At 35.8% G+C, this 555,024-nt stretch overlaps 2 protein-coding genes, 1 long non-coding RNA gene and 1 pseudogene across 5 annotated transcripts; 2 read left to right on the forward strand and 2 right to left on the reverse strand.

Moving 5' to 3' along the window:
- Positions 1-6,320: 6,320 nt before the first annotated feature.
- Positions 6,321-268,077, forward strand: Arhgap42 (Rho GTPase activating protein 42). The gene is made up of 24 exons (XM_027930617.2): positions 6,321-6,934; positions 74,447-74,542; positions 99,766-99,827; positions 159,600-159,671; positions 195,960-196,061; positions 203,182-203,292; positions 211,195-211,299; positions 213,782-213,911; positions 219,716-219,816; positions 221,613-221,722; positions 222,996-223,074; positions 224,453-224,492; positions 235,309-235,371; positions 236,317-236,391; positions 237,186-237,270; positions 237,879-237,937; positions 240,346-240,451; positions 246,860-247,019; positions 248,404-248,548; positions 249,785-250,165; positions 250,541-250,697; positions 252,891-252,953; positions 262,044-262,123; positions 262,542-268,077. The coding sequence occupies exons 1-24, from the start codon at positions 6,781-6,783 to the stop codon at positions 262,628-262,630; spliced, it is 2,625 nt and encodes an 874-aa protein (XP_027786418.1). The 5' UTR covers positions 6,321-6,780; the 3' UTR covers positions 262,631-268,077.
- On the reverse strand, positions 128,639-142,145 carry LOC139706928 (epimerase family protein SDR39U1-like; annotated as a pseudogene).
- Positions 234,978-385,095, reverse strand: Pgr (progesterone receptor). 3 transcript variants are annotated; one of them, XM_071616643.1, is made up of 8 exons: positions 383,246-385,095; positions 382,037-382,188; positions 353,723-353,839; positions 338,633-338,938; positions 320,999-321,143; positions 319,181-319,311; positions 314,755-314,912; positions 234,978-235,046 (listed from the first exon to the last, which is right to left on the reverse strand). In XM_071616643.1, exons 1-8 carry the CDS (start codon positions 384,877-384,879, stop codon positions 235,011-235,013), a joined length of 2,679 nt encoding a protein of 892 aa, XP_071472744.1. In that variant the 5' UTR covers positions 384,880-385,095; the 3' UTR covers positions 234,978-235,010. The 3 variants fall into 3 exon arrangements, with proteins under 3 accessions (XP_071472744.1, XP_071472743.1, XP_027786427.2); XM_071616642.1 differs by lacking the exon at positions 234,978-235,046 and adding an exon at positions 247,668-248,023; XM_027930626.2 differs by lacking the exon at positions 234,978-235,046 and adding an exon at positions 310,343-312,096 and having other exon boundaries at positions 383,246-385,093.
- Positions 385,096-386,529: 1,434 nt separating this feature from the next.
- Positions 386,530-404,401, forward strand: LOC139706903 (uncharacterized). Its single transcript, XR_011708596.1, has 5 exons — positions 386,530-386,724; positions 388,727-388,823; positions 389,254-389,385; positions 392,520-392,669; positions 403,513-404,401. It is a non-coding gene; the product is annotated as an uncharacterized lncRNA (long non-coding RNA).
- Positions 404,402-555,024: the final 150,623 nt, after the last annotated feature.

The following is a 555,024-nucleotide window of genomic DNA, read 5'->3' on the forward strand; positions in this document are numbered from 1 at the left end:
AAAATAATTTTGTCTTGCTATTATAATACATAATTTAATAAAATTTTCTAATTTCATTTCCAGATAAAAATCCATACTGACAGAATGCAAGTTAGAGTAAATTATGAGAGACAATGCCATGAATTTTACTTTATTTCTCCTGAAGCAAGTTGCCACTGTGACTACTGGTTGCAGAAGCTCTTTCAAAAATTTTTCCCCCATCTGAAATGCTTGAACCATAGAGACTGTGGGTCTGTTCTTTTTCAATTATCCTTATCACATTCATTAGTGTGCTTCACTCTGATTGAATTATGACTTCTCTTTCCTGGATGTGGAGCCATTTATTCGAGTGAGTTTCCTTAAGCCCCATCTGGCTTGTTATTTTCCTCATCAAATCTTTCGCCTTGGCTGGGGACTATAACCCTGTGCTGCAGGGAAGCTGTTCTAGCACAGATGTATCCAGGGACTGGAAGCACAGATAAAGAGTGCTACTCCTTTTTTCATGTTCAGAAGTGTTCCAGCCCCAAGCAGAGAGACCTCTTCAACAAGTGGATGGAAGCCTTCCTTTGTTTCTCTACAAACATTGTCTAACACCTCTGTTAGAGCAGGCATGCAAAACAACATTTGTTAGGTATCTTCCATGGGTTGATAGTGTGCAAGAGCTATAGAGACAATCTAGATATGATCTAATTGGAGTCTAAAAACAAAGGGTGTAAATGTGGAAAAAAAAACTATAAAAATATAAATTTGTATAAGTGACCTAATACAAGTATTCCCTGTGGTGTGATCATGTTTATACTGGAGCAAGTTATCTGATGGTTTTTGTTCATTTGTTCATTTGCTCTTTGGTGCCTCAGTGTCATTGTAAAACTCCTGCCTCCAGAGGTAGTTGAAGATTGGTAGATCAAATGTAGTTGCTCAGTTAATGCTTGCTTCCTGCCTCTGCACTCAGTGGTTGCTATGGAATCCAGCAGAGGCCACACCCTTTAGGGTTTCAATGAGAAGTGAGGCTACCTCACTTCCTCTTTGCGCACACATGGATGGAGTGTTGAAAACTCTACCTGTGATTGATTCTTACTTTTGGTATAGAAGAGATTCCGTATCCTACCTTTGAGTCACAGGCTTAGAAATAGCTCAAGTCTAGACTAGAACTAAAAATGACCCTAGTAGAACAATGAATGTTATTTCATCATGAGTTCAGAATGGTGTCTGGCACACAGTAAGCACTTAATAAACAATAGTCATTTTCACTACCACTATCATCCCTAATTTTATACATTTGGAAGTTCTAAAGCTTAAAAGGTCAATTATCCTAAATACCCAGCTTATAAATGACCATTGTGTGATCATTTGAGTAATGTTTTTACTTAAATTCATTAGACTGAAAATTTAGTTAGAACAGGATTGAGGTTAGTTTTTTCTTACTCTTATATTTCCAGCATGTGTGCAGCATCCATCAATGATAGATACCTATAAATATTTTTTAAATACATTTTTTTAAGGATGATTTTTTTTTAAGCTAGATAGACTGAACTGAATTCTCAACTCCAGGCACTTCTGACTTTGTAAATTTAAGTAAGTTAACCATTTTGTCATAACTTCCTCACCAAGTGGGAAACTGGGTCTTGGAGGACTTGCCTAGCCCATGTCAAGGTCCTGGGTTCCACTCCCAAGACCACACAAAAGAAAATGAGGGGGCTGGGGCTCAGTGGTAGAGTGCTCACCTAGTATGTGTGAGGCACTGGGTTTGATCCTCAGCACCACATAAAAAATAAATAAACAAAATGAAGGTATTAAAAAAAAAAAGAAAGAAAACGAGGCCACTGAAGTGATGTAGGTAAGAACTCTGAATTTCATGCCCACTACATGAAGGAGCTGTATTTTTTTTTTTTTTTTTTTTAATAATCTTTTTTCTCTTCCTGGTTTTCTCTTACCAAACATCATACTTTGCCACAAGGGGGCAATACTAAATGGAAATCATATCAAAATCTATGCCTAAGTAAAGTTTTTCCTCAATTTAAAACAGTTGACACCTCTCTCTGCCTCCCCCCAGTCCCTTTCTCTCCTCCCCTCATAAGTGTAATTAGTTGATGTGGCTTTTATGCCTATATTACTGTCCTTTTTCTTGTTCCTCTTGCTCAGAAATCAATATAACACAAACCTCAGGGCTGGAAGGCCTTTGGTCACAGGCGCCCTCTGCAGTCACTCTGGCTGGCTTAGTCGGTGGTCTGGGCTTGCTGTGGCCAGTGCCCTCTCTGTAACCAACCCTGCATCCTGAGGATCATGGCTGTGCTTCTTTCTTGGACAGCACCTCTTCGTTATATTAATTTACCTACAATTCAGCGTGGAAAACTAAACCTATCTATATTATTTTTCAAAAGGGTAATGCTTCTGAGTTGTGTGGGCTCAAATATTGAGAGTTTTACTGAATTCCTGCTTCATCCATGATGTCACATGGTACGTTTCCTTCCTTTATTTAACCTGCTTCTGCTCATCTCTTTACTATCTCAAGAGTACCTACCTACCTGATTCAAGCTCTCTTCTCAGCTCTCAACCACTTAAGACTTTAGCTTGTTGGTCTTCCAATCATTGCTCTTTAGTCCTTTTATTGGATAATGAGCCCTTGCTATCCATAGACTCATACAAATGTGGTCTGTGTTCTGTGGTCTTCCTGTGAAAGACTACCATGTCTAACTTCCAGACAAAGCAAAGTTTTTTTTCAACCTAAGCTATCTTTAGCATTTGTCAGTGTTTCACAACAGATGTTGAGAGGGCCTTTGCAACTTGTGGGAGCATTTTTTTTTTTTTTTGGCTGCAAAAGATAATGTTACTAAGTCACGTAGGCTGCTGTTGCTAATGATGTGAATGCTTGTCTACTGGAGTGTACAATATCATACACCACCAGTCTGGAAGAAATAATGATGTTAGGAACATTGTGTGGGACAAAAATAATAATGGGAATGCTTTTAATAAGGCAGAATAAACTACCTGTTATCTAAAGGCTTAATCTGGACTTTCCTTTTCTGCTGGTAGAAGAGACTCTAAGAAATTGTGAATGCAAAAAGTTATGTATGTGATTTTAAATACACAATCTGGTTCTTAGGTCTCCTTTGCTTCTCTCATTAGTGGCTGAATCACTTAAGGAAAATAAGACAGACACAAAAGGGCACTGTATTGATCCCACTGATACAAGGCATCAAAATTGTCAAATTCATAGAAATAGAAAGTAGAATGATGGTTACTAGGGACTGACAATAAGGAATCACTGTTCAATGGGCACTGAGTCTCAGCTGGGGAAGATGAGAAAGTTCTGGACGTGGAAGGTGGCGATGATGGCACAAGATTGTGAATGTACTTGATGTCACTGAATTGTGCACTTAAATATGGTTAAGGTGGTAAATTTTATGTTATGTACATTTAACCACAAACAAAAGTGTTTTAGAAATGAAATCATGTGTTTTTGTTCATTTGGGTACAATATTGTTTTTCTAGACATGATGTAAGATTGAACTAGAAATGATATAAAACCTACTTTCAAGGAACATGTTTTGGGACAATATAATGAACAGGGAGGAATGCAAACAGTGACAATATATCTGCCCGTCTCACTTCAGGAAGTGCTGAAATGTTCTCTGTTCAGTTACCCTTTACCAGACTTCAATTTAACTTGGGATATCTGAGTCTGGGAGGCTTAAGTCTATCTAACTAACTGAAAAATAACAACTTGACAGTAACATTTACTGTGTGCATATTACGGATCAGACATGTAGTAGGTGAAGAAAAAAGTTTTAGGCAGGTTTACAAATACCATGTATTTGTTTACTATCCCCTACAACCTATTTGCTCTTAAATAAAAACAGACAGAACTCCACACACCCCTATTCAGAATTAAGAAAACAAACAGTCATTTATCTGTGCCAGTCACCATGCCAAAGCTCATGTCAGCCAACAATATTTGTGAAGCTAACCAAGCGGCTGGCAGTGCCACACATTGTGAAGTGGAAACTTTTGGAAAGGCTACCTACATTTCAGCCCATTAAAAACTCACATTCAGACAAGCTGCAGGTGTAGACAATCTTTTATTTATAAACCTTTTCTCTTGGAAAGAATCAGGTTCAAAACTGACAGTAAATCCACCTCAAAGCAAAATCATTTCTGGTGTCTCTCAAGTAGCTGGGTTAATGTGGCATAAAAAAAAAGCCTGACTAGCAGGTATAATTAAAGTATGAATCATGGAACAAGTCATGAGTAACCCTGAAGCACCTACAAGAGAAAAGTTTATTTACAACACACTAAACTTTATACACTAATGGATGAAGGACAGATGGAACATCTTGATTCCACCTAAAAGCAATGATGGACCTGAGTGGAAAAATTGATGATGAATGGCATCAGTGACATTATTGGTACAACATCTCTGTGAAGTTGTGGAACACAGCACGTTTTGCCTCGGATTATACCAGGGCTTCTTCAATGTATTTTAATTTCTGGGAGCAGCTTAAGATCAGGTACAATGCTTTGCTTTATGTATCTTTCTATATATAAACCACTTCTCCATCCAGATCCTAATAATGTAGAAGGCAGGCATAAAACATGCAACTACATACATGAATGGGTAAATGAGAACCCATATCTTAGAATCTAGAATAAATCTACCCTGACATGTAAGACTCCACAGAAAACCAAAGATTGACACCCAACATACTAAATGCTACTTATCAAAGACTGTTGATGCATTTTTAAAGAATTAATCATAGGACTTTGATTTCATGAAAAACAAGAAGAGATTGTTATATTTTATCCTATTTCATATCTCAGCAGTTGGCATTAGATTTAGTTGCTTGGAACAGCAACATGGCAAAAGTTGAAAGGAAACTTATTTATTTGGCTAGACTGTTTTTTTTTTTTTTTTTTTTTTTTTGTCTTTCAGGCTATGATGAATAGTTGTAAAATCACCGTAGGTGAAAAACAGTCCATGGCTGTTCATTTTATTCCATTATCTGACAAACATTATTGTTTCCCCCTATGCCACTGAATGAGACTTATTTAATTGACAGATACTAGGTCAACACTTGGAATTATGTAATTGTGATTGGTCTTTTTGCCAACATGTTGAGAATGAATAGTGAAAATATGGATGTAAGGTTTTTAAATCTGAATTCCTTGGTCTAGAAGAATTTAAACCAAACCATCAAACATACTATTTACATTATCATATTTGTTTTAGTTTACATGCAATTTTTTTTTCTGGTATTGGGGATCAAACCCAGGGCCTCATGCATGCTAGGCAGGCACTATACTACTGAGCTATATCCCCATCCCTACATGCTATTTTTAATGTTTATGTATATTTTTTTAAAAATGAAACTAAATGTCTTGAAGTTCCCTTGAAACTTAATTGGGAAAAATGTAAAGCACTTTAATGGATTTTTTCCCATGATCTGTAGAAGAGTTAACAGATGGTTCAAATGGACAAAGCAATGAAAAAATAGAAATTAAAAACAGATACTTAAGAAAAGTAACTGAGTCTCAAAAATCCTATAGATGACAGCAGATGAGATGTATATCAGAAATTTCTCTTGCTGTCAAAGTTGCAAGAACAGAAATTTATTAGATGGACCTCTACCAGATGGGGAACAGCCTGTTAGTATGAATGAACTAACTACTGTTTGAAACTTCTGCCCACTTCAGTGATTTGAAAATCACCCTGCTTCTAGGATGATTCCATCCAAATGCCAATGCAAGATACTAATATTGTGATGCAAATAAATATTCATCTATCAGTAAGAGCACCTAAGTCCAAGGTGCTTTCTTGGGACAGGTTAGGAATGACTGAAAAATCTTCCCAGCAACTGAGAAAAAAAATACTATTACATTAGTCTGGATTGATGAAATTGAGGGGTGGGAAAGAGACAAGTCTCAACTTGGAACTTGTATGCATGCAGTGGGGGAAGTATCGAGTTAATATAAACTAACGCTATAAGTAGTATCTTCCAAGTATTCAAACTTCGGGAAAAGTTAACATTGGTTTCTCACCCAGGCATTCTAAGGAGTGGATGAAGGAGAGAAGCGATAGGCATGTATTTTAGGAGTTGGTGATTCTTTGTGGAGTGCGGGATCTCGGTGTCACCGTGGGCCAGTAGAGACAGGCGCCCAGGATGGGACAGGGTTAACGCCTGGGGCATAGGCAGGAGTTGTTTGGCCACTGCAATGCTGGGAGTCCTGAGCAAAGTGCGGGAGGGTGGGCGGGGGCAAGAGGGTAAATGGGCGGGTGGGGGGCGGAGTGGGAGTGCGGCGACGGGGAGGAGGGTCTCAGAGCCCAGGCCCGATTTGCAAGCTCTCTGACTGAGCCTGCGTTCGTGGAGGGGGAGGGTTTCCCCTGCCTGGCGGACTTGCTGCCGGGCGCTTCGGGCGCACAGCGCCAAAGACTGTCAAGAGAGTACGGGAGTGGAACTGCCGGAAGTGTCTGCGCGCCGTGGGAGAAACTTTGCTGCCCCGGCTGCGGCCCGGAGCCTCTCCACCCTAGTGCTCTGAGCGACGATGCGCCCCGATGACAACGACCTGAGCAGACCCGCGCCTCGGCCAGCCGCCCGCGCCTGCGTTCGCCTTGCCTCTGGGGAGGAAGACTAGCCCGGCGCAGGCGGCTCGGCGAGCGGGGCCCGTTTCCTCCGCGCCGTCCCCTTGCGTCCCGGCGCGTTCTCCGCGATCGCGCGTCCCCAGCGCCGGCCGCGGTCGCCGGCTGTCCCTACCCTGACCGCCGGCCCCGACGTGCCCTCGGCCGCAGCTGGCAGTGCTTGTGCCATGGGGCTACCCACTCTGGAGTTCAGCGATTCCTACTTGGACAGTCCGGACTTCAGGGAGCGACTGCAGTGTCACGAGATTGAGTTGGAGCGAACCAACAAGTTCATCAAAGAGCTCATTAAGGACGGCTCTTTGCTTATTGGGGCGCTGAGGAGTAAGTAGAAGACCGGCTTGGGAGGGAAGGGAGCGCGCCAGGATCTGGAGAGTCCCCGCGGGGTGTGGGTCCGAGGGTTGGGTTGGAGGAGACGGAGCTTCTTTTGTTTGAATGGATTTGGGGACAAAAGCTGAAGAGCTCCCCTGCTGGTGGCCAACAAAGTTTGTTCTTAGGTGTTCTTATTTGCTTTCATGTCTGCAGAGAAGGGAAAGTTTCCTAAGGGACACAGAGTATATCCTAAGGAAAGTCACTCAAAGTCACCTTTCTCATCACACCGCTGGAAAGTTGTTGGGGGCTTTTACTTTCCGTGTGTGTGTATGTGCCTAGTTTGAACACTTTTTAAAAATTCCTTAAAAAGGAGGGGGCTAAGAACATTTTTAAAGATGAAATTAAGCTAGTCTTATTTTCAAAGACAATTATCAATTTTTCATATACTTAAATAGCTTGTCACTGGCCACAGTCATTGAGTCGGCTTTTAAAAAATTACATATTTGAGTTTTGCCATTTAGTAAGATGATCAAAGTTAGTATGGCACCAGTGGGTTTAAATCCTTTGCAAGTTTCCTGTGCGCGTTAAGTTCTGGTTTACATTGTGTGTGGTGTTGGTAGAGCCTTGAGGGTGAGAGTTCAGGGGCTAAAGGTCAATCTGAACTTCCGTGGAATGTAACTACCCTCATGACTTCTCCAGCCTCCCACCCTTATACCTCCTGACAGGATTTTATTTTCTTCTTTCCTGCTTTGGAACTTCACGTTCAATTACTAAGACTAAAAAGTTAGTCTGAAACTTTTTATACTTTGCATCCCATACAAGGAATTGAGTGACTAATGATAAGGATTAATTACCTTTCCCAGGACATATTTGCATCTTTTTTTTTTTTTTTTTTGGCCGGGTGGGGGGAGTACCTGGGAATGAACTCAGGGGCACTAGACCACTGAGCTACATCCCCAGCCCTATTTTGTATTTTGGTTTAGAGACAGGGTTTCACTGAGTTGCTTTGCGTCTTACTTTTGCTGAGGCTGGCTTTGGACTCTTGATCCTCCTGCCTCAGTCTCCCCAGCAGCTGGGATAACTGGCGAAGGCCATGGCTCCTGGTCTCATATTTGTGTCTTAATGGAAGTTTTTGAACGCTTTAGTTTCTGAAATGAAACCCTGGAGTCTTTGGCCTCTGATGGCTGGGTGAATGAGGTATTTTCACCAGGTTGAGCAGCCTTTGGGCGATTAAGTATTCCCAAAGACAGATAGAGGGACAGCATCTTTGTTTATGTCAGTGCAAGGTCAGCAACATGATGAGGATGTGTGTGTGCCTGAAACTGAGATACTTAGCCTCTGATCTGTATTTGAAGCATGTATTATTAGTAAGAATGGGGCTTAGAGAGATGTCTTGAGATTTATGTGTTCCCTAAATCTCTTTTTGTTTTAACCATCCCAAATGCTAAAACATTTACTTTCCACTTGTGCTGTTTAACCAGGGTAAAGAAAACTTGTTTTATGTCCGTATTTGCTTAGTTTCTAAATTTGAGGCTGCTACAGTAATGGTGTTTACAGTGACGGGTGAGAAATAAAGTTTATTAGCAGTTCTTTGTATGTTGAATAGACTCACATGTGAACTTTCCTTCCTCTGGTTTGTGAATCCTGGTTGAAGTCTCTTTCATGTTAGAGAGCATGATGCTTCTTCAAAAAGAGCGTCCCTATCTCAAGTACTAAGTGTGGGACTGATTCTTGCTGGAGCTGCCAGATGTTCTATATTTTCCTTCCACTCTGCATGAGATTAACTTCAGTGTTTTGAAAGTTGAAAATGCTTACATAGCTATGATAAATGCACTGACATACACATTATTTTACTCCTGATGTTACATACTTTCTTGTGATTCTTGAATCTGGCTTTGTAAATATCAGGTGATTCCCATCTTTATAGCTATGCTCTTTCATTTATAAGTGAAGATACCATGAGAATGTAAGTTCCTTGATAGACCTAGCCTTATTAATTTGGCCTCATGCACTTAAATATACAACCCGCTGTCTTTGTAGGTTTCTTAGCTTTGTGAGAGTATATACTCTAACCAACGTTTGATTATTACTGTTTTCATTGTGGAAGGGAAATATTTTATTCTTTGTAAAAAGAATTCCCAGCATCAGCTGCAAAATGGGAAGTTTTAGAGCAAAGGAATCCTGAAGTCACATGATAGCACTGCTTTTTTTCCCCACCAAACCACCTTAGGTCCCTTGGGGAGGATGCTTGAGGCTAGCCTGCAGCTGCTAAATGCTGATTAGATAAGTGTCTAAAGGATTTGAGACCTGCTTAGTCCTATCCCAGGTACATTAAGGAAGCACTCTCTCCCCAAGTCCTGTCCCTCCTGTTTTTCTTCCTGTCTGAGGAGGCCTTCCCTAATTTTATACCAGCTTTTTCAGTAGGGATTTTTGTTATCCCTTTCATTTTTTATTTATTTATTTTTTTAGCATCTTGTTGTTTCATTGATAACTAATGATTTCCTAATGAATGTAACCTTGCTTAGCTGACAATCATTAATGTCTTATTATTTCTCTCCTTGTTAATAATTTCTGAGGAGGGTTTGATTAATGCAAGGATGACTGACTGTTCCACTAGATGCCACATATGCTCCTTGATCTATGACTAAGGATTTAGATTTATTTAGAAAGAATATTATAAATGGAACTAGATGATCTGTCCTAAACTACAAGATTCCATTTTAAAATACCATGAGATATTTAGTATTTTTTCAAAAATGAATAAATTGTTATATTCCATGTGTCCATCTACTCTAAGAAAAAGAATGATAGTTCAGTATTATGACCTAGACTTGAGTTTAAATTTGGGTGCTGTCCAAGTGCTGTGTGTTGGAAAATAAATTGAGTGCTACTTTCCCTGCAAAATGAGGAAAACATCTATAGAAATTTTACCACTAGGATTATTTGTTAATTTTGTCACATACCATTTAGACATTTTGTGAGAAATATTTGGGAATATTCTTGATATCTGTGGATTAAGCTTATTTCATGAAGTATGACTCAAAATCTCCACACTTTTCCTCAAATGTTATTCTTTGAGTTTTATTCCTTTGTTAGGTTCCAGACTTAAAACTTGAACTGTGAAATCATAGGTTGTTTTTACTTCTTAATTTTCTCCTTTTAAGGATCATAACAAAGAAATATCTAAAAATTGCTCTCCTGTCATTTTCCTTTATCTTTATACTTTTGAATTCAAAGAATCATCTATAAGAGGACAAGCTTTGTTCTTAGAAGAATACACAGACTCCCTGAAAAAAAAATCAGGGGGAGGGATAGAGAGAATTAGAAATTTCTAAGTGATTTTGATTTTAAGTTTTCTAACTACAAAAATGATAAATGTGAGTTAATTCACATTAGCCATTCTACAATGTATACATATACCAAAATGTAATATGTACCATTTCAATGCATACCATTTCTGTCAATTAAGATCAATTGAAAATACTGTAGACCTCTATATCTGTGGATTCCCTATCTGCAGATTCAACCAGCCATGGGTTGAAAATATTCAGGAAAAAAAAAAAAAAACGACGAGAAAACAGGATAAGACTGCATATACAGACTTTCTCTATTTTCTCCAAGCAGTACAGTATAGCAACTATTTATGTAACATTTATATTTTAGTAGGTACCATAAGCAATCAGGGTGATTTAGAGTATATGGGTGGAAGTGCATAGATTATGTGCAAATGCTACTCCATTTATACAAGGGACTTAAGCACCCTGGGATTTTGACATTGATGTGGCTTCTGGAACCAGTCCTCTGTGTCTCTTGAAATAGCACCATAGACAGAACTGACCTTGTGAGGAGAGCAGTCTTCTATCCTGCCTTGCAGCATCCTGGCCAGTCCTTCTTCCTTTCCTCTTGTTGCCTTAAGCTGGGACTGGCCAGCTGTTTGGTCTGCCTTGAAGTAAGAATTTCTCAAACTTGTATGTTTGGAATTCTTTTAAAGGAAAAAAACAGTTAATGGACTGTAATACAGATTTAATTGTCTATTATGATAGTTAATTAAATATACACAAACATGAAACTCTACCTCTGTGTATGACAGTCATACTATCTTAAAAGCAAATTAGTCTACAAGTTTAATACAGTCAACATCAAGAAACCAATACAACATTTTTCAACTACATTTAATTAATCTAATGGATGTTTTACTGAAACAAATTTTCCTCTCACACAGAGATTGCTGATAATACCTTATGTGTTGTCATTTCATTTTCTCACTGTTTTTACTGGTAGAAACTGCACTGCTTCTGAATCTTCTAGTCCTGTCAAAAGGCCTTCCATCACAGGCTTTATTTATTTATTGGTCACACTGCTTCTGTTCTGGAAGCTGAAGTTCCTAGCACTTGTGACCCATGAAACAAACAAGGAGGGCACCTATTCCATTGGTTTGTTGATAATAAGTGGATGATGTAGAATATACAGTTAATGAGGACATTGTCAGGAGCAAGCAGTTTTTCCTAACGGTGTCACCTTCTGTGGCCACAGACCTCAATATGAAGTACACTGCTCTGATGCACTTGTGATCTGGGGGTTAGGTAAGTGTTTATAGGAAGAGAAAACCATAAGTGCATACAACTACATTGAAATGTCTTAAAAAGGGTGAAGCACCCCCATCTTGCACCTGCTGTTTCACAAACTCACCCTGGCCTTGTCGCACCTGGTGTTTTACTTTAAGCCAGTCTCTGGTGTACGCTCAGGGCCCTCTTTACTACCAGAAGTTTTGGTGGCATGGGGAAGAAGTTGAGAAAAAAGAGGAGAAAAACAAAAAGTAAGAAAAACTTTCCATAATTCCTTTTTAAAAATTAATTAATTAATTTGTTGGTTTTAGATATACATAACAGTAGGGTGTGTATTTTGGCATATTATACATACACAGGGAGCAGCCCATTACAGTTTTGATTCCATTCTTGTGGTTGAAAATGATGTGGAGTTACACTGGTTGTGTATTCTTATATGAGCATAGAAAAGTTATGTCTGATTCATTCCACTGTCTTTCCTATTCCCATCCTCCAATGCTTCCCTTCATTCCCCTTTGTCTAATCCAATGAACTTCAATATTTTCCCTTCCTACACTCCCTTGCTATGGGTTAGCATCCACATTTCAGAGAGAACATTTGACCTTCAGTTTTTTGGAATTGGCTTATTTCACTTAGCATGATATTCTCCAGTTCTCTTCATTTACTGGGGAATGCCATAATTTCATTCTTCTTTATAGACGAGTAATATTCCATTGAGTATATATACCACATTTTCTGTATCCATTTATCTGTTGAGGGCACCTAGGTTGGTTCTAGAGCTTGCCTATTGTGAATTGAGCTGCTATAAACATTGATGTGGCTGTGTCACTGTAGTATACTGATTTTAAGTCCTTTGGGTATAAGCTGAGGAATAGGATAACTGGGTCAAATGGTGGTTCCATTGCAAGTTTTCAAAGGAATCTCCATACTTCTTTCCCAGAGTGGTGGTACCAATATGCAGTTCCACCAGCAGTGTATGAATGAACCTTTTCCCCTACATCCTTGCCAACATTTATTGTTATTTATATTCTTGCTAATTGCCATTATGAATGGAGTGAGATAAAATCTCAGTGTAGTTTTAATTTACATTTTTCTAATTGCTAGAGATGTTGAACATTTTTTCATGTATTTGTTGGCCATTCATATTTCTTCTTCTGTGAAGTGCCTGTTCAGTTCCTTTGCCCATTATTGATTGGGTTATTTGTTTTTTGGGTGTTAAGTTTTTTGAGTTATTTGTATATCCTGGAGATTAATGCTCTATCTGAGGTGCCAGTGGTAAAGATTTTCTCCTATTCTATAGACTCTCTGTTCATGTTATTGATTGTTTTAGTTTGATTCCATTCCATTTATTGATTCTTTTTTTTAGACATAGTGTCATTTTTAATACCTTTATTTTGCATATTTATTTTCATGTGGTGCTGGGGAATGAACCCAGTGCCTCAAGTATGCTAGGCAAGCACTGTACCACTGACCCACAACTCCAGCCCCCATTTATTGATTCTTATTTTGATTTCTTGCACTTTAAGTGTCTTGTAGAGGAATTTGGTTCCTGAGCCAATATAATAGAGAATTGGGCCTACTTTTTCTTTTAGTATGAGCAGGGTCTCTTAGTCTCATTCCTAGGTCCTTAATCCACTTTGGATTGAGTTTTGTGCAGGATGAGATACAGGGGTTTAATTTCAAACTACTATATATGGATTTCCAGTTTTCCCAGCACCATTTGTTAAAGAGGCTGTCTTTCCTCCAGTGTATGTGTATGGCACATTTGTCTAGTATGAGATAACCATTTATGTGGGTTGGTCTCTGTGTCTTCTGTTCTGTTCCATTGGTCTTTAATTCTATTTTTGTGCCAATACCATGCCATTTTTGTTATTATAGCTCTGTAGTATAATTTAAGGTGTGGTGTTGTGATGCCTCCTCCATCACTTTTCTTGCTAAGGATTGCTTTGGGTATTCTGGGTCTCTTATTTTTCCCACATGAATTTCATGACTGATTTTTTTTTTTTATTTCTATGAAGAACATCATTGGAATTTTAATAAGAATTGCGTTAAATCTGTATAGCACTTTTGGTATTATGGCCATTTTGACAATATTAATTCTGCCTATCTAAGAACATAGGAAATTTTTTTCATTTTCTAAGGTCTTCTTCCTTTTATTATTTTAGTGTTCTGTAGTTTTCACTGTCGAGGTCTTTCACCTCTTTTGTTAGATTGATGCTCATTTTTTTTTTTTTTTGAGGCTACTGTGAATGGAATAATTTTCCTGATTTTTCTTCAGCTGATTCATCACTGGAATATAGGAACATAATTGATTCATTTTCTTTTTTTTGTGGTACTGGGGATTGAATCCAGGGGTGCCGTACCACAGAGTCATATCTCCAGCCCTTTTTGTTTATTTATTTTTTATTTTGCGACAGGGTCTTACTAAGCTGCCTAGGGCATCGCTAAATGGCTGAGGCTGTCTTTGAACTTGTGACCCCCCTGTATCAGCCTCCAGAGCCACTGGGATTACAGGTGTTCACCACTGTGCCTTGTTCCCACCCTTTTCATTTGTTTCTTTTGAGACATGATCTCCTTAAGTTGCCCAAGCTACCTTGAACTTGTGTTCCTCCTGCCTCAGCCTCCCAAGTCACTGGGATTACTGTGCCATCATGCCAAGCTCTTCCCATAGCTTTCTCTTTACTTGGTCATTCTTCAGCTGCTGTTTTAGGCTATTTCTGGTATTTAAGTTTGTACATAGGATTTATTTAGTCTAAGTGGAACTCAATGTAGATTCTTTTTTCTTCTGAGAGAGCTACTTCACTGCTCCTTAGGCCACTGACGGTGTTTTGCTCGTTTGGTTGGGCAGTCTAATCAAAGGTGCATGTGTGTAATTACTCCAACCACTCATTTGGTGCTTATAGTCATTAGAATTTGAGTTAAATGAGCAGAAGTAACTATCTTTCAAATGAACTGTAATTAATTTTAGGAGCTGGTGGATTAGGAATGTGGTGCTTTAGGATTCTGTTTCAGTGCCATGTTAGAAGTAAAAGCGGTTATACTTGTGTTAATTTAAATGGGAGCCTTGACTCTCATCAGAGTGGAATTAAATTGGGCTGGCTGATTACTTCAGTCTACCTCTTTTTGTGCTCTATATAAGCTTAATAGGTGCCCTTTAATAGTATCTTTATTTCTCCTGGATTTCCTTTTCAGCAGGTAGTAATTGAAGGGCTCCTCTGGGTTAGAAGGTCAGAAAATGTGTTGCTGTGGGAACAGAAAAGGGTTACCTGTCTAGTGGAGGAGGAGGCTAGCAACCTTATGTACTGCCTTCTATTATAGTTATGATGGAGCTGTTTAACAAACATCCTTTCAATTCTTAACATTTCTTATAAAACAGTGTTAATTGTGTAAACGATGATGTGTAAGATTATATAATTTAAAAATAATAAAGGCTACATTTAGTATTGCTTTGGTGTCCAGTACAAGTCTCTTAAAGAAATACATATATAGAGAGTGGCACATTTTTCCCTCTACATTTATAAACAGAAATTTAGATTTAAAAATCAGATTATTAAACTGCACTGAGTGAATGTTGTACAACAATGAAATATTTATGATGGACAGATAGAAAAGGGTGAAGGGAAGGGGGGCTAAATAGCCTTGAATCTCTTTCATGAATGTTATTTCTTGCCAGAGTAGTGATTGCCACATGTTCTGGCCACTGCTATCCTTGCTGTCTGGATTGCAGTTTCTGCCCATTTAAGGTTTGTAGGCAGGTGCCAGTATCCCATGTTCCCACCTGCCACCCACCAGTTTCAGCTTGTAGCTCTGCCAGTTTTCTCTTTTCCTGCAGCCTGCTGAACCTGTGCCCAGCATCTAATAATCCTTATGGTGTATCCCCAGTGAATTGGGCCTCACCAGCTAAGGGCTGTTTCTTGCTGATTTTCCTTCTGAAAATTAAAACCAGTTGCTGAACACCTGGCTGTTTAGGTCACATAACCTGCATTTCATCTTTTGCAGCTGCCATATAGTTGAGTTATAGTGACTGATTTTTTTGTATATGTATAAAAACTTGCATAATGTTTGTTCATCTTAATGGCCCTTGAAGCAGAGAAAAGGGGCAAGATGATAACAGGATAGTCCATAGAAATATAATTATTCTAACAGTTTTGGTTTTGGCTATCTGAATTTAAACTGGATGTTTCTGGTAATGTGGATCCTTCTTCTAGGATTATAGCTACTTGAAATATTTGGTTAATCAGAATACTTGTTTTTAATATCTGCACTATTCCAATTTTGCTATCAAAAATCCAATTAAAATGCTGAGGAAAGTTTTGTGGTAAACACACATATATAACCTTGTGTTTGTAATTTGCTTCAGAAAAAGTGACCTGTGGAATAGTAAGGTACCCTATGATAGCTAATCGGCTGCTAGTTTTCCAGTTTTTTTTTTTTTCCTTTTTACAGAGGTGAGAATACACAGAAGAAAAGTAAGTCCTACCTTTCTGAGATCTGAATTTGTACTTGAGAAGAATTTCTTAGATTGTAATTTTTATGTAGAACGTGGTAGGAAAATGCAAGGAAAAGACTAATATTTAACACTTTGTAAGTTATTTTGTATTAATGATTGTGGATTTTTGAGTTCCAATATTTAGATTCTGTGGTAGAAATCTCTATTCCTAATAGTATTTTAAAAATGCTAAAACATGATAATTTTCATGTTGTTGGCTTATCTGATTCAGCTGATTATCTGGTATAGCAGAGAGTGTCTTTTTTTGTGTGTGCGCGTGTGTGAAGGACAGGGAAGCATCCTTGGTTGGTTCTCAATGTCAGGTGATATGAAAAAAATTGGAAAAATGCTGCCTGTACATAACCTTGCTACATTAATAGTACTCTCCCTGAACCTTGGCTTTAGTCTGGGAAAAAGTGGGTAGACACATAATGACAACCCTTCATTTAGAATCAGATGCATTCCTAAGAAGTGGAATTTCTGTATTTTGCAAATCTCAGAAGCCATACTGCCTGCTAGTTTATGAAAGACATGCCAAATAGCATTCCCTTGAGCTTATCCAAATGAAAGACCCAGCTCCAGTTTTCGCTTTAAGTACACAGGAAAAGTGACGATTTAATTTAGAAAACTGGTATGTGTTTGTGTGTGGACAGGAATGATAAGCCACTAATAGAAATGGAGTATTCTGTATAGCGTGTAGTAGCTAGTATATTATCTCTTTCCAAATGGGAGCTATATAGTAGATTGATTTTACTTTGCTCTTATGAGAATTTTCTCTTCTTCATTTATTTAATTTTCTTACTCCTTAAAATGTCTGAATGAAAAAAATGTGACTGTAAAAATAGGGTGTTGCGTGGGGAGTGGGAAGGGATAGCAAGGGCAAGCAAATTTAAATTCTTTGAGAAAACAGATGTTATGGTTCGCGGACTTAAACTTTGTTCACTATGAAGGTTAGTGTGTGACACTAGAGAATCAAAGGACCATGAGAGGAGCTTTGCAATTGTGTTTAGAAGTTTGTGAAAATTTTGAGCAGGATAGTTCCCACTAAAAATTGTCGATAGTAATACAAGTGACTTTTTTTTTCATTTTTTCCTGTGGTGCTGAGGATCCAACCCAGGGCCTCACACAAGCTAAGCAAGCACTTTATCACTGAGCTCCATCCCCAGACTGATCAAGGTGACTTTGTAAGGGGTGTATGGCTGGGGGAAGATTTGAGAAAATGATGTCAGCATATGACGTAAGAGGAAGGGAGTTCACAGGCAGTTTTTCACAGATGCCTTTTGTAAAATCTTTGTTTCCTTTAGTCTAGCTCCCTCACTGAAGTGTTTTCTTATGTGTAAAGTTGCTGAGCTCTTCTTCCTTTTCCCTTTTATTTCTTCTGTCCTCCTCCTCAACGTTGGTGGTACATAAGGATTTCTTCTTTGTCCTTTACTGTTTGCTTTCCTTGTGTGATAACATCTGCTCCTAGGGTTCTAGCCCTGACCTCCTTTTCCTGAGCCCTGGGCCAGATTTTCAGCAGCCTGAGAGATACACTCACCCGGATGTGCTTCAGGCAACCTCAGACTCAGATCTGGCAGAAACAAATTTCATCCTCCTCCCTCCAGCTTGTTCTCTTTTGTTCATTTATATCATCATCCACCTTGTCATTTTATGTAGAAATATTTGAAACCTAACCCTTCACTATTTTTCACCCTACCTAGACTTTTCCATTCAGTTACTCCAGCAATTCAATACATAAAATATCTTAGATTTGATAGCTGCTTCCATTAATATATGTACGTATAAAATAATTTTTCTTAGCACAAAACAGCAAAAGTTTATTCTTTCCCAATTCTTTTTTTTCTCCCATTTTTTATTGGTGCATTATAGTTGTACATAATGGTGGGATTTGTTATGTATTCATACATGCACACAATATAACAATAGAATTAGCCACTATCATTCCCTAGTATTACCCCTTCTCTCATAATTCTTGAGACCATAAATTCAAAATAAATCTTTCATCAGGGCCATGCACGTTCTCTCTGAAGTCATTAGGAGAGGACTCTTCTTGTCTCTTTAAGCTTCTGGTGGTTGCTGGTCATTCAAGGCATTCCTTGGGTTATAGAAGTTGTGTCTCTATTATCTTACCTGGTTTTTTGAGTATAAACTTCTGGGTGGTAAGGATATTTGAATTTAATCAATTCTTAAACGTTGTAGATGTTCAGTGATTGTTGAACATCAACCAATTTACGTTTTACTAAGAAACACATGACATGGAGGAGGATTTTGAATATCTGTGGAGTAAATTAGGGAATGATGACTACGAATATGCTCTTCAACATTGCTTTCAGTAGGATTTATATTCTGCATGGAACTCAGTGCTTTTTGGACTGGGTAATCCAAGGGAGAGCAGACAGCACTAGGAGTTAGAACTTTGTTCCAGTCTTGGCATTGCCACTAGCTATAATGGCATGGGCATAAGCTACTGGTCCCACACTCAGAAATGGGAATAACATTTCCCCATATTTCTTGTATTCATACGGGCCAATGGAAAAATGCATAATAACATAAAAAATTGGCATTATTTTCATTTGGCTTAGGTAGCATCATTGTAATCTTAATAATTTCAGTTTGTTTTTGTGATTTAACTTTAACAGATTGTTGTGAATTTGATTACCATATTCCCAGGAAATGAGAAATTATTGAAATGGAAATACTTTAATTGAATGTTAAAACATAGGCTTGTTGCCCAAACTAAATCTAATTAGTAGAACATGATAGGCATGTGGCATGGTTTTGATTTACCTTTTCTTAAAACAAATAATTATTTATTTATTTTGATTTGAGAACCATGGAAGGATTAGGTTGGCATGGGGATTAATGAATAGGCTGTATAGATTTTGAGAGTTTACAGATAGATATACTTACTGCTGCTTGGATCAGAGGTCTGTAAAAATAAAAATTATTTAGAATTGTGGTCACAACTTGCCTTTCTCAGAAGTAGTATCGCTATTTGGGCAGTTTCACCAAATTTAACAGGCCAGACTCTGCAGATGGGAGGTTTTTTTCCACATAGGTTTCTGTATTTGGAAGGCAGACAGCTTAGAAAAGTGCTTTTTTAGGTGTTTCTTATGGGGCACAGATGTATTATAGTAATTCTCTTGAATGAGAGATCACACCCTGGGAGGGGCTGGAGGTAGGAGGAAATTCTGGGGGGAAGAAGACATTGAGTTATGAATTGAAGAGAAGGATTCATTTGACTCAGTGAGAAAATTGAATTGAGCCTTTTAGTAAGTCGATATAGGGATGGTGATACAGTTGACTTGGTGTCAGACTTTCCAGGAGAGAATATTTGGATGGTTTTAAAGATAAAATATTATTTTTTGAAAACAGATTTTTTTTTTTTTTTTTTTTTTTTAGTGGATCTGTCAGCTTAAAGGGAGCTCTGGCCTGGGGCTGGGGGAGGTAGGAAACAGTGGACAGGGATCCTGGACTTTGGGGACAGCATGGAGAGTGAAGCAAGGGCTGGTAAAGAGAGTACAGATCCTGAATAACCCAGATCAAGGAAAACCAGTAAGTGACCATGATGGATGTTGTCCCAGTTTGTCAAGTCTAAATTCTGTTTGGTGCATATCCTTTTCTTCCCAGTATCACCTTTATTTCTCAGACTGCTCTATTAGAAAGGGAAATTCTGTGAATATTAATGGATGGCTGAGTGTGATGTTTTGTGATACCCACTGATAAGAGGGGATGGCAGAGGATGCAGAACCAAGATGTCAGTTGGGAGATACCCTTTCTACTTCAAGTCCTCAGGCGGTGGCTTCCACTTGTTTCTTGTTTGAGACAGTGCTAGCACTTCAGTCAGGACATATGTTGGTTCAGTTGAATCCCAGGTATCCAAATATTCTGAATGTTAAATCTAGCTAAAGAGAGGGGATGCTCTTTAGCGAAGCTTAGCATTATCACTCGAACACATGCACCGTTAATAACAGTTCGTCTTCAGTCGTTAGAACATTGTAATGCTCAGTAGTTTCACTGATGGTTTAGCATTAACAATAGTCAGCCTGACTTAGAACAGCTTGGAATTTGGAGTCAGAGATGCCTTCAGTCCTGGTTCTGCCACCTAGAGCTGTGTGACTGTGAGCATATCACCTGGCTTTTGTTTCTTCACTATGTCATATGCAAGTAATATTCACCTCATACACGTATTGTCATGATGCTAGATATTTCACATATGTGTGTACAATGAAACTGCATGATACTTGTGTTAGTCAGCTTTTTCGCTGCTGTGACTATAGAATCTGACCAAACAACTGTAAGGAGGAAAAGTTTATTTGAGGGCTCATGGTTTCAGAGGTCTTAATCCATAGAGAGCTGGCTTTATTCTAGGGGGCTGCAGGTGAGGCTGCACATCATGGAGAGAGAGTGTGGCAGAAGGACGCAGCTCACATCAGGGAGCAGAGAGAGAAACTCCACTCTTCAGATACAAGTATATACCCAAAGCCAAGCCTCAATTCCTATCCCCTTCAGCCACACCCTACCACTTCAGTAACTCACTGATTAGGCTAAGGCTCTGACCCAATCATTTCTCCTCCAAATTTCTTTTCTTTTCTCTTCTTTTTCTTTTTTTCATACAATGCCTTTATTTTATTTACTTATTTTTATGTGGTGCTGAGGACTGAACCCAGGGCACCACCTGTGCTAGGCAAGCGCTTTACCACTGAGCCACAACCCCAGACCCTCTCTTCCAAATTTTCTTGCATTGTTTCACATGTGAGCTTTCAGGGGACACCTCACATCCAAGTCATAACAGTATTTGATATTAAATGTTAATTTTCTCATTTTTAGCTGATGTTGAGGCTAGGGATTAAAATTAGATCAGAGTTACAAATACCATAACAGCCATAATTTATTTAAAAATGATGTGAAGTGGCTTTTTTTTCTAAGCAAAACCTTCATCTTACCTAGGAAATGTGTATTTAATGTTGATGTGAGAGCTGTAGACCAAGTGCCATAGCTTGGCACTTCAAGTCCTCAGGTTGTGGCTTCCACTTGTTTCTTGTTTGAAACGGTGCTAGCACTTCAGTCAGGACATATGTTGGTTCAGTTGAATCCCAGGTAGCCAAATATTCTGAACATTACATTTAGCTAAAATGAGGGGATGCTCTTTAGCTAAGCTTAGCTTGTGAGCATGACCTGCAGTGAGAGTACCCCAGCTTTTATGAAACAGTTTAGGTAATTTTTAAGGAACTTTCCTCATCTGATAGTTTATGATTTTGTAAAAAAAAAAAAAGTGGTTTTCATCACATTTTTATTTGGACGATTTTATGATCTGCTTGTTTTTTTTCCCTTGACGTAGGCACTGCATTTTTGGTACGTCAGAGCTTTACATATGAGAGACTTTTAGTAAGTGTTCATTAAATGACTGCATTTACAAGTTGTGTCCAGCTCGTATTTGGAGAGGTTGGTGTGTAGGTTGTCATTAACAACTTCCTACAGGAACCATTCTAAAACTGGGAAAATCTAATTCTAAAATTGTGAAATATCTTCTAGGTTGTTATGTAAAATTAGCAGAATGAGATTGATTGGAGCAGGCTTTTTTGAGGAATTGATATTTGCATTTACAAATTTTCTGTGCAGCAATGACAATTCTATGTAGTGACTTGTATTTAAGACCTATTGCTAGTAAAGTGAATTTGTGTAAATGATTTAGGTTGTTTCCTATTTGTAACAAAGCACTGCATGTCATATTTTCAAGATAGAGTTTCAAAGGGTTTATTTTAATTGTATGGGAATGACTTCTTTTAAAATGCCATTCATTTTTTTGACCACTTTATTGAGGCATAATTCACTGCCTTAAAATTTACCTTTTTAAAAATTAAGTGGTTTTTCATATATTTACAGAGTTGTGACACCATTATCACTATCTAAGTTTAGAATATTTTTATCATCACAAGAGACCCTAACTCCATTAGCTGTCACTCCCCTTGTTCCCTAGCCTTTGGAAATTATTACTGACATGATTTCTGTTTCTATAGATTTTCATATTCTGGACTTTTCATATGAATGGAGTTATGTAATAGATGGCGGTCTTATGATTTGGTTCTTCTACATAGCATGTTTTCAAGATTCATCCATTTCTAAGCATATATCAGGACTTTATTCCTTTTTACTGCTAACTGTTTTTCAGTTGTATAGCTATACCACATTTTTTAAATCCATTTATTTGCTGTTTGGCATTTTAGTTTTTCTCTTTTTGGGCTATTATGAATAATGCTGCCATAAACGTTTATGTACCCATTTCTCTGTGGGCATGTACCTTCTTTCTCTTGGGTATATAACTAGGTGTGGAATTGATGGGTTACATGCTAATTGTATTGCCACTCAGTTCTATAAATAGAAATTTAATAAGTTTATAAGCATTTATACTTTATTCCTTATGATTAGAAAGCATTTTAAAAGGCAAACATATATTTAAAGTTATTACTTACCATAATAAATTCAAATATGTCCTTTATACTTGTCAAGAGAAAACAGAATCACTTGGTGGGTATTTAAAGAGCAAACATTTCCATCTTTAATTGTCATTACAGTTGGATAAATACTTTTAAAAATCTCAGATAATGTAAATATAATAGAGCAATCTTTTTTTTTTTTTTTTTTACATAGTGCCTTTATTTTTATGTGTTGCTGAGAATCGAACCCGGGTCCCACCCGCGCTAGGCCAGCACTCTACCGCTGAGCCACAATCCCAGCCCCTAGAGATACATATGTCCAGAGGTAATGAGAGGATTGGAGAGGTTCAAACAGGGAGAAGATGCAAAGAATAGTGTGTGAAGGGCAGTGGCAGCTAATGGAATAGGGTCTCTTTTGGGGCAATAAAAATATTGTAAACTTAGATAATGGTTGCACAACTCTGTCAATACATGCAGATCAACTGTATTTTTAAAAGGGTAAGTTCTATGGCAGAGAAACGTGGAGTTGAAAGAGAATGGAGCAATTGCTTGTATTTGTTCAACATATTCTATAGCACTAGTTACATGCTGGGTGCTATTCTAAGCTTTTGGAAATTTAGACCAGAGGCCCAGTTCTCCCAGGTTTACCTTTACTCAAGTTTTGCTGCTGATATTGTGTGGTATGTGTCTTGTCATTGCTTCATGTGGAGTTAGTGTGTACAAATGGTACCACTTATGTCCTCTAGATAGTTTTTCTCTTCTTGTCTCTGTTCCCAGGGTAACTTGTACCTACTTTCATGATAGCAGGTGATGTAGTGTAGGGATCTCATATGGGAAAGTAAATATCCATTCTACATACAGATTCATTCAGGAAATGTTTAGAGGCTGAGGCTGCACTTCAAGTCCAGAACACACTAGGCCACTTCCAGTAGTATTGTGGATAGAGGTGTGTGTGTGGGTGCATGCATGTCTGTGCATGTTGAGCGGCCCTAGTTAAGTCATCCTCCTTATTAAGTCTTGCTTTCCTTATTTTTTGCAATAAGGATAATAATGCCTACTTTTAAAAAAATTTTTGATGAAGATTAAGTCTCTTTTGTGAGTTGTACCAAGTAGTACCTGGTATGAAAAAAATCAGAAAAGAGTTGGTATTGTAATGATACTTAAATAGAACAAATAAAACAACATCAATTTTTGAAAATGTTTCAAAAGGGAAACTTTTCTGTGCATTTCTATGATGATACTTCATTTTACTTTTTTTAAATTTTTTTGCAGTTGTAGATGGACATCAAGTCTTTATTTTATTTATTTTTTTTTTATGTGGAGTTAAGGATTGAACTCAGTTCCTCACATGTGCTAGGCAAGCACTCTGCCACTGAGCTACAGTCCCAGCCCCTTCATTTTACTTTTAATTTAAACTTCCATGTCCACATAAAAATATGAAAACAGTTAAGAGTAGGTACACTATTTATACCATTATGCCAAAAACTTCCTTGCTTCTGCGTGTTTTTTTTTATTGTTAGCATATTTGTAACTAAAAGTCCTCAGATTGAAGGTGATACTTGTGTATAAGTAATTTAAAACAGTCTACATATGAAATGTAAGTGAAACCAGAGTGGGTTCCATATTGAGTAAAGAAACATCTGCGGCATGCTACAGTTCACCCAAAAGGAAATTGGATCATGTATCAGCTATGTGATTGAATAAGACTTTCATCTTTTAAAGAATTTTTCCTGCCTAAGATCTGCATTTGTCTGTTTTTCTGAAACAAGGTCTGTGGTATATACATTGTGATGCAGGGTTTTGGAGAGGGGGTGGCCCAGCGTGTTCTGGTACTGGACTTGGGGTGCAGCCTCAGCCTTTGCTGAAGCAAATTAGAAATCAGAACTGACTATTTTCAAAGCATATTTAGGCTCACACATTCAGATTGCTTCATTTTCTTAACTTGATCCGTTTACACCAGTTTGTGGATATTTCTTTTCAGGTCCTAGATTATTAGACTTTTGGAATTATATGTCATATTATCTTCTATATATTATAAACACTGTACTTTTAAAAGTAGTTACTCATTAAATTGAGAGGAATTAATCTCTTAGGGCACCTTTTAGCTTTAGGCTCTTACTGACCACTTGTTCTGTTTGCATCTGCTGCTCCACCCTGACCCAGTAAATACATGTGTGCACAGGCCTGTATATGTTAACATCTCAGGATTCTCTAAGCTGTGGTCTGTCTCTTTCTTTATATTTAGTACTTTGTCAGATACTTATTTTTCTCCAATTGACTACTGACTAATGGTTATGTTGAATTTATGAAAAGGACACACTGAGTGTTACACTTTGAAAGTGTTAACACTTCAGTGACTGATTGTCAAATCCAAAGGACACTGTGGCCATCATCTTATTGGACTGTTGTGTATTTGATCCTGTTGTTCACTTCTTGCTTTGTGAAGTTTCTTTTCCCTTGATTTCTGTGGAGCCATATTCATACCAATTTTTTTCATCAACTTTCCAACTTTTCCACTTAGTCTTTCCTCGTTTGTTTACCTCTTCCTCTTGAATATGCTTGTTCGTATTGTCCAATGAGAATTTTTCCTAATAAACTTAAATTGATGATGAATGGATATCCATAACCAAATGGTTAATATCTGTGAAAGAAATGAGAAGAAGGTGGGAAGCCAGTAGATAACTGGGCCCTAGATGATGGAGAGTTGATTGGTCAAAGGATAAAGGCAGCTGTTAACTGATAAGAAGATAATCACCTTTATTAGGAGGTAAAAGAAATGCAAATGAGTAAAAGAGCATCCATATTTTTTAATCTATTAACTAAAAGATTTTAAAATAATGATTTTTTCTTAATTAAGTGTGTACCAAGATTCTTACTTTCATTATGCTACTAATAGAATTGTAAATTAGTAATATTTTCTAAGAATTTTAAGGAGATTGTGTCAGTGCTATTTAGTGATCTCAATTATTGTATCCTTTCTACAACAAGAAATATTGATTGCTTACTCTTTGCAACCTTGCCCTTTCATCCTTTCAATAGGATCTCTGAGTTTCTTCAGGAAATTCTACCTAGTCAGGGGTAAATTCTGGTTAGTCAGTCACTCATGGTAATCCATTTCCCCTTGCCAGAGAGGCATGTTGGACCAAGGAGATGTAAGAGTGTCAGTTGTTTTTCTTTTGTGTATGTGCGTGTGTGGTGCAGGGCCTTGTGCATGCAAGGTAAGCACTGTACCGACTGAGTTACATCCCCACCCCCAGGTGTTTGTCTTATGTTTAAATATCCTGCAAACCCTTGTGAATTAGTTATGGTACTGCAGGTAGTTTAGGAACTGGTCCTTACCTATGAATTGAAAGTTACTAAAGACAGGAAATAATCAGAAATGACTTGAGTAACAGCTATTAAAGTTAACTAAATTAGTTATCTAGTCAAATAGATATAAATCTTTTGGTATACATCTAAGTTCAAGGAAAGAAAGGTACAGAAATTTTTGAGCCTTTTTCCTTTTTTCCCCCAGTAGGAAGTTAAGTGAAATCTAGTGGGGGGTTAAGTTAGTGAGAGCCTAGTGGGTGGTGTTGGGAGGGAGAACTATGAGTTGCCCTCCTGGTTAGGGCTTTGCAAGTCTAGTTCTCTGGTGTGGACACTGCTTTCCAGCATATGTGTGTGTGTGTTGGGGGGGTGGTTGTGAAGGAGGGGACCATGCATTTTGAAGTCCCAGCAAATTACTGAGAGTTGATCAGTAACTTTGGGATATTGGGATAAATACAATTTTGGGATAAATACAGTGTTTCTAGTCTTTACTCTTTAACTACATTTCTTTCCAATCCATGATCATTTTTCTGTAAATAATTTGCTAGCAACTCTAAATTTGTAGTCTTTATAAACTTTTCTTACCTGCCTTCCCACCTCTGATTTCTGACTGTTTAATTTGCCTGCTCTTCTTTTATCCAGTTATGTTTGAGCAGTGCTTTTTATTCCTTTAGAAATAACATATTAAGGCAGTCATAAAAATATATATATCCAGGTCTGGGCCTTTTTATTTGGTTGTGGTAAGCACATATTTTTCATGGACAAATTAAGTATACCAGGTGTTCCATTAAAATATAACTAGTATTAATAACCAGAAGGGCTCTTCTGGAATATAGATTTAGGTTTAAGGATGTTGAGAATACATTTCTGGCAAGAGTTTAAGCATAGAACCTAGAGTGAGTTTAATTTATTTGCAATGTTTTATAAACTATTGGAAAACTAATACAGTTCCTATGGAAGTCCCTCATTGGAAAACATGACATTATTATCATTTTTTAAGGAAATTAGACAATTTAATTTTTTAAAAATTTTTATTCTGATTTGTTGTACATGATGGCAGAATGCAGTTTATTTCATATTATACATATAAAGCACAATTTTTTAAGAGCACTTGCCTAGGACATTATTATCTTTGAGGTAACAAATACAGAGGCAGATGGGTCACAGTTGAGAGGAGAAAGCTTGAGACTCAGAGACCAGGAAATAGAGTTCTACTGTCTGGTAAAATCCACCATCTGTTAGACCAACCTGGAATCTATCTTGACTTTGACCACACAGTCTGTGGCAAGCCTTAAGTTTTCTTTCTCTAAGGCTATTTACTATGTTAAATTTGGGATAGCCTTAAATTTGCCCCACACATTTATAATGACACTAAGTTCATTCATTTAACTGATAATTATTAGTCACATACTGTGGATTAAGCATTATACTGGGGATATAGCTTAATGTAAAATAAATAATGCAAAGTATAATTTGGTTTCTCCTTAATTTCTGCTTTTTTATACATGGAAATTTTAAGTATTTTGTCAAGAGGAATTTGGAATAGTAGAACATTAGTTATTTATTAGCTATACTTTAGGGATTTCTTCAGGCGATCTGTAGAAATTCATTCCCTTGGAAGTATTATTGTAAATGGTCTGCTGTATTCATTGCTTTTCCATTGCCAAGCTTATACTTGAAAATTTGTTCACCTTGGTGATCCCTATGTTTGTATTTTTAATAGGGTTTGATTTTATTGTTACTCATCAGTCATTCTTTCTAACCAAATTATGCTATAATTGTCTCATCTGCTCTTTTTCTTAATAAAGAAAAAATCATTTAGGGCAAGAATTTTGGCCACTGGGCTGTCTGGCCACTCTGAACAGATATGGTTTTGTAATATGGTATCGGTATCCTGCACTTTCTGTTATTTAGATCACGAATAACTGTGGCGGGCAGAATGATGCAGAGACTTCTGAAATCCTGTTTTTGTGAAAATAGGCAGAATCATTTTAGCAGAGCTTTTAAATGACCTTGAGATTATGAAACGATTTGTTTAGAGAGCTAAAATGTGTTTACCTGTAAAGTCAGTTCTTTAATGCTGCAATGTGAGGTTATTGTTAATCACATTTAATATTCCCAATTCTCTTAAAGTTTACACTTTACAGAAACAGTTCAAAGGATCACCCAGGACTTTAATTTTAAATTCACATACATTTAAAACTTACAAATATGTATGTGTGTGCATGCATTTGCGTGTGATATCTGAGATAATTTATTGCCATTGGAGGCAGCCATTTCCACTGACTCCAGCTTCCAAAGTTGATGGGGTGCTTCTTTCTTTCACTACCAGTGGAAAAGAAAATTCCAAAATTTCAATGGGAAACACATTTTGTTCACCAGATGTGATAGCCAACCCTCTAACATCAGAGGACGGTTTTGGGACCTGACACAGATGTGGTAGACATCAGTTAAAGAAGAGATACCTGGTTAGGCTTTAAGATGCTTTTGCTTGGTCAAGTTGAACTATCAGATACATCTAAAGAATTCCTCTTTAAACTAGGTTGAATTTGGATCCTCAATTAATTATACTCTGGTAGTCTTGCCAGCTCTTGTCTGGAGAATGGGATAACTTGCCTTTTCTGTCCTGATATATGAAGAGCTGGAGAAAACTTAAAACTTTGTGGAAGTGATAACCTTCCTTTGAGGGAAATTCCCTTCCTATCATTTCCTTTTCTACTTGATGAGGAAAACTGTCCAGAACAGCCCAGGCTTTGTCCTTGTCTTTAAAACAGGATGTCTTGCAATGATTCAGCTCAGTGAACCTACTGGCCCCTGGGGTAAGTTTCAGTCTTAGGTTGGATTGCTTTTAGGGTCCTCAGAAGCAGTGTGAAGTAAGACACTTATGGTGAGACTCTGTCTCAAGCAGCTTTCAGGAGACTTAACTATCTTCCCTAGGTTCCTAGGCTTCTATTACTTCTGTGAATAACAAAGTTACCTACTTTGTCCCTGTGTGATGAGCACCAGATTTATACTGTAGCAGCTAAGTTTGCACAAAATTCTGTTAGCAGAGATTGACAAGATATTTAGAGTCTTCCTTGAAAACTGGTACAAGTTGTTCTCTTCCCAGGGATTATAACCATGCTTGGTATCCTACTCTCTATTAGAAATCTTACAAAAGAGTAAGTAAGTAACCATTCCTGTTTTTAGAAATTGTTAGAACATAGATATGAGGAAAGAACAACAGAGAGGGTTACAAGAAAGGGTCATGAGAGGAATTACACTCTGTGTATCCTGGAGAGGATGTCTGACTGAGTGGTGAGGAATGGGAAGACTGGCAGTTGAGGGCATTGTGGACCAAGCACTGAAGCAGAAATGAATAATCCTTTGACAGGACTGACAGACTGCTTTGCTATTTTAATTAAAGCATTTAACAAATCAAAAATGAAGGAAGATATGGGAAACAGGTACTATGAGTGTCTTTTAAAGCTAGCTTGAACCATAGCGTAAGCTTCATGGGGATCTGTGCCTATCCTGTATTTGATTTCATTGAGGTTTCTGCCCTTTGAGTTGTGCTGGGGCATGTATGGTGCAGAAATGTGTCCCATTTAGGTAATACCCAACAATGTAGACCTTACCAGTGTGCACATTTGATCTGCTTGACATTCATTATAGAGCATGTTTGAAAAAAAATCAGTGAATTCTGAATCCAGCAAATACTATAAGGAATTAATAAAGATAACGAAATTGAGTAGGTAAGACAATAAACACATAGAAGTTTTCTGCTTAGTAAATTTAATAACTGCTGATTTCTTTTAAAAAAATAGTTTTAGATGAATACAATACCTTTAATTAATTAATTAATTAATTAATTTACTTATTTATTTTTATATGGTGCTGAGGACTGAACCCAGTACCTCATACATGTGAGGCAAATGCTTCACCACTGAGCTACAACCCCAGCCCCATAATTGCTGATGAAGCATCAATTTTTTTTCTTGACTCTCTCATTTATATTACATAAAATAGAGTTGTATTTTTGATATTTTATATTTTGTAGAGGTAAAAACATGTTTCCTTAGGGGAAGGATAATATTATTAGAAAGTGAACTGAATTTCATCATGAAAACACATAAAAATAGAATTTTAGCAAATAGTTTTGTTGGTATGTAGGTTTGTAAGAAAGAAGTTCCTTTATTTTTATTTATTTATTTATTTTTTTGGTAAGATAAATCTTGTGAGAAATTTCAGGAAGGATAGGAAAGTCTTTTTATTTTTTTAAAACTGTCTCAAGGTTATTTTGAGAATGAATGTGTTGAGTGGAGCAAAAAGAAATATTAAATAAGCAAAGACAGTGGGTATTGGTTCAGAGCCCTGAACTGAAGCAGGGCCAGGGAGGAAAATTCCAGGATGAACTCTTGAGGTACTTAAAGCTACAGAATTAAGTATTCATGGGGGATTTTAGCAGCTTAGAGATCTGTTGAGTAACAAATCACTACACATTTATCATTTGAGGATGATTCTGGGTTATATAGAGAACAGACTTTAAAAAAGGAAATGGTGGAAAAGCAGTTGTAGTTTTGTTCCATGCAAGTAGAGGAGGAACAATAATTCAAGCTGAATGTGGATTTATTTACTCTTTGAATGAACTTCCCTGAGTGTTCATCCTGGCCCTCACGTAGCATATCATATATTCAGATGTTCCAGTGGTTTCCAAACTGTAGGTTGTGTTTCTAGAGGGTTATTAAAATATATTTAGTAAGTTGAATAGTATAAATAACTAGAATAAATAAGATGGCACAGTGTACCAAATGTATTGAGGGCAAATATTGTTTAATGACACTCTTTCTGTTTTGTGAGTACCCATGAATGAATATTCAGTATACAATGTTGGATTGTGAAGTGTTGTTTCTGTGAATCATGGCCAAAAATTAAAAAGCAACAGTAGCAGCAACAGAACACCTGAGGTACACCATTTCATGAGTTAAGTGGTGTCTCTGTAATATGTATATGGTAAAGCTTGATTAATTTGTCTTTCAGAAGATGAGGGTAACTGACCTATTGGGGAAAAGAAGTGCTCTGGTGCCATAGAAATGGTTTGGAAGTCACCGTGTGGCAAGTGGCACATCTTATGAGTCCTTCAAAGCAAAATCTGGCTAACCCTACTGTAATTTGCTGTGGAAAATGGTTATAGCCAGTGTATCTATCAACTGACATGAAGGTCAGGAAAGAGAATTTATTTAGTTTTGAAGGGAGATATTTTCTCTTTAAACTCATATCTCTAAAATGAGCCATGCCTTTTTCTTTCATTCTACTAAGTATTTCAGAGTTTTGGAAGAGCAGAGCTTGGTTGTTAGAAAAAAGGAAAGTTTACTCGAGTGAGCAAGTTCGAAACAGAGCAGAAAGGTTGTCCTCTAAGGTTTGAAAATGACAATAGTAAATAAATTGGACAAAGGTTCTGACATACCAAGATGGAAAAATTAAAGTTATGTATAGATAGGGAATTTAAAAATAGGTTTCAAGTAGGAAAATAAAAATAGTTCTCTGGAGAACAAGAATTTGATTAAACTAGAATCATCTATGACATGGTGCATTGTAATTTCTCACTTTGGAATATGCTTATATATTGGACATATAGATTATTAAAAAAAAAGTGAACTAAGTATCCTATGTTGAGTAAACTATCATGTAAATTAGTTTCCTATCCAGGTAATGGTTGGATACTTTGTGTAACTTTTGAATGTGTTATATTTGATAAAACCTCATATTTAATTAAAAGTTTAAATTATTATTTAATGGCTTTGTTTATGATGGAGAAAGTAAGTGGGACGTTGTTATGCCTCACTATACCTCACATCTTATATGAGTTATTGAACACAATGATTCTTTTATAGATTGTAAGAGGAAGTCATCTTTCAAAGAAAACTGATTGTTGAAAAGGTTTTGGAAAGATCCTTGGTCAGGAAAAACTTAAAAATAAGAACAATTGGTGTTGGATGAACCGAGAAAAATGTCAAGACACAGTTAAATGAATTCAGATTTCTTGCTTTCCTAGTTCTCTGTTCACCACTAGATATTGTCCTTTTCTTTTAGATGAAATACAGGCCATGTGGAATATTATCAGAAAACAAATGAATACTAATTGATTCTTTTAAAGTTACGTATAGATTTTATGTAGATGAAGGCTATGACTGCAGGATGTATCCACTTTGAGCTCAGTTGGAAGTTTTGGCCAGAATAATTATTTAACATCAGTCTCCATGACAACAACAAGAAAAATGCTAGGCAAACAAACAGATGGATTCAGAAGAACTTAAGTGATCAAGTCTAGTAGGAGCCAGCAGCTGGCCTTGTCTGGGTCACTTATTAGCATTTCCCTCAGCTTGTGTGTCTGCCTGCATTCTGCAACAAGCTACAGGTCAAATCTGTGCTGCAAACATAGTCATTTGCCTCCACATTCTGCCATTTGCTCACAGGCAGCCTCACCCACATTTTTGTCTTTCTTTTCTCTCTTCTTGCCTCCTTTCTCCTTTGTCACTTTTGTGTGTGTGTGTGTGTGTGTGTGTGTGTGTGTGCATGTGTGTGTATGTGCTGAATGCAGGCACAGAATGACAGGTAAAGCTGGCAGCAAAGCTGTGCTCTTGGCTGTTCCAGCACTTCCTGTCATTCAGATGTTGTAAATCTTGAGCCTGTTATTTTACATAAAGATGAAACCATCTCACATTCACGGAGAAGGGTGCTTGAAAAGGGAGGAGAAGCGTATCAGCAAAATTATTTATTACTTCTGAACTGTGGGCATTATTCCAGGCTGCAGTTTCACCCTTGGCCTTCCCTCCCCTGTTGAATTTGCCTGGTGCCAAATTCCTGCTGTTGGCTGAGTCATCATGCCCCAGTTGGCCTGGCACTATAGCCAGCGTGTGTTACCTTAACCATTACTGCTCAGAGCAAGAGTATTGTTTCTCCTTTGTCTCTCTGTTCCAGGAGGTGTCAGCCACATGGGCAAGTTCAGAAACCAGGGACAAGTGGTTTCCATGCTCCACTTGTGACACATTACACAGCCTGGTTTTTCTAAATTGGAAATCTGCTGGTGCTGAAAATCTATGGCAGAAGAACCATGGTGGCTGTCCACATTGTAAGGTGGTCTGCTATATGTGACATGGGAAAATCCAACAGATTCCTCCTTGATTGTATTCATCAGGCTTTTCTTGAGTGCTCAGAAACTAGGTAGTCTGACAAAATTAAATCTATTATTTTATTTAAACTTAAAGCAAATAGATGGTGATAATATGTTGGTACACCTCAGAGATTTCATGTTTATAAGGCTCCTGTATAATAATTGTTAATAATGTTGGGGAAAAAATGAAAACAGTTTATACAAATGACTGTTCTGATGGTGGAAATATAATTATTTTTGTTCTATTATCCAAACTTTCTCCAATGTTTCAGTATTGTTTGTGTAAGAATAATAATAATTAAAAAAAAAATAATAACAAAACTGGTTTTCTCATGGGGGAAGAAACAACTCCAAGATGAAAATTCTAGATTCATAAAACTAAAAACATGGCTTAATTCAAGATTTTGAAGAATGTTTTAGAAAAATAAATAAAAAGCAAACAAAATCCCAAAAAACTTAAAATGAGTACTTTTAATATTAACTTTGACTCTATTGCTTGAGGTATTATAATTTTTGAAAGCCTAATATTGATATGTAGTATTAATCAAACACATATTTTTAACAATTTAAAATATACCATATATACATTGTCCTTAAATTATGCTTTTTTTCCTTACAAAGTTTTTACTATGTTTACCATGGACATTTTAAAATATACTCAAAAATAGAATATTATAATCAACTACTATATACATTTGTTTATGATGGACAAAGTAAGAACATTTTAAAAATAGAATATTACAAAAAAACCCATATAATTATTCAGGTTTTAAGATTATGCAGATCTTTAAATAAGTATTTTTTTTTTAATTGAGCAGGTAGTACAGAGTTTCAGTGTAACTCCCTATCCTCTGCCCTCATCACACACATATGTAGTTTCCCCTGTTAACATCTTGCATCCGTGTGACACATTCATTAGGATGAACGAATTAATATCAACATATTATCACCAAAGTTCACCCTGTTATATAATTCTGTGGATGTGGACAAATGTGAAGTGTTATGTACCCACCATTATAGTACATACAGAACAGTTTCATAGCCATACTATTCCCTGTGCTTCACTTAGTAGTTCCCTATCTCTTCTCCCTACTAACTTTGGACCATCATTTTTTTTTTTTAAATTGCCTCTGTCCTTTTGCCTTTCCTAGAGTGTCATATAATTGGAACCATACAGTATGTTGTTTTTTTAAAATGACTTCTTTTACTTAGCAGTATTCCTTGAAAGTCTTTTCATGAATTGATAGCTCCTTCTTTTTTATTGTTGAATATTATTCTGTTATATTTCTGTTTATTTATGTATCTAGTTTGTTTATCCCTCACCTGTTGAAGGACATCTTGACAACTTCTAAATTTTGGCAGTTATGAATAAAGCTGCTACAAATATTTTCATGCACTGTTTTGTTTGGACATAAGTTTTTGAGTCATTTGGATATTGACCATGATTGCTGGACCATATCTTTTTTTCTTTTTTTTTTTTGGGGGGGGGTAATGGTGTTTGAACTCAGGGGCACTTAACAACTGAGCCCCAGCCCTTTTTTGGATTCCTTTTAGAGACAAGGGGTCACTGAGTTGCTTAGAGCCTCCTAAATTGATGAGGTTGGCTTCAAACTCAAAATCCTCCTGCCTCAGCTTCCTGAGCTGTTGAAATTACAGGCATGTGCCTCCATGCCCGGCTACTGGAACATATCTTAAGTGTTTGTTTAGCTTTGTAAGAAACTGTCAATCTGTCTTTCAAAGAGAGACTATGCCATTTTCAGTTCTCATCAGCAATGATTGAGAGTCTTGTCATTCCACATCTCTACCAACATATTGTTATCAGTATTTTGAATGTCAGCTTTCCCAGTGGGTATATAGTAGTATTACAATGATTTAAAATTTCTATTCCTTAATGACATTTGATGTCGAATTTGTTTTTTAATGTGCTTATTTTCCAGTTGTATATATTCTTTAGTATGATAGGTATCTTTTTAGGTCTTCTGCCCACTTTTTACTTGGGTTGTTTTTCTTATTGTTGAATATTAAGAATTCTCTTTGTATTGGATATGAGTCCTTTATCAGATTCATGTTCTGTAAAGATTTACTCCCAGTGTATGGCTTGTGTTTTTATTATTCTCTTTAACAACTTCTTCACAAAGCAGACACTCTTAATTTTAATGCAGTCTACCTTACCATATTTTTTCCTTTGATGAACTATGCTTTTAGTATTATATTAAAAAAGTTATTCCGGGGCTGGGGTTGTGGCTCAGCAGTAGAGTGCTGGCCTTGATCATGCAAGGCCCTGGCTTCAATCCTCAGCACCGTATAAATAAGTAAATAAAATAAAGATGTTGTGTTCAACTAACTACAACTAAAAAAATTAAATATTAAAAAAAGAGTTATTCCAAACTCAGGTCATCTAGATTTTTAAATTGTTACCTTGTAGAAGTATTGTAGTTTTGTATTTTATATTTAGGTTTGTGGATCTTGAGTAATTTTTTTGTGAAGGGGATAAGGGCCATGTCTAGTTGTACTAGCATCATTTATTGAAAAGATTTTCTTGGCTGTATTGTATTTCCTTAAGATCAGCTGACTATATTTATATGGGCATATTTCTGAGCTGTCTATTCTTTTCTATTGTTCTGTTTTTCTATTCTTTCACCAATACCACATTATTTTGATTGCTTTAGCTTTATAGTGAGTCTTGAAATTGTGTAATGTCAGTCTTCTGACTTTATTCTTCTCCTTTAATATTGTGTTAGTTATTCTGTCTTTTGACTTCCAATATAAATTCAAGAATCCATTTGCTGATAGTCACAAAACTACTTGCAGGGATTTTGAGTGTGATTGCATTGAATCTATAGATTAATCTGACATCTTGACAAAATTGAGTCTTCCTATCCATGAATGCAATATCGTTTGTATTTCTTCTGAAATATTTTTAAGTAGTTGCTGTAGAGTTTACAACACACATACACTACAGATTGAAAGCTGCTTTCAAATAACACTATGCTGTTTTACCATTGGTGCAGTCACCTTTTAATAGCGTTCCAGCTCCTCCCCTCCATCTGTAAGCATTGCTGTCTTTCTTTCCACTTATCCTTATGCTACAGTCACCCAATAGTCCTGCTATATTAGTTTGAACAAACCTTTATGTATTAGATTCATTAAGAATAAACATTTATAAGTCACTTATTTATTTTCTCTAATCATCTTCCTTTCTTTACATAGTACTAGAGAACTTGTTACAGTGCTTGCGAGGCAGATCTATGGGTGACATTCCCTCAGTTGTTTAATTGAGAAAGTCTTTTTTTTAAATTTTCAAATAATAATTTTCCTAGATTTAGAATTATAGCTTAATGGTTTTTCTTTTATCAGCAGTTTTTAATTCCATTCTCTTCTTGCTCATATGGTTTTTGAAGAATAGTCTGATAAAAGTCTGACCCTTGCTCCACTAATAGGTAAGGTGTAGTTTCCCCTTTTTATTTGGTTTCCTGCAGTTTGAGCATGGTACACCTAGGTGTAGATTTTCTGGTATTTATCTGAGCTTCCTAAATCTGTGGTTTGAAAAATCTTTAGCTGACATACTTATATATTCCTTCTTCTCTACTGGCAATTCTATTATGTATATTTATTTATGCATTTTGTGATTGTCCCCACAGTTCATGGGGATTCTGTTTTCCTTTTTCTTTCAGTTTGGGAAATTTCTGTTGGCATATCTTCACGCTCCCTGCTTCATTCCATGGCTATGTCTTGTCTGCTAATGAGTCCTTGAAAGGCATTCTTTTTTCATTCTGTTACAGTGTTTTTAATTTCTAGCATTTCCTTTTGATTTTTTAAAGAGTTTTAACCTTTCAGCTTTCATTATCCATTTATTCCTGTATGTTTTCTGCTCTTTTCATTTGAGTACTTAGCATGTTAATTGGTTACTTTAAATGTCCTACACGATGATTCAAAAATATGTATTTTATCTGGTCTGTTTCTTGGTTTGTCTCTTCAGACTCTTTTTTCTTGCCTTTTAGCATGCCTGTTAATTTTTTGTTGAAAGCTGGACATGATGTATAGACTAATAGGAACTGAGGTAATTAGGCTTTTAATGTCATGTTTTATGCTAATGGGCCCGGGAGTTACAGTATGTCTAATGTTTGCTGTAGCTGTAGGAGCCAGGAGCTATGCATTCCTGTGGTGTCCTTACCTTTCTCTCCCCTGTTGTCTTTGGGATTCACAGTATGAACATTTTTAGGCCTTAAGGAATATTAAATCACCTTTCTATTCAGTTCATTTGGTAGATAACATCAAAAAGTCCACAGGCAATGGAGGAATTCATGCAGTTTTAAATAAATAATAGTTAATTGAGTAGAAACAGCTATAGTTTTATCAGTACAAAATACATGAGTGCTTGATTTACCATTTCCTTTTTTTTTCATTTGTAGATGGAATCTAATCTGTTAATTTACATTGCCATTTTTTCTGCATAGCAATATAGTATCTAAATAAAATAATGCAAATATAGTGAAAGTGGGACCTCTTCCTGTCCATTACTATATTTCCCTCTAGTGTTATTGAGAGGGATGAAAAATAGCCTTTCAGAATGCCCAAGTTTTTGCTACTTTAAATTTTTTTTGCCAGTGTTTTACTTCATCTTGTATTGTTTATGTTATTGAACATATACTGCTCATTAAATGCATATTCCAGTAAATCTACAGGTATTGAAATAATTTTCTTTTAAGCTATTACATACATATTTTGTCCATAAGGCAAAGTAAAGGTTCACCATTAAGCCCTCCATTATAAAGTGTAGCAAAATCATAATATATGAATGAGTAGGAGATGTCAAATCAAATATTTGAGTGCCAGCTGCTACTTGTGATGTGAGATACTGAAGTAAAAATGAAAAGTAGGTACAATAGCAGGTTGAGTAAACATAAATAGAAAAATAAGGGATGTTTTCTCCCAGGGTTAATTACCAAATCAGGGACATGGGGTGCCATGAGTTCAGGAGATAAATAGATGTCTTGAGGGCTGTGGATGGAGGAAGAAGGCAGCAGAGCTGGACACTGAAGACAAATGGTAGAATCCTGTCCAAGTCAGGGAGACTCAGCCAACATTGGAACCAACATGCCAACACCTGACTGATCTCCAGGCTTTCTTAACAGTTTATCCAAGTTATTGACCAAAAGCTTACTTGATTAATTAGTGAGTTTCTAGAATAGACAGTTGCCTCCTGGCTAAAGAGTAAAAATAAAAGGTTCTAACATTATTACATTGCAGTGTACTCTGAAAAAAAGATGAGGTCATAGAGCAAGGAGCAAGCTTTCCGGTTGTGCCCATTTGAGAAAGTAATCTCTAACTCTCCCAATAAAAGCATGGGAATTGGAATACAGCCAATATAAATTCCAGTCCTTCTGCTGTTCTTTAATAAAGGTGGAGATACTGATGCTGCTCATCGGTCAGGATGATTGAGATAATGGAAATCAAGTAATTAAGTCAGTGTTTGTTACATAGCAAGTATTCATTAAAGGGTGACCGTTATTCAATAATAGTAATAAAGCTCAAATTCAGTGATGTGCCATATAATTGGTTTGGAGAAAAGATACTTTTTAATATGCATTTTTAATAATGAATTTAATAGATGCTATTTAATACAAATTAAATAAAGGATTAGAACTTATGTTACTCTTAAGGAAAATGGAATTTATTTGCAAAAGGAAGCTGTGTTATTTGGGGAGCTGTATTTCCATATCTTTAATTTATATGGAGCTGTACCAGAAAGTTATTACAGAACCTCACCAGGGAAGCCTCGAGTAATTTTAGCTCCTTCAGTGAATGATTGAGCTGATGCCATCTGCATTGTTGTGGACATGATTGGAGTTACTTTCTCTTAAGTGGTTGAACTCAGCTGGGTGCACTCTTTGGTACTTTTCTTTGGGATTACATCTGTGGCATCTGGGCTTCATTTGGCATTCATCTGACCTTGCTCAATTTGAAATCATGGTTCCAAAGGTGAAGTGAGGTGGCCCTGGTGGCTGAGAGGTGAGGAATGCTGCAGAATTGTGTTGTAGGTGTAGGGGAAGGATTCAAGTACATGTTGGTTATAAGTCCTCTGATTCTCACAGGGATCAGTGAGAATAAGTTCATGTCTGCTGTCGTCTGTTTGAAGAGTCATAAGTGAAAGAAATGAAGGCTGTGAGAAAATTACTGTTTTATTCTGAAAAAGTTTTTGTTTTTCTAAGAGTTTGATTTAAAGTGGGATTGTGCAGCAAACCTGGAAAATTTTCACTCACCTTTACAGCACAGGTTGATATTTGCTAGTAATTGCTAAAATATATAATTTGCACATGTGACATGATAAAACATGTATATACTTGGTCTCTACCCCCAGTTCCTGGCACAGGTTCCTAAAACCCTTGAAATTTCCTGAATGATAGGGGTACTAAGTTCATTGTTGTTTTAATATTTGGTCTTTGACCCAGATTCCTGCACAGAGCTCCTAACTCCCAATTCCTTATAATTTCCTGGGTGACAGGGGCCACCTCAAACCATGGACACAGAAACACCTGTGCTCAGGACACTCTGGACCTCGCTGTATGTACCTCATAATTTTATTTAAAATAACCTTTGTAAGAAATCAGCACCGTAATAAGTAAACTGCCTTCCTGACCCCTGTGAATTACTCTAGCAAATTATAGAACCTGAGGAAGGAGTAATGAGAACCTCTTATTTGTAGCTAAGTTGCATGGAAGTTGTGGGTGACCTAGGGACCCAACTCTTGGAGTCAGCATCTGAAGTGCAGAGTAGCCTGCACCTTTAATTGTGGGGTCCATGTTAACTCTGGTTAGTTTCAAAACAGAATTCGAATTTTAGTATACACACCTGGTGTTGGAGAATTGCTTATTGTGGGAAAACTCCCCCAGATCTGTTTCCAGAAATGTTGAGTATGAGACTTAGCAAAGAAAAACACTGCTGTTTTCTGTATTCAGCTTAGTTCATAAATTTTATCCCCTTCTAAGAAGGAAGAAAGACATAGCATGTAATGAGACCTGGTAGGACTGAAACTCCCGTAATCATGCAGTTCACTGTTGAGAAGAAAAGGCTACACCTGTTCTCCCACCTGCAAGAGGTCTGGGGTGGAGCAATCTGAATCGGATGATGATGGAGGAATCTGAATCAGATGGGCTCAGAGGAGCTAGGTCTCATGAATAAAAAGTTCCCGTTTTTTTTCTGATTTAGCTACAATCCAGTGACCATTAATGGCTTCCCTTGAAGGATGTAGATACCTTGGGGAAGGGACTGTAGCAACTGAAGAATATATATTTGCCACCTTAAATTCAGAAAATCTGGGGCCTTCTGATTATCTCTTTCAGGTATGATTGCTCCTTCTGTCCCCTCAAAGGGAATTGTGTTTTGTAGCACTTGTGCTTGAAGTTGTTTACTTTTCTGTTTTTCTCCCTGTGAACTCCTTAGAATATTTTGTAGCAGATGATAGGTCTAGAATATTGAATAAGTGACATTATATGAGGAACTTTCTTTACTTGTTGTATTTTTTTCTATCTCCAGTTACAGTGAGAAAACAAAGTGGTGAATTTTCTCTTGATTAGTCAAACATTTAATTTTAGGTTAACCTTAAGAAAAACACAGACCTATATTTGCATTTTTATTGAGTGGGAAGGCCAAAGGATGACAATGTTTCCTTTTAGATGCCATGACAAACTTAGAAAGTATGAACCCTGAATCTTGATGTTCAATGAATTATTCAGTTGAGTAATCATTAGTATATCTTCATTAATATATATAAATTTTATGTGGCCAAAGGAAATCTGTACATCAAAAGCAATTGAAAATTTTATCTAAGGAAATAATGGATGCCACCAGTTGAGGGGATTGTTCCCTTGTTGTGAATTTGGCCTGTGTCAGAGGCTTATGCAGTAGGGGCAGGGAGTAGATGGGAATTTTACACTCCTGTCTAAGAAGATGGTTCAGTGATGCTGTGTCTTGCACACCTAACCTTGTTAGTGAGTTTATTCATCACAAATAGGAAACAAAGTGTGCATGTATCTGAATCATGTAGACAAATGAAGTCCATGTTTAATTTTTTTTTTTTTTTTGAGATCCTGGGGTGCTCTACCACTGATCTATATCCTTAGCCCCCCACTTTTTTTGAGACGGGTTCTCACCAATGTTAGAGTCTGTAAACAAGTCAAAATAACACCTGGCATTTTGCCAGGGGAATGTTAGAGTTCTTAAACAAGTCTGGATGGTGCCTGGCAAAATGCCAGAGGGAGTGGTTTGAGAAGTAACAAAAGAGAGCCATTAAGTGTGGAGATTCCTTATTGGTTGACTGATGTATCTAGTTTATGCTAATTAGGTAAGCTGTGTGGAATGTATAAATACTGCTCCTGTCCTGCAATAAATGGCTCCCATTCCTGCTGTATCAATCTACACAAGTTATTCATCACCCCCCGGTTATTTTGCCCAGCCAGCCAGGCTCCGGCAACCAAGTTGCCCAAGTTGGCCTAGAGCTTTGTAGTTCTCCTACCTTAGCCTCCAGAGGAGCTGGGATTACAGGTGTGTGCCACCATGCTTGACTTAAAAAGAAGTAAATTTTAAAAATATTTCTAAAATGGGTTACTTGCATCTATGTTATTGGAGCAGAGTTTACAGAGCGTAATACAATGTCTTCTGTCAAAGACTGGTGTGAGTGGCATGTAAGCTTAGAATATTTGTCATCCAAATTTCTTCTAAATATCAAATAGGATTAAGTACACAAGGTGGCAGTTTTCTCTTTTGGGAAGATTTGATGTTCTTTAGATTGTGTGTCTTCCTTTTCTACAAGGGTCCTATGACTTCCTTCATCAAGTACGGAGTAAGGAGAGAAGTTCAAATTGTGTCATGGTTTATACTCTCCTGGTGCATCTTTCTCTCTCTGCTGAGCATCAGCATCTGAATTCTGTTTAGGAGAAAATTAGCCATTCTGTATATATATAGAGGTGTAGATGGTTACACAGCTCTATGTACGAAAGCTGTCTGGGTGTGTGGGTGAGTGTGGAGGTATCCTCTCACCAAGAATGGCCTCTTTCAGCTGGGATTTAATTACAGCTGGAAAGCAAATGCTGCTTTCTCACAGATTTTCAGAAACACTGAATATGCATGTCAAAACTTGAATTCCTTTCTTCTCAAGGACTATCAGAATGCATGTGTCTTTGATTAAACCTCTGTAAATGCTGACATAGGCCACATCCAACAAGTTGCAAAATTTTAATTGCATTATTTCCTTAAAGTGGGTTATCTAAATAATTGGTTTTGCTTTTCTTCTGTATCATCTCTTGTAGCCTGTCAGTGGTTTTACCTTTCAATAAAATGGCTTTTTAAAAATAATCCTAAAAATAAGGGATTGATGCTTTTGTACTTCATGGTATAATTTAGATTTCCATCTTTTGTTTTGTTAAAAGTTCAAAGTCAAGACTAAAAAAAAATTTTTTTTTTTTTGGTATGAGGGATGGAACCCTGGGGCTCTCAATCACTGAGCCATATCCCCAACCCTTTTATTTTTATTTTATTTAATTAATTAATTTATTTGAGACAGGGTCTCACTGAGTTGCTCAGGGCTTCGCCAAGTTGCTGAGCCAGACTTTGAACTTGTGATCCTCCTGCCTTAGCCTCCAGAGATGCTGAGTTTACAGGTGTTTGCAACAGTAGTGCCCAGCTAGTAATTATAAGAAGTGTGGGCAGATATTTCCATTTTGCTGCTTGTCCAACTATGTTTAATGATGGGGTCTGTTTCTAAGAAATGAGCTCTTTAACTTTGTGACACTGGCTATTGTGGGCCATTCTGTGCGACTTTGGGAGTTTCCTGTTTAGGCTGCTGAGTGCATTGGGCAGGATATTAAGATGTAGTTGGTAAGAAGAAACCTAGTGTTTCCATTTTTCCAACCCAATTAGCAGTTATGTGAATGCTGGTTTCATTTAGTGAATAATATAACATTGAGTGGATCTTTGTTAAAAAGTGGCTTTCTTAGAGGACCTTCCCTCACCATTTTAAGAAAAATTGAACAGCTTCCTGTCTCATTTTTCTTTTTTCCTAACAGCAGTAAAGGTAATGAATGCTCAGTAAAGGTGAATGAATGATAATTTAATAGCTGCTTATTTTAGTGAGTTTTTTTTTTTTTTTCTGCTGTGACTAAAAGACCTGACTAGAACAATTTTAGAGGAGGAAAAGTGTACTTGGGAGCTCACCATTTCACAGGTCTCAGTCTATAGACAGCTGGTTCCATTCCTTGGGGCTTGAGATGAAGGTGAATGTCATGGTGGAAGAGGGTGGTGGAGGGAGGTGGCTCACATGATGATCATTAAGCAGAGAGAGACACTCTACTCTCCATATATAAAATATATACACCAAAGGAATGCCCCCAATGCCTACCTCCTCCAGTCACACCCTACCTGCCTTCAGTTACCACTCAGTTAATCCCCATCAGGGAATTAATTCACTGGTTGGGTTAAGGCTGTTATAACCTAATCATGTTTCCTCTAAACCTTCTTGTATTATCTCACACATGAGTTTTTGGAGGACAGCTCATATACAAACTATAATACTGTGGATGGTTTGAAGCAGGTAGATTGAGTTCTCTACATCTCTACTCTTGCAAACTCATATCAAGAAGTATGTGACCTCCTACTAAAATTAGCCAAAACTGAGGACCTGTAATTACTGATGGGCACAAATAACCAGGCTTGTCTTGCTTAGGAGAATTTCTTTTCTGGGGTCTCAAGGCATATTGTCTGACTTCTTAGGTGAGGTCCTTTTTCTAAAGCAGACACCAGGATAATCTTGGATAAGACATATAGGTAGGTCTTGTGGTCAGTTCAGGCAGCAAGACCCTCTGAAGGATACGGGCCAAGAGGCTTTACACGTGAAGATTGGTGCCTATAGTATGATGTCTTCCTCCTTCAGATAAGGGTTCGGAGCTGCTGCTCTCTCGAAAATTAGATGCTTACCATAAGCATCAATTTTACCAATGGAAAAATTATCTCTAATCCTTTCTATGCTACTTAGACAGCTCTAAAAATTTGAGAGATACTTCAAATACTAATTATCCAACATCAAGATGTTGATTCAGTGAGAACACGTTATGTTAATTAGCTAACCCCAAATACTGAGATTAACTTGTTCACACTTCATATTACTCATGATGAAATATTTCAGAGTAAATCACCACAAATCCAGTATAACACTTGTGTATGTATGCCTATAAGTGATTGTGTACTTTCACTTTGCACAAACCAAGTGTAAAAATAGTGGCTAAGAACTTCCTTTCTGTTGTATAACTGCTGGGTTCAAATCTAGGTGCAGACTTCTACTAGATGCATGACTTAATATGTCTAAGCCTCAGTTTTCTTATCTACAAATAGAAAAGTACTCAACTTATAGGATTGTCATGAGGATTAGGCAAGATTACTTAAAATTCCCATGACAAAATGCTTGGCACGTAGTAAGTGTTCAATAAATGTTAGCTTAAAAAAATTCACTTGGCAGCTAGACTTGGTAGTACACACCTGTTATTTCAGGGATTTAGAAGGCTGAGGAAGGAGGATTGCAAGTTCAAGGCCAGCCTCAGCGATATAGTGAGATCCTGTCTGAAAACACAATAAAAAAGCGCTGGGAATGTAATTCAGTGGTAGAGCATCCCTAGGCTAAATCCCTCCACCTCCAAAAAGATTCACTTGGCAAAGATTTTTTTGAATTTCTGTATCCTTGTCGGGTTAAGAAGAGGAAAAAGACTTGTTAAGCTTAATTAATTCTAAGTGTATACTTGGTTTATGAAGGAATTGCAGAGTGGAATAACAAAAAAAATTCTTTTAGTGAAATTAAGACAAATTTCTTCAGAGATCAATCTCTCTTTGTACATTTAAAATGTGTTCACATGGAGCGGGCACAGTGGCACACACCTATAATCCTAGCTACTCAAGTGCTGATGCAGGAGAGTTAAAGGTTCAAGACCAGCCTGGGCAACTTATCAAACCCTGTCTCAAAAAAGGAAAAGTTCTAGGGATGTAGCTTAATGGTAGAGCATCCCTGGGCTCAATCCCTTGTGATATAACATGTACTCAAACAAATTAGACACATTCAATGGCTTCTAGAAAGTTTCTTAGGGTAAAGAAACTTCCTACAAAAGCAAAGATTATAAGATTGTTCTTTCTTTAAAGGAACTTTGTCATTGAACTATAGGATTTAATGTTATCCTGAGTTCTTTGTTTAGCTATCTGATTTTTAACTTACGTTGAGACTAGGCAGAGGGTGAGAAGGTAAAACTTGGGGCTGCATTCTCTGATTATCTCAAGAGTCACCTAGTAGTCCTCAAGTAAGTCTATTTTTAAAAACACAATAGTAAATATTACAAAATTTTCAATTTTCCAAGAATTTTGACTATAATTGGGTTACATTACAGAATTTTGTATTGATGCTGCATTTAAAAAGCTTAATTTTCAGGGAGATCTTTGTAAAATAGGATATAACTTACTCAGAGTAGATAAAATAGATTCCTAATAAAGTAGACAATTTTAGTGTTTTTTGATTATACAAAATCATTTTGGTTAAACCGCCAGTATTGATGAATAGGTAAAATGTACTTTTGCTAGCTGGTTCTCTCATATTCTATGGTTGTCTCTTCCGGTGGTTTGTATTAAAAGAAATGTTTGAAAAATGGTAGGCCCGACACTTTTCAAAGAGAGTTAGACCACATAGATAGATGTCAGTTTGTATTGAGTGAAAGCTAATGTGTTTCGCAACCTTTCTGCTCCAAGTGTGGTTCAGGGACCAGCAGCACTGGTATCACCTGGTAGCTTTTTAAAGTGTTGAGCTCATCAGGATCTCCTGCAGGCAGTATCCCTCAGATGATTCACATGCACAATGATATTTGAGAAATACCTTGAGCATATCATAGAGTATGGTCAGGGCAGGTGTGAAGTATAGCAAGGTAGTCAAATGATGATGCACACTTTTGAAGAGTCTGTGTAACACAGGTATCCTTTCTTTTCTTTTCTTCTTCTTTTTTTTTTTTTTTTTTAACAGATGTTTCCACCATAATGTATTCCTGGAAAATCTTACCTTTTTCAGGTATAGCATAAAAAAAAAAAAAAAAACCTGGGGAAATAAATAGGGTGAAGTATAGATTACTTTAAACCTCTACAATTTTAACTAGAATCTAAAAAAATAGAATAGTTTTTATTTGAAACAAAACTAAACAGCTGGGTTCAAACTCCACTGGCATTTGTACCTATCACCTGTTGATTTTTCACAGCCTTCAACTCTGGGGCTCTTCCTCTCCTTTGGAAAAATCTGCTCCATGGTGTTGACTTCATAATTATTTTGTTTTTAATATAAACACTCAGAATCTGCACGTGCAGCTGTATAACATGCTCCATGCTGTGGAAAGTGTAATGGAATGGAGTCCATTGTATCAGCCACCTCTATGCTAAGGGAAAGCTCTTTGTAAGGTTTTTCGTGTTTTTCTTAAAGTCTTCATGTATACCTAAGGCATTTTCTTAAATCATGGAAAGCCCTGTCCCTGATGGCTTAAAAATGTCAATGTGTTTGGTGGGGGGACTCACCCTTGAATCAGTGCCATTTCCATTTTATACTGTACTAATCATGAGTGACATATTTCATATTACAGAAATAGATGTAGCAGAACAGATTGAAATTTTCAGTTTTTTTGAGCTATAATTTTCAGGTTCCCAAGAGTGGGAACACAAGTATGTTATGATATCAAAGGTAGAACCCTTTTCATTTAATATGTTGAAATAATTGAAATAAAGATGCTGTAGGATTATACTGATAACAGATACAGAAAATTGAAATGCACATTAAGTACAATGTGTTACAACTAAAAAACAAACAAATGAAACCTTGTGTTTGGGGTTTGGAGGAGCCCAAGTCTGCTCAGCACAGTTGTTAAGTGGATGTGAAACTTTCCCTTTGACCTCTTTGGGATCCACATTTTCTCACTGTGTGTTGAAGAGTTAGATGTGACAAAACAGTTTTTTCATTTCCCATCTCTCTGATTTTCTTCTGTGCATATTTTTATGACTACTTTCATTTTATGTGTTTGGAGTTACATACCAAGCCCACGCCAGATCCAGTAAATCCCTGCCTACCCCTTCTACTTCAGTTTCTCTTGGTGAGTGGAATGCCCCTTTTTGCTTTCTGGACTGTTTGTAAGAGGCTTGCTAAACTCTGGAAGAGGAAATGCCAACAGTGACTCCAATAGCAAAGCCACTTCACGTCATTTTCTTTATCTCTACTTAGGAGAGTACTTTCCATGATTTCCAGGCTTAGAGGGGGCTTTTCAAATTTAGACACACAAGAGAACTGGGTGAAGGTCAATGATAGGACAATATTTTACTTGTAGTATTTAAGTGTGTGATACACTACTTGAGTGGCTGTCTTTGTTTACATAGGTAATATGTATAGTGTTCAGAAGTCAAGAAAGTGAAAGAAAAGCAACTAAAAGAAAAGGATCATTTTCAGAGCTTGGCCCTATTTTTCTAAAAATCATGACTCAGCTATTTCTTCTGGGAACCACCTAAAGCAGGGCAGCGGGAGATGACATAATGCACTGAGCCCAAGGTTGGCATTTTATTTATTTATTTACTTAGTTTTGAAACCTCCGTGGGCTTAAGGAATAAGGATAGAGAATTCTGGCAGTTTTGTGGAGCTTGTGAGCTTTTTTAAATTTTTCATTCTTCTGTGTCTCTGTTTTCCATAGTAGCCTCAGAATTTCCTTTCTGTGAATCCACACAAGGGGCTTCCCATTTGTCACTTGATGATGGCTCTGGTGAGAGGGAGAACTTTGTGGAAATCCCCGTGAGCTGCCTTCTTGGAATAAACCTGAGTTGAGAAATCACGGGGCTCTGGGCACATCAAAGAAGCCTGGTAGACTAGTCATGGAGCTGCTACCATCATCTTATCCCATGTGATAAATGGGGACATCTCTGCAGGAGTCTGCCCCCACCCTCTGAACACTTCTTCTCTTTTATTTGATTTCCCAAAAGTACTTTTATAGTATCCTTTGTAAGAAATGGAATGATTTTAAAAACTTAGAAGAGCAGGGTACAGTGTAACTTCTTCAAAAGGATCTTGATGTTTTATTGTTAGAATAAGCTAAGCAGTTTGTCTTTTTTCAATTAAAAGTGTTTTGTCTGTTTGGCCTATGTAAACAATAATGTCTTCAGTCAAATAAGGAAAAAGGACAGGAGAAACACATTACTCAGTGCCCTCTACATTTGATCAAGCATTTGCATGTAACTTCCTGACTCCAGAAAACACCAAAGATAGAGGAACAAATCCAACAATACTTTGAGGTAGCCAAATCCAGGACAGCTAAACCAGTTTAATCAATGAGTCAGTGACCTGGGGAAAGAAGAAAGAACAGTTCTACATTAAAAAGGACTTAAAAAGAGACTTGAGACATAAATGAATATAGGGAGTAGACTTTCTTAGGGTTCTTGTTGGTAAACAAGCAGAAAGCAAATAAAAAGGTAATAAGGGAAATTTGAATGTGGACTAGCTTTCCATGAAAGAATTACTTTTAATTTTATTCCAAATGGTGATAGCCTTATGGTTATGTGAGAATGACTCACATAAATGAGGCAGTCCATCTCAGGATAGATTAATTTTTACTGCCATTATAATTTGGATATGGAGTGTCCCTGCATGTCCCATAGTTAAAGGCTCGGTTGCCAGTCTATTGTGTTACTGGAAGGTGGTGAAACCCAGTGAGTAGATGTGAGGCCTTGGAAGGGGATATTGGGACCCCGCCTCTTTCTCTTTTTGCTTTCTGGATACCATGAGGTGATATAGGCCACCTCTGCCTGGAGCTCCTGCCATGAAGTACTGTGTTGCCATAGGCTTAAAGGGAGGGGGCCTAGTGACTTGAGCCAAAAATAAATCTTTCTTCCTTATAAGTGGTTTATCTCAGGTATTTTGTCACAGCAACAAAAAGCTGGCTCACACATCTATGAAACAAAGTTATTTATTTTGAGGAGTTTTATAGGGTTAATGTGAATATAAAATGTGTGTTAGAACAGAGCCTGGACAGGGCTTATTATGTATTGCTTTTATTTTTGCCATCATTATTGCTATATGAGGTTCCTGCATAGTTGTAATTCTAACCCCAGCCTGTCCTTAAGTTCTCTGTGTATCTGTCAGTGGTCAGATTGGTGTCTGCCATTCAGCATGGATAGTTATTCTAGATGACCTGCAGTATGCAGTTGAAGTAGCTGGACCTAGCTAGACCTTGTTCACCATGTGCTCTCACAAGCCAGTTCTCTGCTAGCCCCAGTGGTTGGCTAGCCCCAGGGAGATGATTATTTGTGAATTGATGACCAATGTTTTTTAAAACTTATAACAGAAAAAATACTTGTAATGGAACTTATTGGCAGTAAATGGTAACAGATTAAAATTGATCAAGCTGCTAGGAGAGGATTTCAGAGGAGCTCACGGTCAGCACAGCAGTGGATGCTGTTGTCTGGATTCTTTGCTGTGGTATTTCTGTCCTTTATTTGTTGCCCATAATTAGGTTTCTTCCTCTTCTTCTTCCTCATAAAGTAGGCACATGACCAGTTCTTGATAGTAAACTCTTGTAAGGTGAAAAAGAAATTGTGTTAAGATCCTTATAGCTGGGTGCGGTGGCACACGCCTGTATCCCAGAGGCTGAGGCAGGAGGATCCCGAGTTCAAAGCGAGCCTCAGCAAAAGCCATGCACTAAGCAACTCAGTGAGACTTTATCTCTAAATAAAATACAAAATAGGGCTGGGGATGTGGCTCAGTGATCTAGAGACAGTATTAGTTGTAGAGATATTGGGTTAGCCTTTAATTTAGAGCTGTCAAATATTGATTTGATTATATGTATTATAATGTTTTCAAGGCAATTATTTACATATATTCTCCATCTTCATCTTTGATACTAGTTATAAGGAAGGTAATGGTGGGAAGAGGCCTCTCTTTAATGTGGATTGGGCATTCAGATGTGGAAAGGATTGAAATTCACTGGAGTGACCAGACAGGTTATCCAATTAGATGGTGATAATTCACAGCTGTAATCAATGTGGAACCTTGAAGTGCCCTGGTTAGCGAAGAGAATGCTCAGGTCTGTCTGGCAAACAAGCACCATCTTTGTTCTAGGTTTAAGAGTGTCCTGTAAAGGATCTGACATTACCTTAATGACTTAAAACAAATGTGACTCAGTATGTATTCTAATTCTAATATATATATATATATATATATATATATATATATGTAAAATTTTTGCAGCTTAATCAGAACAATTGCTCATTAGTCTCTTGTCTTTTTTCATTTAGGAAAAGGCCATTTTTTTTTTTTTTATCAGTGAGAGTCATATATGTGAAGCTTATAAACAATTTATTCCCTTAAATAAAGTGAAAAAATATGTTAAAGGGAACTATGATTGCTACTAATGATCAAAGACAGTTAAAAAGTAGAAATGTTTTATTACAAATAAAATCTAAATGTGGAAATCTGTTTATTATTACATTTCATGTTTGAATATTTTGTTTTCTTTTTCTTTAAGAAGAAGCAGGGGGGAAAAAAACCATGCCTGTTGCATTCCATGCCAAGGTCAATGCTCTGTATTGTGACTGTTTAATTTTATAACATTCAAACAGACACAATCAGGAGGGCACTCCCACTGGAAATCCATAGCTGTAAAGAGAGCCTGTGCTTCAAAATCAAGAGAAAAAGCTGTTTGTCAAGACCATACCTGTTTTGAGATCTTTTTGAAGAGTGCTTATGCTTTTCCAGAATTCTAAGATTAAGACAGAGAAGTTCATATAGAAATATATAGATTGAGTAATGGCTTTTTTTTCTTAATCTGAATTATCCTAGAGTCCTTTTTAAAAACTTTAGGTAGCCATGTTAGATTAAGATTTGTTAACTGGCTATCATTGGTCTGTGAACTTTACCAAAGTGATTGAAAAATAAGGAACTCCCTGTAAAATCAATGCATTTTTTTAAAAACACACTTTGAGAGCTTGTTGTTACTTGGGGAAAGAGAGCATGTACTTAAAAATAAAAGCAAACAAATATATTTTAAAAAATAAGGAACTCTTTTGGTGGTTAAAATTGCTTTTTGGATTTTTCATGAAGTTCAAGATCCATTCACCTGGATCTTAAATAGGTAATCTTAAACATGATGAGCGCCTAATTTGAAAGTTTGAAATCCTGAGAAATATTTTTTTTATGACTTTGAAAAATAACTTCAGATTGTACATTGCTCTGAAAAGGATAGACATATTCTAATTGTCTTTTTTCCCCAATTGAATTTTATTTGTGTATTAACCATGGTAAAATTGCTCTAATTCTATTCATTAAACCAGTAAGGATTTTATAGTTTGCACTGTGAAGTGTGCTTAGCCTAAATTATTTCTAGAGCTCTTAAAAAATTTGATGTGTAAAGTAACTAATGCATAATCTGTGAACCCCCCTCCCTTCTTCGTCTAATAATTATGTCTTTCTTTTCTAGTTCAGCTTTGTAAACAGGAGTTGCTTATGGGTTGTGTACTGAGAATGCTGCCAGGAAGTAGGGTGAGCACAGCTTCTTTTCCCATGACCCTCACTCTCATGTGGTTCCAAGGGCTCCCTACTTAGAATGCCTTGATAACCACATTCATTCCTGACATACCCCACCCCCAGCACACACAACTGCCGGGTGCCATCTGACCCACAGTCCAGCTGCAGCTTTTAAAAACACCACTGGAGAAAGCTTTTACCTAGAGCAGTGAAAATCCATGAACGTATTTGATGCCTTGTATGCATGTTGGACTATTCGTTTTTTAAAAGAAATTCAGTTACTTGGTGTCAGTCTGAAAAGTTGAAAGCTTGTTAATGGGATTAAAAGAAATTTTTTTGAAACTCTTGAAACTCAACAACACGAGAAGGAACCTGTGAAAAAGTGGCCAACAGACTTGTGTATCTCAACAAAAGTAAGAAATGGATGAAAAGTAATATGCTCAACACTACCAGTCATTGTGAAATTTCAAATTAAATTTCAAATTTGAAATTCAAATTAAAGTAACAGTGGAACATCACCACATACCTATTGGAATGGCTAACAGGCAGAATTCACTAGAGCTCGTTTTGCATGTTCATTTATTCTGTATGATTTCTGCAACTTTTTCTGTTGATGTTGGAGTCTAAAACGGTGAAGCACTTTAGATTATTTTGTTCCATGACCTTTGACATGGATATAAAAGTTTTTAAAAGACTGGCTATGTTGGCCACCACCCATAGCATTCCTTGTCCCCACCAATTCTTATATGATGCACTTAACTTCTTGGGGATAGAAAGAGAGAAAAATATATTTCCTGAGTAAACCCTAGGGCATGGAATTTATTTCTTTAATCTTCAAGCAACACTGTGAAGAGATCACTAGCATTCTTCTTTTATAGATAGAAAAATTGAGGCTGTGATGAAGAGATTAAGTCATTTGTTTGAGGTAGCAAAAGCTAGTCAGTCGTGGAAATGGGATTTAAACCTGCCTGTCAGATACCAATGCACTATTCTTTGCCATTTGACATGATACAGTTCAAACCTGGAACATTACTCAGGAGCTTTATGTGCTGGGGGAAGAAATCAGGGGGTAGGGAGAAAGAATGCCTAGAAGGTAGAGTGTGGCATGGAATGGTGTCTGAGAGTGAAGGAGGCTGGGGCCATCGAGTGAGTACAAGGCACAAGGATGGAGGAGATATGCAGCTCCCAGGAGCTGCCACTTCTGTAAGACCCTATTGTCTACTGCCAGGCTTTGCTGCTCTGGGGAAGATTCAGCAACTGTTAACAGTTTTGTACAAAGTTGATGAAGGTTTGGGACATTCCTGGGTTAATTTAAACATACACACCTATACAGACTTGTACTGCATAACAATGTTCTGGTCAATGAGGACTGAATAAGTGACACTGGTTCCCTATGGTGCAGGTGTGCAGTGGGCCTTACTATCTAGGTTTGTGTGAGTACACTCTGTGATGTCTACAAGATGACCAAACTGCCTTATGGCCCATTTCTGTGCACTATCCCTATAGTGAAGTAACTTGACTGTGAATGTGGAGAGTATGGGAAGCGGGTACTCGCGGTGATGCTTCGTTTCCCATGTCCCCAGGAAGCAGAAGCTGACAGGGTTACATATGGAGCCTAGTTATTCCAGGACCAAGGACGTGCAGCTGCTTTCCAGTCCCTTGGGCTTGATGGGTGAAGCAGACAGATTTCTTTGATGGACTAAAAGGGCTTTGCAGAGTACATATTGTGAGAGAAAAGGAAGTTGGAATCTTATTCTCTAGGCTGGTGAAACATGGCACCTCCTGAAAAGCCACAGGCAGTCGGAAAAGGCATGAAGGTTGATTGTGTGTGAACAGTGAGTGTGCGACAAAGGAAACTCAGCTGTGGATGGTTTCCCGTCAGGGTGTGTTTCCACGTTACCGACCTTCACACGTCCCTTACCTCCTCTGTGGCTCCTAGCCTAGTCTAAGGAGCAGTGAAGACCTCACTTCCTAGTGCCCAGTTAGAAACCTGAATTATTGGCACAGCAGTCGAGTGATAGAGAACACCCATCACTGAGTTATGCCTAAGAAGCAGATTCCTCTGTGGGAGACCATTTCCCCATTGTGTGTCTCATTGTGAAAGAAGTAATTAATTTCGGTGAAATAAAATAACCTAGTATGAAAAGTATTTGTTGTAATCTGCAAACTGTTATTTTGCCCTTAGCTCATTCAAGTTCAGAGCAAATAGCACTTTGCACTGCTGTAGAGACTGCAGGGCAGGTCTGTCATGCCCGGGCTTAGAGGGGAAGCCATAAGTTTGTCTGGAGACTCCCCATTTTTCTAATTTAGTCTTGTGGGTTTTTTTTTTTTTTTTTTTAATAAATAAACTTCAGAGGAAATCTTAATGATCTCTTCAGGAAATAAAAAGTCAAGGGCAGATGATCTAAACAAAACTGTAACTCAATGTCTCCCCTCTCCTTTCCCTGAGCTAGCTCCTACTCATGCTTCAAACCATCTTCTGGTTCTTTCTTGCTGTGGGTCAAGTGCGGTTGCTGCACCAGTCCTACTGATGAAAATAAAGTGTGTCCTCTCTAGCAGGAAAGTCTTGGAAGAGATTCAGGCTTTTATTTTGTATGTGTTTGTAACTAATACATGCCCTCGTGTTGCAGTGTTAACAGTTTATCTTTGTTGAACTGACATCAGTGTCTTCTCCATTTCCTTTGGAACTTTGAAGGGGAGGTGACCCTGACACTGAAATAGCCTGACTGTTGCTCACAGCTGGTTGTCCTACAAGAGTTGGTGCAGGAGCGGTAGGAGTTTCAATTGTCAGTGTTCTGAATAGTCAAGGTTTCAAGTGTGTGAAGATGTCTGGGTGATGGTAGTAATGTATTTGAAGTGCTCTGAGGTTCCTTTAGAATTAAAGTGTTTTGTCATTTAAAGCAACATATCCTATTAATTATAAAGCTTTCTTGGTTGCATTACTAAGTGCTTGTTACATGCTGGGCCCTCTGCTGGTGACTGCTTCTTTGGAAAGCCTATAAAATATCATCTGTGGTCTAACCTCTAGACACTCAGGGAAGTTTTCACTCAAGTTGACATATAAGGTCGCATAATAAATTATTGTCAGCAGAACTGGGATGACAACTCTTGGCTTCTGATTTTCTGTCTAGTTTTGTGTGAATAGTAATCCAAAATCTATATATTTTTAATCCTATAGTGAACAGACTTTTATGATGCTAGATGAACATTTAGTCTCAAAATCTTTAACTTTGAACTAACTCCCTGTAGAATTACATATAACCACTTGGTATAATGAGTATAAATTAAATTTAGACTGGCTAGTTTGGGAGATGTTAAAAAAAATCTTCCTTGCTAAGTTGGCAAGTCTCCATTTAACCACAATGGTTTAATCTCTAAATATCATTGCAGATTTTTACCAGTTATTTTAACATTCTTCTAGTTTGTGGAGAAACACTAAAGAAATCTTCCTCAATTTGGAGTTGAAGCATTGCCTAGAAATCAGACATATTTAAGATCTTTAGTGGAGAAATAAAATCTAAATCAAAATCTTTCATGGAATAAGTGCTAACTTCATGATTCTCAGGAACCAGCTGGTACTTTAAGGAACTTTGAGTTCAGGCTACTCCTCTCTAACTCACTCTTTCCCTGTGGCTGAGTTCTTATCTATACTTGTAAGAAATAAACTCCTGGGAAATCTTCATTTTGTCTTTGACATGACCCAGGTTAGCTTTAATGACAAACTGTTTTAACTTTGGAAAAAGAGCTGGGAAATTGGCTGGGTGCCTTGGTGCAGCCTGTATGTAATCCCAGCGGCTAGAGAGGCTGAGACAGGAGGATGGCAAGTTCAAAGCCAGCCTCAGCAAAAGTGAGGTGCTAAGCAACTCAATGAGACCCTGTCTCTAAATAAAATACAAAATAGGGCTGGGAATGTGGCCCAGGGGTAATGTAATGTAATGTAATGGTATACCCCCCCCCCCCCCAAAAAAAAAAAAAAAAAAAGCTAGAAAACATCTCTCTCTCTCTCTCTCTCACACACACACACACAAACACACAGTTTCGGTTTGTGTTTTAGTTTCAGTAGAGTGCTCTCCTGATGTTCCTATAAAATTGCTCCTCAAGGAAGAAAAAAAGAAACACACACCCCATTGTAGATTACCCTGTTAGAATAATCTTTGCATATCTCCATTCTGCCTATCCAAGCCAAAATTTCTTTAAAGTTTATTCTTTACTTTATAAATATGCTTGTATTTGTTTTCATATGAAATAATAGTGCTGTTTCCTGTGTTATTTCCTACATAAGACAAAAAGATGTATCCATTTTAATAAGGCCACTAGTGGAGGACTTCACTAGATGGTTTTGGTTTCATGCATCTCTTTCTGCAAAACTAAGTGCCTTTTGTGTACCAGGCACAGCAGTGAACAAAATAGGCTACATTTATGCTTTCATAGAACTTATATTCATATCGAGGGTGGGGGAATGACAGATTAATAAACAGTTGTGCGTCAGATGGTGATAAATTCTACTCTGAAAAATGAATAGGGCAGAATATAAAAGTTTGTGCCTGCAGATGTAGAGGCTGCTGTGTTTTCAGGTAGCATTGTTGAGAGAAGCCATACTGAGAAGGTGACATTTGAAGACCTAAAGAAAGTGAAGGATGAGGCGCTCTGTTTAGAAATCAAGGACCAGTTTCTTCCTAACTTGAGGGAAAAACATTTCATTTGAAGTATGTTCTTAACTTATGTTCGCACTTTAACTACCTGCCGTACTACTGTCATTCATCTTCCAATGCCTTTGATGAAGCTGGAGGTGATTCTAAATGGTAAGATGTGGTTTGACAAGTTGAAAAACTCTCTTCTCAGCCCTGCTTGATTGAGGTTAGAGAAAGCACTTTTTTCAATGTCTTTAATTCTGTAAAATTCATTCTCCACATATCTCTTAGCAGTCATTGAATCATCTGACATTCTAAATTCACTTTGGTTCTTTCTTGCCAAAGTGTCCATCATCCAGAGTGTCTGGACTAGAGGAACTAGGGTCTTGGTAGACTGAGTGAAGTACAACTTGCTAAATACCTTTTTGATTGATTAAATAGGCCTTATGTGGGAAAGTTTTCATAAAATAATGACCTACTTTGTTAATTTTTTTGTCTTTTGTACCATTGCAGGATTTCCAGTAAAGATTTCATTAATTTGTGCTTAGGATATTTTAGAATTTGTTGCAGATACAACTGATACAGGCTTAAAGTTTACCCTTGTTTAAGCAAACCATTTCTCCTCAGATAAAGTTTATGGCATAAAGATTTGTTTGTAGATAAAGGTATTTAAGAAAATCTCTCCAGCCCTCTTGACATTACCATATCATATGCCAATTATGTATCATGTTCACTCTTCACTTTTGTAATAGAGGCTCCCTTTAAGCTGTCTTCTGCTACTCCTTCCCTTTTGCCTTTCCACTAACCCCTCCCTAATCCTTTGGCTGAAGAGCAGCCTACCCCCAATCCCTGTAGATTCTCAGAGCCTAGATGGCCTTAGTAACACCCTTCCTTAACAACTAGCAGCAGGAGGTCAAAGTCCATTGCCAAGTTCCAGAGAAGACACACCCTAGCTGTCCAAAACTTTGCTCAGCTTGCTACCTCACGTCTACCTTTCCCTGCCCCTAAGAACCCTTCATGCTCCTGAGCCTCCAAGACAGTTTTGAAGGGGTTGGCTTTGAATCAACCTGTTCCTTCCCACCAACTCCCATCTCCCAAAGTTTGGTCACTTCACAGCCTGTACATTTGATTCCTGTAAAAAGGAAAGGTAGCAGAATACAAATATCACTAATATGGCATTATGTAAAAACGTGGATGTGTAACCGATGTGATTCTGCAATCTGTATTTGGGGTAAAAATGGGAGTTCATAACCCACTTGAAACAAATGTATGAAATATGATACGTCAAGAGCTTTGTAATGTTTTGAACAACCAATAAAAAAAATGCCTATTAAAAGCAAGCAAAAACTGTAAGAACATAATTCACACTTCTTTACTCTTTGGTGTGGGGGGGTTATATTAAAGAAATACCCCACTGAATTTCACTGAAATGATCTAATTATTTATCTGTTATTATTAATCCAGTCCTCATTGTAACCCACTTTTATAATGAAATTATTGCATTGGGGTTAACCAAAGAAAATACTTACCTTCACCCCACTGTTGCTGCTGACTTGGTGACAACTTGTGCACAGACAACTTCATTTACCATCAAAATTGCTGATCTTAAATATAGCCTCTGAACTGAATGTGAGCCTTGACTTATAGAGCATTTTTCTGTACCTAAAATGTTATGGTCGGAGAGCATGTGGAAAACCAGTAATAGTGTATACAATTTCATTTCTCATTTGTGTGTCGCTTATAAATTCTTATCCTGAAAATACTGAGAAAGACTAGTATCTATCTGAAGTATTGTCCCCATTCCACGTCTCAGTATTTCTATAATTCTCGTCTTGGCTTTCATAATCAGCCACCTTCAATTCCCAATCTTATTTTGGCTGGGAGTCTTTGCCAGACACACACCCAAGGGATAGGTGTTTTGAAGGCCTCAAACCTTGTATATGCCCAGGGAGTGAGAAGCTAAATTATAGAGAACCAATTTCTGATTTCCCACTCTGCTAACAGAGACAACAGGGATCTGGTTCAAAAGCAGGCTCTTTATGGTGTTAGTGGTTTTGGAAAACTAAGAAAGGGCAGTTGAGTTGGTGCAGTGGATACCATTTGTGTTGTTAGGTTTTTAGCTCTTTAAGGTTAGGTTGGGAATTATGTTTTTCCTTAATTGATAGTGCCAGATGTTCCATATGATACCATTGTTCAATATGATCATTGAAGTATAAAATATAAAGATATACCATGACACATGGAACCTAAGTTCCATAGTTTTTATATTTTAGTATCTCTAAAATCGAATAGAGGGTCTTATAATTTAGCATCTTAGAATGCATGAACAATGGTAAGTAAAGATTATAACACTTAAGGTTTTTAGTACTTGTGGAACTGATAAGTTTTGAAGTAAGACAAAAGTATCAGGTAAGAAAAGCTGAAAGCCACATTTATCTTTACTAAGATTTTTTGAATTAAAGGTGACCTAATCGTAGGTTGACTGTGTGTTGTCTAATTAAAGCTTGGCATAAATTATGTGTATCATTTTTATGAAAGGTCTCATTATTTGCAGCAATAAAATAATTAGAGACAACATGCCTTCCACAGTGTGGGAAGCTCTGCAACACAGACATAGTTGCACACATTGATGCAGCTGGAATTCCTCTGTTCTGGTTGCTAAATCAAAGTCTTCACTCTTCACAGTCTCAGCAAGCAATCGCTAATTAGGCACATATCATTGAAGTGCAAGCATGTTAGTGGCTCAGATAAACAAGCAAGCATTTTAGGTGATGAGTTTTAGTTTGTGTTTAGTTTTTAAATAAAGGGTTCAGATTTGTTATTGTGCTTTGAGATTAGTAAAATTAATCATTCCATCATAATAAGAAATACTTTAAATGTATGATGTATATCTTCTTCAAAGCCACTTATGGGTTTTTATAATAACTGTTCCATGTAAATGTACCATAAATTGGCAGTTAAAATAATTATATAATGAGGATATAGTAAGAGCTACATGAATGAGAGTTTTAAAAATTATTAAAACAGCATAATTATAAATGATGTGGCAAAAATGAGATTTTGTTTAGTACTGAGGTAAATCCAGTATGGTAGAATTATAGGTTTAAAAGACTATTCAGAAGCTTTAAAACGTGGAATGGAAATAGGTTTGACATGGACATAGAGATTGAAATTCAGTCCTAATTTTTGCTTGGGTAAGTCACTGAACCTTGGGTCTTGATTTCCTCATCTGTAGAATGGAGATAATTATTGAGACAGTTATTTCTCCAACAGGGTTCCAATGAGATAAGAGGTGTAAAAGTGATTTGAAAATTTCATCATGCTTATTTACTGTGGTAGGATGGCCATAATAAATCAATTTATTAAAGGTGGGACACTTGGAATTAAAATAAAACAGAAAAAGGAATACAATAGTATATATCCCACCTAAACCACACTCTTTTTTTTTGTGGTACATTAAAAATGGAACAGGGGGTTGACTCTCAGCACTTTCATTGCAAAATGAAATCTGTAATTCTAAAATGCAGTACTTCTCTAGAAAAACTAGGAATAGTAGGAACATACTTCAACATTGTAAAAGCACTCTACGGCAGACTAAAGGTCAATATCATTCTAAAAGGAAAAAACTGAAAACATTCCTTCTAAACACTGGAACAAGACAGGGATTCCCTTTTTTACCACTTCTACTCAGCATCATCCTAGAAACTCTAGCCGGAGTATTGAGGCAAAAGAAAGAAATTAAAAGGATACAAATAGGAAAAGAAGGACTCAAACTATCTCTATTCCCAATGACATTATCCTATGTTAAGAAGACCCAGAAAACTTCTAGAACTCATAAATGAATTTAGCAAAGTAGCAGTACACAGAATTACCCATAAATCAATTGTGTTCCTATATATCAATGATGAATCACCTGAAAGAGAAATTAGGAAAACTGTCTTATTCATAATAGCCTGGAAAAAGAAAAGAAAAGAAAGCAAAAACCTTGGAATCAATCTAACAAAAAGAGGTGAAAGACCTCTATGATGAAAACTACAGAACAACTAAAGAAAGATATTGAAGAAGACCTTAGAAAAGGAAAGGCCTCCCATGTTCTTGGGTAGGCAAAATTAATATTGTCAAAATGGCCTAAAGTGCTTTACAGATTTAAGGCAATTCCTATTCAAATTCCAATGGTGTTCTTCATTAAAATAGAAAAGGCAGTTATGAAATTCATTTGGAAAAATAAGAGGCCCAGAATACCAAAGCAATTCTTAGTGAGAAAAGTGAAGCAGGAGGCATTACAATACCAGACCTTAAATTATGCCACAGAGCTAGAGTAACAAAATGGCATGATATTGGCACCAAAACAGAAATGAAGACCAATAGAACAGAATAGAAGACACAGAGACAGACTGACAGTTTGTTATACAAGTTATAATAGATAAAGTTATAATAGATAAAGGTGCCCAAACCATAATTTGTAGAAAAGATAGCCTCTTCAACGAATGATGCTGGGAAAACTGGAAATCCACATGGAGTAGAATGAAATTTAACCCCTCTCTCTCATCCTGCACAAAACTCAAAGTGGATCAAAGACCTAGGAATTGGACAGTAGGCCCTGTGCATATTAGAAGAAAATTTAGGCCCGACACTCCAACTTGTTGGCTTAGGAACTAACTTCCTGAAGAAGTCTCCTGAAGCACAAAAGGTAAAATAAAAAAAAATCAATAAATGGGATGACATTAAACTAAAAAAGCTTCTTCACAGCAAAGGAAACAAGAGCATGAAGAGAGAGCTTACAAAATGGGAGAAAATCTTTGCCTCCTGTACCTCAGACTATACAAAGAACTCAAAAACCTTAACACCAAAATACCGCGCCCCCCCAAATAACCCAATCAATAAATGGGCAAGGGAACTACACAGATGCTTCTCAAAAGAAGAAATATGAATGGTGAACAAATATATGAAAATATGTTCAACATCTCTAGCAATGAGAGAAATGCAAGTCAAAACTACACTGAGGTTCCATCTAACTCCAGTGAAAATGGCCATTATCAAGAAAACAAATAACAATAAATGTTGGTAAGGATTTAGGGGAAAATGTTCACTCATACATTGCTGGTAGTCCTGCAAATTGGTTTTCCCACTCTGGAAAGCAATGTGGAGTCTCTTCAAAATCTAGGAATGGAACCACCATTTGACCCAGTTATCCCACTCCTTGGTATACATCCAAAGCATTTAAAACCAACACACTATAGTGACACAGCCACGTCAATGCTTATAGTAGCACAATTTGCAGTAGCTAAGCTATGGAACCACCCTAGGTATCCATCAACAGATGAATGGATAAAAAGAATATGGTTTACATACACAATGCAATATTACTCAGTCATAAAGAAGAATACTTTATGACATTCACCAGTAAATGGATGGGTCTGGAGACTATCATGCTTAGTGAAATAAGCCAATCCCAAAAAACCAAAGGTTGAATATTTTTCTGATATGTGGATGCTAGCACACAGCAAGGGGTGAGGGAATACAAGTTCAGTAGATTGGACAAAGGACAATGAAGGGAAAGGAAAGAAAGATAGGAATAGGAAAGACTGGAATGAATCTGACATGACTTTCCTACATGTATGAATACATCACAGTGAATTTCACCATTGGGTCTGTCTACAAAATTGGGATCCTAATTAGAATAAGATATACTCCATGTTTGTATAAATATGTCCAAATAAACTGTAATGCCATGTATAACTAAAAAGAACAAGTAAAAAACTAAAAAAAAATAAAGGCAGTGTTTCCAAAATAGTCTTAAATTGCTTTAGTGTTTCAAAATGGGATAGGATAGCAGAAAAATGAAGTCTGTAAACATGTGGGATAATGAGTTTATTGAAAACAACTCAAAAAAACATTGTGTAAATGGAGAATAATGATCTTTGTACCCTTACTTCTCTGGCAGTCCAGGCTCTACCCAGTTTTACAGTGTCTTTTTTTGTTTCTTTGGGAAGAATGAGGCACCATGCCAGCATACTTCCACATCTGGTCCATGGCAGCGGATTTATGTCTTTTTTCAATTGCCATTCATTATAAAATATTTCCAAACTTGAAGAGAACATTAGTCGTATTGCTGCATGAAAAAATTTTTTTTGCCATAACTATGCAGTTCATAGAGCCATAATGATGATGATATTATATACTTTCATTTGGTCAAGGAAAAAATCAATAGAAAAAACCCAATAGTAAAACCCAAAAATGCTGTTACAATAGACACAGTAACTTAAGCTGTACTCATATTCTAAGCTCATTGCTAAATTAATCACTCCATGAAAGTTGTACTTGCAAAATTTGAAGTTTTCTGTGTAGGAGCTTGTTTCTTTGCTTGATTAAATAGATTTCATTTTTATTTTTCCTGTACTGGGGATTGAACCCAGGTGAGTTCTACAATGAAGCTGCATCCTTAGCCCCTTTTATTTATTTATTTTCTGAGACAGGGTCTCACTTGGTTGTCCAGGGTTGCTTGGATCACAGCTGTGTGCCACTGTGCCTGGCTGGTAATGTCTTTCTTAGGGAATGCTGAAATGTAGGTATCTATTGGGTATTCAGATGATACCTTTTCAAAATTGCAATAATAACCTCAATCATTGAAAGAAATGTAGAGGTTATATATCAATGATATATGGTAATAGCTGATAGGAAAATATATGTAATTGGTGAATTTATCTTTTGGGATAGATATAATTTTTAATGGTGTTATCACTCTGGTGTTTAGTTGGCTGGTACTTCAGCTGCATTAAAAATGTTGTCATTATGTGAGTTTGAGTTGTTGTGCTTTTACGTCCAGAGATATAGACTGTATGTAGGTCTGACAAGCAGGAGCCAAGAACCAATGTGTATTTTCAGTTTTTGATTACCTCCTTGAAATATTAAAGAATAGGAATTACAAGAGTTTATTAAGCTTACTGTGTGCTATGCTAAACTCTTTGCAGGTCTGATTTGGTTTTTGGTAATCTATCCTGTGAAATAGAGTAGTTGTACAGTAGAGTAGTTTATTAACATCATCCACTTTTTATAGATAAGCAAATGAAAAGTTAGGAAGTTTAGGGAACTTGTCCACATACCAAAACTGAGAGACCAAACTAATAGCCTATCTATCGGACACCAGAGTATTCCATATACATACATATATATATATATATATATATATATATATATATATATATATATATTTTTTTTTTTTTTAATGAGACCTGTTTGTAGTTAGAAGGTGGTTAAAAGAAATGGAAGCCCACTCTAGATTTTTCTCTAATGTTTTTTGGTCATGAAATGTTTTACTATTATTTAAACAGAATGATTCTTCTACCAAACTTGATTAGACCACCAGAATAATTATTTAGAGTGGGCTTCTTCTGAGGCAATGCTGAGATTTTAAGTTAGCAGGTAACATAGCTGCTTTTGTTAGCAGTCACTGCTTCCCCCACCCCAATTGCCAAAAGATCTTAAATGAAAGAAACTTCCAGCCATTATCTCCTTCTCTAATGTTTGATTTGATGTCCACATGATTAAGTGTGTTTGTTTGCTGGGGCTCTGTTTTCTCTCTGTTCCTCTTAGCACCTTTTATAGCAGGGGCAAGTCTGTATCTAGTTGCCAGATTTTTTTTTTTTTTTTTTTGTCTCTAATTGCTCTCTGTCAGTCCTGGAAAGACCTTAGTTTACCCTTCCTGCATACTCTGAATTCTCAAATTCTGTTTATTGGCAGAATCCTACCATCAAGGTCCTGGGCTGGATGCAGTAGAGATTGGAGAAATTCTCTATCCTCCACAGGCTTATTGTCCAGGAAGGGCTACAGGATGTAGACAGTAATTAAGTATAATTATAAAATGCAAAATTACCTAGGGTTTTTTTTTTTTAATAAAAATTCAAAACAGAGGTAGAGTACAGTAACATAGTACTTCTCAAAAATTTCTCTTGGAGTACATCTGATATCAGCACAGGGGAAATAAACCTTCAGTAGTCTAGGCACAGCTCCAGATGTCTGCCTAAATGGAAATATCAGGTTTAGGTTAATTCCTGTGAATTCTGTTTTGCCCACAATATGTGTATCTTAAAACACACAAAATAGCATTAAATAAGTTGGCTTCCTTCTCTCCAGTTTTCAAATAAAAGTTGTAATACCAGGTAGATATGCTAAGATGATCAATAGCTTTCTGAATCCCTGGCTAATACCATAGGCATATAGTATTGGTATCTGTACATGAGAGATATATTGTCCTGATAGGATAATATAAGGTGGCTTTAGGATCCATCTATAATGAGGCAGGTTGTAAGATTTTTTTTTTTTTTTAAAAAGGAAGTAACTAGTCTACCAAGACTAGATCTTGATATCTTAGAGATATTCCAGCTTCACATCCTGGAGCTCTCCCGGTCTAGTTGAAGACATTTGAAGGTTACAGCACAGGCAAAAGGCTGTTCCCAACTTGGAGAATGACTTGGTGGATGTTGAGAAGATATTAGTTTCTTTGGCAGGAATTAAAAAAAAAGATATATATATCTTTAGTTGGACACAATACCTTTATTTTATTTATTTTTATGGATGCTGAGGATTGAACCCAGCGCTTTGCATGTGCTAGGCGAGTGCTGTACTGCTGAGCCACAACCCCAGCCCCTGGCTGGAATTTTGAGTGTACAAAGAGTAGTTTGAGAGAAAGCATTGATTAGAAAGCATGGGAAAAAGAAGATGTGCTATAACTACCTAGTAGATACAAATTAATGTGGTGCTTTAAAAGGATATTAAACTAGTCAACTCATGATTCAGCAATACATATTTGGCTTATGATACCAAGAAGGGTGGGATGGAAAAAAAGGAAGTAAGTTGTAAGAGTTGGCAGTAGGCTGATATGTGGCCAAAAGATAAGGTGACACCAAATCCCTTCCAAAGTCATAATTATCTTGGACAGATAGAGATGTTAGGTAATCAAGAAAAAAATTGACTGCAACTAAGGCTAGAATACCCAGGGTTTTCCATGATTGAATGTAAGTGGTAGCACCAAGAAGAACATACTAAGAGGATCTATAGCTTTCTGAATTCCTGGCTGAAAGAGTAAGCTCTGCAAACAGTGGGAAATGAGTGAATGGACTGGGAAGAGGTCATGGGAGGTTATGTAGACAAGGAAGTCTGGGTGAAGCATGTCAGGCCCTCCCTGATACTGAGAAGCTTAGGAAAGCTGCAAACTCCTTTATGTTGGATGCCTCAGTATTTTGCAGTTAAAACAAACAAACAAAAAAAGAAACGGCAAGGGCAGCATCTAAACTTAAGTCACAACTTAGAAGTTGTCATCATTTGGATACACAGATAGGAATTAATGGAGAAAGCAAGCCTTGAGGTACAAGGTGTTTTGAAGAGGGACACTTAAGAGTTTGAGGAAGAGAAATATCAAGGGAGGCAGCAGAGGAATGTTATTGAAGCAGGAAGAGAATCCAGAGAAACTGCAGTGTGCCACTGTTTCTTTACCCTTTCAAATTTTTTCCCCAGGGTAGGAAGATGGGTGGTTTATTTCATCCTTTGAACTTTCTAGTTTTACTTGGGTTGTAGCAATAGTGAAGTCTTTGTGGGTTTTCGTTTTTAATTTTTATGGAATTTGTAGCTTTATAGAAACTGTGGATAAAATCTGGCCAAGTGTTGGTTCCTATTTGTTATTTTTAGGTTGGAATCTTCTGAAACTGCTTGCCAAACACATATCATTTATGGGATTATGAACTGTTTGGTCTTCATTAGGGGCCAGCACCACTATTTATTTTCATTGAAGCTCTCCTGAAGATAGTAATTTAATACACAGATTAAATATGTTATGCTTACAATGAAAATATTTCATGTTCTGTATTTGCCATCATAATAAACAGTGGTTTAATAGTTAACATTTGTTGAGAATCAGGATTTCAAGTTTCTTTTCTGTACCAAACACTGTTCTAAGTCAATTTCATGTAATGTTCATGAAGTTTTGCGAGGGGTTAGTATCTTTCTTTTATACACGAGAAGCCTGGGATTCAGAGAAGCTGAATGCTTGCTTGAAACATACACACTGAGAGGTAGTTGATGGCTTGACATCCATGTCTACCTCTATGTACACTAATCTATAACATAAAAGAATGATTGACTCTAACCAAAGAACTTCTTTCCAGATCTGACAACCTTTATCACGTAAGACTTTATTTCATCACTGAAAACAGATGCTTTGTCTTATATTACCTGCCAGAAGGCTAGATATATTTACTGCAAAATAGGATGCAGAAAGAAGACTCTGAATATACTTCTGGTGTAGAAATAAACGAGATGATATGCAGATCAACCTAGGCTAATTGTTTCACCAACTTTAAAGATCCAAAACAACCATATGGTTCCATGCTAGCTAGCATGCAACAGATTGAGTGGCTTAGAGTAACATGTGCTTTTTTTTTTTTTTTTTTTTGCATTTCAAGGAGAATGAAGAACAATTGTCAGGCCTCTGTGCCCGCTGGTAATTCCGTCTCTAATGACCACTCTCAGACATCTCCATTGCTGTATAGCAGTTTCTCAGTGCCTCCCAGGAAAGATAATTCCTTGATTCCAATTCAGTCAGGTGCTTAATTTCACTTCAGCTCAACACACATTTATTGAATGACTACCATATATTAAGCATTGTTTTGGGCCCACTTTATGAAGACTCATCTTTGATTATTGATATCAACCACTACTTCTAGCCACGTATGTAAAATAGGAAATAAACAAGTTGACATTTTAAAACTGTGTTCAAGCAAAAGACCAGAGAAATGTTTTTCTCCACAAGTTCTCATTGTGTTTTTCTCATTTGTGCCACGCCTAGAATTCTTTTCTTCTGAGTCTTCTCCATCTAACAATCTGACATTTGTAGTTCTAAAAGAACACTAAAAGCATAACAGCAATTATTAAAAACCAAGACTTATTTGGTAATTCCTTGACATATCCTGCTATGTAATGTACTGTATGTTTTTTATTAAGGGTTGTGGTTATACTTGTGGGCATTCCAGTATCTTAAACTTTTCAGTAATTTATCTATAGTGAATTCTTAACATTATGGACACTTGGCAGTTGGTCTCTCTCTCTCTCTCTCTCTCTCTCTCTCTCTCTCTCTCTCTCTCTCTCTCTCCCTCCCTCCCCCTCTCCCCCCACCACCCTGTCCCACCCTCCCAATGCATCTTTCATGTTCTGAGGCAAAGAATATATACCTATCTTCAAGAAGCTTAAAACATCATTCAGTTATTTTGTGGCATTAGAAAGTACAGGAATGAGCATGCATGCATTTCTTCTGGCTTTCAGTATGGTGTTCCATAATGTCCATTTTATGTGCATTTTCTGCTAGATTCTTCCATACTAAGCATGCTAATGCTTTCCCATACAGTTCAATGCAAAGACATCTTACTTAGAATTTATACAACAGGTAAGGAAGTAATTCAATGTTGTCTAAAGACTCACACCCTTCCTGCCTTAATGTTTCTCATTCTATAGGAATTAACTATGGTATACCACAAAAGAATATCCAACTTAGGAAGCAGAAAACCTGTCCAAGTTGGTGTCACTTCTCTGACTCAGGAAAAGTTATTACTTAGCTTTTCAGAAATCAAGTCTTCATAGCTTTGTGTTAGAATAAAGTGTATAAGAACTTTGAAATAATAAAAACTCTTACCAATTCTCTTGGTATCTTTATTGTAAAACATATTAAAGCTTTGCAGTAGTAAACAACAGCATCGTTACCATCATCATTTTGGGAAGTAGATAACCCATCTTTTACAAGTGGTTAAGAAAGCCACATTAGGTACTTGCAAGAATGTGAAAGGTTTCAAAAAAGGGAATGTGAAAGGCATCTGGGAGCTGTAAGTATTTACCTGTCTTTCAGAAACTGAGGGTTTCAACAGTTGAGTTCCTGTTGCTTATAAGAAATTATGCTGGATGCTTGGGCAGTATTCACGGATGGTAATGTTCCATACCTTTAATATAATGTTAGAATAAGATAGATAAATTTGGTTTACATGTAATTAAGATGAAAGGTAAAGTGGAGAAAGCACCAGAAGGTGGTATTGGGCAGGGAGAAGGAAGAGGTGATGTCAGGGTGGAAGGGATCTGGAACAGCTTTGTGGAAGAAATTGGGGCTTGGAAGAGATCTTGAAGAAGGGGCCACTTTGACTCGGGAGCATGAAAGAAGAGTATTTTTCAAGGAAGTGGAATAACTTGTTCCACATAATTGCCAGCACCTCACTGGGTCATGTGGTTGGGTATGTAGGTAGAAGCTGCCTTTTGGAAGATTGTGAACAAATCATCCACCTGGCCTTGCTGTACATGGTTACATTGTCAAGTCTTTGTTCTGATTCCTCTGAGAGGCTTTCCACCTCACATCAACACAGAACTGAACTTTTTATTTCCCACCTGCCTTCAAGGTGAGGGGGATTCTGGAGCTGCTCCTGGGTGAAATTCTGCCTCTGGTGTGTCACTGGCTTGTGCTACCATGGGGAAATCACTTACCCTTTCTGTGACTCAACTGCTTCATCTGTAAAACAAGAGTGATGATATCTAGATCTAAGGCTGTTGTGAAGATTAAGGGGTTAATTTATATAAGATCCTTAGCACCATCTGTGCTGCTGCTGTTGCTAACCTCTGGGGGAACTTACTGACAGCTTCTGATGTGATTAGTTCCAGGCCTCTCACCCCTGTATGACCACACCCTTTTTTGAGGAGGTCTCTGTCTTGTTTTCCCCTTTGTGTTCCCATTGCTTCAGAGTGTCTGCCTTGTACACAGTAATGTGAAGATGATAACTACATTATGTATTGCCCATACATACTGCTCCTGTGAGTCTTGCTTAAATCTAATCCCAGAGAAACTGAATTTCAGGAAGAACTGCCTTATACCAATGGACTGACTGGTTATACTTGTTCCCACATAAATATAGCTTACTTCCATAGCAAACGTTGTCAAAGTAAATCCATTAACACTTGTAAAATAATAGGTAGACCTCAATGCTTAAGTTTATATACAAGAAAAGTTATAATTAAATATTTACCAGGTGTTTTATATTCTTCTTATGAAATGGAGTTTTAGTGTTTCATTAGCATCATCTAATCATGGGTGCTACAGGTTAACTCTTTGATACAAAATATTGTTGAATAATTAAAGCCCAGTATAATTTCTCCCAAGTTACAGTGTGAACACATGTGGAGACATCTGTGCTTAACTTTTCAGGTTAGGCAAATGGGGAAGAATTGGTATATGTGATACTTGCAGCATCTTCACCATGCATGACATTTCTCAAGAGTAAATAAATGTTATTCCTATACCTTCAGCTTACAAGGTGATTGGTGGTTCCAACTGGTGGGGAGTTTTTTTCTCTAAGTGTTAATAGTTTGGTAGAAATTGGAAAACACACCCTTCTCAACTGGACTCCATGCTTAGCATACTTTATACACTTAATTTTTCTTTTTCTATTTAAGAGAAAATATTGATTTTACTATTATTCATTGTGATATTTTACAATTTAACAATAACTTTTAAAAACTTAATTAGATCTTTCTATTACAGTGTGAATTGATTTTATTTAAAAGGAGTGAGAAGTAGTATTTTGTGTGTGTGTGTGTGTGTGTGTGCACCTGATTATAGTGTAGAAACTGTAGACCCAGGCAATTAGGGAATAGTGTGCTTCATGTCATTTGTTTTACTTGGCTTTAGTGCTGGGGATTGAACCCAGGGCCTTGTGCATGCTATGCATGTGCTGTTTCACTGAGCTACATCCCCAGCTCATGTGATTTTTAAATTAATGAAAGATGTTGGGCTTTCTAGTTCAGAATTGCACACTCAGTAGGAGATGGAGCCAAGATGAAAAGCATAAGATAGAGTCCTCAAATTTTGTATGATTGAACTATGTTTCTGCCAGAAAACATAAGTTCTGTATGTTGGTGCTCATCACTACTTTGGCATTTGGAAAATGAGAATATATAGAAAGAAGACCAAGAACCCAGAATACACTTGAAGTTGAAAACATGTTTGTAGTTTTTTGTTTTTATTTTTGTACCAGAGATAGAACCTAGAGGCACTTTACAACTGAATCATATCCTCAGCCCTTTTTATTTAATTTTTTTTTTTTAACTTGATACAGGACCTTTCTGAGTTGCTGAGGCTGGCTTTGAGCTTGTGATCCTCTTGCCTCAGCCACCTGAACTGTGGAGATTACAGGTGTACACCACTGTAACTGGCAACATGTATTTTAAACCTCCCCTATTTTGCAATTATCATTTGAACTGGTTGAGAAACATATTCTCTTGTATAATCCTATCTGTCATCTTCAGGACTGTGAGGGGCTCATTCATGCATTCTTGATTTCATCCACTGTTGAAATACAGACTCACCTCTTACACAGACCTACTGAGTAAAAACACCTTCAAAACTTGATTACTTTGCAGGGCACCTAGAGAAAATTTGAAACTGTGATCAACAGACTGTTTTCCAGAGTAATTTCCAGGGTTATCTAAAGTCTACCAGATCACCTTCATGACAACTTTCACTTTTCTGAGATGTTCAACATGGAAATAGCCAACACATCTTGAGTGCTTCCTGGGTGTCAGGCAGTGTTCTACCAGCTTACTCTGTATTAACTCACTCCTCACAATGGCCCAAGAGGTGGATTCTGTTCCACTTAACAGATGCAGATACTGAGAGGTTTTGGAACTTAATCATGCCACTGGTTGCTGATACAATCAGGGTTCTGCCTCCTGAGCTCATTCTCTAGTCCCGTGATTATATTGAAAGGGTAGCTTGTAAGTGAGCTACTCTGTTCCTGTTTGGGGATAGGAATTATTATAGTGTGATCAGAGGGTCTTTGTGAAAGGACAGAGCTACATACTTTTCTCAGTTGAGGAGGCCCTATCCAGTAAAGAATAGTTTAGGAAGAAATGAGAGATTATGTCAGGAATTCACTAAGGAAAGAATGTCCAAATAGCTCATTTGAGTTTGAGGCCGGCTCAGAAAGACTCCTGGTGGTGATGAGGGGAGAAAGAAGGAAGGGTATTTATCACAGGATCTCTGTATATTTTATCTGCCTTTGTACTCCTGCCTCAACTCTGCTGTAGGAATTGCATCTGTAGCCTCAAACCCAGTAGAACATAGGCCTTCTTTATGTTGTACAAGTAAAAATAAAGTGATGTATGGAAAATTACTCAGCTTTAAAGAAGAATGAAATTATGGCATTTGCCAGGAAGTGGATGGAGTTGGGGAATATCATGCTAAGTGAAATAAGCCAGTCCCCAAAACCTAAGGCCGAATGCTTTCTTTAATATGTGGATGCTAATTCACAACATAGGGTGGGCTCTAGAGAAGAATAGAGTTACCTTAGATGAAGAAGAGGGAGGGTGGGGAGGGGATGTGGGGATAGGAAGGATAGTAGAATGAAACAGACTTTATGTATATATGTGACTGCATGACACAGTTATGTTGTGATTCTACAACATGTACACCCAGAAAAATGAGAAATATCTATGATATATCAAAGTGCATAAATGCAGTCTACTGTCATGTATAACTAATTAAAACAAATAAAAAATTAAAAAATAAAGTGATGTTAAATGGAGCACTTTCCCCCAGTCTCAGAGTATTCACATATAGCTTGGATTAAAATTTCCTAGGGATAGCTTTCTTTCTTTGTCTTCTTATAATATTGGATATGGGTATTATGATTTCTCTATCCTTAGAGCAGTATACTGTGTCACATAAATGCACACTTTTGCACAGTGCCTTTCTTTGAAAGGCCAGTCAACTTTGCTACCTATGTGAGCTGGACTGAAGGATAATGACTGATGCCATTCTTTGAGTTTCCTAGTATGTAGCAGCAAATACTTCATTTAGTCTTCCTAACAGGCCTGCAAGTATTCATTCTCTGTTGTATAGATAAGAAAAATGACCTCAGGAAGGATGAGTGATTGTCCAAGGCCTTGCAGCTAATTGGTGAAGTCTAGTTCTGAAAAAGCCCTTGTTTTTCTCATTGACTAATTATTCACTAAGGAGGCTCTCTTCATCTTTCTTCTTGAAAGTCTAAAGCAGACCTGCTCTCTTGAATTGAAAGTACCTCTCATGTAGAATGCATAGCTGATCCCAGAGTTTTACCTCTTTTGTAAGAGGAGGTATTACTTTGCCAGTAGCTTCCTTTCTACGGCCTGATACATTTTTTAAAGCAAAAAACAAACAAAAACCCCCAAAACTCTCCAGTATACCCAATGCCTGCTTGAAACAAACAAATTAGCAAAAACAAAGCATAAGCAGGCGTGCATGCATATACACACACACACACACACACACACACACACACACACACAAACACAAATAAAACCAACCAGCCTCTGTAGCTTGAGGGCCTTTGGTCTTCACAGTTGCCCTTGGAGAGCATGTTGATGGGTCCCTGAATCATAGTGGTGCAAAAGTTAATCTTCCTGTTCAGAGACCTATTAACTCTTTAAGTGCCGACTTTCAGGTCCTTGGACTGTCACATTAAGTCCTGAGGCGTGGGGCCTCAAGGGTTCTGTGAAGGAAAAAATTATTCGGGCACTTGTTAGAATGTCAAGGAAGAACTTTATTCAAGACTATCACAATAGGTGTCAAGACTTTTAACAATAGACAAGAGAGATTGGGCTCAAATCCAAATACAGCAAAAACAAGTGGGGATTTATAGCCCCTTTAGAGCAGGTGTGTGTGTGTGGGAAGTTTGTAGATAAAAAATGACCTAGAAGAGACATCAAGGGTAAGGGTGGTTCTAGCTGAATCAAGTCTTGGCAAAGGATTATACATCAAAGATGGGGGCTGAGGAATTAGAGCAGATATTGAAGGTAGGGGATTCTCTATAAACTAACTTAGCAGGACTCTTGCAGTGGGCTATGTAGACCCAATAAGGATGGAAACTTTGGTGGAGGCCTACTGGAAGAGAGCTCAGATAAGTGTGACCAAAACTGATCAAGGAAAGTGCCTTTATCAGTTCCTATTGCCTGTGTTAAATACAAGGGTTCAGGTATTGGACTTGAACTCATGCAAGAAGGCTGCTGTTAAGTGAAGTATAGAGTGAATTCCAGAAAAAATACATTTTATTACTGGTGTAGACATCTTTGACAGGGTAAGCATAAAAGGTCTGAATAGTTCTGAGAAACGTGACCCTTAAAGTTTCTCCGTCGCACAGGATGTTTTTTATTTTTAATTTTCTTAACAAATTTAAATATTGCTTATTAAGTGCCAGGCAATCCTTTGTTCTAAATCCTTTGCAATGATTATTTCATTTAATCCTGAAAACTGTCCTATGAGTTGGTTATGCCATTGTTATTCTGTTTTTGTGCAGAATGGAACAAAGGCCTACAGGAATAAACTAATTTGCCAAAGTTACAGACCAAGCAAGTGTATGTGGGGGTGGTGGATTTCAACACAGGCAGCCTGGCTCCAGACTGGGCTGTGCATTCTGAATCACCCCACTGGGGTACATCCTAGGCTGTTGGCCTTTCACGGATTATGTCTTACTTTTCTGGGCTTTTCTTTTTTTCTGCCTAGGAATAAAGAGTTCTTTTTGTGAGTTGTGGTAGACTCTGCGTCTTGTTGGAGAGTCAGGAGAGTGTGTTTAGCTTGAGTCTCTGTAAATCACAAAGGTATTTGTAAATAAACTTTCCGGGCACCTTTCACCTTCTAGATTTAGCTAGTAGTTTATTGGTTAAAAACATATTTCCTACCTTCCCCACAGTCTGTACAGCATATCATTAGTGATTCTTTCTAATCAACATTTGGCTTTTTTTGCCCACTGGCAACCTCAGTTACATTCCTTCTTTTTTTTTTTTTTTCATAAATAGTCCATTTATAATGATGGCTAATTCCTTGATTTGATAAATTGGCTTCCATAAAATATACTTCTGGCACCAAAACTCTTTTTAAAGACGCAAATCCTCTTTGAGATGGGTAGATCCAGTTTCTAAAATGTTTGTTTAGTTGTGTCTTTAATTTAGCTTAATTTTGCCAAACTGGTTTTTAATTAGATTAGTTAATTTAACTGTTTTTTTTTTTTTTTCCCCATAGTAGGGATTGACCTTGGGGTGCTTTACTATCCTTAGTCTTTTTTATTTTGAGACAGCCGCTTACTAAGTTGCTAAGAATCTCACTAAGTTGCTTAGGCTAGATTTGAACTTGTGATCCTTCTGCCTCAGTATCCCAAGTTGCTGGGATTATAGGCATACATCACTGTACCTGGCACCAAACTGGTATTTTAAAAGCCTTGGTTGATATGATACTAGGATCAAAGTTACATGATAGTACATGTGGAAACTTTTCAGTATTCCATAGTTCCTCACCTTATCACCTTTTTTCATGTATTTTAATTGCAGATCTGTCTATGGCAGTACAGAAATTTTCCCAGTCACTACAAGACTTCCAGTTTGAATGTATTGGTGATGCTGAAACAGATGATGAAATTAGTATTGGTGAGTACTACCATTCCTCAGTATCCTAAGTTATGATTTTAAAAGTCTTATTTATTTCATTGAGCTCCAACAAATCCACACACCTAAATGAATAAACATCTATAAAACTCTAAGGGTGATTTTGAGCAGGGGGGGTTGTGGAAAAATATTATAAATTGTTTTTCAATTTAAAGACTGTTTTTTCCCCACAAGGAAATTACTTTATCAGCTTATAGCCTAGGTCAACCCTCTTGAGAAAATCTGGATAACAATGTTTGTCTTTGCCTCAAAGTAAGTCATTAATTCCACCAAACATGTATTGGGCATCTACTATTAAATATGCTTGGTACAGGTTTTAAGAGTTATCTCACTTTTTTTTTTTCTTAATACGGATTTCCTTTTTAACTTGAGCATTTGTTTGTAAAGAAAACAAATCATGTTTAATTAGTGATGATGTATTAAACTGGTTTCTGGCAGGACACAGAACATAACTGCAGATTAGGAGACTTGAGCCCTAGTCTGATTTTGCCACAGTCATTTAGCAATCCTACCCTAGAGAAGGCATACTCCTTTTGAATCTCACAGATTCATTTCCTGTAAAAGCAGAGGTTCAGTTATGTGATCTTGAAACTTTTATCTATATCTGAGTTTTTGTTGTTTGAAGATCAGGTTCATGTAGCATTCTTTGCCCATCTTTTAAAGATTGCTACTTACCAGTTTGTGCATGTGAGGTCCTCTTATAGGCTGGATTAGAGATGTGGTTCATAATTAAAAGAATGTCCCAAATATATGTGGAGATTTTAGAGAATAATACCAAGTGTGCCCACTTTCCAAGTATAAAAATACAAATTACAAGTACTTAGAACAGTTATTTTCACACTTTAATGTGTACATGGAACACCTGGAGAGCTTATTATTATTTTTTTTTCTTTTTATTTTTTTTATTGGTTGTTCAAAACATTACAAAGCTCTTGACATATCATATTTCATACATTAGATTTAAGTTGGTTATGAACTCCCAATTTTACCCCAAATACAGATTGCAGAATCACATCGGTTACACATCCACATTTTTACATAATGCCCTATTAGTAACTGTTGTATTCTGCTACCTTTCCTATCCTCTACTATCCCCCCATCCCCTCCCCTCCCATCTTCTCTCTCTACCCCATCTACTGTAATTCATTTCTCTCCTTGTTTATTTTCCCATTCCCCTCACAACCTCTTATATGTAATTTTGTATAACAATGAGGGTCTCCCTCCATTACCATGCAATTTCCCTTTTCTCTCCCTTTCCCTCCCACCTCATGTATCTGTTTAATGTTAATCTTTTCTTCCTGCTCTTCCTCCCTGCTCTGTTCTTAGTTGCTCTCATTATATCAAAGAAGACATTTGGTATTTGTTTTTTAGGGATTGGCTAGCTTCACTAAGCATAATCTGCTCTAGTGCCATCCATTTCCCTGCAAATTCCATGATTTTGTCATTTTTTAGTGCTGCATAATACTCCATGGTGTATAAATGCCACATTTTTTTTTCATCCATTCATCTATTGAAGGGCATCTGCGTTGGTTCCACAGTCTAGCAATTGTGAATTGTGCTGCTATGAACATCGATGTGGCAGTATCCCTGTAGTACGCTCTTTTAAGGTCTTCAGGGAATAGTCCGAGAAGGGCAATAGCTGGGTCAAATGGTGGTTCCATTCCCAGCTTTCCCAGGAATCTCCATACTGCTTTCCAAATTGGCCGCACCAGTTTGCAGTCCCACCAGCAATGTACAAGAGTACCCTTTTCCCCACATCCTCGCCAGCACTTGTTGTTGTTTGACTTCAGAATGGCTGCCAATCTTACTGGAGTGAGATGGTATCTTAGGGTGGTTTTGATTTGCATTTCTCTGACTGCTAGAGATGGTGAGCATTTTTCATGTACTTGTTGATTATTAAATGCAGATTTGATTCAATAAACGCTGGGTGGAAGGTGTCTGTATTTCTTTTTTTGTTTGTTTGTTTTGCAGTACTGGGGATTAAACCTGAGCCTCAGGCATGCTAGGGAAGCACTCTACTTTTCAGCTGTATCCCCACAGTTCTGTATTGCTAATAGACTTTTAGGTGATGTCAGTGCTGCTGGTGCCTGGATCATACTTGAATAGCACACCCTCCAGACCTCCCCACAATCAGATTCCTCTCCTTTCTATGACCTTTATTTTTTTTTTCTATACTTTTACCAGTTATGTCTTGTTTCCAAACAATGTGTTTTATTAGTTTTAAAAATCTTGGTAGCAAGTCCAAAATTTTCTATGAAAAGAAAGAAGTACAAAAGTCCTACAAAAGAAGGGTTGTCAGGAGAAAATGAGCTGCACGAGTTTCACCTTCATCCCAAGGCATTAGCTTGCTTATATTCCCAAGAATTCTCCTGGAAAAAATCACTTGGCAGGGTGCACAGTCCTTGGACAAGCAGTTTCTACATGTGGAATTTACATCAGATGTACATGATTAAGTACAAGTTGGTGGTCTTTCTGCCAGTGATGACTTTATCTGCTCATTCCTCTGTGACTGTGAGTTATTCTGAAGGTCTGTAGAGGTGGCTGATCTCTGGGATCATGGGTAGCTACTTCTACCTCAGTCTGGAATTAAAAGTGGCCCAGACTTACCTGGTAGGGAGTCTCCAGGAAAGGGGGAGAGCCCTGCCACATGACCCTTAAGCTGAATGACTATTTTGTCTTCACAGGATGCTTGGGGAAGACCAGTGTTAGTGGTCATGCACCATCAACATTTGGAGCAACAGTGACATTTTGCATGTCCATCTCTGTCTCTGCTGGGGATCTAACTCAGGGCCTGGTATATGCTAAGCATTAGCTCTGCCACTGAACTACAAACCCAATCCTTGATTATCGTTTTTTGATATTTGTGTCATAATTATCTAGTCCCCAACATAGATGGATAAAAGCCTTGATATATTGATAAGAGAATAATACACTGCCATTATTATTTTTAAAAAATGCAAGATTCATATAGCAATAATTTTTTTTTTTAGTTGCAAAACTAAAGTCCATGATGTTTGAGGCCAGATCTATTTCTTTTTTAAGCCGTTTAAACTTTAGCAGTTAACCTAAGGCTTTACTCATCATAGAACTTAAGTTGCTTTGTTAAATAAGTGATGTAAATTTCTGTACAAACTTTAATTTTTTCCACATTATATGCATATTTGTCTTAATAGAATAAGACATAAAATTATTTGTTTTTTTCCTTTGGAAAGAAGATTGTAGCGAATACTTTTGGGTTTTCACAGATATTATTTTTAATGGTATTTCCTGACTGTATTTCATCAGGTTCATACACAAGAATTTATGAAATAATCTCTGGAGTACATCCAGATTGCTTCTGGTTGATCTCCTACCTGTTATTGTTAAGAGGACAATATATATCTTTATGCATATTCTTTTAATTTCTTTCAAGCATCTTATTTAAAATCTCTCTTGAAATCACACATGTCTGTGGCCATTGCAGAGGTTGGGTTTTCAGTCACTCTTCTCTTTAGTATTCTAGGCAGATGTCAGGTGATTTTCCTGGGTTGCAGTGATCTTGCGGTGGTCTATTTGATTCTTTCCACTTTGGCTAAATGAACAGTTGTTGTGCAACTGTTGCAGGTTAGTTTTGAAAGGTCTGGATGGATCAGAAAGCTTCCTATAGGCAATTAATATTAAATTCATTTCTAATATTTAAGGGCCTCAAGAAGTTAGAAGATAGTTTGGAGATTACATGATGAATAATATACAGGAGTAAAATTCTTTACTAATTTTAGATCAGGGGGCTTATTTAAATACTGTGTACTTGAATCTGATTTTAAATACCGAAACTTTGTTAGGAAAACCTAACTCAGAGCTAAGCAATTTAATTAGTTAATTAATTAACTTTTGCAGTGCTGGGGAACTGGGGCCTTATGCATGCCTGGCACATTAACATAGACTGAACTCCACCCTTGGCTACAAACAAAGTGATTTATAAACAAAAATTATTTTTGGAACGACTAATGTGAAAATACAGATATGTTCCTATAACCTAACCATCCAGCATTCTTATTCTTAAACGGAGCCTCTAAATACATTGTATACAGTTTTAAAAAAATTCTATAATAATAAAATAATAGAAGACTCCAAATAATCATTCCCAACATGGGGGAATTACAAGGTTATCCCAGCCTGTTGTCCAAGAACCATGAGCTGGGAGAAATGTATCACTAATATGTGAGGCTGGTGTGGATGAAGTGCGAGGATTACTCCAGTGTACCGTAATCAGCTTCAGTTTTGCATGAGAAGGTACAGAGTTTCAGCTAACTTTACTATAGCTTGTTGAAGCCCCAGTTTCAGCTGTTTCTTTATTCCTTTGATTTAATGAAAGAGGAATGAAGTAAGACAGCTGTGCCTGTTAGCATTGAGTAATATCTAAAACTCTCAGCCAGAGTAGTCTTGAGACTTACAGATGACATAAGTGCAAAACTTGATGACTTACAAAAAAGCTCATCTAAGTAAGCCATGTGAGTGCAAAATGACTTGTGAAGTCAGTCTGCTGATGGATATGGTGGTGGGAATAGGAAGGGCAGTGGGAGAACTAGAGGGCTAGTAATATGACTAGTAAGATGACTGCTTTCAGTGTACTTGCAGTAGAAGGGGATGAAATATAGATTTTGAGTGAAATAACAAAAAGTAGGTGGTATTATTCTATTAGCATAATTCTCTCATTGGTGGAAGCTGTTCTGGGAGTTTGTTAGATTTGTAGAACTGTTTCTGAACTGTCAATCTTCCTTGCCTTTTAGACCATATTCTTTTGGCCTTGTGCTTGCTGGTTTTTTTTTTTTTTTTCTTTTGCTTTTTATTTTATTTTATTTTTGTGCCAGTGATACATTGCTGGCTAGGAAGGAAGCAAAATGGGACTAGTTGTCCAGGACCCAGTGGGGAATTCCTGTGGCCCTCAGAGCAGGTCTCTTGTTTCCAGGGCTGAAGAGCCAAGCAGGGAGGCATCCTGTCTCTGTTTTTAGCACTCTCTTTTCCATCTGAGAGCATCAAAAGGCCATTGCTTTTCTCTTCTTTAAGTATAAATTAGCTACAGGTGAGGGTTTACTAGCTCCTTTTCATCTTCCCACTGCAGCTCAGGATGAGGGGGAAGCAGCCTGCTGAGTACATCCAACTTCCCACAGCTGCTCTCACTCCCCATTTTTATACTGCTTTGGATTTTTGAACTGAGAAAAGACCTTGAGTTAGGAATACAGTGCTAAATACTTGGGGTTTGGAAATTGGTGGTAGAGGGGAGAGGGGTGATGAAAAACTGGTATAAGCTTCAATCCTACTCAAATAATATATTTATAGGGATATATTAGATATAAAATGTCCCATTATTAAACTGTAATTACACAGTAACATGCATGCCAGTGTGAAAACTCAGTACCTATTTCATCAGTGCTGATACAGATGCATGCATGGGAATTGATAATGTTCCAACATGAATCATGTGCATAGCCTTAAATCTTACTAGTAGGAAACAAAAGGCTACCTATACAGAAAATGAAATTCTATTCTATTGAAAACACTGTTTACAGGGGTTCAGTTCAAACATCTCAAAGTTCAAAGATATTACTGTGAAAGCTTCACATCTTAGTGTATTTCTTTGGAATTTATACCTATACCAGAGGCAGAACATGCAACTTATTCTGGGTCATTCTTATATTTATAGCCTATAGTTTGAAATCACTATAAGACCAAGTCTAGATTTTTTTAAAAAATCAGATATTGTTAGTCAAGCTGAACTCCTGCCAATTAAAATGTTAGTCATTAATATGAGGCAAAGTTTATTCATTCTGTGTAATCTTGGAAACCATTGGAAAGTCCATTTGCCTTTGTGCATAAACAGCTTGGTCAGTGATGTTGTGTGATAGTTAGGGCAACTCTTAGAAAAGTCTTGGACAGTATGAGCTTTGCACTCAAGAGATTAAACATTTACCAAGAAGGAGAGTCAGTTTGCTAGTAAATATTTTAGGTGGGGACCTCATTCCTTTAGACACACCTAAACAGAACATTCTTGTGGTAGTGATAGGCAACACACTACCACTTGTCAACTGAGGTTACAGTTCTAAACTCAGCTGAGAAATGAGGCAATCGATTAGGCAATTTGTATCAAAATACATTTTATGATAATCACCAGCTATTTCTGACCTAACTCCTATATTCCTGTTCTTGTGTTTACTCTGTTTTGAATGCAAATATGCAGACATAGCAACAACTTAATAGTCATTCATTCCTTCAGTAGTCATTAAGAGTCAAGAGCATGCTGCATTTTAAAAGATAAATTTTGTATGGAAATATATGAACATATGTGTGGGGAAAAGGCACAAATGCATAAACATTCAGCCAAATAAATGTACTCACTTTGAGAATGCATCTGTTAGGTGTCTGGAAAAATATTTGATCCTGTTTTCCAAATGATAAATAGACTATAATCCAGGGTGGGAGGTGTAACCAATAGTTTGCATCTTTTGGAGGAATTCTGATGTAGTGTAGAAATATTCTAAGAAATAGTAACTTGTGTTTTAGATTAAAAATAACTGGTATATTATATATCCAGAATATGCATTTAAAAGATTGTTAATAATTTTAGTTTAAAAGAACTCATTTCTATTTAAATAAAAACCTAGTTCCTTCTTCAACTGAAGCTAATAAAATTAAACTGCTAACTTATTGAAAAATGCTTCTGTTAAGACTTTCTTCAGAATTTGGTTACAAGCTATAAATATCCATTCAGATTACTCTTAATACTTATCAAGTGATAATCATGACACAAAAGAGTGGTTTATGTGGCCTTGAAAGTCTTTTCAGGCATATTTTTGGAAAGGGATCTGTAAACCAAAAACAATACCATTCTCAACAACAATTAAAGAGATTTGTGCTGTTTTGTTAATTCAAGGAAACAAAGTACCTACTCATGCGGAATTGAAAGAAAATTCATCAGTTCATGCAAACCCTCCTCTTATTCCCCAGTTAAATGTGGCTATATAAATCAGGAAGCCCTCTATTAAAGTGAAGCATTTCCAAATGCCTAAGATGTTTACATAAATAACATTTTGTTTTGAACTTGACAGAGGAAGCATATTTTACTTTTAATAGGTCTCTGTTGGACAATAGAATTACTGTTATCCACTTTATTTTTTAACCACCCTTATTTTTGCACCCACACATACGAACTGAAACAGCTGGAAAGGTTGCACATTTTAGGTGGTACTCCTTTCTTCATATGATACTTGAGAAGGATGTTTTTATCATATCATCTAGTATTCTAAAGAGATGATTTAATTAAATGTTAAATGAATTGGTTTTTAAAATTTCAGGCTTTGATGAAAAACAATAATATGACAACTTGTCATTTTAGAAGCCTGAACAAAAATTGTCTTTTCACTTATTTGTATACATTTGTTGCCTGAAACTTCTTTTGTGATTTTTTTTTTTTTTTTTTTAAAGTAGCTCAGGCTGTTTCCACAGAGTGCTCAGGCTATCTCCTCCAGCAAATATGTGCTGATTGAGTCAAAAAGTAAATTTTTACTCACATTTCTAATCCTGCATACTGCTTTACAGCTTTATTTGTAGCCAAAGCTTAATATTTGTTGATTGACTAGCCTCCCTGCAAAACCTCCTTAACTTCCTAGGAAGAGATCACTTCAAGGTACATAAATAGAATTTTACAGTCATATTGAAGAGTAAAGTGAAATATGTACTCATTTAGATATGCCTAGCCTGATTCCTTTTAGTATTATAATGGACTGAAGTTTGAGAAATAGTTTATACATTTATGCACACACCCAAACATACATGTACACATACATAATTTTCACACATACATTTGAAACATTTGTGAACCTTCTAGTATTTGTAAATATTAAAATCAATTTCAAACTGGAATTAAATATTTTTTTGCTGCTTTTTCATCTGTTCAGTGCTTTTTGACTCCCTGTTATGTTCCAAACCCCTGTTTTCCTGTTATGTTTCTTCCTGGGACTTGATGGTAAAAGGTAGCAAAGCTTTTTCCTTCATGGATAAGATGGTAACAGCATCCTTCTTTTAGGATAAAATAACTTTAATAAAAGGCTTATTATTTTAGAATGAGTACAAAAGGAGTTCAAGAACTTTCATCTATGGTTAGTGATTTTACAATCTCAACACAGAAGGTTACAGAGTGAAATAAATATGGTGGCCCACTATAACTTGGATGTAGTCACATACAGTCGACCCTCATTATTTTCAAATTCTGATATTTTATGAACTCACCTACTCAAATTGATTGGTTACCCCCAGATCCATATTCCTACTGCTTTCTTGGATATGTATAGATGTGGGGAAAAGTTGAGCAGCTGACCCATCCAGACTTGACTATGTAAAGCCTGGAGCACTATGGTGGCTGAGACTTACTGAAAAGTAATCAGAGTATAGTTTTTTGTTCTTTTAGAAGAGCAATATGCTAAAACAAAAGACATAGGGATTAGAGTCACAAACCTGCTTTGCAGCTTTCTCTTGCCACTCTTTTGAACCTACCTGTGCTTGCATGTTTTGTCTGAAAATTCATTCTTCGAATAAGTACTCCAATGCCAGCCAGTACTAAGACACTATCTGTAACTTGGGTAATGTGTATTTTCCTTGGGGAGACTAACATTAAGCAACCAAATCACAGTTGTGTTGAATGCTACAGAAGCAAATTATATTGTATTGCGAACACATTCAAGACACATCTAGGTTGGGTGAGTGAGAAATTGAGGGAGGGCCTCTGAGAAAGTGATGTTTAAAGCAGCCATAGAGAGGTGGTAGGTGAAGGGGAAGGAAAGAAGTCATTCCAGATCTAGGGAAGGGATGAGTGCAGCCCTTGAGCTGGAAAGGGGACAGCCAAGGGGAAAATGGCATGTAAAGGGGATGGCAGGTAGAAAAAGGCTATCTTAACCTAAAGGCATTGAAAAGTCATTGCAGAACATTGATTAGAGAAGTGGATGATCATATTTGCATTTTCAAAAGGTTGATCTGAAAAATATAAGAAGTTTGCTTAGCCTAAGCTTCCTTAAAATGTTTATTTGGCCATTTCTCTGTGTGCATCACCAAAAGAAAATTGGGTCTAGGCAGCCTGACTTTAAATGTAAGCTGTGGATATTTGTGTTTGTTTTATGCAGTTGCACACAAACCAGAGAACCATAGGTAGAATCTTTCATTTAGTGTGTGTATGACTAGATTGGTCTTAGTAAATTAAAATCATACAAATAATTAATTTATAATTTAATTATATATAAATTATAATTCATAATTTTTGAGTTTTTTCTTTTTTAAATTATTGTTCTAATATGTAACATATGATGGCAGAATGCTGTTCAATTCATAGTTCACATGTAGAGCAGGATTTTTCAAGGTACTGGTTATACACAAATTATTTTCACACCATTTGTTTTTTCATACCTATAATGATGTCTAACTCATTCCACCCTCTTTCCTACCCCCATGACCCTTCCCTTTCTCTCCCTCCCCTTTGTCCTATCTAAAGTTCCTCCATTCCTCCCATACTACCTCCCCCACCCATCATCATTATGAGTCAATATCCTCATATCAAAGAAAACATTTGGCCTTTGGTTTTGGGGATTGGCTTACTTTCTTAGCATTATATTCTCTAACTCCATCCATTTACCTACAAATGTCATGATTTTATTCTCTTTTAATGCTGAGTAATGTGCCATTGCATATGTGTACCACAGTTTCCCTATCCAGGCATCTACTGAAAGGCATCTAGGTTGGTTCCACAGTTTAGCTATTGTGAATTGTGCTTCTGTAAACATTGATGTGGCTGTATCCCTGTAGTATGCTGTTTTTAAGTCCTTTGGGTATAAACTGAGGACTGGGATAACTGGGTCAAATGGCAGTTCCATTCCCAGTTTTCCAAGGAATCTCCATACTGCTTTCCAGATTGGCTGCACCAATTTGCAGTCCCACCAGCAAGGTATGAGTGTGCCTTTTCCCCCACATCCTCACCAGCCCTTATTGTTGTTTGTATTCTTGATAGCTGCCATTCTGACTGGAGTGAGATGAAATCTTAGAGTAGTTTTGATTTGCATTTCTCTAATTGCTAGAGATGTTGAACATTTTTTCATATATTTGTTGATTGATTGTATATCATCTTCTGAGAAGTGTCTGTTCAGTTCCTTGGCCCATTTATTGATTGGGTTACTTGTTTTTTTGGTGCTAAGGTTTTTGAGTGCTTTATATATCCTAGAGATCAGTGCTTTATCTGATGTGCATGTGGTAAAGATGTGCTCCATTCTGTAGGTTCTTTCTTCACCTCACTGATTGTTTCTTTTGCTGAGAAGAAGCTTACTAGTTTGAATCCAACCCATTTATTGATTCTTGGCTTTAATTCTTGTGCTATAGGAGTCTTATTAAGGAAGTTGGGGCCCAATACAACATGATGGAGATTTGGGCCTACTTTTTCTTCTATTAGGTGCAAGGTCTTTGGTTTAATTCCTAGGTTCTTGATGCACTTTGAGTTGAGTTTTGTGCATGGTGTCAGATAAAGGTTTAGTTTCATTTTGTTACATGTAGATTTCCAGTTTTCCCAGCACCATTTGTTGAAGAGGCTATCTTTTCTCCAATATATGTTTATGGCAGTTTGGTCTAATATGTGATAACTGTAATTATGTGGGTTTATCTCTGTGTCCTCTATTTTGTACCATTGGTCTACAGGTCTATTTTGGTGGCAATACCATTGCTGTTTTTGTTACTATTGCTCTGTAATATAGTTTAAGGCCTGGACTAGTAATGCCCAAAGCTTCACTCTTCTTGCTAAGGATTGCTTTGGCTATTCTGGGTCTCTTGTTTTTCCAGATGAGTTTGATGATTGCTTTTTCTATTTCTATGAGGAATGTCAGTGGGATTTTGATTGGGATTGCATTGAATCTGTACAGTGCTTTTGGTAGTATGGTGATTTTGTCAATATTAATTCTGCCTATCCAAGAACAAGGGAAATCTTTCCATCTTCTAAGGTCTTCTTTGATTTTTTTCTTTAGCGTTCTGTGGTTTTCATTGTAGAGGTATTTCACCTCTTTCATTAAATTGAATCCCAAGTATTTTATTTCTTTCAGGCTATTATAAATAGGGTGGTTTTTCTAATTTCTCTTTCTGAGGATTTGTTACTGATGTACAGAAATGTCTTTGATTTATGGGTGTCGATTTTTTTAGAAATTTTATTTATTTATTTTTATAGACTTAATAAATAAATAAGTAAATGACAGCAGAATGCTGTCATAATTCTTATTACACATATATACCACAATTTTTCATATTTATGTTTGTATATAAAGTATTTTGACACCCAATTCGTGTCTTTATACATGTACTTTGGATAATAATATCTATCACATTCCACCATCCTTGCTAATCCCCTGTCCCCTCCCTTGCCCTCCCACTCCTCTTTTATATCTAGAATTCATCTATTCCTCTCATGCTCCCCCTCCCTACCCCACTATGAGTCAGCCTCCTTATATCAGAGAAAATATTCTGCATCTGTTTTTTGGGGGATTGGCTGACTCCACTTCATTTTTCTCTAATGCCATCCATTTATCTGCAAATGCCATGATTTTGTTCTTTGATTCCATCCCATTTATTAATTCTTGGTTTTAATTCTTGCGCTATATTTATTTATATTTATTGATTTCCATATGTTGACCCAACCTTGCATCCATTCCTGGGATGAACCTTACTTCATTGTGGTGCAGAATCTTTTTGATAGCAGAAATGTTTTATTGCCTATTGAAACATCAGGCACTAAGAAAGCAAATGGTGCTCTGGGTAGGTATCACATGCAAAGTTTGTACTTTGTTCATTGTAAAAAGGCCAGAGGTGATATGATGGTCATTCCTCAAGGTACAACGTATAGGCTCTTTCCAATGGAAGATGGCCAGTGTCTCATTGGTAGGTTCTTCTGCCCAGAGGAATCCAAGCACCCGAAATGGCCACTCTAAATCTTAGTATCACAAATAATTAAGCCACCCTAAATCTTAATATCTCAAATAATTAACAAATAATAAAACACAAACACTCAGAAATATATTTACAAAAGTGAAGCCCCTAATACATCTAGTCCACATGGGTTCTTGAACTAGACAAAGACAAAATGGCTCTGGTGGTTTATTTAAGGGAGTACATTAAAGGCAGGAGTAAGGTTTCAAGGGTGGAGTTTTGCTTTATGATGCCTTGTGGACAGCAGATTGACTGACATCTTGGCAGGTCACGCCCATCTCATGTGATGTGTGGGATCTTAGGCAGAGTTGAGGGAGAGGTTCACCTGCATCATGTGATCAATCCCTGAGGGAATGCTACAGGGAGTTCCCAGTGCTAGACCTATTCCCTCATTTGCCTACTGTGTGCAGTAGTCCACACACACAGCCCATGGACGGCTCATAAAAAGGTCCTGTTTTATTTGTAGTTTCTCAGTTTGCTTTGAGGAATTTATTCTAACCCCATTGAGTATAAGCTGAGTTCTGCCCCAACTTTGAAGATAGTATTATTCCACAGTGATTTCTTGGTGTGGAGTAGTTTATATCTGTCTGGGAGCTGCATTTCTCTAATTCTGGGGTCATTCTTTTACCTCCTTTATGGACATGTAGGTGTGGACAAGGAGGGAATTTCATGAGGTATTGTTTCTCTTAATGATTAGAAATGATGCTTCTGACTTAGCCCTGAGGCTGTGATTTCCTAGAACCCTAAATTTAGCTTATTAGAGTAGGAAGAGAACTTGACAAACATGAGAGCTAATACTATCATTTTCCATGAGACTTAGAGGTGAAATGTTTTTCTGAAGTCATACCAGTACTAAAACCCTGACCACCTGGCTCCTAAGTCATGAATTTGACTCTTGATTTACTTGTTTATTCACTTACCAATCACCTATGTTTTGTGAAGTACTGTGTTGGATTCTGAAGACATATCAGTGTGCAAAACAGATCAAAAAACAAAACCAAAAACAAACAAAACATAAAAGCCCTGCCCCCATGGGGTTTGCATTCTTGTCAGAGGAGTTATATGACAAAATATGTAAGTTTATTATATATTCACTTATGTTATGGAGATACAAGAAGCATGAAGGTTATTTAAATTTTGTTCTAAAATTTTAATATTTGTTATTTCAAGAGAGTAGTGTTATGGCAAACTATCCATAAAATGAACCTTGCTTTATCTGCCATTCCCTGTGTTAGCAAATTTACATGACTCCATAGATATTGATCCAATTCCAGGAATAAAACCATTTGGTGCAAAAGCAGTAAATGTTTTCGAGTCATATAGGCCGTACTGTACAAGCACTAGATTTCTTCAGAAGCATTTAGAATGTTGGAGCATTTCTCTGCTTCTCTGTCTGCCCTCCTATTCCGGATCATCTTCTCTTTTCCCTGGTTCAGTCTGGCTGCATGTTCATTTTCATTGTTTTGATCATTCCAATACTGAAGAAAACTGCGATGTAATATCCTCTAAGCTGGAGAATAAGAACCAGAGAACATTATAGAGGGCTTTGTTCTATAGTCTCAAAATTAATATGCAGATTCTCAAGAGACACTCTGGGCATTTGATTGAAGTTGCCCTTTAGGAACTTTATCCTGGCATCCATATAAGATGAATTACAGCTTTTGCCAGTTCAGGTAATTTCATGTTACCTTGATCACCAAATTCTTTATGTATCAAGGAAGCCCTTTTCTAAATGTGAATGAAAAGACAAAAAGTATAGTTCTGGGGCTGAGGTTATAGCTTAGTGGTAGAGGGCTTGCCTAGCATGTGTGAAGCACTGGGTTTGATTCTCAGCATTGCAGATAAATAAATAAATTTAAAAAATAAAGGTCCATTGACAACCAAAACAATATTTTAAAAAATATACTTTCACTTTTTTTTGACATAAAATGTTTGGACCAGAAAGGCCATAGGCATGGAGATTGCATCTGAAAGGAGTTGGGAGGCAGGACTCCCAGAAATTAATGGAAATCACTGGCAAAAATCAAGGAGAAATATATAAGCAATGGAGACCGAGACAGAATATGGTGGGGGAGGTTGGAAAAGAAGTACAGAGTTGACTAATAGGCCTAAAAAAAATTAAAAGAAACAAGTTTGCCTTAGATGTTTATCTAGGAATTTGTGACTAAGAAAAAGGGCTAATCTAGAGTAATTTCTGTTTTAAAGATAAAATTTAGGATACTTGGTGAGTCATGATTCAAGGTTCTATGGAGAAAAGAGCTTTTGAGTCTTGCTTCATTCTTGGGATTCAAATAAGATGGCTGGGAGCTGAAAGTGCTATTTTTGCCATTGGGATACTGATGAGCTTCAAGCAAGGAAGTAGAGATGATCCTTACAAATCTTATAGCAATATATATTGTTTCCTTCTTAAATGTAATTTGAACCTTTAATTATTATACAAAGCATATATTTTATTTTTTTCCCCAAAGTTAGAAATTGCCAGACCACCTACCATCACAATCAATTGTGTAGAGTCTTAAGAGTTTGACTGTTGAGCTTCATCCCAGAACTGAACAGAGGTGGACTCCCCTCTTGGTGCCTCAGTAGCCATTCATTTGATGGAGATTGTTGGTGTCTCATGCAGCCTGTTACAAACCACGGCTTTAAATGATAGGCTTGTGGTTTATGCAGAGGCACAGTTGGATAGGAGTGGGGGTGGGGCTAGAATTTTAGTCTATTCCAGATACATGCTTTTTGAATCACCAGATGCCCAGTGCTGTGCCAGTGGAACCACCAAATCTGTAGATACCACATGTGTTTGTAGGAGAACCCAGTCATTTCTTATCAGCCAGAGCTTGAAAAAAGGCTTTGTTTTAAAGGTTTGAGATTATTTTCATGGGCCAGTGTAAATATAGTAGAAATTTCCCAGGAGTGAAAACAAAAAAGCTCAGATTTTTCAAACTGTGGTTTATACTGATGTGGACTTTAGATTCTCTAGAATCCTCTACCCATGACGAGTCTTCTGAGTATAAAGAAACCTTGTAAAACATGCGAACCTGAATAAAATATTATCTTTATTGTTGACTCAGTAAAAGGGTTCAAAAATAATTTCATGTTGTAATCACTGTATACTAAGGAATACATGCTGAGTACTTTAGGTATAGTCAGGACAAAAATGTTGTGAGAATTCCAAACCAGAGAAGGGATTTCTGGCTGGGGACACCAGAACATGTCCAAAAAGAGGAACTGGGACCTAGTGGTTACCGTAATATGCAGCTAGGATATGCATGGAAAGACATGGAAATAGGAAGCTATAGGAATGTTGAGTAGTTTCAATGTATGAAGTTCAAGATTAGAAGTAGTAACATCTTGGATTAAGTCACTTGCAAAGGTACCTTATGATTACATTATGGAGGCCCTGAAGCACTTGCAGGATGGAATTTGAATGTTATTTACCCATCAGAGATTTTGGATTGGAAAATGACATACTGGAAGATGCCCTCTAGGAATTTTATTCTGTATGTATCTTTATTAATGTATGGCATTAATACGTACAGTAAGTTAGAGCCACAGAAACTGGGAAACCAAGGAATACAACAGAGGTAAAGTGACTGGGTATGTAAGAAGGGAGGAGAAGAGAAATTAGCATTTGGTGGTTGGATGTATGGAAGGAAGAACTGAAGATAATTCGTCACTTAGCTTACTAGGAGAATGGGATTGTGAGTATATTATTTGTTTTTATGTGGTCAGGATATGAACCTGGGAACAGACCTGGGAGGCCTGTTAAGTTTGAGATTCAGACAGACTTCCTAGGAGAAATTCCCAGGAGGTAATTGACTTATTAGTTTAGGACAGTGACTGTGGGGCTCTGTCTCGAGGAGTGGCAAAGTATGTCCATTTCAGGTGACTTACTTGGGTTCAAAGTTTAACTCTCCAAGTCATTAGTTCTGTGACCATGCAGTTTATCAAACTGGTATGCTTCAGTTTTCCTCTCTATAAAATGAATAGAATGGTGACCGGATTGGGCATTTTATATGTGATTTTTCTCTTGGGATGCTGAGAGCATTAGAGAGCTTTGCTCAGTGCTAGGACCTGAATCAGTTAAATCTCCTCCTGCACGCCTTCATCCTTCTCCTCTTACCTCATTAGGATGCTAGGTCCCTGGGTATTAGTTTGAGGTGGAGAGGACAAAGAAATAACTTTGTGAGGAGGAAGGAACAATGATAGAAATAACAGGGAGGGGAGGGGAAGGGAGAGAGGCAAGACTAGAAGCTTAATGAAGAGTCCCTGGCTTTAGAGAGTAAGAGGGTGGCTTTTGTGTGAGGGAGGCAAAGTGAAGAGAAAGAATAGAGACTGTGGATCTGAGGGTCTTGAACTTCTCTCAGAGAAGCAGGAGACCAGTACATCTGGTAAGATGAGGGGAATTTGGGGTTAGGTTCTTGAGAAAGAAGAACATTCTTTTAAGATAGCCGCTGTGGGAAATGAGATTAGGAGTAAACTAGAGTTGAATGAAAGGATTGCCAAAAAAGCAAAACCAAAGGGGTTAGATACTTGAACTTTTAGTGTCCTTGTGGGTGTGCGAATTACAGCCAGGAGGTCACTGGAGTTTCAGAGGTTGTGGAAAAGAGAAGCTGGGCAAGGAAGCGGATGTTGAAGCTTCACTGGGGGGTGGCAAGAGGACTGGGTTCAGAGGAGTATGAATGGGGTGCTTCAGGCTGTGGAATGTGAATGGTGCTAGGAGGTCAGTTCCGATGACTGTGAGTCTGGGGGGATTGCGAGGTGTAAGTGGTTTTCTGTCAGCAACAAATTACTGATTGTTCCCATAAAGGCAGGAGACTTGGCGCCTGATTACTCTTGGAGCACAAACAGCTCTATGACTGTTTGCCTTTAAAGTTGATAAGCCTGTTCTTTTCCTCCTGTACTGTGGAAGGGCAGTAGGCTGGCGCTACTCTTTTTTTTTTGGTAATATGGTTTGCTGGAAGAGAATAGGTTTTGGAACTCAACAATCAAAATTAAATACATGCTTCTTCCTGTACTTGCTTTGGGGTCATGGGGCAAGCTGTCAAGGTAGTCGATGCTCCTTCTCTCTGTGAAATGAAGACAGTTTCTGCTTCAGTCTTGCATATCATTGTGTGGACATTAACTTAGAAAATAGATGTAACAATCACCACTGTAAGTACTCCAAAATGTGAGTGTTCTCCCACCTGAGAGAATGGTTTCTGAATTGGGGGTTGATTTGGCTTCTGGAAACACCCCTAAAACAAAACAAACAAAAAACAAAAACAAAGCAAATCTAATCCCAGTGGCTCAGGAAGCTGAGGCAGGAGGATCACAAGTCAAAGGCCAGTTAAAGCTGCTTAATGAGACCCTAAACAACTTAGATCCTGTCTCAAAAACTAAAAAAGGCTGGGGATGTGGCTCAGTGATTGAGTGCCTCTGGGTTCAATCCCTGGTACCAAAAAACCAAAACAAACAAAAAAGCAAGGTAACTTCAAAATTGCATGATTTTCATTAGCACATAAGTGTGTGCTTTCAAAGAAAGCAAAAGAAGCAACTTGTACCAATGGCATGCACAGTGAGACTTGTTATGTTGATGAGATCTCAGTCAAAGGTTTTCTCAAGAATTCAAATGAAATTCGTCTGAAGTATTAAGGGTGTGATGAGGTCTAGGGAAAAGCCAGTTGAGTTTGGTATGACATTGAAAGGAGATTATTTTATATTTATATTTATTTATTTACCAAAATGTGTGCTTTTGTGTAAATGCATATAAAACAGACTACACCTTTGTGTGGATAAAACCCAGGACCTCATGCATGCTAGGCAAATACTTTGTTGCTAAACAGTACTTTCAGTCTTATATGTAACACATATAAGCCCAATTAATATATAATATATATGCCTAAACTCTGATATTTATACATACATACATATATGTGTGTGTGTGTATGTGTGTGTGTATATACATACACACACACACACACACACACACACACACATACTCAAACTACCTTGTAGTTTGGCAGTTTGAAGGTAAACATATATTTATACTACAAAGCCCTATGTCCACTCAGGAAAAGGAAAAACTATTTGATATATAGCCTAGAATTATTTCTGTGCATCCATTGTTACCTGTACCCTAGATGATAATTCTCAGTTTTCATGGATAATTTGAATGGTCTGGAGCAGTAGTGTTGTGCTCTCTTATAGACCAAGTCTCTGGATTGCAGGAGATTTCTTTCTTCTTATTTCTCCAGTAGGATGAGAGAAACCAGACTAAATATCCACAGACCAGAAGAGTGTGAGAGGTGGAAGATTGGGTCACAGGTTCTGATTCTCATCCCACACTTGCAGTGGCAATGTTGGGAACAATGTGGACAGACCCAATTAAGGATATCTTGGGTGCCTGAGAACCTATGAAATGTCAGACCCCAGCTGTTGAGGGAGGCAGTAGGAAAAGGAGTTGAGCGTTCAAAAGGAGACTGGATTATAAGTTATAACCCCTGCAGAGGGTCTGGGTAGTATAGTTAGAGGATACACAGGAACTGAGGAAGCATAAAGAAATCTCTTGATAATAAACCAATTGAGTGCAAATTACGGATTACTTACATGTGTCCTGTGCAGTCTGAGTGCTGGGACAAAATATGGCACATGTCATGGTAATAGACAAGTCTCAAGTAGAGACCAGGTTGTTCTGAATTCTGCAGAGTGTAGTTGGCTTGATAAAAGTCTAATTTTTTTACCCTTTTCATTTGTAGGTTGTGTATTTGATATGGAGCTATAATACTTAATTAGAAAACACAGCTATAATAATCTCTCAAATAATGACTAACAGGCTCTTTCAACGTGATATATATCATGCTTACCCGAACTTAGTTCACTTGCATGCAGTGAGACTCTGGGATGCATCAATAGGATGGAAGAATGGAATTTAAATCCTCATTTTCAGGGACTTGTGTTCAAGGTGAAGATGAGTTTTGTTTTGTTTTGTATGTGCCAGGGATTGAATCTAGGGGTGCTTAACCACCAAGCCACATCCCCAGTTCTTTTTATTTTTTATTTTGAGACAGGGTCTCTCCAAATTGCTGAGGCTGAACTTGCAATTCTTCTGCCTCAGCCTCCTGAGCCTCTGCGATTGCAGGCATCTGTACTACTGTGCCTGGCAAGTTTTGTTTTTTGACAATTAAAATGTCTGACTACAAAAAGGACATTATGGAGAGCCAGGTTTAATTACCTCAAAGATAACTAAATTCCATGTGTTTTTTATCTGAGACCTTGGATTCCCAGAGACTGTGGAATGTTAGATGAGAGATGGGTGCCTCTGAGAAATATTATGTATTTACAGTGACCTGCCAGTGTTCACCAAACCCATCATTTTTTTTTTTCTTTTCTGTTGGCTTATTAGCTTTGCAACTAGGCATCCATGGAACTTGAAGCCACAAATGGAGTGGAAAAGCCTTATTTGAAGTTGTGGCTCCCAGAAAATAATAAGAAGAATTTGTGTGTCTGCCATGAAGCAGACAAAGTGGATGATCTATCATTGGGGGTATTAATTACTACCAAAGTCACCTGATATTTGATGGGAAAGTTAGTGTCACTTTAATGCCACTTCATCCAATTAGGTGCCTGGCATTTATTACTTAGGAATACCATAAGCTGATTGTTTTTCTTGCTTTGTGTACGGCTTACATCATTTCTCAAAGCGGTTGTTTACTACAGCCTATATCTACCTTTGATTTTCTTTAAAAAAAATTCGAAGAATTAAAATTCTCTCATCAGTGTCAGTTTCAGGGATGAACTGCTTGTGATATGATGGCCCTTAAGTCACTGTATACTTACAGTGCAGTGCCAGGTGTCATTTGGCTATGTGTACTAATGCTACTCTAATTTTTCTCAGTGTGCTAAATCCAGAAGAATATGACCAATTCACCTACTCTGGTGAAATTGTATTGATGTTTTACTGTCTGTTTCCTACTATTTATGAAAAGTTAGTTAATCTAGACAGATGCTAAGAAAGGGCCTGATAGAGCCTGCATCTTGCTTCCACATAGAGAAGTGAGATTATTATTGGGTATCACCTGAACTTATAAAATGTAATTGCATTGGCTCAATCAGGCATTCATAGATTTTTACACATTTTCATGTTTTCTTTGAGATTTAACAAAGTGGCTGACCCAGTTCTCTGCTGTAGCATATCTGGAGGTCATAAGTGATTTGCTTACTCTAACAAATAAAGCATGCTGTGATTGATCTGTACTTGTGCTTGGGTATATAGGCTGTTTGAGGAAAGACTTCTGTGAGAAGAGTTTAATACAGCATTTTCTGATTATGATATAAATGTTGATTGGCTATGAGACAGGTGCTTTCTCAGTTCTCACTGAGTTTTAAAATGCATAAAACTCAAGCTGATCGATTTGAAACATTTAATTGTATAATGCTTAGTATGTAAGATAGTTGAGTTACATCAACAATGAACAGAGAGCAGTTTTCTTTATTCTCTCCTATTCCTCGTTCAGTCATTAAACAGGTTTTCTAGTCAGAAGCAGTAGGGTAAATTTAAGATTAAGTTAGGAAGTTGAGAATGATTAATTTAGGAAATAGGTATTTTAGACTATCCAGGGATGTTTCAGAATTTATGTTCTTGGCAAATATTGAAGCCATCAGCATGCTTCATCTCTGTCTAGGGTGCAGTTCAACTGATATCCTCCTGAGTGCTCATACTCTCAGGACCTGCCATAAATACACTTTAATGTATAGATTTATTTTTTTTCTGAAAGTGTTTTTCCAATATTATGTTGTAGACATAAAAAGGTAACCTATAACAGTATTCTTGACCCCAATAATTTGTTGGAAAGTTACCATTTACATATGAAACTGTATTTTGATTGCTTTCCAATTATTGCATGCTCTGGATGGACAGGAAGGGGAGAGGTTATTATTGATGAATTTAGCCAGGAAAGTTTTATGCAGGTGGCAGGAGTTTAGATAGCCGACATAATTTTCCAAAGTATCTGCCTATCCTTTTTGTAGTATTTTCTGAATTCTAGAGTAAGAGCTGGCATGTTTCTCCTCGTAGAGCAAATAGACTGTGGGAATGTATTGTTAAACTCATTAGTTCATTTAACGAACATCTATTGAAAATCCACCGTGTTCTAAGTATTGTTTTTGGAATATGGCTCACGCTAAATTAAGCTCCTGTCATATAACACACATAGGGTCAAAATCTGTAATGGAAAAACCAAATGTCAGTCTGGATTCCCAAAATTGGATAGTAAAAAGCCTTATTTATTCATATTAATAAAATGTGGTACATCACAGAAAATTGCTTATCCTTGACTGTTAGAAATTTGTGTCTTATAAAAAAATACTGTCAGTTTTCCTAACTGTCTTATAAGGAATACCTCAAGCATTCACACACACACACCCAGTAGCTGTTCCATGTAAAGCATTATGATAGTTGCTAAGGGAGTTATTCCATATGTTTCATGCCTAAGGTCTGGTGTGGAATACATTCCCTGCAATTCTCTTGGATTTTTAAGGCATTTGTGGGGTCTTGTGCACCAGACATGCTAACACTGGCCTCTTGTCTTAGTGAGTTGTTGGGTGATACTGGACAGGTTGGATCTGCCTGCCTTCTGGCAGTTTCCTATTATACTATGAAGGCATGGGAAGTGACTGGGGATCCCCATCAGCCTGTTCTGCTAAAATCCAGTTTATATGGTAACACCTTGAATCTTTCATGCCTACTATGTGGACTGTTAATTTCTGTTATGTTGTCCCTAGTAAACTATTAATGTAGTACTTTGAAATCATTGTAAAAAATATTTTAGAGAAAATTTTATAGGATTAAGAAATTAGTAGGCCACTGTTACTAATTCATGAGGAGAATATTTAGGGTTCCTGGCTATGTTATTTTCTTATACAAAAAATGATGAATGTGAATGTCTAGATTTTGACTTTTATAGAACTGAGGCTATAATATTTAAAAAGAATAATCAATTTTTTTGAAGTCCTTTCTCAGAAGAACCAACAAAAGAAAAAGAGGGACTATAATTGTCAAATTGGGTCCAGTTCCAAAAATCTGCTGGAGGGAGAGTAGTTTTTGTTGTGGGGAACCAGACATTCAATTGCTTTTGCATGTTAAAATTTTTCTCCTCAGACATTTCCATTATAATCAACTAATATCTTACTGAGGCTATAAATAGTATTTATATGGGAAACAGACCAGAAAACCATTCAAGTAAAGTAGAAAACAACATCATTCGTTTTTGGACAAGGAGGGAGAAGAGCAAAATGAGAACCTGAGTTTCTTTGCTTATTACAAAAATCTGATTTAAGGCAAATCTATAATTTATTCTTGGAGTAGGAAGTTTCTTGGGGAGGCCAGTGGACTTGAGAAACTGTCACAGGCATGACCCTGCAGCCAGGGCAGCAGTGCCTGGGACTGCATTGTCCAGTCCTAATTTTCTGAATTGACCAAGTGGGAGGTTCTGGTATGCCTCTGCCAATCCAAAATTGAGTTGTATTTTTATTCCAAATAGCTGACAACAGACTTCTATGTGCTGTGCATTATTTAACCCTTTGTGATATTTTATCATATGTCATCTACTCCCTCACATATCTTAAGCTACAGAGTGCAAAAAAAAATTTTTTGTTTAAAAAAGTTATAAATTTTATTAGGTTTTATAAAAACTAGCAGTCTCCTATATTGTTACTCCTAGTCCCTACTGCTTTTTTAAATTTTCCAGAAAAACCACTTTGAACTTTGTCATTTCTGTTATTTCCAAGACCATGATTATCCTTGCTGCCTCTTGAGTTTTCTTTTCCAGTTTTGGATGCCATCCTATTGTCACACATGTCTCAACTTTACACTACCTTACGTTTTCTTTACACTACCTTACATTTTCTTTCCCTCCATTCTCTCAATTAAGACAATTTTGCTAAAATTCATTTTTAGTTTTTATATTATAGTAATTTCATACCTGTTACTTAGTACTCAGCTACTTAGTTTATTATGATTGTTTCATTTGTATATATTTGTTTTCCTGGGAGTTAATAAAAGATGTTGAATTTTCCTTCCTTCCTTTAATGTGTTTTTTGCTAATTTATAATTAAACTATTTTCCAGTGTTGTAATTCCCCTCACTACCCTCAGATACATCAGAACATCGATCAGGTTTTTGTTCCTTTCTCTGGATGTATGTTTCTAGAACCCCCGACTCTTACTCTAGTTTGCACAAGATTCTCTGTGGGCCTTGGTGCAGCTGTTGACCTGGGTGCCCTCTGTGTCCTCTGGGAGTTCCACCCGCTTCCCTTCTATCCTGGTTCTCCTGTTTCCTGGAATCCATCTCCTCTTTTCTCATGATTCATGCCCGTGTTTAGTTAGAGCGCATTGTCCAATAGCTTCTGGTAAAAGGAGGCATCTGAGGTTAAATGTTTTGACATTCATTAGAAAAGTTGGGAGTCACTAAGTTAGAAGTCTGGGGTCCTGACATGCCTCTTACACAGACTTTCAGTTAGTCTCTAATTTTATTTCTTCCAATTTCTTCACCCTTCGAAGTTCCTGCTGCCTCCAGACTTGCAGCCTGAGCTGGCTTACCTCTTGGCCTCTTTTCTCTGCAGGCTTTCTAATATTTTTAATATTTCCATCATCCAGGGTTTTGCTGACCTCTTTTTCCTCAGAGAGCTTTGGTGGCAGTTGACACCTTTCCAACACTATTCCATCAGGTTTCTTTATCCAAAAAATGTACAAAACTTATAATATGCTATTAGGTACTCAGTTGAAAATCTTTATACCTATAAAATATATTTCTAGTCCATTTACTGTCATCAAAATTGGGGACTGAGGCTGACTCGGTGGTAGAGCACTTGCCTCCCATGAGTGAGTTAAAGCCTAGTGGTTCCTAAAAGAGAAAAATCCTAGAATGGAATTTAATTATTTAAAATTTTATATTTATTCATTTATTTAGCTGTGCCAGGGATGGAACCAGGAACCATACATACTGGGCAAAAGCTCTACCACTTGAGCGGTACCCCAGCCCTGAAATTTTTAATATTTTGAGTGGAAAACATTAATTCTCTTCCTTAATGAGTTCTGATCACACTCTGGATTTGTTTTCCTCACTTGCCTGCCTTTATTGTAGACTCTGTGCCAGACTAACTAGACCTCTGGTAGCCTAGAATGTTTTCATTGTTTGTATGGGAAAAGGAGGAGACCAAGAGCTTAATAATAAGGACATAAAAGGGAAGGCTTAATGCTTAAATTAAAAAAAAAAAAAAGATTTGCTTTGACTTTATTTGTGTTACCATTTTTATAATCCAGACATTCAGATGTTAGTTAAGAATTCATGTTGAAGTCTAGGTATAAACACTGATGTGGATGAATCACTCTTTCATAATTACCATTTGAGCTATGCATTTTTGAAGACTATGCTATTGTAACTCCCCATTAATTAATTTACTTAGGATTTGTTCTCCCAATGTTTCTGAATACTTGATTCTTTCCCCCTCTAATTTAGATGATTTTCCTTGTCTAATTGCCATTAAAGACAGGACAATATAGGTACAGGTACTTTTCTGAAGCAGTGCTTTTCAATTTTAATATAAGTCAGTTAACCTGAGGATCTTGTTAAAATGCAGATTGTGAGGATGGGGCCTGACAGTCTGCATTTCTATCTAACAAGCTCCCAAGATGCTCATGTTGCTCATCCTTCTGACCACACTTAATTGAATGGCAAAGACCTAAATGGATGTGAAAGAGCAGCGACCCCTTCAGAATATAGATTGTTTTTAAATATCTACAACCCTTAGGCTTCTGGAATTCAGAAGTTTACTGGATGTAACTAAGTACCTCTAAATAGTGCAAGATTTATTGCTTTTTATAAATTTTAAAAATAATTCATATTTAAAATATTTTATATTGTGGGTCCCTATTTAGAAGTGATTCTGTTACTATACTTTTATTGGTGTGTTTAAATTTTATGTAATTAACGTATAAACTTTTCTTCTAGTGTCTTTGAAGAAAAATATACTTTATCTGCTAAACTTTCATTTGCAACATGCAGGGAAACATACAACTCTTATCTATAGCTGTTAGGATTATATACACACACACATCGTTTTTATGCTAGACAAATAAAACCACATATACACAAATTAATAACTAATTTAATTTTAATGTTTGTTTCTGTGTAATTAAATGTTAGCAATGAAAGAAGATTAATGATTTTCTTTCTTTTTAAAAAATAGCTCAATCACTAAAAGAATTTGCAAGGCTACTTATTGCAGTAGAAGAAGAAAGGCGAAGATTGGTAAGTCTGTTTCTATTTCTTAATGATATCACTTTGTTTCAGCATATTAAAAGAATCAGTAGATTTCCTGAATTAGCCATGCTAGACCTTATAATTTGATATGTGCATTAAATGCTGCATGTATTCGTGAAAAGATTTGTGACTGTAATTATCAAATATTGCTAGTAGATAATATTTGCCCTATTTATTTCATTTGTTGAACACATGTAAGTTGTCTTTATTTGCTTGCCATTTATAATTGCTCCAAGAATTAAAAATATCGAACAAACTGCCACTAAGAAACAGATTCTAATTCAGCAAATGTTTGCATGTTATATTATAATAACCTTAGTTTTATGATAAAGACATGTTTCAAGCATTAAAAGCAGTTCATGGAAGGGGCAACTAATTTTTTTCAGCTTGTTAGTAGGAGGCTTTCTTGAAAGGATGACATTTGAGTTGGGTTGTGAAGGTGAAGAGGATTTTGCTAACTGAGAATAATGGGGAAAGCTTTCCAAGTAGTAAATTAACTTATTATTGTGAAATATCAGAGCAGAATTATTGGTAATACATTCATCTCTTCAGAATCCAATTTTCGACTCATTGTATTTGCATTTTTGTTTTGGTGCCTCTCTATGACCCATTGTTTTCTTCTGTAATGTGGAAAGAATAACAGTGTGTATTCATTTGTTTTAAAGCATTTATCATAGCACCTGGAACTTACTAAACATGTTCAGTTGGTGATGCTGCTACTGATTGTCAGTTAGAGTGAGGGTTAAAGACTTGTTTACATCTTCAGTCATCTTTGATGTTGTTGGATGATATACACATATAATACTCAAGTGTGGATTAAATAGCCTAGGAATGTGGTGCCATTTTGCTAAATGGATAAAAGGAGAGTGCTTGTAAGGGGGCCTTGACTCACCTGGAGTATTGCCTCAGCTGCAGAAGGATAACACTGTGGGCACGGCAGTCATATAAATGAACTTGGACAGGGGCCCCAAGGTAGGAAGAAGTACATGGAATCAGTTAATGGTTCTTAGAAGGGTTTAATAGAAGGTTGATTGAGAGTTGTAGCCAGATGGAGGCTAGGCCAAGACGTTTTGATGTTTATTATAGGCAGTGAGAGAATTGCCAGAAATTTTTGAAGAGAATAATGACAAGATTATAATGGATTCAGGAGAGATTAACTTGGCAGGCATGTGATAATTAGATAAGGCAGGGGAGAAATGCCCTGGTATATTGAGGTGGTTGGGGGTCCCCATATTTTTAGGAAGCATTAATCTATCATGAGTCTTGTCCCAGTGTCCAAAGAGACAGTCATATAATGTAACTTAGGTTCATATATTTTCAGGTCAGAGAATGATTTTCTGCGGGGATGAGTTTGATCTGAGGTACGAAGCCTAAAAAAGACACTGTCTTAAGTGCTTTAAGCACTCACACACTCTAGCTCTATGAGCTGCACAGAAATTCAGCTTCCACAGGGAGACCTGGGTAGTATGTGCCCCTGTGGCCCAGAAGAGGAGCTGATGACAGAAATGGAAAGAGTAGTTACAGAGATGTGAAAATTAAGTTGGAAGTGGTGTGGAAGCCAAGGAATATACAGTTCTCAGTGGGTAAAGCTGTGTTTCAAATCCTGTGAAAATGGCTCAGAACAATAAACCAAATAGCATGGGTTATAATTTTTAAATATTGAAAAATATCAGAAGGTTTTGTAGGCTGTGTGGGGAAAGAAAACCATGGGAATGTTCCCATAGCACCAAGGAGGCTTTCATGGGCACCAGGGGCGAACCTCTTCCTCTGAAATGGGAGAAAAAGAAGGGATTGATGAAAACCTCATAGAAATTTGGAACAGTAAACTGCTTGATTGGATAGGTGGAGAATAGCTGAGGAAGGAGTGGATGTCTGCTGTGACAAGAGTTTGTAGAAAGTTTTCAACAGTCAGAGGCTGAGAGAAGAGTAAAAGGACTGCTGGTCAGTGAGTAACAAAAAGACAAAAAAATAAAATTAAAAAAAAAAAAGAGCCACTAAAGTTAGACATTGTAAGTGTGTTCAGAAAAGACCAGTTACCATGTTGTCTTGGGTTTTTCTGATAATACCCAATGCTAGTCTGTGAGCAGTAAGTATAGTTGGGAGGTCAGATTCAAGTTAATAGTTGATGTAAAAGACGTGGTCCTGGATAAGGGACTTGGATTAGTGTAATATAAAATTTGGACCTGGTTGATGACAGGAATTGTTGAAGCAGAAGGGTACTGATAGACTTCAAAAGCAAAGGGGGCAATCATGGCTACTTCCTTATGCTGAGGGTTCATGGAACAAAATGAGAGAAAGAGAGAGGCCAAAGGAATTTGGGCTCAAGAGTGGGAGTATAACTGTGGAGCTGGTCCAGATAGTGCTGAGGGCAGATGTGGCTGACCTGGGTCAAAAGCCTCAGGAATGGAGAAGGCTCAGCTGAGAGACCAGGGTCATCTGGTGTGATGACAGGGTAAAGGACAGGGGTTAGGTAGAGGAAATGGTTGAGGAATACAGAGTTACTTAAGCCTTGGAGACAAAGATTGCCTCAGGTCTTAGTGTCCAAGAGGTCTTCATTTCTGCCTTCCACCCTGTTTCTGATGTTGGGACAAGGGACAAATTCTACTTCATGAGTGAAGTCAAACTGTGGGTTTTGATTATTTCAATTGCTGTTGTTTCTAAAGGTCTAAGATAAAAAATGTACAAAGTGATGAAAAAAATCTCTATAAGATAAAAGCACAGCAGAATATATTTCAACAATGATCATATGCAAAACAGTCATTAAGTACACAAATCTAAATATTGAAGTGATAAATCCACATTTTAGTTAAATGATGCTGTAATAATTAAATAATAGTATAGCTGGTAACAGATTGTATACAAAGACATGACAAAGAATTTGTATTTCAAAAATTATTATTTTATTTGTACAGTAGAATATTTCGGATACACAGGGAAAGTGTAAAGGAACTATTTAGTTAATTAAAAGACCATTTAATCATTGTCTTTTATTGATAAATCCTGAGTATTATATATTAATTGGATTTGACTAAAGTCTTAAGGATGTCACAGTAGTAAGTAAACAAGATATTAAATCTCATAAAGATGAAAGAGGGTACTTAGTACTTAACAGTTTAAATAAATTCTCTTTTATTACCAGTGATTGGCTGTAGTGAGTAAGATGAATAAATATGTCATCTTGGTAACTTAATGACTATTTGCAGAAAAAAGCCCAAAGAAACATTGATTTTATAAATGGAATCCCTTCTTAGTCCATTCTAACTTCAAGTATTGAGGCTTTTGTTTTTTGTTTTATTTTTTTCAAATTTCTACTAAAGCCAACTAAAAATGCACTTTTTTACAACAAAAAATGAATCAAAGAATAGCATTTCAGAAACTGTTGAAAGTAGAATTTATCCTGTCTCATACTTTTGATCAGAAAAATCATCTTCCATGATGCAGCATCTTCTAAGATATTGACTGACACCTGCCATCTCCTGGTTACTCCAAGAACAGCTGTCTATCTAGCTAACTATTTTGAAGTACTGGGATTGAACTCAGAACCTCACACATGTCAGGCAAGCACTCTGCCACTGGGTTGCATTCCCAGCCCTTTTTATTTTGACACAGGGTCTCCCTAAATTGCTCAGGCTGGCCTTGAATTTGCTATCCTTCTGCCCCAGCTTCTAAAGTAGGTGGGATTATAGATATTTACCACTGTGCCCTGAGAATAGGTTTAATGACACATCTTATAAGAAATAATTTATTAGTCTTTTGTATTGGTCTTAAGAAAATTATTATTAGTTTAAAATTCAAATTTTTAAAATTTATTAACATAGTCTTTCAAAAAAGATGTATATTTTATGGGAAATGTTAGATTTTTTTCCCCATAAAATGTCATACTTAAATTATTTTGATAAAGAGGTATTCTTGTGGAAAGATTTAGACTACCCTTAATACAAACAGGGGCTTCTAAGCTATATCAGCCTCATGACAGCATCTCTTCAATGTCCACACCATCTCAGCAACAGTTCCCTTTTCCTTTAGATCAACAGCTAATTTGTACAAATGCCACTATTTTATCCAGGCTGTTAAAAATTAATTTGATCCAATACTAATATAACAAGAGAACTCCATAGGGAAATATGAAATGCTCAGTTGTGGCCTTCTGGAAAAAATCTTGGCAGACACTTCTTCATTTGTATTAAAATAGTAAATTTGACTCGTTAGTCCTCGGGACTTAATTTCTAGAACCATCCTCTGCTACCCTTTTCTCCCTTGTCAGTAGTCTCCATCTTGCTCCCTGTTCTCCAGTCCCACAGCTTTCTTTTTTGTTCCTTCTGTTTTACTACCAGCTTCTTTTAAATTTCCAAGTTTGCATTTTCATTTCCTTTGCCTTAAACATTCTGACTCATATTCTGTCCTGATTGGCTCCATGGTATCATTCAATCTTTATCCCAAATAGCTCCCCTGGAGTTCTGCTGTTTCCATATAGCACAAATTAGTCCCCTTTTGTCCTTCTGTATTGTGACAGAAATACTTGCTCTCATGTAGCTTGCACTCTACTAGGGAAAAACAGACATGAAACAAATTATACTTGGTGGTGATAATTGCTAAAAAGAAAATCAGAACAACTGGTGGCTGATGTTAATTGTGATAAAGGAAGACTTAAGGAAGAAATAGAGTTCTGTTTTGGGTCTTTTTTTTTTTTAAAGATTTCTTTTAAAATTATAGATAGACACAATGCCTTTTTTTTTGTTGTTGTTTATTTATGTGGTGCTGAGGATCGAACTCAGTGCTTCACACATCCTAGGCGAGTGCTCTCCCACTGAACCACAACCCCAGCCCCTGATTTGGGTCTTTTTAGGTGCTAACTGATTATCTATGTCACCTTTTCTAGTGAGCAGCTAGGTATATAGATCTCCAATTTAAGTTGCTGGCGTTCAGGGAAGCAGCTTGGGTTGGAGATACAAACTCAGAAGGTGTTGACATCTAGAGGGTATTTAAAATGAGGGGAATGGATTCTGTCAGCCTTGTTGAGTGTGCAGACTGAAAAGAAAACATGGGAGGAGATAGCCTTAAGGTATACTGACTCTAGTGTTTTTCAGATGTGGTAGAATCAACAAAGAAGATTAAATCAGTAGGAAAACCAAGAGGAAGATGCTAGGACAGCTTTTTCCAAGCCTGGTTTCTTCACTTGCATATGGTAGTGATGTGGGACCATAATAAAGAGAGGCTTACAGGATGTGGACCCAGTGGCCGCAGCAAAATTGCTCAGGGTGGAGGGTCTAAATGATGTCATCTGCTCCATACTGCTCCTCTCCACCATCCATCATCCCCCCCTCCCCAGTTGCAGTTCCTCACATTCTATGTACTCTAAGTCCCTGACCTTGATAAATGTTTCATGTGTGTCTATGTGTTTTTCCGTGATAGTATCTTTGTCATCAGTGGAGGAAGCTTGACATCAGAAAATTTTATCTAACATTTATCTGGGAGAATTTATACATTGAACTTATTTCTTTTATTTTCATTTTGATCTGAGAAATTTCTTTTTAAATCCATCATGTTGTACTCACCTTTGACCTGTGTAACCTACAGATTTTTTCTTTGGATCTCTCAGGGTCTATATTCTTTTTATTCAATGCCCACATAAGTCCTTTATCCTTAAGCAATAAAGGTACATTTCTGATATGGGATAGGTGTTTTGAGCATTATTTTGGAACAAAAAATTGAAGGGGGACTTAACAAGGAAATTTATAACCTCAGTTACAATAATACTTTATATGAAATTAAGGCCTTTAATACCTTTCTTTCACTTAAAAATATAAGAAGTAAAGGTTAATGAAAAAATCAGAATTGATTTAGATGTTTATTAAAGAAAGAAAAAAATGTGTCAGAAATATATTTTTGGTCATTGTTTATACTGTCCAGTACTTTAGACATTAGCCACATGTGGCCATCCAGCATCTGAGATGTGTTAAGTGGCTTGCTTTGTATTTCTGTTGGACAACATGGTTACAGATAATAGCAACAGCTGATGCTAAACACTTTCAAGGTGCCAGGAAAGTGTCAATAATGTTTTAGCTACTTGAATCCTCATAGCAACCCTCTGAGTTGTATGCCATTAATGAATATTTAGCATCTCTAATCCAAGAGTCCCCAAAAGCTAATGTTCTGAAATTTGAAACTTTTTGAATGCTTACTGAGCACTCACAAAAAGTTTCAGATACTGGAGCATGTTTTAGGGATGCTAAACTAGTAATCTATGCAAATATTACAAATCTGAAAAACTCTGAAACCTGAAACTCATCTGTTTCCAAACATTTTGGACAAGGGATATTCCACCTGTATAACTATTTGAAAGCAAAGGAAATTCAAAGGCACATAACTATTAGTGCTACCTGCAGGGATTCGAACCCAGACCATTTGATTTCTATTTCACAATTTTGCAAACTAAGACTCAGTTAGAATTGCATTAATAACAATCACTGACATACATTGTTAATATAGTGTGAGATGCACCTTCAGTTACTTTAAGTGTATTATTTCAGTATCTTACAAAAATTAGGATCATTAAGATCATTAAATTTATATTAGATTAATTTTCAAACACTTTTTTCATATAGGCATATATTTTAATAAAAACTTCATCTATAATTTCCTTGACAGTTCCCAGATCAAGTTTTTAAAAAAATTTATTTATTCTAATCAGTTATACATGAGAGCAGAATGCTCTTCGATTCATTGTACACACAATTTTTCTGTTATTGTACAATTCTTCTGTTATTGTACATGAAGTAGGGTGCTGCGACACAGGACTAAATCATTCAGGGTCACTCCAGGTGAACTGGGCTGGCACTAAATAATCACACAAAGAGAGAAAATACCTTTTTCTTAGGGTTCAGCGATAGCTCCTCGGCCCCAGTTCCCGCAAGGGAAGTGAGAGGGGCAGAGAAAAAAGAAAGAGAAGAGCCATGTTCTGAAGCCTCATTTATTGAGGGGAACTGTTTGGTAGAATATTCCATCCTAAAAAAGTAAGGGGTAGTTATTACAAAGGAGCAAGAAGGCAGCCCATTCCCATTGTGTAACACCCACTCCCCTGCTGACACTCAGCTTCTACACACTGTGGAAACCAGTTTCCGCATTTCCATTGCTCAAGGCGAGGAGGCACACAACTCCTATGTGGCACCTTCCAACAGTAGGGTCACACCATTCTTGTAATCATATAAGTACCTAGGGTAATGATGTCCCTCTCATTCCACGGTATTTCTTATCCCCATGCCTCCACTCCTCTTTTCCCTCCCCTTTGCTCAATCCCAAATTCCGCCACTCATCCCATCTCCTCCCCCCTCATTATAGATTAGCATCTACTTATCAGCGGAAACATTCATTTGGTCTTTGTGTTTTGGGGGATTGGCTTACTTCGCTTACCATGATATTCTCCAGCTCCATCCATTTACCTGCAAATGCCATGATTTTATTCTCTTTTATTGCTGAGTAATATTCCATTGTGTATATACCACAGTTTCTTTATCCATTCATCTATTGAAGGATCTAAGTTGGTTCCACAGTTTAGCTACTGTGAATTATGCTGCTAAAACATTGATGTAAAAGCTAACTAATTTCTGTATATCTGATAAGCTTGTCTGAGTCTCACCCTGCCTCTGATTCTAAGAATTCATGAAATAGGAGCCAATTATAAATGTTGAGAAAATTACATATCTCCATTGCTCTCCATGAAAGAATTTTCTCTCTTTATGATTTTGCCTTTTTTTTTTTTTTTTTTTTTGCTTTATAGACAAGCCACTGTTAGATTATAGCGATTAAATCTCTAAATTTTTGGCATTGGTGCTGTTATATGCTTAGGTCTAATTACCTGTGAAACAATCCAATTTCTTATTTTTTCAGATAAATGAGGCACAGTATGCCAACATTTCACATGCATGGATATGGATATGGATATTTCTGTTATGTTTTCAGTTAACTTTTATGAGAAACAAATTTTAGGTATGCTGGCCTTCATTCCAACATTTTTGTGCAGTGATTTCACCTGAAATTTACAAAAGTAAAGAGTAAAAATCTCAATGTTCTGAATGCATAAAGTTCTGACTTTCACCTTTAATGACCTATGATGGCTTCCTGTCTATTCCTGTGAAATATTTATATAGGACTGAGCAGTGGTAGTTCATCCACAATCTCTCACAATGAAAGACTAGTGCTTTTTTTTAATGTTAATAATCCTAGTACTCATTTGTACTTTTTAAAAATGTGCAGTGTTTCAATATACATTTTTATTGGGTCCCCACAACAACCTGAGCTTAGCCTCTAAATAAATGAGTTATTATGATGCAGACCATTAATACGCGATAAAACTAAAAATGTAGGAACCATTTACAGGACTTTGGGCTTCCAAATATATAATTAATATGTTATATTCAGTGTCTTCTTGTTTTATATTTAGAATTTAATGTCAGACACCTGTTCTTTTTTTGTATCAGCTGACAGGCCAACCAGATATTCAGAAATTAGAGGTTGAAGTATTCTTTAGTGAACAAAATGTTTGTTTTTGTTTATGATTAAACTATAGGGTTTATTACTAGGTATTCTGAAAACCATCTTTGTTGTTAAAAATTTATTATATTGTTTAGTAAACTGTTTGACAGAATAAGATGTTGGTTGATAGTTATTACAACCTTCTATTTACCATTTATCAGATTGTTGGAACTAATTCATTATGGGTAAGTCTAATTGGCACAATTTCTTCTAGTAGAACTCATTAATCTTGAGTAAAGGACTTAAAAGAACATTTCTAGGATTTCAGAAAATATTTTAAAGTGTTAATGTTTTGGAACTATGTCTTCTTTAAGTGTGTAACTGAAAAAGACACTTAATGACAAATGTCCTTAACATTCTAAAACTATCTCAGAATAGAACTAGTATTGTGGTCAAACAGTGAAGCCTCTTGGGCAGCTGCTTTTTATCATTTCACTGCTCATTAACATTTTTTTCTCCTGGAGAAAATGAAAGCAGAATAATAATAGATAAAATTGGTAATCCACAGTGGTGCTCCTTACCAGGGTGTTTTTTTTTTTTTAAATTTTTATTTATACGTGGACACAATCTTTATTTTGTTTATTTTGTGGTACTGAGGATCAAATACAGTTCCTCACATGCTTGAGGCAAGTGCTCTGCCACTGAGCCACAATCCCATCCCTACCAGGGTGTTCTTGTGGAAGAATACTTGGAAGAAAGTTGTACTTTTCCTTAATAAAACTCAGGTCCTATGCTGTTAGAAGTCCTGTTCGTGGCTGGCCATCAACAGAGAGAACTGTGTTGGCACTAATTTCAAAATGTATTTGTATTTTAGTATACCAGTTTTATTAATACTTGCACATTTTCCCCTTACAATTGACATCATACAACTGATATTTCATGGTTCTATATAAAATTGCTAAATTTTATGTATAGGATACAAATCTTTCATTTAGTGGATAAATGAAAGTAATTATCAAATCTTTATACTTTCATGCTTTGGAGGACACCCCCATCCCCTTTTATGATTTGTGTTGACTATAAGGAGAGGTTTTAAGGAAACCTTTCTACTATACAGCACTATTAAAAAAGCAATCGATTTAAAATTCTAAATAAAGTGCTTTCACATTCTTCTGATTTTTTTTTCTGTCAAAATATAGACTGTTGAATGTTTCTTAGGTTTTGCTATTTTGTCAGGATTCTTTGGGCAAAGTTGTTTTTGCCTATGGCTGTGAATATTCTCCTGAGCTAAGCAACTGGACACAACGCCTGGGTGTAATCTCTGTCCTCCCATCTCTACTTCCTTCATCATGTCTTTGCTGAGTATCATATATTTCTGTAGCTTTTACTTTGAAGGCTTACAATTACACAATACATAAAAGTATATAATATTTAAATCTTTCCATTGTTACCTTTGCACTATCACAAATACATTTACTTTGTGGTGTTGGCCATCACTTTTTATTGGTAGAGTTGGAGACATGCTAATCTTTACTACATTCAGCAGTCAGGTTATCATATTCTTGGATACTTAGGAAACACAGAGATACCCAATACTATAAAAGGTAGGTGTTTGTAAAGTTATTGTGTAACCACTCTGCAGAAGTTCTTTAAAACCTGGATGGCGAACTTAATTTTAAAGGGCAAAAAAATATCAACCTGAGTAGGCATGAGGTAGACTAGAAAAACACCCATAAAAGATACCCTAAAGGGAAGTTTTATATAACACAACAAAGCTATGGATGGTTGAAAAATATCAGCCAGATATTCAGAAATTAGAGGTTGAAGTATTCTTTAGTGAGAAAAATGTTTGTCTTTGTTTCTATTTAAACCATAGGGTCATAATATTCATGCACTAGAGAAGAGATTGTAAATCCAATTTGACAGCCATCAAGAGAAAAGAGAAAAGGCTTTTTAAAATTTTGAATCTGTTATAAAAAATAGTGATTAGAAAGACTGTATATTCTTTGTCCTATGTATCCCAATGGTAACATCTTACAAATTATAGTAAATAACTCAGTAATTTTCTTTTGTCAAAGTATTAATTAAAAATAATAAGCTCTTCATAAGCTTTCCATGTGTCCTAGAATCCAAATTCATAACTTGAGAAGTCTGACTCAGTGAATTATCAAGATGCCCTGTGTGAGATCATGCTGTGATTTATTCACGCATCACTCAGAATGCTCATTTGCAAGGCAGACAGAGAATTGATTGGGAAGGCACTGGGCATCTCATTTGTCTGTAGGAAGGGCCATCTTGCATGGAGACTCAGGGGCAAAAGCACAGACTTTGAGACTCCAAGAGGCTTTCTGTCTCTGCTGCTCCTTTGCTGTCAGTTTCACTCTCGGTTGGCTTCTTTCGCATGGTGAGTCATACACATTGTCAGTATAACTCACAGAAATTGTTTCTAGAGAGGCTTGTTCAGTTTCCCATGGTCATTTGAAAAAAGAAACAACAACAACAACAGCTAAAATAAAACAGAAGAAAAGAGAAACTTGGGTAAGGTTCTGATTGGCCTAGCTAAGATCACTTAAAAAGCCTTAACCAATTACCCAAGGCAAAGGGACAGAATATGTGGCATAGGCTTTTCTCCGAATATGAGTGTTATTTTCAGAAACAAGAATTTTTGTGAATTGGGCAATTACCCCAGCTCTTGTCTATGCTAGTATGGCAATGGCTTTAAGAAATTTCCAGTTAATATTGTCATTTCAACAGAATATTAAGATAGTGAGTTATATCTGAAATTTTATAGGACTTAGAAAATATTAATTCAGTTGGACATTTACTTTAAAAATTCAGAAATAAGACAAGAATGCATGTGCACTATTACTGTTTGAATTCAGTATTCTTTTAGAGGGCCTATGGTTTATGCAATAACAAAACAAAACAAACAAACAAAAAGAAATAAAACTATTGTTTTTATGTAATTTTCAACATAGGCAGTCTCTAAGAATCTACAGAAAAATTACTAGAAGTGAGAGGTTAGCCAGTTTGATAGATGTAAGTTAAATATACTTTTGTATACCACCTGAAATGTGACAGTAAAATAAAATATTCAATATTAACTCAGGAAAGGATACATGGTACTTTCAAGTGTGAAATTAAAATGTTTTTTTAATGCTATCAAAAGAGAACTTTAAAAGAAATAGAAAACCAATAGAGTAAGTCAGTTCAAAAGAACAATTTTAGCTATTTTTTTTTCAACTGTACTAGACAAGATAATATATTAGAACAATCTAACTAGTCGCACTGCAATTAAGTTTTTACCCATGGAGTGGTAAATCTCAGGCTGGTCTTTAAGACCATACATTTCCTCTTTTCATTTGGAAAATGTAGTTATCCTGCAAAGACCTTATTGTCGTATTCTAGATATCTACTTTGCAGCTTTCAGATATTTTCTAGCACAGAAATACTGCCGATTGAAAAACTGATGTTCTCTTCAGTTGCATAGCCATATCTAACTACCTTGGTGGCAGAAAAAGTATTCTGCATAGTAAATTAATTTATTTCTATCACTGTTTCTCACAGCAAAATAAAATATCCATGTAGATTCTAAGTATTTTAATTCTGTTCACTTTATATTTCACTTACAGTATTATTTCCTTTTCCCACATATAACAGAATGCTGTTGAAATGACACAAATAAAATAAAATGTGTTTTCCAGAGTTAGCATGAAAGTGAAGCACAAAATTGGGGAAAAGTCTAGATTCCAGTTAATTGCTGACATCCAGAAAAGCATTAAGCTCCTTGGGACTTTATTTTCTCTTTCATAAATGAAGAGTGTTCAGTGTTTCCCAAAGTATAAAATGGAAACCACCAGCAATGTGTTAGGTATTAAATATTATATGAGTGAACATTTTAAATTTTATTAGTACCATATTTATTTCAATGTGTATGGGGTAGAGAATAACTCCAGATTTAAAGGGACTCATTGTTTTGTAAGAAGCTTATTAAAGGAGTGAATCAATTTATGAGGAAAAATGTAGGACATGGATATAGCCTAAATCCTGGAAGTGGTATGTGAATGATTAGAACTCAGGAATTCATGGAATGGGTGATAAACGTGGTTTAAATGTCTGATTTTGATTTTGTAATGGTATACTTCTGTAACTGTGTACTTGGCTGGATATTCTCTGTAGCAGGATCTGGGTTCACATCATTTATAAAGGTTATATTAAAAACAAAAACAAACAAACAAAAAAAAACAGTACCAGAAGCTTGTTCCAGTGAATGAACAAGCCTCCATATAGTGACCACATTGGTGACAGGTTAAGCCGAGTTCTGTTTATTTCTTATGCTGAACAATACAATCTGTCAACTGTAGCATTTGGGAAACTCGATAGCAAAGCAGGTGGTGCACCAGTACGCATAGCAAAGTTTCATTTTGATTCGCAAAATAAAACTTGGTGGGTTTTCTACATTGAAATGGTTGGGCAGGAAAGCAGTGGTTTATTCACAAAATGTTCCCTAATATATTTTTCTGGGCTAGAAATTTCTCTAGGAGTGGAGAATACATCTATGGGCAAAAAGGGGTTTTTGTCTCTTAAGTGGCAGAGGTAGACATTACAAATATGAAAGACAAAGCATGTTATCAGATGGTGATATGGGCTCTGAGAAAAGGAAGACAAGGCACGATAGGTAGTATAAGGGGTAAAGGTATTTGCAGTCGGGTAGTTAGAGAAGACCTCAGTGAGAAGCTATCATATGAGTAGAAACGCAACAAACGTAAGAAAGCAGTCAGTCAGTCATGCAGATCTCTGGTGCAAATACTTTTCAGTTTGCTCAAATAGCTTAACAGCAAGTACAAAGAGCCTGAGGCTTGGGGTTTGTTAGGAGTAGCAAAGGGGGTGATGTGGTTGAAGCACAGGGTTAAATGAGAAGGTACAGAGATGAAGTGTAGTGTGTGGGAGGGGTCGAGACACATGGAGACCATGTAGGTCCATTTAGGCCTCACAAGGAATGGGAACTTTGGCTTTGTAGAAGGATCTTTGGAAGAGAAATGACATAAACTGATTTAGAAACTTGAGGCTTGCATGACTACTGTGTGATATAGTATAGACTGTATGAAATAAGGCTGGGCACTATACCCTAACTGGTGAGCCCAGTTATTTTGTTAAAAGATGATTTGTATTAGGATGAAAGCAGTGAAGTGGTTGAAATGATAAGAGCTTATTTTGTAGGAGATGCCAACAGGATTTGCTGATTGACCAAACAGGTCCTGAAGCAGGAGAAGAAACAATGTAGTGTCATTGGCGGGGGTTTCTCTCCCTCAGTGCTCTGGATGCTTTTGGGCACATACATTCTTGCCATGGAGGTCTGTCTTGTGCATTGCAGGCTCTCTAGTAACATCCCAGCCCCTATTCACTCTGAGATACCCCTTCTCTCCCAAGTTGTGGCAACCAAAAATTTCTCTAGACATTTTGTCCCTGGTGGGCAGAGTTGGCCAGATGAAAACCACTTATTTAAGGTTTCTGGTCTGATGGGATCCTGAGATAGAGGGACTGTAAGCAGGAAGCATGGTCGGTTGCTCAAGAATTTTGGGGTGTGTGTGTGGCTACAGGTGTAACTAATGGAACCATTTGATGTTGGCTAATGCAACTGTTGAGTAGGAACAGGGCAGGAGGTCTGGGCTGGAAAAATTTTGGAAATCATCAGTATATTGATGGTAGTCGAATGCCCTTTTGAGGCCAGATGATATTATGCAGAAGTGAGAGTAAATGAAGTGATGAGGTCCTGGGACTCTATAGCGTCAGCCATATAGCCAGCAGGAATTACCCCTGATGCAGGCCAAGAGATTGTTTGCTGTTATAAATAGGCTTAATGAAGCTTCCAGTTGTGGAATACTTACTAGTCTTCACACATGATCATGCATGGCATTTTTTCACAAATGTTGTTTATTTTGATTCATCACCTGGCTTAATAATGTTGCTTATTCAGGCTTCAGTTTGTGTAAGTTGTGAATCTGCTCCATGGTAAACAAATCCTCTGTGCTCTGCTACTACGATTTGTTCCTTGTATGGTTCCACTTTTTTTCTTCCACCATTTTTCTTCATGGAACTTATTTGCAGTCATATACTTGATTGATATGTGTACTTTCTGTGAGCAGAACCCACACTGTTTTATACTGCTGGTCCTAAGTGCTTAAGAAGTATGAAGGGTGTTACCTGGCAGTTTACTTTTCCATTCAACATTTGCTTTATCGACATCCTTGCACAACTATACATTTACTCTTTCATTGTGTGGATGTGTCATAACTGACCCAGCCATGTCCGTGTTCACAGACATTTGTGTCGTTTCCACTGCCTTCCAAAATCATTCTTCTTGTGGTAGATCATGCAAAGATAAATAGTCCACAGAAGTGTCGTTTTTGCAATGTATATTGCGAAAACTCTGTTCTGCATCACTTGAAAAATTTATTTTTCTTTGAAAAACAAGATCTAAACTGAATGTATTGCACTGAACTTAGTTTTCAGATAGAAATGCAGATGTTACTTCTTAGATATGCCGAAAATTTTGAGGTGATTTCAAGAAGAGAATATGTAGAATGACTTTTTTTTTATTTCCTAACTTATAGTAAAGTTCATTATAGTGTTTATTCTCTTAACCATTTTTAAATGAACAATTAAGCAGTGTAGTGTATATTTACATTATTGTGCCACCAATCTCCAGAACTTTATCATCTTGCAAAACTGAAACTCCATACCTGTTGAACAACACCTCCCCATTTCTCCCTAACCCCAGCTCCTGGCAACCACCACTATTCCACTTTGTTTTCCTCAGTTTGACTACTATAGATACCTTATAGATGTGGAGTCATAACAGAATTTGTCTTTCTGTGAATGGCTTTCTTCACAAAGCATAGTGCTTCGAGATCCATCCATGTTGTAGCATGTCTCCAAAGTTCCTTCTTAAGGCTTAACAGTCTTTCATTGTGTGTATTTACCACATTTTACTTTTGCCATTCATCCACTGATAGACACTCAGGTTGCTCTACCTTTTAGCTATTGTAAATAATGCTGCTATGGACCTGAGTATTAAATAAGTCTTTTGAGATCCTCATTTAAATTTTTCTGGATACATACCCAGAGATGGGAATGCTGGATCCTGTGGTAATTTTTTTAATTTTTTTTGAGGTCTACCTTACTGTTTTCCATAGTGGCTAAAACATTTTACAATCCCACCTATAAACCACAGGGATTTCAATTTCCCTAAGTTTGCTAACATTATTTTCTTTTGTCTAAAAGTAGCCACCATAAGGAGTGCGACAACTTTGTGGTTTAAATTTGCTTTAACACATGGTTGGGATGGGGGATATATATGCTTCTATCTATGAATTTATAGGGTTAACAGTGAGTGTTTTAAATCAGTAGAAAACATTGACTATTTAAGAGTATACCACTGCTGGAGTATGCTTTGTGGTAGGGCCAGTAGTGTCAAAACATCAAAAAACATATTTTACCGTGCATTTAAAGATGTTAAGTGGTCAAGAGTGATGATCGTTGTGGAAACAAGAGTCTAAAGTATGTTTGTGCTTTGGATAATTTAGTCATTTGAAGCTTCATTATTTTAATTGGCTGCAGTTAGGTAATAGTAATTTCCTTTGCCTTTTGTTCTTTTTAGGCAAATGTTTCAAAGATTTTACTGCCAGCCTCAGAAAAGCAGGCTATAAAAATGAGAATAGCTTGATATTTCCATAGCCAACCTCATATTGTTGTAACTGGAGCTTGGGGGGTAAAGCTGGGAATTTAAGCAGCTTTATAAGGTCTGATCGTGGCCTGACTGGGCATGTGGTGACAAGTGGAAAGGGAGGCCTGGAGCAAATGGAAGATAAGTTCAGAAGAGAAACAACCATGAGACACTTCTGGCAGAGCTCCAGGCTGCTAGAGCCCCAGGAAGCTGTCTCACTGAGGTGAATCAGGCAGTTCATGGGGATGGGAGCTGACACTCCAGAGTCCCTGCACAGTTGAGAAGAGCAGGGATTTGGATCCCTGCATTGTTGACATTCTAAGCAGGAGGATTCCTTATTTCAGAGGGCTGTCTCTTGCATTGTAGGGTATTTAGCAGCATCTCTGTTCTTTACCCACTACAAACTATTAGCAGACTCCTGCCACCCACCTCTCAGTTCAGACAATGAAAAATGTCCCCAGATGTTGCCAGACAGCCTCAGTTGGGAGTCACTGGCAGAGTGTATTTTCTGGGGAGCCCTTTCTAGTGTATCTCTTAACAATATCTCACTTACAATTAATTGAGGGTAATTATTAGTCTGGGCTGGTAGACTTAAGTTCTCAAAAGATAAGGTCAGTTTCTTTATTCTCTTTAGTGCCTAATCTTGTGTCTTTTTATATAAGTCAAAGCTCAAGACATGGATGATGATTTGAATTCCCATGATGTATTTGTATATGTGTCATCTTCTGCAACTTGATTATAAGTTTCTTAAAGTCAAATAACAGTTTTTTTACATATTTTTGTAGGGTAATAAGTATTGTTTAACCCCTTCCTGTGTGCCAAGCACTATGTTAAGTGCCTTACATATGTACTCTTGTTTAATCCCCTGAGTCATGGTATGAGGTAAGTTCTATTATCCTGATATCACAGGTTAAAATATATATATAAAGTCCTACCTATTGTTAATGTTTATACATAGCAGAACTGAAAATCCAGTCAGCATCCAGAAGTGTGGCCTTAAACCTCACAGGAGACTGATTTTTTAAATTATATCCATCCTCAGTAGCTCATAGGAAATTGCAAAAGATTTTTGGTGAACATGGTACTTAAGAGTTCATAGAACCACATCTGTATATAACAATCTGCCTCTGGGAATGTTATCAGCATTCCAGCTTAGCAGATCAAGGATTTTTATTTCTTCCTATTTATGGCTCTCACAAAGCAATAATTCAATATATTACCAGGAATCATATTGCCCATATTGCCTCCAATAGTCTAAGGACAGATATACCATGATGAGACCTTAGAGGAAGGGAATTGTATTTCTGAAAAAAGCTAGGAATGATGTTTTACCTGTATTGTGTTTCTGCTTGGTTCTATCATTCTACTTCCTCTGAGGTTATCTTGTTTACTTTCTTTAATTTTGTTAGCTTCTTAGCCTGAACCAGCATGTGTAAATGCAATCACTCACTGACCCTTCATTCACCCTCTGTCCTCACCATCTGATGGCCTCTGTGCTAGAAAAAAGCTATGGTAGGAAATGAGTAAGACAAGTGTCTGTTCTTGAAGTACTGAATTATCTGTGGGATGCACATAAATATCAGCAACAGTACAGGCTGTAAGGGATTCTGGAAGCCACACACAGGCCAGGTGCTGTGGGGTTCAGAGGAGAGAGGAACTGCTGCTAGCTGGGGGGGATTTGGAAAGACTTTTGGAGGAGTAGCATTCACATCAGGTCTTAAATAATAAAGGCCTGCTAAATAGATGAGGAGAAAGGGAGGTAAGGAAGGAAGAGAAATGTGGGAGGAAAGGACTGAGGAGACTAGCTAGCTGTTCCTGGGGTGAGTATCAGAGGATGTCTTCATCCTGAAGTACGAACTCACATCTGCTGTTAGAAGTCAGAGTTTGTTTGTAAACAGTAAAATGCAAGGTTTGTAAACTGGTATTTTCCTATCTGATTAAGATAGCTATAATTTTTTCTCTGCAGGAAGTTTGCATCTGGTTGGGGATATCTTAAGAAAGTCCAGCCTTGACAGGATTTCAGCCACAGTGCAGAGAGGTCATGGAGACAGCATGAAGACTTGAGGAAACATAAAGAGAGATGAAGATATTGGTGGCTTGATTAGGAAAAATTGGTTCATATAGAGAAGTAAAGGGAAAAATGTATATTATGGAAAACTTGGAAGTGAAGGTAAAGAGTTAGACAGGCTTATCAAGCAGCCTAGATTTAATGAATATTTTCTGGTGACATGATCAGAGTTTGGGGAAATATTTTGTCACTCTCTCAGAGCCTTGGATCATTTTGCATTCATAGAACTTAGCAGAGGACCTGTATGGATAAATATAAATTGGATGAATTTCACTAGTAGTATTTAGAACATCTCCAAGGACATGCAGGTAGGATTAGTGATAAGACTATTGTGTTAACGCTGAGTAAAAATAAGGATAACTCTACTAATGGATGGAGAAGATTGGATGTAAACATGGTGGTTGGAAATAGAATTGACAGGGCATCATTTGATAGTATGAAGGTTAAAAAGGCTGGTGAGAGGGAAGGGGGGATGGGTGTGGTTTGTAGTTGACCAAGTGAACGGGATGTCAGTGTGTGTGGAGAGAATGTGTTGAGTTTAGCTTGGGATGTTTTAGGAGAGGAAACATGGTATAGTGATTAAGAGCACAGAGTTTGAACTTAGTGGATTATAGATCAGCCTCTCATTAGCTGTGTGACCTTGAGCACATCATATTCTGTGTTATTGTTTCCCCGTTAGTAATATGAGGACTGATCTAGGGTCATTGAGGGGGCTTAACTGGACTAATATTTGTCAAGCTCTTAGAATAGTGCCTGCCACATAAAGGCTATATAATTATTTGTTAAATAAAATAAAATCACTAGAGAGCTTTACAGATCTATATCCAAATACAGAATAGCAGGGAAGATCTAGGATAGAATATGAGTGGCTTGAATTTTAAGCCAGTGAGGTACATTTTCTCTGGATACTCAGGAATTCTTGATTTAAGAGTATTCATTTTGATATTGGTAGCACAGTATTGCTTTACCACCTTTGGTATTTCTCTCTCTCTTTGGATATTAAGTTTTAGAAGTTCCTACATCATTTCTCATATTTTCATCTAATAATTTTTGGTGTATGATTCCAGTCTGCCAGTACTGCCATCATTCTTGGTGGCACTAAAAATGAAAAGGTGCTGAAAGTCTAATAAAGTCTTGAGTTTTGTGTTCACATCAGTAATCCCCACACAATGCCCATGAGTGATCACAGGAGTGTGAATGCTTCTTTTCCCTGATTTTTTAGATATCTTTTAATTATTTTATTAGTGATACCACTTTCATTCCTTTTTCAGGGTTATACCTGAGGTTATTGGGTAGTTTTGAAGGGGAAGAGTCAAATAGGATAAACCAAAAACCAGATGAGTACCAAAGTCATCATATAGTGCTATAGATGTTTACAGGGTGCCTTGGCCTTATTTACCTATTTGCTAAGTGATGTCAATTGGAGAACATTGTTCTCATCAGTAGAAGGACTCGTGAATATAATTTGGTATCATTTGGAAAGTTGCTGAAAGCAAATTTTCCTTGGAAAGTTTTAAAAAGGTGAAAGAAAACAATCCAAGTGGTCCTTTAGAAAGATAGAGAACAAGCTGGGTGCGGTAGCACATGCCTCTCAGTCCAGCAACTCAAGAGGCTGAAGCAGGAGAATCACAAATTCAAGTCCAACCTGAGCAACTTAGTGAGGCCTTGTTTCAAATCAAAAAAATAAAAAAGGGTAGGGATGTAACTCAGTGGTAAAGCACCCCTGAATTCAGTTCCTGGTTATTACCCATACCCCACACAAACCTATAAGGAAAGAGAACTTTATTAAATCATGTTAATTATATCTAATGGATGAGTTGATGATAAATTTGTAATATTTCAGAACATTCTTTTTGGTATTTTAATGTATCCATGCTCCCTACTAGCATGCTGGGTCCTGTGTGTGTATGAATATATGTGTATACACACACACACACACACACACACATATTATATACAGATATTTGAAATTTAGAATATGGATTGACTTTTTTTCAATGACTGTAGAGGATTAGAGTGGGTACTATATTACTTTTGTAATGTAATTCTGGTTACCACTTTTTACTTTTTATTTTGACACAGGGTCTCACTAAGTTACTGAGGCTGACTTTGAACTTTTGGTTCTCCTGCCTCAGGCTTCTTTGTCCCTGGGAATAAAGAGGTGCACACCATGCCCAAACTGTCTTCAGTTTTTCAGTATCAACGTCATGGTTAATTTCAGTATGTCTCCTGCAGTAATAAAGTCTACCCTATCACTGCCAGGAATACACTGCAGCAAATGCAAGGGCTGACTGTTTTAGAAGAAACTATTTTTTATTTGCTGTCAAACATCAGGATTTTTAAAAATTATTATTAATAATTGCTTCCCATTCCTACTCTCTTGGGAGATAGGAAAAAAAAAGGTCTGATGTAGCTTTGGAATAAGGTTTACAATCTAGGTAGGTACAAAAGCCTAACATAAACTCAGAGCTTGTAGAAAACAGTGGCTTCTTGGAATATGATGAACTCCCTGTAAACAGGGAAGTAGAGAGAGGTGGGTGTGTTTTGAGTAACCAGACCTGAGATGACCAGAAATAGGTAGGATTTGAGTCTGGAATAAGCAGATTTTGAGTCCTTTCAGGTGGAAGGAGCCAGAGATCTGAGGTGAATAGGGAGCCTATTGATTGATAGTAAAGAGATTTAATTCCCCAACAGAGAGGGGCCAAGGGGAAGAAATAGCAGTGTTGGTTTGTTACATGATTTGGAAACAACCTCTCCCTCCTTAGAAGGAAGCAAGTTGAGATTCCAGATCATCAGGTTTTGAGTGCTGGTAAACTGTTGTGGGGAGATGGAGGAGCCTGGTTTGACAGCCAGTTTAAAAGAATCATCCCATTGTTCTATCAGCCAGAGCACAATGTGACCATGAAATAGTACTTGAATGCCTAGGCAAGATGCCCTCTCTTTTCTCCCCTCTGCACACCTCCCCCAAAAGTAAAAGTAAAGTGTAAAAGAGAAAAACCAAACCAAACCAAAACCAAAACAAACAAAAAAACAGCAGACACCTTCCTTCTCTTTTATTGCCCTCTTGTAACTCAATTATCCTTTTTACTATCTTATTTTCCTACTTAATATTTTCCTTCTCTGTATGTACATTTCCTTCCAAAGCAATTTGAAGCAATACTTTATTATGACATCTGAAACATCTTGAGCAATGTGTTTGTGTGTTCATTCTTATTTTACTTTAATTAAAACCACATTTCTTCAACAGTAAATGACAGGCTTATTCGTAATGACTCTAGATTTAAGTCATTTCCAGACCAGGAATTGTACTTTTTAATTAATTTCTTTATCTAGATAAAATACTCCTACTGATAATGAGTACCCAATGACCTTGTCCTTGAAGCACAGATACATCTATGAGTAAAATGTTTATCTGTGTGGTGATGTTTCAACAGATGTCTGTAAGGGAATCTTTCCACAAGACCACTAGATAGGCGCAAGAACTCTGTTGGGTAGCATTTCATACTTTTTGAGATGAGGCTAGATAGTTTACTACTTTTATAGGATACAAATGTTTTCAATAATTTGGCTCTAGAAAATAATTTATGATTTCCTTAATGCATAACTTTGACCGGTTTTGAATTTTTAGGGTGTATCTTTAAGACAATCTAAGAATTTCAGATAGTTGAGTATTTTCTCAACATTTTGAAGAATTATTTCTTCCTTTCTTTATTTATTCATTGGTGTCCAAGTGAATTTCTGTTGAATGAGTGGATTATCAATGTGGGTGGTAGATGGGTGCATCAAGTTTGGGTCTGTTTTTATAACAGTAATAAGTAAAACGAATTACTAGTTGAGTGTAACTATAACTCTATTTCTTTCTTGTAGAAAACCTTAGTAACTAAATTGGATCTTACTACCAAATTTCTTTCTGAAGACTCGTCATCCTTTTAGTTTCATCAGCTTTGGTAGGGATGAGTGAATTATTTCTCTACTGTTTATAAACTGTGGTGATTTAATCTTAAAGACTTCCAGACGCTTGGAGAGTCGTGATCTTCTGTCATTGCAGAAGGCTTTGCTCTGTGCCCGGGTGGACTGTGTGGTCTCGTTGTGCAGTGTATAGTTTGATTCTTACCCTGTCTTCTACCAGTATGGATATAATGGAGTAATGACTTCTCAAGAAAGAGTAGGAAAACTTTACATAATTTAGCACCAGAAACCACTCTCTAAGAATGGACAAACACATTTATTCATGTATAACAGCCTAAGGTAGGAAATCTACAAATTTACTGGGTCATTCAAAAGTGAGAGGGTTAAATATGGTTTTGAGAATGCAGTGCTCACTGGTCCTCCCTCAAGGTATAGAGCTGGGCACCCACACAGGTGACAGCCACACAACCATGATTGGAGCCACCAGATCTCCAACACTGACTTTGTGTGCCTAATCTGCCCCCTTTGCTTTACCGCTTTGGAGCTCTGTTTTTATTCCCAGCAAACATTATTATGTCAAATAAAATTTAGAAATGAAACTTGGGAAGCTGAGATAGTTGGTGGGTTCACACTGAAATCCTTTTGATGAAGAAAGAACCAGGAACTAACATATTCCTTTTAGTTCTGGGAGCACAGCTTGCTTCATTTAATTTGGTTTGTTTTGCTGTAAAACTTGTTAAGATCTTACCCTGGAAGATAGCTTGCAGAGTTGTTTCTTTTAGTCTGCCTTCCTTTCCCCAGGCTTCCCCGAGTTGGTGGCAGGCCACCTCCTGCTCTGGAACCTTCTCTGGAAAGGGCTATTTCAGAGCTGTTTTAGCAACTGCAGTCAGTGCAGAAATCAGTGTGACCATAGATTTTCTTCTTTAGTTGGCTTCCTTCCACCCAATTGATGTGATTGAGAAACTGACACCACATATGGTTCAGCTTTATATTACAGAGGCTGTGTCTGGTTGAGGCTTGTAATTCCCTGGTGTCTTAATTGGCTGAAACATCCAAATCACCAATTTGTTCCAAGTATTACTAGAGGGAATATTTTCTTTGGAGTGTTCTGCAAGCCCTTGAACTAAGCAATAACCAGTGAAGTCTGAGATAGTTTTCTAACTGGAAAAAGCCGCTCTTTTATTAACCCTTCACTCATCTATCTTGCAAATTGTCAATAGGAATTATCAAGATCCTTAGATTACCAACTATAAGCTGTTATTGATGGATCTCTGCTTTTAGTCCTATGATGAGGTCATTGGTTGCAACAAGGCAGTGCCTCTGCAACCACACTTACATTTAAAGGTTATATCACCATGGAGGATTTTTGAATAGAATTGTGTGATTTTGAAAGGTTTTAAAAGCAAAATTCTAAAAAAGATTTTTAATCAAGTAAGCATTGCTGCAAAAAAAAAAATCAGGTCATCATTAGGCCATGAATTGAAACACTAGTTTGTGAGAATCCATATGCTGTATGGAGGCACATGCATAGCCCCACGCACAGGTGGGATGGAATTGAGGGAGGGGCACCATAGCTTTGGAAGTGAAGCCATCAGAATGTTTGTCTGTGAGAAGTTTCCCAGGGTAGCATGGAGTTAAGGGTTTCACAGTTAGGGAACCACATATTTTCTGCACATGCTTACATAGATCGTGTGGTCTGCCCTTGGCCTCTCTTTCCAGTTAAAGTTTAAGGATGCTTTCTTTAAGGTTGCCTTCATTTTTTTTTTTTTTTCATTCATTGACTACTACTGACTTAAGTCCATTTCCACTAGAAGGAAATGACAAGAAAGGTTAAGAGACACAGTTTAGAAATGAGAAAGAAGGGACAGAAAGTCATCAAAATTTCTGAGGATCAGCATGTAGAGAGTATTGTTCTAGTTGTCCTACTGGAATTCTGAATGTGGATATAGGAAGCACATGAATTCAATAACTAGTTGGGGGTGATGGTGACTTTTGATCAAAATCTTCGTGAATGGGAAAATACAGCTCAGTGAAGTGAAAAGGCATACATTACTCTGGCTGGGACTCTGCCACTAATCAACTATATATCATCAGGGATGACAGATTTAATCTTGGGGTCTGTGCTCAGAATATTAGGGTTTTAATAATTTCCTCCCTGCTCTTTGAGTTAGGATTATGTCTACAAAAGAAGTTTGAGAAATGAGAACTTGTGCATGACCTCTCCCCCTGATCCTGCACATGTGCCTCTTTTTGCAGCCACTGCTTCCTTGTTTCCCATTCTAGGCTATTAGCTTTTCAAAGCTGTATTTTTGTATTTCACAATCCTTAGTGCATAGCATAAGTGGGCTCAATAATTATTACAAGCGAATGTTTGCATGAATAAATCAGTAGAGAAATGAAGGAAAGTGGGTAATAAAATTGGGAATATTTCATATTAATTACTGCAATAACATGACAGTTGTGAAAATAACAGTAATAGAAGTGCTGTGTCACCAGTCAACCCAAGATTTTTTGCTCCAGTTGAGATTGAATTCATGAAGAGGCAAGCAGTGTCACCCAAACAAGACTTTATTGTGGGCATATTGTTGAGCATGAGGGAGACCACCCACGGAATAGACTTTCCAGGCTAGCTTTCCTAGAAAGTTTTAGGTAAAGGTTTTCAGCCCTGCCACTGCCTTGCGCAGGTACACTTGGTGGCTGTAGTACATGACTTAGGATCCCTTCACATGTTCCACCTGTCTTCTATTCTTGGCACCGAGGTTTGTAGTTTACGTGGCAATTTACCCAAACCCCTTGGATCCACCTGGGCTTAGCTGGCAAAACATGTGGTACTCACTCCTGCCTCTCCAGGAAGGTTATGTGGTGGGAAGGTTTGGGCACTCTGTGCATGCGAGTGTTGTGGGAAGCCATCTGGCAAGCAGTGGAGGAAGTCAGCAGCTCCTGAACCTGGTCATCAGTGGAAACATCTTTTGAAAACAACTTACGTCATGGATGAAAACTGTGGCAGGCTGGGTGGAGGGATCAGGGCCTCCCTGTTCTGTGTCACTTCTTGGGAAAATTTTTGAAGCATCATCGTCATTGATGAAATTGAGAATAAAAAATACAATTTTAAATCTGAAAAATAAAATATGTACCTTTAATTAAATTGCATAGACTACTCATTCTCATTTAATAATCAATAAACTTCAGGCTTCCCATAATCCTCTTGTGCGCATATTATAGTCTAGATTTGTTTCTCATTCTATACCCTTTTCTAATCCAGTTGGGTATTATTTCTGATAACACAGCTTATGAGAAGAAGACATAGACATTTAATTATATAGTTAACCATAATTTAACTTCATAGGGCAATTGAAGTCTTCCCATTTAGCGTTTGGACACCCCTTAAAATGTAATAGCATTGGCATATTTTCTTTGTTTTAGTCATCCTAGCAAAGACAACTAAACTTTCGTTATATCAGAAAAAAGCACTTGTATTCTTCTTTTAATCTTTAATCTGTTTGGGAAGAATATTTGGATCCTGGGTACTTGGCTGTTGTTACCTTGGGATAGAGAAACCACGAATGAGGAAACTCTCCTCTCAAGCTTATCTTCTGCCTGTGCAGTCATTTCTGCACGGATTAACCTAGGATGTGGTGTCTCTATTATGCTGCCTGTTTCTTAAGTCTTGTTTGAAAGTGCCACTCCCACTTTTCTCCTTCTGTTTTTCATTCTTTCATTGTAGTCTTTCCAAGTCCGGCTTGTGTGGGCATGTACCCACAGTCAGTGTGCATGTGTTTTGTGTCTCCAATTTAGGAAGCTATTTTTAAAGGCACAGACTTTTGTGTTTATTTATTTATTTTGAAATGCTCAACATTGTTAGAGAGCTCTGCACATAATGGGATGAGGAGAACCATGTGGTGGCTGCAGTCTTGTGGCTGTCAAATGTTTCACTTTACTAAAGTGTTTGATCTGTACCTTAGAAGCTTATATCCAGGATTCATGGTCCAAGTGGTGGATAAATTGTTGTTTGTTCTAGCTGATGAAATGCTGTTTCTTCCTTTTGTCTTCTCCTCCTGTCCCCTCCCCTCTTCTTAAAAATATAACATTGAAAGAAGCCACCAAACATTTATGCCAAGCTTTTTTATGATTTCTGTGCAAAGTATTTTGAGAAAATATTTTTGTGGCTTGGTGTAGAAATACATTCTATAATTGCCTATTGGGGAAACATACAAGATGGTTATTGAATGTGTATGTTACCCGTCTTGTGACGTTTCTGTAGTTTGATTTTAAGTTCTAGACTAACTTCCCTGGCAACTCAGGATACCTCTGAACATATTTACTCCTTTCCTACTCATCTCCTTTTTAATTTAGAGGTATACACTCTAGATATTCTGATTAACCCTAATATTATCCTAAGGAAAATATCATTAGAAAAGTGATTGGTAATTACACTGAGTCACTTTATATATTTTAAGACTAAATAGGTACAACTTTGGATAATTTTTGTCCTTTACTGGTAAACATAATTGAGATTTCATTATCATTTCATTTTGATAAACCCAATTTATCATCTATTAGATATTAATGAAAGCATAATAGTAACTGCTTATGTTTTTCTGGCTTATTGGTTCAATTTTCAATTTGCAAGGTTTCCAGACCCCCAAAGTCCCTGTTCTCATCTAGAAATTTGAGGGACTCTTTAGATACTGTTTAAGCATCTTTGAGAACTCCCTCCTGCTGATATCACCTCTTCCTTTCTGGGGTATGCTGTTCTTTCTGCTGCTCAGGTGGGAAAAATGTCTTGCCATTGGTACCCTATATAGAGGTAGATTACCAGACAGACTTACAGATTTTCAAAGGAAGTTTGCATAATCGAATTACTTAATTCTTATATTTGACATTTGATAAAAAGAGTATGGCTATGGAAAAAAAGAATTTGGAGTAAAGGATCCTTTGAGCTTTGTTGTAAGTCTTAACATCTTTGCATAGAGTGATGAGGCCCTTCACTGGAACTACTTGAAGAGCACAGTATGATTTTCTTATAGTTATGGGACACAGGGGTCTAGTGCCCAACTCTGCTTCAGGAAGCTGGGATGTCCTGTGATGTGTGCAGCAGAAGCAGAGTTCCCAGGAAGTGGTGGCTTCATTCCTAACTGATAGTATGCCAAAGGTGCAGGGACCCCAGGACCTGTTCGGGAACCCCCAGTTGAAATGTCCACCTGTCATTTTCTAAAGGAATGGTGCCCAGAAGGTAGAGAACCTCACCAGGAAGATGCTGTAGGGAATACACTGGCACAGAAGCTGAAGGGTCAGGAGTGGTTAGCCACAGTATCCACACTGGGGAAGCCCACTGGGGAAGCCCACTAGGGAAGTGAGTCTCTAAAGAGCCTGTGAAAATTCCCATGAAAGTTAGCTTTAAGCACTTCCATGGCTGGAGAACAAGATGCCATCTTGTATCAAGCAAGAGGAATTTCCCTATCTCAAACCCTACAGTAATCTTGGAAATTATTAGTAACAGAAGAAGTAAATGAAAAAGGAGATATGTGGAAAAGATAAGCCAAGTAGAATTTTAACCCTTTATACAACATAGCTTCTTCCCTACACCAACCAGGGTAGGGAAGTCTTTTCATTTCTTGAGTGCCCGGAAGAATCTGAGAGAATGCCTGCAGCCTCACCTTGAGAGCAGATGAAGGGACTGTTCTCACTGAGCAGATTTAGAGAGACAATGGAATTAAAAATCCATGGCTCTTGAGATTCCAAGACTCCCTTGGGCCAGGGGCCTGCTGTCTCTGACTCTGTTCATCTCCTGCTTTTTTTACTTGCCTAAAAGCATGAGAGTAACACTTCTCTCCCTTTGTGTTATACCCTTTAGAAGGATCCCAAAGAATTTTTTTTTTTTTTTTTTTAATTCTAATACTTTGCAAAGTTCACTGGAAGAACTTCTATGGTTTTACTTAGACTTTCTTTATTCCAGGCTGATTTGTAAAATTTCTACCACACAGGCTGTGCTCAGAACCCCTGTTCTTTGATGACCAAGTCTTGTTTGGAGACTGCCTCATTGTCTCTGGCTGTACTTCTGTGGAAGAATGTGCTCAGATGTGTGTCAAGCCATGGTTGTGGTCCTGACCTGAGCAATATATCAGGAACCATTATAAACAGGTTTTGGGAGGCCTGAGGGCCAAGGCTGCCTAGATGTGCTTGCAGAACTCTTTATATTCAAGGTGCATAACTTTTTAGTGGAAAGGTCGTACCTGTGATTGAAAGTTTCTGCTTGTCTTTTTTTTTTTTTTTAAGATTTTTTTTAGAGCAGTACTTTTTGTCTTTCGTAACATTTTCAGATACATTATTGAATTTTGATATCATTCATTCTGGATTGTGGACATATTCCTCACCAGGTAAGTTAAAAAAAAAAAAAAGACTCAATAGTTGTCAATTTTCTGGACGCACTAGAAAAGCTAGTCGAATTAAAATTACAGCAAGTACAAGTGACAGGAAACCCAGCTAACCATGGCGTGAATCAGGAATGGTTTTATTGGCCTCTTGCAAGGGGAAATCTGGAGTTAGGCAGCCTAAGAGAATGCCTGAAGGAACCTGGGCTCCTTTGCTCTCTCCTGCCTTCTGTGACCTGTGTTCTTGTGCTAATCATAATGCAGTGATCACCTTCTGGCATTTGTACTTCTTGGCATCAGGTCGTTGTTTCAGGGAGGAAGAAGGGTGGCTTGGGAAGAGAAAAAAACAAAACTCAGTCATTTTATTCCTCTTATAAAAAACTTAACAAGGGATATGAACAAGTAAATTCTGGCTCATCCTTATAGGGGGCGAGAGCTGTCTAGATGTTCCTGCAGAACATTAAGATTCAAGAGCATACCTTCAAAGTGGAAAGGGTCAACTTATGATTAATTATTGACATATAATACTTTATAGTTTAATAGCATTTTCAGATATGTTATTTAATTCTGATGCCATTCACAGAGCCAGTCATAGTTACAAATGGGGGTAAAGTGTATGTTAACTGAACACAGTGGCTGGTCTATTGGTGTTCACCAGAGGCTAAGGGATCCAGTTTTGCCAGTGACTTCCAGCTTGTTCAATAATATAAAATACCTTTTTAAATATTGTGCATACTTTGTTTTTTGATCTTTACAATTGTATGCTATTTTCCCTCCTTCTTGTCTGATTGTTGATCATTATAAATGTTTTTTTAAATATCCAAATTACTAGGGATACCTTGATTGCAAATCAAATTAGCAAAATTAGCTATTTCCTTATCCTGAAGTTTATTTTCAACAACAACAAGAACAACAACAAAATCCTTCAAATCAGATTTAGAAGATCTTTATAAGAAAAAATAGTTTATGATGATAGGGCTGAATCCTTGAGTTCATTCTTTGGAAATGTGAGCTAGGGCAGAAATCAAAGTGACATACTTTTGATTCTCCAAACATATTTTTGTTCTTTCCATATCTGTGTTCTGTAAGATGATAGAACGGTAACAGTATTAACAGCATTAATAAATGAAAGTTCCACAGCGAATTTACTTTGATAAACTGTTAAATAACTTATTTTTATACTACATTATATCCTAATTTCAAATGTTCAGGTGCCTTGCAAAAGAGAAATATATAGCATGTAACATTCCCCAAGTATGACCAATATTATACTGGGTGCTCTTTGCCAAATAGTATCTGTGAAGCATCTATAAATTTGGCAAAAGGTGTTAAGTAGTGGCTGGGGTTGTGGCTCAGTGGGAGAGTGCTCGCCTAGCACGTGTGAGGCCTGGGTTCGATCCTCAGCACCCCATATAAATAAATAAAATAAAGGTATCATGTTCAACTACAACTAAAAAATAAATATTAAAGAAGTTGTTAAGTAAAAATACCAATTGATAGCAGCCATGCAGAATAGGATGCCATACCTTAAGATTAAAATTGGTACTCATGACTGTAATTTAAGTATTCTGTTTACCACTGGGATCTAAAGAGCACATTTTCTCCTTGTTCTTAGCGAGTTCTGCTCTGAACTGAATGTCTGTCACTGAGTGTGGACTTGGGAGTGTGGACCTCACCTCCTGCTTGCTAGAAATGCAGGATCACAGGCTGATTCCAGGCCTCCTGAAGGAGAACTTGTGTTTAACCAGAATCTCAGGTGTTTCTTGTACCCGGTCAAGTCTAAGAAGTCCCGATCTAGAGAGTAACATCTCAAATCATCTCTGATACCAACATTTTTGTCAGACTTTTGTTTGGGTAGAATTTCAGTATTTGGTGAGCAGAGAATCATTCATACCTCTACACAGTTTAGTTCCAACTGTCACGATAAGGGTCCTAGTGAACTCTCATCTGGCATTGTTAGGAAACTGTGTACAGGTGGACAATTTGTCAGCTGTGGATGGGTCAATATCCTGCTTAGAGAAACTGTAGTGGGTACCATGGGATAGTCTTTCAAAACCAAAGGGAAAACAGCAAAGGGAAACATTTTTCTTGGAACATAGTGTTTCCTCCCTTCTCAAAATACCACGAGTGATGTATGGGGCAAGGGAAATATGAGAGACGGGTATTTTTAAAAATTTTGACTGAACTTAATAAATTGTTTGCAGTTTATATTCATTGCAATTTTCTGTGCTTGGATTTTGGACTCATGTTTACTATGATGGAATCCTTTTCCCATTATGTTCTAATCATGTGAGTTTGGCACATCATCAAAGTGCCTGAAGCCTGAATTTCCATGTGTGTGAACTGAGGCCAGTAACACCTACCTTGCACAGCTGTTGTGAGGATTAGACAGAGGAGCGTACCCTATGAGGTAGCTCAGTACACCAATGCCAGTGTTGTTTTAAACATCATCATTGGGTTATTAAATAAGGTCTCAATTACACCATGTGTTTCTGAGTTTCTGAAAGGAACCAAAGTGTTCAAGTAGAATGTACAAAAGTAGTGAAATTTTAGTAACAAACACGCTGAACTGACTTAACAGGATCATCCATATCATTAGGAGTTTATAGCCTTAGACTAGAAAAAAATTAGTTCTAGAGTTGTTCTTTTGGTTTGTTTTTGTTTCAGATCAATAAAATATCAGATAAAATACTTTCACATAAATGACTGTTCCACAGGCACAGAGGGCGTTTGTATGGGGAAGCTGACATTCCTGTCATCTGAGCTGCTGCTTCTGTGGAAGATTTTGTTCTTACTATTTTTGCTGTTCTTGCAGGGAGTCGACTGTGGGGAAAGTCTTGTTTTTGTCCTCTTGGTGCCAGGGCACGATGGCCTGTAGATGAGTTTCTACTTTTTCTGATCTAGTGGGAGAGGAGGGAAAGAGGCATTCCCAGCTTAAATACGTCCACTATAAATGGCTTATATATACCAAGAGCTAATTTGGGTACCCAACTAATGCATTACTTCAGTGGGAAAATGCATTCTGTGCCTCTCATGCTGTAATCATATTTCAAGATAAAAGCAGACTTAGGGGTGAAGTTTGAAAACAAAATCCATTTGGAAAGTGAGGAATTTCTTTTATAGTTGATTGAATAGGCCATTTAGTACATGATTTGAATTTTGGTGGACCTGGGAGTTGATTTCCGTTTTTGCATTCATTGGGTGCATTTCTCCTGGTGAAGTACCCATGTGTCCTGGAGGATTGACCAGGTGGCTCTTTGCCCATCGTGGAATCTGTCCCTTCTTGCCAGAGATAACCTTGTAAGCCCCTGCTCAAACCACTGAACATATGCCATTCCTTCTTAAGCACATAACTTTAGATGATATAGTTGGGGAAATAGCAAGGATTTGGGTTTAGTGTATGCAAAAGTATTATCTTTACTTTGACAAACTGGAACAAGGAGGGAAATGGTCTCCTGACTGCGCTCCTCCAGTGCCCATGGATGAAGCTGACATCCTAGGCAATACAATGAGACTAAAAGAACTAGATCTTTGAAATCTTTGCATTTCTGGATTAGCCAAACCTGAGGCTTCCCCTACTTCTGTTTTTTCCAGTTACTTGAACTAATGTATTTCTCTTTTGTTGAAACTACTCTGAATTGGATTTTCTATTGCTTAACATCAAAAGCTTCCTAACTGACATGCAAATTTGAATAAACTGCCTCACACAATGCGTGGACAAAATCTTTTGGGGTCTCGTTATATATGAAGATCATGAGTTCTCTTTTGACTGGGAAATGTAGTTAAAATTATGTTTTATTAGACTGCCTGACAAACCTTTTTGGATGTTGCAGCTAATGTGCAGTTTGTAATTTCTTATACATTATTGATTATACTCTTATTGGTTAAGTTCCCTCCCTATCCCAGTCACTGATATCTTGAAAAAGTTACCAGATGTGGTATCCTCTTAGGCTCCATAGAAACACAAGATGTGGATTGGAAGGAAGCTTTCTAAACTTAAAATAATGAATAAAAAGAAGAGGAAAAAAGAAGAGGCCAAACTGTGATTTGCCCTGCTGGGTGATGTGGATGGATTCTGCACAGGCAAGAATGGGCTCCTTTTTTTCAGTGGGAAGGAAGCCAGGGAGGAAGTGTGCTGGATGGCATCACAGCTAACTAGAATGTGGGTTTTATCTTTTAAATACAGACTGCTAACAAAAATCTTAACTCCCATGTTTCAGCATATTGCCAAATCCCCAGCTATATGAATATATACTGTTTTTTGCTAAAGGTCATTTTGACTCTTAATGTTTCAATACTGCTGTCAAATTCAACATTGAAAATAGTGTTATTATCAAGAAAAGGAGTTGAGATTTGTACATTTTGGTTAGAACAAATAGGACCATACTGTTGCTAAAACTTCTCAGATTTAATAGAGAATGCTACTTTATGCATTCTAAAAATTATAACTTTGGTATCCAATATTTTAAGAAGAAATGGATAAGGTAGTGTCCTAGTTTTCCAACACAGTTAATAAGTGATACCACTTATAACACATAAGTGGTATCACTTATTAACTCATGGATCTGCACTTTGGTTAAGGCTCACAGGGACTTGTCCCTGTGCTGCTGGTCATCAGCTAAGGTGGTTTGAAGTCTACTTCAATTTTTTGAAGGCTCATTCAGATGCCTTTTGGCTGGCCTTGATTTCTTTGTGCATTTCTTTCTCTATGTATTCTTTCCAGCATGGTCCTTCAAGGTAGCCAGATTTCGCACATGTAGAACAAGAATTTCCAAGTTTCATGGTACAAATGAGAGAGCGAGAGAGCACACGCGCAAGAGCGTGAGCACACACACTTGAGCGAGAATGTGTGTATATGTGTACCAAGGAGAAGCGACTGCTTTTATTAACCTAGCTCCCAAACTCAAGCAATGCAGTGCTGCTGCTTTATTATATGGTAGAAGTAAGTGACTTAGGCTGGCCCATATGCAACAGGAAGGGAATTGGGCCCCACCTTTTGATGGGAGGATTGTTAATGAATTTGCAGGCATGTTATAAAATTGTCTTTAGAAGATTGAAACTGTTTTAAAAAAGCATATTCTTAGGTTTTATCTAATTTCTAATCGCACCTCCTAAGTAGCAGGTACTCTTAACACTTGTATGCCATAGTCTTACTGAAACCTCAAGCCATCATTTGCAGCTATGTGGACTATTTTTATTTAGATGATTGGTATTTCCATTTGGCAAATGAGATAATCTTCACTTGAGTGATTAAATAATAAGCTCAGTTAGGTACATGATAGTGGAACTGCATTTGAACCCAGGCTTGTTTGTTCCAGAGTTAGCTCTCATAGCCACTGTACTATACTCAGAGCATTCCTTTTAGGAGTTTGTTTGTTACCAGGGATTGAATCAGGGGTGCTTTATCACTGAACCATGTACCCAGCTTTTTTTAGTTTTTATTTTGAGACAGGATCTCACAAAGTTGAGCGAGAATTTGGGCTTAAGTTGCTGAGGCTGGCCTCAAACTTGAGATCCTTCTCTCTCAGCTTCCTGAGTAACTGAGATTACACGTGTGCCACTGCACTGGACCTTATGAGTTGTTTTTGATTAATAGATATTTTCCTTTATATAGATCAAAATGTAGTTTGCCTATGTTCTTTTGATCCATATAGTATAATTTGGACTATAGAGGCCAAGTCCAGGACAAGTCTGGGAGTCTGGGCTAGGATCCAGCTTCGGTTTGTACAGGAGGCAGCTACATTATTGTTTCATACCTGGGAAAACATGAGTTGTCATGGAACACTCAAATTAAGCAAAGTGATGTGAACTGTAGAATTGGAAAAACACAGTAGAGTTAAGTCCTGAGAGCCAACGCAGTACCGGGCATCAGAAGTTCAAGCTCACAGCATGAAGAGATCCCATAAGTATGAGAAACAAAAACCATTAATAGCAGAAGAAAGTTGACGAGGAATCCAGCAAATTGAAGCTGCATAAACCATAATAGAAGGCAGTAGATTTTATGACCAGGATAGGAACAGAGTGATGGAGGAAGATGAGTAGAGGAAGGAGGCAGTGACCCAGCCTATAGGGCATCCTTCTGCTTTGAAAAGGGAGTTTCTGAGTCCTTTTATTGTGTGTCCTGAACCTAATATACTGAAATGATTGTTTTAGATTTTTGAGTGGGCCTTCCCATCTAGTAACATTGATTTTTAACTTTCTAAAGATTCATTAACTCATGTTGAGTTGACTTTATTTACTCAGTTACACAAACCAAACTCTTGAAGCAAAATGATATTTTATGTTAAATTGCACATTTTCATAAAGTTTGAAATTTGACAACTGGTGTAAGGGCTAGTCTTTATACCCACATATTTTAACTCTTTTATTGGAAAGCCCCTGTACCCAAGGAGTTCGGGTATTAAAGTTAAGAAATCAACCTATGTGATTTTTCTTCTTCTGTTGTGTATTGTTATTCCGGTTTAATACCTCCCAAGAGACTGCCAGCATTGCATTTATTATTGCGCATAAAAGAAATCTAAGTGATTTCTATTATTTTATATTCTGTATATACATCTACCTTTACTCACAGTTACATGTGGACACTGTAATCTTCTAATTTAAACCCAAAGGTTTCTGGTGATAACACCTCATTAAATAAGGTCTAAGATGACCTTGACTTTGTACCTTAGCATATTTGTACATGAGTTTTGTTGTGTTGATGGTGCTTGCTATTTTTAAGTACTGCTCTGCATTGTAAATTTCCTGAAGATTTCTTCTTTTTTTTGTGGTTAGATTCATTTCATAACACAAAATTCTCAGATTCATTTCATAACACAAAATTCTCAGACACACCAAAGATGTCTGGGAAACTCATAGTAGCAGTATCAATCAAAAACATAGTATGTTTACTGTTACATATATCTGAGGGACTCTGTTTAGGAAAGTGTACAAGTATATAATATTCACCGTAATTGTGTGTTCATATACTTTTTTTCATTCCAATTAAATATTTAGTCCTCATTTTGTTGTAAGTAATATAATATATATATATATATATATATATATATATATATATATATATATATATACTGTCATATTCCCAGCTGATGCAATTGCTAATTGCTCTTTGCTGTAATTCTCTTCCTCCCTTATTTGAGCCAGTATTTGCCAGGAATAAAACTCACTTTGAATTTTGCCAGTGTGTTTGAATATTTCTCATTATGTGGTTAACCATGGAGTTCCAGGCTCACCCTGCTCCAGTAATTATCTAGTTAGTGTGACTATGAATGTCACTAAACAAGGAAATCTTTTTTGAGATTTTTGTGTTATTCATCAAAACCAAGACACAAATAGTAGATAACAGCATACTTACAGAGTTATAAGTCATTAGAGTTTTGAGATGATTCACAAGACAACAGTTAATCAAATGTAATATTTTTTAATGAAGTAACAAATAGGTTTAGTGATGTGCCCAAGATCCTGTAGCCAGTTGTTAATTACTAGAGTTTAACCTTCTAATTTTCTAATCTAGCTCTTTTTTTCCAAAAATGTTCACAGATCGACTTTTGATTTTCTAAGTGAATGGATTTTTGGTAGCCTCTATATTACAAAGCAGTAGACTAACTCTGATATTGTTTCCTGAAGCACAGTTGGAATTTTGTAGTCTACAGACCTTATAAAGCCAGACAAGAAAATTTTCTATTCTGAACATTTGGCCCCTATGGCAGATTCAGTGTCATTCTTTAGGGCTGAAATTGACCATACAATATTTACATTGTGACATCTAAGTTAAAGGAGAAATGTGAAATATAGCTGGAAAACATCAAGTTTAGGCATTAGTAATTTATGTTCTGCTGTTCCCTATACCTTTTATCATAATCTAAAACTACAGATAACTGCTATAAAATTATGATTCTGTGAAATTTTTGTATATTCAAGCTTGTTTAAAAATGGAACTAAATGAAAGATCTCAATTTCCATGCATTCAAAAAATCCCCATACATATAATGCCTGTAACTTAAACCTCACTACTCTTTTTATCCTATTTCTTATATATAGAACACTTGAATGTCATTGCCTACTTTCTATTTCCTGTTGTCTAGAGATAAGTAAATAATGAATGAATGATTGATCCTAGAAAAATATTTTTATTTTGTGGGAATATGGAAATAATTCTTACTTCATGAGAAGGAGAGTGTTCAAGATTTTAAGGTACTCATATTATTAGTAGTTACTGAAAAAGTTAGCCTTCAATTTTAAAATATGAATTTATAGAACAGTTTGAGGAACAGTTCAACAAACTTTGATATACCTTTCACCAGGACTCATCAGTTTTTAACATTTTTTTCCAGAATTTGCTGTAGATTTCTATTCTCTTGAGAATAAATTATAACCACCATGTCCTTTTTTTAAATCCTTAAATATTTAAGTGTGCGTTACCTAAGACAGAGGTGTTCACTTACATAGTGAATAGCTACAGTGCCATTATCTGTATTAAGTAATTTAAAACTAGTAGAATATGTTACCAGAGTCTTGTTTCTTCAAATTTTGCTAATTGACACAATAGTGTCCTTGATGGAAATTTTTTTCTCTTGTCCTTGGACGTGAAATTCTGTAATACCCTCAATTTTCATTTTTCACAACATTGATATTTTGAAGCATTTAGTCTATCTACTTTGTAGAATATTTCATAATTTTTGTTTGTCTGATGTTTTCTTAAGAATAAGTTCAAGATGTGCATGTGGGGCAGGAATAAGGCTTTTTTTTTTATTACTATAGATGTAAACTTTAATTGCTTGATTGAAGGGTGACTACCAGGTTTCTCCACTATGAAGCTTCCCTTTCCCTTGGGAATTAATAAACCCATTATGAGAAAAGACAGTCAGCTAGAACATCCTGTTTCCCGTCAGACATTTACCTACTAACCTGAATATCTCGTAATACTTCTAATAATCTAAAATACTTCTCATAATCTAAAAATCTGATATTTTTGATGTCCCTTCAGTTAATTTATGACCAGAAAGGCTGAAGAAATAGTGTTTAGTGGAAGAAACATCTAACAGTTTTGGCCACTTTTTTGGTAATGGTGTGGTGGTCAACACCAAGTGTTACATCAGTTCATGTCACATCAGATCAAAGGATAAAGCTTGATTCTCTGTTTCCGAAGTGTTCAGAGCCAGAGTTCTTGCACCCTCCATTCACCTGCACCGCCTCAGGCATGCATTCTGTCAGTTTATTTCACACCACATTTTCTCTCTTCCTACCTTTGTTCTATTTTTGCTTTCTTTAAAAAAACTATTTTTTTTAATTTTAAAAAATCTGTTGTGTTGTAGCATCTTTATAAGATTCATATAGATCCTCTTAGAACACAATAGTACAAAAAGAAAACAAAAACAAAGGAAAACATTTCCATTTAGCCTATTTTAAAACATGTAATTCTTCATTGAGGATGAGCTGTTCAGTCATTAGTTATTGATAAGTACAAAAACATTCAGCCATGTGCCATGTAATGATGTTTGGGTCAATAGTGACCACATATAAGATGAGCACATATAAGCTTAAGATGGAGGTCCCATAAGATTATAGCAGACCTGAGAAATCCCTGTGACCTAGTGACATCATGACTATCATATATAGTTGCAATACAACACAGGACTCATGTTTGTGGTGATGCCAGTTCTATAAACTATTATAGCACATGTGATTATATATAGAACATAATACTTGATGATGATAAATGACTGTTTTGTTGGTTTATTTATTTGCTATACCTTTTTTATTATTTTAAACTATACTCCTACTTATTAAAAAAAGGTGTGCAGTATTAGACTGACAGCATCCTCATACATTTTTTGTTTACTACATCTCTTGATTGAATTAAGAGGCTGTGTCTAAATGACCTGTACCATCTAGGTTAGTATGAATACACACAACAATGACATTGCCTAACACTGCACTTCTCAGAAAGTATCACCATTTTTAAGTGACACATGGCTGTAGGAACTGGTTGGCAGCACTGCTCAATTCCTAGGAAATCTTCTTGCTTCATTTTATTTAGCCTTATGCTGACATTCCCTGCTTTGAAACTATTTGTTGGTTTTCCTACTGTTCCAAGGAAATTATCACTCCCTTTAGGACAAAGTCCATCCATCCATGTGTTACATAGTACTCTTCTGTACTGTATGCTCTGGTGTACTTATAGAGATTATGTATCTACTGCCAAACACAACTATACTATGGTAGCCTCATGTTCCTTAGTATCTAGCAAGGTGGTAAGCAGTTAGCAAGTGCTGAGCTCTTACTGAGTTAAATGGAAAGTGAAATGATAGTTCAACCATTCTTATGGTACTTGTTTTACTAAGATTTAGCACTGTGTACAAATTCTAAATCTATCTCACTGAGATTTTATGATCGTTCAGATAAATGAGTAATGCAAAAAAGGTTTTTATTCATTTGTTTTTAGAGTGATAATTTATCTTTATTGTCAAAACCTCAGGACATTCTTAACACAGAGAACTGGGACAACAGTGCACTTAAATTCTTTTACAAGGAGTAAAAAAGTTAAGGTCTTAACTTGATAAGATTATAACCTTTGGATTGTGGGGAGTTTATTTCAGTTAAATGAGGTAGAAGAACAACGGAGAAGAAAGACTGGGAAAGGAATCTCTAAGAACCAGGTGGTTTCTGTAGAGGATTAACAGAGCCTATTCAAAGTCTCTGACCAGGAAGTCTCTGGTCCTCAGCCCCTGCCAAGTACCTCCTGACTTGGGCTACATACAACTTACTTGAAGGCAACTTCTAGCTTCGGAAAGGAATATTGATAGCCAATGGCTATTGTTTACCATGGGACTGCCTTCTCCCTCCAGCAGCATGATGAAACCCTCTCCCACAAAGACAGCTTTTATCACCTGCTGAGGAGAGGGATGAAGGTTGGTCATCACAGGGCAGTGTCCAAGGCCTGGGAAAACTCAGCGTTGGCAGTGTGGGGGCTGGAGTCACTCCATTAAGGACCTCCTGCATGTGATTTGTATCAAAGGCATGAGGCAAGGTTCTTGCCAGGTCCCTCATGTAAATCTAGGGGAAGGACTGGTGGCCTGAGCTGGTAGGGCCTCCAGACCTAGACAGAAGGTCAATAGCATGTGGCCAATGGCTCCACCTCCATGGCCTGGCACAACCCCAGAATGTACTACCACCTGGTGTGTAGAATCTCCAGGAAGCCTGGCTGCAGCTTTCCCTTGGTTGCAACATTGAGAAGTCTGGGATATCATCACACTCTGTGACTCAGACTGGGCTGGTAGTAAAGCTACCCCTATGACTAAGACTCATGCCTTGGGAGTGTGGGGCTTTGGTGATGGCATTAGCCATCATTGGTGTGGTCTCCAGGCAGCTACTGAGAATTTCTTTGTGGAAGGGTTCATTCTACCTTCCAAGAGTGTTGAGGATGTTCTCTCTGACCAGGTTGACAGCATTGTAGCTGGGCCGCTTGGATCTACTGAGCTCATCTCACATGATCTAACTAGGTCTGGGCTGTCAGCAGACCAGTGTCACTTCATGACCCCTGGCTTTTAGCAGCTGGGTTAGGGATATTTCACTGAAACCCGACCAGACGCCACATAGCAATCAGGTCCTAATGTTCCTGCGTGATTTAAAATTCCAGAGTCATTTTTCTTAATTAAAAAAAAAATGACAACTTTCTTTGTATCCAATAAAGATGAATATAAGTGACTCTAAGCATAGTGGTGTTGGAGTTACCATTTTCTAGTTATTTGGAATTAATGTACTATAATTTCTACTCAGCCAAACAGAAACACTGTTGACAGGATCTGCTATGAAGAAAATGGAAAGGAGTTAAAGTGAGACTCTTTGGAGTAAGGTCCTGATAGAGATACAATACCATTGTCCATGGGTAGAGTTGAGAACTGTGAACTACCACCAGCGAACACTGGCTGGTAATAGACAGTGGGTTTGGTTATGTCAAGAGACTGGTGATTCCTAAGATACAAAGCATTAATCAGGGGCTGGAACGACTTCCAGACTCTACCTAGAAGGAGGACGCAATGCTAAAATATTCTGTCAGCTATTATGTGTATAAAATGGCCCTAAAGCCTTAGATTTACTACTTATAATTTAAATAAAATGAAAATATGAACTAGTTTTAAAATTACAAATTACCTAATACTTACAAAGAAGGTAACTTAATGCTAGGGAGGAGGAAATAACCTTTGAAAGAATATATTGACTGTATATATAAAACATGCCCTCAATTATCTTTCAAAACAGCTAGACCTTTCCAACATTTGCTACAAAATGACGATGTATTCCTTACAAAGTAATGTCACACAGCAGTTCTCTCTTTGTTCTTTGCCTCAGCTCACCCGAGGTCCTTGCCACACTCTTGTCAATAATGGTTTTCTACTGCAGGGATTTTCAAAGAAGAAGCTTTGAAATTTTAAAGTTTGAAAATGTTCTTCAGTCCCTAGAGCATTTCCTTCCATGAGTGGTTCAAGAGACTGGTCATGATTTCTCTTTTTTTTAAGCACTAATAATATAACAGCCTTGATATCCACTTGAATATAGTATATAAATCTGAATTATCAAGTTTCATGAGGCTAATAATAAGAGTCGAGTAGTAATGATAATTTGCTTTCACTTTTTTGATTATTTAAGTGATTGTAGAATATGTCAAGAAGGGAAACTGATCCAGATCACCCTGTTACTCCCCATCCCCATCCCCATGTGCTTTAAAGTATTAACCAAAGATGGAGAGGGAGGATTAATTTAAAGCAAGGTATCTGAGGCATTCATCTTGTAAGATTCTAATATTTTCTCTTGAAGCTCATCTCTGATAAGGTATAGAACTGCTTCTTGATAATATAGAGGAGTTACCAAAGAAGTTGTCCCCAAATATGTATTAAATTGTATATGGCGAGAAGAGACATGAGTTTATTTCAGCTGCACTAGGCAAAAGGAACTGTGTTACTACAGGGCCTGCTTTCAAATATTTGTGCAATTTTAATCTTTTGGGGCTTTAATCTCTCTGCTTCCAGAAGGGACAATAGTAGCTATGATAAGCTCAGTGTTCTCCCTTAAATCGAGATTAATTTTTAGTTGAGTCTAACCTTGGAATGTAGGAAGTAGAATAATTTATAGATTTGCCATGAAATATAGTCTCTTGACAAATCAATATGTATCCATGTTTGTGTAAACAGTTATTGTATAACATGATAAATGCAGGGCACCGCTGAGGTTAATTCAGACACAAAAATCTCACTCTTTCACCTCAGAAAGGAGTTGCTTTAACCTTGCTAGTTCTTGTCTGCATAGAGTCATAGATAAAATACAAATGTCTGGGTATATTAGATGGGAAGTTCTTGGCAGCTAGTACCCAAGGGGTTTTTCCATAGTTCTTTTTGTTGTAGCTTTTTGCTTTGTGCAGGAATTGAGTTCAGTTTGGGGGCAGAACTTCCCTTCAACTCTCAGTGGATTTCCCGCTTCTTTGTAGTGACAGTGTCTTTAAAAGCCTCAAGAGGTAGGACCCTTTCATGAATAACAACAGCATGTGGGACAAAGTGTGAAGCCTATTTAAAATTCAGTTTGCATTTAGTTGTCATTATGATTACATTCTGCATTTCTGTGACAGCTGACATAGAGTAAAGTCTAAATTTCATACCATAGTTTTCAGCTCTGGACATTGCCTTCATCTCTGACTCTTCCCTGTCACTGTCGCACATCCTTCTGTCATGCTGGCCCTCTTTCTGTTCTATCAGTGATGCAAGCATGCTAGCATGACTTAGAGCATTTGAATCTGCTCTGTCTGCCCGAAACTCTGGAGAACCAGATATTTGACTAGGGATTGGAGAGCGAGGTGTTCTTAATTCATGCCATAGTTCCAAGGTGCTAGCTTTAGTCTGCAGTCACTTCATTTGTGACTTGTTTAAAATTCTCACCTGAAAGCTTATGAAAAATATAGTCTGTGTTGCTTCTAGTTGGATAATAATTTATATTAAGCAAATATCTATTGATCTTGTACTTACTATCATCTCGGTATGCAAACCGAGATGGGAAGCATTATTACTATGTTGTCTTGATATGAACTTGATGTATAATGAAGTTGCAGTTAGTTCAGATAAGAACCTATTAAAGTTTTGCCGTGCAGGTAGATAGAGCAAGCAACTATTTTTTTTATCAGCTCTGCGCTTTGTTGACCACTCATGACACTTAGCTTCTGCTCAGGAGATTATCACAGTTTTTCACATGCTCCAAAGGAAATTAGCTTACAGAGAACCAGAAACATAGTGAACACTACAGTAAATCAGCAAAAGTCATCAGATTCACTAGATGTTAGAAATCTGGCAGCAAGTCCTTCATGAAAGACGCTATAGAGAAATGAGATTTCATTGGTGAGCTAGAATGTGGTAATGGTTAAATCCTTAGGTTTCTGGTCATAGTTCTTAGTGAGGGGTTACAAAGAAGATAAAGGGGATGGTGGTGTAGTATATTGTTTGAATAAGTACACCAAGAATACAGCTGTCAAATCGTGCGTAGGAGTAGCTGAAGAGGTAGAAGTTTCTAAAAGCAAGTTTCTTCCACTTTATAGTCTGCTTAGGCTAGACTTTGCTTTTTGCCTATGTACTCTAATTGTAACTAGGTGCATAATGTAGTACCTTAGTAATGGAGATAGCAAGTTCCCTGGCTGGTAAACTGAAAGGCGACAAGAAACTGTTTCTTTGATTACTCATTCTTCCAAAGTTGTTTACAAGCCTAATTGAATTTTTGGCACAGGGTAGCAAGGCACAAGGGTAGCAAGGTTATTTGCATAAATTTTTGGCACAAGGGTAGCAAGGTTATTTGCCAAACAGTGTTTAGCATGCTTGCTGTCCCCACCCTACCTCTGCTGCTTATTCAAGATTCATTTCCAAAAGTTGATAAAACAGAGTAAGCTGCAGTAAATTAATGCCATCTCTTCACCTTTAAAAAGAAGCAATGAAAATTTAATGAGATCACTAACCTTTTATTTATATATGTAATGAAACCCTGTACTGAAAGAGTCAATGTGGGATATAAAAAGGGAAATGACATTTAGTGTACATGAATTCAAAGTCCAATTTCGTGCATGTTATCATTTAAATTTGATTTGTGGCATTTTCTGTTCTGTACCTTCCTGTCTTCAAAATCCTTCTATCACTTCTTCCCCTACCTCCAACCAATGGACTTGTATATATTGTATAGCCAATAACTCTATGCCTCAAATACTACTGTAGGCCTGGGAGATATAAAAAGAAAGCTTAATGTATAGGCACGTCCACAAAAAGACTCACAATCCAGTAGGGAAGATAAATAGACACACTGCATTCTGCAGAGTTTTGTAATCTGCTGGGATACTGGAATGATCAGTATCCTATGGGGATTTGAAGGTCCTTAAGACTTAAATTGGGAGAGTTATAGAAGGCTCACTCAGGAAGTAACACTTGGGTTGAGGTTTGAGGATGAGTAAGAATTCTTTCAGGTAGTGAATAGAACAAGTGATCCAGGGAGGAGAACCATGGGAAAGGTTGCAGTGTGAACTTGGGCTTAGAAGTCATGTTCTGTGTAGACAGAAGGCTGCCCATGTGTAAGTGATAGCAGAATGGTTAATAGGAGACAAGGAGACATTCCTGCTATAAGGATCATTGATGCCCCCAAGGGAAAGTCTGTTACATTGAAGATTGTGGAGAGATGATCAAAACTGAGAAGTAACATGGTCTTCATTTTTAGAGTTCATTCTGACATTCTGTGGGTATTAAAATATGGGTGATTTTTTAAACTGTGGGTAGAAAGTCTGCAAGGAGGACATTGTTGTAATCCTGGAGACTAATGATGGGGTGTTTGCCATGGCAGCCTGGAGATCCTGACACATAATGGGGTGCTTGCTATGGCAGCCTGGAGATCCTGGATTGGGTTTGGAAGATGAAGTATAGGCCATAGCCTAGGATGGGCAGTTGTCTGAATTTAGTACCATAAACTGAAACAAGACAAATCAGTTGAATGGAGAAGGCTGAGATCCATTTTGAGGGTGAGAGTTTGAGGTTCTTCTGGGAGTGGGACAAACACTTTACAGATAAGAAGCTTAGCAGAAATGTCTGGGTTGGAGACAGGATTTTAAGCCTTTGCTTCATCTGACATTTGATGCATGAAAATGCCTTAGTTGATCATGAGTAGTGTGTTGAGTTTGTTCTTATCTTAAAATTTAAGATAAGTGCAAGTTAGTTGAGTCTGTCTATACCCCTGTGATACCTAGGTCAAAGGGCCATTAAGATACACCTAGATGTTCTCCTGATGACATAAAACAAAAGTTGGGTGGAGATTTCAAGGTGTGGATACTGATTTCATTAACCTTGTGTCTGTATCTTAGCATGCATAGCTGAATTTCTATTATGGATGTAATGTGCAGTCTAGTATTATGTTTGCAAATCATCTGAAAAGATGCATTTTCCATTCAGTATTTCACTAATTAGTTTATTAATTTGTTATATTAACTTAATTAAATTGATTAGTTTTTAGTTAAAATACATTAAACTTTTCATATGGTAGAATGTCTTGGGACTTTACTAGAAGCAAAAGTTTCCAAATAGGATGTGATTGTTGAAGTAGGAGTATCTGGAATAGTTTTGTTGTCAGGATTCTGTGTTTGGGGACCTGGGTAACATTGAGATAAGAAATGAGGTTTTACAACTAGCAGTTGTCTTCCTGATTGTGTAAACTGATTATCCAAGAAGCTGGATAAACATAGTGTCTTCCCCCCCCCCCCCCCCCCCCCCCCCACTAAACATAGTGTCTCTTAGTTTTTCAACAGGATGAAAAATGAAAAAGAGAAATGAGAGATTTCATTTTTTTCACATCTTTCATAATCGTATGGGATGATTTGGGTGTCCATAGCACGGTGTGAGGGCTTTGCCTCATGCGGGGACTAGCATATTATGAGGGCAGGAGAGTCTACATGTTCCAGTCCCTGTGGAAGGGAAGGTATTTTTAAGCTTCATTTTGTGCAGGAGTCTTAAATATTTTGTGAACTGAAAGTGATTCGCACATGGCCTGAGGGCAGGACCAAAAGAGGTTAAATGTTAATGATTTAGGAACTGATGGTGCTTTCTATGGGGACATACCTTTTCACAGATTAAGAAAAGCATGTATTTTTTTTTTTATGTTGTTTGACTTGTGTTGTCAAGAGAATGTCTCCAGTATTGGCATGCCACTCATATCTCACATACATAAGACCTCACAGAAATGGCTGAGAGAAGTTTTTTTACTTCATTGGGTAGGAAAAGATTCTTCTGACAGCAGTATGGTGTGGAAAACTGGCTGATAGTTTATGACCAGATCTGGATTTTGAAAAGACCAGGGACGAGAGTTATAACATATGGAACTTATTTGGGAAGTAATTCTTAGCTATGACTAAGAGCCTGGGCTTATATGCCTGGGAAAGTTTAAAAGAAAATCTTTGCAAAATAAATCATATCTCTTGTTTGCAAAATTGTAGGACTTAGATAACTTTTGCTTATTCATGGACTTCTGTAATTCACTATTAAAGCTCTGAAGTTTTCTCTTTTAATTACTTTTTCCTGGTTTTATTTTTAACAACACAGTGATTCAATTTGATGGCTTATTCAATTAAGAACTTGTTTATTTTAAAAGATTATTTTCTCTTCTTACTGACCCCCAGAGATCTTTAAAATGCTCACATCTGAGCAGACACTATAGGGGTAGTTTATAGCAAAGACATACTGTGTGTGTGTGTGTGTGTGTGTGTGTGTGTGTGTGTGTGTGTGTGTGTATCAGCTTCTGGTGCTGTTCCAATTACAAAGATTCCTGTGTTTATTTATATCAGGACAGTATGTGACATAAACATCCCGTGTTAGTCCTCTTTCAATGAAAGCGAACTGGGAAAAGGCTGTAAAACTGGTTAGTTTTTTGAAAGGATACCCTCTTCCTCCCAATTTCCCAGGCTTAATTGGCAGAATTACGTGAGGAAAATCATCCTATTTAAGTGAATAATTATTGAAATCTCTCTAGTCTTTCCTGTAGCAATGCAGGTTCTCACCTGAGCATTATACTACTAGCCAAGAAAAATCATCATTATTCTGAGCATCTTGGCATTTTATCCTACACATAAATACAGCAGCAGCATGGCAGTAAAACTGGTTTGAGATGCAGTAAGCAGTGCACACCATCTTTCAAAAAGGATTGGTAATAGGCAAAATATATCTATATTTCAAGTTTTAGAAAGTAAAAATTTAAAAATAACATGCCATCTCTTCAGTCAACTCTACAGCTATTTTTGTTTTTTATTATTTTTCAACTTTCTTTTGATAGCTATACTCACAGTTCATATGGCTTTATTGGAGAGTAAGACTTATTTTTGTAGCCTATTCTTTATTATCAGAAAATTGGTATAATATGGGATAATAGAGTGGTTAGTAGATTAGGTTCTGAAGTCACACTGGGTTCAAATTCTGGCTTTGCTACCTACTAGGTATTAGTGACATTGGCCAAATTACTTAGTCTCCTTGGTCCTCAGTTTCCTCATCTACAAAATGAGCACGATAATACTATGTTCTACTACCTTCTTTCCTGGGGGTGGTGTGGGTAATCAGGAATTGAACTCCAGGGCTTTCGGCCACTGAGCCACATCCCCAGCCCTAGTTTGTATTTTATTTAGAAACACTGAGTTGCTTAGTGTCTCACTTTTGCTGAGGCATGTGGCATCGCACCTGACAATACTATCTTCTTCATAGGGTTGGTATGAAGACTGAGAACCCCTGAGCCCCATAGTAAGCGCTCAATAACTATGGTTGTCTCTGTGCTCTAGAACTATTTCCCCACTTTGCTTATGGGAACAACCTGTTTTATCATTCCCTTTATGCTTTCAGATCTTATATTCTATAGCTCCCTACTCATCCTCTCATCCTATCCCTTTCCTGTTTTCCAGCTAAAATCTGTCAAGGCTGGGTCTTTCTTTCTTCTTCTTCTTCCTTGTAAGTATTCAGTTCAATATAGCAGTGCAACCAACTTCCAGGGAGAAACAATAGGCAGAATTTGGAAGATGTTCTCCCACAATTAAATTTTACTGGTGTTTCCAGTTTAGCCCACTGTGGTTCTTCCTATGATAATGGTCTGCCTTCTGCGAAGTTTGGGTTTAAAATACTGCCACCAAAGGAGGTACAAGCAGTTTCTGAAGAGGGAGAACTCAACTCAGGATGAGTGAGGTTCTTTATAGATATTGCAGAAATGAATTTTAAGAGTGTATCAAAACACGGGGATTTATTTAGTGAAGCAGAGACATTCCAGAGAAATTTGGGCTATTTTGAGACTGAGACACACTTTTGGGTTAAGGCAAAGAAAACACATTCAAGCAAAAACTCAGGCCATCTTTAAAGTGAGAGATTCTTTTGGGGGTTCTCAGCCTCTTTCAAAGGGAACTTGATGAGGAGTGGGCAGGAAGGTATGTGAGAATGACATCAGTCCGATGATCACAAGACAGTTTATGGTGGTCTGGCAATTTTCAGGATCCTTAGGTTGACATCTTGTCTTCTCCATTATCTGATCAATAGATAACATTGGGAAACTGCCCTATATTATACGTTTTGTAGATCCCTGTCCTCAATCTTTTCCAAAAATAGTGGGCTATTTTATATTAGTGGGCTAATTGACAGTGCACAGGGCAATTTCCATAAGTGGGTGAATTTCCAGTAACTCTAAGAATGTGAATAAAGATTGGTAGGTTTCCCAGAAATTTGAGAGAGACAGACGAGAGAGAGAGAGAGAGAGAGAGAGAGAGAGAGAGAGAGAGAGAGAACGAACTAGTTCAGGGGGAAAAAAAGGCATGTGGAACTTTACTATAAGACTTTCAAGTTTAAGTCACAGTTTCCTTGTCCTTCCTTTTGTCTCTTATATCTCAGTACAATAGTGTATGTTCTGTGAATTTAAAGAAGCCATTGTAAGTTAACTTTTTTTTTTTTCTGTGACTGATCATTTCCTAAGGATAAAATCAATAAGCTTCCTATGAGATTGCTACCTGTATCACATAGCATTTATCATAATACATGCAATTGAAATGCTTTTCTCATTTTCAAAAATGCCTAGTTTCTTGTAGGCAGGTTGCCATCCTCAATAATATCATGAGTGATTAATTTATGACAGATTACCAATTAAGGCAATCACAATAAACTTTTTCCATTCACTTAGCAATTGCATATTGAGTTTCTACCAATGTAAGACACTTTACTAATCAGCAACTATTTGAAAAATCAATAAAATTATCCCTACCTTTGCAGAACTGGAAGACCTGGTTGTACAAATTTATATGTATTAATAACTTGCAGCATGAACAGTGTTGCTTTCATTAGCATGTGATAATTTGTAGCTAACATTTTGTGATCATTCCTTCAGTTTCCAAGTTCAGCCTTAGAATCTTTTTCAACCCAGGAGCATAGGAAGCTGCTTCCATTCAAATTTGTGACGCTAGAACTATGTATTAGTACTAAAGTAAAGGCTTGTTCAGTATCGCTCTGGTGAAGTTTGAAAGCCTTGCTTTGTGTAAAAGTAAATTTAAGTGTACAGAAATATTCTTTTCTATGCTTAAAAAGAATTTATTCTTTTGTGTATTAGGAATTGGAAACTTATAGGCAGATAACTACATATTAAAAGAGATGCTTTAATAACTAGTTTTAAGAAATCTTGTATAGTTAGTATTTTTTCACCATTATTTTTAATATTGGTGGTTTCCAAATAAACATATTTTGACTCCAGGCAGTAGTGTGCTGTCAAAGAAAAAACAGTGGCACTCAGGTGCATGTGTGTCTGAGTGTGAGAGAAACCCGATTTGTAGGTTTGCTAATTGCCTTCATATAAAGATGAGCCCAGTGGTTCTTTGAGCCACTATGTATGTGCCTGCTTCAGCACATCACCAGCACCCAGCCTGTTTGCCTAATCTTTCTTAATTGCTCTCTGTATTAGGTCAATCTCTGCTTTCAGTGTATGCATCTTAATCCTGCATATTCCTTTCTCCTTTTTTCCTTTTTTACACCCATCCTCTCTATATTAATACAATACTGCAATAAGCAGTTTAAGAAATTGCATATACATTCGGATATAAAATTTCACACCCATCCTGTCCACATTAATGCAAAACTGCAATAAACAGTTTAAGAAATTGCATATATATTGGGATATCTTCAGTTTTTCCTAAGGTTTTAGCAATCTGCCATTACCTAAATATTGTACAGTTATGATTAAAATACATTAATATCCATCTACTAAAATGTAATTGTTTTCCAAGAAATCTCCATACTGCTTTCCAAATTGGCTGCACCAATTTGCAGTCCCACCAGCAATGTACAAGTGTACCCTTTTCCCCACATCCTCGCCAGCACTTGTTGTTGTTTGACTTCATAATGGCTGCCAATCTAACTGGAGTGAGATGGTATCTTAGGGTGGTTTTGATTTGCATTTCTCTGACTGCTAGAGATGGTGAGCATTTTTTCATGTACTGGTTGATTGATTGTATGTCCTCCTCTGAGAAGTGTCTGTTCAGGTCCTTGGCCCATTTGTTGATTGGGTTGTTTGTTCTCTTATTGTCTAATTTTTTGAGTTCTTTGTATACTCTGGATATTAGGGCTCTATCTGAAGTGTGAGGAGTAAAGATTTGTTCCCAGGATGTAGGCTCTCTATTTACCTCTCTTATTGTTTCTTTTGCTGAGAAAAAACTTTTTAGTTTGAGTAAGTCCCATTTGTTGATTCTAGTTATTAACTTTTGTGCTATGGGTGTCCTATTGAGGAATTTGGAGCCCGACCCCACAGTATGTAGATCGTAGCCAACTTTTTCTTCTGTCAGACGGCGTGTCTCTGATTTGATATCAAGCTCCTTGATCCATTTTGAATTAACTTTTGTGCATGGCGAGAGAAAGGGATTCAGTTTCATTTTGTTGCATATGGATTTCCAGTTTTCCCAGCACCATTTGTTGAAGATGCTATCCTTCCTCCATTGCATGCTTTTAGCCCCTTTATCAAATATAAGATAGTTGTAGTTTTGTGGATTGGTTTCTGTGTCCTCTATTCTGTACCATTGGTCCACCCGCCTGTTTTGGTACCAGTACCATGCTGTTTTTGTTACTATTGCTCTGTAGTATAGTTTGAAGTCTGGTATCGCTATACCGCCTGATTCACACTTCCTGCTTAGCATTGTTTTTGCTATTCTGGGTCGTTTATTTTTCCATATGAATTTCATGATTGCTTTCTCTATTTCTACAAGAAATGCCATTGGGATTTTGATTGGCATTGCATTAAACCTATAGAGAACTGAAAGCTGGGAATGGAGCCACCATTTGACCCAGCTATTCCCCTTCTCGGTCTATTCCCTAAAGACCTAAAAAGAGCATGCTACAGGGACACTGCTACATCGATGTTCATAGCAGCACAATTCACAGTAGCAAGACTGTGGAACCAACCTAGATGCCCTTCAATAGATGAATGGATAAAAAAAAATGTGGCATTTATACACAATGGAGTATTACTCTGCATTAAAAAATGACAAAATCATAGAATTTACAGGGAAATGGATAGCATTAGAGCAGATTATGCTAAGTGAAGCTAGCCAATCCCTAAAAAACAAATGCCAAATGTCTTCTTTGATATAAGGAGAGTAACTAAGAACAGAGTAGGGTCGAAGAGCATGAGAAGAAGATTAACATTAAACAGGGATGAGAGGTGGGAGGGAAAGGGAGAGAGAAGGGAAATTGCATGGAAATGGAAGGAGACCCTCAGAGTTATACAAAAGTACATACAAGAGGAAGTGAGGGGAAAGGGAAAAATAATACAAGGGGGACAAATGAATGTCAGTAGAGGGGGCAGAGAGGGAAGAGGGGAGGGGAGGGGAGGGGAGGGGGGATAGTAGAGGATAGGAAAGGCAGCAGAACACAACAGACACTAGTATGGCAATATGTAAATCAATGGATGTGTAACTGATGTGATTCTGCAATCTGTATATGGGGTAAAAATGGGAGCTCATAACCCACTTGAATCAAAGTGTGAAATATGATATATCAAGAACTATGCAATGTTTTGAACAACCAACAATAAAAAATTTTAAAAGAAATGTAATTGTTATAACAATGACTCTGGGAATTTAGTGAATTTTCTTTTCTTTAATTAACTTGCAAAAACTACCAGAAGTTGGCTTAAGTTCATAAATGAACAGATGAGTGATTTTCATTTCTCTGTCCAAAGATAGTCTTTGTGATGAATACCAAAGAGGGTAGATAATATCAGCAAGAAGAAATGACATTAAGGAGGGGGAATGAAGAGTGAGTGAGTTACATAAATCATTGATTTGCCAAAATTCCTTTCTCTCATCCTCATCCTCAGAGCCCCTCCCTTCCCAGTCAAGGTAGGGGATAAAACATGGATTTTTTTTTTTCTTGAGGCTGCAATTAACTCATCTCAAAATGTATGATATGTCTGATTTTTTGAGTTTGGGTGTGGGGAGGAGGTATGTTTTCTTGAGCATGGGGTGCAGTCTTCCAGGTCGCTGTGTTATGGGACATATCTTTAGCTACCTCTGTAGAATTAGCAAACTGGAATCTAATAGCAGTGCCTTCAAGTGGCTCACAAGTCCAGTAGATCCTGGAATTTCCAGTAGTAATGGACTGGCTGAAGTCACTTTACCTGTGTCCAAGAACATTTTTACCTAAGTAAATAAATGCTTAGTAATTATTTAGCCCACTAAAGATAAAGAACTATGGTAGCAGCATTTCTTGCGTCTACCTTTGAGAACTTGGCCTCTGAATGATGAAAGTTAAACATCTTCCTTGTATGACCTTTGAGTTAATACAGCCTTTAAAGAAAATCTCTAAATGTGTTTTTCAAAATGCAAACTGTTTTTTTGGTCAAAATCAAAAGAAGAGTATTAAAAGTAGCTTAACATCAGAATTAATATCATAATTCTAATTTGGAATTACCCCTAAGAATCTATCCACTGTCCTGTCCCATATTCTGTGCAGTTCTTCTGCATAGAATTTTTCTCAAGAAAAACCTCTGGTAAGGGATGGGAGTCAGGGGGCTAACCTGGAGTTCACTCACTTTTAAGTAGCTTTCAAGATATTAATTCTAATTTGATCTGAAATTCTTTTTTGGAATTTCAGTTTGTCTAAATTAGAGTTATAACATGATTAGATCATAGTATATGAAATTTTGGGATCTTCTTCCCTCTATCCCTTTCTCTTCTTGATTCTGTGATAATGGTCAGTTATTCCTTGTTTAAATGATTTCCATTTCTCTACCTCATAAGTATAGATAGTTGTATTAAGAGATGGAAAACTAATTTGACTCCTATTCGAAAGCAGTCATAGTTGCTAGAAACAGAATTGCTTGCTTGCCATTTTGGCCTCAGTGACCACATTTTCTTCCTCTTCAGGAGCCTTTATATCCTGTTTGTGCTAGTGAGAATTTTACTCTTATACTAAAACTTGAGCAGCAACTTCATAAGTTATTTTTAAAAAATGATAACTAGTTGTATCATTATTGGCCTGTTCAACAGAATGAATTTAATAGGAAGCAACTCGTGCTTGTATTTATTAATAAACTCTTAGGATCATTATATATAAATTAAAATTTTTATCCCTTATAAACAGGCTTTGATAGGCATATTATCATCATCATACCAAAAAAGAAACTGAGACTTAATTTGAATAACTTGACCAAGACTTGGTAGATTTCAGTGTATAGCCTAAGTATTAAGTTCAAATTGCTGTACCCTCCCAGAGAATGCTGCTCCATTTCTGAAAAAGATGGGATTCACTATAACATATTTCTCTACTAACTTAAATTTCTTTCCCAAATATGTTATTACATAAAATATTGTTATTGGTAAAAATAGGGAAAGATGAAAATAATAGGAAGTTCCTGTTTCATCTAAACAGATGAGATCCAATGGGAGTTCATAGTGGAACACAGGGTTAATGTATAGAATCAAAACATTCAATTATGGAGGCAGCAAGTGACATTTAAATGGGAATTAAATGGGTGACTATGTTATCCAGATAGCTTTACATATAGCACTGTTTTTTGTTTTTTTTTTTTTAAGACAAAGATAGGGTTTTCAATAGTAATTTGCTCAAATGGAAGATTATACAGTAAAATTCAGTTCATATGCCCCTCTTTTACACCTCGTGTGAGTTTTGGCCTTTGATTTCTAGATTAGAATGCTGTGAGTTTGGTTTACTGACCTAGAAAATGACTGTGCCATGTAGCTGTGGAAAGTTAAATTGATGAGTGACTAGGAATGAGTGAACCCCAGGTTAGCCCCCTGACTCTCATCCCTTACTAGAGGTTTTTCCTGAGAAAAAAATCTATGCAGAAGAATTGCATAGAATATGGGACAGGACAGTGGATGGATTCTTGGATGTAATTCCAAATTAGAATTCTGATGTTATTTTTTCCAATTGCATATACCAATGGAAAAATAACTATTATACAGGAGGCTATTTGTAGATGTCTTCTGCATTGACTATGCTCAGTCTTCTTTTTATTACATACCTTTGTGATCTTTCTACTTTATATAGATTGGCTATATCTACATCTCAACCACAGACTATCTTTTTATATATTTGAATCAAAACTTTGGGTATTTTCAGTCTTGGAAAGTTTGACATAGAGAATAATATCTCTTGCACCTTAATGTGATCTAGTGAGTTTCAAGATAAAGAGACACATACTCATTAACAGCAATGAGCTGAACTGTGATTGTCACCAGCAACACTGGATTTTAACCAAAACCTAGGAAGGGAAGAGAAAATATTAAGAGTTAAAAGTGTAAAGGGAATTACTTTTCAGATTCCTTTTCTTCCAATGCTACTTTGACAAACAAGTTGTGGTAGTATTCTCAGCAGTAAAACACAAACAACTAAAAATTCCTATAATATAGCACTTTAAAATACAGTCTATGGGAAATTTTATCATGTATATGTGGAAAGAAAAGGCAACATAAACATATTTGGAGAATCATTCTTCTAACCACATAAAAACATTTCTAGCCATTACTTTTGAGTGATTTATGAGCACTCCCTTGTGGCTGTTTATTAGAACCACTTGAAATAGAAAAAAAGTTAAAAAAAAAAATTAAAAGCAACAGGAAATTTAGTTGCTTGGGTTAATGTAACCTACCTCACAGTTAAAGTGTATCTATGTGGTAAATAGAGAACCGTGAAGCATTACCCATATCAGATTTGCTTCTCTTCTGAAAATAAGTGAACTCACTGGTAAATATTTTTTAACTTTAAATATGGACCAATATCTATAAAACGAACATTGCTTAAAGGTTTAGGTAATAACTAAGAATTAAAGTAAATTGTGTTCTAAATTACTAAAATGTTTTCAAGAATTTATATTATCATTGTTATCTAGTAAGAGTTTTAAAATTATTTTTGTATTTTTCCTAAAGAATTTTAGTAAACTCATTCAAAGTCACACAATCCACAAATATTGTGATAGCTAGTATCTTCTGAATGCTGTGACTTGATTTTTCCTTCCCTAGATAATTACTCTTTTAGAGGGAATTTCATCAAACTTTTTTTTTCTAAATCCGAAGAGAAAATTTCATGTGAGCCCAAATTTTCTTTATCTAGATTTTTAAAAATTAATACAAGGTTTTGTCACCAGAGTTGTACCCTAATTAACATTTTTAATAAATATTTCCTGCCATTATGGAAATAATTTTCCTTTATTATAAAGGAGGAGTGGTAACTTTTAATCCTTCCAAAATTTTAATACCTTCTTTTCTTCATACTGGACTATTTAGAATTGAAGAATTCCATCCACATGATTGACCAGTTACTATACAGACGAAAGTCACGCATTCCTTGGGGGATTTACAAAGTCAAGGGTCAGAAGCAGCCAAATCTGATTCAAATCCACTTTGTGCCCTTTGGTTGTTGGCATTTACATTTTGATCTTTTGAACTGAAATCTATATATTGTGAACAGTAGTCACCCAGTGTACACAAAAGGACCATCTTTTTTGGATATAAAACCACACAAATAATAGCTTATGGAAAAAATTAGGTTCATGCTTATCTACTATTAGGCTTCTGAATGGAGTACAGTTTTGTTAAGTTACTTTGGATTTTGATTTCTCGCTTTGAATAATTACATTTTTAATCATTTGGGGGAAATTATAAGACTGTGGAATGAACACAGATCAGTTAACTCTTTGGAGATGGTAACATTTATTGAGAGCCTGCTATTGCCGAATCTTTGTTAATGGTTTTTGAAAATATATCTGTTTCTCCTTTAATTTTTGTAAAAATCTTAAAAGAGTTTAGGAATGAGACTCTGAGTATCATCAGTTGGGGTGCTGAGATTCAGATGAAGCTGAGTTTATTGACTTTAATGCTCATGTTCTTCCAGTGGATTTTTCCATGTTTGACTTCATTACTCATCATGTAAAGTGGGCTTTAATCTCTGTGTTGTGGAGAGCTTAGTGGAGTCTGTGGCACATCTGGAGCACACAGCAAATCCTTTCTGTCGTTATCTCTGTTATTTTCTTGGATGTTTCTCTCCTTTTTTCTCATTTTTTTGGTTTAATATCTTTGCCACATCTTATGTTTTTGTTCAGCTTCACATTAACAGAGTGAGAAAGGGGGATAAAAGAGAGAAATTGGAACAAATTCAGAAATAAAGGAGAAATAAACTATGAAATATAAAGCAATAGAGATAGGAAATAATACTTGCCCGGAAGGATGGTTGTTGATTACCCTGTTTTACTGTCTCCTCAGGCTTTTGCTTTATTCCTAGGTGATGTTTGTATGAGAGCTCCAGAAGGCCTTTGGCAGAAACGTAAACCATTGGACATGAATGTATCTTCCCATCTATTCTCTTTTCTAATCCTTTCTTCCCCAATTAAGAAAAATTCCTTCATATCGATTAGTTCTATCATTGTGAGATGGGATTTTCTGACAGTATTTCTTTGAGTCTTCCCAGCATATCAGATGTAATGGATTCAAAGTAAAATTCATTGTCATTTTTTTTCCTTCTTACTAAACATGACTTCGTAACTCATCCCAACTCTGTTAGGTGCCACAGTCCAGCTTCTGAAGCACAACCCATGATGTCCCCTACCGATTCTCCTCCCTCCTTTGGTTAATCTGTCACTGGCTGGCTCCTTTCCATTCTTCCCTAGAACTGTCTCTGGAACTGCATCTGTCCACACTTCAGGCACCTGATCTACTCCTTTACCTCTTCAGGATGGAGTTCTTTTCCCAGCCACTTGTCTCTTCATTCTCAAAACCATCTCACATATTTTTAGCTTCTTAGAAAAAGTTTTTACACTCTTCTTTTATTTATAAACCAGCAGTTTTCATATTTCATATTCAGGCTTCTTTGTTTCTGGTGTTAACCAGTCTTTTTTCCTCACTTAGTTCAGTGGAACTTCCTGCTTATATTATCCAGACTCTTTTACAGTTAAATAATGTTTTTATTGGATAATTTGAACAACTACAGTAATTCTGTGGAGACTGCTGTGTGCCAGGCACTGTCCAGCAGAGTTCACGTTCATTCTACTATTTCTATTTTAGAAAAGTTGATATGAAGTCCTGTAACTTGGTCAGTGCAGTCACAGTCATGGTTGACTCTAGTGCTAATACGTTTTCTGTGTTGCATTCCTTCTTCCTGCATGCTATGCTTAGTTCTGCCCCTTTACCTTTAGTCATCATGTTCCTTGTTTCTAGAATATTCTTTCCTTTCAGTATATACAGTTGACATCAACCATCCAAACATTGCCATGACTCATTTAGTTTTCATATATCTTTTTGTTGTCAAAATCCTAATGTGTTTATAAAGATGTCTGCATAATCTATCACCTAACTAACTATTCAGAATTTAATCAGTTTTTGTCTTTCAATTTTCCCAAAATTGTTCAGGATTATAAAGCTGCCAAAACTTGTTGAATGAATACATTGATTTTTTTTTTCTCTTTTCAAGTAGATTTTAACATTCTGGAAGTCTTAGCCCATACCTAAATTTCGCCCTGCCCCACAGATCTCAGAACTGCACACACACATGTGCATGTGTGCAAATGCTTGGAGATGGGAGAACCTAGGGCATTTGTCTTTCAGGACTTTTATAGGAAAACACCTTCTAATATTATGCACATAGATATAGTCCAAACAAAAGGGTAGCACAATGGATCAGGTATAAAGGTGTATTAAATAGGTAAATATGGAATGAGATTCATAATCTGTGTATTTGGAAATATTACTTGATGTTCTTTTTGTTCATTCAATATATATAAACCATTGAGCTAATTGTTTTATATTGATTATTTCTTAAGTCCTTAGAATTAAATTGTTAAGTAGATGATGCAGCTGATTCTCTGAATGGTTAAATAACAGGCCATAAGCAACAGAACCCAGTAAAACCCAGGTATGCTCAGTTTTAAATGCATCTACTTAAGCACTGTTCTATGTGCCAAACTTGTTCAGTCTCATTATTGTTGAGGTATTCACCACTTGAGAAGTATCATCCTGTTTAAATCCACTGACTTGAAATATATTAGATCATGCTTGTGAAGTACTGTGGTTTGTGAAGTAAGCAACAAATAAACATCCAATAAAGGGTAGCCTTTATTTTTGGCATTCTCCAAATTACACTAAAGTGTTCATGATATGGCCTTTCCCCTAATGCAAACTTAACTTTAAAGGATGAATTAGCTGTTCCTTACATCTATAAAATGTATGTTTCTGTGAGCCCTTGTGCTTGGGGTTTTTGACCACAAAGAGCTTTTAGAGAGTGAGAATTAAAACTGAGCTACTTTACTATTACTTCCGATCATATCTGCCCTGTGGGACCCACCCAGTGGATCTGATGGCATGCTTGTCTGAGCTCACAAGCAGGAATTAGGTGATGGGTATCAGAGGTATCTACAATTGGCTCTGGATGTCTTTGAAATGAACTTGATTATTGATTTGTTTTCTGTTTTCACAGCATAGTACTTTGGGTCCTCTTTATAAGGTTTGTTGTCTCATTTTTGTGTAAGTTGGAGAACTCTACGTTCACGAGAACTGGCATCAACATTCTAGTTTCTATTTTTGTATATATTATCTCTTCATTTAGGTTGTGGATTTAAGACATTTAAGAAATAAAGCCTAATGATTAACCAGAGTAAAAATAAAAATATATGCAAATGAAAACATTTTGACATTTTTTTATTTATGCTTTCAAACTTATAGAAAAGTTACATGATTTCAAGCTTAGAAAAAAGTTATAAGAATGTGATTGATTTCACAGTTATAGAAATTATCAGAATGGTTCAAATAACTCCTATTTACTCTTTAACCTATTTTAAAATAGGGCAATTTTATGTTTTAAAAATAAGCTTTTTTCTTCATCTTAGCATTTGCTCAGTATGCAGTAGTAGAACAAATTATTATTTTTGTTAACTGGGCTTCATTCTTACTTGAATGCTCCTTAAAGGTGGTATTTATTTTGTTTTTAAAATTAATATCCTCTTTCAGAGTAATGCTATCCTTAGAAAATTTTTGTGCCATTGCATCTAGTTTTTGGCCCTTATTTCCTATACCTCCTTTCAGTATTCTTATATCGAAAGTTCTATCTGTTTTAAAGTTTAAGTGAATTCCAATTTGAAACATGAAACTAAAATATTTTTCAGTGAAGTAAAATAACATACTCTTTTATTCAGGTTGGAAATATTATGAGCTCAGGCAAATCCCAAGTGTGAGGAATCTAATTAAATAGGGGGGGAAATGAACCTTATTTTATTTTGCAGCTGTGGAATTCTAGCATGCTCATGGCAATATGGATGAGCATTTGTGTGGTTCATTTTTAAATCATTGCTTAAACTGGCTACATTAAACCAGTGTAATTAAAGGTATTTGTAAATTTAATACCTAATGTACCGTTTCTTAGTTAAATCTTAGGAGCAGAAATGGAAACATACAAGCTATGATTTCAGCACAATAAGTGCTTATTTTCACATTACTCACATTCTTGTTAGGATCAAGTGGAATAATATGTGAAAACAGCTTAATTATAAAGTGGAGAAATACTGTACAACATGGAAAATATTTTTATAGATGCAGACAATAGAACAAAAACTGTATATTCAATAAGTTGAATAAAGGAGCCATTTTTCAATATTGTTGGCATTAAGTTATACAGAACTTAATATATGCACGTTTTTAATTTCAGATTCAAAATGCTAATGATGTACTAATTGCACCACTTGAGAAATTTCGAAAAGAACAAATAGGTGCAGCAAAAGTAAGTATTATTTTTCTATTATTCTTCAGATATTCTAATAATTCAAGGTAACATAATCTCAGATGCTAATGTTTTTGAAATTAGAATAATCTTTTAAAATATTTCATACTTCACTTTAGATTTTTACATATTGCAAAGACTGGAATTCTTTTAAACACAAATGATATTATTCTTCTACTGAGTAAAGAAAAGTCTACTTGCTAAGTGAGTTCCTTTCTCTCCAATAATTGTAGGAAATTGACTTCTTTTGCAGAGAAGGTGAGATTATGGTAAAATTACTAGCAGCTTTGTTTCTAATATCTAAATAAAATAAAAATTAGACACAAGAGATATGGGAAATTCGGTCAGTCATTATAAAAGAACTTTATTATCTTTGGTATTTTTCATTTTAAAAAAAATGTTTTGTGAGAAAAACTTTTTAAATGTCATAAAGCCTTTGTCTTAACATTTTATTGATTATGAACCAATCAAATTACCCCTGAGCCTAGTAATCTGAAATTTACTTGCATCCTCTTTCCTAGAACCACATTTTGCTCCCTTGTTCAACATTATATATGCATGTTAAAATAAAACTTAGTCTATAACAGAACTCATTATCTCCCATCCTTTCTCTGTTTTGAGTTTCAATTTAGTCAATGGTAAACCCCATTTCCTTTTCCAGCAATGCTCTTCATTCTACTCATAATTATTTCTATACTTTTCCTTCTTCTTCTGCAGTGTACTAACTGGTCTCCCCACCCCCATTGTAATCTGCTAACAAATGTTTGCCATCTTTGATCATGTTCTTGTTCTGATGATAAAACCTTCAGTGGTTCTTCTCCCCCCCACCCCCCCAGTATTTTTTTTTAGTTGTCAATGGGATGGGCTTTTATTTTATTTATTTGTATGTGGTGCTGAGAATTGAACTCAGTGCCTCACACGTACTAGGTGAGCACTATACCACTGACGCACAACCCCAGACAGTCCTCCTAGTGAAAGCATTTTCCAAGTTAACCATTTGCTACATTTTAGTATATCCTACTGTCAGGCACAGTTGTCTGTTTTCTGGTCTCTGTATACACTTGATTCCATTCTTACCTTTGCTAAAACCTTTCCTTTTCCTTGGAATATTTAAAACCTCTGCCTTTTTTGAAATCTTAAAATCTCTCTAAGGCTTATTTCATATCCCAGAATTAGAAAGAAGCCTTTTTTATATAGTCTTTTCTCATTTAGATATCCATTTTCCTTCCAGAATTCATTTTCCCCTCTCTTATAGGATTGAATAGTTCTTATACTTATTTCCTCTAGTAAGTTATCATAGTCTGCCTTGAATTAGAAATTTTTTTTTGTGTGTGTGCATTTTGCTACTAGTTGTGAGAAATTTTCAGATCAAGGAATAAACCAGATAATTTTAGTGTTAATTCTGCAAATATTTATCAGTTTCACAGTTGGTCTACATGTGGCAAGCATACTGTTTGATAAGATTAAGGGATGCAGCTGTAAACAAGAGAGACATGATCCTTGCACTTAGGTCCCTTATCATAGTTTGTTAAAAACAGACACTAAAGTAATTACAAATGCACTGAGGATCGGGATGCAGAAGTGCAGGATGCTCTGCAAGGATATAATTAATGTACTTTGTTCAGAGAATCAGGAAATGCCATCTGCAGGAAGTCTTGGTTAAGCAAAATGAGGAGAAAGAAATAGCTAGTAATTGTGTATACAATGATGGGAAAGAAAAAGCTTTCGAATGTTTCAGAAGAGAGAACAGAATGGGAATGAATAAAGGTCTTGATGATGGAGAAAGATCTAGTCATTTCAGAGGAAGAATGGTCCTATATGTTTGGAGTACAGAGGTCCACGGAGGCAGAGGTCATATGCACAGTTTTGTAATGGTCCATAGTGTTTTACTCTTTATGCTAATGATGCCAATAAGCAATGGACAGTTGTAAGCAGGAGAGTAATACACTGATATTTTTAAATATCACTCCATGTCATGTGTGGATTGGGGCAGCCAAGACTGCCTACTGGCAAATCCCAGAGGCTACTGGATAAGGTGACTGTGGTTGTGGAAACCAGGAGATGTGAGAGAGTTGTCTCAGGGGTAGAATGGAGACAGTAGAAAATGGCTCAAACGATGCAAAATGTGGACTGGGAGGTTTCACCATGTTCTTCGGGTTCCACGTTACATAATGGAGTAGTTGCTGGACTACACACAGAGATAGGCAGCATTTCTATGTGGATGACAATGATGGTGAGATAATCATTTATTCATAATTAATTGACTTGAGGTTTCTCCCAGGCATCTAAGTGGAGACATTGAGTGTGCAAGTATGTACTCAGATCTAAAGTAGAAATGTGCATTTGGGAATTTAGTCCTCCAGATGTTAACTAAAATCAAGATATAGTAGATTAGATACCCCTGAAAAAAAAATAGAGTGAGAAGTGAAGGGGACCTAGGGCCTTTATAATTTGAGAAGTCTCTAAGTTTGATGTTGGGAAAGAAAAAAACATGACAGGACCGGAAACTGAGAGAGAAGGTACAGAAAAAGGAAGAACATTATAAGAATGTGGTGTCTCTGTCCTTGAAAGAGTCTTAAAAAATGAACAAAAGCTGATTTTAATAATTGATACATAGCAATTACTTTCATTGAACTATTACATCTTTGAGAATGAGAGACTTTATTACTTTATATACATGGATGATTACACTACTGGTGTGACTGCACATGTGCAGCCAGAGGAATGAGAACTTGTGCTCCATTTATGTAAAATGTGTCAAAATGTATTCTACCTTCATGTATAATAAATTAGAACAAATTTAAACAATTTAAAAAAATTATTCACAAGCAATCTGTGAGTTGAATACTAGTATTAACACCTGCTTACAAATGAGACAAATGATGAGGTGATTTCACACCCAGTCACAAGAGTTAGGAAGTCTAAGAGTGTGGAGCTGAAATGAAACATTTTCCTTCTAATCTTCACTATACAATATTTCATTTCCTCAATGATACCTATAAAGCTGAATTACAGAACTTTGTGAGAAATTATTTCCCAGATGTAGGGTATTCCAAGTTTCCTGGCCCATCCAAAAGCAGTAAATTTTGTTTGTGTGTGGATTACTGCTTTCTCACTGGAAGGTTTAGTTTACCTAACATTGCAGTAGTAGGAGCAGTAACACCCATTTTATTTTGTTTTGTAAATATGTCAATTGCTGGACAGATCAATTGGGAATATCCAGTAGGATATTATTACTTTGCCTACTCACTGAGAGGTTGAAATTGTGGTTAAATGAAACCAATAAAGTCTTGAGCATAAAGATTATTGCACTTGGTCTGTCTGTGGTGGTGATTCTGTGTATTTATCTGCCTGATGTTCTTAGCACTAAATTGTTTCTCAGCTGCTAACTAATCCTAGTTAAGTAAAGCGAAAAGCAAATTAAAAGTAGGCATCTCTCCTTTAATATGTGTCAATTTTCCTTTAACATAACATTTAACATTTAACATTTTTTATCTCTTTAAACCCATTTGCTTTGGTATTTTCCTACTTGGTACATAAAGTTAATTTTACAGATGACACTTTGTTGCTGGAATGAGGAGTCAGTTAAGTGCAGAATCTTTCATTGCACTCAGTGACCTCTCCAGCTTGTCCACACGGCAAACCAGAGTGGAAAATGCTGAGTCAAGTGGCCCTAGCCTCCCAACCAGATGATACTCTTTAGCTGAAGTGGATAGAATCCATGGACCACAAACATTTCCTTTTGTTGTGCGCACCATGGAGTTTGAGACACCTGATCCCATGGAAAGTGAGGCGCTCAGTGAGTTCCAGTGTGGGAAGGAAGAATGGTGCATCTGTGAGAAGCATTAGAAAAGCTTAATGATGGGGTTGTTGAACTAAGGGACAGGAAGCACTGGGTCCTGCTTGTTTGAGTAGTTGGAGATTAGAAGAATTATCTATAAACAGTTCTCACGAATGTATTTATTTAAAGGTTCTTTGTCTAATAGTATATGAGTTGTATCACAGCCCAGACATATTACAGCATATTACATGTGTCAGAGAGTTAATTGAATGTTTGGTTTATCTCCTAACACACTGCTGGTTTAAATACTAGAAGATGAGTGGAAAGCAGGTATTCGGAACAATTAATGCCAACTAGAATTTCCACTGTATGAATATATTTAGAGTGACATTATTAGAGAGCAAGATGGATTATAACCCTTTGTTGGACATTGTTGGAATGAATTACTTCTATATTTCTGTGATCCTATTGGAAATCTTCTCCTTGCTCCCAGAAGGAATTGATTGTGTCATGTCTATTCCTTTCACACTTGTTTCTACATAGATTCTGACTCCAAAACATAGGTAGAGTTCCATGTCAGAGTCCTTAATGACAAGACATTATGGAAAAACATATATGTATGTAAACAAATATATGTATCAGATTATTATGTATTTTAGGAAATGGAGCTGACTTTAAGCAGGCCAAGATCTCATTTTCCACAGATGGGGCACCTTGGTGGCACAGCAAAGATCAGAATTTAGTGACTCAAGCTGGGCACAGTGGCACATGCCTGTAATCCCAGCAGCTCCAGAGGCTGAGGCAGGAGATCGCGAGTTCAAAGCCAGCCTCAGCAACAGCAAGGCGCTAAGCAACTCAGTGAGACCCTGTTTCAGTGGCTCAGATCAGTCATCTTTGAAGTCCTTCATATTGCTCTTTTGAAGACTCTTTTATGAACTATTTCATTTTCTTTATGTTTAGTGAATAAACATTTTTATAAAATACAGAGTAATTATAAAGATGTTTCAATTATGCCCAACTTCCCCAATTCAAATCCAGCCTAGTTAACATGCTTCCCTTAAGTTTGAAAGCTCCCCAGCATACAGTAGGTACTTAACACTGACTTGTTTAATTGGAGATTAAAAAAAAGAGACTTGAGAAATACTGTCTATAAATGTTGAAGGATAATTTTCATTTCTGTGGGAAATGTTTTTCAAGACAATGGTTTTTGTTTTTAATGACTTTAATAGAAATCATATGACATTCTTTTATGGTTTTAATGTGGAAATGAGTATAATATTAGTCATTTCAAAGAAGAACTTGATTTTATTTTTTTACATTGATTTCATGTGGAAGGCTTAATGGAGCCCAGTAAATCTCCCTTTGTTCTGACCATAGTAGGGTTTGGTCCTGTCTCTGAACATTTTTGAGTTAATATTAAACATGCCTTACACATAGAATTATTTTATTATGTAGTATCCAGAAAAAAATCTATAGAGAATTGTCACAATTCATGTTATAGCCTTAGATTTTATTCATGTGAAACATTACTACAGTCTCTCATATGTAAATGGTGTAGAGAATCTAGCAGGATTATAAATATTATAAATTACAAAGTTTTTGCCCCTCAACTGAGGTAATGATCTATTTTAATCTGTGATACTTTGGACTTATGATGAGAATTATTGGAAAGAGTGTGATTTATAGAGTTAGGCTCTGAATTTAGTAGATCACACTTTAACTTTTATTCCTGTTGTCAACAGACCCAACAGAGCATGGTCAAAAATGATTTTTCATGTACTACTGACAGCTGCTAATCTGAGTCTCTGACTACTGGAAAAATCTTCTCTGGCAATGGCTGTATTGGGAGCTGAATTCTTGTGGCAACTGTAAGCCACTAGAATTTGATTTTTAATATTTTCAGTACTAAGGGTCAAACCTAGGACCTTGCCCATGTGAGGCAAGTGCTCTATCACTGAGCTACCTTCTCACTCCTTTTTATTTTTTGAGACAGGATCTTGCTAAGTTGCTTAGGGCTCTTTATTTGTTCAGACAGAAAGATGGCTTGTGAACGCCTTTCAAGAGTGTGATAAGATGCTTTACCATATTTAGCAGGATATTCTATGTTGTCATACAAATTTGAAATAAAAACTTGGCACTTCAAGAAAAATGAACTAAAGCTGATTAACTTTTTTGAGCTTTAGCTTCCCCATCTAAAAAGTAGAGAAAAGAATAAAACTGTCTTCACTGGATTGATCCAGTAACTTAATTTTGTAAAATTTGATTAGCAAATTTCTTCTCCATAATATAAACCAAAGATGTTAGTTACCTTTATTTTATAATTGATAATAATTACTGCTATTGTGTACTTTTTTTTGCTTATAACAAACCTTATCTCTATAAAGTTGGTAAGGTCCTCATGTATATAGGTTAGTTTACCTTACTTTGTTTCATGGAAGAGACAGATCTGTGTTGATCACAGAACATTGATTAGAATGGTTCACAGGGATACTTGGTAAGAAGACTTCAGATGGCTATTGTTTAAACTGAATATCACTATACAATTTGTAGAGCACTACTACATACAGTAGTCTTACAAAGTAGAATACACCATCATTTTGGGGATGACTAACATAAGTCCCTGAATGATCAAGAGGCATTGACAGCTGCCCAGAGCTAATACATCCTTTAGCTGGGACCTGGGTCCAAGCCTTGGAACCTAATTCAGTAATATTGGCACTATATAATATCTGCCTCTTCTGATGAACCCCATTGCTACCACTAGTAAAACAAACCAGATGACATTCTCTAGAGATAAGGAGCCAGTGGTGTCCCTGTATTTGACACGTAACACCTATCAGCATCTCTATGTACTAAGTCATTGTAAAAAAAACATGTACATATCAGAGTTTATTATCAGGATGACCTAGGAATAAAGGGGGAAATATGAAGCATTTTAGAAATCATTTTGGTAGTACACTTTATTTTTTTCAACTTGTAATCTACTCTTTGGGATTATTGTAAGTTCATTCAAAAGCCAGCCTTTGAATTTTAACAGTGTTGTACTAGGCTGTTCCTTCTATCCTCGTTTACATTTTATGTGTATCAAATTAGTATTATATATCATTACCCTAAGTGTATGTATGAAGACATGAATGGTGTGATTCTACTTTGTGTACAATCAGAGACATGAAAAAATGTGCTCTATATGTGTTCTATGAATTGAACTGCATTCTGCTATCATATGTAACAAATTAGAATAAATAAATTTTAAAAAAACCCTTCATAGTATACATTGAAATAATTAGAAACCCTCTAAAAACTATGAATCAGTGAGGTAAATATTTACTAACCTTTTATAGTCTTAAAAGTTAAATTATGAAGCACCTCAGACTGTTTCCCCTACAAAATTAACTAAAACCTTTTGTTACATGAGTGTGATCCACCAATAAAATATATTGAGCACTCATCTGTCAGAGCTGTCACTGTCAGCTGATGGGTGATGTCAGCACTTGCTAATAAAGAACATCTGGTTACTATAGCATTGAAAGATAAGTAAATTTCCATATTGACCAATAAAATTGTTGACTTTTTTACTGTTTAATGTCATATTGTTTATTCACATTAAAATAAAATGTCACAAGCTCCTCAGGTATAGCCCTTTCATTCCATGCTAGCCTAGCAGACTTTTTGGTGGGACTTTTATTTTGGGTTAGTTTGTTTATTGCAAAGCAAAGAGATCTTTAGGCATGTAGATGTGATCATATAATATATTAACAGCTGCTATCTACTACCTCATCCTTTCTTCTCAGTTTTGAGTCATTGGAAGTTTGGTTAAAATGTTTGAGTCATTGAAATGTTCAGATGAACAATGTTGATCTGCATTGTACCAGGCATGTTGCTTGACCTTAGGGACACAAAGATAATATTGATGCTTGCCCCCATGGCCCTCACTAGAGCAGAAGAAACCCTGGAGAAACAATTATAGTGTGGCAGCATTAGTGCTGTTCTTGAAGTACTTGACAGTCACTCATAGTATTTTCCAAACATAGTGAAAGGAAAAGTCTCTTCTGCCTAGCCAGGGAGGGTGACAAAGACATTCAGCAGGTACAACTTAAAGACTGGTGAAAGTTTTTCAGTCAATTGGGGAAAAACAGCATCTCAGGCAAAAAGAGGACTGGCAAAGGAAGCAACATTGTGGTGGAAACAATTTGTGACAGACTTAGAAGCTTGATATGCACTGGTGGGATTATACCTACTGCTTTTATTTACTTATTTTTTTTTAACATGAACCACATTAAGAAATTTGTTTTCCATCACAATTTAACAAGTATATGTGCTAATAACCTCTGTTAATACATGGAATATATACTGGTATTTTCTGTTATATTTTAATCTATTTTCATTAAAACAAATGCTGGTCATAAACTATGCATATAATTGTATAACCCACAAGTATAGCATCGAACCTGAAGAATGAATAAAACTTGGGCCAGAACTTACTATGTGTATTGTATGTGTAACATAAAGATGGAGTTTATGAGAAATGAGGCAGGAAGTAGCCAGCTGGGGTTGGAATCATGGGGAGTTTTGTGGCATATCAGGGAGTTTTTAATTAATAAGCATACTAATGATGATCAGGGTATGATAGGCATTGGTCTCATTTGTTAGACAGTGTTCTAGGCAGCACACATATACCTATTTATGTAATGATAACCCTATGAGGTAAGTCCTGTTATTTTCATCCTATTCTTGGGAGTGAGTAAATGGAGGCATAGAGAAGGTAAGTCTTCTGCCCAGGACTAGGTAACTGGTAAATAACAGACAGAGATTGCACCCAGGCAGACCCATGCTCTTAATCTTGCTACTATATTCCTGTGGCCAATGGAGTCTTGAATGCACATTTCAGGAAGATAGCCTATGAGCAATGTGTGGCATCAAGAGTCCAGGTAGTAGCCAATGATTCACCATCAGTTACATTAAAATGTTGAGTTAAACTGTCTACCTTCAGGGGATCTGACCACTTCTCTATTTCCTCCCAGCCAAGTGAGTCTTGGTAACTAGAACATCCTGCCAGCAGGAGAGCAGATGGGCAACATCAGGCCTGTGTCAGATCACAAAGGTCTTTGCTCTGAGATCCCACTGAATACCATCAAGTGAATTAGACATTTAGAGTTCTCTGTCTTCTCCATGGAGGTCATAGAAAAGCCTCATGTGGGTCCTCCAGTTTTCTTCAGGTACCCCCACTTTCTCTGATTTGACCCAGCAGCTCCTGGTATTGTTATGTTTTTCTATTTTGTCCATATAGGTCTCTGCCCTACCTTAGGCTTATATGTTAGCTTTCTGTTGCAGTAACAAATACCCGAGATAAATTGACTTAAAAAGAAGAATGGTTTATTATGGCTCATGGTTTCAGAGGTTTCCGTCCATGATCACTTGGCCCCATTGCATTTGGGCCTGTGGCAGCTCATTATGGTTAGGAGTGCATCAAGGCCACATTCCCAATGACCTGACTTCCTTCCACTAGGCCCTACCTCCTAAAGGTTGCATCACCTGCTAATACTGCCACAGACTGGTGGCCAAGCCTTTAACACATAGGCTCTTGGGGGATGTTCAAGATTCAAGGTGTAGCTGCTTTCCTTATAAAACTTTCCTGTCATTCTCTTTGAATTACTCTTAGGAAAGTTTTATATCCCATCCTTGAATTCTACTGGTATCAAATTCCCAAAAGAAGAGTAGCACAAGGGAGAGCATTCTGTCTTTTGGTATTTTTAGAGTTTTACTTACTAGTCCAGAGCAAATATCTTAGCAAAGGATTTTGGTGCTACTGTTCTCTCTTTTGTTGCAGGGTGAGTTTCCACGCTGCAGAATTAAGGATGACATTTATTTCCTAGGCTGATTTGAAAATGTAAATTTTAGGTTTCAAGGCAGGGGTTGGCAATCTGTAGCTCAAATCCAGTCTGTTGTCTATTTGTGTGTGGGCAATGAGATACAAATGCTTATTAGACTTTTAAATGCTTTTTAAAGTTAAAATAATAATATTTTGTGTTAAAAGCAAATTATGTGAAATTCCTATTTAAGTGTCCATAAATGCAGTTTTATTGGAACTCAGAATCACACTTTTATTTATATGTTTTGTAAAGTTCCTCTTCTTTTTGATCAGCAGTGTTAAGTAGGTGTGTATGAGAGCATTATAGTCCACAAAACATAAAATACTTATTGCTGGCCCCTTACAGGGAAAAAAAATGCCTGAAATAAATTGTTTCCAACTCTGCAATACACCTTGTTTGATATCAGAGACTGAATATTAGTTTTATTTAGCTTCTGTATTAGTGTTTTGTGTTGCTATAACAAAATACCAGAGGTTAACTTATAAATAAAGAGATTTATGTGGCTCTTGATGCTGGTGACTAGAAGGTGCAAACAGCATTATTTGTTGGTGACTTGTTACAGGTCCCCTGGCCATGTCACAGCGTGGTGGAGTAGTAGAAAAGGAACTGGTTGAGTACAGAGGCAGCATGTAGGAGCAAGAAACTCTAGAAATTCAAAGGAGGTGCCGGACTCAATTAGAACAACCTGTTCTTTTGGAATGTCCCCAGATAGTGAAAATTCACTTTAGAGAGAAATACACTAATCCTTCTTAAAGACCTAATTGACTCTCACAGCCCCACCTCTTAAAGGTTTCAGTACTTCTCAACATCACCACACCAGGGATCAAATTTTCAGCAAGTGCACCATTGGGGACACACTCAAGCCATATCCAGACCATAGTAATTTATGTTGGAAAACCACAGAATTTATAGTAAGAGAAAACTGGGTGCAACTTTGAATGTTAGTGGTTAAAAATAATATTTATAACACAAACAGCAAAAATTTTTAAGTATATTATTTTCATGAAAATCTTTTACTTTCCAAGCAAAATATAGGGTTGAGGTTTGGCACACAAGCAGTTTAGAAGAGAAAGAAGAAGAATCATTTTTACCTCTGTAGCAGGAGGTATTTAAATAGTTAAGAGAAAGTCAAGTAAAAACCACTTCACTCTACAACTGCATAATTTTATTTAGGTTTTGCATCTCAAGCAGAACCACTGAACATGGTGGATAACCCTCTTCCCAACACTCTTTTTTAAACATTTTTTTCCCCACAATACCTTTATTTTATTTATTTACTTTTATGTGGTGCTGAGGATAGAACCCAGTGCCTCACGCATGCTAAGCGAGTGCTCTACCACTGAGCCACAACCCCAGCCCTCTTCCCAACACTCTTACTTAAGAATATGGTAGATCTCACCATAGTTTTAACTTTGTTTTATCTCTGTGAGCTTTCTTTTTCTTTTTAAAAAATTTTTTATACTTTTTTGGTATATAAAACCAGCTAATTAAAAATGAGAAAAGTTTTGTAGATAAATGAACTCATTTGTGGATCAGAAAATTTTAAATTTGTGAATATGTTTGCGAAGATTCAGCTAAGAGAACAAGCAGTATGTTTGCAACTGGACAAATGTATTGTGAGAAATAAGATAAGGTCTGCCGTTTGTATTCACAAAAGTATTCAGCTTTCATTGATTTTATTAATAGGTTTGGTTTAATATAGCTTCTTACTGTTCTGCATTTAGAGTTGATTTTTGCATCTTTCTCTTCTATGTAGAGTCAGGAATAGTCTGGAGCCAAACTGAGCGCTCTCCAGAGACCATGCAGCCCACGTTTGCATGGAGAGCCTAGTGATTTACTGACTCTGAATTGAAGAGATGACCTCCACAGTTACTGTAGAAACCCAGTGAGAAGTGAAGTGAGCTCACTGTACAAGGATTCCAAGCATTGAAAAAACTTTCCTTATTTGGTAAATGTGGTTAACTGGTCCCAGCTGGTAATGCTGGTGAGCTCTTTGTGAGAATTGTGAGAATGTATTGTCTCTGTAAGCTACATTCTTGTATCTTTTTTTTTTTTTAACTCATTAGAATTAGAGAATTAAGTAGTATTTATTTAGTTTTCTTGATATTTCATAGGCTGAATGAAATCAGAAATAACAGTTCTGTTTTGAAACAGATCGACACTTTAAAAATTTCTTGTATGCCTTTTCTGATCTTTTATGTTCTCCGCTTGGCTTAATCTCTGGGGAAACTTGGGTTTAATTTATTCCTTGAAGAACAAGACTCCTTTGGGAAGCAAATCCATGTGTATTTTGGGGACTTTGCTGTACTTCTTTGCTCATATAAGATTTCTCTGCACATTTAAGATTTGGGTAGGGGGTGGTGGTGGAAACCTGTTCATTACATTTCCTTTAATTATCATGTAAAGAAATCAAAGACTGCAGCTTCTCACTGCTTCTTTTTAAAATTCCTGCCTCAGGTTTGTATCCTGGGTCTAGCTTATCAGTTGTTTCAGAAGAAAATACAGAGACTTCCAGTCAAATAGGGCTTGGTTTGAATCCTGGCTCTTCTGGGTGTGAATTTGGTGATTTTGGTACAGTTCCTGACTGTCATACCAGTGAAAGGTGTTACTGATCCTTCCAAGGGTTATGAGAGTCGACATGTGTGAAGATGCTTTGTTTCAATTTGAAAATAAATGTCAGCTTCCCATTCCTTCTGTTCCATTGTTGGCCTAAATCCAGCTTTTCCTTGGCCTGGCTTTCAGCTGTCTCCTTTTGAATTGTGTGTATATGACCTGACTGGTGCTCTCTTTGCCTGTTATCAATTCTCCATGTGGTAGCAGGAGGAAAAGGGTCCTCTGTAGACGTCCCATTTGAAGTGTGGTCCAGGGGCCAGCAACGCCAACCAGCATCCTACTAGAAATACAGAATCTTTGATTTCCCCCCAATCTAATCAAATCAGTATCCACATTATAGCAAGACCTTAGTTTATGCAAATGTACATGAAGTTTGAGAAGCATTGTTCTGTATTATGTGCACAGCTCTGATGAGGAGTGTGGTCCTTTCTATCTTGGTAGTTCTCCTTGGGTTTTGAAGACCTGAATGGTTACAGAGAGGTGGCAATACTTAAAGACTCTACTTACCTGTCCATGGATAATTCCGTGTGTATATGAACTTCTCTACCCATCCCACTCATCTTCTCTTGCTGGATTCTAATTGTGAAGTCCTTCAGATACAGGCATTCTTCCTTTTCTGGGTTTTGTTTGTCTTTTTTGTTGTTGTTGGTTTGGTTTTTGCTCATCAATGTTGCAGTGGTTTCCTTCTGGATCAAGAAATGGCAGAATTTGGTGTCACCATTCCTGTTTGCCTGATCCCCATCTCTCACACCCAGATCTGTCATTTTGTCATCTACCTTGCCACTTATATCAGAATTTGAACTGGTAACCACTAGTTTGTTTTAATTTCTTTCTTCCTGCTCATGAAGGAAAGCCCTTCTTCCTGCCCCTCTGCTCTATCTATTCATGCCTTCCTTAATTGGTGAGAACCACCTCTTCCTCCTCTCTTTCAGCTTCCCCACCCTGCATTTGCTACATCTCCCTTGGGTCTCTTACCCGCCCTCCGCTTTTAGTCAGTACTTTGTCCTCATTGTGGTTTTCAGATTAAAAGTTATTTGGCAAAAGGAAAAAAAAAATCTCTTGGACTCATAACCAGCCTATGACTTAGTCTACCCTAGGGACTTTCACATTCGCTGAACAATCTTCCCCTACCACGTGCTGCCTCAGAGCTGGGTTGTATTTTATCTTTTCACATGTTCATCTTAATATCTCAACTAAACTCCTAGAGAGCAGTTTTTTATTTAGTCATTTTGATAATCCCAGTGCTTGGCATACAGCAGCACAGTTTAAATGTCCATATTGGTATATATCATGTCTACTTTTTCTTTAATATCAGAATTTTGAAAAATGAAGAGTGTGGCTGGCTATTTTGGAGAACTGCAAATGAAAAATAGGAAGATTAGAAAGACTGACAGGTTTAGTCTTTGGGGTTTCCAAGAAGGAACATGGTATTCCTTTTGGGTGCTTGTGGTGTCAGTGATAATCCTAGAGGTGAATATGGTTCTGAGACCGCTTTATGTTTTTAGAAGGTGATAGCCAAGGTTGTTCATGTGTGGATAATACTGAACAATTTGATGCTTGTCATTTAACTCTCACGACTACAGTTTGTGCTTGGGTTTCATCCTTAAAATTAATTTTATGCGTAATGCCGCTTAGGCAAAATTAGAACAAGGTCTCAAAGAGTGGGTGTTTGCACTCCTGCACTGCCTTTCATTCTGTCCACTTGTACCCTAAGGTCATGCTATTGTATGTGGTCCTCCTGAGGCTCCTTAATCATTTCCCTATATAGTGGTATTCTCATGATCATAATATAAAAGTAGCTATTCTCTGCAATTGGTATCAATTTTTCTGATTACTAAGAATTTTCTCAAGTTATTGTTTCAACAAAATTTATAGCAACAGTAATTAAACCATCCAACTTATTTGGAAGTAGTAATTTCTTTTTGGTTGTTCTTCCTATTAATTTAGAATAAACTGCATCTGTCCTTTTACTCTAAATGTCCCAAAATCCAATCCAAGACTTTGGTATAATATTTTTTTTTTAGTCTGTCATATTTATTTTATGGGGGGGGGGCAACATTTGGTAGCTAGGGATTCATTTCCATAAACAATCCTATAACTCTAATAAATTTAAAAGATGTTGAAAAGAATCATTTAATGCTAGCTAACACATTGGTTCAAAAATGTTAGATAGGAGCCAAAATGGAGCCACTTAATGACGAAGTCATGAAAATGAACATGTGATTGGTGAAACTAAGCAGAGCTGCAGCACTTGCCTGAAATTTATTTCAGGTTTTATCCCCTTGTCCCACTTTTCTCTCAGTTTTCTCATTCCACTATGACTTTACCATAATGAAATTTATTGCTTATATTTCAAAATATTTCTGAAATATTTCCAAATCCTTCTTGGGCACTCTTTTCCAATGAACTAATAGTATGACAAGGCAAATCTTGGATTCAGGAAAAATGTAGAGTATTTTGTTTTGGGGGGTACAAATGGGACTCAGTTCCCCAAGACACACCCAGACATAATGCAAAAAGCAGTGACTATTAAAATGTCAAAGTAGATAAAGAGCCTGGGTGGTCACATAACAGGGAAAATGGGACATTTTTGAGTTGCATATTTGGGTGGATATCCTTGCAGATTCAAATCCACCTAGTTCTCCCTGCCTGTTCCTCCCAGACTGTAAGCCTGAGATGTGGACTGGCTTAATTCAGAACACAATTATTTTCACACTTATCATATGTACATACATATTTGCCAGATTTTATCTGGCAGTATCCAAAGATGACCTGGTTTGACCACAGGTGGGTGAATAGTACTTATTAAATAGTGCAGTTGGCATGTGGATTCTGGTCAGACTCTAAAGCCTTTGCTCCTCCATTGTGCCTTGTGGCCCCGGCTTAAGGAAAGGAAATAGTTTCACAGCGGCTTTCTATACAGGGCTTGTCTCAAAAAATAAATAAGAACCCCTGGGTTTAATCCCTGGTACCAAAACAGCAGCAGCAGCAACAACAACAACAACAAATTGTGCAAAACAAAGAATCAGATTCCACTTATCCAGGAATCAGTTTAAGTCAGTTCCATTGTTTTTGCTGGACTATTAGGTTTCATCCTAACTTCAGAAAACCATCTATTTGCTTTTGAGTATGCCTCTATATAAATTTGAAATTGGTTCATAAAAAACTTTTTTGCAAAACTGTATATATTTTTTAAATTTTTGTTGTAGGTGGACACAGTACCTTTATTTTATTTATTTATTTTTATGTGGTGCTGAGAATCAAACCCAGTTCCTCACACATGCTAGGCACATGCTCTATCACTGAGCCATAACCCCAACCCAAAATTATACTTCTAAAACCTTTTTAAAGAAGTTTTGCTGATATTCATGTGTAATTAGTTTAGCTAATGTTAAGAAACAACAGAAAGAAATCATTATCTGAAAGCTATAGTTGCCAAGTGAACTTCAGATCGAAATTTTATAGTTTTTTTTACACATGCCTAAGTACACCTGCAAAAGTTAATAATAAAATACATTAAAATAGAACAAGGTGACTGGAAACAAATGAAGCATAGGTATGTAGCCTTCACATAACAAAATGTAAACTATTTTTAAGTTTCCCCAAAAGAACTAAGTACTTTGGAAAACTTAAGTGCACTGTTCCATCCTAACAACACTGAGTCATAAACAGTTCTCAGTGAGTTAAGTTAAAACCAAGAGGACAAGTTGAGCTTCATTTACCTCGTTTATTGGGTGCCATCTTTTGCATGTCCTCAGACCCTTAGAAGCATGAGGTCTACAAGTTTTATTTTAAGACTTTGTAAGTGGGTAAACTTGGGTAAGTCAGTATCCAACTTTACTCTTTATACCTATCTGTGTTAGTGTAGTGTTGCTCTGACCAAAATATCGGACAAGAAAAAAACTTAGAGGAGGAAGTTTATTTGGGCTCATGGTTTCAGAAATTTTGTACATGGTCGGCCAAGTCCATTGCTCTAGACCTTAGGGAGGCACGATGGAAGTGGGTGGCTGAGGAGCAGGGCTCCACTCATGGTGGCCAGGAAGTACAGATACAGAGGGAAACTGGCCTTAGGGAAGGTGAATCTATCCAGGGACAGCTCCCAGTGATCCACCATCTGCACCTCTGTCCTCCTTGCCTACAGTTAGTACCCAGTTAATCCATTCAAATTAGGGTGGACTGATTAGGTTACAGCTCTCACAATCCAATCTTTCACCTCCAAACATTCCTGCATCAACACAGGAGATTTTGGAGGATACTTCGTATGCAAACCATAACACTATCTCTTTGGATTTTGAGAAAATCAAATGAAATTTCTGGTTAGAAATGTTTGTGAAAGCTCGAGTATTACACATAATGTGATTATTTTTCATCCTTTTTCAAAACAAGTATTTCTTTTGATTTATTTTAATCTCAAAATGTAGCTCTCATTCAGGGAACAGATTTCCTTTAAAATCTGTGAGAAAAGAAAAAGTTATGGAAAGGGCTGATGAGCCATCTGTCAGGAATACGCGACAATACATTTCTTTATAAGATTGAACTAAATGACCTTATCTTAGTTTTCTTCAAACTCTGTGATTGCTTAACTTTGTAAATTCTTAGTTATTGAGAAATATCCTCCTTTTTACTATCCTATCATTTGGATATTTTCCCAAAGCTTAGAAGTAGTTTTTTATTTAATCTAGTTTTTCGTAGAATCAGAAAGTTAGCAATTGTGTCTGCACTGATTTTATTTAGCACAGTGAAGTCCATGTCACTGTTTGGAGATGATATACTATTTCATTAATTTATGTATTATGTGAAAGTTAATTTCTTAAATGCACCTTTTTATTAGCTCACCCACTTAAAAACACATTAGCAACAAGACTGTAAATATTTGCAAGATTGTCTTGATTGGGCTGGAGATGTAGCTTGCTGATAGAGCACTTGCCTACCTTGCATAAGGTTGTGAATTTGATCTCCAGCAGCACACACATATCCAAAATAAAAATAAATTAAAATGTCAATAACCATTTAATTTCTTTGTGAAGATATCAAATGTAGTAGGAGAAACACTGAATTAGGTTAAGCCTTTACAGTAACCATCCTTGATTTAAAATGAATCACAGTCTCTTTCTGTGCTTAGTTAAATTGGATAGTTTAAAAGAAAAATACTTGCTAGAAATTATAAGGCCTGGAATTTTGACAGGGAGTCATGAACTATTGTGAAGTCCAGCTATCTGCCTGACACTTGAAGTTCTTCCCACCCACTTCACTTAATAGTTACCTTGTCTTCTTCTTAGGCTGGTGGGGGTGAAAGTGTTTTTGAGGCCATTTGTTTCATCTGTTGACAGGTTTGGGTGACAGTTCTTTGTTATTGAGCATTTCATCATACCTACTGTGGACCCAGCACTGTGCAGACACTGGAGGTGCACTGATGATTAAGATATCATCCTTGCTTCTGAGCAGCTTATATGAAGTTCAGTTCTGGTTCTCCATAGCTTTCCTATAAAGATGGCTTATGTGGAACTAACGGATGGCATATAATGCTGTTCCCTCTGATAACCCATCAAGTGTTTATAGATCACCACACAGCTTTAATCTAAAACAACTTGACCCTTTTCACCTTCATTTTGTATTTTTTGAAGTAATGAGATTAGATAATTTCCCTGGGCCTTTCTACTTCAAAAATCCCTGAAGTATTTAAATGATGATTCTGATTAAAAAAAAAATTAAGTATTCATCTGCCCAAGATGTGTGCTATCAGGTAATGTAATTGTGTGAGTTAAGTGATGGACAGAGACTTATCCACCCTGACTTTCCTTAGGCCCTGTTGCCTCTGCTATTTACCAGGAGTGCTGCAGTCAGCATAGGGCTTATAGCTGCCAGCTCCTTCTGAACTGGCCTTAGATGAACATAGCTGCCTCTCCAAGGGCACATCTCTCCTGGGCCATGCCACAGTTCAAGGGCCCACATACCAGGCCTTTTAAGCTCCCTACAGGGTGATTCTCACAGGCAGTGTTGGCACCAGGGCTCACCCCTGAGTGAGTCTGGCATTACCTCCCTGGATCACAGTTCTGTCACTTTCCTTATTCAGCCCTGCTTTGGAGAAACTATGTAACACCAAAAGAGGGTTTATAAGAGTGTTCTTTGTTACTCTCTTAAGCCTATATTTTATTAAAATGTGTTTCCTTTTTTAAGAAAATCGTTTTCAGAGTAGTAGAAGCTTCCTGACAGTGAAAAGTATAAATATACCAAGATTCATCAGAATTTCAGATATGAAAGTACATTTGACCATGCAGCTGAATGCTCCAAACATCGTTTATAGCTTCAGTATCTTTGACAACTTTGACAAATGGCCTTTACCTTCCCTTTAAAAAAAAAAAAAAAGGTGTTGTTTTTTTTTTTTTCATGATTTAGCTTGACATGTATCCTGAGGCCCTGAACAAATTGCTCCTGCTTGTCAGTAAGTGATTTTGTTCTTTTATGAAATGACTTCAAAACTGAGAATTTAGATTTTTGTTTCAGAGAAAAGCAGGGTTTGTAAAGTGTTGGATAGGAAAGAATGGAGTGGTTGAGCTAAATCAGTAGGGAGGGGGCATGGGAATGAAGGGGGTATGCATGAATTTGTGTGGATTTGTATGTTCTTTTTCCTTCCAGCTCTAATATTCTTTGGTTAGTTACTAAGATCTATTTTAAGAGCATGTGGAACAAATAAATTACTATTCATTTTATAACATTTAAAATGATATTATTGTTCAAAGGAAACCAATTTCCCATTTTTGTCACAAAAAAGTTTTAAAATAATTTATTCCAGATAATTGAGCTTTTAAAATCATAAAGCTGATGGATCCTAACATTCTTTGTAGAGGAAATGGGACTTATATGGTCCTTGACTGTGTTTCACTGCTAAAGAAGTAGGAGCATCTTCTACCTCAGAGTTGGAATGGTGTTGGTAAGATAATGGTGGTATTAGGGCCCCATGTTACCTTGCTACTAGAGTGCATTAGAATCTGTTGAGTGTGGTCCTTTTACGTGTGGTTTCCCATTTGGTTCCAAGTAAGGCTTCAACATCCCTGCAGCAGAAGGCATTCTCTGATCCTTTGAGTTCCAAATCACTGTATTAATTAAACTTGTTCTATAAAACTTGCTGTATGTTCTGCTTAGTGTTGTGTATCTTTCTCACATCTACTTAAAGATAAGATCTTTGAAACAAAAGCCATGTCTTAAATAGTACCTCAGAGGACAAAGTAAGTGTTCAATGAGTATTTAATGAATCATTAAGGTGATCTTTTGTGTTGAACATATTCATTCCTGTTCTTATACATGAGGAGAGTAAAGATTGTACAGGTTAAATGACATTTTCCCATCTTAGCACATTTAATAAGTGGTCTGGTTTACACCCTGGATTCTGACTTGGTCTAGCTATCTCTTTCTATTAGCCACAAGTGTTCAGAGATGGGAATCTGTTTTCTGTAAGAACAGCAGACCAGTCCTGAGTGTCTGTGTTCTCTTTAGGCTTCTCTCATTCTGGCATTATGCCTTGATTGATCATGCACTCCTGATGATTTTCTTATTTCCTTGACTAAATTCTTGCCCTTCTTTGTCCACTGTTCCAACTCTTAGCTGTTCCTTAAGGTCCAGCTCTTAGGATCTGAGCCACAGGGTCAGGTAGTCCAGGCCAGCTCTTGGGACTTTACCACAGTGGACTGGCCGAAGGATTGGTGTTCTTTGGCAGAAGTACAGTTGGGAAATGAGTGGGCTGTTAAAGAACAAATATGCAGAAGTAAGACACAAAATCTAAGTGTAGGTCTGTAATCCAAATATAGAGTCTAAGGGACATTCAGAAGATATCAGTCCTGGGGGATTTGAGGCAGTCTTTCCTTGCACAGCCACATCTTTTAAAGGTCCATGTTCCGCCTCTGAAGATGTCCCTTCATAATCTAAAACTTACTTGGCTCTCTCAGCCAGCACCTGACCATCTATTAGAGGCGAATCTCCTCAGACAAAAAAAAAAGAAAAATTGTTTTTCATAATTTAGCTTGACATGTATCCTGAGGCCCTGAACAAATTGGTCCTGCTTGTCAGTAAGCGATTTTTTTCTTTATGAAATGATTTCAAACAGAGAATTTAGATCTTCGTTTTAGAGAAAAGTGGAGTTTGTAAAGTGTTGGATAGGAAAGAATGGACTAGGAATCTTTCAGAAGTTCTATTGCCTTTGTGTTCTTTCATAGTTTACCATTTTTTAATGGATTTTTGTATTTTCTTATGTACTCCATGAGGATCAACATGACAAGAAATACACTAAGCAGTTTACAAAAGGTTACTGTCATTTAGTCCTTTTAACAGCTTTATTTTGGAAGCACTGTGTTTGTTCCTATTATGCAGATGAGGAAAATGAAGAAATCAAATAACCTGTTAAGGACTCCATAGATGTTAAGTGGTGGGATCAGGACTTGGCATTAGACTATTACGAAATATATCATTATACAGGTACAGTACACAGTTTACATTATAGAGATAGATAAAATTTACTATTTTAAGCAATATTTTATTTTCTTAAAATAATTAGGAAAACTAATTTCTTTGTTCAAATATTACCTGAGGTAACTGCTACTGTGTGTAGCAGGGACTAATAGTAGTTTCAGGGAGGTTTTATTTTCACATAGTCCTCTTAGTTAAAGAATGGGCTTTTCCATTGTTGTCAAGGATACTTGATAAAGTGATCCAGGACTCTGAAGTGCCCTGAGGGAAAGGGAAGGACACTGTTTTTCAAGGGAGCACTCCCAGGCTCCAGGAGCTGTGTTTGTTTCCTGGCCATCTCTTGCCTCCTCCAGGGAGGACCCTGTGTTTGATAATAAATGGTACTCAGAGTCTCCAGGCAGACGAGGTAGATGAGTGGAGAATGCTCTTGGTTTTCCTCCTGTCATTTCTGACTTTCCAGTTATTTTCTAGACAAATCAGGGAGCTGATATTGTGAGGTATGTGAGACAAATGAGAAGAGATATAGTCTTTGTCAGATCAGGCGGGGCAGGCAGACCAAAGGAGGCAGATTTAAAAGGGCCGCTGAACAGGCTTTATTGAGATATCACTCCTGGGCAGAACTCGATCAGACCCACAGAGGGAACAGGGGAAGGGTCTGAGGAGAAACCGCGTGGAAGCTCGACCGGACTGGACTTTTAGGGGGCTTACAGCAGGAAGGGAAGGGATTGGGACAGCAAAAGGTGTTTCAAGGGTCCCTTGCCCCCTTGGAGTTGGTCAGGGGAGTTGGCTGAACTCCAGGATTGGCCAGGAGGTCCTGCTGATTGACAGGTGTTAGTCAGGAGATCTGGGTGATTGACAGGTGTTTCCGCTGGCATCTGATTGATGTTCTTTTCCTGCGCGGGCTGCTTTGTTCTAAGTTGCCACTAAGTCACCACCAAGTCACCACCACCGACCTAACAGTCTTCTTACCCCACCCCCCCACCAAAAGAAGCATTACCAAAAACATGGTTTTGCCTGGATTCTAAGCAAATATTTCCCAGGGCTTTTATTCACAAAAGAATCAAGATGGAAAGTCTGTGTCTGGTCCATACCAACTGCCTTATATCTTTCTGTTCTTATCTCGCTTCTACCTCTCCTTCCAGTTGCTCACGTTTTTATATAGTCTTCATATTGATCAGTCTGAAAATATTTATTTATCCTTCTACACGCTAGTAGACTGTTTTTTTTTTAAATGATCTGGAGGTTCAGAGATCAATAAGTTGTAGGAAATAAGTCAAAAGTGCTCAACCATTATTGGTTGAACTAGAGGAGAAAGCTGATACCATGGTAAATGCCAAGTTAAAGTACATGTCATGTCGATACGCATATGGGGAGACAAAAGGGCACTTGATCACATGTGGATGTCCAGTCTCAGGAGAGGTGATGCCTGAGGTGAGTCTTAATGAATGAGTTGCAACTATCCAGTGGAAGAAGGCTCCTGTAGGCAGAGCAGAGAGCATAGGCCAAGTAGGCGGAAGTGTGATGCTATATGGGAAGAGCTTCAAGCATGAGAATACTGCAACATGATGTTTGAGTTTGGAAATATTAGAGTGAGACAAAAGAGATAGGAGAGTGCTACGTTAAGGAAGGTCTTGTTTGCTTGGCTAAAATGTTGGTCTTGGTTCTGTAGCTTTGGAGAACCATCTACATAGGGAAATACAATTATAAGAACTTCATGTTTAATCAGTCTAATGAAAGTGAGGATATTGAATAGGGAGAAGGAACAAGACCTTCAAGAATATCAGGTAGGTATTCATAAAACTTTCTGCGGACAACAAAACTAAATTATTTCAGTAATGTTGGCATATAGAAGTAGACAAAAGTTTAAAAACACATGTTGGAGGCTGTAATCATAAACTGATCAATTAATGTGGATGAATAGGGAAAAGGAGGAGTCAGAATGAATGACAGGTTCTTTTAGTTTGTAACAAACCATAAAAATGTTTTATCCTAACTAGAAACATTACCCCTGTGTCTGTGCATCATCAATTCATGAAAGGTTCTGTGAATGAATATCTTCATTCCTAGTTTTTTATTGCTTCATTTTAGGCCCAAATGATCTCTTGCTTGTACATTCTATTTCAGATCCATTTTTCATTTTACTACCAGAGGAGTCACCCTTAAAACATCAGATAGGATCTTGCTCTGATCCCCAGTCCCTCTCTCAGTAAATATTTTCAAATTCTATAATGAAAGTAGAGGATGCAAGGTCTAAAAAATATCAGGATGCACTGAAATGTCATAATGTGGCAAACTTTATCTTGCAAAATGCCTTTTGCATTTAGAAGTAGTCTAATAATTTTCAGTTATGACCTCCATCCTGATTTTCTTTGATCATGAACTGGTCACTGATACCTGACTGATATATTTCACTGTCTTTATATTGTATTTTGTCTCTTTCTCCCACCAAGTCTGAGAGCCTCCAGTAAAGGAAGTATATCTTTTTCAGGTACCATTAGTGTCCTCAGTTCTTAATATTCACTGAATGAATAAATAAAATTGTTGGTGTTGTTTTGCGCGTGCACGTGCACGTGTGCACATACACACACACACACCTATGTCCTGAACAAAAGACCTCCGTAGTATGGACAGAGAGTACACTAGTTGCAATAATCTAACTACCTGAGTGATAAGCCTTTCACTTTATGCATTCTGATCCAGAATTAGCATCATGAAGGAGGGTAACTGTGTCCTGGCAGAAGTCTGTTGTTCTGAAAACCAAGGTACTTTGACTAATGGATCCAATTAGAATGAATGGCATTCTCCTTTTTTTATATTGTGTTTCCTAATTAATCAGTTGTATTGTATGTTCTAAAAAGTTATGGTCTATTGTTTTCTTTAATCCATGCTATAAAATTTGGTGTTTTTGACCTGTGTTTAGAAAGTATAATTAAAAAGAAGCCATCCATATAAATATAAATGGAACTAGTTATGTATAATGTCTGCTTATAACTAAATAAAAAAATTGCATTCATGAAAGAAACCTTATTGATGCTTCTAGAAAAATCTTAAAATATCAGGTTGTTATTCAGTAGCTATAATTACCAAATACATTAGGTGTTGAGTGCTGTCTACACTTTAAAATAGAAGCATATTCTCTTCTGGTTTTCCATATATAGAATAACTGAGCTCTTAGGAAAACCCTGGGCTCACTTGATCACATTTGTTAATTATTATTATCCCATGTCTACTAGAATAATATGGTAAACTAAGTAGTTTAAAAATTCTACCCTATGACTAACGTAAATGTCTCACATTTGGTCCATTTCCTTCTGTTGTTTCCTTTTGAGACATGGAGAACAGGTGGTCACCATGTGACATAATTCAATTTTACAAGCAGCTAAACAAACTTGTAAGTTACTTCCTTCACCTTGGAGTTCCATTCTGGTGCCCATCATGTGTTCATCAGAATGCCAGGAGTATTGTACTTGAGCAGCGTGATTTCCATGGAGAATTGAGGGATCATCTTATGAGAAATGACAGCCCTTAACCAACATTGCCCCTTACAGAAACATTTAGGGGCATGTGTGCGTGTATGTGCATGCATCCTTTTTGAGATTGAGTTAGGGCTTTTGAGTTTTGTATTTTAAATTTCAGCTTTGCATTATTGTAAATTAATTTTATTCAGGTGTTTCTAGTCTGTTTGAAACTAGACTTCATAATACGGAAACAAAATTTTCAGAGCAGAGGAAAGAACAAATGGATGATGCCTACCCTAGCCTTTGCATTAAAATGAACTACTTAATAAATTTTCAAGTATTTTAATAATATTCAGATAGGTTATATCAGGTTAAAATTTTGCTTTTATCTAGCCACAATGAACAATTCAAATGCCACAAATAAGAACTTAGATGAGGAGAAACATAGAGTCACAAATAACAAAAAGAACCGATTGCCACCTTATTCAATGTAATTAACATTGTAAAATGTAACACTATCACTGAAGTCCAGCAGTATAAAAATGAAGCAGACCTTTATTTCTGCTTCATTTCATTGCTGTACATTTTTATAACTTAGTTGTTGCAAGTCTCAAACCTGAATTAAAATCATCATTAAAAACATTTGTTAGTTGTTTCTTGAGAAAAAAACCCATGCCTAGGAATTAAGCCCACATTTTACTGAATTGCTGCTGCTTTTATTTTTCTTTTGGTATTCTTGCAAGTATACAAAAGGAGTAAGCATTGTTTGAGAGTGAGTATTGATTCTTAGAATGGTGTCTTCCAGAGAAAATAAAGGAATATTTTCAGTCATTTGTACTTCTATGTTGTAAATAAGCACCTAATTCTATTCTGCCAAACAGTTCTTCAGAGTGTTCCGTTTTACAGGGAAAGGTGTGCCTAGTGCTGGCTTGGTTGGCATGATCATAAACATAGTCTAGACTGTGAGACTTTGGAGTGATGACCTTGGTAAAATCCCAGGAAGCCAGATTGTGGCTCAGGGCTGCAGGAACAACATTTCACAAGGGTTTTGGTCATGTTTATGTGCTGTAACAGAACTTCTTGATTATAAAGCGGCAGTGATAATGGAACGTCAATGTTCACTGAACGCAGAAATTGCATAGTACAGTGAATGGAAGTCTACATTAACAGCTGATGTCTGTACATATAAGTATCAGTTAATGTGAATGGAAACTAAGATTTGTTCTAAAGTTTGTGGCTTAAACCTAATGACTTGAGGTAGCTAAGTAATAGTACTTCCACCTCCCAACCCTTGCTTTCAGCCACAAACTGAAAAGTTTTCAGTGCTAGCAACCTGTTATTCTTTCCTTCTTTACAGCTTTTCATTGTTGTCATTAGTTAGCATGCAAGTTTGAGAATGGAATTTCATGACTGGTGTCAGTATCCCCAAATGAAACAGAATACAGGGCTAGCTAAGGTAGCATTGGTTGAAAGTACAAGAGTAGATATTCTTAGAATCCCCACCTTCCTAACTGATGTTGTAGGTTATCTTTTTGCAGCAGGGTTTCCTTGCCAGACAGTGGGGCCACACCAGCAGCAGCCATCCTGCAAAGATGCTTCTATGGGGGGTAAATGTGCCTAGAAAAAGCTTGCACAGAGCACTGCTGGAGAAACAACCATGCCTGTACTTTAAGTATTGAATGTCTTTCTTATACTACTCAATTGCAGAATGTTTAAGCTGCAAATTACTTCCCTCTCTTGTATGACAGCAAAAGGACCAAGGCCCTGGGGTAGTGAAATGTCTAGGGTTAGAAAACTATTGATAAAACCCAGAGGATGGCTGTGACCTTTTGACAGTGTTAATAGACTTGGCTGAACATAATTCACTCCTTCATTCATTGAGCAATTACACACTGAGCCTTTTTATGTGAAAAGTAACGTTACACTCATGGGATTTCTCAACCTCAGCACTACTAAACTTTTGGTCTGGGTAAATCAATCAAAATCGATGTCTCTGCTTCTCTTGGTCTTGTGGATCTCACTGTCATATCTTTACTTTTGGGTGCCTTGCAATCTGGTTGTAGAAATTAGGCCTTAGATAGAAATACCTGCATGAACACTCACAGTAATAATAATTACTCACATAAAAGGGCAACTTTTTTTGCCTTCATTTTTGGTATTTTTGTTTTTATTTTTAAAATATATTTTAAAAATAATTTTGTTTAATTGACATGGTAATTGTACACACGTATGGGTATAGCAGGACATTTTAATATATGTATACAATGTGTAATGATTAAAGCAGGGTAATTGGCATATCTGTCAACTCACACATTTATCTGCTGGAAACATACAAAATCTTCTCAACATCATGAAATATCCCATTAACTATCATCACCCATGTTTTTCCTACTGTGGTATAGAACATTACAAGTTATTCTTCCCATCCAGCTGCATCCAGTACACAGTAACCAGCCTATCTCCTTCTCTCCCTGTCCTTATTCTCCATACCATCTGGTAACCACCATTCTAGACTCAACCACCATGAGATCAATATTTTAGATTCCATATAGGAGCAAGATCATGCTGTATTTATCTTTCTGTGCCTCACTAGACATCATGACCCCTAGTTCCGTCTATGTTGTTATGTAGGTTATACAGGTTTTGACCTGCGTTTTCCTGACGATCAGTGATGTTGAAAATTTTAATATACATATTGGCCATTTATGTCTTTTTTTTTTTTTTTTGAGAAGTGTCTCCTTAGCTCTATTGCCCATTTTTTAATTAAGGCATTTAGTTTGGGGTCTATTAAATTTTTGGAGCTCCTCCTGTAGTCAGGTTATTAACCCCTTGTAACTGTATGGTTTGCAGATATTTTCTCCTGTATGTTGTCTCTGTACTCTGCTGATTGTTTCCTCTGCTGTGCAAAAGGATTTCAATTTGATATAATCCCATTTTTGGTTCAGTTCCTTGTGCTTTGAAGTTTTTGTCCAAAAACACTTGCCTGTTTCAATGCCTGAAGCATTCTCCATGTTTTACTCAAGTAGTTTCATAGTTGGGGTCTTATGCTTCAGTCTTTTTGACATAACTCTTCAAAACACAAACACACATCTGTCTATCCTATGGTCAAAAGTTAAGGAAGGAGGTCAGAAGAAGGCCACAGAGGGCATTCTACAGTACAGGTGAGACCACATGCTGCCCCTGTGAGGGGGAAGGATAGGGCACAGCAGCACAGGTGTTCTGGGAAGTCTTCTGGAAGTTGCCCCCAATTCTTCTCCTCATGTTTACTGATGAAAGCCTGTTGAGTTGGGCATGTCCTTTTGCTAAGAGACTGGGCGATATACTCTTTACTATTGGCAACTATGTGCAGTGTTGTAATTCAGGGGTTCTATTATTGTGATCAAGGATGGAGCTCTTGTCGAAAGGGTTTTTTGATAAAACCATTTAAAAAGAAAAGGATTCCATGAGCTGATACTCAGGAATGGAGAGTTCCTAGAATTGGCCCATGTGGCTTATTATGTGCCAGTAACCAAGACATTTCAACCTATGGGGATTAGTGGTGTGTGTGTGTGTGTGTGTGTGTGTGTGTGTGTGTGTGAGAGAGAGAGAGAGAGAGAGAGAGAGAGAGAGAGAGAGAGAGAGAGATTTTTCCTTTAAAGATTTAAATAGTGGCACTATTTTTGTTGATTTGGGGTTTTAATCTGGATTCTATAGTCTTGCTGACTGAAATAGTTATTTTCCATGAACCTCTTTCCACTTTTTAGGATGAGATTCATGATAATACATTATTTCTTTCTACCTATAAATGTGATATTTCAGAAAAACCCATGATAGAAAAATATAAAAAGGTGACTCAAGAATAAGGTTGTGATTATATACCTGCAAATCACATGCCTCATTTTCCTGATTGTAAAATTATGACTATAACATATTCAATAAAGAACTTATCCTTTGTGTAGATTTTAGGAATGTATGTATTGGTATCGGTCCCCTTTCCTGGCCTTTGGGTCTTGCTGAGAGAGGAACCCAGGCCTAGGACGACTCCTTGTCTCTCTCACATGCTCAGGGCCTGGCTCCAACCACACCTGCACTGTGCCTGCTGTCATGGAAATTGCAGCTGCTCTTGTACAGAGAAGTTTAACAGCATCTTAGCTACTGTTATCACCTGGACTTTTTCTGGAGTACCAAACTGTCAACTCTGGGCTCTCCCACAAGTGTTGGGGAGCAGGTAGTATTGTGAAGTGCAGGACAGTTCCTGATCCACAGACAAGTATTGGTCAGTTAAGGGGGGAACTAATGGAGTTGCTTTCTTATTTCTTACCTAGTGTACTCTCCTGAGGTGAATATCTACTTGCTATTGCTTTTACTGTAGGGAGTAGAAAAAAACTACATCTGTCATTTTCAGCCACAGTGCTTGTTCCAAGTACTCTTAAGTAGTCTTTGTCATAGTATCTTATTGTTCCACAGTGTTTCTGCTAAGTCCTCTGTCATTCCAGAAGAGCAAAGACATTGAAATGTCCAGTATGGAAAAATGTTTGGGTAACTTTAATTAGGAAATGTCCTAATTCCATTCCCCAGGGGTAATATTCCAAATATCCTGTCTGGAACGAGGAGTTATGTAACCTTAGGGTCATTCATAATGTCTTGGTTGGTCTGCTCCAATTATAGTCATTCCAAACATCATGTCCACCTTCCCGATTCCAGACCCACACAGACCAAAAGGACTGAGAATCCTGTGCCATCATATACATCAACAGCATGTTCTCCCCAACTCCAGCATAGCATTATAGCACTCCAACACCTCCTGTGCTTCCAATTTTCCCCTCCTTTGTCTCCTCGAATTCTTTCAACCTCTCTCTTCCTTTTATTTCCTTTTTCTGTTTCTTCTCCTCTTTCTGTTCCATATCTTTCTCTCCCCACCACCCCATACTCACCCCACTTTTTCCTTTTAAAGGAAACAAAGTTCTGTAGCTAATTTGCTACTTCCTCAAGCTGCATTTTAGTGTGCAAAGAGAAGGAGTTTGGGAACCAGATGGGCTTGATGTTGATTATCCACTCTGCCCCTTCCAGCCTCAGTGATTTTGTTCAGATTATATCTTGGATGATATTTTCATGCTTATAAAATGAGGATTAATTATGCATACCATGTAGGATTTCTGTATGGGTACCTGGCAAGCAAACTATTTTCCAACTACTTTAAAAAGTTTCTTTTTTACTCCTCTAATCTTGGTCATTCAAGAGCATCGATGTTGTTAACAGATTCAAATTAATGGATGAATTGGTAAAAAACTACTTGTGAGCAAGATGTCAGCATACCCCTAGAAAACATTTTCTTCTCTCCACTCTAATTTTAATCCATTTTTACAAACTTTCCAATTTTTGTGTGTCCCATTTCCTTTAATTATTTCTCCTTTTCTTCTCTCACTTATTAAATATAATTTAATTTCAAAGAATTTAATTACCAAGGAAATACAGAAATTTTTTTAAAATTCAGTAATATGTGAAGGCACATAAATTCTAATCTCAATACTTTTTACTTCATCTCTATTCCAAAATCCTGCTTCTCCCCCAACCCCCGTCAGGCAAATATTCACAATTCTTTTAGCTACCATTTCACATTTATCTTCATTTTCCTAAATACTATGTTTACTTTCCTACTTCTTTTTCTCTTCAATTTTAACATTATGAAATTAGCTTTCTACTATGACAGATGAAGATTTAGCATCCTTTTATAGTACGGTAACCACCCCTACTTCATACATAACTTTCCTTCATACACACAGACACAGTTTGCTTGTAGTGTTCACTGTTCACATAACAATTTATAGTTCATAGATAAGCCATAATAATGTCTATGATTACATTGTTTTGCATGTTTTTGCTTTTCCTAAATTTAATAATTGCCTAATACCCAAATTTTGCTTCATTTTCTTTTTCCAAATACACAGATATAATCATAGAACATCTTAATATGTCCAAACACATCAGATCTATTTTATTTTACTTATTTTTTTAGAGATGTTCCTCCCAGAGCTTTAATCTTAACAGGCTCTTTTAAGATTCAAAGCTTTCCTTGTCCCTCTGCTTTCCTGGAAGTTCTGAGTTCCCTTTGCCTCTTTGAGCTCCCCTTTCCCCAGATATCATATCTCACTTTTTGGTTTATTCCCTCAGTACCTCCTTCAGTATCTTCCTGAGAAATTGTACAGGGACAGTAAAAGTTCTGAGACCTTTCACTTTTATAAATATTTTTATTCTACCCTCAGTTTCAATTCTGTGTCAGCTGGGTATAGAAATGTAGGTTGGAATTAGTTTTCACTCAAAACCTTGAAGGCACATAATTCTTTGATTTATAGCTTCTTGCAAAGCAAATGAGTATCCATTGTCATTCTGATTTCTAATGGTTTTTATGTAAACTCTGCTTTTCCTACTGGTTGCTTTTAGGTTTTCATTTTTTTCCATGGTTTCCTAATATTTTATGGTGGTATGTCTTCTTGGTATCTTCTCATTCATTGTTTAGTATACATAATTATCCAGTTTAATATAGAAACTTTTAAAAAAATCAGTTCTAGAACTTTCCTGTATTGTATTTTAGTAATTGCTTCCCTATACTTTCTTTCAGTAATTTATTACTCACATGAATGTCCTATTTATTTCCTTACTCATCTTTTAAAATCTAATTTTCTTTTTAAATTAACAGCCCTGTTTTATTTACTTACATTTAATTTACATAAATGATGTTGTGTTATATGCTAATTTTTTTGTATTAAATTTTTCTACCCAGAACTGTTTTAAGATCCATTCACATCTAATATTTCCCTCTAACTCTGTGGTTTACATCTAATACTTTTTATGTTTCTACTAATGAACACCCCAGCTGCCCTTATGGCCCAAAGACAATGCCTTCATCAGCACCCGCTTTCATCTTTTCTTTTGGAATTCTGGGATCATCTTTTGGGGATGTACTCTCAGAAGTTGACTCTTAGGACACCCATATCTGCTGCATAGTAGTGCAACATTTCTCTCTAGGAGTGTTGCACCTCTGCACAGTTCACCAGTAGAACACAAGGTATCTCCACATGTGCTCAGCATATGGCTTCAATCAGCCTTCTAACTCTTGGCAGCATCTAATAAATAAAATACGAATAGCTCATTGATTTTTGTTTGCTTCTCTTCAGTTACCAATGGCTTTGAGCAACCCTTCATATGTTATACAATTTGGTACACAATAAACAGGGTATCCTGTTCTTTGTATTGTCTCTTTCTACCCTTGATGTGCCCTTATTATCTGTTTGCATATTATTGTATCCACTTTGTAGTCATGCCTTATACAAATAGGAATCTTTTGATTCCTGAGAATCTAATTACCTGGTTGTGAAGTGATGGGGAAAAGGGAGATGTGATAGACTGTGATGGCACAAGTACCTAGGAAGAAGTTCTTTAAGATGTCTGTTTTGCAGCAGATTGTGGATAGGGAGTTGATATAGAATAGGCTGGGAAGACCAGGAACCATTGAGTGTAATAACCCACAGGAAGGACATTACTGTTTAAGTTACACTGAGATTCTCAACGAGTGGGACTTCTGAAAATCTCTTTGGGTGCAGGTTACTCAAGCAGCATCTGGTTGGAACATCTTGAAAGCTGGTATTTCCGGGAATGAGAGATGTCGATGCCACACTAGGCTGTCCTTCTAAGAAGGGAATAGATCCCAGACTCAGAAGAGGGAGAAATCTACTCCGGGGTGGTTGTTGGGGCTTCCTCTTATTCTTTCTTTTATTTTAGTGTCTAGTGCAGAGATAATATATTAGAATTTCCTATGTTTAGGAAGTAGAAATTTACCTATTGGTATTTATTACTATTTTTCATACCACTATTTCTAGTGTTATATATTAAATTGACTTTTCAAAATACATAAATAATGCTTTTGTAGATCATCATTGTACCAACATAATGGCATTATTAGTTGCATGGGGAAATTCACAATATCTGAGTGGCAATTATGGCATTGTTGCCTTCCTGAAAATATGATGAACACATCCTGAATGTATGTTCTATTTTTATAAAGAAATATAGAAAATATTTATTTACTTCCTTGGTTTCTAAAATAATTTAACATTAAGATAAAAGTTACTAGTAGTGGTACTTAAAATACAGCTTTATAGTAATCTTTTTTCTTAATTTGTTCTATTTAGATATACATGACAGTAGAGCGTATTTTGACATTATATACATGCATGGTATATAACTTATTCTAATTAGAATCCCATTCTTGTGGTTGTACATGATGTAGTAGTATTTTATACTAAAAAACAATGAAAAAATTGTGATTAGAAAACATTTTAAGGATTTCTATTTCAATTATCTAAACATTGTGGTAGAGTCTGTTCTTCATCTTTGGTACCCTCTTGTGGTCAGTGGAAGGCATTGGGTTAGCCTTGTTTTAATAATCATGTGTATTTTAACACACACACACACACACACACACGCACACATACACATTCTGTGCCTAAAATTTTATAAATATTTAACTTTTTTGTTACTAGCAGCAATTCTCATACTGCAGTTGCTAGTTGTGGTTTGTGCTGTAATGTTTTCCTCCCATTCTTTAATGCAGCGCATGAAATGACGGTGTAGCATGACCACAGTGCTTAAGGGATAGTATGATCACTGTACTCAGGGTAACTGCAGTGTATTTGGGAAACCAACTGATCGTAGAACCAGCTGTAACTTACTTTCAACTGGATACAATTAGGTTTGGGGGTTGATTTACCATTTTTAGAACTATATTATATAGTAGTTGCCCTCTGTCTCAAAGTCTTTGTGTATCTACATAGACATGTAACTAGAAACAGTACTACTTTATATATGTTTGCATGTCTTAGAGTATCCCCTGCTACTTCATTTCCTTTCTTTTTTCATCAAGATTATTAATTTACTGTGATTTCAAGTGGTTACCTACTTCAAATGCATTTACTGTGGATTGCACAAGATCACACCAGGATAATATGTAGTCCTCCTCACCCTTTTAAATCTTGCCAGAGCAATAAGAAGACAGTAATCATGCACAGCATGAAGTAAATATTCATGGGTTATTTTTCGTTTCCTTGAACACTACTGGTTTCAGAAAAGTCTTAGTTTGATGTCTAAAACAAGTAACAATACAGAGAAGAGGTAGCTGTACAGGGTTCTGCTGCTAAGTCCAAATAAGACTTGGCTTATGTGAGACTAAATCCTGGTCTTTGAGGGTGGTGAGAGTTGCAGGGAGAAGTGCTTTTTGTTTTCTATAGCATGCCTCCCTAGATTACAGTTGTCCTTTGTGTGGTCTGGCCTTTCATCTCGCTTTTTAATTTTATGCTCCAATTGAGTGGGTTTTTGTTGTCCACATCACTGGAAGCTTTGAGTAGTTCTCTTTTGCTAGCCTGGTTGTGTGAAGGGCCAAGGTTTGAATAAGAGGCCAGGAAATGGTTCTAGGAATGATTTTTGTATTGCCAGAAATGCTAATGTATTGGTGCTGAATTAGCATTTCCAAAAATTTCACCAAACTCTAACTGAAAACAGAGATGCAAGTGTCGTCAGTACAGCTGTGTCCTCTTCTGAAACTAGTTTCTACTTCTTTGCCCAGTGAGAAATTGTGAGTGCCTATTGTCAGATGAAAGTGAGTCACTCTGCTGAAGTGAAATGCAGCTGGTTCCCCAAAGAAGTGCCATTGGGTCTAAGTTGGACTGTTTGTCCTCTGTACCATGGGTAACAGTTTGTTGAGCAAATAGAATGTCTGTGGAGTCCACAGACATTAGAGGAAGAATTCTACTTGCTCATTAAATATTTATTGAGCACTTATTAGATATTCAGTTTGAGGTGCGTGGGCTATCTACATGAAATTCCCTCTTACAATGTAGAACATGGACACCATAAAAGATCCATTTATAAAGATATTTGAGCATTCAAAAGGGGGAGAATTAATAGAAGGGACTTGTGAATGAGGTTTGTTTGAACTGGAAGCTAAAAGTAGCTATAATTTGAGGATGTGGAAAGTGGAAGAAATGAACATTGATGTCACAGGGAGTGAGTGGCTTTTAGTGGGGGTGGGGAGCATGAATAGGGAGCTCAAAAGCAGTTAGTCAGAGAAACCTCTGGAAAGGAAGGTTGGACAAGTCAGTTGTAGACCCGAAATATCAGATTAAAGAGGAATATCCACTGAGCAAAAGATGAAATGTTCACCAGGGAGTCTGCTTCAGCAGCAGAGTATGTGTCTTCCCATCCAAATGCTTGGGCTTCTGTTCCTTTTTTTTTTTTTCAGGGAATAGGGTTTGCTACTTCATATTTTGCTATGTAAGTTCCTTAAAACATCTTTTTTGGATGGAAAGACATTTTATCACTGAGCTACATTCCCATCCCTTTTTATTTTTTATTTTTGAGACAGGGTCCTACTAAGTTGTTAAGGGTCTCACTAAGTTGCTGAGGTTGGTTTCAAACCTGCAATCCTCCTGCCTCAGCCTCCGCAGTAGCTGGGATTACAGGTGTGCGCCAGCAGGCCCAGCTTTGTTTCTCTTTGTGAGACTACCCTTTTCTCCTTAGTTAATACAAATCCCTGAGCATTTTTACATTTCCCTTGTTTTTTTATAGATGTAATGCTTCAATATACAAACAATAGTCAAAGTACTGACATTATACTTCTCAAATAGCCTAAAACTCACAACTTTTAGAACAAAACCGTACTTGCTATTCTTATTCAATTCAATTCTACCAGCTCACCTGCTACAGTTCCACATGTGGAAATAGATCTTGATGTGTTCCTGGAGATATGATTGAGAAGAAAGTTCAGAATGCCAATAGATGAAAATAGCATTAAGAGATCACTCTGGATCTGATAACCTCAGAATAGTGGGGAAGACCCCCTAAGTTAAAGGTCTTCCTTTCTACCTCCCTCTTTTTTTTTCCATCCTTCCCTCCCTCCATTCATCCATCTGTCATCTTAAAATAACCCTTCTAGGAATTCAAGCATGTAAAGAAACAAAGCACTGTGCATAACCATCATATAATTTGTTTTCTAAAAGACAGTGATTCCTGAAGGAAGGTAGAAATCTGTGTTTTATAAAAGCAGACACTTGACTCAGATTCAGGTGATACAGAGATTGCAGTTCCAGAGACACTGAAATAAAAGGAAGGAATTATACTTCTTTAGCCAGTGAAACTCAGGAGTGTAGTTATAATGTTTGTTTAATATGGGCTCATGAGTGGAAAAGACTTACCTGGTGGGTACAATGTTTATAATTGGAGAAGATTGTATTCCCAGATATGTCCTGTTCCCTTTGGTATTTCCCTACATTTGTATTTCTGTAAAAGTATGCCTTAAGTTAATAGGTACAGTTATCCCCTTCCTCCATAGAAGACTTGCATTTTTACAGGTACATCTTCCCCCAGTTTGACACCCCCTACCTTCCCCCCCAAAAAAAATGACATTTTAGGAATAAGTAAAAGTCAGATATTAGTTATATTCAGAGTATGTGATTCAAGATGTTGTTAATTGTCTTGATTTGACTTTAAATTTCTTACTTAATTATTTAAAAATACTAGCATTTTAAAAAATCTGTTTTTCTCCTTGTTAAGAATAATTTATTTGAAAATTGGGTATCTTTTCATGGCTGAAAACTAATATGATGCATGAAAAGAGTCAGTGAAAGTAGTTCTGTATATTGGTTATCTGTTAACTCCTCTGTATCACCAAAGATTTAAAAAAAAAAAAAAAAAGTCATTTTCCTCTTAGTCACTTCCCAGACTTACTAGATCAGAGTGTCTTTTGGGGTGTTGGTTGCAGGGCTTCCCCAGGGTTCTGCTGTAGTCAGGCTACACTTACCCACATCAGTTCCTGTGCCCACAGAGGTGCAGCTTTTCATGTTTGTACATATATTTCTTCCCCAAAGCTGGAAAGCTGCTTAGAGAACTGAATGCATACTCAAAAGATATGCTTCATATCCTTCTTCTTTCTCTGCTGGATTAAGGATTTGCATACAATTGTAACTCACTAAATTGTTATTAAATGATTTTATTGGACACTTGCTGGGAGTGGTGAAAATAAAGGCTTTTTGATGCTCTAATATGAATCTCTTTTGTTGTCATTGTTATTCCCTAGGATGGAAAGAAGAAGTTTGACAAGGAGAGTGAAAAATACTATTCTATTCTTGACAAGCATTTGAATTTGTCAGCAAAGAAAAAGGAATCTCATTTGCAAGAGGTGAGCTTTTCCAATTGAAATGAGAAAAGGACATTAACATTATGTCCTGTAAAGTCAAAAATTTCAAAGTTAGAAATACCTTAAAATCTACCTTTTAATAAAACAACAATAACACTAGCTAACTTGGTTGAGCTTACTATGGACAGCTACTTTAGATACATTATGACATTTAATATTAGTGGTTTCAAGTGAGATTAGTATTTCTCGCAACAAAGAGAAAAATTGAAACAAGACGTTTCCCCTTTCTTTTTGTTGGACATATTTTAAGGAGAAAGGACCTGTCAAGTTCATGTTATTGCCTTTACATTAAATTTAAAATATCTGTCACATTGCTTTTAAAGCTTTGCTTCTAAATTCAAGGAAAACATTATATTACCATATGTTTTAAAATCTCAATTATTTTACATCAATTTTCTTTAAAAACAAATGAACAGGAATATTTTACTAACAAATATACCTGCTAGCAGCTATTTCTTCCCTTTGTCTGAAATATGTTACGTTTTGTTCCTCCCATTGGTAGTATCTTTTCATGGCTGAAAACTAATAGTAATTTAGTAAAGTCAAGAGTAGTCCTTTCACTAAGGAATAGTACAGTTCCATTTTCAGTGATAGGACATGTCAGAAAATCTGCCTTGTCATTAGAGCAGCAAAATCGTGAAGCCCCACCCCGAGGTTCTCTCAGACATGTCCTGTAGAGGGAGCTGGGGTTGTGAAATTGGCTTACTGGGGGCTCACTGCTACCATCCAGAACTTCATAGGGAATCTGGGTACTGTACTTCTAGTTATCCCAGTGGTGCATCTTCTATATGTATCATCCAGGTCCTTCTCCCAGTAGAGCCTCCTCCCTTCCTGAACTATCTTTCAAATTCAACTCAGACCTCTGCTTTCCTTACTCTTTTACTTAATTCCCATACCTTCAAATTTAGCCAGAAGTCACGCTTAATAAGTTAGGAGTATTACAAAGTTTTCACAGTGTCAAAAAGGATTAGGAATGTTATTTTTGTTCTTCTGATTCCTTTTTTTTTTTTCCAAAAAAATGTACAGGTTCTCATTGAGAACACCCCATTTCTTCATTTATAGCTGGTTAATATTTATTGGGAGGTTTGGTTTTGCTTAATGTTTACCTATAATTTTAACCTATGCCTTCTATTATTAAAACATGCTGTTTAAAAAGCATAATTCAGTATATGGTTGTGTGCTTACGGAAAGGTTTTGCGACAAAAGTGAAATGAAAGACAATCTGTCATTAAAATAACTAGATTCTGTTTTAAATTTCTTGGATATTTAATTTTACAAGGGTTTGGTACTGCTTATTGTTATTTAAAATTTCATTTACATGTTCCAAATGCTTAAGTGCTTATATTTCTATTTATACATCATTAGCATAAACCTTAGAGAGAAAGAGATTATATTATGGCAGTGAACAGAGGCTCCTTAATTGTCACCAGTACCCAGCGTCTGCCATACTAAGGACAGTGGCCAGGTGCCATTTAAAAAATTGCCTGCCTCAAAATCAAAGGTGGTTTTTAGAGTTCCTACTGAACTTCAGGTGCTTGGTGAATATGAGAAGCCCCTTTTAGTCAAGACACTGCTTAAACCGTCTCAAAGAAGTGATAGCTTTATTCTAAAGTCCCCTAAAGGCTATATTTCAATTTCTCCTGACAATTTAGCTCAGTATTTATTAATTTCCTTGCTAGTGGCCTCAGTCCCTTAGGCTATGGCATAATAGAATATGTACTCTGTATTTAGTTGAGGGCTGTAAAAGATTGTAGCATTGTTAGTAATGTCTGCCTCTTCATCTCACTCTGCAAACATAAAAAAATACACACACTTCTTTGCCAGGAGGCACAGTCCCCCACACAACTTAACTTAAATTGTGTTAAAGCAGCTCCTGGGGGTATATAATATAGACAAGGAAAAATGTGGCTTGGGAAGTTTCACCCCCCACGCTTCCAGGAGTCAGACCTGTTACAAGGAGATTCTGCCACAACTGCGTTTAGTCCTGTGACATGGCTTTAAATGTCATCTGTTCCTTTCCAGAGCAGCCTTGGCCCTTCTGTCAGCACCAAGCTCATTAGTTTGTTCTCACAAAGACCCCTCTGTGCCTGCTCACCTGCATAGCTGTCTCCTTATTCATTTTGCTCATAGAAAATAAGTGGCTGGCCAGTTCCAGCCCTGAATTGAAAGGTCAGCTTGTGTTGATGAAGTTCCAAGGCCATCCATTAGACAGGTTATTGAAGTGAACGGTTGTGGAATGGAAAACAAGCATATCAAGCTTACAGGCTGTATAATGGATGAAAAGAAATAATATTCAATATGTGAATGAATAATTTCTGAGGATTAAATAAAGAGATCATAAAGGAAATATAGAAAGGCCTACATGCATATAAGTAATTATTTCAAAAAGACATTAAACCAAATTAAAGATAATGCATTAGGAAATCTGTACAACTTATGACATAGTATTTCCATCTCACACATAAGAAGTGTTTGAAATCAGTGGAAAAAATGAGCTAAGGATACAAGAAGGAATTGATCAAAGAGGAAATATAAACTAAAATGAACCTTGTTTCAGTGTTACGTGTATTAAATAATACAAACTAATAACAAGATGTCCTTATTAGTTTATTAAAAAATAATATCTATTGTTAGTGGAGACACGGGAAACAGTGCATACTTTTTGTTCTCCTGTGGAGAACATAAAAAGATTTAATCACTCTTGAGGTGAATTTGATATCATATTTCAACAAACCTGAGATGTATCTGGTAAATAAGATGATTTCTATTGGGAAGAATTTGCTCCAAAGAAATGATCAGAGGTGAGTATAAAAACTGTGTAAATATTATATACATAAACAAATTATTCATAATGCAAAAGTTGAGAAACATCTAAAATGGCACAGAAGAATAATTGAGGTAAATAGAAAAATATAGTGTGACCAAAAATTGAGTGTGATATGATTAAGGACAGTCACTGAAAGTTATTAGGTAATATTTATTAAATGTACATTTTGTAATTTATATATAAAATCTCAGTAAGAAACCATGTAAAGTGGTAGAACTATCCATCTTACATTGGAAAATAATTTTTAAACCAGAATATACAGTAATACCCCAGATTTGTTGTAAGGTAGGTGTATGTGTATATATCACTGTGTGTTACACATCAAAATATTAAGAATGGGGTTATAATTCTTAACATTTCTATGTTATAGTAATGAATAATGAATTTATAATAATGGATTTTTATTTCCTTTATAGGTAGAAGAAAAAGTAAAGGGGTATCACTAGATAACCCTTTGAAGAGATTCCTCTTATCCCCACTGCCTCAGTAAAGCAAATCCCTTAGATTCAGTTCTTGTACCTCTGTTCTTATCCTGCAATTTGTCCTTGAAGTTTCTCCTTCTTCCTTTTTTCCTATAATGTCTCTCAGGTCACAATGTTATGGGTGACCAGATTGCAGTGCCCAGATTACCACTTTAGATTACCACTTGGTAATACATGCAAAATCTTAAACATCACCATCTTTCTCAAATTTGCTCCTATTTTCAATTTCCTTAATTATCTGTTAATATTGTTATTATTTCTGTGTCAGTTATCATTGACTTTTCCCTTGCTTCTCATGCTCACTTCTTTCTACTTAGCTTTCTTGTGGGGGTGCACCAGATGCTTTTACCATTACTAATAAGACATCTTACATTCATGTGTACCCTGCCACACATTTTATCAAGCTATTCTGTACACAGCTCATGTTAATCCTCCTGAAATGCAGCATGGATCTTGTCAAAATCTTCTTCAAGGTTTAGCACTGTCAATAGGGTGTAGTCTTCACGCTTTCTGTCTTTGCTACCTTATCTGCCATTTCTGATTATTCCATACCAATTGTTAAGTTACAAACCTTTTGATCCATGGAAACATAATTTTTGATTTCTCGACTCTCTGCCTTAAAACTCCTGTCATTTATCTCTGCCTACTCTAAATATCTCTATTTTTCAGAGCCCATCTTAAATCTTTTCTCCTTTGGGGATGATTCATCAAATATCACATGAGACTTTCACCCTATTTTGAATCAGAGAGCTTATTGTAGTTAGGGAGGAATTTAGGTAATCTGTAGAATTGTATGGTTTTCTTATGAAATTAATTTGGTTTCTTACTTTACAGGTGTAAACAACATTATACACCTGTTGTTCTGGTATAATTATTGCTAGTTGTATTTAAAATTCTCCCAGTGTAAATGATAAATCATATTGTTACCTTACTAATCCAATACAAAATGTAAACTACCACTTTCTACAAGGTTTATAATCAAGTGTTGGCTAGTGAACTGCCGTTATTTTATGTACTAACAGCACTTATATCAGATTTTTTTAAAAAATCTTACAACAAAAAGAAATGACACTGTCATATTCCGTAAACATTGTACACTCTGGATGACCTTTTAGAGCACCTTTGGTATATGGAATTTCCATTGTCTATCTAGATTATAAGTGTTTGAAAACCTGTATAATTGGCAAGAATCATTATTTCTCTTTAACCCTTTGTTTTCTACCCCACCCCCATCTTTTGGGAGGTGTGGAATGATACTGTGCTTGGCAAATAAATTTCTGAAGAAATTATATAATACTCTTGTCTCATGGGTCCCATGACACCCACCATAGTAGTGATTTGTTAGGAGAACTCAGAAAGACATGTATAGTCCTTCTCATGGTAGAATTTATTACAGCAGTAGAATAGAAAGAAAAATCAGCAACAGGAAAAGATGCATGGAGAAAAATCTGGGAGAAGCCAGATGCAACCTTCTAGGAGTCTTCTCTTATTGGAGGCTCATAGGATGTGCTCAACATCCCAGCACTGAGTTCTGACTACTCAAGAGGCTCCATGCCCAGGGTTTTTATTGGAGAAACATCACATACGCACTCTGCCTGGAATTTACCCAAATTTCAGGCTCTTGAAAGAAGGTGTTCAGTATATACCATATTGTTTGCACAAATGGTTTAGACACATGAGCCATTCTTACCAGTTAGTGATGAGAATCCTGAAATTCATATTCCCAGACATGGGACACCAGCCAACCTCGTAAGCAGACCTGTCAAAAGACAGCAGACAGGATTGATGTACTAACTCTTTTCTGGACAACCTGTTGATTAGAAATAACCACTTTAGTCTCTAAAGGTGTCTCCGGATTCTAGTTTCTTCCATGTGCTACATAGCACAATCAATAACATCTTTTTAAAGTGAATAAAATAACCTGCATAATAGAATGTTGCCTTGGAAACTGAAAATTTTCTTACATCTCTCACCTAGTAGTATACTGAAGCTTTCTCTGGAGAGCCCATTCTCTAATTCCTACATTCAGTGATAGTGGGTTTGTGGTTTGAAACTGGCCATTTTGGGACAATTTGCACCATAAAAACCAGCAACTAACTTCAAATCAGGCTTCACTGTCTAAAGAGGCAGTTGTTAAACATGTACTATATGTACCACCACCTCTCATTATTCACTTAATTCATCCTTATATATAGTTTGGTTCCCTAAGTGATGGGAAGAAGAAAAGAGGTGGTTTATGTGAAATGCTGATCTTTGTTTTAGTGGTACCTGCCTTTCCTAAATGATCTTTGAGAGCTCAGAAGGTTTTTATTTCAAATGTTCTTTATGATTTATGTAATTTCACATGTATTAGTTTATAAACTTGGAATCCTCAACTTTAAAAATCCCAACGAGTTGCTGATAATATTGGGTTATTTTTATATAAATAAGTGCATAATAAGTACATAATTTTTTAAGGGTTTACAAATGAAGTCTTGTGGTGCTATGATGCCCCAGCTAAGAAACTTAATTTTTTTCTTTCCTTTTTAGCTTTTGTTTGTGAAATTAGCATTGTAAATGGCTCCAAAGCAGTTTTCTCTTCCCAGATTGCTAATGGACAGTGTATTCCAGAGAGCCCATCCTTTTCATCTACTTTTAGTAATCTCAGCTGGCAGCTAGGAGTATGAAGCTGGGCAGGAAAAGTGAATCCTGTCTCTCCACAGAACTAAAGTCATTTCTCAAGAGTGCATCTGAGGGGCTGGGGATATAGCTCAGTTGGTAGAGTGCTTGCCCCTGAGTTCAATCCCCAGCACCACATACATACATACACACCCCCCCACCCCACCCCCCACACACACACGCAAACACACAACAAAAGAGTGCATCTGAGGATGTTAGCCATCCTAGAAAAGGGAAGGAGAGGCAAAGTCAGAGAGAAAATGAAATGATCTCAGTAACACTCTCCCAGCTTTATCAAAAGAACGTTATTGCAATAAGAAAGAATAAATGTACCCAGCAGTGATGGAGTACACTTCGTGAGGTTATATCCATTGATTATTTATTTACTTATTTATTCTGGTTCTGCTACTGAATTGTCTTTCCAAGATTTTACCTAGTAATGTAGTCCTCCTGCTTAATATTCTCAGATACTTCTTCCTTGATTAAGATCTATCTTTGTTATTCAGTGTGCTAGATCTTTCTTAGTGTGATGCTAACCTGACTTTCCCTGCTTCCTTCGTGTATTTACTCTGTAGCCAACTCTTCACATTTTTTCATGCTTGTTTTTTATGAGAATGATTCCTACCTTTTCCTTTTTTTTGGATGATTCACTGTCAATTATTCATCTTAAGATTCAACTTAAACTGGGCACTGTGGTGTACACCTATAATCCCAGAGACTTGGGAGGCTACGGCAGGAGAATCGCAAATTTGAGGCCAGCTCAGCTACTTACAAGGCCCTGTCTAAAAAAGAGGACTGGGGATGTGGCTCAGTGGCAAAGCAGTTTTAACTTTTACTGCAATCTTTAAAATACCTCTTTTGTAATTTTTTACTGTACTTTTTTCTACTTATTAATATGTCTTAGATTATTATATATAATACTGTTTTATGCTGTGTCTCTGGATGCTTCTCAACTCCATATGCTATAATCACTTGTGAGCAAGGACCGTAATAAGTGCTATATTAACACATTTTGCAGGAGTTAGCTTTTAACGAAGACTTTGGAGTAATATATAAATTGAATTCTTCTCGATATACTGACAGTCCATCAGTAATCACTCCTTGTATCAAGCTTTGCCTATTTTTCACTCTTTAGGCAGATACACAGATTGACCGTGAACATCAAAACTTCTACGAAGCATCATTAGAGTATGTCTTTAAAATTCAAGAAGTTCAGGAAAAGAAGAAGTTTGAATTTGTTGAGCCGGTAAGTGTTTAGTTTTCCTGTAAATTAATAGGATTGACACAATCAACACAATCAACACAAAAAACCTTTACAGTGTATTCTTATTAAAAATTATGATTTGTAGCCAGGCATGATGGCACATGCCTGTAATCCCAGCAGCTCGGGAGGCTGAGGCAGGAGGATTGTGAGTTCAAAGCCCGCCTCAGCGAAAGCCATGCACTAAGCAACTCAGTGAGACCCTGTCTCTAAATAAAATATAAAATAGGGCTGGGGATATGGCTCAGTGATCCAGTGCCCCTGAGTTCAATCCCTTTTACTGAAAAACAAAAATTATTATTTGTAAAAATACTCGGAGGTGAGTGCATGAGGGATGAATAGGTGGAACCACAGGGTACTTTTAGGGCAGTGAATTCTTCTGTTTGATAGTGTGATAATTGGTGAGTGTCTTACGTTTGTCAGAACCCATAGAAAGTGCAGTACAAAAAGTGGTCCCTAATGTCATCTATGGATTCAGTTAATAATAATAATAATAATGTATGTGTATTGACTCATCAGGTGTAATCAGCCCACCACAGAAATGCAACATATTAATAATAAAGGAAGCTATATGTGGGGGAATGCCAGAGAAGGCGTGTATAGGAGAGCTCTCTGTATTTCCCTTCAGTTTTTTTTTTTTTTTTGGTAAATCTAAAACTGCTCTAAGAATGAAGTACATTATTCTAAAAAATGATGTACATTGCCTGCACATGAATGAACCTCACCAGTAAAGTGCCCCATTTGCCAAACCTTTAGGTAAAGAGAAAAACAAAAAAACAGAGGCCCCTTTCTCCCTTTGTTCTTTCTCCCTTTCCTTATAGAACTGGAATCTGCCTGACTTTTCCCGTGAAGTCATTTATTTTCCTAAGTCAGTGTAAAAAGTAACAGATTCCTTAGTGTAAAGCACATTAGAGGAAAGAACAGGTGGCTGGTCTTTGCAAGCTTACTTCATTTTCCTGACATTTTTAAAAGTGACACCCTAATATGTTACAGCATTGCTTAAATGAGCATCTCTGTAAGGTGGCAGCAGTGAGGAGTAGAGGTGGGCTCAGGAGTCAAGGTACTCTTCTGCTATAGATACATCTCAATTCTCATGAGATGAAAAAGAAGGATTAATAAATTCATAAGTAATCAGATATTTAATTTCAGCCATTTGTTTCTTCCTGTGCCAGTCTTTAAAATGTCATTTAAAATAAAAATGAAATATCTTGTTCCCACTTCAGTGACTGTGACAGTGAGAAGGGAAGGGATGATAACATTTTAAAATGTGTTTGACATAATTTATTTCCTAATGGGAACCCACCTGTGATGCCCTAAAGATATGAGAAAGTGAGATAAAGCCAAGATGGTGGGAAGCATTGGTCCCTGCCTGGCTCCCAGGACTTCTGCTTAGCTGGAGCCATTTCACTCCTGGAAACTTGGCACTTGGCAAGTTTGTCAGGCCACTCCCTGAGCTGGGATTAAAAGAACTACAGGCCATAACTCAGGCTTAGGATTTAACTTTTATGTTTTATTGGGGATAACAGACTTAAGTCCAAATTCTGTTTGCCAGACGGCTAAGTCCTTAAATCCCTTAGAATGAATTGGTAACTTAGGCCCTAGACCCTTTGAGGATCTGATTAAACTTCATTCAGTTTAGGGGACCTTTGGAAGCCCATGGAGGGTTTGTGGACAACTTGTCAGCCTAACAATCCTCAGTTCTAGGATGAAGACCATTACTTACGATTCCTGGTCTCTTCACATCGACTAACTGCCTCAGAATCCCACCGTGGCTTTTCAGCCCCCAGTTTTTGCTGGCAAACTTCTTTCCCTAGTGCCTCCCTCCTGGTATTTTTGGAATCTGAGCTCTTTTTTTGACACCAAACTGTCAGACCCCATTAATTCTGACAACTTTCCTACATATTTCTTCCTTATGTGTCCCATTTCCTTCAGACCTGGCTCATTTTCCATGCTGTTATTCCTCCCCACACCTGGAATGATCTCTTTACATCTGTATACCTTCCTTTCTTCCAGAGAGTGACAGGGGATAGCCTACTTCCCTAAGTCTCTTTATAGCCCTAGACCATTCTATAAGATGACACCAAATGTGTAAAGAGAAGATGGTAAAATCATTTGCTCACAGGCAGCAGAAGGAATGATAAGATTTTATGAATTCCTGTGAAAATACAGGCACAGAAGTGGAAGCTGTCTTTAATTGAAATGCATTTTCTTCCTTCTTCTACCTTATCCCAAACCAGGGTGTACTGACAAGTCCTCTGCAACATGCCTTTCTTCTGACACCACAATCAGAAATGATGTTAGATTTGTCATTGTACAGTATTTTCTTGGCTGCTGTGTTTTTCGTGTTAGACTGTCTGGCCAAACCAAATAATAGTGTCAGTTTAGTCTCATCCTCATTTCTAGCCTTACCATGTCATACATGGAGTTTTATGCAATTTCCATTTCAGTAGGGAGAAATATGTAAATGAGACCTGAACATTGATGTAGATCATGTGTAGGAGATCTTTATAAGTACTTACTGACCATTTATATTTCTTCTTTAGGGGAATATCTATTCAAATTTTTTTTGCCTGTTTTTAAACTGGGTTGTCTTTGTATTAGGAAGTTAAAAGAGTTCTTCCTGTATTTTAAATATGAGTCTCTTATCAGATAAATGATTTGCAAGTTTTTTCTACCATTCTGTGGATTTTCATTCAATTTTCTTGACAACTTACATTGAAACAGAAGAGCTTTTAATTTTGATTAAAGTCAAGTTTATTCTGTTGTTTGTATTTGTGCTTTTGATGTCATATCTAAGAATTCATTGCCAAATGCAAGATCCATTTTCAGTTCTTTTTTTTTTTTCTGTGATATGAGATAGGGATCCAACTTCATTCTTTTGCATGTGGTTATCTGGTTGTCCCATGAACTCATTGTCTTTCTGTTGAAAAGATTGTTCTTTTTCCATTGTATGGCCTTGGTGGTCTTATGAGACATTCGCTGACTGGAAATGTATGGGTATTATTTGTAAACTTTCAGTTCCATTCTGTTCATTTATATGTCTTTCCTTGTGCCACTGACACACTCTGTTCATTACGGTGACTGAAATTAAAAGTTGAAACCAAGAAGTCAAATCTTCCTGTTGTTTTTTTAAGATTGTTTTGATTGGCTAGTGTCCTTTGCAATTTCACATGGATTTTAGAATCAGCACATCAGTTACTACAAGATGTTAGTTGAGATTCTGTTAGAGATTGTATATCAATTTGAAGAATATTCCTGTATTAGTAACTCAGTTTACTCAGTTTTCCAATCCATTAATGTGAGATAGTTCCCGTTTATTTGGACCATCTCTAATTTTCTTTAGCAGTGTTTGAGTTTTCAGAATATAAGTTTTTGTATTTATGTTTTTTGTGCTTCCTTTGTGAAATGAATTTAAGAAATTAATATTTGGTAAATTAATCCTTAAGCATTTTAGTCCTTGTAAAGCAATTTAAAATGGAATTTTCTTAATTTCACTTTCAGGTTGTTCATTGCAAAGTATGTAGAAATTCAGTTGATTTTTGTATATTAATCTTTCATCTTGCAATCTTGTTGAACTTGCTTATTAGTTCTAGTACTTTTATAGTGGATTCCTTAGGATTTTATATATACAAGATTATGGCATTTGCAAATTTGCTGTTTTCATTCCAGTCTGGACGTTTTTTTGTTTGTTTGTTTTTTAACTTGCCTAATTACCAGAAGGAGAATCTGGAGTGCAGTATTAACCACGAGTAGATGAATAGATAAAGAAAATGTGGTATATATTACACAATGGAATACTATTCAGCATTAAAAGAGAATAAAATCATGGCATTTGCAGGTCAATGAATGGAGTTGGAGAATATAATGCTAAGTGAAGTTAGCCAATCCCAAAAAACTAAATACCGAATGTTTTCTCTGATATAAGGATGCTGATTCATAATGTGTTGTGGGGGGAGCAAAGGAGGAATAGGCAAGCTCTAGATAAGGCAAAGGGGAGGGAGGAGTGGAGAAGGGGCATGGGGTTAGAAATGATGATTATTACCCTAAGTACATGTATGAAAACACAAATCGTGACTCTACTTTGTGTACAACCAGAGATATGAAAAATTGTGCTCTATATGTGTAATGTGAATTGTAAGGGATTCTTCTATCATATATAACAAATTAAAATTTAGAAAAAAACAAAAAAGAGTGAGCATTCTTGTCTTGTTCCCAAGCTTGAGGGAGCAGGACATCCAGCCTTTCAGCATTAAGTATGATGTCAACTACAGGGGCACTAGGTCAGCGATTAATCTTTAGTAATAAAATGTGTTCTATATTTTTTTTAGTATTCAGAGATGAGCAGTGAATTATATTTGATAGCTTCTCTTACCCCACTGGTAAGGCTGCAAGGAATGCTCTATACGTATTAATTGTGAGGTCTCTCAAGTCAAAGGACAAATTTGGAGCATGTTTGGCAGTGTTGCTCTGTGAAGTTGGGATATCTCTACGACTTTTAGGATTTAATAGTCTAAAGAAAATGATTGCTTACCATAATTATTACCAGTCAGGAAAGAAGGTAGGCATGCAGGAATGAATCACATCATTTTAATATTGTTTACATTCCCAGTTCCACTCGGTTTTGGCAACAGTGATCTGGAAGAGTGATCTGGTGCAGAGTCCTTCCCTTAGCCTCTGTGCCATCTCTGGTCCCTTTTCTCAGCTCTTACTTTTCTCTGTTATGTATTGTGGCTCTCTGTGGGCCTTTTAAGCTGGAACATTTTGAAAGTGCCTACATCCATACTGCACTTAGTTGTCCAGTGATTAATGGACTGGGAAATTATGAAGATTTGTTCTCTGGCTCACTTTTTAAACGATTATTTATCAATACATGTAGTATTGACTTTTACTTTTGTTCAGGTTATTGAAGTGAAAAATAGGTGATTCTAAAACTCTTGGGAGTAATAAAGTGCTAAATGATATTTTCCCAGTGATGAAATTTTTTAGTATTAAAAACTGTTACAATTGCTTTCATTATTACTGTTAACATCCTGAAGGTGAGATTTACTTTAAGGCAAACTGATACCTTAGTATTTTCCACAACACCTTAGCCACTTAGACACATTGACCAAATATACATGACATTGTATAACTCTTGACAGTTTTCAGAATGTCCTATTAAGTTCCTGTGGTTTAACATCATGGAAATTGTCAAAGATAAAATGAACTAGTAGAGATTGAAAACTACAAATAGTTTCACTTTGCTGCCATCTAGAGGCAGTTATTTTACATTCACTACCTTTATTAAAAGCTGTTTCCAAAGCTATGGAAGATGGAATAAAAAGGTAGATGGTTCTTAGTTTACAATTTTTATGTCCTTTCCATAGAATTGTACATAGAATTTTACCTAGAAATTTCCATAGAATTGTACTCAGCCTATGCTGTTATCAAAACATTTTTTTTCCTGCTAAGTGAATCTGAATCCTTCTAGAAGATACCAATGAATCTATTTCCATCTTGACTAAAGTTGCTGCCTTAAAAAGGATATAATCTGAATAAAATGGAGGTGCCAGATCATTCTTTTAAAAACATAATTAAGCATTAAACAGTAGAGCTCAGTGGAAAATGTTGGTTTGTCAAAGTTCATGTGAAAATACTTGCATAAGTGAGTTTTACTTAGGGGATCCATGTGCTGCTCCGTGAAGCAGCCAGCATCAGGAGACCCTTTGGGTTGAGGAGGTGTCTCATAGCCAGGAGTCAGAAGAGAACACCCAGTATCTTCTTCAGATGTCTACTCTTTTGAAATTTCACATAAATTTAGGATTGGAGTGTCAAGCCAGGATAGAGCAGTTCACATACATTATAAGCCACTATAGCCTAAAGAGTAGAACTGCCCATTTGTTGAATTTTCAGTAATGTTCTTGCTTCTATTCATTCAGAATGGTTTACTTCTTTCTGAAGTATTGAGGTGCTTTGTCTTTTCCCATGTTCTGAATGCTCTCAGAATATTAAGAGATGGATTTCAGGGCATTAGGTATTTTATGGAAAGATTTATCACAGGTCTTCTTAAAGTATCTTCTTTATAAATTTAATTAACTTTTGTGCTTATGAAGATTTTAAAATAACATCTGCTTCATACAGCATCCAGTTCATAATGAGGCAGTTTAATCATGGACTAATTGTAGATATTAAAAAATGAAATAATACTCCTCCAGCAGCTTCATAAGCTATTAAATGGATATGCAGAGGACTAGTGCTATCTGTGTTTCAGAAGTATTTTTTTTATTTTATCTCTAAAAAGCTTTAAATCTACATATTCAAAGTCTAATTAAAGGTATTTTAAGCTCCAGTTCGGTTTACCTGGGTCATAGTATACACATCTGGGCAAACTGCATGCCTTTTTTGCAGGGGATGGGGGGATCTAACTCAGGGGCACTTTACCTCTGAGCCACATCCACAGTCCCTTTTTATTTTTTATTTTGAGACAGGCTCTTACTATGTTTCTGAGAGTCTCACTAAGTCCCTAAGGCTGACCTCCTTGTCTCAGCCACACAAGTCATTGGGGTTACAGGCATGAGCCACTGTTCCCAGCCAGACTATATATCTTATTGAATAATTTGACAAATAGATTATAACATCAATTTAGGATAATCTATTGAGTATTGAGTTTTGACAATAATTTTTAATTGATATAATACTGCAAGTATAAAATTATTCCAAAATTGGCAAATAATACAGTTCATCATGATATTGGGAGCTGTTGAATAAGAGAAGAAAGATCCTTAAACTAAAACAACAAAAACAATTTACTGATTTTGTATGATGTTGACTTTTCTAGAGGGACAAAAGTATTAGGTCATGTTTTCCAATAGAACCGATACTTCTGTTGGAAATCACAGCACACAGACCAGTTGATGCTTAACCCAGTTCTCCCCAGGCCTAGGAAGTGTCAAGATGCTATTCACATACGAAAATGGCCGCAGGTTGCATTTCCTCCTTAATATAAAATAATAAGTTACAGACATATTACAAGGTACTTTGCAAAAATATTTCTAACTTTGTACTAGAAAATATTTGTGGGAGAGATCAACTTAGTGGATGAGTCTGTAGAGTAAAATTTCATCAAATTCAATTTTAAAAAATTCAACTATTTTTCAAATGTAACTTATTCTATGTAAACATAAGTATCCCATAATTCCATGGAGAGCCAGTCTTTTTTTTATAGATAAAAACATAATAAACACAAGTGAATTTGATTATTAGAAGGCTGGGACTCTGGATGGAAATTGTAGTTTTTCTAAAGAAGGTTTTACTCTAAGTCTGATAGGAAAGACCTGTGTTATCTACTTTCATGTTTTTGCTTAACACAGCCTGTTAGGGGTTCTTCTTACTCCTTGCTGAAAGATCTCAGTTCCATAGCAAAATCAGTACTGCCACCTTGTGATACTTTCCTTAACTTTTCTCTGGCTTAAACTCATTTCTTCCCTTGAGCACTTCTTATCTGTGATTTACTGATTGAGTCTTCCTTACATTTGTGTTTTACTTCCTTGTTTTGGTAAGAAGCTTTTCCAGGGTAAAACCTGTGGCATTTTGTTCTTTATTCCATTTTGTGGTCTCTTGTGGATATTTCTTCAGTGCATTTGAATAGCAAAGTAGTTAACATGACAATTGATACCATCAGACTCAAAAAAATTTAAATCACTATCTATAAAAAGGAAATGAAAATTGGTTCTTGTGGTTTCTGTTTTACAACCATAACTAAGTTGCTTGCCTTACCAAACAAAAAGGTTGAAAATTTGTTCAATTGAGAAATTACAATGAAATAGTATTTCCTCAGTATTTTACATTTGATGATCATGTTTTCAAAAACAAATATTCGTGCTTTTTAAAATCTCTTTATCTTTGCAGCTTTTGTCATTCCTTCAGGGTTTATTTACTTTTTACCACGAGGGATATGAACTCGCCCAAGAATTTGCACCATATAAGCAACAGCTACAGTTCAACTTGCAGAATGTAAGTTTATAGCTGTTCTTCCTGCCTTTCCTCAGTGAATCTGATGATCACAGGAGAACTTGTTTGTAACCAAGTCAAACCGAAAAATCTTTCAAAAACTTGTCTAGGTAGGGTAAACCTAAATAATTTTAAAAAGTCACAGTATTAAAAATACATTTTTTTTCTAGCTGCTAGGTAAAAAGTATACCATAAAAGAACAACGTTTATGTTAAAAAAATATTTAAGCCAACAATTTTTTTTTCCTTTATTCAATGTTCTTGTTAATTTACTGGCTAATGCAGGATGACTAAATTCTAGAGATCTGTTTTACAGCATGGTGACAATAGTTAATAATAGTAATTGTTAGTGTAGAATTTTAATGTTCTACACTCACAAATGTTAACTATGTATATTAATTAACTTGATTGTGGAAATCATTTCATGGTGTATACTTTATCAAAACATCACATACACCTTAAATATATACAATTTTTATTTGTCATTTGTTAGTGTAGAATTTTAATGTTCTACACACACAAATGTTAACTATGTATATTAATTAACTTGATTGTGGAAATCATTTCATGGTGTATACTTTATCAAAACATCACATACACCTTAAATATATACAATTTTTATTTGTCATTTGTTAGTGTAGAATTTTAATGTTCTACACACACAAATGTTAACTATGTATATTAATTAACTTGATTGTGGAAATCATTTCATGGTGTATACTTTATCAAAACATCACATACACCTTAAATATATACAATTTTTATTTGTCATTTGTACCTCAAAGCTGGAAAAAAAAAAGATAACTGATTGACCTTGGGCAAGTCTTATCTGTTGAGATAGCAACATTTCTACATTTGTGAAAATGATATTATTAAACATGAATACTCTCGGGTCCCATCTCTCTATAAAGAGGGAGAATAAAAAATGTGATATTTATTATTCTCAAATAATATGAATAGTGAATGTGGTTTTGAAACATTCAAAATAAGTGCTTTAAAGCATAAGCAAAAATTATTTCCAAACAGCCCATTTCTCTGAGGTTTATTTTGTGAAGTAGTCTAACCAATCCTTTTAATCTCTGCTTTCACAACTTTTTAATTTTTGATTTCCAAATAACTAAGCAATAGCCATTAAAGAAGAGCAAATAGCCAACCCATTTCTGCCTTGTCCAACCTCACAAAGAGTGAGGTCCTCCCGATGGTTGAGGTTTTTCTGTAACTGAAACACTGTTACTCTAGCCAGAATCATTTAGGACAATTGTACTTGATTTTCTATTTTAAAAAAAGTGTTTTTCTGGTTATTTGGATCTTACCATTATAGAGATGTTCATAAGTAAAAATACCAAGTTGGAGTGTCCCATGAGAAATATATAATTGGATTTATTCTATTTGTGTTTTGAGTTTTCACTTTTATTTAACTTAGATTTTCTGGAAGAATTAATTTCACTTTTTCCTATTATTTTTCAACATGGAATACATTCGGACTTTTTGGGTAAATATTAAAATGGAAAATTATAAAAGTCATAGCATTTTTATGATTTATTTCCATATTAAATTGAATTGTGTTAAGTTTCCAGTGATTCATGGATAGAAGAAGAGGAAGAAATTGTAAAACTACTGAATTCTGTTTTCTTAAGAGAAAAGTAGCCGAAAATTCACAAGAAAAATTTCCTAAGCTACTTTGAAATTCAGTACTTTTATCATGTACCACAACAAGATCTTAGAATTAGGTGGTGATTTTTATATTTTCAGACACTTGTCCTGAATGCAAAAGAGATTTTTATAGAGAAAAGCATGATGCTTTCTACAGCTTAAGTAAACTTGCTGTAAGGTGGGTAAACTATATCTTGCAAAAGATGTTAGGACTTGGAAGACTATTAATTTTTATAACTTAATTCATATACTAATCTCTAAATAACTATGTTAGTATTTCTGAAAAACAAACCATATGATGTTTCTTCAGCAAAGCTTTTGGAACAAGAACGGTGAACTGTTTTCTTGATTTGTTCAGCACCACGTATAATCAAAAATATCATTTATTTTAACCTCTAAAGAATCAAATCCCTATGTATCTACTTTTTGCCATAGAGGGTAGGGAATTCAAAACTGTATTTAATGAATTATACTTATTTTTAATTGCTAAATTTACCTTTTAAGTAATAATATTAGAGTATTAAATAGCCCCCTTCTATCTTTTACACACATGCACACACACACACACACTCACTCACGGATCCAAAGGAGAAACAGTACAGAAGGTCATTCAAAAAGTTTTCACTACAGTGATTTGAAATTAGACCATAGGACTGAACATCAACAGGATCATGGATGTGGCAAATGACGCCGAAAGAATCTGAGTTATGTTTTTTTGTACCATTTGCAGTTTTGAGATTTTAGTGGAGAGGTTCCTCAGAGCTGGTAGGAAATAATGAAAAAAAAAATGTTTGTTTTTTTGTTTTTGTTTTTGCTTTTGTTTTTTATTTAAGACAAGAAATAATTTTGAAAGTACTCGCCAAGAAGTAGAGCGGTTGATGCAGAGGATGAAATCTGCCAACCAAGACTACAGACCACCCAGCCAGTGGACAATGGAAGGCTATCTTTATGTCCAGGAGAAACGTGAGTCACAAAGGCATAATTTACATCTTGTGATTTAGCATGCTCTTTTTGTATGATGTGACTTGGTTGCTTTCATTTTTTTCCTCTTGTAGGAAGACTGAAATTTCTTGTAGGTCCCTCATGTTTAGAATAGCCTGTTCTCCCATCACCACCGCTATAGTGACGAAGCTCTTCCCATTTTGGCATCAGGATCTCTAAGTTGATATCATGATGAACTTGGAACTTGCATTTTGTACTGATTATACAGTTACCTGAGTTCAGTTTTAGAATTAAATTGTAACACCTCATCTCAACTTAAAGTTGCATGGAAAATTGAAAATCAAAACCTTTGTCAGGATGAATCATCCTGGTGACTATAATAATAATTTTCTCCTGCAACAGCATTATTTTGTTTAATTCTGTGCTCTGCCAGTTTTCAGGAGTAAAATTTGCAATTATGTCATGTCACATTGACACTCTTTACTTCCTGAGGTTAGGAAATAAGTACCAGACCGAATAGAGCGTTATTATAATTGTTTCATGCAAAGGTTTTTCTCACAAAATTTTTTAAAAGCCATTTAAACTTGTATAACTAGGCTCCTTTCTGCATGTTACTTCCCTTAAGTGGAAACCAGTTTGCCTATTATTGACTGAGTTAACTCTGTTTCAAATTAGATTTTCCCTAAAGTGCTGTACTTGTACTGTTCATGTTGAAGGAACAATTATTTTATTCTCAGTCTCTCATGGACCAGTGTCTTTGTTAAATACAAACCCATGTGCTTAGATTGTGCATCAAGGTCAAATTGCTACAAATATTTTGAAATACATATTCCCTTTTCTCACACGTTGGAATTCACAAACCACATGGAGTAGCATTGCTTTAACATCTCCATGTCAGTAGGCTAAAGAGCAATGAAGTTCTCTTGGTTGGTATAATAACTTAAAGGGGTTTTGATGAGGATTCTCAGAGATAACTGGGTCATCCATGAAAAGTTTTTAAATATATGCAACCTGGTCACTAAAATGCCAATAATTTTTGCATTTGAGATTCCCAGGTGATGCTCCATTATTGGATAGAGTTTACAAGCTAATAATTTGATCAACAGACTCAGTAAAGAGATGCTGGCTTAGGAGAACTGGGCTCCTAATTTTTTTCTCTCTCATAAATCTACTTTGGCCATTCCTAGCTGCTCTATAATTAGAGCATAATGTATAATTTCCACCCCCCAGTTCATGAAGAAGGAGCAATCCATTGGTTCACATATAGGGTGTAAAGATTTGGCTTGAGTCTCTAAGGGAATTTTTAAATATTTATTTTAAATCTTTCTGGTTTGCAATCCTTGGTATAAGGGTCTGTTGGGAGGAGTCACTTTTTACATTAATGATGAGTTTAGCTAAATGGAGGAAGGATTTGTTGACAGTAAGGGTTCTTCAGATTTGCATAGGGGTAGAGGAGGTTCCTTCCTTGTGTCTGCAGAATTTTTGTTCATTCCAACCTGATAACAGTTTATTTCTTGAGTTCTTTTCCCTACCCTGGAATCTGTCCCCTCTAGAATTTTTAGCAGATCCTCATAAAGTGCTGGTGAGTTCTGCCCTGCTGCAGTGGCCTGGGCCCTGCCTGATGCTGAAAGCTCTCAGTCAGACTCTTCCTCCTTAATATTAATGCCTCTTCTTTGATATTGTATCCCCAACACAGTTTTCACCTTGACTTTCTCTGTTATCTGCCCACATATTTTTTATTTTTTTTTATGTATAATTGACATACAATAAATCACACCAATTTCAAGTGTACAGTTTGATAAGTCTCACCATGTTTGCATCTCTCTATCCATACCACTATCCAACCTGATAAATGTGCTCATCACCTTCACAATCCTGTTTCCTCCTGTTTTTTTTCCACCTGCTACCTTCCTCAATTCCCCTTTCCTGGGGTTTAAAAAGAAAAGTGTATCTGTTTATATGCTTTGGGAATTACTTTTCTGTAAGGGGAAAAAATTCAAAGCCCCATCCAACCGGAGAGCATTTATGATAAGAGAATCTAATTAAGATGTCATTGATTGTGTGCTCGCTCTCACTGAACATGTCAGTTCTATTGGGGACAGAAAATGGGATAAAGAATTTGGCTTCAGGATTTGCTTCTTCTGCTGCTGTTGTTTTGTAATGAAGGCATAAGTAGAACTCACACAATTAGCAGTCATTAAAATATCAAAGTTGTAAATGGAGTGGTAAATAGTGATGGGCATGGCAGGGTAGAAGCAGATCACTATAGTTTGGACACAGATCTCCACTTTATCTGGGTATGTATTTTATGTTATCTGCCTCTAGACATGTATCAAATCACATTTGAACAGACTTCAATTTACCAGAAAGAACACGAGTCCCAAAGTCATTACTCTGTTGGAATTCCATGTTTGCTCACTAACTCTGTGACTCTTGAAAACAGTTTTCTGAGCTGTCTCTCCATTCATAAAAGGGATATTTATTCTTATTTCCTAATGGTGTTGCAAGAATTAGAGATAATGTTTATAAGATGTCTCTATTTTCAGTAATGGTATTAAAAATAGCATTAGGGCCAGGCGCAGTGGTGCACACCTGTAATCCCAGTGGCTCGGGAGACTGAGGCAGGAGGATCTCGAGTTCAAAGCCAGCCTCAGCAAAAAGCTGTCTCTACATAAAATACAAAATATTGTGCCCCTGGGTTCAATCACCAGTACCAAAAAAAATATAGCATTATGCCTATCAGAGCCCTAACTATTCTATACAATGTACATTCATCTCATTTAATTCTTTTTTTAAAATTTTGTTTTAGATGTTGATGAACCTTTATTATATTTTTATTTTTATGCAGTGCTGAGAATCAAACCCAGTACCTCACACATGCTAGACAGCGCTCTACCACTGAGCTACAACCCCAAGCCCTCATTTAGTTCTTAAAACAACTAAGAGTATATTTCTCTAAAAGGAACAAATGTAATTAAATGTCCTGTTGAAGAAACTATTCTCTGCAGCATCTAGGCTCAGTTTTATTATACATAAAATGCTGTTTATAGTGTCTGACTCAAAATGTTCTTAGATAAAATTGCAGGCACCTAGTAGGTATTTGGTGAATATTAATTCCCCTCCCATTCCTCAGACACTCATCTCAGCAACCTGAGATGATGACTAGGTAAGATAATTAAACTTCTTTTATTTTGCAAATTTAGAGCTACAGTAATTTTTTATTTTCCCAGACACTTATAGGGAGTTCAGAATTGCTTGTCTAAGAACATCTGTCCTGGCTGACTGCCAGGCAGCTCTAAGGGAAGCAGCATATGTGTGCAGCAAACTTGGTAATTAAATGCGGGAGGTTTCAAACTTAAGTTGGAGGCAGGAAAAAACATCTTAAGTCTAAAATGTCATCAGGGCATTGCAGGAGATTATTTTAAAATTATAGCTAATAATGCTTCTGAAGTTGCTACCTAAGTACTAAAGTCACCATGAATTTCCATCCAGCCATTTTCTACTAATCAATTCTAAGTCTTTAAGTATTTATATCACACATAACAGAGTTATCAACAAGTATCGTTAAGTATTATAGTTTGAAATGATCTCAAAACAGAACTGAAGTTAATTGCAATAATCGTTTGTGATTATAAAGTATATGGCTGTGCCCTGTAATTTGAAAATCTGGAGTGGCTTAAGTATTCATGTTAAATTTGACACCAAGGGCACCATTATTAAGGAAAAAGATTGCAAATGACTAGTGGAATACTTTTCTAAAGAGGTGATTTTTTAATATTTCAATTTCTTGCTTTTAAATCTATGGTCCTGAAATCATGCCAGCAATAACAATTGTGCACATTTGTTGCTAGAAAAATCCAGGTGTTAAGCAAGATGGGTCCCTAGATGAAGAAGCTTTATAGAAAATAAGCTCAATTTTCAGCCACTCAGCCCACTGTGGCATTTGAGTACAGAACACTTAGTGACCCTGTGGGAAAACTGAAGGACTTCTGCTTTGGTCCTAAAAAGGTTGAACTAACAATATATCCTATCCCCTGACAAAGCAGCAGCATCCACATTGTTTAAGGAGAGCAATGGGCTGTACCGTGGTGTGCCAGGGGAGAAGGCTGCACAGTGGGGAAACAAGGTGAACACTAACAGATGCAAGCTTCCTTTATAAAAATATATATTTTACTTATTGGGGGGGGGTGCACTGGGGATTGAACACATGGCCTCCTGCATCTAGGCAAGCTCTCTCTGAGTTACATTCCCAGTCCTATAAGTTCCTTTAAATATAAATGGTGGAAATTATTTTCATTTAAGGAGTAAAATGAATTTGTTTTCTTTCATGTTAGTGGTAAGAGGAGACAACTCCAGGGTCAGAAGGTCTTAGAGCAGGATGCAATCAATCATTCCTTTATTCTTTTGTCAAATATTTCTCTGACCATGTTCTAAGGATTATGAATATTCTAATTCAGCTAATCATATCCTGCTCTTAGAGACTTGTAGAATATCATGACAGAGATAGGAAATAAATAAATTAGTAAGATTTATCATGTTTAGCAGTTATAACTGTTAAGAAGAAAGGAAAACAAGAAAGAAAGATAAGAAATATCAAGGTTAAGGGTGTTGAGAGGTCGAGGGTGTTGAGATGTTAGCTATCTCTATAGGAAAATGTGTATTACGAAGGTGACATGAAGGAAGAGACCTGAAGGAAGTGACAGTACAAGTTATCAGATACCTGAAGAAAAGGTAGTTCAGGCTGGGAGAGTAGCCAGTGCAAGTGTCCTGGGGTAGGACTCATTCGCTGTGCTCAAGGACCAGGAAGGGAGCCAGTGTAGCTGGATCAGCCTATGTGAGGCAGAAGGCATTTGGGTGTGAGGTGAGAACAGCATGAGATATATGAATCCATGACCAATCATGCACAACCACAGAAGGGGAAGTTATATGCCATGTATATATGATATGTCAAAATACATCCTACTGTCATGTAAAACTAAAAAGAACAAATAAAAAAAAAACCAGAATGAGAGGCCATATTATATGGAGCCTACTGGATAATAGGCTCTTTGGTTTTTAATTGGAGTGATCTGGGAAACCACAGGAGGGTTTTGAACAAAGGAGTGAACTGACCTGGCTTAATATTTAGCAGGATATTTTCTGACAGTTTTCAGAGTAGAGAACAAGAGTAGACATAAGGGAAATAATTTTTAATCACTTGGACTATTTATTATTCTTCCTACATCTGTGGAGTACAAGTACATTTGTTTCTTGGTATCTCGGGGGGATTGGTTCCAGGATCCCATGTGGATAGCATATTCCAATGAGGCTCAAATCTTACATAAAATTGCATATAACCTACACACATCCTTCTTACACTTTAAATTATCTTTAGACTATAATACCAAATGCAATGCAAATGTTGTGTAAATAGTGGTTATATTATGTTGCTTAGGGAATAATGACAAGAAAAAACTTTGTTCATGTAGGTTCCGCGCCCCCCCCCCCCCCCCCCCAGATATTTTCAGTCTGGAGTCTGTTGAGATTGCAGATTCAGAATGGCAGATATGGAAAGCTGGTTATATACTACCTTTTCAGATAAGACAGCTCAGTTCAGATCTGAACCTGCCCTTGAGCTTACAGAGCCAGTGTGGGAGCTCCAGGAAAGCCGAATTGTTTGCTTCCTACAGGCGGTACCCTCTCCCACTCTTCTTTAACTGGCCTTTTTCACAGTAAATATCCCAGCCTTCCGTGGTGTATGGAGATAACTTAATTGTGTGTCAGTGTACAAACTTAGATTCAAAGCATTTATTAAGATTCAAAATATTTTTGTTTCCTTACATTAGGACCACTTGGCTTCACATGGACTAAACACTACTGTACATACGATAAGGGAAGTAAAACATTTACGATGAGTGTTTCAGAAGTGAAATCCAGTGGGAAAATGGTGAGCTTGTTTTGCTTTTTGTTTATTTGTTTGTTAACTAAGCTTGTTATGTGGATAATGGAAATAAAACAACATAGACAGAGGCTTGCTTTTCTAAAAAGGTACACGTTTTTTTAAAGTTGAAAATTCAAAAACCTCTCTCATTTTTTTTTCTCGCATTTTAGTGACCTTAATAATTTAAAAAGAGTGGGCAGAGTTTTCCTATACTTGGTCATGAAATGTTTATAAGCAGTTGAGTTAAATGTAGGGGTCCTTCAGTAGATTACTGAGGTGTCATCTCGCGTCCCTGGTAGCAGAGTTATTGGTCTGCACTGCGGTTGGCGAACAGCCCAGGAAGGGACTGTCAGTGACTGAACCAGGCTGGAGGATTCTGCATTTTTCCCTCGGTGGCTCCTGCAGAGGCTACATGTGCACTTAGTGTCCTTACCTCTTTTGCACTGTTGACTGTTTACCAAAATGCTGGCCCAGGAGTTTCTCAGAAGAAACCAACTGATGCTCATTTATCCCTAAAGTAATTTGGTCCCTGAATGTCTTGCGTGGCTAGTCAACAGTATAGGACATGGTATACTTTATTTGAGGAAATGCTGTAGAGAGCTTTACTGCGTACAGTACTTGTGAGTTAACAGATGAATATGGCGAATAATTAAACTTGTGAATTACATCATTAGGCCATGATCTAAGAATTCTGGGGCTGAGAGTTATCCTAAAGATAAATTTGTCTTATTTTAACAGATCAGGAAAGTTTTTAGAAAGAAGTGACTCACCCAGCTAATTTCTGGTATAGATCATGGCAGAGGTAAATGTTGATCAAAGTTAGACACATATTCAAATATGTCAGCCGAAACTTATTGTGCTTGGGCATTCACTGGAGTCTAATAATTCAAACTGAAAGACATAAAATAAAGAAGAAAATACCAGAGAAAAAGAAACCCTGAATCACTGCCATCATGAGAAGTTACTCAGTGCCATAATCACAGCTAGTTTCTGTTCTCTAGTATAGTGATTGCCAGAAATTCAGCGTAGGTGACTGTTGGGCAGTTAATGCAAATAGACCAAGCCAAAGTCTGTTCATAAATCTGATGTTTGTAACCAAAGACAGATTTAACCAGACACTAGATAAACATTCCCCTTGGAAAAGATTGGCATCACAGGCACAGAAGAGCTTTCCTATGCATTGGGCCCAGGTTTGGTCCCTTTCAAAGAGTTTCTGATTTAATAGCAGAGTACAGTTGGCTGCCAGCAAAGCAATCATGTGGATGTACGCTGCAGTAGCGGTATAGTAAGTGTGTGCTGGAACTTTATTGTTTTGGTAGCTCTTCTGTGACTTTTAGCTAGCTGTCATTTTATAACATAAGATTCTAAAATAAAGATGTGCTCACATGATACTAATCTCTTGGCAATCTAAGGAATTTTGATTAAGAACAACAGTGTTCTATCTGAACATTCTCCATATACAACTGTGATGTTACAATAACTGTAATTTCATACCTTTTTGAAACCCAAAGTCCTAAGGGTATTGAACAGTATAACAACATTATAAGTAAATGTGCTGCAAGGTACTGGACAGGCCTGTCACAAAATTCTTTGAAATAAAACATGAATGTACAATTAATTAATAAATGGTTTGATATATTATAATTGGGCAGCTAACATTAGGGAGGAATAAAAGTATGATTATGACCTTTATGCATAACTTATATTGTTAAGCTAACATCTTAATCTGGCTACTTTACCATGTACTTAATGTATTTCAGTTCACCTGATCCTGTAGTAATGTGCTGCTCCTCTTGTTTCAGAATGGCCTTGTTACTAGCTCACCAGAAATGTTTAAGTTAAAATCTTGTATCCGACGAAAGACAGACTCAATTGATAAACGATTCTGCTTTGACATTGAAGTAGTTGAAAGGTTTGAATTTTACTTTTCACTTTTTTTTTGTTGGTTGTTTTTTTATTAATATTTTGATTTATATATGACAGTGGGATGCATCACAATTCATATTACACATATAGTGCACACATTTTTTATATCTCTGGTTGTATACAAAGTATATTCACACAAATTCATGTCTTACTACATGTACTTCAGATATTGATGTTCCTCACATTCCACCATCATTTCTAACCCCATGCTCCCTTCCTTCCCCTCCCACCCCTTTGCTCTATCTAGAATTTGTCTATTCCTCCCATGCTTCCCCTCCCTACCCCACTATGAATTAGCCTCCTTGTATCAGAGAAAATATTTGGCATTTGTTTTTTGGGGATTTGCTAACTCCACTTAGCATTATCTTCTCTAACTCCATCCATTTACCTGCACATGCCATGATTTAATTCTCTTTTATTGCTGAGTAATATTCTATTGTGTATATATGCCACATTTTTTATCCATTCATCTATTGAAGGGCATCTAGGTTGGTTCCACAGTTTAACTATTGTGAATTGTGCTACTGTAAACATTGATATGTCTGTGTCCCTATAGTATGCTGTTTTTAAGTCCTTTGGGTATAAACCAAGGAGAGGGATAGCTAGGTCAAATGGTTGTTCCATTCCCAATTTTCCAAAGAATCTCCATACTACTTTCCATATTGGCTGCACCAATTTGCAGTCCCACCAACAATGTATGAGTGTACCTTTTCCCCCCACATCCTCACCAGCCCTTATTGTTGTTTGTATTCTTGATAGCTGCCATTCTGACTGGAGTGAGATGAAATCTTAGAGTAGTTTTGATTTGCATTTCTCTAATTGCTAGAGATGTTGAACATTTTTTTCATGTTTGTTGATTGATTATATATCCTTTTCTGAGAAGTGTCTCTTCAGTTCCTTGGCCCATTTATTGATTGGGTTATTTGTTTTTTTGGTGTTAAGGTTTTTGAGTGTTTATATATCCTAAAGATTAGTGTTCTAGCTGATGTGCTTGTGGTAAAGATTTTTTCCCATTCTGTAGGCTCTCTATTCATCTCACTGATTGTTTCTTTTGCTAAGAAGAAGCTTTTGAGTTTGAATCCATCCCATTTATTGATTCTTGCAAACCTTTTATTTTTTTTATTCTAGCTTTTCTCTCTCTTCTTTTTACTCTTCAAAATGTAATACCTTTATAGTTAAGTAAGAATTTAAACTTTAGCAAATATATAAAGACGTAACAGGAATAAATGTATATATACAAAGTGTCTTTTTTTTGGCAGGCATGGGATCATTACATTACAGGCCTTTTCTGAAGCTAATAGGAAGCTTTGGCTTGAAGCCATGGATGGGAAGGAACCGGTAAGAATTTGACTCATTCTATAATTTAGGTTTTATTATTTTAACATTTCAAAGTGCATCTGAAATTTTTTTCATGTGTCTATTCGACAATTGAAAATATGGAAATTGTTAGAAGAGTAGCAACTTGTACTGTGTTCCTAGTGTTGACTCAGTAACCAGCTTATCACTCCAACCTTCTATCTTGCCTTTCAGAGACCTTCTAGGAATAATTTAAAACCCTAAAATTACTTTAAAAATATTTATAATCATTAATTGGGCTGCACTCATACTATTTTATACAATTAATAATTAGTGCATGCCCAATTGTTGCAAGACCTGTGTTAGGCATTTCGATTAGAGAAAATAACAGGATTCAGAGTCAGTCCATTTGTAAAGAAGTATAATTTGGTAAAACTGTCTGAGCCAGGATATATCCTCTGCCATGCATATCCTTGTTTTCTGTTATTTGACACTGATGTGATAATTTACTTACAAGTATAGGGAGGCTTATATAAAAAAGAATTAGGTCGTTCATCACTTAATTTTCTTGGTGAACACTGTTGATAGCTCTGTAGAAGGTAAGCACGCAGAGTGAACAGGAAGTGCCTTCCTGTCACTTGAGACCCTTCCTGAGATAGCAGAGAACCTGCCCACAATGCTGAGTAAAGTGCTCCTGTGGCAGCCGTGATATCACAATAGGTTCTGCAGGCTCAGGGGCCTCCCTCACATGGTGCCAGCCCCGTGATAGGGTGAGCACAGAGGTCATGATTCAGCTTTGGAAAAATCATGTAGTCACTTGAAGGACTCATTTTAGGTCTGCTGAATTTAATAATTATAATAAAAAAATTGAGATTCTGCATCTATTCTTAACTGTTTTCTATATCAATTTTATTACATTTTACTAAAACGTTACTGATAGGTTCCTTTTTTTTTTCTTTTAAAGTGGCTCTTTACCACAAATGGTTAAGGAGCCCTTACCTACAGCAAATTTAGGGGACAGTTTGTGAGCTCAGCAAGTACAAGTTTCCATTATGCATATTGAGAACCAGGTACTAAGCAGATGGTCTGAGGAAGGAACAGTCAGGTGACAGGTGTGTGAGACACTTCCTGAAGAAGGTATGTTATGCGTCACATTGGGGAAAAGAATGAGCAGCATAAAGTGGTAAAGCTTAGCCCAGGGCAGGACTGCCAGAATGGAAAGGTGTGGGAAGCCACACAGGCCTCACCACGAGGAGTGGGTCTGTTGACAAGGTAGGCAGATGGCGCTGTGGACATAGCAGTTATAGGCCTTGAAGTCAAGGTACCTCCTTTGTGTCTTTGTGTACAAACATCATCTTGCCAATCTTTCTGTGCTGGGTCATTAACTGCAAGTAACTTATTGACATCCTTTGTTTTTTAGATTTACACCCTGCCTGCCATTATTAGCAAGAAAGAAGAAAGTAAGTCTTTTTTTTTTTCTCCCTCCAAAACCATTTATTTGTATGAACAGTTGCTGACTCTTGACTTAGCTGTGAGATTATATAGAAAGAGCAGAGACCTTATATATTTGAGTTCAAAAAACATTTTCTCTATTAGTCAGAAATAATTCTACTTTCAAGCTTACCCTTTGAAGTAAGCTGAAAATAAAACCAGAGACACATTTCCTGACAGATGGATGAGAAAACAGAAGGAACATTCTCAATTCTAGAGTTGAGTTTTGCTGATGAGGTACCTTCGCCTTATTCCATTCTCCTAATCAGGCCTGAAGGAAAACCTAATTGTTTATGGTAAAGTTGTCAGCTAGCCACTGTGCAGGCTGTAGAAGTAAAGTAAGATTAGGAATCTTTCCCTCTGCCCTGGGATCACTGGTGGTTCTTTTTAACATTGGGTAAAGAGGCTAGGCCATGCCTAAGGTCAGAGAAGAGGCTTGTTTGGAGGGATCCATAGTGAGCACAAGGTCACCAGGGGGTTGGCAGACAGCATTCTGGACATCTCTAATTCAAACAGCCACAGGTCTAAAGATTCCCAAACCCAGCACCCATGTGGGCTCAGGGGAGGGCTGAGATGCTGCCTTTTTAATGTGTGCTCATGTAAGTCATTCAAATAATGATTTAAATTTTTATCATATACTTTTATCACACAAGTGTTATGTGATATTAAGTATTAACTCTGGGGAAATATTGCTCCCATACCATTGATCTGATGATGCAGCAATTTTGAAATCTTGAATCAAAGAAGTTTCCTATGATAAAACCACAAATTGTACCCCTATTTCAGTTAACACAATTAAGTTTTATTTCTTTGGCTTTTGTTTACTTATTTACATGCTCTGTCTTGCCCCTGAAAGAGATTTGAGGCTGTTGATATTCAGTTTTTGTTTCTGTGTTTTCTGTTGTTGGTGGTGCTGGTTTGTTTGGGGGGAGTTGCTTGCTTGTTTGATTTTTACAGCAGTTAGAGGCTTCTTTATCTTATTTTCCCTGCCTCACTTTTCTAGAAGTACAAGAATTAATACATGAGTATTTTTCACCATTTTTAGGAGATAATATATATGTAGGAAAGCATGTTTTTTTGACAGTATTATTTCTGAATCACTAGGATCAACTCATTCTTTAAAAATAGTTTGTGTGTAGTTCATCATGTCCTGAGCTTCTTTAATCATCTGCCACCTTCTGCCATCTCTTATCCTTGATTAGGGTATTTTCATACGTGCTTTAAAATTTTTTGTTTCAGTTCAAAATTATATTCTAGTGATTGTGAAGCTCTCAAACCTCTTAAGTCTTAATTAAGCCATGTGAGCTCATTATAGTATGGCTATCGAGCAGTTCATGGCTTCTTTTCACCGTTCTACTTCCTCTCTACATGTCACCTTATGTTTAAGACTGACTGTCCCTTTTTGGTAGTCAACTCTCCCACAAGTGTCATAGACTCCATAATTGGTACTTGAAGCCAATCTCTACCTTGATTCATAGGCCAGCTTGAGAAGTGCTTATTTATAGCCTCAATAATTCAGATGGATTCTGCTTATACTAAAATATTCTTGTTATCCTTTGGAAACTCAGGGAGTTTTTGTGATATGTATTTGTATTTTTGAACTGCTAAAAATAATAATGATGTTTTATACAATAAACCATGAAACTCAACTACAAATTTGTTTTGAATGCCAATCATCCAAAGTAGTCATGACAGCTATGCTTTCCATGAGAACCCTAAAAACAACAGAGTAAGAACTATCTTGTGTCCTAAAATAGCCATACTGTGAATGCACAGAGAGCACATGCCATGGAATGAAGATTGAATCTAGGCTGTGCTGGTAGAGTCATGAGAATCCTTAGAAGCCTAATATGAAAAAGTCTCCGTGCCTTGTGGTTACTCATAATTCATCATTTTCAGAATATAGGTACTAGAGATAAGACTTCATCATTGGGTACCTTTTATGTAAAAACGTCAAGTAAAACACCAGAGTACTGGCCAGTTACAGGATATTAAATCCACAAATGTCCTTTGGGCTATATGATAGACTACAGTGTACTTTTCTTAAAATTGTTAGACTTTGGGAATTAATTCATTTTAAGGTAGTAACATGTGTTATCAATATTCAAGAGATGCTATTCATCTAAGATTAGAACTAGCATTGAGCATGGTGGTGCCCACCTGTAATCCTAGATTCTCTGGGGACTGAGGCAGCAAGTTTGAGGCCAGCCTGGGCAACTTAGGGAGACTGTCTCAAAATAAAAAATGAAAAGGGCTGGGAATGTAGCTCAGTAGTAGAGAACCTTTAGGTTCTATCCCTAGGACCAAAAAAAAAAAAAAAAAAAAAAGTCAACATCACAAACCATGCTGTTGGGGATATTTTGAATCTTTTTTTTTTTTTTTTTTTTTTTTTTTGGTGCTGGGATTGAACCCAGGCCCTTATGCATGCTATGCAAGCACTCTACCAACTGAGCTATATCCCCAGCCTGTTGGGGATATTTTAAAAAAAAAAAAAATAGCTCACCAATCATTCTTCATAATTATGCTATTTGAACTCATTTTTCAAGGAAACAAAGCATCTTTCTTGACATACTTTTCAAGACCTCCCTCTTGGAACTGGTCTTTATAACGTCAAAGTCACTTAGTATTTTTTCTAGGTTTTCTTTCTTTATCCTTCTTTCCTGGTGCCATGAGCCTTGTACCCACTCAAACATGAGTTTTGTATGTTGGTTTTTTAACTAGTACTTTACCCCTAGGTTCTTTCACAAAGTGACTATTTGTGAAAGAAAAAGTACTTAAATCTCATTCTTTTATAAATAATCAATTCAATCATAGCCCATTGTGCACCTGCTTTATTCCAGGTACTGTGAATATGATTAAGGAAGTTCTTTTTACTCTGTGTCTGCTAATAAGAGTCACTATTTAGGCATGTAACAGAAAAGTCACCTAGAGTTCAGTTCTCATACGGAATTGAAGAGATTGGAGCAGAAGGCAATTTTAAAATTTCTGAACAACTCTAAATTTTGGCTACCGTTCAGTGACTTTCGTTATGTGTGTCTAGGGGCTGTATTCTATATATTCAACATTAAAGAGAAAAATTAAGTTTGTTCTTCTTGTTGTAGGCAGTTGAAATCTCTTGCAGTTTTCTACTGCTGTTTGGTTCACTTCTGAAAGTTCTCAGACATCCTAGGTAACATAGCCCTTCGTCTAATCCTCCCTTAGACCTTTGATCTAACACAGATTTATTTCCCTCAAAGAGAGTCATGGCTCTGGTGCTCTTCATGGGCAGACCAAGATGAGAGAACAATCTGGGCCTGTGTTGTAGAGTGCTACCTGTTTATCCTTTAAGAAGAAGGAAGAAGGTCCCGGTGGGCCCTGTGAATACCCATGAATCTATTCATATGACATTAGATGACTATATCTTAATCTGAAATGGCATATTACAAAAGTGAATTATAAGTTAAATTCAAGTGTTGCTTTGTTTTGTCAGCCCTGAGAATGTACTGTAAGGCCAAGTAGATTACATCTGTAAAAGACTTGCTGGGTTTTGAATGAGTAGGAAATCGAAAATACAAGGACTTTTGCTTTGTTAGCTCTATTCTTTTTCTTTTCCTCATGGCTGTTTGAATTCTGTTGAGATTAATAGCTTTTGTGCTGCAAAACTGCCTTATGGAAACTTTCTTTGAGTTTCAATAAAAGCTTTAGCCCTGAAGAGTTTCCGGAGGGAAAATATGTTTAAACTTAACTTTTGATTGAATAAATTAAGTTCATTAAGTTAGTCTGTCTTTGGCTTCTATCCCTGGAGGCCAAATACCATTCATATTATAGGATTTAAATTCCTAGGAGTTTGGTAGTAGCTGAATTCAGAGCGTCCCTCTGGTCTTCTCTAAAACAGGGAAATACAGGGTTGGGGTCCAGGCTAGACCTAGAAAGGAATTCACAAAAGTATCTTCTGAGAGCTGATAAACTTGAATCCTCATAGAAGATATCAGAGAAGGTACTTAAGCAGGCCTGGTACAAACAATTAACTATCAAACCATCAATAAATAAGCATACTTAGTTGCCTGCTCTGTACTAGGCACTGAGCCCTGAGCCAACAATCCATATTTCTGCTGTGTAGGGTGCTAACCTCTTTTCTCCATATTGGCAGCAGGAGTGCCTTGTCTTCCACTGAAAGACAATTATGACAATGTTTTTCCCCTTTTAATGGTACAAACTGATTTAGTTATAACTCTTTCCATGAACATCTCATGAACACTGAAGAGTAAACAGTTCATTTTTCTTTCTTAGGCTATAGAAAACCTGTTTAGTTGAATTCTCATTAATAACATAAAGTGTAGTAACCCCTTCATGGCTTTGAAAAATTGCTCATTTTCCATTGCAGTTTAGTTTGCCTCTTTCTTTCCTAATAAATGACACTCCTTGTGACTACCTCTTTTTTAAATTTTTTAATATATTTATTTATTTGTTCTAATTAGTTATACATGAAGGCAGAATGCACTTTGAGTCTTAGTGCACAAATGGAGCACAATTTTTCACTTCTCTGGTTGTATACAAAGTAAAGTCACACCATTTGTGCAATCATATATGTACCTAGGGTAATGATGTCCATCTCATTCCACCATTTTTCCTGACTCCATAGCCCCCCTCCCGTCTCTCCACATTGCCGGATCCAAAGTTCCTCCACTCATCCCACCCGCCACCTTCCCCCACCCCCATCCAACCATTACGGACAGCACCCAGCATCCACTTATCAGAGAAAACATTCAGCCTTTGGATTTTGGGGATTGGCTTACTTCACTTGACGTGATATTCTCCAACTCCATCCATTTATCTGCAAATGCCATAATTTTTTTCTCTTTTAATGCTGAGTAATATTCCATTGTGCATATATACCATAGTTTCTTTATCAATTCATTTATCAAAGGGCATCTAGGTTGGTTCCACAGTTTAGCTATTGTGAATTGTACTGCTATAAACATTGATGTGGCTATGTGACAACCTTTTACATCAAGTCATCAGGAGACAAACCAAATCATGTTGTCCTCTTCTCAGATTTCAACAGAAAATTCTGGTACTCAAATGGAGGAACTATTGAATAGTCCTTTGCAAAGGATCCACAAATAGGTGCTGTCAGCTCTTGTTCTATAATTTGTTATGTGAATCAACAGCAAAGAAGTCCCAGAAAAAAATGGATATCTTCCAGTTAAGGAAGGCAAAACTAATGGTGTAGGATTGGCTTTATTTACTGCTACAGGGAATTACTTAAGATTTTTATAGTTAAATTAGAACTGCCTGGGTTAGGCTATGGTAACAGATGATCCTCAGATCTGAGAGACTTGGAAAGTAAAGCCTCATTTCTTATTCATAGTACCCATCCACATAGGTCAACAACAGCTGTCTCATAGTTTTCACTCTGCAACTCACATTGATATTGTCACCTCCTTCTCTGTTATTGCACATCCTGAGCCAGCAAAATAAGAAATGGCAAGCTATCTCTTGGCTCTGAGGGTCTGCTGGGTAGTGACACAACACTTCTATTCTTATTTCATTGAATGGTATATGTCAAATGGCCATGCCTGTCTTTAAGGATGCTGAGAAATAAAATCTTCCTGCAGGAAGAGGCAACAAAGATGAGTGAGCAGTAATCCCATTTTGCTATGGTCTGTTCAGTCCCAGCAAAATGTGCTCATTGTAGATTTATTGAACTATAATGAACACAGAAGTACATTTCTTAATATCTAGTTTATCTGAAGTGGCCACCAAGGCACACATGGCCTCACCATTTTATGCTTGAGCTATGTCTGTTAAAGAAACAAATCCTTGCCCTGGCCCCAAATTAAAAAAAAAAAAAAAAGTAATATGCTTCTTTGAAAAATAGTGTTCCTGGTTGATATCCCTAAAGCTCTAGTGATTTCAGCCATGCCAAATAAAGCATGTCTTTTTTTTTTTAATGCAGGAAGTGTGATTGTTATTTTATTTTTTATTTGTTCTTTTTAGTTATATATGATAGTTGAATCTATTTTGACATAATGAGACAAGTATGGAATATATCCTGTTCTAATTTGTTTTAATTCAGATCCCAGTACCTCTCCTTCCCCCTCCCCCCCCCCGACCCCTTACCCTCTTCCCTCTATTTCTACCATTTACAGAGTTACTGTTTTAAAATTACTTATGGATATCAATGATGGTGAGATTCATACTAAGTGAAATAAGGCATGTGTTAATCATCAAATGTTACTATGCAGGCATTTAGCCAACACTCCATTAGCACTTACTATATTTGAAGTACTATTCTTGGAGCTTTGCAGATATTAATTTAGTTCATCCTTAAACATCCCTATAAGGAAGAGATAGTTGTTATTCTCATTTTATAGATGAGGAAACTAAGGCACAAAGAGGTTAAAGCCATTCCCAGTAACACAGTTTTTTAGTGGGAGAGTAACTTGGATCTCTCTCTCTCTCTCTTTAGAAGTAATGGGTTCATTCATCATTTTTCTTCTTTGGCAGTAATGTGCAGACAGGAGCAGAGGGAAAAGGAAACTGGCACTCCCTTAGCTTGCTCCTCTGTTATGTGTTCTTCAGTACTTCATCTGGTTTGGTCTTCATCTTACTGTGACTCTTCACATGTTTAGTCACTTCCTTATTTTTTTAAGTATTTATTTTTTAGTTGTAGTTGGACATAATACCTTTCTTTTATTTATTTATATTTATGTGGTGGTGAGGATCGAACCCAGGGCCTTGCACATGCTAGGCAAAGTGCTCTTACCACTGAGCCATAACCCCAACCCCTCACTTTCTTATTTTACACAGTGAAGGAATCCAAGTTCATAGAGGTTATAGGCACCTCCCATCCACACATCAGGAATAGTGAAGTGAGGACCAACCCTAAGTGGCTTGGCTCTAAACCAAGCTGGGCCCTGTCTCTGCACCATGGGACCATGCTCTTTGAGCCAATCAAATAATGGTCAGAGGCAACAGACAAAAATGCATGGTTATTTTTGCCAACACAGTGTATTTTGTCTTTTTCCACATCTCTGAACTGATTGGTAATGTTGTGTTTACTCATGTAAAAGACACTAAGTTTAGGACTCACATATTCACCAGGGCAACAACACCTTTAGAATGATTTTGCAGTCAAACCAACTGACTGTAAAAGTTCTATTCTATTCTACATAGTGAGCCTGTTATATTGGTTTATTAGAATGAGGTATGGCTGCTCAAAAATATCTTTATACCTTTGAGAAATAGTCTTTTTTTTTGCTTATTTTTCTCAAAATGAATATTTTAAAAAGAAATTCTAATTTTTATATATCATGACTCTTTTCATTAATTTTGCCAGTCAATTTTTATTGAAAAATTTTAAAAGTCTCCTCTTCCTCTTAATATATCTCGCATGGCCATTTATTCATGTATTTTGAGTTCACATGGAGGGCCCACTAAGCTCTGTTCTCATAACCTAGGATGCTAGGGACAAAGAAATACACACACCAGTTCCTCTTGATAGCCATGCACATTTTAATTTTAGGTAATTTTATTTCTAGAGTACTATAGTATTTTTAAAGTGCTAAATAGATTTATTTGCAATGATTCTAAAGTCTGGTGAATATAAAAGACAATTTGAACCTTCCACCCTCTTATTCTTATCAACAGTTTGCATCCACCTCTGAAATTTTTATCTAGGATAACAGAAATACTCATACCTTCAAATTTCTACTTAAAAAATAGGTCATATCATCCTGTAGATTACTTTTTTCACTTAACAACACATAATAAATATCCTATGTCACTATCTCTTATTTCAGGGACACAGACTTCTCAAATCTTTCTGTTAATCAATTCAACTTCACTGATTTTCTATATATAGGATCTCTTCAAAATTTTTATTTTGTCTTGATTTTAATCAAATTGTTTTTCTGATATGCACTTTTTATCAATGATTCAGTGCTGCAAGCTACATGAATATATTTAATCCATTATTTTGGTATTGGTTCATAGTAGTTATATATGACATTAGGATTTATTTTTACATAAATTATAAATGCATGGAGTATTGTTTGCTCCAGTTAAGTCCCCAGTACTTACCCTTCCCCTTCCCCTATTCCTTTTTCTCTACTGATTTTTCTACTTACTTACATTTTTTTTTTTTGAGAGAGAGAGAGAGAGAATTTTTTTTTAATATTTATTTTTTAGTTTTCGGTGGACACAACATCTTGATTTTATTTTTATGTGGTGCTGAGGATCGAACCTAGCATCCCGCGCATGCCCGGCGAGCACATTATGGCTTGAGCCACATCCCCAGCCCTGCATTTTGTTTTTTACACTTAGTGTCTTCTGGATGTACATAATGATGAGATTCACTGTAGTATAATAATAATATATATATATATATATATATATATATATATATATATATATAAAAACATTGGAATGAATCAGATCTAATTTTTCAATATATATATGGAAAATTAGATCTGATTCATTCCAATGTTTTTCCTGACATGGTCTCTCTCCCCCCACCCCATCAAACCTCTTGTATTTCCCTGATCTTTTTATTTTGATGGAATCGCCCTCAATTTCTTCTCTCCCTTCCCCACCTTCCCTAATTTTATACTAGTTTCCATGTGTCAGAGAAAACATTTGACCTTGACTTTCTGAGTCTATTTCATTTAGCATTGTAGTCTCCAGATCCATCCATTTACCAGCAAATGACAAAACTTCATTCTTTTTCAAGGATGAATAATACTCTGTTGTTTATGTATACCATAATTACTTTGTCCATTCATCTGTTGAAGGGCACCTATGTTCGTTCTAATCTGGCTATTGTGAATTTTGCTGCTTTAAATCTTGATGTGATTGCATCCTTATAGTATGCTGATTTGAGATATTTGGGATATATACCAAGGTGTGGGATAGCTAGATCATATGGTGGTTGTATTCCTAGGTTTTTGAGGAATCTCTATATTGTTTCCAGAGTGGTTGTATAATTTACAATCCCACTGACAATGTATTACTATACCTTCCCCCCCCACATCTTCACTTATCATTATTTGTATTCTTGAAAATTGCCATTCTGACTGGAGTGAAGTGAAATCTTGATGTGGTTTTGGTTTGCGTTTCCCTAATTGCTAGAGATGTTGATTATTTTTTCATGTATTTGTTGACCTTTCATATTTCTTCTTTTGAGAAATGTCTGTTTAGTTCTTTTGCCATTTACTTATTGGATTATTTGGCTATTTAGGCTTTAAGTTTTTTGAGTTATTTATTCTCCATATTAATACTCTCATCTGAGAAGCAGGTGGCAAAGATCTTCCATTCTGTAAGCTTTCTCTTCACACTCTTAATTGTTTCCTTTGCTGTGCAGAAGCATTTAGTTTGATGGTGTCCCATAATGATTTTTTATTTTATTTCTTGTGCTTTGAGAGTCTTGTTAAGGAAATTGGCTCCTGTGTCCTATGTTAGAGTGTCGGGCCTACATTTTCTTCTAACGTTTGTAGTGTTTCAGGTCTTAATTCTTAGGTCTTTAATCCACTTTGAGTTGACTTTGTGCAGGGTGAGAGAGAGAGATCCAGCTTCATTCTTCTACATATGGATGTCTAGTTTTCCCATCACCATTTGTTAAAAGACTACCTCTTCTCCAACATATGTTTTTGGTATTTTTGCAGTAACAGATAACGATATTTATGTGGGTTTGTTTCTGTGTCTTCTTTTCCACTGGTCTTTGTGTCTCTTTTGGTGCCAGTACCATGCTGTTTTTGTTGCTATAGCTCTATAGTATAATTTGAGATCAGGTATTGATGATGATGCTCCAACATCACTCAGTTTGCTCAGTATTGCTTTGGCTATTCTGGGCCTCTTATTTTTCTGTATCAATTTTAGTGCTGCTTTTTCCAATTCTGTGAGGAATCTTTTGACATTTTGATGGAGATTTCATTGCATCTGTTCAATGCTTTTGGTATTATCATTTTTAAATGAAAGCCCATCTTAAATTTTTATTAATTTCAATTATTTTCATTTGTTATTATTAGAGAATATTTTTAAATATTGTAACTATACCATATATGATGAAATTTTTCATTTTAGTGCAATAAGAAGTTTTTAAAAAATTTTCCCCAGGTGTTACTTTGCATTTTTGAGAGCTTTTTCTTTATGTAAGTAATCTAATTTGATTCATGTTCTACCACCTTAAAAAATAAAAATAAAACAGACTTAAAGGAAACATAACTAAAAATGGACATAATTTGCTATCTTAGTAATCTAGGAACCTTTGGAGATATTTTAGTACACTGAGCATGTTTTGAATTATTCTGATTATGAAACAAAATGTGACATGAGTTAAATCCTAACCGTAGAGCTTACAACAGAGAAGTGATGTTTTTTGTGACCCAATGAATCATCTTAAAATCCTCAAAATGTTGTTTTGAGAATCCCTGGGAAAGAATATATGAAAGGCTTTAACATAATTTTCTACTCACCATCAAGATTTATTCTTCCTGCATTCACTTCTGTCACCCGGAAAGACACACAGCAAGGGATAACATTCGCTGTAGGAGTAATGTTCGGGATCAGTATAATGTACTTTCTGTGAGGGATCTGTTTTTCTTTGTAAGCAGGTTGATGTGATAACTATGCTTGTGAACCTCCCTATTCCACTTTTCCCCAAAAATTAAAAGTCAGACTTAAGCCAAAATATTTGACGAATTCTTGCAACCACTGCGCAGTTCAGATGAGAAGGCACAGTGAACACAGCCATCTGAAAGGCCATCTGAATCCAACATCAGCACTTACCCTGATTTCCTCTTTCAGTGTACTTAAATGAAGCAGGGTTCAACTTTGTGAGAAAATGCATTCAAGCTGTGGAAGCAAGAGGTGAGTGTGGTCTTACAGGTACCCCATTACTGTTGTGTGCCCCATGCCCACACGGAAATTTCTCAGAGGAGAAAATGAAACTGCATTTTTAAACATTAACCTGAGATTAATTTTAAGAATGATATACAAGTATAAGTTACATAAATGCATAAATAGGTGTACTTGGAACTTCAGTTTACTAATATTACACTACTTTTTTTGTAATTTTTCCTAATTAACTTCTTACTAATGGGCTATGTATCATTTATTATAGTAAGCACCTCTTTGATTTTTTCAAGCACTGGGGAGGTGAGATGTGTAAGGAGCTTGTCTTCACCCCTTTTCTGCCCTATTTTCTTTCCCTTAGTGATTGAAGTCAGTGCTTCCTTTTGGCACCCTTCTTCATACTGATCTTGACCTCTCTTGAAGCTCACTCCAGTTCGTTTCAGTTCCAGAAAAACTGTCTAAAACAAAAATCGTATTGGGCTGTGAAGTTCTATAAACTTATGTTCACAGTTTTGGTGTAGCCACTTAGAAGTTTTGAGAGGTTAAGCAGGTTCTTTGAATTCTCTGAAAATGTTTCCTCTCCTTTAAAATTAAGATATATACCATAGGACTGGTCAACACGCAGGACTCCTTGACTCTGAAGAAGTGGGAGGTGAGGAATACTGGTCATCTCTTCCCATCACCGATGCTTTTTTTTTTTTTTTTTTAATTCCAATAATGGTGACTAAGCAGGTGTACTTTGCTACTTTGAAGAGCTTCAGAGACTTTCAAATCACTATTCAGTGTCAGCTCTGAGAAATATGTCTGATGGATGTTTCCAGGATTAGTTTTCTAAGGTTAGACTGCAAAATTGAATAAGTAGCTTTCAAATGCTGTATAGGCATATGTCGGAGTTTTTAACATTCTGTACTTGGGAAGCTGTGTCTCAAGCCATTTTCTTGTGATTTTCATTCCCATTAGGCATCACCATTTTAGGACTCTACCGAATAGGAGGAGTGAATTCCAAAGTTCAAAAACTCATGAACACCACATTTTGTAAGTTTTGAATGAAACAAAAGCTCTTAATTAATTTTTTTGTATTCTTATAGGCAACCCAAACTATAAGTGTCTTTGAAATATAGATGATTGTTTTTCTTTGAGTCTTTTCAAATACTTAAAATTGATGTTTATAGTCATTTTTTTTTCTTGTGAAGGGAGTGGCAGGAGCAGAGAGGGGACAGTGCTGGAGATTGAACCCAAAGTCTCACAGCTGCTAAGCACATGCTCTGCCACTGAGCTATACCCCAACTTCTGAACTGTTCTTAGTATTAACCTATAATTATATGAATAGTCAGAATTTCGGGGCATTTTTATAAAGTTGGACTTTTTTTCCCAGGGTTCTTTAGCTTGCAAGAGATACAGTAAGATGCATGGATTCTAGAATCAGATTACCTGACTTGAAATTCCAGCTCAGCCACTTGAAACCTTTATGATCTTAGGGAATTTGCTTAACTTCTCATGCCTCCTCATTTATAAACTGGGGATAATAGTGCCTCTTAAGAATTAGGAGAATTGTTAATCTATACAAAGCACTTAAAAACATGCTGGGTGCCTATTAAGCACTCTGTCATGTTAACGATTATCAATAATTTGATTGAGGGGACTCTTATTCACTAGATATTTTTGAGGTGTAGGCTTAGAATGAGCTTCCTTTAGTGATCCTAAAGTTAACTATCAGTGTCCTCAGAATGCCTCTCTCTTGATCTACTTGTTCCAGTGTCCACTTTTATGATGGTGCAAGTAATATTTTGAATTGTAGAGGTTAAACATCTTGTTTTTGTTCTTTCCAGCTCCAAAGTCCCCTCCTGACATCGACATTGATATTGAGCTGTGGGACAATAAGACCATAACGAGTGGGCTGAAAAACTACCTCAGGTGAGGGGGTTGAACTTCTGGCACTCTGGGTGCTGCTCTCACTCCCCTTTGAGGGCAGCAACAACATGACCTTAAGGGGACTGTTCACTAGCTCCACTACTTAGTGTAAGGCCTTCCCTTAAGGTAAAATGCACAAGACTGTAACACTTGCAGCCAGCATTCTGGAACTGGCATTTGCCTGTTGCAGTAGTGATACCAATGAGTTAGATTTTTTTGTTTCAGATTGAGTTTGTATATGGGGTTTTCACAAATTTTTTAAGCAAATTGGTTCATTTTTTTACAAAACCTGTTACTCACATAACAGATTGGTTTTGTTCCTAAAGTTAGTTCTCATGAAGTGGAAGTTTTCTCTCCCCACCTCCCCTTTTAATACAACTGTGGTAAGAAGCACTAAGAGTCATTCATGTTTTTGAGGTCTGCATTTTAGGGCTGCCTGGAATCCCTCTACTAAGACCTTGCCATACTACCCAATCACTCACTTCTTATATTTTTATTTATTAATTTTTAGTTAACAAAATATAATCAACCATTAAAAATTTCTGGGGTGGGGGCAGCAGTGGGGACAAAAGGCACTGCCATTCTAAACACACTTTGCCTCTCTGTTATAGGTGCCTTGCAGAACCACTGATGACTTACAAGTTGCACAAAGATTTTATTGTTGCTGTTAGTAAGTACACTTGCATCTGATGCATATGATTGATGTAGTTCTATGCTGTATTACTTAGACATATAGATTTAAATCCCCTAATTGACTTCTTTTTTTATCCCTAAATCACTGATGTCAAAGAAAGAAAGTGATAGGGAGAGAGGAGGGATGGGAAAAGGAGGGAACTGTGAAATGAAATTGACCAAATTATGCTATGTACATGTATGAGTATGCCACAGTGAATTCTACCATTATGTACATCTATAAAGCACCAATTAAAAAAACAATAAATAAATAGAGGGAAGACCAGTGGAGTATAGGAAGAGGAATATAGGGAGAGAGGAAGGAAGAGAAAGTGAAAGGTCCAGGGATCGAAATAAAGCAAATTATATTCCATGAATGATTATGTCAAAACGAGGTCCACTGTTACCTATAATTATATTGCACCAATAAAACTATTAAAGTTGTCAAATGATATGTAATAGCTTATAGTATGGTTTATAAGCCAAAAAGAATTGCAGAATGAACTTAGTATTTTGTCACTTACTAAGATCTCATTGGGATGACAGTCTGGTATGATTAGAAAAGGCCACGAAAAATCCTGATTTCATTTTACTTGAGTGACCAATGTGGCAACTTCTTGTGAGGGCAACTTTATAGTTAAATAATAGAAACTGCAAATATGTACAGACAGTTATGCCACTGAAAATGCTTCTGTGCTATATTCCTAAATCTGGAAAGAAGCGTCTGATATTTTTGGCCAGCCACAGATACTCACACCAACCCATTTCTCTGGCATTATGTGTATTTGTGGTGATCACATACTTTTCACATTTTCTTAGATCTTGACTATGACAATAATATATGAATAGGTAGATTTTAAAAATGAATAGTTAGATTGAAAAATTTGGAGGCGTAGGGGTAGGAAGAGAGTTACAAACTGGTAACCCGAGTAGTAGAATGTGCTTTCCATCCACTGAGACTGAAGTGCAGATTGCCATCTGAGCCCATCACTACATGTAACAGTTCTAAGTTGACATTCTATTGTTAGATTCTATGAGTCATGACTGTATTTAAGAGTATTTTTCATAGTCAAAGAAAGAAATCAGTTGCATTAGTTTTCTGCCACATATTATAATGTCACAGAAGATGTTGTCTGCTGATGAAGGTGACAGATAAAGTTGAGCAACTTGGGTTTTCGGTTAAGCATTCATGACCAACACCATAACCTGTTAAACACCTGTGCTGCTTAGCTTTCTTCTGAAAGCTCTCCATGCTGCATTTCCTCCAAGGGAACCCATATTTTTAAGATAAACTGGACCTGAAAAAATATAGAACCCTAACCCCACATGTTATTGACAAGTAAATCAGGATCTAGAGTGGGCAGGCGACTTGTCCAAGGATGCTAGTAAATTTATGGCAAAACACGGACTTCCAGCTAGTTGTTTATGGTTTTTGTTTGTTTGGGGGTTTTGTTTTATTGTCCTTTCTGACTCTTAACATAGAACCCTTTTATACAAAGAGATTTTGTTTCAGAACAAGTAGCATTTGAGCCAGTTGGCTAAAACTTGGCTAAAGTGGTTAAAATGAACTGGTTGTGTGGATACAAACTTTTGGTCACAAGTTTTTGTCTACTTGCTTCTGTGGCAATAGTGATCATACTATTCAGTACTATGGTATTTAAAATATATCCCAGGAACTGTTAAGTTGGGAAGTAACATTTTTCTTCTCATTCTTTCTGAAGGGTCTCTTCTCTCTGATCTTTGTTGTACCTCTGTCTCATTCTTATCTCCCTTTCCATTCATATTTTCTTATGGTACATTTGGTCACCTAGCCTTGGAGTGACTCACCTTTATACATGATCTGCCTTTCCATGTACCTTTCCTCACCCGGTATCCAAATAGCTGTACCCAGAATCAACTGGGCCTCTGTTTATATAATAATATCTTAGAAAAGGCAATCTTTTTGTCTTTGAATCTATAAACTTAGGAGAGGAATCTGGGCTTTCTCTGGTTGCCTGGGGTTTGATCTCTAGGAGGTTTCTATTGTGGTAGTGTTTCAGGTACTATCGTGCACAATTGGTCTGTACTAATTGCTATAATTGCATTTGTGAAGGTTGTATTTGCCCTTGGTTGCCAAACCCAAGCAGGTGATGAGTTATAATTGTACAGAAGCATGTAGTTCAGTGACTAAGAGCACAGGTGTAGAATCCGTAGAACTGAATTTGTTCAGCTTCTTCCTAACTTCATGACCAGGAACAAGTTACTCCTCCTCTCTAAGCCTTAGAGAGTAATGATAATAGAACTATATGAAGAAATGCTTGTAAGGCATGAAGGGTGGGAGTATCAATAATGTTAAATTACCAATGTTTATGTACAGACTTGAATGCAATTAAAACTTGAGCATTTGCAACCTTTTTTACATCACAGAATCAGATGACCAGAACTACAGGGTGGAGGCTGTTCATGCACTGGTGCACAAATTGCCGGAGAAGAACAGAGAGATGCTGGATATCTTAATAAAGCACCTGGTCAAGTAATTCTCCAACTTATATTGTTTATTTAACTACTTGTTCAAAGTTAAACTTGTTTATGACTTTATAAGATATATGGTAGTACAGTATCATTACCATTATGATCAGTCCATTGACATGTATATATGTGTATACTTTTAGGTTTCTAATATGCAAATGAGTATATTCTTTGCAATTGTTAAACTAAGGATAAAACACTTATGTGTCAACTTCAAAATGTGTGAAGGAGTATGTAGATTTTTGCCTAGTTCTTTTAAGTGTGTGGTAACCAGTGATTTTGAAGATCAGTGCTATTACTAATGTAATATGACTGCATTACTAAATTCAGCAAAGTTCTTAGGTCAAATATTAGATTTCTTCTCTGGATTCAGTCTCTTATTCTCTGAAAACTTTTCTGACTTGGCTGTTAGTTCATCCATTCTTTATCAATAGGGGATAGATAACCAGTTCAATAAATATCATTTTTAGTCAGAGGTTTCCAGAGAATCAAGAAGTAATAGGGTTTGTGGGAGGGAAAAGAGAGAGCAATTGATTTTAAGGGATTGGCTCATGCAGTTGTGGAAACTGGAAGTTTGAAATCTGTAGGTCTGGCTGGCAGGCTAGAGCTTCAGAGAAGAGTTACAATTTCAGCTCAGTAGCAGAAAGATCCATAGCATAGAGGGAACGGAACAGGGGAGGGAGGAGTGGAGGAAAAGGGGACTGACTTATAGCAAATTATATTCTGTGCTTTCATATTACATCAAAATGAATCCTAATGTTACATATAACTAAAAACCAATAAAAATTGAAAGTAGAAATTTATAGCTCAAATAAAGAGGCTGTAGGAGACAGAATTCCTTTCTTCTTTAGGAATTCTTTTTTTTTTTTTTCCTCCTGAGACCTTCAGCTGATTGAAAGAGACCCACCCACCTTATGGACAATAGTCTATTCTATTTAAAGTATAGTCATTTAAATGTTAATCTCATCTAAAATTCTTTTTCAGAAACATCTGGGGTGATTTTTGACCAAATATCTGGGTATCATGGTCAAATTAATCCTTAGATGTGTCTACCTTTCTGGAGTTAAAAGATAAACATATACAACACACATTTAATAACAAAGAAGTTTTTTTGCTATGCTTCTGGAAACAAAAGTCTAAATTCAGTTTTAAACTTACTGAAAAATTACCTTAACAGCACCATTGACCATTTAGTAAGGATAGTTTTCACTTAAATGAATACCAAAAAATTCATCAAAACAATTCTCTCCTGCTTACCACAAGGATTTCCCTAATTTATGCTCATTTGAGCCATGCACATTTGAAATAATATTACATAAACATATTAATAATTCTTATCTAACTTTTAGGCTTTGAGATGTGAACTCTCCCCGCACACACTACCACCACTTGAAATAAAAAAGAAATTCACTAGAAACAGCATCATTCAAAGTTTATCATTAACTATTGACCCACAGCAGCACTTCTCTTAACTAATGAGCAAAGGACTCACTATCCTTGAGCTCTTCATGAAATGCAGCCACACTATTTATTATGCATTATCTTGCCTATATTTAAGGTAATTTTCTAGCAAGCCTTTTTAAATGTGCTTTTAAAAGCTACATGAATGTCACATAAAATGTTTTTGCTTAGTTAGGCAGAATGTCAGATTAACTTAAGCTTTACCCATAATTTGTCTATGTGTGGTTTTTATCCTGGGAGTAGCAGGAAAGAGTATTTGCCCATAAAACAGTGTTTGGAAATTGTCCATCCTTCACCACCATTCCTGGGTCTTTCCTGAACTTACAATAGGTCAAATTCAAATGTATAAGATCCTGGGTTTGCTCCCCAACACCATGCATGTGTGCATACGTGCACACTTGTAATCCCAACTTCTCAGCAGGCTGAGGCTAGAGTTTGAGACTAGCCTGGGCAACTTAGCAAGATCTTTTTTTTTTTTTTCTTTTTATTGGTTGTTCAAAACATTACAAAGCTCTTGACATATCATATTTCATACATTAGATTCAAGTGGGTTATGAACTCCCATTTTTACCTCAAATACAGATTTCAGAATCACATCGGTTACACATCCACATTTTTACATAATGCCATATTAGTAACTGTTGTATTCTGCTACCTTTCCTATCCTCTACTACCTCCCCTCCCCTCCCCTCCCATCTTCTCTCTCTACCCAAAAGCTTGCGGGGATGGCTCAGTGGTAGAACACTTTCTTGGTGTGCACAAATGGATTCTACCCATTACCTCTGGAGAGTGGAGGAAAAGGATCTAAAAGGTTAAGTCCCACTGAGTGGGTAGCCCTTGTGGGATGTGTCTACAGATCTGTTCTGACTTGCTGTGGAAACTGCAAATAAGCAACAGAACCCTTGGTAGCTGAAAACCTCCCATGGCTGAAAACAAAACAATAACAAATAAACCAGGGAACTAAGTTGAGATTTTAAAGATTAAAGCATCAATTCCAAATCCCCGTTAATTAGGTTTGAGAAATGGCATAGATTATTGCTTCTTTTTTAAAAATCCCTTGTGTGTAAGGTGGGGGAGGTGGCCTTTAAAACAAAGGCGATAGTGTCATTTCTACGCTGATTTTTAATATTTAAAAATGTCATCACTTAAATTTTTTTAATATCGTGTTTGAAGGGAAATTATTTATTGAGATATATAACAAAAAATAGTTGTGGAATTTCTTTTGAATGCAAAATAAAAGTGAAAATAGATACCTCCTAAATGAAAACCTTTGAATTTTATACATATATATTTGCTAGTGGTATTAAATTTATAGCTCTCTTTAAGATGTTTTTACTCCCAATAGTCAGGTAACCAAAAATTTTTACCTCTCTGCAAATCTAAAACAAAACACATCTCCTAGTTCTGTTTGGAAAGACTTCTAAAGCACATGATTTGCTTTGTGTATTTGGGTGCTCTGTTATTATGTACAAATATGTTTATAATTGTTATATATTCCTGTTGTATTGACCTTTTTTCATTATATTTTATCTTTATTGTTAATCATATTTCTTGTTTTAGAATTTATTTTGTATGACAATAGTGTAGCCACTCTTACTTTCTTATGATTGTTAACTTTTTTTTTATTGTTGGTTGTTCAAAACATTACATAGTTCTTGACATATCATATTTCACATTTTGATTCAAGCGGGTTATGAACTCCCATTTTTACCCCATATACAGATTGCAGAATCACATCAGTTACACATCCACTGATTTACATATTGCCATACTAGTGTCTGTTGTATTCTGCTGCCTTTCCTATCCTCTACTATCCCCCCTCCCCTCCCCTCCCCTCCCCTCTTCTCTCTCTACCCCCTCTACTGTCATTCATTTCTCCCCCTTGTATTATTTTTCCCTTTCCCCTCACTTCCTCTTGTATGTAATTTTGTATAACCCTGAAGGTCTCCTTCCATTTCCATGCAATTTCCCTTCTCTTTCCCTTTCCCTCCCACCTCTCATCCCTGTTTAATGTTAATCTTCTTCTCATGCTCTTCCTCCCTACTCTGTTCCCAGTTACTCTCCTTATATCAAAGAAGACATTTGGCATTTGTTGTTAACTTAATATCGTTAATCCTTTTTTTTTTTTTTTTTCAGTCTGTCCACTGTAGAATGCCTACAGTTGGACCTCATTTTTTTTTTAATCTGGCCTGATTAGTTTGTGTCCTTTGATTGTATTGTTTAATCCATTCACATTTAATGTTGTTGTTGTTGTTATTGTTATTGATTATGATGGCACAGTTTGACCTATGTCTGAGGTTTTTTCTTTTCTCTATAGATTGTGTTTTTTGTTACTCTGTTTCATGTTTACTGCTTTCTTTTCCTAGTGGATATTCTATTGCTTAACATATACATCTTATTAGAATCTACTGCAGACTTATAACTAATTCCAGTGAGATGTAGAAAAATTATTCCTATATAATTCAATTTCCTCTTTCTCCTTTTTGTGCATGTTATATCTACATACCCTAACAAATCCAAAAATTCATTGTGATAGTCACTACTTTATGTAATCTATTGCCTCATAAAGGAGCTGAGGGAAGAAAGAAGAACAAGTACACATTTATAGAGTTTAATATGACATTCTTATTTACTGTTTTCTTCTTTTTTATTTCTTCCTGTGGATCTGAGTTACCCCCTGTGTTATTTTTAGTCCTATACAGCCTCACTCTTACCCACCTCCTTTGTGCATTTATTGTCATTTCATGACATCTCTAAATGTTGTAGTCCAGTAGTACAGGTGTTTGTAGCTGTTAAGTAACCCAGGAGAAGGAATGTTCAATGAAGAGAAAATTGATCATCAAAATGCTCCTTCTCAGTGTATTCACCAACTCTGCTCTTCAAAATACATCAAGGTTTTAAGTTTTCCAAATTTACTCCTGAGCCTAATATTAATGTTCTTCCATTTTATTTGCATTATACAACTATGACATTTTGGTAAATATGCCAAAAGTCAATTTTATATTAAGGGAGAATAATCTATTGAGATCATATTTCAGTTAAATTCATTATTTTATTTGATACTCTCAGCAGCCCTAATAAGAATTGGTATATGTAACTTAAAGATGAGAAAAACAAAGCCCAGAGATATTTAATAACTTGGCCAAACGTGACTCAGCTTCTAAGAAATGGAGCCAAACTTTGAATCCAGACAGGCTCTGTGTTTACATACTGCTTTCCATAGTAGGTTGCCTAATGCATATCAAGAAATTAATATGTAATAGTCTGTTATAGAAAAAAGGAAACCTGGATTGAAACTCTTTCTTTTTTAACTTAAAGCCCTTTTGGCTAGTGATTTTTGTGGGGTGGGGGGAGGTAAGAGGGGTACTAGGGATTTAACTCAGGGGCACTTGACCACTGAGCCACATTCCTAGCCCTATTTTGTATTTTATTTAGAGATAGGGTCTCACTGAGTTGCTTAGCACCTTTTGCTGAGGCTGGCTTTGAACTCCTGATACTCCTGCCTCAGTCTCCCAAGCTTCTGGGATTACAGGCATGTGCCACTGAGCCCTGCTTAGCTAGTGCTTTCTTGGGATTTAGGGGAAAAATTAGTCAACGTGATGGAGGTCAAGTCTTTCAGTCTTGTGTCTGGAGTTGTGTGGATAATCCAAAAGCCTATAGTTTCCATAAATGTTACTTTTGGTCATGGAACACAGTTGATTATCATACATCAACTTGAAATTGTGTTTTAGTCTTCCCTAAAGCTTTACATTTCAACATCCTGGCTGGAATAAGAAGAAAAAACAGTGGTTATACTAAAAGATTAGTCAAATCAATGAGGTTCCCTGTTAAGAATGTATCCAAATTCCAGAGTAAATTATTGAACTATTCAAAGTAATTTTTGATAGTTGCTGGAGGTTTTTGTCTCCAGTCAGTGATATTTTAGATTTTTCATTTTATTTTTAAGCCAGAAATGATGCTGCCACATCTGCTTATCTCACTATTTCCCTCAAATAGTACCTGACACTAGGGAGGCATTTGAGGCAATCAGGAAAGTTTTAGATGGAAGAGAAGAAAAAGGAAGAGGGAACAAATCCATGTATTATCCAGTGATAGATCTGGGAAGCTCAAGGAAACCCTTGGCTTGCAATCAGACCATATGAATTGAAATAATAACTCTTCCTAATTGGCGTTACGTCCTGTATATCATTTTTAGTTTAAGAGTGTATGAGGTTTTTTTCTCTGTCTAGTAAGGATACAGACTGTGATGATTAATGCAATAATGTATATGAAGAAGCCTGAAATAGGTTCTCAATATTATTCTTGAGTCCAAATACAATGGCAGCTAACCTATTCTTAACCATCTGTTCTAAAAGATATAGAATATAATAGAAAATCCCACAAAGAAGATCTTTCTGTGGTAATTTCACTCAATTTAGGAGATCAAGATTTCTTTCTCTTGAATAGATTACCTTTTATAATTATTAATTAGTTTTACTTGGGCTAATATTAAGGTTTTACATATTCTAAAGATTTTTTTAATTGATACATAGTAATTATACATCTTTATGGTGTAGTGTGACAATTCAATGTATATAATCTATACTGATCAAATCATGGCAATTTATAGCCTTTCCATCTCCTTATACATTTATCATTTCTTTGTGTTAGGAATCTTAATGGGGAGAGGGAATAGAGGGAGGTGGAATAAGGGGTACCAAAATACAGTTAGGAAGAATAAATTCTAATGTTCTACAGAAAAATAATGTGACTAAAGTTTGCAACAATTTATTATATATTTTAGAAGGATCTTTTTACACCTCTTTTTAGCCTATTATTTTCTCATATCAACTGAGACTGGGATTATTAGCCCACAATGACTTACAGGTTTTACAATTTTTGTCATAAGTTTAATAGAATATTTTCTAATTATTAAACATTTAACTTAAGATTTTTTGTTCTTAATTTGCAGAGTATCACTACACAGCCAACAAAATCTCATGACTGTCTCAAATCTTGGCGTCATATTTGGCCCAACACTGATGAGAGCCCAGGAGGAAACTGTAGCTGCCATGATGAATATAAAATTTCAGAATATAGTGGTTGAAATTCTGATAGAGCACTATGAAAAGGTAGGCTGGATTTTTCTGTGCAAGTAGAAAGTTATATTTTGTGCTTTTAAAACAGATTTGGCATTTGTATTGTCTATAAGCTTTACATTGGGGTTTGAGATTTCTATAAATTGCCCACCTTATCAGTGTTGTAGAAATCACTTTTTCACAAGGACTTCAATTTTTTATTGTTGTCGTTCAGTAGTTTATTGCTTCTTCACATCCTTCAGGTGGCTTGTTTCCTTTTCTCCTGTATCATTTACTTTCTGATGTTGTCTTAGCATTAGTGTAGTCAGTTTCTTACTTATATTCAGAAGTACTTTACAATCACTTTGTGGCTAAGTCTATTTTAACCTTCACTCTCAATCCTGTTGGAATGATCCTCCTAATTACATAGTAAAGTTAGTATTCCTAACAAGAGAAAAAAACAGAGAATGGAGTCTTGAAGTCCTCTGTTTCTAACCTCTGAGGTCCATTTCCTTAAAAAGTGAGGTCTTGGAGTAACTATGAAAACAAACTAAAAGCCAAGTTAACTGGGTTATTAAGTAAAATCAGCCATTAAAGCCAACCTATTCAAAACTGCATTTGTCTGATCTGGTCCTTGTGAGAGAGAATGACCACATCCCTCTACTTCCCAGGATCCCTTCCTGGGCCCACAGAAGAATGAATGTCCTAAACCAAGTGTAATGGCACACGCCTGTAATCCCAGCTATTTAGGAGGCAAGAAGAGTACAAATTTGAGGCCAGCCTTGGCCACTAAGTGAGCTCCTGTCTCAAAATTAAAAAAAAAAAAAATTTAAATGGCTAGGGCTAGGTATGCTCAATGATAGAGCATCTCTGGGTAAACGTCCCAGTATCGAAAACAAGAGAGTCCTTAGTGACTTAGGTTGCAAACTCTCTCACAATCCAAGAGTACACAGCTGTGTCCAGTGGCTGTGCTCACTCCTCTGTGCAGCTGGTCACATTCCTTGACAGTGCAGAGCCAACAGGCTGACATCACCTTGTCCTGGAATCAAGAAGCCATTCTGTTGGAGAAATGACACAGATTGAGCATCTTTTACTCAAGACATGTTCTTCCAAGATAAAGGTGGAAAGAGAATATGACTGTAAAAAGAATTGGTATGTCTCGACATAGGTATTTATTCATATTTGTAAAGTCTTTAAAGCTTTTGGAAGATCTGAATTTCACTATTGGGATATGAACCAGAATAAAAAGGGAAACCTAAAGAAGAAACATTACTTGCTAAATGGGATAGGAAGTTATCATTCCTCCAGGACACTCATATTTTTGGTCTCAAGCATCTCTTGTAGTTCTAAGATGATTAAGTAGCTCTGAAAGCTTGTTTGATGATGCACATGGCAATTTCACCCTTTTTTGACCTCAGTTCATTTTTCTTCTATGTAGATTTTTCATACTGCCCCAGACCCAAGCATTCCTCTTCCTCAGCCTCAGTCTCGTTCTGGATCCCGAAGGACTCGAGCAATCTGCCTCTCCACGGGCTCCCGGAAGCCCAGAGGGAGGTATACACCGTGCCTGGCAGAACCTGATAGTAAGTGGGCCTGGTCTTAGGGAGCTGCTTTCTTCATTGTCTAGTTCATCCTGACCTCACTTCATTGGTAATTAGGTAAAAAGAGAAAATCTTCTCTCTCACACTCTTCCCCCAACACCCCCTCTTCTAGCATTGATACACTGTCAGCAGAGTTGTAAGGTTCCCCGGATAAGCAAATTCACTATTGCTTCAAAAGAAAAGAATAGTTTGCTCAATGCTTTTTTTTTCTTTCCTGTAGCTGTGATTAAGTACATTGGGTGCTACTTTGTAGCAGGTTTTGTCCTTTTGTCAAAATGGTAGATAAGAAAGCAAGAGAGTTGGACTGACACAGTCATTTTCTTTCTTTCCTTCACATTATGTTCTTAGAATATCATCTTTTGGGTGTCAAAGTGTCTGATAGAGAAGAAACAAAAAGAAAACCAACATCACATATCATCACTAACATCTTATTTGGGGCAGTGTCACAAGGTGGTATGAATGGCAACCTATGTCCATGGCATACATTAAATGTGATCTTTCTCATTTTATTTCATACCTGCAAAGGCCCCAATTTTTTCCCACTGCCAATATGTAATAGAAAATAGAGTCTAGTAATTTTTCATTCAGAAGTATTTAAATGCTTTATTATGGTTTCTCTGATTTTTTGTTATACTTTCCTTTAGGAACATTAAAAAACAAAAGTATTTAAGCAGCAAGTTTCTTATGTTGCTATACTTTAGCAAGAAAAAGGAAATATCCTTTCTTTGAAAATTGTGAGCAATTTATAATTTCCTGACAACACTTAATGGTGCCTTTAGAAGGCAGAAATATGTCTTTAATATACTCCCTTCTATTTTTTTTGTAATATCATGAAGGAATCTTATTTCTCTTACTTCTGGGTCCTATTTCAATGGCAAATTTTGTCTGAATTCAAGTCAGCTCACTTATCTTCAAGAAGTAAAATTATTCAGTATGGGCAGTTGGTTCATAGGTACGTGCAGAATCTTTCTACAAGAGTTTTTTTTTTTTTTTTTTCTACAAGAGTTTTGAAACATGCATTCACCAATTTCAAATGCATATTTTAAAGCCTTTCTCCAGTATTGAGGACTGCTCTTCATACCAAGCAGGGGCCTAATACTTCAAAGGGGTCAGGTGGCCAGGGAGTTTGTGGTGAGCTGAGAAAAGGAAAGCTTGGAGGCATGTTACCAACAGAGAGCTGCTGTGGCTTTTCCATCTCTCCCTCCTGCTCCTCCTCAGGTGACTCCTACAGCAGCAGCCCAGACAGCACACCCATGGGTAGTATTGAGTCGCTCTCTTCTCACTCATCTGAACAAAACAGCACTACAAAGTCAGCCTCCTGCCAACCCAGGGAGAAATCGGGAGGGATTCCCTGGATTGCAACCCCATCATCTTCCAATGGACAGAAAAGTCTTGCTCTCTGGACAACTAGTCCTGAATCAAGCTCTAGAGAAGATGCAACCAAAACGGATGCAGAATCAGATTGCCAGAGCGTTGCCTCGGTCACTACCCCAGGAGACGTTTCCCCACCTATAGACCTGGTCAAGAAGGGGCCTTATGGTCTTTCAGGACTGAAAAGAACCTCTGCTTCCTCTCTCAGATCCATTTCTGCAGCTGAAGGTAAGCCAGATTGGAGCATGTACAAGATGTCATTGTCTTAGTGTCATTTGCTGGATTACTCAGCATGATTAAGCAGGGATAAAGTTAATGGAGGAAGCTAATGATGCTTATCTACTTTGTTCCTGAGCTTGGATTTTAAAACTTCGGTGCACTGTACTTTTTTCCTGAAACTTTCCATCTCTGTGAGGTGATGTCTTTGTAATTACAGTAGATTTTGATCTCCCTGAGTGATGGGCTGCTGTGCCCAAAGAACATTCTGTACCTTCCCGTTTAGTCTTGGAGAAAAATGCTTCCTTTTGTTATGCACATGTACTGTGTTATTGCTATTATTTTGTCTAATAGCACCTTGCCTGTTTTCTTGGGCTTTCTTTTTAGGAAACAAGAGCTACAGTGGATCCATTCAAAGCTTAACTTCTATAGGTTCCAAGGAGACAGCCAAAGCCACACCAAACCCAGAGCTGCCTCCAAAAATGTGCAGGCGGTTAAGGCTAGACACTGCCTCTAGCAATGGCTATCAGCGACCTGGCTCTGTGTAAGTGAGAGTTTGTATTTGCTGGGTCTCCCAGTAGTGCATTGGGCTTGAGTCCGTTCTAAAGAACTTTGGGAGTTCATAATTAAATACCCCATCTGTACAATAGGTTCAGTCAACTTCTGTAGGGGTCCATCCTTTTCAAACAGTGATGTGAAAGTTATTGTGGGCTTAGACTATATAAACAACCTCAGGGGGGCAGCACTTCAAGCACTTTTCCTTGAACAGAACCATGGCTTAATTTAAGGACATGAAAATACATGTATAGTCAAGCGCATTGAAACTAGGACTGTCCTATAAAAAGCTATGCATCTATTTCCCAGCTCCCCATTTTCTGTTATCAGTATAGCTGCTCTCTAGCTTGAGGGTTGGTTTTCTCTCCTGTCTACCCTGTATCTCCCCTACCTGAGTTCTCACTGATTTAAACAAGTTCAAGAACAAGGGACATGAAAGACAAAGGGAAGACAGTATTTGTGGTCAAAAGAAATGACCAATAATGTAAAGGACGAGGTGCATAGACGGGAACAGAAAGGGACAAGTTTCCGTCTCTTTCGTTTTGTGTTCCTGAGAATTGCTGAGCATTTTCTAATGCTCTGTGAACTCTTATTGGGTATTTTTACTTATGTAATCTCCTTTGAAGTCCACTGTGTCCTTCTGAAACAGGTAACATAAACCCCATTTTAGAGAGGATAAGAACTGATACCTAGAAAGTTTAAGAAGTTGATCCAGGGCCTGAGATGTAGTTCGGAAATTTGCCTAGCATATTGAGGTCCCTAAGTTTAGGCCCCAGGACCACACACAAAAACAAAGTTGGTCCACACACTCTCAGCTAGTAAGTGGCAGAGCTAGGATCCCAACACAGGGCTCTCTAACTTTAATTCTGTGCATCAAACTCATTTTTAGTATGGTATTCCTGACATTTTAATTATTCACTAATTGTCCAGTAAGACTTTCTTTTTTTTTTTTTTTTTTCTCTTTTTGGCACTATTAGGGGATTGAACCCAGGGCCTTGCTCATGCTAAGCAAGTGTTCTACCCTTGAGCTAATATATCTGCCTTTTCTCAATCTGACATTGTACTAAGCCTGTTCCCATAGGAACAATGTCCTAAATTCATTTGTCCATCCTTGTCTTTGTCAAAAACCTTTAGTTGCAGATCGCGTTCAATACCTGTTATTGCTCTTTGTCAGAAATTCTGTTACACACACACACACACACACACACACACACACACACACAGTACATACATCTACTTCCTAGTATGTATAGTTCTAACCATTAAAGGAAATTAAATTTTAAGCCAATATGTCCAAGATGATGAGAGAGTATAAACTCCATTCTTTGTAAGGGACGACAAGAGTATCTATCTTATGATTTTACTAATTTAGTTAATGTAGAAATTTAAATGAGTGTATGTTCGGTATTAGGTATAAGTCAGCCTCGAGATTATCAGATGGCTTGGCACTGTGAGAAGAGTTTGTCAATTAAAGGAATAATAGAGATTTAAAAATCAAGTTTAGAATGTCATTTAAGAAATTCAGTGTTCTATTCTGGTAAATGCAGAGTGGATCATCGAGTGCCCTGATTTTGTTCTACCTCTAGTAGCCTCACCTCTTCAGGTAGGAGCTGTCCTCTCCCACATACCTCAGGATTCAAAACGAGGTTTGAGTCCAAGGATGTATTCATTGAAAGTATTTTCCAGGTTTATCCTTTCCACTTTGTAAGAAGTATGTTCCCATATAAAAAACACATGAGATAAGTATTGTTTTTTCTTAGCTCTCAGAATGAACAGTAGTTCCTCTCCTGTCCTATTGATTTCATTCTTTGATTCTTTCCTTGTGGCTCCATAGGAGTCAATAACATGCTGCCTGCGGGGAGCAGAGTGAGAAGAAAATGGTCCTTTTACTGTTCCCTCAGTTTTCTGAGGTAAAAAGGATAAGAACAGTACAAGCCCCATGGGAGGTAGCTATAGGTTTATTATTGTCTGATACTCTGTGAGCTGGAAGGTAGAGCTAAAAATATTTTTCACATTAAAACAAAACAATCAAAATCTGGTTTCAGTTTTGTGAATTAGTCTTTTGTCAATTAGTCTTTTTCTTTAATTGTTATTTTGTTTAATTGATAACCCTGAGTTCACATTGAGCAGAATGATTTTCTCATTGACTTTATGAAACGTACATTTTAAAATTGTTTTTCAGAGTGGCAGCAAAGGCCCAGCTGTTTGAAAATGTTGGTTCACTTAAGCCAGTTTCTTCTGGGCGGTAAGTTCTCAAAAACTATAAACACATTAAAAAATATTAAACTGGTGGTGACATTGTTGTCATGTGTTGACGGGACATATTGTCTGTTACAGCTCTGCCCTGAGCTTTGCAGATGGCCACATCCATGTGTACTGGCCCTTTACCAGGAGACCCTGTGTGCAAATAGCTTTTAGGGTCTCCTATTGTTACAGTGATGACTCATTTGCTAAAGTCTCTGTGAAAGAATTCTAAACAGATTTCCTAAAAGACAAAAGTTGCCATAAGTCTTTATACATGCTTGATTACATTCATTTGGGGACTATTTTCAGAAGCACATCCTTAGCTTTTAAAAGTTATAAAAGTTTCTCTGGAGGAATCTTCATGAACATCCATTGGGAAATATGGTTATTCTTAAGGACTGCTGAGGTATTGTAGAGCTAATTGCCTCAGGCGCCTTTGGTGTCTGAGTGCAGAACTTCATTCTGTTTCTAGACTTTACTTTCCACTTCATTGTTAAAAGGAAATGAGTTGTTACATCTTGCTGCTATTTTAATGTGCTCACTTTTCAAGATCCTGCTTTCTTCTTCCTTTCCTAATGGATTCTTCTAATCTATAGTGGGCTTTGTTTTTAATTTGAATAATGACATTTCATAAAGCTGGGGATTTTCTAATATTTTATTTTTAGAGGTTGTTGAAAGAGCATGTAAATGACAGAACTTGAAGAGCAAACTTGATTTTTTCGTGTGGTTGTACTAAGAAACTTTTCAGCTTTCCACATCTGGTAATTGAAGCTCTGGAGTAAAGGAATCAGATAATCAGCTATTTCTTATAAAAGTCAACCAAAGAAATTTTTATCTATCCTATAAAAATATATGGACTTTTTCAGCAAGCATTTATTAAATACTAACACAGTACAGGGTATGGGCTAGTTATTAAGGATAACAGTGACCCTTAAATTCTTTTTAGTTTTATAGAAAGCTGAACAGGGCCTTCACATATTAGTTTTTGGCTTTTTTGGTTTTTCTTCTTTTTTTTTTAAATTCTACGGAGTAGAATCACTTTGGTCTCTTACTAGTGCATGGTCAGTGGCTCCTTGCATTCACATAACCAACCCAGAGCATTTTCATGCACTTTACCCATGTGCACAACATGTTTATCTTCTTCCTTTTTACCAGGATGTGATGAAAAGCAAGCTGTTGCAGGTCAGCACAAATATCATTTCTCTGAGGTTGTCAGTTTTAGCCCTTAGTGTGCAGGATTTAATCTTGACACTGTCCTGCCAGATAGTTGAATTGCTCCACTAGATGGAGCCCTTTTATTAGGAAGCTCTAAACAGAGTCCTCTCTTAGTATTCAAGGGAATTAGTTCCCAGATCCCCCCATCCCATGATTCCAAAATCCATAGACACTCAAGTCATTTATATTAAATACTCAGTATTCACGAATAGCCTATTTACATCATCTCGTATACTTAAAAATCTCTAGATTATTTATAATACCTAATATAGTATGAATGCTCTGTAGATAGTTATAATGACTCTATTGTTTAGGGAATAATAAAAATAAGAAAAAGTCTGTACATTTTCAGTACAGATACATTTTTACCAGTTATTTCAACCTTGTTGGTTGAATCTGTGGATGAGTAACCTGCAGACAGATGCAGAGGACCAATTGTACTATAATCAAAAAGGTAATCCCACAAAGCTTTAAGAAAATAAGCTGAAATTAAATAAATTAGAAAGCTGTCATTACTTAAGGTATACTCAGAACTCAGATGTTTGATAATCACCTTAACCCATTTCTTATATGCTTCTACATTTTAAATATTTCAAATCACTTTCAATAGGCAACAGCATAAACTTAGACCTCACTCTATAATACATTCAGTTTGGTCTTCCTTTATTAGCCAGTTCACAGAACTGTGGACAACATTATTATTTCTCCCTCAGACACACAGGGGAACTGAATGAATTGTAGGTTCAGAGAGACCCTCGTTGAAATTTTGGGTCTAGCAGTTTCCTGATTTTATAACCTTGGAGTTATACATTTTGGTAATCTGTTTTCTTTATAAAATTAAATCATAATTCTGAATTCTACATTGTTGTAAACATGTACAACAACATATTTGAAATATATGGTATGTATTCTATAGATGCTATCCACATTCATAACTATTATTGTTGTTATAATTATAGTTGGAATTGCTTGCCTAAGACATTCAGACCTCAAATTAGTGTATTAATGCCATTTGAGTATAGATAAGAGTCACTTGATTTGAGTATATATAAGAGTCATAAGAGGTCATTATTCTTAATGTACATGAACATTTTTCATGCCTTAAAATATAATTGCATAATGCAGAACTTGAGGACGTTTCCTAGTGTTAACCTCCTATAATGCCTATCTCGCTTATCTCATGTTCTGTCTAGGAAGCTCAGGGTTACCCTTGAATTGGACCTTGAAGGATGATGTAATCATAGAAGCAGCAGGAACATTTACCCATATTTGGGGAGGAGACCCATTCACTGCTTTTAGTGGATGACCTCGAGCAACAGGAAACTTTGGGAATCACTCTGTCATCCAGCACATGGGTGATTAGATCAGTAATGGACTTGCACAGATTATTCAAGTAGCTTTTTCAGCAGGATATGGAGAGAATAGTCAATAATTTGGATGGAATTGGTGAAATTTAGAAGTACCTAATTGGAAGAGTACAAAAACATAAAAAGCTGCCAAGTTTGTCTTTTGTTTGGTTGGGTTTTCTTAATTTTTATTTATTTACTTATTTATTTTGTATGAATAGGATCATGAATTGGCAACCACTTTGATACTGGGAGTAAGAGACAGGTACAAAAGACTCCTAAGTTTCTGAGGCGAAGCATCAGAAAGAATGGTAGTGCGGCTTCTGATCTTAGCTTGTGGGTATGATGGGGAAGGAAGAGTTTTGGCCATAGAGTTTTGGAGCTTGAGGAACAAGTGAGGCCATTAGAAATGTGCAGCTGGAACCAGAGAGAGCATGGAGTGTGATGCCATTTGAGAAACTTCTGTACTGCAGTTATTTTGCACGGGGAAGGTGAGTGTCCCCAGTAGTGAGACTTATTGTGTGAGAAAGGAAAAATGGCCCAGTTTCTGGTCTTTTAGGAATGATTTCATTTAAGTATTAGGAAAAGAGTGAAAGCAGTGGTTAGGAGAAGGCATGGCCACAAGTAGAAGCTGCTGAAAAGTGTAGGCAGTCAGGAGAGGACACTGTTGTTAGCCCCTGAGACATCATTGGAGATTTTTGGAGTGGTGTGTTCACCCTACAAGATCAGTGACAGTGAACTATGGAGTTTCACCACAGAGCCCATAAACTGGAACATCTGAGACTGAGGCCTATGGATTCTTCATTTTGGCCTGCTTTCCCAAGTGATTCTTTTTTTTTTTTAAGAGAGAGAGAGAGAGAGAGAATTTTTTAATATTTATTTTTTAGTTTTCGGCGGACACAACATCTTTGTTTGTATGTTGTGCTGGGGATCAAACCCAGGCCGCACGCATGCCAAGTGAGCGCGCTACCGCTTGAGCCACATCCCCAGCCCCCCAAGTGATTCTTAATGTACATGAACATTTGAGAACCAGTAGAATAGAGAAAAATGCCCCTAAGCAGACACCGCTTATTTACAGTTGTTTCTATAAAACACCTTCAAGGAACAGAGTCACTAGGCTCACCCTTTTAAAGACATGTAGAAAATTTTCCTGTGAAATGCGTCACTTTGGTTTCAACCAGTTATGTTCAGAGGGGAGGTCCAGGTCCATTTTGAAGTCTTATATGCAGGCAGACTACACAGATATCTTCTAATGGTTGAATTGAGAAATAAGCACTTGAGAATGATATGAATTAAGTGCCTTATTATAAACCACCAAATATTTTAGTTATCATAATCTAAAATACCAATACTTTGTTTATATTTACAAAGCACAGAAAACAAAGTCCAACAAAGTCCTATCCAGTGAGACTGAGTTACTGTCACTGGTGTGGAACAGTGACACATAAAAGACACACAAGCAGAGAACCCAAGGCATTTGTAAAGAGGGGAGAGGACAGGAATTTTGAAAGTAATTAAATTTGTCATATTTTAGGATGTGGGGAGAATAATAATAATAATAAACTAAAAAAGTAAATAAACGCCACTGCTGATTTCATCACCTGAAAATAACTACTGTTCAGCTTTGTTGCATATCGCTTAAGATAGTGTTTCTCAAACTTTTGTTTTTAGAACACCTTTAGAAGCTTAAATCATTAAAGTTCAAAGCCAGCCTCAGCAACTTAGTGAAGCCCTAAGCAACTCAGCAAGACTCTGTCTCTAAATAAAAAATAAAAAAGTCTGGGGATGTGGCTCAGTGTTAGTTAAGCATCCCTGAGTTCAATCTCCAGTATCAAAAAAAAAAAAAAAAGAAAGAAAGAAAGAAATTTAAACTGAGAAGTTTTAAAATGTTTAATTATTTAAAATGAATGTAAACTCATTATATATTAACACAAATTACATAATTTTTACCAATGTAATATTTTCCAAAATAAAAAGGGTTGCATTATTTTACATTTTTTGCAGATATCTTTAATACCTGACATATAAAATAAATGGATTCTCACACACATTTCATCGCTGTTTGAGCAGTGATGTTTTAGGGTCCCATCTGTTCTCCATCCCTCTGAGAGTTTCCTAAGTACACTTTGAGAACTACTCTGTGCTAAACACACAGAAAAGCAGGGAGTGGAGAAGAAAGGGGGTTACTATTGTCATATTGTATGCATATACAAATATGTAGCAATGAATTATACTGTTGTGTAGAATTATTATCACTCATAAAAAATCTCAAAAATGTAAAAAAGAAAAAACACATCACAGAAAAGGATCTATGGAGTTGTTATTCACTGTTGGTCCATCATAATACCCAACACAGGTGGATCAACAAAGTTTTTGAATGAATGGATAAAATATATATTTTTAACATTAAAAAAAAAAAAAACTTTAGTACTGAAAGAACAAACAAGGCTCATCATCGGAGAAAATGCCCCTTTATTGAGGAACAGTTCTGCATATTTATAGAGCTGGGGGTGGTTTGACAGTTATGACAGTTTAATGGTTGAAGGGTTTGACAGTTGGCATGGGGTGCTTTTTGATTGGTGGGTAAGGATCATGTGAGCCAGCAAGGCTAGTCTGATTGGTGGGTAAGAATCATGTGAGCCAGCAAGGCTAGTCTGATTGGTGGGTAAGGATCATGTGAGCCAGCAGGGCTAGTCTGATTGGTGGGTAAGGATCATGTGAGCCAGCAGGGCTCACCATTGGACAGCTCTTCTCAGGGGATGGGGAAGTTAGTCTTTGGAGCCGGGTTGACTCCCAACAAGTACTCACTCTTTCACTCCATTCTCAATGGAATGGCAGTATGTATGCCTTTGGCATAAGCAGCTTAGCTTTGCACATGTATGTCGAAGTTGTTTTTTTTTTTTTTTTTTTTTTTTTTTTTATCATTGAGTACTCATTTTCAAGCCAGAACCAGCCAATTTTATGTTTTTGAGGGTGTTGGGAGGGTGGGGAGTGGAGGGTGGGAAAACAAACTATAAAAGTATAAAAGAACATGTATTTAAATTTAAGTAAATGCATTGTTTATTGGCAAACTGTCCTGGGCAGTTTAGGGACCTTGCCAAGGACAAATATAGCAAATTTTTGCTTCACATGCTTTTTGTATAGCCGTGTTCTTGACTAGCATTATTTGTATTGCTGCCTAATTTTTAATTGAACTGGTGTACTCTGCTTTGTTCATTAAGTCCTGTACTGATGAACACTTAGATTGTTGAGGGCTTTTTTTGTTTTTTTTTTGTTTCTTTTTTACTTTTAGCTTTTATATATGGTACTCTTTTGGCATCTTTCTACCTCTATCTATATGCACTTTTACTCTCTTCAGAAGAGAAACTTCCCAGCAGCATACAAAGTATGTATGTGTGTTTATTATTGTTTAACAGCCCTAGGAAACATCATACGGATTTTACTGAATTTTTTATTTCTTCTCTATTTAAGATAAGATAAGCAAATTTTGCATACTGACTGATCAGCATTACATGGCATTTAGAGTTAGGAATAAGACTGTGAGCCATTTTTCCCTGATGAAAAGGGAAGAAATGGCTTTTAGGACCGTAGGTGTCATTACCTTACTCTTCCATGTGGTAAGAAGCAGGATTTTCAAAATACTTTTCAAAGAGATATTAGAATCTTCTGAAGATACACAAGAGGTGACAGTATTATTTTCACATCCTCTTCAATGCACAAGACAGTGAGAGGAAGCATTAGCACCTGGAGAGGAAACTTCACTGGCACAGAAGTCCACATTAAATCATCAAAGCTCTTTGCTAGGTGAACAGAGCTCTCTGCAGAAGAAAATCTGTCTAGTTATGTGCACAAATAATTGAAAAATCATGCTAGTATTTTGAGCTTTGTATTTTTGACACATTTAAAAATACCTGGTTTCTTTAAAATAATATGATTAGTCTGTGTGCATCTCCCCTCCTCCACACAGGCCATAAAATATTACAAAGAGAATATTTGTGTCTGAAATACTAACAAAAAAATAATTTGGCTGCATTTTAAAACAGACTTTTAAAAATTACATTATTGTAAAGATGATTACAGTCATTTGTACAAATTTGAAAATTGTTTCTGTGTAGATTTCTAAGTTATTTAACAAAATCACTCAAATAAATAAGACAGTATTATTGGAGGAAATTGTTCATGTTAGAAAATGTGAGTTTTTAAAAAAATATTTACATATTTTTTTAGGGAAATGGTTCTGCAATTCTCAATTGTATTCTGATTAACTCAAATGTTTACAAGTAGCTAGATTTATAGGAAAAACTGATAATTCTATTTAAGATTACCAAAGTTTAAATCTTAGAAATCTTCAGAACTTGATAGCACCCTTTCCTCCACTTCTCACCTATCTGTAATCAACACATTCACAAACACACACACATAGAGATTTTTATGTTGTTTTGTTTTTCAGTATAAAATCTTGGTTTTCCCTGGGTGTCTCCACTTCCTCATTTCTACTTTAGACAATATTTCACTGACAAGTTAGTCTGTCTTGGCCAATGGTCATTAATAAACCTGTCTCCCAGCAAGATGTTTGAACATACAACCTCAGCCTAAGTCTCCTTGCCTCAAAGAAAACAGACTCTGTAGTCAGAACTAGAACTTTCCTCCATAGTTTTTCAATTTTCAGATACTTTTTGGGTACTGGAGTTAAAATGGCCAATCCTCATTCTACAAGTGTCTAGATAAGACCCAAGGTCTAGTTCCAATGGGGAAATGCAGTTATAAGGTAATGCTGTTGATTTGGGGAAGATGGCAAGTACAGCTTATATTTTTTGGCATGTGGATTGCTGGAACTTCAGGGAGGACAGACAAGGCTCCCTATGTCTTTCAAAGGACCCATCACATAGACAATGAGTCCAACTCTTTCCTTTTTTTTTGACTTACCATTTAGCAAATAATTACTGAGTTGCTACTGAGCATCAAGAATCATCCATGGGGGTGCTGGGGTTGTGGCCTAGTTGTGGGACACTTGCCTAGCATGTGTGAGGCACTGGGTTCGATCCTCAGCATCACACATAAATAAATTAAATAAAAGCCCATTGACAACTAAAAAATATTAAAAAAAAAGAATCATCCATGGAGGTTACATTCCAGTTAAGGGAGAAAATAACAAAAATATCAATTGATACAACAGAATACCACATATCAATACTGCACAAATTTGGAGCAGGAGAATATGATAGTTGCATGAATGGCTATTTTGGAGTTCATGTTCAGGGAAGGCCTGACCTACAGCAAAGCTCTTGAAAATTCAAGTAAATATGAAGTGCACAGCCAGGTTAAGATCAAGAAGAAAACATCTCACAGAAACCATTATGACTTTGGCATATTTGAGGAAGAGAAAAAGGGCCCATATGACTGGAGTATCATGAGTGATCTGAGGCAGGTATGAAAAGAGATAGGAGAGACAAACAAACTAACACCTGGAGGGGTATGGTTTGTAGACCAGGTCAGGAAACTGTTGAAGGGTTGCTGTCAGGAAGTAACGTGATCTAATGGACTGCTTCAACACTGCTCTCTGGTTGCTCTGTAGATGGTAGACTGTTAGCAAGCAGAAGGGGAAACCTAGAGTTTTTAGGATGTTTAGAAAGTCACTCAGTCAACCAGACCAGAGGTGTCATTGGCTTAGACCCTCTGGAAGATGTAAGTGGGTGGACTTAGGGAAGCTGCAAGTCCTCCTGAGGCCATTCAGTGTTGTAGAGTAAAGGGGATTCGCCCGGTTACGTGGTTAGCAGCCTCAGATGATGGCTTTGTAGTGTTGGCTCCAATATTTTAAAGTCAGATCCCACAAAAACCCCTGTGATTCTGGTTTCTCTTTAAAAGCTAGAGTAACTGGCTACATTGATCACGAGTTCATATATAGAAATGACTATAAGAAGCTTTGTGTTGACTTCCCTTTATAGGTAATAAGCATCTCTCTAGTTTGCAAAGCCTTCACCCATCCCCATCCCCATCGACTCTCTGACACTGAGGCCATAATTGTTTACCATTTTCATTAGCTTATCCAATTGTCTTTCTTATATCATACCCACTCAACTTATTTATCATATCTTCCAGACCTTTTAACTTTTAGTTATCACCTCAGTTTTTCTGAACATTAAAGTTGAAAAAAAAATTGGTAGGTACCCATGAACCTTGGTTCCTATATAGCTTGAAAAACAGCCTATTCAGTAGCTTCCTAACAATTAAATACACATTCTTTAAAACCAGCCTATATTGTTTGGTATAAACCATGTGGTTCCCGTAGAGGGCATTGCCTGGAAATACAAGGGCTTTTGGTGCTAGTACTTGTTCAGTTTCTTGATCTAGTTACATGATTGTGTTTGGTTTGTGGAAAGTACATTGATGTAGAATCACATGTGCATTTTCTTTGTATGTATTATATTCCAGTTATCACTGGAATTAATGGCACTCTTTCGGATACTTTTAAGTATAGATGTATTCAAATTGAGTGTTGTGTTTATTTATAAATTGTCTTGATCTTTCAGCCAAGCCAAAGCCATGTATTCCTGTAAAGCAGAGCACAGCCATGAGCTGTCCTTCCCACAGGGAGCAATATTTTCTAATGGTGAGTACATCCGTACCCTTCACTAATGTATCATGGAAGGGCAAAGAAATAGTGTGGCAGTAAGAGTCTAAGTAGAAGCCAGGTACCCCGGGTTCTGTTCCAGCCCCTGCCTCTCATAACCTGAATGAGTGAACACACTTAATCTCTCTAGATCCCAACTTCCTCCCTTGCAGGAATGTGTGTACACACACCTGTGTCTGTGCCTACTTGTACAGAGGTGAAAGAAACATACCCACCATGAGTGCATACACAAACATATGCAGATATGTGAAAACAAAGAGTATTTCAACATTAAAGGGATCATAGCACTGTTTTGTTTGTGAATTTATGCATACAATCTGACGTGGATTTGTGTTTATATAATTATTTGAAGCTAATGTTGATTGAGTGACATGTATTTTTTTCTTTATTTTGCCAGTGTACCCATCAGTGGAACCAGGATGGTTAAAGGCAACTTATGAAGGCAAAACAGGACTAGTTCCAGAAAATTATGTTGTCTTCCTCTAATACTATTTAGTGGATGGCAGTATCTTCATGGTATCCATGGTAACAAATAATAAGTGCTATGATTTTTATCTGACACAGATATGGGGATAGCCCACTAAATAAAAACAGTCAATTTCTATCAAGTTCTTCACCAGCGGACTATGTAGCTCCCTATTAATGGAAAAAGAAAAAAATGTTTAAATTGTGGTCATTCTTTTTTGGCTGGTTTCTTATCTTAAAAAACCTTGCTTTTTTATGGTAAAAATAGTTCTCCACAATGCCTCTTCCATAGCACCTATAGAATCTCAAATATTGTGTTCAAGACTATATTCCCAAAAATTTGGAAACCAGAAATTTGCTATATGGATTTTAAGATTTGTCCTTTACTGCCTGGCATTCTCTGAGGAACTTTGAGATCAATACTTAAAAGTGTAATTTAAATTGTTCATTATTTTTTTTTCGTAAAAATTATACTGCTTTTTATATGATTGTTTTGCTGGTCCTAAACATTTCAAGGAAATATAAGTCTTTGTTCTAACATTATTGTATTTGTTTTCCAAGTAGATAGTAATATTTCAAAAGCAATGATGTATATAATGTCTGTTAAAAAAAAAAAAAAGTCAAATTATGTCATACACTGATTCTGTAAACAATCCACTCAGAATTCCAGACAACTTTCATGAATTTAGAGCAGGGATCAGCAAGCTGTTTCAAACCCAGAGCCTCACACATGCTTGGCAAGAATTATCACTGAGCCACATCCCAAGCCCAGCAACTATTTCTATAAAGGCCTGAGATAGTTAACATTTTTGTGGTGGGCTAGATTTCACTTGTGGGTCATAATTTACTCACCCCTATTTTAGAGGATGTGTAAAACTATCTTCATAATTTCTAGATTTTTACAAAATTTTACATTAAAACATAAATACTAAAAAATCATATGCACATATCCTCTACCAGTAACATTTTAATGGTATCACAAGAGAATAATTACAACAATGAGAAAATTATATAAGTGCAGCTCAGAGACATGCAACTGAAATTCCACTTGTGACACTGTAGTGTCAAAGTATTTTGATAACATCCAGCTTTGGCTTATGAGGTGTGTTTTCATGTTCTTGAAAACAGTAATGGGGAAGCTGTTTGGCTTCTAAAGTATATATGTTATTAAAACAAAATAAATACAAATATATAGGATTCTTAAATTATATTAAGCAACAAAGTTTGAAATTATGCCATCATCTTGAACAAAAAATCTATACATGGTTTCCTATTATGGCATTCAGATTACTAGGAATTTCACTGAATTTATAGAGCATAGAAATAGGTATTTACTATCAAATTATGCATATCATCAACTGGTTATGTATCAGCCATTTTTCTATTATTCCTATTTTAATAATTCTAATATATTATTTCTATAAATATCTATGGTAAAGAACTTCTCTTCATGAGATTCCAAAAGGCTGGTTGCCTGCCACCAGCTACCACAGCCCTGCTGTGCTTGGCTTTGACATCTTATTGGTTACTTCAGTTTCCCCCACTTTAGAAACACTCAGGTATTTACTGTGTAAAACCTTTTACATATTATAATATCAATTCCACCTACTTTTAAGTTAATATTCTAGAGCTAATAAAGATGCACACAACTATGCCTCAGAGCATTTATGCTTTTAAAAGTAAAAATAATGGATTATAATTAAATAGTAAAGAGGGTAATAGTAGAGAGACAGTCACAGCCAGGAAAAATATCAGTGGATTGAAATAAATGAATGAAAAAAATATTCCACTGTTAACAAAAATCAGTAATGTTATGTGAAAATCTGATGAGTTTGTCCTTTTCTTTTTCCTCCTGCTATTTATCTCTGCACTATAATGAGGTATTGCTGGAACTTCTTGGTCAAGTGACCCTCAGTAGTAGTAACAGTGTTACTGGTACTGTAATTGCCCTCTGCTGGAACAGAAGGTAGCCTTTGCAGTGTACCAGTCCCCTGTCTATTTGGCCCCCTTCAATTTAAGCACTCTTACCATTATCTGCCATCTGGCTAGATTAGGACCTTTCAAAGCAAATTAATTTTCCTTCAAAGACCAACCTGACTCTAAAAGATTCAGAATCTTATTTCACTTGCTGCTGTATAAAGAAATTTCAACATTTTATTTTAACATAGGGTGTCCCTCCTTCTGAGTTGTCTGTAAGCTAATTCCACTGATGTTCAGTAAGGAATTAACTGCACAGGATGTGGGTATGACATCCGGCTCTCCTTTCTAATGGAGAGACCTATACTGTAGCATAACATATGGTCTCTTTCCTGAAATAAACTACATGCTGGTTCATGTACTTTTGTTTGAAGTTTTGACTTTTTAGATTTGTAGGAATGGTTCATTTTTCTTCATATTGATTACATGTATAAGCAAGTTGTGGCCATATACTGGAGAGAGGCTAAGACTGCTTTTCCCTTGAAGTTAAGTTTCCTGTGAAAAGGTGTTTTTGAGCACCAAGAACAGGTTCTCTAATACATGTGGAATATTAGTCAAAAAAGTAATTAACAGCACTCATGGAAACAGCATCACAGTCTGAATTATAATGGTGTTGGAAGTTGAAGATTCGTTAGAATTGCCAGAGTCAAATCTTTGAAACACACGGCATGTGCTCCCAAACCACTTCTTTCAGTACTATCAGTATGAGGATAAGATTGAGGGTCTAAATTAATCATCTTGTATGTTATGTGAAAATATCCCTGAGTACAGAATATGCATTTCACAGGTGACTTTTGTTATGCCATTGCTCTAAGTTTAGTTTATAGAAAATAGTCATTCAACTGAAGGATTTTTCTGTATTATGTGTGAATATATGAAAAGTGAATAATAATCTTTATATTCCTGTAATGTCCATGAAGTATGAGGGGGAATCATTTTTGTGTGGTGTAAGTGATTTCACTTGTCTGTTACGTTGGTTCTCTGTGCTGTGTATGTGTATAAGCATAACCTGGTTTCTCAACCATGGCTCATTTGCTGGTTCTTTGAGGAATGATGGAGAGAAAAAAAAAATGTACCTTCTATTTTCCATAACCTCAAGCTATCTGATTTCCAAATAGAAAAAAATAAAGATATATGAGTCTTATTTGTAATTATTAGTTACATATTGTGACATGCCTTCTAAAAATCTACTATGTTGTGAAGAAAACAAGTCTTTTACTACAATCGTGTGAAACTGACATCTGCCAGACTTCTTACTCTCAGCATCATTCTTCAGGTCTGTGTAGAAAGTATTGTGTGTCATTCATATGGATGTTGTCTTAGAAGAGTTCCTCAGACCCTCACCTTAGGCAACTTCAGTTTTTAACACAGGTTGAGTATCTTTATCCAAAATGCTTTCAACAAGAAATATTGTGGATTTTTTTTCAATATTTTTGCAATAATTACATATATACAAGATATCATGTACACACAAACATTATAGAGGTGAGATATGACATTCGTTTTTGTTCCATATACACCTTATAAACTTAGCCTGAAGTTAATTTTATCTGATATTTAACAACTTTGTGCATAAAATAGTTTCATGGTGTGGGATCTTCCATTGCTGGGGTCATATAATTTCTCAGAATGTCTCAGATTTTGGGAGGCTGGAGTTGTGGCTCAGTGGTAGAGTTCTTGTCTAACACATGTGAGGCACTGGCTTTGATCTTCAGCACCACATAAAAATAAGTAAATAAATAAATACATGAGTTTTTTTGTTTGTTTGTTTTTAAGTATCAGATTTTGGATTAGGGATACTCAACCCATAATAGCCCAACTATATATTGATAATACCTTAATTAGCATTAAGAGTGCCAGCCTGATTTATACTTTATCAGCCCAAGTCAGGCAGACCAGCTTAGGAGCAGATTTTGTTCTTTGGTTTCATAATACATTTGCAACTTACAGCACTTATTATTATGACCTCAAGTCACTGGGTGAGACTTCAAAATCATATCTTCTGGTAAAGATAAAAAGCAATGGCTTGACTCTTGTCCAGAATTTATTTGGCTCTTGAGCAAAGGTTTCCACCTTAGGGTAAAATTGCTCTGTAATTTGGCCTCATTTACTTTTATGTTATCTTTTGAAATCCAAACACATTTAGAAACAAGGCTAGTCTTTCTGAACAATCCATGTCAGCCTATCTCCTGCTGATTCACAGACTTAATAACAGGTATTTATAAGCTAGTCTCAATTTCCTGAGCACATTGACTGTCTGCTTCCATCGTTTCTATTACCTTCCTGCTTCAGATGTGCAGATTCTATTGGTGATAACCTTGGGAAAACTCAGGATTATGAATGGTTGTGAACTTTTAGAAGATAATAAACATGAATAAGATTTTTTATAATTTTAGGGCAGCTGTACCCATTGCTTTAATAATCTGAAGTAGGAATGTTGACAGCACTCAGAGTAAATCATTGGCAGAAAACAGATCAGTGTGTCCCAGACCAATGTTTACAAGCTGTTTATGTGGGGAGGGAGTCCAGCAGGTCACCACTTTACCTTAGGCACTCATGAGGGAGAGGCCAATGTCAAGGGTGAATATGTACTGGTGCTAAATGGAGATAGGGAGTCCGTGCATTTATTGAGAAGTTTCAAAAGGCAAAGACTATTTTCAGTTATTATGAGCATAAATATTCTTTTCCATTCAAGATGCTCATGTACAGGGCAGCCTGAGGAACTTCAGTATCTTAGCGGGGTGGAGGCTGAGAGTACCAAAACCACCTCAGTTAGATGACTGCTGTCTCCCCTTTGTACCATCTCCCACATCTTCTAGGGTTGAGAGCAATGCAATTGTGCCTTGAATCCACTCAGACTCTTGGGTGAAAAGCATGCCTTGTTTTCTATGTGGCAGCATGTTACAAATTTGACTTTCACCAGCATATCTTCAGCCGCCTCCTTTCTGCAAAGAATGGTGCCTCTAGAGCCAACCCAAGAATACTGCCTGCACAGGAGTTACATTAAAATCCACGTTATCACCACGTATTGAAGGCTGGAATTTTAAAAGTTCTTTTTGAACTCTGATCAGAAACCTTTACAAATAGGAAGTTTGGCAGGGAAGACGCCTGGGTTTTTAATTCAGAATTCTATTTATATACTGTTAAAATTTGAGGTACTATAGTTTATATAAAAGTTGGATATTTAGATATTGTATTTCAGTACTAGGAGCTTCTTTGCAGCCATTAACGTGACAAATTAAGTAATAAATATGATGAAAATGATTGTTGGTAAGTTATATTGAATTTTTTGTTTATTTTGTAGTGTTTCTATATTTATCTGCACTTTGTGTACATACATACATACACACATGCATATGCCAACATGTAAATAACTTCATGTTATTCATAATCTAAACTGTCATGATATCTGTAATGTATGTTAACACTGTGTTTTAAATTACTTTAAAAATAAACTATATAAGCACGTTTTAATTTAGTCTTCGTACTTAAAGACCCACTGTGTTGGACCACAGCTCTCTTGGCTTCATACTAAGATTAAAATAAGATTTCTAGTACTGCAAATGGTTATTTGTCATTTGTATAAGTAGAAAATCATAGCAGAATTTGTTGACCTTTTCTTGAAAGATTAATATTATGAGAGATCAGGAAAATATGATATTAATAATGTGTTCACAGAGGAGAAAGGTAAATGGACCATAAACAGAATATCAACAATAACGGGTAAGCAGGCTTATCTGAAATTTGTGTTTGCAGAAATTTACAAGTGTGCTGTTTTAGTCAGCTTTTTCACCACTGTGATCAAAAAGACTCGACAGGAACAATTAGAGGAGAAGTTTATTTGGGGGTCACAGTTTCAGAGGTCTCAGTCTATAGAAGGCTGGCTCTATTCCTCAGTGCTCCAGATGAGACAGAACAACATGGAAGAAGGGTGTGGCGGAGGAAAACAGGTCCAGACATCACACCAGGAAGCAGAGAGAATGAACATGCTATCCTCACCACAAAATATTAACCCCAAAGGCTCGCCCCCAATGATCCACTTTCTACCTGCTTTCACTTATCACTCAGTTAGTCCTTATTAGGAGATTGATTCACTGGTTGGGTTAAGGCTTTCATAGCCCCATCACTTCACTTCCAACTCATACATGAGTTTTGGGGGGACACCATATATCTAAACCATTATGTGCTATGAATGAACTATTAACATGTAATTATCTATTGGCTTATTGACCTTCTTGATCACTATTTGACATCTCACAAAAATGTTGCTTTTCTCATGGTGAAGAAAGAAAAGCATGTATTTTGTGTAGAAAATGGATTATTAAAGTGCAGCACATTGCCTTGCCAAAACTAAGCCTGTCAAATTGGTCATTGAGCATTTAACTTGGTTTGACCAAATAGATTATAGTTTTTATCATTATCAGAACAGAGGTAATAAATTCATGGCAAAAGATTTGTTGAGATAAAAAGAGTAGTCAGTTACAGTATGGATAAGCTGGAACAACTGTTAGTAGATATTGAGAGATAATATGGGTTGCCTGACTTTTAGGAGTGTTGGGTTGGAAGAAATTGACATAATGGAATCCCTTATGATTAATATTTTAGAAATAAACTAGGTGTTAGTGATCAAATCCGAAATGGTTTAGGCAACAAAATAAGTAATGTATTGGAAGTTTAGATTGTAATCCTGCTTATAAAATAGATATCATGAATCCACACTGATTAAATGGTAATCAATTTAGGGGCTGGGGTTGTGACTCAGTGGTACATTACTTGCCTCACATGTGTGAGGCACTGGGTTCAATTCTCAGCACTGTATATAAATAAATGAATAAAATGCAGGTCCATCAACAACTTAAAAATATTTTTTAAAACATGGTAATCAATTTAGCTTATATAAAATAAATCGATAGAAGAACCAAATCTTCTTTAGAGAAATATTCCAAATGATTATTAGAAATGTAGTTACTTTCCCTTCTAAAAGGTAGAGTTTAAGCCTCTCCTATTTATAGATGGGCTACATTTAGTAATTCACTTTCAAATACCAGAGTGTGGGAAACTATCATAGCTTTAGAGAAAAGAAACCTACCCACCCTGTCGGAACCCAGTGATCAAAGTTAACATCATCAGTTATACCATGTCCTTGACTTGCACCCCAAGACATGTGAAGAGCATTTTACCTCTGTGGTGTTCTTTTCCTAAGCCCATAACTCCAGCGAAATCATGAGGAAAACATCAGACACATCCAGGTGGAAGACATTCTTCAGAATGTATATAAGCCCAATACTCATCAAGATTATTAAGGTCATGAAAAATAAGAAATTACTGAGAAATTGTCTCAGATGAGAGGAGACCTAGGAGACAAGATACTAAAGGGAATATGGAAGACAGCATTGGATCCCAGAAAAAAAAAAAAAAGAAAGAAAAAAAAAGACAATGGAAAACCAATGAGGTCCAAATAAAGTCTAATGTTAATGGCAAAAGAGAAAAATGAAAACTCATAAAATCTGTCCACAAAGTGATACAGTTTGCTGGAGCCACCTTAACCATTATTTGTAATTCATAATGCTCTTATTCATAACTTAAGTACTTAGTCTGATTCCCCCCATTAAATCATGATCTCTGTGTGTAAGACATGTGTCCTGTTTGTCATAATTTGAAAACCTCAGCTATGTTAAACTTACAGTTGAAGTTTTTGGGTCAGAGGAGTTGTGCTGTTAAAATTGAAATGGCCCAAAATTGAGAAGACAAATCCTAAGTTTTTAATACAACTTTTACTGCTGTTAAGAAAAGTTTATTCCAGCATATACAGAAAGGCAACATGTGATACAACTGAAATTTAGGAAGCTGAAATTATTAAATTTAATAACTAAAGTTTGATGGGGTTAATAATTGGCTGTAAGGGCAAAAAAAATAGACTCCCTTTTCTTCATACTTTATGTAAAAATAAATAAAAAATATTAGTTCTTCAAAAACAATACAAATAGAAGAAATATTAGGAGTTTAACTGTGTAAAGAATACTATCTCAAGCAAGTAATTACAAAAAAACACAAAGATAGTCTTGCTGACCAAAAAAAATTTGAAATTTATATAGAAAAACATCATGGAACAAGATACCTTTTAGGCTGGAAAAAAGTTAACGTGAGACAGAGGATATTCTCAATATGCAAAACACTCATGAAATAACAGGAAGAATTAGCGTAATGGAAGTATGGTCAATAAGCACCAATGACTAGTTTAAAGAAGAGGAGACGCAGATTAACAGATGAAGAGGTTTTAGCCTCACCATTAGGGAAATGCAAATTAAAATACAATAAGATGCCATTTTTCTCACCTAGATGATAGAAATAACATCCAGTTCTGTGGAGGCTGCAGGGAAATGAGGACCCTTATTTGTGACTTTTGTATAAATTGGATTTTCAATATTTTGATCCAAAATGGCAAAATTTAATTTAAAAGTACACATAGGTCATGATTCTTATAATTCAACCTCACTAATCCAACTTAGGGCAACTTATAAAAATACCACATTAAAGGGGCTGGTGATGTGGCTCAAGCGGTAGCACGCTCGCCTGGCATGCGTGCGGCCCGGGTTCAATCCTCAGCACCACATACAAACAAAGATGTCGTGTCCACCGAAAACTAAAAAATAAATATTAAAAAAAAAAATTCTCTCTGTCTCTATCACTCTCTCTTAAAAAAAAAAAAATACCGCATTAAAGACATGTTCAGGACATTTAGCATATTCTTAATTTTCAGAATATTCTTAATTTCCAGAACTTTAATTCAAATGTAATATTCATAGTTTGCAGACCTAACTTTTAATTTTAAACTTTGTCTCCAGTTTGCTTTCTGGAAGACAGTTTGATGCTTTCAGATAAATTTAGTTAAGCAATTTAAAAAAAGGAGTAGATGCAATTATCTAACCTCTAGTCTTGGGTGGTGAGATTTTAGCTGAGACTTAAATTAAGACAGGACTAGAACCATAAAAGGGGACATGAATGAGTAAGAGTGTGTGTCTGTGTCACCTGAGGAAACAGGATAAAAACACCAAATGTAAAACAGTAATGCTACCAAACAAAATAAGATCAGAATCAAAAGTACTTCTACTGGTCAACATTACTATCCCCTGCCCATGTGGTTTTGAGCAGCTTCTTTCTTTTGATTGATGTGATGGTTGTGACTTTTCTGAAAAGGTTAGAACAGACAAGCAGACAAGACTAGCCTCTGGCTGCTAGGAGATGCATGATGTGTCCGGGGATGTGACATCTTCCAGGAATCTGATGTTCTTATTTCTGCAACTGATTGCATCCTACTTTCATCCTGCCCAAGCTAGGAAACAGGTAATTTTTTTTTTTTTAACTTAGAACTTCCTAAATGTATACAGTGTTTTAACTTTACAAGTTTAAAATTCACACAAAATCTAACAATCTAGGAAATGTAGCCCTCTCCTTTCATAAGTATAAGTAAGACCTATAGATATTTAATGATTGCCTGTGGTCACATGGCTAGTATGTGGTAGAGCTGGGACTTTTCACTAAGGTATTTTCAAACTGATTTCCATGGTCTTTGCTAAACCAATGTTTCTCCATTTCAGGTGTTGGGAATCCCCTGTTTAATTTTTGTTATGTTCAAATAGTAGCCTTAATTATATTTGCTTAAGACAATCAACTCAAATCTATACTAATTTGTAATCTTGTTATACCATATTTATAAAATATACTTTTAATATGATAGCTATTTTCCCCCAATACATGTAAAAAATAAGGGCATGACTATAAGGTCTGTTCAGGTGAGAAGCATTGCCTTAAACCAAAGCCTCTCATAATGGAGGCTTAAAGAGCTGACTTTTCTTAGTAATTATGAAGTTTGAATAATGGAAACTTGGAGTATTGCTTATGGTTCAACTCTTCTCTACTTCCTCTGCAATTGTGAGTGTGGTAGAAGGAGGCAAGAGAATCAAAATCTTAAATTAAAACTGAGAAGTATGATAGTAAATCCTTAAGAAATGACAGTCCTTATCATGGGTTCCTCCCCCTTCCTATGCATGTATGTCTCTCCACCCATCAAGAATTGGAGCTTTATAAATGCTTCTGTATCTGGGAGAGCCTTATGACTACCTTTAGTCATGTTTTACTAATTTGTCTTAGTCTTTAAGAGTTTTAGCAGCTTGAAGAATCCAGCCTCTGAAGATGATTAGGGCAGTCTCATCAATATGGGAATGCATGAAGGAAGAGACCATAAAGAGAGGAGCCCCCAAAAGTTTCAGATGTGCAGGCCCAGGCCCTGGTAAGCCTCCTCCTGGGCATCCCTGCTTCCAAGACCATGGGATTGCAGGTTCCCAGTATATCAGTTAACATATAAATTCAGCGACATGAAACAGAGAACAGGGATTTTAAACAAAATAGAGGATTCTCTTTTCATGTCACAAGCAGATGTTCTAGATGCTCATGAATCAGTTAAGGACCCAGACTCCTATTTTGTTGCTCCATCAGAGAGTATGCTTATCTTAGTGGTATGGTATCATTCAAATTTTTCCAAGCAGCAGGATGAAAGAATGGGAAGAAGTGCTTGCCTCCTGTTTTGAAGAACCAACAAGGAAGTTGTGCATATTTATTATCTTATCACCTTGGACACACTTTGCACCAGAAGAGGCTAGGGAATTGTGTTACTCAGCTTTTTGACAGAGTGACAAAATAAGTAATAAAAACACAGGATAAAAGATTTATTTTGGTTCATGGTTTCAGAAGTTTCAGTCCATTGTTACTTGGCTCCATTATTTCTGGGACTGTGGTGAGGTGCAAACTTATGTCAGGGAGATCCTGGCAGAGCAACTCACCTCATAGCAGCCAGGAAGCAGAAAGAGAGGAAAGGGCCAGGAACAAGATCTAGTCTCCAAGGGCATGACCCCAAAGATTCATTCCCTTTAACTAGGCCTGACCTCCAGTAATTTTCACCACATTCCAGTAATTACTTAGCTTTGAATCCCTCAATGAATTAATCCATGGATGAGGTCAGACTCCTCATAATCCAGTCAATTCCCAAAATCCCTACCTTTGGACATTGCTTCATTGGGGAACAAGGCTTCAACACATGAGCCTTTGGGGGATATTTCAGACCCAAACCATAACAAATATTTATTTTGAGCTATTATGTCTCCAACTAGAAATTGCCCTGATACATAGCTGCCAAGGGTGGAACTTGGAAGTAAGTGCAACTGACTACTTAGCTTGGGATGTTAAGTCACTAGCAAGGGTAATCCTTATAGGCAAGAAACTGTGTCCTGTAGAGTATATATAATTTCAGTGTATACTAAATCAGAAACAAACTTCTGGATCATCCTCTTCAGGACTCTACATAGCATCTTGTCCCTGCATTACGGTTTCTTCGAAGCATATAATGCTTGGATTATATCTGTCCACTACTTATTTTTGATCCACCAGACTCTACATTCCATACAGTTAGATATTCTAAGTTCAGAGATGGAGCTTCACAGAAGTTGTCTACTCAAAATATGGTCTGTCTCTCTTTTTTAAGTTAATTTTTTATTTATATATGATAGCAGAATACATTACAATTCTTATTACACATATAGAGCACAATTTTTTTTCATATCTCTGGTTGTATACAAAGTATATTCACACCAATTCATGTCTTCATACATGTACTTTGGATAATAATGACCATCACATTACACCATCATTTCTAACCCCATGCCCTCTTCCTTCCCCTCCAACCCCTCTTCCCTATCTAGAGTTCATCTATTCCTCCCAAGCTCCCTCTCCCTACCCCATCATGAATCTGCTTCCTAATATCAGAGAAAACATTTGGCATTTGGTTTGGGGGGATTGGCTAACTTCACTTAGCATTATCTTCTCTAACTCCATTCATTTACCTGCAAATGCCATGATTTTATTCTCTTTTATTGCCGAGTAATATTCCATTGTGTATATATGCCACATTTTTTAATCCATTCATCTATTGAAGGGCATCTAGGTTGGTTCCACAGTTTAGCTACTATGAATTATGCTGATATAAACATTGATGTGGCTGTGTCGCTGTAGTATGCTGTTTTTAAGACCTAGGAGAGATAGCCATGTATGAGTGCACCTTTTCCCCCACATCCTGGCCAACACTTATTGTTATTTATCTTCATAATAGCTGCCATTCTGACTGGAGTGTGATGAAATCTGAGTTTCGATTTGCATTTCTCTAATGGCTAGTGATGGTGAACATTTTTTCATGTATTTGTTGATTAATTGTATATCATCTTCTGAGAACTGTCTCTTCAGGTCCTTGGCCCATTTGTTGATTGGGTTATTTGTTTCTTTGGAGCTTAGTTTTTTGAGTTCTTTATATACCCTAGAGATTAGTGCTCTATCTGATGTGTGAGGGGTAAAGATTTGCTCCCAAGATGTAGGCTCTCTATTCCCCTCACAGATTGTTTCTTTTGCTGAGAAGAAACTTTTTAGATTGAGTCCATCCCATTTATTGATTCTTGATTTTAATTCTTGCACCAAAGGAATCTTCTTAAGGAAGTTGGGGCCTAATCCCACTTGATGGAGATTAGGGCCTACTTTTTCTTCTACTAGACGCAGGGTGTCTGGTTTTATTCCTAGGTCCTTGATCCACTTTGAGTTGAGTTTTGTGCATGGTGAGAGATAGGGGTTTAATTTCATGTTATTTCATTTGGATTTCCAGTTTCCCCAGCACCATTTGTTGAAGAGGCTGTCTTTTCTCCAATGCATGTTTTTGGCACCTTTGTCTAATGTAAGATAATTGTAGTTTTGTGGGTTAATCTCTTGTCCTCTATTCTGTACCATTGGTCTACCAGTCTGTTTTGGTGCCAGTACCATGCTGTTGTTGTTACTATTGCTCTGTAATACAGTTTAAGGTCTGGTATAGTCATGCCACCTGCGTCACTCTTCCTGCTAAGGATTGCTTTAGCTATTCTGGGTCTCTTCTTTTTCCAGATGAATTTCATGATTGCTTTTTCTATTTCTATGAGGAATGTCATTGGGATTTTGATCAGAATTGCATTAAATCTGTATAGTGCTTTTGGTAGTATGGTCATTTTGATAATATTAATTCTGCCTATCCAAGAGCAAGGTAGATCTTTCCATCTTCTAAGGTCTTCTTTGATTTCTTTCTTTAGGGTTCTGTACTTTTCATTATATAGATCTTTCACCTCTTTCATTAAGTTGAATTTTTTGAGGCTATTGTAAATGGGGTAGTTTTTTTTTTTTAGGCTATTGTAAATGGGGTAGTTTTCCTCATTTCACTTCCTGAGGATTTGTCACTGATATACAGAAATGCATTTGATTTATGGGTGTTGATTTTATATCCTGCTACTTTGCTGAATTCACTTACTAGTTCTAGAAGTTTTCTGGTGGAACTTTTAGGGACTTCTAGGTATAGAATCATATCATCAGCAAATAGTGCCAATTTGAGTTCTTCTTTTCCTATGTGTATCCATTTAATTTTTTTCGTCTAATTGCTCTGGCCAGTGTTTCAAGAACTAGGTTAAATAGGAGTGGTAAAAGAGGGCATCCCTCTCCTGTTCCAGTTTTTAGAGGGAATGCCTTCAATTTTTCTCCATTTAGAATAATGTTGGGAGAAGATGGCCGCTGCGTACGGGGGTTGCTGAAGTGCTGAGCGTGGTGCTCAAAGCAGTGGCTTTAATAGAGATTTCGCACAGTCTGTTAGAGCTCCTTTCACCGTTAATCTGTAGCGGACCACTTTGCCAAGCAGCAGGAAGAACAAAGAAATCGAAAAAGAGACGCTTGGCTCCCGGACGCTTGGCTGCTCAGAGCCGCGGGCACTTTGCTCCCATCTGCTTCCTCTTTCGCTTCGCTCTGGGCGGAGAAGCTGAATGTGTAATCAGCAGTGGATTGTAAGTACCTCAGGCAAAGAAAGCTCAGTGCACCCCGGCTTTTTTTTTTTTTTTCTTTTTTTTTGAATATTTTTTATACAGGGAGAGTTTGTGGATTGGGATTGTTGGCGGGGCTGTGGTTTCTGTGCGGAAAATCCACTCCGCGGGAGCCGCCATTTGCTTTCTGCTTGCTGTCTTGATGGCTCTGTATACACTGTCCAGCAGCAGCATCTAGAGGTTGGAGCTGGGCTGCGTGCTGAGCCCTGTCCTCCGAAGGCTGGACTGCAGCCTCGAGCACCTTGGTGGCCTATTCGCCGCTGCACCTTCCGGCAGAGCCTGCTCTGGGGTCGTTCTGCACCCCCCTGCCAGGGGACCCGTGCTCCGGAGGAGGGGGACGGAGAGCCGCGGCGGCAGCCGCTTGGGCCCCTGGGGCCGGGCACCGGGCTGAAGAGCTGCGGAGGCCAGGGCGGCTCTGCTACGGTCGCAGACAAGTGCGGCGCTCGTGAGCGCGGCCCAGAGACGGAGGCGACTGCAGCAGGGTTTCATTTCTAGAAATCTGGACTGGAAACAGAAGCAGCAGTTTGTATAATCCCAAGAACTTGCTTATGCCAGGAAGCTGTAAGGGCAACATGAATATCACTGAGGAGATCTAACATGGTGGCAGGCGCAGAGAGATCAAGTCTCTGACATCTTCAACTGCGCGGGCATAGGGAGCCGTAAACTGTCTAAATGCTGTTTGCTCAGGATCACTAGGCAATGCTGAGCTGACGTGGATCTGGGGTGTACAGGCTGGGCCCCTCAGAACACACACACAGAGCCCGAATCGGAGGCAATTAAGCTCCGGTTCGCCTGCTTCGTGTGACTCAGCACTAACGATCCCGCTGAAATAATTGGCCGGCCCTTAGGAACTTACAGAGATAAAAGCCAACCGAGCCTTCATAGGCAGTGGCCACAGGACTGAAACGGGGATTGGGAGAGACAGTCAGGACCCACCCATTGCATTGGTCACCCGGCAAAGGGAACAAACGGTCACCATTTGCATGGGATACCACCATGGCAGAGAAATGGTGTCACGGGCAGAGGAGATAACTGCATTGAAACCAGCGCGACAAGTGTGTAATCCCCTAGTCATCTCTCTCCACACAGCGGGGAAACCTTAAGGGCCACTCCCAGCTCTCCTGTGAACGCAATAACCAGACCGAGGGAATCAGGAGTGACGCGGGACTCGTGGCGCGGAACTCCCGGCTACCGCTCCCACCAGTGCTGACAACTGAGGTCTCTTGCACCAGCTACCGGGGGCGTGGCTACAGGAGAGCAAGCAAATTCGCTGGGGGATCTCAGCCCCAAGCTCTACAAACTTAGGGTCTGAGGGAGGCAAACAGGGAGAGTGAGCCCAGGTGTTCATGAAAACAGGGCTCCCAGGAGCAGCAGACCTGGCGTGTAGCCAGTATTGTGGTGAGCGCCACAGGTGAGCACGGCCTGGCTTGAGGAAACACAAGACAAGGCCCTAGACACTCAGGATTGGAGACCCGCCCAGTCTAGGAGAAAGAGCTGCTGCACAGTGAATGGTTCCCACCTATTGAGAGGAGAAGCTTGGCCCAGTGGGCACAGCTCCACCTACAGGAAGAGAAGTTAATAGAACTCTAGGACTGCATTTATTATTATTATTATTATTATTATTATCATTTTTTTCTTTTCTTTTTCTTTTTTTTTCTTTTTCTTTCATTTTCAATTTTTATTTGTTGTTGTCCTTTAACTTTTTTTCAATGTTTCCATTTTTTTTAATTTTTTTATTTTATTATTATTATTTTTTTTTAAATTTTAATTTTCATTTTTTATTATCACTATTATTTTTGTTAAAAAATTTTTTTTTGTCTTTTCTTTCTTTCTTTATTATCTAATCTTTGTTATTTTTGTTTCTTTTGTCTTTTCATTTCTTTTCAATTTTCTTATTCCCCCTTCCTTGAATTCTACCTGCCTACTCTCATTCTCTTTAGTGACTTCTTCCCTTCCCTTCTAATATCTTTCCTCCCAAGCATCAAATAAATCTATAAGAGTAAACAGTAACTCAGCAGTCAAACAGAACAAGAAGTAACATGAGCAGCATAAAAAAGCAAGGAAGAAAAGGAGTACAAACAATGAAGGACAGCCTAAATATTCAGGAGGACCTAGAGTCAGCAGAAAAATGGTCATATAAAGAACTCAAGGAATGCCTTAGACAGATGGAATGGAACCTTAAAGAAGATACGAGACAGCAAATCCAAACAGTGAAAGAACACTTTGAAAATGAATTACATAAACAGATAAAAGAAGAAGTTAAGCATCTTTATCAGGAGATTGAGATTATAAAAAAAAAAAAAAACAATAATTCTAGAAATGAAGGAAACGATAAACCAAATTAAAAAAACTCAATTGAGAGTATCACTAACAGAGTGGAGCAAGTAGAAGCCAGAACATCAGATAATGAAGACAAAATATATCATCTTGAAAAGAGCCTAGCCAACTCAGAAAGGCTGGTTAAAAACCACGAGAAAAACATCCAAGAGATATGGGATAATATAAAAAAACCAAACCTACGAGTCATCGGGATAGAAGAAGGTACAGAGATTCAAACCAAGGGAATGAGTAACCTGCTGAAAGAAATAATTACAGAAAACTTTCCAGAAATAAAAAAGGAAACGGATATACAAATTGTAGATGCATACAGGACACCGAGCACACAAAATCACAGTAGACCAAAGCCAAGACACATTGTTATGAAGATATCCAATATACAGAACAAAGAGAAAATACTAAAAGCTACAAGAGAAAGGAGGCAGATTACATTCAGGGGTAAACCAATAAGGTTAACAACGGATTTTTCATCACAGACGCTGAAAGCGAGAAGATCTTGGAACAACGTATTTCAAACACTGAAAGACAATGGATGCCAAACAAGAATTCTGTATCCAGCAAAATTAAGCTTCAGGTACGATAACGAAATAAAAATCTTTCATGATAAACAAAAGCTAAAAGAATTTGCAGCCAGAAAACCAGCATTGCAAAGCATCTTGAGCAAAACACTACACGAGGAAGAAATGAAAAACAATAACCAAAACCATCAGTGGGAAGTGCCTCTATAAAGACAGAGGGTGGGGGGAAAGCTAACCATGGAGAAACAAACTAAATTAAAAAAAAAAAAGAAGAAGAAGATAAATAATCAAACATGGCTGGAAGTACAAACCATATATTAATAGTAACTCTAAACATTAATGGCTTAAACTCTCCAATAAAGCGACATAGGCTGGTAACATGGATTAAAAAAACAAATCCAACAATATGCTGCCTCCAGGAGACACATCTGATTGGAAAAGACATACACAGGCTGAAGGTGAAAGGTTGGGAAAAAATATACCACGCACACGGTCCTCATAAGCAAGCAGGGGTGGCCATCCTCATATCGAATAAAATTGACTTCAAGACTAAATTAATCAAAAGGGATAAGGAAGGACATTATATACTGTTAAAAGGAACCATTTTCCAACAAGACATAACAATTATCAATATTTATGCACCAAATAATGGTGCTGCGACGTTCATAAAACAAATTCTCCTCAAGTTCAAGAATCAAATAGACCACAACACAATAATTATGGGTGACTTCAACACACCTCTCTCACAATTGGACAGATCCTCCAAACAAAAGCTGAATAAAGAAACTATTGAACTCAATATCACAATCAACAACCTAGACTTAACTGACATATATAGAATATATCAACCATCATCAAGTGGATATACTTTTTTCTCAGCAGCACATGGATCCTCCACAAAAATAGACCATATATTATGCCATAGAGCAACCCTCAGTAAATATACAGGGGTGGAGATAATACCATGCATTTTATCTGAGCATAATGGAATGAAACTGGAAATCAATGATAAAAGAAGGAAGGAAAAATCCTACATCACATGGAAAATGAACAATATGTTACTGAATGATCAATGGGTTACAGAAGACATAAAGGAGGAAATCAAAAAATTCTTAGAGATAAATGAAAATACAGACACAACATATCGGAATCTATGGGACACAATGAAAGCAGTTTTAAGAGGGAAATTCATCGCTTGGAGGTCATTCCTCAAAAAAAGGAAAAACCAACAAATAAATGAGCTCACACTTCATCTCAAAGCCCTAGAAAAGGAAGAGCAAAACAACAGCAAATGTAGCAGAAGGCAAGAAATAATTAAAATCAGAGCGGAAATCAAAGAAATTGAAACAAAAGAAACTATTGAAAAAATTAACAAAACTAAAAGTTGGTTCTTTGAAAAAATAAATAAGATCGACAGACCCTTAGCCATGCTAATGAAGAGAAGAAGAGAGAGAACTCAAATTACTAGCATACGGGATGAAAAAGGCAATATCAAAACAGACGCTACAGAAATACAGAAGAAAATTAGAAATTATTTTGAAAACCTATATTCCAATAAAATAGAAGATAGTGAAGACATCGATAAATTCCTTAAGTCATATGATTTGCCCAGACTGAGTCAGGAGGATACTCACAACTTAAACAGACCAATAACAATAGATGAAATAGAAGAAGCAATCAAAAGACTTCCAACCAAGAAAAGCCCAGGACCGGATGGGTATACAGCGGAGTTTTACAAAACCTTTAAGGAAGAATTAATACCAATACTTTTCAAGTTATTTCAGGAAATAGAAAAAGAAGGAGCTCTGCCAAATTCATTCTATGAGGCCAACATCACCCTGATTCCGAAACCAAACAAAGACACCTCAAAGAAAGAAAACTACAGACCAATATCTCTGATGAACCTAGATGCAAAAATCCTCAATAAAATTCTGGCGAATCGGATACAAAGGCACATCAAAAAAATTGTGCACCATGATCAAGTAGGATTCATCCCTGGGATGCAAGGATGGTTCAATATACGGAAATCAATAAATGTTATTCACCACATCAATAGACTTAAAAATAAGAACCATATGATCATCTCAATAGACGCAGAAAAAGCATTCGACAAAGTATAGCATCCCTTTATGTTCAAAACATTAGAAAAACTAGGGATAACAGGAACTTACCTCGACATTGTAAAAGCTATCTATGCTAAGCCTCAGGCTAGCATCATTCTCAATGGAGAAAAATTGAAGGCATTCCCTCTAAAATCTGGAACAAGACAGGGATGCCTTCTATCACCACTTCTATTCAATATAGTTCTCGAAACACTGGCCAGAGCAATTAGACAGACGAAAGAAATTAAAGGCATAAAAATAGGAAAGAAAGAACTTAAATTATCACTATTTGCAGATGACATGATTCTATACCTAGAAGACCCAAAAGGGTCTACAAAAAAACTACTAGAACTAATAAATGAATTCAGCAAAGTGGCAGGATATAAAATCAACATGCATAAATCAAAGGCATTCCTGTATATCAGCAACAAATCCTCTGAAATGGAAATGAGGACAACCACTCCATTCACAATATCTTCAAAAAAAAAAAATAAAATACTTGGGAATCAACCTAACAAAAGAGGTGAAAGACTTATACAATGAAAACTACAGAACCCTAAAGAGAGAAATAGAAGATCTTAGAAGATGGAAAAATATACCCTGTTCATGGATAGGCAGAATTAACATCATCAAAATGGCGATATTACCAAAAGTTCTCTATAGGTTTAATGCAATGCCAATCAAAATCCCAACGGCATTTTTTGTAGAAATGGATAAAGCAATCATGAAATTCATATGGAAAAATAAAAGACCCAGAATAGCAAAAACAATTCTAAGCAGGAAGTGCGAATCAGGCGGTATAGCGATACCAGACTTAAAACTATATTACAGAGCAATAGTAACAAAAACAGCATGGTACTGGTACCAAAACAGGAGGGTGGACCAATGGTACAGAATAGAGGACACAGAGACTAATCCACAAAGCTACAACTATCTTATATTTGATAAAGGAGCTAAAAGCATGCAATGGAGGGAGGATAGCATCTTCAACAAATGGTGCTGGGAAAACTGGAAATCCATATGCAACAAAATGAAACTGAATCCCCTCCTCTCGCCATGCACAAAAGTTAACTCAAAGTGGATCAAGGAGCTAGATATCAAATCAGAGACTCTGTGTCTGATAGAAGAAAAAGTTGGCTCCGATCTACATATTGTAGGGTCGGGCTCCAAATTCCTTAATAGGACACCCATAGCACAAAAGTTGATAACAAAAATCAACAAATGGGACTTACTTAAACTAAAAAGTTTTCTCTCAGCAAGAGAAACAATGATAAAAGAGGTAAATAGGGAGCCTACATCATGGGAACAAATTTTTACTCCTCACACTTCAGATAGAGCCCTAATATCCAGAGTATACAAAGAACTCAAAAAATTAAACAATAAGAAAACAAATAACCCAATCAACAAATGGGCCAAAGACCTGAACAGACACTTCTCAGAGGATGACATACAATCAATCAACAAGTACATGAAAAAATGCTCACCATCTCTAGCAGTCAGAGAAATGCAAATCAAAACCACCCTAAGATACCATCTCACTCCAGTAAGATTGGCAGCCATTATGAAGTCAAACAACAACAAGTGCTGGCGAGGATGTGGGGAAAAGGGTACTCTTGTACATTGCTGGTGGGACTGCAAACTGGTGCGGCCAATTTGGAAAGCAGTATGGAGATTCCTGGGAAAGCTGGGAATGGAACCACCATTTGACCCAGCTATTGCCCTTCTTGGACTTTTCCCTGAAGACCTTAAAAGAGCGTACTACAGGGATACTGCTACATCGATGTTCATAGCAGCACAATTCACAATTGATAGACTGTGGAACCAACCCAGATGCCCTTCAATAGATGAATGGATAAAAAAAAATGTGGCATTTATACACCATGGAGTATTTCGCAGCACTGAAAAATGACAAAATCATAGAATTTGCAGGGAAATGGATGGCACTAGAGCAGATTATGCTTAGTGAAGCTAGCCAATCCCTAAAAAACAAATACCAAATGTCTTCTTTGATATAATGAGAGCAACTAAGAACAGAGCAGGGAGGAAGAGCAGGAAGAAAAGATTAACATTAAACAGATACATGAGGTGGGATGGAAAGGGAGAGAAAAGGGAAATTGCATGGTAATGGAGGGAGACCCTCATTGTTATACAAAATTACATATAAGAGGTTGTGAGGGGAATGGGAAAATAAACAAGGAGAGATATGAATTACAGTGGATGGGGTAGAGAGAGAAGATGGGAGGGGAGGGAGGGGGGATGGTAGAGGATAGGCAAGGTAGCAGAATACAACAGTTACTAATAGGGCATTATGTAAAAATGTGGATGTGTAACCGATGTGATTCTGCAATCTGTATTTGGGGTAAAATTGGGAGTTCATAACCAACTTGAATCTAATGTATGAAATATGATATGTCAAGAGCTTTATAATGTTTTGAACAATCAATTAAAAAAATAGAATAATGTTGCCCTGGGGCTTAGCATAGATAGCCTTTATGATGTTGAGATATGTTCCTGTTATCCCTAATTTTTCTAGAGTTTTGAACATGAGTGACAAAATAGAAGGTGCCATCAGAAGTCTACTAACCAAGAAAAGCCCAGGACCTGATGGATACACAGCTGTGTGTAGGTCTGAATTCTATAAGACCTTTAAAGAAGAATTAAAATCAACACTCTTTAATCTATTTCAGGAAATAGAAAAAGAGGGAGCACTTCCAAACTCATTTTGTGAGGCCAATATTACCCATATTCCAAAACCAGGCAAAGAGACATCATAAAAAGAAAACTTCAGACCAATATCTCTAATGAAAATAGATGCAAAAATTCTCAATAAAATTCTGGCAAATTGAATACAAAAACATATCAAAAAGATCATACACCATGATCAAGTGGGATTCATCCCAGGGATGTAAGGTTGGTTCAACATATGAAAATCAATGTAATTCATCACATCAGTTCACATGTAATTCATCACATCAGTTCACATAAGAATCATATGATCATCTCAATAGACACAGAAAAAGCATTTGGTCTGTCCCCTCTTCGTGAAATCTTAGATTTTGTTTAGGGGAAATATATTTCCAGTTTTTTTAAAAAAATCTATATTTCTCAGCTTCCCTTGCAATATGGGGGCTAAAAAAATAGGGGAAATATATTTCCAGTTTTTTTAAAAAAATCTATATTTCTCAGCTTCCCTTGCAATATGGGGGCTATCTGATACAGTTCCTGCCCCATGAGGTGTAAATCAAATTCCTAAACAGGAAATTGTTATTGCTTTGTAGTAAGTGCTACCTACTGCCTTCTTTGATCCCTCTTATTCTTCCTGCCTAGAAAATAGAAGAAGGGCTAAAGGTAGACCAACCATTTTTTGCCCCAGAATGAAAGCAAGATAGGTCCTGGGACATTTATATTATCATAGAACTCAAACTGGCTAAGTCCAAATTACTTGCTTAATGTGGAAGAATTCATATTTGGTAGAGCACTTAGTAGTGTTTCTTTTATAGTCATCCAAATAAAATATCCTATTGCCTCATTACTTTGCCATTTTAAAACCAAAAAATATCTTACATCAGAGAAATGTCACACTTAACATAGATGGTGGCTGAGAACTGCTCATTTTGCCTGTCTTCAAGGGACATATAATCACAGTTATATGCAAATGTACACATTTCAGATTTCCACTGAATTGTCTTGATAAGTTCATTGGTTAAGTCACCAATCTAATTACATGTTAAAGATTCTGGAGCATCCATGTGTGTTCAACTTATTATGACAGACTCTGGCCACAAGTACTCTTTTCTGTTTAGGAGTTTCCTGCAGAACTCCTCATTTTTGTCATTCGACCACTGCTGAATATCCTCTTCCTTCCTTCCAAATTTTGGATGGGCAATTGATACAGAGATCTTTCCCTGAGCTCATAGAATATGGTTCTATGGAATTCAGTTTGGTGGACCAAAAATAAGTAATGGACAGACAAACCATTTGTATATTCTAGTAGTTGAAATCACCAATCCAATTCCATGTTACATATTTTTAAACTTTTTAATACCAGGAACATATTTTGCCTATAATAATGAGTTCCATTCATAATTACATGAGAATACAATAGGTTTGTGTAAAAAGGTTTTTTTTTATTATAGTAAATGGCACCAACGTACATAGTTCCTCTACATACATTGTATTCTACATAGAAAATGCTTTCTCTGCACCTGTCTCTAAATGCTCACTTTCCAGAGGGCTACTCTATTTCAAAGAACTTATGTACAGAAAGGAAAGGAAAACATTGGAGTCAGAAAAAGCAGACTTGGGGAACAATGGGAGTTAGGGAAAAGGAAGAGAATATTTAGGGATAACATAATGACATAGATGAGAAGTTCTGCAGGAAACCCCTAAACAGAGGAAGTCACATATAGCAAAGTCTGTCATATATTGCACCTACATAGAAGACTCTGGAAGAACAGGAGATCCTTCCAAGTGACAATACCATAAAATACCACAGTTTGGGATGGAATCCTACCTCTCAGCTAGCTCCCAGTCCATTGTTGTTCTCTGCAATTGTGTCCACCCTTTGTTCACCCCGTAACAGGAAAGGCATACATTTCTTATTATCCTTATGTAATATTTAAATTTGCTAATTTCTAAGTGTAAGTTGTAGTCTAATATACATGCTTATTTTAGGGAATATATTCTATAGGGGTATTGGTCAACAGGAATTGTAGTTTAATGGAAATAGGGCTGGACTTGGAATCAGAAAACCTGTTTGGAATCCTGGTGCTGTCACAGACTTAGCTGTACCATTTGCTGCAACTCTTAATCTGCAAGCCTCAGTTTCCCCCATCAAAAATAGAGATCACATTAGATAGACCCAGATAGAACAGTTTGTCATGAAGCTTTTATAAAATAGTGTACTACTTCTTGCACACTTTTTCTTTTCAGCACAATTGAAGAGATGAAAGATAGAAACATGGGAAGGGGAGTAGCCAAGACATTACTGTTTAGCAGGAGTCTCACTCTCTGATGCCAACTAGACCAGGCAGCTCAAAAATGCACATTTTACATGTCATCTTCATTACATGAAGTGGGTCTAGTAAGGCTGTGATGGTTTGAGAGCACTAGCCTGACAGACACAGACCTGTTAAGCTCCAACTGTTTGTTGCCACCTAAACATATAGGCTTAGGTTTTCTGATATTTAAAATGATGCCAGAAATCTGAATGTTCAAAATATTAGCAAGTATTTCAGTGTGTTAAAAAGATTTGTTGGACCAAATAACACAATTCTAGATGTAGCTAGTGGACCACTTGTTGGTGATGTTTGGGTTCTAATGAATTTTAGGTGAAGAGGGACTTTAATTTTCAATCTTTGCTTCCCCCTTCCCTTCCCACCAGGCTGAGGAATGAGTTCTTTTTACTGGGGATTGAATTTAGGTGTGCTTAACCACTGAGCAACATCCCCAGCACTTTTTTTCCAGAGGGTCTCTTTAATTTGCTTAGGGTCTCACTAAGTTGCTGAGGCTGACCTCACAAGTCTCTGAGATTATAGGTGTGTGTCACCATGTACAGCCAAAAATGAGTGCTCTTGAGTGAAGAAACTTACAAATATCTGAGGCTCCTGTCACGAATATAGCTGCCTCGTTTAACTTAAAACTAAGCAGTAGTGGTTCAACGCCAAAGCTGTGCTTTCTGACTTTAAATCCTGATTTCCTATACCTCAGTTTTCTACCCTGGTATGTGAGGAAAATTTCTTCCTGGCAGAGTTTTGCACACAGTTGCTAACAAACAGAGTTCAGCAGAATTTAAGGTGCTTTAGAGAAAGTTTTGTTATTCCTTTGGAACAATGAGTGGGCAGACAAAATTTTGGCTCCATATGTAGCCTCAGAAAGACTGGATGCAACCAGAAAATGACCAAGAACCTGAGCATTTTAAAAAGATAATCTAAAATAGGCTCATCTGGGCATCAGAAAAGAAATATTTAATTTTTTACCCAATGTCCAGCACTTTTAATTTGGGCCTTCAGGTTTAAGAACCATTGTTATTAGTAACTTCAGATCTTTGTGAATATGAAACTGCATTGGAATCTTATGTCTGAACATTGTAATCTCAGTCTCCAATTTTAGTCTTGAATTTCTGGAGCATTATCTGGTAGTAGAAGAGATGTTTTTATTCTGCTGCTTTTGTTACCAATCAGCATAGGGCTTTTTTGCTCAATTGGTAACATCAAAAAGTTCAGCTCTTTTTTGATGTTACCAGCTTCTTTTGGTGTTACCAGCTCATCCGGGGATTCTTTTGCTCAATTCAAGAGAGAAATCATAAAAACGTGAGAAATGCCATCCAAACAAGGTTGTCCTGGGGCTTGGGCTCTAGCACAGGGGAGATACTTACAGGTTAATGTCATTAGACTGCTCTCTGAGGACTCAAGGCTGGGCAGCTTATTTCTTAATGGGATTGAAGCAGGGTGGGAGAGGAAGGAGGCATTGCATGGGCAGAAGGGATCAATCAGGTCTATTGGCTGCTCACTCTGGTCTTGCCCTATGCTAGTCTATCTCTGTTGGCCACTTCATTTCAGGGACATAGGTTTCTGGACTCTTGACTCAAGAGAAGAAAAGCTGTGTGTTCACTGCTTGTCTTTTACTTCATACAGTAGAAGAGCTGCAATAAAAGGAAAGAAAAGAAAACCTTTCTGTTTTCTGGATTAGGATGACATCTTTACATTTGCATGGGATTCTCTTGAGTTTCTTGCCTCTTTCAAGAGTCACCCTGTATTGTGATCCCCTCCTCCTCTTTATTATCGTTCGTTCCAGAAGACCCTGGCTGAAAACCAGAGACTTGAGCAACTACAGAAAGTTGAAGTTGCCTGAGTAGCATGGGGTTCCAAGACATAGACCATTCAGCAACTCCCAGAAGCAGGCTCCAATCCTATAGCACCAAGACCTCTAAACTCAAGGCCCCATCAATGAGTTTAAGAATCACCCATCCCCTTTTTTTGCCCCAAAAAGCAGTAGGTAGGCCCTAGTGATCCTGACTCCTGTCAGTAATAGTAGTATGAAAATAAATTAAGTTTATATTTTTTTAAATAATAAACTTACAATTTTACATGTCAGACCATAATAATTGTGGCATAACTTATTATGGGTTAAATTGTATATAAATAAAACAAAATTTGCTGATTAAAAACAAAACAAAACAAAAAAGGCTTGCCCTGTATTGATAGTTTTCCTTCATGTCTGTAGAGTATCTTATACAGGGCTTATGGAGTAGTGACTAAACTGTGAAGTTAGTGCTTTTTAGATTTAAATCCTGATTTTCAAAAGTTTAATTTTTCTACCCTATAACATGAGATACTAATAAGATAACTCAGATTATTAATGTTACATGAAATAGTCCTGAATACAAAAAAAAGCCATCATTATTACTATTTGCTTCCTATCTCAACCATGAAAAGAATAATTATTTAAATGTTATAGACATGAAGACAATTTAAAGAATTGCAGGGATAAGAAAGTACAATACTCCTAAAGCCTTTGTTTTTTTCATTAGAACCAGTGAAATTCTACTGGGAAGTGAGAGGGTTTTGTTGGTCTTTTTTAGACCTAGTTAGCAAATAGCATTTCCATAGACAGTGATAATGATTTTCACATTCATCATGATGCTGGAACTATCCTAAAGGTGCCCTAGGTTTCTTAATTGCATCAAGAGATTCAGGTAAAAAGTATATCACACAATATAAATTTAGTATCTGTGCATTTTCAGGTACAGGATTGAAAAATATCAAATGAGAACCTTGCAGTTTGATGGCTCTGCTGGATGGGAGAGCAATGATGAATGAACAGAATTTCAAACTCCAGACTTTTGAAACTTCTATTTCATGGTAGAAGAAAACAGTTCTATTAGCATGTTTTTTTTTTTCATGTTTTTAAATAAATTCTGGAAACCAATTTAATAGTCATTATATCTCAGTCATAAGTTTGACAGTCAGTCAATGCCTTAGAACAGTTTAGAATAGATTACTCTTGTTTTCCAAACTGACCTACTCTAAAAGGAAAAAAGCTGGACTACCCGCATCGGTAAGTGGGGAGCTAAAAGGAGAGAAATTGGCCAGGAGAGTGGCTGAGACCACATTTCCCATTCAAGTTCAGTCAATTGCTCCTTGATAAACATAATAATACCTCCCTGAGCTTCATTTTCTCCAGCTCAAAAATGCACGTAAAAAAATTGCCTGCTTTCCACAAGGCTTGCTTTTCCAGGTGAGGTAATGCACAACAGATGGTCAAGGAGGAAGCTTTTCAAATGTTGGAGATCATACAAATATAAGAAGAAGATGAAGAAGACATGCTAAGTTAATTTATTCTAACCATATGATTCCATAGATATTGTTTAATAATTATTATTTCTGTCTCATTTTATGAATTAATACCTATTTTGTTTTTATTTCTGAATTTTTTAACCTCAGTTACCTAAGCCATGATTTTTATCATTAATTACATTATTATTATTATTCCTCTTTACCTGTCTCAAAATTAGGAATTACAACAAATTTAGTATGTCTTCTTTGCACAGTTGCCTGGTCACATAGAAAATTGTCATATGCTAAAACTTTCTATTATGGAACAGAACACAAGTATTGTCTGAATTAAGGTGCTTTTTAAAAGCCTCTTTCTAATTAAGGCACCCTTTTCTTATTTTTAAGAAGAAAGAAAGAAACATGCACAACTCATCAAAAGCTCTAAGGATACAGCAGATGGTAGGTTTTGGCTGACCCTACTTAATTCTGATCTATGTACTATTCACCTTGCCCTACAGTTGGTCCCATCAAAATCATTGCAGCCATAACTCTCTCAAGGGTGAAATACAAGACTTGACTTTAGTTCCCTTTGAAACTTTCTAAGGGTGTGTGTTTTAACTTCTTTATTCAAACAGCAAAGAGGAATGGTCTTTCACCCTTTCCTGCCCCAAAGAATGGAAGACGGTATTTTTAAGACGTTTGCATGCTTCTGATAATAAATGTGAATTTTGCATTCTTAAACACAGTCACTGCCTCACCTGCCAACAGATCTCTAAGAAATAAATGGAAATTTATATGGAAGTAGTACTAGGGCCCACTTGTTAATCTGGATGCATTGATATGTGAACATTTTGAGTTTCACTGGAATACATTTGTATCTTCTCTCATAATTATAATTGGAACATTGGTTCGATCATGTTCCAAAATATGGTCCTTTCAAAAAAAAAAAAAACTATTAAATCTTAAGACTTTACTTCTTTAAAAAATCTCTCCTAGAGACCTTTCTTGCATAACAAAAATCACACCATTTGCTTTTTTCCTTTAAAAGGCTCATGTTGCAGGAAATTGTACTCTACTGTGCTTTACTCCTTAGAGTATGGACTGATCAGGTACTTCCTACTGAGGCAGTCTGCTGAAAGTGTTTGCATGGACAGGGACAGTGCCCAGAGAGCCGGAGCAGGGGGTGTGGGGGAGAGATGGGGGAGAGCTAGTACAGCCTAGGGATGATGAGTTCTCAAGGACCCTGCAGACATCTGCAGATGCTCTAAGTGTTGTTAACAATGCAAAAGATAAATCTCCATTTTGACAAGTCATTTGAATCACTTCTGAGTCTTTGGATGCCATTTATAAATCTTTTCTTGAATTCTTAGCAATAGTGTGGAATTGGCTAGCTTTCAATTGTATTTACAGTATCAACCTAAAAAGCATAGCTAACCTAGAGCTATTTCTTTTGCCAAAGTTCACATTGTACTTTTGGTATAAACACAGAGAGATCATAGGAATGCTCACTGACCTTCCGAGATAGAACATAGAAAATTCTCAAAAGTACTATACACAGGAAACTGTAACCTTTGTTAACGTGATTTGAGAAGCTGATTTATTTGTTTCTTTGAATTGCTGTTCCTGGCAGTAAATTGAATATGACCTTATAAGGGCCCATGACTTGCTAAGGCACTGAAACCTCTGTGTGTGTGTGTGTGTGTTTGTGTGTATGCGTGTGTGTGTGTGTGTGTGTGTGTGTGTGTGTGTATGTTCTTCCTCCCTTATTGGGGTGGGCTGCCCTCATGAAATGGGTTCCTGCTTTGTTCATTTATTTTGAGTTCTGTGGCTAACTGGGATTTTTATTTGGAAAAGATACACAAAGATAAGTTATTGCTAATCCTTTCTCAAAAATAAGAGTTTTGAGAAAGAATTAGCAATTCAATAATTCCTACATGAAATGCCCTTGCAGATGATTTCAGGGACAAGATTTATTTACTACAGTATTTTAAGGTTATATTACATGTTTAATTTTTTTGAAATTGTAAGTTCTTTTTTTTCACTCAACAGTCTTTCCCATTTTTCTTATTCATTTAATTTCTTTTAATGACATACTGAAACCATGGTGGTTTATGTCCTACATAAAATACTTCTTCCTTACCGAATGAAACTTCATTGTAGTTTTTAATATAAAGTTCTCAGCCAGGCATTTAAGCACTTTTTCTGTTCTGATTGGCTTTTTCATTGCTCTTGTTTTCCAAAGATTTGGTTTAAGGAAAAGAGCAACTATAAGCAGTTTCACACTGTAGCTATGACTTGCTATTTTCCTTTTAGTCAGCCTATTCAACTCCACCCCCTGTCAGCTGCAAACTGGCTTCCTTAGGTCTGTACCAGTTTCTCTCTTCTCTGAATTCCAACATTGGAAGTGAAGCCTATGATTTAAGATGTATATATATTTTAGCTTAAATATCCTTGAACTCTTCTCCTGTGTATAATATTATTTGGGGGGGCGGGTGGTTACTGGGGATTGAAGGCAGGGTGCTTCCCCACTAAGCCATTAAGTTGTTTAGGGCCTCACTAAATTGCTTGAACTTGTGATTCTCCTGCCTCAGCCTCCCAAGTCACTGGGATAACAGGCCTGCACCACTGTGCTCGACATCATGTGTGCAATATTCTTTATCTCTAGTAAGACCTTGATTTAATTGAGTGTGACTTTGGCTTCTACTTTGATAACCCTCCATGTTCTTCAATGGCATATAACAGATGCTCAATGTATATTGGTTAGTGCCTTAAGGAACTGTGGGGAGCATTCTTTCTGTCATTATTGTTAGGTACATTTTAATCTGAGAGATTGTTTCCTATTTCATTCTCCATGAATATTTTCAGCTAATTTAGGCCTTCATTCTTTAAAATGGAATTCTGTCTTAATGATTATTGGATCAAGCACTTGGATGATAAGCTGATTCCTTTGTTTTGATAATGGTAACTCTTAGAAGACAATATTGTTCATGCTACTCCCAAACCTACTAAGCCATGCTTTGAAACATTTCAAAACAAATTGTATCTTACAGAGATCTTCTGTTCATTTCACATTTGGAATAATTTCACTGGAATTTGTACAAAGTGGTGATGAGATATGGATATGATGTTAAGTTTCAGATAAATTTTTCATTAAACTTTTTTCTGACTCTTGTGTTTATTTTGTATTCTAATTCCAAATAATAAGAAAATGAAATGTCACACATTATTTATTAGTGAATAGTTAAAGACCATGATCAAGGAAACAGAAATGCCACTTCTATGATTTGTTTTCATTGAGGAAAAAAATAATTATTGGAAAAATTATTGTGTTCACAAATGTTCATCTGCAGAAATAGGAGAATTTCACTTAAACTTTTCCTTAAGTATATATTTTAAAGGATAAAACATGGATAATAATTTACAATTATATTATGGTTGGGTGTAATAATATTGTGGCACTAACTGAAATGGGAGGTCAAATTGTTTTGACTTAATGTGGAACAAATTAGGGGAAATCCACAATTTCTCAGTGTCTGTGTCTACTGAAAATCGACTTATGTTGGGATCACCTATAGCATTCTGAGGTTAGACTTGTGAGATAAGAAGTGTGTATGTTTGTGCACACATATGTTTGCACGTGTGTGTGTGTGTGTGTGTCTGTATGTATTGGTATTTGCCCTCAGTTCTTGAAATACAGCTCCTAAAACCCCATAGTTTCCTAGGTGAAAGGGGTGTTAGAAGAATTTTTCATTCTAATGTTTGATCTTTGAGACTCAGTTTTCTGACACAGAGCTCCAAAATCATTTGAAAAATTTTGGCGATAAGAACATTTTTTGTTTTAATGAGGTGACTTCTGGTGAAGCTGGTTATTAGAAAGGCAAACCACAATTTAAAAAAAAAAATTAGTGGGGCTGGGGATATAGCTCCCCATGCACAAGGTTCTGGGTTCCGCCCCCAGTGCCACCAAAAAAAAAAAAAAAAAAGGAAAAAGAAAAACTTAAAATTTTTTATCAGCCTCACCTCTCATTCTTGGAGGTGGAGGATGCAGAGAGCTTCTGGATATTGAGTTTATAGTCAGATCATGTTCAGCTTCTGGGTTGGTGAATGCATTCACACATTGGGAGGGAGGCATAACTTAACTCAATGGAGACAGAAACTCCTAAACTTAGAACTCTTCCCAACTTTACCCTGTGCACGTCTTCTTCTGGCCTCTTGTCTGTAATTTCCATCATGTTCTTTTTTATATAATAAGCTGGTGAACAGAAATGTTTCCATGAGTCTGTAAGCGCTTCTAGCAAAAGAATGTACCAGAGGAAGGGGTCATGGAACCTCTAATGTGCAGCCAAGTGAGAAAGTAGTTGTAAGTGACCTGGAGACCCACCACTTGCGATTGTTACTTAAAGTGGGAGCAGTCTTGTGGGACTGAGCCCTAAACCTGTGAGATCTGAACTAACTCCAAGTAGATAGTTTTGAATCGGATTGTAGAGTTCCCAGTTGTTGTCTGCAGTGAACTGGAGAACTAAATTTTGGGAGAATCCCCGCCTTGCAATACATACACACGCATTTGGTGTCAGAAGGGAGGTATGAGTATACAAGATTCCCTCTCTGCATAACTTACAAATTAGCACTCAGCTCCAGCTATCACACTCCTGCCCTCTGTGACCCTGGATAAGTCATAAACTCTCTTGAGTATCAAGTGTAATATTTGTAACATAAGATGGTAGGGATGATTTTTTTTCTTAATGTGTTTTTCATTGCTGAAACCTCTGAGAAGCTTATGAGAGTAATGGAATACATGTCCATACAGATACTAAAGTTCTGCTAGACTGCAGTGGGATTTCAGCTGCCAAAACCCCCAAAATCTGTAGACCACAGGTAAAGAATCCATGTTGGTGGGACCTCAAATTAGTACAAATTAGTACAATCACTCTGAAAAGCAGTATAGAGATTCTTCAAAAGATTGGGAATAGAACCACCATATGACATAGCTATCCTACTCCTTGGTAATTATCCAAAAGCACTGAAACTTTCATACTATAGTGATTCAGACACATCAATGTTTGTAGCAACACAACTAACAATAGCCAAATTATGAAACCAGTCCAGGTGCCTACCTACACAGGAACGGGTAAAGACAATGTAGTATACACACATAATCCATAAAGAAAAATGAGATTGTGGTGGTTGCTGATAAATGGATGGAAATGAAGAACATCATGCTAAGTGAAATAATCCAGACTTGGAAGTCAAGGATTGAATGTTTTTTTTCTTATGTGGAAACTAGAACAAAATAAAGGGCCAAAGGGGTGGAGGAGTCCATGAAAATAGAAGAGAGATCAGGGGAGCAGAGGAAGGCGATTGAGAGGGAAGAGGGAATGGGAGAAAGGAGAAACAGTGGAAAGAAATTGACCAAATTATGCTATTCAGTGAATTTCACCTTTATGTATATCTGTAAACCACAAATTAAAAAGAACTATAAATAGAAGGAAGATGACAGTGTAAAGGAAAGGGAACAGGGAGAGGGAGGAGGGGAAGCAAAGAGAAGTACTGGGAACTGAATTGGATCAAATTATATTTCATGCTTGTATGATTATGTCAATATGAACCTCAATATCATGTATAACTAATGTTTTTATTATACACTAATAAAAACAAAAAGTTCATGATCCCGATGATTCTTAGAGATTTGTATAATAACATCCAATGATACTCTGACCATACTTTTATTTGAAATTGGCTTAAATAGTATATTGAGAGACCAAACACCACACAAAGAAAGGAACAGAATATTTATAAGCAGTAAGATATTTCAAGTGCAATACAGATCTGGGTAAGAAGTTTCAGTTTAGGTATTGGGTTGTGATGTTTGGATGTGATTAAAATAACAATGAATTTTATATGCATAAGTGAATAAGTACCACTAATGATGCATTTTAACAGGAATGTTTTCAATGACAAATCCATATTTATTACAAGATGATTAATTTGTGTCCTCTGGCAGTACATGTTCTTATGCCATTCAAAATTTCCATATAGAGAAATATACTAGTTCAAAGATCAGACTAAAACATAGTGACTTTCCAATTAATACAGAGGAACTTATCAAATTGAAATATGTATGTTGAACATGATCTTTTAAATAACTTTTTTACATGTAGCATGCACATTGTTAAAACATTCATTTGAAATTATTTCACAATTGATTTTGGTTTAATCAATGAAAATTTTCATATTTCTGTTTGAACAGTTTATCCCTGGAGTATAGTGTGAAGCTATTTACTTATTATTTTAAGCAGTTAAAAGATTTTTTTTTAAAAAAAATACAGCTGGGAATAATTAAAGTACAAATTAACATTTTGAATTGTAATATCAAATTCAATTTAAGAAAGTATAATGGAAAGCATGATTCATTTTTCAGAACCAAGGTTTTATTAATGGAAATGAGTAAATAAGAAATGGAAAGAAAGGCAAAAAAAATGTTTCTGCAAATTGAAAAGGAATATTTCTAAAAAATATTTCAAATTTACTGAAAAAATATTGAAAAAATTAAAACTTAGGAAAAAGTGCATTAGATTTGGAAGTCTCACAAATTAAAGTGTCAGTATTTTAAGATGTTAGTGTTATGTGCTATTTCTATCCAACTTTGAAATGGAATGGAGAAGCCTAGGCTAAAATTATTTGAGGAAATTTTTGAAATTACTTCAGATTGCTGATAGATATGTAGAGAATAGAAAGGAACTAGATGTTTCTGCCTTTTTCTAACAACTAAATGGAAACATTCCAGTTCAAATTGTATGAAGTTAAACAAATGTAACTAATAACAACTTATAGAACAAAATTAAACCAAGATCTACTACAAGTTATATTGAACCATTACTGTCCAGATTTCAATATAAGAATATGAATAAGGCATAGAGCTTAAAATAAGTGAAATAGTACTACAATTGCAAAAGTTTTGAATGTGTTAATGTATACATAACATCACGTGTCCTCTTTTTTCAGATAGAGAAATTATTTTCCAAGAAGTAAAGTAACCCACACCAACCCAATACCAAGTGTCAGCACATAGCTTAGAACTCAAGTGTTTTCCTTCAAGCTTCTAAGCTCTCTCCCCTGTGTTTTAGACTTCACAGTAATTTCTACTCTCTTTTGTGACAGAGCCTTGACTACATTTTTCTCTGGATTGCTTGTGTTCGTAAGCTTACATGTACATTTGCAGGGTTAAGAACAGACATTTACTGTCCCTGAATAATTTCAAAGTAAATCTTAGATCAATAGAAATAACAACATGTTAAGGAAATAGCTACCCATGATATATGTAACTTACTTCAATGTACACACTTTAAAATAAATATGTAAGGGATGTTAAGTGTGAGGAGCCTCTGAATATAAATTCAGTGTTTTCTTCATTCTAGGAAGAAACATAGCATTGTGTAGCTATGCAGCAAAAGTGAAAGAAACTATCAGGCAAGAATCTAATGAATCCAGCCCAGTTTAGGTAGCCAATTCAGATAACTTAAGAACAAACACTAATTCCTTCCTGTCACCAGGTCACTCTGCTTAGGCCAGTTTCCTTGCTACAAATACATGTTTATTGTCCAGAAAGTACTCTATCAACTGACCTACTAGTAGAGGAGAGTAATTACACATAAACTTTAAATATACAATGTTTTACTTTTCATAAAATTTACTAAAACCTGAAGGCCTCTAACAGTTGTGAACATAGTTCTATATTAGGAAGTTGGAAAATACAACGTCATGAGAGTGGAAAAACAACCAGTTTTCCCAAACAATATCACATTTTCCAAAGAGCAGCTCCTCAACGATCTCCTATTGCAGTGAAGAGAGGTTGCAGAGCACAGATGTACATTGCAATCACCTTTCAAACTGCACAGGAGAGTGACAGGTTGAAGGTCCCTGGAGAACTTGGAATTCCACACAAAACTGCCTTCTCTTGTGCCATGGATTCTTTGCCAGATTAGCCTTGGACACTTTTTGAATATAGCTTTAAAAAAATAGTTAGCTATGCTAGTAAGCTTAGTATGTTTTAGTTATTAAAAATTCTATAGGGCTGGGAGGATAGCTCACTGATAGAGTGCTTGTTTGGCATGTGTGAAGCTCCGGGTTTAATCCCCAGCACCACAAAAGCAAGAAAATGTATTTGGTGAGTCAAGGTTTACTAGTATATTAACACTATCTACCTATGTTGTAGAATATTATATTGTAATTATTAATTTTTTTGGCTGTGTTTACCAATTACCTAGAAAAATATCATGTTAGTATAGGGTTTTCTATTTTGCCAAGTTATTTTCTAGACACTATTTCATGTAAAAGCAAAGCTCTTTGTTGAAATTTCATTTTTTATTATTAGGTGGAGACACTGAGGCTCTAAGACACTGAGAATTTAAGACAGATTACTAACATCACAATACATTATATTTCAGAGTAGTGATATATATGTCTTTTAAAAGTCTGGGTGGAGTACAGCAGTTGGTTTTACTACAAATAAATATTTGGGTGTGGCTAATGAGGGTCTGAAATTGGTATGTAGGCCTCCCTGCTAGTTGATTTACAAGTAGGCATAGTTTGGTTTCATTCGATACTTCTTTTCCTACCAGGTTATTATTGTCTTTTATTTTTAAAAATTGTCAATGATAATTACTTATTAAAATCAACACAACAAACACTTGCACCAAAACTTAGAAAACTGGCCAAGCAAAATTTATTGGTCTCATAAATAGGAATTTATATTAACATTGGGTAAAAGAAGTAGAAGGAATGAAATTCAACTAAAGCAAAATAAGTATACATACTGTATTTTATTGACTGTAAAATACTTTAAAGGCTAGTAATGTCTCTTGGTCTTATCAGGGGCACCAGTAAAAGTTTTTGCCCAACTATGTGTGACTTCCACTTGGCAAATGGCATTTAAGATAAAAAAAATTATAAGATAAAGCCTGGTTTAACAGACCATCAAATGTGAAAATGTCAATGCAAATAAATGAGATAATTTCAGCCAAGAGAAAATAAAATAGTCAAATCAAGAAATGTGCTACCCACATTATGATGTAGTGTGGTTAAAATGGTTACTGTTAGATTGTATTTTATTCTCCTTTAAACATATTCCATTCACATATATAACTCAAATTTTATTTGGAAAAATAGAATTATCTCTAATTTCTAGAATGTTTATAACAAGAACTACACAAAACAGTATTTCTCAAAGTAAAGATTTACTTTATAGTTCCTGTAATAAGTTTTGCGATATAAATTATATTGAAGTCTTTTGGTAACAACAAAATAAATTTTGACTTTATAATTTAATCTTAACTATTTTACAAATAGAATTCTTTATTATTGTTTTATTAAGTATACCTAATAAATTTGAAAAATATTTCTTCCTACATGCTTCTTTTTATTAAAAAAAAAGAGGTGTGGGGGAAGGACTAGATCTCTAAAAATAAAATAGATTTGGTTGTACAACCTGCCTCATGTAGAAACTGTTTCAGACCTAGGAATGTTTTTTAAATATGGTTATTTGAATTGATGGCTTTATGACTTATATCTGATATTTTCGATTTATAATAATCCACCTTGATCTTTGCTGAAAAAATCATTTTGATAAGTAAACTTTGATGCCATTGAATTTCTCATAATCTAAAACATTAAAAATTATTTTTCCTAAATTATGCAAGACAAAGGTTAAGTATCTTCTGTAACCTTAAACATTTACTTATCTGTTAAAGAAAAAGCCACTTGAATTGGACAAAACACCTATATAGTAGTGCTATTATGCCAACTACTGCTCTAAGTTCTTGTTCTAATCTGATCTTCATAACAACCCTCTGGTAGAGATACTATTATTAAAATATCCATTTTACAGGGGAAAAAAAAAAAACTAAGGTAGAGAGATGTAGTAGGTTGCAAGACCACCTATAAGGAAACAGAGTTTCTGGATTCAAACTGAGTCTGGCAACAGAGCAAATGCTCTTGAGTGCTGTGCTATACTGCTTGTCTTATATCACAGGATATTAACAGAAACTGATATAGTGTAGGCATAAAAATAGTTTGCTTTTTCATATAGTGCTTAAGTTGTTTAACCATTGTGAATTCCAAACTGTTCATAAACAATTGGTCACAGATCTCTGCATTTTATAAAGTTATTCTGTTTGCTTGGATTAAATCACTTCTAAGATGAATTTGTCCTCAATGAAGATGAGAACAAACATGAATTTGTCCTGATCAGGTAAATATAATATATTACCATTTAAATTGAATATTGGTTTAAACATAGATATTTAGAGTTTGGATATGTGTACATTAATAGTGTAAAGAGATCTAGATTCTAGGATGGTATAGTGCCACCATATAGTGGCATACAGTATCACCAAGGAATAGTCTCATGTGCATTTATATTCATAGACACCACATTTTCTCTTTATTCATTAGTTAACCGTAAATTAGACTCCATCAATGATTAAAGTCAGGTATTTACAAAAAGCATAGCATAATGTTTTATGGGTAGATGTGAAGTGTCTGAACATTATTTAAATTTGTAAATCAGAATATGGGGCATGTTTATTTTAAAAATGTCAAACACAGTAAAACCAGGAATAAATGAAATAAACTTTCTCTGATGTAGAAACATTTTCATGGCCAAATGATTCAATAAAACTTTCTTCTTTCTTCCAACTATTCCAGATCTAGTTGATTAAGAAACAAGAATGTTTACATTTCAAACAATTAGCAATATCTGGCATCTTAGCAACTGGTACAGAACAAGAAATCTATTCTTTTACCTTTTGTTTCTCCAAAAAAGGTACTTATTTACTAAAGAAATGTATTTGTATATTCCCAGTATAATAGTAAATTATATTCCTACTATGAAACCAGTTCACAATAAGTCTGAAATAGTTTGTTATTAACAAATAGATTATATTCTCTTTTTCTTTAATGATAAGTGCACCAAATTTCATATGAAAATTAATATTTATAGAATAGAGATCAAACTTTTCAATGTGAGTAACCAAAACAGTGCATCACTACATCTTGCTAGATAGGAATTGACTGCATTTTGTCTTTATGATTAAATAATTAGTTGGTTCCAATTTCAGTGACAGGATTACTCCTTGCTTCATTAAAATGCATACGTAGTTAAGGGTATATACTGCCAAACCATCCCTGTTAACATCCCACTTTACATCACATACAGTATTGTACAAACTGAAATGCTGATTAAAACTTTAAAGTAAGCCTTAAGAATAAGGTACTAAAGATTTGCATGCATCTTGTATGTGATTTTAATGAAGTTTGGGGTGTCTAATTCATTAATAAAAATAGAGATGGAAATTAGTTTATTCTTTACTATCACATAGTATAAGGATTATTTAGCTAAATTCCCAACATTTTTTGAGAAACATATTATTTGAACATGATTCATTTCAAACCCTTAGCTAATTTAATGTAAGATTCCTGTCAAACTGAGCAGACTTACTCAGTTTTGTGTGTGAATCACAAAATATTTCCTTTGAAATACACCTTTAGTTTACAAACAGAGATGGAATTTTTTTAATATCTTTATTTTATTTTTATGTGGTGTTAATGATCGAACCCAGCGCCCTGCACATGCCAGGCGAGCGTACTACCGCTTGAGCCACATCCCCAGCCTGAAATTTTTTTTAATATTTATTTTTTAGTTGTAGTTGAACACAATATCTTTATTTTTTTTATTTTTATGTGGTGCTGGGGATTGAACCCAGGGCCTCGCCTGTGCTAGGCGAGTGCTCTACCATTTAGCCACAATCTCTGCCAAGATGGAATTTTTAACATTAAATGGAAAATAAGTATATGATGATGTTCTTAGGTACCCACTAGCAACCAATTTTTAATTTTTACAGCTTTGCACTTTTCACTTAGTCCTTTCCAGGGGCCAGTGTCAAGCGGTGGGGGGGGGGTATAGATTGGGAGGAGCATTTCATCTTATCAGCAAAATAACATACTTTGAAATATTTTATATCACACCCATAAATGAGGAGTTCAGAGTGTTGAATTAGATTCAATTAGATTCAAGAATTACATGAGGGCTAAATAATCTTTAAAAGAGTAGTGAATATACTTAGTGACATTATTTACTCAAAACAGAGTAGTAGCAGAAAGAACCAAGAGGGCATGGGTCATGAGAAAAAAATTATTCCCTGTGCCTCTTGCCAACTAACACGCAAGAGTGGATAGCTTTGAATATTGCATCAACTTCAGTATAAAACATGAGTAATCTGTGTTCAAACCAGTCAAATTATTGTAAGGGGAGTATAAGACACTATTTTGAAAAGAAATTATGTGGCACCATGCAGAACCTAGACTTCTCTAAGAAGTTGCAGTCTTTATAGCCACAAAAAAGCCTCACATTTCTTATGTGATGTTAGCACTAGGATTCTATAATCATCCACTTTTTATGGTTTTCATCTGTACCAGCCAGTGCAGGAAGACCGTTAGGCCTAGGCAGATGGAGAGATAGATTTCTCCCTCTTGACAGAAAACCTCATATAAATGTCCAGGGTACATTTAAAGTATGTGCTTCTTGAAATACAGTAATCTTTGTGTTTTTCTTCTCCAGATCATTTGGAGGAAGGCATGTTACTCTGAGGAGAACTAGGATTATTATAGTAGAAATGCTTATGATCAACGTTCAGCCCCTGACTCTGCAATTAGTGAGAACTAGTGCAAGGCAAGTCTGAAGATTGATGCTTTCTAAGAGAAAAATGCTGTTCTAAATTTCCAAGGTCTCCTCAAGAGAGTCTATATCTTAATTAATCAGATGGAATGATTAAGAATACATGACAAGAACTCAGTCTAGGACATAGAAAGAAGCCTCAAACTGACAGAAAGAGGAAATGAGAGGCTATTCTGGTTCTGAAGAAGGAAAAAGCAGGATAAGCAGGTCAAATCCACACATTCTGGGACTGAATCTTGTGCACAGGTCTGGATTTTGAGGTTGGAAGAACATGCAAACGTGGGATATTGGTGGAGGACTAGATACTGTTAGATAGGATTTCCTACTTGGTAAAACTTGTTTCTTAGTTTTTGTTTTCTTTCTTGATGAAAAATTTGCAATTTCAACACAAACTGAATGGTTATAGAGCTGGCCTTGTTTTGTGCAATTTATTTTGTGTACTTCATCTACTTTCATCATTCAGTCAAAACTTCAAAATTATGTCTGATAAAAACCTGTCTGGATATTAGAGAGGAGGTCATGGTCACCTTTAGTTCTTCATGTTTATGACTATCATTTTCACTAATATAGTAAAACTTTCTCAAAAAGTTCTTCTTGCTTCCCAAATTAGCTATCTCCAGCTCAACTCTCCATATGAAAGTGGGAGGGAATTTTCTAACATATTTATATAAATTATGCTGCATTCTTGCTTACAAGAGAATCAAACCTACACTCCTTCCTGAAAGGCTGGGAAAGGCTACTGATGACCTAGATCTTGATTTGTCCTCACTCATCATTATCCTGTCCCACTCTCTCTCACCACCTCGTGCACATGGCTTCATCTCTTATTTTTGCTATGTTGTTAACTTCTTTGGAACACTCTTCTCTTCCTGCCTCAGACATCTGCTCACCCGACACAATCAACCACTTTTAGATCTTGGAACTGACTTTCTTCAGGATGACCTTGCCCACTCTTAAATTGAAGCTTGGTGCTTCTCTCAGGTGCCCCAATAGTTAGCTCCCTGTACCTCCTCCATCATAGCACTCACAGTACAACATGGTGACCATTTTCCTGTCTCTATTTGCCATCCAACTGCAAGCTCAGAGAAGAGACAACTCTAGGATGTTAGACAGTGATCTCTACAAACCGGCAGAATGACTGGAACACAACACAGTAAATGCTTTGTAGTTAGTTGCTAAAGAATAAAATGATACCTAAAGTAATACTTTTCAATTGTACCAAAAACAAACAAACAAAAGGACACATTATTTTGTTTTGATGTTTTATGACACATTTTTCTTATCTTAACATAGATAACTAAGAGATGACTATGATATGTTGATGTTAACTATTGAGGAAGTTTATAGTTTCAGAGCTAAAAGTGGTATTTTGATTCTACTTTCAAAGTTGGAAGGGACAATTTGGTACTGATCTTTCCTTTTTCTTTCTTTTTAAAGTGGAAGTATTAAAATCTTAAAACAGTCAGTTGACAGCTAAACCGAGGTCATAGATTAGTAGTAGATTTTTCTAAACCAGTTAGCCTCAAACTATAAAATGAAGAACTTTCTTTTTAAAAAGAAAGCAAAGCTCTGAGCATATTTACTTTTTATGTTTGGGCTCTAAGTCATAAATTTTCTAGTAACTAGCATGTCATTAGCATAGCAAATAATCTTTCAGGTTTTGTATCCTATAATGACTGTTGCTTTTAATAATCAAGGAAAATATTTGTTACTATTTACAAGAGCTCTCCATTTAACATTAAAGTATATCTGCTCATTCTCAAATATAGAGAAATTTAATTTTTTTTTAAATGTCAAAAAAGTTGTCTTTCATTTTAAAAGTATTTTTTCATAAAAAACCCTTTTGCTCTGATTTTTTCTTGTGAATGTACATATCTCAGGAAAACTAACATATACACATAATACTAAAGTTAAAAGGAGATACTTTATTGGTCAAAGAGATGAATTCTTAAGGCTGCCATGTGAAAATCTCTTTTCACTCCTGTTCATATCCAACACTGAACTTACCATTTAAACTATTTTCTGCATAGTATTTTTACCCAATGGAAAACAAGCAGAGTGTATCTTTGCTTTAACAAGAACATGGTAGGGTTGTATTAATTCTTCAAAAATCTTTTTGGTCTTTCTTACAAATTGTAAAGCCCTTAGAAGAAGAAAACTATTACATAATATATTGTGATTTCAGAGCTCTGGTTAAGAACCTCATTTAGGAAAGTTATAACAGAAGTCCCATTGATTGATTTCCTATTATTAAAAAATAAAATTTTGTGCCTACCAAGTGAAGGCTCCATACAAACTTAGTGTGGACATAAATGTTGCCCTGCTTAATAGCTTTAATTGCCTTTGAATTCTAAAACATCAAGGAAAAGAACAACATATCTTAATAAGAATGCAGTTTGGTAGACAGATATCTTAAATATAAGCTTTTCTGGGGGGAGGAGGGTAACAGAAGTTATCTTTAATGGCAAATAGCTTAATGCCACTGCTGTTTAAAATTGATTCCTAATAAAAACTCAGAGGTAAGTAAATATCATAGACAAGGAAATGTTAAACTTTAACTATAATTGACAAGAAGAAATTATTTACGTGGGTTTCACTTAGAATAATTTAGGTTTGGTAAGTTGGATACATTTGGAGTTGATACATTAAGAGCAATTTTAATAGATAATAAAAACAAGCAATAGTGTAGGTTCTGAAAACTATCTACAATGTTATTTAAATATGTTACTTATATCTGTCTAAATATAGATCATGAGCTGATATCACTGTAGTACAGCATGTATTTTCTTTAGAAAGCTGTAAATTTTCTCTAGAGTAATAGGTGTAGGATGCTTTCCTAGTTGCCTAATTCACATTTTTCCTAAGATGCTTTGTCAGTTAAAGCTTTCAGCCACCTTAAAAATAATGCTCTCCTCTTTTCTCTCTGAGTGGTAAGAAAGCAAACAAACCTGTGTTTAACAATAAGGTCAGCATGACATAAAGCAATGAGAGCTAGTAAATTGAAAATGAGGTTGACATTCTGGAACTAATCCAGTAAGAGTTTTCCAAACTCCACAGCTGCATGAAGCTTGGACAAGCCTGGCGCAGCCTCCAGGCATGTGCCCAGGGCTGGGTCTTGCAATGAGGTCAACTGCAGGAGGGAGCAGATCTCCTCATGTTTTTCGTCCCTTAGCAGCAGTTGCTGCTATAAACTGCTGCTGTTTAACTTGTCACCATGCCCTTCTGCCAAATTCTTAAATCTTCTCCAGTGATAGGATAGATTATTAAAAGAAACTACTCTTGGCTTTTTATTTTCAACTTTTAAGGCCACATTGCTTTAGGCCTAACTCTGGTAGTATATGTTCTATTAGCCCAGGTAACTAGTAGTTGGTAGAACCTGTTTCCTGAGTTTGAACAAGGATATGATCCAACCTAAATGCAATTATTTAAGCCCAGTGCAGCTTGGATTCATATTATAGCATGCAGATCAGTCCAGGTTGGACTATCTTCCATAGTGTGGGTGAGCAGTCGGTTGCCATACTGCATGTTGTTCAGTTGGGAGTTTTATGACCTGGAAGCATGGAATAATGCTACATTAAATAGATGGCAGATGCTAGGTAGAGATAAAGATCGTCCTTTTTGTCCAACCTTGAATAAGGAAAACAGTGAAATCATAGTGCCCAGATGATATTCTTAATTAAAATAATTTCATGGCTCAGTCTAGTGAGGGTAAGCCATTTAGGACTTGGCAAACTCGAGCTAGAATATCTGGCTATGTACTTCCTTTAAAACTAGAGATGTGGAAATGTTTCACATCCAATGGCTACTTAAAAGGCACATTTTGGGAAAAAGAGTCATTCTCTTGGCTCTTTCACTTTATAATTGGGGACATGTTTAGTGAGTTATTGGATACCAAGAGAAGATATCTTTAAATCTGAGGGGGAAAAAAAGTACTTTTCAAGAGTTGAGGTCTTTTTTGACACAGGCTCTGGAGTTTTAAAAATATTTAAAAGGATTCATACTCTAGCCTGAAAACTTATGCTTAAATGTTAAGTATAGATCAGAGAAATTGGGTATTCACAGCAAAATCTAAAAATGTAATAGCTGTCTTGGCAAAGGATACAAGATATCAATCAAAAGACATATGAAGATCTCTTATCATAATGTTACTTCTTCAGGATAGAAATGTTAATTTTGGAATTGATGACTTTCTCCCAGCTTCAAGACCCCATTGTTCCCTTTAGTAGAATTACTGCCATAGTAAAAATAACTCAAGCATGTCGTACATAGCACAAATTTTTGAAGGGCCTATGTTCTAGTTAAGTTCTTAATATTTGAAAAATAAAATCACTTAATGTGAATTGAGTAATAAAGGATCACACATCAACTGTTCCCTGGGTCTATTCGTTGAGTGAATGTTACAAGTGATTTGAAAATGTCAAAACGGAACCCAAATTAAAAATAAACAGTATATCTTTTCAGGGAAAGAAATCAATTTAATACTTCTAGCCCTAATTTCAAATTGAATCAATCAAATCTATCATAGTACATAGTGATAGAAATGAAGCAACTGGATTTTCTAGATTTCTGGTCTCATTAGAAAATACAACTGATTAGTTTGAAAAAAATTATAGCCAGAATCATGGCTTTATGAAAATACAATTATGGCACTTACTGTTGGTTTCTGAACACTTGTTTACTTTTTTTGTTTGTTTCCATTTTTATTAATTGCAAAATAGTTGGAAGAGATTTAATAAGAGAGATTACATGACAGGCTCCACTCATCCAGCTCAGAAGGATTGGAGAAGTGGGACACAGCCCCAGGTCCCATCATTAAATACATCACTGTATTGTGGATAATTTAAAAAGTCATAGATCAGCAGGACACAGCTATTGAAAAGTTATGATTTGTGAAGAAAGCACATTATCTATTATATTAGCATGTCATCCGTCTAACAATAAATTATTTTCATATTAAATGTAAAAAAAGCCTAGTATTGGCTAATCAAAAAGTGCTATATCTTTAAACATTAAAAAATTGTCACATCACAATTGATATTGGAAGTATAATTGCTTCAGATTCAAATGACTTTTCAAACTTTCATAAAGGGAAATATTTTAATTAACCCAACAATCTATTTCATCAACCATGAAGTGTTTCCTGATATATGTCTTAGGATTTAATTTTACTTTAGAGCTACCCAAAAGAACATGACCTGAAAAATTAAGATAAAGGTTATGATAACTATATAGTAATGATGACATTAGTAGTAGGGATTTGTATAGTAAAAGATTTAGAGACTAGATATCTTCCATTTGGTAATGTCATGTTCTCTTTGGAATGTTTGTTTTTCTTTCCTTTCAAAACTTAGCCTTAAATCCTAATGTTTAGACAACTACTTTGTGGACTGGGATCAACATCAAAATATCAAACATTCTTATGAGGCTGCAAAACAAACTATCACAATAAATCCCAACCTTGTGGCCAACACATTTTACTTCTTCATAGTTGAATGAAACCAGGAAATTTAAAAATTATCTTAGAAATTAAACCTGTCCCATTGAAAAAGGATTTGTACTATCAGATTTTTTTTAATCCAAAGTAACAAGAATTGGATAATAAAATTATCACACATCAACCAGTACCTTGGGTCCATTAGTAAAAACGCTAATGACATTTTGATTGTTGACATACCTAAACACATTTACTTATGTCACACAATTGGTAGACTTCCCTTAACTAATATATGGCCTATATTAAAAATATTTCCATTTGGATGACGTTTGTGCAGGAAAATACTGAAAGATTTTTCAGTAAATGAACATATTTATTTAATACAAGTCGCACTTTACAAAATTGAGGGGTTAAGATTTTATTTATTTATTTATTGAACCCAAAGGAGCTTAACTACTGAGCCACATCCCCAGTTCTTTTTATTTTTTTTCTTTTGAGACAGAGTCTCACTAAGTTGCTGAGGCTGACATTGATCTTGCAATCCTCCTGCCTCGGCCTCCCCAGCCTCTGGGATTATACACATGTGCTATCATGTCTTGCAGGATTTATTTTAAATGAGGCATCTTTGTCTGTATTTGTCCCAGCAAAAATATATGTAAATATAATTTCACTCATTAAATCTCATGAAAGAAAAATACAACAAATTTGATTGTCCACTATTCATCAGACACTGACTTATACCTACAACTGTACTATAACTTTGTTTTTGAGTTATAGTCTTTCTTCAGCTCCAAATTCTTATAAAGCTTATTAACACATTTTCTTATGCTTGGAGTAGGTACCCAATAAATATTTGTTGAATGAATTCCTAAATAAGGACAATTTTAATTTTTGAGCTTGCAATACAACATAATTTAGGGCTAATTAAATATAAAAAACAATTGCAATTGTGAAACTTTTCTTAGGGAAGAAAATAATATTCCATTCATTCAATTTTAAAATTAGAAGAGCAAACAAAAGTATTGTTCTTAAGATATACAGAATGCACTTCTTCTGTTATAGTCAATAAAGAACAAGATCTGAAAAAACTAGGAAAAAGGTAGCAAATTTAAAAATGATGAAAAGAAATGAAGATGGAAACATCATGAGAACAGATGTGAGAAAGTGATGACGTCATGAGTACAAAGCCATTCAGCAATGTAACCAAAGAATAATAGAGATCCATGGTGGCATGGAAGACAAAGCATGTCACTTAACTCTCAAGTCAACAAGCCCTACTGCCCCACCTCAAAGTGCCTCCCAGACTTGCACAAGAGTCAGCACCATAGAACAACATACTACTGTAACTCTGAGGTACACAAAATGGTAGTGAACTCTTAAGAGCATTTAAATCACTCTGAAAGACTCAAGACAACTTTATAGAAATGATATTTGACTGAGTTTTGAAAGGTTAATAAATCATGGAATTGTTGCACAAAGAGGGAAATCTGGGCAAAACAAAACAAACAAACAAAAAAAAACACTCCCCAAAACAAAAACAAACACAAAAAAAACCCTGTTGGTAACAGACTGGCATGGCTGGAACACAAGATGAATGTATCAAATTGACTAATTAAAATATAATTGTTGAGGATGGAGTCCAGTTTTTTTTAAGGTAATGGTATAGTTTTAAAGGCTCACTTGAAATTTTTAATGGGCATCTCTGAGTGCTAAGTAATTGAAAGTCAGTGAACATTTTTAAATGAGGAAATGGAATAATTAGATCTGTTTTAGGAAGATACATTTGGCTTGAGAGTGGAGAGAGGATATATGTATGTGTATGAAGACCAGGAAGAATCAAATATCAGTTAAGCGTATAATGTATTACACATAAATTCCAGAAAAAGACAAGTATTCCTTATATTGTAAGGAAGAGGCCATTTTGCATAGGCTATTTTGTTGAGGCTATTTGGAATTCTTGGGTTAAACTCTCATTGACAGTTATAATCAAAAGTTATTAATGTGTATATTACCTATTTTATTTACCACATAGATCTAATGAACCCAAGCCAAGAAATTATTTTAATCTCTATTTTAAATGCCCATAAGAATTCATTATTTGTAAAAACTATTTATAACTAATTCTTTTTTTACTTTGAAAGATTTATTGTTAAAAAAAGCTATGGTAACATAATTATGCCAATTTTTAATCAAAATCATTTTAATCAAATGAAATAATTTTGTTTTAAAGGTCATGTTAGTATTAAGAATATTCTTATGTTATTGTCCCTTGGTAAACTGTATTTATCAGTTGAAGAAATGGGATAATTAAAATGCATTCAGAAATCAGAAACTTACATATAGAAATTTTTTCTATATTTTTAAAGTTTAATATTCACATTAGCAATTATTAATTTACACAAGAAGATAGGTTTTATTTGTAAGACAGCAATATTTTCACTTTTGAAGAAACTTAGGAAAAAAATATGAGTTGTTAAAAATTTTGCACATACATATATATGCCTAAAATTGATATAAATTACTTTATAAAAGGAAATAATTGATTTTGATTGCATTTCACCAGCAGTAGGAACTTGGTATATGTACACATTCTATGTGCCAGATAGGTCTAATGAACAGCTGGTACATATACCAAGTACCAAATATATATATATGTATATATATACACATATATATATATGTGTGTGTATATACATATATATGTATATATTTTCTTTTATATATTTTTCTTTTGTAAAAAAAGTATCTCCAGTGATTCACCACAGACAAAATTACTCTTGTTTGTCTTCCAAAGGAATATTTTCAATTCAAGTAACAATGTGAATTGTGTGCTTTCTAGTTATTGTAATTGGGTGTACTGTTTTAAGCCATTATCTAGTAATTCCTGAAGCAGCTCTCTTAGAATTGGGTCAGAAGCTCTCAACCTGAGATTCATCTATTTCCTGAAGTATCCTTTAGATTTGGATCAGAGGCACTCACAAAATTTTTCAACCTGAGAATCATCTATTATATTTCACTGAAAAACACCATCCTCAAATGTTTGAATAATGGAGGGAAGGAAAAAAATATATATATATATTTATCCCTTTCTTCCTTTAAGCTTCTTTCCTCCTTTTCTCCTTCCCTTCCTTCTATCTCTGGTTTGAGAAGATGTTAATAAGAAACTCTGGCCAAAAGAAGCATTTGGCAGGAAAGATATTCTTACATTTTACTTTTAAAGATCAGGAAATTGAAAATCAGTAAGATCGAGTGACTTTCTGCATGTCACCAATGATAAGGAATGGAATTAGGTCACAAAATTCTTCTGACCTCTATTTTCTAATTGCAATATTTTATTTGAGGACAATTCCCTCCCCCAAAATATTTAATAAAAAGCCAACAAAAGCTCCAATACTGTTACTACAGCAGGGCTACTTATTAATTTCTTTACTAGAGATCCGTATTTCTGGCCTGGACAATGATCTTAACATGTGAGTTGTTTTGCCTACTTTGAGAAACATCAATCCATTTTTGGTTTTATACTCCATTTCTATATTTTTTCCATTAAAAAATTTTTGAAAATCTAGTTAAGATTATAAATTTTTTGTTTAAAGTTTGCCTGCCATTTAAAGATTCATTTCTCTAAACATAACTAGGAAGGTAAAGTGAGTTATCCATAAGTAGTATATATAATAGACTTTTATTATTACATGTGAATTTTTTTTCTAAAGTAGAAGATTTGTTTGATGCAAAAGTTAAAAAGTCTCACCTAAATGGTATGAAATAATATGGATAAGACATAATTTACTTCAACAATCTTTCAGTCTTAAAAACTCTAAAAGAAACTATGGGTACACAAGACACTTTTAAAATTTGAATGATGCTTAACAAAGGAAAGTTAGAATCTCACATTTTTTTTCATAAATTTACACAATATGATATGTTATAAATGTAAGGCGTTCAGAAGAATAGAAAAACCAAAGACCTCATAACCCTAACCAAAACAATGACATACCACAGATTTAATTTTTTGAAAGAAAACTGACATTCACTTTTTATGAAAGAGAAGAGGTTTCACCATCCCTGCCAAGATCTTGGGTAACTGTGCAGCAATAACTTCAGACATCATTTCTGGAAATTCAACACTCAGTGCCCGGGACTGGATAAATGTGTTCAAGCAGTATAGATGAAGTTGTTTGACAAGCTGTCAGTTTAACAAATGGGTAGGAAATGTAAAAAAATAAATAAATAAGTAGATTTGTATGCTATGCAAACATAACATATTCCTAACAATAGAAATACTTGTCAAGACTTTCTTCCTTCCAAACTGAAAATAATTCCCATCACTGTCTAGAATGCGCAAGTATCATATACTCATGATGCGACATTCTAATACTAAGGAAAGATTTAAAGGAATGACATTTATCCATGTTTCCACAAAATAACCAAAGTGAACATTTCAGCTTCAAAACAGTTTCAAGTTTTTTCCTCATATATATATGCATACATAAGCCTATTGACAATATTACACATACATTTTTAACTGAATTTATGACATAAATTCTATTTGTCAATCTGGCTTTTTCACATAATTATATGTTGATGTCTTTATATCAATAACTCAACATTTTAATCAAATTTTAATTTTTATTAAAGTAATTCATGTATGTGATTTTGAAAGTTAAAAAGAACTTCAAGGTTTATAACAAAAACAGCAGTAGCAGCAGCAACAAAATTCCTCAGTTCCCTGATGCACTTCTTATTTCAGTTCCCCAGACACAACTAACTTTCTTTATTTTTAAAATCTGTGTCTTTTGACATTTATATCTGTATCTCAAATAAACATTTTCTTTTCATTCTGACATTATTGAGGTCGTGCTATGAAAATTGAGGATTTAGTTCTCTTATACTACATACTCTGCTCCTCAACCATATTTTCTCTTCTCCCCATTCTCTGCATACATTTCAATATTTGGCTAAATCAGTTTCCAGCAATTATATTACAAAGATTTGTATTGTTTCCCTTCTGGATTACATTTCCTTCTTTACATGACTTGTTTTTAAGTTGTAAGAGCTAATCCCCTAGTATTCTTGTTTGCTTTGTTTCTTCATATTGGTACAAAGCCATAGTTAAATTTTCTTGATAGCAATGAAAAAATTCACCTTGCTATGGTTATGCCTACCGGCGGTCTCCCAATAATGATTCCTGAAGCTGGTATCCCAGAACACTTTGTCTTGCTGTTCCAATCTAGACTGCTCTGTACAATTACTAGGGCATCTTTGGCATCACTCTTGGTTTGGATCCTGTACTTCTTTGGCTTATTGTTTTGCTGTGACACATTCTGTGGTAGTTCTCAGGACAGGTTATATTTGACATAAACTCTGAGACTGCATGAGTAGAAATACTACTTTTATATTATCATTGCCTCGTTTGGTGAATTGGCTTGAAATCTAATTCTTTAATAATTTTTCTTTTCCATCAAAATTCTAGAGGCATTGCTCATGCATCGTTCCATCTTCTGGCTTCCAGTGTTGCTTTTGAGAAGTCCAATGTCATTCTTAATGTGGAGAATTTGTTTGTGACTTTTTCTTTTGATCTCTAGTATATTTAGGATAGTCTCCTCATTTCTGATATTCTGAATTCACATTTTATAATAATGTACCCTTGTTCAAGTATGCAATACCTGTACACCATGCCCATAGAGTTTAAAGCTCATATTCTGCAGTTCCAGTAACTTTGATTATTATGTAATTTCCTCTTTTGATTTTTCTCTTATCTGTCTTCTGGAAATTCCTATTAATTGGGGGTGGAAATCCCTAGATTAATTCCTTAAATTTGCTCTCTCTCCTAATTTTTCTTGAATTAATTTTTAAATTATTTTCTGAGAGTTTATATTTTATCCCTCTTGTTGAATTTTTAATTTCTTCTCTATATTTAATCATCCAAAAGCATTTTTCTTGCTTAATGTTCATTTTTTAAATTCTCCTTTCTTAGACAAAATATCATTCTTATTTCTCTGAGGGGCTTAAAAGTGTTCTTTTGTTGTCTGTACTGATGTTTGTTCCTTCAAGCTGCTTTTTTCCTGCTTATTTCGTTGTCTGCTTTGCATTTTAGAGGCTTCACTTGAATAGCTCACACTCTTGGCAATCTATTCATATTCAGAAGTAAGGACTCAAAAGTTGACCTGGTGAGTAGATAGCCTTTTTTATGGCTTAACTGTCATTGTAATGTGGTTTCTGAGCATTGCAGCAATAAAAACTTCTATTCGATATGTCTTGACTAACCACATATGTTTTGTTTTAATAATCCAGTTCTGGTGTTGGACATTTTTGGGTTGTTCATCACAGCAGAGAAAAAAAAATCCAGAAATAATTTAAAAACTTAAATTCTTGCCTAATTATGTCTTTAAGATAAATTCTGAAAAATAAAACCTTGAAAAGCATGCAAATTTTAGCTCTTGCTATATAGTGCCTGATTTCCCAACAGCCACGTTATTTAGAATTCCACATCAATGGTAGATTATTATTTTCTACATCCATACTTTTGCTTTTATTACCTATATAAAAAAACTTTGCTAGTTTTAAGCAAAATATTTTAGAACATATTCTGGGAAATGTATCCTAATTCCTACCAGCCATTAAATTACTCTTAGGTTATATAAATACTAATAAAGTGATCTACACTGAAAATGAAAAAAAAGCCCAATATAAATTCAGAACAGTATGATATCAGAACTCTTTAAACCAGGAGCACAAATACAAATTTGATGAAAACATATCAAGTAAAATTTAGATTTAACATTTAAAAAGTTAGATAAATCTAGAGAACAAGTACTGATATCCTGGGGAGCAAAATACTTACATCATGCAAGCTATCCAGAAGTTTTGTAAGTTGATAGAAACGCTGTGAACTAGAGACAACTCCTTTCTGCCTCAAACCAATTGCTTTGATGAGCTCTCTAATGTAGCTTGATCTCATGTCTTCAAACTGGCTTTGGCTTCTTAGTCCTTCCAAAGGAACTGTAGGAAGATAATTACAAGTGGCAGTTATGTTAAAAAGATAACACTAACAACTTATACATTTCTGAGCTAGATGATTTCTTTTATATGTAATCCTAATAAAACTACCTCAAGTAGGGAAAAGACAGTGGTATGGATAACATCAGTATATGGAAACTTCTAATTCTGAAAGAATATAAGACCAACTAGGCATATTAAAGAACATTTCAACTTACCTGTTTCAGACCTGTATTATGAATTTAACTTAGTCAGCATTTACTCAGAAAAGCACCAGAATTTATTCTATCATCCTACCTCAAATACATGGTTTGATTTGGTTTATAAATGTACTCTGGTTCTTTTTTTTTTTTAACAAATGATTGGGTTTCTTTTTAATTTCTTCTTCATGCAAATCTCAAATATTTTTCATTAAGATTATTCCCAGATAAGTTGTCTTTTTCTGTTTTTGTCATTTTAACATTGCTTTACTAAATTTTCTAATGCCTATCTGCTGATATAGGGAGAAAGCTATTAACATTTGAATATTACTCTTAGATGCAGGCACCTAGTTGTAGTCTATTTTTAATTCAAGCAATTTTTGGTGGATAATCTTGATTTTCTTGGTATTCAAAAATATAACATCCAAATATTTCATTTTCATTTCCAATAGTTGTAGCTCTCATTTCTGCCTCACAATTCACTGCATTGTTTCAACATTTATGGAACAATATTAAATACTGAGTGTGAAAACTGTTGTTCACATTTTAGTCTTGATTTAATGAAAATGCCAATTATTCTCCTTACAATATCAACTAATAACTTGGATATTTATCTCTGAAATCTGTAATTCCTGTATGCAGATCTTAGGCATAACTACTAGTTCTTGTATTTTCACTTCATTATCAATTCCACCATTGTTTTCTCATAAATCTTTTAGGTCCTTCTGCTATCACTGATCTAAGACACCCTGGTTGATTTCTCTAGCAATTATACCACCAGTGAAGGGTTATGGAAAATAATATTCCTATAAGACAGCCCCAGGGAAAAATTTATCTCATCTCCAGAGGACATAGGGACATTAGCCAAACATTAAACCTCTCTCAGTGAATCTTTTCCCAGTAACAATGGGCCCTCAGGGAAGGAAAGCAAACTTTCATCCCTTCCCAGGTTTATCTCCAGCCATCTGCATCAAAAGCAAACATTCATCCCTTCCTAACCACTATGGGTCCTGAAGGGAGGAGGTTGATACTGAAACTGAAATGCGGGGCCCTGGACTTTTACCCTTTCGCCATTGCCCATGAGTCCTGGAAGGAGGAAAATCCAAGAAATAGGGAAGCTCTGGGTAACAGCGGGTCCCGGAGGAAGAAGTGAACGCTGAGTTTCTGAACTTTGCCCAGTGACGATGAGTTTCAGACTTTTTACAACTTTTTACCTGACTGCCAAAAGGACACATTCTGTTTCAGTCTCCAATGATAAATTCACCCTCATTGTGAACTATAAAACTCAGACTCCTTCTGTAACTGGTGTGCCATTTTTGTACCCAGAAAATGAGCCCTCCTGTGCCTGACTGATTGACTCTGCTGTGGAATACAAGAAAGCTTGCTGATCCATTTGAGGTCTGCTTCTGTCCCAGTTATTTGTGTTTTCATAATGGTACCTAAACCATGTTGGTTATTTTTGTTTACAACCAGTACCAATTTCCTCCTTGCTTCTTTTTTTTTCCTTTAGGTATACTTTTCCTACAAACAAATGTTCAACTTTAAGTGTGCCATCTGCTTTTCCTGTGGCTATATCCATTACTGAAGGAAAAATAACAAAATCTCTTAATTTATGTTACTATACATCCATGATCTTGACCCTTAATAATATTTTTATTAAGAAATTATCTTGGTTTAAAGGTAAATGTGTATGCTCAGCAAGAAGGAAAACACTTTTTAAAAACTACTATTTATCTTTTGCATCCCAATCAGACCTTGAAGTCCCCTCTTCTAGTCACACATACAAGCCAAAGGGTAACCAAGAAGTTAATTATTCAACTTTGAGTTTCCAAATGCTCAGATTCTGAATATAAACAGGTCTCTGGACAGGTGACAGCAATATGAAGTTTTTGCTCAAGTGAAAACTCCTGTATGACATGTATATGTAAATAGTATGTGTTCATCTATAAACTCTTCTTTCAAGTTTCTTCATATTACTGTTTTTTTTTTTCAAACTTGGACACATACTTTAAGGTTTCCAAACAATCCTGTATCTCCCTCACTCTTGAATATGAATATAAACCATTATTCTTGATATTTTCTTGGTAAATCCTCTTACTAAGATTAAGTGTAGTTTTGTGGGGAACAATAGTAAATATATGCATTTTAATCAGTCATATGTTCCTGGAGATCTGTATTTTAATTTTTAGAGGCAAATAGGAGGTTAAACTTTTAAAACATCATATCATTGAAACTTTTTCATTGACACTTTTACCACTGGATTTAATTTTACAAAGTTATTTCCTATCTGATATTTGAAAATAATTTATATTTCTTCTAGTTTGTTTTCCCTCATATGTTTATAATTCTTATCTATTTATCCTCCTAGATTCAAAGATGGATTTTCAATAATTTTGCCAATTTATTCTCCCAGCCAATTGATATTTGTGCCACCAGAAGGAAGTCACTGCAAAAATGCTGCTGAGAAAGACACTTGGTGCAGCTCAACCCAAGGCCTTAGCTCCCTGTGGTTCTCTTCCAATCACTTCCAATAAGGAAGCATAGATTTGTACATTTGAGAGTTGGACTTCCCTGTGCAACAGCTCTTTTACCATTATTTTTTTTTTAATTTTTCCTACCCACACCCCCTTGGGAATCTACTGAGGTAGAGGCCAATGTATTCTTTGTGTATGAGAAAAAATGAAGTTGATATTTGCCCTTTCTTTGGTGACCAATACTCGGTTTCATGCCATTCCTTCTGGCTCCAGGGCATCCAGCCAGGCAGCATGTCCCAGCTTTTGCTGCAGGCAGGTGGACCATGGAATGCAGGTGGAAATGGTGCATAACACTTTCAAATCATGCCTCCACATTTGCTCACTCAGTTCTCATTTCTAGTCAGAAGCAATGGTGCACTCCAAGCCACAGAAAGGTGGAGCCGCTTGATGGAAGGAGCATGGGTTTTTCTGTTTACCCCACTGGACTGTGTGTGTGTGAATGACAAAACACAGTGTGAATGTACTAAGCTGCTGAATTTCATATCTATTTGTTGCAATGGTTAGTCTATCTGGATATAAGGAGAATAGTTACATACAAAATAGATTTTTTGTGTATTTTATATATAGTAAATACTTTTGTGAGCGGTTATAAAAGGAAGCATAGGTTGCGTTTATGTAATATTAATCAGAATACAATATTAAATTAGGTGAACATCTAAAAAATGACAAAATCATGGATTTTGCAGGGAAATGGATGGCATTAGAGCAGATTATGCTAAGTGAAGCTAGCCAATCCTTAAAAAACAAATGCCAAATGTCTTCCTTGATATAAAGAGAGCAACTAAGATCAGAACAGGGAAGAAGAGCATGAGGAAAAGATTAACATTAAACAGAGACGAGTGGGGGGAGAGAAAGGGAGAGAGAAGGGAAACTATGGAAATGGAAGGAGACCCTCATTGTTACACAAAATTACATATAAGAGTTTGTGAGGGGAAAGGGGAAAAAAAAAAAAAAAACAAGGGAGAGAATTAAACAACAGCAGATGGGGTAGAGAGGGAAGATGAGAGGGAAGGGGAGGGGGGATAGTAGGGGATAGGAAAGGTAGCAGAATACAACAGTCACTAATATGGTATTATGTAAAAATGTGGATGTGTAACCGATGTGATTCTGCAACTTGTATTTGGGGTAAAAAATGGGAGTTCATAACCCACTTGAATCAAATGTATGGAAGATGATATGTCATGAGCTGTGTAATGTTTTGAACAACCAATAAAAAAAATTAAAAAAAAAAGAATTCAACAAACATGCTAAAAATTAGATCCATAAAAAAAAAAATTAGGTGAACATAAAAAATCTAATCATATTTTATCTAAAATAAACAAATTGGTTAGCTCATTTTATATTATAATGGTAGGTAAGATATGACAAAAGATGAAGTAATTTTATTAATGTCTATGACAATATATTGAATATTGTTCCTTTACAGTTACAATCTAAGATTTATACCTCATATATATTATATGATATTGTTTGAGACCTTCCTAATGAATTTAAAGTTAAGAAACTAAATATCATTTATTAAGTTACTCGTACTCACTTGTATTAAGAAGAAGCAATACTTTCATACAGAGGAATTCTTCATGGCTAATTTGAAGCTTGACAAATTCCTGTGGGATCTGCCACATGGTAAGGCATAAAGAATAGAAGGACAACTCCTTCATCCGCTGCCTTGAACCACACATAACACATAAAAGAAAAAGCAATAGGTGAAAAAAAAAACAGTGTTTCTATCAGGGAATATGATTTTGACAATTATTTCTCATATTATTGATTATGACTAATATTTTTAATAAGCAGTAAATATTTGGAGGTTTCAACATCTTTAAGATTTTTTACAGTACAATACTAAATATTTGGTGTTATGATATTTTAAAATTAGAAAATCCTATTAGATGCACATAGACCAAAATTAATAGTTTCTTTTATAATAAAATTTTAAATACCTAAACCAAGAAAGGAAAGAAAAATTGTAGAATTTGAAAATGTGCAGGTAAAGAATGCTCAGAAATGCTTTATTTACTGTTGATTTTTTTCTATGAAAGCATATCTCTGTGTGTGTGTATGTGTGTGTGTGCACACATAATTTTGTGTGTAATTCACATGAGAATTGCCTTAGTTTGCAGAAAGTTACCACTCTGTGACCTTTTTTAGGGGAAATGTATGGTGACATAGAGGATAAAAGAGAATGTTAGCAAGCATATAATAATAATTCATAAGCTCAAACACCAATTCTGAAGGTTGAGGACATTTATTTTTTAACCCTGTGCTATTTTATAATGTTCACATCAATCAAATTATGCTAACAGAAAGAGTGAAAAAGATACTAGGTTTTGACTCAAAAGAGTTGAGATTAATCCTGATTCTTTAGCAGGGTGTGCGTGTGTGTGTGTGTGTGTGTGTTCATTATAGTTGTACATATTGATGAGATTTGCTGTTATGTGTTTGTAAGACATAAATCTACTAATATAATTTGGCCAATATCGCTCCCCAGCATTTCCTTCCTCCCTCTGTATCTCTCACATCTTGATCCCTTTTCTCTATTGATCTCCCCTTCATTTTTAGGAGATCTACCTCCAACTTGGTTTTTCTTTTTCCTCTCTCACTTCTGCATATGAGAAAAACATGACCCTTAACCTAAGCCTCGGTTTCTTGAACTATAAAATGAAGGATGCTAATTTCTTATAATCAAGGACTTGTAAGATAAAACAGAATGAAATATGAAAATTACCATAAACTATGAAAACTTACACAAGGTATAAGTTACTAATTTAAAATACTTGTAAGTCATCATTCACCATTAGAACATCATAAATATTGCGATGAAAAGATTTTTAATTTGGTCATATGTAGAAAATTAATTGATTATTTATGTATAATAAGGCAAATTAAATATTTATCTTTTCAGTTTTTAAAATAAATTACAAGCCCAGTTTTCCTGTAAGAAAAAAGATGTTTTTACTTTTTGAAGTTAAGTCAATACTTTAAAAAATATTTCTAATTTATTTCATTATCTTCATTATACTAAGGGATAAAATTTTAACTTTATAAAGTAAATACTTGATGTTGTCTTTAAAGCCTATTTCTTGGCATAATTTTGAAGAATTTAAAATTTTTTATTTGAGACAATAATAAATATTGAAAAAAAAGAAAAAAATATCAAATTACTGATACAAATGATATGATTTTTATTAAGACTGTATTATCAAGTTGTATCCTGAAGTAATTCTGAAAAATACTTAAGGAAATTCCATTATTTAAGATACTAAATGTATAGTCATTTACTGAAATATAATTTTGAAAATTATGTTGCAAACACACTTGTGATAATAACAAGACAACAATATTTACTACTTACTCATTTAGTATTAGATCAGGTGCAAAATATAACATCTGCCCACTGACATGTTTGTAGGATCTCCATCCTAGTCCAAACACCATTAAGCTCATCCAAGAGTACTGAATAAGAGTTATCTGATCATCAATATGTAAGGTTCTAAAACCTAAAAAACAATTTTAAAATGAAATGATCACTTATGTAAAAAATGTAGAAAATACATAGAAGTTTAAAAACAGATATAATTAGGATTTTAATCTTAATATAATTTTTCCTAAAATCAGGAACTCATCAATCACCCATCTCTCATTCTTGTAATACCCATTTATTGAGATCCATATGTGTGCCAGGCACCTTGTTAAAATGCTGGGGTTATAAAGATGAAGATCAATCTTCACCCTTAACAGAAGCTCACCACTCAACAGGAGAGACAAGCATAGGGGAGCAGTGATGAGAAAGCTAAGAGGGAGCATACCAGTCAATCAGAAGGCAGGCCAGGCAAAGCTTCCTGAAAGACCAAGAGCTGATGACTGAGTGATATTCAGTTTGTTGAGTAATCTCAATTGTGGGGAATTTAAACATAAATTGGTTTTACTTTATAAAACCAGTGCCTTCAATTGTGGTATATCTAAATTTCTAGCAATGCTTATATATCATAGATTCCAGAAGTTTGGGGTCAATTTTTTTTTAATTTTATACTTCTAAAATTTGTTCTTATTAGTTATACACGACAGTAGAATGTATTTTGACATATTATGCATATAAGGAGTATTATTTCCCATTCTTCTGGTTGTACATATTGTGGAATTACATTGGTCATATATTCCTAGATGCACATAGGAAAGTAATGTTTGGTTCATTTTACTATCTTTCCTATTTCCATTCAACCTCCCTTCATTAATTCCCCTTTGTCTAATCCAGAGTACTTCTATTTTCCCTACCCACTTCCACCTATTGTGATTTAGCATCCACCTGTCAGAAAAAAACATTTGGCCTTTTGTTCTTTGGGATTGGCTTATTTCACTTAGCATGAGAGTCTCCAGTTCCATCCATTTACCTGCAAATGCCATAATTTCATTTTTCTTTATAGCTGAATAGTATTACATTGTGTAAATGTACCACATTTTCTTTATCCATTCATCTATTGAAGTGTAACTAGGCTGATTCCATAATTTAACTATTATGAATTGAGCTGCTATAAATATTAATGTGGCAGTGACACTGTAGTTTGCTGATTTTAAGTCCTTTGGGTATATGCCAAGGAGTGTGATAACTGGGTCAAATGGTGGTGCCATTCTGACTTTTCTAGAGAATCTCCATACTGCCTTCCAGAGTGGTTGCACCAATCTGCAGTCCCACTAGCAATGTATGAGTGAAATTTTGTCTCTATATCCTCGTCAATATTTATTGTTACTTGTATTCTTGATATTTGCCATTCTGACTGGAATGACATGGAATCTCGGTGTAGTTTTAATTTGCATTTCCCTAAATGCTAGAGATGTTGAAAATTTTTTCATATATTTGTTGACTGATTGTATTTCTTTTTCTGTGAAGTGCCTGTTCAGTTCCTTTGCCCATTTATTGATTGGGTTATTTGTTTTGTGGTGTTAAGTTTTTTTAGTTCTTTGTATATCCTTGAGATTAATATTCTATTTGGGTGCAGGTGACAAAAAATTTTCTGATTCTATAGGTTCTCTCTTCACATTTTTTTAATCCTATCTTAATTTAAACATCTATGTGATTTAGAGTTGTGCATATGTGTGTATGCACAAATGCTCTGATCTTTCACCCTCTTTCAGGCCCTTGTCTGGTGTTGGTGGCAGAGAGAGAATGGCAGCAAAAGGCAAAATGTGTTTTGACTTAGTGGTTGTAGTTCTTCTTTTCATCTTTTCCCATTTCTTTGAAGAAGAGCATCTGTTCAGCACTGAAGAAAGCAAAAATGTCTCTGGAGATGTAGACTGGGGTCGAAGCTTGGAGGGTCTTGTATGTTAATCAGTAGCAATAGGAGAGACATGGCCTACATGTGTTTTAGGAAGATTCTTAGTAGCTATGAGGAAAGTGGATTCATGGAGCAAGTACTCGAATTAGGGAAAGCAGTTGTCAATCAGATGAAAGATGATGACAGTCTTATCTTAAATTGATATGAAGGAATTGAAAGAAGGAGATACATCAGAGAGATATTTAAAATGCAAAATCAAAGAGATTTGGCAACTAATTGTATGTAAGTGGGAAGAAGAACTCAAATACATGTATCAGCATCTTCACCTGAATTCTATAGTGGGGCAGCATTGCTGAGATAAAGGAGAAGAAACAGAATAGGGAGAAAATAGTAAATATGGATATGTTTGAGGAACCTCACAAATATCTAGATAGCAGTTGAGCATGTGTATTAGGATAGGGAGATATCTGGGCTAGAAATATAAATTTGGAGATTATTTGTATCTGATTGTAGTAGAAACAAGAAAGTGGATGAAATATTTTATTAAATTTTAGGAGGAAAATGTGTTTTGATATAAACATCAACCACTTTCTTTAAAGCTCTTTGACTAATGACTGTTTTACCTAAAAAATCCATTGAAATCCACTCAATTCATTGAAATTACTCAATTCAAAAGTATAATTAAAGCAAAACTTATTATTTGATACTAAGAGCAAAATAAATTAATGTCTTGACTACATTAGACATTTCAAGGAATTATCAGAGCTGAAGGCTACCTTCTCTCACACACTCAAGATGGTCCCGTCTCATGTGAACATCAGGAAGGGTGATGCTCTCTTGAGAACTCATTAACCTCACTGGGACTGCAAAGAACTCTAGAGCATGTTACAACTAGGGATATTACAGCAGCAGTTTTCCTCTTGGGGAATGGGCTCTTCATTGTCTAACTTCCTTCCTTTCTTCCTCTGTGCAGTACAGATCACCCTGGTTGCAGTTTGGTGAAAGCATGTGCCCCACCTTTCCACAAAGGAAGTTGGCTAAAAGCTCTGCTTCCCTGGGCTTATGGCTTGGGTCTGGCCTCTGGATAAGGTACTTTGAATCAGGATTAGTAAATCAGGGTTAGTAAAGTAAAGACAAAACATATTGTTATTAAATCTTGATAGCAGTAGTGCCTAGTGGAGGCACCAAGTGATAGAGGAATCCAAAGGGTGTGTTTGTCATGCTAATTTATGCCTCAGTTTCTACCATATTCCAAGTTTGTTCTCTAGTTTCTATTCAATGACTCCCTATTGATCTCCCAGTAATTTTCCCCCCCTTTTTTTAAATAGAGTTTTTGTTTGTTTGTTTTTATAAATAACTGTTTTGTTGTTGTTGGCTTCCAAGAATTCTGACTTATTCAGGTGCAGAAAGACTCCCTACGTAACCAGCCAATAAAAATTTGGCACGAGGTTTTCACAGTACTTTATTTTAATATGACTTAAACTCACCTTCAAGTACATATCTATATATAATGTGTCTTTTAGAAACAAAACTGAGCATCAACACAATAAATCTAGAACATAAAATCTTGTCAATTGAATATTTAACAGGATTTACAGAAATGGAACATTAATTCTCTGATTAAAATTTATAGTAATGAATTTGCCTAACTTGTGAAAAGGAAGACTTCCTAAAGGGAAGCAAGTATTAACCTGTCTATAGCTGGTTTTCTTACATTACAAATAGTTTTGGAGAAAAGAAGTCTTGGTTCTATCACTTGATAAATGCCACTTTGGGCAAGTTATTTGATATGACTGAATCTAAATTTTTCCATGGGTAAAATCACACTGATAGTTATAACTAATTCAATAAGTTGCTATAAGACTCAAATGGATAATTATGCATGTCATGGAGCACTATGGAGATATTTATTATTAGTCTATGAATGGCTCCTATAACAGAATTGCTTATTAGAATAATATTCCTATGAAGGCCACTAATCAGCCCAATAGGAAGTCTCTATTTTAAAACACAATGAAATAAAAATCATGTGTCAGGAGACATTTTTCAACAATTATACAACCTGTATAATACAGCTAAAGTATGTTATTAATGGCAGTAAAATTCAAAAGATAAAAATAAGTGATTGGGAATATACATTTTCCAGAAAACATATTTCACATTATTTTATATAAAAAATTATGTATTTCATGTATGTAAATATATAAAATGGCAGTCTTGTAGAGAGTTAGTTTAAACTAATTAGATGTATTAAAACATTAACACATTGTTCACTGTACTCTCCAAGAATATATTTATTTGGAAACATGGCAGCGGGTGGGGAGGCAGTGATCCCTCCACCTCCTCAGCCACAGGGACAGAGTGAGACCTCAGAACAATTGGACTCTGCCTGCCGAGAAACCCCCAGCAAAATTCGGCAGAAGTGAGACCTAGGCGGGGAGTTTGGACTACCTGAGGCAGCTGCTTGCTCATACACAGGTGACCCCTCGCGCGTGGAGGTGCTTGCAGACTGTCTGGCAGCCTGCAGACCCAGGCGATTCAGCAGTGCCAGAGACCGCGAGAGGCATAAAGACAGACGGAGGCATCTCGGCAGAGAAACCAAGAGCTGGACCCTTGAAAGAAACTATGAACCAAGCCTCCAGGAGACAGCAGACCAAGAACTGAAGCGAGACAGACCAGAGACAGACCAGACTCACCCCTCCCATCGGACATACCAGCAAGGGAATCCACCATTAGAGAGAGCCAATGTCACCAGAGTTCGGTGGTCGGGATCCCTTCCCAGTGAAATCAGCTTTAACAGGTGTGTGACTCTCACACCACCAGCCCCATACAGCTGGGAAATCTCAATAATCTATCACCAGATATACGAGGGCATGACTGTAGGAGCCCAGGGAAACAGAGGGGACACCTGACCTCCAACTTCCCCTACCACCAGGGGCGACAGCCGAGGTTCCCCCCACCCCCCAGCTCCTGGGGGCGTGGCTACCGAAAGGGACCAGGCAAAATAAGCTGAGGGCCCCCAGATCACCTGCTCCACAACCTTGGGGTCTGGGCGAATGGCTAACAGAGAGAGTGCTTAGTCATTCCCAGGGTGCTGCAAGTGTAACTAGATCTGTGGAGAACCCCACCAGTGAGTGGGGCCTGGCTGGCAGGAGAAGGGGGGAAGGGGCTGGAGACCAGAAATGGCCCTGGGTGGCCAGGATTGGAGAGCCGCCCAGTAGGGGAAGAGGAGCCACCGCACAGGGATTGTTCCCTGCATATGGAGGGCAGAAGCTCGGCTCTGAGGGCACAGCTCCACCTACTGGAAGAGAAGAAACCAGAACTCTAAGACAGCATTTATCTTTTTTTTTTTTTTATTGTCTCTTCTCAATTTTTGTTTTTCTTACCATTTTCTTGTATTCTACCTATTTTGTTCTCCCTCTTTCTCTTTAAGGACTTCTTCCTTCCCCTTCCCCTACTGTACATCACAAGCATTACAACTTTCATTATGTGTAATTTTCTAATTGCAAATAGGTGAATGTTTTGAGGCTGAATATAGGGCTCCTAAGTCCCTAGCCACCACCTAATATCCTGGTCCATTCGCCTGTTAATATCCCCCTTCGGTAGAGCAATCTTCCAAACTAACTAAGACATACCAACCTCCATACCATCTCAGCACCCGACCTAAACATAAAGTCTTAAGACCAAACCGCGGATCGCTATACGCCTTCAGAATCCTTATGCCTTTTATGAAACAAATGAATTTGCTTTAAATTACAATAAAGCCCAACATCTCCAGACATAGTCTCCGATCACAAAAGAAAGATCCTGAAGAGATAAAAAAACCAAAACAAATTTATAGGAGAAAACAGCAGTCAAATAGAGTTGGAAAGTAACGTGAGCACCATGAAAAACCAAGGGAAAAAAGGATTACAAACAATGCAGGATAGCTTAAATTTACAGGAGAACCTAGAGGCATCAGAAAAATGGTCAGATAAAGAACTCAAGGCATACCTGACTCAGATGGAATGGAATCTTAAAGAAGTCATTACACAGCAAATCCAAACAATGAAAGAATACTTTGAAAACGAATTACATAAACAGATTCAAGAAGCAAAAAATCAACTCTACCAGGAGATAGAGTTTAAAAAAAATCAAACAGTAGTCCTAGAAATGCAGGAAACCATAAACCAAATCAAAAACTCTATGAGAGTATTATAAGTAGACTAGATCAAGTAGAAGTCAGAACATCAGATAATGAAGACAAAGTATATCAACTGGAAAAGAGTCTAGTCAACACAGAAAGGCTGGTAAGAAACCACAAGCAAAACATCCAAGAGATATGGGATATCATAAAAAAAAAAACAAAAAAAGAGTCATTGGGATAGAGGAAGGTATAGAGGTTCAAACCAAAGGAATGAGCAATCTGTTGAATGAAATAATTTTAGAAAACTTTCCAGATATGAAAAATAAAATGGATTGCCAAATCATGGAAGCCAACAGGACTCCAAACATACAAAACTGTAATAGACCAACTCCAAGACACATTATTATGAAGTTATCCAACATACAGAACAAGGAGAGAATATTAAAAGCTACAAGAGAAAGGAGGCAGATTACATTCAGGGGTAAACCAATTAGGTTAACGGCTGATTTTTCATCACAAATGCTGAAAGCGAGAAGATCCTGGAACAACATATTTCAAACGCTGAAAAATAATGGATTCCAACCAAGAATATTGTATCCAGCAAAACTAAGCTTCAGGTTTGACAATGAAATTAAAATCTTTCATGATAAACAAAAGTTAAAAAAATTCGCAGCCAGAAAACCAGCACTGCAAAGCATTTTGGGCAAAACACTTCAAGAAGAGGAAATGAAAAACAACTTCCAAAACAACAGTACGAAGCAACTCAGTAAAGGGGGAGAAAAATAATCAAAGAGGAAAAACAAGCCAAATTTAAAACAAATGAATAAATAAACATGTCTGGAAGTACAAACCATATATCAATAGTAACCCTAAATGTTAATGGCTTAAACTCACCAATTAAGCGACATAGACTAGTAACCTGGATTAAAAAAAAAACAGATCCAACAATATGCTGCCTTCAGGAGACTCATCTGATAGGAAAAGACATACACAGGCTGAAGGTGAAAGGCTGGGAAAAATCATACCACTCACGTGGTCCTCGGAAGCAAGCAGGAGTGGCCATACTCTCATCAAATAAAATTAACTTCAAACCTAAATTAATCAAAAGGGATAAAGAAGGACACTATATACTGTTAAAGGGAACCATTCACCAACAAGACATAACAATTATCAATATTTATGCACCAAACAACGGCGCAGCTATGTTCTTAAAACAAACTCTCCTCAAGTTCAAGAGACAAATAGACCACAACACAATAATTATGGGGGACTTCAACACACCTCTCTCACCACTGAACAGATCTTCCAAACAAAAGTTGAATAAAGAAACCATAGAACTCAATAACACAATCAATAACCTAGACTTAACCGACATATATAGAATATATCAACCATCATCAAGCAAATATACTTTTTTCTCAGCAGCACATGGATCCTTCTCAAAAATAGACCAGATATTATGCCATAGGGCAACTCTTAGTAAATATAAAGGTTTGGAGATAATACCATGCACCCTATCCGACCATAATGGAATGAAGATGGAAATCAATGATAAAAGAAGGAAGGAAAAATCCTGCATCACTTGTAGAACTAACAATGTTACTGAATGATCAATGGGTTACAGAAGACATAAAGGAGGAAATCAAAAAATTTTTAGAGATAGATGAAAACACAGACACAACATATCGGATTCTATGGGACACAAGGAAAGCAGTTTTAAGAGGAAAATTTATTGCTTGGAGTTCATTCCTCAAAAAAAGAAAAAAACAACAAATGAATGATCTCACACTTCATCTCAAAACCCTAGAAAAAGAAGAGCAAAACAACAGCAAATGTAGTAGAAGAAATAATTAAAATCAGAGCTGAAATCAATGAAATTGAAACAAAAGAAACAATTGAAAAAATGATAAAACTAAAAGTTGGTTCGTTGAAAAAATAAATAAGATCCGACAGACCCTTAGCCAAGCTAACGAAGAAAAGAAGAGAGAGAACTCAAATTACCAGCATACGGGATGAAAAAGGCAATATCACAACAGACACCACAGAAATACAGAAGATAATCAGAAATTATTTTGAAACCTTATATTCCAATAAAATAGAAGATAGTGAGGACATCGATAAATTTCTTAAGTCATATGATTTACCCGGATTGAGTCAAGAGGATACACGCAACTTAAACAGACGAATATCAAAGGAAGAAATAAAAGAAGCCATCAAAAGACTAGCAACAAAGAAAAGCCCAGGACCGGATGGGTATACAGCAGAGTTTTACAAAACCTTTAAAGAAGAACTAATACCAATACTTTTCAAGCTATTTCAGGAAATAGAAAAAGAGGGAGCTCTTCCGAATTCATTCTACGAGGCCAACATCACCCTGATTCCGAAACCAGACAAAGACACTTCAAAGAAAGAAAACTACAGACCAATATCTCTAATGAACATAGATGCAAAAATCCTTAATAAAATTCTGGCAAATCGGATACAAAAACATATCAAAAAGATTGTGCACCATGATCAAGTAGGATTCATACCTGGGATGTAAGGCTGGTTCAACATACAGAAATCAATAAATGTTATTCACCATATCAATAGACTTAAAGATAAGAACCATATGATCATCTCCACAGATGCAGAGAAAGCATTTGACAAAGTAGAGCATCCCTTTATGTTCAAAACACTAGAAAAATTAGGGATAACAGGAACTTATCTCAACATTGTAAAATCTATCTATGCTAAGCCTCAAGCTAGCATCATTATAAATGGAGAAAAAATGAAGGCATTCCCTCTAAAATCTGGAACAAGACAGGGATGCCCTCCCTCACCACTTCTATTCAACATAGTTCTTGAAACACTGTCCGGAGCAATTAGACAGATGAAAGAAATTAAAGGCATAAAGATAAGAAAAGAGGAACTTAAATTAGCACTGTAGCGGAAAGCCATATGCAACACTGTAACTGGAAAGCCTAGGTCTCACTTCTGCCATATGCAACAAAATGAAATTGAATCCCTGTCTCTCACCATGCACAAAAGTTAACTCAAAATGGATTTAGGAGATAGGAATCCAACCAGAAACTCTGCGTCTAATAGAATAAAAAGTTGGCTCTAATCTCCACCTCGTGGGGGCAGGCTCCAAATTCCTTAATAGGACACCTGTAGCTCAAGAGTTAAAATCAAGAATCAACAAATGGGACATACTCAAACTAAAGAGTTTTTTTCTCAGCAAGAGAAACAATAAGAGAGGTAAATAGGGAGCCTACACCCTGGGAACAAATTTTTACCCCTCACACCTCAGATAGAGCCCTAATCTCCAGAGTATACAAAGAACTCAAAAAATTAAACAATAAGAAAACAAACAACCCAATCAACAAATGGGCCAAGGATTTGAACAGACACTTCTCCGAGGAGGATATACAATCAATCAGCAAATACATGAAAAAATGCTCACCATCTCTAGCAATCAGAGAAATGCAAATTAAAACCACTCTAAGATACCCTCTCACCCCAGTAAGAAAAGCAGCAATTATGAAGTCAAACAACAACAAGTGCTGGCGAGGATGTGGGGAAAAGGGTACACTGGTGCATTGCTGATGGGACTGTAAACTGGTGTGACCAATTTGGAAATCAGTATGGAGATTCCTCGGAAAGCTGGGAATGGAACCATCATTCAACCCAGCTATTCCCCTTCTCAGACTATTCCCAAAAGACCTACAAAGAGCATACTACAAGGATACAATGTCATCAATGTTCTTAGTAGCACAATTCACAATAGCTAGACTGTGGAACCAACCTAGATGCCCTTCAACAGATGAATGGATTAAAAAAATGTGGTATATATACACAATGGAATATTACTCAGCAATAAAAAACAACAAAATCATGGCATTTGCAGGGAAATGGATGGCATTAGAGTAGATTATGCTAAGTGAAGTCAGCCAATCCCTTAAAAACAAATGCCGAATGTCTTCTTTGATATAAGGCGGGGCAACTCAAAACAGAGCAGAAAGAAGAGCAGGAGAAGAAGATTACCATCAAACAGGGATGAGAGGTGGGAGGGAATGGGAGAGAGAGGGGGAATTGCATGGAAGAGGGAAAGGACCCGCATTGTTATAGAAAAATGCATATAAGATGATGTGAGGCGAAGGAGAGGAAAAAAAAATAAGAGAGAGTGAGAGAAATGAGTTTTGGTAGAGGGAGGGGAGGGGAGATGAGGGTAGGGGAGGGGAGGGGGGATGGGGAGGGGAGATGAGGGTAGGGGAGGGGAGGGGGGATAGGAAGGGGATAGGAAGGGCAGCAGAATACAACAGACACTTGTTTGGCAGTATGTATAAACATGGCTGTATAATCAACATGATTCTGCAATCTGTACATGGGGGAATAATAAGAATTCATACCCCATTTGAAACAAATGTATGATATATGATATGTCAAGATCAATGTAATGTTTTGAGCAACAAATAAATTTCTGATGTTTAAAAAAAGAATATATTTATTTGTCTCTATACTTTTCTTGTTCACTTTTATAACTTTCTAAAGAAAGTGCTTTGTAATAAATGTCTGGCATAACTATGCTGTATTTTTTCACTTTAGGTCTTTGTTTTATGCTAACCTCTGAGTGGTTTTAACATCTTTACCAAATTAATAGGTAATTCATTTATTCTTTTATTAAAAACAGAAATTCTGTTTATATTTACATGATTATATTCACTTCTCCTCACTCTTCATCTTTTTGTATTTGCACTTTGGGATTATTAATGTCTTGAAATGAAGAGACACTTTTATTATATTTAAAAAGTGTAATTTTGTTGAAATACCTTAAAACTTACCCAGTTCCCAATATCTATAACAAAAAGCACATTTCCATCTAATAGAATGGAACTCAGATAACCTATATTTTCTCCACCTTCAGAGGGCTTCTCTGTGATAAATGCACAAGGTTAAACCAACTGGAACATGCTTAGTACAGAAGTGCAGTGTTTTTTCCTCCATTAACTATAATATAATTCCATCACCTTATACTGAAATAAAGACGGGAATGCTGAGAAAAAATTCCTAGTGGTGATATTGATCTGGAAAACAGTATATTTGAGCTGATATCAAAATGGAAAGTCTTCACACAGAGATGTGATGAATGATTGTTAATTGTGTTTAACAAGTGGTATAAAAATACCTTTTCCCTTCAAGTGACTTACCTGATAATTCCTGAAAAATACAATTATTAATGCTTAAAACAAATTAAAAGACATATATAGTAAAGAGATGCTTGTATGATCTGCTAGGTTCTCTGAGATAATTTCTGGTAAATTACCTATAGGTTATGTTTCTGTACCTTCTCTACCTGAGCACCTCTAGACACAAGGTACAAATTTTCATACACAATTATGAACTTTGAGGAGCATAGAGTAGCTTCACTATAATGCATGTAATCACCACGTTTGATGACTTATGAACATGATTTGATATTTTAATGATCTAAGGCAGAATAGTTCTTTTTGTATCAATTCCATACTTTAAATTTCTATAAGTCATTTTTAAACACTTAGTTGAAGTGAAGCATTATGCTCACAACTAAGCATAAAGATTACAAAGATTCCTTTTCTGCCTTTAACACTTACATTCTGGTGGGACAGACAGGAAATCAGAACACAATTTTAACTCAGAGTGATATGTTATGGTTGAAAAATGCAAGGTGGACATGGGAGAGTCAGTGGGATCTTCCCAAGGAAGTGCTGGATAATGTGATTCTTGATAGCTTGTTAGGGGCCAGCCAGGGGAAGACGCAAGAGAACAGACAGGCCTCCAAGAAGGGAAAACTGAGCAAAAGGCAGGAAACTGAGAAAAGGGCGTTTCGAAAACTGGATTTAGAGTTGTTTGAAGAAAGGAATGGTAAGAGATATTGTTGCAAAAATCAGGAGCAAGACCCCAGAGGGCCTTGGGTGTTAAGGCTAACGAGTTTGGACTTTACTTTGAAAAGAAAAGAAAAAAACATAATTGATTATAATTGCTTAAGAAAGATGATTCTTAAGGTACAATAGAGAATTGTTCGAGGGCCAAAAATCAAGGATGACAACCAAACTAAGTCTGGGCAGGAGCAATGGAAATAGGATGAATAATGAGTCATGTATTTATAAGTACAGCTGAGAGACTTTGACGAGTACCCTGGACAAGGGTTGAAGAAGAAGGTAAGTTAAAAATGCTACTAAAGATTCTGGCTGAATTGTCATGTCAAGTTAAACAAAGAGGATTTAGGTTTATGGAGTAGAAGGTCATGCTGACTTGGAAATTCGTCTGGGTGGGAGATGTAGAGTAAGCACTTGAAATATTTGGTCCAGTAGCTTAGTAGGGGGTGTGGGCTGATGTGTATATTAATAGTAGAGCACTAGAGTGGAAAACCAGTAAAGGCAGGACTAAGAATGAGCTCACCCAGGCCATGCAGACTAAGAAACTACTGGAACAAAAAACAGAACTCTGACATGCCGAATATATGGTGTGGGTGGAAGAGCATGTACATAAGGAGTCAAACAATGTGTAATTGGAACAAAACATATCTACCTGAAAAGAAAATGATAAATGCAAAGACAGAGTTTCAGCACTAAATGATTACATTGCCAATAAACCCTCTGACACATGAGGCATGTTAAGAGTTGAAAATATTCATTTATTTTACAAGTGAAAATTTTTGTCAACATTGAAAATAGTAATTTCAGTAGAATGGGGTTTTTGAAAAATCGTTTATGAAGGCCTTCATAAAAGCCCTTCATCATCTAACTTTTCTCCTAGTAAGTCACTTTCATTTCTCTCATCACATTTTTAAAAGGCAATAATTCAATTTGCTCATTTGATTTAGGAAGAAAGGAAAAAAATCCTTCCTTTGTCACAGATACAATGACTACCAATGACTCAAGAGATGTTTTGGCATGTGTCAAATCAGAAAGCAAGACAAAGTACTGTTTCAGTCTTCTGATAATAAAACTTTAAATATTCTGGCTAATTGAAACCAAGAAAAAAGAGAGGTGTCAAAAATGCAATATTTAAAATGTGAAAACATTGACCTGAATAGATATTTCACCAAATGGAAGTTATCAAGGAAAAATTTATAAAAAGGAAAAGTTTTCCCCAGCCTTCTCTGTTGACATACAAAATGAAGACTATTCAAAGTGAAACTGGGTAATAAATATTTACCAATTTAATTTCCAAAATCTACCCTGACTTTTAACACCGTCCTTGATCAGCCTACAACACATACCTCTAAGTTTACTTTCCACTACTCACTTCAATATCAATTTATTATTAGTGGTTTCTTGATACTTGTGTGATGAAACCCCCAGAAGGTCCATATTAATTGTGGTAATGTTTTAACATTTGCATACACAAATGTGTTTTCTCAATTAGCAGCTACTAAAAACTTAAATTAAGATCCTATGCATGGCACAGCTTTAAAGAAGAATGAAATTATGGCATTTGCCAGTAAATGGATGGAGTTGGAGATTATCATGCTAAGCAAAATAAGCTAATCCTAAAAAACTTAAGGCCTATTTTCTCTAATATGCAGATGCTAATTCACAACAGGGAGGGGGGACTAGAGAAGAATAGAGTTACCTTAGATTAGGTAGAGGGAAGTGAGGGGAGTAGAGGGGATGTGACGATTGGAAGGATAGTAGAACAAAACAGACATTATCGTTTATATATATATATATATATATATATATATATATATATATATATATATAACTACATGACCAGTGTGATTCTACAATGTGTACACTTAGAAAAATGGAAAATTATATCCCATCTGTGTATGATATATCAAAGTGCATAAATGCATTCTACTGTCATGTATAACTAATTAAAACAAATAAAAAAATTAAAAATAAAAAAAAAATCAAGTGCTGGTAATATATTTCAGTTGATGGAGTACTTGCCTTGCATGCACAAATCCCTGGGTTCAATCCCCAGCACCACCAAAAAAAAAAAAAAATATATATATATATATATATATATATATATATATGTGTGTGTGTGTGTGTGTGTGTGTGTGTGTGTGTGTGTATAAAAGCTCCTATGAATGAATGAATGAATGATAATATTTTAATGTTATTAAAAGGGAACCTTGCATTTGAAAAGATTGGAAGCCACTGTGTTATTCTGGTTTCATTCATTATTCACCAAGTATGTCTCATGCTTTCTTTTTTTTTATGCCGTCAACCACACTTCTCTTTCTATCTGGAAAGTTTCTTTCTTTCTTTCTTTTTTGGTACTGGGGATTGAACTCAGGGGCACTTAACCACTAAGCTACATCCCCAGCCCTTTTCTGTATTTTATTTAGACAGGTCTCACTGAATTTCTTAGGGCCTTGCTAAGTTGCTGAGGCTACTTTTGAACTTGCAATCCTCCTGCATCAGCCTCCTGAGTTGCTAGGATTACAGGTGTGTGAAACCATGCCCAGCTATCTATTCATTTTTAAAATTTTTTTAATTGGTGCATTACAATTACTCTTAATACTGGTGATGGCTTCCTCTTCTAATCAAGATAAACTGAACTATGGTTTCTCATTTCTCTAGTGCCTGTCAAAGTGCTTTCTGTCCCTACTTTCTTTATATCTGTATTTTATGTCATCTGTACATACACTGTCTAATGTCTTCTTTCTCTCATTGGATAGAAAATTTCCTAGTAGCAGAAATATCTCATATTCATTTTTAAAAATAACTATTTATTTATTCTTTTATGTGGTGCTGAGGATTGAGCTCAGTGCCTCACACATGCAAGGCAAGCGCTCTACCACTGAGCCACAACCCCAGCCCTCTCATATTCATTTTTAAAATTTTACAGATAATGTGTTCTTTCAAACTGTAAATTAGAAGAGACTAATCACCAAAACTGCAGGTAATGTAAAATCATTCATATACAAGTTCTAAATGTCAGAAGCAATATATTCTAAGAGATGGTTTGTAAATATGCTGTTAGGAGGCTAGAGCATCTTCCAAGTCTCCATTGAATAGAAAAAGTATACCTCTGAAATACTAGTGGAGAGAAGTAAGATAAGCTATGGTTATTGTAACCTTGCTTAAGATCAACAGGTCAAATATAGACAATAGAATATAGACAAAGAAGCAATGAGGAAGCTTTGATTAGGCAATAAGAATCCTCTGGGCACCTGCAGATTTATACCTAGGGGCACTCATGAGTGCAATGATCTTTGTTCTGAAGATCATTCTGCATCTGATCTTAATCTGACATACCAAATATACTTTCCTCTTAGGAAAGAATGACCTGATCTGTTAACATGTTTTTCTAACATCTGGTGTGTGTGTGTGTGCACTAACGCACGCATGCCTGCATGTAATGTATACATATTGCACTGTAAATAAGTAAGTTCACATTCTGACTTATTATAAAAGACCCATTAACAAAAGTCCATCTTCCATCGACCTTTTAGTCTTACTACACATGAAAAAATGGATAAAATAAATTTATGTACAAAACTGACAGCTAAAAGCTAGAAAGCACTGCACCATTATTTAATTGCCACCATTGTTTAATTGTTGTCTCTTGCACACTGGAGGTGTGTAAGCAACATGTATGAAGTGAATCAGTGAATAAAAAGTGCAACCTTGATTAATATCAACTGAAATCAGTTTGGAGTAGCAAATAATACCATATTACAGTCCTTTTTCAGAAGTCAACCACTTTCACTATTCATTCAGTAATGCTATTCCCAGCAAGCAGTCTTTTCAAATGTGGTTTAAAAAGACCACAAACTGCATAATATTTTGATCATGTCAATGATTTCCTTGTTTATAGTTAATGAAAACAGTATGTATAATAATGGTATTGCAATCATTCAGATTTGCTACATGTAAATTATATTTTGAAACATTAAAAAAGTTGCCATCAAATTCAATTTAAAATTTTTCTTTCATTCTTTTTTGATATTGTGTGCAAGCCAAAATTTCCTGGTAGTTACCTGTTTCAACTAAAAAGCTTACTTAGTTTTAATCAAAAGTAAATAAATTATCTTTTAAATTATGATTATTTTCTAAATCTTCCAGCTAATGGTAGAACCTTTTAAAAATATTTTCATTAGTGCATTATAGTTATACATAACAGTTAATTTCAATTTGAATGCTCATAAATGCATATAACATAATTTGCTTCATTTCAATCCCCAAAACTTCCCATCTCTCCCTTCCTCCCTCCCCGACCGATTTCTTCACTGATATTCTTCCCATTTATTTATTTTTATGGCATCAATGATAGAATATTTTTAAATATTGAAGAAATTCCAAAATACAAACAAAAGGAATATATTATATATTGGCAAATATCAAAGAAATCACCATTCCCAAATAATAGAAAAACAGAAAAACTAAAAGCATTTTAAAACACATATCTTTAAACAATTTTATCAATGTATTATGACATTTTGCTCAGCAAAGATTTATTGAATTTCATAATCTTATTACAGTAAGTTCTAAGTTTTCAAAACTTTTCTAATTGGAAAAATATTACCTGTTCAAGGCCTTTCATCTACAATGAAGCCAACAAGAACCTGGCATTTTGATTTTTCTTTAAAATTACATCATTTTGTTAGAATACTGAATTTTATTAACTTTGCTTAATACATATTTTTTTAAAGATTCAACAAACAGGAATCTATTTTTCTGTTTCATGTAACCTTGAATGTTCAATACAATTCATGTATTATATTTCAAATCTTTCAGGTAGAATCATAACTGAGAAATATATTAAGGAAAATTGGGAAGAAATTATTTTAAAAAAAGCTATTGAATTTTCTTGGGGACAAAAAGGACATAATATGTTTCATTCTTGATCAGATATTAGAAAAATAAATTGTTCTAAGGAAGTATAAGGATATCACTGATGTGAAGAGCATATAGTTTTTGGAAAAAGTGTTCTATTTCTAATCAGAGATTAACGCCTCCATAGCAATTGCTGCAAGTCTTCTGGCTCTGCAGTCTGAGATTTAATCAAATAAGAATTTTTGTCCTTGTTATTCTTTCAATCCTCTTGGCTCCTATGGAGCTATGCTGAGGGAGCAAAGACAGCTAGAAAATGACTGAAATACTTCACAATGATACAACCCAGTTCTCACTGCTGCTGGGCAATTCCTCCTTTATTCCTAAATGAATTAGAGGAAATGGTGATTGGAAGTTCATTTCTTTTTATGTTTGTTAATTTTGTTTGTTAATTGACTTGACAGCTTACTATACTCTGAATGCTATTTTGATTTGTTATATGAGTAAATGTGTTCCATTTTATTTTCCACCAAATGAAGTTAATTCAATTAGGGTTTAGAATTAAAAAAAAAAAAAAGATAGTCAACATGTATTTTCCTGAACTATAACAAAAATATACTGTCCCTTACCTGTTTCATGTATATAATTCTTAATTTATCAACAGGATTCAACATTTTCTCTACCTTTGTGTTTCTATAGCACATATATAATATTTAACAAATATTTTGAGCCACTGAAATATATTTTAACATGCTATTATAGTTAAGTAAACAGTCTGTGCAGTTAATTAACAGTAAAAATTTTAATGCCTGATAATACATATAAATTATGATTACCTGGTAGTGATTTAGACCACTTGACTACTGTAAGAAGTTGCCTTTCACATAGTTGATTAAGACTGGTCAGCAAAGAGCTGGAGGTGTCCGGTTTCGTGTTGTCATGTCCTGCATAGACCACATCTGGTTCAATGTTCATCAACAGGCTGATCAGTGAGGGGATCAACTGTATATCTTGACTTGGTGAAAAAGTGATTCTCTGGCTTAGGGCTTGGCTTTCATTCGAAATGCCCACTGGCTGAGAGAGAGCAACACCATCCAGTGCTCTCATAACCCTGACTTTATTGAATTTTTTAAACTTTCGACCTATGAGAAGAACAAAGAAGGACATATAAATACATACAAACTAAATATCCAGCAATATAATGATTTTCTTAAGCCATAGAATCACAGCATTATGGATTTTAGCATTAATCCAGTAAAATAAAATAAAATCCAATGTTACATCTTAGATTGGAATTAAATGACATGAGTGTTCATTGGGTTAGTGGGTTATGGATAATTACACGAGAATCCAGCAGGAGGTTATGAAGCTCTGTGTCAAAAAAGAAATGAAAAGACAAGTAGCTTTTAGTAGAAAATACCCTCACTATTTTTCTGACAGGACTGTCTCCCAAAAGCTAATGCTACAGACTACATTAATTGAAGTATAGTTCATAGAAGTTGTTGGGGTTTTATTCTTTTAAGAAACTTTTAAAATATATGCATATATGCAAACCTCACAAAATTTTTTATTCACTTTTAGCAGGTTCATAGATGTACTGAAATCAAAGCATGGACTATTCTGAGACGGAAGGTACCAAAATTAAGAACACCTTTTCTAAATTAAGGGAAGATGGAGTTTGCACCTTGCAGTCCATGCTGGTCAGACACATTTGCATTTCTAAGCAATTTCCAGGATTGCTACTTTGATCAATTGTAGAGTGTTAGGAAGAACAAAATGCCTGATGGTGAGATGAGTAGAATTTGCCTCATTAGGACAGATTGAAGGGGATCATGATGCTGATCCCAGCTGCTGCTACTTCACAGATGTTCTAGCATGAATTAGAGAAAGTCATGAAGACCTGAAGGCATATGTTGTTTAGCCCCCCACCTGCTCTGTGCATGCATGAGCTGCCTACCAGTGTGAAGCAACTGTGCTGCTTGCTGACTGCTTACAATAATCTAGACCTGGTCTGGCTCACAGACATGTTTTGTTTGGCTCATACAATGCTGGCCAGAGTTATAAAAACATCCTTGAATTAGTTAGGTGGCAGCAATCTGTTAAAGCTGTTTCATCTGCTGCTTTTAGATGAGGCGTGGGCATTCCAGTCTGCCCAATTCCCACCACCATAGGCCCAGTGGTTAGTTGAAGTTTTACCACCACTCTACCCAGTTAAGTAAGCTACTTGCTGGGCTAGGTAAACATGGGTCTTTGTGATTTTTGAGTTCAGGTATTATCATAAAGATAAAGGATTCTACTTGTTTTATGAAGCTCTAAAGAGTTGAGCTAGAACTTTTAGGTAATAGGGGAACAATTGTCAGGATCAATATGCAAAAAGAATTCAGAACTGTAAACAGAGTTCAAATGGGTTTCCTGGGGAAGGAATGGGTCACTCGAGGAAAGGGAAATAATATTTATGAAGGGAGCATTTACTAGTGGATGCTAAAAATTTTATATGTGTATCTTTTAAGCCTTATAACAGTCTTGCAAGGTAAGAGTAATTAACTTCATTTGTAGATTAGGAAAAGGAAAAGTGGAGACGACATCTTGCACAGTGTTAGAGTAGTAGATCTCAGATTATGTGGCTCCTAAACCCCAATCCTTCCTAACCCCTGACACTAACTCACTGACATTTCAGCCACGAGCTGCATTTTTATTTGGTAAGATTCTGGCAGAGAGTTTAGGCAAGAGACTGAAGGAAAAAGCACAAAATTTGAATTCAGTAATTTTTAAGGTTGGTTCCAATCCCCAAATAATATGATTAACAGAAAACATAACACACCCACCTGAAATCAAACACTGTTTTCCTTCCAATTTGTTTTTTTTCTTTATATTCTGCATTTTATTCATAATAATGAAATGCTTAGTATTTAATGTCCTGAGTGTAATTTAAATCAGAAAGTTGGATTCTAAAGAAAAGTCAAATTTAGTACTTACATTTAAGATGTACTGCTTTTGTATTTATAAAAAAACAAATCTTTATATCTTCTAGAAGGCTATACAGATTGAATATAAAAAATCAAAATTTCCTTCAGTTATCTAACCCAGGTTATTTTACAGTTTAGTGGTATAGTAATTCAAATTGAAAACTTAAATGCTTGTAGTTAAAAAAAAAAAAAAAACAGAAAAAAAGATTAAAAGACTCATACCCACCCCTTCCAGTTGTCCTATTATCATTGTCATCTTTTAGCTATTAAAAAATTATTTACAAACCATTTTATTGTGATTCATAATACAATTGAAGCACACAGCTAAAGCACATCTTTGTAAAGCTAATTCCCAGCCCCAGGTGTAGAATGGTGCAGCACCCCAGGAGGCCCTCTGAACCTCTGGACATAACTAGCCTGCCTCCTGCAGCAATTCTTCCCTTGCTTTTCTTCTTACTCTAATTTATTTTAACTTCCTTTCTCTGTTTTACACCCTTAGGGTGCTCTCTTCATCAGGATTTTATTACATTATGAAATGCTGGAGTCTGTTTGAAAACAGAAACAAATGCTTGACACACTGATTAAACTTTAGAAAGTATTTCTAAAATAAAATGAAATCCCCAGACAATTTACTAACAGTTCTGCTTATGATCAAGTCTTTTCACAAGCGCTAGGGAAAATATGAAAATACACAATAAACACAAAGTCAAAAAGTGAACTAACTCCAGTCAGAATGGCAATTATCCAGAATATGCATGATAACAAAAGCTGGTAAGGATGTGGGGGAAGTGGTGCATCCATATATTGTCAGTAGGACAGCAAGTTGTCAGGGAAAAGCAGTATGGAGGTTCCTCAAAACACTAGGAATAGAACCACCATTTGACCCAGCTATCCCACTCCTTGATATTTATTCAAAAGAACTACAATCAGCAAACTATAGTGATATTACTGCTTCAATGTTCATAGCAGCACAATTCACAATAGCCAAGTTATGAAATCAGCTCAGATGCCTGTTGATAATGGATCAAGAAAATGTGATACATATACACAAAGGAGTTTTACTCAGTAATAAAGAAGAATGAAATCATTGCATTTGCCAGGGAATGGATGGAACTGGAGAACATCATGCTAAGTGAAATAAGCCAGACTTAGGAAACCAAAGACAAATGTTTTCTCTCATATGCAGAAGCTGGAGAAAAATAAGGGGGAAAATAGCAGAAGGTGGTCAGATATCATAAAGATCAATGGAATAGAAAAAGTAGGTCAAGAGGGAGGAAGGAGGATGGGAAAGAAAGGAAATGCAGAATAAATCTAACAAAATCATGCTATATGCATTATATAAATATACCACAGGGACTTTCATCTGTATGGTAAATGTATAAAGCACCAATCAAAAATAAATAAATAATGAGTGAAAGGAAGATCAGCAGAGTACAGGAAGGAGAATAGTGGGAGGGAGAAAGGGAGGATAAATGGTGGGGAATGTGGACTGAAATGGAGCAAATCAGATTCCATGCATATTTGATTTTATCAAATTAATCAACTACTATGTGAAACTATAATGCTCCAATTTTAAAAATTAAAAAATTTTTAAAAAGTGAACTAACATTGAGCTAGGTCACTTATATAACTTATCTAATTGATTAAGCCTTTGAAATAAAGATTAGCATTTTAAAGATGAAGGATTAAATCACAGAGGTTAACTGGCCAAATTCATAATGATAACAGATTACAGAAAAGAGCTATTAATCAAAGGCTATCTTCATTTATTTTTTTATTCAAACACGAAACATTTATTGGCTTCCTGTGCCAGGCACAGACTAAGGTTTGAGACCACAGCAGTAACCACAAAGTGTCTCCTTTTGGGACATTTATATCTGGTGGTAAGATGCAGAAGATAGAGAGGGTCCTTGATGAAAGAGTGAGTTAGTGTTAAACAATGGTACATGTTATGGATAAAATATATGCACTATAATAGAAAGTGACTTGAAGGAATGGTGTAGCATTAAATAGTATGGTCAGGGGGAAAATTGGTTAACTTCAAAGCTGGAGGTTTCCATTAGATCCTACGGTTGCCCCTTTCAATGGCCATTGTTTCCTGAAGTCCATTGAATAATGACTCTTTGGGAGCTAATCAAGCAGTGGCCATCAAAGGAGAACTTTTCACATCAGGAGAATCATATTTAATAATTTTTAAAAATGTATAGTATTATTAAGACATATTTTCCTAAAGTATTAAATTGCTACAATCTTGCCACATCTATCATCTACCTCCTATCATGACTATCAGTTTGTTCTTCCAAAATACTTGTAGAAGACATAGTAAACCATGCCTTCGTCTGTAGCTTATGAAAGTATTAAAAACAAATTGGGGTTGGCCATATCTAGGTATGGATCCTGTCATATAAAAACTTCTTATCTGGTATAGATTAGTTTACTTGACCAGATTAGTTTACTTGACTACATACCAATTTAATAATTTTTTTTCAATTATGGTATATAATAATTAACTTGCAATATCATGGTTAGCCTAGGAAAGATGATGTGTAAAGCCACATAGTAGAGTGCTTGGCCTACAGTAGATACAAATGGTTGTCAGGTACTTTTGGAACTTGATTGGAAGGAAATAAGGAAAAAAAGGAAACTATACCTTTGGTTAGTTTTCATTATCTGGTAAAAAAAATAAGTGTTCCTAATCATATATTCTCCTTTTCCCCCAATCTAAGCATACAATAGCATCTATGACCATATATAAGCACAGCTGGATTATCACCATTAAAGACATGTCTTTCCCTCAGTGCGTCTCACAGCCTTTAATACACTGTATGAATTATGAATTTCTAAGACAATAATATTAATATGTAGCATTTCTCAAGTATATCTTACCTCTTCACTTGATTAAAACCTACTACCATCTCATAAAAGTAACATCTTAGAAAGCATTTTTTTAGAATGTTTTCTTTTTCTGAGGCTTGCTTTCAAGATCAAGCCTATGATTTGGACCTTCTTATTTCCATTATCTAGTATCTGGTCACAGATTTTTCTCTTAGCAAATTAAATGAAACTGTAATTCATTTGGTTTGCTGTGTATTTAATAACATCTAGTTATGAACCATTATCTTTGATATCATATGAAATATGAACCACAAAGTTATATGTGCATCTGTGCTGATCTAACATTAGATGTACATTAGAGTGAAATATAGAAAGGATTGTTTTCCAATATTTCTGCTATAGGTGGTAATTTTAAGTTAATCTAGAGCTCAAAAGAGGTTCAAGGTAGAAATATAATTTCAGAAACCACATACACATTTGTGGCACAAATCAGATCCCAAGGAATAAGGACACTGAGAAGAAAAGGGTTAAAGTTTCCATGCCCTCTGCATGACATTCATTCAAGATAGTGCTTCTCTGTTATCTTTGCATGTTGTCTGTAGTATCTTACAGTGCCCCAACACATGTGTGCTAAGTGAATGGGAGGATGTGGCATTGTGTCTTCTGGCCTCCCACTCTGAGTGCCTACCCATCAGCATCCTCAGTTGCTGTGTTTGCTCCCTTCACTGCCTACAGCTTTCCCCTCCAGCAAGTTGCCCATCAGGAGACAGGTCTGCTCTACTCATCAACGAAACATCTGAAGCTTTACAAACTGCCCATCATACTGAACTTCCAACTCATATTTACTGAGTTATTGAAGTTGTTGTTTTGATCTCACTTAAAAGCTTCTGACAACAATATTATAGCAAGAGTATTGAAAAGGGAAGGTAGACAGCAATGTGACTCTTTTATTGATTTAAAAAACTTTATATATGATACCCTTTCAAAGAAGGGATTGCTAAATATACTACTGAAGAACCACTGTTAAACAATACAATAAACATATCTATAGAACTTCATATAATTATAAGTTTATCATTTGTTGATAAGGAGATGATGGGTATGGAAGTTTCCATAGTTTTGCTGGAAAGAGGGAAGATTTGAACTGAGATGCTAAAGAATAGGTATGAAGTGATAAGAAAGTCAATGGACAGAGAGGCTTAACAGTTGTCTGTCATTCAACCTGATACTTGAGGTTTTGAGGAATGGAAGTAAAGGAATCGATCTTTGGAAGCTTAGGGGAAAAGAAGGTCAATCTGAAGAAAACTTTCTTTGTAGTTAATCTCTAGTGTGGGTGACCCTGTACTCTGCCTCTCCTCTTGTTACAATACAGGAACTGCTCTTTACTCTAGCACTGTCTTATTCCTTCTCATTTTTCAAGGACTTTTCTTTAAAACCTTCTCATCTGTATCCTCTAATAGTCCATCTTGAGTATTCTCTATCATGTGAAGATATGTGCACCCTCTCCTCCAATTCTCCTAGCTCCAATCCAGTTATTCTTCACCCTATTCCAACAAACTGTTCTCAGCAAGGTCACTGATGATTTTCACATATCCAAAAAACAAAACAAAACAAAAGGACAATGGTCAATTCTCAGTCCTTGTCTTATTCAACCTGTTTGTAATACTGGACAGAGTAGGTCATTTCCTCCTTGTACACTATTCACTTGGCTTTCACATAGCTCACCCTTGTCACTACTCCTTCAGTCTATCTACTTGGCTCTTTTTCATCTTCTTGACTTACAAATCTTGGCGTTCACCGAGTTATGTGAGCTCTTTTAGATATCTATTTTCTCTTTCTAAGTATTTTATTCTTCTCCTGGATCTTTAATATTAAAGACAGGAAGATCACCAAATGTATAACTCCAGCCCCTTTTATTTCTGAGAATTCTAGACTCAACTACCCAACTGTATACTTAGCTTCCCCACCTAATAAACTCCTGAAACACAATTTTTTTTTACAGCAGAACTTTAATACACAGATTCCAAAATTGCAGCTTAGTTTTGTAACTTGATCTATGCACCTGCTATGGCCCCCAAATCACTTATTCTCCTATATCATGTCCACTTCACCAGCATTCCTAAGGAATACTATGAACATAACCAAAGTAATTTCCACTCTTCCTTCACAATCCAGGACATCATTATCTCAGATGAACAATCACAAATGTCCTGGGTGGGTTCCCTGCTTTCACCTTCTGTGATCCATTCTCTACACAATTGAGTGAGCCTTTAAAAACCTAAATCAGACTATGCCAGTCCTTGTTCAATACTTTGTGACTTCCATTGTACTTAGAATTAACTTCAAATTCTTTATCAAGCCCTATTAGGCCTACCATAATCTTGCATAACCAGTCTCTCCTATTCTTTCCTTCACTGCATTCATATTGATACCATGTTGTTCTGGGAACTTGTTAAGTGTTGTATCAGGCAACAATATTTTATGTTGTGTCTATTTTGTGTTCATCTCTGTCCTCAATTAAAGCATAAGCTCCTTGATTATAAAACCACAACCCATACAGTGATTTTGTTGAATAAAATAATAAGTGTACAGCAAGAAAAATCCTGTTTGCCACAAGGACTCCACAAGTACCTGGCCTCCTGCCATAGACCTTTTGTTCCCTGAAGACTGGGAAGAAATCCAAAGGGAATTTCCCCTCAGTCAAAGACACAATCAAGGGCAGGAACTTTAGCATATTTCCCAGTAGAATATTTAGAATTAGCATATCCCTGCAAAGTGGTTAATACCTTTCCATGACAGCTACTTTTATATCTCCAATCACTGTTTCCTTCTCTTCTACATCCATCTAAATGGCTGAGATTTCACATCTTGTAGCTCAAGTAATAAGGGGCTAAACAAAATAAGGCTTGGTGAATCAGGAAAAGAAGACAAGGAAAACCAACTAACAATCACTAAATTGAATAGCAGATGAAGACTGAGTGGCCCAGATTTAAATGTGTAATAGGTATCAAACATATACCATCAGAATTCAGTAAAAAAAAATAGAAATAATAAAGAGAGACTATAAAAGCAAAAATCATATGTAAAACATATGTAAGTTAGAAGAGGAATTGTGAAAAACATGAAAAAAAAATGTGAAAAAAAATTTCAAAGAATCCCACTGCATGTCAAATATATGTGAAGACTTAAATTTTCAGACAAAAATGGTTTACTCTGTTTCAAGAAAAGTTAATAGAAGAAGGTAGAGCTAAATCCTGAACTTCAAGGATTAGTTACTGAACTCTAAGGATTAATAAAGCCATCCAACCAGAAGAAACCAGTCATCAACCAAAGGAAACCAAAGGGAGGTGAGAATCTCAGGTTTCCATTCAGTTGTCTTAGGTACCCAAAGACAATGGCACAGATCTAGGAGGAGTGGGCAAGGCCAAAACCACATGTTTTTCTATGCTTTAGTAAAACTGTGATGAAGGTTTAGGAAGTCAAGGAAGTGGTGTGTACTGTAGACCTCTCACTGTCACCTCGCTTCTTTACCTCACTTCTCCTACCTACATCCTAAGCAACACAAATTCCTTCCCCTCTCCCTCTCTCTCATCTTCAGTAGATCAAATTAGCAAGTATCGTTTGTACCTTCAGCATGCTCCTGGAGTCACAGACTCTTCTCTCAAACAGCTATCAAAGCACTTCTAACTCAAAACACCTAAGATGATCTCCTCTCCAGGAAAAAAATTCAACTAATAAATACATTCCTACCTTTAGAAGTATTGTTTTCTACTATGTGAAGACGTGTTTCCAATTATGCTTCTACAGGCACATATAGTTTAAGAACATAAATATATATAATAAGAATATCTAGCAGCTACTACTTTAATTAAATACCTCTGGCAGCCAGAATTCTGTAAATTAATTTCAACTCTAAGATGTATGCATAGATTTTTCAAGCTCTTATAAATAATTAATTAAAAATTTTGTGAGGACATAAGAATGTGCTTTGTGTTAAAATTAAATAATTGTTTTGCCAATGATAATATTTGCCAAACTGCTTCAGAACGTAAAAGATATTTGAAGCCAGGCATGGTGGTGGTGGCTCATGCCTGTAATCCCAGTGGCTTGGGAGGCTGAGGCAGGAGGATTGCAAGTTTAAAACCAGCCTCAGCAATGGTGAGGCACTAAGGAACTCAGTGAGACTCTGTCTCTAAATAAAGTATAAAGAAGGGCTGAGGCTCAGTAGTTAAGTCCCCCTGAGTTCAATTCTTGAACTTGAATTCTGAGTTCAATTAAATATATAAAGATATTTGAAGCTGCCATTCATCAAGCATTTCTGTACACCAAACACTATGCTATACATTTTGGATATATAATTTCATTCACCTTCACAATAACTCTCAATATGTATTTGAATAGGGAAAACACACAGATGTAAGGTTAAGATGTGTGTTTGAAATTCCACAGCTAGTCAGCGTGGAATTTGAAATTAAACCCCAGATTTTCTGACTTTGCATCCTTATTCTTTATTACAGTGCTGTGCTATGTCAGTTCTTACAGAGATAGTCCGAAAGTCCTCTTCTAACTTATTGATAAAATTTAAACTTTTAAGAGTAGAGTTAATGTATTTGGTTAAACTCAAAATGAAATTGTAGATAAAATTCTCCTACTGGCAATTAGATACCTTATAAATCTCCTTTTCCAGAGTACCTAAAATAAAAATGATGAATAGAAAATAATCAGCATTTTTAAGTGCATATCTAAACTCTTCAAAGCCAGTAATATCAAAGGGTCAAAAATAAAGAACTCCTCTATCCACTGACAAACAAACATGGAAAGGAAGTATATCTGTTCTGGTCCTGGCTTGGTGTGTGGGTAAAGCCTCCTTTGATCATTCTTAATCACAGTTCCCCCTTATCCAGATGTGCAGTGATTTACTTGCAGTGTGTGGGAAAACTCAAGTAAAAAGTAAATATAAAACCCTAGATAAGGCAAAGAGGAGGGAGGGAAAGGGAGGGGACAAGGGGGTAAAAAAGATGGTGGAATGAGATGGACATCATTACCCTAAGTACATGTATGAAGACATGAATGGTATGAATATACCAGAGATATGAAAAATTGTACTCTATATGTGTACTATGAATTATAATGTCATACATAACAAATTAGAATAAAAATTTTGAAAAAAACTTACAGAAATTGCTGAGCAGAACACAGAAGATCCAAATTGAACAAATTCCTCTTCTGTGTCGCTCCTATATTAGTTTCTTAAATAATTCATGTACAATTATAGAAAACTAAAAATTACCAGAATCAGAATTAGTGCATCTCATTTATAATTTTAAACATAATTGTGGTTGGGTTGGGGATGTGGCTCAAGTGGTAGCGTGCTCACCTGGCATGCGCAGGATGCTGGGTTCGATCCTCAGCACCACATAAAAAATAAAATAAAGATGTTATGGCCACTGGAAACTAAAAAATAAATATTAAAAATTCTCTACCTCTCTCTTTAAAAAAACATAATTTTGGTTATGTTAAATATATCATAAAATATGTGTACTGTTATTCTGTATTATAGTTTAAGAAATCAAACTTTTAAAGAAGTTGAATTATTATATTCATTATATTTTATGTAATTTTCCCTATTGTTATATTCAGGTTTATCATTTGAAAGTTTTTGCCACAATAAACATTATACTGTTATCTCTTAAAAAAATAGAAGTGATCCTTCTCTTGTAAAAAAAAAAAAAACAGCTAAGGTAGCTTGAATAATGAGATATAGATTCTCACTAGAGACAAGCACCCTCAATTAAGACCACACAAGATTAAAAAATTAACTCTTCCAAATATAAGCTAATGAACCAAAATGACAAATGCTTCAATAAATGAGAAATAGCAGAAACAATAAACAGTATATTGGGTTTGGCTCATCCTGACTTGTGAGAACTGTGTTAAATATGCAGAATTTTGAAACTTGCTAGTTCAAATACTTGTAACCAATGAAAGTCAAATGGGAGTATTTACACCAACATATTTGGGAATACTATGAATAATCAGGATTCTTTTATTCTATTTATTTATTTATATTTAGAAAAATATATGTGGTTACCAGCATGCAACAATGGTGAGTTTTGGGACTTTAATGTATACAATTGTTTAAGAATTAAGAACACAAGTATGAAAAAAGCTACTCTAAAAGAAACATGTTAAAATGTTTAAAAATGTTAAAAAAGATACTACCACTAAAATGTAAAAAAAAAAATATTAAGAACATAGTGCAAAAAATTGTAAACTGGAATACAGAACTGACTAAATTATATATACACCAGCAGATCATAACATGAGAAATAGTCAAAAGGGTTAAGAAATATAGAGGACAGAATGGGCTAGTCCAATATCTATCTGATAAGTGTTCTAGAGGTAGAGAGAGGCAACAGGAGGGAAGCAATATTTGAATAATGCTGGTATCCTCCTAGTATTCAAATGTGGGTAAACAGACAATAAAAAAGTCATAATAGCTAATTCTGAATACTGTTTGAAATTAGTGCTGTTTATTTTGCTATCCCCTCTTTTGCTATTTGTCTTTATTTCTGGCAAAATATTTATATTGAATGGATGACACAAGATGGTCAAGTGATAGTACTAATTTGTTGTATGGAAGAAAAGGAAGAATAATTATATTGAATATTAAAACATAAGTTTAATGGCAGCCAGAAGCTTTCTGAGTAATGAATGAGGAAAGAAGATAAATACCAACAGGCAATTAAGGACTGGTGTAAATCCTTTTATACTACAATGATCATAATAAACACGGCTGTAGTTTGGGTGGATTTGCAGACGATCATCTCAATTGCCTGCATGGGATTATGGAAGTGTGTCTAGGATGATGACCACTGTGCAGTGATGGGACTGGTCCCTTTGGACAAGGCTCTAACAACCACCATTGCACTGAAATGTCTTGCTTTCCTTTTCTTAGGCTTCACCTCTGTTGTCCAGGTCAAAGCAGAGTATACCTGCATATATACTTCAAAGAAAGCATAGATGCTAGATCATAGAAAATACAAAGTAGAAGTATGTACCAAAAACTATATTAGAATTGATTTTTAAAATATGTGTCTTTATGTTTCAGTCATTCAAATAAAAGTCACACTGCGACTGAAGAAGATATTTGAACCCCTCAATCTGTAATTTATATTGAGCTATTTTAATTGAAAATACTTGATACTGGTAGATCTAATGAACAGTTCTAGTTGGCAGCCATAAAAGCAGTTCCCTATAAACAACGACAACAACAAAATTTAAGCAAACTTGTGAGAATGAATCCTCTAAGGACCATCGTCTGTAGATGAGTGTAAAACGGTGTTCTGGGAGAACACTTGGTGATCAGAAAGCACCATGTGGCTGCAGGCTTCAGTTCAGGGAACTGGGGACTAGTCAGAAAGAAGTATTGTCTAGAAAAGGAGCTATCTGGAAAGCCAAGGTTTGGGTAGAAAAGGAAAGGTGCATAAGAGGAAGACTGTGAAGTCTAAGGAGGTAGGTGGCAGCCATCGCACATAGCAATCCTTGCCTTAAAGACAGGACACATGGCTTCAGTTTTTACAGTAAAGGCACAGAACAGATCTCTGTCCTTCCAGCAATAATATTGTTGTGTCCCAAATTTTTAAATTGTAGAATTCTTCAGGAAAAAAGAATCAGAGAACAAACCAAAACAAAACAGATTTTAAAAAGTTTTACTACAGAAGTCATACTTTATAGGCCAGGAAGTTATTCTCTTTGCCAAGAGAAGTAGGGGTGAATTTAGGTAAAGAGGGAGAGGATGAGTAGAAGAGAAACTGGCTCTCAACAACAACTTTTAAAAATTTATCCACCACCCAAAAACCCATAAACAGTCTCTGGCTTTAAAAAAGATTTCAACAAACACAACTATTCATTTAATCATCCCATCATGTAGAAATCTACTTATTTTTGAAAGACCTTTGTAATAGTTTAGCATTCTTACCACAAATACAAAATACAGAGCTCTGTTCATTTCAGAAAAACTTTGTGAGTCAGTAAACAAAAATGTTGTCTAAAGGAAAGAAGTTAGAAGAACACCTAAATTAGAAGATATATTACCATCACTAAGGATATAACTATCTTCCTACTCAGTACTGCACAGCAATCAACTAAATGCAGAAGTTCACTGTGACCTGTAAGGGAAGTGATTCATTAAAAATAAGAATCATATGCAACAAAAAGACCAAATGGCTTAAACATAATTCTTACAAGAACACAGCCACTGAAGCAGATAGGAACAAACTTCCCATTAACAAACTCTATGTCATGACATGTCAAAGCCATATTTCTGAACTCTGATATTCCACCCTAGGATTTTATTAAATCTTAAAAGTTTCTCAGTGTTATCCCATGTATTTAAAGGGGCTGTGTGTCAGAAATGAAAAAAAGAGGATCAAACAAAAATGAATGAGGGAAGGGATGAAGGTGAGGGAAGGGAAGAAGGTAAGGAAGGAGACATGGGCTCCATTTTTAGTAGTTCCATGATATTCTCTTCTTAGTTATGGAAGAATCCAACCATGAGCAATCAAAATTATCACTCTCAGAAGGACTCTCATTTTCAAAAGACCATGAGTACACTCCACTTTATTCCAGAAATTTAATATGGTCCTAGCAATTTGAATCTAATCCTACAAATTAGCTAATTTATAGGAGTTGGATTTTTCACTCCCCAGACTCCTGCCACTGACTCTCTGGCAGAAGAACATTAAAACTGTGGCCTATCAGAGTGCACAGTCCACTTCTTTCTAACAAGCCTCTGTGCAGATCCACTTATGAAATCAGTGACCACTGCTCTATGTCTCAGTTTGTGATGGCTACTTCAGGACACCGCTAGATTTGAATGAATCTATCATATAAACCTGAAGTACAATAGGTTTTATTTTTAATCCTAGAATTATCCTTCAAAAAATATTGCATTATATGTTAGTCCTTACAAGCCATCTCAGATTATGAAATTCTAAATGAATTTTAAACGAATTATTTTGGATGGCAATATGTTTTTTGGGGGAAGACAAACTGAAACAACCTCAGTTTGTTAGTGTAGGATGTTATTGGAAAGATTATCTGATGTAAAAAGAGAGGCAAGGAAATTTAAAATGTATTTAATTATTCCTGGGGTATGAACTCATGCAGGGTTTCAAGTACTGGAAACCACCGAGAATAAGCCTTTAAATGTTACTTTAAGAGGAAAATTCAGGTGAACAAGAAGCACCAATTATGCTGAAAAAACATAATTTAGGGATAGTTATTCCACCAGGTATCAACATATATGGAACTACAGCACTTCAGATACTGTGGTAATGGTTCAGGGATAGAGAAGTCAGTAAAAGAACAAACTTAGGAATTTGGTAATACCAACAGAAGTGGTATTACAAATTTCACTGGAATTTTTAATTTGAGTATTGTTAGAAAAATGTGACAATTTATATTTATAATTTAGTCTAAAAATAAAAATAAATTAAAAATCATTAACATACAATTTGGTAGTTCTGTATGTGTGTATTTATAAACAAACCTACATTGTGGGTTGGAGGCTTCAAACATTTTTTATTAATCTAGGTGGTGTACTTTTAAAAAGTTTGGGACCATTGTGTCAATAAATATGCTATGGTAATAGGTTATCCATATGGAAAATGAAGTTAGATTCCTATCTCTTAATACAAAAACTATTTGTAAGTAGGATAAGGAAATGAATGTGAAAAACTCAGATTATTCTGAATATATTATTTATATTATTTCTGGGCAGAGAACAGCATAAAGGGAGAACATTGATTATTTAAGTGGGATTTAATGTGTGATTATTTAATTTTTTTTAAAAAGATACCATAAACAACAACATAAAAAGACATGATATAGACTGCATATTATAAAGTATTATTAATGCATCATATGTAGGAAAATTTCGTGAATCTAGAAAAAAAGACAACACATCCATATGCTTCATTCAGACACTCAAGTGTGAAGAGTCACCATCAATAATCAAGACAGAAAAAAATAAAGCAAGAATAAAGAAAATAAGAAAATTAGTATTTTCGGACCCAAAGTGTTAAAGCATAAATATGTTATTAAAGAAAACATCAATTTTACCTCCAAGGACCATGCCAGCCTGGCAGCACTTTCTAAGGCGACATGCTGGACAGTTTTTTCTGCGGATTTTATCAACAATGCAGTCATTTCTTCCAGCACATAAATAGTTATGCTGTCCTACAAAGTGAAAAAGTAAAAATTATTTGCAATATCTAAGACCATTGAAAATTTTATTCAAAAATGACTGAACAGAGGATCAACACACAATAGAAGGTCCATGACTCTAAGCCAACCTCTTGCTTGGCATCACTGAATGTTGGTGGTGCTCAAACCTGCTCAACACTCTACCTGTGACTTCAGGGGCCTAAATGAGGTAATGAGAAGTAGTAAATAAATTCAAACACATTTTAAATATAAAAGAGGTTATCATAGTTACCAAGTAGGATGCAATTCTTAAAAGCCATTAGGGATTTAAAAAAAATTTAGCAGTTCAACATTTGAAGTGTGAGTAGGAAGGAAGATTTCTGATATTGAGAGCACTGGCACGAAGTCACTTCCTTGAAGGGCTGGCACAATTCCTATCATTGGGAACTGCCCATAACAGCTGGAATGACTGCAGGAAACCTGGAAGCTCAGTCCAGTATAAGTTATGATCATCTTTAACACAAAGAGTTGGTCCAATGGAACTATAAACTAGACCCCATGCAAGCAAAATGTAAGGGGTATAGTTAGTGTTTAATCTTTTTTATGCAATTTTTTTTTTTTTTGGTTAAAAAAGTTCTACAGCCAGGAAGTTCCAACCATAGCCCACTGAGATAATTTGGCATAGATCCTAAGTACTGCTTCCGTACCACAAAGGACTCAGTCACCAAGAATGAAAGAGAAACATAAGGGCCACTCCATTACATGTGTCATTGCGTCAGGATGATTGATATTCAAGTGAAGGCATTTATGCACAGATACATTGACTTTTTGACATTATCCTAGAAATCTGTAAAATGTTAAACTTTGGGGTTATAAATCCAGCATAATGTCTATTTCTACCTTGCTTTCTTCAGATAACAGTTCCCAACTTATTTTCTGGTTTTGAAGAATACATCCATACCCAGGTCCTCTTGCTTAGTCCTTATTAATTGCACATTATTGCTTCCCTTCAGTCCATCATAACAATGTGACTTTACAATTCTACTTTTATCGTAAGTCACTCTATTAAACCACTTGAGCAATTCATTTGCTAGCATCCTTGTTCTCTACCTACACTGTCACTATCAGGAGTTGTAAAGTATCCAGGAGTATTTATCAGCTATAAGCTACTACAAGTAGGATGGATGGCACAGGATGAAAAATAGGAGAGTTCACTCAAATACGAGATAGTGTCCAGCTCTTGCCTTTAATGTTTGTATATCTGTCCCTGTCAAAACCTGAAGAACTATTCACTGAACTCTGTAATGGAGCACAATGCTTTCTCTTTCTCCTTGGGACACCTATTGTCTGTTTTAGGGTGGAAAAAGAGGGGGTGAGTATTATTCTGCCTTTTCTTTTAAGTTACTCTCTTTGATGTTCTTTACACTCTATCTGCACTAATATCATTGTATTACCCCAATATTCCTTACTGTCTTTGACTGTGCTCCCTTTTTCTCTATTAATATGGTTTGCAAAACCTTACTTATCTTTCAAGTCTCTACCTAACTGCTCCCATCTGGTTTAACCTGACAGTTTCCAGAAAGGCTTACACATTTTTCTGGGTGCCAAATGCATGTTCAGTGTATTCCCATTATAAATGCTTTGTGCCTGTCGTTTCTTAGTCCTGTAAAAGGAGAAACTAGCCTTTGATCCTTTAACTCTTATATCTAATAAGGGTTTGATAAACATTTCTTGGATAAATGTATACATATTATACTTATTGTTTCATGTATAGTCAAAATATACAAAATAGTATAAGACCTATAATATTTCACTTATTGTCATGTATAGCAAATTTTAAAAATCACTTGTTCCTGTTTTTTCTTCTTTTCCTTGGTGCATTGTAATTATGCATAATAGTGGAATTCATTATGCCATGTACATAATTTAATCAATCTCATTCCCACTAGCTTGCCTTTCCCTCCCTTCCTCCTTCCTCTGATCCACTTGCTCTATTGATCTCTATTTTATTATTATTGATTAGTACATTATGTATAATATGCTATATATATTGCATTGCGGCATATTCATGCATGGACATACATAGCAGCATTTGGTAGATTTTGTTCCTCAGTACTTCCCTATGTTCCCCTCCCTCCCCATTTTTCTACTCTATTGGTCTCCTATTTTTGTGAGATTCTCTCCTTTGTAATTGATTTTAGTTGTTTTTTCTCTCTCTAGTTTCCACATGAGAGAAAGATTTAATGCTTACTTTTTGAGTCTGGCTTGTTTCACATAGTATGTTTTCCAGTTCTATTCATAACTAGCAAGTGACATAATTACATTCTTGGTGGCTGAGTAAAACTCCATCATGGCTACACACCACATTTCCTTTATCCAATTGTCTGTTGTCAGATACCTAGACTGGTTCCATAACTTGCTCTTGTGAACTGTGCTGCTATAAACATTGGTATGCATTTGTACATATCACTATAGTATGATGATGATTTTAGTTGTTTTGGATAAATACCTAGCAGTAAGATAGCTGAGTCATATGGTAGTGCCTTTCCTAGGGTTTTGAGGAATCCCCATACTGCTTTTTGAAGTGGTCGTACCAATTTACAATTCCTCTAACAATATATGAGTGTATTTTTCTCCACATCCTCACTAGTAGTTATTGTTATTAGTATTCTTAATGATTGTCATTCTAACTGGAGTAAGATGAAACCTCAGTATAGTTTTGATTGTATTTCCCTGATTGGTAAGGGAATATTTATTGGCCATTTTTATTTCTTCTTTGTACCAATGTCTGTTTAAATCATTTGCCCATTTATTGATTAGGTTATTTGGTTTTCTTGGTGTTTTTTTTAAGTTCTTTATATATTCTATATGTTACTCCCCCATCAGAAGAATAGTTGGTGAAGATTTTCACTCATTCTGTAGGCTTTCTCTTCAGGCTCTTAATTGTTTCCTTTGCTCTGAAGAAGCTTTTTAATTTGATGCCATCCACTTATTGATTCTTAGTTTTATTTCTTGAGCTTGAGGTATGTTATTAAGGAAATTGGTACTTGTGCCAATGTAGAAGTGTTGACACTGTATTTTCTTCTTGCAATTGTAGTGTTTCTGGTCCAATTCTTAGGTCTGTGATCCACTTTGATTTGATGTTTGTGTAGGGTGACAGATAGGGGTCTAGGTTTATATTTTAACATGTGGATATGCAGTTTCCCATCATCATTTGTTAAAAAGACTATTATTTCCTCTAATGTATGTCTTTGGCACCTTGGTCAAGATCAGATGACCATACCTATATGGATTTGTCTTTGTGACCTCTATTCTATTCATTGGTCTTCATGTCTATTTTTTATGCCATTACCATATTTTATTACTATAGTTCTAGGATAATTTGAGATCAGGTATTGTGATCCATCCATCATCATTCTTACTGCTCAGGATGACTTTGACAACTCTGAGTCTGTTATTCTTCCATATGAATTTTAAGACTTTTTTCTAGCTCTTTGAAGAATGACATTATTAATTTGACGGGAGTTACACAGTCTGTAGATTTTTCTCTATTATAATGATTAACACATTACTTGTACAAATTGATGGATTTTATGCTGATTTTACACACAAAGATATATCATGCCTTGTATTTTCCCTTCTACTTTTTCTCCCCCTTTCCTCTCTAACCCCTTCTCTTTCCCTATTAGTCCCTTTTCTCCTCTTCTACATTTCTACTTCCAGTTTTTTGTTTGTTTGTTTTTATATATGAGAGAAAAATATGTGATGTCTTCCAGTTTCATGCATTTTCCTACAAATGACGTAATTTCAGTCTACTTTATGGCTGAGTACTAGTCCCTTTTGTACATATACCATGTTTTCTTTATCCATTCATCTGTTGAGGGGCACCTAAGCTGTTCCACATCTTGGCTATTATAAACAGTGCCACAATAAAGACAAATATGCAGGTATCACTTATGTATGCTGATTTAATTTCCTTCAGATAAATACCTAAGAGTAGAAAAGTTAGATAATATGGAAGTTCTATTTGTAACTTTATGAGGAATCTCCAAACTTATTACCACAGTACTTGTGCTAATTTATGTTCCTATCAACAATGTATAAAGTTTCCTTTTTTAAAATCTCCTTGCCATCATTTGTTATTTATTTTTAAAAATAGCCATTCTCACTATGATAAGATGGAATCTTAATGTAACTTTGATTTATATTTCTTCAGTCGCTAAAGATATTGAGCATTTTTTCACACACTTATTGTTCATTTGTACTTCTTTTGAGAAGTGTCTGTTCAAATCATTCACCCTTTTGTTGCTAAACTTTTTTAAGTTCTTTATATATTCTGAATATTAATTTTTTGTCAGATGAATATGTGGCAAAGTTTTTCTCCTATTCTTAAAGTTGCCTTTTTATTCTGCTGATGGTTTCTTTTACTGTGCAGATGCTTTTGAATTTGATGTGATCCCATTTGTCAATTCTTGTTTTCTGAGGTATTGGAGTCCGATTCAGGAAATGATTGCTTATGCAAATATTTTGAAGTATTTTCCCAATGTTATCTTCTAGTCATTTCAAAGTGTCTGATGTTACATCAAGGTATTTGATCAATTTTGAGTTGACTTTTGTACCGAGTGATAAATGGAGGTAAGTTTCAGTCTTCTACATGAGGATATCCAGTTTTCCCCAGTACTATTTGGGGAAGAGGCTGCCTTTTCTCCAAGGTGTGTTTTTGGCACCTTTGAAGAGAATCAATTGGCTGTAAAAGTGTAGGTTTATTTCTGGGACTTCTATTCTAATCCATTAGTCTAGTGTGTCTGTTTTTATGCCCAAACTGTGCTATTTTGGTTATTTATGACTTTGTAATATATTTCAAAATCAGGTATCGTGATACTTCCATTATTACTCTTTTCTTAAGGTTGCTTTGGCTATTCTGGGTCCTTTATGCTCCCATCTGAATTTAAGAATCATTTTTTTTACTTCTACAAAAAATATCATTGGTATTTTGATGGAAATTGCATTGAATGTGTAGATCACTTCCAGAGGTATAGCCATTTTAACAACATTAATTCTCCTAATTCATGATCATGGGAAGGCTTTTCATCTACTAATGTCTTCTTTTTTTTTTCTTTTTTAGTGTTTTATAATTTTCACCACAGTTCTTTCACTTCCTTGGTAAGGTTTATTCATAGGATTTTTTGCTATTGTGAGTGGGATTTATTTTCTTGATTTCTTTCTCAATGTGTTCTTTATTGGTGTATAGAAAAAGGTACTGAATTTTATATGTTGACTTTGTATCCTGCTACTTTGCTGAACTTGTTTATTAGTTCTAAAAGCCTTTTACAGAATCTTATCTGTGAAAAGAGATAAGTTGATTCTCTCTTTCTCTATTTGTATCCTTTTTATTTATTTCTTTTGCTTAATTGTTCCAGCTAAATTGAAAGTATTATATTTTATAAGAATGGGCACCCTTGACTGTTCCTGATTTAGTGGAAATGCTTCCAGTTTTTCCCCATTTTATATGTTGTCAGCTATTAGTTTGTCATATAAAGCCTTTATATGTGAGGTATGATGATTCTTTTATGTATAATTTAATGATCTTTTGTATATAATTTATTCAGGGCTTTTTATCATGAAGGAATGCTGAATTTTGTCAAAAGTCTTTTCTGCATCTATTAAGATGACCATGTCATTTTTATTCTTGATTCTATTTATGTGCTATTTAATGTTTATTGACTTGTGTTTTTTGAAGCATTCTTGTATCCCTGGAAAGAAATCAACTTGGTCATGGTGTCTGACCTTTGTAATGTGCTGTTAAATTTGATTTCCAAGTATTTTCTTGGGAAATTTGTCATCTGTGTTCATCAAGGAATTTGGTCTAGAGTTTTTGTTGTGGTGGTGGTTTTGTTCTTATCTCATCTTGTTAGCAGGGTAATACTGACTTTACAGAATTAGTTTGGAAGAGTACCTTCCCTATCTATTTAATGGAATAGTTTGAGGCACATTGTGTTAATTCTTTTAAAGTCTGGTGAAATTCGGCTGTGAATATGTCTAGTCCTGGGATTTTCTTTGTTGGAAGACTGTTTCAATCTCACTTACTCTTATTGATCTACTTAAGATTATTATATTCTAAAACCATAATCTTTAGGCTTGGTTTTGTTAGATCATGTACATCCAGAAATGTGTCCATTTCTTCCAGATTTTCCATTTTAATTGCATATAGTCTTTCAAAATAATCCTTATTAATCCTATAAATTTCAGTGATATCTGCTATAATATACCCTTTTCATCTCTCATTTTATTTATTGGGTCTTTTCTCTCTTTCTTTTTTTAGTTAAGCCAAGGGTTAGTCAATTTTATTTTTTAAAAAAACTCATGATTATGTTGATCATTCGTATTGTTCTTTCAGTATCTATTTATTTCTGCCCTGATCTTTATTATTTCTACTATTCTACAACTTGGAGTCTAGTTTGTTCTTATTTTTCTAAGACTTTACAATGCATCATTAGGTTGTTTGTCTGAGATTTCTGTTTTTTAATGTAGGCATTTATGTCTATAAACTGCCCTCTCATTATTGCTTTTGCTGCATGCTACAGGTTCTGGTACACATTGTTTCCATTTACATTTAATTCTAGGAATTTTTAATCCCATCATTTCATCAATGAACCATGTTCATTCAAAAGTATATTGTTCAACTTCGTTTGTATAACTGTTGTAGATTCTCTCACTGTTGATTTCTAGTTTCATTACATTCTGACCTGATGAATTCTTTCAAGTTTTAAAATTTTGATGAGATTAGTTTTATGGCCTAATATATGTTCTATTTTGGAAAAATGTCAATGTGCTAATAAAAAACAATGTATTTTGATTAGCTGTTGGATAGAATATTCTGTAAATGTTGTTAAGTTCATTTGAACTATAGTGTAATTTAACTCTGATGCTTCTTGTTTTTTTTTTTTTTTTTCTGAGTAGTCTGTCTATTGGTGAGAATGAGGTAGTGAAGTTACCTCCTATTATTGTATTAGTGCATATCTCTCCCTTTATGTAGAGCATGTGAGTTTTATAAAATTGGATGCTCTGACATTTGGTGTATATCCATTTACAATTCATATATCTTATAAATGGATCATTTCCTTTATCAATACATAGGGAGATTCTTTGTCTTCTGTCTGATTTTGGCTTAAAGTCTGTTTCATCAGATATAAGTTTAGTTATTCCTATTTATTGTCAGATTCTATTTTCTTGAAATATAATTTTCTGTCTTTTCACTTTGATTTATGTATGTGTTTGCATGCAAAGTGAGTTTCTTGCATGCAGCATACTGTTGGGTCTTATTTTTTTTCACCCAATAAGTCAGTCTTTATCTTTTAATTAAAGAATTTAGACACAATTTACATTCAGGGTTATTAATAATAGGTATGTACTTGTTTCTGTTCTTTTCTTTTTCTTTCTTTCTTTTATATTTCATATGGTTATTTTGAATATTCTATAGTAGTTTCTTCTGTTGTTCAACTTTACAGGTTTGATGGTTTCTGTGTTAATATTATTTGTTTACAAATTTTCACTTCCTTATCTACTATTTTAATGGGATTTATTTTTAAAATTTGTTATTTAAATGGATAATTTAGCCATGTTCTCATGCTTGTGTTTATCTTTTTCCTCTTCCAGGTGTAGGATCCCCTTAAGTATCTTCTATAATATTGGTTTAATAGTTATTAATTTCTTTAGTTTTTGCTTGTTATGGCAGTCTTTATTTTTTTCAATTATGAAATATTACTTTGCTGAGCATAGTGATCTATTGGCAGTTATTTTTTTTTAGAATTTATTTATTTATTTTTACATACATGACAATAGTGGAATGCATTACACTCATTATTACCCATTTACAGCACAATTCTTTGTAACTGCATATAAAGTATGTTCGCAGCAAATTATGACATTATACATGTACCCTCTCTTTTTGCATTACAATTCTTAATACTCATATATGCCACAATTTATCATATCTCTGTTAGTATATAAGGTATGTTGACATCAAATTCATATCTTCATACATGTATTTTAATAATGATGACCATCACCTTCCACCATCCTTGCTATTACCCTTCCCCCTCCCTTCCCCTCCCACTCCTCTTCCCTATATAGAAATAATCTTCCTCCCATGCTCTCCCTCCCTACCCCACTTTGAGTCACCCCCCTTATATCAGAGAAAACATTCGGCATTTTTTTTTGGGGGGGGGATTGGCTAACTTCACTTAGCATAATCTTCTCTAATGCCATCCATTTACCAACAAATGCCATGATCTTGTTCTTTTTTAGTGCTGAGCAATATTCCATTGTGTATAAATGCCACATATTTTTATCCATTTATCCACTGAAGGACATCTAGGTTGGCTCTACAGTTTAGCTGTTGTGAATTGTGCTGCTATAAACATTGATGTGGCTGTGTCTTTTAGAATTTAAAATGTGTTATTCCATGTCTCATGGCCTTTAGAGTTTCTGATGAGAAATATGCTGTTATTCAGATGGGTTTTCCTTTAAATTTGACTTGGTGCTTCTCTTTTTCAGCTTTTAATATTCTTTCTTTATTCTGTACTTTTGATAGTTTAACTATAATTTGTCATGTTTTTCCTGTCATGTCTATTTGGGGTTCTAAATGCTTCCTGTGCCTGGATGTCAGTGTCTTTCCCAAGATTTGGTAAATTTTCTGCTATTTATTTCATTAAATAGGTTTTCTATGTCTTCAGCCTGTAGCTCTTCTTCTTTATCTATTCCAAGCATGCATGTTTCTTCTTTTAATTGTGTTCCAGAAATCTTACATATTCAGTTCATTCTTCCCTATTGTTTTCTTTATTACTGTCTGAATGTGATAATCCCTCAACCTTTCTTCAAGTTCTGATAGTCTTTCTTCTCCCTGATCTAACCTATTGATAAGGCTTTCAACTGTGTTTTTAATCTGAAAAAGTATGGGAATGACCTATGCTCACTAGAAGTAACGTCCATAACCATTATGTCATTGTCTCCCTGCTATTGCTATGGGGGTGAATGTGTAGAAGCAGTACTTTAGGTCCCCTACTGTGCCTGTTGGGGACAGGTTAATGGCAAGAGCCTTTTATCTCTTCTATTAAGTTCTGCTAAGATTTAAGAAAGGCTAGCTTTTGGCTAGAGTAAGATGCAATTTCTCTAAGCTGGGAGTATAGTTCAGTGGCAGAGCATCCTCCTAATGTGCTAGAGGTGCCAGTATTTATCCTCAGAAAAAACAAAAAATAACTGCCCCCCTCCCCCCACAAAAAACAAATAAAGTAAAAACAAAATTAAAACAATAACAACCACAACACCAACAGTAACAGGAAAAAAGGGACAAAATAATACAGGGTAAATTTAAAAGTTAAAAAGTAAAACAGTAAAATTAATATAAAAAATAAAAATAGAAAGAAAATTGAAAAGGTGGAAAAGGAAAATTATAACTTTAAAAAGAAATAAATGAGGAAGTAGGAGAATGTTTATAAAAAGCGGGAAAAAGGAGAAAAGTCAAAATAAAAGAAAAAATTAAATATTAAAAGTAGAAAAATTTAAAATTAGTGTTAAATATTAGAAGTAGAAATAGAATTAAAGATAAATATTAAGTGTTTAATCATCTGAAAAGAGGGATTGTTGAGTGGTTTTATTTATGTTATTTCTACTTGCTCTGTACATTTAAATTCCAAGTGCTGCTGTTATTAAAAAAAGATAATATTGTGAAAATAAAAGAAAAATTAAAATGTGATTAGATCATTTAATAACCTGGTGACATAAAATTTCAGGTACATGACAAGTAAAATTCCTTTTTAATTGAAATAAAATATTTTCATTATAAGCTAGAAAAAACTTACCTATAAAATAAAACATCTGTATTTTGCTGCCTTTTAATAAAAATATAAATGAATAGATTTTACTTGCATGACTTTTCATGCCTTTTTTTGAAAACATAGGGCAGTGTGTAGCAAAATGACAGCAGAAATAAGTATGCATATTCAACATGGTAAAGGAATGATAGTATAGTAGGATGCAGAACTTGTAGGCTTGAAGTAGAATGAGCTGGTACACACGGGGGTTCTCCTTCTGCACAAGCACACAGAAACGCTGGATAAATACAGTAGAAGCATATTGTTGAAATTCAGTCCAGGACAAGAAAAGGAAATGAAATTCAGAAGCATAAACTAATGAGGACTCTGCAATGATCCAAAATATTTTCCGATGCAGATATAGGCCCTACGAGTCAAGAATTGAGGTTTAAATCTCAGGGGGTGCTGGGATATATAACTTAGGCCTATGAGAAGAAAGTGGACTCTACATAACATGTAGACCCTCACAAGGCTGCCTTAGCCATAAAAACAGGGCTGGGAAACACTACTCAGAAAATGTCAATGAAGACTTCGGGTGGTAAGAAAAATCAACAGTGACTAACAACAAGACAAACAAAATAAAATCTTGGCCTGTAATAGGAAGTGAATTTCCACTCACACGTGTGTAGGGACCTGTGCTGGGGGACAAAGACTAGTATAGGACCAGTGAAACTTCCAGGGTCCTGTGAAAGGTAAATGAGAAATTTATCAGTGGGGACAGTGTGCAAAAAAAAAAAAAATGTACAAGAATACTTATAGCAGGAGTGTTCATAACAGCTCTCAGCTGAAAACAACCATAATGGTCATCTACAACCAATGTATAAACAAACTGTTTTCTTTATGGACCACATTTTCATCCAAGAAGGGAAATAATAAATGTCTAGTCCCTTGTAAAATATGGGTGAACTATATAAGTAAAATATTGTGCAAACTAGGTTGACTCAAATAATACTGCATATTTCCATTAATATAAAGTTTTAAAACAGTCACAAGCAATCTATGATGTTAGCAGCTGGGATGGTAGTTACTTTAGGGGAATGCCTGAACAAGGCAAAGTGGGTCTTCTGGGAATCTAATATGTTTTAATTTTTTTTTTTTTTTTATCTCGGTGAGAGTAACACCACCATTTCATTTACTTGGTGGTAGTTCAGAAGCTCTACATTTTAAATGTAAGTGCTTTGAATATTTGCCACTAAAAAGGTTTTAGTTTTAAATGCTTTCATCTAAAAAGATAACCTAGAGGGCATTGTGATCCAGAAAAACCTATGGAGGAGCAGAGAGGCCATGAAATCCAAATGCCGAGGGACACAGTCAGAAGTGCTAGAAAGGAGAGGCATCACTTGCATTATAAGATTAGTTGGAAATTGTCTCCAGGAATTCCACACATAGGTATCCCACAGAGAAAGTGTACATGGTAATCATCCCAGTGATTTTATACCAAACATAGAGAACTTCAGTGACAGTCATCTATCTACCTGCCATATACAACTGCACTTGTCTCCAATTTTTTTTTTATACCTGGCCCTGGAGAAGTCACAGCCAGCTGTTAGTGGGCCTTGGGTGTGTAAGCGGGGTAAACAGATAGGAAGCTGATCTTGTTCATTCTTCCCTGCAGGTTTCAAGCCCCAAGCAGTGAGTGCTGAACTGAAGCAAAGGAGAAATTGGAAATTTGATGAAAGTTTAGAGTTTTTTTGTTTTTGTTTTTTTGGTTTTTCTTGTACCAGGCATTGAACCCAGGAACACTTTACCACTGAGCTACATTTCCAGACCTTTTTTATTTATTTTATTTAGAGACAGGGTCTTGCTAAATTGCTGAGGCTGGCTTTGAACTCACTATCCTCCTGCCTCAACTTCCAGAGCCACTAGAATTAGAGACATGTGCCACTATGCCCAGCAAAAGTTTAGAATTTTGACAATAATTATGGTTTGGGCATTGAGATTACTAATGTGAGATTGGATCTGGTCAAAAATTTCTTGCAGGGAATGGAAGAACTAGTGTAAAAATAAGGTTTAGTATTAGAAAAAAAATAATAAACATACACATATATAAATATGAATAAAATAATTAAGTAATTACTTTGATGTTGTTAGAAATATCAATGTAAACCAATTATTGTCAACTAAAGACAAGTTCTCTGTCTTTCCCTACCTCTTTTTAGAATATTTCGTGGTGCTTAGAGATGATTTTAATTTATGTAACTAGAGGGTAGATATTATTGAGGAGAGACCAGGAGTGCTGCCAAACATACTATATGCATAGGACAGTCCCCAGGAAAAAGAATTACTGGGCACAAAATGTCTACAGTGTGAGGTTGAGAAGTTTTGGTGTGTAATCACATTTCCCTCCTTTTTCAAAAAGATAGATTCTCTAGGTTTGTCCACTGAAATTGTCAAGAAGTAAGGACAATGTTAGCAGCCACAGACACTAGGTTTTGGATTGTTATATCTAATATTTTCATCCAAAAGTAACCAGTGTTCCTTGGAGAAATGGCTGATCAAGGACAGGGCATGAAATGTGTAGGTTGGGATGCTTTGTTATGCCAGCAAATTTGATTTTACCGAGAGCTAATAAACTTGTATAAAGGCCATGTGGATGCCATGGTTTGAATGTTTCGTGCCTCCAAACCTCAAGTTAAAGCTTAATCCCCATTGCGAGATATTAAGAGGTGGGAACTGGTGGGTAATATTAGGGCTTTGCCTTCAAAAATGTATTAGTCTACTAATGTGATGGATGGGTTAGTGGACTAATGGGTTAATGGGTTATGTCAAAAGTGGATCCACTATAAAAAGCCAGTTTCACTAGGTCTCTCTTGTGCTCCCTGTCTCACCATATGATGCATTGCCCTACCATTGGGCCCCACCACCAACAAGAGGTGCATCCTCCTGATCTTGGACTAGAACTGTGAGCCCAAATAGACCACCTTTTTTATTTTTTTTTAAATTTTCCTATAATATGGTATTGTGTTGTTAGAGGCAGAAAACAGACTAAGAAAGTGACCACAGATGAAATGATTTGAACAAAGAATCATTTCAAGTTATTAAAACATATTTAATAAATAAAAAAGACATGAATAAATAACAATATATAAAAAATTAAAAAAAAATAAATGAGAGCTGAGGATATAGATCAGTTGGTAGAGTGCTTGCCTCACATGAACAATTCAATCCCCACCACCACAAAAAAAAAAAAAAGAAAGAAAGAAACAAAACTTGCTTGAAAACACTGGAGGTTGCTAAGGCACAAAGTAGTTACTTTGAAAATTGATAATTAAAGGTAAATTATTAAGCATTTTTAGACCTTCCATTATAAATTGTATTTTAAGATTAACAAAATGCCTTTTGGAAGAAAGAACCACTAAAGAAAAAGATTTACCAAGGATAAAATAAGAAGGGATAATAAAAGTAGAAAATCATCCTTATGCATTCCAAAATGAAATGATCACTATTTTTAAAGTCTGAAAATCAAATTAAAATACTCTTCCATTTTACAACAGCATATCTGTGTGAGGTACACTTTATACACTTCAACCAAAACAACAAAGTGAACATAAATGCAGATATGAGAATCCAGCTGTCTTCTATTAAGGAAGACATTAAAATGACTTATAAAAATGTTAAACAATGCCTTGTCACTAATTTTTTTTTGGGGGGGGGGCTTGGAAAATTAACACCTAATGTTTTCCTTTTTTAAAAAATGAGGTAACCAAAGTTTCAAAAAATTATTAGGTTTAACTTCTAATATGATAAATTTTGATACACAATTCATGTATACAAAATGTCTTTGAGCTCTCAATAATTTTAAGCAAGGAGGTTATGAGACCAGAGTGTTTGAAAACCATGGGCCTGTGTAGGGCTCTTGTCAAGATGTTTAACCTGAATTTAACCATATGGTTAAAAAAAATCAGACATTAGATTGTGGGCCTTTTTACAAAACTTTTGGTCTGGACTCCACAAAAATTTCAATGTTCTAAAAAACAACAACATTTTTTTTTAAATGAGAGATTTTTTTTAGATTAAAGAAAGCTAAATAGAGTTTTTAACTAAGTGAAATACATAAAACTTAATTAGATACTAAGTGAAAAAATAAAATCTACACAGGACATTTGGGAAATAACTGAAGAAATTTTAATATTGGGTAAATATTAGAAAAATTTTATCAATGTTAAAATTTCTTGAGTGTGATAATATGTGGTTGTAACAGAGACTCACAACATCTTGCCTCAGTTTCTGAAATACCTGGGATTATGGTGACTCCCTATTGCACTTAGTTCATATTTGTAGACTCTTACATATGCAAAAATATATGTTATTTTAACCAAGAATATCAACTTGATAGAATTCTTCTCAAAGCTAGCATGCAGTACTTTAGAGAAGAAGTCTAAAATCAGCTCAATTTTTATTTCTTGGTAGTGAAGAGTTTGTAGGGGCCCATGTGAACTCATGTGAGATGTTTTCTTTTTAAGTAAAATTAAAATTTTTCTCAATATATACAAATGTAAACTTTTAAAATTTATGTTTTCCTAGGACACAGTGAGATGTTTTGATCTATAAACTTCTTTTATTCAAATTCTATAACCTATTAGCTATCCAACCTTGGATAAATCATTCAATCTCTTGTTGCTCATTTTCTTCATCTGTAACACAACAGTTCATCATTGTTTTCAGGTTTAAGTACAATAATGTTTTTAATAAAAACAACAACAAAACAAAACAAAAAAAAAAAAGGATCCAAGATGGCAGAGATAAGGTAGGGTGCAGACTAAACTCCTTCACAGTTTGGAGTCAAAGAAGAAAGGAGACAGATGATCATAGAGGTGGTTGACAGGGGCATACACTGACTCATAATACTGGAAGATCAGAAGCTTGGAAGGAGGGATACAGAAATTCTAGTTAATGGAACAGAAAACAGGAAATAATTTGGTAACTGGTAACCAGTACCTGCACCATCAAGACACCGGGTTGGGAGGGGGTAATGAAGGAGGAAAGAGGGAAATAAAAAGCTGACAAGCTTACTTCAGAAACAGCAGCAAAAGAGAAAGACACACTGAGTTAATCTGGGACAGGAACTGCAAAACCACCTGGTGATTGAGGAGCACTCTGCTTATCCTAATTTGCTGGTGGAAAAGAGTGGCAGGCAGCCATTTTGCAGTGACCACATCTAAGTTTCCAGCTTGGAAAGCAATTAAATTTCTACTGCTTCATCCCACCCAGAGATACCAGTTAATGATATCATAGAAAATGCCTTTGAAGTGGACCTCCCAAGTAATCTGTGAAGTAAGACTGCATCAAGCTGAAGACTGCCAAGATCCACTCCAGTATCTATATCAGGAGTAGAGAAGAGTACACTATACCAACAGTATAATGCCTAGGAGTCAGCATAAGCCTCAGTTGCTGGCCAACATGAGTGACTCTGACAGGGAGTACAGAGCCTGAAGAACTGCATGCACCTCTGCTGTGGGCCTCCTTGGGTACCTCTGCCAAGGAAAGTGCTGATGCCATTCAAAAATACAAAGGATCAATGTAATAAAGAGTTGGCACTTAAAAAATATAAAGAGGATTGACAAGCTTAGCCAAACTAACCAAAAGAAAGAGAAGGAAAACCCAAATTAATAAAATTAGAAATAAAAAGCAGACATCAAAATACTTATCCTCCAAATCCAGAGGATCATTAGGCACTATTTTGAAACTTACATTCCATAAATTGGAAAATCTGGAAGAAATATATAAATTTCTAGACACATACAACATACCATAATTAAACCAAAAGGGTACAGAAAGTCTAAGCAGGCTGATAACAAGCAGTAAGTCTGCAGCATTAATTAAAAGCATTCCAACAAAGAAAGGTCCAGAACCAGATGGATTCTCAGCTGAGTTCTACCAGATGTTTAAATAAGAACTAATGCCAATCCTCCTCAAATTATCCATGAAATAGAATGAGAGGATGATGATGACACACCCAAACTCATTCTAGAAAGCCAGTATCACCCAATACCAAAACCAGATTAGGACTCTTCAAGGAGAGAAAATGACAAATCAACATCCTTGGTAAACATAAATTCAAAAGTCCTTAATAAAATATTACCAAATAGAATTCAAAAATATGTTAAAAAGATCAAACACCATGTCCAAATTGGTTTCATTCAAGGGATGCAAGGAAGTTTCAATATAAAAAAATCAATAAAAGTTAATTCATCACATAAATAGAACCAAAGACAAAAAATCATTCATGACCATTTCAATAGATGTGAAAACAGTCTTTGAAAAAATTCAGCACCCATGTATGTGAAAAATCCTAAAGAAACTAAGGATAATAAGAACTTACCTCAACTTCATAAAGACTCTATATGATAAGCACAAAGCCAACATCATACTGAGCGGGCAAAAACTAAAAGCATTTTCTCTAAAATCAGGAATGAGACTAGGATCTCCCCTCTCACCACTCCTACTCAATATAGTATTTGAAACTTTAGCCAAAGCAATTAGGCAAGAAAAGAAAACTTGATGTGCTTATAGCTGACAGGAGTGTTAAAGTAGGTTACTTGATAGCACTCAAGTGGGAAAATATGACCATTAAATGAGAGACGGGCCATCAACAATATTTGGTATATTTCAGGACATTTACTGGAGCTAGAAGTTAGGGTGAGCTTAGTGAATGTGGAGTGTCAGAAAATGAATTTAGGGAGGAAACAGCTAATTTTCAAGATGCTAAGAGATGCACTGAATTATATGAGGAAATTAGTAAGGTAAGTGGTAACTGAGCCAGGGAGAATAGTAGTAGAAAGTAATTTCAGAGAGCAGCAGGGTTCATAAACTGCTAGGCCTTAGACCACTGAGCAAACATTGGGTTTTAATGTGAAAGAAATATAGTGCTATTCGAGGCTTTCGAGGAGTGACATGATCTGTTTTTTTTTTTTTAACAGTATCACTTTAGCATCTAGAATGAGAATAGAGGAGGCAAAGCTAGATATGAGAGGCTGTTGTGATAAATCCAAAGGGGAATAATGGTAGCTTGAAACAAAATCGTCAGTGAGGTAGTGATGATAGTCCAGATTCTAGATATATTCTGAAGGAGGAGACAGTTTATAGAAATCTGTTTGTTGACCCATTCTGATATTTTTTAAAAATTCAAGAATTAATCCCTTCCTGTTACCATTCAAAATTATTTGTTCTTCTTTCTTCTCTTTATTTCCTTTACTTATTTATTTATTTTTTTGCTTTCTCACTGTGGATCAGCTTCTCATCCTTCCTTCCTGAAGCTAGAACCACTGTTCTCTAAGCCAAACAATCCCTCTACCTCTGTTACAAATTCTCTCCGAAATATTCACATATCTTTTAACTGGTAAAAAACCAAATTATCTAACTAGTTACACCAAACACCTATGATTGTGTATTTAGCTAATCATCAGGCTTTTAGGAAATGTAAAAAACCACGCATTACATAACACAGACACATCATTTGAACACATGTACCAATGAGAAAGAAATTTAAGATACCTATATAAAAATATGAAAAATTTACAAAGGTATGCATTGACAAGGTGGTTTAAATTGTTGTGCTATTTTGATTCAAGTTTACAACTTTTTACACACATGGAAATAGTTAATTCTTTCCCTCATATTTATGCAGTTTATTTTTTTTCTTTAGCATGGAAACCCTAAATTTATTGATGTTCAACTTCATTACTTTGTACAAACTGTGATTAGCATATCAGGTGGCTTAAGTTTCTGTTATAATTCTCTAGAGTCTCACCATCCTCATCTGAAATTGTCTTTGTACAAAAATAGAATTGTGTGGATAATTAACATTTTCCTGATTGCTATGTAGGTCTAGACCCCCCAAATATATAAGATTGGACTACTACCAGATTTTTAAGTATTTCCTGATAAATCTCTTACTTAATTGTTACCAGCATGTCTTACTTCAAACAGTGTCAAATGGTATGGTACAATGAGAACAGTTTAGGTTTTGGAGTTGAACAGAACTGAGTTTGATTACTAGCTCCATTACTAACTGGCTGGGTGACATTAGAGTTGTTACCTTGCCTGCCTGTTTCAATTCTTAATCTGTAAAGAGAATGAAAGCAACTTTTAAAAAAACTTCTGAAAATTGAAGGAGATAAGGAATACTGTGCAATAGGCCTACTATATGTTTTAATAAGCTTTTTCACTGCTGTTACTAAAAGACTTGACCAGGGGGAAAAGTTTATTTTGGGGCTCACCGTTTCAGAGGTCTCAATCCATAGATAGCAGCCTTCATTCCTAGGAGCTCAAGGTTAGGCAGATATCATGGTAGAAGAGTGTGGCGGAGGGAAGCAGCTCACATGATTATCAGAAAGCAGAAAGAGAGACTCTACTTGCCAAATATGAGCTATGTACCCCAAAGGCATGCCCCTGAATGCCCCACCTTCTCCAGCCCCACCCTACCCATCCTCAATTACCACTCAGCTAATCCCTATGGGGGGGGATTAATTCACTGATTTGGTTAAGGCTTTCATAATCCAATCATTTTACTTCTGAATCTTTTTGCATGGCTTCACATATGAGCTTTTGGGGGACACCTAATATCTAAGCTATAACACTGTAGTACCTGGTATATTATAAGGACACACCCCAAAAAGTTAGTCCCCATCTTTTCTCCCTGGCCTTTCACATTTTCCAGAATTCTTGTAGGAGGGAACATTCTTGGTATGGGAAACAGCTCACCTGCCTTTGATAGATTAATGTCAATGCTTTAGACAAAGAAAAGTAGCTTTTTTCTCATCTCAGAACTGTAGGCTCCTTCCTACTCTATCTAGAACAGAGTATTTTAATTTTTCTTAGCTCCTGCCTCTCTCACACAACTTTCCACCCATCTTTCCCATTGCTTCCAGAATTTCTCACAAACAAAGTTGATCATGTCACCCTCAGCTTACACTATCTGGCTACTCTTTAAATGAAACAGTGCTTTTAAGAACCAACTGTAAAGCTCAATGAAATTCCAATTTCTGGGTCCCATTTCTAGACACTTTGATTTAGTATATATGAGATAAGACTCAGCAATCTTCATCTTAAACTGATGATTCTGAAACAAATGGACTGAAGACCAAAAAAGGACACTGGCTGCCAGCCAAAATCCAAAGTAGATCAGAAGCTAACTTTTGAATTTATTGGTTTGAGATGTTCAGTCACCCTACTATAAAGATATCAGGTAGGCATTTGGAGATATAAGCCTAGAGCTCGTGGAAAATAACTGGACTGGACATAGAAAATTTGGAGTGGTCAGTGTGTGGATGATTTATCTAATTTCAAAAGACTGAATTAGATCACCAAGGAAATAAACATCTAAACACAGGGAAGGAGTCCTAATACTGAAAACAGGGGCCTCGGGTGCTAAGAGCTGGAGAAGAATTTGAAAGGGAGTCAGTGAGAAAATTAAGAGTACAGTGTCTTAAAAATCAAGCAGAGAAACTATTTCTAGGAAGGTGGAGTGATCAACTGTCAAATGTACCAATAGATCCAGTAGGTGGGACTGACAATCATCATCAGATTTACAATGAGGTCACCATGACAAGAAAAGTTTTGGAGGAGTGATAGAGGGAAAAAAAACTGATTGGATTAGATTTAGCAGAAAACTCTTATCCTCATAAGAGTTTTGCTGCAAAAGAGGAAGAAAATGGTTGATGGCCAAAGGGTGAGTAAAATAAACAGGAATATTTTGGATATTTTATTTTAGGTTGGGAAAAAATATTAGTATGCTTGTATGCTGATGGGAATGATCCAGTAGAGAGGAGGGGAATTATTTAAGTTGGGAAGGGGAGCATTTCTGGCACATGCTCTTGAGCAGGCAGGAGTAGGCCAGATCTAGTGTCCACGTGGGAAGGATGATCTCAAGAAGAACACACAGATCTCCAGTGCAGGATGAAAGACAGATTATGAATTAGATACCATGTGAGAGCAATAGTACATCCTAAAACTTCAGGAAGTTTTCTCAGAAAATTGGGAAGCCAGGTCATTTGCTGAAAGTGAGGACAGAAAAGTGTTGGAAGATTGAGAAGAGAAAAATGGAAGACAGATACCCAGACACACCACTGGAATGAGTCAATTGTTTGCAGAGCAGGTAACTTAGTCATGTTGTGCATTTTATTCCAATTCCATCTCCCAATTATACAGGTTCTCTTCCCCAGAAATTCAGTTAGCAAATTTCCACTCTCCCTGATGTCAATCAGTTTTTCATAACAAATAATTAACATAAAGGGATACTGGATCATGATATAATGTCTCAGCTCTGCCATTTATACACTGTTGGCCTGTGCAAGTGATTTAATCTCTTTGTGCTTCATGTAATATATTGAGTCAAGATCCTGACATGTAATAAATGTCACTATTATTATTAAATATCTCCAGAACCTAACTATTGAAAACTCTTTGAAAGATTTTTTAACAAGTTATTTCCAAGTATGAAAGTAACTATAAAACTTTTGATGTTTTATAGTGCTTTTACAACAAAAGCAAATAACAATGAAATCATCCCTAACACTTGTTTTTCGAAATATTCTCTTCATAATAAAGATATCTTTTAAAAGGGAGTTCCTGCCATTTAAAAAAAAACAAAACAAGAATATTATCTTTAACTTCAAGGGCAGGTTACCTGTCTCATCTGTTAAGTACCTTCTAAGTAGCACAACACTGAGACTCTTGTCATCATAGAAAGGGTCAGAAATTTAGACCACATCATTTTAAAGTTTAAGACCTCTCTTAAGTACTGTGCCACAATAAAACTCTGTTGTGGTTAAATTTTTTTCTGGTCATACCTCATCATGTTGCAATATATCATTAAGATACTACTATATTTTCTAGGTCTTATGTTAAAAATTAACCACAGTAAAGATACTTTACAGAGCTTTGCTCACTTTAGGCTTCAACCTGTGTGTTACAATACATGCCTCAGAAGAAAGCAGTAGTGGGATTCCATATGTCACCTATAATCTTAACTTGAAATATTTCTTTTAACATCACAGCAACAATCTTATCAGTGTCTTGCAGATTTTGCATAAAACATTTTTAAAATATTTTTTATTTTTTAAATACACAATAGTGGAATGCTTATAATACAGAAAGCATTACTATTGAGGTTGTTTCTTTTTGATATATCTTTGCTCTACTGACTTATCGAAACCAGTTTTTTACATACTTCATTATTCAAACAATCTAGCAACCAGCAAAACTCTAATAAAGCATCTTGTGACAATGTTAATTCTCAAATGCTGTTATCCTTCAGTTAGCTCCTATCCTCAAAAAGTTAAGAGGAATGTAAGACTAAGTGGAGAAAAAGCAAGCAACCCCCAGCAACTTCAATCTGTGCATCTCTTCAGGTGAGCTGGCAAAACTGGTACCAACCAAACAAGAAATTCCCTAGACTCTCTCTGCCCAGGAGATCCAGAATCTTTTCTACTGATGTTCCAGCATGGTATCAAACCACAGATGGGATCAGATGAATTTGGATTGCACCAAGGACCCCTGGTCCCCAGCCACCATGCTGTGCACACTTACTCCAGTCATTCCATTAGCAAACATATTTCTCATTTTCTGGAGGTTGGGAAGACTAACATGAAGGTACTGGCAGATCTGGTGTTTGTTGTAGGAATGTTTCCTAGTTCATACTTGGCACCTTTTTGTGTCCTCACACGGTAGAAGGGATACACAATTGCTCTTGATTCCTTTTTACAAGAGCATTTATCTTATTCATGAGGGCTTAGTCCTCATTACCTGATTACTTCCCTTTTTGGATCAGCTGTGTTTGAAAATTAAGAATTATTTGTGCTTTAGAAGGATAACAGAGACCAACACTTAATAGGAAAACTACTATATTTATGCAGCAAAATATACGAATGTTCACAGACTATAAAATGCCCTCATGGAAATTCAGATCAGGTTGTGCTGGCAAATGAATTTAAATCTTGTTGGGTATAGTTGACAAGTGACTATGAGAGCATTTAATGTTTGCACAGCCTTGTGGATATTAAATTAGAGAGAGAGGAATTGTAGGTCTATACCTGTTCTTGGCTCCACCTACTCTGGCTGGATTCCTTAATTCATGATGCAAAGTGACCTTGAGCCTTTGCCCTCAATTGCCCACCACAAGATTCATTCTTTGTTGGTCTCTTTCAACATTTAGGGCAAGTGGTATGTATATCCATTAGACAGCACTAGGGGAGCAGAGGCTAGCTGAAACTAGGAAGAACCATTGTGGAAGAAAGGCGGGGCCAAGTGGATGGGAAACTGCCATCTCCTCAGTAAACACAGTTGTCTGTGAATAATATCATTGCTTGCTTTTTCACAAAATCATATGTTTTAGAAAGTTTTTCACATTTATAATATGGATAACTGGCTCATTCCAAAATGCTACTGTTTTTCATTACAAGGGTGTACTATAATTTATTAATCTAATAATAACATATATTTGGGCTATTTTCAGGTTCTCCATACTGTATCACAAATAATAAAGTAATAGAAATCATCATAAAATATCTCTACTCCTTTCTAGAGTTTTTCTAAGGATGAGTAACTCTGTATAACTCCTTGTAAAATTCAGGTATAAAGGTCCATTCACCTCATAGGACTCCTCCAAATATTAAATGTGTTAACATAGCAAAGGAGCTAGAACAGTGCTTGAATCATAGTTGAGGCCAATAATTTGTTAAATGAGTAAGCCTCTCGCACAATATTAGGATATTCCCAGAGGAACAAACTACAATCCTGGATTGGTCTAATGGAATGCTATTGTGTGTCTTCTCTGGCTTTGATGCAACTCATGTCTAAGTATTTTCATGTGTGCTTGTTAACTAATTCATCTAAAAAAATCTTTTTTAACTCATTTGTCCTTTTATAGTAATACGATAGGACTTTTTGTTTGTTTTGTTTTCTTCATGGTTTTTTGCCTGTCAAAGATGATGATATGTATGAATATATACATATGCAATCTACAATCATCTTTGTAGTTTCAAATGAACTTTGAAATGCAGTATCAATATATATCTTTGCAGTAAATAAAGTAGCAAATCAGATTATTTTGGTAGTAGGAATGAAGCTATTCACCTAGTTCATTTATTTATAGCCATACCAAAACACCTAAATGTATTCTGGAAAGAGGAACAAGTCATGCACTAATGAGACAGGTGCAAGAAGGACTTACTCATGTAATGTTACCTAGGCAATTCCTGGATAAGAGGATTTTGATTCTATCAAGTACTGGGTAGTGTTTAAAAGAACAAGTTAGAACAACACACACACACACACACACACATATTCAAACATATACAGGGCTTCAAGTCATATGAAAAAAGTAATGGGAATAATGGTACATACATTATGTGATACTATCTATGTCCTAACACACCTCAAACAACACATTATATACACACATGAAAAGAGAGGTGAAGGTAGAGAAGAATCATAGGGAAGGGAAAACACTAGTGGAATTGATCAAAGAGGTCATAGCCTTATTGGTAATGTTTTAATTTTTTATAGAAGAATGTAGTGCTGTGTTACTTGAGTAATTAAAGGGACTCAACGACCAGAACAAGAACAGCTATTAGCATTAGCATGGATGTCTGCTACCACTGTATCCCTCTGGTTCTTGCAGGATGTTAATATACAATTTCTTAAGGAGAATAAATAATTTGGGAACCCTACATAATCAAATATTGAACAGATGGTGCCAAATGTTCTGTTTGTAACTACTACTTTTTCAGTATAACAGAAGCTTGCTTCAGTGGGTTATAATGTATAATTATTTATTCATGTTAAATATTAAACTGAGAGACTTGCAGTTTGAGAAGAAATTGGCTAGCAAGTTTTGAAATGAATTTTAGAGAATTACTATATGTTTATTTTTAGGGCAATGGGAAAACTTTCAAAGAGTAAATTCTACTAGAGTGTAAATTAAATAAGATGATTAGCAAAATACCTTCTCAAGACTATAAATACTAATCAAGTAAATTATAGTGGAAAGGATTATTGGATCATTTTGTAGATTATAAAATATTGAAAAGCATTTAAGAATTCTAAAGATAGGAAAAAAATCACGTTAATGAAAATTGGAATGTTTAACATTTTTCTTTCTAAAGCCATATCAAGGAGAATTATGCTACTAAATCTGTTTTCACTCTTCACTTATGACACCAAATATATTCAACTATAGTATAAGAAAAAACACATCCTTAAAAGTATTTCATTTCTGTCCAGTTTCATCTGTGGCTGTTTATGATGATGTCTCTCTCATTCTAAAGACTTTCTAAATTATCCCCAGTTTCTGAGAGGAGATCAACTTTCTAGTTGTCCAAGAACCACACAGACCCTAACCCTTTCCATACCTGCAATTAGGTATGTGTATTCAGATTAGCAAAAGGCCTCTCTCCCCTCCACTCTCCAAACTCTGCTGGAGCAGGGGCCAGACAGTGCTGAACAGTCCATACTGTTTTATTGTTCTTTGATCAGCACCTAGCATTGTGCCTGGACACTGTGGATGCTCCATAAATGAATACTCAAACTAATGTGATTAAGGTAACTAATTAGTGAATAATTAATACATGAATAAAGAATAAGGATAATATTACAATACAATTAAAGGTCCATCAATGCCTACATAGCCTTGTGTATTCTAAATAATACATTTCAACTATATTACAACATTTGTATAACCATTTTACTTCAAATATATTCACTACAAATACTGTTACAGAGTATAGTATCCAAATAATAAAAGCATGTCATTATCAGTTAGGATGATGGCTTCATGTAGAAAAACAGTTATTTTTAGAATACCTAGTATTTTCCTGGTACTAAGCTGGTTGCAGTGCACAAGTGGTTCTTTACTTCATAGTACCAGATCACTAGCTGGCATTTATAGAACTATACTTCATTTCTTTGAAAGGCACTGAATAATTCTTGACCACTTCCCCACCCTACAAGTCTTGGTGAAGGAATGTAATTGACTCTTCAACAATTGTGTTTTGGCTAATATATTTTAAATAGATTTAGTTAGCATAAGAGTGGTCATTTCCCCCATGCCTATATCCTTTTTTCTGACTGGTATCTTTTCTCTATTTCTTCTCTCTTCTTGGTGTCATACATAGCAAGTTAAACTCAGCTTTCCTGGGTGAGTCTCTCTCAGCTCCCACTCCTGACTTTGAAGAGAGGTGGGAAAACTGGCTCTTGGCCCCTGACTGTCTTCTCATTGCTGCCCTAAATATGAAGTAAATGTGATCCACTCTTTGTATCACACAGATCTAATTATCCCTGATATTGCATTCTTCAGGATTCACTTTTATCTCTCTGAATGTTTCATCTCTTGGCAAACATCAACCACATTTCCTATTATGAGAAAGGAAGCATAGTGATTGCCGGCAGAGATCTGGAGTCACACCACCTGGGTTTGAAGCCTGATCCTATCACTTCTTGTGATTAAGGCAGTGTAGTGTCCTCATTAGTAGAGTGGGAGGAATAATAATAACAATCCATGTTATTAGGATTAAATGAGTTGAGACCTACTGAACAGTCACCAGCACATAGAAAGTATTTTATAATTGCAGTATTATCATTATTATCCTTGGTAATACTATTATGCAAATTGTTACCCACTGACTTACAACTTCTGGCCATTCTGGCATCCACACAGCGCTCAACTTTGAACCAGTCCATCACACAACTCTGTTCCCTCTAAGATTTCAAACCTGGTATTTGTTTCCAACTGTAAAAGCCCTTCTACTCATCTTTGTCATCCCTGAAAATTCCCAGAATCTTCTCTCTATTCCCTTGCCTTCAATCACCAAATCTCTCCCAATTTATCCAAACATTAGCAACTTAGCTTCCCAACCTTTAACTCATACAATTCTCTAATATGGCTCTTCAATAAGAAAAAACTCTTATCTGGGCATTTAATGAGAAAATTTAAATGTCTCATATGCATATATTTTACCTTCTGAACTCTATTGTAAACTCATTGGAGGTAAAAAACATCACCAATAGAAGCTGACAACATGCTAGATATTCTTTTAAATGGCATATATGGAGTAACTCATTTAATATTTATAGCAAGCCTAAAAAAGTATCCACTATTGTTATCTTGATATTATATCTAAGGAAGAGGGAGGTAAAGAGTACCTTTGGCATAAATCTAAATATACCTTTAAATATATACCCCTTAGGTCTATAATAATTGCTAAGTGAATCAATTTACTAATAGAATATTATTACTTTCCTCTAGTCTGATGAATGATTTAAATACCGCCTCAAAAGGGTGTTTCAATCCAATGAAGGATTCTCTTCATTGTTCAAGTTCTATACATGAACTTTATGAAGTAAATTCCAAGAATTAAGTAGCATATACCATCTATTTGCATCTTTGACTTATAGACACTGCAATTTAAAATAACCTATTATTAAAATTTTTTTAATTGTAGGTGAACACACAGTATCTTTATCATTATGTGGTGCTGAGAATGGAACCCAGTGCCTCACATGTGAAAGGCAAGTGCTTTACCTATTTTTAAACTAAGAATCAGCTACTAACTAGTTGTGAAATTTCCAAATCTCAGATTTATGTCTTTAAGATTTTCTTATCTATAAAAAGGAGGTAGGCTAGAATAAACTGGACTTTGGGGGATCCTAAATGGGTCATTCAATTATGAAATTAAACTATTCTAAGTAGACTATAAGCATGAAAAAAATCATAATCTACGAGTGAATGTTCATTCAACCAATACCATAGTCAATTAGGAATAGTAAATCCAGTTGCTCAACTGGAGAATGAACTTTTCCATACAAAGAATTTGCATCTGAAACTGACTATATCATATTCACGGGAGTTAAGTTTACTCTCACTTGCCTGTGCTTTCAAGCACCCTCTTTTAACAGTGTCTCAATTAATTTAAAATGCAATTAACCTATCCTGAAGCTGATTATGTTCAATATCAGTTAAATGCACTCGTCTTTTATGAAAAATACATTCTGAAAATATATAAAGCAAATACTTTTTAAATTGGTGCATAATTTTAATTTTATAGGAGGATTCATTATGTCATATTTGTACATGCACATCGTTTGATCAGTCTCATTCCCTAGTACCTTTTCTTTCCCTTCCCTTCTCCCTCCCCTGATGTACTTTCTCTACTTTACTGATCTCCCTTTTATTATTATTATTATTATTATTATTGCATTTAATCACAGACACATATAGACATACATGACTGATTGTGGCATATTTGTACATGGATAGAGCATTACCAAAGTAAATAGTTTTATGAAGAACTTTAAATTTTCACTTAAAGTCTCCTTAAGTGAAAATTTTCTACTCCCCTCTGCTTATAAATAAACGCCTTTTAAATTAGAAAACTTCAGAAACAGTAAACAAAAGAGCAGACATTCAAACTTTGATTCATTGTACATTGTTCATATGATCTTAGTAGTCCTCTCAACTTGTTATAAATTATACTTATTCCATATATTACAACATGAAATGATCTTTAAATACATTTTTATTTCAAACATGAATTGTTTGGCTGCTAAAGATTTTAGTGAAGGTAGAAAGAGAAATTCACAATGCTTTCTATGAAAGATGAAGTCTGAAATATACTATTCAAGCCAATCCAAATCATTTGATAACTATGTAATTTAAATAATTTTTAAATGGGTAGCTTTTACTAAAAGCAAAATACTTCTTTAGAAATTAAATTACAATGATGTCCAAAGTTTTCATTTGTTCAAATCAATTTGCTCCTATACTCTTACACAATTAAACATATATTAAACAGAAAGGGAACTGAATTTTATTTGGGATGACCATGTAAACATGCATAAATACACAGTACACAAATATGCATGTAATACAAGGACAACATCATGTACACAGATTGTAAATGCAATATGTATGTATACCTATGTATGTATGTGTGTTAATTTGGAATTGCATTATGTACATTCTATATATTCCTGAATATACACACATATATAAACACACGTAATTTCAACAACAACCATTGTCAATAAAAACTGTAAAGTGCTTTGCATATACAGTAGATGTATTAAAAACACCATTAAAACCAAGCTGTCCTGAAAACTAGTTATTAAACAATAGTAGCACTGGCCTCAAGATTATGATGACTCATGTCTTCTATTGAAAGTGTTAATCAAAGAGTATGAAATTATAATATCCAATCACATTCACTATTGAGTATTATAGTAAAAATGTATTATTGAAATATCATCATATATTTTAAGATGTATAAAAATATCACTATTTCTTAGAAGCAAGGGATAATTACAAAGATGGTCTCCACTGACAATTAAGTCAATAATAAAGAATCAGGAAAAAGAAGCCTACCTTCCATTGCCCTTTTAAAGAAGACCTTGCAGCTCCCACAGGTAAGGACACCATAATGGCAACCTGATGCTTCATCCCCACAGATTAAACAAATCTTCTGAGGTAGTGATTCAAAGTTGTACTGTGGGCTCTGGCTTGCTTCTGAATCTGGCCTTGAAATGCAAAACAAAATACTCCATTTATTTTTTGTTGTACTGCTATCTGATACTAAATGTTTTTAAAACCAGTATTGATGAGGTTAAAGGGGATTTTAAAATATAACACCATTATACACACTTGAAAGACATGCAAACTAAACATGATATAATAGACTCACTATAATTAGATTCACTAAACTTGCAAATTATTGACCATTCATCAGTAGTACCAACCTCAAAGAATGACAGTGTATCAATTTATGTTTAGGAAAGCTAAACTCTATTAGTTAAACAGAAATCTTTCTACAGAACTCCTTTTCTATATAAGGAGCAATTTAGTTTCTGACAAAATAAAATGTTATACCCTTCCTGTATGCTGTGTAACAATAAACATGTTTGACTTTAAGTGTTCAACAGAACTTAGCAATGCTTTTGCTTAAAGTTTTGAAAACTTAACTCTGTAAGTGTGTGTATACATGTGTGAGCCAGCAAACACACAGACACAAGTATTGTTCAAGACATTCACACTGTTTTGCTTATTTGCAGCAGGAAAGTCTACAAACCAAGGATTCTTTTTCTTTTACCTTCCATTACTTCAGTATATATATAAAAATGTTCTTGAAAACATAGTAGAGAATCCGAAACACTATTAGAGTATTGTGCACTGTAGTGATTGACATATAAATACAGAATTAAAACATTACGCTTATAATTAATTTTCATTTTGAGATTCATATGAAATCCCTAACGTGTTTCTGCTTTGGGTTCTGGCCAGCCAGTCTTCAAGTCCCACCCCTCCCAGGGAAACTGCCTTAGCTCTTCTCCAGTAAACACAATGCCAGTAATGGTCCTTCTTCCCCCCAAATGGCATATTCTGCGCCCCTTTGTGTCCCCAAAAGAGTAATGAGAAGAGTAAGGCAAACTGCCCTAGTGCCAGGTCCCTGTTGCCCACCCCCTCGAGACCACCCAGGGGGAAGGGAGCCCTATGCTGCCGGAGGGAGGCTGGCAGTCTTAGGCCACCAAGAGAGCTAGTTTGCGAACAAGCCAGGCGCACCCAGAGCAAGGCCCTCACCTCAGGTAGTTGAGATACGGTGGGTAGACCTGCGGCAGGCCTTCCTTAAGCACAGTGGTCTGGTAGCCGAGCTGCGGCAGCCCGTTGAGGCCCAGCGGAGGGTAGAGCGCAGGTGGCGGCCCGGTGGCGGTAGCAGAGGCGGAGGTGGAGGACAAGCCCTCTCTTGGGAGTAGGCAGGCGCCAGCGGCTGGAGGCTTACAGGGCAATGGCGCAAATGGGCCCTGCTGGGGCGGCGCGCCCTCTGCTTTATACAGGATGCACTCCAGGGTCGACCCCGAGGAGGACGCGGACGAGACTGTGGCACTGGAGGATGTGCCCACCACCGCGGCTTCCCCGGGTTTGGATGAGGGAGCTCGCGGCGGCGGCGCCAGTGGGAAATCCGGGAAGGTGGCAGAGTTGGCACTGGCCACTAGGTACCGACGCGGGGAGCGCACTGCGGCCTCCGCGCCTTCCTCTTCCTCCTTGATCTTCAGGGCTGGAGGCTGGAAGTCGCCATAGAGAGGGAATGTGTCATCTTTGGGTTCGGAGTCCGGCGGGTATGTGCAGTCAGGGAAGTCACCGCAAGGAACCGGAGTGGACGAGGCCGAGAGCGAGTCCCGCGGCGGGGCAAAGGCACTGGGGGCTGCGGCCCCGCTGTCGTAACTCTCCCCTTCCAGCAGCTGCCGGGTTCGGGCGGCCAGGATGGCATGGTTGAGGGGCAGGATAGGCACGTGGATAAAATCCACCACTGTGGTGGCCAGCGGGGAGCGCCCGGGCGTCACCGGCGGATCTTGCTCTGCCAAGGCGACTCTAGGCGCTGAAAAGCGGGAATCTTCCTTCGGAACAAGGGTGACGCCTCCTGCAGCCGCTCCAGGAGCGCTGGCTGCGACTCCTCCTCCGGCCGCTGTGCCTCCCAGAACCCGAGGTTTGCCCTTCAGAAGTGGACCGGTGGAGCTCTCGGACTCGGGGCCATCCTCCTCCACCACCTCCGCCGCAGCAGCTAGCTGCGGAGAGGGCTTCACTGAGGCCCCGGGCCAATGGGGACTTCCAGAGGTCGGGAGCAGCAACTGCCGGGACGGTGACAGGCCCCTAGGCAGCACCTTATGGACTGTTCCTGTCCCAGAGGAGCTGTCTCCAGACTTGCTCTCAGGCCGGCTCATGAGCGGGGCCAATACCCCCTTTGTACCGGAGGCACTACGGGGGTCCTCGGGGAGTTCTGGGCCAAAAAGAAACCAAGGGCTGGTGGCCTCGCAAGTGGGAGGGCTGGCTTGGCTCTGCCCGGGCCCCGAGGGCGCCAGAAGAGTGTCCAAAACACTGTCCAGCAGCCCGCTGTCCTTTTCTGGGACTCTAGAGTTGCAGCTTCCTGTACCCCTTGTGGCTTCAACTCCCGAGTACGCGCCCTCCACCTCTGAAGGCGACTGCTGATCCAGCGTCTTCCGGTCTGGGGGATCCTGACCCTGGCACGACCTAGGGTAGAGCAGACCTTCCAGGGAGATGGGTATGGCCGAAACTACAGGCGAAGTGTCTGAGGTCTGGGTTCCCTGGAACAGGCCAGCGTCCGGACGACCCAGCAGGGGGGATTCGACCTCGGTGGGCGAGGGTGCGCCGCCCGCTGCGTGGGGAGCCCGGGGAATCTTTGCCTTCAGCTCAGTCATGACGACCTGAACTCCCCTTTTCTCCACCCCTGTCTTTAGGGAGGAGGGAAAGGGGAAAGAGGAGGGGGTGTCAGTAATATAGGGGCAGAGGGAGGAGAAAATGGGTGTCAATTTGGCTGGATTGGGGTGAGGGGGATCTCCACCTCTTGAGTCTGGAGGGGCGGCGCTGGTCAGCTCCTGCCCTGGCCTTCCATCCTGTGGTCAGTCAGAGGAAGGGTGGCGGTCGTTTCGTTCCTGCAGCAAGTGAGGAGGGCAGGAAAAGGTAGTTTGTCTCCTAGTTGGGAGAGTTTTCCAAGAGAGTTCTCTGACTTCTGTTCGTGGACGGGAGATGCAGAGTAACGCATAAGTCCATTATTGGAGAGGCTGCAGCTGAGAAAGCAATTCAATTACACAAGATTCTGTCTTTCAACTATCCCTGATTGCGTTGTACTGCCCTTCTCTCTAAAACTCCAGGGCTACATACATAGACTTTTCAGTACAGCGCATCTCAGACATACTTCTGCCGGTTCCCTACTGCACACGACTGTCCTCTCTAAGGCTGTCTCTGTTCTCAGCGGTGCGGGAGGACAAGCCGCCTTTCGTTGCAGATTCCACTCAATGCCAAATGAAGCTAGTTCTCATTGCGAATGCTATCCACATACCAGAATCCTCACACTCAACTACTACCAAGGCTTTAACCCAATGACAGGTGTAGGCTGGCTCCAAGTCTTCCTAACAACGCCTCCTTGGTCTAGTGAAGCCCGCCCAAAGCCCCTCCCTACCCAATTCCCTACCAGATTTGAAACTCTGAAGTTGGTATTTACACCCACTAGATTGAATTCCTCCGTGAATAACAGGTGCTTTGGGATGGAACCTCATAAGCATATTAGATTTTGCACCACCAATTAAGAATTATGCCAATGTAATTGGAAAAACGGATAGAGTCTGTTAGAAATAAAATTTTGAGGACCATTTCAGGATTTCAAGTTTTGTGAAGAATTAACATAATTTGGGAGTGGAAGATAATTAGTAACTTTTCTCTACCTGTTCAGGAAGTTCAGATGTTGATTGCCATATATGGGTTGTTCTAAGAAATGTGTTCCAGTTTTTAATAAATATCAATTTAAGGAAAGTTTTCTTTGGTTTTAGCTGATACTCCTCTACTACGTTATGAGATCTATGGTAGAGATGGTGAACAGTGCTTTCTTGCCTCAATATTCTTATTCTTAAAAATAATTATCTTTGGAACTTTAAAAATAGATCTCTGTCTGGCGGGGTGGTGCATGCCTATAATCCCAGCTACTTTGGAGGATGAGGCAGGTGGACTGCAAGTTTGATGCCAGCCTCCACAACTTAGTGAGACCCTATCTAAAAGTAAAAAGGGCTAAGAATATAGCTCAGTGGTAGAGTTCCCTGGGTTCCATCATAGTACCACAAAAATAAATAAATAATAAATATATCACCTCTATACTAAAATATATCACCATTAAATTCATGAAGATGCTGTAGAAAGAGGAGAGCGTATTGCAATATATACTTCAGTATATATATATATATATATATATATATATATATATATACTTGCAATATATACTTCAGTGTATATATATATATATATATATATATATATATATATATACTTCAATATATACTTCAATATAAACCAACAATATCTGGTAAACCCAAGGTCATTAGACATCCTGACATCACCTTAAATACATCCTGTTCAAATCAGTTAATCATTTGGAAACTTTCTTTGAGAATGTGGAGGTTCTAGCTATGCTAATTTCTCAAAGTTTTTCCCACTTAGGTATAGAGAATACAGTGGATGACTCCCAGATTCCAAGATGAATGAAGGTGCTAGAGGTAAGAATACTTGAGGAGGGGCTACCTGAGTGATAAATAAAACTTTATCAAAACCACTGGGTTCTGGACTTGATTGTTCCAGTGATTAGTTACTCTAAATAAAAATTAGTTAACTCAGATAAGTAAAAATTATCTAGGTAAAGAGAAGTCCAGGAAGCAGATACTAGATGTTAACAAGGCACCAAATAGGAAACTATAATACGGCTAATGTAACAGGGCCATAATGGATAGAGCATGGATTAAGTGTGGGAAGGAAGTAGATAAGGCTGGAGAGATGATCTAATTTATTATTATGAACACTCCTGGGGTTTTTTTCAGACTTTCTTCATTCCAAGCCATCTTAAAATAATTGGCATGCTTTATTGAGATATAATTTAGATATCATACAGTTCACCTACTTAGAGTGTACAATTCAGTGTTTTAACAAACATATTCTTTACCACCATCAGTTTTAGAACACTTATATAACCCTAAAAAGTAATCTCACTCTTTAGTAGTTACCCCCACATTCCGCCTCCCCAAATGTCCTAGCAGCCACTAATCTACATTCTGTCTCTATGGATTGGCCTATTTTGGACATTTCATACAAATAGATTCTTCCATATGTGATATTTTTTACTGATTTATTTAATTAAGTATGTTTTCAAGATTTATCCATATTGTACATGTATTAGTACTTCATAACTTGGTTGTTGTCAATTGATATTCCATTTTGTAAATATACTACATTTTATTTATCCATTTTTAAGTTGTTGGACTTTTTAGTTGTTTTCACTTCTTGGTTATCATGAAAAGTGCTGTTATGAAAAGTCATGTATAAGTTTTTGTGCAAACCTGTTTTCATTTCTCTTGGTTATATACTTAGGACATGAATGGCTGGGTTATATGATAACCCTACGTTTAACATTTTGAGGAACTGCTAGACTGTTTTTCAAAGGTACTAAACATTTTACATTTCCACCTGCAGTTTATGAGAATTTTAACTGCTCCACATCTGTTTTATTATCCCTATGCAACCCCGCCAGTACATGGAGTGGTATCACACTGTGGTTTTAGTTTGTTTTTCCTTAATAGCTAATGCCATAGAATCTGTAGAATTAGTAGAATCTAGACAAAATTGCTAGGTAGTCTTCTAAATGCTTTACATGTGTTAACTTATTTAATCCTTCAACTTCCCGTGGAAATAGGTACTACTATCCCATTACATAATTGGGAAAATTGAGGTACAGAGTTTTCAATATTATTAAAATAGTAAGTAACAGAGCCAGATTTGAACCCAAGCAATCAAATGACGGCCTTCTTATGAATGTAACTTTGAATGCCATATGGCTTGGGTCTTGGTTTCCAGGTTACTGCCATAAAATTAATACTTGGCCTCATTTTTAATCTGACAAACTATATTTGGATTAATTTTGGTTGGTTACAAAAAAGTTCTCTCAAGCATACTGTTTAACTAGGTTGTTTCCATAAGAACGAAAATCTTCAAGTGGGAAAACAATAATAAAGATTCTCAACATGTACTAATACACCATTATTCCATGAAATTTGGTGCTGGGTGATTGGAATTATTGATACAGGAACTCCACAAGTATATGAATCTTTGAATGAAACAAAATCCATCAGTTAGATTCAGGGGATATGGGGCTAACACCAAATATTCCTGAGGATGACTTTTGTTTTGGAGAAGAAAATATAAACTTAAGAATTTTTTCCTATAATTTTAAAAGGGGAGTTTTATTAAGGCCTAATTGTCATGTGATAAGATACATACATTTAAACTGTATAATTTTTAAAGTTTTAGATGTAAATTCTCAGCATGAACAGGAAAACAAATATATCCTTTGCCTCCAAAAGTGTTCTCATGCCAATTTTTATTTATTTATCCATTTATCTATTTGTTTGTTTATCTTTTCATTTTGTGGTACTGGGGATTAAACCCAAGGGTGCTTTACTACACAGAACTACATCCCTAGCCTTTTTTTTTTTTTTTTTTTTGAAACAGGTCTCACTATGTTGTGGAGAACTGGAACTTGTGATCTTGCTGCCTCAGCTACCTGAGTCCCTGGGATTCCCGATGAGTGCAGTCGCTGGGATAGCAGGTGTGCACCACCATGCCTGGCCATGCCACTTTTCAATCCTGACATACTGCTCTTTCCATTCCTTCTCTCTACTACCCCAGTTACTCCCCCAGCAACCACTAATCTGCTTTGTTACTATATATTAGGTTTTAAAGATTTGTATCTGATTTACTAAACATTATATTAAATAATATAAATCACATCTTAAAGATGTGTTTACTTCAGATTTTTTATTAATAAACTTTTAGAACAGTTTTAGATTTTTTGAAAAATTTGAGCAATAGTACCAGGTGCCCAAATATCTTTGTAGGGTTTCCTGTTATTGGCATCTGTATTAACAAAGCATATGTGTTATAATTAATGAACTAATGTTGGTAAATTGTAATTAATTTACATCCGTAGGATATTCAGATTTCCTTAGTTTTAATTTAAGGTCCATTTTCCTTTCCAGGATCCAATCCAGAACATCACATCTCATTGTCCTCAAGTCTCCTTTTTTTGGCTATAAAAGTTTTTTTTTTTTTTGGACTTTTCCTATATTTCATAACCTTGACAGTCCTGAGAAGTATTATAGAATGACTCTGTAAGTAGTCTGTGGTTCTTTGTTTTGGAGAAGAAAATAAAAAAGTTTAAGTGCCATATTCATTATACCATATTATGGGTATATCCCGTCAATGTGATCTATGACTGTCGGTATTGATCTTAATCACTGGGCTGAAGCAGTGTTTGTCAGGTTACTCCACAGCAGTTATTAATTTTCTCTCCTTTCATACTGTACTCTTTAAAGGAAGTCACAATGAATCACTTAAAAGAGTGTGGGGGAGTAGGTAGCCTTTTCCTCTGGGGTGGAGTAAACTACAAGACTTATTTGGAATTCTGCAAGAAAGATTTATGTTTTCTCCCTGTTTACTGCTTTATTCAGTCTTTTACTTATGCCACTATGGATTCATTTTGTTGCTCAAATTGTTCCAGCTTAGAATATTGGGAGTTCTTATTTGTATCTATAATGGTTTGAACCTTAAATGTCTACCAGAAGTTCACGTGTTGAAGGCTTCATTCCCATCCAGTGGTGTTTTTGAGAGGTGGTGGAAACTTCAGGAGGTGGGGCCCATTGGGAGGAACTAGGTCATTAGTGATGTGCACTTTTCTTCCTGGGTGCCGTGAAGTGAGTAGCTTTGCTCTGCCCCATGCTTTGCACTATGATGTTCTGCCTTGCCACAGAACAATGGAGCCATGAACTGAAACTTCTGAAACTGTAAGCCAAAACGAATCCTTCTAACTTTAAAGTTGATCACCTTAGGCATTTTGTCACAGTGATGGAAAGCTAACCAATATAGAAAATTGGTACTGATAAATGAGGTCATTGTTGTGACTATACCTGATACTGTGGTTCAGAAGACTTTGGAATTGGTTTGTGGGAGGAGTTTGGAAAAGTTTGGAGAAGCAAGCTAGAAAAGTTATAATGCTGTAAGTGGAGTTTAATTAAGTGGGTGATTCTGATGGAGGCTCAGAAGACAAGTGTGATGATAGGAATGGAAAGGTTTCAGATGGAAATGTGAATTCTATTGGGATTTTTAGTAGAGGCCATTCATGTTACATTCTGACAGAGCTTAAAGAACCTGTCTATATTTTGTTGATACTGAGACTTTGTAGGAGTTTGAGTTTAAAGGTGATAAACTAATTAATCCAGTGGAGAACATTTCAAGGCAGCACAGCATACAAACAGTGGCAGAACTATTACTGGCTACATTTAGCAGGTATTCATGAGAATAAGTAAAAAATAAAATTAAAATAAATAAATAAAAATAGTAGAATGAAAATATTTGTAAAACTTTCAGTTTGGCCAGAAAAGGAGCATGTTTAAAGTTGCAGCCAAAGAGAGTGTGGTTGCTGAAGAGACCAATGTCATTAAACAGAAACTATTTTTCGTTTGGTCAATAGGAAAGATGCTTTGAGAGCATCTCCGGAATTAGCAAGACTCCACCCATTACAGGCTCAAGGGTACAAAAGTGTAATCTTGTTTCAAAGACTTTGCTTTGAGAAGGGAACTTGGTGGCACCCTGCTTAGGCAGGGCCACGTAGGGAATTGTTTCCCCAGCATTCTTTCCCCTACCTTCAGCCATACAGGCACTCAGAGGTGGCTTCAGTCATGCTCCAAGCCGACCTGGCTATTTCTCCAGCAGGTGGCAGACCTTGGCATCATCTGTGTGATGCTGTTTTTGCAGGTATACAGAGTTATGAGATCATGAAAGCCTCTACCAATATTTCAAAGAAAAGTAGGAGGCCAGGCAGTATGTGGCAGGGTCAGGGCCTCTGCAAGCATCCCCTGACACAGTGAATTATGAAGCTGTAGGAGTAAAGCCAAAGCTATAATGGATACCCCCAGGATATTGTAGACGCCAGGAATGAGGACTGTCTGCCAAGGCAGGCAGCAAGCACAGCCAACCCAAGAGAGAGGACATGAGGTCTGCAGTTAGAAAGGCCACAGGGGAGGGCTTCCTAAGTCCTTTGGAGTTCATATCATGTCACTGTGTGACCTGGATACGGGAATTGGAGTTACAGAGTTTAATATTTGCTTTGCTGGGTTTTGTTCTTGCTTTGGCCAGTTTTTTTCTTGTTTTCCTATTTCTCTCCTTTGAAATGGGAATGTTTACCTTGCCTTATTGTATCTTTGAAAACTATAACTCTCTGTATTATTTTACGGGGACTCACAGCTAAGAGTATGCTGTAAGTCTCAGAAGAGATTTTGAACTTGGATTTTTGAGCTACACTGGAACTGTTATGAGGATAGGAAATCCTGGAGATAGTTGAATGAGTTTTGCATTTTAGGATCAACGTGAGACTATGAGGGTCATAGGGTCAATGTTATTGTTTGCATCTTGAATGTCCCTCAAAAGTACATATGTTAAATCTTGTTCTCCAGCTAATGGTCCTTTTGAGAGGTAGTGGGAACTATAGGAAGTAGGGCCAAGTTGGTGGTAGTAGGTCTTTAGGTGTATGTCCTAGAAGGGGATAATGGAATCCAAGACACCTCTTCTCCCTCTTTGCTTCCTGACCACCATGAGGTGGAACATCTTTGCTCAGCCACATGCTTTTCACCATGATGTTTTGCTTTGCCACAGGCCCCAAGACAATGAAGAGAACTGTGGAGAACTGGAACTTGTGATCTTGCTGCCTCAGCTATCCTGAAACCATGAACCAAAATAAACATTTTCTCCTTTTAAGTTTATTGGTTCAGTATTTTATCACAGTTGATGGAAAGCTGATTAATACATTACCTGAGTAATAGATACAGACTTCTGTCCAAAGAAGTTTGATTTATTTTATAGAAAAATGGTTTTAAAATGAAGATCTGGGTGCTAAATGTGCTCTACATTTGGTTTTATTTGATATAATTTTGTATAATCCATCACATGCTTTTAAAGATCTGGTTTCATTAATTCAGATTGAGTTTCAGCATATATCAATAGGTCACTCTTTTAAAAAAATATTTTTAATTGTAGATGGAAACAATTCTTTTATTTTATTTATTATTTTTTAGGAGATGCTGAGGATCAAAACCAGTGTTAGGAAGTGTCTACCACTAAGCTACAATCCCAGCCCAAGTTGACTCTTTTAATTGCTGAGTGTTTTAGCCAGCATTTTTTCCTGCAGTGACCAAAAGACCTAAAAAGCAATTTTAAAGGAGATAAGTTTATTTGTCGCTCATGATTTCAGAGGTATCAGTCCACAGACAGCTGACTCCATTTCTCTGGGCCTGAGGTGAGGCAGAACATCAAGATGGAAGATTGTGGGAGAGGAAATGGTCACCAGGAAGCAGAAAGAGGGAGTTCTCATCTCATCAAGGACAAAACATATACCCCAAAGGTACGCCTCATTGACCCACCTCCTCTAGTCACACCCTACATGCATTGTCTCATACCTAATATCTAGATCATAACACTGAGCAATAATCCATAATATAACATGATTTGTTGCTTTATTTATCCATTTCTCTTTGATGAATGTATTAGTTAGCTTTCATCACTTGGACAAAATATCTGAGAAAAATAACTTAGAAAAGAAAAAATTCATTTTGGTTCATGGATTTGGAGTTTTCGGTCCATTGCTCTGAAAACAGAACATCATGGTAAGAAGGGTGGAAACAGAAGGCTGCTGATCTCATGGCATTTAGGATGCAGACAGAGAGAGGTAAGAAGGCACCAGGAACAAGATATATACTTCAAGGACACCCTCTAGTTACTTACTTTCTCCACTGGATCCCATCTCCTATAATTTCCACCACTTCCTAGTAATGCCAATAATTATGAATCCATGAATGAATGAATCCACTGATGATGTCAGAGCCCTCATAATCCAAGGATTTCCCAATAGCTCCACTTTTGAACACTGTTGCACTGGGAACAAAGCCTTCGATACATGAGCCTTTGGGGGCCTTTCCAGATCCTAACCATAACATGGAACATTTGTATTGCTTCCATTTTTTTTTGGTATTACAAATAGAGCTACTATGAAATACATGTATAAGTCTTTGAGTGGACAAATGTTTTAATTTATCCTGGGTTTAAACATTTAGAAATGAAATGTCTGGATAAATTAGTGGGCATTATGGTCTGTATGTTTGTGCTTCACCAAAGATTGAAAGTTAGTGACCAATGGGATGACCTTAGGAGGCGGGGCCATTAGGAGGTAATTAAGTCATGGAGAACACCTAGCCCCTTCCACTACATATACCATTTATAAATGAGAAAGCAGGCCATCTTCTGAAATTGACTCTCTCTCCTTGATGGAGGACTTCCCAGCCTCCTAAACTGTTGTATCTAAGCTACCCAGTTTATGGTATATTGTTACAGCAGCCCAAATGGATGGTAGATGTATCTTTAACTGTCTATTTTCCAAAGTGGTTGTACCATTTTATATTATCACTAGTATGTTAGAGTCCTAATTTTTCCATATCCTGGACAAAAATTTGGTCAGTATTTTTAATTTTACCAATTCTAATATTGTACAGTGTTATCTCACTGGGGTTTTAATTTGGTTAGTTAATTTTTTAAAAATTTCTTACAACTTTAAGAAATGCTATTTGATATTTGCCATTCTAGATTTAGATTGAGGCAACTGTTACATCTTTGCAAAGAAATAATTGTAGGTGAAAGTTGGCACTTTACCACAGAGGAAGGTATACAAAGTTCACTTCTCTAATTTTTACACAGCCTTAGGTTCTTAGTTCAGAGGAAGGTATACAAAGTTCACTTCTCTAATTTTTACACAGCCTTAGTGCCCCATATAACTCTTAGGTTATTCAGGCCCCTTCATGGATATACTGACTAACCCCCAAGGTATGTCTGTTTTTTGCACCATTTGTTCTGGCATAACTATCCCCCAAATATACCTTTTAATACCAACTGTTAAGAGATTTTCTGGCTCCCAGGAATAGGGTTCTTAACAAAATGTGACTTATAGAAAAAAATGCTGCTTATTTTACATAACAAGAAGTCTGGAAGAAAGCAGCTCTTGAACTAGTTACTCAGTGGTTCACTAATGCTCCAAGATTGCACACCCCATCTTTCCAGTTAGCTAGTTTCAGTGGTTTGGGTTTTGTTGCCTTCCTTGTCCCCTAGTGTCCATGCTGGCTACTGAAGCAGCAGGGATTCAAGCCTCAAGTAACTTCATCCAAAGTTAGGAATATACAGTTTCTCTTGGCATTTTTTTTAAATTAGGGACCCAGAAACCAGCTTACTTGACTTCCTATCAAGACTTATTGGCTAGAACTGAGTCATCTGCCCACCATTAAACCAGTTATTCAAAGAAGAATTTGATTAGACTAATCATGATTCATCTCCTGCAGCTGAGTCCACTACTCTGAGTACTGTGCTGCCAATATATGAATAAAATTGGGGTGCAATAAAAAGGAATAGGAGTAGGGAGGTGGATGTTGAGAATTCAGCAGTGTCTAACATCATAGCAGTCTTATATACTTTATAATCCAAATCAGCACTTAAACTAGAAAAGAAATTCAGTGAATTTAATAGCTTTAAAGAAATTCAATGAATTTAATGAGTGAATTTAATAGCTTTCATATTTTTGTAAATGTGGTATTTCCATGCATTTATTCTGATTATTTTTTAACACATAAATACATACTTGAGATTTTACTTTGATGTCCAGAATCTACAGGACATTTTACTACTGAGCAATGATTATCAACTCAATATCCCTTTATGTACCTTGAATTATTCTTCACCTACATGCACTGATCATGCTGGCTATAGCTTTCATTTCTTTAGTTTTGCAGTTAAGCATATAGTTATTCAGAGCTTACACAGAGCTGCATTTGTTATACTTCTATCCCTGAGGCTATATCTACTTAAATGGATCTGGCTTGCATTTTATTATTAAAATATTAATTTTTGATTGTGTAGTCTAGGTTTTTCTCCCTAATGTAACATAGTTTTTAGGGAATGTTCTAAATTACTATTGAAATCCTGTATTTATATGGACTATTTTAGGATGAGAAAAGATTGATAAATATAAATACTAAGCTTAAAAATGTATCATAGTTAATCTCTAGCTGGTATGTTTACTAGGAGTCATAAATATTGTGCTAATGAGTCAAGGTACCATGACATTGAAAAGGAGCATGAAGAGTAAAAACCAGGAGGTAATTTGTTTTTACCACATTCTACAGTCCAAAAACATATATACCAGTATTTACCTTAAAGATTTTATTAATTACATCAATTTCAAATTTACCTATCTAGGAAGGGGGAAAAGAAAAGTACTATTCTGGGAAATTTTGATAAAATAAGTAAGAACAATGGGCATATAAAATAGCTATGTTTTTCTCTAAATACCAGAAATAATTTCTATAAGGTTGAAAAGATAAATAGCAATTGTATAGTTTAATTTTAAGAAGAAATTACAATAAGTTTAAAGTTATATGAAAGATAAAATAAGGCTTATTAGGTTTTTTTCTCCCCATTTATACTATATGTCTATCTCTGACCAAGAGGTCTGTTTCCTCTATGGATATTCCTTTGATTTTAGTGAGACCTGACCCCACCTTCCTTTGCCTTTTTCCTCTCTAGCTTCAACATATGAGAGAAACATACTTCCCTTAACCTTTTGAACATGACTTATTTCACTTAACATAATAATTCCTCTATTTCTATCCATTCTCCTGCAAATGACATAATTTCATTTTTATTTATGGATATATATATATATATATATATATATATATATATATATATATATACACACACACACACACACACACACACATATATAGTATATATAAATTACACACACACACACACACACACATTTTATTTATCCATTCATCTGTTGATGGACACCTAGGCTGGTTCTATAGTTCTGATATTGTGAATTGTGCTGCTACAAACATAGGTGGGTGTGAGTCACTATAGTACAATGACTTTTGATTCTTTAGGGGAAATACTGAAGAATGATAGAGCTGGGTCATACGATGTTTCCATGCCTAGTGTTTTGAGGAATCTGCACACTGACTTCCTTAGTGGTTGTACTGATTTACAATCCCACCAACAGTGTAAAAGTGTTCCTTTTTCTCCACATCCTCTACAGTGTTTATTATTGTTCATATTCTTGATGACTATATTTCTTAAGATAACGAATATTGGGTTACATTAACAGAATATGGTTATCAATGTCAGGAAATTTAACATGGACACAACACTTTATCATATTTAGAATTTTGTCAATTGACCAAGTAATATTCCTTATAACATTTTCTCTTCCAGGTAAGGATTATATATCACATTTAGTTGTCATGTCTCTTTAGTCTCCTTTAATCGGGAATATTTCCTTGGCTCTTCTTAGACTTTTGTGACTTTGGCACTATGAAATATATTAGTCCTTTGAGAAAAAGAACACTCCTCATTTTTGGATAGTCTGCTGTTTCCTTATGATTAGATTCAAGTTAACCATTCCTGGTTTGAACATTGCATATCATATTCTTCTGAAGGCATCACTTTTGGAAGCACACAGCCAACCTGCCCCTCATGACTGATATTAATTTTGAACACTGGGTCAAAGTATATTGTTCAATGTGTCTACTGTGTAGTTGCTATTTTCCCCTTTCAATCTTCACTTTTATGGTTGAAAACTTTTGACTTTCTTATTCCAATTATCTCTTCACCTTTATCAATCAGAAAACTTACTATAATGAAAAACTCCTCTCCTTTCTCCTTTCTCCCTCCCTCCCTCCCTCCCTCCCTCCCTTCCTTCCTTCCTTCCTTCCTTCCTTCCTTCCTTCCGTCCCACCTTCCGTCCTTCCTTCTATCCTTCTCTTCCTTTCCCTATTATCAAGATTGATTCGTCGAATCTTATCATCCCAAATTTTCAATTCTTATTTTTTCAGTAACTGTCTTTAATTCAGTGCTCAAATTAACCTAGATTTGGCCAGTGGGAATCCCTTCACACTGCCTCTTTTGTTGTTTTAACATGCCCCAATCATTTTTAAAAAACTCTTACTTTATAACAATATCAAGTAGGATCATTTTGCGTTTCCTGTCCCAACTGTTGAATCATCCACTTTTTCCTGAGGAAACTTGATTCAGTTTAGTGGAAAATGCAATTAGAATCCTAAACCTAGGCACTCAATGTGTTCCTTGCCACCAGGATTTCGTTTGCTTGTAGGTCTTTTCAAAAGACAGAGTTAAGTAATATATGTGAACTTGTCTGTGTGTGTGTGTGTGTGTGTGTGTCTGCATGTGTGTGTATACAATCCGTTATACACGTAAGTTTTCTTAGATATGTATGTATAATATACTAAAGATCTAATTTTCTATTTATGAAGGTACAAGAAATCATGAGTTATTACTGACCTTTCCAGAAAATTCTCCCCCCAATATTTCCATAGTTGCATTAGAGTTATACAAATGATGGAATTTATTGTTGCATATATGTACATGCACACGATATGACAATATATTTTATCCAACATTATCCCTAAAATTCTTGGTAATTTTTTTAATATATAGAATATGAAAACTATTAACATGCTTCTGAGTAATATTACTATGTTTAGTTTTTCACTTCTGTGGCAAAATATCTATGAAAAACAACTTAAAGGAGGAAAGATTTATTGTGGCTCACAGTTTCAGAAGGTTCAGTTCATGCTCAGCTGGCTCCATTGTTTCTGGGATTGTGGTGAGGCAGTACATCATGGTGGAAGTCAGTGGCAGAGCAAACCTGCTCATCTCATGGTGACCAGGAAGCAGAGAGTAAGAGAAGAAAGAAGGGGACAGTGATAAGATCTAGTCCTCATGTGTGCCCCCAAGAACTGCACCCCACATCCTACAGTTTCCACCACCTCCCAATAATGTCACCAAATTATTAATCTGTCAGTGGATTAACTTGCTGACATGTTCAGCGCCCTCATGATCCAGTCACTTCCCAAGAGCCCTACCTCTGACCATTGCTTCATTGTAGATCAAGCTTTCAACATGTGAATCTAGAGTCACTTGATATCCAGACCATAACAACTACAAAAAAGACTCTACCCACAGGAGTGTCATGTTGCTCCATGTCCCTTTCATTCCCCCCAATTTTATTAATTTATTGTTTAACTTTTCCTCCTTTTTGTCAACATAAGAAGATATATTTGCCTTTTAAAATTTCTCATTTCCCATATGAATGCTGTGTCTCTTTTCACTTTCTATATCCCCAAAATAATTTTGTATCAATTTATTGACAATTTTCTCATTCATATTTCCAATTGCATAGTACTCCATTCTGTGAATAAAAATTGTACTTTATTAAAACAATATCCATTATCTAGACATTTAAGTAGCTCCTAGTATTTTAAAATTATAAACGTTTTGCAATGTAAAATTTTAAATTGCTTTCTAATGTTTTGCAAGATTGAGTTACCTAGTGCATGTGTGTTTTAATATACTTAGAGATGCACATTTAACTTAAATTCAAGAAATGGGGTTGCTAGGTACAAATGACACATGATTACAGAGTTTCATTAGTACTCAGTTCCCCTCTATGGAGGCTGAGGCAGTAAGATGGCAAATTCAAGACCAGCCTCGGTAACAGTGAGACCCTATGTCTAAAAATATAAAAAGGGGATGTAGCTCAGTGTTAAAGAACCCTGGGCTCAATTCCCAGTACAAAACTTTAAAAGAAAGAAGAAAAGAAAAGGAAAAGTGTCTTGAAGTTTAAGATTCATTAGTTTCACAGTAATGTATACTATACTTCCAAAATACAAATTTACCTTCCAATTGAGGTATGTTCCCTGTGATTTTTAACACTCAGTTCTTTTATTAAAGTTGCAGATCGTACAATTAATAGCATTTTAGAATTAAAACTTGCTTTCTCTCTTTAAAGAGCTTTCTAAAGCTTTAATCTCATTACTCCAACCCCACCTCCATCTAATGTTCAGAGTAGCCTTCCCAAATCAGAGCTTCTATGTCATGTTCCATTCAAAAACTTTCTATGCCATCCCCACTATCTTTGGACCTGAGGATGAATCACATAATCTGGCATTCAAAGCCCATTATTGAAAACTGGAAGGAAGATTAAAAGAAAGTCTCTTCCATAGGAGTTGTATCACTTTGTACTTCTACCAGTAGTACAAAAGAGTGCTTCTTTCCTTACAGCTTCATTGACAGACTGATGACTGTCACAATCTTCATCAATAGAGCTGTTGACGTTTTTGTCGGTCTGATATTTGAGATATGTTTTTCTATTTTAATATTTTCATATACTATTGAACATTTTTTATCTATTTTTATAAATTACCTATTCATGTTTTTTACCCATTTATTTGTGTCTATATGTCTATTACCCTTTATTTGTGTTATATTTTGGAAACATTTTTCTGCTAAATTTTCATTTATATTCCAAATATGCTAATGGCATTTCTTGTCATGAAAGATCATTTACAAAAATTCTATGGACTCAGGATATAGCTTTGTGGTATAGCAAAAAGGCCTGTGTTTGATCCTCAGTTGCAAAAGAAATGAAAAAAAAATGTACAGTTCAAATTTATCAATTTTTGAAATTATATTGGAATTTAAGTTATAACTCCAAGTCTTTTTCTTTTTTAATTATGCATTAAAATTATACATAATAGTGGGATTCATTAGTCTATATTCATACATGCACATAATTTGATCAATTTTATTCCCCAGTACCTTCCTTTTCCTTCCTTTCTTCCCTCCTTCTGAGCCACTTGTTAAATTCCACTGATCTCTCTTCTATTATTGTTATTTTTATCCCTAATTACTGATGTGTGTGTGTGTGTGTGTGTGTGTGTATGACTCATTGTGGCAGGCATAGGCATACATGGACATAGCATAATATGGTAGAATTTGTTCCTTAGTACTTCCCCATGACCCCTGTATCCCCCATTCAATCCCCTTTCTCAGCTCCATTGGTCTTCCTTCTATTTTTGTGATTCCCCCCTTAAAATTCTTCTCTGTCTTTTCTCTCTCGCATATATGAGAAGAGAAAAAACCTCCTTGTCCCTTACTTTCTAAGTCTGGCTTCTTTCTTTCATCTAGCTTGATGTTCTCCAGCTCTATTTGTTTATCAGCAGATGACATAATTTCATTCTTTTTACGGTTGAGTAAAACTCCATGTATATACACACTACATTTTCATTATCCATTTGTCTAGGATAGGCATCTAGGCTGGTTTCATAACTTGGCTATTGTAAATTGTGGTGCTATAAATGTTGGTATGCCTGTATCACTATGGTATGCTGATTTTAGTTCTTTTGGATAAATACCTAAGAGTGGAACAGCTGGATCATATGATAATTCTATTCCTAGTCTTTTGAGGAATCTCCATTATGCTACAAAGCCTTTTTCTACACTAAAATTATAAATGATTTTATACCCTATTTTGTCCAGTATCTGTGTAATTTTTCAAAAAATTTAGATCTTAATTCATTTGGAGCTTATTATTTTTCATGTTATGAAGAGTGAATCTAAATTTGTTTTTCAAATGATTTTCTTGTTGTCCCAATGACAATAATTACAAAGTCTAACATTACTCTCTTTGATCTGAGATACCATCCTTATCTATTAGACTTCAATGTCATTGGTTTACTTTCCTATTCTCTTCCATTGGTCTTTCTATTCATATACCAACCTCACATGTTTTAATTATAAAGACTTTGTAATATGATTAAATATCTTTTAAAGCTAGAACCTCCTCATAACTCTACCTTTTAGTGTTTTACTATCTTGCTTATTTTTGCATATGAATGTTAGTAGTTTTATCAAAAACATCATTGGCATTTTTCTGGAATTGCAATAATTTGTCATTATTTAATAATATATTAATTAATTGATATATAATGACTACATTAAAAATTAATTTAGAAGAAATATTGATGATACTGAGAAGTTCTTACCAAGAAAACAGTATGTCTTTACATTTATAAAGTCTACATGTATGTCTTTTACAAATGCTTTTTAGTTTTCTTCAGATAGTTTTGAGCATTTCTTTTTAACTTTATTTCTAAGTGATGTTTTCTCTTGCTTTTGTAAGTGGAATTTTCTTTTCCTTTATATTTTGTAGTGGCTATTATTGGTATATATCAAATTTTATCTCATTGCTTCAGATGTAGAACACCTATAAAACAAACAGAGTACTAAAGAGTATATAATATGTAATATAATTATATAATGTATAATTATATAATAATATACATAATAATAATTAATGTAATAACATATATAAGTTCCAGATTATAATTTACAACTTATTTTAATGCACTTGTGTCAATTTTCTTGAAATATTCACAAAATTGAAAACTTTGGATCTAATGGATTTTGATATTTGAATATTAATTTTATAGTCTATTGATTTGAAATTCTATTGTTTGAATCAGTAGGGCTTACCATCATATCATCTATATATAAAGATTGCTTTATTTCTTCTTGTGTTTCTGTTTTATGTGGTCTAAATGCATAGACTTATATCTGTAGTATTATAAGTATAGAATAGATAGTAGATATTCTTGTCTTATTTCTGAAGTTACTTGGAATTCCTGCAATGTTTCCTCATTAGACATAATGCAGTTTTAGGATTGTAAGATCTATATCTATATCCATATATTACATATTTAATTGAACAGTAATAGATTCTTTTCAATAGATTTTAATGGATTATAAATTTGAATTTATCCAAGGGATTTTTTTTGTGTGTGTGTGGGGGAGGTGTACATGGTAATAGACATTGAACCCAGGGCCTTGAGCATACTAAAACAAGATCTCTCCCAAGGAGCTATATCTCCAGCCCTGTGATTTTATTTTGAGACAGGATATCCCTTAGTTGTTGAGGCTGGTCTAGAATTTCCTCCTACCTCAACCACCCAAGTAGCTGGGATTACAGGTGTGCACCACTTCACCTGGTTTATCCAAGGTTTTCTTCCCTTTAGACTTAGTTTTAATTTATGAAGAAAACATTTTGTCCATTTTCTACTTTTTTTTCCACTTGAGTTTTACAAGTTCTTGATCCAACTACTCCTATTGTTTCATCACAACCCACTATTGCCTGACAATCTTTTACCTGAGTCCTTGTACTTTTACTTTTCAGTTTTCCTTCAGAATAGTGATTATTTAATTATTTTTTCTAAGAAGTACTTTCATCTGATTAATGACAACACTATCTGGTGTTTTTTGTTTGTTTGTTTGTTTGTTTGTTTTTAAACTAGGAATGTTCTATTGCTCTTTTCCCATTTTTAAAACACAGAATTGTTGTGTACATGTTGTTTTTTTTTGTTGTTGTTTCTTATACTTAACCAACTTTTTCTGGGCCAACTTTTCACAAAAGACTTATGTTGTGGAACAAGGGAAAACCAAGGTAACCTGCCCTTCAAGAAGTAGAGAGACATAGCGTCACAGAGCTCTCTCTTTCCTTGAATACAACCTGGTTCAGTGGAGATTCTACTGCTATATCTAAACTTCTGAAGGTTCTGTTTTGCCCTTGTCCCCAATGAACAGAACCTGCTTTCAAAACAAGGAAAGCCTCCTTAAATTTAGAACATGTGTTTTTGATGATTTTATGTTCTACGATCACTGGGTAACTTCCAGGCCCCCTCTCTGCTTCCCACTGTGTCCCTGATCCTTGCTCATTTCCGAAGGAAGAATGGTACTACTCACATTTAGAATGGGAGCTCTCTCTGCCTTATGTTCAGTTGCTGTGGCTTTTGAGGTCTGTTGCATCAGTTTTCCACAACTCTTCTCCCCCTTCCCCTTGACTCTGATACACTTGATTAAAATTTTCCTAAAGACTTTGCTACCAATATTGCTGTGGACCAACATTTGCACAAAATCTCTACTTTGGAGGTGTTTTCTCTGCCTGCTGCCTTTGTTTTAAATTTAATGAACTCTCTTCTTTATTCTCCTTATATCCATGTGTCTTCCTGGAGAAGTGAAATGGTTCTTAACTGTAAGAAAATTATTCGTAAGCTGTAAGAAAATTCTTACTGGAATTTGAAGCCTATTTTATAAGCTTTTCTCTGTTTTACTTGTTACATGACTCTGGACTAGTTATTTAAACTCACTTTAATACAGTTTACTTATTTCCAAAATAGATAAACTAATATCTTGTAACATTGATAGAGAAACAATTTGAGATACTAATCTTGATATAATATCTGGTATATGGTAGATATTTGATATGGACTGAATTCTGTCTTTCCCAGATTCATATATTGAAGCCCTCACTCCTGATGTGACTGTATTTGGAGATAAATCGTTTAAGAAGTTGGTCAGATCAAACAGAGCGGCAATCTGATAGAACTGGGTTCCTTGAAGAAGAAACATCTCTCTCTCTCTCTCCCCTCTTTCCTCTGCCCCCTCCATGATTGAGGAAAGGCTGTGAGGACACATTAAGAAGATAGCCATCTAGATATAAGCCAGGGAGAGAGGCCTCATAAGAAATCAAGAAATCAACTCTGACACCTTGATCTTGGCTTTCCTCCAAGAACTGTGAGAAAAATAAATATTTGTTGTTTTACCACCCTGTCCAGTGTATCTTGTTATGGAAACCCATGAAAATTAGTACATTGCTCATTATATTTTAACTGATAATAACAATAACTGGTGGTGGTGATGATGATGATGATGATGATGATGATGATGATGATGATGATCCTAGAAGTCCAGGTCTATGGATACTTACTAATAGGGAATTGTAAAATCAGGTTTGAATTGGCACAGTTTTTAGCAAGAAAATTATATTTTTTTTCACTTGGCTCTTTTCCCATTGATTTTCATTAACTGGATTTAGAAATAGTGTCTTTTATTTGGTAAATAATCATATATATGACTAATAATTAATATTTGTAGTTATTATCATACATTAGTATAACCATTAAGCATATTACTAGGAATGTCCAATTAATTTCATTATATGCTTGATTATAGTACTCAATTTAACCAGCTTATGTTATCTCTCTTGGCTGAATTCCAATTGTGATATATTCCTTTGTAGAATAAAGTACAAAATCAATTAATATAAATGCCTACCTTTATCATGACTTGCTTTTTGTGGTCCTTTTTTCCTTTGAATCCACAGTTTATTATTTGGATACCTGAACTGATAAAAATCATTTTTTTCTTTCACACTGGTATGTCTTTCTTTTGTTATTTGTATATGACAGCAGAATGCATTACAGTTCTTATTTCACATATAAAGCACAATTTTTCATATCTCTGATTGTATACACAGTATATTCACACCAATTCATGTCTTCATATCTGTACTTTGGATAATAATGATCAGAACATTACACCATCATTTATAACCCCGTGCTCCCTCCCTTCCCCTCCAACCCCTCTGCCCTATTCCTCCCATGCTCCCTCTCTCTATCTCACTATGGATCAGCCTCCTTATATCAAAGAAAACATTCGGCATTTGATTTTTTGGGATTGGCTAACTTCTCTGGCATTATTTTCTCTAACTCCATCCATTTACCTGCAAATGCTATGATTTTAGTCTCTTTTATTGCTGAGTAATATTCCATTGCATATAAATGCCACATTTTTTTATCCATTCATCTATTGAAGGGCATCTAGTTTGGTTTCACAGTTTAGCTATTTTGAATTGTGCTGATATAAACATTGATGTGGCTGTGTCCCTGTAGTATGCTGTTTTTAAGTCCTTTGGGTATAGACTGAGGAGAGGGATAGCTGGGTCAAATGGTGGTTTCATTCCCAATTTTCCAAGAAATCTCCATACTGCTTTCCATATTGGCTGCACCAATTTGCAGTCCCACCAGCAGTGTATAAGTGTACCTTTGTCCCCACATCCTCACCAACACTAAACACTGGCCAGAACAATTATACAGATGGAAGAAATTAAAGGGATACACACAGGAAAAGAAGAACTCAAATTGGCACTATTTGGTGATGATATAATTCTATACCTAGAGGACTCTAGAAGTTCCACCAGAAAACTTCACAACTAGTAAATGAATTCAGCAAAGTAGCAGGATATAAAATTAACACCCATAATTCAAAGGCATTTCTGTTTATCAATGACAAATCCTTAGAAAGGGAAATGAGGAAAACTACCCCATTTACAAGAGCCTCAAAAAATAAATAAATAAAATATTTGGGAATCAACTTAATGAAAGAAGTGAAAGATCTATGTAATGAAAATTACAGAAACCTAAAGAAAGAAATCAAAGAAGACCTTAGAAGATGGAAAGATCTACCTTGCTCTTAGATGGACAGAATTAATATTATCAAAATGACCATACTTCCAAAAGCACTATACAGATTTAATGCAATTCCAATTAAAATACCAATGACATTCCTCATAGAAAGAAAAAGCAGTAATGAAATTCATCTGGAAAAATAAGAGACCCAGAATAGCTAAAGCAATCCTTTGCAGGAAGAGTGAAGCAGGTGGCATCACTATACCAGACCTTAAACTATACTACAGAGCAATAGTAACAAAAACATCATGGTATTGACACCCAAACAGACTGTTAGACCAAGGTACAGAATAGAGGGCACAGAGACTAACCAACAAAACTACAATTATCTTATATTAGACAAAGGTGCCAAAAACATTCATTGGAGAAAAGATAGTCTCTTCAACAAATGGTGCTGGGAAAACTGGAAACCCATATGCAACAAAATGAAATTAAACTCCTATCTCTCACCATGCACAATACTCAACTCAAAATGGATCAAGGACCTAGAAATATAACCTAGAAATAGACCCTGCGTCTAATAGAAGAAAAAGTAGGCCCTAATCTCCATCATGTGGGATTAGACCCCAACTTCCTTTATAAGACTCCTGTCACACTGGTATGTCTTTCAATCTGCTTTTTTGCCAAAACATTCACAATGGTTTTCAAATTTATTTGCTTGTTTTCAGTCATTCTTTCCTCTTGTGCCATTTCTCAAATGATTTGGAAGTTGTTCTATATTTGAAATGTTTTTTTGAATTTTTGTTGATATACAATTCTAATTTAAGGCATCAGAAAATCTACACAATTCCATTGGTGTCTTATTTTAAATAGAATTATCATTGCTTTTACTGAAAGCCTAGGTCAAATATGACTTCTTCTGTGAAGTCTTTGTAGACTCTTCCACATATAAAGCACGTATAAATTGTGCTTTATATGTGCAATTATAGAAATTTATTTCTGTCATAGCACTTTCCATATTGTGTTGTATTTTGTGCACAGCACAAAACATATGCTAGATAATTTAATGAACAAATATGCATCTAATTAGAGTCTATGTTTCTTGGGAATACAGATGATCTTTTTATACCCTTAGAACCTAGAATTTCTCTTACTGTCAAAGATCATACTTTATATGCTGTTAATTATTTTAAACTTACATTTAATGACTCAGAATAGGGTCTATGTTGGTGACAATTTCATGTACAGTTGAGAAGAATGCATATCCTACTGAATGCAAAGTCTATAATATTTTAGTTGGCTGGTGGTGTTATTCAGTTCTTCAATATCCTTGTTCATTTTCTATCTATTTCTATTGGTTATTGAGGGAGGAGAGTTGTAGTCTCCAACTATTTTGCACATTTGTCCATTTTTTCCCAGTCTCTTATTTACTTGCTTCATATATTTGCAAGCACTGTTCTTAAGTACAGTTATAATTTGGATTTTGTGTGTTCCTCAAGGTTCATATGCTAATGGTTTGGTTCCCAGCCTGAAGCACTATTGTGAGGTGGTGGAACCTTTAAGGGGTGGAGTCTAGTAGAAGGAAGTTAGGTCATTGGGAGCATACCCTTGAAAGATCCTGGCCCTTACTTTCTTTTTCTATTTTTGCTTTCCAGCTTCTATGAAATGAGTATGTTTCCTCTGCCAAGTGCTTCTGCCATTACATACTGCTTCAACACAGGGGAAAAAGCAATGGGACCAGGCAAACATAAATTAAAACCTCTGAAACCATAAGCCAAAATAAGCTTTTCTTTCTTTAAGTTGATTTTCTCAGGTATTTTGTTACAGTGATGGAAATCTAGCATAAGTGCATAAACATGTATTTTTGTTATATTTTCTTGTTGAAATTATCCCTTTACTACTGTGTAATTTTATTCTTATTCTGGTAATTTTCTTAAGTCTTAGGCCATTAACATTAACATACATATTTAGGACTTTTTTTTAAAATAATGAGTGTTATTTTATTATCCAATCTGGAAATTTTTTCCTCAATTGGAGCATTTAATCCATTAATGGATAGAGTAGCTATTGATATACGCCATGGACTGAATGACTAAATCCACCCCTATCAAATTTATCTTTTTTTAGGACTCTTTTGTAGTTTCATGTTTTTTTTTCTATTCTTTTGCTTTTAATGTACCTATGTAATTACACTGGAAGAAAGTTTCATATAGAGAGTGTATTTTGGGGACTTTTGTTTTATGATTCTGAAAATTTCTATATTTGTATTTGTGTTTTTAGACAATTTATACTTATACTTGAGTTCACATCTACCATTTTGTTATTTTATATCTGATTGATTCATTTTCTATTTTGATTCTGTTTCCATTTTCTTTCTTCTTGTTAAGCGCAGAAGATCATAGACAGGTCTATCTGGTCATTTTCCTCATCTCCTCTCTCCAAGATCTGCTCTGTATTGTACTTGGCAGTTCCTGGAGCACTGCCTAGAGATAGACTTAACAAACCAGTCCCCCACACTGCAAAGCAGATGCACATTCCACAATTCTGAGCCAAGGCTATCTGATCAGAGGGCGAGTTTCCCCACTGCTACTATCTGAATATTTCTATATAACCAAACTTCTTTTGCTGAAACCTCATCCCCAATGTCACATACTGGGATCTGGGCCCTTGGGCAGGTGATTAGGTCTTGGAAGCAGAGTCCTCATGAGTGGGTTTAGTACCCTTTTAAAAGAGACCCAAGAGATTCCTTCTTCCTTCCACTGTGTGAAAACACAGGGAGAAGGTGGTTTCATCTATGAACAGGAAACAGATCCTCACTGAATGTGAATCTTCTACTTCCTTCATCCTGCACCACTCTATCAGCCTATCAGCCTCTCTAACCATGAAAAATAATTTCTGCTATTTGCCCACCATCTAATGTTTTGGTTTTTTTTTCTATATAGCAGTCTGAATAGACTAAGTCACCCTCCCTATTGGTGCCTGATATAACTGTCACCATAGTCACAGGTTTGTCTTGAGTCTGAGGTATAGGAGATTGAAGAAAAAAGAGAAAAAGATTAATAAAAGATTTCCCCACTCTCTCAGTGTTTGGAATCTGCTTTTCTGCACCTTAATCTAGCACTAGAGGATTTTCCTGGAGCTCTCTCTGTATCCAGTCCCCTACTCGAAGAGTAATAATGAACATTTTACCCAAACACATTCAAAGAGAATATGTGCTCCCTAAATATATATCAAATATATAAATCTAGACAAATATGTATGTGTGTGTACACATACATAATATTATTTTGAAGCAAGACTTCTTGTCATGTGTCATTTTATTTTCTGAATTTATACTATTGGTTTAATTAGATTTTACAGGTGCTTACAAGTTAATAATGTCAAATGAAGCAGAGAAACCTCCTAAGATAAAGGCTGATTTTTTTTTTCATTGAGTTAAGTATGTGAAAAAATTTTGTGGCTTAGGTGATAACAGTTTTATCAAATTGAAGTGACAGGGCTGTTATGGAAGTGAGTTGAGGAATGAAGGGTAGGTTAGAGTGTGTGGGAAATGTGTCCTCAGTTCTCTGAGCCCCTTTGGAAAGCATTAAATTGTCTCTTCTTGTTTAGAAAAACAAGAAGGAGAAAAGGCCCTGGAGCAAAGCTCCTGTTCTATACTATCTGCACTTAGCACAGGGCCAAGCAAATAGTAGGCATTTAGCATCTATTCCCCAAAGGAGGAAGGAGGAATAGTTGACTCTTTCAAGAGTTTTAATGGAAAAGGAGAGAAAGCAGTAATAACTACAAGGCCAAGGAAAGGTTTAATTTTTCTCATTGAAGAGAGAAACTTGAAAACATGCATAGGTTGAAGGAAAAGAGCCTATAGAAATGGGAGAGACTAAGATACAAAAGGAAAAGGGAAGAAGGCCCTGGAGATATATGAAGAAGGTGGAGTTGAAACCATAAGTGAAGGAATAGGTTTGGATCAAGAGTGAGCCCTCTAAGATTAAAAAAGGAGGCAAGAACAGCATCACTCAAAGATCAGTTGATACATGTACTGAACATAGTATGTGCTCAGGACTTTGTGTTTAGCCAGCTTTTTCATTGCTGTGACCAAAAGACCTGACAAGAAAATTTTAGAGGAGGAAAAGTTTATTTGGTGCTTATAGTTTCAGAGGTCTCAATCCATGAATGTCTGGCTCCATCACTCTGAGTCAGAGGTGAGGAAAGAACATCATGGTGGAAGAGCATGACATAGGAAAGTGGCTTAGGACATGACACCAGGAAGCAGAATGAGATACTGCAGACAAGAGACAGCATATAAACCCCTAAGGCTTGTCCCTAATAACCCACCTCCTCTAGCTACACCTTACCTGCGTATAGTTATCACCCAGTTAATCCATTCAAGTGAATCAATGCACCAATTAGGTCAAAACTCTCACGATCCATAATCATTTCACCTCTGAAATTTCTTGCATTGTCTCAAACATGAGCTTTTGGGGGACAACTCATATCTAAACCATAGCTAGCTACTGAGTTAGGTTGGAGAAGGAAATAGAAATTCAAAATGAGTACCAAAACACTGTTCTCAATAATTATCTCTTACTAAGCAAGATTAAGTTTTATTTTCTTATTTTGTCAAGAGAAAGAAAGACAATTTTGAATGTATTTCAATTTAATAGATGGAGTTCTAAAAATGCAACCAGATCATATAAACTGATACTCAGTCTACACCCCTGTTTTATTAGACTTTCTCATGGCTCTGAAAGTTTTGCTGGTTTGTTTTGAAGGCATCACAAAGGGACGCTTCACTCTCCCGCTGACCAGTCCTCAGCATTCTCTGTACACACTCCATTCCAGTCATTTCTGGTTTCTGCCTGACCTCTTAAGGCATTAAACAACTGGACTAGACTCTATATTTTATAATTTAGTATATCATGACCCCCAGGAGATAAAGTGTTTTAGCACAGAACTTCATGTTAGGGGTCACTAGAAACAAAGAATAAATTTAGGTGGGGAAGCAAAGGAGAGCTTTTCCTTTCCTGTTGAGCTGACTGGTAGTACCTTGCTAAGCATCATTTATTAAATTCTTTTTGTTTTCCTGTACAAAGTACAATCTCACTAGACATCTGTTTTCCTCTACTATCAAATTTTGAAATAAAAGTGAATTACTGCCAAAACAAAGTAAGAAGATTTATTTTGTGCTAATCTTATCCTGTCTAAATTATGTGTGTTGTTTAACCCCATGTGGAAAGTTTCCCCTTATAGATAGAAATTTTCAACTATTTGTATTAGAAATTATGTCTGAAACTAACAGAGAATCTTGATATGATTAAGAAAAAATTAATTTTTGTATGTACAAACAACTATTTAAAGTTTTTAAAAAGATATTGTAATGTTTTGTACATAGTGCTTCCCATTGTCTTTGAATAGACTATGTAGTTTTTATTGGAATTAACTAAGTTTTTTTTCTTTCATTTTAGGGCCTATCCTATTGGCCTCATTTTAATTAATTTATATTTTACAAATATTCAATTGGTGCATTATAGTTGTACACAATGATAGGATTTGTTGGTTACATATTTGTACATGCATATAAAATAAAAATATAACTTGAGTGATATTGTGGAATTAGGAGAGAGAAGAGAACATTTGCTACCATTACTTAGGCCCAAGAAAAATCCTTTCTCTTCCAGGAAAGCTATCCTGTGCTGGCAGAGAGGAGGGGGACATTTCCTGGGCAATTAAAGTGGTGAGGTCAAGGTCATCCTCACAAATAGTTGTCTTTTTGTTAGTCCCTCCACATGAATGTATTTCAGTTTAATAGATGGAGTTTTAAAAATGCAAGCATCATATATTAAATATATTCATACAACTAGGCAAAAAATACTGAAAATATGACATACTATGTAACAAATCTTACTATCTTCATTTTTGCTTCTTTATAATATGGCCAGGATTTTGGATAATTTGCAGTGTTTTAAAAATAGTGTATCCTATCTTTATAGCACCTTTCCCAGCTAACTAATTGGCCTGTCCCTAATAGCTTAAAAATATTTTCATTTTAAGTTTCAATTTTAAATCTTTATGAACAGTTTTAATCATTATCTCTCAGACATAGGAGAGAGATGGTCAAGAGAATGTTGAAACTATGTTCAGAGCTATTTTAGATTTGATTAAAGATTTTAATCTCAAAAAAATATTTCCTAGCCCACTAAAGTCACACCTCTGTGACAACTGCAATACCTGATTATCAGTGTTCCCCTTCATTCATTCTTTCCATCTCATTTGTTCACTAAGCTGGTTCTCATGTTTACCAGTGAGGCTCAAGACTTTCAGATCAACAGCAATGAGAAGTATTTGGGTAAAACAATAACTCACAGTAAAGTCTCAAAGTGAAGAGTCAAAAAATGAAGCTGTCAATTAGAGGTACTTGACTGAAAAACTAGAATAGAAAACCTGCCTTTTGGTGGAACAACAACAACAAAAACAACAAATGGAAAAGAAAGAAAACAAGAGAAGTAAATAGATTATCATGGGATCCACAGCAAGACAACCCCAAGGATTTGGAGCACTTTTGACTCAAGGATTTGGACTTTTATTTCTGTCAGTAGGAACTGGCATGTGTAGGTAGCTATTTACGAGGAATACTATGATGTTTCCTATTTTTAAAGATTTACCGTATTGCTTAAATTAGACTTTCATAATTATTGGCATGGTTAGGAGATAATGACTCCTTCTAAATTCAGATACTGATATTTTTAAAATGATATAGTTTTACTATAACTAATTGGCCTATCGTTGGTAGCTTATAAATAGTTTCAATTTTAAATTTGAATTTTAAATCTTTATGAACAGTTTTAATCATTGGAAAACATTCTTGTAAATAACAGGTTTGACAATGGAGTTAGAAGATTTTGTAATTAATTTTAATCAATAAGTCTGATATAATATTTCTGTTTTATCTTACAAGTTGTATTGACATGGATACATTCTTTCTCAATAATAAATATATATGTAGATATTTATATGCATGATTAATTAATAAATACAGGTTTTATAGATAATCCTGCACAATGAAGCAAATCCAATAAATATATTACATATGTAACGCATTGTAAAGTGCTCATGACTCATAGTTAAATGAAATGTCTATAGTTATTCATCAGCACAGTTTATTTTGGTGTTTATTTATTGGATTCTCTCTTTCACTTTTTCTTTCATCTTGGTCAAATGTCACGTTGAAAATAAGTTTTGCCAATTGACCACTCTTGGCCCTGGTTAATGTATTTTATTGACAAGTTTTAATCACTTTAAATCAATTTCATTTGATTCATTTTACTTAAAGAATCATTCCTTACTTTTTTAAACAAACTAACTTAAATATGAACCATTCTGATTTTAGAGAAACTGCCTTTGTCTTTTTTCCCTATTCTACTTTATTGTATTCATTCATAGGTAAGGTTCCACTGCAGAAGAACCTCCAGTGTTTGTTATCTGCAGACAACCAGGAAAATGTTATCTGTTGCTATAAACAAACTGCCAAACCACAGTAGCTTTCCACAGCCAAGTTAATTCCCCAATTAATATTGGAAGTCCAATAGTGGCATTTCTGATGTGGGAGACATTCATCCTGGTTGCTCAGGTACAGAGGGTCTTTATAACTTAAGACTTTCACCACCATCCTCAGCACATTGGCATCTTCTTTATTTAGCTTCCAGATGAAGGCAGAAAATGGAAACTTTTACATGGGGCTTTGTGGAGAGCAGGCCTCTCAGTAGTCCTTATCATTGGTGCTCACATTCTATCATTTAGAGCTTAGTCTGGCCATGCTAACTGCAGGACAGGCTGGGAAATGTGGTGTAGTTATGCTATGGTTTGGATGTGAGGTATCCTCTAATGCTAGAAGGTTCAAAGAAGAAATTATTGGGTTGTGAAAACCTTAACCCAATCTGTGAATTAATCCCTGGATAGGTATTAACTGAGTGGTAACTGAAGGCAGGTATTTATTTGGATAAATGAAGGTAACTGAAGGGTGTGTCTGGAGGAGATGGGACATTGGGAGCATGGTTTTGGGTTACATATTTTGTATCTGTTAAGTGGAGACTCTCTCTCTGCCTTCTGATCACCATGTGAGCTGCTTCCCTCCACTACACTCTTCTGCCATGATGTTCAGCCTCACCTCAATCTCTGAGGGATGGCACTGGTCTTCTGTGGACTGAGACTTCTGAAACCATGAGGCCTCAAATAAACTTTTCCTCCTTTATAGTTGTTTGGTCAGATCTTTTAGTCACAGTGGCAAAAAAGCTGAGTAAAACAAGTTAAATGCCCAGAAAGAAGAGGTGGTAGATTTGGTGAATACCTTGTACATTTCTGCCACACCATGTCTTCCTCTGTTTTGCTGTTTTCTTTTATTTTTTTTTCTTAATTTAATTTAATAATAATTTCATTCAACAAATGCTAAATGAATGCATACCATGTAGTAGGCACATGCTATATTGTCTTACACACTTTGGATATACCAAAGAACATTTTTTTTTTTTTGTACTGGGGATTGAACTCAGGGGTATTCCACCACTGAGACACATTCCCACCCCTATTTTGTATTTTACTTAGAGACAGGGTCTCATTGAGTTGCTTAGGACCTTGAAGTTGCTGAGGCTGGCTTTGAACACATGTTCTCCTGTCTCAGCCTCCCAAGCCGCTGGGACAGAGAACATTTTTTACTTGAAGTTTGTCTGATTTTTTTTTTCATGATTAGGTTTCAGTTATTCATTCTTGGCCAGAGATTACTCCTGGTTCTTTTATGGATGTTATTTAAGTATATTCTATCTTTCCTTTGTGTTCTAAAAAGGACACCAGATTGCAAGTAGTTCAGGCAGCATGAAAAGTAAGGTTACAGCATCCTTATGGAGGAGGTATGTCTTGAATTGTGTAGTTCATTTTAATTTTAAATATGAGTAGTAGCTTCTGTTTGACTTGCTCATCTGGAGGATAATGTATGAATATATTTTCTTTGTAGGTAAATTATATATACCACAGACATACCGATTATCTTTACATTTACTGTTATTAATAACTTGGCTCCATAAATATAAATAAAGCTCATTTTCTCCACGTAACAGAAAAGAAACATGTGTTCATTAGAAGCCTTCATTTTTGTAAAATCTCTCTAGACCTGAAATCCTTAGATTTTAAATCTCTTGGTCTCTGAGTTTCTTGAAGTTTAACATTCTTAGTATTTATTATTGTTCTTGATGAATAGTAATAAAGATTATAGCTAATATTAATTATGTACTATTGTGTCCAGGTAATGTTTAATTTAAGCATTTTCTATGTACAACCATTTAATGTAGATACCATAATTATTCCTGTTTTAAAATGGAGAAATAGAGGCACAGGAATTCAATAACACACTCAATGCTGCACACCTAATCAGTGGCAGAGCCAGTAGGACAGCTCAGGCAGTCCTTTTTCAGAGTCTATACTCCTGACTTCTATACTATAATTCAGCCCATGAATGTCTGCTGAATAGATGAACTGATGAATGAAGAAAATGAAAAGGGAATATCAAAAGATCTTAAAGGGGAGGTACCAGGGAATGAGATGATCGAATTATGTTTCATGCACGTATGAATGTGGCATAATGAATCCCATTATTATGTATGATTATCATGCACCAATAAAAATGCTTTATAGATCAGGATTTTACAACACGATTACCTGTGTTTATTTTTGTAATGGTCTGCTTACTGTTAATTCATCAGATAGAAATGAAGCCTCTACTCTGCGCCAGTCCTTGTGATTAAAGCACTTAAAACAATAACAATGAACAACAAAAACTTGAACATTCAGTGTTCATAGTCTTGGATGAAGTGTTGAGATTGACATAAACAAATAATTAATTTCTTTTGTGGTGTAGGAAAAATACAAGATTTTAGAAGTATTAGAACTAATTTGGATAATGGCAGACAACTAGGGAACAAAGAGAGGGGAAAAAAGTATTCCAGTAGCAGGGGGCAAGCAAGGGCTCACATAGGCCCTGTAGAGTGCAATAGGTATTTATCAAGCTCCTATTATGCATCAAGTAAAATGAGAACTGAAAAGGGGTCAGAAACCTAGAGGTCATTGGTGAACTTAATGAAACACAGCACTGGATTTGTGGGAAGTGGAGAGAGACTAAATGAGTGGTAAGGAAGTAGTGACAGAATTGTTTTAAGTTAATGTCATGATTTGTAAGTGTTGAGATTTATAGTTCTGCTCCTTACTTTACATCTTCCATGGCCAGGTCTTGCTCTAACTTCCTAGCAGGCAATATATTTGCCTCAGTGCTTTCTGTATTCCAATACACTCCTCTAATTCTGCTTCATAGCATAGCAGGGAAGAGCTTAGACCTCAATACAAAGTGGACTCCGTTTGAATCCTGACTTCGCAACTTGCTGGCCTGGTGACTATGGACATTTTGAAAATGATTCAAACCTCAATTTTCTGAGATATTAAATGGCAGATACTCACAATATCTCCCTCATGGCTACACTGCAAGACTAACTGAGATTGTGTAATACCTCAGTTAGGAATGGCAGTTCCTCCCAAATCTTGGCTATTGTGAAAAATGCTGTATTGAATATGGGAGTAGAGACACTACTGACATACTATTTTCAGATCCATTGGGTTTATAACCAGAAGTGGAATTGCTGAACCATACAGTAACTGTTTTTAGTTTTGAGGAAACTCCACACCATTTTAAAAAACGGCTGTTCTAATTTATAACGCCACCAATTAAAAATAAAATAAAACTTTAAAAGGTCCTTTTTTTGTTTTTGTTCTACTTTTATTAGTCAAGCTCCTTTTATTAGTTCTTGTAAAATTAATATAGTGATCAAATATTTGAAAGTATACTAGAAGACAGTTTGTCATTAGTTTACAGTAGGTCTGAGAATATTTGTGCTTGGAGCTCAGTTTGTGGCAGTGATTGAGCAGGAGGCTCTTAAGTACAGGATGTTGAGGGTGTGAGAGAACTAGGCGTGCCTACAGTCTTACTACTAGCATTCCTTTTGCCTGGTTAGGTTATAGGAGCCAATGTAGTGACCTCCTGGGCATTCTGCCAACTACCCCTCCAGCATTACCATTGGCTTACAGTGCCTTTGAGACCAATGGTCTCCACCGAGACAGGGAGATATGAAACGTGGTGGATCAGTAGCTCAGTGACTCTGCTGTAAGAACTTTGCTCATTGTATACCCAGTGCTATTAAGCACTGACCTAGTTCATTACTCATATTCTGTCTGACTAAGCTCTTTTTCTCCTCTTACCTACAGCCCAGTGCATGCCCCTAGAGTCCAGATGCAAGAGTCTTCCTATGATGCATCTTTTCTGTTGCCTTCTGTGATTTTTGACTTGATTTTTTTTTTTTCTGGAGCTCCACCTATTGTGTGCTCCCAGACTCTACACTGAAAAAAATCCACCAACTTGTTAGGATCTGTCTCTGTTGCTGTTCCAGGCTTCCTGATGTGGATTATTTACCTGCGTGGGCATCTGACCATTGTCTAAAACTTTACAGATTACCTGTTTTCCCCTTGGAGACTGTGGCATTTGGATCCTAGCCAAGTTAGGTATAGAAATGCATGCCTGTAATCTCAGTGACTTGGGAGACTGAGGCAGGATGATGGCAAGTTCAAGGTCAGCCTCAGAAATTTAGCAACACCCTGTCTCAAGATAAAAAAAAAAGGATGTAGCTCAGGGGTAAAATATCCTTGAATGCAATCTCCTGTAATCCCTTTCCTCCCCAAAAAAGATGGATACTGACCAAAGTCTGGTTTATTCTGCTGCTGGTCAAACCCAGGTTCTGACATCTTTGTCCTTTTGGGTCATTATTTGTGGAACTTATTAGAGTAGTTCTGTTCTTGGACACATATACATACAGTTTACGTGTGTGGAGCCATGTAAACAAAAAAAAGTACAAAGAAGTAGAGAAATCTAATTTTACCTTAATCCAATGCTTGCTTTTTATATTATTTATTTTATTTAACCTAATATGTAAAAACTACTATTATTATGTAATTAATATGAAAATGCTGATAAGGTTTTACTTTTCTTTCATGCTAATACTTGGAAATATGGTAATTTTCATAGTTTGACACATCTCAATTTGGATAGAATTTCTAGAATGTGGTTGCTAAAGTACTCCATGATAATTGGATAGTGTATTGATCAGTGTAGGTCTAGAGATGGATGGAGAATATGTCCTCTATGAGCTAAAAAGGTAGAAAGCTTATCTCTGATGCACTGAATTTAAACTAAGAGGAAATACACATCCTGATATATCTCTGTTTCTTGCAGTATTTACAACTCTAAAAATTATATTCTTGGCTACAATAGTTCTTGTTACAGTATGTATTTATTTGCATACAATAAAGTAAACTTATTCCTGCATTCATTTGCCAAATAGTTATTGGAAATGTTCTATGTTCCTGGCACTGTTCTAGCTTCTTGTAATACATGGTAACAAAAGAGAAAAATTTTGCCCTTGAGTTTACATCATAACAGGAAGAATCAGACAATAAATACTAATAAAAGTGAGTGCATAAGATGACTATCAGGGGGTGACAGTGCCAGGCAAAACAGGAAAATTAGAGCAGCCAAAAGGGGTTGGGAGCATGGGTGGGGAGGTAGGTTTCAATTTTAAATAGGACAAGGAGGATCAGCCTTGGAGAAGGTAAGACATTAATGATGAGGGGAGAGAGGTAAGTGGGGTGAAGCACCTGATCCTGAGTTAGATACAATCTGAGATACAAAGAATGAGATTCACACAGCCTCATTCTTTAAGAAGCTTACCAGGGAAAACCTATCAAATATGCAGATACTCCTGATACAGTGCATTTTCATGAATTAATTTTCAAAATATAGCACAAAAATCAAAAGCAGAATTCTTAGAGGAGGCAACAGAAAGAACATGGATGCTTTGATATTAAAATCGGGGTTTGCAACCCCTCTATCAGTTTTACCAGAGGTCAACAGGGTGGATCATGGTCCCGAATTGCCCAGATATATCTAGTTTTGATCCTGAATGTTCTTCATCTTGAGAAACTATTTAATCTCAGTTTTAGCACTGACAATGCATGTCTCAATTCCTTACAAACAAGAATGGTTGACCACTCTGAAGCTATGAGATTTTGGATCTATAGCCCTATAATGAAACTTGGAAAATACAATCTTGTAGGACTGATCTAGGGATTACATATAAAATAAATAAAGCACTTTGTAATTAAAGGCAGTAGATGAATGGTAGGTATGAATTGGTTGATGGTTCAAGGAAAGACTTCCTGAAGCGGGTAGGGTTTGAGATGGACTTTGAAAAATAAATGAAATTTCAGTTGATACAGAACTAAACGTCTTTAACTGGGAAAGATATATAGAAACATAAAATAGGGCAAAGAGACATGAAGACCCAAAACACAGAAAAAACAATTGAGAAAAAAAGAATTGAGGAAATTGTGGGGCATCTTCACCAATTGAGGAACTATATTGGTGAATGTAGTTCACATTGGGTTAAGCATGGAATATGACAAAGAAAGCAGTACAATAAAGAACCAAGGTTTAGAAAGGCTGATTTAAGCCATTTAAGGTTCTTTTATGAACCTTATGATTTAAGGTTCTTATGAACCTCAAATGCCATTAAAAGACATTTTTTAAAATCAAATTTCAAATACTGTTTAATTTGCCAAGCTTTATATTTATAAATATATTTAAAGAATGCTTGATTTTGCTACTAGGCCAAATAAGTAAATCTCAGAGACACATTTTCAATTTTTTGGAGTATTTTGGAAAGATATTATTCATGATTCACATGGAAATTATTCTGAGAAGGGCTTAATTTTAGTTTAAGTGTTGTTGCATAAAAGTTTATCTTTGTTCAGTCATTTTTGTTGATACTATGTAACATTTGGCATTACAAATAATTGATTATATAAAAATACACTAAAAATTATGGAAATGACCCTAGGGACACAGTTTAAAATTTCACAGTAGGATAAATTGTATCTGGAAAGTATAGAAGTCAAATGATCCATATGTTTTGATTTCAGGAAAACTGGGGTTCAATTTCAGATCACCAAAATTTATTAGATGGGTGGCATAACTCTACTGTGTTTTAATTTTCTTGTATTCTTAAGTATTCCATGTACCAAACACTCTGTCCAGGGAGAGTAAGAGAGGTTAAGAGTAAAAATTATTGAATCACACTGCCTGAATTTGAATATTGGCTTTCCCTTGTGGTGACCCCTTGATGTATTGTGTGGAGCTACATTAAAGAAAAGACTTACTTTAAAGAAAAGACTTTAGCTGTGGGGTGTGCTGATAGCTTGAGCATTAAGCTGTTGGTCCTCTGGAATGACAGAGCTTTAGAGAGACCCCGTGCCCAAGTTCCTCTTTCCCCCCAGTGTGATGACACATGACCATTGACCTATTGAGGTGGGGGCATAAAGATCTGATCATTTTTTGTCCAGTGCAGGACCACACTGATGGACCATTTTTCCCTATGCTCCCTCGGTGTAGTACTTGTGTGCTTCTGTTTCTTCTTGGTATCCTCCCCCCTCTCTCTCAGTACACAAGAGTACTGCCTAATAAATAATCTGCATAAGGAACCTCATGTCAGAGTCTGATGCTTGCAGGACTCAATCAACCACAATTGGTGCCTAGAATAGTGTGAGAAAGCAAATGACAAGGTGGCGTTTGGAGGGGTGTGAACTTTTGTTACCTGGTTGGCAATGTCAATCAGATTGCAGGGGCATAGGTTGAACACAGAGTCCAAACGTTATGGTAGTGATTAAGTAAAAGTTAAAACTTTTACTGATGGTAAGTTGGGTTGGCAAAATGATGGGGAATGCATTATCTCAATATATGTGTTTATGTGTGTATGTATGTATATATGCATATACATATATAGCAAACTTTTGAAAGATAAGAGGAAAAAGTAACTATGAAGTCAGTGAAATTGAATGGCTATTGCTGAGCTTGTTTGATTCTCTAGAAAAAAATAACAAAGGACTAAAACTAATTTATAGTTAGTTGAAAGTCAGTGTGCAAATTAATGGCCTCCTTTATAGAACAATGAGGTCCTTATCTCCTGCAGAGGGAGGTCAGATAAAGCTGAATCAAGCATACAACATAACCATCTGAGTAGCTGAGTTTCAAAGAAATTAACCTCCCAGTCAAGGCAAGTCAGCTATGAAGGAACAGGATTCACACACACACTGGGAATATCTGACTTACTGCCTCAGAAATCTTAAATCCCTGGTTTCCCCTGAAACCTCAACCTTGAGAACTGGCCAGCTATCTGTTAAGATCTCCTATTCTCTTCCTTTTTCTTGAACTAATACAGAGGTTTCTTCTTTTCGAGGCAATGTGTGACCCCTCAGAATCTGTCCTTACAGCCCTCACCACTACTACAAATAAAATTTAAATTAGAGTTATAATGGCTTAATCCAGCTAGGAAGTATTGAACTTGAAAAGATAGGGATGGAACTATACACCAAAGGAGCTGAATGGCCTATCTAGCCTGTCTGGATAGGAACCAGAGGAATACCTAGGGAGCTGGGTTTCTGAGGATGCTTGATCAAAAGTGTAGGAACAGAGCCTTCTTTCGCGGTCCATGTGGGAGACTCTCATCATTATACAAAATACATGTATGAAGATGTGAATTTGGTGTCAACATACCTTATATATAATCAGATATATGATAAATTATTGTATAATGGTGTATTAAGAATTGTAATGAAAATAAATAAATAAATCATTTAAAAAAGGGTAAGAACATAAGAACAGATAAAGCAGAGTTTAATTATTCTGGTAGTACTCTCTTAAGATATAGAATTTGTATCCTAACATGAACCCCTGGAAATGGTGAAGAATTATTAGTAGAGTAGGTTCTGAGACAAGGAAAAAATAATGGTCCATAATTAGTGAGGCTGAAATGCCACATTTGCTGTGGCAAATGGTGGAAGAAGAAATTTAGAAATTCAAGAAACTGGGCATGTGGATTGGATATTCTATGGCCAGAAAACTCAACTGATAATTTTTAGAAGACATAATATTTACTAAAGCTATAAGGAATGCACTCATCAGAGAAGTGCTAACATCACCAAGTTCAGTGGACACTCTCCTCTGCAGGCCATGTCTGAGGGTAGAAAACACTGCTCCAGAACCAGGTTATTGGAAGCAATGGGGATAATAGGAACCAAGACAACTGACACCAGATGGTAGCACATACTTTTCAAAATCAGATGAATGCAATTATCATGAAGAGCACCAAGGTCAGAGTAACAGCTAAGTGGCTATGATCTGCAGAACATTATAAAGGGGCTAAATAATGCCCAGTGTTGCTATGTGCAAAATAAATAGGCAGTCAATTAGGATGGTGTTCAACTTATACCATCAGAAGAAACCAAGGCTAGATGATCGGGGAGACTGAGTGCAGTTTCCCCAACAAAAAATTAGCCATAATCACTGGCCAAAGATTGGACCAGAGCTTCTAATTTGACCTTGAAGTCAATGACAGAAGAAAACTTTGTATGCCTGTTACATTGGGTGCACTGTGCTGCACTGTCTCAGGCCTGCTGGAGCGTCCTGCCCCTGCTCCTGCATACATTACTGTGCCTGTCCATGTCTCTGCTGTAGCACACCATACCTCAAACCATTGATTAGTGTTGGAAGAAACTATGCAGTGACTACAGTACTGCACCCACCTGGAACTAAAGCCAACATAGCTTACCAAAGTGACATCATAAGACATATCTTAAGGAGAAAGTCTTTTACCACAAAAGCCACCCTATAAAATTGGTAGAGACAACAGATCCACCAGATGTGTAAATATCCAATATGGGGACACAAGAAGCATGAAAAAGCAAGACAAACTGATGCTTCCAAAGGAACACAATGACTCTCAAGCAGCAAATCCCAAGGGAAAACACTAGAGTCTCCTGAAAGCACTTATTGCCTAGTCAGGCATACAGTTAATATAGAATAAATGCTATACTATGGAAAGAAAAGAAAATAGAAGGGAGACCCATTATTTTGCACTGTAAAAGATTTCCAGAAAAAAGTGCTATCTGAGACATGAAATATAAGCATCGGTCAGCTGATTTAACAGATTGAAACTTTCAGAGAAAGAATAGCGTTTAGAAAGATAATTTTCACCAAGTTGGAAAGTAGCTCAGTCAGCAGGAAGTGGTGACAAAGGAGTCCAGAGAAGTAGGCAGAGGACTAGTCAATTATGAAGGACCTTGTGCACTTGTGCAGTGGTACCCATGAAAGTACCCTCTGCTTTTTCTGATGGCATTGGGAAATGTTGGCCAGGTTTTCTGTAGATAGATAGATGATGAATTGTATTTGCATTGGAAAAGTTTCATTCTGACTGACTTGTAGATTACAGAAAGTAGCAGGACAAGAAGCTGTAAAAAGTCTATTAAAATCACTCATGTGTTAAGACTTAGTAGTTTGGATTAGGGGGGCTTCAGGAACAGCAAGAAAGGTACAGACTCAAAGCATGTTTTGAAAAAAGTAATAATAGTGCTTGGGGTACAATGTGTACTAAAGCAAAGGAAGAACAGGAATGCTGCTCTGGGTTCTACAGGTGTGCCTTGCACAGGGGTGGCTGCCCAGGAGAGGAGAAAATGCTGAAATCTCCTTAGAGCTCAACTCCCTGACTGAGTGGTTTGGCATGGTCTTCGACAGAGGGAAGGAGATTCTTTCCTGAGTTTCACAAGGATGCCATATGAACTACTGCCTTGGACAAAGTCAACAAAATGTTGACAAGGTATGTTTGGACAATTGGATTACTGGTAACACCACTTGCTGAGACTGGGAATAGAGGAAGCAGTGGGGGGGAAAGTAATGAATGTAGTTTGCACTTAAATCCTACTGAACATTTTTTAAATAACAGTAAGCCCATTTTATAAAAGAAATTGAATCTTGGAAGGATAATATAATCAAGAACATATGATATAAAGCATGTGGTGAAGCTGGGAATCAGATCTTGATATAGTACTACAGTTTTCATTCTTTGCATTTTCCAAAAAATAAAATAAAATAAAGACAAAAATCGCATTAAGGTATCATGAGGACCACTCCATTATGAAAACAGATGTGACTTCATTTGTGAAATGTACCTGAATAATTGTTAAATTACTTAACTTCTGAATGTTTAGAGGCTATTAATTTTCACAGATGTCTTTGCATCTGAGCTTTCCTCTCTTTGCACTGTTTACCTTCTCTATTTTCTCTTCTCCATCTTTCAATTCCATTGCAGGCTTACTTTCTTCAGAAAATGATTTTGGACATCCTGCTTCAGATCACTGTTCATCTGGTCAACTCCTCCCACATCTTGTATACACCCTTTTTTCTTGAATGATCATACTGCCTTAGCAGTTGACTTACTCTTAGCTTTATATTTTTGTATATCCTTGGCACATGGTTAATCTTTAATCAATACTGTTTGATAAAATATTGTGTGAATAAACTACTTTTCAAAGCAATCTCTTCTCATAAGTTTTCATCTACCTGCCCTGTCGATACCCTAGTCCTGTGATGCCCTGACATGGCTGAACATATAAATGAACTGTGGGCTGTAAAAAATATATGCATTTCTAGTGTCCACTGCCGACCTATTGAATCTGGGATAGGGTCAAGGTATCTGGGCTTTGAAAAAGGTTCCCACATGACTATACTGTCAGCCCAGTCATTCATGGACCCCACCAGCATAGTCTGATACCACCTTTCTACCAATATGTGATTATGGCTATTATAGTCTATATTGTATTTATGTAAGATATTTGTTATATCTTCATTAAAGATTTTCAAGGTAATGATCTATATCTAAATTTGGTGATATAATGCCAGATACTCAACAGAATGAATTACATATACTTGTCCATAGTAACTATAGAGTACTTTTCTGTTTCAAATTTTGAATTTCAGTTACTTACTTAGACTCATTTGATTTCAAGAGAGAGGCATGTCACACTTTGGATACTCAGTGAAATCTATATAAATACATGTATAAGGCAGATATTTTTTCCACTTTTTGGTAAAACCTACATTTTGTATGATCATGCTACTATTTCAGAAATTACTTTTAAAACATTTTAATCTTGCCATCTGTTACACACTATTTACCTTGGCCAATGCCAAACCTATCTGGGCTAAGGCCAACAGAGCCATTTCATTTCTGCCTTGTTTTTGTGTTAAGAACACAGCTAATGTCAAAAGGCTTTGTTTGCTCTTGTTCCGAAAGAGCTGACCAGATCCATGCGAGCACCTTATACCTCATTTACAGTTTATTTTTCTGTGCCATTAAGAAAATATTTACATTTTTTAAAGGAAGATGTTTTTTAGACAATAATAATTCTAACACTGAGCACCAAAATCACATTTAAATTGAAATTATACATTTTTCTGAAATGCTGTGTGCCAGATCCCCATTTCTTTTTCAACAAGAAGGGTTGGATTAAATTAGAAACTTATTATGTACAACTATCATACACCAATAAAAAATGTGGAAAAAAGTAAAAGATAAACTTGGTGTGTAATCTCATAAACTTCAGTATCTTGACATTTGACCTTGAAACTGTATTATTGTTTATAGGGAATGTTTTATGTTTCTTTGTTCCCCCTTCCTCTGTAATTAATCTAAATAACCTAGAATTTCTCCATGCAATAAATGTCTGCATCAGTAATACAATCATAGGTTTCTGGTGATGCCACAACACTTCAGCTAATACAATGTCATTTCAGATGATCTGGTAAAAACTTTAATGCTCTCACAGTATTTTCAGATCCAAGACATCACTTTTTCTTCCTTCTGCTATTATTCTGATCCCTAGGGCTCAGGTCTCTGAAGGAGTTCATGGTAGTTTCAACATCCCCAGATTTTGCTGTGGCTTCTTAATGGAGAAGCATCTAACAAGAGTGGTATTTTCCAAATAACCTACAGAACCCTATAAAATGTATCATTACCTCCACCCGACCCATTTTTCAAGGTATTTGCTGGGGGTTGGGAGTGGGGATGAGGCTCCACACTCCTCCCTACTGCACTGACCAATTATGTCACAATTCTGTCTTCCAGTTGCCTATATCACAATGTTAGTGTCCTGCCTCTGCTCTTCCTAAGTGTACTCCATTCTCTATGCAACTCTCATGATAATTTCTTCAGTCATGTTTAGGTCATTTCTTTGCAAGCTCTACAGAAATGTCTTCTTTCATATTAAAGAAAATCAGAATTTCTCAGTCTGTATTTCAGAACCCTTTGATGATAGGTCGACTCAAGGTCACCTGATTTCATCTTTTATTATTGCCCAACACAAGCTCTTGGCTCCCAGCCATTCCATTTGTCTTTAAGTTTCTGAATTTGTCCTTACTTTTCATATCCGTAGTCATTTCAACGCATTCCATTTTAATCACTCCTTGATCTGTGTTCCCTCAACTATTAAATTTAGCATTTAGCCAAGGAAGAGCAAAATTTCTGAAATTATTTGTGACTCTCTAAAATTAAAAAAGCAGGTCATATTTTTAATTCACTAGAGGGAGCCCAATATTTAAAATAACTCTCCTAGAAATTATTCTACTTGAGAAATGGAAGAAATCATTTTAAAGAGTGAAAAATAGTCCTGTGGATTTTTTGTTCTTGTTGCTGTTGTTGTTAATTTGAAGCATCTCTTCTGAGTTTTCCTACAAATGAAGATCATAGAATCATAGTTTAGTCTCAAGAAACCACTTAGTCTTTTTTTTATTAGTGCACATTAATTATACCTAGCAGTGAGTTTTATTGTGGTATATTTGTACATGCACATAATTTGATCAATTTCAATCCCTAATGCCTGTCCTTGCAGTCCCTTTTACATTTCCCCTTAGGAGACAACTTAGCCTTAAACCCTAATTTAAAAATGAAGTGCTTTCATTGCAGTTTATATATATGGTCCCCATGTGTGACCTTGAGCTATGGTATAAATGCTTGTGTCTCCCTGAAATTCATATGTTGAATCTACATGATATTATTAGGAGGTGGGACCATTGGAGGTGATTAGATCATGAGGGCAGAGATCTCATTAATGGGACTAGTACTGGTATAAAAGAGGATCCAGAGAACTGTCTTGTTCCTTCTATCAAGTGAGGGTACAATGAGAAGTGAGAAGGCACTGTGAGAAAGCAGGAACTCACCAGACATCCAACTGCTGGTGCCTGGATCTTGGACTTCTCAGCCTCTGGACTATGAGAAATACATTCTGTTATTTATATGCCATTCAGTTTATGCTATTTTATTATTGGAATGGACTAAGACACCTTGTAATTGATTTCTTGACATTTCATACCTTGCTTTCCTATAGCTTCTCCTGTATTTTCTTCCTCAGTTAATGGCACTATCATCCATTTGGTGATCCAAGCCAGGAACCTAGAAGTAGTCAAGCTATTACAGCTCTGCTCAACTTGACACTATACTTTCTTCCAAGAGGGTTAATGCTTATTCGTTATCCAATCTCCACTATCTACCATAGCACTAAGGATATAGGAGGGTGTTGACAAATACTTGAATTAATGGATGAGGATACTCCTTTTTTGCTTCCTTATATCTGAAGCATTATCAAAACTTCTGAGTTTACCCTTAAATAATTATTTAATTTGTGCTTTCTTCTTGCCTCTGTTCTGTTCAGGCCATTATTATCTCTTATCTAGGCTGTTGAAATAATTCCTATCCAGTCTTGTAGTCTCTCCTTCACATTTCTCCAAATGAGTCACCTTGAATTAAAATAGGTCAATGATGATTCATGGTAAATCCCTTTGATAGCTTCATAACACCCCCAGGATAATCTTTTAGCATTGGGACCAAGTTCCCTGTGGCCTGGCTTCCTTCTACCTCCCCAGTGTCAGCTCATGTCACGTTCTCACTATTTTCAAATATTATCAACTGACTTTTGTTAGTCACATACATCATAATGTGTATTTATTAGCGTATGAGCTATTAGCCTATCTTGGAGAAGAAGTTAGAGAAGGGATTCTGGAAAGGAACATTCATTGTAGAAGTCTTTAAAAGTTCATAATGTAGTCAGAAAGAGGTCAGAGCATCAGAGAAAAGAACAGCCTCTTTTGTCTCTTTTTAATTCTTTTTTTAAGTGTTCTTTTTTTAAAAAAATAATTTATTTGTTCTTTTTAGATATACATTGAAATAGAGTGTATTTTTACATATCGTACATACATGGAGTATAACTTCTCGTTCTTGTGGTTGTACATGGTTATACATGACGTGGAGTTACAGTGGTTGTGTATTCATATGAGAACATTCACATAATAACATTCATTCTACTGTCTTTCCTATTCCCACCCCCTCTCCCTTCCCTTCATTCTCCTTTGTCTAACACAGTGAATTTCTATTCTTCCCTACCCCATCCTTATTGCATGTTAGCATCCATGCAGATAGATAGCATACAAAGATAACATATGGCCTTTGGTTCTTTGGAATTGGCTTATTTCACTCAGCATGATAGTCTCTAGTTCCATCCTTTTACTGGAAAATGCCATAATTTCATTTCTCTGTATGGATGAACAATATTCCATTGTGTAAATATGTCACATTTTCTTTATCCAGTTCATCTGTTGAAAGGCACCTAGACTGGCTCCACAGTTTAGCTATTGTGAATTGAGCTGCTATAAACTGATGAGGCTGAGTCCCTATAATATGCTGATTTTAAGTCCTTTGGGTATATTCTGAGGAGTGGGATAAATGTGTCATATGGCAATTCCATTCCAAGTTTTCTGAGGAATCTTCACACTGCTTTCCAGAGTGGTTGCACCAATTTGCAGTCCCACCAGCAATGTATGAGTGTATGCTTCCCCCTACAACCTTAACAACATTTATTGTTACTTGTATTCTTGATACCTGCCATTCTGACTGGAGTGAGATAAAATTTCAGTGTAGTTTTAATTTTCATTTATCTAATTGCTAGAGATGTTGAACATTTTTTTCATGTATGTGTTGAACAATCATTTTTTCTTCTGTAAAGTGTCTGTTCAGTTTATTTGCCCATTTGTTGATTGGGTTCTTTGGGGTTTTGTTTGTTTGTTTGTTGTTTGTTTGTTTTTTAGTGTTTTTTGTTCTTCATATATCCTGGAGATTAATGCTTTATGTGAGATGGCAAAGATTTTCTCCCATTCTGTAGGATCTCTATTCATGTGTTTGATTGTTTCCTTTGCTATGAAGAAGCTTTTTCGATTGATACCATTCCATTTATTGACTCTTGATTTTACTTGTTACACTTTAGGACTCTAATTGAGGAAGTCAGTTCCTAGGCTCACAGGATGGAGATTTGGGCCTATATTTTCTTCTAGTAGGCTCAGGGTCTCTGGTCTAATGCCTAGGTCCTTGATCCAAAAGTTGACTTTTGTGGAGGGTAAGAGATAGGAGTTAAATTTCATTCTGCTACGTATGGATTTCCAGTTTTCCCAGCACTATTTGTTGAAGAGGTTATCTTTTCTCTAAGTATGTTTATGGCAACTGTGTATATGTGGGTTTGTCTCTGCATCCTCTATTCTGTTCCATTTGTCTTCAGTCTGTTTCTCTGCCAATACTATTTTTTTTTGTGTGTTACTAAAGTTCTGTATTATAATTTAAGGTCTGGTATTGTGATGCCTCTTACTTCACTTTTCTTGCTAAGGATTGCTTTGGCTATTCTGGGCCTCTTATTTTTCCAAATGAATTTCATGACTGCTTTTGCTCTTTTTATGAAGAATGTCATTGAAATTTTAATAGGAATTGCATTAAATCTATTTAGTGCTTTTGTTATAATGATAATTTTGACAATATTAATTATTCCTACCCAAGTACATGGGAGATCTTTTCATCTTCTAAGTCTTCTTCATTTTCTTTCTTTAGTGTTTCTAGTTTTCATTGTAGAAGTCTTTCACAGCTTTTGTTAGATTGAGTCCCAAGTGTTTTTATTTTTGAGACTCTGTGAATGGGAAGTTTTCCTAATTTCTCTTTCAGCTGATTTATCATTTGTGTATAGAAATGCAATTGATTTATGAGTGTTAATTTTATAATCTGCTACCTTACTTAACTCATTTATTAGTTCTAGAAGCTTTTTGGTAGAATTTTTTTGGGGTCTTCTAAATATAGAATAATGTCTTTGGCAAGTAGTAAAGTTTGAAGTCTTCTTTCCAATTTGTATCCCTTTAATTTCTTTCTTTTGCCTAATTTCCCTGGCTAGTGTTTCAAAGAGTATGTTGAATAGAAGTGGAATGAGGGCATCGCTGTTTTGTTTCAGTTTTTAGAGGGAATACTTTCAATTTTTCTCCATTTAGAATAATGCTTGCCTTGGGTTTAACATATATAGCTTTTACAATATTGAGGTATATTCCTACTATACTTAGTTTTTCTATTTGGTTCTTAGGTGTAATTATTCATATTGATCAAATTTTCACCTGAAGTTTAAGAAAGATGCTACATGAAGATGCTATGTAACTCATGAACCTGGATTTGTGACCCTTCATTCATCTGCTGCGTGAATCACAAGAGATCATATTTTTTAGATGTTACTGTAATAATGGTCAATAAACAATATTTCCTTCAAACTTGAGTTCAGTCTTAGAAATTTTTCAAAATCTTTTAAAATTTATGTCAATATTATCACATCTTTTTTTTTTAGATGAAATTGATGTTTATTATGCTCTTGAAGCAATAATCCAGCACTGTGAGAGAGAGGCTTAACATATCTTAACAACCTCTCTTACTGTTTCAGAATCTCTGCTGGAGACATGTGTTCAAGATGATGTGGTTTCAATCCTGAAAATTTTCTTTTAGTTACAATGAGACACAAAAACTAATACTGAAAATCACTGGTTTTGATTTACCATGAGCTTTTGGATAACATAAATGTCATCCATGCAAATAATACATACATAGAGTAATCCCCCTGTATCCTTGGAAATCATGCTTTTCATAGTTTTAGTTGCTTGAGGTCAACCATGGTCCAAAAATATTAAATAAAAAATTCTAGAAATAGACAATTTATAAGTTTTAAAGTTTGCTGTGTTCTGAGGAACTTGAAAAGATCTCAAACCATTCTGCTATATCCTTCACAGAATATGAATTATCCCTTTGTCCAGTGTATTCACTTAGTATATGCTATCCATTCATTAATCATTTAGTAGTCATCTCAGTTATATGATTCACTATCAGAGTATCACAGTGCAGTGTTTACATGACTTTTATTTTACTTAATAATAACTAATGCTTGAAATTCAGATATGCCAAAAAAAAAAGTAAAATGCTTCCTTTAGGTGAAAAGGTGAGAGTTAATAAGAAAAGAAAAAGAATTATATGTTGATGTCGCTAATATCTACAGTCAGAACAAAATGTAAAATATATAGGATTTAGTGTTTATCTGTAGTTTCAGGCATCATATGGGTGTCTTGAAACATATCCTTGCAGATAGGAAGAGAGTACTGTGATTTAAAGTTCTCCTATGTGGCTAATAATTTAATATAGTTTTTAAACTTACTAATATATGAGTGCTAAGAATATATCCAGATGATACATTTGTTGCTCCTCTGGAAATATTTTAATCTGATATTAAATATTTTTATCACCCAAAAAGAAATGTGAAGTTTTTTATTATTATCATTCTTATTCAATATTTCTTGAATTTCAATTTTATTTAAATTGTGATTTTAATATATTCTAATTAGAAATATGCTAAATATTTTAATACTTTGTGACCACTCTTTCACAGAGAAAATAAGCATATCTAGCTATATTTTTATATAACAAAATGAAGACACGGGACTGTAAGAGTGAGATCTAACAATGGAAAAATGGAGAAAAGGTGAAATAAAACACATACATGTCCTGAGATAGGTGTCCGAAAATAAACCTGGTCAAGGAGATACCAAATTTTTAAAGAAATGACAGAGAAAGAAAAGAGGTCTTGAAAGCAGACAATCAAATCCGATCCACATAACTATGGTTTCTAATGTTGCTATAAGTTTAATGAAGAAAAAAGAACACATAAAATGGATCGTGTTCAACTGGGGAAGGTGATATTGTTCAGAAAATGAGAGAGAACTGAAACTACAGGAAAACCAGTGTTCTATCATTAGCGTCACCACTACTTTAACCCCTTTCATGATGTATGTTCACTGGAATATATTCAACAGAATGCCTAGATTTTGATTAAAATGTGTTTGATTTACATGCTTTATATGTCAAAAGCACTAGTCAGGCCCAGGTACTTGCCACTATGAACTATTAAATTTGTCTCAGTATTTTCTTTGAATTTGATCTTTTGATGTGTTATTTTTCTTATACTATTTTATTTTCTTATTTTATTATAATTATAATTATGATAAAATAGAATTCACTTGATGTAGAAAAAATCCAGCATATTCTGAGATAGAAGAAAAAGCAGAAATCAAGAGAATATCTACTTTTAGAACATAGGTAAGGGACAGAGCACAGTGAAGGAGATCAAGAGGAAATGATGAGAGATTAGGAGAAAATTTAAACAATACAAAATCTCAGCTAGTAGAAATAAGTTCAAGAAATCTATGGAAGAACATATTGGCTATAGTTAATAACAATAAAAAAAATCTTGAAAATAACTGAGAGTAGTTTTAATACTTTCACCACAAAAAATAGCAAGTATATGAGGCAATTCATATGTTGATTAGCTCAATTTAGCTATCCCAAAATAAAAACCTATTTCAAAACATCATATTATATACAATAAATACATATAACTAAAAATTACAATCTTACAGAAATCAAGAGAATAGCAGTTAAAAAAGAATACAAATCTGTGGATATAAGAATTACTTCATTTAATAATTTCATCAGGGAAAAGAATAATGGTGAATTTGGCAATTAAGGCCACATTAGGGATTTGGGGAAAAACTTAAGTAATAATAATTAACATATGTTGAGTACTCTTCTACATGGTGATTGTTACTTTAAGAACCTTTACTATTTCATAACACCCTGAACCCATTTAGGAGATAAGTACTAGTACTTTTCCCATGTTATCGTGAAATAACGAAAGCACAGGGACTCTGGTGACATGGCCTTAATGGAGAGCTGTGATTTACTCCTCACAATCTAGCTCTAGATCCCTGGCTTTTAATACTGGTTGATTTGAACTTGAATTAGGTGCTACAGTCCTTAGGAAAATCTGAGTATGAGCCAGAAAGTAGAGGATGGCACGGTAAATGAGAGATTTGAGATTTTTATAATGGAGGGAATGGACTTCAGAGTGGCTGGACAGCTGTGGATGGAATGAAGGTCTGAAGGTACTGATAGAGAAGAAGAGAATACAGATTACCCCACTTCAGGAATGAATGGCCTGACTCAGCTGGGTTGGGAAGGAAGTGGGTTCTCAAGGAAATGACTCAGTTAAAATAAAGATGTAAAGGTGATTACAAATGAAAAGGAACTTGTTTTGGAAGGCATGGTGATTAGGTTTCCACAAATATCAAATAAGGGAATGGGATGGAAATATGAAGGAGAAGAGCAGCAACTGGTTAACGTTCCCCAGAATTGAAGGGAATAGAGATCCTGAAGTATTCTGGAGAGGCCTGGATGCATTTGGGAATATGTTTAACAGAATTATTGAATACATTAAAGAGTGTGTTTCCAGGTTTCAAATATAATAGTTACATCATGCTGAATGTTTCCTCAAAACTCTAGCCCTAGAAATAAAAATCTTAGAAAGCTTTAAACTAAACTATAAAAAATAAGCGGTTTTAAAAATTATTTGAGTTAAGTCCTTCACAGATGTGACAAAATTGGAATTCTTAAAATATTTTTAAATTAATTTATTAAATTAATTTATTAATATTTTAAATTAATTTAAAGCAATTTCAAAGCTGCAAAAAACACCATGAGTAAAGTCAAAAGATAAACTCAGCAAATATTGGCAATTCTGATCATTAACAAATAAATAATTCTCCTGAATATATTAAGAGTCTCCATAGTTTAATAAAGACCATTACATCAATAGAAGAAAGGATACAGGATGTGTATTTATATATATTCACTGTAAACAAATCAGAAATGTCTTTTAAGCATAGAAAACTCTTGATCTTACCCAAAAGAGAATTGTATGAAACCATAACCAGATGCCATTTTATTCTTATCAGCTTAATAAAGATAAAATGACAGCTCACTATGTTGGCAAATATATGAAAAGCAGACTTTCATTGATAAAAATGAAAGTTGTGCCAATTTAAAATTACTAACATGTCACACTCTTTGATGCAACAGCTTGACTTCTGGGACTTTCCCACAGGCATGATTGCACATATTCCAATAATGTAAGAAGAGTTGTTCACTGAAACATTATTTATAACTATAAAATAATATAAATATCCAAATCACATCAATGCATGAAACACTATTTATAACTATAAAATATTGTAAATAATCGAAATCACTGCAATGAAAACATTGGAACAGAGAAATAAATTCTGGTACCATGGAATCTTTTTTTAACCATTAAAAAAATAAGAATGAGAATGCTGTATAAATACCAATAAAGAACAATGCCTAAGAGAAAAAGCAAGGAGTGCATCAGACATTACCATTTGTGTGCATATTGAAGATGCAGCAAGGATGTATGTGTTTATTATTTTTGCTTTGCATATATCTGGAAGAATGCTCATTAAAAATATCTGATAAGCTTCACTGGTTTCCTCATGGGATCTGGGTGACATCAGGGATGTTTAGCCACCATTTGACCTTTTTATGACTTTGGCATTTTTTATGAGTTGTCTTGTAGTTGGGATTCTCTAGTTTACAGTAAAGGATAGGGCCAAGAGAATTATAATTTTCAAAAATAAAACTTAATATTCACAGGTATCCAGGACAGGCTTTAAAAAAAAAAAAGTGGGCATGGTAGCTTAGGAGTACGTTTATGAGATCCTTACATTACAAATCAAGGTTTGTGTATTTTATTGTTCAGGTGAAAAGAAAACTATAAAAGACTCTGAGCAAGAGAATGATATATGCCAGTCATTGTTTTCAGGTGCAAGTAGATTGGGGCAGAGAAGTGTAAAACAGCTAGAGAAGCCAATTATTAAGCTGTTAAATACTGCACATGGAATATATTGTAATATCAGATTTAGGGTATGTGACCATCTAAAGAGTCTTCTTTCTTCAGTTTTACTGTATCTTTCCTCAGAAAGTATTGAGAACATGTATACCTTGTCAACTAACTTCTATATTAGTTTTTTCTCCCCAGTTTTGTTGGCTTCCTTGATATTTTAGATACACACACACACACACACACACACACACAGTTGGAATGATAAACTAATATTGTCTTGGAGAAATTAGTTAATTTGTGTTCATTTTGCTTGCCTATTTTCACTATATTCTTTTCTTTGATATGACCATGCAAGAGTGAGGTTTGAAATTTCCCTGGATTGTAAGATCTCTGAATACACATAAAATAGGGAAGACCTTAGGAATGTGGTAATGGAAATGGAGAGGAAGCTATGTACTTCAGAGGAAGCTTGACTACACTTGCAGACTCACTTGATTTTAGAAAACACCAGATGACCTGGAGAGTTACATGATGTTGATCCTATTTTGGTTTTGTTTTTAATAAGGAATTGAGGAAAAACAAACATGTAAGTGAAGTGCTATATTATGTTCCTAGTAAGTGTAATTTGATTTGGCAATGGACATCAAAATGGAAATAGCTAAGCAACAGACCTTGAGCTCAGGGAGGCCACGTGGATTAGGGAATCATTAGTAAAGTGGATGAGTTTTCTGAGAGTATGCAGAGTAAAAAGAAGGCATATCTTGAAGGAAATGCTCCTTTCTATTTCAAAATCTATAGCAAAATTATTCAGCTGGTATTTGAATTGGCATACAAAGTCATCTTGATACTGATGCAGTTTGTGTAATAGTTTTTCACGTGGAAGCTGACATTAAGATAAGCAGCTGCATGCACCATGCATCACAGCAGTTGTACTAACACAACTATCCAGAAAACCCAGGATTTGGAAACAATCATGACATTGTTCAATATGTGTCATATGCTTCCCTCGCTGTTTTGTTTTGTTACAAATGAGGTCAGTGTAAGTATATTAAGATTAAGTCACTCCAATGTACTTATCTCACTGTAACACAAAATACGATTCAGGAAAATCAACTACTCTTATTTTTTAAACATCAAATCCACTTGTATAAATTGTGTAGTTATGTCTCAAAATAGTAGGAAAACAATAAGGAAAATTACTTCTTAAAATACATAACAAATTCTAGACCACATAAACTTTTTGGTTTACTAGGACATAATTTCCAAATGATCCTACTTGGTATATTTTGTAATTCATTATATCAACATGAATAATGAGATATTCATTTTTCCCCAAACACAGATAAATTGAAATCTATGATTATTCACTAAATAGTTCAGTTCTTTATAAAAGTGCATTTTAACATAGTGAGCCCCTGAGCAACTTAGTAAGACTCTATCTCATAATAAAAAATAAAAAAGGGCTGAGGATGTGGTTCAGTGATTAAGTGCCTCTGGGTTGGATTCCCAGGTACCCCTCCCCCACCCCAAAAAGGGCAACTTTTATTAGCACTACTCATTACATACTTATTTGTGTAATTTAAAATATGATAACTTTAATGTGAGTATGTTTCTAAACAGAATCATGGTTTGACTACTTTTTAGAGAAAAACTGAAGTTTTACCATGAAGCTTATTTTTTATTAACATGACTTAAATGTACTTAGAAGAAAATTTTTCCATATTAAATAAATTATTCCATAGTCCTATCTAAGAATTATTGAAAAAAATCACATTATCACATGTCTGTGGTGACAGCTGATTCAATTATAAGGGTAAAGTGCTAACATTTAAGAAAAGTGGGTACATCATTCAGAGTGAACACTGAAGCAAATTCTAACAATGCTATGCAATTTCTTGCTGCTTTATCTTGTACTAGAGAAGTCTTCTGGTCTAAACTTGATTTAATTGTACTCTGCCTAAGCAGTAACCTTATTTGGGTCATGAATATGAATCAATGGAGTAAAAAAAAGTCACATTTGACCTTGCCATCATAGCAAAACTTTAGATATTCGATATTGTGTTCCTTATTGAATGTGATACTTCCCTTTGGAGATAACATGATTATCTTCATCTTTACAAACATAAATAAATAACAAATTATACCAAAACAAGCACTTGAATCATCTTTTTAATGGCCTTAAGATTAAATTAAATAAAGACAATGTAAGTAAATTACACTAATATAAAGAGTGAATTTATGGTGCAGATTTAACTACTTTCTGTTACAAATTGTGCCTGGTTAGTTTTATAGTTTTGTTTTCAAGGAGGTAGAATTAATAGGAATTGCACCAGGAATATCAAGCATGGAGAAGTTGAGGAATCCCAAGTTGCTGTTATATGATTCTGCTACTTAGCTATGATCAGATATTCAAGCACAGACCCCAGTGAGAAAGAACCACAAATTCTGGCTAAGAGAATATAATGTGAACCAGCAGTATGAAGAGGTCTCTCCGAATGCTAACACCTTGTTTGGTTACATAAAAAAATTGAAAGAGAACTAGTAATTTTTTTCTTTTAACCGTGTGATGGTCCAACTCACATCTCAATTGTTTTTTGTTTTGAGAGTTCAGAGCAGTGCTGATGAGTTTACACACCTTACTGGAAGGCAAATAGGAGAGTAACACAACAAAAGAAGACTTCCCATGTCACTGGGGAAGTAGAAATTCTGGAAACAGTAGAGACGCCATCAGGAAGCAGATGCACAGAACTCACCATTATGGCTGTCTTAAAAACAAATGCAGCCTCTGAAGATTGGTCATTGAGGTTCCAGCAAGGAGACAATGTGTATGTTGACTAAATTGTGTTTAACATAAAGCCTCATTTCATCTAACTTAAATAGCTACAATTCTCTAATATACCTATTACATCTTAGGAATTTCTTCTGCTCACTACTGATCCTCCCAACAGTCTTATAAAGTATGCATTATTCCATTTTACGGATGGGAGTTTCAGAGGCTAATCAAGGTCTCAGCTACAAAGAGACAATGTGGGATTTGAAGTTGTGTTTCACTATAAGTGCTGATTCCTCTATAGTTCTCTTGGCTACCTTACAATAAGTATGTTAGAGTAAGGAAATGGTGATTTTTTCTTATTCCATGAGATAAGAAACAAAATTAGATACAAGATATCTAATTTTCTGGTACAGAGAAAAATTAAAAATTACAGATTCAAAGAACCTAAGAATCTTGATATGGCATGAACTCTTAAAATCTCAACTGACCTTATGCTGTCATATAAATTGAATGAGGATTCAAGAAATTTCCTGATTGTGGAGCTTTGGCTATGATTAAGTCTCATTATAAATAAACATGCCAGAAAAATTCTGCCACTTCTAGTAATAAATTTTTCTGTACAGACTCCAAATTATATATTGAAGAAACATTTTCAGTGTTTCTTCAGAGGTGGAATTATGAATTTGTTTTTATAATCATAGAAAATACACATGTCCAGTGAGCCAAGAATACATAGAGCTGTCAGCTTTCTCATCTCTAAAACACCATTGTCAGCTTTCAAAGATTGGCTTCTGCTTCTGCAACATATTATTGACTTAATCTTTCAGATAAGGAGCATTCAGTGAGCATTGATGGGCTCTCATGGAATAAGAAAAATCACCTTGCAATTTCTCCTCAGATTACTTGCCTTTAAAAAAAAATACGAGGAGTGAAAGGGGAAACCACTGCTTTGTTTTTCTCCAGGTTATATCAGATGGCCAGGCTGGAAGAAGAAGGATTAGAAAATAATAATCTTAAAATTGGCTCCTATTTGTCCACAATTGTGAATATTAATAACCAATAACATCTTCTCGCTTCCTGGATTACATGTGCTCTTGGGACACAGAGAAAAATCCTTTCCTGGTGTGTGAAATATAGTAAACTGTATTTACATTTTATCTCACCATGATCTCAAGTAGTTGGACATTTATTAGCTCATTTTGAAAGTAAATCATCAAGCAAAATGTTAAATTAGTTCTAATAACTAAATTTAATGTAAGCCTAAAGCATATACTACAATAATCTATAAATATGGGAGCTTCAGAGACTAATCAAGGTCTCAGCTACAAAGAGACAATGTGGGATTTGAAGTTTTGTTTCACTATAAGTGCTGATTCTTTCAATAAATGTAAGATTTTAAAAGACTGTATAACCATTATGGAACAGATAAATATTTTTAACTAGATGTCTCTCAGGGCAATATTAGCTGTTTTTTCTTACCTAATTTTTTTTGTGTGTGTGTGTGGAGAGAGAGAGAGAGAGAGAGAGAGAGAGAGAGAGAGAGAGAGAGAGAGAGAAATCTATGTCAATCCATATCTTTTTAGATAGATAAATAGGTATACAGATAGAGAGATGTATATATGCATATAATATAGGTTATAGAAACATATCATATAAACATATTATATAAACACACATGCATACATATAAATATAGCTGAGAGAGGAATATAAATATTTTGAAACAGCCTTATTGTAAAGTTGGGTTTTATACGAATCACTATTACCTATTGGGAGAATTTTTGAGGGTGAATACAAAACAAAGTATAAACAAATAAAAAAGTAATTCATCTGGCTTTCACAACACTGTGTTTTATGTACTCTATCATGGTTAATTTGTTCCCTACTAAATGAGGCTTTCTGGCTCCAGTATTGACCCTCAGGTTCCAGGATATTTTATGTACAGGTATGTATGTATGTTTATGTGTGCATGTGCAGTGTGATTAGAGCAGTTAACTAGATACAGTTATATATTTATCCTCAGCTTCATATCTTGCCTAGATCCTTAATCAGTGTGATGACGTGCATCCTTGTGAGCAAGAGCTAGGTTCAAATCCTGGCCCTGACACTTATAAATTGCAGACTCAGAAGTCAAATTATCTCTTCATGACTCACTGAATCTCTTTGAGAAAGTAGGGATAATCGTAATGTAATAACTACTTGCAAGGTTATCTTGTGGGTTACAAATGTGTGGGCAAATTGCTTTGTACAGTGCCTGAATGTTCTTGTAAATTCACATCAAATCAGGACAAGCAATTAAAAGCATAAAACTCAATTACTTTTTACATATAACAGCAAACCTATCTTTGTATGGAGTCCATTATTCATGTTTTTGAGATTACTAGATATATAATAAATATATAATAAAAATACTTGCATCTTACTTAAAAATGTGCTTCCACAAATCTATTCAATGTATAATCTTTTGTGTTTCAGTTTATAGTTTCATGAATTTATGTGTAGTATCTGTTGCTTTTCTGATTTAGTGTAATTTATTGAAAAGGTGTTAAGCAAGTGTTATTGGCTAGTAGCGGGCCGAAATCCTAGCATATCATGTGTTGGAATATTGTTATTGTATTCCAGAGAAAGGCTTTACAGTTCCCACAAGTAATGGCTATTTTCTGATAGAATCTGTAGTTTTTATATATTTAATAAAAATGCTTGATAACTTTAAAATCTTGCTTATAAAGAAAAAGCTTGTCTTACTCTTTTTCTACAGACATATAATTCCTGTTATACTTATTTAAATGAAATATTTTAGTAATAAAATTTCTCCCTATTTTTTCCTGAGGACTCACTGTTTTTACTGGTGATAAAGATTATACTCTATCCATAACCCTAAGTTTCTCCCCTCTCTTTGTTGTTGACTTCACATTCCATCTTTTTTTATGCATGAAGAGCTGCCAGCTATTACCAGAAGAGGCCCAGATCTCGTACCTCTAGAACCATGAGCCAAATAAACCTCTTTTCTTTATAAAGTAGCCTGCCTACGGTATTTTGGTATATTAACTAAACAGACTAATATGTTACTCATTTTGCTAAGTCTTCCTTAAGATGCCCCATATCCTTTCTCTCTAATATATAGTTCAAAGAAAATTTTCTTCAAGAAGTTTTGTCAGTTTCAAGCTGGCAGTATGAAATTGTTTCTACATTTCACATTCTGTATAGCTTTACAATTTAGCAGTTATACAATTCTGAGAACCACATCATCCTGATGTTCCCTCTTTCCATTCCCAGTATTTCAGTTTATCTCTTCTGCATAAAACTTGATTTCCATCTCCATCTAAAAATCAACTACTTATGCTTCTAGGTCTTAATTTATAGACAAGCTTGCAAATTTTGTGACTCTCTGACACAGAACTTGTAGTCTTGACTCCCCATCCCTAAATTTGGCACCTGTTGTAGTGATTTGCTCCTAATCTGTTGGATGAGAAGCAGCATAAGGTCTATGCTATGGTAGAACATGAAATTCAGCTTCTATCTCTTTTCTTAAGACACATATCTTTGGAGTCTTGAGTTGACATATGAGATGTCTGACTACCCTCAAAATTCATTCTGGAGAGACCACATATAGAGGCCACAGGGAGATGTCAATACAAAAGGAGTTCCATTGTGCCCACCCCCAATGGTTTGAGTCTCCACAGCATTGCATCAAACACCAGGCACTTGAATGAATAAAAGCTCCAGATATTTTTGGTCACAGTTTTTGAGCTACTCCAGATAACTGAGTGGAGCAGAAATTAGGCATCTCTACTGTGTCTTGATAAAACTGCAGACTCATGAACAATGTAATATGCCCTCCAAATTCTAATTCAGTTATTGTGAGATCTCTTCTTGGACTTCTTCGCTCAGATCCTTCCTCTCTGCTGGGTGTGACTTCTTGGTGTGGTGATCTGAATGCGCCTCCACAGGGAAAAGACTAGGCAGACAGGGCTCCCCTGCAAGCTTCCCCCTTTCCACAAACCATAATCACAGCCCTGCACTTTGCTGTTATGGCAGAAAAATGGGTTCACTTCTAATTACTCCATTATGACCAGAAGTGAAGCATTTTTTTTTTGAGAGAGAGAGAGAGAGGGAATTTTTTAATATTTATTTTTTATCGGTGGACACATATCTTTAGTTTATTTTTATGTGGTGCTGAGGATCGAACCCAGCACCCTGCGCATGCCAGGTGAGCTTGCTACCGCTTGAGCCACATCCCTAGCCCAAAAGTGAAACTTATATTAAGGCAAATCCTTGGCATTTTTGTGCATATGATCTTTTTAGAAAAAACACTAATATACAACTTTTTTTTTTTAAATCTCTATCACTAAGGAAAGACCAAAAAAAAAAAAAAGGAAAGAAAGAAAGAAAATTATCGGTACAATGTCACTTTTCTATAGGGTGTTTAGAAACATTGTGTTTTGTAGCTTTTTCATTTTACATATTACTCAAAGTTATTACACACTCTCTTTGGAATGTCTCTAAGCCACTAAGCTAATTTTGCTTTTTAAAACTCTTTTGTTCTTATAATTGTAACTTACTCATTATATGGTAAATAACCAAGGTGGCATACAGCTACTCCAAATTCTGTAGAATAATTACATCAGTTGAAAACTAGTTCCAGAAAGATGTACTGGTAAGTGAAAATTGGATAATTACTTAACAGTGAGTTAGAACTAACCATCTTCTTCAAGTTTATGTCAAATCTTCAGATTGACAAAACTAAGCAAAAAGTTTAAAATGCATTCAAGCTTATTGGTTTATCATTTTGTGAATACACATTGGGGAAGATAACTCTTACTTAATAGTTATTACCAGCATGCTGACCCTTTTTGAAAAATAGTGCTAAATGCCTTAAAAATGAAGCAAAAGAGATAATCATATCACATAAAAATAAAGAGAACACATTTAAATAAAAATATAATTCCATGGGCTGGAGATGTAGCTCAGTGGTAGAGCACTTATCTGGCATGTGTGAGGCCCTGGCTTTGATCCTCATCATCACAATCAATCAATGAATCAATCAATCAATATTAAGATAATGCAAGGAATATAATCTGAAAAATCGTGTAATGGTGAATCTCCTATTTATGCTCCAGTGCATGGGAAGGCTGCTCTGTGAAGTGGAGACTGAAGAATCAACAGCTTCTGGGCTGTGAATTAAGAGGCACATCTAAAATCTGCCCCAATAGCTCTAGCACAAGGGGTTAACATTCTAATTATTAAATTTCTGTTTCTGGGAGTAAGGGAAATCCTGATCCTTTCCTAACAAATAAACTTAGGTCCTAAATGAAACATACTTTTCTAAAATATTGTTGGACTCAAGAGAGAACAAGATGCAGTAGAAGTTGTGCAAACTTCTAGAAAATCAGAATAGAGGAAATGGAGGAGAGGCAAGACTTGCAGAGATACTGGCTAAAAATAATTAAAGACATGAATCCACAGAGAGGGAATCAAAGTAAATACTAAGTAGGATATTAGGGGAAAACTCTATACCTTCACCTTTTGTAAAACAACACTGAACCAAAGAGAAGCTTAACAGGCAGCCACAGAAGCAAGGCCAGCGAATGTACAGAGAGATGACAGGAACAGAAGCAGTGAGATAAGGACTTGCAAGAGGAAAGAAAATAAAATGTCCATAGAGAGAAGGTAGGAGATAGAAAAAGAAATGAGGCACAAAATTGCCGCAGTCCGGCTGCAGCAAAATAACCGGGGGTGACGAGCAACTTGTGTACATTGATACAGCAGGAGTAGGAGCCATTTATTGTAGGACCGGAGGGGTATATATACATTCCACACAGCTTATCTTAATTAACATAAACTAGATACAGCAGTCAACCAATAAGGAATCTCCACACTCAATGGCTCACTGGCTTTACTTTTCAAACCACTCCCTCTGCAAAATGCCAGGCGCCATCTTGACTTGTTTACAGACTCTAACACAAAATAAGTTGGAAAACACTGTATTTATGAAATAATAATAAAATACTGTTTATTTATAGGTTAAAAAGGAATAAAATGAGGGGCTGGGATTGTGGCTTAGTGGTAGAGCACTTGCCTACTATGTGTGAGGCACTGGGTTTGATTCTCAGCACTGCATATAAATAAATAAAATAAAGGCTCATTGACAACGAAAAAATATTTTTTAAAAAGGAATAAAATGAAAGGAAAACATGTTACCTGGGAGGAGAGAGTGACAAAGTGTTTTAGAGAAGTATATGATAATTTATTGAATTGAAAACAGGTTTGAACAAGTTAATTTTCATTGAAGGATTTTTTATTCACTCTAAAGTAGGAGGATCCTATAATAATGTATACTCATACATTGCTGGGACCAAAAATTGTGCAACCACTCTGGATGGTATGAAGATTCCCCAGAAAACTTGGAATGGAATCACCTTTTGACCCAACTATCTCACTCCTCAGCATGTACCCAAAGGACTTAAAATCAGCATACTACAGTGATGCTGCCACATCAATATTTATAGAAGATCAATTCACAATAACTAAATTGTGGAACCAGCCCAGGTGCCTTTTCAACAGATGAACAGATAAAGAAAATGTGGCATATTTACACAATGGAATATTGTTCAGCCATACAGAGAAATGAAATCATGGCATTTGCCAATAAATGGATGGAACTGGAAACTATCATGCCAAGTGAAATAAGCCTACTCCAAAGAACCAAAGGCCAAATGTTTTCTTTGATATGTGGATGCTAACATACAATAAGAGTAGGGTAGGCAGGAATAGAAATTTAGTGAGTGGTTTGTGAAGTAACACCAGCGAGCCATTAAGTGTGGAGATTCCTTATTGGTTGACTGCTGTATCTAGTTTATGTTAATTAAGATAAGCTGTGTGGAATGTATATATACCCCTCCTGTCTTATAATAAACGGTTCCCACTCCAGCTGTATCAATCTACACAAGTTGCTCATCACCCCCCAGTTATTTTGCTGCAGCTGGACTGCGGCAGATGGTGGCCCATACCGGGAGCCCCGGGACACTCGGGGGTAAGTGACGAAAAAAAAAGCTGCCCGTCCCTAGATAGGGCGAGAGGAAAAATGGACGTTTTGAGAAAATGGAGAAGATTGATACAGTATGTTTGTGTCTTGTTTTGTCTTGAAATGTTGTATTGTCTTTGTGATGAAAATATGGAAGGGAAGTAAATTACTAAGGGAAGAAGGCACCCCAGTGGAACCAAGAATAGTTAGGGCATGTGTTGATGGAAGCCCAGGAACTCTAGTCAGAAAGAAGAAAATTCAGAGGAGGGGGCTGGGGATGTGGCTCAAGCGGTAGCGTGCTCGCCTGGCATGCGTGCGGCCCGGGTTCGATCCTCAGCACCACATACAAAGATGTTGTGTCCGCCGCGGCTGCCACGTGCACGAGCTGGTCATGGCGCAGCAAGGACTTTCCAAGCGGCAGCAGCGGGCTCTTCCCCGCCCCCTGCCCAGGGAGCAGGACGCCACTTTGAGAGCCCAAATCCAAACCTGACCCGGAGGCACAGTCTCACAGGCTCTTGCTCCCTGTGCCCAGTGGCAGTTTGAGTCCGGAACACTACCCGGACTCTCCCCGGGGCCATCTGGTAGATCATGTATCTCCTGAAATTTGTCCATATCTTCATGATTTTCTATTTTATTATATATTTGAAAATATATTATTAGCGTGTATATTTTCAAAATAGTTTCTGATTATCATCTGTATTTCAGCAGTGTTCATTGTGATATTTTCTTTTTCACCATGAATTTTAGTAATTTGAGTTCTCTCTCTCTCTTCATTAGCTCAGCTAAGGGTTTATCCATTTTATTTATTTTTTCAAAGAAACAAACTTTTTAAATCAATTTTTTTGTTTTTTAATTTCAATTTTATTGATCAGCTCTGGTTTTAATTATTTCCTGTCTTCTAATAGTTTTGGTGTTGATTTGTTCTTCTTTTTCTAGGACTTTGAGAGGTAATGGTAGGTTATTTGTTGACTTTCTATTCTTTTAATGAAAGAGTTCAATACAATGAACTTGTCTCTTAGACTGCCTTCATAATGTCTCAGAGATTTTGATATGTTGTACTGTTATTCTCATCTACCTCTAAGTATTTTTTAAATTTCCTCCATGATTTCTTCTGGTCTCTGTTGGTCATTCAATAGTGTATTATTTAGTCTCCAGGTGTTAGAGTATTTTCTATTTTTCATTTTATCATTGATTAATAATTTCATTCCATTATAATCTGATAGAATGCAAGGTTTTATCTCTATTTTTTTGGTATTTGTTAAGAGTTGCTCTATGACCTAATGTATAATCTATTTTAAAGAAGGATCCATATGTTGCTGAGAAGAAAGTGTATTCAGTCATTAATGGATGAAATATTCTGTGTATGTATGTAAAGTCTAAATTATTAATTGTAATTTTTAGTTTTGTAGTTTCTTTATTTAGAAGAGAGGTGTGTTATAGTCACCAAGAATTATTGTATTTTCAATCTATTTGATTCTTGAAATAGAGAAGGGTTTGTCTGATGTACGTAAATTCTCCATTGTTTGGGGCAGAAAGTTTTATGATTGCTATGTCTTGTTGGTGTATAATTCTGTTAAGAAGTATTAAATGTCCCTCTTTGTCCCTTCTGGTTAACTTTTGCTTGAAGGACACTTTACCTGATAAATTTGGTTCAGAAACCACTTGTTTACAAGATTCATATGAATGATATGTTTTTTATACCCATCCTTTTACTTTAAGTCCATGGATGTCTTTGCCTATGAAGTGAGTATCTTGGAGATAGCATATAGTTGGGTCTTGTTTTTTAATCCAGTCTGCCAGTTTATTCCTTTTGATTGAAGAAAATAGGCCATTGATATTCAAAGTTATTATTGAGAAATTATTTCCCTGTCATTTTGATTTATGTCTGATTTTTAATTTAAGATAGTTTCTCCTTTAATTGACTTTACATTAGTGTGATTCCTGTCTTTGCTTGTTTTCATTTTTGCTTCATGAAATATTTTCCTGAAAATGTTGCAGTTGTGAATTCTTTTAATTTTTGTTTATGATGAAAGGTTTTTATTTCATCTTCAATTCTTAAGAATAATTTGGCTATGGTATAGTATTCTTGGTTAGCATCCAATTTCTTTCAAAGCTTGGTATATATTATTCCAAGACCTCCTAGCTTTGAGGGTCTGAGCTGAGAGATCAGCTGATTGGTTTCCCTCTGCATGTTATCTGTCACTTTTCTCTGGCAGGCTTTAAAATTCTATCCTTATTCTGTATGTTAGTCATTTTCATAATAATGATCCTCAATGTGGATCTGTTATAATTTTGTATATTTGGGGTCCTGTAGGCCTGTATTTGGCTTTCCATTTCATTCTTTAGATTTGGGAAATTTTCTGATGCTATTTCATTAATTTGCATTCCTTTCATTTGTGTCTCTGAACCTTCTTCTATCCCAATAAATCTTAAATTTGTTCTTGTCAGGTTATCCCATATTTCTTAGAAGTTCTGTTCATGGTATCTTAACATCTTTTTTCCATGGTCAACTTTATTTTCAAGATTGTATCTTCATTGCTGGGAACAGTATCTTCAAAATCATCTAGTCATTTGATGATGCTTTCCATTGAACTTTTAATTTGGATTATTGATTGCTTCATTTTGAGGATTTCTGCTTGCTTTGTTTTCAGAATCTTTGTCTTTATTGAAGTGATCTACTGTATTTTCTCTCTGATTTCACTTCTTACATCATCCTTTAACTCATGTGTTAGTTTAACTATGTACATTTTAAACTTCTCTGACATTTCTTCCACCGTGGTGTTGATAGGTTCTATTATTGGAGTATCTTGGTCTATTTGGGGCAATTTGTTTGCTTGGTTTTTCATATTGTTTGTGTGTCTACCCATCTAACAGTATGGATCTGAGGCAGTAGAGTTTCAACTCTTTGGACTAATAGTGTTCCTGAAGGTTTTCAGTACCTTACCATTTACTGGGAGACAAATATTGACAACCAATGCAAACAGTATACAGCATTAAACCAAACAGTTCCTTTTATAACATCTACAATGATAATTGTCACAATAAACAGATATGATATAATCAGTTATTGCCTTCAATAATAACAATAAGTTTGCCAATTTTTTTACAGTTTCAAATGGTGAACAGGAGGAGGATAAAAGTGATAAAGGATATGACAATTATGAGGGAGGGAGAGAGAAGATAGAAGTAAAAAATTAAAGGAAAAGTGAAAGATAGAATAATAGATATTGCCTGTTAGCAGATGAAAAGAGAAAGAGAATCAAGGGAAATAGGTGAGAGAAAAATATATGTAAAGTAAAAATTTTAAAAATTTTAAAATAAAAATAAAAAATACAAAACAACATTGAAATGTCCTAATCCAACACCCTAGTACTCAAAAAACTGACTTATGAGAAATAACTGATTTCAAAAATGTTAAAAATTAGAAAAAATTCAAATATTAATATGTGTAAATGTACATGAACCATTAAGGCTACAATTAAACAGAGAAAAGAAAAAAAAGAAAAAATATTGATGAAAGGTTAAAGAATTGTTTCCATTGAAGTTCAAAAGATTCTCAGTTTCCCATCTTGGTAGTTTTAGGTGGGCTCAACCGGAGTGTGTTCTTTCTCTACCCTTAGGGTGGGATTGCTAGTGTGGAAGATGTAATCTTGTAGGTGGAACTCTTGGAGCAGGTGGTTAGGCTTAGGTAGCCACCACATTCTTCACTGAATGCCAACTGTAATGGAGATTTAAAATCAGTGCAGTCTTTCAGGGTGGATGGTCCAGCAATTGTCCATCCACCCTGAAAGACAGCACCCTGGGGATCTCCCCAAGGTTCCACTTGTGTAATGGAGGAGCCAATTCTTAGTCCACTAGTCACTTGCAGACCTCACATTTCCTGGTTCTTGTATTCAGTCTCCAAACTCAATGTCTCCTGTTCCTACCCTTCAGAATTCCTGACTAGGCAGATCTCTCCCAACCAATCCTGCAAGCAGCCCAATTGCAAGTTGAAGGAGAAAGCAGGGTAGGTTTCCATGACCAACATTTCCCTGTATAAACCTCTCTCCACATTTGATTTTCTCCTGGTCATTTAGGCATACTCTATGTCATGCAGGGCTATATTTGGGGCCAAACTTGGGTTTGTCAGGATTTAGTTTCCCCAGCTGCTGGCTCCCATACTACAGCTGCAAAATGGTTCCTTCCTCTGTCCTCCACACACAGCCAGGAGAGATTTGGCTTCTTTCACACATAACAATATTGTGTAGCACACCTTTCAGTTTAGTCCGTCAGTGTATTTGATATATAAACTCTCCATACCCAAACATGCCTCAGGCCTCCTAAAAATGTCGGTTCCTTTAATTGCCTTAGCCTCTCCTTTGCTGAAGGAAGGATTGCTCTGCCTTTTTCTCAGGCAGTGGCAAAGGCAATGGCTGTAGCACAGGGGATTTCTTCCTTATTTTTTTATATCCAACCTTCTGAGTCTGCAGTCTGCTTTGAATGTCCAGTATTAAATTTCATTAGTGTTCCCCACCTTTTTTTTTGTTCACCCACCTTGTTGAGAAGCTGTTTATCTACTTTCTTGGTTTCATGCCATGAAGCCACCAGGAAAGTGAACTTCTCTGTTTTGTCTATTTTGCCATCTTGAAACTTCTGGTATGAGTGCCTTCATGAGTAGGGCCCATAGTACCGTTTGTGGTAAAACTCTATGAGGCACCATATATTTTTCAGCTTCAAGAACAGTTCAAGTACGGCTATAAAATGGGGAAGCAGTGTGAATAATCACTCTTTCTCTAAATAGATCTTATATAATGGATTTTGATTCTTGAAAGCCTATTTTAATTAATGTTACGCCACATTAAATATTTTAACTATGGAAGGATAGTCCATAGGGTTCCATTTAGTTCATGCAATGTAGAGGCTAAAGATTTAACTTAATTTTAACTAACTACTCATTGGGTTAAATCAGTCATGCCACAGTGTGCTAATTTCGAGCAATGGTGCCATGACTACAGGGAGTTTAGGTAAGGGAATAGTTTTAAAAATTAAGGTGGGGAATACATCTTAATCCCCTATTTTATGTTTCATAACTCTTCTAAGAGTACAGAAGTACTTTATCTAAACTTAGCAGGAGCTGCAGGTCTAACTGTATTGTAGACCACAGTACTCTTGAAGACCATGAAAGTTTTGCCAATGGGTGCATTTCAACAGATATTGAAAGGTTTTCTTTCTTCCTTGCTTCCTTCCTTCTTTCTTTCCTTCCTTCCTTCCTCCTTCCTTCTATTTTCCTCCTCCTCCTCTTTCCTCCTCCTCCTCCTCCTCCTCTTCCTCCTCCTCCTCCTCCTCTTCTTCTTCTTCTTCAAAAATTCTTTTAGTAAATGTTGGATTTCCATACTTCCAATTGGGTTACATTGGTGGTTGATGGATTATTTAGGAGGTTCACCTGTTCTCTCTACTCTGCTGATATTTATAATTTTCTTCCTCAGCAGGGACTCAAATAAGAACCATCAGCATTAGGGACCTTTCCCATGGCAGTGGTTGAGTTAGTCTATGGCTGTGCCACAGGTGTGCTATGGGTATTTGCCCTATAACCTTGAGGATAAGTTTTTTTGGTGACAGAGCTATGGGCACCAGAAGCAGAGGCATTTTGTAAGGTCATAATGATCCATCTACATTTAGGGATATGACCTCAGCCTGTCATGTAGTAATTACTTCTCCATATGGGCTATTGCCCAATGGGCTACACAGGATACAAGTGATTCTTCTTTGTGCTCCCTAGAGCAGTACTAAAATCTGGATGCATATAGTCAATGACTCAGAACGAAAGTCATTCCCTGAGTATAGAATCAGACATAGCTTATGTTGGAATCAAGACCTGATTTAATCTGAGACACAAAGTGGTTCTGGGATGAAACACATGAGCCAGGGTTGCTTTGACAAGGGCCTTAATACCATGCACTTGACCCTAAATTCCAGTTGTAACTCTTAAGTCTGTTGAATCTATAACAAAGGCTTAGTAAGACTCAGTCAATGATGCACAAAATGGCCCAGCCCAAAGTTAAAGCTTGTCAGCAGATCCAGGTCACACAAACCAAATCAAGAGAAAAGAGATTTCTGGTGGTGGTAACTGTGGTGTAAATATCCTGCCTACAGAACCAATTGCTGTGTCTACTCCAAGTCCTATGATGGCTCCAAGCTAGTCTCCCATATGTTCAGAGACATTTTTGAACCATTTAATATACACCTTATGATCTTCTTTAAGACTCCTATGTGAGTCATAAACATTTTAATCTGTCTTTATGTGTGTAACATCAACAGACTTGACATTGAAACTAAATTTTAGATGGGGTTCATCCTATTTCAGCATAGTAGCTACAACAGCTAGTAGAGGCTGGGCCTGAGATTGTGCACTTCAAACAAGCTCCCATGTAAGGGCAGTGTGATTACATAGACCACATTAGGTAGGAAGATTCCAGAGATTTTTATTGTTTGAGGGCTTAAGATACTGAAAGATTTTAGCATTTTAAAAAGTAAACAGACATTACATAATTTTTAGGATAACCACAAACACATAATAGTCAAATTCATTCAATGAAAAATGAAGTTAAGGAGTAAAAGAAGCATATAAAAATCTAGGTAAATAGAAACATAAAGATACAAATATATGCAAAGAGAATAACCCATAATACATCAGTGATTATCACAGTATACATAAGTGGACTAACCTTGACAAGTAAAAAATAAAAGTAGTTTATGTTAGTTTTGAAGACCTAGAAATATAAGTTTGAAAGCCAAGATTAGAAAAAGAGTCTATATCGGAAAAAAAAAATCACCCTTTCACTTTTGACTTTTTGTGTCTGTCTAATTTCGTTTAGCATGATAATCTCTAGTTTCATACATTTACCAGCAAATGCCATAATGTCATTCTTGGTTATGGCTGAGTAATACTCCATTGTGTGTGTGTGTGTGTGTGTACCACATTTTTTTAATCCATTCATCTGTTAACTTAGGTTGACTCCACAGCTTAGCTATTATGAGTTGTGCTGCAATAAACATTGATGTGGAGTCATTATTGTAATAGGCTGATTTAAGGTCTTTTGGATATATATTGAAGAGTAAGATAGCTGGGTGATATGGTGGTTCCATTTCTAGTTTTACAAGGAATCTCCATACTATTTTCCATAAAGGGGGGCAGTATTAAAAAAAATAGAAGAAAGATCAGCAGTGCAGACAAAGTGGATTGAAGGGGAGGGAGGACAGATTGGATAAGGAAAAAAATGGAATGAATCTGTCCTAACTTTCCTATGTACATATACAAATATACCACAGTGAATCTCATCATCATATACACTAGTTTTTTTTAAAAAAGACTATAAGTAAATAGCAGAAAGATCAGTAGAGTACAGGGATAGGAACAAGGAGAGGGAAGAGGAGAGGGAATGGGAAGTACTAGGGACTGAATTAGAACAAATTAGATTCCACATTATGATAATTTTGTCAAAATGAATTGTAATGTTAAGCACAACTAAAAAGAACCAATAAGAAAAATAATAGCTCAGGAAAATACTAACCCCAGGTAGAAAAAATGTTAGAATAGCTATGTTAATATTAGAAAGTAGCATTTATTACTGGATAGATGCTATAAAGACAAGAAGCCATTTAATAAAAACCTAGGGATCCATTAGGTTAATTAGTTTGGGGGGATGCACAATGCCTTCCATTTACCAGAAAAACATTGCAATTCTTATAGCTTTCCTAGCATGTTTATTTCTTAGAATTTAAATTATCTTTACACTTAATCAAAGACAATTAAATGTACCTTAGTCAATTAAAAATAAAAAGAACAGTGCATTTCTGATAAAAATTATTTCGCATTGTGAAGTTCAAAATATTAATTACAATATATTTACCAGGGTTTTATAGCAATTCCAAACTTGTATCTATCAAATAAAATAATCCTGAGTATTGTTGATGAGACCTTATAAGAACTTTGACACACATATTAGTGGCAATATAAATTGGCTCAATTCACTTCATATTTTTAAAAGTGTCATATGAGTCATTATTTATCTCCTAGTTATGTACTCTAAATAAAATCTTGCATATGTATATTCATAATAACATTGTTTGTAAAAACAAAAATTAGAAACATCTCAACTGTTCATCAATAAGAAAATAGATAAATTGGTATATTTTTGGTATATTTATGCATGGAATATTATGTAGCAGAAAAATATCAATGAATTCCACTTACATTCAACATGGCTGTATCTTAGAAAATATTACTTAGGGAAAAGTTCAAGTCATTGAAGATTATATGAAATATAATTCTACTAGTATATATTTTAGAAATGAGCAAAAGTAAGCATAATGTTTAGAAATATGGACATATTAGAAAAATCATAAATTTAAAAGGCACAGGGAAAAATGTCTATATATTAATATATCAGTTACTTGTGATACCAGGAGGAATGAAGAGGAGAACAATACTTATATAGGTGGTAATGTATGGATTATTCTATAAACATTAGTTTTTACAGTGAATTAATGCTATAATTTGAATCTGAGATGTCCCTCAAAGTCCCATTTGTTAAAAGTTGTGTCCCCAGCTTGGTGTTATTGGGAGGCAGAAGAGATTTTAAGAGGTTGCGGCTAGTTAAAGTGGAAGTCCTTCTGGTCATTGGGGGTGTGCCCTTGAAGGGGATTTTGGGATCCTAACCCCTTCTCTTTCCCTTTTTTTGTTTCTAGCCATAAGGTGAATAAATTTGCTCTACTATGTACTCCCCACCATGATGTGTCGACTCACCACAGGTCCAAAAACCATGGAAATAAAACCATGGATGGAAACCTTTGAAATTGTAAGCCAAAATAAACCATCTATCTTTATAATTTAATTATATCAGTTATTTTGTTCCAGTGATGGAGAGCCAACAATTACTTTTGTTAATTAAAATAATTCCTTTCATGTTTATGTTTAACATGGATATGTTCTTTGTAGTCTGTTGCATGAATTAGATGTTACATTTTTGAACTTTTTAATTTAAAAATATATTGGGATTTATCCCATGCCAAATGTATAGCAAACAGAAAGAAAAAACATAGCTTTTGCTATTGTTATAAATAAAGGAAGATATTTGGAGAATTACATCTGGTAATCATATATATTTGCAGGAAATTAGCTTTTAGTAACTGGAGGAGTCCAGAGAAGCTGAGCATGTTGGGAGCCTGTTGGGGTTGTAGGAGGAATGATAAAGAGAGATCAGGGGGTATTGGTTACAGGACACTGGAAAGGAAAAACAGAGAGGTCCTGAATGTGAAGAATTTAGCCTTTTCTCACCATGAGCAGCAATGCTCCCAGAAAATGTTCATACAACTTTGGAAAATGCTATGTACTGCACTTATTATTGACTCTGCACTCATTTCTCAATTCACAACATATGATAACACTTTAAAAGCTGTGGACATTAACATTTGTGAGAGATCACACCAGTTGGCAACAAAAAATGAAAAACCATTTAGTTTTATTTAAATAAATATTACCTAGTTTCATTATGAGGTTCTTTCCTTCTATGTAATAATTAACATCTTATGAAACTGATTTTTCATTAGTGCTTATATCATTTTTAAAAATTTAAATTATTTAACTGATACATAAAATTATACATATTTATGAGTACTACATGATGTTTTGATACATGCATAGTCATGTAATGTTTAAATCACATTGAACATTTCTATTTCCTCAATTATTTATCACTACTTTACAAAACTTCAAAATCTTTTTCCTAGATTTTTTAAATGTACAGTAGGATGTCATCATCTATAGTCACAGAGGGGACAATAGCACACCAGAATTTCTTCCTCTTAGCTAACTATAACCCAGTACCCATTGAGCAACCTCTTCCCTCTTAATTTATCTAAGGCCAGTAGAAATGTAAAATCATGTGTCCAAGAATCTGAAAGGAGGTGAAACAATGTGGTTTTACATGGGAAAAAATTGTGAAGAATTTAAAATTCAAAAGTTAAATCAAGCTTTGTCACTTTTGCTGTACATTGGATCACATATTAAAATTCCTCTTTTGGCTGGGGATAAGAGAGTACTTATCTGGTATGTACCAGGCCCTGGGTTCCATACCCATTGCCACAAAAACAAAACAAAACAAAACCCTCCTATACTTATCTTTGTGGTAGACTCACTCTGTACTTCTGAGGATGTATGCATGGAGATGGTTGGAGTGTGTGTGTGTGTGTGTTTGGGTGTATGTGTGTGTGTGTGTGTGTGTGCGCGCGCACATGATAGTGTGTATGTGTAGCATTGTTGTTTCTTCCTTGTGAACTGATATGCAGTGTGTAGCCTGCTCATAACCCTTCTCAGTCTGAATTTGGGAGTTTAAATTGTTAAAGGGTTTGATGACCTGGAACAAGCAGTTCAGCTGGTCAAGGTTTTGGAGGAATAACTGAAGAGAAACCATAAAAAGATTTGTACTGACTGAGCTGTGTAGTAAATGGAACATTTTAAGCCTCTAATTTAAGCCCCTTGTGATTTTGGCACATAATATTCCACTAAAAACCAATGGAGACTTCTACTAACCTATTTCAGAGTCTTTGGTTTTTCTGTGTTGTTTGTATGACGTAAGGTTGGAAGAGTAATGGCTTCAAGCCAAACAAGCTGGTGATTTTTAAAACAGAAATTGCCTAAAATATTTTTTTCAATGCCCTGGGTCATGGTGTTCTACTGAGTGAGTTCCGGCATGCTACAGGCAAGTTCCAAATTGTTTTCTTTCCTTTTTTTAGACCTAGATTTTAGCAGAAACTTTTCCCAATCTTTAAACATACAGCCTATGTTTAAAACAATGCTAAAGCTAAAGATTGCTTATCCTAAGGAACTTGGGGATTTGAGTAAGGTACATAACATGTATCAACAGAGGATTAAATGATGTGAATGAATGAGCCTAAATAATATTATCTGGTGTCTTTAAAAAGTATTTTTTTGCCCAAATTGCTTTAAGGACCTTATGGATATGCTGGTAGGAGAATTTCATTCCCAGACTAAATTCTGTAATGGTACATTGATTATCTGGTTCACCTATGCTGAGCACCAGAAGTGTTATTGCAATGAATAGGTAGTGAGCATTTAGTTTAGCAAACAATACCAGTATTTGGGGAAATTTTTAAATTTTATTAAAAAGGCAATAAAATAGAAAGATATTGTTTGACACTAATGAGACCTTTACCAGACAAAAGGCAAATGCTATATAACAAACTATCCCAATGTTCATTTCAAGTTCCTTTACATCACCATGAGTCTAGTTATTCCTAATGGAAGTGATTGCATTTGCTTAAACATTAAGATAGAAAAATATACTTATTAAGATACAAATAGGGGCTGGGGCCATTGCTCAGTGGTAGAGTGCCTGCCTTGCATATGTTAGGTCCTGAGTTCCATCCACAGCACTGCATAAAAATAAATAAATAAATAAATTGTATCCATCTACAACTAAAAAAATATTTTTTAAAAGATACAAATATACTCTGCCATAGATATATATATATATATATATGTATATATATATATATATATATATATATATATATACATATATATATATATATATATATATATATTTGCTCTTGTTTTCCAGTTCTGCCAGACTGTTGCTGTCTTCCTCAAGCTACTCTCTGCCCCAAGCTTCTTGGGCATCTTCCCAGTGTCTTATTAGAGCCTTCCATCACAGAGAGTTTTATGGAGGCCCAGATTGACTGCATATGTTAGGATGGTCATGTTTTGTTATTAAACTTGTTTGCCCCAAACTCTTATTCTTAGCTTCTGTTTTTCCTCAAAGTTCATTTTAGCAACTTTAATCATTTGACTAACAAGAACACTTGTTTTAATCAGCTTGCTCTATATACATATCTGGCATTGATTACTCAGAAATAGACTTTTTCTTCTAGTTCTCCACAGCACTCTCTAACACTAATGCTGCCTGTCTTCCACTTGGTCAGCCTTCTTTATTCTGTATTCTACCTGAGAAGTTGCTTTCTTGTGGAAAAAATCGCTTTGCTATTGAATATTGAGCTGAAAATAGCTTGTCAGTAATTTGGGATCTAGGATTCAAGATGGATTACACACACTAGGAAGCACCCACTGTGCCTGGAATGGATTCACTTTAGTAGGAAAATCCAATGTTGATAAAAAGTCCTAGAACTGGTCCAATAATGAATGAGTCCTAGTTCTAATACATGTGATTCTGAGAAAATCATAGAACATTCCTGAATCTCAGTTCCTCCTCTCCTTTTTGTCTGCCTTCAAGGATTATCATGACGATCCAAGGAGACTTGTGTGTGTACCACTGTAAATATAGAATATTGTAAATAGTAGCAGTAATGGACCTCAGAAATATTCAAGTGATGAGAAATCAAATTTACAAGAATACATTAAAGTAGTTAGGATTATTTTTTCTGGAGGATTAATCCTTCTCGATTGTTACATGAATCCCATTTAGAATTCCATCCAATCTTGTTTTCTTTTCATACTCCTCCATTTATTTTCCCTGAGCTCCAGACTCATAATTTTCAGAAGATAGTTGAATATTTCCATATGTAAATCTCAAAATTAATATTTGCTAGATTAAGTTCATTCTCCTTCTCCCACATCACCTCCCCCTGATATAGTGTCCCTCTCCATTGAACAGAATTATCATTACCCAATTTCACAGTTAAAACCTTGACAATCTACATGGACTTCTTCCAGGAAGAGGATCCCTATTTTAGGGAACTTATTCTAGTCAATGCTTAATGGCTTAATTTAATCTTGTCTCTGCCACTTACTAGCCAGAATAACCCCCCCCCCACAAATTCATCTAACCCTTTCTGTGCTTCAGTTTTCTTGTCTATAAAGTTGATATTGAATGTACTACTCCACAGGTTCTAGTGAGATTGAACCCCCACCACCACACACTTGTAGAACATGTGTGTGCTGGGTGTTATAACTGTTATCTATTGTTATTGTTGTTATTATTAAAGGACATCTTTTTGAACCTTATCTGAAAGCAATTACTTTAAAATCCTTAAATAATGACTATATGCATCTTAGAAAAAAACTCCACAACTTGCCTTTTTATGCTGTTACAGGTTAATAATGTACATGATCAATAAATTCTTCTTTATTAATATTTAAATTTAACAACCTCCTAGAATGACCCCACTGGCATCTGCAATAATTTGTTGCAGATTAGAAGTTGCATGCCTTTCTCTCAAAGCAACAAAATTGGCATGAAGGAAGGAGTCTGAGGTTTGTTTCAACTCCCATCGCTTTGGTAGGATACACAACTGTAACGGAGAAATTGACACAAGTGGTCTTAGCTGGTGAGCTTGTTAAAATGCAGATTCTGGTTGTTTTTTAATTTGTTTAATTTATTTTTTAAATTTGTTTTAATCAGTTATACATGACAGTATAACACACTTTGACACATCGTACATAAATGGAGTATAATTTCTCATTCTTCTGTCTGTACTTGATGTAGAGTCACATGGATCGTGTAGTCCTATATGTACATAGCGTAATAGTGCCTGATTAATTCTACTATTCTTCCTATCCCCATATCCCTGCCCTCCCCTCACTCTCCTCTACCTAATCCAAAGTAACACTACTCTCTATTCTTCCCTAAGCCCTCCCCCACTCCTTATAGCGAATTAGCATCCACATATCAGAGAAAACACGCAGCCTTAGGTTTTGGGGGATTGGCTTATTTTGCTTAGCATGATATTCTCCAGCTCCATCCATTTACTGGCAAAAACCATAATTTCTTCTTTAAGGTTGAATAATATATATATATATATATATATATATATATATATATACACACATCACATTTTCTTTATCCATTTTTCTGTTGAAGGGCATCTAAGTTGGTTTGGCTATTGTGAATTGAGTTGCTATAAACATTGATGTGGCTGCTTCACATAGTATGCCGATTTTAAGTCCTTTGCATTATAATGATGAATGGGATAGCTGGGTCAACTGGTGGTTTCATTCCAAGTTTTCTGGGAAATCTCCATACTACTTTCCATATGGTTATACAAATTTTCAGTATTTTGAGTTCTTTATATATCCTGGAGATTAATGCTCTATCTGAGGTGCATGTGGTAAAGATTTCTCCCATTCTGTAGCTTCCCTCTTCATGTTATTGATTGTTTCCTTTGCTGAGAACAAGCTTTTTAGTTTGAATCCATCCCATTTATTGTTTCTTGATTTTATTTCTTGTGCTTTAGAAGTCTTGTTATGGAAATCAGGTCTTAGGCAGACATGATGAAAATTTGGGCCCACTTTGTTTAAAAAAATGCAGATTTCTGGACTGCATTTGAGAACTATTTAAAATATTTAATTCATTTGTTCATAAAATCCGTGTGATCCTTATTCTAGAAGGTATTTGTTTTCTTCTCAGGTATTACATTTAGAGTAAATGCCCAAATTTTAAAAGTGATCCTCAATGCTACATTCCATCTCTGCTTCATTATCACTATGACATTTATTTCTTATCATGCTAGAATGTTGTTTTTGTGGTTTCTTAACCAGGCTGTGTTAACCAGTTTTCCTTTGCTGAGACAAAATGCCTGATAAAATCAATTTTAAAAGAGAAAATTTTGTGTTTGCTTCATGGTTTCAGAGGTTTCAGTCCATGGTCACTTGACCCTGTCATATTGACAAGACAGTTTATAATGGCAAGGAACATGTTGAAAGAAACTGTTCACCTCATGGAAGCCATGAGAGAAAGAGAGAGGAGGAGGTGTCAGGATCTGAATATGCCCTTCAAGGCATACCCCCAATAACTAAATATCATTTAGTAAACAAAAATATCAAGATAAATTCACCTATATGTAGCAGAACCATGAATTAGAATACTTGCTATTATCACTATCCTTCATCATAATGAAAAGCTGAAAAGCTGCTATAGTCTCATCAGGGTATGAAAAATGAGAGCAATAAGGAGGGGAGAGCATGGGAGCCAGAGTCGCATCGCCTAAGTTTGCTTTCCATCTACTGCTCATAGTATATTAGTGGTCTTGGCAAAGTCACTTAAGAGTTTGTATTCTTAATTTCTAAGTGCATAAAATGAAGCACCCTGCCAACAATTTCACTTAGATATTGTTAAGAAGAAATAAGGCAGATAAAGTATTTTATAGATTCAAAGACATTATAAAAATGCATCCTAGTAGTAGTTTGCTAATGCCACTTAGCAAAGGCTTAAGTGAGGGAATAATAGAAAAACTACAGTGTGCCCCAACCATCTAGTACATACAATTACATTCTCAAAAGTACCACATAGTAGCTAAGATGAAATGTTATTATCACTTGATTTGAAGAATATTCTAATAAACACATAGAATTTGAATTTGATGTAGCTGACTGATATTTCAATTAATATATTTTCTCCCCCCCCCCCAAATTCTCCAATTAATTTTACAGGTCAGTAAAAACAAGGATTAAAATTTGATTTTTTTTTTTTTTTTTTTTTTTGCCTGAGAATCTAACCCAGGGGTGCACTTTACCACTGAGGTACGTCTCCAGTTCTTTTTATTTTTACTTTTAGGGCCTTGCTAGGCCATAAAAGTCCCTGGGATTAAAGGCATACACCACTGTGCCCCACTGATTTTTAAAATAATTTCTTAATTACAAAAGAATCTGGAAAACTTGCTAAAATTCTATTTATTTATTTTAACATGATTCCAAAGATATACTACACATTATTTGAAAAAGTTTTTACATTTTATTTTTCAAAAATTCCTCATCCCTAGATACGTATTTTTAGCAGGACTTTGACTTCTTATTTATGGTATAATAGTCTCCTAATAAAATCTCTGTCTGTTATTTTGAAGACCTAGTGTTATCTTCAATATACTAAATTGGATTGGTTACAGCAGATTATAAATTTGAAGGGGAAAGGAACAGGTCAGAAGTGGTTTAGAACTATGGTAAGTATGTACCCAACACTCAAATTATAATAAATAAGATTAATGACATTTTCAACTCACTAGCTGGCTAATTGATGCTCTTGGTTCACCCATCTCACAACAAATAATGACTCTTTCTAAATAAGGCATGGTAAGCATAACCACAATGCTGAGTTTCGTAAAAGCAAATACATTTAATATCAGGATATTCATTTTTAAAATTTCAGTTATCTGTTCTGTTTCTAGAGTCTCAAATGTTGAACTGCCAATTGATGTCATATTTTCATAGTATACCTACCAACATTCATTGTTTATCACCTTTTGTATGTATTTCTTCATTATTACAGCATTAACGATATAATTCAATGGGTGTTGGAGAAGTCCACCAAGAAACTTGATGGTATTTAATATCAAAATTTGGGATCTAATTAGGTATTTACTTGAACCATAAGAAAAATTAGTATAATTTCAGGCTTTGAAGAAGCTATATTTGTGGTTTGAGCAGAAGTATCAGCTTTCCAGAACCCTGGAAATCTATAAAGGAATCAGTCAATCAAAAATCTTAAGCTCATCCTAGATTTTTAAATAAGCCTTAAAAAACACAAGAGTAGTTACTTTTAAAACTTCAGTTACAATAGTGGGAAGATAGAAATCAGTGAAAATGTGTACTGTGAACAAAGTTTTTTTTTTCTTAGTGGATAAAAAGTTATGGATCACAGATCAAGAATAATAGTCTTTGTTTCTGGGGCATTGTGCTCCCCATACCATAATAATTAAGTTGATTAAGAATATAAATCTCTGGCTCCCTTTCACTCTCACCTTCTCTTTATAACCCAGTTGTTCCCTACAGTTTTATTTTCACCATCAGGTTAGATGTTTAAGGAGGAATTAAAATTCCCTTATAATGAATTTGTCATCTATCAGAAAAAAATCAATATTATCTGATAGTATTATAGGTATCATGATTTTTGGTTCACTATAATTAAAATTCTGATTAAAATTACAGTTTCTTTATTACTGTAAGATATTTAGAAACCTATAAAGTATAGCAAATGGCAAATAATGGTGTGAGTGTCTCTCCTACGTTTGTAGTGGTCATTGATAATTGAGTACAGAACTCTTTCCTACTGGCCCATCTAAGAATCTTGTCGAGACTTACTTGCATTTAATATTCTTTCTTAGCAGGGAAGAAATCTAAAATGTCATCTTTCTCTATAATCTTTCAACATATACTATGAAGTAGAACCCCAATCAATGTTTTGGAACATTTCAAACCCAGTTAATTGCCCTCCATTTCTGATTCACTTGGTAGTAATGGTAGATACAATTCTTGGTGTATGTGGTTACACTATTAGTGAAGCAGCATTGCAAGCCTATGATGATATGGTTAGCTGCCATAGATAGGATAATGCACTGCATCACTTGCTACCCATCTCCTATTAAGCAAGGTTGCATAATAAGCCAAACTAGTTTAATCTTTGCAATCCTACCTGTAGATGAGTCAAAGATGAAGAAGTTGGATTTCTGTCTGCATCTGTCGGTGTGTCTCTATCATCTCAGTGAAACAAATCCTTCTGCATAGGACTATCCTTCACATTGCAAGAAAGTTTTTCCTATTCCTATCTTCTATGTTTAGTCCCTTCTTCTATGTCCACTGTTTATGAAAAATGAAAATCTTCCTCCTTTATTTCTAGGTTGTAGACAGAATAAAAAGGAAGTATTATGTTATGTCAATAACAGTGCTCTTAAAGATATGAATAAAATGCCTCATGAACCAGGCAGTGCATCTAGTAAAAGATTTTTTATCAGGAATATGTAGTGGATAAACCTGGATACTCTGTGAATTAAGCAAATTAAGCAACAGATAGCTAAACAGAAATTTAATTAAAAAATAAAATTCACAAAAATTCAGACTTTTTTCCATATTTTTACTGGTGCATTATAGTTGTACAAAGGACTTTTTTAATACAAGGCTTTTACATGCTAACTTTATTTCTGTTTATTTATTTATTTTTAAACGGACTCCTTAGTCATATCCTGATTTCTTATTAAAGAAAGATGTGTATTGCTAGGGTGTGAATAACCATATGAGAAAAGAGAATGATACTTTATAAGGCTAATTCTAAAGTAGGTTGAGATATACTTTGAGAAAGAGTATAGAGGAAAATAAAGTTTCACAATGGAAACAATGTATTCAATGCATCCCTATTTTATTCTTGCTGCTTTAAATAGATATTATAACCTTGGTAAGGAGTTAAAAATCATATATCACAAAACAGCCACTCCTTTCTTCTCTGGGAAGCTAAGTAGTTAGCTGTTCCCTGTCAGACTCAGGAGATGGCTGATTACAATGAAACAATACTTATATTTATCGGACTCTTGCTGAGCTCTTTCTCTCTGTTAATCATCATGGAACTTGGTTTGGTTTTTCCTGAACCTCCAGGTAGAATTCAGGACCTCATAGCAATTCTCACGAAAGTGAACCTTTACAAAACACTGACTAAGAGAGAATGTAGTCAAGATTTCATGTGAAACTACAAGGAAAGTTTACAAGGCTTTTTGCATGTTGTTTATTTCTTTATTTTTTAAACTGACTCCATATTGTATACTGATTTCTTATCAAAGAAGGAGGCATATTATTAGGGTGTGGATAAATCTTTCATATGATTTTTATCTCACACTACAGAGAAAAGAATTAAATAAAATTCTTCATTTGATATTGTTGTTTTCTTCCAAAATTCCTTCTTTGACAACTAGTAAGTAGTGTTTCTCTCTATTTTTCTCTTTGAATTTCATAGCTATGCTGTTGTTAAATAACCCAGCTCTGGCCTTTAATTTATAAACAATGCTTTGCAAAACCAAAAGCCCTATAATTATTGAGGAATTGGAGATCTTCCTCTGTATAAAGTGGTTCATCAGCCATCCAACAGTAATAGAGCCATTCCCCTGGGGATGCACATGATATTTCACATTCCACCCTTGCACATGCCCCCTTCAAGAAGTTTATCTAAGTGTCTGTCACTGTACGATGCTCAGATTCCACAGGGGAAAAGTAGGGAATTTAGAACCAAAGTCTTGACTCTTAGTTCTGTAACAATGCTGTTTATTTACTCAAGACTTACCTGTAACAACACTGAGGAAAAGGACATATGTAGAAATGTACTTTATCTTACCATGATAAAATAATATTGCTTTGTATCTTTTTTACCTCATTTGATTCTTGTTGCAAACTTAGCAGAAAGTCAGATCAAGTGTTGTTCACAGTTTCTGAATTGCAATGTCAAAGAAAGGGTCTTGCTCCAAGATGCATACCTGTTGTCTTGAGTGGGATTTGATTCCAGATATTCTGACTTTAATAGTGTCCTTCATATTCTCTTGTGCCACTTTGTAGGTAGACAGAAGTAAATTGTGTCCTAGATTTTGTTTTAAAAATATAATGTCAGAAGTAAGTGTCCCCCCCCCACTACAAGAGAGTAGAGAAATGGAAATGTCATTATTTTTACATTTAAAACTGAACTGGAAAAAATATTTCTCTAATAGTATAAGACCAACAATCAACAAGTACGCTGGATTAAATGTCCTTCCTTATAATTAATCTTCATAATTTTTTGAAGGAAAATAGCACTTTTTGTGTAGAGTGTTCACCCATTCACTCCCAAGGTTTTATTTTATTTTTAACATATAATTACTTGGAATGGCAGTCACCCAGTCCAAGGAGTTAAATCTGCCATGTGATTTTCTCAGTGGGTATTCAATATCCTCATCCAGGAAACCACAAGTTCAGTTTCTTTGTTGCTACTAATGTGCCACTTAGCCTCTGAAATAAAGTCTGAAAATAAAGTCTGGAAAATATCTTAGCTTTATAAAGAGCAGCCAAACACATCATAGAGACACAAAGGCAAGAAAGTGAAAAGAGGACTTCAGGCTCTTCTACACAGATTTCGAGGAATGAGAACAGGATTGGTTCTCTCTCTTTTTTCACTCTAAAATTTGTGAAGCAGTCTTAATCTTAATGCCAGGATCACCTTTCCTATCATCTGCAATGGACTTTATCACCATCAATTCAAACAGACTATAGAAAATCTTGACTGGATGAATAGGAAAAACATATGAAAGAGAAATGAGTCATATAATAATAATAATTAATCTTTGTAGGGGATTTTTAACCCAGGGTCCATCAGAGGATGCATAACACTCCAAAACTGACTTTTTAAAATGTACTTCTTCTTTGCTCTGAAGAAGGATTTATTATTTTCAAAAAAATCCTCTGAGAAACTCACAATTCAAAAAAACAAAACAAAAACTGCTCAGTGTAGTGATTGTCTGAGACCTGGGTCAATGGATTCAAAGCTTTATCTCACATTTGCAGATTCATGTTAACACCTTACATCACCTAACCACATCCCTTCATAAAGTTGGCATAGAAATAACTCATGATAAACCCCATTTGACTATAGGCATGAGATATAGTGTCCAGATTTTGAAAATTCTCTGCTCAGAGATTGTTCAATTTTTTTTTCATTTTTCACCCTTTCTTTCCTTGGCATTAGCCATGGTAAACATCTGGAGGTTTCTCCACTAAAGAGCTTTCTTCTAGCTCTAAACTATAATACATAATTTCATATATAAACTATAAAAATATAATTTTTATATACTATAAATATAATAAAAACTATAAAAATGTAATTTCCCAGTGGAGCGCTCCAATTGGATTTCACACAGACATTTCAGGTATAACATGTCTAAAATGAAACTCATCATTGTCTCCACTATATTATCTTGACCCCACACTTGGTTCCCACATCCTTGCCAACACTTGGCAGCACAAGGCACTCTAATTTTAGGCACTCTGTTGGGTATAAATCTTGTTCAGCATTTTTAAATTACTACTGACTTTGAGTTATTACTTGTTTGTATTTATATCTCCCATCTAGACTGTCATTTACCTGTAGTTAGGGACCACAGATTCTCATTTTTATTTCCACAGTTTCTGAAAAAGTGTGTGAAGCATGCTCAGAATCAATAAGCTTCCACTTAATAAATGAGAAAGGAGTGAACTCATCAGAATCCCAGAGGTTGCTGAAAAAAATTACCATGGTAAGCACAAATGTGTGTATGTGTGTGTATGTGTGTGTGTGTGTGTGTGTGTGTGTATTTCAAGTTTAATCAAGGTTAAATATAAATAATGAACCCAATTTACTTTTTTTGAAATAGGTTTTTTGGTTGTCAATGGACTTTATTTATTTATATGTGGTGCTGAGAATCAAACCAAGTGCCAATTTAGTTTTAAAAAGTTATAGGTGATGTTAGTTTTGACACCCCTTCATCTAAGTCTAAATAAATTCAATTTTCTTCTCAGTATGTGGTGCAGTGGAAAAAGGATTTTTTTGTTTTTGTTTTTTTTGGAGTCAGGCATGTCTGTTTTTTCATCTTGGCTCTGTCCTGTACTAAATGTGTGACCTAAGAAAAGTAATTTAAACTCCTTGGGGAAAATAATACATCTCATGTAGACCTAATTTACAAATTGAATTTCAACAGGATAGTGTACTGCAAGTTACCTATTATTGTATCTGATATGTGGTATACTAGGTAGTAAATAAACAGTTGCTATTATTATTTTCATGAGAAGAACTTCATAAAATTTCAAGGTGCAAATAAAATTGGAGTTTCATTTTATTCTACATGAATCACCTTAAAAGAAAAGTATGTTACATACTCCACAAGCTGTGCAGTGCATGCATTGCTTATTGTCATTTCAGGATGACTGACTTGCTGCTGCTGAACAGCTTTACTGTGTGATAGTTTATGAATCTCAAGTTTCTGGCATGGAAAGAATCTGATGATTTTTTTGTTGTTGTTGCTGTCAATACTATTTCCTAATTAAAAATCAAAAAAGGAAGAGAAACAGACAAGAGCCATCATTAACACTAGTGTGACTGCACTTGTCATTTAAGTCAAATTATCAAATTTTATATAATGTATTGAGTATCTGTTGAGTGCAGTAAATTTAGCATTACAAGAAACCACTTCAAACTTAGCAACCTAAAACAACAAATCATTTATTCATACATCTGTATTTATGTGTTATCTAAACTTTGGCAGTCTCTGTGGGATTTGATTCCAATCTGCAGAATGTGCTTGGGTCTACTCTTGCACGTCTTTTATTCTCCTTGACCAGGGGGCTACCCATTACATTTTTTTTCTTATGGCAAACAGCAGAGGAACGTGACAGTAAACTCAACCCCAGAAGCACATTGATATCTGGAGATTTATATAAAACTAGCAATGCTATAACTAAGACAATAGACTTAATGGAGGAGTTTATACTTGAAGTAGGCAAAATTTCAACAGATGGGTGAGAGCAAATTAACCTTAGTTGGGTACTTGTGCATGAGTCACTTTATACTAAGTACTGCATTTGTTCCCCACAGCTACCCTGCCTGAAGTGGGTGTTATTCTTCCTTTAAAAATGAAGTCACAGAGGCTCCGAAATATTAAGTGATTTGCGGAGGTCAACATGCTAGTGGCAGGGCTGAGATCGGAAATAGGTCCCAGAGTAGTGAGTTCTGTTCTTGACTTGTTAAGTTTGAGGGGAAAACTATTTGAAACGCCGAACACAAGAAAGTTGGACAGTAAGTTGCCAATTAGAATACATCCTCACCTTCTTTCATACCAATAAAATTGTAGCATGTCTACCTAGTAGTGCATTCCCTAATCCCCTTAGCATTAATTCACATAACTAATGTCCCCAATGATATTTGAAGAGAAGTAATGCATGCCTTTTTCAGACTCCTGTTTGCATCTCCAGGCTCTTTCAATTGAAATGGTAATAACCAGAGGCACCTTGGAAGTCTAAAGATGTGCTAAAGATGTACAAATGTAAAGCAACTGTCAATGTACCTGAAATACCTTCCTTAGAATGTCTAATGAGAAGAAATAAATTTTCATAGTCCTTAAGCCCCTGAATTATTTTTATTCTTTAACTATCTTCATCCGTTTGAGCTGCTATAACAATTTACCACAGATTGGGAAATTTATAAACAACAGAAATTTATTTCTCACAATTCTGGAGGTGGGGAAGTCCAAGCTCAAGGTCCTGTTGAGTGCTTGATTTCCACTTCCAAAATGGTACCTTCTTGCTGCAACTTCACAGGAGACAAATCGTCCTAGTAAGACAGAAGGGACAAAAAGCCAGAGGAGGGAACTGTCTCTGAAGCCTCTTTGATAACAGTATTAATCCATTCATGAGGGTGGAACCCTGTGGACTCAATCACTTTCCAAAAGGTCATGCTTCTGCAGGAATTAACTTTAAGCATGAATTTTGGAGGCAACACCATTGTTTAAATTATAGCATTAACAATTTAGGCCTTCCTTATTGGACACAGATTCTGAGTGGATATTGATACTGGAAACCCACAGCATGATTCTGTCAGAGTGGAAGCCTATTGGAGAAAACTAATAAATGGAGTCCTGGCTGAAATCTGGTTTACTTTGTATTTGTAAGCCTTTCCTAGTTCTTTAACTAAAAATGAGGATTAAAATACATAGTTGAATAATTACCATTGGCAGCTTGCTGTCTGTGTGTAAGAGTTTTTATAGAGAGAAAAGCAAGTGGAAGTCTCTGAAACTGGCTCCTCCCTCCCCTCCTGACCAACATGTGAAAGGGGCACAGTAGGTACAGCTTTTAGGCCCAGGAGTTAGCTGAATATTAGTGACACCAATAAAGACCTAAAGACTAAAGGGTGGTAGGATCTATCATGGCTCCATTTAAGCAATCTAGCTTCTATACAAACTTGAAATATGCTTATAGACTCTTGCAAGCTCAAACAGGTTGTGGCCCAAATTGGACCTTCCTTAATGAATATGGAATCATTGCAAGACCAGATTATTTTTCAGTACAGGGGATTGAACACAGGATGCTCTACTATTGAGCTACATCTCCAACCCATTTTCTTTTTTCATTTTTCTTTTCCTTCTTTTATTATTATTTATTATTTTGTATTTTTTGTCTTAATACAGGGTCCTGCTAAATTGTCAAAGCTGGCCTCAAAATTCCTATCTTCTTGCTTCAGCTTCTGTATTAGCTGGGATTATAGGCATTTACAAGTGCACCCACTTGACCAGATTTATAAAGCCCCAGATATGTGGTATGGGTATGTGTCTTTTGATTTGTCTAATATGTTTTTTTTTTCTCCTGAATAAGAGGAATAAAAAGCAGTCCATATTTTCATTCAATTATGCTCTAGGGCTATGTAAACTTCCCACTCTGCATAATATAATCTGAAGAAATTTTGACCATTTAGACATTCTACAAAGCATTACATTAACTAATTAAATTGATGTCCTCCCGCTGACTGGGCAGAATGAGCATGAGTGGGTTAGCATGCTGCATGCCTTAGTAAGACACATGTACACCTGAGGCAGGAAATGAATCCAGTGGGGATTTGAAGACCTACCACTTTAATAAAAATTCCAGGGCATTGTCAGGGATATGCTAGGACATTCCCTCTGAAATAAAAGACTAATCACCACATCTTGTCTTCTTTATTACAAACAGTAATGATAGCACCTGATGGGTCTCTTTGAGCTGTGAAGGCAGTGTATCCCCAAACTGGAAATATTGCTCTGGTTCATACACTGACTGCCAGTATTAAAGGGACCCAGAGTAGGTAAGGACCCTGTAGCACATTTAAGTGCAAGTACAGTCCATCAAACCTTTTGATGTTATAGTTTTGATGTTGGAAAAAAGATGCAGGATGGAAATAATAGCAAGCCACCGTGGGAGAACAATAATACAAGCCCACAGAATTCTGGAGCAGGACCAGGCCACTTGCACTGGAGAAGTAAATCTTTCTAAAAATAGCTCTTAGATGTCTCTGGACCCTGTTGAAACAGAATGCTGGACCCTGGAGAATCATGTGATCATGTATCCTGAACTGCTGGTTATTAGCTGAATTTGCAGGAATTGAACTATAGGAGTCACCTGAACCCAGTATAGTTCATCATAAAAATGAATTGGTATATCCAACATTGAGCCTGAATAGATCTGGAAGTTAGAGTTAAGTTTCATGAGCATGTAGCCCAGACTCTCACATTACCCAACACAGTAGTCATGTCCCTCTAATATAACATAATTACAGCCATATTGACAGCTCAGCATAACTAGCTGAAGAGGAAGCAAAAGGTCCAGGAGGAATCAAAAGCTTTAGCTTGATTTGAATATGTCAGCTGGATATGTGGGCACTAGCTGAAAATGAATGGTGACTGCTTTTCAGTCAACCACTGGGTAGCCTTGAAAGACAGTGGAGAAGAAGAGTCTTCCCAAAGCAAAGAGCTGTGTTGAACAAACATTCAAGAGCAAAGCCCTATGGTATTCCAGACTCTGGGCTTTGACAGTGAAGATGTCTGTAGTAGCTGTAAAGTACTAGAGGTTAGATACCATTCCTATTTCTTTCTCTTAAAGTCCTATGCTATCTTGGGAGATAAAAAGAAAGCCGAAATTAAATTTCTTGTCACTGCATGGGATAGGAACTCAAAGTCAGATTTAATATAATTAAAAGAAAATATAGAAAGGGACCCATCTTACACACCTATATCTGGACACCAGGATTTATAACCACTTTAATCTTCACCCTAAACTTATCCCCAAAAAACTCCCCACTGTGTCCAGTCTATTCCCATACCCTGAAAAACTCTTGCAATTATGCCTACAGTCCTGTGGGTTATATTTTTCCTATTCTTTTCACAACCCTTCACAAGTCAAGTTGTTAAGACTTTTATTGTTAAATGAAAATATGAGCTAGGTAAACTTATTTGATTATATTCTTCTTTTTAATTCATTAGTTTTCCTAGATTAGCATCTGTTAAATGGAGGTGGTTGTGGGAACAAGATAGTAAGCTCATTATTTTTCTCTGGGTGTAAATATTACCCAGATTGATCTTCTTTTCGCCTACATGTGGGAGAATCACTATCTCAAAGAGATGACTCACTGGAATTGCATAAAAAAATGAGATGACCTGGAATGAGTAGCAGTCTTCCTCTTGGGACCATACTTGGGCAGCACATGTAGTTCTGATTTGGCCTGTAAATTGACTGAGCACAAATGGGCTTTGATCCCATTCTGGGGAATACTTCTCTCTATCCTCTGGGAACACTGTACACATCATATTTCAGATGGTACCAAACTAAAGCCTTTGCCAAATTCATTCCATTTGTCCAACCAAAGACACAGCAGAGAGAGACGAAAAGAACAAGGGTTGAAACTAGGCAGATTTAGGTAAGAACACTTATTTATCTAGTGGTTTTTCAATAAAAAACATACTTCAGTATCTTTATTTGTAAGATAGGAATAATAATATTTAACTTGTAGGAAAGAATACTGGGAAAAGCAAAGGAGACACATAGATAATGTGCCAAACACATTGCATAGTATATAGGTAATCACTGAATATTACTAAAAAGATAAGGGGTGCTCACTTTTAAGAAAAAAATTGTAACAATAAGTAATATTTTGAAAGCTGACTAAATATTTGATATTATGGTAAGCATATTACAGTTCATATCAATCTCATAAGTGCCATCACTGCTTCCAATCAATAAATTAGGGGTTTGAGGCACAGAGAGGTTAATAAACTTCCTTGGGGTTTCAAACCTAAGTATTCTGCCTCCAGAGTTTGTGCTATTAAATACCATGATAGTAATGTCTTCTTCTTTAACATAAAAAGTAGATGGTGTTTGATTATTTAAGTAAGTTAATAGAATAACTTTATTTAATTACAAAAATTGTTTTTAGTTGTAGATGAACACAACATATTTATTTTATTGATTCTTATGTGGTGCTGAGGATCAACCCAGTGTCTCACACATGCTAGACAAGCACTCTACCACTGAATGATAGCCCCAGCCCCTATTATTTTTATTTTAAGCATTCAATGGAGTCACTTTCTTTAAAAATCCCAAAGAAAATACTGAAATGCCTTTTGGACTTGGAATCATAAGACCTTTGTAAACAATTTCTGGTTCTGACACTACTGTAAATCACTTAACATTTCTGAGCTTCCTCAGATATAAATGGGGCAACTGCTCTCTTACCTTAATGAGAGGTTTAAAGGAGAAAATAGAAATGAAAGAACTTTATAAATGTAATTGGCTAGCAAATGTTAGTTGCCTTTAGTAAAAGAATACTATTATATATTGTTTAAAGAATCTAAAATAAAAATAAGATTTCTGCTCCATTCACTTGAAAAAGGTAGCAAATTATTTGATTGAACTTTAAATTGCAACATACAATTAAAATATTTTAAAATCTAAATTTCTAAAGGTGTTTTAATATTACAAAATTGACTTGGATGGAAACAACGAATGATGCTACACAATGTCTCTTTCTTTTTATAGGAAGTTTTCATGAGAAGATGAGAAACAACAGGTGTCCAATATTCTGAAGGACATCATTATGAGGTTACCTAGGTGACTCACCAGGGATGTATTATCACGTTATGCCTCATATTCTTCTGGAATAAGTGGAAATGGGCAAGATGTGAGACATGGAGATTAAAACTTCTGAAAAGAAACTTGTATTATCACTTTAATCAAGAATGTGAAAAGATGTATTTATTCATCATTTTCTAATTTATTTATTTAATAATATTAAGCATGTCTATCGCACTGACAAAGATGTTGAAAGAGGTCTACCTATAAATATTCAGTCTAGTTGAAACTATAGGATGTACACAAATCAAGTAAGCAACATTGTAGAAGGGTATGTCATTAATTAACAAAGTATGTGATGTAGCCAGGAAGTGCAAAGAGCATTCAGACAGGAGTAATTAATGTGAGCAAGACAGTTCAGGAAATGTTACAGGAGTGAGAACAAAGACTGGGGATCAGGAATATCTTCAGCTCTGGAGAACTCATGAAAAAGTTCTCTTGCAGAAATATGATGGGTTGACTGTATGCACCAACCAAATGACTGAACAACCGCTGGAGTAGAGTTCACCTGTACAGAACATTCAATATGGGCTGAGGAACTAGAGATGTGTTCTGAGAGCAGTATCATCTGTAGTGCAGTGGAACTGAGGTTATCTATCTACCATAAATCAGCCTTCACATGGTAGAAGAGTAACTTCAGTTTTCTGTGTGGTCTATAACTTAAATATATGTTACAAAAAGAGTTCATCCTATACATATCAAAACAAACAAACACACAAAAAAACAGCCAGCAGTGGCTTCCAACACATAGGCAGATGTTTTGGCTTGCTTGTTTACAAGATAACAAAAAGGTCACAACATAGGCAGAAGAGCTCTTGTGGAGAAGCAATGATGCCACCAGGATGCACCTCCTTCCATCTTTCTGTTCTGCCATCCTTACCAGAAGCTTTGGCCCTTAAGGCCACACGATGGTGGTCATTATCTCCAGACAGGCAGAGTGAACAGGAAAGGGCAAAGGCAATGGGCAAAAAGGCAGGTGATGAGAATCTGCTATTTAAAATTATCTGAATATCTTGTCCATTTAATCTCTGTTCACACACATTTGGCATAAACAAGGTTCACAAGGCCAATTGTAATTGCAAGTCTGCTTTAAGGGAGCAATCTTAGCTAGATAAATTGCTGTGTCAAGCAAAATTAGAGGTCTGCTTGCAAGGAAGGGAGGAATGGAGGTATATAATTGTCTGTGGAATGGGGTAGTGAATCAAGAAGCAGTCTTGGAGGTATGAAATATTTTCTGTCTCTTTCAAAAATTATACCTGGTTGATGTAGCAAAGCCTGGATAAGTATGTAAAGGGAAACCTGAGTGGATTTTTCTCTGGTTCCACCAACTGAACAGGCTACTGACATTCATTTTGGATTTTGGCATTATTTTGTCTATTAGTCTAACTTCTATATTTTATGTGTCTTTTTGGGAGCCGTTCATGATATATTTTGGAAAAGTCTGGAAAAGCTACACCAAGAAATGCTAGCCAAATAGCATTTTAAAGCAATATTTCATAATTTCTTAGTTTGTAATAATAATAATAATAATAATAATTATTATTATTATTATTATTATTATTATTATTATCATTATCATTGTTGTTGTTGTTTTGATGCTGGGGATTGAACTCAGGGCCATATGCTAGAGAAGCACTCTACATCTGATATACACTCCCAGCCCTTAATTTAGTATTTTAAGTGTCACTTATGAAGTTTTGTTTCACTCTAAGTTCGCATTTCTAGTTTGGTTGCTTCTTGGACAATTTTTTTTTTTTATAAGTTGTTCTCCCACCTCATTTCCAAACATGCCTTCTATAGTTATTTTATAAGATACAAATTCTGATAACTCCATTATCAAAAATATTTTGGGATTTATCTTAATTATCTCTTATTTTTCTGGCAGTTGCTTCTTACATGCAGAATTACTCCCACATTTTAAAATATAAATATATATACTTGTAAATAAATGTATATATGCATATCTCTACCCTTATACATGTTATATGGGAATAAATATGTCATTACATAAAGATGCATACTCATTTCATTTACTCCTAATAGGTTCTGGGGCGTCTGTGGTTTAGGAATACCTTAATCCTTTGAAAGTGTTAACAAACTCTAGTCCTTTCATTTATTGATTGATTGTACTGGCAGGGGTTATGCATGGGAGGCAAGTGCTCTGCCACAGCGCTATGTCCCTAGACTTCCCATCTTGATCTGGCCTTATCATCTCTACTCTTTTTCCAAAAACATGTCAAAACCATTTACTTTTAAATTTGTAAATGCCAGGCACAAGTGTCCTAGAGAACTGGGCTTCTTTCTTTGAGCTTCTAGGCTGGGGCAAAATCATTCTTAGTTGTATTGTTGGCCCTTTGATGCTTTTAAAGACAACTCATTATTTAAAACTCAATTTTTTTTGGTGAGATGTTGGTATGAATTACGTAGACTATTTTATCAGAATTTAAAGTACTACTTCTTTATTATTAATCCTCCCATTTTCTTCTTTCCTTTTCTCCCTTCTTTTCTCTTCTATGTCTTGTATTTTTCTGTTTTCCTTCTTTCCTATTTTCAAAAATATATTGAGGCCTGATATTGTCCACCATTTCTTATGTTTATTATTTATATTTGTCTAACATTTTTATAATTTCTTTTATTTTTAATATTTTTCAATTTTATGTCAGCAGTTGTAATTAGCATATGGTATATTATTCTTTAATTGAATGTGGTCTAAGGTTTTTCAGAAGTATACAACTATAAGAATAGTACTTTTGAAAGCAGACATAACCTTTCATTTCTTAGGTGAAGAGGGTTAAATTAATTAACCCTCTTCACTCATTTTCTTCATTTCATTAATGAACATAATAAAAGAATTTTCTTCATAAAGTCACTTTGAGAATTAATAGTGTATTTGAATGTTAACCACAATGTTTAGAAGTTCAATATATAGTATCTGATACAATTGTTATAATTTTTCTTAATTCTATTTATTACAACTGATGTTTTACTTCAGTTCTGTAATTTTAAAATAATTTTAAAAAAATATTTTTTGAAATTTTCTTTTGTCTTTTATTTTCTACATAAACAAACAGCAATTTATAGGAACAAATTCTGAGATGAAGTCCACTAGTGATTTACATGTATAAAATATATAACTAAGTACATACATCAATTAGTTGATGAATTACTTGAATTACAAATTCAATAATATGATTCTGATATCAAAGTGTATATAAAGAGGCATAGTGACAAATTTTCCCTGGTCACTTAATATCTCATTCCAAAGGCAAATAATTTTCCTGTCTCTTGAATATCTTAAATATGTTATTTTATCTATTTTCAATTTTATCTATATATAAACTTATGCATTTCCTTTCTTTCCCTCCATTTATACAAAAATTGCATACTGTTCACACTCTTCTACGTTATTTAGCAATAACTATAGGTTAGGATTTCTTTCATATTATCATAAAAGAACATCTTATATTACTTTTTATGAATTGTCTCAATTCTATCATATGGATAGATCACAATTTATTTATATAAAGGCATTCACCTCTATTTCAATCTTTTGTACAAATTGTCTGAATAAATAAGTTTGTAAATCTGACATTTTTCACATGTGCAAATTTATTTCATGGTAAAATCCCCGACAAATGAATTTGCTTTATCAAAAGTAGGTGCATTTATAATTTTGATTGATATTGGAAAGCTGACCTTTGTAAGGATTATATCAATCTAAACTATATATATATAAATGCCTATTTCTCTGCATTGTTGCCAACAGAGTAATGTCAAACATTTTAATCTCTGCCAGTCTGAGGTGAAAAACAGCATCTGAATACACTTTTATTAAAGTTTATGTTTTTTGTCAACAAAATATTGAATAAAATAATAGCTTTTTGCTATAAACTAAATGTTTCATGGCCATCCAAAGTTTTTACATTGAATCCCAACTCCCATTGTGGGTGTAGAACATTTTTGTATAATCTGAATACTTTTAAATTTATTGATTTTTTTTTTTTTTTTTTTTTTTTTTTTTTTTTACAGCTAAGCCTATAGACTGTTTTGGAAACTGACTCAAGCGCATCTGAAAAGAATGTGTACTCTGCTATAGTTGAGGTAACTGTTCCCTGGAGGCCTGTTGAATCTAGGTGATTTGCAGAGCTCTTGAAGTCATCTATTTTCTCATAGACTTATGCCTAATGGTTCAGTCCAGTATTAAAAATGGGGTACTAAAATTCTCAATGCCTCTGTTAAATTATCTATATCTTACTTCAATTCTACAAGTTCTTACTTCATGTATTTTGGAGCTCTGTTGTTAGGTGTATTTAAAAAAAAAATTGCTGTATCTACCCAATCCATTCATCCTCTTATCATTATAAAATATACTTAGCCCTTTTAACCTTACAAAATCTTTAGTAATGTTTCCTGGGGAGATCATGTGACACCACAGGAGAAAAAAAATAGCATAAGAAAGTAGGAAAAGGAGGCTGGCTTGCTTGCAGTTTCTCTGATGATTCGAGTAGGGCCAGAGTGAAGGATCCTACATGTAGTCAGAACTCCCAGACAGTACCATAGTTTCCATTCTCATTTGGGATTTTCCACACCTCCTCTCTTCATCACCCTCAGTTATGATTTTCTGTTATATTTCATTGAGAAGCAGAAACAACTCAATTGAATTCCATTTTCCCACCACCCATCTCCCTGCAACTCTACCATGCTGTTTACCTCCCCTTGTCTTACACTAAATGTCACTGCTCCTGTAAGATATCTGTTCATTTCCTCTGTAGACTCCAACTAGTCTAATATCCTCAAGGACCTTATCCTTGCTCCTATTTCTACAAATTATCTCAGGATATAGAAAAGATCTGATGTCTCTTCCTTTCATCTATACCTACCTCCAGCAAACACCTTTCATTACCTATTTGTCATTATGACAAAACTTTAAAAGAACATTTATAGTCATTGCATTACATTTAGAATCCCATTCTATCCATCCCACTTACACTGCTCTTTACAGGATCATGGATTAGTGTCAGAGGACAAAGAGGGATCTTTAAAAAAAAACAAAACTTTAAATCAGATTATGCATTCATAAATTCTACAGATTTTTCCATTGTATTAGAATAAGATCCACATTCTGATTTTGTAACACACAATACACTGGCTCCTGGCTAGGTCCCTGGCCTCATGTTTTCTGAGTCTCCTCCATAATACCTCCAGCCTCTCTAGTCTTTAAACAAGTCAAGCTCATTCCTCACATCCTATGCTTTCATTGTCTGCCCTTCCTAGGACTCTCTTCCCTCAGATCTCTGTACTGTTGCTTTCTTGTCTTTTAGCAATCATTTAAATTTCCCTCCAAAGAAAGGCTTTCTCTGGAAAGAAAAAAAAAAAAGGAAATCAATTTAAGGTAGTTAGAGGCCCAGCTGCTGCTCCACCACCCTATTTTATTGTTCTCAAGGTGGTGATTTGTCTAATATTTTCTTTCTTTCTTTTTTCTTTTTTGGTACCAGGGGTTAAACTCAGGGGAACTTAACCACTGAGCCACTTTCACAGCCTTTTTTTTTTTTTTATTTTGAATCAGGGACTCACTAAGTTTCTGAGACTGGCCTCAAACTTCTGATCCTCCTGTCTCAGGCTCCTCGGTCACTGGGATTGCGGATGTGCACCATCACGTCCAGCTAATATTTTCTTTATTTATTGATTATTTTGATATTTTGTTAGTTGGTTAATTGGTTGGTCTACCCATGAGATTGTAAACTCTGTGAATGTAAATATTTTTTTCTTGTCTAATCCATTACTGTAATCCTTTACTGTAATGCCTTGGAAGGCATTAAATTTGTAGGTTCCAAGTAAATGACTGACAAATAAATTCACAAATCTCAGGTAAAGAAAAAGGGAAACAATGTGTCCAGAAATGAGTCTTGGGAGAGCCCATGGAAAGAAAGAGAAAGGGAATTTATTATTGTATCTCAAGCATTATTGTTTTTTAGGATCCTCAGTCTCTCTTTATTTTATCTACAATTTTTCTTGGTGGTTTCGTGTGATCCTATGCATTTAATCATCACTTATAGATTTAGATGTTGTTCACAATATATCTTCAGGCTAAATTTCTCTCTGCACCATTACTGCAAACATACAAAGGTCACTTACCTCCACTACAAGGGGAAGGGAGTATATATTTCTAGCTGTTCTGCATTGGGTATTTCATGTGTTAATCCTGATATTCATTATAAATAAGTAAATACGTATTACATTAATATTTATGTAGGAAATAAGTTTAGGGAGTTGAAGTAACATGCTTGAGGTCTTGCTTAAAAGAAAGAGCACAGAGTCAAACCTAGATGTTCCTCCAAGGACTTTTTTTTTTTTTTTAATCCCTGCACTGGGGATTGAACCCAGGACTTGGAACATGCCATTGAGCTATATCCCCAACTCAAACCTAGATGTTGATTTTAAAGTTCCTGGACTTCTTGCCTGTGAACTATAACAGAAACAATCATAGACATACAACTAGGATCACTAGAAGAGTGTAGTCCCCTTAGGGATGTTGCAGGAGTTGCTGAAGAAACAGAATGTAGAAAGGTTTCAGTAAGCTTCATGGATGGTGTAACCACTAAACAACAACAGAGGAGAGGTTTTGTGAATATGAAGGTGACTTTAGCAATGGGTAATAAGTAGCAAAATGAAGTAGTAGAGGGAATCAGCAAATTAAAAGAGGAAGAAAATAGGGAATCTGGCTATCTTTCTTTTTAAGGTTTAAAAATTAAAGGCAGAAAGTTGTTTTCACAACATATGCAATTGATGAAATGCCCTTGAAGGTATTTAGAAAACAAACTGCAATTCAAAATGAAAGGAAAATGAGAGGGGCTATGTTCTCAAAATAATGCTCAAAATTTCAATTAAAGTAGCTCGTCAAGATTTTGGTAACAGACATTACATATGTTCCTTAGTGTTATATTGAAGGTGCAAAGTTCCAAAGGCTCCAACTTTGGATAACAGTGTTAAATTTCTGAAAAAATAATGAAAATTGCCAGCATATCTCACTATATTTTCATATCTATCTTTTGGAGCTTTTTTGTCTTGGTACATCTCTAAATCTCAGTCTTCTAATGTGCTTTGCTCATATCTTCTATAAGATGAAGGAACTCTCTCTACACAAAAGAAATGAATCAAATCGGAGTTACAGATAGAGTGATGAAATACAGAAATACGTGATGTCACAGCTGTAAGTAAATGTTTTGGCTGTTTTGTTTTGTTTTTGTTTTTGATTTGGACTAAAAGAAATAATGCTCTTTGGCTAATGAAAACCTGGAGAGAAGAGACATGAAAAGTGAGAATACACTGCACACCCGCTGTGCAAACTAGAACAGAGATTGTTCATTGTCCTGGGTGACAAATGCTTTTGTGAGGCTGGCTTTCCCTCCATCAGCACCAGGCCTGAGTGCCTTTGATGGGTGAGTTACAGTGTTATATCTTGGGCTTCCTAAGATTCAGCCATGAATTAGACCAAGAATATAGCTGCTCTGTGGAAACTTATACTCTACTGGAGGTAAACAGGCAAAAACCAAAGCCTAAGATTAATTCTTACATGATGTGATAGATATGATGCTAGAAAGACTAATACCTATGCATTAATTACTTCAGCCACATACATCAGTGTGCATTTACTTGTTTGTTTCTTTCCAAAGTGATAATTGTCTGAAAAAAAAAGGTTTGGTAGTGGGAGAGGAAGGAAAGTTTAATGGCACCAAGAATCTTAGCTCTGACAGAGGCAACACCATGTAGAAAACATGTCAGAATGAGAAGTGAGAGGATTCTCACAAAAGGCTGTGGCTTGCAGTTTTCCTATAGTATTGTTGTCTGTACCTGCTGCAGGTACTGACAGGGTCATCATGACACTAACTTGTGAACACTTTTCAGCATTGACTGACCCAAACTGTTGCTTCAATGCCACCTGTGTAGTACTCTCAATACCTATGTTGCCTGTAAAAAATGACACCTGGCTCACTCCAACATATCTCTTCTCCCTGGATATGTTCACAGAAGTTTGTAACCAGTAACCTGGGAAGCTGTCCTGCTGATGCAACCTAGCACAGTTTAAGTGCAATATAAGGAGTAGAATCTGATGTGATAGAGATGCCAAAGAAATGTTTTCTTCACAATTTCATTCTCTCTTTTTTGATTTAGAGAAGAATAGGTTGTCAAGACCTGCCTTTGTCACCACAATCCAGGTCAGGCTGTATAAATATGAATCAGAAAGCCAGCATGACCTGAGCAGTGTCTCATCAACAGCCTTGCACACTGTAAAGATCAAAAGCTTACTAAGTCACCGTGTTTTAACATTCTTCACTCATCTATTTGAAGCATATTACTATTGGACAATGTTAAGATTTTTGCATTTAACTTCAAGCCTTAGAAAACAAAGGGATTCTGTTGTTCAGCAGTTTCCAAATGAATTTAGCATTTTGGTTAAATATATCTCAAGTTATGTCTGACCAACGGAAGTAACTTTTATGTTCTAAAATTATAGAAATAGGATGCTGAATTCACAATTAAAACAGAATAATTTAAAAATATTATGACTTTTTTAAAAATTGGGGCACTAGTTACCTTAAAATGCTTATGTAACAAGGATAATTTTTTTTGAGGGCAAAGTTTTGTGTGGGGGATTATATTTATCTATGTATGCATTTTATTCTATTACATATATAAAATATATTTATATACAAAAGATTTAGATGCTATGAAGTCATTCATAATGCTAACCTGTTTATCTAATCTTAGCTTAAGATATATATATATGTGTGTGTATATATATATATACATATATACATATACATATATATATTTGTATCTAAAGAGACATAAAGAATTCTAAAATAAATACACCACTCAATTTAGAACTTATGAATTACCATGTACCCCTTACTCTAAATTTTGCCTTTTCTCAATGCTGAAATATAATATTTTTGAATTTTGTGTTCCATACATATATTTTGATGTAATTTTAGTACATATGTTGGAATAGCTACCATTAGTAGTTATCTATTAATGTTTTAAACTTCAAATAATTGAAAATGTACTCTTTGAATTTTTCTGCAACTTTTTTCCCTTAACATTACAGTTTGGGGTTCAATGGACAGGTCTTTATGCTACAACCTCACACAGTCACCAAATGCTGGCTGCCCCAGGGAGAATGTGATCTTGGACAAAGAAACTTTCTGTGCCCGAGGCTGACTTTGAAGATGCCGACAGTTGGTTTTATTTAAAATTTGATATTTTGCTAATCAGGAATTTGTTTGTTAGTTTTTATTTTTAAAATGTCTGATTTATCTTGATTTCTGAAGTTTGGGGGGTGGGGCATTAAATTTTTTACTTAGGGCAAATGCCTCACTCACCTGATGTGTCTCAAACTAATCCTGGCCCACTTGACAGCTGAGAAGCTGTCTGATAACTTTACTCCCTGCAGCCAGGCAGGAAATACTTCCTACAAGAGGGTTCTGGACATTGCAACTGGGTTTCTATCAGAGGAAATGATGTTCTCCAGGGTGGATTCTTTCTCACCCTTCATCCCAAGTGTGTATGCCCCTAGCCCCTAGCCAACCTGCAGAGGGAGAGATAAATATTTATTGTTTTAAGTTCCTGAGATTGGGGGTTATTTATTACCTAGACCATCTTAATGTATGCAGAAATTGGTACTCACAGTACAATGTTGTGATATTATGATGCATATTTTATGGTTTGTTTATAGTTCCTGGCTCACAATGCTTGAAACCTTATTATTTCTTAAATGAATATAATTATAAGGCTAACAAATTTGGTCTTTTGTCCTCAGTTCCTGAAGCAACTTAGGAACAGCTTCAGAGTAAGATAGGCAAGTGACAGTTTGTTTTGTTATAATATTGAGACACTTTAGGGCTCAAAACAGACCTCAGAAAGAAAAGTCTCTCTTTGCTCTTTTGCTGTCCTTTTACCTCCTTCTTTTTCTCCCAAAACAAGAGAATTTTCATCCTTGGGGAAAAGAAATTCTATTCCCCACCTTTCCATATAAGAGCTGGCCATAAAGAAATTTTCTGATCTACATTGTCTTATAGTAAGTCATAAGACCCTCCACATGAGAAGGGTCCATACATGGGAAAAAGACTGTTGCTTAGAAAGGCAGAGAAAAATAAGAAAAAACAGGTCTTGCTGGGTTTCCATATTTAGTCTGAGTACATTAGCTCACACCGCTTTTGTCCAATCACGTTTTGACATGGTTCTCCATCCTTTTGATGCAATGAAATAAATCTTCACAAAAACCCAGAAGGACAGGTTTGGAGGTTCCTGGAGGGTGGCACAGCAGAGAGGACAGGGAAGGGCTGCTCCCCTCCCCATGCTTTGCCCTATTCCCCCTTTCATATGTATCCTTATAATAAACCAGTAAGTGTGTTTCCCTGAATTTAGTGAGCTATTTGAGGAAATTAATTAAATCTGGGGAAGGGTCATCCAGACTCCAATCAGTAGGTATGTCATTAGAAATTCTGGAGGTCCAGATTTATGACAAGCAGCCAAGTAGAAAGCAGTCCTGAGGTATTGAGCCCTCGGCCTGTGGGATCTGATGCTACCTCCAGGATGATAGCTTTAGAACTGAGGATGCTCAGCTCCTGTCTGCTAGAGAACTGAGTGCTTGCTTGATGATGGGGAGAAATCCCTACACATTTTGGAAGCATATAAGTAATCTGTGTGAGGACCCTGTAGTAGGAGAAACTGAGTTTCAGTTTGTTTTTCTACTATATTATCAGAGATGCTTAATGGCAACCTAAAATATAAAAAGCAATTGGCACTGCCTTAATAATTAGGATATGGATAGCAAGGAAATTGCTATCAGAGGCTGGAAAGATGACAAACCATTTTATGTAGTGGCAAAACAGTGAAATTAGAGTTATTGGTTTTTTGGGAGGAAGATCTTGTACCTGACTCACTTCTTGCTATAGAAAAAGACTCAGAAAAAAAATATGATATGTGAAAAAAAAGGTGATATGTGAGAAAATGTGATATGTGTCGATTACTTTGTCTTCGGCCAGTTATTAAAAGAAAGCTGTATGCCTGCGGGGGGCAGTAGGGGGGTTCAGTTCACAAGCAGGAATGAAGGGGAGTAGAGGGAGTTTGGTACTTCTATTCATGGAATCAGAAGAGATTGCTATTCAATCCCAAGCATGAAGACCAAATGGAGAAAACCTAAAATCCCAAAGTCTGATTAAAATTTGGCCTTCCAGCAAGGGAATAACTAAAGGTATGATTGGAATATGCACCATTAATGTACCTAAAGCCTAGATTTGTGGAGTCCAGCAAGTTACACACTTCTCTGTTTACTTTGGGCTTCTGTCACTGCTATTGAGAATGACCGTTTAAGTATCTTTTTAAAAGATGATTTACCTTCTCTTTCTGTATGCTTTTATGATCTTCTCTTTGTCTTCATTGTCCTGAAATTTGATTTTGGTATACCTAGATAAGCTTTTACTTATTAGATTTTATTTATTTGAATGCATTAAATATCCTCTTTTACATTCTTCATTTGAATATTTCAGCATCCGAAGTTCTTGTTCTAAATATAGTGTTCATTCTTTTTGCTCATTCTTTCTTGGTAGAACTAGCTGTTCATGTAATTGGTAAGTTACTTTTTTTTAATGACAGCACAATTAATTGAGCTTATCTTTGGAAATCTTGAGGAGACTGGCTAAAGATTCTTTTATCCAAAGAGTATCTTTTTTGTTTTCTGTTACCATAATAAAATACTTGAGACTAGTTAATTTATAAGGGAAAAAAGGCTTATTTATTTAACTCACAGTTCTGAAGTTTGGGAAGTTTGAGATTGGACAACTGCAACTGGTGAGGACCTTATGCTGCTTCCTAACACAAAGATACAGCATCCCATGGCAGGAGCAGATGCGAGAATGGTAAGTGGGTGCATATAGAAGAGAGGGAGGGGCAAAGGAACTGATCCACTTTAGAACAACTGGCTTTCACAAGAGCTATGTGACTTCTGTGAGAATTAATCCAATCTCTCAAAAAAGACATTAACTACTCTTAAAGGCCACACCTCTCAACTTTGCTACATTGATAACCAAATTTCAACATGAATTTTAGCAAAGACAAACTAAATCCAAACCATAACTAGGGGTTTAATTTGTTCCTGGAAGAGTAAACGAACAAATTGGAGCAACTTCAATTTAATTTCTTATATTGAAAATTTCCACATTCACTCTATAGTTTAACTTTTTATATAATTTACATAGAAATAATTTCACAATTACATAAAACTGCAACATCTATGTATCTTTCATCAAGATTTCCTAAATTATTAATACTTGGCCATATTTAATCTCTTTTTCTGCATATCTAATCATTAATCGTTTTCAGAGCTATCTGAGTACAATCTTTAGTCATGTCTCCCCATTACTTATGAGTTCTCCAGTGTATATTTATAAGAGCAAGGACACTGTCCAACATGACCCTGATATAACCATCCAAAAACACAGTGATGTTGATGCAGCCATGCCCTCTAAACCCCAGGCCCACTGAAGTTTTGCTACCTGTATCAGTAACAGCTTTTTCTTTTCTGGTCCAGGTTCCAAACCAGGAAAAAATATTGCATCTCCAGTCTTTCTGCTTCAATCTAGGACAATTCCTTAGCCTTTGTCTTTTAAGAATTTTGATAATGTGGTGGTATGTGTGTGTGTGTGTGTGGGCAATTTCTAATCACTGTTTATAATTCTACCTGCTCTTTCACATAGAATAATTAAAATGTTCATGTACCAACAGAGTACATGTGATACGTGTTTGTTATGAGACATAATAAAATTGTGGAATGATTAAATCTGTCTAACACATCCATCATTTCACATACTTATTTCTTTGTGGTGGCAACACTTAAGATCAATAACTTTACCAATTGAAATATATAGTATGCTTTATCCCATAAATGTATGTAATTTCTATTAGTAAAATAAAATTAAATTAAAGGAAAATAAATGTAATACTTACCACTGTGAAAGACAATGAAAAACAAACTTTTTCCTAAGGAAAAATATTCCTGAACTAATAGAAACATATTCCAGCTTCTTAAGTTTCCTTTTTCTCCAGATTAAATATTCTCAATTATTTTAACCACTTCTAATATATCATAATTTCTAGTTTGGTTCTCCAGATTTTAAAACATATAATTTTTCCAGAATTTCATACCCATTATTTATTATTAGCTAGTCTGTAAATAATAAATTATAAAGCATAATGGTCATTTTCTTTATTCCAGACATCATATGTATAAACAATGCCTAAAATTAATTAAATAACTAAATAAGTATATATATATATATATATATATATATATATATATATATATATATATATTATATGAGTATACACATATAATTTTCAGCAGCCACATTTGGGATCAGTTGACCGACAGCTTCCCACTATTCCTTTCCAACTCATTTTTATATTGAGCTTATAACCGACTAAACCTTTAAATATTTTTGCATTTTTTGCTATTTAATAACATCACTCATTTTTATGCTAGTAAATTTTTTAGACTCAAGTATAACATGCATTTATAATTATTAGATTTTGATTGTTTATGTTTATTCTTTGTTACAACCCATAAATAATGTTTGCAGGTTTTGACATCCAATAAATCACTATGTCAACCCCTCACCTGTTAATTTGATACAAGGTATCTTGTCACACTATTAGAGACTTCACTATAATACTGATGTGGAGCCATTTTTTGTTGTTGTTGTTGTTGTTGTTAGGTAGATCCTGAGATTCCAGCATTCTTTTATTGGGAGCTAGGTTGAATGTACTTTGAAAAAGCACATATTGTGAGTTCAGTCCAGTTGTCTTTCCATCATCCAAACCCGTCACTTAAATTTTTTGAAAACATTATTTTATAACTTAAGTGAGGAATAGGAAGGTTGGGTTGCCATTATTAGAGACTAAAAGTTAGATAGAAATTGCAATTCTTTATTCTTGATGGCTGGTTCTCTTTCTACAGATTCTTTTAATATTACTATTCCCATGACATTTTAATGTTTTTATTTCTACTATTAAAGAATATGGAGGAATTAAAATAAAATATAAGTGATTCCCAAGTCTGGCAACACAAAAAAATTATCTTGGAAAAGCTTTTGAAAAATACTAGAAACATAGAATCTACTCCTAAATTCTGAAGCATTTGGTTTGAAAGGGGATAAATAAATTTTATTTTTTTCAAAAGACCTCTAGTTAACTCTGATGTGAATCCACCTTAGGTCTCTGGGTGTTAAGAACTTTAGATACAAATGCCATATGAAAATCCAACTTCTTTGTAATGAGCAAGTGGACAAATTCTAGGCTAAACTTCCAATTAGAATTAGCTGACATGGTATTAGATTGGGAACAAATTTTCAAACAAAAACTTAGAGAATTTTCATAGAGATATTAAACATGATTATAGCAGACCCCCTTATCTACAATGCATATGTTCCAAGAGGCCTAAAACCACAGATAGTACCAAATTCTATGTTTGTTGAGAGCCACAGCCGAAGGGGCCCCAGCAAACTTCCAGCTGCCAGCAAACTTCTAGCTGCCAACTGATTCGCTCCTCTGCAGTGATGCTTATTGGGCTGTTTCCCGGCCTTTCAGACCACGGAGCTGCTCATTGGGGGACTTTTTTTTGCTCTGCCCACCCGACCCAGCCAATCAGCCTCAAGAGCAGGAGGAGTGGGGGAGGTTGATAGGCTTGTGGGAAGCTGGTGGTGGCAGTTGGGCTCTGAAGGTTTTTCCTGAGGAGCTGTGTGGTTTGGTGTGTGTGTTCTAAAAATAAAGTTCTTTTCTTTTGACAAGTGGCTCCTGAATTGTGCCCAGCCAGACTGCAGCATATGTATATTCCATTTTTTTCCTATTCATACATACATGTGATCAAGTTTAATTTGCAAATTAGGCACAGTAAGAAGTTAACAGTAATAACAAAATAGAACAATTTTAGCAATATACTGTAATAAGAGTTATGTGAATGTGATCTTGCTCTCTTAAATTATCTTCTTAGAGTGCACTCATTTTTCTTGAGAAGGTGTGAAATGGTCAAGTGGCCATGCTACAGGATGAAGTGAAGTGAATAAAGTAGACATTGTGACCTACCATTAGATTACTCATGAGGATTACTTGAACATAAGCACTTTGATGCTGGGACAGTTGATATGATAACTGAGATGGCTACAAAATGACTAATGGCAGGGGAGACCATGCAACATGTATATGGTGGACAAAAGCATGGTTCACATCACACACGGGACCCAGAAGCCCAGCATGAGATTTCATCATGCTACACAAAACAGCACACAATTTAAACTTACAAATTATTACTTCTGGAATGTCCCTTTTAACATTTTTGAACCGAAGGTGACTTCAGGTAACTGAAATGAAGGAACGTAAAACCTCACATAAAGGGGAACTACTGTAACAAGGATTACTGGCACGAGTCCTCACCTCTTTGCTCTAATATGTTGTTTTTGTCTTTTTCATTCCCATCTCAGACACATTAAAATATATTAAAATTAGTTGTATTATCATGTTGGGATAGGATCATCTTCATTTTAGCCCACATGCTCACATGTTTTATATAGTTTTAATTACAGTTTCATTCTAATGGAAGTTTTTCTTTTATTAATGTATCATAAACCTTTGTCTCATTACTATCTGGGGTTTGTGAGTACAAGTTTTATATCCTATAACATTCCATTAAACTGGTTTGTCATAACTACCTAATATGCCCACATTACTCTTGTATATCTTTATAGTTTTCTATTATTATGGATAATTATGAAAAAATAGGTTTCTAAATGAGATGCTTTTACTCATCTTTAAAAAAAATGATTTCTTAGAATAGAGTTGCAGGAATGTATTACTGAGCCAAAACAGAAACATTTTACCAGTTCTTATAATTACTTTCCCAAAGACTTGGGGTCAAATTATAATGCTATCAGAAAGTATGAGTATAAAAACTTCACAAGAAGTTCATCAGATCAGGTTTTATCCATATCTTTTACCCAGTAATTGTATTAATTTGATAAAGTCAAGTAGGACACAATCTGCTTCTAAGATACAAATGTATGACTTGATCATTCAGAAAAGCTGTGATCAACTAGATGGCCAAACATTATTAATTAATATTAGTCAGCATTTGCTATAGTAAAAATAAATAAAACCTCAATAGATTATGGCAACATGTAGCAGTTTCATGCTCATGGGCACATGACAGTTTGGGTAGACTGTTTAACCACTTGGGTATGCCTATATTCTCATTCTAGGATTCAGGATACAGGGATTGTCTTTGCTTAGAACATGCCATTTCATGGCAAAGGGAAGAATAACAAGAGATCAAGCCAAAGCAAGCAGTTCACTAAGAAGCTTCTTTTTAGAATTAGCATACTGTCATTTCTCACATTCCATCAGCCCAAGCAAGTCACATGGCCAAGTCTGATAACTGGCAGGAAATGTACTCTACCTGCAGAGATGTGTGTTAGGTCCCATAGATGTGTTGAGGAAGCACCATAAACTTTATGTGAGTTGAGCAGAGAGTTGCTGATAGTGCCTAAAGCTTTCTTTGCTCTGTTCTCAATATTTCCCTATTTCATAATTTAACATATTTTTGGTATTGTGTATTGCTAAATTTATCTCTTCAACAGCAGTTATTATTATTATATTATTATAAGCAGTTATAATGCTTCCCTCACTTCTGTGTATCCCCAGTGCCTAGGAAAGTACATAGCATATATACAGTTCTTAAAATACAGGTCTTATATATTAAACTGAATGGTTTGGGTGTACAATTCTGGAAAATGATCTGCATGAGAGTTTTTGGTCTTCAAACTAGAAAATGGTAATATGAGTTAATATTTTATAAAATTACTAGATTCCCTAATGTGCCTTTTTTAAAGTAAGAAAAAAATTATTACTCATATTTATTTTTAAATTCACTTCAGGAGTACAGAAGAAAGAACAGGCTTTTCATTTGTATTAGGTAACAGTACAAGTAGCATATTAGCACTACTCTCATTCAAAAGCACAGAGCATATTCAACTGCACTCTTTCAATTCAATAGAAGCTTTTTGGTCAAGGTGGACTCTCCTTGAAAAAAGAATAAATGCATAACAGGCTGACTTCTCTCCTCTCGGAGAAAAAAATTAAAAGGTTGCCTGCCAAAGCCAGGAAATTTTCTATGGGAAAATTGTTTTTAAAGGTTGGGGTTCTGTTTGTAGAGGCTCAAAGGACACACTGTCACCACCAAAAAGATGACTTGATATTGTTGGGAAGTTGGGAAGGGAAAAGAAAATATTAAAAAGCAATATAAATTCAAAAGAAAACTTTATAGTCAGGACCAATTTACCCATTAGTTACAGAAGGAATAGTGAGTTACAACTCAATAGTGAGTTACTGCTGCCATGGAAATGAAAACAATATTAATATCCTTTAAAATCTGAAGAAAAATGAAAATAGTAAGTATATAATAATAATCTAGTTTTGGTTATATTTGTCTTTTTACCAGACTAATCATAAAATTTAACTTTAAATATATATATATATATATATTTTATGGAGTAAGGAATGTACAAAAGCAAGAGTACCGAGGACACAAAAGTTCTAATACAATCCTGTTCAAAGTGAGTAAATCTTTCCATGGAGAAGAGATGCAGCCATTGAGCTGAGGAGAGGCCTCCATGATGGTAGGCTTGGTCTCATGCTCAGAGCAGTGGGAAGTATAATAGTTAATTAAGTTTTGATTGTAAAACAACTTTTTTTGACATGACACATAATATTTTTATATTATTGCATTCTATCTGATAATATTTAGGTAAAATTTTTCACCCATATTCTTAAGAGATATTTGTCTATAATTTTTTTATTGTGTAATGTCTCCATCATGATGTTGATATTAGGTTTATGCTGGCCTCATGAAATAATTTAGCAAGTGGCTTCCATTCTCAACTTTTGAAACATTTTTGTATAATTCTTAAATTATTAATTCCTTAAATAATTGATTTAATTTCCAGTGACACTACTCACTTCTATAAATTTATTATTAGAAATGGTCTTGGTAGAAATTTAATTTATTTAATGGATATGGGGATGTGCAGATCTTTTGGTAAGTTTTGTTTTTCAAGCAATTTGACACAAAATGAATATGTTGCATGAGGCTATTAACAATGTTTGTTCCTTATTATTTTAATTATTGTAGAAATTGTCATAATAACAAAGTTTTTAATACTCAAATTGAAAATTTTATTTTTTATCTTTTTTATTGATCATGTTTGCTTGTAATTTGTCATTTTTTAGAAGCAAATTTTACTTTTGTCAGTTTTCTTCATTATCTATATCATTGATTTCTACTCTAATCTTTCTTCCTATGTAGTTCATATTTAATTTTCTTATGTTTTCTGGCTTCTTATGGTGATAATTCAGAAACATTGAATAGAAATATTTTTGTTAATATAAATATTTTAGCTATAATTAGTTATCCTTTCTCTAAACTTTAAATATTCAGATATTCACTATTTTGCTTTAACAGATATGATATGTTATATGTACTCTTTTTAACTTTAACAAGTATGATATATGATATTATTTTTATTATCATTCACTTTGAGGTATGTGTGTATATACACATGCTCACCCTAGGAGTGTGCGTGTGTGTGTGTGTGTAACTTAATTTTCCTTTTTGATTTCATCATTGACATGAATCTCTTAAAAGCTTGGTTTTTAGGTCACTTCTCTGTGTTTCATTCATTTATTTATCTATTTATTTAGGCAATTTCTCTGTATTTATTACTTATTGATTTATCACTGGTCTTGGTATTGAACCCTGGTCTTATGCATGCTAGGCAAGTGCTGTACCACTGAGCTGTAGCCTCAGCCTTTATTGTTAATTTAATTGTGTTTAGATCAGAGAATGCCTGTACATTTTCAATCTTTTGACTGTTTACTAATACCTGTGTTATAGATCATAATATAGTCTGTCATACACGACTTCCCAGGTGTGCTAGAAAAACAAACAACAGTTGTTTGTTGCAGTGCCATATAAAGGTCTCTTAAGTCTAGGTGACTGTAAATATTCAGGTCTTCTCTACTCTCATTAATATTTTGTCTGCTGTTAAAATCTCCAGCTATGATTATAGATTTTTTATTTCTTATTATATTTTTTTTCATTCTATGCTCCATGCATTTTGAAGCTCAATTATTTGGACACATGTTTATTGTTGTTAAATATTCTTAATGAATTGACCTCTTTGTATCATGTTATTCTTTCTCTTAAGAAGTGGCTCATATGAATTTAGACACTTCATATTTCTTAAGTTTATGGGTTGCGGGATACAACTTAATTTTTGCCTTTTACTTTTTAAAGTATCTTACATTTCAAGTTTGTTTCTTTCAGATAACATATAGCTCGCTCTTCCTTTTTCATCTATTCTAACAACTCCCCAAGATTTGTGTGCCATTTGCATTCCATTTTCCAATCTGTTTTTCTTCTGATCCTCTTTTGCTTCTTTGTTTTGGGTTAATCAAGTATTTATTTTTACTTTGGGGCATTACATTTTGATATTTCCGATTGCTTGAGCTATGCTTTTTTTGTATTTTTTAATGGTTGCCCTAGGGATTACAATTCTCATCTTTACCTGATCAAATTCAACTCAGTTTAATATTGTACACTTCTCTAAAGTGTAAGAAACTTCCCATAGAATAATTTATTTTACCCCTTACTCCATCCTGTTTTTTGTTTTATATAATACATACATACTAATAATAAACTCCAAGTTACAGTGTTGTATTTTCTTCATAAATCATGTATTTCTTAAAATGGTTTTTAAAAGAAAATAATTATTTGTATTTAATTACAAATTTATCAATTCTGGTTTTCCACTTTCCTTCCTTTAAATTTGAGTCACCACATTGTCTTAACATTTCTGGTATGACAGGTACGTGGTTGACAAATTACATTCTCATTTATCTGAAGATGTACTATTTCTTTAAAAACATATAGGATAATTTCACTGTATATACAACAGGAGGATAATACATTTTCTTCCTGCTCCCAACTCCTTGCTTTCTTTTGTCACCATAATTGTTCATAAGTTTATATCATCACCCCAAATATGTAATCTATATTTTCCTTTCTTATGCCCCCATTCACAATATTCTCTTTTTGTTTTTTAGGATTTTTTTTCTTCTGTTTTTACTAAGTGTGATTTGCAGACCTTACATTTCTGTAAGTTTATTTTCTTGTGTGTTTGTTTTTAACAAAATTGGAGAAATAGTTAGCAATTATTTCTTCAATATTTTCTCCTGTATATTTTTTTCCATTTTGAAAATACAATTCACGTAGTCAGAATGCTCTGCATAATTCCTCAAATCAATGAATCAATATTCATCCAATTTTTTCTGTCCATTAAATTGAATAATTTCCATTAATCTGTTTTTTAAGCTCATTCCCCTTTGTCTCTTGGGTAAGGATTAATAAGTTTCAATGGCTTTCTTAACAAACACCTACAGAATTATTTTCACTTTTATTTTAAATTTCTATCTACACATCTTAGGTAGTAGAACTTTTTAAGTCCTCTTATATTGATTGCAAGGAATTTAAATAATTGAACTAAACTTTCACTAATCGAATCGAAGTTAAATGAAGCTTCTTATGATTTTTGCCATTTGGTTGGGAGTCAAGTGTTTCTTTATCAAGTGTCAGTAAGTCAAATTAGGACCTTGTTTTTATTTCTATAGTTGAAATTTCTATGTTCCCAATAGAAATTAAGAATAATGGCCTCATGTTTGTATTACTAATAAGATGTATAAAGCACAGTTTTGGCCCTCAAAAAGAAACATTTGTGGATACACTACTCCCATGACCATATGTCTTGGTTTGCTTGATTCATTAACAATTTGTACATGTTTTTACATCTATGCTTTTATGCTTCTTATTGTCTTAAAATCATTCTTGTTTGGACAACAAATTATATGGTCATCCATTATATTTGAATTTAATTTTATTTTTAAAATGAAACTTGAATATATAAATCTATACGAATGCTTAAAATATCTTATAGTATTTGAACCTACAGACTTGAATTATATTTTTTTAATATTGACTTATATATATTTTGTACTAATTTAGAATATTTTTCCTTTTTTTTTTTGTGTGTGTGTGTGTGGTACTGGGGATTGAATTCAGGGCCTTGTGCATAGAAGGTAAACACTCTACTGACTGAGCTATATTGCTATATCCCATCCCTATTTTTCCCAATTTTAAATTTCATACATGTATATTTAACATTTGTATTTTTATTTTGTGTAAAGCTTTTTTTTTACGCATTTAACATCATTTTTCAGAGTATGTCATATTTGCTAACATAAATTATTTGAGATACATCATTTTGGGGAGAATTTACTCAGAAATTTTTAACCTTTCATATAACAATGAACATAAAAACAATCTCCCCCATTTTATCGTATAGATATATATTTGTGACATGTGAATCTTTGCGCAATCTACTATTCTAGAGGTACTTAAAGATTTCTTTTTTCAGTGCTGAGGATTGAACCCAGGGCCTCAACAATGCTGGGCAAATTTTCCACCACTAAGCTACACCCTCAGTCCTTAAATTGAAAGCTCGTTTGCAATTTCCAGTAGTTATAATTTTGAAGTTTTGCCCTAAATAATAAATATTAATTCTGCATTAAATTTATTTTTGTCTCCCACCCCCAGTGAAGTGACTTGTAGAGATCCCAATTTAGCATCAGTTGAGATATTTTGATCCATGTGTCTTCACCAAGGACTACTTTGTCATTTAAAACAAATTACTTGAGTGTTACACAGAAATGAAAGATTTGGTAAGGACTTAAACACCACATGATACTTCCTTTCCTGAGGAGTTAATTTATGTAAGAATCAGTCAAGGTTTTGGACACATATGACAAAGCAATGTGATTGGTGATATGACAAAAGAGTATGTTGGAATTTCAGGTGAAAATAATAGAATTCAGTCTTGAAGCTTTTGTAACAGGAAGAGGAAAGAAGGTGAGATTGTTCCATGAACAGGAAAATGAAAGAGAAAAATTGAGTCTCAATGACCTGCCAATACCTGGATACCAGCAACGTGTGAGGGAAAAGTGAGAGACAGGCACATAGGATTCAACCCAGGTAGGACTACGGTAGCTGTGTGTGCTAAATCTTAAATTGAGACATATGGTCAAATAGTAGGTGTTTTCTAATTTGTGAATTTATTTACTAGAAAATTCTGAGAAAGCACGGATTTTAAGCCACATTTATTTAAAAATTTAACAAATTGTTTTTACTGAAGGAATAAAATCATTATGATATTGTACTATTGGACCTGTGGGTCATCATCAATGTAGCTCAAACCAACTGACTTTAGCCAAATACAAACTGTGAAGACATTTTGAAGTTAGAACACAAAATGAGAGTTCACATTGCACATTTTACAATTTTAACATGCACATTGAGACTTTCCCACAACAAAACTCATATTTTTTATAGTTAAAATGCACTAGTTAAAGAGAGAGAGAGAGAGAGAGAGAGAGAGAGAGAGAGAGAGAGAGACTGACTGACTTTTCTACTAGCATCCTCTGAAAATCACCAATTCACAACTGGCATTAGAAGACATACAGAGGAGAGACTATAAGTAATTTTAAGAAATTCCTATATGGGGAGTTGAAATTAACCAACAGGAGAATGAGTGAAAGAAGTATTGGAAATGCCTAATTAAACTTATTTTGCATAAGACAGTATTCTAAACCTTTAGAAAATGCTATACCACATCCTAAGAGAGGATCATTTCTTTTGAAGAAACATTTCTTCTTGCTAAGGATTGCTTTAGCTATTCTGGGTCTCTTATTTTTCCAGATGAATTTCACGATTGCTTTTTCTATTTCTATGAGGAATGCCATTGAGATTTTGATCGGAATTGCATTAAATCTATATAGTGCCTTTGGTAGTATGGTCATTTAGATAATATTAATTCTGCCTATCCAAGAATAAGGTAGATCTTTCCATCTTCTAAGGTCTTCTTTGATGTTTTTCTTTAGAGTTCTGTAGCTTTAATTGTATAGATCTTTCACCTCTTTCATTAAGTTAATTCCCAATTTTTGTTTTCTTTGAGGCTATTATAAATGGGGTAGTTTTCCTCATTTCCTTCTCAGAGGATTTGTCACTGATATACAGAAATGCCTTTGATTTATGGGTGTTGATTTTATATCCTGCTAACTGTGGAACCAACCTACATCTAATATTCTATTGTGTATATATGCCTATAAATGTGGCATATATACACAATAGAATATTACCCAGCAATAAAAGAAAATAAAATCATGGCATTTGCAGGTAAATGGATGGAGTTGGAGAAGATTGTGCTAAGTGAAGTTAGCCAATCCCCCAAAAACAAATGCTGAATTTTTTCTCTAATATAAGGAATCTGACTCATAGTGGGGTAGGGAGGGGGAGCATGGGTGGAATAGATGAACTCTAGATAGGGCAGAGGAGTGAGAGGGAAAGGGAGGGGGCAGAGGTTAGCAAGGATGGTGGAATGTGATGGACATCATTACCAAAGTACATGTATGAAGACATGAATTGGTGTGAACATACTTTATATACAAACAGAGATATGAAAAATTGTGCTCTATATGTGTAGTAAGAATTGTAATGCTTTCCAATGTCATGTAGTTAAAAAATAAAATCAATTTAAAAAAAGAAACACCTCTTGAACTCAATCAGTGAATATGCTGATGTGGATTATGCATGGTTCTGAGCTCCATGGGTCTTCTATCAGGAAGAACAGTTATTATTGTCCTTCCACCTTACAGAGGCAGAGTTCCAAGAAATAGTTGACTGAGAAGCATGAATTTTTTCTTATTTATTGCATTTCTTTTCATAAAAAGTTAATCCCTGTTTATTTATCCTACAGAAAAAAATTATAAAGAAGAAAATAGAGTATAGAAGTCACCATAATCCCATAACCCAGAGATATTATTAGTGTTTTGTTTCCCCTTCAATTTAATAAAGAATTTCCAAACTAAGAGTGAAATCTTTATTCCTTTGCCTGTGAAATCCACTTACATGACTAGATAGGAACTGAAATAAGAAACTTCTTATAAAATATACTTTTCTTTATTGAGTATTTGAAGCCAACATACATAAACAACAGGGCCCTTTCCTACCAATATTTCTCCACTATCCTACATTCTGTAAGATCTAATTATTTTTATAGATAGGGAAAGAGGAAGACTTAGCCTGGGAAGAAAAACCTGAAGGAAAACTGAAGGATGGAATGGATGGCATTGATACTGTTGCCTCATGACAAAATCCAATGCACCTAAGCCAGAGCAAATCATGACTCTTGGACCAAGCAGAGATATTTGAAGTCAACTGAAGAAGAGTCTTGCTGGCTGCAGGCAGTTGCTAGAGAACCCAGCAATGTACCTGTGGTGGCAGGGAGTCATGAGTAAATCTGGAGGTAGCAGCCTGGGTGTGGATGTTCCTATGCTCACAGGCAGTGGCAGCTGTGGGCACTGCCAAGTGGCTTTGCAAGAAGCACATGTGGACAAATTGGATCCCTAGTCCAGAAGTGGACTAGGGTGAATGCACATGGAAACAGTAGCTGATCAGCTGAATTATGTTTCATTTGAGAAATGCTTTGAATCTGAGCCACTCTTTTTATAAGCAAGATAGATATAAACATGGTTTCATTCTTGTTTTGTACATGATATTTGAAAAAATAAAATAATGTATCTTTGTTACTACCCTTGGTTCTGTAAATATTGATTTTTAGTATACTTTCTAGGTGATTCACCAACCATGAATACCTAATTAATGGTAGACAATGACCTACATGACACTTCTGGAGCCCATATATTTAGAGATGCATGGCTGAATTGTAAAATCTCCTAGCTGAGATGTTATAGCCAGTAAGATGTTTATCAAAATTATGTAAAAACCATGGCATTCATATTTTTTATGCAACTTGTCATTCATTTTTATTTGGACCTAATGTAAAAGCTTCACTGTGTTCCAGGTATGTGGAGAGTAGAATGCTTTTCCCTTTTTACCATGCCAGTGAGGCAGGACAGAAAAACTACCCAAGGCATGTGTATTCTGCTGCAAAGCCAGGTAGAAAGAGAACCTACTGCAAGATCCATTCTCCTTCCCATCCCTGAGCTCAGAAGAGTCTCATTCTAGTTAATGAATGGAGTTGGGCTGGGAAACATTTCTCTTTCAAAATAAAAAATAAAAAAAAAACAGCCATAGCAACTTACAGGGTTTTTTGTTTTGTTTTGTTTTGTCTCTGACATATACCTTCTCTGATGAACACAGAGACAACCACATGCTTAAAAATGGGAAAGGGGGGAAAATGCAGACAAAAATATCATTTAAATCAATATCTCAAAATATGTTCTGGTTACAATTTGGGGCCAGTGGAATTATTGTTGTGCCAGGTTACTCAGCAATTCCTAATGTTGTATCTTGGAGCATGATCGATGCCAAGGCAAGGGTTAGAGAGAATGTGCTACTGAACCTTCCCACACTCTCAATCTGGACCTCCTGGAGGAAGATAGGAGGATGTAGCTCCTGGCCTCACTAGGATGATGGTACAAAGGGTATAAGTTTCATAATCAGAAAACCCTGCTTTCAAAATATATTCTTCTCACTAGTTATATGATTTTGGATAAATTATTCATGATTGTCACACATTTGGAAGACAATTTCTTTGAAAAAAGAAACTGAATTGTTTTTTTTTTTTTTTAATGTCCTCAGAAGTACGCACAATGATGGTTCACACTTGGCATACAACATACCTAGAATGAATTTGCTGCATGTATTTTACATTTCATAACTTTAGTTTTCTTATTGATATGAAATGATAATATCAGATGCTGCTGGGGAGATGCAGTGAAGATCCATATGTGAGATGGACAAATCATGAAAGAGCAGGCATTCAGTAGATGATTGCTTCTTTTCTCCCTCCCTTACCCACCTCCCCCTGTTCCTTGTTTTCCCCGTGTCACTACTAGCTAATGGCAATGTATTATGGAGTATTTTTGCACAATAGACATAGTTCTCCTCTTCTGATGCATACACAAATTAATCATGACCATTATCAATAATAATAGCATAAATAGCAACTGAGTGTTTAATCTGATAGACCTTAGACAGCTGGCTTTGTCAACAGCTCTGGAACATGACCCCCCCACGCATCTCCATCAGCTTTTTACTTCACTGCCACTTATCTGGGTAAATGAACTGACTCTCTTTCTCTTTGAAGCAAGATAATTCTTCCCTTTAATGAAACTATTTTCCCACTAGTGTTTTTAATCTGTCATCCATCTATACTCAATCCGTTAATTTTTTTGCAGACCAAATTTTTTTTCTTTTTGTAGATTTTTCAGTTTTGAAAAACCCTCCCAAAGAATGATAAGTTGTAAATATGGTTATATTTACCATAACACTAAATTCCTTAAAGAATGAAACACTGAGTAATGTCCATTTCTACAACTTAAAGCAGAGTTTTATTTTCACTTTATTTAAAAGTCTTTAATTGACAAAATAACTGTAGATATTTACAGGGTACAATGTGATATTTTGACGCATGTGACAATGTGTATTGATCAAATCAGAATAATTAGCACATACATTACCTCCAACTTATATTGTTTGTGTGTGTGTGTGTGTTGGGAACTCTCAAATCCTGTATTTGGAAATATATAATAAATTATTGTCAACAATACTCATCATCTGTGCTATAGAAATTAATCTTCCTGCTTTAATACACATCAACCAACCCTTCTCTATGCCCCGTGCAGAGCAATGTTTAAAACAAAAACCATTTGCCCCCAGATAAATCCTAAATACATTGTTCAAAGTCAAATTATTAATATAACTCAAAATCATATTTAGTTAATATATATTCAATCAATACAAGTATGATTTTTCTGTGCAAGATAAAAATATTTGGAATTTGGAATTATTAATCATAAGAGATTTACAGTTTTATATCAGACTGAAAAATGCATCTATTTCTGTATTTTGTGTGTTCAAAGTTTGGAAAGGTGCTGATTTTCACCGACAAGTAATTTTAAATGGTACTAGTTATATCATTGTGCTCATTTTGCAGTAAATCCAAATGCTTATAAAGGTGGAGAATCAAATCTAAGAGCTGCATTCAAATCAATTAATCTTGGTTACATAGAATCACATATTGGCAGCTTTTAATGCCTTTTGAAGAAATGTTTACTATAGTTTCATAAAAAATGAATAGAATTGGAACCCACTGTTTAAAATTATTTTCTTAACAACATCTTTGGAGACAAGTGATACCTAGAGTCACTACAAAACTCATTGTCTAAAATATTTAGTGTTATTTGCTTCAAGTTATTAAATCAAAATCTACTTTTTGGAAAATGGTCAATTTCAACTGTGTTTGACAGGTATTGTCATGCCCATAAATCTAATCATGCAGTTGTAATAATATAAAAAATGATCTCACAATTATTTCATAATTATATTCTCAATTTATCTGCATAAAAACACAGCAAAGTAGATATTGCTGTTAATCCCAGTCTATGTTTAAACAGAGGTATATTAAATTGTTCCAAATTAACAATTGGTTTCGAGCTAGTTTTTTTCAACTATGGGGTCTAGGGGCTCTAAACTCACAATCACTGTCTGCAGGATACCAAATGGCCGGGCTCACATAGCCAGTGTAAGACAGGAGCCCGTGTTTGCTGGACATGGTCTATGATGTCCTGTTTAGCCTTTGTTCTTTAAGAACAAACATTTAGCATTTACAAATTTATGAATATGGAGAACATTTTATTCTTGATAATATTTCTGTTGGAGAATGTAGTATTTTTTTTTTCAAGGAATGTCTTGAAAATCTCAAAAAAATAAAAGCAGAACTCTTCTCAGTGTCCCACTGGGCTGGCTCTGAGTTTTCAGAGAATTAAAGCAACTCTATCATTGAGGGAAAATGAGGAGTTGGGTAAATATGGACCTTAAGAGCAGAGGTCTCTAAGCAGCTAACTACTTATGTGTGCCTGTTTTCATCTTTCCTGCCTCAAGTGCTTTTTGAACAAAATGTAAGATGATCTGAGTAATCTTTTTTTTTTTAGTTGTAGATATGCACAATATCTTTATTTTATATTTTTGTGGTGCTGATGATTGAACCCAGTGCCTCACACATGCAAGGCAGGTGCTCTACTACTGAGCTACAGCCCCAGCCCCTAGTAATCTTTATTTTTGAACTTTAGAACATACTAAGGTGATTTAGGGAACTTAGGAAAGTTTCATAAAGTAGAGGTCAAGAGTTGAACCCAGTTCCAGATACTCAGGAGGCAGGAATACTATAAGTTTGAGTCCAGCCTGGGCATACTAGGCAAGACCCTGTCTCGAAATTGAAAACAAAGGGTTGGGGATATGCTCTTTGGTTCAATCCCCAGTCCTGAGGGAAAAATAAAAAGGAGTTGAATCTAGGCAGATGGATTTCACAACTTGCTATCTTTGCTACTTTGTTTGTCTTCCATGATGATAAGTATAGTATTCTAAGAATAGCTGATTCTTAAAAATAATCAAAATAATCAAATATTAAGACTATTCCATGCACTGGTGATATCCATGCAGAGGCTGAGAGGTCATCAGTTGCAATGATGTAGGAGATTCCTTTACTGGTCAGAGAGTCGGGTTAGATGGTATTTTGATAATCATTCTAATGCAGTGTTTTAATACTGGGATATTGTTATAGTTTCTTCTAAGTTGATTTTCAAATCTCTTTAAAGAGAGTGGCTATAAAATCCAGCCCTGCCATAACAGTGCTCCAGCAGAGGTGGATGTGGTGTTTACAGCATCCCCTTCAAGATGCTTCCTTATCCCAGCAGATGACCTAATGCCTAAGTTTTGGACCTGTGACCTGGTGTCTTTCTTACAAAAGTCTTGTTTACACTGGAAAATACCCTGTGGCTCTTGCCTGTTTTGTGTCCAGTTTCTTTGATGACCTCTACTCTTTTTAGGAGAACCCTGACTAGCAGGAGAATGAGGTTGAGGGTATCAATTTGGTGATACACTGAGGAGGCAACATACCAAAACACAAGAAGTAAGAGAGGCAGTGTATTACTGACGGATCCCAAAGAGGAGAGGGCAGCACATCTTGTAGGGCCAGCAGGAAGTAGGAGGCTGTCCAGAACACACTTGTTCAACCAGAGGATGGGGAGCAAGAGAGAGACCCAGGGATCTGTGAGCTGAAGCCTTTGAAAGGTGTTACCCAAGGTCTCCCAGGGGTAGTTCTGACTGGTGGGTTTATAGCATGTAAGCATGAGTTCTGTGGATTCACACTGTGATGAGCAGTGGTCACTGTGGCATAAGTGCACAGGTCTTGCGGGGAGTGAGGGTCTGTGGGGTATGTCAAATGGGTTGTGTCAAGCCATTCCATGCAGATGGGGTCAGAGGTGGTTGCCTAAGGTAGAAATCTGTACCCATCACTGAAGATACAGGACAAAGTGAAGGACTAGAAATTATATCAAGGGTGACTAAACCCTCCATCTTGTATGAGAAATTCCATTTATGTTCAAAATGTATGTTGCAGTAATATAAAATTATATGAATTCATTACATTATGATATTAAGAACTAAATTCAATAGGCTACAATGAGTCCATGGGCCTCTAAAGTAGTGTGTAAAATGTGTGTATATATATAACTGTGATTTTTCTAGGAAGAAAATCAGTGTTTACTATATCCAAATCCCTAAAAGATTAAGAACCACCTTATGTGAATGAACTAGTTGATTATAAACATATCAAGTTCAAAAGATATTCTATTTTGGTTTAAATTAGTAGCAATGATAATACCTGAGAAAAGTTATAAATTAAATGGATTAAGATCTTTTGTTCTCCTCCTCCAGCTTTATTGGACTAGTTTAAAATTACATTTCCTATTTTCTAAGACTTCAGTTGCTTTTTCTATCTAACTTTTAAAAACTAATCACAGCAAATGAAACCCAGTTGTCTAAGTGATACAGTATACAAAAGTAACACCTTGATTTCTGTGAAAATGCATTTCTCTGCAATTCCTGAATAGCTCCAAATTATGCTAACTCTGAGCATCAATGTTTACTCTGAGTTTTAGACTAAGTCTTTGAAAAAATGTGTTCTAAACCTTTTCTATCACCATCTGTATTTCCAGCATCAACGCTGTGATGAAGTTGTTCCTGTTTAGGCTTTTTTCTTGATTTCTTTCACACAGTCATTAATACACATTTGTCTTTTTATTTTGTTTACTCCGCACTCAACTGTATGTTCGATGAGGGCTTGATACAGATGTTACTTGATGTTATTTAATAGCTACTGAGGTCAGGCAATCTAAGGCCATCATTATGCTAAAATTAAATTTACTTATGGAAATTCATAGACACATCCAGAATTGGTTTTACCTCCTACACGGGAACATACTCAAGAAACCCAAAACAGGCTTACGGGTTTACTCAACTCTTCCCATTCACCAGTGGTGTGGAAAGCAGGTTCTGTAACACAGCAGTATACATAACACCTCTACCAAAGGAAACATAAACTTTTTTTTTTTTTTTTTTGGTAGCTAAATGCTGAAAGTCAGTTTTTCTTCCCCACCCCTTTCTTCCTTTCACACGGCAAGTAAAGCTCACTGGCAGGGAGTAACCTCTATCTGCCAAGCTTTGACCAGTGAAGAGGATTCAGAGAAAACAATACAACCATTAATCAGAATAAGGAAAGGTGACAAAGGAAAATAATCATGCTGTAGCCTCAAGTATAACAAGTGTATAAATCATATTTGTATTCTATGACTTGTACATGTTCATAGTAGCTTTAGTTTTGATATCCAAATACTGAAAGCAATCTAATGTCCATCAATAGGTGAAAATATAAACCAATTTTGGTATTTTCATAAAGTAAAATACCACTCATTAGTAAAAAAAAAATACAATATTTAACACAATCAATACGGTTGATAAATTTTAAGGTAATAATACTGAGTTTTAAAAGGTACAAAAAATATAAATTGTATGACTTCATTTACACAAAACTAAAAACAAACAAACAAAACAAAACAAAAGAAACTAATCTTTAGTCACAGAAAGAAGATTAGTGGTTACCTGAGGAAGGGGAGGTGGGAAGAACAGGAGGGAGGGAGGAATTACTAAGGGGCATGAATTACTAAGGGGCATTTTAGGGTGATGTCTGTGTTTTCTTGATTGTAGTGGTTTCACTAAGATACATAAATTTGTCACATTGGACACCTGAAACTTGTTGGGTTTTTTTGTCCATTATTTCTCAATAAAAACATATAGAGAGTAGGTTAAGAAATAGGAAGATGAATCATGTTAGTGTTGAAAATGAATGGGGTTGGAAAAATAATGACATGGGTTTTAGTCCTAGCTATTTAGCATCAAGGTGCATTACGCATGGGGAAAGGATTGTAATCATTCGGTACAACTCATAGGGTTGGCATTGCAAAAAAAAAAAAGGAAGAAAGAAAGAAAGAAGGAAGGAAGGAAGGAAGGAAGGAAGGAAGGAAGGAAGGAAGGAAGGAAGGAAGGAAGGAAGGAAAGAAAGAAATACAAGAAAAAAGCACTGTGAATCATAACCCATTACAAAACAAAGCACACCAGATACAAATAGGTAGTTGATAGATAATGATAATTATAGGTAGTTAGATACAGATTTTTTTGTTACTGTACTGACATTAAAGATCTTAATCCAGCAGGCAAAGACCCTAAAAATAAACAGCTGCTACCTTGCCAGTTGCCTTCTCTGGGACGGCTACCGAGTCTCCGCTGCTCAGATGCTCAAATTTTAACTGCAGCCATGAGTAGTGAGTTAATTCCTTCTTTGCAAATACCTAGGACCAGAAAGATTGGATCATACAGTAGGTATATAATCAGTCCTTGTAATTGTAGCCATTCTGATAGGTAGTATCTCATTGTGGTTGATTTCTCTAATGAATAATAAAGTTAAACATATTTCTGTGTACATTTTTGCCATTACTATATCGTTTCATTTTTCTGTAAAGTGTTCAAACCTTGCCTGTTTTTTTCTTAGGGTATTTTTTTTTTTTACTATTTATTGAGTTTTAAGGGTATAAATCTAAGTCCTTTATCTGATATATTGCTGGCAAATATTTTCTACCAATATTATGTTTCTCTTTTTTTAATTCTGAGGAAGAGAAGCTTTTAATTTTGACAGTTTCATTTATTCTTTCTTTTACTGATTTTATTGTTGGTGCTATATCTGAGGCATATTTGGTCACAATGATTTTCTTTTATGTTTTATTCTAAAGGTGTTACAGTTTTATGTTTGACATTTAGAATTATCATCTATTTTGAGCAATTTTTTGTATTTGATACAAGTTTCGTATCAAAGTTCTCTTTTCTTATGTATATCCTGAAGTTCCAGCACCCGCGTTGAAAAGGCAATCCTTTCCTCATGGATTTGTTTTGTATCTTTGGTGAAAATTGGTTGTCAATATATGAATGAGTGTATTTCAGAACTTTTTATTCTGTTCCATAGAATAAAAAATATATTTTTTTTCATCTTTTTATCTTTTATCTATTTTTAAAATCTTTTTGCCAATACCACACTGTCTTGATTACTAGAAATATGGAATGTTCTTTTTCAAACTTAATTTAACTAGCCCTTCCTTTTCACTTCATATGAGTTTTAGAATCAGATTGTTAATTTCAACCCCCCAAAAGGTCTTTTGGTATTTCTATTGTGATTATATTAAATCTATAGATTGATCATCTTGTGGAGAACTGACATCCAAATGATATTGAAGTAGCAATGCAATCATTGCATTGGCTGTAGACTCCAGTGTAATGCTGAATAAAATTTCCGAGGCTGGATGTCTTTGTTCCTGATCTTACCAGCTTTTCACCAGTAAGTTCTTTTTGTATTGCTGGTGTGACTTTTCCTAGTTCTTTGCCTGAGGAGAATAGGATTTTCTTAGGGCTTTTATTTTCCGACTATTGGTGTTTATAGATTGTTTGTTTCTCTGGCATCTTCTCTGGATATATGAAGTAAGAAGAGAAGCCAGCGAGGGCTGGTGATGTGCCTCTGTGGCAGAGTCCTAATTTAGTATGTACAAGACTCTGGTGCACAGTAGAGCAGTGTGGGTGTTATTCCTTTTGGCTTCAAGTTTCCCAAATACCTTCTTTCTACCTTTCAAAATCTTTAGGAATATTATATAAAATTTTCTTTACTGAACATTCCTTTGCTTTTTCTTTGTGAAAATCCATTTTCATTTAGTGTCATTTTTCTCCTTTCTTAAGGATTTCCTTTAGCATTTCTTGTAATGTGGGCCTGCTAGGGACAAATTCCTTTGGCTTTCCAAATCAAAAAAGTCTTTATTTTTCACTCCATTTTTGAAAAACATTTTTGATGACTGTAGAAACCCTATGTGAAAATGTTTATTTTCATTCCTTTAGTATGTTGCTCCAGTGTCTTGTCATTATATTTTAAAGAGGAAATCTGTGATGATCTGGATTTTATTCTTTTGTATATGACAAGTCTTGTTTTTTTCAATCTTTGACTTATTTTCAGATTTTTATCTTTATGACTATTTTTGTGTAATTTGGTTATGATATCCCTTGGGGCAGTGTTTCTGTCTTGTGTTCTTGGGAGTTATTGAACATATAGTCTGTTTGCATCAAATATAGGAGAGATTGGCCATTGCATCTTTGAATATTTTTCCCTCCTTTCCCTTCAAAGGTTAACAATTACATAATGTTATGCTCATAAAAATTTTCTAACACTTTGATATGCTCCTTCTCTTTGTTCATTTTTTGATGTTTAAGTTCTCAATAATTTCTACTTGTTACTTCAAGTTCATTAATCCTTTGCTCTGAAAACAAAAATCATCTGTTATTATTCCCATTCAGTGTATTTTTTCTTTAATTTTAGACATGTAGTTTTCATCCCTAGGAGCTTACTTGGTAATTTTTATATTTTCCATACTACTTAACTCTTGAACATTTGGGATATATTTATTTGGAGTTATTTAATGGCCTTGTTTACTACTTTTAAATCTGTACCAGTTCTCAGCTATTTGGATTGATTGGTTAATCTCTTCTTCATGATTTGTATTTTCCTTATTTGAATATCTACCACTTTTAATTGGTCCCTAATACTGTGAATTTTGTCTTGTTGAGTACTGAATATTTTTATATTGCTATAAATATTCTTGAGTTTTACTCTAGATGCATTTAAGTCACTTGGAAATAATTGACTCTCCTTGGTCTTGCCTCTAAAATATTTTAGGTGGGCTCAGAACATTGATGTGCTTAGCACTAATTATGTGTATTACTGAGGCAACACACTTCTGTTGCTCTACCCAATCCCTCATGAGTTAGAAGATTTCCCAGTCTTGTTAGTGGGACAGGCATAATTTCTGTGCTCATGCTCATGCTCAGTGCTCTCACTTATAATCCTTTTGGGTCATCCTTTCCCCCCCCCCCTCTGTGGTCTTGGGTGGTTTTCTAACATTCATGAGTCTGTTAAGTCTTTGCTTGATGCTCAAAGGGAACCTGAGGGGACCTCTCAAGTTCTTTTTTTTTTTTTTTTTAAACAGTTTTCTTTTTTTATTTCATAAAGTGTTACTCAAAATATCTTCAGTCTTGAAAGAAACATCAGGACAGTATGGGGACCCAGCATTTTCATTAAAGTATTTATGGCATTTATCCCAAATGAATGTGGACTTTAAGCAGAAATATCAGCAATTTCACAGGTATAACAAATTAACGTGGGAAACTAGGCAACTTTTCAAATATTACTTCCATGTTCAAGCCAAACTGTCTTCACTTGAAAACATTTAGAATTAGTTTGGCTGATTAAAAATGAGACTTATTGTCATCAGGTTAAAACTTCCAGCAGTAGTTTCAAAAAAACTAATATCAAATCACTCTTTTCCTTATTTACTTTTTTTAAAATTTTTTTATTGTTGGTTGTTCAAAACATTACATATTTCTTGAAATATCATATTTCACACTTTGATTCAAGTGGGTTATGAACTCCCATTTTTACCCCATATACAGATTGCAGAATCACATCAGTTACACATCCATTGATTTACATATTGCCATACTAGTGTCTGTTGTGTTCTGCTGCCTTTCCTATCCTCTACTATCCCCCCTCCCCTCCCCTCCCCTCCCCTCTTCTCTCTCTACCCCCTCTACTGTCATTCATTTCTCCCCCTTGTATTATTTTTCCCTTTCCCCTCACTTCCTCTTGTATGTACTTTTGTTTTTTCTGCTTTCTTCTACCAATTTCAACTTCCTTGTTGTTTCTAGCTTCTCAGATCCATCTCAACTCTCAGAATCCACTAAACTCTGCCCAGGTTCCCCCTTTCTCTGTTGCATCCTAGAAATTATCTCAAGGTGGTCAGCTGTGGGGCTCACTTCATTTGATCCCAGGCTCTGTGCTTCACTGCCTGACGTTCAATATTTGATATCATTGTTCCATATATTTTGTCAAGTGTTTGGTTATTAAATAGGAACTATGTTTACTCCCTATTATGTAACAGTCCCTATTAATCTTAAACCAAAAATAGAATGCTTTAGCCATTTGTTTTCATCTTTGTCAAATCAGAAGATCTTTAAACAATTAGAAAAGTACCCTCCTTCGTTCTACCCTTTGCTGATTTCTATATTCACATAACTTTCTGCCTATAGGCTTCTCTTGTCTTGGAACGAGAACAACTGCATCTTCTCTAATGTGCAACCCCACTGTGTAATACAATTTCCAACAGATAATATTTACTCCATAAATGTTTGATTGAGTAAATGAATAAAATAACAATTATATAAAATGCCAGACAAAATGAGAGGAGATACGTAAAAGATGTTTATGTAACACATACTTGTTTTAAAATTTGTTTTATAAAGTTAAATTTAAATAAAAGTGAAAAGAGGAATTCATAAAGGGAATATAAGTCTTGCACAAGTTGTTAAGTTCTTGCTTAGAGATGATGAGGGAAACTGGGCCTGACACAAACAGAGCATATTGTAGACCAAAGTTCTGAGGATTATCTCCTGGATGTTCCACATTCTAAGGGGTGGAGGTGTGCTGTACATATTCTTCAAGTCCATCCTTTGTTCCATTTCTGCCTTAGTTCATTTTCTCTTTCCCTTTCCTTCCTAGGCTCTCTCCCTTTCATGTCTGTTATTACATGTACTGTATTTATAGAATCTAAAGTTCATTAGCCAAATAATTGTGTTGATGGAGTTTGGTGGGGACTGTATAGATTTAGTGTGAATCTAACAAGAGCAGAGGTGCTGTCTATAATTGCAAAATTAAACAAGCTTATTTGATTTCTAAAGTCTCTTTTAGCTCTGCACCTGTCTTTACCAGGAAGATCCCAGGGGAAATGGCCAATCCAGTGGATCACATGGAGGGTATTCTGTCTCATTCACTACTTACCGCTTATGGCAGCATAATTTCTATTCTCTCTTAACATGGTATTCCTCCAAAAGATTATTGAATTAAAGTTGTTTCTTGTTTAGAAGCAATTCACATTTTAAATGCTGTATTTGTTACTTTTTAAATGTTAATTTTCCATGACTACAAACTTAGGCCTTATTGAAAAATAAATAAAGCTTAGGGGCAAAATCATATTACAAAAATAATAATTGTACATATGAAGCTTTGTGGTCTATGGTTTATTTCTCTCAATTAATATAGTAGCATTCCCAGAAAACAAAATAAAACAAGCCACAAAAATCACTGCCTTTTTGAAGTTAATTCTTCTGTGAAAACCACAATGGGTCAGGACACCCTTGTGTATTTTTATACCTGCCCATCTTGATAGAAGTCTAATATTTTCCCTTGCCTTAATTCTGTAAACATTCTAACTTTAGTGAGTGCTTATTTTTGATCCAATCAAGTCCGTGGCACACCTGTTTTTGTGGATGAAAAGACAGTGAGTCATTTGGGAGGAGGGCAGTCACATTAACTCTTGGAAGACATTGAGGTGGATTTATGATATTGAGTTTTTGAGGACGTAACATGATGCCCTCACGACCAAAAAGAACTCAAGGACCTCCTGAAAGAGGTCATCTCATTCTCACTAAGGGAGTGCAGAGTTATTGCCATGTTCATCTCTAGGGTCAGTACTGTAAAGTTTAGGAAAGTAGTTGCAACAAGCTGTAAGAAATGCCATCCAGAATGTTCATCCTCAGGCTTTTCCAAGGTATCTGCACAACAGCCCCATTGAGCATGTTTGTACCTGTTCTGCCTCATTTTAAAAATGCGCATTTTTTTCTGATGTAGCTGCAGTGTTTTAGGAGTACAATTCGGGGGAATAACAAAGCCAGTATTGCTCCATTGAATTGTGGTCTTCGATTTTTCAGTGGAAGCAAGACTTTTCTTTTTGTCACTGAGTTCTTTCTCCAGCTGTGCTCTGAAAAGGGAGAAAAGCATAAAAATGAATGATAAAAGCCAGCCCTCTGATGGACCAGGGCAAAGAGAACACAGTGTCAGGATGGCATTTCATAATGATAAGGAAAAAGCAATTTGCTCATCTAGGTGAGTGCTTTATCCTCTGGGCATGTGTAACCTGAAGAAGGTAAATTACTTTTTCCTGGTACCACTTGGTATCCAAGAGGAGGTAATTTACCTCATAATGTCAAGACACCCTGCTGCTATGAAAGTAGTTATATCCCTGGTTTGCTACAAGGAGAGTACTTGGCTCACAGTCAAGCTGATCCCTTTGTAAATCATCCAATCCAAGGCTGAGATGTTTTAGAACATACTAGCAAGTGTACAAATGAATAGGTGCTTTTTTTTTTTTAAAGGGGGTGGCTGGGAGTATAGTTTTTAGTTCCTCCATTGATTATGATTTAACTGTACTGTTCCCATAGAAACAGAGTTGGGTTTTTTAAAATTCTAAAATGCTGAAAAGGAAACTTCTCATAGAACTACAGGACTATAATTCAGTCTTACATATGCCTCATGTCTGGATTCTGAGGGAATGACTTCCTCTGCTTTATTTCAAGTCTCATATATGGAAAGGGGGTTTTGTTCAGTTGGGGATTCTGTAGAGAAACTGCTTTTTAAGGAAGTTTTCCAATTCATTATAAATTAGCTGTAATGATAGACCATTATAAATAGAATGGCTTTATTTGAACTTCTTTATGACAAGAAAAATTATCACTGGGCCGGAAATACGTTATTTTTGCCACATTTTGAGAGAGAACTTTAGGGAGAGTAACTTCCTATGTGTAAATATTCATGTTTAGGCATCTTTAAACAGATGATCACACTGAAGAAAACCACTTACCTGAGTATCTAAAACTCAGCCTTGGCACATCTGTCTTTCATAAACTGATAAGACTACATTGTCATTCCCCCACCCCATGGTATCTACAAAACTCAAAGGAAATACAATTATATATGAGGTGGAAAGTGGTCATAACAATGTTAATTTTTTGATTCATTCACTCAGTATTTATTGGGAACCCAACACAAAGCATGTATTGCACTAGATGCTGGGGTTAGAACACAAAAAACACAAATACAATCCTAATGCTTGCAAGCATCCTGGGGCTTTTAGCCTGGCTAGTACATGGGCTTTAAGCAGAAAATCATACAAGTAATTAGAATTGTGTTAAATCCTATAAAAAATAGGTAGAAATGCTACATGAATATGTACAGGAAGAATAATTTATTCGGGAGAATGGGGTGTCAAGGAAAATTTTTCTTTTTGAATTGGGAGCCAAATATTGAGCAGAGATTATAAGGATGAGACAGGAGATGAAAATTCCTGGTAGAGAAATGAACTTGGGTAGGGGTACTACCTTGATACTAATTTGAGTAGAGTTTCAAGTGGTTCGGGATTTAGAAAGGAATCGATGTGGCATAAAAAAATCAAGGATAAGCTTCATTTATTTGTTTGTTTATTAAACATATACATGGCATTTACTCTGTGGTAGGAACAACTGTAAAGACTTTGCAAATATTAATTCAGTGAATCTTTATAACGATCCTATCCTACAGACTATGTACTATTGTTATCTTCATCTTAGAGCTGTAGGAACTAAAGGACAAAGAGTTTTTATAGTGAGAGCAGGAAACATATAAAGGGACTGAAAAGCCAGGTAAAACATTTAAAAGTTTGTCAGAAAAAGTCATAAAAATTTATAAAAATGGTTTTAAACTGTCAATGCCTCTATCAGACTTATAATTTAGCTAGATATCTCTGATCAATGTCTGAAGAAGGAGACTTGTAGATAGGAGGTTTTAGCAAGAATGGATGAGAAAATCAGGTCAGAGGCTGTGGTACTTCTAGGACAGCGATGATGTCACTAGGCAACACAAAAGATGGAAGTATTCCAGAAACGTTTCAGGGACCTGGAGATGTCATATAAGTGATCTCAGGAAGGGAAGAAAAGGTCAGGGATGATTTTTAAGTTGGAGCCATTTACTGGATTAGGGAGCACAGGCAAAGAACCATGAAGTGGACAGAGAAGAACCACAAAAAATATTTCAATCGTAATACAATTTGATGTTTCTAGGATGTGTTAGTATAGAGATGTTGAGTAAATATTTGGGTTTGGGAGAATGAAATTCAGAAGCAAGTTCTTGGGAAAACATGTAAGTTTCAGAAGCTACTCAACATTTATTTATTAAATATTTAACTTGCTTGTTTTCTCTTTAGACTCCAATGAAGATACAAAAAGAATATGAGATAATATTTTAAAATTACTAATATAATAATTTGCTCCACAAAAATATATTTTTGAGACCAAGAAGAGACTTCACACAAGTAACAGCATTGGAGATATTCATGACATCTCCATATAATTGTTCTGGGGAAAATCTGTAGGATGAAATGAGGCAGGAGAGAAGCTAGATGACAACCAATAGATTCCTATTTGTGGAGGTTTTGTTGTTGTTGTTGTTGTTTTGTGTGTGTGTGTGTGTGTGTGTGTGTGTTTTGTTTGTGATGGGGTCTCCCTAAGTTGCCAAGGCTGTCCTCAAACTCCAAATCCTGCTTGCCTTAGTCACCCGAGTAGCCACACCTGGCTTAATTTGTGATCTTTTAATAACCACATTTGTATTGTATTAGAAGTTTATATCTGGAGTTTCCAAATACTTTAACAAAATTAAGATATCTCTCCTTTATCCTCATATAGAATCTTTGAGAACCTCAATCTCTAACATACTTTACTAAACTCCATACTAAGAGTGTCCTCATAAATATCAAGATCCAAAGGAGTGATGAGCTATTCAACTTTACACACTTTATGCATTTCTAATTGGGAAGCATGGTTTGCTGGGTCAGATCCATACTGAAGAGGAGTGTAGGTCTTTTTTACTTATCATGTCAAGCTAGAGTGAAGCATCAAGTGGATGGATACCTCAAAAAAATGATTCCACCTAAATCTGCTGTGTGATAAGTTGTTCCCTTGCAATTTAAGGAATCTAATAGAATTTTCAGAAAAAAAAAAAGTTTTGGAAATACAATCACTTGCTTTGTAACCTTCTCTCCAGATTATTGCTTCCTGCTTTTCTGTATCATCCAATAATTTTGGCTTTTCCTAAAATCTACCTCAATTTTTTTTTAAATTTTCTCTTCTTGGCTCATTAATGGGTGTTATAATATTTTCTTGGCATTTAAACTAAATAAATCTGTAGAAAAAATAAGTGTGTGTATATGTGTATGCATGTAATGTATCTATACGTATCACAAACTCATTTATAAAATAACAATCCATTTTTCTTTTTTATTTGTTTTAATTAGTTACACATGACAGTACAATGACCTTGACATATCATACATTTGAATCAGATGGGATATAATATCTCATTTTTCTGAGTATACAGGTTGCAGAATCACATTGGTCATGTAAATGTATCATTCATGTTAAGTATATGTAATTTTTGTCAATTAAAATAAATCATTTTTTAAAGATGGTAATAGAATAGCTTTGCTTTCATTTAATGAGGGCTTAAGGTTAGGGTTAGAATTAATATTTTAATCAGCCTGGAGTGCCAGGGAAGATTCCCAGGGTTTTGAATGTGTGCTCTGTGTGCTACAGATTTGGTAGGCAGAAGGATACCAGGAAGTCAGTTCCACTTTACTCATTCAGATATCTTCTTGGGCTTCAATTTCCTCAGGAGTTTCAACAAGAGGATCTGCAAAGTTCCTTCTAATTCTAATAGTCTATGATTCCTTTCCTGAGTGAAAATGTAGTTTATCATAAAATTAAAATAAGAAAATCAGCTTTTATGAAGAGTAACTTCTTTGAAGATTTTCCCAGGAAAGGCTGCCAATATGAAGTTGTGAGATAAAATAGATTGTTGGTAAAAGTTGTCAGATTTTTTTTGATAACAAAGCACAGAGTCCGAAAGAAATTATTAACATTTTTATGTTATATTACTTTCTCACATTCAAAAATAATAATTGAAGCCAAGATGGTTAAGAATGCATTTCCTTCCCTAGGTTTTTTAGGGAACTTAAAATAAGTTGCCTAAAGGTAAAAAGTAGAACCAGGAACCATACTTTAAGTTCTAGGACTCATAGAAATCAAGGAATAAATTCATCTGGAGAAGGACCAGATGAACAAGGACTTCTGATGGATATCACAGTACTCAACTTCGAAGCACAGTTTACATAATCCCATTGATTTTCTTTTGCTGTTTCTGTATCACTGATTCTAAAAAATATTACTGCCTCTAGAATTTAGAATTTTCAAAGAATTGAAATAAGGAAAAAAAGATCAATTAAGAAGGAAATATCTATTGTAGCCTAAATGGCAGTGATAATAAGAACACAATCTTAATTATGGGTGTAGTTCAGGGATAGAGGACTTTCCTAGAATGGCCAAACCTAGGTTTAATTCCTAACACTGAAAAAAAAAAATTAAAAAGTGAAATAAAGAAAAAAGAATATAACTTATTCCATATAAAAGATGTGAATGAACTATTCTCACAAGACATGCAGACAAATTGAATCAGTGAAAGAAGATGACCTAACAGAAAGATGTCAGGATGTGGTCAAAACGAGCTCTGTGAAAATTGGAAAAAAACATCCACTGAATAGCAAGACTTTGTCCTTGGACAGAAATTTGTTCTAAGACAGGCAGCTTCTTGACATGAATTCAGCATGAAGATGGGAATATTAGTTCATCCAGTACAGGCTCTAGACAGGACAGGTTCCATACAGGACAGTCTTTAGAAAATACAGGCTCTAGACAGAACATGCTATAGAGAAACAGGACAGGCACTAGAGAGGATGTTATAGACTAGACAGGCCCTAGATGTTTAAAGGGCATGTACTCATTATTAAAAAGATTTAAGTACATAAAATTGTAAGAGAGCAAAAATCTTTTATAATGCCACACCAGACATTATTCCTCTAACATTTTGGCATATTACTCTCCAGTGTTGGAAGGATGAGTCTTAGAAGAAGACTAACAATTCTTCTGAGAAGATAAAGGAAAAAAGTTAGGATGGATTTGGAAGTAAGTTCAAGTAGGCCAAGAAGGACTTCTCGTCACCCTGGAAAATAGGAAACAACTATCTGTTATCTCACTGCCATTTTCTAAGTGACACTTAATTGCATTACTAAATTGTAAGATCCTCAAGGGCTAAGGTTGTGCCTTTTCCAACTTTGATCCCCCAAGGATGAGTGGCTGGTACACAATAGGTACTCAATAAATATTTGTTGAATGATTAAAGGCAAGTAAGTGACATTAACACAGAGCCAGTACCAAAGAAGAGAAGGAACTGGACTTTGGTGGAATTTCTAACGAGAGTGCACAAAGATCTGTAAAGTGCTTGGGAATTAGGGGAGGGTAACAGGGAAATAGACCTGAGTTTGCAAATGGCAGTAGGAGAGAATGACGATGACCTCTCCGAGGTGCTTCATTAATCTCCAACAAGGATCTTATAACTAGAAAGAGTAAAACAGTCACATACAAGTGGAAACCAAACAAGAGAATACTTCATTTATTTAAAGGTCTGGGGAAAAGATAAATGTTGACATATTTGAAGAACCACAGACAACAGGAATGCAGAATTTTAGAGATGTGAAAACAGTAGCTTGGAAAAAATGGATTCTAAGCATCGTGGACTAGATGCCAAGTGTGACAATATTCAGCAAAATTCTAGAATGAATGATTAGACAAAGCCAGACTGACTTGGCTGGAAGCTGTCTCCCCTACAAACCAGCTACACAGCTTTTAGTAAGTTATATAACTTGCTTCCGCTTCAGTTCCCTTAGCTGTAAAATTGGAACACTCTTAGGACCTGTCTCATAAGGTCGCTATGATTACATCTTCTAAGGTGTTCAATCCTCTTCCAGCCTGATAGTCAGTGCTTTACAAGATTCAGTATTATTGTTGTTATTACTGTTTTTAAGTATCATTTAGTAAATGATTAGTAAGGAAATGATTATCACTAGAGGAAATCTCCACTAAGTATAAATCGTACCTTACAAACACATTTTCCTGGTTTTTGTTGCTTATTCAGGGGCATTTCATAGGTAGGTTTGAGTAATGGTGAAGTCCTTTAAGGCTCTCCTCATGAGGGTAGTGATGACATCTTCATGTGAGAGATGTGTAACTAGGAGAACATAACACTATTAAAGTGGCAAATGATCTAGTCTATGCTCCACCCCTAAAAGTTATACTGGAAAATATTACAGTCAAGATCTTTTCTTATTTTATAAATAACATCATAATAATGAAATCCTCTCCAAAATTAATTTTTAGAGTTTAAAAGGATATGAAGGAATTCCCAGTCCAAACATTCATAATCTAGCTGAAAATTTGAGGTTAAAAAGTCCAATGAATTGCCCGAATGCACACAGCTAGTGTGTTAACAGCTAAGACATACCTCACATATTTTGGGGTATCAGATGTGTTTGAAGCTACTTTCTAGTAAGAGGAAAGTCAATTATAGATCATATCGTTCCTCCTTTAGGTACTATCCCAAGGCAGCTATATCCTCACACTCAGTAGTGCAAGCCACAGTGCTGTAATCCTGGTCAGCTATGGTGGTGCAAGGGGAGCCTGCCTATTCTTAGTCCCTTTTCCACTTTCCCTCCTGGACTCCAGTGATATTCCCTGAGGGTTGTGCACAATTTTATTGAAGCCACACAGAAGTTTACATTGAGGGGGCAGAATGAGTTGCAAACTTGTGGTTACTTTTTTTTTTAAGTTTAATGTCTTCAGATTATAAAAGTTTCTTTGATTTGAGAGAGACAGACTCTTTCTGTCTCTTGAAGTCCCTGGAGTTACAATTCCCTGACACAGCACTCCAAAGGTACTCTGCATGGATGTGCCCTCATCTGCAGACACTCCCCTGCATGTCTACCGTTTCTCAGCTTCAACCTTTTCCCTGCTGGTCTTCTTTCCCTCACAAGCTTTTCTCAGCAAGCACCATTCTCTTCACACTATGAGCTACTTCTTTCCCTACAGGATTCTAAAAATATTGTGGCTTCAGACACCTGCCACATGTGACTACTTTTGAGGAGAGGGTGGGTTCTGGTCTCAGTGGTTGTGGTTTTAAGAAGGTATGAGGAATTCTGTGCCTAGTGGAGGGGGCACAAAAGAATGAGAAGGCTTCAACCCTGGGCTACAACTATCTTTTTCCTCCATTTTACAAAAATCAGACACATTTTACTGCAATATGGATTATTTCCTTTCTGAAATTCACATCCATGCTCAATGAGAAACTTGTATTTTTCAAGCCAATATAATGTTGACACGCCTTCTTGAGATACAATAACTCTGGTCTTTTAGTGTTGAGTGCCCTGCATTAATTATATTTCTAAATTTTATTTACTTTAACTGCCAATGAATGGCCCCAGGCCCAAACTGCTTTGCTCTAACTTAAATTGAGCTCTGGATAGCAGGAAATGATGAAAAAAAAATTTGGCTCACTCCTACTCCAGCATACTGACTTATTAAAAACTCCAGAAACAGTTATTGAATGCCAATTATGCTCTGGGCACTGTCATTTGTTTCTCCATTCCCAGTGTCGGAGACAGAACTTCTGCCCCAGAGGAGATGACAACATTTCTGTGGTTTATGTTTTTGTTTTTAAATGAAATCCAATGAAGAAGAATGTCAACAAGAGCTGGAAAAGTATGGGAAAGGCTCATAAATCATCTGAGGACTTAGGTGGACTCTATGGGATGTGGGAGTGGAAGCGGTAGGGAAGGTGTTCTAGGTAAAGGGAATAGGCTGGGAGAGATGACTGTGACGAAGAGAGTAAGTTGATTCTAGAGGAAGGTAAATGCTGTATTGAGAATTAAAAGTGGAAAAAAAGTAGGTAGAAAAGTCATTAATTTATATGGTATCAGACTGTGCTTCAGAGCACATTTTCCTGTCCCATAGTTCCTGAGCATCTCTGGTTGATATCATTTATAAATATCACATAACAAATAATACCACCCATTATATCTTTCATTTTGTTAACATTCACACATTGGCTCATTTTTAATGTAAAATTTAAATTTAAAGTTATATCCCCATCGTATGTCAGTTATCATGCTAGATTCTGGGTATTCAGAAATGACCAAAAGACTCATTTGATATCCTTCCTGAGTTGATCATCTATCATGGCCTTGGAATGTATACGCTGCTATAGGATTACAGAAGGAAGAGACATCTAATATAGATTTAGGAGGTCAGGGAGGGGAGAGATCTGGGAGGGATTTTTCAAGGCATCTAAACTGAGAGTGAACTCAAGTTTTCTAGACAAAAACTAGAGTGAAAATTATCCTAGACAACAGCATGTGAGAAGATCCAAAGACAAGAGAAGAGGGTAAGGCACATAGGAGGAAACTTGAAGTTCCTTGTAATACGAGTAATCTGGGCCTTTCTGCTTTTGCCTTCAAGGCCATTTCCATGTAGTGACCTATTCAAAAGAAATAACATACTAACACCAAAAAAGTTTGAAATTGTCAGTCACACAACGTGTAGTAAAATCCCTAAATAGACACAATATCTATCAGGATCCTTAGAAGTAAAGCCTGAGGCAGGGATTGAGGTACAGGTCATTCATCCAGGGAATGTCAGTTTCCTGTAAAGTAAACAATAGTAACAAAAGAGAGGTTTCTGAGCAAGGATGTGGCTTCAGGTCAAAATGGAGCATGGCTGACTGCTGTGGGGGGCTCTGTAGCATGCATCACAGAGAGTTGCCCCTCTTGCAGGAAAGGGGTCTGTTCTTTTGTACCCATGACATCCAGGAATTGGCAGAAAGCACAACGTTGGAAGCATAATTTCAGTCTTTCCTTCTTCGTTTGCCTCCATTATTTTCGCCTCAGTGTTGTCGGAAGCTAAGTCACACACACCCAGACTCCCTAGACAGTAGGAGGGAAAGGAAGCTTGGGTGCTTGTGCTGTGTGCTTTTGTTCACCCTGCTGACATGCAGTGCATGTGTGAGGTAGGGGACTGGGGAAAAATAAGCCTGGAGGGGCAAGAAGGAAAATGAGTGATAGGCAACATGGAAAAGCATCCAGTTGTATCCAGGTTGAATTAGTTGTATCCAGGTTGAATTTAGTAATTCAGTTTCTCAGATGGAGGTCTGAAAATGTGGACTGCTCTGTCTCTGGGTGGCTCAGGAGACTTGACAGTTTGTGTTGGCTGCTCATCTGTCCAGTGAATCATGGATTACTGAAAGAATCATAAACTGGGTTTTGCAGTTGTCTGGAAGTTAGGTCGAGGGAGAGTATTTTTCTGTCTTGTGATTGAGGTTAGAATGACATACTCCTACAGTGATTTTGTAGGGTCATAAAAATAGAGAAAGCTGCCTGGAACTAAGTTTTATACATGTCTCCCAAGTTTACCCCACCCTCTCCAATTTGGATCCTTCAGAAAGAAATTACTTCATTTACATATTCTGATATTTGAATTTCCATATTTTATTTCTTATACACACTAGTTTGATATTCTCTTGTTCAGAACTTTGTATAATATAAGGATGTTCTTTAATTTTGCTTTAGAGTAGGTATTCTTTTTATGATCCTTGTTAATTAACAAGATATCTTCTTTTATGGAGAGTACATAGAGAACCTAATCATGCTGTTTAGACAAACAACTCTTAAAAAGTAATAGTGATTTATTCAGCTTTCTAATTTTTGGAATTATGTGGTCAGAAAGTATATGCTTTAAAAAACCACCATTCTTCTTCTAATATTGTTTTTAATCCTTTTAGATGTTAGGAGGGGGAAAAAAAAGTAGAAGTCCCTCCTACTTCTGAGAAAGAAGTGGAAACGTATAGAATAACAACAAGTTACAGCACTTCATATTCAATCAGCCATAAAGCCTGCAGACATGAGGCAGTGTGCATGTGGGTTGCCACAAAAAGCCCTTCTTTCTTTGAGGGGGCAAACACAGTATTTCACTGTCACAAAAGTAAATGACCAAAAGCACGTACATTTGATTTCAGACAACATTTGCCACTCACAGTTCTTACAAAAAAAAAAAAAAAAAAAAGGTAAATGGCTCATAATATGCAAGTATTCTGAAGCTGTTTGAAAAGGAGAACAGATGTGGTAGACTGTATAGAGAAATAGCAAAACAATCTGGGTGGTGTTAACATAATATTTGTATTCAGACTTCCCAAGAATGGATAGGTACCAGAATTGCCCATAGAATTTAAAGGTACTGTTTCTTAGGGATCACCCTGAATAGACCCTGTGAATTAGAATATATTGGTTCAAGGATTACATTTCAGAAAGCTGTATAGATGGTTCTGATGCTTAACCAGATCTAAGAAATATGCCCCAAGGGTTTATTTAAAAATTGACGTATGCCAGATGCAGAAATGCCAAGGGAGGTTGATATTCCAAACCAAGTTTTTTACTCTCTGCCCTATAAAGTTTTGAGGGATCACTTCTTTAATTTACACTGCATCCCCCATCATATACTTTCATGGAATCTTGAGGATCTGTGAGTGGGGAACAATGTATTGAGTAATCCATTTACTGAACCATTTCAAAATCACCCAAAGTATCTCCCATAAATATGACACCTTCTAAGAAGTTATATCTGAATTTTAGTGAATCCGTCCAAATCTCATTTTTCACCTGAGGGAGAAAAAAAAAATCACCTTATATCTAGTATGTAACTGTAGGGTTTCTGGTGGTGATTCTTGAGTTCATAGATTCCCAAAGATATAGCTGTGAAAGCTCCTTTAGGAAGGACGAAAGGGTTAGGGAATTGATCAGAACTACAGCAGTTGAGGACATTTGATCTGCAATGATTGTGACCACTATTTTCACAGGAAAAAATGTAACTTATCCAAAAAAAGTCTTCTTATACATAAGACACAAAATTTTAAAACTCCTCTTCACCAAAACAACAAAAGAGTCACAATAAATGAAATTCTTATTTTAAGAAAATTGGAAGAAAGTTTTCACAACACACAGAAGAAAGTGAAAAATTGACTATTCTAACTTTTCATAATATATTGAGTTTCTCTTATAAGTGCATGAAGAAGTAATTCACGGAAATAATAACTAGTGGCCAAGATATTGAACATGACAACTGTATTTCTACCTAATTATTTCCTACTTACTGTTCCCTCGGCTTACAATCCTATTGCCTACAAATATCTACATCCTCATCTTCTTACTTTGTTCAGGTCTCTGCTTCAATGTCTTCTTGTCTGTGATACTTCTCATACCCACTCTCTATAAAATAGCATGCCCCTAGGTTGCTCTCTAGTTTCTGCTCACTACTGTATTTTGACTCACAGACAGTACAATCACCCGACATATGTTTTCACTTGTGAGCATGTTGCCAGTTTCCCTAGAATAGAATATAAGCTCCATGGGACCAGGAGCCTGTCCCTTGTACTTAGAGTTATGTCAGCCCCACCTTGAAGAGGGATTGCAAATACTCAGATAAAGAGTTGCTTATTTTTTTAATAAAACTTATCGAAATACTAAGCAAAGTAAGTAGGATGAAAATAACAGTGTGATGTATTTTCCCTGCCACATTAGCATTTTTTAAGATTAACAATAGTTATGGGTGGTAGAAATGTAGAGACTAGGTACATCTAGATTCTACCCAATTGCCTTCCAAAATGACACTAATAAAATCCATGTACCTTTCAATACAGCCCTAAAAGTATGCACTCAGTTCTTTGTAGCACTTAGTGACAGAAAAACCTAAGAAGCAAACTAAATGTGCACCAGTAGAAAAGTAGTTAACATTCTTACATCTTTATGGTAGTACATCACGAAGCTATTAAAATAGTGTGATAAGATTATATTAATAACAATAGAATGTTCTCAAATATAAACAATAAAAATATTAAAAATGCAGAATTGTTTCTGAAAAAATTAAATGTTTATATATAATATGTGCATGAATTTCATAAGAACCCACAAGAATAAGACACTAAACCATTTACAATAGTTCCCTTAAGGGTAGGGTTAAAGACTGTACTTGAAATTATTCATTTTATACCCTTTGCAATTGTAGCACAATTTGAATGTATGCATTGCATTACTTATCTGAGACATGAGATAAAGGGGAAATTAGATCAAACAAGTTAATATAAAGTCTTGAACTAATGGTGAATGCCTTCTACAGTTTTTACTACCACACCTCCAGGATGTGAAACAAATACACAAAATAATGGAACTGCCAGTTCTGCTGCATCAAAGAAGGGTGACAAGATGCAGTCACTTAGTAATAACTAAGGGAAATGACCTCTCTCCACTTTGATGTTTTGTGAGACTTTCATGACCCTTCATAGGGACTTGCTGGGTCACTATGCTCTCCTCTTCTTTCTGAACTTCCCTGATCACTGGTCACTTGAGCATCTCTATGAGTCAGATTTTTAATGACAAGGAATTTATTCTTTGCCAGAGAAAAGATTCTTCAAGATAATTCTGGTCATATGAGGGCAGCATTAGTAGATTTTTGGGAATAGTCAGGGAAAACAATCTCTTTAGAAAGAGTTCCAGTTAGTATTTAGGAAGAAAAATAAAGATAAACATGTGTTTACTATTTCTTACATACCCTGCAGAGTCTTACATATATACTTCTAGAAGACACAGTTTTCACAAGTTGACCAGCTTGTGAACTCTTGTGGAAGAATAACCAACTCTCTCCATTTGGTTGGGACTGTGGGGTGGGGGTTCCTGGTTTGCAGGACATTTAAATAAAGCCCAAGTACACTAAAAAAATAAAACAAGTTAGTTTTCTGACAGGGAAAGGAGCAAGACAAATTAATTCAACAAATATTTATTAAATTCCAAATACATGCTGTGTGCACTGTGCTGGACACTAAGGATTACAGTAATGACAAAGCATGCACATACACAATCCCTGCCCTTACAATGTTTAAAGTCTTCACATAAAAAGATAAAAGCATGAAATTGATTGTACCACACAGTTTTCCCCATGACTATGTGTGCCTTAGTTAGACACTTTGGGTATTCAGTGAGAGAACTATAGTATCAGTAAGAGATTTTGTAGACTAGAAAGAACTTGAACAGATTCTCAAAAGGACACCTGGGCTTCCATGGGCTCAGTTCCTTGCATGTGGTGAATTCTCAACAGATGTTTGTTGAATTTTACTGGTATGAATTCTGGAGCAAACTGTTCTTTCATAGATTGGAACCAAAAAAGAGGTGAAAGACACTTGGATTTATATATGGTTTCCACTGGAAAGATGCTAAAACATCACCATAGTTACAGTTACATGCTTCGAAATCTTGTCCTTTGGCTCTCCAACTCAAAAAAACAGAGTTTTGTCTGTACATTGACTTAGACATCTCAGACATTCAAAATAACTTATTTTAGGGTGTGTAGCCATTAGGGAGCTTGAAGATTTATGTACAAGAAACATGGCTACCTCTGTCTGGAATAAAAGTAGCTGTGAAAAGCAATTAATAATCAAAAATATGTAAAACAACACAGAATGACAAATTTGAGCCCTGAGTGGCAGTCCTTCATCCAGCTCAGGGAGTCTGATGATTCATTCCTTGTATCATATGACAAAACTGCTGAGTGGACAGGATGTTGCTGTCACTGGACAGGATTCAACATTGTGAGGTAATTTAAGAAGCATAGTACTGAGATCCAGGGGGATACTAGATGCTCCCTAGGCTTTGCCACCAACTGGCAGGGATTTGAGAGAGGTCATTTAGTTCTCCAACTACAGTTTTCTCATTTCTAAAACATGGAGGTTGAACAAGGCCATCTATAAGGATAGCTTTCATCATAACTTTCTCATTAATAATTCATGTTTTCTCAAATTTATCTTCCTTGCACTAAAGCTCTCTGATCATTTTTTGTATGCATGTCTGTTGCTCAGAGGTCTTATTTGGTCTTAGGTTGATGACTTCCATTGGCAGGAAGAAAATTCATTACCAACCTGATGTTTACCTCCTCTCCCCAGTGCTGTGTTTACACTGCGTACGACTGAATGCCTTATTTGTTAACTGACCCAAAGCCAAGAAACCGTTTGGCTTCTCTAACCTGCAACTCTTGGTTAAAGGGAAACAGGTGTTGAGATCGAAGCAAACAACTTTCCTCTTGCTTGTGTAATACGTGAGAAATGTTTTTAAAATGATTCTTAAATATTGAATAATTAACATCATATTTAACAAGTGTTGGTTATTGCACATCAGATTTGATTTCCTTTGAAGCTCATTTCTCCAACCAGAGTTGTAGGTACTTTTTTCACATATCTAATTTTGGTAGCTTATGTGTCAACAGGTAACAGTTGTTTTTTTTTTTTTTTGGTTGTTGTTCTATATTTTCATAGTTTTGAAGTGGCAATATACAAATGTACATTTACTTTATCAACATATTTATCATGCTTTTCTTTTAAATTCTGCTATTCATCCAATAAATACTTGTTGCATATTTAATGTGTATTAAGTCTAGAATGTATATTTGCAGCTTATATCATTTTACATGATCATTGGGAATTCTAAAATCTGGGCTACCATGATAGTGTACTACTAGCTTTCTGATTAGATGCTGTGGAAGGAAAATTTTCCTGCAAAGACAAGCTCAACTGCCGTATCATTATTTTTTTAATTTAATGTACAAATTGTACTTGCTTAAATAATAATAACTCACAAGGTACCATTCTGGAAATCTAATTTTTAAAATTTAATCTCTCAAAATCCCAATTTCTTCAAGTGTAAAATAGCTTGTCCAAAATACTCCAGCTAAAATTAGTGGAGTAGGAGCTTTAATCCCATTTTTTCTGACCCCCAAATTGAGGCTTTTAATTACTAACAGTATGATATGCTTCATGTGTGTGTGTATAGATTTATTTTACATTATATATTTAATTTAATATCTTTACTTTTATAAAGTACAATTTAGTCTATTAAAGGAGATATTAATGTGCATTCCACTGCAGAAATGAATCATTTTGATTGTTTACTACTCCTGAGCAGGGACAATTTTAGCACAACCTTGTAAGGACCAAAAAAGTAGGAGGAAAAACTATTTGTGGCACATGCCACTATATTCAACTCTTTTGACAAATGCTGTTGTAATAGTTGCATAATTTTATCTTTCATTCCTCTCTTAAAGAAATAGGAATGAATTTTCAGAGGAACTATACAATTATCTATGACTAGTGGACCACACGAAAACTCACACGCTCCTTGAATTGACTCTAGGAAAATGCAACATACCACACATGATGTTGAACATGTGATAGACTCTTAATTCTATTATTATTACTTAATTACATGGAACAGTCTACTTATCCTTCAGTTGAAAGCAATGAAAGCTGGTAGGATGGGGGTGAACAACCTAAAATTAGACATCATTTGATAATTTTCAGATGTATGGTTATATTAAAGTCCTCCAGTTTATATTTTCATAAGTGAAGAAAACATTAATTGAGCCCTAAATTTTACTTCTACTGTTTTAAGCCCTTACAAAATTAACCAAGACACAGGAGTGTCTATATAACTAAACCAAGACACAAGGAAGGTCTTCATAATTAAAACTAGTCCCTTCCTCTATAAATTTGCAATTTATTAAGTTGATCCATCCATCTTAAAAGATCTCTTTCCTTCTTCTGACCATAATCCTATGTGGAAGATCTATCACGCACTCATTTAACATAAATTAATGAGAGACAACCACATGCTAGTTATTGTATTAGGTATTGGGAAAAGAAAGTCAAAGAAAAACTATGACTTCTCTCTTGAAGAGACTTCCTGTCTAAGCAGGGACACTTGGCCTGGGGTCCATGTACAACTTTAGGAAATTTTCATGCATTTCATAACCTGAAATTATGGGCAAAATTTGTTTAACTCTATTTTTTCCTAGAAAATGAGTCTAAAGTACTTTTTTGAATCTCAACAATTTAAGTGCAATTGGCTCCCCCAAAAGGATAAAAAAATCACTAGTTTAGTGAAAGGAGAATACATATATAAATGAAAATACATTTGATTAAAAATATGCATTCATTTTATGGCAGAGAAAGTTCAGATAAAAGAAACTGTGGGCAGATAAGGAGTAGATTAGAATTGCCCTGACTTTTGGAGACTGAATAATTACATGAAAGGACAGGCAAAATTTGGTTGGAGAATATAAAGGCATTGTACTGCACAATTCTTTTGGGTACCTGAAAGTAATTTGGCATAACTGAAGAAAGACAGCATGATGAAGAAGCAGGGGTCTATAATAAGGAGGCCTGAGTATGAGGCCTCGAAGTCTTACAAGCAAAGCTGCCCAGAATGTGAAATCCTTCTGTTACTTCACGTAATACTCAGGATGAAAATTGGGTCCTGACAGTTTGACTTGAAATTTAGAAGTCTTATTCTGCAGCACAAAATCACTCTTGAAAAAGGCAATGAAGTCTGAAGTAAAGCTATTACCGAGCTCAGGAAGAGGGTGGAACAACCCTGGAATATACTGATGAAGTAGAGTCTGTGGGCCTTGCTGACTTTCTGAAATAGGAATGAGTGAAATGAGGTTTGGAATGCCCGTAGCGTTTTGTCTCCAATACTCCAGTGCACAGTGGTGCCACTCACAAAACAGTGATTTCAGAAGGTCAAGTGTGTTTTAGATAAACCAAATATGATTTGGGATATATTAAGTGTCAATGATATAACTAAATGGAGTTTAATATGGGTATGGAACTTAGACAACAGGTAGAACAGGGGATATAGATTTGAAGACATCAGCAGATGGTGGAAAGTATGAAAAATGTCACCAGAGTGTGTAAGATAAGATTGTAGAACCACAGGCAGAAAACGGGTAAGAAGAGGAGAAAATTGGGAGGAGGCAGGTGAGGGTAGAGAATGCCAGGAGAGAGGCAGAGGAGTGGGGAGGGAGGGAAACAGAGAAAGAGAATAAAAGAGAAAGTGAACAAAAAGAGAAGAAAAACTAAGAGAACTAGAGGGAAGCAGCAGAGTAGATAAAAGTGTAAAATGCTTCAGGATGGTACAGTAGCATAGGGCAAGAAAATGCTCCGCTGGACTGGAATCCTGGCTGAGGTGTACCTGCAGAACCCTGCTGCTTTGCAAGTGAGTAGAAAGCACTTCTTTAATATCATCTCTAGCACTTCCGTAATATCATCTCCTATCAGATCCATTCCAGATTTTCCTCCCAGGAATTGATCTTTCTTTGGCCTCAACACACTCACAGTATGTTACTTAAAGCTATATATTCCATCCTACCTTGTCTGGCATATAATATATTTCATTTCCTTCATTATATTGTGAATTACAACATCACAGAAACCGTGTATTATTCATTGCATCAAAAACAAAACCCACATAGTTCATATTTTATCCACATAGTTCTGGGGATAAAATAGATTTTTTAATAAATATTTCTAGGATTGAATTAAATTATTTTTTGTGAATACATCCTGTCTCCTCTACTTGTCTAGGTGGTGATGGAATAGTCTTTGTTTGTGGAATGATACCTTTGGCGCTTTGTGACCACAGATCAATGTTCCCATTATTCATTGCTTATTGAAATTTTATGACTGGGGTTTTTGGTAGCACTCAACCACTAATTCCAAATTCTTACTCTGCTACATGGCAAAACTATCTCAGGTAGTATCATAAAATTTTCAAAAAGATCTTAACATAAAATTCACTCTAAATTTAGAAAACTTGCACATATTTCCATTTTGATTTTGAAAAGAGGCATACATGGAAGTTTCAAAATCTAAAAACCTGCACTATATAATTCCACAACTCCAAAGGATACACTTTGTGTATCAGAGTTTTACATTTTCCTGTCTTCTATGGGAAAAGACAAGTTTGCAATCTACATATGCATCTGGAGATCTAATCTCATTTGTATGAATTTTGTTTTACTCTTAGTCTTTTCTACAAAATAAATACAGAATCTGGGCAATTCTTATTACAGCTCAAGATAAATTTACTGTACAACAGTTACTTTGATATTAGTGGGGGATTTGGAGTCCTACAGAGACCCCATAGTAAAACCACAGCTTTAACCAAAACAATTAAATACACCATCAGAAAAGCAGTCACCTACTGTGCAATAAAATGATTACTGTAGAACCCTTGATATACAAAGGTTTTGCACAACATTCAGTTGTCCATATACTTCATATTTTAAATGTGTCTTTAAGTGACCCCACAGGCAGTGGGCTCTAGGTGTACAGAATGGCCCTTGAAGTAAGAGTTGAAATCCTGGATGCAGCCCTTGGAGACCTTGTGAACCAGGACTCAGTCATCAGAGGAGGGCCAGACCTTGGAAATGTTTGTGTATCACAATCCTGGATTTGGGATCTAACTCAACTCTGTGTCTGTCCCAGGGAAAACTTCTTAATTCCTTTAAGCTTTAGTTTTCTGTTAAATGGGAAAAATTTGATATGTTTCAGATGATTGTTATAAAGATTAAATGGGATACAAAATGGGAAAATTATGCAGAGCAATTACCCTGTGTCTGGCTCATAATAATATTTCAGTAAGTTACTTAAGTATCTAAAAAATGCAAGTTTCATTCTTGTGAGATGGAGATGAAGACGACTCAGGGACCATCTGTGAAAACCCCCTAAGGTCCTGTGTGGTAGATAACCTTGGAATTCCCCAATTAGTAGGTTTCCTCCTCTTCTCTTATGGTTTTATTTATTCATTCCATGTATATATTAATTACTTATAATATCATTTAATCATTGAGAGCCTAATAAGTACTTGTTACTATATAATTACACATATCAGGATCTTCTAAGTAGAATAGGAGAGACAGCAAGGACTGAGGAAAGTCTCCATCCTAAAACAGCAGGTCAGAATTGTCTTTAGCTTTATAAATTTAGCCATTCAATTTTCAAATAGTAAGTTTTCTTATCTCCCAAACTAAGATAGTAATAACAACTGCCTCGCCTGACTTCAGGAGTATTTAAAAAACTCAAGGTAAAACATGTAAATGTTCTTTGAAAAGTGCCAAGTATTACTATTTTTAACAATTTGCTACTCTTTCCCAGGCTGAAGGGACAGAAGCAAGGAAATTCCTCACTGCAGGGAGAAAACACTTTTAAGAATGACCATCCTTCAACAGAAGAGTGGATAAAGAAAATGTGATATATCTATATCTATCTATACACACACTCATACACACACAATGGAGTATTACTCAGCCAAAGATTGAATGTTTTCTCTGATATGCTGAAGCTAATCCAAAATAAGATGTGTGGGGGACAGAACAGAAAAATGATCAGTGGAGTAGACAAAGGGGATTGAAGGGGAGAGGGGAGGAATGGGATAAGGAAAGAACAGTGGAATGAATCCGACATAACTTTCCTATGTACATATATGAATATTCCGCAGTGAATCTCATCACCATGTACATCCACAAGACACTAATTTTAAAAAATGATAAGTAAATAGCAGAAAAATCAGTAGAGGAGAAAAAGGAGGAGGGAAAGGGAAGGGGAATTATTGGGGGCTGAATTAGAGCAAATTATATTCCTTGCTTTTATAATCATGTCAAAATGAATCCTAATGTTATATATAACTAAAAACAACTGATAAATCAATCAATAAGAATTACATTGATTGAAAGTAGAATAGTGGTTGCCAGAGTCTGGGGACAATGAGGGAAAGGAACAATGTGGGAGATTGATCAATGTGTTATAAGTTACAGCTAGATAGAAGCACAAAGTTGTAGTGTGCTGTTGCACAGTAGGCTAACTGTAATAACAGTAATGTACTGTATATCTCAAAAACGTAGAAGAAAGGATTTTGAATGCTTTTGATATGAAGAAATGTTAGATATTTGAGTAGATGATAGATACATGTAACCTGATTCAAACATCACACAATATATATACCTATCAAAACACTACTTGGTGCCCCATAAACAGGTATAATTTTATGTTTTCATTCATAAGTTGAATTAATTTAAATTATACTCACACATAGACTTACTTTGTCTAGACTATCCCCCACCTTACTGTCTGATTTAGTTGCAAAGTCCTAAAAGTCACAATCACCTAAACTCTGAAGGAGATATTGTCTGAGAATTTAAGTGATGAACATGACTGTGTTGATGAGACATGGACAAAGAATTTGCTGTAGGCAATCATCTTCACAATAATTCTTATACTCCTAATGCTGTCAAATAACTGACCATTCCATGCAGAACTAAACCTTAAATGCCTGGCCCAAATCTAGACATTTCAGAAGCTAACTTAATGCCATCAATTCAGGTGGACTTGCTAATGTGTTTGGTCCACAACAGAACATAAGCCTCTCATTAATTGGTGCTTGCCTGAATTCTCCAGATTAGCAGTATACCACTTCCTGTTCCCTATTGGCAACCTGTTTTCTTTAGTTTCTTGTAAAAATATTTGAAGGCTTAGGAGGCCTTAGGATGGTTCAAACTGACCACAAGTGTAATTGGCTGCTGCTGTCACATTTTGTCCTGTTCTCATGTTTACAATCCAGAAACCTCAAAACTTAAGACCAAGAAACTATATAATGCACCTAACAGTAGAGGTGTGAAGCATCAAGTAGCACTGGCTTTTAAACCAGTGTGGAACCAATTGCATGGTGAGAATTTTTCTCTAGCATTCTTTTATACTTTCTTCCATGGGGAGAAACAATTTAGTTTTCTGATACCAAATGTCTTCAGTGATGAGTTCCCTAGATGGAATTGTCAAAGTTATATCTTAATGAAAACTTCCATGTCCAAGCTTGAGATTTGAAAAATAATCATCCCAGAAGTGTTTTATAAGATCTGGAAATGTCAGACAAAATATTTATAATTATTAGAATACCTGTTCTCTGAATTAGAGATATTTTCCCCAGAAATAGCAGCGATCACCCTAACTGGCAGAACATCAAAGCCAACTTTCCTGAAAGGCAGAGACACCATGATGCCACACCAGGGGCCTTATGTGTTGGTAACACAGGCAGGCCCTTTGGTGAAGTGGCTGATTACCATGCCTAGATTGCCTGGCATCACTCTTTGGGAAACTGATGGGGAAATATGAGCCATATTAGATAATACATAAGTAGCTCAAGACTCTCACAGAAAAAGAAAAAAATATATAGAACAATCTTCTAGTAGGAAAGAAAAAAAAAATGAATTTGGAGCCCAATGGTGTCCAATAGGTTTCCTTGAAAGTAGCATGATTATACTGGGAATGTGAAATGGAAACAGGAAAAAGGCAAACTACGCTTTTTTCTTTCCACTAATTCAACTTATTTTAAGGGGCATAAACGTGTGTAACTCTAGTAATACATAGTCTTCATCCTCAAAAAATGTATATTAGCAGGGGATATAAAGGCAAATAATTAATTTTTATGTCCTATAAGGTGTACCCTAATAGGAACAAGACAGGAAGATGTAGGAGCACAAGAAGAGGCATCTAACCACCCAACCTCTTCTCTGAGAAGAAATAAATTCTAAACTATGACATTTTTATCATCCAGGCAAAGAGAGGAGTAGCAAAGGCAGAGGAAAGAGCATGCTCTCCCTGTCCTCTGCAAGGATACATTTCAGAACAGCTACAGTGAGCTCCATACAGTTGCAACAGAGTATAGGGAGGGGATAAGATCTGAAAAGAAGCTGGCCAGCATGGGTCCTGCGGCTTTGTTAGGAATTGAATTTTATCCTAAGAGCAATGGAGAAAATGCGTTTTCAAAAGTCCCATGATAATAAACAGAAAAATAGAGTATTTAGAATTGTGGGCTCTGTTCCCCAGTTTCCTTATCTGTAAAATAAGGATGATGAAAAATAAAACTTCACTCATATGGTTGTTGAAAGGACTGGACAACTTATACTGCATAAAGCACTTGGAACATAATAAGCATTCCATAAATGTTAGTTATTGGATTATGATGTGTTTTAATTTAGAAAACGACATGATTAGATTTGTGAAATGATTGCTTTGACTTCAGAAGGGGGTACGGCTTCACAAACTATGGTTTTTCAAACAGTGTGATCTTTCAGTGAGAACACTTGGATGTGTGTATTAGTTGTGGGTAAGAGGTGTGATGGTGTTCACAGTCAATATTTTGTTACAGCAAAAGAGTAGAGTTTTCAAATTTTAAAACTGGAAAGAATGTTACATGTTTATTTATTAATCCTTTTATTCATCATAAGAATAAACTGAAGCTCAAAGAAGTTAAATGACTTAAAAGCCACAAAGCTCATGGGTGACAGATTTGATCATGAAGTTCAGTTCTTTGAATCATAGTCCATACCTTTTTTGGTTCTTGCACTGTGTCTTTAAAGAACCATTAGAGGACTGGGTTGATAATGACTGAAGGTTTATTCCTTAGGCCTTTTTTTTTAGAGTGCATCTCATTGAAGCAACAAGGAAACCTGTGCCTAGTATTTGAATAATCTTCCCAAGCACCATCTCCATGTTATTGATATATTTTTGTTGATTTTTTTTCTGTCTTACATTTCTTTTTCTTTTTCTTTTTTTTTTAGATGAGTTCGTTTGACCAACATTCATTGAATACATGGCATGTGCGAAGCCTAATATCTGGCCCTCTGCTCTGTTCCTTCTGTCTTACATTTCAAAACATGAAAGGGACTTTGAGTTGAGGACATTTTATCTATTTTTCAATTTCTGAATGAAATCCCTTAAATGAAGATGGAAGGAAAAAAGGAAGGAGGAAAAGTATCATCTTGAATACAAGTAGTTGTTAAGAATGAAGGTGACCTGGGAAATGTCTATGTCAACAAACAGTGCCCCGTAATATAGCCTTCTCAAAACTTCTTCAAGAGCAGCATTTTTCAGTGTTTTAAAATGGGGAGCAATTTTCATGCTACTTTCAACCAAAGAAATTTGAGCAAAGAAAGCTTTTAAGCCCTCTAGTTCCCCCCTCTCTCTACTGATGCATTGTTTACCAGAATGTCACAAATAGCTGCGTGTGTCTCTAGATTGGATGGAGAGTCATAGGGTTTGGTGCTGGCATTGTTCTGTGTCTTTGAGCAAATGACTGCCTCCCTTTGATACATCTTTGTGAGGACAATGACTTATAAACACAACTTGCTAGTGTGACATGACACTAAGCATTCAAGAGATTTTTAACTTACAAAATAAAATTGGTTGAAAAGAGTGTCATTTTTTGATGCAAGACTTTGAGTTATTAATATGTAGTGACAATACACAACATTTTTTACTGTGATCTACTCATATCTACCTCCTGTCACTGCCAAAATATCATGTTGGTGAGGGTTCTTAATAAAAATATCACATGTCCAAACAGTGAGTATCAACTGAACCTTCTTACTGCAATCAAGCAGACTACTTGATGGGGTTGGAATAATGCCAAAGGACTATGACCATTTGCCTTATAACTTTATCTATTTGACTTGCACTGATTCAGGCTGGGAAAAAGTAAAAACACGCCCTGTAGACCCCAGAAAGGGAGACTCATGTTACAAAGTGCTAATTAGGAGACTCCTGTTTTCAGCATCTACCATAGGCTAATAAATGACTGTGATGAGCAATGCCTAGTTAAAAAGTAGTTGACTGATTTTCAGTGCTTATTTTTCCAACAGATTAAGCTCAACAAAATATAAACTCATAATTGAAACATTAGCAAGACAACATTGCTACAAGGAGTCAGCAAAGCAAAAAATAAATATATTTGGACATTATACACATACACACACACACACACATAAACAAACATATATAAAGACTTTCAAAAACTAAAATAGAAAGTAAAAAATGATAAAGGAATAAGAGATCATTAAAATTATCAGATATTGTAAATAAGTCAATAAGAATTTAAGAAAAACAATTTTTATTATTAACTTTTATTTAAAATAATGCAAATAATGCTATATTTATAAATTCATTTTCTAGCCTTCATTAGTAGACAAATTTAATAATTTATTCTTAAATTATCTTTTAATAAAAGAAATGGATTCTGGGCCCACCCATGACCTGCAACAGAAGCCCCAGGCCCAGGCAGACCCAGTACCAGCCTGCCAACCTGCTAACAGTGCAGGATCCCAGGCCCAGGCCCAGGACTGATCACCATGTGGAGCGAACTCTGCTGAGGCTCCCCAGTGCATGGCTACTTACCGGCCTTCTTCTGTCTTGGGACACAATAGACATAACCATAGTTCTTCCACATGGTATCCTCTACCTTGGGATAACTGACAGGATATAGAGGCAGCTGTCACCCAGAGCACTACATGCCACAGCACTACAACTAGGAACAGGTTGCCCAAAGTCATCCTACAGCCCACGTTTTCAGCCCCATCTCTGAAAGTGGTCTTTTCCATCTTAGGACACTTTCACTGCCATCTTGGGTTAACCCTCCTCCACTCCTTCACACCACCACCTTCAGTTGTGATAACTTCCATCTTGAGACATCAGCAGAGGACTGAAAGCCCAGCAGCAAGGTACATACAGGTTTGACTTTATGCCACCACCAACAAGGGAAGTGGCTGATTCCATCTAGGGACAATGGCCAGAACCCTGAAAACCACCACCAAGGTCCCTGCAGTCCTGCTTACACCAGAGATATCCCTTCTAGGTGTGCTAATAATCATTGTTTTGTTGTAGAGGCAGGAGAGAGCCTTACATGGGGTTGCCTATTTCTCTCTATTCTCCTGTTAACAGTCAACTTCTTTTGATTTATTTTTCACTCTGCCTATGATCTAATACCTCTATACCTCTACACTATCACCTCCTACCTCATAAACATCACACTCAACACCCCCACTCCACTTCTGTTCTTCTCCACCAGTAGAAACTGTAGACCCTTTTGCAAACCTACTGTTTATATTGCAGATAATAATTGAACACATCATTTCTGCTTGTTTTGACAAAAGTGTAATTGTCTACACAGGAACTAGTTAGTTTAAAGCTATATATCCTTTGCATTGGGGGCTGTTAATATCGATCTCCCCCTTCAAGGTGAGACACAAGAAACCTGCAGAGACATTTTAAGATTATAGGGTAGAAACTGTAATACATTATATCTGTACTGCGAGAGGAGAAGACACACGGAAAGCATGAAAAGATAAGGAAAGAAAGTGCCTCAAACAAACAAAGATTATACAATAATAGAATCATTTGACAGCACAGTAGATGAAATGTCAGAGAAGGAGTTTGAATGTACATAATTAAAATGACCTGCAAATCAACTAATGACATAAAAGAGCAAATATGAGCAAAAATTGATCAGTCCAACAAAGAGATAAGTTAGCAAATACAAGTAGCAAAAAATTACTTCAACAAAGAGATAGAGATTCTGAAAACAACAAAAAAACCAGAATCCTTGAAATGAAGGAAACAATAAACCAAATAAAAAATTCAATAGAAAGCAGCATGAACAGACTAGACCACTTGGAAGACAGAACCCCAGACAATAAAGATAAAATGTACAATCTTGAGAAGAAAATTGACCACACAGTGAAGATGGTAAGAAACCATGAACTGAAACTCCAAGAATTATGAGATAACATCAAAAGCCCAAATCTAAGATTTATCAGGATAGAGGAAGGCATAGAGACACAAACCAAAGGAATGCATAATCTCTTCAATGAAATAATATTCAGAAAATTTCCCAAACATGAAGACCAAATTGGAAAATAAACTACAAGAGGCTTACAGGACACCAACTGTACAAAATTACAACAGATCTACACCAAACCATATATAATGAAAATGCCTAGGACACAAAATAAGAATAGAATTTTAAAAACCACAGAGAAAAGTTTCAGATTACATATAGGAGGAAACCAATACAGATCTCAGAGGATTTCTCAACCCAAACCCTCAAATCTAGGAGATCCTGGAACACCATAGGCCAAGCTCTAAAAGAAAATGAATGCCAACCAAGAATCTTATATACAGCAATATTAAGCTTTGTATTTGATGATGAAATAAAAACCTTCCATAATAAAAGTTAAAAAAATATACAATGAGAAAGCTTGCACTACAAAATATCCTTGGCAAAATATTCCATGAGGAGGAAATGAAAATCAACAATAAAAATAAGCAAAAGGAGGAACTATACTAAAGGAAAATCCAACCAAAGGATAAACCAAGTCAAGTAAAAAACCAAAACAGTCGAAAATGACTAGGAATACAAACCATATTTCAATAATAATCCTGAATGTTAATGGCCTAAACTCATCAATTAAAAGACATAGACTAGCTAATTGGATTTTACAAAGAAAGACCCAACAATATGCTGCCTTCAAGAGACTCATCTTATTGAAAAAGATATCCACAGGCTGAAGACGAAAGAATGAGAAAAAACATACTACTTACATGGATCATGAAACAAGCAGGAGTTTCCATCCTCATATCAGATAAAGTGTTATACAAATCAAAGTCAGTCAAAAAGAATAATTAAGGACCTTTCATACTTCTTCAGGGAATCATATATCAACAAGATATAACAATCATAAATATTTGTGCCCCAAACAATGGAGCATCTACATATATAAAAAAAAAAAAAACCCTTCTAAATTTCAAGAATCAAATAGACCACAACACAATAATACTGGGTGGCTTTAACATACCTCTCTCACCACTAGATAGATCTTCCACACAAAAACTAAACAAAGAACTATAGAATTCAAAAATACAATCAGTAATTTAGACTTAACGTACATATAAAATATAATATTTCACCCATCAACAAACAAATACACTCTATTTCTCAGCAGCACACGGATGGATGCTTCTCTAAAATACACCATATGTTAGGACATAATGCATGATATATAAAGAACTCAAAAAACTCATCACCAAAAAAAAAAAAAATCCAATCAATAATTGGTCTGAGGAACTGAACAGACACTTCTCAGAAGATGATTTACAATCAATCAACAAGTATATGAAAAAATGTTCAACATCTCTAGTAATTAGAGAAATGCAAATCAAAACTAAGATTTCATTTCACTCCAGTCAGAATGGCAGTTATCAACAATACAATAAACAATAAGTGTTGGTGAAGATGTGAGGGAAAAGGGACACTCACACATTGCTAGTGGGATTACAAATCAGTGCAATCAATCTGGAAAGTAATATGGAGATTCCTTAAAAAAATATGGAATGGAACCACCATTTGGCCAAGCTATCTCAATCCTTAGTCTATACCCAAAGGACTCAAAAATCGCATATTACAGTGATGCAGCCATGTTAGTGTTTATAGCAACACAATTCACAATAGTCAAACTGTGGAACAAACCTAGATGGCCTTCAATAGATGAATGGATAAAGAAACTGTGATATATATACACAATGAAATATTACTCAGTATTTAAAGAGAATAAAATTATGGCATTTAGAGGTAAATGGATGGATGTGGAGAATATCATGCTAAGTGAAATAAGCCAATCCAAACCCTCCAGCTAAACAGAAGCCAGAGAAAAAATAAACCTCATTTGCAAAGAATTGTAACTATTTATTTGTGGTAGTTACAAAAGACTGGCTCCCATTATTTTTCCTAAGTTGGAACTGACCTAGTGCTAAAACTACTTCCCAAAAGCATTTGTTAAAAAACATCTACAGACTAATGATTTAGGCTGCTACTTCTCAAGATGGCAGATAACAATTGTCACAAGAAAGTCACTGACTAAAATGTTTAGGAATAAAGGCTGGAGAATATGTATGCTAGAACTTTGAAAACTCCAACATATTCCTGAGAATCTAGAAGCTCATATATCTGCTCAGGCTTTTGTCCATGTTCAGGAAAGATTTGAGAATTTCCTGAGCTCCATCACCTAAGTTCCATCCTAAGGGTTTGTGAAACCAAGAAGTAAAGGTGAAGGTGAAACTGCAAGCTACCTGGATGGGTGTTAAAGACATGTCACAATTTATTAGGAGCTACTCAGCAAAGACTGGGAAATTTTTAGATATTTAAGGAAATTTGCTCAATTATTATATGACCACTATAGTAATAGAACAGGGGCAGCAGAGATCACATGTAATAAATAACACAAGTTTTACAGAATTAGTTCAGGAAAGACACTAAAAACAACTACCACAAATAACAGCAACAACAGATCCTGGAAAAAGATGAGAATTTGATTTCCAGGATTAATGTATTATACTCAAAATATTAAGTTTTCAATACAAAAAAAATGTAAGCCATGCAAAGAAACAAAAAGAATGGCTCACATACAGGAAATCAACAGAAATGACAACAGAGGCGGGAGAGACATTGAACTTTCTAGACAAAGAATTTAAATCAGCTATTTTAATTGTCAAAAGGAACCGATGTCTAAAAATAACTAAGTATGAAGATAATGTCTTACCAATTTGAAAATATCAATAGAGAGCTGGAAATACATAAAAGGAACCACATTGAAATTTTGGAACTAAAAAAAATAGTAACTGAAATTTAAAAAAATCATTAGAGGGACTCAACAGGAGACTTAATTAAGTGGAAGAAAAAAAAATCAGTGATCAAGAAGGTAAAACAACTGAAACTATCCAGTCTGAGAAGAAGGACAAAAACTACTGCAAATAAATAAATAAAATACCTGTGGGGGAACCATCTAATATACTAACACTCACATATCATGGAAGTTTCAGAAGAGACAAAATGTGCAGAAAAAGATTTGAAGAAATAGTGTCTTAAAACCTCTCAAATGTAATGACAAATATGAATTTTAAACATTCAGTAATTATAAAAGATTCCCAGTATAAAAATTTTAAACAGATCCACATCTAGATATTTCATAATCCAACTATTAGAAATTAAAGACAGAATCAAAAGCAGAAAAAGAGAGGCAATTCATCATATAGGAGGGATCCTTAATAAGATTAACTGTTGATCTCTCATCAGAAATCATGGTATCCAAAAGACATTGGGATGATATGTAGAAAGCTAGAATAGGTCCTTGACAAGTAAAGACATTAAGAATCAGGAATTTTCAAAGGAGAAAATCTTAGGACAAGATAACTTTACCAATAAACTTTACTACATGTTTAAAGAATTAACATAAGTGCTTTTTAGCTTCTTTCAAGAACTAGAAGAAGAGAAAAATATTTCTTAACTCATTCTATCAGATTCCCAAAATCTGAATCCAAAATTAGAAAAATTTTAGCACTAGTTTGGCATGGTGGCATGTATCTGTAATCCCAGCAATTGGGAAATTGATAGAGGTGGGTTTCAAGTTTGAAGCCTGCCTAAGCAACTTAGTAATATCCTAAACAACTTACTTAGAACTTGTCTCAAAATAAAAAATAAAAAGGGCAAGGACAAAGGTCAGTAGTAAAGCACCTCAGTTAAACCTCAATACAAAAAAGAAAGAAAGAAAAGTTTTAGTACTAATCTGAAGAAAAAGTAGAAAATTCCACAAACAACCTCATATGACAGGTTATAGTCAAAATACAGTTGCATTTAAAAAATATTTGAAATTACCTTCAGACTATGTGTATCAAGTGCATATAAAACATAAATTTCATGTTTACACTTGGGTCCCATCCTCCAGATATCTCATTAAATGTATGCAGATATTAAAAAAAAAAAACAAAAAACAAAACCCAAATCCAAAACACTGCTAGTTCCAAGCATTTTAACTAAGGGAGTTCAACCTGTTTTTCTGATACTAAAGTAAAACAAAAACATCACAAGAATAGAAAACTAAGAACAATATCATTTGTGAATAAAGATGCAAAATATTTAACACCATTCTAGCATACTCAATCAAGCAGCAGCCATAAGAATTCTACACTATAACCAAATGAGATTTTTTACCAGAATGCAAAGAATGAAACCTAGGTTAATGTTAATAAAATAAAGAAAAAATACACATGATCTTCTCAATCGATAAAGAAAAAGGCATTTTACCAAATCAAACACCTTGTTATGATAAAAATTATCAATAAACTAGGACTAAGTGGTAACTTTAGCAATCTGATAAAAGGCATCTATGAAAAACTTGTGGCTAACATTGTCTTCAGTGTGAAACACTAAAGATTTCACCTCTAAGGTCATGAGCAAGACAAGGATGACTCCTATTGTCAATTCAGTCAATCAAGACAGTGTAGTACATAAGTATAGACACATGGCCGAATGGAACAGAATCAAGACTTCAAAAATAAACTCTCATATTTATGGTCGATTCAACTATTAAAAAAGGTGTCAAGGATTTTTGGCGGGTGAAAATATTCTCTTAAACAAATAATGTTTAACTGTTATTCACATGCACCTGGACTCTTACCACCCAATATACACAAAAATTAATTAAAAATGGATCACAGATCTAAATTCAAGAGCTAAAAGTATAAAATTTGGAGAAATGAAGGTGAAAAATCTGCCTCATCTTGAATTAGGCAATTTTTTTTAGATACAACATCAGGAACTTATGTCATCAAAGAAATTTTATCAAAATTTTAACTTTTTAAACTTTAGTTATCAAAGAGTACTATCAACAAAGTGAAAAAATTTAAAGAATATAAGAAAATAACTGCAAATCATATATCTGATAAAGGTCTTCTGTCTAGAATATTTAAATAGCTTTTCAATTCAACAATTTTTTAAAAACCCAATTTAGACAATGAGCCAATCATTTGAGAAGACATTTCTTCAAAGATATAAAATAGGCACTTACCAAGAAAAGATGCTCAATATCATCAGTAATTTAAAAAATCAATTCAAAACCATAATATGATACCACTTCACATCCATGAGGATGGTTATAATAAATATAATAGACAAATCAAGTGTTAGTGAGATTGTAGCAAAATTGAAACTCTTTACACATTGCTGATAGGATTGTCAAATGGTGCATGTACTCTGAAAGAGTTTTACAATTCCTCAAAAAGGTTAAACATTTTTACTATATGTCCCTGCATTTTTATTCCTAGGTATATATCTGGGAAATTAAGACATATGTATATGTAAGAACTTGTACATAAATATTTACGGAAGCATTATTTTTAGTAGCCAAAAAGGAGAAACAATCTAAATTATCATCAACTGAAGAATAGATAAAGCAATATCATAATATTTCCACTAAACAGAGTTTTATTTGGTCACCAAAGAGAAAAAAGATACTGTCATACTGATCCAACCTTGATACATTATGCTAAATTAATGTTGCCAGACAAAAAAGGCCACATTTGCCTGATTCCATTTATGTGAAATGTCCAGAAGAGACAAATCTACAGAGACAGGAAAAAAGTATATTATGAATTGCCTGGGACTGAGGGATAGAAGGATTAGATATGCTCATAGATATGGCTTTATATGGAGGAAAATAAAAATACTCTGAAGTAGTGATAATGTGTCTAACAGTGAATATACTAAAACCACCACACTGTACACTTGAAATTTTTTTATGTTATGTGAAGAACATCTCACTTTTAAAAATGCTTTTTTAAAAAGAGGGAGAGTGACCCCAGAAGGAAAGTTTTAGAAATAAGCAAAATAAATGAGGAAATAGAAGTATAATGTAAGAATAATGGAGTTGTAAAGTCTAATTCATAACATTACAGAAAGACCAAATATATAAATATAAACAAAGCAAAATGAAATTTGAGAATTGTGACTAGAAAAATATGAAATAAATTTAATGTATTGTTTAGGAGATTTATGATGATTGAGTCTACTTTTTTTTTTAAAGAATTCATGGTAAAATTAAAAAAAAAAGATCAGTAGAATAGAGAAAAGGGAGGAGAGGAGGTTAAGGAGAAGTACTAAGGACTGAATAGAAGCCAATTATATTCCATTCTTATATAATAATGTCAAAATGAACCCCAATAATATGAATAACTACAACAAATTAATACAAAAAATTTCCTATGTAAACAATGAAAGAATTGAACATATAACTTCTAATACATGAGAGATAATGAAAATAGAATAAGAAAAATGAACATATAAGCACAAATTAGGGGAAAAGGCAGACATGGAAAAAAACCACCACAAATGTGAGAAAGAAAAAGTCAGCCTTTGGCAGCTGGCAACAAGCTGGCACTCTTAGGCCTTGAAACAGCTCAGGAGTTGCCTTGCCTGCCACTCAGAGTGCAGACAAGGCCACTCTCTAGCCAAGATAGACCAAAAATGAAACTACTTTACTTTGTGATAATATGTGAACATAGACAAAAACATGAATATCATCCAACCCATATAAATAACCAGGCCAGTCTACCTTGGCTAATATAAATGAGTGCTACCTTTACCAATGATAGCTGTAGTTTCACTCTAATCATGTCTACTGCCAAATGAGATTTGTTAAAACATTCAATCATAAATTTTTTTTTCTGATACCATTCAATCTGAGACAAATCCCCACATTCTTGAAGAATTCCTAAAACCACCTGATGTGAACCTAAATCCTATAATAAATCTTTTCTTAATATCCTATCACCAAGATTGCTCATAGTTCCTTGTGGTGTGTGGTCTTTTCTTGTTGCAATAAACCCATATTTTTGTACTCTATCATGTTCCTGATAAAGAGTGCTCCTGGCAATCTTTGGCTGCTGGGCATTGACACATAGAATGTAAGGTGGAAGCAAATCAAATAATGAAAGTGGAAGTCAAAATATATCAATTATCCTAATAAATATAAGCAGTCTAAATTTCCCCATTTAAAGTTATATATCATCACTTTTGACAAAAATAAAAAAAAATGAAAGTCTATGTCATCCAAACAAAAAGGCATATGAAAAATACAAGGTCATAGCAATGTTACCTGACACACACAGAGATCTGAGAGTATGTAATCATTACATGTACAGACTCTCACATAATGTACATGTTTTGTTCAGTACTGTGTTGCAAAGCTTATTACCTGGGTCATAGGAAAGCTTTCATAAACATTTATCCAATGGAAAAAAACAATTACTCATGTAGTTTTTTTTATCCAAACAATTCATGTTACCTTCTTCTAATAATGTTTATCTTTCAAGATGATTTCATAAAGTATATAGACTACTCACTGTGGAGTCTCATGTTACTTCCAATAAAGCACTTAAATGTATTGATCCAAAGACTACCAGCCGGTTTTGGTTTAAAGGATACCTAAAGACACTGGATTTGAATCTGATTAATTTATTTCAACTTCTATAAATAATGAATCCTATGAGTGATTCATAAACGCACAAGCAAAGCACATTGAAACAGGGTTTATTGATGGGCAGAGAAATGCACCTATATCATCATGAAAAATAAAGTGAGTCATGGGGAAAAAGACTGCAGATGCAATTCAGTAACATGCTCATGAAGTCTGTCAGTTTAGAATAAATCTTCCTCCTTTATTTGTCTGATTCTTCTAATAGTCATAACATATGCATTTTACCCAGATTTCTTAAATGTTTTTCTGACAACTCAAATCTAACATATCTGAAACAAAAGCTAGAAAAATATTACCTTTTAAATGCAAGACCTGAGTTGAAACTCCTATTCATATGTAAGCTATATTTGGACTAATTAACAGATCTGATACCTTAGCTCAAATTAGAACACTGATATATAAAGCTCAAAGGTCTCTTGTGAGTATTAATGAGATCAATATGTAGAATGACACAGCACTGGCCATTCAGGAAATGATATTTGCATTGAAGAAATGATAGTTTCATTCACTTCAATTCTCTTCCATTCTCTGAGAGTTCAGTTGTTCATTAATTCTCAGTGGAAACTAATTTGAATTAATTTTAGAGTTGGGGAATAATGCTTATAGTGTCCCTCTCCTCACTGTCCTATATCAATTAATTTGCAGATATTTTCTTTCCCCCTCTTATTATTCTACAATTAGTCATTATTCTCCATCTCCAGTGTCACTAAAAAGCCTCTTCCAACTGAGCATTTCACCAGTCTTTAGCTAGTTTCCCCATATCTATGTCAATACTTTCTCCTGCCTATCCATTTTCTGGACATATTTCATTGTTATTTCTCTAACTTCCAAAGTTGGATGTCTCAACCCAATAAATAGTATTCACTTTTCTCTTCTAATATAACCCTTAAAGGCTACAATTATCACTGTTGGTTTAATTGCATCCCTTATTCAAATTTGAATATGTATTATTTATTGAGTTCTAAATATCTACCGGGTTTCTTAATTTTCAAACACAAAATTTATTATCTTTTTGTCATTTTTTTTCCATTTTAATGTTATTGATCTAAGAGAAAAATCTCTATGATCCCTTTTCTTTGAAATGTGTCTTATTGTTCAGTCTGCAGTATATTTTTGTACATGTTCAGTGTAGGCTAGACAAAAAAATGTACATATGTTATTAATGTACATATTGCTTTATTCAAATCTTTTATGCTTCATATATCAGTTTAGACAAATATACAATCATATTCTCAACACAGAGAACAAAAATTCACAGATTAATGCGAAATCATTACATGTATTAAAAACATTTCTGTTTCAAGTGGCTACATTTTTAAAACAGTAAATTCTTCTTCATTATTTAAACATGCATTTTTTATGAAATTTCCTTCTTTATTTCTATTAAAATTTTGCCTCAAAGTCCATTTTATCTCATATCTACATACTATTCCAATAGCTTTCTTTTGGTTGTTATCTGACTATAATATAATTTTCATTCTTTTACTTCTAACATTTATACATCTGGGTCATTTAATATTTTTTTTGTTTAGTGCTTATACCTAGGTTTTGTTTGTGTTATTTAATTTGTAGTTTTTGTTTTAAAATTGGAATGTTTTAGTTATTCATACTTTTCTTATTATTGATAATTTTGGTTTATATGTACCTTATTTTTAAAATTTTTATCTGTTCTCCCTCTCTTGTAATTTGTCACCCTTTCCTAACTAGTTTTCCCTTGAACAGACTGGATATTTTCCCCTATTTTTTTCTCTACTAGATTAAAAGTTTTATTTTTCTTTTTTCCTCTCTCTAAGAAGTTAGGCTAAATATTGCTACACGCATCTTAACTTTTCAAAAGCTAAAGTTAATCAATGTCCTACTTGCTTCCTAAACAAGAGCTCAAAACAGTTTGATTGCAGATAAAGAATATATTCTTATTTAATACATTTTATTTTCCTCATTTTTAAAATGGACAAGATGTTCTTATTATTATTGTATGTAGTCAATATTTGCTTATATCTATGTATGTGGTTAACAATTGTTTATTATTTTTTCTTTTGTCTTAGACATTCCATTTGGGGCCGCTTTCCTTCTAGGTGATGTTCATCCTTTAGAACTTTCTTTACTGAGGGTCTGCTATAAGAAGCACTATTCGTTTATGTTTGTCTGAAAATGTGTTTTATTTTGCCCTCATTTTTTGGAAAGATCTGCTCTGTGTATAACCTTTTAAAATAATTTTATTGAAATATGACATGTATGCAGATGAGCAATAATTCATAATATTGGATTTGGTAAGTTATCACACCCTGAACACACCAGTTTCACACTATTCATATCAAGATAGAGAATGTCTTAGAGCACACAATGACCTTTCCTGAGGTCACTTCTGTCTTTACCTCTAATGCCACCAATTAGTGTTTTTAAGCTTTATGTAAGTACAGTATGTATTCTTTGATTTCTTAATTTGTCTGCTATGCTCATGAGATTCACCCATGTTGTGTGTAGCAATAGTTTGGTCATTTCAATTGTTTGTAGTGTTCCATTGTATCCTTTCTATGGTTGAAGGATATTTGGATGGTTCTTATTTGGGGCTAATACTTCATGGCATGCTCACACATGCCCTTTTGTATACATGTACTAATTTCTGTTGGCCATATACCTAGGAACAGAATTGCTTGGGCATAAAATCCATTCATCATGCTCTGAAATTTGATCAATTCTGCTAAACAGTTTTCCAGTGTTTGGAACAGTTTATAATCTCATCAACAATATACTCCCAGTTTCAAACCTTGCTAATGCCTAGAATTTTCAGTCTCACTAATTTTTGGCATTCTGGTTGGATCTGTAGTAATATCTTGTTGTTTTCATTTGCATTCATTTTCATGATGACTAGTACTTTTTTTTTAAGGAAAATCTTGTATCAGGATTTACTTTACTCTCTTGCTCTTAGTCAGTTAAGGTTGGAACAGATAATTTCAATTTAATGAGAGATTAGAATTATTTGAAAGATGGGCTTCAAGGTTAGTGTTCACTTCTAAGTCACTGTTGTTCCTAAAGGGTAGTCCTCTGGCAGTTGCCACTGACACCCTGAGTCCTGGCACCCATCGCCCTCTGACCCTCTGATCCAGAACTCTTTTTTCCCATTTTGTAAGACTACTAAAGGCTTTGCTCAGCTTCTCAGTGCCTGCTTCCAAGACAGCAAATGCCTTCATGAGCAAATTGGTGTTGAATGTCAAGTTCACCTCTCTATGAGTGATCTCTGTATCCTTTGCTGCCTCAATAAGTTCCTGATAGCTTCAAACACACATATTTCTCTTCTTTCTTTCTCTTTCTTTCTTTCTTTCTTTCTTTTTGCCTTTCTAGTTGTTCTTGGAAGAAGTATTGATCTGCAAAAAGTTGATTGCAATTACCAGAAGCATCCATGAAAATATTTTAGATTGTTTACTTCTTCCGATTTCTTCCAATGTACATTCTTCCTTTGTGTTATTATTGATGCCATTTCTCAACTAATTATTCTTTTTGAAAAACTGATTTTTTGGTATGTTATATTATCTTTATGTTTCGTGTCCAGTACTTACTTTTAAAATTTTTTAAAAAATAAAAAAGCAGATATTTGTTTCCCACAGTCCTGAAGGTTGGGAGGTCCGGGATGAAGGTGCCAGCTTCTGTGCCTGGAGATGGCTTCTTGCTGCAACCTCACATGGCAGAGGCAGAAGGTCAAGCAAGCTAGCTAGCCAAAGAATACAGCCTGCAGCCTCTCTGACAAGGACTTTAATCCCGTTTATGACGAAGGAGCCCTCAAGGCCTAATCACCTCTGGAAGGCTGAAGCTCTCAGTGCTGTCACACTGGTAACACCCACATTTTAGAGGGAACACATTCAAATCACACCAGTCTAGCCATGTACACCCAAATTCATGTGCTTCTCACATATAAATATATCCTGTTCCATTATAGTAGACTCAAGTCCTCTTTTGTTGTTGTTAATTTTCTATTTTTTGATCAACACATGATATTTGTACAATTTATCAGGCCCAGTGTGATGTTTATTCATGTATATTCTGGGTAATGATGAAATAAGGTTATTTAGTATATCCATTGCCTTAAACTTTTATCATTGTCCAAGTTATTGTTAAAGTCATTTATTAGTTATCTTAAATAGTGACTATTGATAATTTTTACTGAATTTTCATTTGATACTTTAATTTTTCTAGGTAATTTTAGGTTTTTTAGTTTTCTGTTTCTCACATTGATATTTAAGCTTGTTTTTGTTTCCCTTACATATAATAAACAAAACTAACATGTATTCCCTACAAGTATGTTTCACCTGTTTATTGTTTCTGCTGGTTCATTCATGGTATCTAGTTTTAATTGGTGTTTCATGATTTATTTTTATTATGTTTTTATTATAAGCTGTTCATTTTCCTTGTGGGTAAATTTGTGGGAATTATTTGAAGCTTAGAATTAATTTTCTTCTATGTGGATTTGTTTTATTTCTCTGGCAACTACAGGCACTACCCATGTGGACCCCTTAATTTAAACCACCAGGTATTTGGCTTTATTCAGTCAGTGTGAACCTGAGGTATAAACTTACAATTGAGCCACCTTCTATCACACTTCTCAGGGGTAGTTTCCCCTTTCACTCAGTGTCAATATTAAAACAGGTGATTTTCCTTGGCAGGAGAGGGGTTAAGAGATTATGAGTTTACACTGAGAGTATAAGGAGAGCCCCTTCAAACAACTTTGTACTTATAACCATATTATCTATTTTGTTTTTGTTTTTATTTGCCTTTTGCATCAAAGATTAAAAACACTTTCATGTATTTCTGTTTTCCTTAGGATGGAGTTATAACATCAACTTGACTAACAAAGCCCTGCATGATCTACTTTCTAATGCTCCAATGTCATCTCTTGGCACATTATCCCTTGACCTTCTATGCTTGGGTCAAACCGCCCTTTTTATAGTCCCTTGAATGTGTCATTCAAATGGTTGCTGATAGTGATTCCAGTTCCTTTCTGAATTTAGAGTTTCTGTTTTCCCTTTGATGAGTGCTGGTTACGTAACTGTGGTAAAATGTTGGATGTGCCACTAAGAGCAGTGTCCCTCAGCCTGACTTCTAGCAGTTAGTAATCTCTACCTCTCTGAAGGACAGGACCTGCCAACTGGCTGTGTATTGCCACTTCTACCCTATTGTCATGCAGAGCTGCAACCTGTCAGGAAAGATTTCTTTTGCCCATTACCCAGCTCAACAAGCAGCCAAAGGTCTACCACGTGACTATAGAGAAATCAATAATGTCAACAATTGCCCAATGGATCTTTTTGGTTTACCATTTCTATTGGTGCTGTTGTGAAGAAGAGAGTGCAATATGGAAAAACCTCAAGCTTATTCTTCCTCTCCAAATGTGTTGTACCATGATTAAATATTAAAAATGATTGTTTTCACTTCAAAAAAAAAAAAGGAATTCTTCAAATCTGGTTAATTTTATGTGTCAATTCGACTAGACCACAGTACCCAGATATGTCATCAAACATTTTTCTACATATTTTTGAGAAGTCACTTTTTAGATGAAATTTTAAACCAATAGAATTTGAGTAGAGCATGTTAATCTCCATACTATTTGGTGGGCCTCATTCAATCAATTGAAGGCCTTAATAGAAAAAGGCTGACATTACTTACAGAAAGGGAATTCTGCCAGCAGATTGCTCTTGAACTTGAAATGGCTGCAACATCACCTCTTCACTGGGTTTCTAGACCACCAGCCCCTAATCTACAGATTTTTAATATGCCAACCTTTGTAATTGCATTAGTCTATATATACACAGTAGTATATAGATATTGATGGCACAATATGTACAGTATCATATGTGTGTGTTTATATATTATCATGTTGGTTCTGTCTCTGGATACCTAATCAAGACATCAAAGGTAAGGCTGATTACTATAGTTTTCACTTGCAAAGAGATAAAAAGGCAAAAGCCATACAAATCAAAAGTCAGAGTCTTATTGTACATAAAGAAAGAGAAATGTATTCCAATTCTACAATTTTAATTTTGAGAATAAATGTGGTGAAAGGAAAACATATTAGCTGACATGTCTTAAGCAGCTGTTTCAGTAATAAAATGTAAATAAAACCATTTTGAGTCATACAAATTACTACAAACAGAATCTGGCAGCATACTCACATATAATTCATCATGATCAATTATGGTTTATTTCACAAAAGCAGACTTTATTCAATATTAAGACACAGAGTTGGGAAAGCGTTTCCCTAAGTCTTATTCTCTCATGTTTAGTTTAGTTTCTTCTCATGTTTAGTTTAGTTTCTCTACAGGTAGGCGTGGTGTGTTCTCATTTCCTCACCTCGACATACTGAAAGTTTTAGAGGCAGTATTGATAAGAGATAGGTTGTCTGAAAAGGCAGAAATTTGAAAGGCATAAAAAAAGCAAGCAATCAGGACTTGAATTATAAACATTAAATGTATTATTAATAAAATAAATTCTAAAGAAAGATATCATCAAAATTGTCTCAACAATTATTGGAAAAATCTAAATGTCTGACAACTTTTCAAATTCTTCTGTTGAATGATTCTCTCAAAGAAAGTTCTAAATGTTTGATCAAATGTTTAATCAATGTTTGACATATCGGGCACGTGTGTCCACCAAAATATTCACAAAGTAGGATAAGAGAAAGTAATAAAAAATAAATCTACAACAATTGTAGAAAGCAAGAAAGGGTGCCACCAAGTAGGATGATATATTTGTCAGGGTTCTTGATGGTGTGAAGCCATCAAGTAGCCTTGATTGTGCTAGTCACCACATTAACTCTACCCTTTGACCCTTCTCTAGGGAAAGAGGAAACTTCTTTTCCCCAAGCAGGAGCAACAAAGATAGAGTTGAATGTCTTGAATCCAGATGGTAGTTTATTGTTTCTTAGGCCCCCAAGTGTCTTTTAATATGAAAAAGGTCATTCAGTAAAGATTAATTTTCTGCTAACAGTCCTTTCAGGAGCTATCTTTGAGGTGCACACCATCTCCATCAACAACATTTTTGGCTTTTATCAGGTTCAAAGAGTAACTGCCTCCTTCCAAATCTGTGTTAATTATGAAGCTTTCTTCTGATCATTTAGCCTGAGGACATTAACCCCTTTGGCTCTCCTAGGTTACTTTTTCTCAACTCCTGATTGCAACAGCCAGTTGGGGTTTTTCTCCTCATCAGTTGTGTGGAAAATACACAACTATCTGTGTGACTACATTTATATCTATATTGTGCCAAATAACTGCCTTCTTTCTGAGTTAGACTCACTGACATTAGCCAGGGGAATGGAAATATCACTAAAATAATTCATTCACTTAAGAATATATGTGTATGTAGACATGAAAAAATATGTATTTATTGAGTACATACAATGTACCATAAAGTCTTCTAGTTAATGAAAAGAGTAAAGAAAATTGACACAAAGTTTTACCTTATTCAAGTGGAAACTGGGAAGACAATATATAAAACATTTAATAAACAAATAATATATGAAGAAAAAACACTTTTAAAGAGAGTGAGATGAGGGATGGGTTATGGCTCAGTGGCAGAGTGCTTGCCTCGCACATGTGAGGCACTGGGTTTGATCCTCAGCACCACATAAAAACAAATAAACAAATAAAGATATTGTGCCCATGTATAACTAAAATATATATTTTTTAAAGAAAAAGAGTGAGATGAGGAGACTTACCATTTTAGATGAGGTGTCAGTTAGCACTCTCAGAGACCAAAATGAAGGATTAGACGGATTCCAATAGGCAAGGGTGAACATGTTGTTAAAATGAAAAGACTGCTTAAGAACTGTTAAAAGTAGGTAGTGGGTCCTCACACCTGGGTGGGCTGTGGGATGCTACCTACCTGGAGTAGCTCTTAGAGATCCTTCCTTCACTGTCCAAGAGCTTCCTTTCCATTTTCACATGGGCTAACATTCTAAGGGGAAAAAAATACTTCATTCAATATTCAAGTCACATAATATGTAATAAATAATCCTTATGTCTTTATAAAGAAATAAATCTATGTTTCATAAGAATGTATTTCCTATCACTAAGCCTTCTGCCACTCTGGATGATTTTTCTTCCATTTGTATTCACAGCTTCACAGATCCTTTCAATTTGGGTTTTGTGTACTGGCTTTTCTCCTTACTTCCTATGGTCTTGTCAAACCTAGTCTGAAATAGTATGAGAAACCCATGTAGCTCTCTCTGAATATAAATGCACCTGTGACAGTATTTACCTATCTTGTCCAGACTAGGCACAAATCAGATCAGCACTTTCGATGATATAGCACAATGCGCCAACAGCCCTGTTTTCTTCTTACACTGATTAAATACAAAAATTTCAGAATTTTTAGCCTGCTGCAAACTTGAAATCTGATAGACAAGAACTCAGTAGACTTTTATCAAATTGCTATACCACTGACAGCCTGATTTTTCTTCTAAGGGGAAAAACATGATTCTTTTTCCATTTGCTATGAAGGAACGATTAGAGAGTATGTTAGCACAACATTCTCCTGCTAAAGTTGATAAATAGTGGGAAAATATTCCAACTATACCCAAGTGGATTATAAAACTTAAAAAAAAAATATGTCCTGTTTTTTTTCTTTGTGGGTTTTTCTTTTTCTTTCTTTTTTTTTTTTTTTTTTGGAGGACAGGGTGGTACTGGGGACTGAACTCAGAGGCACTTGCTTTTTGAGCCACATCCCCAGCCCTATTTTTGTATTTGTATTTTATTTAGAGACAGGGTCTCACTGAGTTGCTTAGCATGCCTCACTTTTGCTGAGGCTGACTTTGAACTTGCAGTCCTCCTGCCTCAGCCTCCCAAGACTCTGAAATTATTTTTGTTTTGTTTGATACTGGGATTGAATCCAGAGGCACTCCACCACCAAGCTATATCCCCATCCTTTTTTAAAATTTGTATTTTGAAACAGGGTCTTTCTAAGTTGCCCAGGCAGCACTTAAACTTGTGATTGTGATCCTCCTGCCTCAGCCTCCCAAGTAGCTAGGATGACAAATGAGAGCCACTGCACCTGGTCCTGCTACTGTGTAAAATTTTTGTTTGTTTCTTTGTTTTTAAAGATGCCTAGAAAAGACAAAGCCTTATAAAAGTAGAATAATAAATTTTAAAGGAAAAGTTTTTTTCTGAAATTGAGACGAAAGCGAAAAATCAATTCAACAAATATTTGTTAAGTGTGGCCTAAGCGATATGCATCATGCCAAATAAAGATAAATAAAACTGTCCTCATTCTTAAAAAGCTCATGGCCTGTGAAAGGATATATGACATTTTCACTATTGGTACATGATTTTGGTTTTTTCTTTGGACATGTAAATGAAAAATAAAATTAAAAAAAATAAAACCAGGAAGTGTGAGGATCTCTATTTACTGAGGAGAGGTCCAGAAAGATATCACAGAAGATGTTTTATCTTAGCTGCAATCAAAAGACTTAATCAGAGTATACTAAGTGGCTATGGTGGGTTGTAGGTTGTGGTTGAATGAATATTTCAGTCAAGAAGACAGATATATGCAAAGGTTCAGACTCAAGAAATAGCCTGGCACATGCAGGAGTTCAGAATAGTTTGGTACTGTTGGAGTACAAATCTTCAAGGGGACCAGGGTAAGAAGACAAGCTTCTCATTGGTGAGACAGAAAAGAGGATTCTGACCATGGAAGGACTTCAATTTTAGGTTAAAAATCTTGGCTTTTATTTTTCAGACTATGACTCAAATCCTGACTGCATGCAAATCTCCTAGCGGAGTTTGGAAAAAAAAAATTCTAGCTCCCATTTCCAAAGATTTTTATTTATTTTTAGGAAATAGAACATGGAAGAAGTATTTTTCTTTTAAATCCCCAGGATTTTATTTTGTTTGGTTTGGTCTGGTTCTGCTTTGAGATTAAATGAACAGCTAGGTTTGGGATACACTGATTAGAAATTGGTTGGTCGGTAAAGGGTAGAAAATTACAAAATCACAAGCATACCTTTGGCTGTTCATTCCAGCCACAGAGCTGAAGAGAGAACTAGGATTCAGAAATTATGTCTGGAAGTAAGGGGAACAACCCTACAAGAAGCTACTAATCCAGGCTGACTTATTTTGCATAAAGAAAACATAGACTTCAGGTCCCTGTTCACTATGTTAGCATTGTTGTCATGGAGACTCACCTGTTCTGGGCCTCAGTCCTGGCATCTGCAGAACTGGAAATCCTGTAATATCCATTCAACAGCACTGTTATAAAATCATGTACGTGAGAGAGAATTTTGTTATGTGTGAGTTATTCCCTGTGCAGAAGCAATCTACAAGTTGAAGCAGACATTGTTGGTTGTCCAGAACCCTTCCACCCCAGCCAACCTACTGCCTTTCTACAAGTGTTATTCTCTGAGACAGATCTGTACAGAGGGATAACTTTTCTTCTTCATTTTGATCCTGTTATTTCTGGAGATGTCTCCTGCACCTGCTGCTTGTGTTTTTCTAAAGAGGAAGAAGTGTAAAGAGACTGTGTCCTTGAAGACAGTGTTGAGCATGTAATGACTAAACTTTGGAGTCCACACTGTCTGAATTTCTGGATATGTGAGAGAATACATTTAATTCCTGTTTTGCCAGTTTGGATAGGGGCTTCTCACAATAAAAAGTAGCCTAAAGGATGGCTAAAATATGGACAAAAAATGTTTGTGGAAAAATTTCTTGTTGAAATATATAGTTTTTTACCCTGCACTTGAACAAATTGAACCAAGTAAAAGTAGACCTAAAGAATCTGCCTTAGAACTAATTTAAACTAAGAAGAGAAAACCAATTCTAGTTAGATTGAGAAGTTCCAGGACTATAATAGGGTACTAAGGATACAGGCATGCCCAGAGGTAGGGGTGTTTGTGTGTGTGTGTGTGTGTGTGTGTGTGTGTGTGTGTAAGTGGCTGAACTTCATAGAATCCTTGGTCATTCATTGGAGCCAATGTGGGGTGGCTTTGCTGTGACCCCAAGTATCTTGGAATACCAGCCTCTAGGCAGGTCATAGTGACATAAGGCAGACTGACTAGCTTTTTGCTTTCTAACTGTGCAAACTTCAGCAAGTTACTTAGCCTCTTTGAACCTTATCTTCCTTAACAATACCTTGAAGAAAATACTACCTGCTTCAAAAGTTTTGGTGTGAACATTTAATGAGCTATTATAAAGCATTTCCTACAGTGCATGGTAAATGAAAAAATAATAATTACAGTGTATTGGTGGGAATATCCATTCAGTACTTAAACAAAGGGAGATGTGTTTGGCAGTAGGGACACCACTAGGGTTGTTCCAGATGAAACCTGGTACTCAGAGCTTTCTCTAAACAGACTCAGCCTCCTGCAAAGATGGTAGAGAGCCTTAGCTATTCTTTTTTTGAAAGTAAATAGCTTAAACATTTGGGCTTCTTTTTTTTTCAGTGTAGAATTTCCACAACGAAGTTGAAATTTTTACTATTTCTATTTTAAAAAGCCAGAAATTATAAAAGCAGTGTAATAACTTCATGCAGGAAAAATTTATACATACTTAAAAATGCATAAATGATTACCTCTCAACTTGATTCTTGGCCTCTTAGATCAACAGCCTGAATTTCAGGAATTTAGTTATGTCATTATGATTAACATCCCACATGCTGAAAAGATGCCCAGTCTCTGAGCATTCAGAGATAGATGAGATTTCCTTGGGAAAATGGGGATGACTTTCTTTAGAATAAAATGGAGATAATTTTCTTTAGAATAAAATGGAAAAACTGCAAGATTTGGAAGGATGTTAAGGCAGAGAATCAAAAGAAATATAAAGAATAATCTTTGGAGTAAGCAAAAATACTTACCTCCAAACAGTATCACTTAGGAATGAGGCTGATAACTCTCTCAAGAACAGATGCAACTGAATTACAAATCAAAATGAGGCAAAATTTCCTGAACAAATAAGCTGGGAGGGAAGACTGCTGATGAGGTGTTAGAAGAAAAAGGTAAAATTGGTGAGTTCAAAGAATATCTTTCTTCCTTTTAGAATTGTTTCCAATCTTTTCATTGTCTTCAGAAATCTAATCTACTCAAAACCCTGACTCAATTTAATTACTAGGTCATGCTACTAAGCCAACTCTTTGAAACTCCTCAAATTCAGTTAGCTTTGTCTCCTGACCCCTGCCACTGAGAGGCTGTGCACACAACACTGCCTGACCTCTGCCCTTCTTCACTGAGAATGTCTTTAACTGTTCTCTGCAGCTCTCCACATGGTAAAAACAATTGAAACACATCTGGTGTTCTATCTTTAAAATAGAAAGTAAACATTAAGTATAAGAACTAGAAAATATATGTTGTTAAATAGCATTATGCTATGGACGTTTCTATTGTTATTCTTTTTAAAGGTATTTTCCTTGGTGACATTCTCTAGAACAATCATAAATTTTAGATCAATTTAACATTTTCAATAGCAGTTTCAACAGAGCACAAGAAGCAGGCTGTGATGGTTAATCTGAATTAGCCAATTGATTGGGTTATAGATGTCTAAGATTAAGAGGCTTACGGTCATGAATGTAAGAAATAAAATTAATTAATAAATTAATTAAGACCCAAAAAAGAGGCTTCTGGGTGTGTCAATGAGGGTGTTTCAAGGAATGATTAGTATGCCCAATAGTGAACTGACGTGAAATGACATGGAGACCCACCCTAGGGCAGCACTGTTCAATAGGTTGGAGGCTTGGATAGAATAAAAGTGGGAAGAACAAGGAATCAGTAGCAGATGATGC

Source organism: Marmota flaviventris, chromosome 9, assembly GCF_047511675.1.
Source record: "Marmota flaviventris isolate mMarFla1 chromosome 9, mMarFla1.hap1, whole genome shotgun sequence".
NCBI classification, from domain to species: domain Eukaryota; kingdom Metazoa; phylum Chordata; class Mammalia; order Rodentia; family Sciuridae; genus Marmota; species Marmota flaviventris.

Bases quoted from the DNA above. Each gene is read 5' to 3' on its own strand.
- Pgr (XM_027930626.2), bottom strand. From the start codon at position 384,879: ATGACTGAGCTGAAGGCAAAGATTCCCCGGGCTCCCCACGCAGCGGGC. The intron at 353,840-382,036 runs GTAGGCTTCTTT...TTCACTTTGTAG, and splicing joins CTTTAAAAGGGCAATGGAAG to GACAGCATAACTATTTATGT. The intron at 312,097-314,754 runs GTAAGTATTTTG...TTAAACTGACAG, and splicing joins TTCTGGATAGCTTGCATGAT to CTTGTCAAACAACTTCATCT.
- Arhgap42 (XM_027930617.2), top strand. From the start codon at position 6,781: ATGGGGCTACCCACTCTGGAGTTCAGCGATTCCTACTTGGACAGTCCG. The intron at 219,817-221,612 runs GTGAGCTTGTTT...CTCTTGTTTCAG, and splicing joins TGAAATCCAGTGGGAAAATG to AATGGCCTTGTTACTAGCTC. The intron at 248,549-249,784 runs GTAAGTGGGCCT...GCTCCTCCTCAG, and splicing joins GTGCCTGGCAGAACCTGATA to GTGACTCCTACAGCAGCAGC.